The 576,716-nt window shown below is 39.9% G+C and overlaps 8 protein-coding genes, 1 long non-coding RNA gene and 2 pseudogenes across 27 annotated transcripts; 6 read left to right on the top strand and 5 right to left on the bottom strand.

Moving 5' to 3' along the window:
• Positions 1-102,748: 102,748 nt before the first annotated feature.
• LOC693819 (large ribosomal subunit protein uL3 pseudogene) lies at positions 102,749-103,986 on the top strand (annotated as a pseudogene).
• An 80,121-nt stretch (positions 103,987-184,107) lies between these two features.
• Positions 184,108-251,621, bottom strand: FAXC (failed axon connections homolog, metaxin like GST domain containing). Of its 2 annotated transcripts, XM_077998343.1 has the most exons (7): positions 251,427-251,621; positions 250,830-250,951; positions 244,237-244,372; positions 234,389-234,585; positions 224,401-224,624; positions 195,972-196,088; positions 185,072-185,882 (listed from the first exon to the last, which is right to left on the bottom strand). In XM_077998343.1, exons 2-7 carry the CDS (start codon positions 250,934-250,936, stop codon positions 185,593-185,595), a joined length of 1,071 nt encoding a protein of 356 aa, XP_077854469.1. In that variant the 5' UTR covers positions 250,937-250,951; positions 251,427-251,621; the 3' UTR covers positions 185,072-185,592.
• LOC144340315 (uncharacterized) lies at positions 250,562-252,062 on the top strand. Its single transcript, XM_077999649.1, has 2 exons — positions 250,562-250,700; positions 250,914-252,062. Exon 2 carries the CDS (start codon positions 251,028-251,030, stop codon positions 251,778-251,780), a length of 753 nt encoding a protein of 250 aa, XP_077855775.1. The 5' UTR covers positions 250,562-250,700; positions 250,914-251,027; the 3' UTR covers positions 251,781-252,062.
• A 20,504-nt stretch (positions 252,063-272,566) lies between these two features.
• On the bottom strand, positions 272,567-297,328 carry COQ3 (coenzyme Q3, methyltransferase). 2 transcript variants are annotated; one of them, XM_015136969.3, is made up of 7 exons: positions 297,210-297,328; positions 286,844-286,970; positions 283,192-283,344; positions 280,829-280,928; positions 279,367-279,609; positions 274,821-274,980; positions 272,567-272,915 (listed from the first exon to the last, which is right to left on the bottom strand). In XM_015136969.3, exons 1-7 carry the CDS (start codon positions 297,310-297,312, stop codon positions 272,695-272,697), a joined length of 1,107 nt encoding a protein of 368 aa, XP_014992455.2. In that variant the 5' UTR covers positions 297,313-297,328; the 3' UTR covers positions 272,567-272,694. The 2 variants fall into 2 exon arrangements, with proteins under 2 accessions (XP_014992455.2, XP_014992456.2); XM_015136970.3 differs by having other exon boundaries at positions 297,300-297,328.
• A 6,063-nt stretch (positions 297,329-303,391) lies between these two features.
• Positions 303,392-328,777, bottom strand: PNISR (PNN interacting serine and arginine rich protein). 4 transcript variants are annotated; one of them, XM_015136975.3, is made up of 13 exons: positions 328,684-328,777; positions 319,816-319,895; positions 318,044-318,162; positions 315,977-316,165; positions 314,184-314,407; positions 312,605-312,776; positions 311,514-311,704; positions 309,467-309,604; positions 308,032-308,131; positions 307,262-307,315; positions 305,969-306,139; positions 303,974-305,060; positions 303,392-303,741 (listed from the first exon to the last, which is right to left on the bottom strand). In XM_015136975.3, exons 3-13 carry the CDS (start codon positions 318,129-318,131, stop codon positions 303,711-303,713), a joined length of 2,445 nt encoding a protein of 814 aa, XP_014992461.1. In that variant the 5' UTR covers positions 318,132-318,162; positions 319,816-319,895; positions 328,684-328,777; the 3' UTR covers positions 303,392-303,710. The 4 variants fall into 4 exon arrangements, with proteins under 4 accessions (XP_014992461.1, XP_014992462.1, XP_028703166.1 ...); XM_015136976.3 differs by having other exon boundaries at positions 318,044-318,158; XM_028847333.2 differs by lacking the exons at positions 303,392-303,741; positions 303,974-305,060; positions 305,969-306,139; ... (4 more) ...; positions 312,605-312,776; positions 314,184-314,407 and adding an exon at positions 314,686-315,744.
• On the top strand, positions 328,677-331,826 carry LOC144340314 (uncharacterized). Its single transcript, XR_013416293.1, has 3 exons — positions 328,677-328,856; positions 329,523-329,627; positions 331,363-331,826. It is a non-coding gene; the product is annotated as an uncharacterized LOC144340314 (long non-coding RNA).
• Positions 331,827-338,482: 6,656 nt separating this feature from the next.
• USP45 (ubiquitin specific peptidase 45) lies at positions 338,483-419,314 on the bottom strand. Of its 12 annotated transcripts, XR_013416290.1 has the most exons (19): positions 419,264-419,314; positions 413,720-413,829; positions 412,220-412,392; positions 411,028-411,131; positions 407,346-407,446; positions 393,648-393,790; positions 393,167-393,262; positions 388,410-388,540; positions 375,433-375,520; positions 367,719-367,800; positions 365,519-365,610; positions 363,957-364,013; positions 363,483-363,626; positions 351,755-351,824; positions 350,354-351,020; positions 348,076-348,173; positions 344,287-344,373; positions 341,774-341,927; positions 338,483-340,368 (listed from the first exon to the last, which is right to left on the bottom strand). XR_013416290.1 is itself a non-coding variant. In XM_001085248.5 (18 exons), the coding sequence occupies exons 2-18, from the start codon at positions 413,817-413,819 to the stop codon at positions 340,238-340,240; spliced, it is 2,448 nt and encodes an 815-aa protein (XP_001085248.1). In that variant the 5' UTR covers positions 413,820-413,829; positions 419,264-419,314; the 3' UTR covers positions 338,483-340,237. The 12 variants fall into 12 exon arrangements, 8 of the variants coding, with proteins under 8 accessions (XP_001085248.1, XP_028703160.1, XP_077855771.1 ...); XR_013416291.1 differs by lacking the exon at positions 341,774-341,927; XM_001085248.5 differs by lacking the exon at positions 351,755-351,824.
• A 2,666-nt stretch (positions 419,315-421,980) lies between these two features.
• On the top strand, positions 421,981-479,156 carry LOC106998050 (thiosulfate sulfurtransferase like domain containing 3). 2 transcript variants are annotated; one of them, XM_028847338.2, is made up of 3 exons: positions 421,981-422,193; positions 433,205-433,364; positions 479,013-479,156. In XM_028847338.2, exons 1-3 carry the CDS (start codon positions 422,121-422,123, stop codon positions 479,023-479,025), a joined length of 246 nt encoding a protein of 81 aa, XP_028703171.1. In that variant the 5' UTR covers positions 421,981-422,120; the 3' UTR covers positions 479,026-479,156. The 2 variants fall into 2 exon arrangements, with proteins under 2 accessions (XP_028703171.1, XP_028703170.1); XM_028847337.2 differs by lacking the exon at positions 479,013-479,156 and adding an exon at positions 434,894-435,483 and having other exon boundaries at positions 421,983-422,193.
• CCNC (cyclin C) lies at positions 443,588-469,777 on the bottom strand. Of its 2 annotated transcripts, XM_015136980.3 has the most exons (13): positions 469,613-469,777; positions 463,968-464,074; positions 462,737-462,821; positions 462,498-462,567; positions 459,630-459,681; positions 453,051-453,106; positions 452,216-452,251; positions 451,439-451,530; positions 450,738-450,805; positions 447,637-447,716; positions 446,328-446,446; positions 445,383-445,477; positions 443,588-444,815 (listed from the first exon to the last, which is right to left on the bottom strand). In XM_015136980.3, the coding sequence occupies exons 1-12, from the start codon at positions 469,642-469,644 to the stop codon at positions 445,426-445,428; spliced, it is 849 nt and encodes a 282-aa protein (XP_014992466.1). In that variant the 5' UTR covers positions 469,645-469,777; the 3' UTR covers positions 443,588-444,815; positions 445,383-445,425. The 2 variants fall into 2 exon arrangements, with proteins under 2 accessions (XP_014992466.1, XP_014992465.1); XM_015136979.3 differs by lacking the exon at positions 445,383-445,477.
• On the top strand, positions 476,349-477,139 carry LOC694599 (small ribosomal subunit protein uS3 pseudogene; annotated as a pseudogene).
• A 30,535-nt stretch (positions 479,157-509,691) lies between the features above and the next one.
• On the top strand, positions 509,692-518,180 carry PRDM13 (PR/SET domain 13). Its single transcript, XM_078001070.1, has 4 exons — positions 509,692-509,835; positions 511,431-511,562; positions 511,876-511,996; positions 515,655-518,180. The coding sequence occupies exons 1-4, from the start codon at positions 509,692-509,694 to the stop codon at positions 517,379-517,381; spliced, it is 2,124 nt and encodes a 707-aa protein (XP_077857196.1). The 3' UTR covers positions 517,382-518,180.
• The last annotated feature ends 58,536 nt before the right edge of the window (positions 518,181-576,716 follow it).

Genomic DNA, 576,716 nt, shown 5'->3' with positions numbered 1-576,716 from the left:
TAGCAGTTGCATTTAGGATTGCCTGCTCAGCCCTTCCCAGACTACAAAATTGCTATGTCTAATTACATAGGTATGAAAACCACCACCATCTTTCATATGATGTGAAAATCTAGTTTTTTAAAAATGAAATCTCAGTCTGTCAATCTTGATTCCTTGAAACTTCTGTAAGCAGTAAAAGCAGTTTCAGAGATTTTGTTTTCTCACGTGTGACCAAGTAGAGCCAACTCTTTCTCACCTCTAACAGGTCATTGAGGCTTAGAATTTTAAACTAAGATAGGAGATTATAAGATTATAAAAGTACAATATTCTGGTCTGTCCATGAAGTTTGCAAACTACTCTTTTCTACTATAACTATTAGCTGCTATTTCTTTAAATGTCTGACTACTAAAATTTCCTAGATAACCAAGTTCTCATTTCTCTGCTAAAAGGAACACTTTAGAAACCTAAGTGGCAGAGGTGTGAATGGGGACTATTGTTCTCCCAGAGTTAAAGATGAGAGGGGGATGGTACCCTTGGTTGCAGTGTGGTTACCTGAAGTGGGCTGCTCCATACTAGAGGGCAATGAGATCTTTGATTGTCAAAGTGGGCATTCAAAATGACTTTTTTATTAACAACCCCAAAAATGATTAAATATAATTCTTCATCTTCAAAGTGGCCTTTTGAAAAATTGTGATATTTCTACAAAAGATGACAATCTGCCAACACAGAATAACTTGCGAATGCAAATATTGCTCACTTCATTGTTCCTGGTTTCCTTCAGAAGCGACATAATCTTACTTTCTAAAAAATGTAGGCTGCAAAGTTAATAGAATTCAAAAGGACTACCTTTCAATCTGAAAAGTTATAAAGATGTTAGTTCTCTGAGTCTTTAAGGAAATCCAATTATAGGTCTTTTTTATTATTATTATTATTATTCAAGCAAAGACCAAAAGAGGAGCTTTTATTCCCTGGTGTCATTTGCTCAGCAGGAACTCACCTTGACATTGCAGCTGATTTCCCTGCATTTCTCATTAGGAAGTTACTACCAAATACCCAAACATAGACAGAAACTCAGTTTGAGCAATCCCAGGTTGCTCTGTACACCTCAGGTGTGCACCTTTCACACTAGTTTATCTGTGGAACTCAGGAATGGTACTAGGATGAGGTGCATGAAGGGTCTAGGGCTCCAGATTTAAAGAGGAGCTCACCCTCCAGGGCATGCACGTGTAGGGTGAGAATGAATTATTCCTTTAATTTTGCATCCTCAGCACTTCACCCCCTCCCCCAGTCCTGGCCTTGGTGACACTTATTTCTAAATATCCCCAATTTTTAAGAAAGAAAATGAAAATAAAATTTTAAGAGTCTACTATAATATATACTGAGTTTCTCTGGAGACTTTCAAAAAATAATGATTTCATATTTAATCTTTTTCACACAAACAAGAAGTTGAATGAAGCAGGCATTGACTGATGAAGGTTTCTCTAAATTACATAGAAAAAAAGTCATCCCAGAGAAAAAGAGTAGGGCTCACTGATGTGTTCTGAGCACAGATGTGTCTGGAAACATTCATCTATGCCTTAGGAGAGATATTATTAGTTTTGTGTAAACTAGCTGATATATTTAATATATTGACAAGTCTATAACTATCCTGGCTGTAATTGCCTTTTTCCTCCATCTTTTCATCACACTAATTTAACTGTTTCACCACACAAATTTTTTCATAGTGATCAATGTTTCCCATGCCCATTAGTTATGATCGATTTTCTACTAATTTTTAAAATGGTGCTGTTTATATAACTTCACAAGAATATAGACTTCTGTCTTTAAGATTACATGAGAATGTTTGTCTATTGGGTTTATTTTAGCTCAGTCTTTAGAGTGTACTGACTGCAGGCAGCTGCAAAGAATAGTGAGTACCAATCAAAAGGGGGAGATTGGGTTTTAACAGAAAAGTCCTTCGACTAGCAGGTATATCTATTGCACAGGTTATTTGGTCCATTGTGTTTTTGTAACACTAGCAATAACAAAAAATGTAATGTGTTTATTTATTGACAGTTGAACATCCTATGGCTCATTTTTTAGTTTTATGAAGTACAAAATGAATGGCATTTTCTATTTCCTGAGTAAAGCTTTTTTTTTTTTTTTTTTTTTTTTTGCCCACTATGTACCAATCATACTTACCCCTTTTCATCAAGTACAGCTGAAGAAAAGTCAGAAACTTGTGTCTCTCTCTGAAATCAAGCTGGCAATCATTAAGAAACAACTCTTTGGCCAGGCACAGTAGCTCACACCTGTAATCCCAGCACTTTGGGAGACAGAGGTGGGCAGATCACTTGAGGTCAGGAGTTCAAGACCAGCGTGGCCAACATGGCAAAACTCCATCTCTACTAAAAATACAAAAAACTTAGGTGTGGTGGCATGTGCCTGTAGTCCCAGCTACTCCAGAGGCTGAGTCAGAAGAATTGCTTGAACCAGGGAGGCGGAGGTTGCAGTGAGCTAAGATTGTGCCACTGCACTCCAGCCTGGGTGACAGAGACTCCAACTCAAAAATAAAAATAAAAAAAAGAAACAACACTGATGTTTCTGAATGGCAGAAGCAAAATGTCCCACATTGACTTAGACAAGAAGAAAACTGAAGCACCCCAGTCATTTTATAAGAGCTTACCAACACACAAAAAAAAGGATTACTGATTCCTCTTTCTTAATAGACCACAGGAAATGTCAGGTTTTCCAATAGGCTCCATCATTCATAAATCATAGTATGTGTGTTTCTGTCTAATGATCTAATTTACCATCTTGTACAAGACTGAGGGATTTGGCATCTACATCAATCAGGTAATTGTTATAACAAATAAACCCTCAAAAGTTCAATAGAAGTTTATTTCTTTTTCATTTACCAGCACTATGCAGGGTTTCTGGTAGATGGGTAGATTTTCTTCAAGCCGGAAGGATCCAGGCTTCATCCAGGCTTCGTCCAGGGTTCTGCCATCCCCCAGGGCTGCTGAGTCCGCTACATCTGGTCAAAAGAGTACAGACTGTGATGAAGGCATATTCTATTCTTACATTCTAGGCCAATAAATGATGTATGTTCCCTCCCACTAATAGTCCCCTGGCAAGAATAGTCACATGATCCTAGCAAGAGGCAAGGGCCTTGGTAATGAGGTTCACAATTGGGCAGTCACTTTCCAGTGTCACACTATGGGTGAAAAACATAGAATTTGGTGAACATCTCTCTCTTCCAAAGCGTTCAACTGAACATAACGATTTTCAGGAATCCATGACATGCACTTACCTTATTTTTCACTTTGAAGTAGTTTCTCATTACCAAAGCTTCTCCATGACTATATGTTATTGAAGTTTCCAGAAAAATTATCTACTCTTTTAGTGGATACTCTTTAGTATGACAAAGAAATGGCATACTAAATGTTATTCAATGTCCCAAAGATTGAATACACTTTTCAAATATCTCAGTCCCAGAGAAAATGGCATATGTGTTCAAGTTTGATGGTATGGCATTTCTTTTGTTGTCTGTCATTTTTGACTCTATTTTGTTATATTTTTATGTTTAACTTTAAAAGTTCCTGTAAGTTGGAACATTGTTTGTGGAGCCTTCAATTCTTGAAAAGAAGAACATAGTTAAGTTTTAATTGATTAGCCAGGCAGTTCCCTCTATCACCTGTCTGTTCTGTTGTGGATCCATAGGACCACGATATGCCAAAGCTGGCAAGAACCTTGGACTCATTCCAGCCCCCAACCCCTCATTTTACAGACCAGTAAACATGCTAGCTAACATTATTGATTCCTGCTCTTCTTCAAATGAGTTTTCCCTTTGCTTTCCAATCCTTCGTCACTTCTTTTTACCATCGGGGATGCTGGGTCATTACCTGAACTAGCTTCCCTGTGACTCAACTACCCTTGTCCATGTTTACTAATGAAGTAAAAGGGCTTTTGTTATCCAAGCAATTTCCTAAGTAATACGGCAAGCACTGTGTGTCCTACCTCGATGTTATTAATAAAAGAGATCGACTGATATTTTATTTAACTCTTGGCATTGTTCTTCAACAGATACTAGCCAATCAGTATAAAATAAAGCACTATCTCTCTCTGTCTCAAAATAGAAGCTATGAGAAAAATGCCCTACACAATATCTTTACCTTCTTTGGTTAATTCCTGCCACCAGAAGCTAGAACTTTAGTTAGTCATAAAAGACTCATTTTTCCCCATCACTCTGCTTTCCAAATTTTCACTGACATTCCAGCAAGAAAATCACAGAACCAGATTGCTTCTAAAAGTTAAAGAGACTCAGCCAGGCGTGGTGGCTCACACCTGTAATCCCAGCACTTTGGGAGGCCGAGGTGGGTGGATCACCTGAGGTCAGGAGTTCAAGATCAGGCTGGCCAACCTGGTGAAACCCCATCTCTACTAAAAAACACAAAAAATTAGCCAGGTGTGGTGGTGCACACCTGTGGTCCCAGTTACTTGGGAGGCTAAGGCAGGAGAATCACTTGAACCTGGGAGGTGGAGGTTGCAGTGAGCCGAGATCACACTATTGCACTCCCACCTGGATGCCAAGAGCAAGACTCTATCTAAAAAAAAAAAAAAAAAAAAAATTGTTAAAGAGACTCATTGCTACTTTTTGCTTTATGTTTTACAAGTTTGGGTATTGAGCGTCCCACTTCCTCATCCTAGAATTTCCATCCCCTTGTAACAGAGTATATTTCATTAAATGCTTAGTAAGTCTACACTTCTTCTCACCATAGGGCCCACTTAGTCATTGAAATGCAATCCCTTACTGTTTGATGCCACCATCTGTAGAAAACCCCTGAATTCCTTCCATCGCCACACACACAGTCACAAGGCAGATAAAGCTCTCTTCCCTTGTATTTCCATTGTGGCTTCTAGTTACATCTGTCTGAACACTTATAACACTATATCGTTCAAGTCTATTTTGTTCTTTCTCAGGTCATCATGGTAGTGACTAAACCGCACCACTTAGTGAAATATGGAAGATTGTGTATTGGTTAACTGAATGCACAGGAAACACTGGATGACATGATTTAGGTTAACACAGTTATGCAAATTAACACAGATTCCCAAGCCCCAGAGGTGCAAAAGAACAAACTAAACAACAGAAAGATTCTTTGTAATTGAAAGGAACAATAAAGTTGTAATTAGTGGACCTGATGGTAAATTTTCTTAAGCTACTGATGATCACTGAGCTCACAGGTGTACCTGTAAGACTGCTATTCGTTTATTCAATAAGTACTTATTGAATGCCTACTGCTTGCCAGAAACTGTAACTAGGAAGAAGAATGCGGACAATTTTGCTTGATGAATAAAAACCAACGGTAAATTTTGAATTCTTGGTTAATTGGCTTTTAAAAGAGCTCTTTTCCATGGATTTTCTGTGGTGGTCTCAAGGGATTATATCTTCAGGAATTCTTACTCTACAATGCCTCTTTATAAAAAAGAGGCATTGTAACACTGCTAACACTAATCTGAGTCTTACTATGTGCCAGTCTCTATACTAAGCACTTCATATGAATTATCATATTCCATCCTCATAACACCCCATTTTGAAGATGAGGATCTGGAGACACAGAGAAGTAAAGTCATTTTGCCCAAGGCCACACAATTGCAGAACTGAGCTCTAGGCCTGGGTAGTTAATCATGCCACTGTGCTCCTACACATGGTTTCCAAATAGCACCCCCTTAATCTGCCCTCTGTATAGCGGGCAGTCATTCTCCATCTGCCTTTGCAAAGCTTGACTCTGGGTCAAGATTTAGCCCTATGTCTTCCTGCTGACACCTCATTTATTACTCTTTGTGTTCAGATAATCTGATGTTTCCCACAATCCCACCACAGAATATCCAGGGATTCTTTGCACAGTGCTAATCTCCTGCTCTAAATGTGAAAAGACACAAGTAATAATTTAGGACCCCTGTAGAAAGAAGAACAAGACAGTTCTATGGAGCATGTCGAGGTGAGAAACTGGGCACATTGGGCCCACACGAAGCCCATGAGATTGTAGTGTCCTTTAAGGCCTTTGGGGGAATGGAAATAAGCCTCCTCATTCTGAAGAAATGAAACCCCACGGTGAAGGGAAGTCTGCTTCACTTGACTCAGCAGTGCCCCTTCGACCACAGACCATTGACTCTGGCAGGCTTCAGATGAAACTTTCTCCAGCCTGCCTCATCAAAGGGAAGCCTGCTACTGTGCAGGGAGGCTTTGAGGCTTGAAGAGGAGAAAGAATATAAAGTGAGGAACTGATGGGTCTCAAAGGACATCTCTCCCAACAAAAAGCAAAAGAACATGAGTATAAAAGACCCATGATTTCTCTAACAGTACGTAAAAAATACAGGTTGCTAGTTTGTCATATCGTAAATGTTTTCCCCACTGACTCTGAAGTCATCATGAGCTGAACCAAATCTGAATTAAAAGAGGCTTCAAAGGAAGCTTAACAGTTGGTCACAAGGGGTAAATTTCCCTCTACTGCAAAAGGGAAGGCTCCCCGGAGGGTGCTAAGTGGTAGGGTCCCCTCAGTAGCTTAATACAGTCGAAAATCATAACTCTTCACAGGCCAGAGCTGGATGCCACCGCCACCTTCACCAACTTGCTCAAAGTCGCAGTAAAACAAGAATGCAAACCCACAGCTGTCATCTCTGATGACGGATTTACTGACTTTGGATGGCTGCTTCTCTTTTTAATACTTTCCTCTTCGAGCCAGCATGTGAATGACAGAGGCACCACACCACTGAGGTTCAGAAAACTCTTCCCACAACTGCTGAGCTTCTGAATAAAGAGTCACCTTCTCTGAGAGTGGGACACCTTTGAACAGTGCACATTTGCAAACAAGGCAGGAGGAGAATATTTGGGCTCCTCAAAGGGTTACTCATGTCCCAGCTGCCTATCTGCCCAGGAGCACTTCCATGAGGATTAGTTACATCCCCCCTAAAAGGAAGAGGAATGTCCACACTGTTCCTATTAACTAGGACTTTTGACTCCCATCAGGAAAATTGTATGTGTCTATTTAGTAAGCATTTTAATAGTGCTATGTGCCAAGCAGTATTCTAAATGCCTTATGACTATAAATTCACTTTGTCATACTAGCAAGCCATTATACCAACAAGGAAACTGAGACATAGGTAAGTTTAGTGACTTGCCCTAAGTCACATGGATGGTAAGTGGCAAAGCCATGTACCCAACCCAGCTCTGGGTCCAGAGTCCAAGTTCTTTACCACCCTGCGACTCTATTGATTCTCTGGTTCCTAGGCAAACAAAATTCATGTCCCCCCTATTACATAAGCTCTTCCTCTAGGTATGATATGCCCAGCAGGGCTCATAAGTTATGAATGCTTCAAAGTACTATTCTACAAAGTGGTTCAAGATGACTGAGGGCAAGGAAGAAGAAAAGGAAGTGGAGGACCATTGCGGTTACACTGTTGGCAGTTAACTGAGGGCTTTGTTTCCTTTCCTATTTTTCCAGTAGCCATCAGGAAATGAGGGAGCTTCTGATTCATCTGCTGCTTGGGGTGAGACATGTTACATCCTTTGTTTGCAGGCACCCTGGCTCTTTTATATCCCCACTAGTTGCTACTTGGTCTCCCTACTTCTGAAATGTCCCTGGACGCTGTTCCATTATGTAGAGTCAGGCAAAAGACAGACAGATGTGTGTGTGACGCGGCGATGAAGCTGGCACCAGGTCTGCTGTGTCTGAAGTAGTTTATTACTGCTGCCAGAAGAGGAGAAATCTGATCCTGGCAGATGCAGCCTGCTGTGAATCAATATTTTACAGGTAGTATACTTTGAAGAGATGACATCAAGACAGAATCAAAAGAGAAGAGGGGGCGAGAGACAGAGAGAAAGAAAAGGCGCAAGTAGGAGCAGCGAATTCATCTTGACATCTTTTGACAGTCCTTCCCACAAGGAGTGAGGGGAACAAGCCCCAGCAAGGCGAGCTGACACTGACGTGGGGGAGGACAAACTCCTGACAAAAGCCATTACTCTCCACTTGCCTTCACCACACACACGTTGTCACAAAAGGGGAAACACAGCTGCCATGCCCTTCTGACCAAAGAAGCCTATTCTTAGGTGCAGGCTGAGAAAACACCGTAGACACAACAGGAAACAGATCTTTGCTTCCCTGAGTTACCAATTGGGAAACTGAGAGAGCACTGAGAGGAGAGACGAACGCACTCCTCAGTGCCTGGCTTGATCTGTGCTTTCCAGAGGTCCCTGAAGGAAGCATTCCAGAGCTTCCATCTGGGGGAGAAAGGGATAGGGTGGGTGAGAGAAGGGTGCCAGGGTTTTCCGGATCCCAGTGAACCGAGCACTGAGTACGGGAGAGCTCTCCCTGGTTGTCTTCCCTCCAGCATGCCTGCAGGCAGGGAACCCTGACAGCTGCCTAGACAAGGCTGGGAGGGCTGCCGTGCTGCCGAAGATACAAAGGAGCTGCATTTATACGTGGTCTAGAATAGTGCGAGTGTGGCTTCTAAAGGGGTGAGAATTAATGAAACATCAATCAAGCTTCTCCTTTGGACAAGGCACTTTCCCAACATTAGGAAAAGACATGGAGAATGTGAGAAAGACCTAGAAACTAATAACCTCCAAACCTTGCCTTCAAAGGGGAATGAAGACACACATACATCTGCTCAAAGACAAGGTAGTCTGATGAGTGCCCAAGACATTTATCAATCATGCACTATAGGAGTTCAAAAAAGACAGAAGTCTCTGATAGCCTAGAATTGTAGCCTTTTAAGATCTGAAAGAAACCTTGGCTTAGGGATGAAGAAAGCTGACTCTAGGTTTGACATTTGAGCCGGGACTAGAAAGATGGCTTGGATCAAGGTCTGGCAAGATGAGCTGGATTTCAACAGGAAAATGGGCAAGGAGGCATCCCAGACAGAGGAAATAAATTTTAAGTCAGCAGTTCCCAGATTGTGTCCTAAAGGACAGAGGGCAAGCAAGAGGGCTGTTATATGAAATAGCCTTTTGAAAAATAAATGTTGGAATTCCCAACTTACCTAGAAATTTTAAAAAAAGTAATGTAGGGTTAAAATTTTTAGTAAGAGAAAGCTTTTGGAAAAAAAAAAGTAACCAATAGCAAATGCCTATAGCAGTTAACGAGAACTTAAAAGGCAAATCTGATCCTTCCACACCCCTGCTTAAAACCTTTCCATGGTTTTCTGCTGCCCTTAGAATTAATTCCCACGTTCTTAAGCTAGTTGCCTTGTGCCCTCTCTACCATTCTGAGCTTGTCCCTTTCCTCTGTGATTTAGACACTAGCTTTTCTTCTAGGCAAGACAAGCATGACTCTCATTCTTTCTAATGTCCTAGGCCTTTCTGTCTAATTCCTAAAATTGTTTTGGGATTCAGCATAATCAGACTCCTGAGTAGGTATAAAATCCCTTATCGTGTGCTCCAGTGACCCTTGCCTTCCCTCCATGGTCTCTCATGCAGTTAGGACCTAGCACAGAGCCCCACATGCAGAGAGCTCAATAACACAGGGCAGAAGGTGAGCCTTAAAGCATCTACTAGAACCAGATCATGGAGGGCCCTGAATTTCTAGGAAGGAGACTAGCTAGTATTAGTAGACAATGTGGAAAATTGAGGATCTGGGAGAGGAAAGATGCACTTGAAGCTGTGTTGTAAGCTGACTTGGCAGGGATGCAAGGTGGCATAGAGCACAGAGAGGCGGTTGAGGAGAAGCCACATGAGGAGAACATTGCAGGAGTCTAGCTAGAGGTAATGAGTCTGGTCTAGCTGGTTACTAAGGCATATGAATGGAAATGAGAGCCTGGCAGAGAGTGAGTCTATGGAAATAGACTCTATAGGGCTTCCCAAAAGATGGCCCATAGAAGAGGAAAAGAGGTAGAGCTGACCCTAGGTTTTGAACCTAGATGATTGGAAAAATGGTGATCCTGCTCACAGAATGGCAGTCAGGAGGAGGAACTGGGGATGGGAGGAAGGAGCTGGGAGAGGAAGATGAAAAGGGGTTCATTTTAGACAGGTTGACTTTAACTTTCAGGGACTAGAGAGACATCCAGGTGGATTTGATTCTCCCTAGAATGCCATTACTCAAGCCTAGGAGCTGATGAGCCTCAGGTGTTCCCCCTCCTCACCTCCTACAGTATGGTAGTGTGAATGGGAGTGAAAAAATGAAACTGGATCCCTATTTCTCACCATGTACAAAACTGTCTCCTGCTGTTGTCTCCCTCCTAATCATAGTTCAACCTGGTCCTTTCCTCTCCTCTGCACCACCTGACTGCTGCCTTTATGTGAGCTCTATCCACCTCTCATCTGAATTCCATATGTGCTGCTCCTCTCCCTGCCGACCTTTCCCCTAGCTTCCCACTCTCACCATCCTACGCTCAACATACAAATTACTGTTCCCAAATTAGCTCACTTCCAACCGTACTATTCCCTGGTGAATGTGGATTAGAAGGTGGGAGGAAGATGAAAAAATCATCTAAGGGAACCAATAATCTTAGAGAGAGAACATTTTAAGAAAAAAGAGGTGGTCAACAGTGAAATATTATGAAACATTGGGAAGATAAGATGTAGAATAAAGCCACAGTTCCACAATGAGGTGTACTAGTCATTTGCAATGGATCCATCTCTGCAGACTGCCCAGCTAACCTGAAGTTGAGAAATGCAAGGCAGGGAGGAGGGAAAGTCTAGAGCAGGGCTTCTCAAGCTCTGCTGAGGAAGAGTCAGCTCTCCATCCCAATCAATTGCAGATTAATATTCTTAAAATACAACAACAGCAAATTATTTTTTAAATATCCCATGCTTTACTGATATAAAAGTAGACACATAGACAAATGGAACAGAATAGAGAACTCACAAATAAAGCAAAATATTTAAAACCAACTGATCTTTGAAAAAACAGACAAAAAAATATTCTAGGGAGAGGAAAGCCTGTTCACTAAATGATACTGGGAAAATTGGATAGTCATATGTAGAATGAACCTGGATCCCTATCTCGCCATGTACAAAAATTAAGTCAAGATAGATTAAAGACTTAAATCTAAGACCTGAAACCATAAAAATTCTAGAAGAAAAGCTAGGAAAAACTCATCTGGACATTGACCTAGGAAAGGAATTTATGACTAAGACCCCAAAAGCAAATGCAACAAAAACAAAAATAAATAAATGGAACCTAATTAAACTAAAAGGTTCTGCACAGCAAAATAAATATTCACCAGAGTAAACAGACAACCTATAGAATGGGAGAAAATATTTGCAAACTATGCATCCAACAAAGGACTATTATCCAGAATCTACAAGGAATTCAAATCCACAAGAAAAAAAATAAATAATCCAATTAAAAAGTGGGTAAATGACATGAACAGATATTTCTCGAAGGAAGATATACAAATGGCCAACAAAGATATGAAAAAAAATGCTCAACATCACTAATTATCAGGGAAATACAAATTAAAACCACAAGGAGATACCACCTTACCCCAGCCAGAATGACCATTATTAAAAAGTCAAAAAACAATAGACATTGACATGGATGTGGTGAAAAAGAAATGCTTATACATTGCTGGTGGGAATGTAAATTTAATACAACCGCTATGGAAAACAGGATGGAGAATTTTTTTTTTTTTTTTTTTTTTTTTTTGCGACGGAGTCTTGCTCTGTCACCCAGGCTGGAGTGCAGTGGCGTGATCTTGGCACACACACTGGGTTCACGCCATTCTCCCACCTCAGCCTCCCAAGTAGCTGGGACTATAGGCGCCTGCCACCTCACCCGGCTAATTTTGTTTTTGTATTTTTAGTAGAGACTGGGTTTCACCATGTTAGCCAGAATGGTCTTGATCTCCTGACCTCATGATCCACCTGCCTCGGCCTCCCAAAGTGCTGGGATTACAGATGTGAGCCACCATGCCTGGCTGGAGTTTCTTAAAGAACTGAAAGTAGGTCTACCATTCGATCCAGTAATCCCACTACTGGGTTTCTACCCAAAAAAAAGAAGTCATTATCCCAAAAAGACACTTGCATGTGTATGTTTACCACAGTACAATTCACAATTGCAAAGACATAGAATCAACCTAAGTGCCCATCAACCAATGAGTAGATAAAGAAAATGTGATATAGATTTACATATAGATATATACCATGAAACACTACTCAGCCATAAAAAAAGAATGAAATAATGTCTTTTACACAATTTGGATGGAACTGGAGGCCATTATCCCAAGTGAAATAATTCAGGAATGGAAAACCAAATACCACATGTTCTCACTTATAAGTGGGAGCTAAACTATGAGTACGCAAAGGCATACAGAGTGATATAATGGACACTGGTGACTCATAGCAGGGAAGTGTGAGACAGGGTTGAGGAACGAAAAACTACTGATTGGGCACAATATATGCTACTTGGGTGATGGGTACACTAAAATCCCAGACTTCACCACTAGACAATTTATCCATGTAACCAAAAACCACTTGCACCCCTAAAGCTATTGCAATTTTAAAAGTTTTAATTGATTCCATGCCTGGATGCCATGGCCGTATCAAATTGAAATACAACCTATTGGGTACTATGCTTATTACCTGGGTGATGAAATAATCTGTACACCAAACCCCCATGTCACACAATTTATCTGTATAACAAACCTGCACATGTACCCCTGTACCTAAAATAAAAGTTTTAAAAAAGCTTTTAAACATGTCTTCTTAATTTCAGAACTTATCTCATTGTGAATCTATGGCAAATAGCTCATGGAGTGGCATCTATTCACTGACTTCACTGTAACAATGGCCTAGATCTGCACCGTCCCATCCACTGTGGTAGCCACAGCCACAAGTAGCTATTGAATGTGTGAAAGGTGGCTAGTCTGAATTGAAATATGCTTCAGATTCCAAAGACCTAGTATAGGGAAAAAATGTAAATATCTCATTAATACTTTTCATATTGACTACATGTTGAGATAATATTTTGTATATATAGGGTTAAATAAAATAAATTATTAAAATTAATTTCACCTGTGTTTTTTAATGTAGATACCAGAAAATTTTATATTACACATGTGGCTCACATCATATTTTAATGGGACAGCACTGGTCTACACGGTGAAACACTTCTAAGGTCAAGCATCCTTAAACATACATCCATAGGATTCACACCAGGTAATTTGTTATTTTTCCATAGACTCAAACCACACCCCCATCCCTGTTTTATTTATTCCTTTCCTAAAAATATTTGCTTCCACATTGAGCAGAACTGAATGAGCACACAAAACAGGGGTCTGCAGGGACAGCTGTCCCAATATGGGAAAAGCCTCCTTTTTTGCAGGTGCAAAGAACAACAGTGGAAAAGGGTAGGAAATAGCAGTGGACAGGGAGCAAGGAGGAGATGAGTCATTAGAGAATTAGGTGAGCTACCCTGTAAATGTCAACAACATCTCAGCCTGTTGACATGGCTTACTAAAACCCTAGTGGGGAATAGTGTTATAAGATACTTTGTTAGTCTAAATTATCTAACTAAATATTCTCTGCACAGCATGCTCTGGTCAGTTTCTCATGTTAAAGAAGACAAATTGTTCTCAGAAAACATGAACCATCAGGTTCTGTTTGGGATTAATTTGCATCTTCAAGAACACCATCCCAATCGAAAGGATCTCTTCTGAACAGATTCATTGGGATTCAGTATCTGAAGAACATCTTTAATTTGACTAATGAAGTTTAGCTTAAATATGGATTGGGGAGGGAGGACAGGGTACAATGTTAACTTTATCCAAAAGTGGTGTCCTCTTTAAGCAAATGAGCAAACAAGTATTCAGCCAAGACTCTGTTAAAAGATTTTCTAATAAATTAAAGAATAATAAAGAATTATTCTTGCCAATTGAAAATAATCAAAATTACATATTTTTCTTTCCCATAATGCCAATAGCAATAATTTGGGTTCACTTCATTCATTCTTTTCCCTCAAGACAGCCCATTTCTTATTAGCACATAGGACAGGTTCTTACTGTGGCAATTTATTTTCTGTTTTGAGAACAACTTCTTTTCCACCTTCATTATCACTAGCAGGTGGTCTAACCAGAGATCATCAAGCAAATTATGTCCACCCCAGCTCCACCTCTTTCAGAGATGCTTTCCTCAGGCAGAGACGTGAGCATGGGGCAAGGGAAGTAAACAGCTTGAAGACATCTCTTAAAGCTGTCTTAAGTCACTTTGTTAGCCAGCTGAAGCCTCAGGGCAGTACTGAGTTTACAAGCTTTGGCTTAGCTCCTTAAGCATAGCATAGAGCACAAGTAAAAGACAGTCTGGGCTGGGCACAGTGGTCCACACCTATAATCCCAGCACTGTGGGAGGCCGAGGTGGGCATATCACTTGAGCCCAGGAGTTCCAGACTAGCCTGGGCAACATGGTGAAACCCCATCTCTACTAAAAATACAAAAATTAGCTGGGCATAGTAGTGCTTGCCTGTAGTCCCAGCTACTCTCAGCTCCTCGGAAGGTTGAGGTGGTAGGATTGCTTGAGCCTGGGAGGTTGAGGCTGCAGTGAGCCATGATAGCACCACTGCACTCCACCCCAAGCAACAGAGTGAGACTCTGTCTCAAAAAAAAAAAAAAAAAAAAAAAAAAAGTCTGTTGGGAAGGTCATTCTGTGACTTTATCTTTAGACCCAGAAGATAAATGGACTTAACGTAATTGACGGTAATACAAGGAGCAAGAAAGAATGAAGGTTCTTTATTCATATAACTCATCACTGTATGACCTGTATGACAAATCCTAGAAAATGTAGTAAGTGTGTGTGATATCAAATACTGAACCCCTAGGGTGATTGCTCACCCCAGTTCATGTCTGTTTTCATAGCGTAATTATGAATAGTGTCCTCGTTCACTCTCGAAAGTGCCCCTATTTGGATAATAAAGTATATGCACGCTACGTAACCCAGAAAACAAGATGAGCAAAACAACTGGGCATGCGACCCACTCAGTCCCATTGCCTCACTTCTATCAATCACAGTTATAAAAAGCCGTGTACGCTAACTGAATGCTGCATAACCATAATTATGATTTCCATCGGGAAGTGACCATTGATTAGGAAATGGAGTTATTTTTATTGGAGTAGTGTAGGGCTAGCCAGAGGTTAATGGGGACAAAAACAGGCTGGCCTGGAATCCTTGATAGATTAATACTAATTTGCATGGTGGAGGTTAAGTGCTTCGTGGGCTGCCAAGGGAAATGCAAGTGTCTTAGAATGATTCTGGATAAACAGGAAGGTCAGAACAAGAACAGGGGCCACAGGGGTAAAATTGTTGCCTTTCCAGGAGCCAAGCTCCTCAGCTCTTGAAAACTCACCTAATGTGATGCCCTGGGAAGATTCACTGGAAATACTGAAACACATGCTTTTACAGTAGAAACATCCTTGCCATGACCTGTAACCAGAGTGAGCACCAAAACAGCTAACACAAAGCATTGACCAATCAAATGGATGCTCACTGTAAACAACCAGTGCGACTATACCAGTGTATTCAGACTGGGAATCATTGCTGTCAACAAAGCCTGATAAGATCTAACCCTGTCCCATGATGGCTGTGCTTACCACATCCATCACTCACTTTGCTCCAGACACTCAGGCTCCTTTTCCATGCCTTGAATAAGTCAAACTTGTCCCCATCTCTGAGCATTCTCCTGTTTCCATAGCCTGGTATGGTCTTTCTTTAGGTCCTGGAACAACTGAGTCTTTCCCTTTTGTCAGGGATCAGTGTAAACGTCAATACCTTAGAGTGGCCTTCTCAGATGACTCTAAAGCATCATTTTCCTAGGATACTCTCTGTCAAATTCCCATTTCTTTCCCTCATTATTCCCTCAGATAAACTTATTTTGTTATTTGTTTCCTTGCTCATTGTTTCTCTCTCTCTCTCTCTCTCTCTCTCTCTCGAATGTGCTCCATGAGTACAGTACTCTTATTCTTCTTGGCCACTGTATCCCCAGTGCCTGGAACAGTGCTTGACACATGGTACTTGCTGAGTGAGAAAAAAGTTGAATGAATGAGATTAATGAATGGCATCTACAGAGAAATGGGCAGAAAGATCCTCAGTGGAGAATAGCTACCCCAAAGCTACCTTATTAATGTTACCCTAATTGAGCCAAAAATTACTGAGCAAATAAGAAACAACATGAAAAAAAAAATAGAAGAACAAATAAGACTTACTATTTGATAGCTCAGCAGGGTGACTATAGTCAACAATAACTTAATTGTACCTTTAAAATAATTAGAAAATGTAATTGGATTGTTTATAATATGAAGAATAAATGCTTGAGATGACAGATACCTCATTCCCCATGATGTGATGATCATGTATTATATGCCTGTATCAAAATGTCTCATGTATCCCATAAATATAATACATGTACTGTGTACTCTCAAAATTTTTAAATTAAAAAAAAAAAGAAAATTTTAAAAAATAGCATGAAGTATCTTCTTGCTGGATACCCAGCTCAAGTCCAGTGCTGGGAAATAAAAAAGTGGTCAACTTCTGCCCAAGATACTCTGACCATGGGTTGTAAACTACACATAGACTTGTCCACAGTCCCCAGCTCTCTAAGTTTTCATTCCTACAAGCAGAGTAACATGTTGAGGAGGGGAAAGTTGAGTCAATGACCATGCAGTTCATGGAATAGGACACCGTGAGAAAATGAGCAGGGAGGGAAGAGGGGAGACCAGAGGAGTAGAGAGGGCAATGTCCTGCATCCATCAGATCTGTGGTCTACTCTGAGCACATTTGCTTCTCCATCTATCCTCCTATCCACTCTGCATGGGCAGACATTGTCTAAATCTGAGGAAGTTACTTAATCCCTTGAGTTTTCATTTTCTCATCTGGAAAATGATAATAGGGAAGAATCTCCACAAATACTGTGAAGAGTGAGCATTTTGCAGTTGCAGATGGCTCAAAATACTAACAAGCAGGGCAGTTTGGTGGCTTTAAGTAATGCAAGTGATGATACAGAAAACTTCCAAAAGATAAATGCTGTTATCCATCCAATTACATCAAGACTCCTTCCCAGCTTCTGAGGTGAAAACGTTACCTTAATGAGAAAGGGCCATTGTCCTTTCCCTTTGAGAGGAAAAAGCATTTAGATTTTTAAATGTAGGGTTTTCCTGAGGAGAGACAATTTAATCACATCTCAATACAAGAGTATTCTATCTTTTGTTGGGATTTGACAGAAGAAAACATTAAAGTTTTGACACCTCAACAAGCCTGAGTAACAGACCCGAGGTTAACATGAACTGATCAGAGTTGATGACACTTCAACCAACCTGTGTTTTTGAGATAAATCGCCAGAGAGCTGTGATATTGGAGGTAAAGAGAGGCATGTGCTTTCAACTATCTAGTTTGCTTAAAAACTGATTTATTAAAAACTGATACTTGCTTCTGAAGGATACCATCTGAAATACCTCCTCAAGCCCTACGTTTCCTACCATCACCATCATCATATCATTATCATCATATCCATGCCACAGTGACAAATGCTCCAAGGTTCACAGTTACATGTGAAGATAATTATTACAAAAAGCACATGAACTCCACAATGCAGTTTTGGTCAGGTATAAAAAAGATGATTTGATTTGATCACAGAATCATAAACTGAATTATCTGTAATATAGGAGATGTTATTCGTGAACCCAGTGACTTTTCCAGATGCATTTAAAGTTTTGTTCTTAAAGACAAATATAACTTTTCACCAAAAATTTGGACATCTCCTTAATCTACCCATGCATACCTAGAAGAATTCCTGATGTGGGCTTATTTTTAATCTGTGCTTTCAGATGTGCTTGCTCATGAATCATCATGTAGCAGAGTAAATAAAAATGTAAAAATCTCAACCTGGAACCTTAATTGTTTGGGAACTAAAGACTAGACATATACTAATGTCTCCATATGACAGTATGATAAAATTGTGACAAGACAGTGTGAAAAATATTCTGGAGTAAACATAAACCATTAACAATGTTGCTATTGTCTGAGGGCTCTGATGTGGGGGTTTCATGGTGAATTCAGTATTATATGCATGTATATAAGCCTATCCCCCACCAGGACAGCACCCCCCCCAAGCCATCTTGGGGGTGCCTGCAAGCTTACCACTGCAGGTTCACACACTTTCTTAATGCATGGAGTCATGGTCAGAATTACCAGTGCTTTCCCTTTCAGCATTTTCCTAATTTATGTTCATAACAGCAAGGCTTTGCATTTGAGTGTTTTGTCTTAAGTTTGCCCATAGATAAATTTAACACTCAAATAACCAGTCCTCTGTCCGTTGCCCTGGGTCGTTTTCACTAGCGAGTCCGGTAGCTGATGGCTGGGCTGCAAATGCTATAATACACTCCCTCCCATTGTCTAAATATGCAGTGAATGCCTTCCCTGAGTATATGTGACAATGACTTTCTCTTTCTGTTTCTGGAAACCTTTTTCATTTGTATTCCTTCTATGGGATATAGAGAACCTATTAATAAGGACAATTTTCAAAAACTGGCCATCTGTGCTCATTGGGACAAGTGAGGAAAAAGCAAGCTGAACATAGGACCCCACTCTAGAGTTAATCCAGGGCCAAATCAAAGCTCATAAGACCAGATACTCATTCTAACCATTTTAATGTTTCAACATCATTATAGAGCTTTTATGAAATTAGACAGAGGTTACTTTTTTTCCTACTTACTGATATTTTATTTAGAGTTTTCAAACTGGCTAACATGTTTTGTTAAAGGTTTTAATTTTGTAATAACAAATAATGACGAATCTATTTAACACATTATTCAGTTTATTAGTTTATTTAAGACATGGCCTCACTCTGTCGCCCAGGTTGGAGTGCAGGGGCACAATCACAGCTCACTGCAGCCTTGATCTCCCAGGCACAAGAGATCCTTCCACCTTAGCCTCCTAAGTAACTGGGACCACAGGTGCATGCCAGCATACCTAATTTTAATTTTTAAATTTTTAGTTTGTAAAGATAGGCTCTCCCTATGTTACACAGGCAACTGTTATTAATGTCTATTTTTTGCTTGTAAAAGTTAAAATACCCATAGAGAAAATTTATATCATATGGAAGGCACAGCCATATAAAAGAGTGAAATCATGCTCTTTGCAGGAATGTGGATGGAGATGGAGGCTATAATCCTAAGCAAACTAACACTGGAACAGAAAACCAAATACTGCATGTTCTCCCTTATAAGTGGGAGTTAAACATTAAGCACATAAGGACATAAACATGGAAGCAATAGACACTGGAGACTATTATAATGGGGAGGGAGGGAGGGAGGGAGGGAGGGAGACATGGTTTGAGAAACTACCTATTGGGCACTATGCTCACTACTTGGGTGCAATATACCTGTGTAACAAACCTGCACATGTACCCTCTATGTCTAAAATAAAAGTTGAAGTTAAAAAAGATACTATGACAAAACGGGGATAGCAAAGGAAACAATCAAGAGTGAAGACACAACCAACAAAATGGGAGAAAATATTTGCAAACCATACACTTGATAAGGGGTTAATATCCAAAATATCTAAGAAACTCCTACAACTAAATAGGAAGTAAACAAATAACCCAATTAAAATATAGGCAAAGCACCAGAACTGATATTTCCCAAAAGAAGACATAAATGGCCAACAAGTATATGAAAAGATATTCAACATCACTAATCATCAGGGAAATACAACTTAAAACCACAGTGAGATATCACCTATTAGAATGGATAATAAGTGTTGGAAAGGAGGAAAAGAAAAAATAACCCTTATTTACTGTTAGTGGGAGTATAAATTAGTGCTGCCATTACAGAAAACAGTATGGAAGCTCCTCAAAAATTTAAACCTTAAACTACCACATGATTCAGCAATCTTGCTACTGAGTATGCATATAAAGGAAATGAAATCAGTGTGTTGAAGAGATGTCTGTACTCCCATGTTCACTGCAGCATTATCCACAATAGCCAAGATATGGAATCAACTTAAGTGGCCATCAATGGGTGAATGGATAAAAAAATGTGATACACATACATACAATATGACACTTCATATATATGATGGAATGCTGAGCCTTAAAACAGAAGGAAACCCTGTCTTTTGCAAAAAGTGGATAAACCTGGAGGACATTATGCTAAGTGAAATAAACCAAACAGAAATACAAATATTCATGATCTCACTTATATGTAGAGTCTAAAAATGTTAAGCTCATAGAAGCAAGATAGAATGGTGGTTACCAAGGACTGGCGATGGGGAGTAGGTGGTAAGGGCAGAGGGGAGTGGGGGGAACTGGGGAGATGTTGGTCAAAAGATAAAATCTTCAGTTAGATAAGAGGAATATATTGAAGAGATCTATTGTACAACATGGTGACTATAGTTAGTAACAATGTATTGTATTTTTGAAAATCAGAGAGTAGATTTTACCTGTTCTCACCCCCAAAAAATGTTAAGTACGTGAGATTATGCATGTGGTATTTACCTCAATTTAATCATTCCACAGTGTATATATATTTCAAATATCATGTTATGCATAATAAATACATACATTTTATTTGTCAAAATGTTGATTTTTAAAAATTGTTAGAAAGAAAATATAGAAGGCATAAAAACAAAACAAAAAGTCATCCAGAATCCTACTACCTCAAGTTGCATGGCATTGCATTTTGATATATTTTCTTCCCTTTTTTCTCTTTTCATGTATTTAATATTTTTACATTTATTTTAGGTTCAGGGGTACACGTGCAGGTTTGTTATATAGGTAAACTCATGACTCAGAGGTTTGGTTCACAGATTATTTCATCACCGAGGTACTAAGCATTGTACCAGACAATCTTTTCTTCTGAACCTCTCCCTCTTCCCACTCTCCTCCCTCAAGTGGGCCCCAATGTCTGTTGTTCCCCTCTTTTGTCCATTTGTCCTCATTATTTAGCTCCCAGTTATAAGTAAGAACATGTGGTATTTGGTCTTCTGTTTCTGTGTTAGTTTGCTAAGGATAATGTTCCAGAAAAGGACGTTATCTTATTCATTTTTATGGCTGCATAGTATTCCACAGTGTATATGTACCACATTTTCTTTATCCAGTCTACCATTGGTGGGCATTGAGGATGATTCCATGGCTTTGCTATTGTGAATAGTGCTGCAGTGAACATGCACATGCATGTGTCCTTATGATAGAATGATTTCTATTCCTTTTGATATATACCCAGCAGTGGGATTGCTGAGTCGAATTGTAGTTCTGTTTTTAGTTCTTTGAAGAAGTGCCACACTGCTTTCCACAATGGTTGAATAATTTACACTCCCACCAGCAGACAAACCAGCTGAGAGAGCCAAGAGAAAAGCTCCAATGCACTGTAATCTTTTGCTGAAGAAGCCACAAAAGAAAGTCTCACAGAGCCCTGCCTCTGGGTCACAATAAAGGAGGTATCTCTTTCAATAAACACATTTTGAACACCTACAGTGTACTAAGCACTCTGGTATGTACTCGTAACACAGAGATTTTAAAAATCCAACCCCTGTATAGTCAACTAGAGCGGACAGAGATGTAAATAGACACAAAATGGTATTGAAGAGTCAGTGGCAGAGGTAAGCCTAGAGAATGGGGATCAGGGAAATTTTTATGGAAGGGATGGTGCTAGGCTTGAGTAACCAAGGACTAGGAGAAGATAATTAGGCAAGGAAGAATGCACATGCCACACAGAGGTTACAAGCAGCATGTGCAAAACCTCCAAGCTTTACACAAATCATCAGATTCTGGGAACTGCTAGTTCTACATAGTTGAGGCAACTAAAGGGGGTTATCAGCTAGAGATATAGTCAACTCAGTAACTTTCTCATGTAGTTTTGAGAAATCAGATTGCTCTTATCTGGAACACTCTATGTCAAAAGTCAAGGTGTTGGTATCAAGACAATATTGACCTTCTGGATCTGGAGCTATGACTTATGGACTTTCCTCAAGTCCCTGATGGACTTGAATCAATCATTTTTAAGGGTGGCCAATGTTCAGGTCAATTGAAGATATTTACTAAATACCAGCTTAGAAGAAAGCAATCTTAATCAGGTTTACTTTTTTCCTTTCTACTTTAAATCTATCAGTCTCATCAATTATAGAAATAATACATTTAGACGAGTTAATGGGTACAGCACACCAACATGGCACATGTACACATATGTAACAAACCTGCACGTTGTGCACAAGTACACTAGAACTTAAAGTATATAAAAAAAATTATATGAAAAAAATACATTTAAACTAAAAGGAAAAAAAAGAAACAATCAAGATTGCCTTTTTGTATGAAAAAAAATCAAGATTGCTCTTTTTGTATGAAAGCACAGGTTCCTAAATTATCTACTTCAATAAAAAGTCATATAGAACAGTAGTCCCCCGTTTTGGGGCACCAGGGACCAGTTTCATGGAAGATGATTCTTCCACAGATGGGGAAACAAGAGGATGGTTTCAGGATTAAACTGTTCCACCTCAGATCATCAAGCATTAGATTCTCATAAGGAGCATGCAACCTAGATCCCTTGCATGCACAGTTCACAGTAGGGTTTGTGCTCCTATGAGAATCTAATGCCACTGCTGATCTGACAGGGGGTCGAGCTCAGGCAGTAATGTTCCCTTGCCTGCCACTCACCTCCTGCTGTGTGGCCCGGCTCCAATACTGGTCCATGGCCTGGTGCATTGGGACCCCTGACATAGAAGCAAGGAAATAAGTAGTGCAAATAACCTCTAACATATGTATGGATATATTCTCTTATTCATGTCCCTACAATCCTCATCTCCACTAGCTTTCTGGTAAGAGACTGTGTTGAATGCTAACACTGCTAATAAAACTATAATGGATGACTAACAAGACATGTTAAACCTGGGATGCCAAATGGTTCCATTTCACCTGCCAGATCCTACTGATTGTTAGTGATTGCCTATCAATGAATAATCAGTACATTTTTTTCTATAAAGGTTAATCAGAAGTAAATATTTTAAGTTTTGCGTGCTGTAATATTAATATATGGTCTCTATGGCAACTATTCAACTCCGTCTTACGGTATGAAAGTGATCACAGATAATACACAAACAAATGGGCATGCTTGAGTCTCAATAAAACTTTATGTACAAAAATAGGCTGAGGGCCAGATTTGATTTGCTGACTCCTGGCCTAGCATATTGAATGAAAGGCTACATCTCAGCTAAGTGGGATGAACAAGGGCACAAATTTGCAATCCCTGTGTTAGATTAACTCTATCTAAGAGCTGAAACTTGCAAATGAGACAGCTTAGTTTTAATTCTGATTCTTTTTCTAATTTAACAGGCAGTTTTAAACCAATTGTTTAACCCTTATTTTTGGCTAACATTCTTGGTTGCAAGCAACAGAATCCACACTGGCTAGTTTAAGCCTCAAAGTGAAAAACCACACAGCAAGGATCAATAGGGTAACTAAGGAGCTAGGAGGTCCATCACATGCCCCTACAAGACCAAAGGCCTGCACCACTGTGCTGACCAGGTGATCCCCTCACCTGGACACCATCTCCTGTTGCTTATTTCTATGTTCAAGTCTCACTCTTGTGTATTTGAATAACAAAGCTTACGTGACATATCTGTTCCCCAGCTAAAAGGGAATGTGAGAAATACAGGTTTTGGATTCTGTTGGGAAAATGATATTCAATATATGAGAAACTACCAAAATTTAGAAATGGTGCACAAAAGATCCTGGGTAAGCATGGCTGGCAGAAGTCTACTGTAATCTCCCCATCTAGATTTCTTCCCCTATCCTATTGGTGATCCTATTCCTGTACCAAACTGCTCACTATGGTAATTTACAAGTAAGATAAGGGAAGATATTTTACTTTGACATAATTCATTATTTAAAAACTTCCCAGGATTCCGATCTAACATGTAAGCAGCTTTTGAAAAGCATAACAAATGTTTGGCTTATAATCTAATTTCATCACTGATTTTACTTGTAATTCACAACTTTATTTTCATCTTACCTCTAAAAATATAGCTTCCCCATACACTAAGAGGTAGAGGAAAGCAGAAAAATATAACTACTCTTAATAACAACAAAGCTAATAACAAGAGCCTGCTGAGTTATGCATTTATTATATGCAAAAAGAAAACTGATGACATTTTGTTCTCCTTGCAATCTTTAAATCTTTCTTTTCCTTCCCTTTCATTACTGTCCTCTTTTTAAAGTAAAGCAGGCCAGAGGCCCTGGCACTCCGTGTGTCTCCTTTGCCAGTCCTGGCAAGTGTCCTTTACACCTTGACAGCTTTATCACCTGCAGTCAGTCTTTTCCGTAAGCCATGCAGGCATATTATTGGAAGCTGGTGTGTCGGTTCCTCATGTGCCTTTATTGCTGTTCTCATCTTTGTCTACAAAGGAGAAGGTTCTTTTATGGCTGTGGAGATAATTGATTCACTAGACTTTCCTCAGGTTTTTCAAAAAGCTTCTAAACCCTATAGCTTATTATGATGGTAAGCTTTTCTCACAATTCAAGCAGTAGGGTAATTTTCCGGACTTGAGGAAAGCTTCCCTTCTCTGACTTTTTGGCGTAGGGTTCTCTCAACTATTCCCTGCACTGAGGAATCTCCATTCCTGCCGTTACAGCTTTTACAATTAAAGTTCATCATGTTTGCCTCCTTTTTTCAGTCTCACCACGTGTTCTTTCAGAGCACATTTTACCTAATCCAGAAATCAACTGCTGACATTTTTTAAAGAAAAAAATGCAAAAATATGTATACACTCCTCCAGGTCAACTTTTCTCACCCAGCGAGAAATCATTCCTTTAAAAAACAAAAGAAGACATGCAAAGTTTATTCCTAGTCGTTTGTTCATTACTACATCCCCAGAAACATGCAGGGCCTGGCACATAGGGGTCCCCAAAAAATACTTTCTGAATTGATAAATAATTGAAATAATAAATCCTAAATGTCAGTTTACATTGCCCCCAGATTGTTCTTCTGAGCCTCTATGTTCTATGGCACAAATGTCCATGTTATCCAGTAGTAAATTAAAATATCAGTCACAATAATGAAAATAGAAATTATTATCAATATATTTCTTAAAGCAAGAGAAACAGAAAATTGTTCACCAAAAATGTATTTGGTCAAAACGTTATATTTAATACATATGTCCTAAATGTACCATAACCATTTTCTTTGCTGTAAGTAAATGAAACAAAAAGAGTCAATAATCCTTGGGCAAGTACCTACCACCCCTCAGTCCATCAAGCTAAAGGAACTAGATCTCTTAGCTAATACATCACTCTCTGTTTATAGTTTTTTGAGCCATGGGACATAGAATATGGGCTGTTCATTTCATTTTATATTTTGCAATACAACATCTAATGCCTGAGTTATTCATGGGAGTTAATAGATGGGTTTCAGAGGGCTAATACACAGAAAAACTGTTTGTATGTGCAAAATAATACAGACAGGAAAAGAATCCATAGCTTTAATCAGCCTCTCAAATAAGTTAGTGACCGAAAAAAGTCCTGGTCTAAATGTGGTGAAGTCTATCTATACCCATTTTTTCTGTCTGATGTGGCCTGGGTAAGGTAGTTTGAAAGGAACTGGTGGTGGATAACATTTCTAGCCTTCTGGGAATTCTCTGGAGCATCACAGACTTAAGAGGTTAACTAATATAAACTATTCACCTTCCACTGTGCAGTGGAAGGCCATTACAAGAAATTATGAATTCAAGTCAATCAGATTTTAAAATGATGTTTCTGAGGTGAGATTTAATCTATACCTAAAAATTTCTGCCAAAAGCACTAAGCTCTGCCAGGTGGTCCACATACAACTCAAAATGTGAGATCATAAAAGTAGAAAACCACATCAATAAGGTCAACAACTAGAGGCATAATATGGTACGTAGGAGGCCTCCCTTCAGTCCATGTTGATGGTGCAGAACTGAGTTGCTATAGGATGTACTGGAAATCAAATGACTCTCTGAGGACAGGGAGAAATGGAGACACTAACGTAAAAATTGAAGTAATGCAGGAGAACTGAATCTCCAGAAAACAAAATCATAGTCTTTTCAGTAAATATATACAAGCTCTCCTTATATTATAGGCATGCTTAACTCTCTTCTGTTACCAAATGTTGTGAGTTTCTCTCTGCAATCCACATGTGCTGCCGAAATTATCCTTACCTTACTCTTTTCAGCTTGTATCACTGCACTCTCTCACTAAAGGTAGGAGGAAATGCTTCCTCGTCCCTCACCAACACACAGCTTTTGAGGAAGGCATTTGCTTCGGCTGGGACTGAAGAATATTTCTTTCATGCATATGTTCCAGCCCAAGACATGTTTCCTAAGAAATATATTAAAAGACTGAGAAAGCTTAGAAACAAACTTATAACTGGTTTTTTTCTCTCTCTCTTTTGTTTTTCACTTTAAAGCAATAAGAAGAAAATTACCCATGCCTTTTACTGGCTATCAGGGTATATAGAACCTGGTCTCTTCAAACAGATAACTGTACACCAAAAAAAAATTAAATCTCAGAGGAAAAGTCTTTTCCCTTCCTAAACAAACACATGAAGCTAAGTATGAAACCCAGCAATTCTTTTAGCAAAAAAAAAAAAGAAAAAGAAAAAGAAAAAAACCTAGGTGTCACCTTGGAAGGTAGAGAGCAAGAGAATGAGATGTAGAACAAGTATGTTTTGATTTATAGGATAGAAAGAAAATTGGGAAATGTAGACTTCAAATGGTCTTAACTGGAAAGGTGAAAACTGAAGTTACCACTATTTGGATGATTAGCCCAAAGCATTCCCTGGGTAGAATTATCAAGTACCCAGAAAATTGCATCAAATTTCCATTTCATACTACAAGTATATATCTGGACAAAATTATTTACTAGCCAGAGTGGGGGCTAGGGATGGCAGGGGGCAACTGAGTCAAAAGTGAACTAAGAATGGGAAAGTTTCTCATTGCTTTCAACAATCATTCTGCATACCTTAACACTGGGGATATAGTTTTATAAGTGGAATATTTCTACAGCATCCATAAAATTCAGAAAAAATAATAAAGGTGAGTATTAAAAAATAAAGCTAAGCAGGTATCATTTCATTTTACATAAAATACAGATTGTATTCCCAGTTGGTCTGAAGTTAAGACAGCTATTTCCATTTACTATGCCCCTTAAAGCAGTTTTAAAAGTATCAGCCTCTCTGCTCAATTGTAAAATGCCTGCTAGTTTTTGAAGGAGTGCTTTGGACGGTGAGAAAGATTCAACTCTAAAATGGCTAAAAGACAGTTTTATGAATCTCACTGTGTCTACAAGATGAAGTATTCAGGCCGTTATCATGTGCTTATATTTCCAGGATGTGAACAGACAGCTCCTGACTCGGTATTGATGACTGCTTACTATGCTGGCACCTTTTGTGCCGCACAATAGGTAACACATCTGCAAAACCGCTCTCAGAAGCAAGAGAGGCAGCTGTTAAAATTACACTCTTCCTGCATTAAAACCACCCCCCAGTTGTGAGCCTTGTGAGTACTGTTAAGAAGTCATCTTACCTGATTCCTGTTGATGAGCTCTTTATATATGTAGTCTTCTGAAAATATCATCGAGGCGTGTTGCCAGTCTTCTATTATTAGCAAGAATTCCACTTCTTGTGAAGCAACAGAAGCCAAACCATTATAGCTTACAGACCCCCTAATTCCCACCTATTAGGCAACCAGTCTCCTATTGGGTTGGAAAAGACTGAAATTTAAATGCATATACAGTTTAACCAGAAGCATTCATTTCAGTAGAAGAGGACATCCCAAGGTAATAAAAATCAAGTTTCCCATCCCCAGCCTCTTCTTATACAAATCCCTTTCCTCTCCCTGGACTACTACCCAGTAGCTCACCAGAATCATGAGGTCCAGTCCAGATTGTCCTTAACACTATCCTGGAGGAATTGGGCCCCTTGCCTTTCACCAGATGAAAAACTTTTGGAATAGGAAACAGGAGGTTTTCCATACTGAAACCAGGGCGCTTGGTTAAAAACTGAGATCTGACATAACCCCTTGTGGAAATTTCTACCCACTTCCTAGGAAGCTGGGTGCCTGGCCAGCAGCATTCAGGAAATGGTGGCCCAGGATCCGCTCACATTTTTCATTAGAAATCCGTATTTCCTTCCTGGGGCTGCCATAACAAATTATCACAAACTGGGTGGCTTAAAACAACAGAAGCTTATTCTACCACAGTTGCAGAAGCCAGAAACAGGAAATCAAGGTGTCAGCAGGGCTGCACTGTCTGCAGAGGCTCTAAGGGAGAATCTGTTCTTTGCCACTCCCATTTCTGCTGGCTGCTGGCATTCCTTGACTTGCAGCCACATCACTCCACTCCCTGCCTCCATGACCACAGCACCCCTTCTACCCATCCTATCTCCTTTTGTTCTCTCTTAGAAGGACACTTGTGGTTGAATTAAGGGCTCACTCAGATAATCAAGGAAATTTTTAGAAACTATATCTGCAAAGACCCTTTTTCTAAATAAGATACCATTTACAAATTCCAGAACTTGGTATCTTTGGGTAGTCTTTATTTAGTCTACTACAATATCCAAGACCCTAAACCTTGAGTAGCTACAGATTTTGAGGAGTGGTGGATGTTAGACTGTTGCAATTGCTGACCGACATGAAGCTGTTGGTTTATTTAATATTATCCTCTAATCTGTGCCAAAAAGTTTGTGCTTTCTTGATGCCTCACTGCATAAAGATTTGGATGAGACTGGCTTTGCCTTGTCTTCTTTTAACCCAGCTACTCACCTTTACCCTCTCTCTCATCCCCTTCTCATTGCCCAACACACTGACATTGCTGCTGTCAGTAAGAGGGCAGCCTGTAAAGTGCTTTATCTCTATATTTTACTAGTTTCCCCTTAAAGTGAGTTGGCAAGAAAATGAAACACAATTCAGTGTTCTTAAGCCACAGGACTATCAGTCTTATTCTCAATCTGGCTGCCTTCCCTGTGCATCATAGTCTGTTTCATGTGTATTTGTTTCCATGCTGCTTTATTCATAAACCAACCAGGCTAAGAGAACGTGGTTGCCCATTTGCTTTGAGTCTATTTGCTCTGTCATCTCCTAGACAAGGTAAAGATTGGTCGATGTTGAGGTTGGAGGAGGATTTAAGCCCACACCTCTCCCCAGAAATCCCTGGCTACATCTTCCCCACAAAAGTTCCCCCAAAGAGAGTAAACACAAAAGGATATTGTCCAACTTTGGTAGTTTCCCCACACCTGCAGTCACCTGCAATTTGCGTTCATGGTCTGACCTTGGTTTCCAATACTTGCACAATAACAAGAAGGAAAGTTTGTTCAGCACAACAGATTGCATCATAAGCCCACGTGGCTAAGGTGAATTTAACGCACCTGGGTGAGGGTAGGGAGAAAGAAAGAACATAAATCATGGGGTGTCTCCACCTTCTATTCCACTCAGTGAGCATAAGCTCCCAGCTAGAATGAAATGAAAGACACAAATATCTATTTTCTCAGTCAGTCTGGCCTCAGTTTTCCAATAACTCTCAAAATATGAGCATCTTGCTACACTATGTGTAATTCCAGAATTTAAAGTTGTGTATTGCCATGCAACATGATTCTCAAAAACACAATCCAACGGCTTCATTATAAATGTATATATATCACTTATAGAGTTGCATATATACTACACTATTTATTGTTCTTTGTGAGTGTTTTAAATTATTTTCAAGGGTAATTTTCACAATTCAGGATTTTTCATTGACTTTGTAAATTCTGCCAGTTACAACTCAACTGTGATGAAAGAAGTAAAGGAATTAAATAGCTAGACATAAATGATACTGCAGCCAGTATCACATCCTGAAATGTTTCTTATCAAAATATTTATAAAAACTCAGCTATGAAAGTGGTTTTAGAGGTCACCTCATACAGAATAGAGTCTGTTATCAGTCAGGATAGGCTCTGTTATGTTCAGTAATATACAACCCCCAAATCCAATGGTTCAAAAAACATCAAAGGTTTGTTTCTGCTCATGCCACGTATCTATTGCAAGTCAGCTGTGGGTCTGCTCCACATTATGTTCACCTGGAGCCCAGGCTGATTCTTAACAATTTTACTTAACAATTATACACACTGACAGTTATTGTGTTAAATGGGAAAGAAACACGACAAACCATACCATTTTTCTTAAACCTTCTGCCTGGAAGTGGCAGATGTCACCTCTGCTCATATCTCATTGGCCAGCGTAAGTCGTATGATCACTCCTGAGTTCAACAGATACATAATTCTCCAGCACAGAGAGGGGAATGGAATATTTAGCCAACTTACAAGGATTCTCTCTTCAATATTTCCCCCAAAATAGTCATTGGACAATGTTTAGGTGCTCATCATGCCTCAAGGAAGCCTACTCTACTTTCAGTCAGTTCCAAGTATTTAAAAGTTCTCCTTTACGTTCTCATGTAGGGAAAAGTTCTCCTTTAGGTCTGTCTCCTCAGAGCTTCCACCTATGGGTCCTCGTTTTGTGCTATTATGTCAGTGAGGACAAATCTAGTTATTTTCCATGGGACAGCTTCTCAAATATCTGAAACACCTAAGCCCTTCAACTATTTCTCATGTTTCAGGGCGTTAGGTCTTTGCTTAATACGTTTGCTTTTCCAAACCCCTATTCCAGTAATAAATTTCCTTAGCATTCTTTCACCATTCTTTCTGCCTCATAGAACTTTCTACACATTGGCTTCCAGTGATGTGTTTTTTTACCATCAAATTTATTTCACTAGGTTCAAATGCCTGTCACAATGCCTGCGGTCTCCCTCTCAAGACCCAACGAACAAGATTCAGCAGGAAGATACATGGTTATGGCACCCTAGGTATCCGTGTTCCATGGCACTGTTTGTACCTCATTAGTAAACATTTTCTTTAAATTATCTTGGATACTCATTAAATATTATCAGCTACTTAGAACCAAAGGATAATTATGAGTTTAATGAAGCGTGCACCAGCTTGCTCAAGTCTAACGTTTGTTTCTCTGCTGGGACCCCATTTTACTTTGCACTTATCCTTCAGCAAAGCTACTCTACAAAGTCACTTTGGCAATAAGAAGTATTTAATTAGATTAATGAATTTTTATCGCCTCTCCTAGGGATTAGGCTTGTTAAATCCTGGCGACCATAGAACAACAGATTTTTTATTACTAAATGTTTAGGGATGCGCTGGTTGTGCTGCAATGGCAGTCCTCATAAGTCAGGCTGCTCTGGGCAGTTCTACCTTGGATCCCTTGGTAGGCCAGGGATATTTGGCAGAGACAACCTGTGCCTTCAGTTAAATCACAGAAATCAAAATGCAAATGAAATCATGTGCAACCCAGACAAGGCTTTCGGCAGCTGTCTTTCTGTCAGAGGCTGCTGACTTATTGTACCCTGAGAAAATGTGCTCTCTCTTCCTCTACTTGCAGGTGTTTGGTAGGAAAGGGAAGACCCTATAATGAGTACTTCCAGCTCTTCATGAGGGCATGTGTAACCACCGTTATTTTCCTAACTCACCGGTGTGGTGAGTAATAAGGCATAAGGGGTGGATTTTTTTAAGGATAGTATGCAATTCATCTAAAGACGTTAAATGATATACATATGTAAAGCAATTTGGTATCCGTTTTAGCTAATGCTTTGAATTATGGCAATATCTTTCATCTAGAAACTTCAAAGCACTTAAAACACACACACACACACACACACACATATTTCGCCCTATCACATTCCTATGAGGCAGTTTTAAAGTACAGATATTCCCACTTAATAAACAGAACAACTGAGGCACAAAAGCCCAGAATCAGCCAACGTTGTAAAATAAATCAGCATCACAACAAAAGAACAGTCTCGTGGTGACAGGACTGATGTTCCTTCAGAAGTGTGTAAATCCAAATGTAATCATGGAATCATCCTTCAGAATTTTAAGATGATGTCCCAGGAAGAGACAGGAATAGGAATGGGGCTTAAAAGGAGATAGGAGACTTCCTGGGTGATAAATTTTTGATCAGAGCAGAGAGGGGAAAACAGAGAACTGGAGCTGTTGAAAGTAAGCTGTATGGCAGTTCAGAGGAAAATTCAAACTAAAATATAAACAAGGAGGGCATCCTTAAATTTAGTCAATTTGTATACACTTAGGATTTAGTATAAAACATATAATTTATACAAACCATATAATTTATCACCCATACTATGACATTTTTAAGAGACAAAGGGAGTACCATCAATAATTGCACTAACTGTACCTGTCTCACTTCTTTGCACTCAGGCCAGTAAGCAGTTTTGCAGTGTTTTAAATAAGTATTCTCCTTTAAACACCATCCAAGTGTTTTTGAGACCTCACATTTTGAATGAAGGAACTGGGAGAGAAGTAAAAAAAATGAGTCTGGAGAGGGGCTTTCCATAACTGCAAAAATGTAAACCAAGTTTGGCATGTTTTCTTACCTAAGACCAGTTGTCTTTTCTAACACTTCAGGTGGGAGAAATGCCACCTGTGAATAAATTGTACCAGGCTAAATAACCTATTTTCCCTTCTTTCCAATTATCTTTTTTTAAACTAATGTTCCCTGCAGACTGTGTTTGGCCAATCTGACTGAAGAAGTCACAAAAAAGGCGGCATTTGGGGACTGTGGTTACCTGTAGACACAGACATTTATCACCACGCTAACACTGCCAATAGTTTACAGGGAGAGTTGGACTGGACGACCCTGCAAAAACAGGCATCCCACTTCCCACTCAGGTGAGGTGATGAGTGGAGACAGTAGCATAAGGGTTTTTTTGGGGGTGGAAGGTTTAGTGTAAAGACCAAGAATAAGTATCCACACACTGCCTCTAGTCCTGTTCTGTCCAACAGAACTTTCTGAGGGGAGGGACACATTTCACTCATGCATAGTCTTATACAGCAGCCACCCACCACATGTGGCTATTCAGCATTGAGATGTGTCTAGAGCAACTGAGGAACTGAGCGTCTAATTTTATTTCATTTTAGTGAATTTAAATTTAAAAGTCATGTGTGGCTAGTGGCTTCCATGTAATACAAATCTAGACACTCAAATATATATTTTATATATATATATATACACACACACACACACACACATACACATATATAAAACTTTGTTGTCTAGTAATCAGCAGATGCTGCACTTTTACAATTTTCTAACACCTAAGAACAGTTTTGCATGTTAGGATCTATCTTGTCTTTAACTAGAGAAGGGGTCAAATCAGGAGTTCAGCCTGCCAGGAAGGGAGCAGGATGAAGACCTTCCCATTTTTATGCTGACATCCACCATCGGAGCAATGATTTGATTTAGCAGTGGTGGCTCTGGGGCCAACATCACAACCTTAAAGGGCAGACTCCCAAGAGGTGAAATAAAGTAGTGCAGCTAGTAGAAGCAAATGTGAATCTGCCAAAGCATGAAGTGCTTGTGCAAGAAACTAAATGCTATCTTTCATTTCTTTTATCTGCAGTTAAGACACAGTTTAAAACAGCTGAGTAGTTGCCTTTGTGCTAATATCATTTAATGCTATGTTTGAGTGGCAGGTCTGATTCATCAAGCTAGCAAGATCTGTCCTGGTTTGGATGGCTCTTCCTCCAGTGGAAGACATCTAAGTGACTACAGATTGAGAGCTCTTTTTCAATGCCTTTTGTAAATAACGCTGGTGTCAGACTACCCCCTGCTGGACAGAGAAGGAAGAAAAAAATTAGGTACCTTTCCTAAAAGGAACAATATCCTATTTCCTACAGGGATGGGTGTTTTGTTTTACTCTCAGTTTGGTAGATTATCACTATAAGCAATTTGAATAATATTATAAGGCACTGCCTTGGTCATATCCTTCTGTTTCTTCTAGATCTTTATGCAGCACAACACTGCGGAGGTGACCCACCAAGGGTAAACCTGGACTGGATTCTGTACCTTTTTATAGTAGGCTTACCACTTATTACAGGGCTGTTATAAGGAACGGCACAGGCTTCGTGAAAAATCTAAGCTAAATAAACCATAGAGGAGTTTACATTCATGCAACTCACTCACACACACATAAAATCAGTTCAACACATGGACATCCGTTGACTAACCACTTGACATAACATCCTTCAGTCACCAAACCATGCTATGGATGTAGTTATTGTAACTATTTGGCCTCAACTCATACTTTGCAACATCAATACAGCTTCTTTGCTATTAAGTCATAACAAAAGGACAAATTTCCTCTCCTATAAAGGTATTTCCCAAAATCCAAAGTAAAACCAAATGAATTTAAGCACATCTCTGACCTACAGAGTCACAATATACACTAAATCCAATGCAATTCAGAAGTAAGCATTTATTTCTGAATTTCACATATTTAACTATTTGAAATCTTATTGAACTATCTTTTTCTTTAGAATTATGATGCTTTCTGTATCTATTTTTTCCACTTTCAAGACAGAGTAAGACATATAATTAAATATAAACTTGCTTAAAACTTTTAAAGATTATCTTACTACATCCTTACAGAGAAGTTATAGCTAGGACTTCATCAAAATAACCAACTACCATGTAAACAGCATAAATGTGCTACATGCTATGCAGCTTCATTTAAATGGAACTTTCCCCCTGGCCTTGAAGTTGTGAGACAGCACTGAAGACAGGTTGCACTGAAAGAGCGGTGGCCTGGATATTGTTAAAAATCTATCACTAATTAATAAGAATTGGATGGATTACTCATTTTGTTCATTTCCCTTGGCTTCATGACAATTATGCATTGACAAGATCCTAGACCACAACTACTGAAACCTTACAACACCATTTAAAACAAATTCGGTTTTAGAGAAAATGACACATTACTGAAGCAATCACACATCCAGTCATTAAATCTGCTGCAGTGTCTGAACTGGACAGGCTAGAAATGAAGTAATGCTGCCACTTGTAAAACTGTCCATCTGCTAATGGGCACCAGCCAGCTATGACCAAACCTGATCTCCACAGGGTACACAGAGCAGTGGATTGTTCTGGGATAGTGGTGATTTACCACATCTCAGGGCCTTGTACTCATAGAGGAAGGGGGTGGAAAGGGAGAAGGTAGAACATAGATTATTTTGCCAAAAGGCAGATGAGAAAACCAATGCTAACTTTATAGTCATCACCTCTTCAAAGAACAAAAGAGAAGACTCCATAGGCAAACGGTCAGGCTACAATACTAACAAACTTCAGTAAATTCAGGAACTTCACAAAAGATAACCATCTTCAACTTGTTCTTGACCCTGTCTGCTCTTCTCTTATTTGGAACTTCATGGGTGAACATCATTCTCTAACCTCAAGACCATACGCACATGGGTGGACACACACACACATGTATCTGTCTTGACCGCTTCAGTAATTCCGTAGGTCTGACGAAGTCACATAAGAGATACTGGGCCAGGTGCAGTGGCTCACACCTGTAATCCCAGCACTTTGGGAGGCCAAGGCGGGTGGATCATGAGGTCAGGAGTTCGAGACCAGCCTGATCAATATGGTGAAACCGTGTCTCTACTAAAAATACAAAAATTAGCCAGGCATGGTGGAACGCCCCTGTAAGCCAAGCTACACTGGAGGCTGAGGCAGGAGAATCACTTGAACCCAGGAAGCAGAGGTTGCAGTGAGCCGAGATCGTGCCACTGCATTCCAGCCTGGGTGAGACTCTGTCTCAAAAAATAAAAAAACAAAATGAGAGAGAGAGAGAGAGAGATTCTGAAACCAGAAGTTACAGGAGTGTATATGCATGTGGGGGTATTTTTTGTCACCTGGTTAGAAGAAAGGCTTAGTCAACTGGTTGGGGAAAATGCAGAAATCAACTTCTCCTGCTTTCAGGAATGGGCTCCTCTGCCAATGCTAACACAGGAATATTTGGTTGATGAAGTGAATCTCTTTCTTTCTTCCACCTTTATCTCCCTCTGTATGAAGTAAAAACAGGAATGTCTACTTTCTTAACAAAGAGGGTTTGCTAATGCTTGAGAAATGCCTTGATGGTGCAAAGTGATAGGTGTTATTGGAGTGAGGTGCTACAGGAACAGACAAGCCTGGGCATGGCTGGCTGCTGGCTGCTCTGGTAACTGACTGATGGTACACCTGGGTGTTCTGTTTGGACCATAGTACCAGACCTGCTCACATACCCTTCTCCCTTCCTCACTGATACTCAGTCTCTAAAGTGAGCAAATGCTGACAGTCAGTAGGAACAGGTCCCCAGCTTTCCTCCCCAGGGCTACCATGGTGCATGGATAGCCTTATTGTCAAACCCTTAAAGCCTAGTAAGATGAAAAGGCATAAACAGTAATGAGCTGCAACTTATTTTCCATCATGAAGTTTTCACTAACAAAGACTTTACATCTCTTCAAGCACATGAATAAAGAAAGCCTTTTGTTTGTTAAAAAATGAGCCATCCAAAGACAGAAGCACATGAAAGAAAATCTCTTTTAAATTTGTCCATCTTTTTAAAATTTGGGAGCGACCATGAGGCAAGATAAGTTTATAAGGTATTTTGATAGAAATTATTAAGATAGACTTAAATTTATGAAATGAATAGGTCACACCTAATCAATCTATTTTTTTGGCCACCCTCCTGATCAATGTAGGTCAATCTCATTTTAGCCATTGTGTTTAATTGGGTTTTTTCAAAACGGTAGTTCCTGATCAGAATCATGAGTCACAGCTCAATTCATCCACTTCATACTAAACTACGTCTCTGGTAATGACAACTCATAGTGATTGTACACTTAGCATACGCCAGGCACATGCTGGCCCTGCATATATATTACCACATTCAGTCTACACAACAGCCTTGCAAGAAGGGTTCATGTTTATCCCCATTTACAGATAGGGAAACTTTGCCAAGGTTACCTAACAAATAGGGCGGAGTCAGGACTGGAACTCAGTGGACTCCCGAAATGGGCCTCTTAACCACTATGACATGCTCCATAAACCCATGGAATCAAATCATTGATTCGTACACAAATATATAGAGAGACATATAGAGAAAGACATATATCCGAATGTACATATGTATACATATGTATTACATACACACACATACGTATACATATACATGTATACGTGTGTGTGTGTGTACTCAGATATTCAGAGCCATGGTACTTAAAAAATGTGGGCAACCATTTCTAAACCTTTAAAAGAAATAGATAGTCTATGCATGTAGACCCTCTTAATGGTCAATGCAAATCTGGTCCATTTGGCTTTACCAGCCCATCTCTGGAATAATGAAAATTTACCAAGCTGAATACCCTTAGCACAACCTTCGGATGTATTTGTCTGCATACTGTATAATACTATGTATGTTATGAAAGGGGTCTTCATGCTGCACACCATCTCTGACAAACCCCATCCTTGAAGTTTGGTGTAGTATTGTTAGTTTCTGATTTAATACCAAAAATAATTCCAACCTTCTAAATCTGTTTACCAAGGAAGACAGAGATAAAGACACAGGGTATGAGTGTGTCTTCACATCTGATATTACAGGTGTGAGTTTAATCAGACCTAAAGTTTTTATTCCATTTGTTGAAATGTACCCTGTGTCAATAGGGCTATCTCTTTCTCTCATCATCTGTGACAAGGATGTTGTTAATTTCTCATGAGTCACGTGTGAAGCGACCAGGGAAACAGATACAATCAATCCACCCAGAAATTGAATCTGCAAAGGTACCTGGTAAAGGAATAGGAATACTATAGAATCTCCTTAGAGTTAAGGTCTGGACAATATCTATTCTGCTTGGCACTGAGAAGAATTTTTTAAAAGAGAGGAAATGGGAGAAGGATAAAGTGGAAATCTAATTTTGAGAAATAAGGATTAAAGGTTCCATTATTCATGCTGTTTTCACTGTATATATTGAGTTAACAACACGTGATTTTACTGGATGAAAATGTGGGCCACATGCAAGGAGAGTGTGGTGCAGATAAATCCCCACAGCGACAGTAATGAGTGAGGGTTAGTGTCTTGTCTGCGTGAGGCTGTAAACAGTCCTGGGTTCTGAGCTGCTATAATAAGTGGAGATTGTTCCTGGACTTACTGGGGAGCACAGATAGTTTCCGCCACAGGAAAAGCAACCCCCCCTGAGGCAGAGAGGCGCGGCACTGCTATCTTCCTGGTTATCCCGTGGTAATGTGCGAATTGTGGGCCCCGAAGTGCAAACCCCGGCAGGGGGCGGGGCTGCAAGCTCCTCAGAGTTGGCTGCCTGCCTTCTTTTATTTATTTATTTATTCTTTCTACACGCTGTTTTGCCGATACTTGACAGGTAGGTGTTTCTTTTGCCCCCTCCCCTTCCTTTCCCAAGGGTTAAGGGGTCAGGGAAAGAAAAATCAAGTTACAAGTTAAGTAAAGGAAACCCTGAGAAGCCCACGTGTGGATCAATCCATGTTGATATGACAAAAAGAAGAAAAACAGGTAATAAACTGACTTCTGAGTTCTAATGAGTTCCAATCTATGCCACCCTCACTAAGCCTACACACATTCTAAAACGAATCACCTTTTGGCTGCCTGATATTCACTATTAGAAAGCCTGCACAATATCGTTAGAGCAAAGATCAGATCAGAAGAGAATCATCAATGGAGGCAAAATTGAGGGGAGATTTCAATGCAAGGCAAGACATTCAAATGGTCTTAAAGTGCCTCCCTACAGATTGCTTATTAGTTGTAAGGGGAAGTACAGTATTAGGTTGGTGCAAAGGTAATTGCAGTTTTTCCCATTTAAAACATGGAAAAAAAAATCGTAGTTACTTTTGCACCAACCTAATAATTATATAATGGAGAACCCAGGAAACATTTTGACTAAGTGATCAAAATTAACATTACCGATGAAGGGGAGATGCCCATTGTTCACCTCTGGATGTGTCCCATCAGCAATGGTGCACGTCAGCCAAGAACACATTCAGGTTAGGCAGAATCTAACCATGAGGAAGCATCTGACACATGAGAAGTGTTTTATCAGAAAAAAAAAAAAAACAAAACGGGGGGGGGGGCCTGTATTCTTCAAAAATGCCAATGTCAAAAAAGACAAAGGCTGTGGAAATGCTCCAGATAAAAGGAGGCTAAAGAAACATGACAACTAATTGCAATACCTGACCCTAGACTGGATCCTGTATTGAGGGGTCAAAATGCCACAAGGGCCACTAATGAGCCAATTAACAAAATTAAAATATGGACACTAGCCCAGATAAAAAGTATTGTATCAACATTAAATTTCCCGAAGCTGATAGTCGTACTGTGATTACATAAGAAAATATTCCTGTACTAGGCCGGGCGCGGTGGCTCACGCCTCTAATCCCAGCACTTTGGGAGGCTGAGGCGGGTGGATCACGAGGTCAGGAGTTCAAGACCAGCCTGGCCAAGATGGTGAAACCCCGTCTCTACTAAAAATTTAAAAATTAAAAAAAAATTAGCCAGGCTGGTGGCAGGTGCCTATAATCCCAGCTACTCGGGAGGTGGAGGCAGAGAATTGCTTGAACCCAGGAGGCAGAGGTTGCAGTGAGCCAAGATCATGCCACTGCACTCCAGCCTAACAGAGCGAGACTCCATCAAAAAAAAAAAAAAAAAAAAAGTATCCCTGTACTAAGAATACGCCCTGGAATATTTAGTGATAAAGGACCATAATATATATGTAAATTACTTTTAAATGGTTCAGAAAAATAGTATGAGTATATATACATTTATATATATTGTATTGCAGAGATATACATATATGTAGATATGAAGAGAGACCACGAATAATAAAAAAAATTGGATAAAATGTTAATAGGTAAATGTGGCTAAAGACTTTATGATGTATCTTGTTCTATTCTAACTCTTACAAGTTTTCTGCAAGTTTGAAATTATTTCCAAACACAAAGTTTACCTAAAAAAAATTAAGCTTTCAAGTCAGTATTGCATCTTCCTCACTTATTTCATTTAAATAAATGCTCAACTCAGAGGAAATTACACAGAGATGCACATTTTACCCAGTCACTTCCTTACTCTGAGTGTATCTGTTCTACCAGAACCAAGACATCCTGTACTCAAAATCCTCTCGAATCTCTAACCAATAACGGGGTATTGATGGCAGTCATGCATAAGACTGACAATTTTTCATGCATAAAAGAAAACCAATAAAACAAAATTGCATGCTATCTTTTAAAGCCATGTACTCTTCAACATTGGGATTCTGAAGAAATTTTACATTTGGAAATTTCCAATTATGGTAATAGGTGTCTTACTCTGGTATTCAAAGACAGAAATAAAGTAAGATGGCATTATGAACGTATTCAGTCTAAGACATACAACATGGTTCGAAAAAGCATATATTGTAAGTTATGTTACCATTGCCCTATTGTTTAACTGAAAATGTTTCAATATTTCTTCATGGACAACCCATAAACATCCAAGCAGTGGGCAACTCAACCCAGGCTCTCAGTTATGAGATCTGAATTAAAATCTTGCATTGCTATTCAACCTCTTTCTAATCCTGTAACTTGATGAAGAGACTGACTTTCCAAAAGTCAAGGCCAATTAGGCTAAGAGGAGCCGAGAATTGTCCCTGCAAAGCACCCTCTTCTCACCAATGTAGTGGCTTTTTTTCAGCTCTTACTGTTGTTTAGAATGCTGAAATTGGGTTAACCTATTACAAACATCTGAATTTATTAGCAACTTGAATGGTAAAAGGAAGAGCATCAAATAGAAAAAACATTCGCTTCAGGGAACTCAGCAGTCCTAAAGTGTTTACTAGCACTCCTTGCCTTGGTGGGTCCTGACCACCAGTTATCTACTCAGACCTGTGAGAGACTTTTCGCATTTTATTGCTTCTCAGCCACCACTTTCTGCTCAGCCTCTAGGCCTCCCAGCTGCCAATTTTCTTTTTTTTTTTTTTTTTTTGAGACAGAGTCTCGCTCTGCCGCCCAGGCTGGAGTGCAGTGGCCAGATCTCAGCTCACTGCAGGCTCCGCCTCCCGGGTTCACGCAATTCTCCTGCCTCAGCCTCCCCAGTAGCTGGGACCACAGGCGCCCGCCACCTCGCCCGGCTAGTTTTTTGTATTTTTTAGTAGAGACGGGGTTTCACCGTGTCAGCCAGGATGGTCTCGATCTCCTGACCTTGTGATCCGCCCGCCTCGGCCTCCCAAAGTGCTGGGATTACAGCCAGCTGCCAATTTTCAGTGAGCAAATGTCTGATGTTCAATGTCAGGTTCACCTCTCTGCACTTCCCCTCTTTTTAGGATCTTGGTCATCTCCAGCTCTTGCTGCCACAGTCGTTCTTCAATGCTTTCAGACAAATAGTTTTTAATATGTATCCAGCTGTTCTAGTTATTCTCACCAGGAGAGTTGGGCCAAAATAAAATATTCTGCCACAGCTGGACTATCAATATAATTATTAAGTGGACAAAGTAGGACTTGGCCAGAGAGAAACTTAAACCTTGCTAATAAGAAAAAGAACCAAAGACAGGAAGGACGTGGCTTTTATATTAATAGACATGGAAGCAAACAAACTTATCACAAAGACTGCACGAATGTTGCCCATTATTCAACAAGCGACATTGGAGCTTCCTTCCTCACACTTTTCTTTGTCTAAAAACTGGGTGATGCTTTTTGTCCCTATTTAACTTTGCACACTCAGGAAGAGAAAGACAACTTCAGTGAGTTAAAATCGTTTTCCCAGCTGCACTATGTGAATAATACAAATAGAAATTCATAGTACAGGAGGCTATGAGAGCATTTATTGAGCACTTACTACATGCCAGACACTGTGGAAACAGTACGCATTTAATCCTTATCGGAACCCTTGAAGTAGGCACCATTATTTCCATTTTACAAGGGAAGCAATTGAGAAAGTAATTTGCCCAAAGTTATACAGCTATTAAGTGGCAGAAATAGGATACCAATCCAAGCAGTCAACGGTGGGTTTGATGGAGTTTGCACACTACAAAGCACTCTTTAAAGATGGCCTCTACATGGCTGGGTAGCTGGGAGTCAAAGAAGCAGAGAGGAGCACAACTTGCTTCTTGTGGAGGTGGAATCCTATATATTTTGGCCTGTGTCAACTGGTCCCCTTCCCTGTGTGTGGCGTTTGGCCACAGCTTCCAGTTGCTGCAGGCTCCAGACCCACGGTCATGGCCTCTCTCTTCAACCTTCCAAAAACAAGGAAGGCACTGACATTTGAGTCATCCCTTATGCCAGATGCAGGGATTGGCCCTTCACACCCTTCATCTCATTTAATCGTCGCACCCTCCCTGTAGGTTGGCTTTATTATCCCCATTTAATTGTTGCAGAAACAGAAGTCCAAACAGTTCAGTAGTTTGCTTTCGTTTGTCCCCAGAGCCCATAATCTTTTCACTAAATTGTGTGATTCCACTCTCAATCTGAAAGACAAATGCTGTAGGTTAGATTTCACCAAGAAGCATTCCTGAGATGCTCTAAAATCAGTATCTTAAAAAAAAAAAAAAAAAAAAAAAACAAACCCACAAACACAGAAACCAAAAGACTGGGTTCCTGACTAGGGATAAATTCTCATGGTAAAGCCCTCTTTAAGAGACTTTTCTTTTGCAAACTAAAATCTTTTAAAACATTATGGGCCGGGCACTGTGGCTCACGTCTGTAATCCCAGCACTTTGGGAGGCCGAGGCAGGCAGATCACAAGGTCAAGAGATCAAGACCATCCTGGCCAACATGGTGAAACCCTGTCTCTACTAAAAATACAAAAATTACCTGGGCATGCTGGTGCATGCCTATAGCCCCAGCTACTTGGGAGGCTGAAGCAGGAGAATCGCTTGAACTGGGGAGACGGAGGTTGCAGTGAGCCAAGATTGTGCCCCTGCACTCCAGCCTGGAGACACAGCAAGACTGCATCTCAAAAAAAAAAAAAAAAAAAAAAAAAAAAAAATGAATCTTGCCAAATTTAGAGTAATTTAACCTCAAATTTAACTAAAAAGAAACTTTATTTCTATTTCTACAAACAAGAGAAAACCAAAGATTGATAGAAGACATGATACATCATAGTGGCTAAAACAATGCAAAATTTAAGAAATGTGGAATCTGAATTCTCCTGCATATGGGCCTTGAAACCCTCTTCTATCCCCAGTTCCCAGAGTGGCCCTAAGGAAAAGGTGGCTGCTGTGAAGTGTGAACAGGCAGCTTGTATTGGCTCTGCAGCTGGCAGACATCAGGGCCTCCCACCCAGGAGGTTAAGAGGAGCTTGAACAATGTTAAGAAAAGGGAATTACACAATTTCTTTTCATGCCTGATTACAAGAAACAATGTCTAGGGACTTTTTGGCAAGAAAAATTAAAAATCTTCTATGTTTCACGGGTTAGTGAAAAGAATATTAATTTTCAACCAAGTTGAGGAGCACTCATGGGCTGGCTCTGCCTCTTACAAGCTGTGCGACTTTGAATGATTTGCTTAACCTCTCTAAGCTACCATTTCTTCACTGAGGATACTTTAAGAATGCAGGTGAAAGAGCCAGGGAGCCACCATGCCCTCCCTTTCTTGTCTAACCTCTCAGGATAGGGACCCTAGGGACCCTAAGACAGTAGTTTGGAAACTTGAGTATACCAAGAATCACCAGGGACGCTGAAAAATAGCATTCCCTTGTTTCACTGCAGTAGGTCAGTGGTGAGATCACAGGCCAGATGCCTCAGACTTCACTTGGAGGAGCACTGCCCAAGGCCTTTCTAACATCACCCGTGCTGGGCCTGAAATCACACCTGAATTGTATGTCTATAAATTAAATACATGAACCAACATTTTCTCCTTTCCTTATATATATTCACATTGATCAGGGCACCTAGTAGACCCTGCTTGCTTCATTGCAGAGTGTTTGCTGTGACATTCGGGCACTCAGGGTGTACTGCCAGTTCCACAGCACCCTCCTTGTCTGGCCAGATTTATGCTGCCACCAGCTGCTTCCAAAAACCTAAATCATGCCTTAGACAGTCTGCATAGAGGGGACCTTGAGGCAGAAAAAGTTAAGTGGGAAGTGGAATGACTCCATGGCAATTAAAGTCCTTTGAAATGACTTTCACTTCTCCTGAGTATTTTAAAGAAATATTATTACCCACCCCAATGCCTGTGAGGTTTTGCTGATATTGCTATTTAGGAAATATACATAGAGACAGTAGTGAAAGCCTAGGGTTATCTGTATCATCAAATTTCACAACTGGAACCTATGGTTCATTTTAGCCTAAGATTTTTTTGTATTGTTGTTTATTTGCTTAACAAAAACAGCCCAGTAAATTAACATATTCAACCTCAGTTACTTACTCTTTCTTCCATTTCCTCCTAACTGATGAGAGTGAAAATAAACAGTAGTAAATTCCCTACATGCACAGAAAGATGAGCAAGAGGAAGAGGAGAGTCAGGGAGTGACTGTTAAGAGTATGGATTCCTCCTTATTACAAAGGCAGCATGCAGGGTGTTTCTGTGCGTGCAGCTGCAGGCCAGTTTCAGATCCTACTTATATTTCCAGATCCTCGTCTTCATAGGGGGTTAAATCACTACATCGAAGCCAGCAACACAAACTGGAAGGCAACCACTTAAATCTTGGCTGCAGATGCGATCACTCCAGCCACTCACTTGTCAACTATTGAATGATGCACTGAAATCATTGGTTGTTCTAAGTTAACTCCATCTGATCTATTGGTCAAGTGATCAGCTGCTATATAACGATTAACCTGATCTATAATCAGTGTCTATGACGAGGAAAAGTAGTGTGGTCATGACAATGAAAAAAAAAAGTCAGCCCTTGATTAAGACTCACTTTAGTTACATGTATATAGAGCCCTTCTCATAATAACTAACAATTTCTCTTCCTCTCTCATTCTCCCTCTTCCTCCTCCCTCCCTCTTCTCTTTTCCTCTCTCTCATATTCACACATGCTACATTCTAAGAGAAATCCCTCTTGTTCCAAAATACTAAAATCAACACCAATGGCTTCTCTTTTGTTCAGTGCCAGTGCCTTCTCATGCCCATTCCTGAAATAGTATCCTAAAGCAATCACTTGTTGCTGCAGGAAAAAGGCATAGCATTAAAAATAATATAAAATGAGGTCTGTGCATTCTCTGAAAATTTCAGACGCTGCTGAACTAAGCCATCTCTGTATCTTAGTCAAGCACAGAGCTCCCCCTAATGCTGGCCCATGAGGGGAAAAGAACGAGAGCCAGAAGTTTTACGTTGGCCTGTATTTCCACAGACAGAAAATAAGCCACTTGTCAAGTGCTAATTGTGCTCAAGATAATAGCACCCTCCTTGTACCCTCTTGCCTGCCACCCACAATTTCCCCTACCATCCCCAGCAGCCTTTGTGTTAGAATCCCACATGTCAAAGTCACCTGTTGGAACTCCCATGTCACCCACTAAGTCCCACGCCTGTAGCACAGAGAGTCTTTCATACTGAACCTGGCTCAGATAGCATCTCCTCATCGTAAGTGCCAGACGGTCACGGTGGACTCTCGGGACCTGTTTGAAAAATTGTATTTTTGGTCCTGAATTAAAGGATTGCATTTCTCCGGAAGGCCAGCTGTTGGCTGACTCCAGTGCCAGGAAGACGCTCTTCGAAGTGTGCTCCTGTGTTTCTTTACATCGTCGCTAATCCTCTGGCTGAGAACCAGCCAGCAAGTCTCACTAGGGGCTTGTTTGCTGACTGATAGGGCAGGACCCTGGTATCTCTGCTCTGCTCAGGAGTACCTTGAAAACCAAAGAATACACAGAGTTCTTCAAACAAGGGCAACTTCCACATCAAAGGGAAGCGAGTGTCATTTACTAAAGCTGACAGAGGCCTCCTGGTCATTCAGGGTCTTAGAACAAATGAGATGTGGCTCCCATCCACTCTTCCTCTGCCCTCGTCCTATTTCAAATTTGACTCCAGTCAGGACTATAGGGCCTGGTCCTGCCCCTGGCCCCACATCCCACACCCTGGGTACTGGGTCTTAGCCACAGACCACGTCTCCATCCCAGCCCTCCGTCAGAACAGTCTCCTGCTCCGGGACCTGCCATCAGGATATAACATGACTAATGAGCTTGATTCCAAGGTGGCAAAGTGAAGGCTGACAAGTCCAGCTAAATCAGGTGGCCAGATAGATTTTTTTAAAGACCATGCAGTGTTTTCAAAAACTCTGAATGAATTATTAACATTTTTAGATCAGGATCTTTCATATATTCATCTTTTTAAAAATGAGAGAAACTGGCTGCCAGGACTACAGCCCCTTTCACTCATGGGGGCTGAGACACAGCTGGCCCCCAGAGGAGGCTGGGGCTCCCCACTCCCATCCAGCCCTTCCCCGTCAGCGGCCCTGTGCAAGCCAGTGGCCTGGCCCCCGAGGCACTGTGTTTGCAACCATGAATTAATCAGATATATAACACATTAACACAGATTAGTTTATTTGGCACCTCTCCCAGGTAACATCTTAACCCAGTTAAAATGCTTGTCTACAGAAGATTCCTAAGAAGTGATTCTAATGAAGTCTGATAATAGAAAGGTCAATAAGGGAAAATATTCTAGCTTCCAAAGCCTTTTCAGCACCCCTCTTCATTTCTCAGTGACAGTTGGTTGCTTGCCACATTTTTAACATAGGACCCATTTTGTGCTATCTGGTTGATTTGTTCAAATTAGTTCCACTTGAGAACTAAAAACAGAGACTATAGAGTAAGCTTAAATCCTTTCTGAAACAAAGCAGGCTATGCAAAAACAAATACAAAAATTTTGAAATGGACCTGAAAATAAACTCAGGCCCAGGGCCTAAAAGAAATTATATTTTATGTATGTCTTTACTATTTTCTTCTTCTTCTGATTGGTTTTTAAAGAATCTGTATTCATAAGATAACTCAAAGTTGTCGTCTTCGGGCAAATGCTGTGTTGTTTTCAGCTAAGAAAAAAACATCTGGGAGGGCCAGGAGTTATTAGAATGTCAATCACTGAGTTCAGAGTGCAGACGTGCAGGCAGCCAATGTAAAATTTTCAGGGTAAGTAGAACTTGGAAAATTATTTCGAAAGATAAACTGTAAGACTACTATTTTATGTTTTGCTTTTTAAAATAAGAATTGAGTTGGGTGGATTTATTTACTCAGCTAATAGAAAGAGACATAAATATAGATATTATGGTGTAAAGAAAATACAAGCTGTACATCAGAATGTAAACGCTCTGAGGACACAATCCACCCACTTTTATTGTCTCCCCATAAGTTTTCGGCCCAGAACTCTACATCCCAGGAGCTCTATTAAATACTTGTTGACTGACTGCATACATGAAGCCGCGCTTCTTAGCCTATTATACCTTAGCCTATTATACATAACTTGTCCTATTTTACCTGAAGGATTTTTCCAATTAGAATGTTATAATCAGAAGTTAATCAAGCAGAACATTCATAATACTGTAATTTTAACAGGAAAAAATATATTTATTCCAGATATTAGGTTTTTTAGTCTCTCTACCTTTTATAGCTCAATAGCATTGAGATTTTAAAATTAAAGACAAAATTTTAAAACATAATTATAAACATGCTACAGAATATTTTTCATAAAAGTTATTTAAAAGTCATTCTTGATTGTTTAAAACGATCTGTTTTTGAATCCTCAACTTCGGTAAAAGCTTCATTGATTCAAACACTCAATTTACCAGACATTTTTTGTAATTGTATCCAAAATAAGCAACAATAACAAAATTGTTTATTGGAAATGTAATTTTTAAGAGGATGACTAATTCAATTTTTATACTTCCACAGATAGCTATGGGACTACATAAAGAACATTCATGATCATAACAGAGACCTTAAAGCACAGAAAGAATAAAATCTTAGGCAACACCAGAAACTTACAGAGTACCTATTCTAGCACCTGCATTTAATGGAGGAGAAAGCCTGGACAGAGAGAGATGAAGTGAATTGTCTGAAAAGTTATACTTCTTCTTAGAAGCAAAACCAGAGATAACTTCTGGTCTAGTGTGTTCCTGGCATCCCAGGTAACGATTCCTTAAGTAGCAAGTGAAGTTTCAACCAGCTTGAATATTCTGCATTAAATTAATGCGACCTGGAGAGCTAATAAAGCAAATATTCTGCCCACCCCCACCACCCAGTGAATTCTAGTCCTTTAAGTCTTTCTTCTAATAAAAAGGTACTGATTGCACACATTGGCCTTTTGGAAACATAAGCACTTGTTTATTTGGTTGGTGTTTATTGCTACATTTACCAGCATGTACATGGCCCCAGATTAGGAGCTGAAAGAATAATGAAAGAAATGGAAATGTTCTCCCCACACCTCCAGAAGCGTTCACTCTCTTAGAGAAGACAAGATGTAAATGTGTAAAATTGCTAACAGACTATGCAAAGAATCACATCAGATTATTGGTAGGGCGAAGAGCAAGGCTGAATATGAATAGGAAGCATCACAAGATGCCCTTTAGAGAAGCTGATGCCTGAACTAGGTTCAGTTAAAGGGTAAAAGGGAGGAAAAGTGAGGGGAAGAGATGGAAAGAGAGGGGAAGGGGAGGGAGGGGAAAAGAAATCAGGCCTTCAAAAGACAGCCCCACTGCAGTAAAATATCTTTCACTAATCTGCTTTTTCCTTAAATTCATTGCATAAACAATGGCAGGTTATCTAAAGAACCAAAAATTACCCCCTAAACTTGAACCGTGGAAGTTCCTGGCACTCACTCATAACTCCCCTCCTTCCTATGCATGTCCAAGAAAGCTGCATCTTTTTACACCATGCCCCTGTATTATTACACTTCAATTGGGGTACAGAACTAGAGTAAACTCCAGCAGTGTGTTTGTGGTAAAATTAAGTCCCCAGATCCAAATTAATGTCCCCAATTATAGACAAATGCTCCATGTCCTTGGTGGAGGGAGGGCTCATTTGCAGAGGATCACCTCCTCTAGAATGCTTCATTGATCCCTCTGCACAAGTCCAGGACCTGACACCTCCACTTTGCCATCAGGACAACTTTGAGCCAGCTCCTCAGCCCCTAGCAAAGGAAATTAGCCACCACTTAGTAATATATGACCACATGACAGGCCACTGTATATACACAAGCTCACTTAATCCTCAAAGCCGCACTACAAGGTGGATATCAGCATCCTTGCTTATCACCTATACGAACAAAGACTTTTATAGCTTCAACATGTCCAGGGTTGCAACAGAAGTTAGTGTTGGCTGGAATGTGAGGTCAGGTGGGCTGGGCACCAAAGCTAGTGATTTGTGCAAACATCTCTGCCTCCCTGGGGAATCACTCAGGATAACAACGAAGCAAGAATAGGACATATTTTTTTGTTGTTGGCACTCCAGCTCTTCACTAAACCTAATGGGGGTTTGTGTCAATGAGCGACTAATACAGGATGAGAGATTTCCACTGATTACAGGGTGATAGCTGGACCCAAAGGAAGCCTGGCAAACTGTGAGCTCCGAAGGTGAAGGCCAAGTGGTCATTGTATCCCCACACACTCAGGACAGAGCCTTCCTTGCCCATCAATCATCCTCAGTAGCTATTTTAGGATGATGAACTTTCTCCCAAAATTTGCTTCATGTTCTATTTATTTTATCCATCCTTTGACTTGCCTTTTTTTTTTTTTTTTTTTTTTTGAGACAGAGTCTCACTCTGTCGCCCAGGCTGGAGTGCAGTGGCCGGATCTCAGCTCACTGCAAGCTCCGCCTCCCAGGTTTACACCATTCTCCTGCCTCAGCCTCCCGAGTAGCTGGGACTACAGGCACCCGCCACCTCCCCCGGCTAGTTTTTTGTATTTTTTAGTAGAGACAGGGTTTCACCATGTTAGCCAAGATGGTCTCGATCTCCTGACCTTGTGATCCACCCGTCTCGGCCTCCCAAAGTGGTGGGATTACAGGGTTGAGCCAACGCCCCAGCCTGACTTGCCTTTTTTTATTTTTTCTAGAATAGTACAAGATGGTGGTAACTTATGACTTAAAGACCACTGTCTGAAAGGGTCCTATTTGGCAATGTGCATGTAGTAAACAAGTGCCCAGTAATTCCTGGGACAGTAAAGGCCCATGATGGAATAAGGGACACCTCTGGTCATTTGCAAAGTCTGGTCTAAACAAAATGTTCTTTCTTTTCTTGGCATGGATCTTTGAATTTGATATGGATTCTGGTTCAATATTTCTTGGCCATGCCAAATAATCACCAGGCAGGCCAATGGGCACCAGAATATGTCCTGATATTAGATCAGCAATGTCCTAGGATAGGGGAGACTGTCATCACAACAGAATTTTGCTTATTCTGCAAACTTTTAGATTATCCTTTCTCCAAAATTCTTCACAAACAAATGAAAATCCAACTATCATATAAGGAGTAACAGCAATATTCTATCTGATTAAAAAATAATTATTTAAAGTGATAGCAAACTATTTACAGCTTGACTTTCCATACAGACATTCATGAAAAAACTAACAAAAGCCATAATACTAAATTTTGGCCCTAAACTGTGTTCCCTTTAATGTTGCTAATAATCTGCTCATAAAATCTCCGAAGACAGAGACCCCATGTAGAAACCGTCACTGCTATTTCAAATACAACCTCTAATAAAGTTAATCGGGCACACATTTAACAACATGCATGTGGTAATTGTTATGGCACTGCATAGTAACTAGACATTAAGACTAAATGGTTCACATAAATTATAGAAAAATGGAAAAGTCACATGGTCCCTTTCTTTATACCACTGGTCCCCAAATGCCTATCTGCACACCACCTGTATTCATATCATCTGGAGGACTTTATGAAATTATGAATTTCTGCCCCTTCCCCAACAAGACTAAGATTCAGAAGATCCGGTATTTGCACCACACCAAGGGTCTCAAGTTCAAATTCCTTCACAAGTGAGCATGAAAATTGTGTATATAGCAATTTAAGTGTGTGTATAAGAAAATAAATATTCCATCCAAAGGCAACTACATTGAGAATATTTTTCAATGTGCCACCTTTGCCATCCCTTTGCCCAACTTGCACCCCTGGAAAACACATCTGTGTGCTGAATTGAGGCTGACAGGTTGAATCTCTGGTGGATGACATCATAGTGCAAAAATCTGAAGAGTTTCCTTTCGTTAACACATGAAGCAGAAATGGCATACAAAAGTATTTCTTGCTGGATATGGCCATGTCCTTTATACATTATAGCTAGTCCCAAGTCATTGTTAATTATACACCTTCAGTCATTTCCTGATTCAGTCAATTTTTATTGGGCCCCTAATAGGTGACAAGACACTTGCCTCAGCACTGAAAAGACAAAATCGAATGAGACAACTAGCTCATGGTTTAGAGGGATATGTCTCAAAATTATTCTGATGGCCAGAATGGCATCAGAATATTCCTTTAAATCCAAAGATAAACCTGATTTTTCACCGTCTGAGTGCTGGTGAAATAGATCTCTAGGAGAATGTATTTTAAGATGCTACTCCCGGGTCTCCCACATTCAAATACTGATACAGAGGACAGGCCGACATCGGAAGCTCTGAAACTCTTTGAAGCAGACATTACCTCATGCTTCATGGCTTTCTTGTTCAGGATGGCTCCAAGAGAAATGGGGCTTCCAGGACATTCCATCCTGCCAGTAGTTCAGTGATATATTTAAAATGGCCCATTTCTGGGACTGTCTAAAGAATGACATTTATAGGGTGTACTTCTCTTTCTTGAATCAAAAGATACAGAGATTTGTTTTATCTTATACTCCACCAGCCCTTGCTTAGTGTTTATATGGCCAAAATCTCGAGCAAGTCACTCAATTCCGTTCGTGCACTCACTATTTCGCTACTGAAATGCAAACTCCCTTGGGTAATTCTAGGCAATTTCTTTACCCAGAGATCATCTCTGGCCACAGAGCAGCTCAGCTGCAACCCACGCTGTGTGTGCTGCATAATACTGTAACATTTTCAGAGTCAGGGAAGATTTATTCAGTGATCAACTGCTTCAGCATCCTGAATCACTCCAGAGACAGTCTGTTAAAGAGGGGACCTTGAGGGAACTGAAAATGTAAGCAAGAAGTGAAATAATCCTCTCTTTCTCTTTTAACCCCTTAAGCTCCTATAAGGAAATAACATTAGCTTTTTATATGCATAGGGGAAAATGACTAGAAGTAAATCACTCAAAATACTGAGAGTGCTTATCCGTAAAGATGAAATTAGGAGTGATTTTTAGTTTCTTCTCTTTGATAATTTATATTTTTACAATACACTTTAATTCTGTAGCAAGAAAAATATTTTAAGATGCAGAGCTAGATATTATTCTTCAAAAAATACTTTCAAGGAAAGAAAATACTATAGCTGTCTCAAGAACTAGGTCAGAATTTGGCTATTCACCCAAAAAGAATGAGGGGTTAAATATATCCAGGAAGTAAAGGCCTGCAGTTTTTAATATCTGAAATCAATATAAGCCAGGAATTGCCAATATTTTTCATTTCAATTTAACACTACCCACTAGGCAAAGCTGTTCAACTTATCCCAATTTGCTTAGAAATTCAGAACTACAGATGTCCCAGGAATGCGAAAAAAAAAACTAGAGTGTCATGTACACAATTCACTAAGACCCTCCAAAGTGAATATCTAATCTTCCCTGTGAACTCCACAGTAGAAACGGCAGCCTTGTTGCTAACTAAATAAAACCCAAAGAGGAAGATGATAGAATTCTCTATACACACTACTGTGTCCATTTTTGGAACACAGGTAGTTTCATGGAAGAAGGAAGGTGCCAGCCACAACTTGGATGATCACTGAACTCAAGATCAAGGTGAGACAGATCTCCCAGAGGCACAGATACATCTTTCCTCTGATGCTCTACAGTCAGGCTGTGTCCGTGTGCACAACTACTTTGATAGAATTCAGCTTTTAAGAGAAAACAAATTTACTCAGTAAGCCAGCTGAGGCATTTGTTTACTTGATGGCAGAATTTTTAACCTTTTCGTCATTTGACCTCACATGTACACAGCCAAGAGCAAAATGCCCGAGAAAGTGTAGCTTAGAATGAACACCAGGGAAAACAACCACTAATAGACCAGGTGGGCAGATGGCAAGCAGAGGATATTCTGGACAAAGGCCACCCAGTTGACTAAGGGGTAGGGTGGATTTCAGATGGTGATAAACCCTGTAGATGACAGAGTCAGACAAACGTGCCTATGAAAAACCACTAGATATCAAATAACACCCATGTCAAGAAACAAGCATTCACAAATTGTGGATTGTGTTTAAACGTTTAATATGAACATTGATCATTTGTTACTTTAAGTTAAGAAAAGAGGTCTCATCATAAGAAAACATTGATGGAGCCAGGGTCCCTTTTGTGAACTGCAATACGTATTAAATTTAAAACTACTTATGGAAATTCAAATTCATTATCATTTTCATGACATAATAAAAGCAGAAGTAACTAACCAGCTTTCACTATATAGAATAAAAGCCCTTTGTTTAATTAATTTGCCAGTTCTTTTTTTTACTAGGTTAGCCAGTGTTTGGTCTTTAATTGTGATGTGTATAATCAACTCACCCAGAAAGTTAAAAATATCAATGTCAAAGCTTCATTTTTTCTGTCAGTAGTGAGAAAGAAAAATCAAAGAAAGATTTGAAATATTTTTTTAAAAAAGAACCAGGCAGACAGACAAGGGGAGAGATCACCATTTTCATAGAATTATTTTACTTTGACAGAATATACACTTTTCTCAGTGCAATTTGCTCTTTAACCATCCTGTGACCCTCCCTTTCTGTGATGAGCACACTGTGCCGTATCTCCTGATCTCGACAGATGCATCAAGGACGACACTCAAAAATCAATGTGCCCTCTGAAATAGCATGAAATGAAGATTTTAAAGCTAGATACTTACATTTATGTGGTTTTAGATTTTTTAAATCCCTTTAAGGGAATGTTTCACCAATGTTATCAAATTGGACATTATTTTCTGTTTTTCTAATGATGTCCCGTAATGAATTTGAATACCAATTCAAGATTTTTATTTTTAAAAAAATAAAGAGAAGAAACAAAAAACAAAAAAGAAAGGGAAATATTACTTAAGAAAAATGCACACAGAAAACAGGCTCCCTACCATTCTACCATTCCAACTTCTATCAAGTAGTAACATTGAAATATCTGCCAGGATAATCCACACCTGTCTCTTGAATCATCAAAGACCATCACTGATAAGAATAAGCTCTCTCTCTCTCTCTCTCTTTCTCTCTCTCCCCCCTTCCTCACTCCCCCTCTCTCTCTCACACCCACATTTATCATTTTCATAACATAATAAAAGCAGAAATAACTAACTAGCTTTAACATACACACACACTACACATACACAAAAACAACTGAGAGATATCGCCATGAACAATCCCGAAGACTATGCATTTATTCATTTCTAAATGCTATATAATTTCATTCTAAGGACAATTAAATATGCATTTGCATTAATGAATATATGCTGTTGTGTAATGTATACAAGCCAGAGAAACTCTGCAGAGGTTTGTAGCCAAATGATTTGATTCTATCAAATCAGATCAAAGCTATCCCCTGAAAGACATTCATGATTTTCTAGATTTTCTTTATAAATTTCCTATTAATTAGGATGTTAATGAGGTATTTCCCTTGTTTATTTCTTAATTCTTATCCAAAACTAGAATTGATTTTGGATACACTTATTTCTTATATTTACTAAGGTGTGATTCCAGCTTCTGTATAAGCATGTTAATAAATAATACATCCTTTTGTCAGCTTTAGCAAATCTCTATAGTATACAGTATTTCCTTTTGTTTCCATAAGTCCATTTGGCAACCATTTCATCCAGCAGCGACACATAGTCAAGTGAAACTACCCTAAGCATTGTCCTTATCCAAGATGCAATGCAGCATTTCACTGTGAGGGTGGCAGCACTGGGTGACCTGTGGCATAGCCCTCAGTGAAGTGAAAACCATTTCACTAGCTGTCTTTTCAACTGTGACAGGCCTTAGTCAAAAAACCAGAGAGTGTGACCTGCCAATCACAGGAGTGAGAGGCCCGAGGGCCATATGTCACCCGATTCTACAGCCTCTTCTGACTTGCAGTATAAGCAATTCCCAGTCAGCAGGCTTCTCTCACCCAAGCTTTGCAGAAACAAGAGCTTTTCCATCCACACTTGTAACTTGTTTGGTCATGGTGTTGGGTGACTTCAATGTGAAAATTACTTCCCTTGTGGTATCTGTCATTGGTTGAGCTATGAGATTATTGATCTGCTGGATCCACAATTCCCCAGAAAATATCACTGATCCAAACTAAGTAGCAGAATCTGTGTGGGTCACTAGTAGAGTTTTGTCCATCACCACACTCCAGGAAATGTGGCCTTGGAACAGGGACTGCATTTCTCCTTGAAAGTATCCGTCTGTTAAGTTACTAAGTTGCAACTCAGAGTACCACAGTCTCTCATCATCACCATTACAGCTGCCAGCTCCAAGCCTCAAATGAGAAAATGAGGTTAAAATACTTAAATGTAAAAAGTACTATACACATGTTGTTATTATCTTTACTACTAACAATAATAGTACCGGACTCCACTATGGCAAACTGGTACCTGGTATAGTTTTTACAAACTGACTGAAGGATGAAAGTGCTTGGGTTTAGAGAGAACTTTGGCCTTGACAGCCCAAGGAATTTTGAGACAGCTATTCCCCCACGTGACCTAATATTCTCCCCTATACTCACGTTTCAGTCTCACTCTCTAAAACAGTGTGTCAGAACTCCCCTGAAGCCTTGTCAAAACACATTGCTGGGCTCCACCAAGCGAGGTTCTGATTCAGCATATCCAGGGTCAGGTCTGAGAATTGCATTTCTAATAAAGTTCTGAATGATCTTGGCATTGCTCATCTGAGCCCACTCTAAGAATCATGGCTATAAAGAAAGGGAGCTTCATTTAGAATATTAAAAGTGGTTTAGAAGAAGTAAAAATAAATTCATTACACTGGAGAAAATGTGGGTGATGAGAAACGAGGGGACACTGAATGGTTGTATTAAAAAATTCCCAGGTTGTTATATATACAGCTCATCAAGTTTTATCTCATTTAGAGGTGAGTTAACTGAGGCTCCAACGATTGGGTCATTTTCCCAGTGTCATGGGCTGGTCCATCAATAACAGAACTAAAACTAAAGTCCAGTTCTTGTCTATTCTAACTGGATGCTTTCCAGTACAAAACATTGCCAACAGTTAGAACACAGAGCCTTCCTATCCGAGGGAAAGGATTTTCACTATTTTTGACAGGAAAAGAGATCTCATATATGATCTCTTTACGGAAAAATAGCGCTCAGGTAACCCACTCTAGTCACTTGCACTGAAACAGGAGGACAGAAGAGGAAGCATCATGAGACAAAATACAATTCAATGACACACACATGTTTTCGAGGAATGGCAAATTTACTAACCAGGTTTGGTGACTTCATCGTTGACCTGGCATTGATTTTTAAACTCTCTACTGGGTGTCTTGACTTCACTATTCAGGAGGTTCTGGAGTAGCACAATTTCCTGTTTGATTTTTAACAGCATCTGCTTTCAGCGTGCTTTCCAGTTTTACTGGTGCCTGGCAGAAGCTGAGCCTGCACTTGCCCTGGAAGCATGGGCCAGCTCCCAGGACGGAATGGAAAATCTCCACTCTCTTTTCAGAAACATCTCCACATTAGAACTGTCTGGTAAACTGACCAGCTGCCACCCACTGCTGTTTAATCCTCTCTATTCTGGCCTGAGAGCATAGAATCTTCCCCCGCTAGTTTGTTGTGAAGATTCTGAAGTCCTCTTCAAAACTGAGAGCTCATTTTGAATGGATAGCCAATATGCTCAGCCCTTGTTGTGGTGGAAATAAATGTACATGAATTTGTTTTGAATTTGAAAAAAATTAAAAGACGTAGGGCTAGTTCTAGTATTGTTAATTTAGTTGGTCTATTATAGTCCAGTGCCTTCAACATAATAGGCCCTTGATAAGTGTATTCTGAATTGGCTGAATTATAATGACATACTCTGTTTAGGTATCGCTTTTCGTAAGAGCTAACATAACCCAGGGCTTCATTTCCTCATCTGAAAGAAGGAAAAGGCAATAACCCACAGATATTATATGGAGATGTGGTGAATTTATTCAGTATTCTGAATGAAATTCTTCCCAGTAGCATCCACAGATATGTTTCAGGTGAAGTAAAATACTGTCTATTAGTAGTGAGACCACTCTAGAAAAATCTAGAAAAAAGTATGTCTACACATCTCCAACCAGTCACCACTCCCAGTAACAGTAATGTTAGCAATAATGTCATCAGACTATTGCTTGGTTTGCATAGATTGGCTATAGAGTTGTTTATCTTTGCCTTACTGGGCATTCCCCAGCAGAAGTATTGAACCCTAACCTTTATTTTAATTCACTATTGGTCTTAGGAAAGATAGGGAAATAAGGATGGGAACAGTGAAATGCTGTGAAATGTTGAAGGACACTGCCTCTGGGGAGGGAGTGCCCTCATTTGTAATGTTTGTCAATTTCTGTGGTGTAAATACTCCACCATGGTCAATTTAAAACTGCCAACAATTTAACAACTGACTTGCAAAATTCCTGACAAAAATTGGCTCTCATGAGCTGCTACGGGCTGGCACCAGCACAACACTGGATAGGGAAGAAATCACATGTGGCAAAATTATTCCATACTGACAGGATTTTGCCCACCCTTCAGAAAAAAAAAAACAAATGTTGGCAGGGTGGGGAGGTGGGGAATGACTGTTTTAGAAGTCAGGTAACACGAATTATAACTATTTGCCAACAACCAGATACGTAAATAGGTCAGTAACATGCTGAACCAATTAAGCCGATACCAACTCAGTAACTGGAGTTATAATAACGCTCGAAGGTTATTTCACAAAGACTTAAGAGACACCTCAGTTGGTGGTTGTAGTATTGGCATGTATTGCTGTAAAGGTAGAGCTTCAGACTTCGAAATTCGTGATTCTACAACCAATAACTGAAGTGATTTCTTTAAAATTCCACTAAAAATGTAGCATTTTAGAGCTACAAGGGAATGTGGCGGGGGGAGGGGAGTATTTACTTTATAAATAAGGCAAACTGAAGCCTAGAGAAGGGACATGATTTTCCCAGTCATCTAGTAGAGGAACCTAGACTCTATTTTGGGCTTTCCAATCCTAGGTCAGGGCCAGGACTCTTTTTGTAACAGAATACTCTGGTTTTTTTGTTTGTTTGTTTATTTTTATGTATTTATTTATTTTTCCATCTTGGTAACATAGCTCACGGAATCATACCATGCTCAGTACTTTGAAGTGCTATAGTATGGTCTCGATCTTTTAACCTCATGATCCGCCCACCTCAGCCTCCCAAATTGCTGTGATTACAGGCATGAGTCACCACACACAGCCTTGAGTTTGAAACTATACTCTCTCCTAGGTACTGATGGAAATAGAAACCTGCTTGAATTACAACACACATGTCACCAGTGCTTTCACACTGGGACTGAGCACGCTACAGGGGCAGAATTTTCAGTGTGAACAAAACTCAGGGCTGGGGGGTACAGAAAGAGCACCACATACCAGCTTGTTGCTTTTAATAATTTCAGTAATAGAGGACTAGAACTGCTTCCGAACTTCTCTACACCCACCCCACCATAGTTCATGTTAATGGCCTGAACGGCAGGATATACAAGTGCCATCCCTCCCCTGAGTCGATAGAACATGTCTAGGATGGCCTTGCTTTTTAAGGTCCACATGGATTCCTGATCAGTACAGACAAGTGTCTTCCCTCGTGTGAAGTGTTAATTTTACAAGACAAGCTGTGACAAACCCTTTCTTGCTCCAACTTGAAATTGAAACTATTAAAGATTCAGTTCTGGGCTCACTGCAAATAACATTGCTCTCTACTCATTATGTAATCCATTTCTGAACATGCTATAAAGTTTTCCAGAGACTACTTCTGACTAATAAACTCCGTGTATGAGACAGACAGAGACACCGTGGGTGGAGGGAGAGGGTACAGATGGGGTATGGAGAGCTGGCTATATGCGCCTATGAGCCTGTGTGTGTATAGATATAGTTAACAGAAAAGTGACCAATAAATGATTTTCAAAGACCTGGGTCAGAATTTTACATAGCTCTAAACGTTCAAAACATCTACTCAAATCTAGAGTTCCTCAGGTATTACTAATTTGTGAATTAAAACTATAATTATTGAAGGTTGATGTGATAATATTTTGGTCTCCCTGATTCAACATCAGACAATCAAATCTCAAATTTATACTTCCAAAACAATGAAAATAAACACCGTACCCAGCATAATTATCAAGATTATGCTCTAACAGCATCGGTGAAACCACGAAATGAGGCAGTATACAAGAACACATGAGTGAGAGGAATTCTGGGGACAGAAGACACAACCTCCCAATAAAAGGAAAGAGTGCAAACTAAAAAGTAAGCTTTCCAAACTATTTGCAATGCATGAGTTTCCTGGAATAAGAAAAACCTAGCTTTGAGTCTTTGTGATTATTAATTTTTTTAAGAAAAAAAAAAGAACTTTATTTAAATCAGGCCTTTAGCGGGTTGGCTGAGCTCATGGAAGCCTCGCTCGGCCTGCAGATGTCTGTCTGAGCTGCCACATGGCAGGAACTGGCCCTGGGGGTCTCAGGGGCCCAGCACAGGACCCAAAACTTCTTATTTTGGTGTTGGTTCCAAAACTCCCCATCCCTTTCCAGTTCATTACAAACACCTATTGTTTGCCATATTTATCTGCCATCACTGCTGTTTGTTAGCAAATGGAAAGAGAACTGCCAGGACTAAATTTCAGCCTGCCCTCAGAATAGTGCAAAGGCGCTACAGGAATTGCACGACAGATGGTCTTTGAATGATATACAGAACCTCTGCCCTTGGGCCCGCTTTGGAGGAGCTGTTTTGGATTGTTGCTCGTAAGAGTGGGAGGTTGTTGTGTGATATGTGATTATTCCATAATAATTTTAATTATTTTGCCTGTTTTCAAACAATAGTCTCAGCCTTTTTTAATTTTTACACTCACTGAGTTGTGACACGAGCATTCTTTTCTCTATGTTAGCAGGGATTAAAATCAAGCCCTGTATCCCTTCCCATTTTTCAAATAATCCATGTTTAAATAAATTACCTCAGTCTGGAAAACCAAGTTATGTGGCGTCCTTCTGGCATACACACTAGCAAGGAAAAAAATTCCTTATTGTGGTGTCTGGCTTGAGATTGTCGCAGTAACAAGTTTCAAGAAAAGCCTGCTCTTTGCCTCTTTGGAGCGAGGCTCTGGCTAAGGGAGCTTCATTTACATGCATGTGGGGATCCCATCGGATCTGTTCAAAGGTACAGTCCGAGGCAGTCAGACAGCATCCGATGTGCATGTAAATGAAGCTCCCAAAGTGGGGTGCAGGCTTCTGGAGAGATGCAGAAAATATGCCATCCCTGTCTCATCCAAATCCAATAGAAACTTCTGAATGTTTTCTAAAGCAGCAAGAGCCAACGAGAAGCAGATGCTAAACTTTCAAGGCATCCGAATACATTTCTCTTTACCAGATAGATTTATTGGCTGAGCACAGGCAGAAGAGGTTTGGGGTCAGAACCTGAGCTTTTGGTGTCTCGGCCCAGGAAGCTAGCAGACGCCAACTTGCATGTCCCAGTGATTCCAGACTCAGAGTCTCTGGAGGCCCGCAGCAGCCTGCAGCTCTCACCACACTGGCAATTCCCAGGCCACCAGAGGCTACATAAAAATATAAAATCTACAGTGAATCTAAACCACAGGAGGATCTAGGGTGAGTTAATAGTTATAAGATAGCCTTTTTACAGAACACAAGAATGTGTGGCTTTACCTGGAGTTTGTTGCTACTGAAATTCTCCCTGACATCTGAATTCCGTGTCCTCCAATAGGCTTGTGGTTCCAGTCCTACAGCTGCAAGCCAAATCAAGCTTTGGATAATTTCTAAGCTGACTGGTCTAGCACCTTGATAATAAGAAAGAAATTCTGCTTCTCCTTGGTCTCCAGCTAAGTGATATAGCTACCTGGAAAACAGAACTCTGGGGAGCGGGTTTACTAGAAAAAAGAAAAAACAAAACTCTGACCCTGTTATTTGATAGAGAAATCCCCCATGGAGTCTTAAGTGCTTCCCAACAACTGTGGTTTTAATCCAATAACAGCAGCTCCTCTAACAGAGAGAAACCCAACTCACACAGCAGTTAATACCCAAATGAAATTCAGATATCTCCCACTGTGTTGACAAAAAGGATTGGGGAAATGTCCTCTGCTCCTTACCAAGGAAGACGTGCCTTTGGTGAGATCCAACCAGCGTACTCTCCTAGAAAATAGCCACACTGCTTCCTCACAGCAAGGGCTGGTGTGCAGAGATTTCTGCTTATTGAGAGCACAAATTCTCAGAGAAAACATATAAATTAATGTTTAGCGCCTCAAGGAGCCAAAACTAGTTATCTCTCAAGGCATGGAGGATTCACCTAAGGAGGACTTACCCAGCTCGCTGGAGTACAGTGGCTTTTCTAAGAATGCTGTTGCTGAAAATTTTCATTAAGGGGCATGATTGAAACAACAGCTCTGACTATATCAGCTATCATAAACACTAGAGAACCGTGTTCTTAATACATCTGAAATAGACACACTTTAAGTGTTTTTGTATATTATAATCAGGTTCCCACACAGGTTATTAAGTTCCCATATAGGCCAAGCCTTATATAAGGTATTTTATATATCTTATCTCTATCTTTACAACAACCAGGATGGTATTTATTGCCCTCATTATATAATTTCTAATGAGGACAAAGGAGTCTCGTGTTGTTTAAATGACTTAACAAAGGTCACACACAATAAATAGCTGAGTCAGGATGTGAAATAATGTTTGACTAATTTCAAGGACCATATTCTTTTCACTGATGTATGTATGCATGGGGCTAGGGATGGGGCAGGGGGTAATTCATATATGGCACATTGCCTTATGAAAATAAATATAATTTCAGCATATTTTGACTCTTGAGGGAGGATACTATGTATATCCTCAGTGCCTGACATGTGAATTCTCAATAAATACTTATTAACTGGAGTATTCCTTCATAGGTATATAATTGACAAGTAATTGTTAGTCTTAATCATGTAGGCTTTATCTGCTACTTCCTCTTGGTCATTTCACATAATGTTTACCCTGGTGGACCAAAATCCTGGAGTCTCCCTGGTTGGGCAAAAAGGACTCAGTCAACTTAAGTCCACATGGACCAATTCCAGATGAGAGATACTATCAGTACCTACTCCTGAAATAAACTCAACAATTATCGAATAAATACCAACTCAGTGACCACCAACTGTACCCAAACTCATTTCTTTGGACAAAGAAATATGGTTAAAAACATATGGTTATATGTCACTTAATGATGAGGATAAATTCTAAGAAATGCATCATTAGGCAATTTCATCATTGTGCAAACATCATAGAATGTAGTTGCACAAACCTAGACGGTTTAGCCATACACCTAAGCTATATGGTGTAGCCTATTGCTCCTAGGCCACAAACCTGAATAGCATGTTACCGTACTGAATACTGTAGACAATTATCACACAATGGGAAGTGTCTGTGTATCTGTGTATGTTTTCTAAACATAGAAAAGGTACAGTAAAAATAAAGTATTAGGTTGGGCATAGTGGCTTATGTCTGTAATCCTAGAACTTTGGAGGCCAAGGAAGTGGATGGTTTGAGCCCAGGGGTTCAAGATCAGCCTGGGCAACATGGTGAAACCCCATCTCTACAAAAAATACAAAACTTAGCCAAGCATAGTGGCATGTGCCTGTAGTCCCAGCCATTTGGAGGCTGAGGTGGAAGAATTGGATGAGCCCAGGAGGTTAAGCATGCAGTGAGCCATGACTACAACATTGCCCTCCAGCTTAGGTGTCACAGCAAGAACCTGTCTCAAAAAATAAATAAACAAATACAGTATAATAATCTTACGGGACAACTATCGTATATGCAGTCCCTTATTGACTGAAATGTCACTATGTGGCACGTGGCTATAAATAAAAATAACTTAAGCACAGAGAGTTCTAATAACCTGACAAAAATGTATTTTTAATTATACAAGAGGATAAGGAACAAACGATTTTACATTCAAATACCCAACTGCATCTTGTGTTTTGTAAATAAATTCTCCTTTGCCTTTGTATGTAATTCACATGACTTAGAAAATAATGTTGTTTTAATGTAAATATAGAGAACAAATATGATGATGTGCTTCAAGACAACCACTGGAAGATTCCATTCAAAATAAAAAAATCAATAGCCTGTATCAATAGCAATCTGAGTATCATTGAAACGTGCATTTTTAAAAGAACAACTACATTCAAACATCAGCCATTTTGTCACATTTCTTGAGAGCTCTTTTTTTTTTTAAACAGCAGCAGTCAAAAGAGCGACACTCTGTTAGGACCCCAGGACCACCACGGATGGCAATCTTAACAGTTACAAGATTGCACAAAGTGGTTTTATTCTGACCCACATGTGAATTAGGCTCAAGCATAAAGGAAAAATAAATGGGAATTAGACAGCAACTCACAGAGGCATTTCAGTTGGGAAGAAAATACCACCATTAAGTCCCAAATGCAATTTATGAATACAGTATTTGAATTTTCTAATTGTTTCCACAAAAAAAAGAGGCTAATGGAATTACATTGGAACCAGTCATTTAATCATATACAAATTTGCTGACCAGTGTCTCTGTATATCCAGTACTGAGCTCCTGCTCATATCTGTAACCTTGCCAAATTTTCAGTCCAATAAGAGAAAGCTTTTTCTTTTTTTTTTTTTTTTTTGTTTTTTATTTATTTATTTATTTATTGAGATGGAGTCTGGTTCTGTCGCCCAGGCTGGAGTGCAGTGGCACAATGTCAACTCATTGCAAGCTCTGCCTCCCAGGTTCATGCCATCCTCCTGCCTCAGCCCCCCGAGTAGCTGGGACTACAGGCGCCCGCCATCATGCCCGGCAAATTTTTCTATTTTTAGTAGAGACAGGGTTTCACCATGTTAGCCAGGATGGTCTCTATCTCCTGATCTTGTGATCCGCCCACCTCGGCCTCCCAAAGTGCTGGGATTACAGGTGTGAGCCACCGTGCCCGGCCTTGTTTTGTTTTTGTTTTTTGTTTTGTTTCATCTTTTTTTTCAACCCCTGGGTAGGAATGGAAGAGGCTGGTGATTCCAAGGACTCCATGTTTCATGGTCAAATAGGATCAATAGGATACAGCTGCCAAGGACATGAAACAGGAAGAGGGCCCTGGAGATCATCTGTGCCAGCAGTTTTGAAATCAAGAGCTGTCTAATCAAGAATCACTTTGAAACTACTCCCCACATTGCCCACCCTTCTCACCTCCAGTGTTCTAACATGCACTCTGCAAGGAGTAGGAGAAAGGAAGTCTCCCTTGGATAAGCTGCCAGACAGGCAAAGCTGGGTATCTCTGAATCAAATGTAATTTACTTTATACCAAGAACCCATGAATATATACTTTTGTATGACCATTTTTAAATTTTTTAACAGACAATCTTGTAAACCTCCCAAAGGCTTTTACCTAACACAAAACATGTAGGCCCAATCTGTTGTCAAAGTTTCACTTGTACACTGCTCCTGAGCTCGGTTCCATCTGGTGAAAAAAAGTCATTCATTCTGGTATTCATTAAATTTCAGGTATGCCAAGGAGTGAGAACTCATCTTCAAAAAGTGTACTGTCTGGTGAAGAGAGAAGCATGATAATGATTACAGTTCAAACTGACAATTGGTATGTAACAAAATTTCCCCTAATATAACCAGTCTGTGTACTTCGCCACAGAGACTCTCCACACAAAGACCTCAGTTATTTCATGGGGGCCCCAGATAACTTCTATATCATCAGATACAGCTTCCACCGCCACTGCTCATCTGGAGTCCAGAGTCTCTCCCGTGGCTCTGCCAGAGCCGCTTCCACAACACAGCAGGCCACACTACTCCTTCACACCTCTGTTACCCTCCCTCCTCATTCAAAATCTTCTTGATGCCAAGGCTAGACTAAGGTCTGTGGCAGAGTAGGAGGTTGCAACCCTCTCCTGTCTGTATGTTACTATGTTTCAGATCCTAAAGAAGTTTTACAGAATTTAGAGACGAGCCACTTGTAGTCTTATTTTATACATCCAAAGGCTTCAGGCCCATAGGTCTGAAGGTGAGGCCAGTGTGAGTTTGGCTAGAAAATAAATCCAAGCCTCTCAAGTGGCTCCTTGACCTCCTTGAAAAGTCCTTGAGCCACCCTCTGCTGGCTGTGTGGACCTCACCAAGTTTGCCTGAATTCTGAGAGAGGACAGAGCTTGCCTTCTTTCCCCAGGAGGCTTCTTAGCCTCACGCTAATACATTTCTGTGGGGTCTCCCTCCCTGGAGATCACAGATACACCTTGATGTATGTGACTTCCTCTTTGGCCCCTGGAGGGCAGCACCAGTGGATATGTGTAGGGAGTGCAACTGGGACCCAGAAAAGGCAGCCAAGTCTGTAAATCATCACCAAGGAGATGAGACTTAAAAGGTAAGTTGCACTTTTATAAGTCAATCAGTATGTGAGGTGCAGGGTGAGATGGCAAGAAAAGAGAGGAACCGTCAGTTCAAAGCCTTGAAAGAAAAAAGTACTGTGTGTTCAGGGAAATAGATGTCCACCAGCACAATATTTGATGTTAGGAGAGAAGCAAAAGATGAGACCAGAAAGCAGTAAGGATTTAATCATACAATGTCTTTATGGCACATAAAATAATTAGGTGTATCCTGTTTTTTTTTTTTTTTTTTACGGCAAATCTTTGTGGAATTAAGCTGGACAATTACTTGATCACATTTATTCATCAGAAAGATCACTGTGCTAATAGTGCAGATGATGGATTTGAGGCCAGATAGACTAGGATACGAAGAGACAGGAAGGTCCATAGGAAAGGGCCTGCAGTATTCAGGCGGGAGATAATGAGATACTGTGGCAGGCAGAACTCTGAGATGGCCCCAAGATTTCTGCCCCCTGGTGCCCATGCCCGGTGTAACCCCCTCTTATAGAGTGTGAGTGGAACCTGTGAATAGGATGGATTTCACGTTTGTGGTATGGCAAAGGTGAAGGGATTTTGCAGATGTAATTGAAGTCCCTAATCAGCTGATTTTGAGTTAACCAAAAGGGAAATTATCCAGGATGAACCTAAGCAAATTGGGTAAGCCCATAACAGAGTATCTAGAGGTCAGAGACTGGAAGCAGCAGGGAGATTCTCCTGCTGGCCTTGAAGAAACAAGGTACTATGTTATGAGAGGGCCTGTGAGGGGCCAAGACGCAAGGACCCTTGGGGGTCTCTAAAAGCAAGGAGCCAGCAAGCTGTGCCTGGACTCCTGACCCAAATAAACTGTAACATTATAAATGTGTGTTGTCTTAAGACTCTAAATTTGTGGTCAGTTACTATGCAGCAATAGAAAACAAATACAGATATAGATAGCAAGACACAATTGAGTATATTCAGGAGAGAAAACTGACAGGAAGTAGAGTTTGAGTTGAGGGGGGAAATGGATGACCTGTAAACAGTTTCATTTGGACTTCCTGAGCTTGCTATATCTGTAGGACATTCAGGTGGCCATGTGTGTCTAGAATACAATTGGATGTAAAGGTCTAATGCCAAAGGGAAACCAAGGTTCAAGCCAGGATAAACAGGCTAAACTCCAGTGTCCAAATCTAAGAGGTCAAATAGAAGTGAGAGCCAGGGTCTAGAGCCAAAGCAGGCAGAGTAGCCACAATGGCCAATGAGCGTGGAGAATGGAAGCAGGCAGGTGGGTGGAGGAGGGCCTGGGGAAGCACCTGAAGGTCTCTCAGGAATCCAGGTGCTTGTGTGACTGCTCCAGAGGGTTTGATTCTGTGTTGTTGTTCTTGTTCTTGTTGTTGTTTTTCATAAGAAGCAAATAAAATTAGGGAGGCTAGAATGTGATCACCAGAGAAAATATAAGGATAAGGGAAAGAAGAAGGTGAAGGATGAAGCTTGAGGGCACCTCCATGTTCAGATGACGGGAAAGGAAAGAGGAATTTGCCTTGAGACTGAGAAGCAGCAGCCCAAGAGGTAGGAGGAGGACAAGGAGAGGCAAGTGTCACTAAAACCCAGGAAGGAGTTTTCAGGGGTCACGCTCACCAGCCTTGAATGTCATCATATGAGAGGATGGTTGGAAATTCCCAGAAGATTGCAAAGGGGGAGGAATTTCATGTTAGCAAAGTTTAAAGTTGAGTCCCAGTGGCCACATTATAGCAAAGGCTTTACTTTCCTCATCTGTAAAATGAAAGTAAGAAACAAGGGCAAAATACCTGCCTTATTTTCCTCACAGTTGTAGACATTCTCCCCTTCCTTCTTCCCCTTTGTAAAGGCTCAAATGTACCTTCATGGGTCTAGGGAGAGTGGATCTCGATCTCAGTTAGGTCACCAGACCTGCCCTGAGCTGCTGCGTCAGGTTCCCCAGGACTTCAAGCTAATTCCTTTCCAGAGAAGCATGCAGACCAAATTGCTGACCAACCATCTCTTAATTCCCACGAAGTACAAGAAATGAGAATGCAGAAGGAGGGAATCTCTCTTATCTTTAAAGGAACATTGGCACTTTATTCAGCACTAGCTTTATTGGAAAACAGCTGAGAACCAAGAAACAGAAGAGACCTGTGAGCAGCCACATCTACACCACAGAGCCCGCCCTCATTAACGAACCTTACAAAAAATGATTTCCTAGGCTCTTTACTCTGAGCCTAGCTTTCCTCTTTGGAAATTCTAACAGGCTTGGTGATGTGGTTTCCAAATGAATAGCCCAATAAAAGCAGCAAATTAACAGAAGAGGACTAGAAGAGGCACATCAGTAACAGTAATGAGTGACAGCTGATGGCTTAACAGCAAGGGTGGAAATGGGGGGAAAATAACTATAGAAGATGAACAAAAGAAGTAAAAATCACAGGAGCTTAGGATCATTTAGCGTAGAACAAAAATATTCTACATAGTGCAACCGACCCCTGAGGGCACTGGAGCTCAGCATGATGGCCTAAGTCATCGTTTCAAAAAAGTTAAACTACATTTGATACAGTCTAAAAAGGCAGAGATATTCATAATACACAATAAGAGGAGACTTATGGCTGATCCATTTATTCCTTGAAAAGTATTTCTTAAGGAGCAGCTATGTGCCAGGCAATGTGCCAGGCAGGAAGACATAAAGGAGCAAGAAGATGGCCTCTGTCTGGAGTAACCCTCAGTTATCTGGGAAACTCAGTTTCAGAGAGGTTGACTCCCTGCAAGGTTCCCTTCAGACAGCCCTTAGAGAGGACGTTTGTTAAAATATCAAAGTTCTTGGAAAATCTAAATGATCCACACTTCCCTCATTGGCAAAATCAGATCCATTCTATCTAGAGTGGATTGATCACTTTTGTTGAAAAACGACAAGAATTTGAGTATGATTCTCCCAGTATAATGGCTATCTACCCTCTGGTCGGACATAAAAAACACCTTCAGGAACAGCAATGATTTTAACAATAGCCAGACAAGAGTGCTTTTATGTATTTAGAGTGCATGATATTTGTCTCAAGTCATTAATGTAAACCCCAAAAGTGTTAAAAGTTAAAACCAAGAGGTAGCTTAGATCTAAGGGGAAAACCTGGCTCTTTCTGATCAATATACCATCTTTTTTGGAATCCTACAAAATAAATTCTAAGCCAATGGTTCCAAACTGCAGGTAAGACCAACTACATCAGAATCCCAGAGCCTGCGCCCTGCCACACAGCTATGGGGCTAGAATCTCTTAGGATGGGTCTCTGGCATCCATCTCTCCAGGTGATGCTGACAAGCAGCCCAAATCCCTTACAGCTCTAAAATTCCACTGTTTTCAATGTATCTAGTGTCAAATCAGTAAAAGACAATTTCTCCATAAATACTGTAATCCAAATACAATGAAAAGAAAACCGCAAGACCGGGCACAGTGGTTCACACCTGTAATCCCAGCACTTTGGGAGGCTAAGGTGGGCGGATCACTTGAAGTCAGGAGTTCAGAGTTCGAGACCAGCCTGGCCAACATGGTGAAACCCCCGTCTTTACTAAAAATACAAAAAAAAATTAGCTGGACCTGGTGGCGGGCACCTGTAATCCCAGCTACTCGGGAGGCAGAGGCAGGAAAATCGCTTGAACCTGGGAGGCAGAGGTTGCAGTGAGCCGAGATCGCACCGTTGCACTCCAGCCTAGGCAAGAAGAGTGAAACTCTGTCTCCAAAAAACAAAAAAACTCAAAATTTTCCATATTAAAATTTAATCTTATAACTAAAGATGAAGAGCTAATATTAACAAGAAAAACTGAATTTATGGTGTTTTCCATAATTTTAAGGTCTACAGATTAAAAAGTGAGGGACTAAGCTAAAAATATTTCAAACACAATTATATTTTAACTATATCATCTTTATGTCATCATGAATGAACCCTCAAAATATTAATAATAAAGTCACAGGGAACCTGAAACTTTTTTTGTAAAAACACAATATTAAATAAAGCTTGTCAGACTTTAGAAATAATGCCAAGCCTCTCCCTCTTCTCTCCCTCTCTCTCTCATTTATGTGCTATTAAAGTTTTCTGCTTTTGCAAACCCAGATATGATGTGAGGATGAAAGAAGAAAGATACAGCAGCCATAAATATTCTCATTAAATAGGATTTAGGGACCCTGTGGAATGTAATAGGTTAGAGAGAGTGACATTATATGTAATTAAGATGTCTAGTGTTTATTTCAGCCCCCAGGGGACAGATGCAAAATATCTAGCTATTAATAACAATAAATAACCAAGTTCTTGGGTTTCAGAGTTTTATTTTTTGTTTTGGTATTGTTGTTGTTGTTGTTCGTACTGAGTGTCTGTTGCCTGGAAAACTCTGAGACGTGAAGGGAAGATTACCTAATTTAGGATCAAGTATTAATTTCCAAGCTAGAAGGCAAGATGATACCACACTTCCTTTCTGCCTTCTCAAGGAAGAAATCTCCCCTATGCTCCTTTCTCACCAAGAACAAAATGAGGGACCTGCACATTGTGGTGGCTGGATACCAGTGACATTCCAGTCTTTGGCAGCTGCAGAATCTAGCATGTCCTTTCCTTGCCGGGTATAAACTCTATGTAAGATTTCCCTGGGCATTTGGTGTAAAGAACAAATTGGTGAGCCAACAAGTACCCTCTATACACAGAGCACTGTGTCAGGAGCTGCGGGAGATAGATATTCTAACACAATAAGAACATGGCTTCTGTCTTCAAGGAAATTAAAAACTAGCTGGGGGAAAAAAAACCCACAAACATCAATTAGAGAATTGTATGCCATAATTCATGATTAAGTAATAAATTAATGTCATGGTTGTTCAGAGAAGGAAAACTAAAATGAGAATAATGGGGAAAGACTTCATGGAATTCATGCACTTGGGTTTTGAAGGATAGTACTAGAACTAGTCTCAAGTGCACACACAAGGGGAAGGATTGGCATTCGTGCATGGAGTTATATGTGTGTAAAATGACCTTTATGGCTTTCTTTTCACATCTTTTTATTTTTCCTTATTAATTAAAAATGAAGCTTCTATGCCCATGGTCATGACTTAGAAATACATATAAAATAAGGTCGCCGATTTAACAAATTTGGCATGCTTATTCTCTAGATAATTTTCAATTCTTCCTAGGTTTCAGGAAGCAGCAAATTAGAAATAGTAAGTGGGAGAAAAGTGAGAAGGCTGCTGTAATTAAACAAGCTGGTAACAGAGAGCAGTAACTACTAATAATGATAGATGAAACAGAACAACAGAGGCTCAGCAATCTGGGCCCATTTAATGTTGGGAAAATACAACCCTCTCTTTCCACCCACCTTCAACAGCCCCCAGATGCATCATAGCTTCCTAGAATGTACTTTCTCTACTGATTCCAATCTCCTTTCCTTTTTATAATAAAGAAAAATAAAGAGGGGGAAAGAAGAGCCATAAAGGTTAGTTTATTTATTCATTAATTTGTTTATTCAAGAATTTTTTTGGGAGCACCTACTATACTGCTTAGGTGCTACAGACACAGCTGTGAACAACAGACGAAGTTCCTACAATTTTGGCTTTTTTGTTCCAATGCAAAGAAAATTCTCCATCTTATAAATTTTTAAAAGAATGAGGTAAACAAGGCTTTGGGAGATGCCTTAGCTCAAATTCCCTACGAGTTAGTGAAAGCCGACCTGGATCTCTTTAAGAAAAAAAAAAAAAAAAAAAAAAAAACCCTATCCCACAGGGAAAATTTACCATTCTAAGATTGAATCTGCATAGTAGCCTTTCTCTGCTGGTTTCCTTTCAAGAACATCCTTCCTTGTCTTTCCAGTTAGCAATCTAGTTCTCTTCTGCATTGTGGAGCTGGTCTTCCTTGGCTCTTTCTTCATCTCTCTTACCTTGACTAGAGAAAGGTTCTCTTTTCCTCCATTCCCCCATTGTGTGTGTTTTCCCCAAACTCCAAAAGGTCACAGACCTAGGCAACTGTGAAACCCAAAAGGTCTGATGAGCTAGGAACTAAGGTTCTCAATTACCTCTTTGGGCCGGCCCCCACCCTAAACAGGAACCATGGAGGACTCCTGGCCTAAGTGCACTTCAGGGGCTGAAAGCCTGTGTTCTGGTTTGTGAGCTTGTTCTTTTAAAAGGGAAACATAAGACTCTTTTCTGTTCTTTAATGAATTATTCTAGTTTTACTTTGAGACCATAGCTCCTGCTTTATTTTCAGTTGTCTTTTTCCATAACTCCTTTTAGAAATAAAAATGGGAAACGTTATCTAGCCCCTAGGAAGAAATATGTACATACATTCAAAAAGCAGTTTCATGCAACCTTAATAACCTGAATTCTATTTCCCTTTCTGTACATGATGGATGAAATTACTTTGATTATGCTGGCTTTCCAATTACTCATTCATGCCAAGAAAGCCAGCCCTTGAAACCTAGTCACCTTGTTTATTTCTTTCCCACCTTGCCCTTCACAATCAGAAAATCAAAGAGCGCTGGAGCCAGAAGGAGCTTCCGTGATCCCCAAAGGAAGGATTAAACTTAAAAGTCATACATATTGATTGACCCGAGTTTTCTAAAATTAAACCTGGGTAACTATTTCAATACCAATTTTTAAGCTGTAAAAGCTGATTTTGAGGTACAGAGGTTTGAGTGGTATGAAAGGTCTAGTAAATATATAACCTGGTTGCCAAAGGGTTTCTACTTAATATATTAGGAAAAGATGTATTCCCATTGTGTTCATTTTATTCCTTAATCCAAATCAATGGTTTTCAAACTGTGCTCCTTGGAGTGTGAGGGTCTAACCTCCACAGAAGGTGAAGAGGGACCAATTTTGGAAGCTCCACACCCTCTGCCCCTGCTTGGACCCAGAGACCTCTACTTTTTCTCTCCCTTATAGGCTCTCAAGTATAATTTCATATAAATGAAGCTGCCTATTACTACAAAAAGGAAAAAGTGTTTACTAAGAAAAGGAAATGAACCTACAGAAACAGAATATGCACAAATAAAATATGAAAAGTCAACCATAATCATAATTTTTTCAGAAACACAGGGACTGGAACTAACAATTGATTCTAGAATCGGCATTGGGCTGGCCTTCTGGTATAAAGTTGTTATAACTGGTTCTTCACCACCAAACACGAGGACACACCACTAACTCCCCAAGAGCCAACCCAAAAGCCATAAACACGTCTGGCTACTTAGATGCAGCTCTGCTAATATGCTTATAGCTTATAGCTTATAGCCACTAGTTCACTTATTCATTCAACAAACAATTAAGGGCTCAAAAATGAACAGATGATGCCTGGAAGCAACAAATTTTTAGTAGTAGTAGGGAGACAGACAAGCAAACAATTCAATTACAGTATTTAAAAAAGGATGACCATCATTTTAATGGGGTACATACAAAGTACAATGGGAGCCCAGAAGAGCCATTCCCTAGAAGGGTCAGGGAAACCCTCACAGAAGAAGCCTCAGCAGCATTCCTGCTCAAAACCAAAGCTGAACCATGCTAGGGAAGGAAGCCTGACAGAACAGACAAACAAGTACCAGACTATGAGGGTCATACTGTAAAAAAGACTTCAGAGTCTATCTCACAAGATATGGGTAGCCAATAAGTAATTCACCTAGCATGACTGAACAGAGAATAATTCCTCATTTTCCAGCAATTATTTTTTCCTTTAGCCCATTCATGTATTCAATAAATACCAACTCTGTCCTAATCACTGCTCCAGCCATAAAGTAACCTTGAAGTTGCCTAAATCCTCTGAGGCTCCAGATCTGCAGCCCCCAACCAGCCTTTCAGGGTGAGCCACTCCTTGGATATTGGCTCCAACTGCCCAATCATTCCCTGAGCAAACAGTCTTACCCATTATTGCAGTTGGCAACTGGTATTGGGATTTTCCACCAAGAATCAGCAACGGAATTTTTTTAACTGCAGAAATAGACAACTCAAGTAAGGAAAAGAGTTAAAAAGGAGGCTCTTGAAAACATTTAAAATAGCTGCTCAGCACTGAAAATCAGCTTAAGGGATGGCAAATGCAAATGCGAGCTCAGACAGGCCCAGCTCAGTTTTGCAAATCCTTTGGTAATGAAAATAGATCCACACTTTAATTTTTCAAACCATAAACCTCCCTGAAGCAAGTAAGAAAAGAGAAGAAACAGAAGGAAATGTTCTACAAAAAAAGTGGATTTTGCATTTGATGTTTTGACGGAACTCAGTCAGGACAGGGTTCCCAAAAGCTGTGAAGTAGACTCTATCATGGCTGGTATGCCAGGCTCCCGTTCTCCACCTTCTGTTCTGGTTGGGAGTGTCCCCTTCCAAAATGCTCAGCTGTCCAGGGTTCTCTCATCTCCCTCCCACCCCCAACTATCAAATCAAACCCCGCTATCTGGAAAGGAGACAGTACTTTCATGTACACTAAGGTAGAAAGGAGGAATAACAGCCTTAAAATGTCATTTCTTCTATAGGGCATTTGCATTTTAACAGAGTACAAAACCTCCAGCTGAAGGAAGACTCCTATAAATGGGATAGTATGAAAACACTTTGCAATCTTTTTTGCCATTTGCCCAGAGACTCAAAAGCTACCTGGCAAAAAGTAACTGCTTGATTATCTAACAAGGAAGAAATTAAGATTGACAAACCATCGAGTTCATACCTAGAGTACTTTTGTGGCATGTAAACAAAATGAGGGACAGTCCCTGTGGCTTCTCCTGTGCTGGGCTCCTGCAGGTTTCCCCAGGCCCCTCTCAAGTGGTTTTACCACAAGTATGAACACGGAGGCTCATCCTGAAAGGTGGATTTCCAACAAGTTCTGATGACACAGCATCTCAGCAACTCCTCTGCATCCACTGAGCCACAGCCTTGTTCCTTCCGACAAAGTCTGGATCTCAGTCCTGGGGCTGAGGAAGAGTGGGAGGTGTCTTCCGCGGGCACTCTATCTCAGCCGTACGAGACAGGTAGCAACTGTTTCCTATAACTGTTATTCCTGTATTCTTACATTCTCTTTTTATCTTACTAGCTAATTCCTCACCATTCTGATCTCCTATAATAATTATTTATATTAAACTTTCTCTGTTCAAATTAAGTAAAATAAAACAAAACGAAGTGCTTTTTCTTTTGCCCTGCCCTTGGTAAGTTACCAGATTCTACTTCCTCACTTGCTCCCCTGTGAGTGCCTCCACCCTTCCCTGCTCCACCAGCATAAAACGGTACTGCTTCCATCAGATGATTACGACAGCCCAGAATATCTATTTTTAAGGCTCTTGTACAACTTTCTGACATATAAAATCACCAAAAGGCACAGCCTCTAGACAACATTTTTGAGTATGTTGCTTTCCTCGTGGCTTATACACTGAAACATGTTCAAATATCCTAAATTTCTATGGGGGTGGGGTCATAATCTTACTTACTGGATCAGTTCCTGGCCTTTCCTATATTGTGGAAAATTCAGGAAAATAGTCCCTGGGGAAAGAAAGCAAACTAAAACAAAAAGTCCAAATTTATCTGATTAATAATGTGCTGAAGAAAGCGGAAAGTGAGGAAGACAGAAAAACAAAGTATCCCAGGTGTTGGAGAAAGTTGTGATGATTTAGAAAATGACAAGCCCTAAGAAGCTTCTGGAAAGAAGAGGCAAGGAAATCTTAATAAGTAGTATTATAAGTTATAAATTGAATCTTTGTTAATCCCTAAAGGGATACAAGTGAAGATTGAAATTACTTTTTCCTATGCCTGCCAGACTATTTCTTTAAATACGAGGCAAGTCACTTGGGTTCCTATCATATTCAACAGTCTAGCCAAGGTTATTATGCTTCAATACACTAATTGTTTCAAATAACTACCCTAAAATTCTAATTCTGAGTCTGGGAGATGAGATTTCCTAATGGTGATCATATTTAACCTTCATAAATTGAGCCCCAGTACCTATAATCCCGCTGAAGGATGTACCTGCTTTCCAATCAAGGTATCTGCACATCAGTCATTGGATTCTCCAATGTTATATGTCAGCCTGTAAGCCCTCTCAAGAGTTTTGATAGGGTTCCTTCAATATGCCAAATGCTTTCTCAACCAATCACTAAAGAATATCACTGTATAATAAAGATCATCCTATATGCAAACACTAGTAAATCATCCTCATAGGTAAGACCTGGCCATTGACCCAGGGATTTTTCAAACTAGTTCCATAAACATGCAGTGAGCCAGTATAAACCCAACTCTACCAAGAGTGATTATGGAATTTGTTTTACTTACCTTGTTCCTACAGGCAGACAGGAAGTAAACCACATGCCCTCTGATGCCCTTTGCTTTCTGGCTTTCCATAACTGCTTCCTGGCCTGGTGCCCAAGCAGGCATTCTTCCACCCATGCCCTCCAATAAAGTGACAGAACCTGCCCCTCTCCTGCTTTATTTCTCCCAGCCCCCCAATATCCATACAGTCTCAACTTCAACCCAATATTAGAATAGTTTCAACCTGGTTTTCTCACAATCCTGGGTTCTCAAGTCCATATCAGATCTTTCTGCATCATCCACAACTTGTTGTTTTATTTGAACAACCTTTGCTATGTCATACTTGGATTACTTGGCCTTAAGAGTATACTATCCCCACCACCAGCACTCTTCCTGCCAAGGAGTAGTCATTTGTCTTGTTTCCTACAATCCTATTAATCTGCCATCTTCCCCATCTCTAGCATGGAGCTAAGCCATGATTGTCAATTCCCTGCTTGGTATATCATTTTCAACCAAAAGCTCTCCTGTGATTCCATCATTATGGTTCATCCATGCTCCCAAAGCTCCTTAGCCCAAACAAATATAGTTCATCCTGAGGCTCTTGCTACCAAGCTGCTTCTGCCTTCCTCTGCATCAGAGGAAACCATGGTGGCTGATAAGAATGGAATTTGGGGAAAGCTTGAAGAACAAATCAATGCATTTTATACCCTTAACTCAAAGATCCCTGGGGCAAGCCCTGCTGATTGGCTGATGCCACATCCATAGCCACTTCCTTACTCCGTTGATCCCTCCCACAATAAAACATGGAATGGCTAAGCATGCACTTTCCCAGTCTCCCTTACAGGTAGGGATGACCATGTGACACCCATCTGCCCACTATGATGGAGCAGAAGTCTGCTGAGGTGGGGATAGTCCTGGGAAAGTTTTTGCTTTCCTCATAAAGGAGAGAAATAAAGCTGGCCTTGTCCCATCCCCTATCGTTCTGCTTTGAAGGTGGGAACAATTCCTGAAGCTGGAACAGCCATTTTGTGACTCTGAGGCAACAAGCCCAAGGGAAAGCTCGTCTTCACACGAGCTTCACACGTCTTCACACTGCACTCCAGCCTAAGCGACAGAGCAAGACTCTGTCTCAAAAAAATTAAAAAAAAAGAAGTGTCTTCATCCGTTTCCCATTTTGAGAAAGAGCCCTTATTCAATGGCCTTTATTTTTCTGAAGACTAAATCATCCTTTTTTTCCATTTCAGCATGATATCACAAAGAAAGAAACTTTTAGATTTTGTGAGCTTACAAATTGAGTTATATCTATCACTAATCTGGCATTATGTTATATAATTACAATAATATTACATTTTAATAAATGCATTAAAATTAACAATGTTAATTTTACTATATGTCATATGTATATTTTTCTCAAATTCATGTCATATTGTATATACTTATATTTTCTTGATAATACATCACTATATTATCATATTACATAATATGTAAATCATCTGGTTATTGTTTTTCTCCCTCACTAGAATAAACAGCATGCCTAGAACAGTGCCTGGTACCAAATAGCCATGCAGGAAATATTTGTTCAATAAATAAATGGATCTTACCCCCCCCACCCCCACCACCCCACAAAAAGATACTTATTTAAGATTAGCCTATTTCAGGCAAAAAAAAAAAAAAAAAAATTCAATGAGCATGTTATTAAGAGGTCAGTGTAGATGAGGAGTTCATCTTGACATCCTACAGAGGCGGCCTTTTAAATGCTGATAATTGGTTTTAAAAATAAATTAACATTATTCTGTTATTTCAATTCCCCCATAGGCAATTAGACTTCTGTTTTTAAAATGGGAATCTGGAAAAATAAGTCACTTTAGTAGACTCCTGTCTTGGCCATGGTCTTATTTAAACACCATCTCTGGGGCACAGTGTCAAGAAACAAGGAGTTCTCTTCAGCCTAAGGGATCAGGAGCAAGATGCTGACCCACATTTTTTGCCAGTTAGTTTCCAAATCCCATTCAGAGTTCCTTTTATGGCTGGCATCATCTCAAACTGTGTATCCTCCATTTTCCTCTGTCCTAGATGATTTAAATAAACAGAAATTTTCATTAAGTTTTTTTTTTTTTTTTTTTTTTTTTTTTGAGACAGAGTCTCGCTCTGTCGCCCAGGCTGGAGTGCAGTGGCCGGATCTCAGCTCACTGCAAGCTCCGCCTCCCGGGTTTACACCATTCTCCTGCCTCAGCCTCCAGAGTAGCTGGGACTACGGACGCCGGCCACCTAGCCCGGCTAGTGTTTTGTATTTTTTAGTAGAGACGGGGTTTCACCGTGTTAGCCAGGATGGTCTCGATCTCCTGATCTCGTGATCCGCCCGTCTCGGCCTCCCAAAGTGCTGGGATTACAGGCTTGAGCCACCGCGCCCGGCCTTCATTAAGTTTTTTAATTCTCTCTGATGGAATAAAAAAGAGAGAGAATGTGGTAGCATGTGGTCTTTATCATGTTAAACAGTTAATGTTAAAAATCACCCATGTTTCTCTTCAAGGTCCTTCCCATTTCTGGAAAGTGAGCATATCTTCAGACATTAATTCTGGCCCAACCCAGAGGTCATCCACAGAGGAAGGACCATGGTTTGTTCAGCAGAGAAGAATTAATCAGTGACTGGCTCTGAGTGCTACAGCAGGACTCATCTCAGCTATCACTCTTACACAGATTTGCCCAACTGGGCGCTACTAACCACTTTTCAGAATCCTGAAGGCTCCACTCTACACGCAGGAAAAGGAGAGTGCAGCCTGGCAAGCCCTGAGTCAACTCCCCTGTCACCCAGAAGGACAAGACCTGACCAGGTTCTACTGCAGAACTCTTCTCAGTGGACTTGAGCAGAGACAGAGCAGAGACCAGCAACCTCAATCCCTAAGGCAGGAAGGATTACCCCAATGCTAAGTTATACAAAAGACTTGCATTTGTTACCTACTGCTGCTGTAGAAGAAACTATACAAATTTAGCAGCTTACAATAACACCCATTTATTATCTCATGGTTTTAGAGGGTCAGGAATTTGTGCACACCTTAACTGGGTCTTCTACTTTACGGTCTCTCAAGAGGCTGCAATCAAAGTGTCAACCAGAGCTGGAGTCTTATATGAAGGCTCAAAGCTCACATGATTGTTGGCAGGATTCAGAACCTGGACTAAGGGCCTCAGCCCTTTGCTTCAGTTCCTTGTCATGTGGGCCTCTCCATAGGGCAGCTCACAATATGGCAGCTTGCTTCATCAAAAACAGCAAGGGAGAGTTGCTCAAGTCAGATAACTCCTTTTCAGACTTCAATCTTCATCTTCTTTTCCTCTACATACAATCAGTAGAATCCTACTGATTCTAACACTAAAGTATCTCTCAAATCTATCTCCCTCCTCTCCACTCCAAGTGCTTAGAGTCAAACTCTCATCGTTTCTCTACAGACTGTTTCAGTAGCTTTCTAATGTGTCTCTCTGGCCCAGTGGTGCATTCATAAAGGTTTAACAACTGATCTCCCTCTCTGGGTAGTGCGGAAAACCCCGATTTGTAAACTTTGCTGATTTCTACTGTGTAATTGCCCCTCGCCTGGCCCATTTAAAGCTACCAGTGACTTCACTGATTGGGAAGAGAAGCTCAGTAGCTCACCATTATATTGTATTTCTACCATACAGATACAGTGGATACAAGTGACCTCAGAAACATGAAAATAGTAAAATACAGTGAGATAATTAGGAAGTAATATGTTTTATCTTATTTATCTTTGATTTCAATATAACTTAATTATACCTTTATATAATTTAATACTTAATAACAGATATATTTATCAACCTATTCAGAAAACCTAACAATTGTCTGTCACAAGCTAACGTGCACTCACTTCTGCACAGCACTGACCTGGCTCTAGTCTCTGCATTCAAGGTGTTCTCCAAAGCACAGCAGACATTTCAACACAAATCTGATCATGTTACTGTCCTTGCTCTTGTTAGTGGTTTCTCACAGTCCAAAATCCTTTACCTATGTATGCAAGACCCTCCATTTTCTGGCCACAGTTGACTCCAGATGTATTTTAGGTCAAAATTAAACATGGATGATAACAATAATAGTAACAAAACCTAACAGTTATTGACCCTTACTCTATGCTAAGCACTAAACACATTTGCATTATATTATTTAATCTTTGCAGCAATCATATGAACTGGTTTCTCTTACTGTCCCCATTTTACAGATGAGGAAAGTGAAGAGTGTTTGAGTGATTTGTAAAAATTCACACAGATAGTAATTAATGGAGCTGGTCCAATATCAAAACCCAGATTCTTAAAACTAAAAAGGTTTCATCACTAATTCAAAACTCCTTATGTATACTATGTTCTTCCTATCGTCTTCCCATTGCACATGTGTTTTCCTCTCTCTAGAATGCCTCATTATTACTGACCCCACACCACTGTCACTTTAATCTACTTAAGGAGCTGCTACTCTAAGAACCTAATTCCATGGTGCTCCAAACTGGGAGGTAAGAGAAACTTAGAGACTCAAGACTCAAATGTATTCCGGTTAAAATTGGGTCTAGTTAACTGTCTATCTTAAGCTACCACTAACTTAGCTGGAAAGAAGGACACAAAGACAGGGAGAGATGGAGAGGGAGGGTGGAAGAGAGACAGAGAGAAAGAACTTATAATACCACCCAAAGCTAAGAAATTAACTTACAGATAGCTTATTGCCAGGATCTGTGTGGTATACAGAGAAGTCTAGAGTACTATACCCCAACACTATTCCCCCCAATTTTTTTTTTAGTCATTCTGGGATAGCAAATTTCAGAAAAACAAGACTAGAACAGGGAGTGGAGATTCTGCTGGCCCTGAAAAGCATCCTGGGAGGTTTATTGCATATATGTAAATGAGGTAGGTTGGACCAAGATTGAAAGATTCCTGGAATGAAGTGATATTTGGGATTTTAGGCTTTTTGTTAACTTTGTCTCTTCAGTGCATCTGTGAATGCAGAACTAGAGAGTAAAATTAGTCATTCAGTACCTTAGAGGTGTCCATGGCAAAAACTTGCAGAAACTGGAAATTGGGCTAGGAGTGGAGCATATCAGCCTTCCTCATAACTATGACCCTAAAAAGAATGTTAATAGTGCAGACTTAAATAACAGAAATACACGTCTGCTAACAAGCACTGAGTTTTGATTAACCTCGCCACATCAAAGCATAATTAAGGGAAAAATAGATTAGATCCACTCTATACATTACAGGTATTCCCAAGGGAAGACGAGAATAATTCAAGCAGAAGCAATAAACAAAAACATAATTGAAAGAAAGAAAAAAAAACTTCCTATGCTGAAAAAAAACCCTGAATTTTAAATTAAAAGAGATCCAAGTATATTACCCAAAATAAAGAAAAAGATGTCATCTCAACACATCCTAGCAATCTTTTAAGTATAGAGATTAAGAAAAATAAATTCACTAAAAATGATACAGAATAATATCCCTAGTATGGTACCATTTTATACAAATAAAGAAAACATATATACCTTCAAAATGAGTGCTTTGAAACTATATATATATGTATATTTGTATATATTATATGTGTAGATATATTGGATTTATAAATATGTATGCAAAATTTTAAAGAAATGGCCTAAAAACTTACAGTTTAAATTCTAATAGTGGTTGTTCTTGAGTGGTCATAGAGGAGACTGGTGAGTGCAATAAGAAGTGCTGGTTAAAGGTTAAAGGGCACTTAAGCTATATCTGTAACATTGATGTGAAGGGAAGGGGAGGGGAGGGGAGGAGACAGGAGGGGAGGGAAGGAAAGAGGGGAAAGAAGGGAGGGAAGAGGAAAGGAAAGGAAGAAAGGAGGGAAGGAAAGGAAGAAAGAGACTCAAAGCAAGTGTGACAGAATATAAATATGTTCATTCCAGGTATTGGGAGTATTAATGTCTATTTTATTCCTTGTATTTTTTAGTACCTTTAGGACTTATCTAAATAGAAGAAGGAGAAGTTTTACAAACAACCAAACTGAGTAGGAGTAATTCTTACAAAGGGAAAATAAAATCTATCTGAGCTCAGATGTCTCCTCCATATACTAAATCCAAAAAGATAGTTTTGACAAAAGAAAAACAAAAACCCTAAAACTGTACACCCAGCCAACTTGTCAGTCAACGTATTAAGGAAATAGAAAAACACCCTCAGGCATACAGGGGCCCACCTAGGAAACATACCAAACTCTTCCCCTTCTTAAAAAAAAATAACTAAATACCAACTACAGTCAAATAAGTGATAAATCAGAATAAAAAGCTGTGAGTTGTGGTATAAAAAGACTAGCAGTAAATATCGCAGGCAGTCAAAGGCAAAAATAATGGCATACATGGATATAAAATCAAATACATAAATCTAGAAATTTTCTTTAAAGGAAAGATGTGAAAAGTAAAAGAATAATAATTTAGCAATAATCTGGATCCCCAAACTCAGTAGGAAGAACAAAGGTGGGAGGAGGGGTACTGAAGTGTAGCGGAGAATGGAAAATACAGTAAAATAATGCTAAAAAAAAAATCTTATACAGGAGAGTTGCAGGGAGAAAGATAACTAAATTATCTGATCTTCAATGAAATATAGACTGAGGAAAGTTTGTAAAAAAATGAAGAGTTCAACAATATGAAATTTCAAGCAGGATGTGAGCCCTACAAATCACTGAAGGAAACAAAAAAAATATGCCCCAGATAGCAAAATACTGAAAACAAAATAATAATAATTTAAAAGCTGAAAGTATAAAACAATATAATATAAGTAAGCACAAACATATTAGTGATCAGAGAAATAAATTTTAAATAATGAGGTATCATTTTTAATGATCAGATTGGCCACATTTTCAGATTGTTAACATCCAATATGGACAAGTATATAAGGGAATGGGCACTCAACCTTAAGAGTAGGAATGTCAACTGAAACAGCCACTACAGAGCCTGATTTATTTATGTATATCAAATTTTGAAGTGAACATATATACTACAGAAATGACACATAGAGACAATAATTTGTATGCCAAACACACAGTGACGATGATACATATGCTAACTTTTATGACAGTATTGTTTATGATAGCAAATAAAAGGAAATAACCCAAATACCCATCAAGAGCAAGATGGAAAATAAATCATGCTATACTCATTTAATCAACTATTACTCAACAATTAAAAGAATGAATGGACCTACAATAGGTGACATGGAAAAATTTCTAAGTTGGAAGGACTTAGAGAATCAGTAAGTTGGGAGGACAGTGTGCAGAACAGTATTTATAAATGCACCCATTTTGTTATAGTCCTAACCTCTGTATTAGTATATGTGTATTTTTATGTAAATATATAGAAAAATGTCTGGAAGAATACATAGTAAACTTTTAATAGATATATCCGGGAAGGAAGTAGTTTTGCCCTCCTTATTCTATCTACTCTGAACAATTTGCATTTTTATACAGCGAATGTATCACTTGAGTAGTTGTTTTTGTGTTTAGTTTTCTTACTGCCTTACTCAAATGTCAACTCTTCAATCTTCCCCTGACTCCCTGGATGTGCCTTTTCCTGAGTGACTCAAATGCGTATCATACTTATTTCTACAATCACATATGCCCTACTACTGAGTAAATAATTGCAGCCATGTTTTCTACCTAGGTAGTGAGCTTCCTTCAGGCAAAGACTCTATCTGACTTATCTCTGAATTTCCCACACCTGACACATGTCTGGCACATAGTAGGTTTTCACGGTTTAATCTAGTGAATGAATTCATCAACCAATCAAACAATATAGGAGTGAGACATGGTTAAGTTTTCCAAATTCTGTGGTTAGGTTATCCATGCCATACCTTACTCCAAGGCCTGTATTGTTTCAAGATGTATCACTTGTAGCGTAACAGAAACTCTTCCTGGGAAGCAGTATAGTCATTAAGAGAAAGAGATCCAATTCCAGCTCCACCACTGCCCGGCTGGTGATGCCACCACACATGTTACTTAACCTCTCTGTAATTCAGCTTCCTCTTCTGTGAGGAAGAGCTAATACCCATTCCTGTTTCACAGAACTATTGTAAACACTAAATGCATTAAAATACTACTGTTAGTTATATTATACAAAGACATTTCTAGATAACAACAGGGAAGAAAATCAAAATTATTAACCAAAACTTCAAGGCACTGCCATTAAAGGACCCTATCCCATGGGGTATAAGGGGAGGGACAAACATTCACACATCTTTGCAGTCCCTTCACGGCAGCACTTCTAAATACTGAGCCAAGGACAGCCACCCCCAGATGCTGCCCCATTCCCTGCCACTCTGCCTTCCCTGCGCCCAACCCTTCCCACCCCATCTCTTATGTCCCTTGATCCCCATCTGTATATTCCACCATTCCCAAGCCTGGAGTCAATCCTATTCCAAATCATGGGAAAAATACAATAAGCCCTTGGCCATCTCTATAATTTTGGAATTTTGAAATCTTGGGGAAAGAGTATAGGCTCTTCTGAATTAGAAAAGATCCCCTTTCCAGAGAAGGCACAAATGCATGACAAAAACATTCCATCAATCCCTGTGGGGCACTACTTGAAATTTTCCCACAAGCTGATCTTATAGAAGAGGAGGATGAAGAAAAATGAAAGTTATTTTTCACAGGAGGCTCTAGTAGGGACAGAAAGTCATCATGAAAGCATCATGACAGGTCCACCTGGTCCCAGACTCAACCCCTGAATTGCTTCCACACATTGTCTGTGCCACACAGGCTCCTGAGCCCTCTGCAGCCTAAAGAAATGAGTGAAATCTAAATGTGGTTCTGGGGTAAAAAAGCTACTTTCCATCTTGGAATCTCACAGAGACCCCAAAGCTAAATAAAAATCCCTTCAATTCCTCTTTTTAAAAAAATATTATTACTGTTGACTTATTTCAACTTTCAATTGTTTGATTACAAGTGATCTTTTACATTTTCTGTTTGCTTATTTAATGTCTATTTTTTTCATGAATTGTTCAAGTAGATTTCTGTCTTAATCTTGTGAGGTAGCATTTACTATAAACCTAAAACTCAGATACCAAAAACAAGCAGGACTGCAACAAATAGGTTACTATTTTATTTTTTAATGAGAAGGCCTTGATTCAGTGTTGAACAGCAAGAAGAATCAAAAGATTTTCAATCGACTTCAAGTACAAAATTATCTTTGAATTTGCTTATTTATCTCCTGAGATTAACCTGATAAACTGAACTCTTCATGGACTAGGACCCAGTGAAACAATTCTTTGGATTTCTAAAGTGATAAGGCAGGCCAGCACCCTCCGTGGCCAGCACAGAGAAGGCAGGCCAACCCTAGGATAATGCAGAGGGGAGCAAGCTTTGGGCATTGCTGAGGATGGAGAAGCCTGAGTGCTGCTTCTGGGCAGGTAAACATATGCCTGGATGTGCTGCAGGGATCTTAGCTTGTCCCCCATCAATGCCCTCCTTTGAGTCAGAAGAAAACTTTTCAGTAATTGGGCAGAAGGGCAGCGGGCTATTTCTTTAAACTGTTGAAAGTCTCCTTTCGGCTTTCATGTCTTGGGCCAGAGAGACAACTTAGAGTGGCATTCAGTTTCCTGGTCTCCAGGCTGAATAAATCGTTTTGAAAGCCGATTTCTCTGTGTTTCAGAGATGTTCCCCACACATCTGAACTACTGGGGGTTTCCAACCTGTCATAAGCCTAAGGGGGGAAAAACTAATAATATCCCTTTTAGTAACAGATTTCTGATAAAATTTGGATCACTGGGCTGGAGCAATTCTCAGGCCATAGTGGAGATGCCATCAAATTCTTTTCTTAACAGCATGGACTAACCGTCCTCTAGGATTACTGTCGGGAGTTTTCATCCTAGGTCATGATTTCTGGTGACATAATTGGAATATCTGAATCCATATGATAAGGAGTCCTGTTTCATGTAACTTAGGCAGGCTCTGTACTTCAGAGAACAAGATTGAGCCAAGAAAAGGGAGGAGGATGAGTGTGTCTCAGGCGGATCCGAAGCTGACAAACCATGTGAGTGTGTATGGCCATGAAAACTTTGAATTATCTGCCAGACAGAGTAAGTGCCCTAAAACCAAGATACATTTTAAAATGCTTTTATTCTGAATATTTATTCATAGGTCAAGCCTCATATTTCATTCCATTAATGCATTCATATTGCACCTGTTTTCCTCTCCCTTAGGTGCTTTACATATCCAAATGAACAAATACCGATTCACTTCAGGTTCCTTGGCTGTCTCTTAACTCTCAGCCTCTGACACTCTCCCTCCTTCCTACTGCTCTCTTGGCTCTTTTCATTCCCCAACCCAAAGCCCCATGCTCCCCGCCCTCAGAATCGCCCACATGTCTCTATTTGTTTTGCCCCAAAAGATGCCAGACTGGAGATAATTTTTCTTTTATTTAAAATCCAGGCATAAAAAAGCTTTACCAATTCATCCTTGGCCCCTTAGTTCTAGAAAGAAGGTAATTAAAAAAAAAAAAAAAAAAAAAAAAGTTTGTTAATCCCTAGTGTGGCTTTTGTCAAGATTCTTTAAATAACCCTTTGTTATTTAACCAGACTCATCTGACAAGCCTAACTGGTAAAAGGAAAAAAATATATATCACGGCTCATATTTAGCATAACAATCTAATCATCAGGTAAATTCCACTGAACAAGAATTAGAGGAACCTGAAGACAATCTTCCCTGTCAGAAGGCTGAACTTAGAAACCTCGTATAATTCAACTCCACTGAAAGCACTTCTCCACTACCCTGGAAAAGCAATTCCATGGTTTATCTCCAGATTGTTAGGTAGTCATTGTTTTTTGTCAACTTGTGATTAATGTAAAAGTACACCATTGTGTACAAAGGGATGTGTACATCTCATGAATTTTTACAAACTGAACACTCTTGCATAACTAGCACCAGGTCAAGATTTAGGGTGCTATCAGTACCCTAGAAGCCTCCCTCATGGCTCCTCCCAGTCATTAACTCGGCCAAATGCAACTACAAGTCTCACTTCTACTTCAATAGATGAGCTTTGCCCGGTTTTCAACTTCATATAAATGGAATTATACCAAATGCACTCTTTTATATCTGACCTCTTTTGCTCACATATTATGTCCATGAGATCAATCTACATTGTGGTGGGTAACACTAATTCATTCTTTTTTGTTGCCATTGTTTGTTCCATTATATGGCTGTACCACAATTTATTCATTCATTCTACCTTTGATGGACATCCGAATTGTTTCCAGTTTTGGCAATGGTGAATAATGCTGCTACAAACATTCTAGTATATGCTTTTTCGTACACACACTTGTGAATGTCTGTTGGGTTTATACCTAAGAGGGGAATTGCTGCGTCATCAGGTATGTATATGTTCAGCTTTAAAAGATACTGCCAAAGTTTTCCAAAGTAATTTTACTAATTTACACTCAATGAAAATTTGAATTCTCCACATCCTCTACAACATTTAGTATTGTCAATTTGTAAAATTTTAAGCATTCTCAAGGTGGTTCGGAGGAGCTCCTGTAGTATTAATCTGCATTTCCCTAATGGCTGTTGATGTTGAGCAACTTTTTATACTATATGCCTCTTGGCTATGGAGGTACTCCCTTTTAAAATGTGCCTGTCTGAGTCTTTTGTCCACTTTTAACTGTTTTTTTCTTATTTGTAGGAAATTTTTAAATAAATTTTGGATGCTAGTCCTTTGTCTGATATTTGTAAATGTTTTCTTCTGTCTAATGTAAATATCTTCCTCTGTTGCTTGCCATTTTATTTTCCTTAATAGTAAGAAAAGATTTTCGGCCAGGTGCAGTGGCTCATGCCTATAATCCCAGCACTTTGGGAGGCCGAGGCTGGTGGATCACCTGAGGTCAGGAGTTCGCAACCATCCTAGCCAACATGGTGCAACCCCATCTTTACTAAAAATATAAAAATTAGCCAGGTGTGGTGTCAGGTGCCTGTAATTCGTAGTTGGGAGACTGAGGCAGGAGAATCACTTGAACCTGGGAGGAGGAGGTTGCAGTGAGCCGAGACCGTGCCATTGCACTCCATCCTGGGCAACAAGAGTGAAACTCCGTTTCAAAAAAACAAAAAGAAAAAAAGAAAAAGAAAGAAAGAAAAGAAAAGATTCTTGATTTGAATAAAGTCAGTGCACTAGTCTTTCAGTTTATGGTTTGTTCTTCTTGTATCTTTTTAAAGAAATCTTTGCACGTTCCAAGGTTTTAAGTACATTCTCCAATACATTAAATACATTGTTATCTTCTGGAAAATGTATTTCACATTAAGATCTATGATCTAATAATTCATTTTTGTTTATGGTCTGTGATAGGTAGCAAAGTTTGTTTTGTTTTGTTTTTTTCCAAATTTCAATCAGTTGATTCATCACCATTTATTGAAGGAAGAAAAATAGCCTTTGGCACTGTACTACTGTAGCACCTTTGTCATAAATAAGGGGGACAGGGATATATGTGGGTCTGTTTCAGGACTTTATCTTCTGTTCCTTTAGCCAATGTGTTGATCCTTGGACCAAGAGAGTAGTGTTAATTGTAAAGTACTGTGGCTTTATAAGAAGTTGTGGCATCTGGAAGTCTATACCCTTTAAATTTGTCTTCACTATTATTCTTCAAGATTGTCTTTACTATTCTTGATGGTTTTCATTTATGTATAAATTTCAGAATCAGTTTGTCAACTTCCACCAAAAAAAAAAAAAAACTGCTAGAGTTTTTATTAAGATGGCATTGAATCTATAGTTCAATTTGGTGAGAATAACCATCTTTTCGATTGTTAACCAAAAATGAAATTCTAAGCTGCCCAAATATCTGAATGGACTCCTCCTCTTGGCCAAGGGCATTCCAAAGTTAACCTGAAAACTAGTTTGGGCCATGAGGGGAAGTGAGGAGTCAGATATGACTCACAGCTGACCAGCATTAACATCAACACAGAAACTTTAAAACTGGTAAGAATCTTAATAGACTCTTTAAAGTCTTATAAGAAACATTTATGGCTGGGCGCATGGCTCATGCCTGTAATCCCAGCACTGTAGGAGGCTGAGGAGGGTGGATCATGAGATCAGGAGATCAAGACCATCCTGGCTAACACGGTGAAACCCCATCTCTACTAAAAATACAAAAAAAAACAAAAGAAAAAGAAAAAGTAGCCAGGTGTGGTGGCGGGCACCTGTAGTCCCAGCTACTTGGGAGGCTGAGGCAGGAGAATGGTGTGAACCCAGAAGGCGGAGCTTGCAGTGAGCTGAGATCATGCCACTCCAGCCTGGGCGACAGAGCAAGACTCTGTCTTAAAAAAAGAAAAAAGAAAGAAACATTTATAATCTATTCTCTCTGAAGCCTGCTACCTGGAGGCTTCATCAGCATGATAAAACCTTGGTGTCCACAACCCTTTATCTTATCCCAGACATTCCTTTCTATTGATTCTAAATCTTTAGACAACAACTTCACTCTTTTAACCAATTGCCAATCAGAAAAGCTTTTAATCTGCCTATGACCTGTAAGCACCACTCCCCCATTTTCAGTTGTCCCAACTTTTCAGACCAAACTAATGTATATCTTACATGCTTTGATTGATATCTTATGTCTCCCTAAAATGTATAAACCAAGTTATATCCCAACCACCTTAGGGACATGTTATCAGGATCTCCTGGGGGCTCCATTGGTCTCTCATACTTGGTTCAAAATAAAGCTTTTCAAATATTTTACAGAGTTTACCTCTTTTCATTGACATGATATCGAGCCTTCTAATCCATTAACATATTATAGCTTTGTACTTAATTTCTTTCTACTCTAATTTCTTTCAGTAATGTTTTATAGTTTTCTGTGTGGAAGCTTTGCATATCTTTTATTTTCCCTATTTAATATTTTTTGATGCTAGTAAAATTTTTAAATCCATTTTCTAATTTGATGTGGCTGATACATGCAGATACAATTGATTTTTATATATTGACTTTGTTGTATACAGTGGCCATGCTAAATTAACTATTATCAATTCTAATAGTCAATTTTTGTAGATTATTTTTAGAATTTCCAAGTATACAGTCCTGTCATCCACAAACAAAAACAGTTTTATTTCTTCCTACATATTACATATGTCTTCTGTTTCATTTTCTTGTCTTATTGCACTGACTAGGAATTTCAATACAATGATTCATAAAAATGGCAATAGCAGACATCCTTGCTTCATTTCGACATCAGGGGCAAGGTTTTTAGTATTTAGTCATTAAAAGTGACATCTGTGGTTAGCTTTTAAAAATACTCTCTATTATTAAGAAAATTACTTTCTATTTCTACTTTGCTAAGGATTTTTTCATGAATTGGTGTTAAATTTTATCAAATGCTGTTTCTTAATTTTTTGAGATGATCATATTTATTTTCTTCTCCATCCTGTTAAAATTTATACAGAATTCGACTATGGTCAGAGAACATACTCCATATGATTTTGATTTTTTGAAATTTGTTGAGACATGTTTTATGACCCAGCTTACAGTATATTGTGGCAAATGTTTCTCATGTACTTGAAAAGAAAGTGTATGTCTACAGTTGTTCAGTACAATGTTCTATATAGAACTGGAAAATTGGAAATTAAGCAATACACTACCTATTAACCTATGCATTAAAAAAAACATGAAACTTAAGTAAAGCAGTGCTTAAATAAAAATTTATAACCTTAATGCTTATGTTGGAAGAGGAATAACATTTCGATTTAGGATTGTTTTATTTTTATTTTCCTTTTGAAGTGACCCTTTTAATATAGTGAAATGCCTTTTTTTACATATAACAGTGCTTCTCAACTGAGTACGTTAGCAAGGTCTAGAGACAATTTTTGGTTGTCACAACTTGGGGCAGGGAATATTGCTGATATCTAGTGAGTAAAGGCCAGGGATGCTTATAAGCATCCTACAATGCACAGGATGGTCCCTCACCACAAAGAATTATCCAGTTCAAAATACCAATAGTGCTGAGTTGAAAAACACTTTTATGTAATAATACTTTTTGCCCTAAAACCTACATTGATAGTAATATCAGATTAGTTAGTAGAACCTGATGTATCTTTTATCCTTTGACTGTCAACGTTTTGTGTGTTCTTTTTTTTTTTTTTTTTTTTTTTTTTTTTTTTTTTTTTTTGAGACAGAGTCTGTCACCTAAGCTGGAGTGCAGTGGTGTGATCTGAGCTCACAGCAAGCTCCACCTCCCAGGTTCACGCCATTATCCTGCCTCAGTCTCCCAAGTAGCTGGGACTACAGGAACCCACCACCACACCTGGCTAATTTTTTTGTATTTTTTAGTAGAGATGGGGTTTTGCCGTGTTAGCCAGGATGGTCTTGATCTCCTGACCTTGCGATCTGTCTGCCTCAGCCTCCCAAAGTGCTGGGATTACAAGTATGATTTTTGTGGGTTCTTATACTTTTTGTGTGTTCTTACACTCTTTTAAGTATAATCTTTTAAGATTTTGATTTTTATACATTCTGATAATATTTAACTTGAAGAATTTAGTCCATTTATATTTAATATAAAGATGGATATATTTGGGTTCAAATCTACCATATTATTTATTTTCTCTTTGTAAACATATATTTTCCCCCTTTTTTTCTCTTATCTTGTCTTTCTTGTGATAATTGAAATTTAAAATTGTTTCATTCCCCCCCCCAACTGGCTTGTTACATAGGGATTATTTGCTATTTTTTTAGTGGTTGCCTTAGAAATTATACATGCATTTTTAACTTATTATAGTTTACTACATATTAATGCTTCTACCACTTCTCAGAAAACATAAGGGTCTTTCACACTTTAATTTACACAGTTCCTCTCCTTTGTATGATATTGTTGTCTTATATTTATATTCTAGAAACATTTTAAACCTCACATTATAATTGTTATTTTAAACAGGCAGTATATTGATTTATATTTTTTACATACTTACCCATTCTCCTCATTCCTTCCTGAATTTTCACATTTCCATTTGGGAACATTTTCCTTCCAGCTGAAGAAATCCCTTTACAGTTTCAGGTTTTTTGTTTTTTTCTGCAAGAGATGAATTCCCTAAGCTTTTCTTTATCTCAAAATGTCATTTTTCTTTTTTCTTCATTTTGAAGAATATTTTTCTCAGTATAAATTTCTAGGTAGACTGTTTCCACACTTTACAGATGTCATTCTATTGTTACCTAGCTTTCATGAATTCTCTTAAAAGTCAGTTGTTAATCATGTTGCTGCTTCTGTGAACATGTTTCTTTTTTTTCTGGCAACTTTTAAGATGTTTTTGTCTTTTTCATCAGTTTTATTATTGTGTGCATACATGTAGTTTTCTTTGCATTTATACTACTTATGATACATAAAACTCCTGCCTCTATGGCTTGATATCTCATGGGTTTATGAAACTTCTCAGCCAATTTATCTTCAAATATTACTTATTTGACACATTATACTGTTTCATGGATGCATTTTCTCTCTTTTCTCTTTCTGGAACTCCAGTTACATATATTTAGACCATTCATAATTTTCCATCTGTATCATATATTTCATACTTTTCATTCTTTTTTCTCTTTGTACATTAATCTAGATAGCTTTTGCTGTCCTATCTTCCAGATAAACAATTATTTTACTGAGTTCTAATCTGTTATTAAACCATCTATTGAATTATTAAACTTAGTAACAGGAATTTGAATTAGAGAATTTCTATTTGATTCATTTTTATTGGTTCTTGCTCTCTGTGAAATTTTTTTATTGTCTTCTCTATTTTGTTGAGCACATTAATAGTACTTATTTGAACACATGTCTGTGTCTGACAACCCCAAATCTGAATCACTTGTAGGTCTTTTTTTTCCCCTTGTGTTTTTGTTTTGTTTGTTGTTTTGGGGGTTTGTTTTGTTTGGAGTTTTAGGGATGTTGGAGTTTGTTTTGCTTTTAGTCTTTTGGTCCTGTTTTCTATTATGCCAGCTAATCTTTTCTATGTTAATGTATAGGCAACCCTCTCTGTGTATAAGTCCACAGAGAAGATTTAATTGTTTTTTTATTTCTTGAAGACAGATGGAGAACTAGTAGATCATCTTGATCCAGGCAAGGTAAGCCTAATTCTCCTTTTCCCTTGTTCCTAGTGCTTGACCCTTTGGGAATCTCAACTGAAAGCCTAGAGTATTTATCAGGGTCCCTCCTCCTGAACTCCAATTGAGCCTTCTCAGCACAGTGACTCTACCCTCTCTGCTTAGCTTTTTAGCCTCTTGCACCTACTTTATGCTTAGTTAATCACCATCTCATCCCACATATGTACTTCTTAGAATGTGACAAATGACTATAGGGGAAATTGCAGGTAGAATACAGGGTTCAATATATATTTTTTTTTTTTTTTGAGACGGAGTCTGGCTGTGTCTCCCAGGCTGGAGTGCAGTGGCGTGATCTCGGCTCACTGCAAGCTCCGCCTCCCGGGTTCACGCCATTCTCCCGCCTCAGCCTCCCAAGCAGCTGAGACTACAGGCGCCCGGCACCACGCCCGGCTAGTTTTTTGTATTTTTAGTAGAGACGGGGTTTCACCATGTTAGCCAGGATAGTCTCGATCTCCTGACCTCGTGATCCACCCGCCTCGGCCTCCCAAAGTGCTGGGATTACAGGCTTGAGCCACCGCGCCCGGCCGGGTTCAATATTTTATAGTAACCTTTCTTCTAGTATCTTGCTCTTCAAGTCCTGACTGCCTCAGGAAAACTGAACCCTCATATTTGACTCCCAGCCCAATGAGTGTCCTGCTACAACCTTTCTGTTCAGATTCTGTGCCCTGCCCCACAACTGGTAAATGCCCCAAGAGGAAAAATTGATAGGAAACATAGGCCTCACTTTAATGCATTCTGCTTCTCTTAGGGATCTTGACCTGTCAAGTCTTGACTGCCTTGATTTCCTTTTGCTGCCTTTAAAAATGTCTGTTTTCTAGATGTTCTTAGCAGGAGAGTTGGTCTGATACTAGCTACTCAATCTTAATCAAAAGCACGAGTGGTAATTACTTTTTAATAGGCTACAAGCAATACAAAGTTAAGAACTAATTGGATTTATTAAATTATTTGGTTAATTAAACTAATAACTACCTTGAATTTCCACAGCACTGCTCTTCCAGTGATTTCAAAGCATTTTAGCACATTACAAAGGACCATTACTAGTTTCTTCCAGCTCTAATTTATAAATTTTAAATTGATGTAATGGAAGAAAATAACTTAAGTTCATAGGCATGGAGTATCCAGAAAAATTAGATAAAAAGAGGTACTAAATATGCTGATTGCCAAAATCATCAGAATGACTTCAAATCCCAAGAAACAGACTCCCCCTAAGTACACCATGATTCATATTAAGCTTGTAGTTGTCTATAACCTCTAGTATCGTAGAGCGATATGGAAAGTATGTAGCATGTGCTTAGTGCTGGTTTGGTTACATCATCAAGCAGAGTAAGCAGATTGGTATCAAGGCCTCTCAGAAAGTTTTTAGAAACATAATTATAGCAAAATAATTGTAAGACTTATGAGACAACAAATACAGTCATTTAAGGTCGAATTTGGTTTCTTAAGTAAGTGAAATAGTAACAGTATTACAAACCATATTCTGTTTATCCTTTTAGGTTTACTGTAGCAGTAGCCTTTGAAGTCATATTTTATTCTATGGAGATTTTTCTATGCCTTCTCTCCAGAATTGGCATGAAACATGGATTCCTTACAAATGTCTTACAAATTCATTCCAGAGAGGCATGTTCAGCTTATAAAAGAAATGTAAAGATTTTTCTCTAAACTGAATGGGGAGAAAAGTTACTAAATATGCAAGGAGGAGCCTGTAGATCTTAACTCTAAATCACAGCAAATAATTACAAATGAAACACAGAGCACCCAATAGACACCCAAAAAATATTTGATGATATTGATTTCCTGCATCCTACAATGAGCTTTTAGTGGGGCTTTGATAGTAATCGGGTACCTCATCTTAATACCTTGACTCAAAGAAATTTGGAATAATCCATCATTGTGTTTCTCTAGGATTCCAAATAACAAGCACTGCAAATGGGGTGAGAACAGGTTGACCTCACAAGGCCCCTTGCAACACTGTGACTTGAGAATTAATAATAAATGGAGGCTAGCATTTTTATTGATAATTTCTGTCCAGAACTGAAAGGATCTCATAGACACTGGCTGTACTTCCTACCATTTCTTGAAGGACTAAAAAAACATGGTTACACTCATTTTACAAATCGGCAAACAGAAGTCAAATAATTCAATAAAGTTCACCAAATATGCCCACCTTGGCCAGGAAATGTGCCTGGGTGTCTCCACCACTGATTCAAAGAGTTACTGATTAGTATTACCTTTCTGCTTACTGTTATTCCCTACACTGTTAGCTTCATAGACCAAATCCTAACTGCTGAACTCTTTCTAATATAGTTGTCTAACATCATTGTACTAGTCTTAGATTTGCACATTGATCACATCTAGCATAATTCTTCCATTGCACAGCTTACTTGTTGTATCCCATTTAGGAATAAGCAATAAACCAAAAATATGTAAGTGAGGAATAGGGGAAGAATTGCGGGCTTATTTCACTCTTGCATTTACACATACACAAAAAAGTTCTCACTTCGTTGGGTGTTTCTAGTAGGTTATCATCTGCACGATGAAGGCTCAAGGCAGCAGGAGTGATAGGGCACTTAGCACAACAATTAGGTTAGAAAAGAACAGTTTAGACCCTAAACAACTGCACACTTCATGAAGCTTAAAGAATCCAAAGGAAAAAATTTAGAAATTATCTGAGTATCATTTGAGTGTATGTAGTGAATAAATCAAATACTTATCATTTCTTCACTTCCTTATTATATTTGCCCACATTCCACATGGAGAGAGGATCCACGGAAGATGTTGTAAACCAATTCCTACTCTTTTCATCTGTTTCTAAATGCAGTTATGCCTTTGGTTAACAGTATGCAATATGCTGAACTTCCTTCAAAACCTTGAAATCATCTCAACAGCCTCAGGGTAAAAGGGAAATTGTGTCAGCAGCAACCAAACGGCCAGAAGGTACAGCTTAAATGTTTCCCAACATCCAGGCAACACCTGGCAAATGTCTAGTGGCTGGAAGAGCTAAGTGTACCCACTAGGAACAGATGTGAAAAATGGATAAGGTGCACATACATCCTCTATTGGAATGTTGCTAGCTTTATTTTGTTTGCTTATATGAATGGACTGCTACCTCTTTATATTTCCAAAGCCCTTTCCTATGTGATGGTCGGCAGAACCCATGGCACCAACCACCCTTCAAGGCATGGTTGGGTGACAGACAGAGGGTGCAGCAGGGGAAGCAGGAAGACTAGCTCATGTAGCTGCGGCCGGTGACGCCACCTGGAGAGCTTCTGACCTCCTCCCGCAGCGCACTGGCGAGAGTTCCACTTCAGGTATCTCTTGCTCTTTTTGTGTTCAGCTTGCTCATTCCCTCCAAAGAGGACGTTCCTCTAGATTATACCCCTCACCTCCCTCTACCATCTCTCAGGTTGCATTCAGAATCAGAAAATCCAAGAAATATATTCACAGATGTTCCCTTGTTTATTTGTTGACTCTGTGTAATTTGTTTGCCCTAATTTGTTTTTGTCTACCTGGGGACTTCCCTTTTTAATTTCCCTTTCTCTGTTTACCCCTCTTTGTGGAGCAGCGGTCTGTTAAGCTGTGAGAGGCACACGCCAAATTAAAAAAAAAAAAAAAAGAAAAAAACAGCACTGCAGATTGTTTTAAGCATGGGCTGCCCCTTTGGGCCTGAAGGCCTTGCTTGAAGCCTGCACCTGCTCCTCCTCCTGAGACGCAGGGCTCCTGATCTTTATCCCTTGCCTTTAAGCTGCCTGATTCCTATTATCCAAAGTCAAACAGCGTTCTCTACATTCACGCCTCCAGCACTTGGCATGAAATTAATAAGCCTGGCTGATATATTTCCCTGGAAGCCTGCCACTCTTTAACAGTGGTGTTAGATTAAAAATTTTGGCATGGTTAATGAACAGGGAAAAGCTGAAGCCAAAAGTTTCATGCAGCAATGCAAAGATTTGGGGGTTATGAAAAGAATACCAACTTTTCTCATATTTTCTGAATGCCATCCTAATTACAGGGTTAGATAACAAACACAACTAGACAGTCAGCATTAGAAGAAAGGGTGTATTCTCAGGCTTTACTCATATTTAGATTTTATCATCTGTCCTTTCAATCACATGGCCTTCTGTTAGACTGGGTTATCTAAAATTGTAATAATAGCTATTTGGGCTCTAAACAGACTTTCCTCATCCCAGGTCACTATTTTTCTCATTAAAGGAGCACTATGAATGGGTTTCGGACTGAAAACTGATCTTCCTGAAGTGAAAGTTATTCCAGTGAGAGATTATTTTGCACTTATTAAAGACCAGTGTCTCACAGTTGGAGTTCCGGTACTCATTGTTTAAGTCTAAAGCAACACTCCCCAAATCATAAAGACACCACCTCTCCCCACCACAGGAGACACACTCGATGCCTAGGCCATGCTTTTGCCCACCCCGCCCCCAAGTCCAGCACCAAGCTATAGAGAATTAGACTCACCCAGAAGATGTAAAATCTACTGGGTCCTCATGACCCATCCCATTGGTAAGGGTTTCAAAAAAGGTTTGACAAGGGTTTGGCAAAACCTAGGCAAAGTCCCATATCCCACTCAGAGCCCTCCCAGTGCAGAAGGGGTGCACAAGCATGGTAACATGCGTACTCCGTTCTTAGTTTACCCATCTCTACCGCTTAGATATTAATGCCACCTGACAAGAAGCCTGGGAATATGAAAGGAATACAATGTGAAGGAGGCAGGAAAGGAAGGAGGAGCGAAAGGAAAGTTATGTTTGTTTGGTGGAAGCACAAATATTTTCTACAACTCTGTTCTGTCCCCTGAGGAATAGCTAGGAGTTACAGTGACCAACAGGTGCACACCATCCCTCTTCAGGGACTCTTGGCTCTGAGTCCCAATACATGGCAAAGGTGGAATTGCCAGAGCTGTAAAGTTGCCCAATTCTTTGTCCAATTGGGAAAACCTAGGCAATGAGCTCAGAAAGAGATACTCAGCTGATCAAACACAAGATTTGTTTCTCATGTGCTCTAAAGCATCAAGTTAAATCAAACTTAACCTATCAATGATCTATGGATAATATAAAGCCAAGACTACTTTTAGTTTTTGCTTTCGTTTCCCTACTCAACAGAATAGTCATAAGAAAAGGCATCATCAAAATCTCCAGCATCACTCAAAAGTTCATTTTCAACTGAAAAACAATTATCCAGAAGTAAATGCATGAGAATCATGTCACTCCACTTGCACTGGCCAATGTGACAGCCATTCTTGAACAGATACCCTATCTAATCAATGACTTAAAAGAAAAATTAAAATGGTAAATAACCCTCCCTGGGCTGAAAATAGGAAGTATGACTAACATTCTTAAGTTACTAGGAGGAAAAAGGCTTTAAGCACATGAGGGTTTCATCAGGAGATGGGAGTTGACCCTTGGTAGAGCCAAATCAATTTCACAGCAACCCATTACAACGGGTGTCTACTGTATTCATAATTGCAGGATACTTCAAAGCTTTTTCTCAATATAAAGAAAGCATAAAGAGATCAAAGCTCCTGGACCACACATTATGCAGTTGAAAGTTGTCCCAACATGTTCCCTGCCTGCAAGACAAATAAGTTAAATGTATTTGCAAATGTCAACTTCATCCCTTTTAATGCCTCTTAAATCAGGTCAGTGAGTCTATTTTGGAAACAGAAGTAGGATGACTCACAGATACTTCCTTGGCACATTACCCAAGCAACTCCATTTTAAGCACTCTGGAGTTGCCCGCCTATGGTCCATATCCTTAGGACATTGTTACAATCTGACCCTTTGCCTTTATAGCCCCATCCCGTTGTTCAATATGCTTCTGTCTTACACTTGCATCATTATTGTGTCACCTGAAAAAAAGTAAACTCATTTTTAAAAATAATTTGGCTCTTCTGGCCCTAAGAGTAAATTTTGGTTTGCTCTTGTGGCTGCACTCAAAGTTCTGTCTCAAACTAAACTTTCCCAGAATACTAAATTCCTTTCAATGGAAGACAACCCTTTGCAATAAATGATCTATCTCATTTTAAAGACTGATTCCAATGTCCAAAAGTGTCCATTTTTTCTTTTACTCAGAGTTCTGCAGGAAATGGTGTTAGAGGAACAAGTATTGGGTGTCAAAACCTGGCTTGATCTCTCCCCCAACAGGATTATCTCTCTTCCTTGGAAATAAGACCAGCCAGACTTTATTCAGCTCTCCACTTTCCCCAAGGTTCCCATTTCCTGAGCTGCTTTGAAAACTTCCAATGGCTCTCAATCAGCCCACCACCCCAGCACAGATAATATATTATTATTATTTCTTGTAACACACTCTCCAACCAAACACTGAACCACCACTGAATAGACCCATTACACGTTCTCATAGTACCTAGTACTACATCCTCATGGAACTCAACACCACTAAAATTATAAAGTCATTTTCATAAAGTCTGTCAACACTGTATCCGTGAGCCTAGCCTACTGTCTAGCACATATAGGTGCCCACCCCGAGTTAATAAATAAAATAACAAATGAATGGACCAATGTCCTTGCTTTCAACCTTCCCACAGGTTTACATTTCCAAGCAGAGGAAATGCATTCTCATGCCAACTTACACAACGAAAACTTTAAGTTAATATGCATTGTATAAATAAGTGAATGACTACATGTTTATGGTCAGCCAATGCTTTGAAGACAAAAACCTTGTTCATAATTCTTCATGTTTTGAGAAGCACAACTCTCCTGGAGTAACTGCCTAAGATGAACAGGAACACAAGGAGAATTTTAGTGGACAGTAGGTTTTAATTATTTAAAGGGGGACAGAAAATGCTTCAGGTCTCAGAGTATCAAACATGCATCTTTCTCGTCCCCTCACCAACCTAGTTGGGCCAGTTGAGAAGCATTCTGCAGCACCTTCTGAGATGTCTCAGTCCTAGCAGTTAAAAGCTTCTACTAAATAACCAGTACACATCATCCTAGAGACTAACCACAACCTTGAGCTTGGTGGGGGTTCAGACAATGTCCTTACTGGGCTCCCAGGCTCAGGGCCAGACAACTTGGGCTTTATATTAGTTTCATGCTGCTGCTGTAACAAATCAACCACAAACAGTTGTGGTTGAATTATCTTAAAGTTCTGAATTTCAGAGGTTTAAAATGGGTCTCACTAAGCTAAACTTAAGGTGTCAGCGGAAGTGCATTCCTTCTGGAGGCACTAGGGGAAAATCCATTTCTTTGCCTTTTCTAGCTCCTAGAGGCCACCAGCATCCCTGGGCTTAAGACACTATTTCATCATCTTCAAAGCCAACAGTATCAAGCCAACTCCTTCTCACACTCTGGTGCTCTCTCTCTTCTGCCTCCTTCTTCTACTTATAAGGATTCATGATTACACTGAACCCACCTACATAATTCAGTACAGGTTAAGCATCCCAAATCTAAAAAATCTGAAATCCAAAATGCCCCAAAACCTGAAACTTTTTGAGTCCCAATGTGACACTCAAATGAAATGCTCATTGGAGCATTTTGAATTTCAAGTTTTCAAATTTAGGATGCTCAGCCAGTAAGTATAAATTCAAATATTCTGAAATCTGAAACACTTCTGGTTGCAAGCATTTCAGATAAATGATACTCAACCTATATAATCTTCCCATTTCAAGGTCAGTTAATTATCAACCTTAATCCATCTACAACTATAACTTATTTTGTCATATAACCTAACATATTCACAGATTCCAGAGATTAGGACATAGACATACTTGTGAGCCATTATTCTGCCTATCACAGGCATGCAGAGCAGGGGAAGCAAAGTCCCAGAGTCCTGGGAGGCACTGGCCCAGGATGGAGCAGGAAGGGCCACAGGGTAGAGAACATTCCCTACAGAAGCTATCAGTTAGGATATTAGCACTGCTGTCCATGCAGTTGAGACTACCAGAATCCCCTGCCTCTAAGGTGGCTCCATCTCTCCTTTCAGGAAAGAGTATGAAGTGATGAATTCACCTACACTAAGGGACTTCTCACATCCTTCCCATGGCATAGGAGCTCCTGGAGAAAGGGTAAACACTTGACATACATAAAGAGATGACTTACCAATGGTAAAATTTCAGATTTTATTTGGAAAGTTACTTGGATGACTTCTTAAAATACATTATGTATTCATTCCTCAAACCACCTTTGCAATTAGGCTGACCTTATACTGAAACAGCAACAGTCAGATCATAAGATCATCACATGTGAGTGAGAATGAGAATGAGGTAGACCACAAAAGACCCAACACACACTCACACACACACACGCCCACATATGCATAACTTTCTTATATCGTTCTTAGAAATCAAGAGGGCCTTTTTCACAAACAGAAAGTTAAATAGGAAAACAGTAACTTTTCCATTACAATTTGCTGCTGCCACCCCCGTAGGGGTGCCAGTATGGGTCAGTTAATGTCCTGTGACAAGCCAGGGTGATATTCTTTATGGGGTAGTGTTTATCTTCACCATATGTTTTCTAGTATTGACTGAGAGTATTAATTGGTGTTTCAGGAATCGGGAGGGGGCAGATCAAGGGCATCTACTAGAGGCCTCATCATCTAGTGTCCCCCAACCCTCAATTAGTAGGTTAACACATGTCTAAATGCTCATAATTTGTGCTGATCTACTGCTAAGCCAGCAAATGGGTCCCACTTGGAATATGCTATATGTCAGCCTTACAGCTTTTCTGTCTTCTAGTTTACTTAGGAAAAAAAAAAGAGTAGTTTACTTAGGAAAAAAAAAAGAGAAGTTTTTTTTTTTTAATATGATGGCTACAAATAAAAGTGAATGTGATCATACTGAGGTTCCTGAGTAGTTGAAGGTTTCAGGGGCACTAGATGTCCTGATTCAGTCCCCTCCTCCTAGGAAGATCCCCCACCTTACCATCTTGTCCAAGTTCTCATTTTCCCATTCCTCATCCCATATTCCCATCTGTCTTCCTGAGCATGGATGATAATCCCTTCCCAAGGCTGTCAAGGCTCTTCTTTTACAGATCCACACCAGTTCCACTTCTCTAGGAAGCTTCCAAACTATTTTTTTTTTTTTTGGAATATTTAACCTCTGCTATGGTTTGAGTGTGTCCCCAGAATTCATGTGTTGGAAATTGGGTCCCCAGTGTGGCAATGTTGGGAGGTGGGGCCTCTAAGAAGTGATTTGGTCATTAAGACCTAATATCCCTTCTGTTCTTGCCCACTTCCCCTTCCACTTCTCTGCCGTGTTGTAAGGCAGCACAAGATCCTCACCAGAAGCGGACCGGATTCAGTCACCTGATCTTGGGCCTCCCAGTTTCCAGAACTGTGAGCTAAATAAGCCTCTTTCCATTATAAACTTCCTAGTCTTCAAGTGTTATATTATAATAACAGAAAACAGACTGGAGTCAGGCATAATGACTCACACCTGTAATCCCAGCACTTTGGGAGGCCAAGGCGGGAGGATTGCTTGATCGAAATCACCCTGGGCAACATGGCAAAACCCCATGTCTATAAAAAAAAAAAAAGTTAAATAAAAATGTAGAAAGAAAACAGACTAAGATAACCTCACTACAAATAAAGACTTTCAAGTTAAAACTACATGGAAAGATGAAATCTCAAATGGAAAAGATCCTATAAATGATGATGTTCAAAGTAATAAGGCTGCTAACAACATGGATAAATAGGTGCTGCAGTTTGAAGTGTTTGCAACCACTTATCTGCAGGGCAATTTGGACACAATTATCAAGAGTCCTTTAAATGTTCGTTTGCTTTGACTCAGCAATTCCCCCTTAGGAATTCTTATTAAGGAAATAAAAAGAAGTGTACTCAAAGACTTATGCACACTGTTTTTCATCACTAAGTTGTTTGAAATTCAAAAAGAGAAATCTTAGAAAAACTTAATTCCAACAATAGAAGGGCAGTTAAATAAATGATGCCACCATTTAAAAATATGTTTTTGAAAAGTATGTAACAAAATAGGAAAACGGTGAAAACACAATTTTAAGTAAAAGAGCAGGGCTCTACCGGCGGGATTTGATGGTATGATGTCTCACAGAAAGTTCTCCGCTCCCAGACATGGGTCCCTTGGCTTCCTGCCTTGGAAGTGCAGCAGCAGGCATCGTGGGAAGGTGAAGAGCTTCCCTAAGGATGACCCGTCCAAGCTGGTCCACCTCACAGCCTTCCTGGGATACAAGGCCGGCATGACCCACATCGTGCGGGAATTCGACAGGCCAGGATCCAAGGTGAACAAGAAGGAGGTAGTGGAGGCTGTGACCGTTGTGGAGACGACACCCATGGTGTTTGTGGGCATTGTGGGCTACGTGAAAACCCCTCGAGAACTCTGGACCTTCAAGACTGTCTTCGCTGAGCACACCAGTGATGAATGCAAGAGGTGTTTCTATAAGAACCGGCATAAATCTAAGAAGAAGGCCTTTACTAAGCACTGCAAGAAATGGCAGGATGAAGATGGCAAGAAGCAGCTGGAGAAGGACTTCAGCAGCATGAAGAAGTACTGCCAACTCATCTGCGTCATTGCCCACACCCAGATGCGCCTGCTTCCTCTGCGCCAGAAGAAGGTCCACCTGATGGAGATCCAGGTGAATGGAGGCACCATGGCCGAGAAGCTGTACTAGGCCTGTGAGAGGCTCGAGCAGCAGGTACCTGTGAACCAAGTGTTTGGGCAGGATGAGATGATCGACATCATCTGGGTGACCAAGGGCAAAGACTACAGAGGGGTCACCAGTCGTTGGCACACCAAGAAGCTGCCCCGCAAGACCCACCACGGCCTGAGCAAGGTGACCTGTATTGGGGCATAGCATCCTGCTCATGTGGCCTTCTCTGTGGCATGCACTGGGCAGAAAGGCTACCATCACCGCACTGAGATCAACAAGAAGAGCTATAAGATTGGCCAGGGCTACCTAATCAAGGATGGCAAGCTGATCAAGAACAATGCCTCCACTGACTATGACCTGTCTGACAAGAGCATCAACCCACTAGGTGGCTTTGTCCACTACGGTGAAGTGACCAATGACTTTGTCATGCTGAAAGGCTGTGTGATGGGAACCAAGAAGCGGGTGCTCACCCTCCGCAAGTCCTTGCTGGTGCAGATGAAGCAGCGGGCTCTGGAGAAGATTGACATTAAGTTCATTGACACTACCTCCAAGTTTGGCCATGGCCGCTTCCAAACCATGGAGGAGAAGAAAGCATTAATGGGACCACTCAAGAAAGACCGAATTGCAAAGGAAGAAGGAGCTTAATGCCAGGAACAGATTTTGCAGCTGGTGGGGTCTCAGTAAAAGTTATTTCCCACTGGGAAAAAAAAAAAAGAGCAGGATGCCCTCCCATTTTCAAATTTGTTTCATATATTGAATTCTTAGGTTTTTTTCTAGTATTTCTTGTTACTCCTACTCTTACTCATGTGGTATTAGTTACCTCAGTGATCAAATGACACAGCATAAAGTAGAAAACACAGGAGTCAGTGCTTGACTCCAAATGCCTCATCTCTGACATAGATAGAATAATTGGAAAGATGAGCTGACAAGTAAAGCAATGCCTTCCCCTACACATTCTACCCCAAGATTAGGTAAAGATCCTCTTGCATGAGATAAAGTAAGAACTGAAGGGGACATACAGAAGTAAAAAGCATATATGTATTATGTGTGTGTGTGTGTGTGTGTTAGGGAGGGTGTGAAATATGATACATTGCAAAAACAGAGCAAAGAGACACTAGGCCCTTCTTGGACAGAAACCTGGGAAAACAGCAAAGTATTGTAGAATTCCTAATGCCCAGGAAAGAAACAGCCATGTGCTATGTGTAGGCTGATAAGTCCTTCAACACACACACACGTGTACACACACACACACACACCCCTCCCAGCAAAGCAGGGCAGCAGCAAGACAAATTAGTGTATCCAGGTGTGGCACAGAGTGAACAGGCCCTTTGACACCCTAACGAAATATCCTGCAATCCAAGATGGCATCACAGCCGAACAGCATTGTCTGCATAATAAGAACCAACAGTGCCGATGTGATCATGAGAAGGAAGTGGCTGAAAGACAGATGCCCTGACAACACCTATGGTCAGGAATGAGGCAGTCAGGAACAAGGGAAGATTCAGCAGCAGCCTGCATGATATCTCAGTAGTAGTGACATTCGAGGGACCAGGGCTCACCCTCCCTCAAAGCTTTAACATTGCACCAGCCTTCATTCTTTCACCAAAGACCAGAGAAAGAGTTCCTTCCTGCTTTGCATATCATGGTCAGTGACTCCACCAGAGTCAAGTTTTCAACTTATGACCCATGTCTAATCAGCTATCAAGTCCCTTATCTGGCCAAGTCTGTCCACTCTCACTGCCCCGCTCAGATGCAACCCTCCTCCAACACCACAGCTGGACTGCTGGGCACAGGTTAAGGCTCCATCTAGGCTCATGAAACTTCACTGCTCCTCCTCCCATTCTGCAGGTAGAGTCATCCTCCTGAAACATTTATCTCATGTTCCTGCTCAGAAGCCCCCAGCAGGTCCTCAGCCTGGAGCCCAGGCTTCACCTGGCCCTGAGGTCACGTGATAACAAGAGCTGTCCAATGTGTTCACCTTAACTACCCATTCTCTGCAACAAAAATCCTATTTCCTCTTGCTTGGAACATCTTCACAATCCAAACTAGCCACTCTTCAAATCCCAAGTCAGTCCCATTGTCTCCACAGTACTTCATCCTTTCAGCCCCCACCGCTCTCTCCTTTCTTAGATTCCTACAGCACTTGTTACCTGAACCATTCCCTCAATTTCATAAGTATAAATGGCCTCGTATTTTTTTCATAACTGAAGCCCCTGTAGCTCAACTGCCCAATTAAGTCAAGCTCCCAGTGGTCAGGAACAGGTCTTATCCTTAAGTAGCCCAATGATGAGGGCACAGTAAATGCTCTTTAATGCATCTGTTAAACTTCAATTCCTTCTCAGGTCTTTTATTACCAGCTTCATGTAGGGCAGATGGGAAAGTGGGGCAGGCTGCAGATAGGGACAATGGGCAGAATGTAGACCCAGGAATGGATTCCCAACAGAGGGGACAGTGCTCACTCCAGAGCATAAAGCTTACACCACCTCAGTGAAGGAATTCAGCTAAACCCCATATTTAAGACTACATTGGTGAAAGTGATCTAAATGATCTGACATTTAGATCTAGTACCTCTAATGTGCACTTCACGTCTGGGATGGAGAGAAAGGCAAAGTTTTAAAGAGAAGAATATGACCTCTGGACTTCTTTACTGAAGGAGTTTAAGCACAATTTATGAAATGATGATGCAAAGCAGAGATTACAGAACACCTGTGTGTGTGTGTGTGCGTGCACACGCAACTACACACATACTTATAGCCAAGAGAGCTAAGAGCTGACCCATCACAGCTTTTAAGAAAATGTTTAATAGAGGCGTCCTCAAGCCCCAGGCCATGGACCAGTACTATTAGGAACTGGCCCGCACAACAGGAGGTGAGCAGCAAGTAAGCGAAACTTCATCTCTATTTACAGCTGCTCCTCATTGCTCACATTACTACCTGAGCTCTGCCTCCTGTCAGATCAGCACCCGCCTTAGATTCCCATAGGAGCACAAACCCTATTGTGAATGGCACATGCAAGGATCTAGGTTGTGTGCTCCTTATGAGAATCTAATGCCTGATGATCTGTCACTGTCTCCCATCACTCCAGATGGGACTGTCTAGTTTCAGGAAGACAAGCTCAGGGCTCCCACTGATTCTACATTATGGTGAGTTGTATAATTTTTTCATTATATATTACAATATAATAATAATAATAGAAATAAAGTACACAATAAATGTAATGTGCTTTAATCATTCCAAAATGATCCCCTTACCCCAGTCTGTGGAAAAATTGTCTTCCACAAAACTCGTCCCTAGTACCAAAAAGGTTGGGGACTGCTGGTTTAATAAATATATGTTTAGACCAAGAAAGAAAAAGCACACCCACCACATCAGAAAAAAATAGATAAGAAACAACAGGAAATTCACACACACACAAAAGTTCAATAGACATAGAAAAAAATATTCTGCCTCATTAGTAATCAATCAAAAGTCTTTTTTTCTTCCTAACTTCTTCCCTTTGACCTATGGGTATTATAAATGAGAATTTCAACAAACAAATTCAATTAAAGTTTGCTTTAGGTCTATTGCATGTCAGACATTGGGTAACGGTGGAAAACCATCAACAGGTTCAAGCAAGGGGGTGGGTGTGATATGATCACCTCTATCAATCTTATTCTATTTTATTTGCTATTCTAATTGCCCACTGGAATGATGAGGACAGTGGCAGTGGAGGTAACAAGATTTGCTTCAAACTCAAGTCACTCTCTTCTTTTTTCTAGCCTATCTTCTCATTCTCTAATTTAAATTCACTACAGTTACCAATATTACAAGTACTGCAGAAGGGATGTTTTTATGAAAGGCTAAAAAAATTTCACAAAAACTGTTTCTGGCTTTTACTTTTTATCAAAGTGTTAAATTCTAAAACTTGGGAGTCGTGTACAAATATACTCAAATTCAGAAGTGAAAATGAGCCATTTATTTTTGCTGCCTGAGTTAAGTGAACCAGAGAGCAGTAGACAAATACTCCCCAGATAAAAATTCAATTCACTTAAAAGAATCATTTTTTCTTAATTAATCATATAGTATGATTGTAAATCACTTCACCCATATCTAGTGCTGTGTGACTGAAATACAATATTAATAATAATAATAATAGCATTGGTGGTCATCCAATCCACAGTAAGTTGCTACTTGGTACAGAAATGAAGAGAAAGACATCTAGGGCAGGAGTCTGATCTCGAATCTCCAACTACAAAGATGTTCTATCTACTTTAAATGTATTATATTTTACTTGGTTTTGCTTTCTTTCTCCCTTCTCAAGTAAAACAAATGCTAGGTGTTACTTTATGAGAAGCCCTAGATCTACTCATAAGGAATAACGACCAGAAGTTCATCTCTTGAGAGCACCTGTTCACCTTAAATGCTTTCCCCAGCTGTTGGAGAGCATGACTGGAATCAAAGGCCAGATTGAGATCTGTGGTGATGGGCTCTCAGCTTCCACGACTTATAAAGGAACAATGTCAACATCAGAAGGTGGGATTTGGCTATGAAATAACATGACATTCTGTTAAAGATATACATATTTGTGCCCTGGCTGTAAATGAATCCAGGTCTGTTGTTTCTGCTTGGAAAGGGTATTTGGATAAATAGAATAATGCAACACATTGAATCAACTCAGCTGAGAAATATTCTGGAAAGGGGCTCAAGCCTCAGTTTATGTAACTGAAGAGAAACTAGGAGCACTCTACAGTTCTCTCCACATGGACAGCACACAACAGGCCAATTCAGGAAAAGTCCAAAACAGTTAATTCAACTACTTTGCATCACTGAAGCATAACCTTAGTATTCAAAGGTAGATTCATTCCAGGACCCTGAATTGACCGGAAGCTTGCCATGGTTGGTTACTTTTCAGCAGGTGAAGCTTTAGAAACTCCATTTTACCTTTCAAAATTGCTTTTTAGTAGACTACATTGGGTACAGTGTACATGGCTCAGGTGATGGGTGCACCAAAATCTCAGAAATCACCACTAACGAACCTATTTATGTACAAAAATAAATAAATAAGAAAAAAATTGCTTTTTGGCACTCCTGTTCCAAAGGGCATTCACTCCCACTCCAATATTCTGTTCCATTTCACCTGCTGTTGTTTGAGCCCTTACCAGGTGGCAGGCACCGTGCTAGACACAGTAGAGGCAAATAGGATGTAAGGGCTCCCTTTATGGAGCAGAGTAAGGAGAGGTTCGGTTTTACTACTAAGGGCCACCTTGCAGTCTAACATTGTTTATAATTATTTTGTTAGAGGGGGAGAAAAAAACCTAAATCTTCCCCCAAATTATCCTTTTGGTCAGCCAATGAAAACGTTTTATAATGAGAGAATTGATGAAGAGCCCTGTAGGAAACTTTCACTTCTAGTGAAGATAGGACTCAAGGTATTTCCAAGTGAGGAGAGAGATATTATGGAAACGACAAAATTACCATGAGAATAGCTATTAGAAAAATGTTAAAGGACCTTATGACAAAGGCCTCATCAGCTTCAGGTGCCTATTTGCCAGACTATAAAGTCATTTGCAGCCATTCATACCATCTGATAGGGAGAAACTTCCAGAACCCACCGTAGGATCTTAGGAGAAGGCCTCTACTCAAACACATTCATGTTTCGTGCCTTTTTGAATTGCAAGAATTGCAGTATCAAATTTTCCCTCCCATAAACCCTCATTCATGAAAATAAAATCATGGGGACAATGACCCATCCTTCCAAGAAAACCTAGGAGAGACCAACACACAAAGATAATAAATGTTTAATACACACTGTGATTCCTGCACGTCTTTCCCTGGGTTTCAACAACACCATCCACATCCCTGCTTCTAGCACTTGCCATATCAATCTGTAGTCATTTATGTATACATTTGTCTCCACATTTTCTTATCCAGTCTATCATTAATGGGCATTTAGGTTGGTTCCATGTCTTTGCTACTGTAAATAGTGCTGCAATAAACATATATGTGCATGTGTTGTTACAGTAGAATGATTTATACTCCTTTGACTATATACTCAGTAATAGGATTGCTGGGTCAAATGATATTTCTGGTTCTAGATCCTCGAGGAATCACCATACTGTCTTCCACAATGGTTGAACTAATTTACACTCCCACAAACAGTGTAAAAGCATTCCTATTTCTCCACATCCTCTCCAGCATCTGTTGTCTCCTCACTTTTTAATGATCACCATTCTAACTGGCATAAGATGGTATCTCATTGTGGTTTTGACTTGCATTTCTCTAATGATCAGTGATGTTGAGCTTTTTTTCATGTTTGTTGGCTGCATAAATGTCTTATTTTGAGAAGTGTCTGTTCATATCCTTTGCCCACTTTTTGATGGGGTCGTTTGTTTTTTTCTTGTAAATTTGTTTCAGTTCCCTGTAAATTCTGGGTATTAGACCTTTGTCAGGTGGGTAAATTGCAAAAATTTTCTTCCGTTCTGTAGGATGCCTGTTCACTCTGATGATAGTTTCTTTTGCTGTGCAGAAGCTCTTTCATTTAATCAGATCCCATTTGTCAATCTTGGCTTTTGTTGCAATTGCTTTTGGTGTTTTCGTCATTAAGTCTTTGCCCATACTTGTGTCCTGGAAGGTATTACCTAGATTTTCTTCTAGGGTTTTTATGGTTTGGGGTTTCACATTTAAGTCTTTAATCCATCTTGAGTTAATTTTCATATAAGGTGTAAGGAAGGGGTCCAGTTTCAGTTTTCTGCATGTGCCTAGCCAGTTTTCCCAGCACCATTTATTGAATAGAAGATCCTTTCCCCATTGCTTGTTTTTGTCTGGCTTGTCAAAGATCAGATGGTTGTAGATGTGTGGTGTTATTTCTGAGGTCTCTGTTCTGTTCCATTGGTCTATATGTCTGTTTTTGTACCAGTACCATGCTGTTTTGGTTACTGTAGCCTTGTAGTATAGTTTGAAGTCAGATAGCATGATGCCTCCAGCTTTGTTCTTTTTGCTTAGTATTGTCTCAGATATATAGGGTCTTCTTTGATTCCATATGAAATTTAAAGTAGTTTTTCTTAATGCTGTGAAAAATGTCAATGGTAATTTGATGGGAATAGTGTTGAATCTATAAATTACTTTGGGCAGTACGGCCATTTTCACAATATTGATTCTTCCTATCCATGAGGATGGTATGTTTTTCCATTTGTTTGTGTCCTCTCTTATGTCCTTGAGCAGTGGTAATTCTCCTTGAAGAGGTTCTTCACATTCCTCATTGTATTCCTAGGTATTTTATTCTCTTTGTAGCAACCATGAATGGGAGTTCACTCATGATTTGGCTCTCTGTTTGTCTATTTTTTTGTATAGGAATGCTTGTGTTGTTTGCACATTGATTTTGTAGCCTGAGACTTTGCTGAAGTTGCATATCAGCTTAAGGAGTTTTGGGGGCTGAGGCAATGGGGTTTTCTAAATATACAATCATGTCATCTGCAAACAGAGACAATTTGACTTCCTCTCTTCCTATTTGAATACCTTTATTTCTCTCTCTTGCCTGATTGCCCTGGCCAGGACTTCCAATACTATGTTGAATAGGAGTGGTGAGAGAGGGTATCCTTGTCTTGTGCCGGTTTTCAAAGGGAATGCTTCCATCTTTTGCCCATTCAGTATGATATTGACTGTGGGTTTGTCATAAATAACTCTTATTATTTTGAGATATGTTCCATCAGTACCTAGTTTATTGAGTGTTTTTAGCATGAAGGGGTGCTGAATTTTATCAAAGGCCTTTTCTGCATCTATTGAGATAATCATGTGGTTTTTGTCATTGGTTCCATTTATGTGATAGATTACGTTTATTGATTTGCATATGTTGAACCAGCCTTGCATCCCAGGGATGAAGCTGACTTGATCATAGTGGATAAGCTTTTTAATGTGATGCTGGATTTGGTTTCCCAGTATTTCATTGAGAATTTTTGCATCGATATTCATCAGGGATAATGGCCTGAAATTTTCTTTTTTTGTTGTGCCTCTGCCAGGTTTTTGTATCAGGATGATGCTGGCTCTATAAAATGAGTTAAGGAGGAATCCCTCCTTTTCAACTGTTTGAAATAGTTTCAGAAGGAATGGTACCAGCTCTTCTTGGTACCTCTGGTAGAAATCAGCTGTGAATCTGTCTGGTCCTGGGCTTTTTTTGGTTGGTAGGCTACTACTGCCTCAATTTCAGAACTTCTTGTTGGTCTATTCAGGGATTCAACTTCTTCCTGGTTTAGTCTTGGGAAGGTGTATGTGTCCAGGAATTTATCCATTTCCTCTAGATTTTCTAGCTTATTTCTCTGATGGTAGTTTGTATATCTGTGGGGTCAGTGGTGATATCCCCTTTATCATTTTTTATTGTGTCTATTTGATACTTCTCTCTTTTCTTCTTTATTAGTCTAGCTAGCAGTCCATCTATTTTGTAATTTTTTCAAAAAAGCAGCTCCTGAATTCATTGATTTTTTTTTTGGAGAGTTTTTTGTGTCTCTATCTCCTTCAATTCTGCTCTGATCTTAGTTATTCCTTGTCTTTTGCAAGCTTTTGGATTCGTTTTCTCTTGCTTCTCTAGCTCCTTTAATTGTGATGTTAGGGTGTTGATTTGAGATCTTTCTAGCTTTCTGATGTGAGCATTTAATGTTATAAATTTTCCTCTTAACATTGCTTTAGCTGTGTCCCAGAGATTCTGGTACATTGTCCTTTGTTCTCATTGGTTTCAAAGAACTTCTTGATTTCTGCCTTAATTTTATTATTTGCCCAGGAGTCATTCAGGAGCAGGTTGTTCAATTTCCATGTAATTATGTGGTTTTGAGTGAGTTTCTTAATCCTGAGTTCTAATTTGATTGCACTGTCATCTGAGAGACTTTGTTATTATTTCAGTTCTTTTGCATTTGCTGAGGAGTGTTTTACTTCCAATTATGTGGCTGATTTAAGAATAAATGCCGTGTGTCACTGAGAAGAATGTATATTCTGTTGATTTAGGGTGGAGAGTTCTGTAGATGTCTATTAGGTCCACTTGATTCAGAGTTGAGTTCAAGTCCTGAATAACATTGTTAATTTTCTGTCTTGTTGATCTGTCTAATATTGACAGTAGGGTGTTAAAGTCTCCCACTATTATTGTGTGGGAGTCTAAATCTCTTTGTAAGTCTCTAAGAATGTGTTTTATACATCTGGATGCTCCTGTATTGGGTACATATATATTTAGGATAGTTAGCTCTTCTTGTTGCATTTATCCCTTTTCCATTATGTAATGCCTTTCTTTGTTTTTTGTTGTTGTTGTTGTTTTATCTTCGCTGGTTTAAAGTCTGTGTTCTGTGTCAGCAGAGACTAGAATTGTAACCCTGCTATTTTTTTCTTTCCGTTTGCTTGGTAAATATTCCTCCCTCCCTTTATTTTGAGTCTATGTGTGTCTTTGCATGTGAGATGGGTCTCCTGAATATAGCACACTTGACTCTTTACACAATTTGCCAGTCTGTGTCTTTTAACTGAGGCATTTAGCTTATTTATATTTAAGGTTAGTATTGTATGTGTGAATTTGATCCTGTCATCATGATGCTATCTGGTTATTTTGCATATTAGTTGATGCAGTTTCTTCGTAGTTTCATTGGTCTTTATATTTTGGTGTGTTTTTGCGGTGGCTGGTACCAGTTTTTCCTTTCCATATTTAGTGCTTCCTTCAGGGGCTCTTGCAATATAGGCCTGGTGGTGATGAAATCCCTCAGCATTTGCTTGTCCAGAAATGATTTTATTTCTCCTTCGCTTATGAAGCTTAGTTTGGCTGAATATGAAATTCTGGGTTGAAAATTCTTTTCTTTAAGAATGTTTAATATTGGCCTCCAATCTCTTCTGGCTTGGAGGGTTTCTGCTGAGAGGTCCACTTTTAGTCTGATAGGCTTCCCTTTGTAGGTGACCTGGCCGTTCTCTCTGGCCAAGACACCTACATTTTTTCCTTCATTTCAACCTTGGAGAATCTGATGGTTATGTATCTTGGGGTTGACCTTCTTGTGGAGTATCTTAGTGCTATTGTCTGTATTTCCTGAATTTGCATGTTGGCCTGTCTTGCTAGGTTGGGGAAGTTCACCCAGATAATATCCTTAAGTGTGTTTTCCAGCTTGTTTCCATTCTCCCCATCACCTTCAGGTACTACAATCAATTTTATAAGTTTGGCCTTTTTAGGTAGTCCCATATTTCTCAGAGGCTTTGTTCCTGCCTTGTCATTCTTTTTTCTCTAATCTTGCCTGCATACCGTATTTCAGCAAGGTGGTCTTCAAACTCCAATATCTTTTCTTCTGCTTGGTCGGTTCAGCTACTAATACTTGTGTATGTTTCACGAACTTCATGTGCTGTGTTTTTCAGCTTCACCAGGTCATTTATTTTCTCTCTAAATTGGTTATTCTAGTTAGCTGCTTCTCTAACCTTTTATCAAGGTTCTTAGCTTCTGTGCATTGGGTGAGAGCATGCGCCTTTAGCTCAGCAGAGTTTTTTAATTACCCATCTTCTGAAGCCTACTTCTGTCAATTTGTCCATCGCATCCTCCCTCCAGTTCTGTGCCCTTGCTGGAGAGGCACTGCAATCATTTGGAAGAGAAGAGGCACTTTGGCTTTTGGGGTTTTCAGCGTTTTTTCATTGATTCTCATCTTCATGAGTTTGTCTGGTTTCGACCTTTGAGGCACTGACCCTTGGATGGGGTTTCTGTAGGGACTTTTTTGTTGTTGTTTTGTTTGTTCCCCCTTGTTGTTGCTTTCTGTTTGTTTGTTTTTCTTTCAATGGTCAGGTCCTTCTTCTGCTGCTACAGTTTGCTGAGGGTTTATTTCAGGCCCTATTCATCTGGTTTGCCCCAATGCCTGGAGATGCAACTGAAGGGGGCTGGGGAACAGCAAAAATGGGTGTCTGCTCCTTCTTGTGGGATCTCTGAACTTGAGGGACATCAACTTGATGCCAGTAGGATCGCTCCTATATAGGGTGTCTGACAAAAAGGTTAAGAAACTTTCTGAAGGTTATACAGGAAGTTGCTGGCAAGACTCACATGTAGGTCCTTCTGGAAACAAATTTCATGCTTAATATACTTACTACCCCTCAGCAAACCATCTGCAATGAAGTGCTCCAGTCAGCTATTCATGGGTGGGGAAGAATTCACCTAGAGAGCTACTTCCACTGCATACAAAATTCTTTCTTACTTGTTCCTTGTCAAAATATCAATCATAATTGAAACCCCAATAAAAAGATCACCTCCTCCAGGAGACTTCCTGCATATCCTCCTTGCCATGTTGATTAACCCATTTCTTCTCTGCTTTGTTTATACTTTCTATTTACCCCTATTATTGTAGCACTAATCCCTCAACTGAACTTTGCTCACATGATCTTCCTGCTCAACAGTCCCTTAGGGTGAAAAATGTATCTTGTTGATTTATCCTCTCAACTATTGATATAATACCTGATTCATAATAGGTCCTCAATAAACACAAATTGGATTTAATTCAGTGGAATGAAATAGAATAGAATGGAATGTTATGCCTTGTATTTATCTTCTTATCTAAGGCTTCCAAAAAGTTTTGAGGTAAAAAGAGGTATAGGGAACATGGATTGCAAAAATGTATGGTTCTGTGACTATGACTCTCTCAGCTGTTGAGAAATGGAAATTTAATTTATCTTTGGAAAGTAGATCCATCTCTGCACCTTCTCTGTCCTTTCTGAGTAGCAGTACAGGTTAAGCAAAACATTATAGGAAAGAGTAGAATAGACTCAATGACTTTTTCAAAATCTTTTTATCTTCTGAGTATAAATATTCATTTTAATCCTTAAAAACAATCATTTTAGAATGTTTTGTGCCTAATGGTTGCTTTTAAAGGGAAATCCCTTCTTAGAGCAACCCCGTGGGGTTTACAGCTAAGGGAGACCTGGGTCAGCATGACTCCCTGCCCTGAACTCCCTCAGTTCTTACCTTTTACTAATTGACTCTCAGAATCAGTGTCATTCTGAGCCCTCTTCAGCCAGCATTGGTTTACTCTGGGTAGCACATTGGTGCATTTTTGTTTGCACTGTAATTAAATCTCATCTGTTAAGGTGTCAGTGACCCATCTTGGCAGCTAAAAGGTAACGTGTGAAAGTTAATTTTCTAAGGTCCTAGAGCACAAAACACTGACAATGTACAGGGGATACACTTTTGAATTCATTCCAAAAGAAGTGTGTTTGAACTGGACTATTCTGAGAGAACAGAGGGGAGAAAAAAAGACTGTCTTTGATCAATGAGAAAATGTTTATAAAAATCAAGATGAGCCAACTCATTAAGTCTATTTGTCTTGACTTAAGTAGTTTATGCTGTCACATTCTTTGGAAGTATGTGAAGCTAATGGGGAGATTATTCATATAGGAGGAAATGTTTAATAAGACAGTTTGGATTAAGGAATCCCAGAACTAGATGCACTCTAAGAGATCTGCAGTCATTAGTCCAGTTCTCCACTACTGTATTAGTTTCCTATTGTGTTTGTAGTAACAAACTACCACGAGCTTGGCAGCTTAAAACAATACAAATTTATTATTTTACAGCTCTGCAGGTCAGAAACACAACACAGGTCTCACTAGGCTAAAACCAGGGTGTTGGCAGGGCTGCATTCTTTTCTGGAGGCTGTAGGAGAGAATCCATTTCCTTGCCTTTTCCAGCTTCAAGGGGCCACCTCATTCCTTGGCTTCTTGCCCCATCTTCCACCCTCAAAACCAGCAATGTTGCATCTCTCCAACCAGTTTTCTGTAGTCACATGTCCCTCTGACACAAGCCTGGAAAGATTCTCCATTCCTGAGAACTCACGTGATTAAACTGGACCCATGTGGATAATCCAAGCTAATGTCACATCTCAAGGTCCTTAACTTAATCATATCTGTAAGGCCTATTTTGCCATGTAAGGTAAATATATTCACAGGTTCTTGGGATTGGAATATGGACATTTTGGGGATCATTTTTCCACCTGCCCTAACTACCAAGGGAAAGGTGCTCCAAAAATGTGATTATAGGATAGGTATCCTCATCATAACTCTATTTCATGGCCATATTCACATAAAGACTTTTTTTTCATCATCTAACCTAAATCTCCTACTACTATACTTCCAAATCAAAACATTCTCACTCTCCAAGCCTACATAAACCTCTCTCTCCCCATGGAAGATATGATTCTATACCTAGAAAACCCTAAGGACTCTGCCGAAAGGCTCCTAGAACTGATAAATGACTTCAGTAAAGCTTCAGGATACAAAATCAATGTACAAAAATTAGTAGTATTTCTACACACCAATAACATTCAAGATGAGTACCAAATTAAGAACGCAATCCCATTTACAGTAGCGGAAAAAAATAAAATAAAATACCTAAAAATGTATCTAAGCAAGGAGATGGACTATCTCCAGAAGAGATACTATAAAACACCACTAAAAGAAATCATGGACGACAGAAACAAATGGAAACACGTTCCTAGCTGGGCATGGTGGCTCACACCTGTAATCCCGGCACTTTGGGAGGCTGAGGTAGGTGAATCACTTGAGCCCAGGAGTTTGAGACCAGCCTGGGCAACATGGTGAAACCCCGTCTCTACTAAAAATGCAAAAAAATTAGCCAGGGCATGGTGGCATGCACCCGTAGTCCCAGCTACTCAGCAGGTTGAGGTAAGAGGATCACTTGAGCTGGGGAGGTCGAAGCTGCAGTGAGCTAAGATCACACCACTGCATTCCAGCCTGGGTAACAGAGTGAAACTCTGTCTCAAAATAAGAAAAAGAAAAATTCCATGCTCACAGATTGGAAGAATCAATATCATTAAAACAGTCATACTGCCGAAAGCAACTTCCAGATTCATTGCTATTCCTATCAAGCTACCAATGTCTCTTTTCACAGAACTAGAAAAAAACTATTCTAAAATTCATATGGAACCAAAGAAGAGCCTGAATAGCCAAAGCAATCCTAAACAAAAAGAACAAATCTGAAGGTATCACATTCTGACTTCAAACTATACTATAAAACTACAGTAACCACAACAGCATGGTACTGTTACAAAAACAGACACATAGACCAATGGAACAGAATAGAGAACTCAGAAATAAAGTCATACACTTATAGCCATCTGATCTTTGATAAAAGTTGACAAAAATAAGCAATGAGAAAGGGCTCCCTATTCAATAAATGGTACTGGGATACCTGGTTAACCATGTGCAGAAGAATGAAACTGGACCCATATACAAAAATTAACTAAAGATAGATTAAATATTAAATGTAAGACCTCAAACTATAAGAATTCTAGAAGAAAACCTAGGAAATACCATTCTGGTCATCAGCCTTGGGAAATAATTTATTACTAAGTCCTCAAAAGCAATTGTAACAAAGACAAAAATTGACAAGTGGGACCTAATTATACTAAAGAGCTTCTACACAGCAAAAGAACCTATCAACAGAGTTAATAGACAACCAGCAGAATGGGAGAAAATATTCACAAACTATGCAACCAACAAAGGTCAAATATCCAGAATCTTAAAAGAACTTAAACAATTGAACAAGCAAAAAAAAAAAAAAAAAAACCAGAAAAACAAAACAAAAAACAAACAAACAACTATTAAAAAACAGACAAAAGATATGGACAGATAATTCTCGAAAGAAGACATACGAGTGGCCAACAAACCTATGAAAAAAATGCCCCACATCACTAATCATCAATTCAATTCAAATACAATTCAAAACCACAATGAGATACCATCTCACACTAGTCAGAATGTCTATTATTAAAAAGTCAAAAATAACAGACGCTGGTGAGGCTGCAGGGAAAAGGGAACACTTATACACTGATGGTGAGAATGTAAATTAGTTCAGCCACTGTAGAAAGCAGTCTGGAAATTTCTCAAAGAACTTCAAACAGAACTGCCATTCAACCTAGCAGTCTCATTACTGATTATACATCCAAAAGAAACGTTTTGCCAAAAAATATATATATATATATACTCACATGTTTCTTGTAGCACTATTCATAATAGCAAAAACATGGAATCAATCTAGGTGCCCATCAATGGTGGACTGGATAAAGAAAATGTAGTACATGTACACTGTGGAATACTACACAGCCATAAAAAAGAATGAAATCATGTCCTTTGCAGCAACATAAATGCAGCTAGAGGCCATTATCCTAAGTGAATTAACAAAGGAACAGCAAACTAGATACCTCCATTCTCATTTATGAGTGAAAGCTAAACATTGCATACTCATCGACACAAAGAAGGGGACAATAGAAACTGGGGACTACAAGAGGGAAGAGGGAGGAAGGGAGCAAGGGATGAAAAACTACCTATTGGATACTATGCTCAGTACCTGGTGGATGGGATCATTCACACCCCAGACCTCAGCATCACACAATATACCCAGGTAACAAACCTGCACATGTACCCCGAGTCTAATATAAAAGTTTAAATTACGTTTAAAAAAGCTATATAGGCAAATTAATAAAGTAAAAGAAAACATAGTTGCCAACATTATAAACAAAGGTATGACAGAAGAGAGTTCTTGCTTACCTATAATAGAAGATTTTTAAAATGTGTCTTCCCTCCTTACCAAAGCTGATTTGGCCTACAAATTTTTGCTTTCCCTTCATTGTTCCCAACCTCCCAACCAAAATAAAAGTATGAAAGCTCATTACCTATGCAGCATTCCTGTTTCTGTGTTATCCATTATATACTTAAATTAAAAGCTTTTTTAATACTGAAAATTATGAAGTCTTCCATGTTACTTTTCTGAGTTGTTTGGGTTGCTCTCAGGGGATTCTGTCTCTTTTTTTAACTAAGTATTTATCTCTGCTTTCTTTCAGGAGGCAGGAATGTGCAATGCAGTGTCCATCAACCAAGTGCTTCTGAGATTTTCACTTTCTTTATTTCAGAGTCTCACTCTGTTTCCCAGGGTGGAGTGCAGTGGTGCGATCTCAGCTCACTGCAACCTCTGCCTCCTGGGTTCAATCAAGTATCCTACCTCAGCCTCCCAAGTAGCTGGGATTACAGGCACGCTCCGCCACACCCAGATAATTTTTATATTTTTAGTAGAGTCATGCATTTTAGTTTAGTAGTATTTTTAGTAGAAACATGGGGTTTCACCATGTTGGCCAGGCTGGTCTTGAACTCCTGACCTCAAGTGATCCGCTTGCCTCGGCCTTCCAAAGTGTTGGGATTACAGGCGTGAGCCACCTCGCCTGGCCAGATTTTTCACTTTCTTAAGCTCCCACGTCTGACTAAGGTACCTGCCTCAGGAACTTAGTATACCTGGGAGCATTCGCTTCCTCAGAAACTTCTCAGGCTCCAAGATCTGGGGTCAGAACCAGCTGCAGTCAAGGCACAAGGATGGGAGGAGAGTATTTCTCACCACTTCCTTTCAGGTCTCCAAATCCCGGGACCTAGACAAGCCCAGGAGTAAAGAACACTACCTATGCATGTTCTTGAAAGGTAACTGTGGAACCTGCATATTTCTACATCTATTGTGGCCCAGGTACTTTGCATGTATCATCTCCCATAATCTCCCTAATTGTCTTGGTTGTCATGGTTGTTTCCAGTAACAAGGAAGGAAACCAAGGCTGAGCATATTTACACCATTTGCACATGGTCCAAGGTGACTGCAATTCCCACCTCCACTGCCAGAAGCCATTATTTTGGGCAGCCTCTTAATGCACATTAATGCCTTACCCTCATTTTTGGTGAAGTCTATTCCTAGCACACGAATCAGTTCCCTTGACACAAAGAAATAGATGTCACCTCTTCTATCACCCTGGACCCTGAGACATCAACACAGTCAACCAGCAAGAAAACACTTCAAGCAGCTGAAAGTCTGAACTGCAGCCTCACCATCTCCTCAACACTCCCACAACCCAAAGAATTCCCCAGGCTCCCCCGTCCCACCCATCCCCAGGGGAGTTCAGCCAAGCCCCAGTGCCCCCAGGGGCTTTTTAAGGCTGAGATCAGGCCTTGGGCACTATCTGAGGGATTTTAAGGCTTCCCCTCCATGGTTCAGAGTAGTCTGAATGTTACAGGCTGCAACTTGAGTTGGTTTGCTACGTCCATGGGCAGCTGACAGCTGTCAGGGAGGCAGGTGTCCCTCTTGCCTCTGGCCAGTCCTGAGGCTCATTCACGGAGACAGGGACAGAGTCCAGACTGACAGACTATTTTGGCTCTGTCTGTGAGGACCCAGCAAACTGGGTTTGGCTGCAGACAGCCTCCAAAGTCAGCAGAACATGCAGACTTCTCGAAAACCATTGGATCAACTGACCATGAACTGGACATAGGCCTGGTTTAAAGCTTGGCTGTCCCCTCCAGTGGATTGCTTTGTTTCAGCCAAAAACGCTTTTCTTTCATGCCACTAAAATGTTTTGAGCTCCTCCCATGTGCTAAAGACTGAGATGTGTTCTGCCTAAACCTGAACTGATAAAGTATAAAGTGGGAGAGAACTTTGTCATTCGTTCATTAGTTCATCATTCATTTATTTATTCACTTATTCAATAAACAGATATTGAATATCTGCTCTGTGGAAAGTACTGTGTTAAGCAATGTGGAAAATAAAAGGAGAATTCACCAGATATCCTGCCCTCAAAAAGTTCATACATGAATAGAGGAGATATGCCAGAGACAGAACTTTCTCCAAGACGAGGTAAAACATAATAGATGCAGTGGAAAAGGTACAGGTGGAATCTCGGGAGTAGAAAGACATTACTTGCATTTAGAGTATCAGGGAAGTTGTCTGGAGTTTGGGTTTCCCCAAAAGCAGATCCCAATACGAGGATTTGAGTGCAAGTAGTTTATTTGGGAGAGAGAGGATCTCAAGACACACAAAAGGAGTAGAAGTCGAGACGCAAAGAAAGAAAAACCAATAAAGGATTCTTTAATGAGCAGGTTACCACTGTGAGCAACTGGGGCTCTGCCGCATTGAGGAAACTCGGAGAATAAACATCCCTCAGGGTCATTGCAATAAGAGAAGAGGAAGCTGCAGTGTTTAACCTACAACTCCCATTCCTGAAGATTGAGGGTTGCTCCTGGAGCAATAAGCCCCCTTGCCCAGCAGCCCAAAACCCCACCAGTGGCCAAGAACACCCTCCAAAGGGGACGGGAGTTTTCGTTGTTTAGAGGCACTACCTTCGAGTCCTGCAAGTGGGCTAAGGGACTGTGGGTGGGGCACTGCCAGCATGTGCTCGAAAATCTTCGCAGAGAATCAGCACTTGAGAAGAGCCTTAAAGAAAGAATGGGATGTGGTCTAGAGGGGGCAGGGGAATTTCAAGTGAAGGAATAGCCCAAACAAAGACACAGCAGCAAGTACAAAGGGAATAGTGAATAATTCAGCAAAGCTGGACCTCAGAATCCACATGGTGGGGCTGGGAGAAATACGGCAGGTCAGGAATGAGAGAGTACATTATATATCAACATGCTATAAGATCTATATATATGTGGATATTTTGAAATAGTTTTTAAATGTAGTTGATATTTTAAAAATTAAATCGCTACATAAAAATCTTACTCTATCTCAATAGCAAACCACTTAACCTAGAGACAGGCTCAAATCAAATCTACTTTAGCCTTTGTGGCTAAAATAGTGTCTGCAAGTGGCCTCCAATATTGATTGTGAAATGTTCCTGCCGATCAAATAAATTTTGTCTTTATAGCCCCAAAAGATGCTTCAAACATGTCAGCAGTGTGACTCTCAGTGTTGATCAATAAGGACTTACAGAGCAATGCAAATTAACCCACATCTTCTCTTACACTTTAGGAAATGTCTTCATTGGGTGTATCACTTCTTTACTGAGGTCTTGCCCCTTGGCTGCTGCAGAACTAGAATGTCTCCCTATAGCCCAAGTACTCACAGGGACAACCAGATGTCTGCAGGGAGGAAGGTGCTAGAAGGCCATTGGACTCAAACTCCCATATGTATTTCACTACTGTCCAGGGTCCTCATTCAGCCCTGCCTGAAAACAATGCAGGGACTTTCTGTCCCAGGACTAATGCTCCACCACACATCCACAGTCACAGAAACAGAGTCAAGGCTCTGCAGTGGGTGAGTTGGAGAAGGACTTAGAATTCCGATCTTAGGAATTTAGGTTTAAGGTCCATAGCAAAACCAGGGATGTTTCGCTCCTCATCAGAGTCAGGGGGCCATATACTCTCTGACACTTCAAGGAAAATCAAGCTTTTTTTACTTACTAACTTTAATCGAAAAAGAAGTATCTATGTTCCTCAGTTCATGAAATTAACTTGTTCCAAAAAATTGATGCAAAGATGAATTTCCCAATGTTGGATCTTATTTTTAATTCAGTACAAAAACTTTATCTTTAAAATCATTTTTCCTATGTAAAATAAGAACTCATTTGTAGTGTGAATTTTAACTTTCCTTATATTCAACCACCATGTATCTGTTGCATAAATCTTTTTGTTCATTAGGTTTTTGTGGAGTGGAGCACATTCATTTAAAAATGTTATTTAACATTCAGGTCAGCTCAACAACCCCTTATTGAAGGCCTGTTAGAAACAAGCAAGCATTGAGCTAAAGGTCAGGGACACAGAAGTGAGTGTGGCACAGTCCCTGCAGGCTTCAAGGAGGTGGCATCATTATATGTATACACACACACACACACACACACACATATTTTATATAAATATTTATATTTATATACATATATGTGTATTATATATATGCTGAATGTTGTAGTAGGGGCTACATAGTGACTATAGAAAAGTGGGAATTTTTTTTCTTTTCTTGAGACAAGGTCTCACTCTGTTGCCCAGGCTGGAGTGCAGTGGCGCGATCTTGGCTCACTGCAACCTCCACTTCCCAGGTTCAAGCAATTCTCCCCACTCAGCCTCACAAGTAACTGGGACTACAGACACGCGCCACTATGTCCAGTTAATTTTTGTATTCTTTGGTAGAGATGGGGTTTCACCCTGGTCTCAAACTCCTGACCTCAAGTGACCCACCCACCTCGGCCTCCCAAAGTGATGGGATTACAGGGGTGAGCCACCACACCCGGCTGAAAAGTGGAAATGTTTTCATGCAGTACTGAAAGGGATACCAGGTAGTAATGTTAAGGACTAATTTTAAAAAATTGACCTCAATAGATCTTTTTAGATGATTTGCAAAGGGAATAAAACTGTAAGAATAGGTCCATACTTGCTTAACTGACATTGACACTGTGTGAGATTAACAATCTTTATATTTTTATTGTCTCTCTAAATAAATGTTTGTAACTTCATTTATTTGCAAGAATTTCTAGTGCATCTTAGAATCCTTTCCACAAGTCAAACTTCAATTGCTCTTCAGACCACCTAATTCTTTTCTGATCTTTTTCTAATCTAATCTTTCCTGTGAGCTTCCAAAGAGAAGCCACTGCAAAAGTAAGTAGAAAAACCCAATAGGAATATTTTGCTAAAATTCGTGTGAACGGTATGAGACCCAGCCTGGCTTCCAGCCTCAGCACAGCAAGTTCCTTCACTGTTACCACCGGTACTCCATTTGCAAGACCATCCCGCTCCCAGTTATAACACTGAGCCAGGGCAAAAGAGTTCAAGAATGTCCCTTTGTGTGTCCACTCTGTCCTGAGTGCATTATACAATGTACTGTGCAGAGCTAGCTTGTGTCACACATACTCACAAGTAAAACACCGGAGGATTTTTACCAAATAGCACACAGTGGTAAAGCCAGGATCAAACCAGGTCTCTCTGATTCCAAAACCCATACCCTTTCCACTGCACCACAGGCCCAACGGCACTCCACTCCTGGGCTAAGCATCCACCTTCTCTGAGCACTCACCTGGTGGCTGTGCCCTGCTACCCACTGACTGGCCTCAGAAGGAGTTCAGAACACTGCCAGCCCAGGACTCCCCCTGCTGGAATCCGCCTCTCTGCTGGGACCGCCCCCGCTCCCAGCTGCTTTGTCTTGGGGATCTCCCCCGCTGACTGGCTGGCCTCTGCCAGGCTACCTCCTTTCTCCCAGGAATCTCTGCTGCTCTGCCAGAGCAGTCCTCCCTCAGCCCCCGAAGGCTGACCAACCAGGAGCAGTATGGGCCTCTTCTCAGTTCCCCTCAACCTGCCCCATCTGCCTGTGAGCGAGAGATCCAGGGCAATGTGGATCCTGAGAAAAGACAGGAAGCAGCAAGACACCAGAAATGTCAGGTAATCAATTAAGATAGAACCAAATCCAAGAGGCTGAGCAGAAGGTGACTTTCAGAAGAAATGAACAGGCTTTTGCCCAGAACTTCTAGCTTTCTAGTTGTAGACCCTAGAAAAGTATTCAACTTTCTCCAAACTTTGCTTAGAAATTCATTTGCCATGAACAACCAGGGCCAAATCAGCAGTAACAAAAACGGAAGAACTAAAGCAATTTTCTTGAATAGCAGTCGGCAACCTTTCCAAAGTGAGGCACCACACCCAGCTGTTCCCCCCTGATGTTCAGACATGCCTGGGCTGCAGCAAGGAGGTGCCCACTCTTCTCAGGGGGTGGGGTAGTGTGCTGACTCTCAATGAAAACCACATGCTGTAGGTTTCTACCCCAATTTAGAAGCTTAGAACAGCTTCTGTTCAAAGCTGGATCATTCCATCTCAGAAAGCACTCCAGCCTCTGATTGTCTTAAGCCATAACAACAGTAATAAAGTGGTCTGTTGAGCAGATGCAATTTTCTAAATATTTCAGAACATCCAGGCAAAATATTTTCTCTTTAATACCCAGGCAAGAGAGACCAAAGCAGGATGTTGCTTTTCCAGCGTGAGTGGGAATCACACATATTTTTAATGCATCAAAGAAAGCAAAGCCCATGACTCACCCAAAAAGTAGTTTTAAAAAAGTGATTTTCTCAAAGTTGAAGGAAATAATGGGAAGGATTACATGGTCCCCAAAATATTCTTGAGCATCCTTTAAATCAAAAGTTTCTTTGGTTCAAATATGTTTATATACTTTTTGTGATTACCAGAATAATACATGTTTATGGTAAAAAATTACAAAAGTATAGGAAAGCATAAAGATAAAAATTTAAATTAATCAAAATCCAGCAACTCAACAACCACTGTTATCATTTCAGTGAATAGATATTCCAGCCTTTTCTGTGCATATGTATTTGTCTCTCCTGCTTTTATGTTAGTTTTTTACAAAAATGGGAGCATATTATAGACACTATTTGTATCCTGTTTATTCCACTTAATGATACATCTTAAACGGTTTCCCATGACATTAATTTTTCTTCTAAAACATAATTTTAATGGTCATGTAGTATTTACTGTCAGATATTTTAAGTTGTTTCTAAATTTCTCTATCGGAAATAACATCAGTAGTAAAAGGTCTTGTGCACAAATCTCTTTGTGTGTCCTATAATGTCCCTATTTCTTGCTTATTATTTATTTAAAATTAATTCCTTGAGGTAGACAAAGACAGAGAATATGCCTGTTTTTAAGTTTTTTATTCATATTAACAAGTGCCCATCAAAAATTGTGCATACTTGTAAAGTGTGCCCTGTTCCCTACACCTTTGCCAATTGTGGGCATTTCCAGGTTTTGCCAATTGAATAGATAAAATTGAGAACTCGTTGTTTTAATTGGCATTTCTTTGTTTACTATTGAGATTAAACATGTTAGCGTATGTTTTTTGGACATTTGCTTAAATATTTAAAACCTCTATCCATTTTTATACTATGGTATTTCTCTTTTTCCTATTAATTTGTAAGAGTTCCTTATGCATTAAAAATATTCCTTTTTGGTCTGCCATATTGGCTGCCAATATTTCCCCCAGGCTATCATTGCTTTTTAACATTATTTAGGGTACTTTTGGCATGAGTTACAATTCATATGCCAGCTCCAAGTAAGAGTTAAGAAACTTTCTGCATATGGACCCTAATTCCCACTGGTGGGCTCCAATATTACTGGAAGCTGTTTGAACAACACACCCTGCACACCCTGGAATCCACAGCAGTATGCAGTGGCCCTGGATTGCAAATACGTGGTCCACAGAGACTGCAAAATAAATCAATAAAGCTGCTGAGTCTAACACTTGAGCTCCTACTGGACCAAGCTGACTTCTGACCAGGGCTGTAGGACAGAGTGCAGCCAGACAGTAACTATTTTAGGCTTTGAGGGCCCACATCTCTGTTGTCCTTTACTCAACTCTACCATTGTAACATGAAAGCGGCCAAAGATAATACATAAACAAACAAGTGGAGTGGCTTCATCCAAATAAAGCTTTATTCACAAAACACTGCAATTTGAATTTCATGCAGTTTTCATGTGTCACAAAATATTATTCTTCTTTTTGATTTTTTTCAACTTTAAAAAAATCTAAACACCATGCTTAGCTCATGGGCAGTATAAAACCAGGCAGTGGGCCAGATTTGGCCCAAGAGCATTAGTTGGCCAATTCCTAATGCAGGATGAATGTCTGGTTTGTATCGATCTGCTAGAGAAGCCTGAGGAAAAGGACATGTTCTGATTTGCAAGCAGAAGAGATGTGTACCCCTTCCAGGCAGGATCTTTAGAAGTCAGGACATGGCTCCATCATATTATCTTTTGCCCCCGCCCCCCATTACAACATCCATGCTAGTCAGCCTGGACCCAATGTGCAGATGCATAGAACAAGGCCACAGCTAACCTACAGTGAATATGAAACTTGGTTGAGAAATAAACATGTATTGATACAAGCCACCAAGATTTAGGGATCACGTTGTTACTGCGTATATGTTAGCTTCTACTGACTGACACACTCCTGAACAGCTTGTTTTGCATTTGTACTTGCTTGAGTCCTATAAGCATTTTAGTTTAAAAGTTGTTTTGTGAGACAGAGCCTCACTTTGTCACCCAGGCTGGAGTGCAGTGGCATGATCTCGACTCACTGCAATCTCCGCCTCCTGGTTTCAAGCAATCCTGCCACCTCGGCCTCACAAGTAGCTGGGACCATGGGGGTGTGCCACCACACCTGGCTAATTTTTTGAATTTTTGGTAGAGATGGGGTTTCACCATGTTTCCCAGGCTGGTCTCAAGACTCCTCAGCTCAAGCAAACCACCCTCCTCAGCCTCCCAAAGTGCTGGGATTACAGGCATTAGCCACCATGCCATCCTTTTTTAAGTCATCTGAGCTTTCATTTCTTCATCTATAAATTTGCAATATTATGTACCCTCGCAAGGTTGTTATGAGGATTAAAATGAGTTATTACATGTGAGAAATACTTTATAAATTGTAAAGCACTATAGAAAAGTTCTTATTACTTTTATTATCAAATCACCATAAAACAAGACAGACTTTATCAGGTTCTACTATAGAAGTAAAAACTACTAGGAGGAGGGGGTTACTCAAGATGATTAGGATCACAGAAGTCTTCAAGAGGAAGTAGCATTTGAACTAGATATTCAAAGACTGGCAGGATTCTAGTAGAAACATGCACACAGGTAGGTAGCAACAGCCCATATTCTGACACACACTTGAATGTCGTTTGTCCCTGCCCTTGTTTGAAGTCCTAACACTGGCATCTGTTCATTAAATTTTGAGAAAGAACAAAGAAGTTCTACTACAGGTAAACAGTGTGTAATAGAAGAGGACTCTGAAATGTTCATTCTGAAATCTGATGTAATATTTAAAATTATTTCATTTCAACTCAGAGTAAAGGCAGCCCAGAGGAGTTAGCTACATAATTGCTCTTTTAACAGTCCTTGCCACCCTTAGCACATTTAATTATTCCGTAATTACTCATACTTATGGCCTAGTGTGGAAATTATATGTGGATTATCGATCTTGATGATGAATATAAAAGAAAAGCAGTCATTACTCTCTGTCCCCAGAAGGTCTCCCCTGTCTCCCCGAGAGAGGACAAACAGCTCTCTCTGGGCGGTGGGGAAAGATAAGACCAGAAGCACCACCACTGTGAGCTTGGAGACCTTGCAAAGGATAAAGGTGCAAAAGGTTTACACATTTCCATAAATATTTCACCTTTGGTTTATCTTACCCAGATTCACAAATCACAAATGCTCACTGGGACACCCACCTGTTCAGTTAGAAAAGGTCTTGCCAAACGCAAATTTCATGAGAGTCAAAAACATTCCAGCAGACTTCTCTGTTCCTTTCAGTCCCACCTCACAGCTCCCTCTAACATTGTAAAACTAAACGTGAGCTTTAAATTCACCCATGGATTTAACAGTGATCCACCCATGACTAGACTCGAAGTCGGAGTACTTTACCCTTACATCTTCGAAGACTTTTAGCTTCTCCTGGATCACAACTCTGCGATTAATGGGAAAGACAATCAATGGCAATGAGTGGGAAAAATCACACAAATAATACAACATAGGACTCTGTGTTCCTGCAAGAGTGCAAACTCTCTGCAACTCTAACATTTTATTATGTGTTTCAGGAAATAATTTGAGGAGAGAATTTGTGTAAGGCCTCTCATAAGTGAGGGAGCTGTCTGCTTATATTCAGTATTAAATCTCAGATCTTACCTATTTCAAGAGACACCAGGAATATCCCAAGTGTCCAAGAGCAGCACCATTTAGCTCTTTTGTGACTTCTTTTTTTACAAGAGTCAAAAAGTGTAAAATAAAGCTCTCAGCCTTTTATCCCTTCAGAGTCTCTTGACTGAGGGACCATTATATTCATACAAAGCCTCTTCCCTCCTGTAGCTTATAATCTAGTTAGGGAGCGGCAGAGGGATGAGTCATGAAGAAGCAGCACAAGGCTTGAGTGGCAGTACACGGCAACTTCAAGGCCATACAGGCCTAAGCAACCAAAGAGCAGTTCTTCAATAATTCAGAGTAAGAGAGAAATCTCTAGGGTCTGGAATGGCCATGGGGATGCCTGGGTAAAAGGTGGAATCTGTTCCAAGACTGGATGGAATTTTTTTTCTTTGTGAAGAAATGGGCAGAGGGCAGGCCTAGTAATCCCAGTAATTTGGAAGGCTGAGGCGAGAGGATCGCTTGAGGTCAGGAGTTCAAGACAAGTGGGGCCAACATGGCAAAACCCATGTCTACTAAAAATATGAAAACTAGCCCAGTTCAATGGTGCATGCCTACAATCCAGCTACTCAGGAGGGTGAGGCAGGAGAATCGCCTGAACCTGGGAGGCAGAGGTTACAGTGAGCTGAGATCATGCCACTGCACTTCAGCCTGGGTGACAGAGTGGGGCTCTGTCTCTAAAATTAAAAATATATGTGTGTGTGTGTGTGTGTATGTAATGGGTAGACAACATTCTCAACATCCCCAATATGGCTAGTGTCAGAGGAGGGATGTGCCTCATGAGCTCAGGGTCAGTGAGATCTGTTGCATCTGAGTCAGACCTGAAGATGAGTTGTACAAGATAATTAAAAAGGCAAGTAGTGGACAAATTGTGAAGGGCCTGGAATGCCTACCTAGGTGTGAATAGCTAGCATGATCCTCTGCTTGGGTTTGTAACAGAGATTAGTGGCAAAGGGCCCAGCTTCAGCTTCTCAGCTTTCTGAAACAGGGATAATATTCCCTAGGGTAAGAAAGGGAAAGCAAAAAATAAAAAGAATAAAATTGGTATAGTAATAGTACCTACCTTATAGCAGTATTGATCCAAGAATAAAATGACTATATATATGTTTTATATATATATATATGCTGTATAAATATAAGCTCTGTGTATGTGTGTGTATATTTATATATGTATACATATCTTAAAACAGGACCTGACAAATAAGTTCTAGGTACAAGTTAGTTATTATTTTATAATTGGGGGTACTATTCCATCATCTTTGGACATGGCTAAATAGGAGTATTTAATTCTTTCTCCGGGTTTTATTGACCAAAATAAGAATAACTCTCTTGGTCCAGGACAGCTGGACACCTGCTTCCTATCTCTACAGTACTCCACACAGAAACCAGGCGTTCCGCAGAATAAAAGGCCCCAAATCTGCAGTCCTGTGAGCACCTCCCTGAGCGCCAAGCCTGTTTCTTCCACAGCCTTCCCCTGGCACCCGGGAATGGAGAGTCTTTTCCATCAGAACCCCAGAAACAGTGATTAAGATGGACATCTTCTGAAACAAATCGGAAACTTTTTTTAAAGGAGGAAAAAGGCTGAACCTCCACAGTGTAAATATTACTAGATGGCCTCAGGCTCAGATGCCATTCACAAACTCCTCAAGCTGTGTGCTCGCAATTTATGACATTTAACAGAGCCCCTGGAGAGACCTTCAGTCCTGCCTGCACTCCAGAGCTAAATATTAGCCTCCTTGTGTTAATGAGGCCGAGTCAGGGAGGAGGAAGAAGGGAGATCATTGGAGTGATTTTGCTTGTTAACCCCCAGCTCTCTTCACTCTTCCCTACCCTTCTCACTCCTCGCCTTTAGAGAAAGCTGGAAGCTTTCATGACAAGGATTCGGTGTGTCCCCTTCACCAGCACCAGTGCTAGATCACCCCCCACCCTCTGTGCCATGGGCTGCACAGCCCCCAGATCCAGGGGCATGGCTGGGAAGGGAGGACAGAAGATACACAGGCAGGAGGTGCTGCACAGCAGAGACCAGCAGGGTCCTGGCCTCACCCAGGCCTGCCTCTACTTACCTCTCATACCAGCCTGTAAACAGACGTGGCTCTGGTGAATCTCTAGGCCCCCAGCAAGGGAGGATCTGTACTTTTATACAAGATAGTCCAGCCAAAGCCCACTTCTGGACAGGAGGCCATTCATGTGAACCAGCCCCACCCGCACCTGCTTCACCTCATTAGGCCTGACCATCTCCTGGGCAGGGCAGTTATGCTCTCTAGGCCTAAGGCTGCCAGATTTAGCAAAAATGAATCCTATTCTTGTAATTTTTTTAAAGAGATGGAGTCTCACCCTGTTGCTCAGGCTAGAGTGCAGTGGCATGATCATAGCTCACTGTATCTTCAAACTCCTGGACTTCAAGCAATCCTCCCACCTCAGCCTCCTGAGTACTTAGGACTATAGGTATATGTGACCACTCCCAGCTAATTTTTTTATTTTTTTGTAGAGACGGCAATCTTGCTACTTTGCCCAGGTTGGTCTTAGACTCCTGGTCTCAAGCAATCCTCCCACCTTAGCCTCCCAAAGCACGGGGATTACAGGCGTAAGCCACCATACCCAGTTTATGAATTAGTTTTAATATAGGTATTTCCCACGCAATATTTGAGACATACTAATACTTTAAAATTACTCTTTGTTCATTTGAAATTCAAATTTGATTTGGCATCCTGCATTTATCTGGTGATATGGTTTGACTCTGTGTCCCCACTCAAATCTCATATCAGATTGTAATCCCCATGTGTTAGGGGAGGAACCTGGTGGGAGGTGATTAGATCATGGGGTGATTTTCCCCTCACTGCACTCATGAGATCTGATGGTTTAAAAGTGCATGGCAGTTGCCCTCTCGCTCTTTCTTTCTCTCCTACTCCACCACGGCAAGACGTGCTTGCTTCCCTTTCATCTTCTGCTATGATTGTAAGTTTCCTGAGGCCTCCCAGCCATGCTTCTGTACAGCATGGAACTGTGAGTCTATTAAACCTCTTTCCTTCATAAATTATTCAGTCTCAAGTAGTTCTTTATAGCAGTGTGAGAATGGACTAATACATCTGGAAACCCTGGCTCAGCTTCAGTTTCCTCACCACTAAATGGAATATTAAACTAGATCAGTGATTTCCAAACTTTTTTAAGGTCAAAGATCCTCTGTTAAGAGAAATCTTACCCAGAAGCACAATATATGAAACAGATAAGAACAGAGCCACCCAGATTGAGGCAGAAGTGGCAGCCTAAGGCCTCCTCCCACCTTTTGCTGAACCCAGGTCTGTCCTGGGTTCTGTTTCAACACCAAGGGAGTATATTGACCCTGCAATTTCATCTGTCTCCTCCACCTAGGCTTTCAGAGGCCTTCACAAATGAAGGCCATGCAAAACTTCACACATTCACGTCTGTTTCCTTGGTCACTAGAAATCCTTCACATGCACTGTCATGAGAGGTAAGGAGGTTATCTCCAAATACTCCAGGTCAAAATCCCAGTCCCCAAACCCCTGAGACATAGGCTAGGCTCCTCCTCTGTAGGCACATGCCGCAGTGATAAAGTACCTCACAGACTGCCCAGAGAGGCTGTGTGTGGCAATGGAGAAAGCATGGTCTCTACTGCCACTGTTTTGTTGGGTCTGATATGGTTCGGATGTGTCCCCACCCAAATCTCATCTTGAATTAGAGCTCCCATAATTTCCACGTGTTGTAGGAGGGACCTGGTGAGAGATAATTGAATCATGGAGGTGGTTTCCCCTATACTATTTTCATGGTGGTGAATAAGTCTCCTGAGATCTGATGATTTTATAAAGGGTTTCCCTTTTCACTTGGCTCTCAGTCTCTCTTGCCCGCCACCATGTAAGACGTGCCATGATTTTGAGGCCTCCCCAGCCATGTGGAACTGTGAGTCCATTAAACCTCTTTTTCATTGTAAATTACCCAGCCTCAGGTATGTCTTTATCAGCAGCGTGAAAATGGCCTAATAAAGTAACCTCGGAACGTGAACGTAGTCTCTGAATATCAGTTTCTTGATACTAAGGATATTGTTATAATAATTAATATTATACATATATTTAAAATACACATACCTTTTGATACATCAGTTTCACTTGCAGGAATATGCCCTTCAAGTATTAGTGTACAAAATACAAAATGTATTACCTAATTGTTTAAAATAGCCAAAAACTAAAAATAAGCCATCAAATGGGGATTGGTTAAATAAGTATGGTACATTCATCAATTAAATTCTATTGCACTTTTAAAAATTAAAATGGATCTATATATGCTAATAAAGGTAAATACCCAGTATATATTATCAAATATAAAAGTAATAAGCCCAATAGTAGATAAAATTTTATAAAATAAATATTGGCTATGTGTGTGGGAAAAACCTAGAAAGTACTACATTGGAAGTGATTCGGTTGTTTTCCTCTTTTACATTATAAATTTATATATTGCTTTAATTTTTATACCAACATATATTACTTTTAGAATCAGATCAATCAAGTTTTTTAAAGAAATTTTGTCGCTGAAGAAACTGGAACCCAGAGAATCACATAAGGAATGATTTCTACCTTTTACATTGTTCACTTTTTTGGCTATCCTCTAACTCTTTGGAAAGCTAGCTTCCCTTCCCTATCTGGAAGAGAGAGATCGATTCTCATTTAATCAGTCTAGGGTGTGACCTGAGCACTGGGATTTTTTAAATCTACCTAGGTGCTTCTGAAGTGCAGCACCCAAGTTTGCAAACCACTGTTTCATATGGTGTGTACTTAATAAGTATGACTTATTGTAATTATAAATTTGATGAGGCTCCAAATGACTGTGATCATGCCTAACATATAACACCTTATAATACCACTCTACCATAAATTGCATACACCATGCTGTAATAAAGAGCAGAGAGAACTATATAACTTAGCAGCTAGGTCTTACCTAAACACTTTCTTTAAAGAGCAGAAGAAAATGTACCAATCAGATATGGGCATGTAATTCTGGCTGACCAATTAGAATATACATCCTGCAGAACATAGGGCTTGGTTCAGGGATGAATATGTGACACAAACACAGTCAATTCAAATCATTTTCAGGAATTCCTATAGATACAGAGAGAAAGGACTTCATACCTTTTACCCTCAATCACTATTCATGAGTAATATCTAAGTTGAAACTACGTAGGCCTATCTTTTGCCACAAAGTAGAAAAAATAAACCTGAAAACGAATCCAAAGAAATAAGAAAATCTGGGAGAGCAACAATGTTCTATTCACATCCATAAAGCCTCTGGATCCAGTTGGCCCTATGGCTTGCTCCATCCTCTTGAAATTCCTGGTTTTACTAACTAGTGTGAGGGAGTTTTGCAGAAAACAGCAACTACAGATGATTGCCAACATCGCAGAGCTCAGAGGTGCAGAGCAAGGGCTAACTCCCCGTCCTACCACTCCCCCTCCAACCCACCCATTGCAATGGCTGTCCCACCACACAGATGCCCCATCACAAGGCCTGCAGTGGCGCTGGTGTTCAGATGCTACCTCTTCGGTACAAATGTACACTTGTATAAATTGTCTGGAAGAAAACTTCACAAAATGTATTATGAGCCCTCAAAATATCTGCACTTCTCTGTGACAAGGGGAAAATGTGTTGACGAATGATCTTTTTGACCATTAAATTTCTCATTGTCAATGAAGGCATTGCCTTTCTGATTTTAGCGTTTATACTCTTTGGCTCACTATCGCCACTTAGGAAATAGATCCTCTGGAAATTTTTAAAATTATGAGCAAAGATTTATGAAGAAAGAGGTTCATATAAAATAGAAAAAAGTGAGATATCCCAAGGTATGATGATAGCGAAGCAAGTTATGACATATCCAAAGAATGGAATATTAAGCAGTAATTTTTAAAACCTGTTGCACATTTATGGTTTTTAAAGACAAGAAAAAATAATTAAGTGAAAAGGTAGGGTTTGTTTCACCTATTCCATTTTACCATAGCTAATGTATCTTAGAAGCATTTCATTAAAACCATCTCTAATTTGGGAAGCAAACTGACACAGTATAGCCAAGAGTTAGATTTGTTGAAGAGACCTACCGTGGCAGATCATTACTATTTGGTTGAAATAATCTCAGTACTACAATAGACATCGCTGAGCACATTTCCAGTCATATCAAATATTCTTCACATCCTAGCTACCACAGTTCCTATGAATTGCTTACACAAAATCGTTGTACAAGTAGCCCCAGAATGATGCCCTTGAGGCAAACAACTGAGCAAGATGACAAAAATGTATGAAGAATTATGTGAAGCTCCCCTACAGGCAATTTTGGTTCTTCCAGACCAGTTACCGAAGTCAGGCACACTAGAGCCCCCACACAGCTAACTAAGGATATTTTCTCTATAAAATGAATATTCAGTGTGTCCCCTGGGACTCACTCATAACCAAAAGGGAATATTTTTATCCTGCCACCTGCCTTCTGCTTCCGTAACTGAAAAACAACTCTTCACCTTACTATGTTTTTTGCCAAGAACTATGTTTCATCAGGAATCTTGCATTTATTACTATTCTTGATTGATAGATTTAAAGGTTTTATTAATAGGGTAAAAGTTTAGGAATTATTGTCGATTTGGTTTACTATAGAAAAATATCAAAAATCTATACTTAGAAGCAGCGTGGTGCTACGGGGAGTACCAGAGACCAGGGTTCAAATCGTGACTGGGCCTGTTTGGAGCTATTTAATCTGCCCAAGCTTTAACTGGGCGGATTAATTCCCAATTTAAAAAATGCTGAAATACCACTTTGCTGGGTAGTGATAACTTTAAGCCTTGCACAGTGCCCAGCACATTGTGGGAGCTTAATAAATTGTTCATAAATGAATGGCTTTAAAATGCTTAGCACTGCGCCCTTCAGAGTCCATCAGTGCTCCTGAAACCTTAAAAGTGCATATGAAAACATCTTGGGCCGGGCGCGGTGGCTCACGCCTGTAATCCCAGCACTTTGGGAGGCCGAGGCGGGTGAATCACCTGAGGTCAGAAGTTTGAGACCAGCCTGACCAACATGGAGAAACCCTGTCTTTACTAAAACTACAAAATTAGCAGGGCGTGATGGCGCATCCCTGTAATCCCAGCTTCTCCGGAGGCTGAGGCAGGAGAATCGCTTGAACCCGGGAGGCGGAGGTTGCGGTGAGTCAAGATCGCACCACTGCACTCCAGCCTGGGGAACAAGAGCGAAATTCCATCTCAAAAAAAAAAAAAAAGAAAGAAAGAAAAAGAAAACATCTTGCGATATTGATAAAAATCAGGCTCTGATACAGTAAGACTGGGATGGGGCACGAGAGTTCCAACAAGCTCTCAGGTGATACCAATACTGCCGGTACACAGACCAAGCTATCAGTAGCAAAGCTATATATATATATCACTGTTCTCAAACTTGACCACACCTTTGAATTATCTGAGGAACTTTAAGAAATACTGAGGATTGAGTTCCAACCCCAGAAAGTCTCATTAAATTGATCTACGGTGTGGCCTGACTATTGGAATTTCTTTGAATACCCCTAGGTGATTCTGAGGGGTAGCACCCAAGTTTAAAATCCACTGTTCCACATAGTATGTACTTAATAAGTAGAACCTATTATAAATTTGACAAGTGTTCAGATTACTGTAATTATACTTAACATATAAATACTATAATACTACTCTATAATAAATATAGATCAAGCTGTAATAAAGAACAGAGAAAACTGTATAACTTAACAGATAGATCTTAGCTAAACAATTGTTTTTAAAGCAGAACAGAATGAACCAGTCAGAGTCTATATAGAATTTAGAGTTTTCTAAATTGTATATGTAACTACTTTAAATGAATGCATATGCAACACTTTAAAGAGAAGTGCTTTGTTTTAAGAGTGTCTCTTCAAATGTATTCCAATGCATGGCACATATAAGAAGGTTTCCGTCCTATCTTGTTAACTAAAATGTTTGGGGTTATTTTAACTGCATTCTCATTTCCAACGGAGAGTGGGAGCACAAGACACATGATACAATAGGGAAAATGTCGAGACAGCGCTTTCAAACATAGTCATCCAAATGTGAAGGGACATGCCGTTCAGAAGAAACAGAGTAAGATGATACAGCAAGAAGAGAGGAGAGCAGGTGACGCAATGTGATGTGACGCTGACATGCCAGATCAAAGACTCTGACAGGACAGAAACATTTCATTTGGGAATCAAGGGAATTGTTATAAAGTTAAGAGAGAGAAGGAGGACTGTGGAAATAATAAGACTGGCTTTCAGCCACCACATCTAAGGACTTTGCCCAGAGGAACTAACTATTCAAGTGCTCATTCAGAACACTCTGACTGAAAGCTTAAATGGAGATTCCAGTGGGATCTGCTTGTCTTTAAATGTCTCCATCCTAATTCAGGGACCTCTGACCATCTACAGAATGTCACCCATATTCCAACAATCTTCCTCAAAGAGCAACAATCTCTAGCTCTTGAGAAATTATAGTATTCTACCAGTTCACTGACTTTAGCACTTCATTTTGCATTTAGCACTTGCAATTGGACTGACTTATTATACATGCCATTATTTTTTACGTAAAAACTACTTTGCCATGTTTTTAGACTATTATGTCTTTCTATACTCCTTAAACCAAATAATTTTATAATGTCTTCTTAATTTTTTTAACTTTTTTCTACCACTTTACTGTTTTGCATAACAAACCCACTGCTTCAAAGAAAACAATTTTAAGCAATTTATTTGGAAAACTGAAAAATAATACCTATTGAGTAGTCTGAAGAGAGAGCACTGCATGGTTTTCTCTCTTTGCCAGTCTCTGAGGTTGTCTGAGTTGGGCAAGACATTTATTCTTTTTGACCTTGTTTTTCCATTCATAAGGAACTTCAAATATGAGAGATTTTGACAAAGTGATACAACATTTCTCAGATGGACACAACATTAAAACTTATTAAGACAAAGGTAGGAGTGGAATTAATGTGAACTAATTGTGCAACTTAAAGAAATTTGAATGTAACTGAAACAACAGAATCATGTTTACATTCACCAGATCATGAATCTTAATAAAAGAAGTTCAAGAAATATCATGAAGTTAATAATAATGAATTTAAAATGTTAAACTAAGTATTTCCGGAATGGTGACCAGAGTCATAAAAGAAAAAATTAAAAAGTTGAAGATCCTGTCACATGCAGGCAAATGAGAAATCTCAGTAAAGTAAAACGAGGCAGAGAATTTGGAAGGGCCTGACACTGGGGGAGGATGTTCCATTCTTGGACCCACTCAGTGGAGCTGAAGGATAAACGTGGTTGTATGCGCCGGAGCTGGCAGGTGCAACATGATCTCTAAAGAGTACAGTCACAGAAGATAATGCCTGGCACACAGGGGGGACTCAGTAACTTCTGGATGGATGGGTAAATGAATGCGTCTTCCTATTCAGAATCCAAAAAGAGATATGAGATATTAAGTTATCTATAAAGGGGAATGAGGGATGCAGGAGAAACTGAGCAGCCCCCGACAGGCAGGCAGTATCAGAGAGATCCATCAGCAGGTGGACGAAGGTATTCAAGGAGAGAGAACAGAGAGAACTACCAAAATAAATGGAAGATTATTGAAAAAATAATTTATACGCAGGCAAATAACACAAAAACTAAGAAGAAAATAACAACAACAAATGGGTATTTTTCTGCAAGGAGAAAACAACAATGAATGGGTCTTCAGTCCTAGACAAAAGCTCAATTCTCAGACCTAAGGCATAGAGCAAGATATCTCATGACCAGCACACAGCTTCAGGAATCAGAACTAGCACCAAAGGCTGCTTGCTGCTGGGACCTGGAACTCCTGTAAATCTCCCCCTGCCTGGAGGCAGGATTAATCCTCAAGCCCAGGACAGAACTGAGAACTGCAGGTTTGTCCAGCAAGATACAGCCTTTGGGAGACGAAAGAACAAAGGCTGAAAACCAGACAACCTGGGAAGCAAACAGGATCCTAATGACTCCAGAGAATAGAAATGGGAAGTGAACTGGGATTCCAAAAAAAGTAGAAACAGCAAATCCCATGGACTATTACAAGTCATCTAAAAACACAGCCACTTTACAATAGCTCTGTGGTTGAGAAGCTTGAATCCTCATATGGTCTTTCTTCTATGAGCCGCAGTTATACTAGTAACCTAGCATACTAGTAAGCCAGTAACACAGTTCGAGCCCCAATTACACTAGTAACCAAGCATACTAGTAACTCAGTGGCACCAGCCTTTAACATACACTAGTAACCAAGCATACTAATAACTCAGTGGCACCAGCCTTTAACATACACTAGTAACCAAGCATACTAGTAACTCAGTGGCACCAGCCTTTAACACTCCCTGACTTCCCTTCTATACAAAGAGCCCCGTTCCAGGCTTCTGTCACAAAAGTGAATTCCTGTGATTTAGAATAAACTACTGACAGGAATGCTAAGACTGAACAAGGATTACGTGAAAAATATCCAAGAGTTTCCTTTTCCAAAATCAAAACATAGACCATTTCACGCCAAGAGTAAGGATTTCTGCCATTCATTGGGAAGAATGGAAAATAGCCCGTTGAGCCCACGGGAATACTGCTTGCTGGAATAAAAGAGCCAGAGTGTGCAAAGAGTACATCCCTTTTCAGCTCGGGTCCAGATCTCTTATTCCCTCATCCAGTCAGGCTCAGTGGCTGAGCCTCTCTCCAGCTAAACAAAGAGGAGAGCTGAAGTCATTAACTCTGTGCCCTAGAATGTGAACAGTTTGCTCACAGGGAAAGAAGTCCCTTCTCCTGCCCCGTCAGCTGCCCATTCTAAGGAGGCTTCCTCACATCAGTATTCTGAGGGGGCCCTCTGATGCTCGGTGGCATTGAGGCTGAGCAGTTGTTTTTGGTTTTAGTCCATTCTGTATTTTTAGCCCCCAGCATTGCCTCCAGCCACTTGCACTTGTTTAAGAGGATCATTTGCTACTGATGTTTGCTCGGAGCATCAGCAAGATGTGATGGTGCTGCCTTTGCTTAGCAAATAAACCCAGTTTCAAAGAAGGAAGACAAGCTGCCTTGCAAACCAGAGTCACTATGGAGGATTCCATAAGGAAGGCTCGGGCTTTCCAGAACCAGGCTTTGTGGTGCCTCATCCCACAGCTTTGTGAAGCTGCTTGCAACAGCATCCCCACCCCTGAGGCAGAATGTAGGTCTAACAAGGTAAAAGAAATGCTTCCCCAAAAGTCTGGCTCCAGTACTAAAAAAGGAGGGAAGGAAACCATCTTAGCTCTGAATGTTAATGAACCTGTAAAGAATAGGCGAGCACCCCCTACACTAATGGAAGATTCCTGTATCCTTCCCACCATAGCAGCATTGAAACTGGCGATGATGCCAAGAAGAGCTCAGCCTAGGGACCCACTTTGCCACCCTGCCCTCAGTGCTATTCAAGCAGCCAAAGACAAATTTGGCCAGGCCACTCATGTCTCCTTCCCATGAAAAACCGCTCATGTGTGTCGGAGCCTGGATGACTAAGATGGGGCAACTTGACTCCATTTGCTGCCTCCTTCTGAGTCTCTTCAGTCCTTTTCCTAGCTCGAACTATTAACATCATCCTCTTTTTCTGCCTCTCCTTCTTCCACCCCTGTCTCCCTTCCTGGATTCTCAAAGGGGAAAGGTAGGATTGGGGCACAGGACAAATAAGCTAAAGAGATGGATAAGGTTGAGAATGGAGACCTATCCAATTAATTTCGGGGCACTGTTAATGCTAGCTGTATTGACAGCTTCTCCCATTGTCATCCTGGCAGAAAGTTAAAGACCTCTCTTCTTTGAGGCTAGGTTTCCTCCACTGGGAAATCAGAATGATAACACCTATATTGCAGGGTTACTGAGGGAATTAAATGGTATGATGAGTGCATAATGCCCTGCACGCAGTAGTCACAAAATAAACAGGAGCAGTTACAATTGCTCTCTCCCCTGGCAAGTCATGCAAATCAGCACCCTGTTTACTATTGTTGCTTTCTGTATAGCTAGCTACCACACATATCACACACAGCTCAACTTCATTACACAAAACAGATGCAGCAATACCCACACCTGGCCACCTTCAGCTGTGGCCCCCAGAGAACAGGTAAATTCTCTCTTTACAAGGCTGCGTGAGCCTCAGAGGATAAACTAAGCTTCACCATCAAAGCGAACTGACCTTTAACCTCAAATTGAAATGATACAAGTTCTTTTGAGAGTTCAAAACATCCAGTGGCTCTCCTTTCGATTTCATAATACATTCTTGTAGTTGTAATTACAGGCTGACTTCAGAGAGCAATGTTGTAATTCTAAGGCCAGACTGTATCAATATTTCTGATCCACCTAAAACCAAGTAAGTGCCCAAGAAAATCCTGGACGTTGTAAGATTTACAGACCAATTTTCTAAACCAAAGTGGTTTGCATAGGCTTTGGATAAGAATCTGAAATCAAGTTTTCTTATCTAAACTAGACCACTTTAAAAGAAGAAAAAGAAGAAGATACAATATTAGCTTTCCAGGGAGTGGAATACAAGACCAAGCAATACAAGACCAAGGAAAACAATTATCTGGAAAATGAGTGTTACAAATCAACAGTTCCTATACAGAAAAGACACGACACCACATTTCATAGAGCTTGGGAGTATACACTTGAAATAACTGCTATGAAACAAAAAAAAAAATCACCAGTTGAACTCAAATTGTATCACTTATTTGGACCCTGACTGCTATCTTTCAGATTATGATGAAAGGGATGTGATAAGAGGAGATACTGCCTATCTGAACCGTGACTGGGGCTGGCTGGGGTCATAAATCTGCTGGGGTGTTAACCTCCCATTACAGTCTGTACACACCTCTCACCATGGAAGTAATGGTGGTCATGGGGCCTATCTGTCTCAGATGGAATAGAGACACAGAACTCCATTTAGCTACAGTAGAGGTCAGTTGTTTCTTGGGCATAATCTCCCCCTCCACGACTGAGTATCACATGCCCCTAGGATGAACAGGATTTTATTGGGAGGACTAGAAGCATATTCTTAGAAGTGGAAGTAACCCACACAACTTAGAATGTTTGCCGTATTAAACTGGAAAAATGAAAGTTGTGCATGTAAGAAAAATGGAAATAAATAATAGCCATAAATGGGAAATCAATTTTAAATAGATTTTTCAAGTATTTCTCATCTCTGTTGACTGAAGGGCTTCAAACATCATTTTGGTCTTCAAATTAATTTCAACTATTGTAACATTTGTTCATAATCTCAAAGTGGTTTCAAAAATTAGTAGATTCCCTATTTCCCTCAGAAATGAATCTCTGACACCATTTTAAGGAAGATGCTAGAGAAATAGAATCCCAATGCACTAGGGGAAGCAGAGTGTTAAGTGGGGAATATTTAAGAGAACATCTGAATTCAACTTGCTGAAATTGTACAAAATGAATAGATAAAAATATGGGACACTTGTCTCTCATTCACTCCCCCATTCCTGCCTTCTGGAAGGGTATTGCTTCATACTCTATCATCAGGTTACAGGAGAAATGTTCCTAAAGGAAGAGCTGTCCAGAGAAACCTGATTCCATTAGCAGTACCCTGGAACACCATCTCCAAGCTTCATCTACTCTTCTCCACCCAAAAAACTTGCCTGGTTTTTCTCCTTTCTACTAGATCCTTCTCAGATAGGAAGCACCTACAATACCTGGGAGCGTATTAGAAATGCATACTCTCAGAACCCACCCTGAACTACCAAATAAGAATCTGCATTTTGGCCAGGTGTGGTGGCTCATGCCTGTAATCCCAGCTCTTTGAGAGACTGAGGTGGGTGGATCATGAGGTCAGGAGTTCGAGACCAGCCTGGCCGATATGGTGAAACCCCATCTCAACTAAAAATACAAAAATTACCTGGCCATGATGGTGGGTGCCTGCAGTCCCAGCTACTCAGGAGTCTGAGGCAGGAGAATCGCTTTGAACCCGGGAGGCAGAGGTTGCAGTGAGTCAAGATTGCACCACTGTACTGCAGCCTGTGCAATGGAGCAAGACTCCAGCTAAAAAACAAAAACAAAAACAAAAAAAAAAACTACATTTTATCAGGATCCTTATGTTATTTTCTTGCACATAGAAGTTTGAGAGGCTGCCACATCATTACGTTCTTCTTCTTCCTAAGCCCCTTTCCACCTGGCCCCCTGAGCCCTCCCTTTTCTTTTATTAACATCCTAAAGTTTTTCTTAGTGAGTTTGTCATGATTTCAGTCACAAGTCTTTCCCCCATTGCTATTCTGTCCCATCTCCCACACTACATGAAGCTGTGTGTAGGAAGATATTACTTTTATTTTCTCTTGTGCTTTTCATTATCTATGCTTACCCAGATTTGCTCTGTCTTCTTCATTACCCTTGAAGTTCAGCTCAAACCACATGAAATTCTTGTCTATTCTGTGCCAGGCACTATGGCAGGTGCAATGGTTACAAAGGCAGCTAAGATGTAGGACAAGGACATGTCCTCCAGGAAATGCAGTCTAGACTCTCTCTTGCCATTCACCCCAACAGTAGGCTCTACCGTGAGCACTCCAAGGGCACCAACAACTGAGAGAAGACCTTCACCAACCAACACTAGATGTGACAACAAACAAATTAGAGCTATTTAGGTAAAAACTCATTTTTTATTTGGAAAAGTGCCTCACTCTACTTTCTATACTTGGATTAGATGGCGAATGCTCAAAGCAGAAAGACCACCACCATGCACCCTCTTCAGTCCACTATGCTTTCTGGTTTCCTCCTAAGAAAACTTTTGCCAATGTGTGCAAGACCCATTCAGCACTTTTGCCAAAGGAACAGTAAGGAAGCAGTTGCATTCCCTAGAATCCTTGGGGTGAGATCCATCTCTTAGCCTGCTTTCACCAATATGACCAATCAATGTGTGAACATACAGTGCATGGTACAGTACAGCTGGCCACAAATTTTGTCACTCTCCCCATAAAACTATAGTTTATTAACTTTCTCTGTGAATCTAGGCTGTTGCTGTGACTCCTTAATGAATAAAAGTGACAGTGTGCCAGTTCCAGGCCTACGTCTTAAGAAGGTCTGGCAACTTCCCCTTTGCTCTTTTGAGAGCCCTGAGCTGCCATTTGGGTAATCTGACACCCCTAGTGGAGAGACCCCATGGAGAAGAAAGGCCAGTAGCTACATGGAGAAGGGGAGAGGTTCAGCCCTCCCAGCATCCCAGTCCAGCCTTCAGGCAAGTCCAGCCATATGAGAGACTCCAAGCAACTAAGCAGAACCACACTGCTGAGCCCAGTCAACCTACAAAACCAATGAGAAATGATAGAATGGTTCTTCTTGTAATCCCCTAAGTTTTGGGAACTTCATTACACATCAATAAATAACATGTTGAAGTAATATACTTCTGGTAAGTCAGAAATGGCCTTGGGATCTCAAGAAGATCAGCCTACCTATCAGAAATCTATCTTATGTGAAAGAAAACAACCAACACTTCCAAATGGTCAGCCTTCAGTCTATTGCTGTGCCTGCTGCAGTCCCAGTGCATGTAGAATAAACACTCTAACACTTACTAAAAGAGGATGACTGATAAAGGGCTGGGAAGTCAGGGTCCAGCTACACTTGCTTCAGAGTGAACATGACTACTGTTTTCAGGTGTGACTAGCCAACTCTCAGCCAGCTGAGGTAATCTGCCCCATGAACTATGTCACCTTCGTCAATGTTGAACCTCAACTGTGTCACTCCATTCAAGAGAAGGAAAGACTGCAAGAACCTGCTTAGGATACCTGTAGACATGCCAATGTCTGATGAGGGATCAGGAGTTTTCAGTGAAGAGTGTTGGACCTCCCAGAATCAAAAAGCCCTAGCAATTTGTTTCTGATCATTAAGTGTGTCCACCCATCAGGTCATATTCCTCCATTCACCTCTCAATGCTAAAGAAAAAGCAACACACCAGCGACCTGATCAACTATACAATCATTGGTCATTAGGTCTCAAAGGGCAGTTAGGTGAGTGCAGGGTGGACCAACCTGAGCCTGAAGAACTAGAGATGCTGGATGATGAAGTTAGCAACATGCGGCCAATCAGCATCCCACCATTCAGAGTTCAACATAAAGCCATGTAAAAGAGAATGGTCAATAAGAGGTCCATGATGTCCCAGCATCTTTCTCATGTGACAGCATGTGGAGATAAATTTACCTGAATCATTGGCTGCAAAATAGTCAGCACCCAACCTGTGGTTGGCAATGCCCTGGAAAAGATGCATATGAAAACTTACATCGAGATATAATCAGCCAAAATTAGAGGAGTAATTAAAGTACTTAGGGTATATTTATGTGAAATTTAATGTTGCCATTAAAAAGTATGCTAAGGAAGAATATTAATGAATGGTAAATGCTCACAATATAATGCTTTCTAGCTAAGTAATCTTGGACACACAACTTCAGTTTTCTGTGCCTCTGTTTCCTCGTCAATAAGTGAAGATAACACCACCTATTTAATTAACGTTAAGATGCATATTTTCTCACACTTTAACATCTCTAGGGAAAAAACAAATTCTAATTTATAGTGACTTAAAATTAGTGGGTAGTGTTTTCTTTATTTCTTATGGTACATAAGATGCTCTAAAGTGATGCATCTTAGAACCCACAGCATCTTACACTTGATGAAAAGGTAGGATCTACTGTATTAGGTTGTTGTGATGATTAACAGGGTTGAAATAGATGGACAAACCTGAAACTATGCGTCACAAGAGGCAAGCACTCAAAAAAATTAGCTGTTATCACCGTTATCAAATGAAACAGTGTGCACATGTACTCACCTTAACAGGAACAGTCAGCTGCCTGCTTGAGAGGGCTGAGCAATGCTGATAGGCAATCCCACCTAAAACAAATGTACACCTCTCTTTATTTTGGTGCCTGGACTTCGCATCACCCATCCCTTTCCATCCACAAAAGCACGGCTTCCCAACTCTGATTGCACAGAGGAAGCACCTGGGGAGTTTTTTTTAAGTGCCAGTGGCTGGGACACCTCCCTCACCCAAACAAACAAACACACACACACACACATTCTGATTTGATTAGCCTGGGATAAGGTCCTGGCACTGGGATTTTTAAAGCTCCCTAGGTGATTCTGATGTGTACCCAAATTGGAGTCACTGCAGTAAATTATAAGGTCTTTGCGACGAAAGGCTTTCCCAGGGAGAAAACCAATATAATGGCACAGTAGGGTCCTGGAGTCAGCCAGACCTGGGTTCAAATCCCTGCTCCTCCCCTCGACTAGTTAAGTGACAAATTGCTTAACTTCTCACAGTCTCAATTTCTTCATCTGCAAATCAGGAATAAAACCAACCTCACAGGGTTGTTTTGGGGATTCATAAAATGTCAACAAATGAGCTATGAATATACATCTAATAAGTAAGTTATTAGTGCCATTTTGTGGCCTTTTTGGCACCTACCTAGTGACTTGCCAGTGGAGGTACTTAATAAATAATTGTTGATTTGAATTGGAATGCTAGAGAAAGACTCTTTCATGAGAGAGAAGGACATAAGAAGAGGTCATCAAAGGATCGCAGGTAAAGGCCAATCCCAATTCAGTCCAGACTTGTCTATGCCTCACTTGGTAGGAACACATCCTTCATCAACAGTGCAGCATTCAGTTCCATGGACCTCCACCCTCATGACATCCTCTCCACGTTCAGGGTCTGGGTAGGTAAACTGACAGTTGACTAGCATTTGATAATTCAGTCAGAGGCACAATCTGAGGGATTTTTACAAACAAGGGATGTTGAAACAAGAAAATATGTAAATATTCAACTAAATGCAGGGCTCGATGTTCCTTTCCTTGGGAATAAACCCCGACCTTAAAAGCTGAGTGGACAGAAAGGCACCATTCCCGCAGGCTTTTCCATCCTGCATGCCTGGGCCAGGAGACCACCAGCCAGGACTTGCCAGGCTCTTGTGGTAAGCTGTACTAACAAGGATTCGCAGAGAAATGAAACCAGGTCCCATTCCTCACATCAGCATCAAATTTTTATTTCTTGACTAAATAGAAGCTCTGTGGCAGAGAAGCAAAATGACTTTTAAAAAGAAGCAAAACTAGAATGGAAATCATTTGCTGCCCTCTTGTGGGTGCCTTGGTATCCCGTCTTGCTGCTTGCCAACGGAAGTCTGGGTTATCTCCTTAGCCTTGGAAGAAATTGTGAAGGAGAAGAAGCAACAAAAGGCATAACTTGTCATAGTGCTTATAATTTTCTTGTGGTACAAATCTGAATTTGGGCTCCTGGCTTAACCCTAGGCCATACAGGGGTGGTGGGAGGTAGGAGAGAGCTAGTAAGATGAGGTATTCCAAGACCGATCCTCAGGGTTACATCTCCTCTAGAGAAGAGGAGGTCAGGGGCTCAGGCCAATTACAAAATCTTGGACTAGATCAACTGTGAAATCAAACCAGACTTCAGGGAGCAGGACGTGAGGCCGATTCACAGTAAAGGTGGCCTGAGCTGGGAGCAGGTGCTGCGCCCCAAATTGCAGTTCAAGTCCTGTCCACAGTGGGCCAAATTAGACTTTAGCCCATCAGGAGCTAAGCGAATTGCTTTCATTTTTAGGAATGTTGAAAGATGTTCTCCCTAGCTTGGAATAGATGCAAAATGTGTGTTGAAGTCACAGTCCTTCTAGAGATCACCCTGTGCTAATGACTAAGATTTCCCTGTGAGCTGCCACACCATTTGCAACTTAACTAGTGACAGAAAAATGAACCTAAATGGATTTTTTAAATTATTACACTCTTAATATATACATGAAATTTCAGCAATCTTACAGAAATGTAACCACATATTCTAATAATCTAAGAAAAGAGGGGAGCCTTAATAAAACAGTATTTTATTTACTATTATCTTTGTATTGATATATTATAATCCAAAGTCTACTAATACTATTGCTGGAGTAGTGGTTTTAAAGTAGCATTCATTCTGATCCCATAAGCATTCACAATAGAAAAGCTTGTTTTATGAGCATCCTCTATCCTAAGATAGTAGTTTTCATTCCAAGGTTGGTCCATGCAGAAATCAAGCAATGAATTTATTTTTTCCTTACTTGATTGACCTAGCATTGCATAGATACAGCTTCATATTAATGATTCCTCAAATGAAGACTCGTTAAACCCATACCTGACTGCATCACTCACCTACCTGGAAACTCCCATGGCCCCCATATTCCAGAGTGGCACTGTCTGATATTGTAGCCACTAGCCATGTTTGTCTAAGTTTACATTTTAATGCACTAAAATTAAAGTTTCCTCATTGCACCAGTCACTAGGCCCTTTACTGTTCAGTAGCTACATGTGGCTACTGTATTACTGCAACTGTTGAACATTTCCAAGATTACAGAAATTGTTCTTAAAATAGGATACTGATGAAAATCCTCAGCAAACCAAACAAAGCCCTTTACAGCCTGGTCCCAAATGCCTTACTCTCATCTCTAGCCTCTTCCTCCAAATATCCCCACTGCATGGCTCCCAGTCCCATCACTGCCACTGATCTCCCTGGGATGTCTCCCTTCTACTTCCTACCCCACTACCTGGGATCTGCTTACTCATCCTGTAAGACCCAGGTTGCTTAAATATCACCTCCTCCCTGCAGCACTCCATAACTCACTTTCTCGCACCAAACAACTGTTAAGGTTAATTGGTGTCTTGTGAGTAATTTCACAACTGTTTATTTTTTAATAAAATATGTATTACTTGTTAATTGGTCTTAACAATATATTTTACTAATATATTTTGTTATACAATATTTTATCTTTTATTAATATTATTTAGAAATTTGGGGAACTATTACTTTTAAAAATAAATGTGAGCTTTGATTTCACCCATGTTTGAAATAGAGCTCTCAGAAAACACCTCCTGTATCTTCAGGGTCATAGTGAACTGGGAGAAAGAAAATTGAACTGGGAAGTGGGAAGCCTGGGGTCAAATCCTGGCTCTGACCTAACTGGCTGTGTAATCTGAGATAAGTCACTAAACCTCTCAGTTTTCTCATTTATCATGTGAAGATTTGGGTCTGGCAATTTGAGTTCTTCTAGGACTTATGTCTAAGCAGGGAGCCAATGGAAGAACAATGGACAACACAGGTGAAATTGGAGAATCAGAACACCCCTCTCTTTGTAATGAAGCTTTAGGAAACTAAACCTAAATGTCTGCTTATTCTCCCCCAACTCATACCAAACTAGATAACTCCAAGAGTTGTTGCCTCAGTCAAGCCACCAGAGACAACAGATTCTTATAGGCAAATCAAGGTTCACCACTCAGAAGCAATCTACCTAGGGCTGCGCTCTCAGACTTGCCGTCTTTATGATTAACTTGCAAATACTAGAATTATTGGGGGCATTTAAAGGTACTAAAAAACTTGAATGCTACGCAAGTCAAATATCCTTAGCCTTCCGCATCTATTGATCTGGATGTCTCCTGACATGTTGAGGGCTCAGCTCAAATGTCATCTTCTCAGAAGGGCTTTCCCTGACTGTGCACCAGCCCCAGTCAGTCTTCTTCACACTACCTTGTTTTGTATTCTTTGTAACACTGATCATTATCTGAAATTATCTTTCCTGTTTGTTTTCTTGTCTATTGTGCCATAGGCACACTACAAAAAGCTCCAGCAGGGCAGAAATACGCCTATCTTATTCACCAAGTTTTCCCCAGCACCTAGAATGATGACTGGTATGTAGTAAACACATAAAAAATATTTGATGAAAGAATGAACAAATGAGGTCAGCAACATGATGGCAGAACCACTCCTACAGTATAACCAACTTTTGCGTTGTAATTAAACCTCTCGCTATTCCCTTGGTTGCTCTTCAGCACTGGGTAGCTATTGAAGAAAATCTTATTGCCCTGACCTTGCTTTTGTCTGTACTAATAAGACTATATTCTCATATATTCCAGTAAACACACTTTCTTCCTTTGGCATTCTCTTTACACTATGCCATGTCTTTATTAGGAATCATTGAGGGTGAGTAGCGTGTAACATATACCCTTCACTGGGAAGTCCAGAATGCAGAAGCTGGGTCCCAGGGGTTCTGTGTATGCATAACAAAACCTTGAACTTCTGACTACATGAGCCACAGCAAAGTGGGACTTCCAAAAGTGGGGAGCTCCAGGGACCTCCAAGGCAGCTCCAGGGACCTCAATGATACCCCAAGTTGGATCAATCAGATTCTTTCACCAAGAATTTTGAAAAGTAGAATGGAAAGACCTAGGAGCTGGGAGCTAACCATCTCTAGAAAACATCACAAACACTTAGCACCAAATTGCCCATTTCAAGGTTTGATTATCCCATTCTTCTTTAGCTTTGTGAGATGACAGAGTTCTCCCAATTGACTACTATGGTTTATAATCAAATGAATCTTAATTGACACAAGACGGGGTGTACTCCATTCGACCCTGCAGCACATGACTCTGTCACTGAACATTTTATCTGGAAGATATCAGTAACAGCATGGATACTTAATTATAGCAAACATAAATTTACACATCGATCAAATGTGGCTGTTCACCAGTAGGACGATGTCAATACACTGTAAAGTACAGGAACCCGAGTGAAACCAGCAGCCTAGAAAGAGCCCAGGTTGCTGGAGGAAATGGCACAAAACCAAAATGACCAAATTTTATAGGAATACCTATTAAGACCCAAATTAATGCTATAATCATCTACATAATCAAATAAGAAGAGCTGGAAAGAGGCCAGGCGCAGTGGCTCACGCCGGTAATCCCAGCACTTTGGGAGCCTGAGGCGGATCAATCACCTGAGGTCAGGAGTTTGAGACCAGCCTGGCCAACATGGTGAAACCCCATTTCTACTAAAAATACAAAAATTAGCCAGGCGTGGTAGTGGGCACCTGTAATCCCAGCTACCTCAGGAAGCTAATGCAGGAGAATCACTTGAACACAGGAGGCAGAGTATGCTGAGATAGTGCCATTGCACTCCAGCCTGGGCAACAAGAGTAAAACGCTGTCTCAAAAAAAAGAAGAAGAAGAAGAGCTGGAAAGATCTGGTTTCTTGGCAGTTCAGATGGATGAGACCTGAAGATTTTAGCTGGGCCCAATCTCAGGATAAGCCAACACTATACGAGTACAACATGATGAGCATTATTAAAATAACAGAACTCCCAGAACATGATAGGTAATGATTCTACAGTCTGTATAGATTAAATATTATTTGAAGTATTGTGCCCGATTTGTTGTCATCATACAAAGATGACACTGGCTAGGGATCATCCAGCGAGGGCTCTAAAGTGAAGAGAAATGTGTAAACCATGTGACACGAGGAACCATTAACAGAACTTGGAGGTGTTTGGCCTAGAGAAGGAAAGGCTTCGGAGTCTAATTACTTCTTCACATACTGAAAGAACAAGCACATAAAAGAACATGTTCACTGTAACTCTGGAGGACAGAAGCAGGATCCTGGAAGAAAATTACAGGGAAGCAGAATTGTTTTTAATAATTTCAACTTTTATTTTAGATTCATGGGAGAATGTGCAGGTTTGTTACCCAGGTATATTGCATGATGCTGAGGTTGGGTTACAATTAATCCCGTCACCCAGGTACCAAGCATAGTACCCAATGGTTTTTCAGTCCTTGCTCCCTCCCTTTTTCCTTCACTCTAGTAGTCCCCAGTGTCTATTGTTGCCATCTTCATGTCCATGAGTACCCACTACTTAGCTCCCACTTAAAAGTGATAACACACTATATTTGGTTTTCTGCTCCTGTATTAATTCTCTTAGGATTATGGCCTCCAGCTGCATCCATGTTGCTACAAAAGATATGATTTTTTTCCTTTTTATGGCTGTATAGTATTCCATAGTGTGTATGCACCACATTTTCTTTATCCACTCCACCACTGATGGGCACCTAGTTTGATTCCATGTCTTTGCTATTGTGAATAGTACTGCAATGAACATACACATGCATGTGTCTTTTTGGTAGAATAATTTATTTCTTTTGAATATATACCCAGTAATGAATGGTATTGCTGGGTGAAATGGTACTTCTGTCTTAAGTTCATTGAGAAATTGCCGAACTGCTTTCCATAGTGACTGAACTAATCTACATTCCCATCAACAGTGTATAAGTATGTCTTTTTCTCCATAGGGAGGCAGAACATAACTTAAAGAATAGCTTGCTTTCACAGTTCTCCAATAATGTAACAATGCACCTAACCAAGAAGTGGGTTGCCCTTCCTAGAAGTATCCTCCAACAGTCTAACTATTTAAGGATGCTTGGAAAGTGTTTCCATGTTAGATAACATACAGTCTCTTTCAGTACTAAGACATACAGCTTTTTTGCTCATGGTCTAGGTGACTTGAACAAGTAAGTTAATTTCTTTTGGCCTTTTCAGCCTCACCTATAAGAGAAGGCTAATTAGATGATTTGAGGTCTCTCGCATTGCAGAAATCTGTAACTTACAACAGAGAGGGAGCAGAACATCTGAGGTGGAGAAAGGGTAGACTCAGAGAGCAAGAAAGAGGAGGGAATGGGGAAGGGAATCTGCAATTTGACAAAAAAAAGGAGAGGCTGATCAAAGACCAGGGTAAATAGCAGTTTTCAAGAGGGAAGAAAAAGCATAAACAGAGTCATGTAGCAAGAGAGAAAAAAAAGGAATCAAAAAGAAGAAACAGAAAGGTCAAAAGGGAATGGTGTTCTGCCTTTCCCCAGCCCTTGCTAGATCTATGTAATAGCTCCATCCCCACCTTCTTTTTTGTTCAGCTATTTTGATAAATTTCAACTGGCATTAATGTAAAGCATATGGATAATACCATAGTTTTAACTCCCAATTCAATTTTATTACTAAAGGTGTCTTTTTTCCAAACAAGAATTTCTCTGAGACTCATTGCATTTTCCCTTTATATTCATCACATATTAAAGGTTTCCAGAAGCCCCTAAATTTCCCATTTATGCTGATGTTCCCATTTGGTATGCTGAAGGTACTTCATTGCCATTCGTTATGAATGAGCTGCAACAGTATTGCAACAGTGCTCAGCAAACAGCTCCTGACTTTCAGGTGTCATTACATGCAAGTTAAACTAAATGGATGAATTTTTAGCAGGAATAATGTAGTTCATGTTGACATTATTCACAGCTTTCCCAAGAAGACAGGTATTAATCAGAAAACACTCACGTAGGTCTCAGTATATAAATATTTGGGTGTCTGGCTAAACAGTGCCCTAACCTTTAAAAGGCATATAGACCTTATGCTTTAAATAGGATCATCAGTATAAAGGGCAATTTAGGACAAATAAAAGGAAGAACTTCCTTGCATAGGAGTATGGATGTATATGGAACCTATCATCTCAGGAGTTTGTACAGCATAAAAATAAAAATAAGCCCAAGAAGGATTTAGGTAGGTCAGTAATTACAAAGTTCTGTGAATTCTTCCTTCAAAGTCACTCATCTATTTGCCTTTCCCTTCTATTTTCACTATCCTCACCTTGAACACTGTATATTTATTGAATCCTCCAAGAAAATTTTTTAAATGCAAGAAAACTGTATTTTCTGAAAATGTATAATCTCAAAAGTGGATGTGATATAAAACAAGAGATGAATAGAAAATGACATAGGCACATGCTAGTTGCTAAGGGAACAGTTAAACAATAATTGCTTCAAACCTTAAGAAGAAGGGACTATTTCTCAGGGCAGGAAGACTTCCTGAAGAAGGATAAACTTGATATGCCACATTGCATGGGATGAGCACAGATAAGTAGACAGGATGGAAACCCCGCAAGCCAAGACACGAAGGCAACCAAGAGTATGACCCAATTTGAGTAAATCAGTTGTCTGGATGGATAACGGAGTTCATTCAGGTGAGGAAACTTCACATAGGATAGCAGGAGAATGAGTTCTTTAGGAACAGGATATTAGAAGTCTTTGATAAGCAAGCTAAAGAGTTGAGACTATTCTGTCATGGTGACGAGCCACCAAAGGTGTCTGAGCAGGAGGTTCTGCCAAGGAGCAATAAGGACCCAAGTTGAGAGCAACAATGTAGAAAGAAGGGAAGAAATGTATAGGACAATCTGCTCTTCCCTTCTAATGCACACTTCTGCTGGATTAATCCTCCTTTATCAACTTGCTAATCTTCCACTCAAAAGACCTCATTGCATACCATACAAAGTCCAAACTCCTCTTCTTAGTATCCACTACGGTTTGCCATCTTGCACAAATCTATTTATAAACTCAGTTGCCACTTACAACATGACCCTTCCACTGCATTCCACCAATAAGTTGACTATATCCAGCATACATATAGTTTATTATTAACAAGATCACCCACTGTGCCCTGCTCTGTGCTACATGTGAAAATGAAAGAATGATAAAATAGAGACTATTCTTGAAGACCCAAATCTAATGGAATCCCTCTTCCACTGCTTTTTGCCTTAACACTATTCATTCATCTAGAAGCATGTCCATATCTTCTCCAGGGCCACTGATGATCACACTTACCTACACCGCCCTCACTTACTCTGAAATCATCTGTACCTATAATCTTTTCCATTTATTTTATAATTTTATTACAATTTACAATTTTATATTTATAATAATTTATAATTGTATTTTAGTGATCATTTCTGATTTTAACATATCAAAAAATTATCACTTTCTAAAAACAGATTCAACACCTAAGATTGGTTTTTGTTCACATTCCCTGCAATTTGCACATGCTGTCACCAGGAGGCAATAGTGTGCCAGGGGTACAACAGCAACCAGACTTTAAAAGCATAAATTTCTATTTTTATAAGTTTTAGGTTAGCCCTAATGTTATAAACAAGTATAATTAAATCACAATTTTCTTTTTGAGATGGAGTCTCACTCTGTCACCCAGGCTGTAGTGCAGTGGCACAATCTCTGCTCACTGCAACCTCCACCTCCCAGGTTCAAGTGATCCTCCCACCTAAACCTCCCATGTAGCTGGGATTACAAGTGTGTGCCACCATGCCTGGCTAATTTTTGTATTTTTAGTAGAGACAGGGTTTCACCATGTTGGCCAGGCTGGTCTCACACTCCTGACCTCAAGTGATCCACCCACCGTGGCCTCTCAAAGTGCTGGGATAACAGGCATGAGCGACTGCACCTGGCAAAACACAAATTATTATAACTTCCCTGAATCACAACTTGGGAATAAACTTCTATGAACAATTTACCCTTCACTTTTGGCTTTAGAAGTGAAACTTTAATAACAATTTTTCTCAACAAATTCCACTTACTTTTCATAAAGCCAAGGCTCCTGCTAGTCAAGCTTGGCTCCTTGACAGTCCCTTGCCCATTTTCTAGGTATCTTTTCACATACACATATTTTAGTATTCTCATATTAAAGAATAATCTTTAGTCCCTTCAAGTCCCTAACAAAGAATAGAACATGAGGTGAGCAATAAATATCTTTTGATTATATGATTGATTTTTATATATGTGTATTAGTTTCATTTCAGGTTATTAAAAGAACATATGGAAATATTCCTACATATTAAGGGGATATCACCAGAGTACCTCAGAATCTCACTTCAGAGACAAGATACAGAGCTAGCTTAACCAGTTATTTGGGCCAATGAAGAATTTTTACTATCTTATTTTGCAATGATGAAGAAACAGATAGGAGCTTACAAGAAAGAACTGAACAGGTGGGATACTTGGAGCAGAGCCCTTGTGATGAGTGCCTCCCACATCAAGCCTAAGGAGAACACACACCAGAGTCCTGCTCATCAGAAGCTCTTAACAGACCCATGAATATCAAGCCTATAAAATTACTTGGTTCTCTTTCACATGTATATGTTACACTTTACAGGATGTTAAAGTGGAACTATGCCCTCACCTTCAACTGAGAGTTCAAGACAATAGGCACCAACTAATCTCATCTCCTCAGTGGAGTCTTAGACCACATAAGCAGAGGTGGATGAGGGATGGGGGAGTCACCTCAAGCTCAGTGAATGAGGCCTGGTAGAGAATTCACCATTTGAGTGGAAAAGTATACATTTTAACATAAAGAAAGGCAGAGAATGGTACCATCTTGGAGACTGCCTAAGAGGGCTTTTAGAAGAGTGGTAGAATTCTAACCAAAGAGTAACAGCAGAGTCATAAAGGTTCAGCCAGAGAAGATGCACTTGCCTGTGTCATTGCAGCTGCCAGGTCATAGATCCCCAGTACTAGCAAGTCTCTAAAGGGCCCGTGAATGCACCCACAAAAGAGCCATCTTTAAGCATCTGCAAATATCTACAACCATTTTGGTGGCAGGAGAGTTAAACATGCCCTCCCTTCCTCTACTCTAACTCTAGAAGGGTCAGAAGTTGAGGCTAACTAATGCATGGATGGGGTGGGATGGAGGTAAGAGGTAGAAGACTTGATTGAGGAAAGAAAATAAATGTACCGTGCCCTTCTTCTGATGGAAATCTAAGCAAAGCAAGGGAGTAACTTCAGTGTTGAATGCAATTCAGAGTTTTGATGATTACACTTGACTGGAGGTATTAACAATAGAACTGCAACTGTTTTAAGGGATTAAAGAGATCCCCTACTTTTCACTGTGTAAGAGCGAGAAGATAAACCTTGAGGCTTGCCTGAAATTTCATCTAATATCAGGAGAAAAAATGATCCCCATTGAGTGACTTTACAGGGGCAGTTATTTAAAAATATAAGTTGCGTTATAATTGTGCCTGACATGTGTCTGTTTTAAGCATATAACAGCACAGGAAAGACGGCTAAAAACAATAGCATATTACTATGAGTTCGAATTCTTTTTTTTTTTTTTTTTTTTTTTGAGGCGGAGTCTCTGTCACCCAGGCTGGAGTGCAGTGGCACTATCTCGGCTCACTGCAAGTTCCGCCTCCTGGGTTCACGTCATTCTCCTGCCTCAGCCTCCAGAGTAGCTGGGACTACAGGCGCCACCACCACACCCAGCTAATTTTTTTGTATTTTTAGTAGAGACGGGGTTTCACCGTGTTAGCCAGGATGGTCTCAATCTCCTGACCTCGTGATCCGCCCGTCTCGGCCCCCCCAAAGTGCTGGGATTACAGGCCTGAGTCACCGCGCCAGGCTGAGTTCAAATTCTTAATAACGGGGAAGAGCTACAGCAGAAGGAGGAAAAAGTAAGAGAAGACAACTTATCTCCTACCTGCTAAAACGGGAAAGGTTCCCTTGTCCCCTTGCAGGGCGTGGGAGAGTGGATGAGGGAACCTTTCCTGTTTCCACTGGGGCCTTGCCCTGGGATCCTGGAAGGTGAGTGTGAATGAATGTGAAACTGTCAGGTCTGCCTCTCTTCCGAAACCCTGTCACTTCTCTCTCTTTCCTGTGGGTAACAGGCTCTGTTTACCTTCAAAACTCTGCCCTAACTGGCAAGTCAAAACCCCCAGACTTTGTCTCTTTTCTTTCACCTGGTTTGAAATGGCTCTTATCTCTGTCTTTATAACGTTAAGAGTTTTGCCACAGGGAACAGCAATGTCACTAAGTAAAGTGAGCATTTGGCTCAGCTGCCAAAGGTGCAATCAGACCAGCCGTCCCTAGAGGTGCCATGCATGCCAGCACTTTGACAGCTGCAGGCACGCGTGGCCCAGGACAGGTCTCCTTATCCTTTCCCACAGGTGCCTAGCTGTGCCCACAGCAGGCAAAGGCCCAGCCCTACAGCTACGAGTGGGGTGGGAGAAAACAGTGGTGGTAGCCACAACCCTACAGGGTGCTTCTAGCCTGCCGAGCAGATGGAACGTTTTCTCTCCTGGCCAAGGAATTCAACCCAGTTCGGGGAAAAGATACAGAGATTAGGGGTGCCCACTTGCACTAAGCAAGGTTTTCTTCCCCCAGAATCTTCCCTTCTTTCCCCTTAAACTGTTTTTCTCTTTTTCCTTTTCTAAGTGAAAGGGTTCCCCACCCCGCAACACCCAACTCTGTTTCTGGTAGGAAAGTTAACAGAGGAATGACACCTGCTGGCTGAGAACTTCGACAGGACACATTTGAGACACTCCAAACAGATACAAACAGCCTCTAAAATGCCTTTTCAGTCCCAAACTCGATTCCAAGCTTCAGGCAGAGGCCCTAGAAAGAAAAACCAGGTCTGCATGGGTCCAAAGCCAGGCAACAGGACAATGTAAATGGGCACGACCAATTCCTGCCAACTGAACCCTCCACCCCAAAGAAGGAGGCCATGTTTCATGGCATAAACAGGCCCGGAGAACTCAAAGTTTGCCAACAGCAGGAAGAAATGGAGGCCTAGGTGAGGGTGGTTAATTCCTATTCTCCAGAGTTTCACTGCTTCGTGGGTATATACCACAGTGGTACCTATGGCCGGATCAGGTATAAGGGTGGATAGTGAAGGGAGGTTGCTCGCTTTCTCCCTCCATCACATTCTGAGTTTTTGCTGAAAGAAGGAAGGGAATGAGGGACACCTCTATCCCCTGTCTTTCAGAATGGGCAACCAGTTCTCTTCACCACCCCCAGCTATACTCCTCTGGAGTGTATCCTGAACCATTGGGACTGCTTTGACCTTCCGAATCTGGAGGAAAAATGTCTCATAGCCTCCTCTGCACAAAGCTTCAGCCAAATTTTGATTTACAAGGATTGGCTTGTCCTCAGGAAGGAACTATTCATTTCAATACCATCTGAATTGAAACTTTTCTGTGGACGTGAGGACAGATGGTCTGAGGCCCCATATGTGGAGGCTTTCTATAACTTGCAAGGCAATCCAGACCTTTGCCAACAGTGTAGGATTGATCCAGCCCTCCTGTTTGCCATCTCAGGGTAGGCTGCAAGGGGCAAGCCCAGGGAAGTAAAGATAGGAGTCCCAGAGGCACCCCCAGCAGAGGAGCCAGCTCTCTCCAACCCTGCCTGTCCAGGTTCACCCCCACCTCCCTATCCTGTTTCAGCCTCTCACTTACCCCCTCCTAAAAATCCTTGCCCTAAACAAGCCCCAGTCTCTCTCTTGCCCCAACCTCAACAGATGCCCAGTGAATTTGGGCCCAGTAGGGTTCAGCTTCCCTTCTCCCTACAGAACTTAGGACAAATTAAGGGAAATCTTGGCAAGTTTTCAGACGACCCTGATAGATATATAGAGGCTTTCCAGGATTTCATTCAAATATTTGAACTCTCCTGGAGAGATGTTATGTTACTTTTGAATCAGACCCTGGCAGACAATGAAAAGCAGGCTGCTCTGCAAGCAGCAGAGATTGGAGGATGAGCTTTGTATCACATATAGTGTCAGGGAAGGGGACAAACATTATTCAGCTGGAAGAGAAGCAGTACCAATGAATTACCCTAAATGGAACCCCAGTGATGAGATGGAAGTCTCAGGTGTGCATAATGGAAGGCTTATGGGACCAAGCCTCTCAATTATACTAAGTTGTCCATGATCGACCAGGGATTTGATAAAAAACACCACTGCCTTCCTGGAAAGGCTAAGGAGGACTTGGTAAAGCACACTTCTCTATCTCCTGATTCAGTCGAGGGACAGCTAATCCTAAAGGACAAATGTATTACTCGGGCAGCTCCTGACATCAGGAGGAAGTTGCAGAAACAAGCCCTGGGACCAGAAAGTACATTAGAGGACCTCCTGAAAGTGGCCACCTCGGTCTTTTATAATAGAGACAGGGAGGCCCAGGAAAGAGAGAGAAGATATAGTTATTCCCAGGGTGCACCTGTTAACTGCTAAAGATATGGCAAGAACAGTTATCTCTCTTCTAAAACGTTCCCATACAAGGTTTAATTTCTTTCACCAGGGTAAACCAGCTCAGGGTGCAATGTTGTTATTAGTATACTTCTTGTCTCTGTAATCTTTGGCACTAAATCCTTTCTTTATATAATACACATGTTTAATCCATGCATACTTAACCTTATAAAACTTGTTTTTTTCTCTCACTCCTAGAATCCATTAAACTCCAAATGGTCAAGCAACCAGAGCCTCAGGTGATACCTTACCTTTGCTAGGAACCCTTAGGTAGACCTCTGGGAGGAGTCTGACTGCTGCTTTCCTCCAAAACAATGACTGCTGTCAGGAGGATGCAGCTAAGACCTGTCACCGTCCATATGCTAAAGGCAGTTAGATGTACCTCTTCAGAGGGGGGAAATGATACGGAAGTGCTGGGAAGGGAGGAGCATTCCCTTTAAATGATACGGAAGTGGGGAAGGGAAGTGCTGGGGAGAGGAAAGGTGTGGTTCCCGGCTCGGGCTCCACCCTCAAGGACCTAGGTGAGGTCAGGCACTTCTGCCTACATGCCCAAATGTTGCATTTCCCAATACCGCCCTGGCCTGCCATGTCACCATCCTGTGCCTCTAAAAACCCGAGCAGGGCAGAGACAGAGGCAGCTGCACGGGAGAGGAGCACATCAGCGGAGGAACACGCAGGTGGCTGGACGTGGAGGGGAATGCACCAGCACTGACTGGCATGCCCACAGGCCACTGACCAGCAGAACCACGTGGAGTTTGGCTGGGGCAGTTGGAGGAGAGCCTGGCCGCCAGGTGGCCGACTCCACTGGAAAACCATCTCCCTTCTGGCTCCCCCGTTTGCTGAGAGCTACTTCCATTCAATAAAACCTTGCATTCATTCTCCAAGCCCACATGTGATCCGATTCTTCCGGTACACCAAAGCAAGAAACCCCAGGATGCAGAAAACCCTCTGTCCTTCTGACACAGCAGAGGGTCTAATCGAGCTGACTAACACAAGCCGCCTACAGAAAGAGAAAGGCAAACTGAAAGAGCACCCGGTAACACATGCCCATTGGGGTTTCAGCTGTAAACATTCACCCCTAGACACTGCTGTGGGGTGGGAGTCCCACAGCCCACCCATCTGTATGCTCCGCTAGAGGTTTGAGCAGCAGGGCCCTGAAGAAGTGAGCCACACCCCCATCACATGCCCTGGGAGGGGAACAAGGGAACTTTCCCGTTTCACTACCTCTCCATTGTGGTGTACAAAGATCAGACTAAATGCATACTTGCTAGCACTTAAGCAAAGAATACACCGTGCACTAGCCTCACTCTGCTTCATACAGGATGCAAAAACTGACGGCTAAAAGAAATAAATTTCCAAAACCCCAAAAGAAAGCCATTCACAAAATGTTCATCTATGTAGTCTCATTAATAAGTTAAACAACCAGTAATACATGGAAACAACATAACACAAAGAAATACAGAAATGTACCTAACACTAGAGGCTTCAACAAAAAAATTTATTGGGCAGTGAAAGAGTGCAGGAGTGGTGAAAAAAAGAGTGTCAACCATGGGCAAGATTTGGGATTCAAATCCATGGTATGTGTCTGTCAAGGAAACAGGAGCTATTTGAATTACGGGGCTATAATTCCATTGAGGGATGCTGAGGACTGCATAAACCACTTGAGCCTTCAGAAATTACTACCCCATAATTCAGTCACCTGTGATTTGTTCTATGAGTATTTTATTGGCTGTCTTTGCACAGTATGTTGTGTCAAACCTGAAACAGGATATTTCTTTGGAATTTGATTTGTCTTTTACCTGAGAATCTGTCCATTTCTGTAACAAATCTTTATTGAGCATTTACTACATGTACCGAACTGTGAGGGGAAGTGGATTGTGCAGTAGTTACCTTTGGACCTCCAGCTACTTCAGGCTTTAGGCCCATAAAGCTACTGACACCAGAAAACAGACATCCTATAGCCAGCTAGAGAGTCCTGCCTGCAGAGTAAATACCCATCAACAACAACAACAAAAATTAAACAAATGTTCAATGAGGACACAACCACAAACGTTCTGGAGTGGGGGTTCTCAGAGTGTTCTATCCTTCAACCTCTATCTAAGCAGTTTCCCAGGACTCCACCCATAGGGAAAAGCTGCTGCACAGTGACTTTGGGAAGCTGCTGTTAAGGAAAAAAGGAGTGACTTAGCTGATACTAAGACATAAACCACATACACCCAATCAGCCCACACCACCTGCCTCCAAGCAGCTAGCATGATACTGCTAAGCAAAACCCTGTCCCTCCCTTTCACAGATGCACTCCATGTCCTTTCTGACCTTTTTGCCTCCTTTATCCCTTCCCTGTTAATGTTATTTACCTATATAAGATGCTGATGGAGGATAGAGAGCCCTTGACAGTGTAAGTCGTCTCAGAAGGATGTAGATAAACAGAATCTTACACTTAGAATTCAGGTCCTGTGGTCTGTGGACAACTATTTCTTAGACTTCCAGCTTTCTGAAAGTCTTTTTAACCAATAAAAGACATGTTTCCTCCTTTATATGCTAATGAGAGGGCACATCTGAAGGTGATATGATTTAGAAAAATAAGTTAACCTTCAGGCTGGGCAGCGTGGCTCACGCCTGTAATCCCAACACTTTGGGAGGCCGAGGCGGGTGGATCACAAGGTCAAGAGATCGAGACCCTCCTGGCCAACATGGTGACACCCCGTGTCTACTAAAAATACAAAAATTAGCTGGGTATGGTGGCACATGCCTGTAATCCCAGATACTTGGGAGGCTGAGGCAGGAAAATCGTCTGAACCAGGGAGTCAGAGATTGCAGTGAGCTGAGATCGTCCCACCTTACTCCAGACTGGTGACAGAGCGAGACTCCATCTTGAAAAAATTAATTAATTAATTAATTAATTAATCAATTAAGTTAACCTTCAGTACTACAAGGGCAAGGAGAATAACAGAGAGAGGCGCAGAGTCTGGAAGGTCACTTCCAAGAGGCCTCCCTGTGTTTCTGGAAGGCCTGTGGTGGAAAGATTCTCTCTACTATAGAGTCCAAATTATCTTATTATGAGCATCTATTTTGGGAGGTTTTCTTGGAAACAGAGTCTTGCTCTGTTGCTAGGCTGGAATGCAGTGGTGTGATCACAGCTCACTGCAGCCTCCATCTCCCAGACTGAAGTGATCCTCCCACCTCAGTCTCCTGAGTAGCTGGACACAACCACAAACGTTCTGGAGTGGGGCATGAGCCGCCACAACCAGCTAAATTTTTGTAGACAGGAGGTCCCCGACCATTGCCCAGGCTGGTGTCAAAGTCTTGGACTCAAGTGATTCTCCTGCCTCAGCCTCCCAAAGTGCTGGGATTATAGGCATGAGCCACCAGGCCCAGCCAGCATCTACCTTTTTTTCAGAGTTTTGTGTGCTCATGCCTTACCTTCCACTGAAGGCAGGATCAGTGCCTGGTTTATTTTTAGATCCACCACTGTATTAGTCAGGGTTCTCTAGAGAAACAGAATAAGAAAGAGAGAGATTTATTCTGAAGAATTGGCTTATACAATTTTGGGGGCTGAGAAGTCCCTCGCTGTCTGCAGGTTGGAGACACAGGAGAACCAGGGACACTAATGATGTAAATCCTACCCCAAGGTCAGGAGAAGATGAGATGATATGTCCCAGCTCAAGCAGTGAGGCAGGACAAAACAGAATGAATTCCTCCTTTCTCCACTTTTCATTCTATGCAGTGCTCAAAAGATCCAATGATGCCCAACCACATTAGGGAGGGCAATCTACTTTACTGAGTTTACCAATTGAAAAGTAAGTCTCATGTAGAAATAGCCTCACAGGGGCACCAGAAACAATGTTTAATTGCAGCACCCTATGGCCCACTCAAGTTCACACACAAAATTAACCATCATAACTATAATTAGCAATAGTATATAGTTTCAAATAGCTAGAAGGAAAAAAATAATAAATGTTTGAGATGATGGATATGCTAATTACCATAAGCTGATCACTGTGTGTACATATCACAATATCACTATCTATTCTGTAAATATGTGCAATTATGTGTTCATCAAAAATGTTTTGAAATTTCAAAACATTAAAAAAATTTAAATAACAATAAGTAAATAAAAATAAAATTAACCATTATAAAATTAAAGTGATAGTTAATAAAATTAACTGTCATTAATCCCCAATATCAAAGAAATGAAAGAGAACCTTCTAGTGATCCTCTCTCCTTGGTGAAACTATAGTGAAATAAAGGTGCTCAGCAGAGAACACAGAAAAATTAACCACAACCAACTATTTGCTATGTATGTAAAAGAAACAGACAAAGATGTCTGTCGCAGTCTGTTCAGGCTGCTGTTACAAAATACCACGGACTGGATAATTTATAATATAGTAGAAATTGTTGATACCTTGGGCTTGGACTTCCCAGCCTCCAGAACTGTAAGAAACAGTGTCTAGTGAAGACTCACTCTCTACTGTCCAAATGGCATCCTCACATGGCAAATGGGCACAAAAGGGATTCTGGATCTCACTAGACCCTCTTTCATAAGGACACAAGCGCCATTCATGAGCACCCTGCCCCCCTTAAAGGCCCCACCTCAATACTATCACATTGGAGATTAGTTGTCAACATATGAATTTTGGAGGGACACATACAGTCAAAACATAGTAATGTACAGTTTTTTTTTTAAACAGCATTCATCCCTTGGTGGTGGACTGCCGTGTGAAGCAACATGACCAAAAACAATACATAGTTTGGTAGCTCTGGAATTTGGTGTATGAGTATGGAAAGGGCAGTAGTGGGAAATGTGACCAGTAAGGGAGGCAGGTTCCAGGGCATGAAGATTATTATATGCCTGAACTTTATCTTGATATCTACAGAAGCAGCATGAACAGGTTTCTGCTTTTTGAATAGCTTGGCAGCAAGGTAGAGAATGGGAGAGGACCCAGATAGAAACAGCCACTCCTGGCTGGGTGCAGTAGCTCACGCCTGTAATCCCAGCACTTTGGGAGGCCAAGGCATGTGGATCTCTTGAGGTCAGGAGTTGAAGACCAGCGTGGTTAACATGGTGAAACTCCATCTCTACTAAAAATACAAAAAATTTGCAGAACGTGGTGGCACAGGCCTGTAATCCCAGTTATTCAGGAGGCTGAGGCATGAGAATTGCTTGAACACAGGAGGCAGAGGTTGCAATAAGCTCATGCCACTGCACTCCAGTCTGGGTGGCAGATCAAGGCTCTGTCTCAAAAAAAAAAAAGGAGAAGGAGAAAGAAAGAAAGAAGAAAGAAGAAAAAGAAGAAATAGCAGCTCCAGAAATTCAGGTTGAGCTGAGGAGGAGAGAAATTAAAACTGTCTTCAAAAAAGAACAAGATCATGTCCTTTACAGCAACATGAATGGAAGACAGTCATTATCCTAAGTGAACTAACACAGAAACAGAAAAGAAAATACCACATGTTCTCACTTATAAGTGGACGCAAAGTATTGAGTACATATGGACACAAAGAAGGGAACAACAGACACCAGGGCCTACTTGAGGGTGGAGGTTTAGAGGATGAGGATAGAAAAACAACCTATCAGCTACCATACTTATTATCTGGGTGATGACACAATCTGTACACAAAACCCCTGCAACATGCAATTTACCTATATAACAAACCTGCACATGTACCCCGATTCTGAAATAAAATTTTTTAAAAAAACTATTTTCAAAAAGCAGAATCTACAGGGTTAGGTAACTCAAAATTTTCAAGGGGAAGGTAGGAGCCTTTTAGATGACTCCAAGGGTTTTGCTTAGACATTGGCTGGATTAGAAACATCAGACTAGGGGAAAATGATTATAAGTTCACTTCTGAATATGTTGGGACATCAGAGGCAGTGTCCATAGATGTGTTTATATATGGGTCTGGAGATGGGGAGTAAGGTTTGGGGTTAGAGATGTAGAAGTGTGCATCATCTGCTTGTAGATGGTGGAAAGCAATATATAAGGCAAGTTTCTCAAGGCAGTGGCAGTTGAAGCCCTAAGAATCATGCCATTTAAGGGTGTTTTCTCCTTTATTTTTTCAGTAACATCCCCAGGACCCAAGAAGTCAGGGTGAGCGAATTGTGTGGAACCAATGGTTACAACAATCAGAATTAAGGTGAACTGGCTGGATGTGGTGGCTCACACATGTAATAGCAGCACTTTGGGAGGCCAAGGCAGGCAGATCACCTGGGGTCATGGGTTTGAAATCAGCCTGGCCAACATGGTGAAACCCTGTCTCTAATAAAAATACAAAAATTAGCTGGGCATGGTGGCACACGGCTATAATTCCAGCTACTTGGGAGGCTGAGGCAGGAGAATCACTTGAACCAGGGAGGTGGAGACCACAGTGAGCCAAGATAGGGCCACTGCATTCCAGCCTGGGTGACAGAGTGAGACTCCATCTCAAAAAAATAATAATAATAAAAATTAAAGTGAACTGACCATATATAATTCACAAATCAGACAGGCCCTCTAACAGAGAATCAAGGAGTGTCTGAACATAGACGAATGGCATGATGATATGTCCGGAGTTGGTTCCTTCTGGTGGGTTCTTGGTCTTGCTGACTTCAAGAATGAAGCCATGGACTCTTGCAGTGAGTGTTACGGTTCTTAAAGATGGTGTGTCCAGAGTTTGTTCCTTCAGATGTTCAGATGTGTCTGGAGTTTCTTCCTGCTGGTGAGTTCGTGGTCTTGCTGACTTCAGGAGTGAAGCCACAGACCTTCGTAGTGAGCGTTACAGCTCTTAAAGGTGGTGCGGACCCAAAGAGTGAGCAGCAGCAAGATTTATGGCGAAGAGCAAAAGAACAAACCTTCCACAGCCTGGAAGGGGACCTGAGCAGGTTGCCGCTGCTGGCTCGGGTGGCCAGCTTTTATTCCCTTATTTGGCCCCACCCATCTCCTGCTGATTGACTCGTTTTACCGAGTGCTGATTGGTCCATTTTACAGAGTGCTGATTGGTCCGTTTTCACAGAGTGCTGATTGGTGCGTTTACAAACCTTTAGCTAGACACAGAGCGCTTATTGGTGCATTTACAATCCTTTAGCTAGACAGAAAAGTTCCCCAAGTCCCCACCCAACCCGGAAGCCCAGCCAGCTTCACCTCTCAATCCCCCCTCTAATCAGGACACCCCAACTGCTGTTGGGAATTGGCCGATGACTGCTCTAGCTACTTCCTGCTGGATGGGGCAAAGAAGGGGCCCTGCAGTTGTAGTGTCCTCCAGAGGGGAACTCTGTAGGCCAGTGAAAGGACCAGTGGGTTGGTCTAGGGGTCCTCAATAGAAGTTGTTAGTGGAGCTCATTTCAGGTTCCATTTGTAAGACCATCTGTAGCTTGATGGCCTCAATCCTAGAGAAAACAAATTTGACAAGGAGGTTAAAAATATAGGGCCCGAAGGCAAGTAATAGCAAGATGGCTGCCAAGGGACCTAGAAAGGGGAGAAGCCATGTTGCCCAACTCCAGAGATTGGTATAAGAGTTTGAAAGGCATTGTCTGATTTCAGAAGCCTTTTCCTGTAAACGCCAATTGGCATCTCGTACTATCCCTGACTGGTTAGTGTAAAAACAACACTCCTGCCCTAAGAAGGTACAGAGTCCTCCTTTCTCAGCAGTGAGGAGGTCTAGGCCTCAGCAGTTTTGGAGTCACTGCTGCCAAAGAGTTTATTTGGGATTGTAGTTACTATCCTTTCTGGATAGATTTTATTTCTTGCAAACTGTCTGAGAAATCCTTTGAGAGTGTATGGTAGTAGGATAATGCATGTTACACTGTTAACTTTTAGCAAACTTTACTTTAGTTGAAAACCTTGTAAGTTTGGGATTTTAATTTTTCTTTGCTATTAATAAAAGCTTGTTCAGTCCATATTAACTTAGAAATGGTATAGATGGCTCCTTCCTGATTCTGTAAGTACTTTAAGATTTGGCTGAGTGCAAACAACTCGCATGTTTGAGCAGATCAATTATTAGGCAATTTTCCTAACTGCTTCTACAAGAGTTTCCTTATCACTTACTGAATACCCATTGTGTCTTTTTTTTTTTTTTTCCTTAATTGTCTGGGAGGAACCATCTATCATCCTGTCCTGAAGGGAGTTCCTCCTAGATCTGGTCAGACCTTTGTATGGTGATTAATTAAGATTTAGATCCCCTGTTAGAAAACCTGCTGGGTTAAGGATTTTTTGATAGGAACGCTATGGGTTGTCAGTGGCCTCAGTGCTTTCCGGCTATGCCCTTGTTTGCACTGACAACAAGGTGGTATTGGAGTGTTATGGGGTCACAGAGAAGACCTTCAATTATCAATTATAGGTTTTAAATTTACCCTGGCTTTTAAAGGAATAAGGTACACTGTTTTTTCTTTACTACTTCCATCTCTCTTTCTTTCTCTTTGACTTCTCTGTCTCTCTGTTTCTGACTCCCTCTTTGTCTGTCTCTTCCTCTCTCTGACTTTCTCTCTCTCTCTCTCTGACTCTCTCTTTGTCTCTGTCTCTTCCTCTCTCTATCTCTCTGACTTTCTGTCTGTTTCTCTCTTTCCTTTCTGCTGGTCTTTCCCTGCCTCTGCTAGCTGCTTATGCTTCTGTTCTCCCCTCTCCTTCCCCTTTTTGATGGCTTCGGCAGTGTAAGACTGCCACCTCCTTGGGTTTTTGTACTGCATGCAATAACTCCATAATTTTCTTGTGGTATTTAATGGGGGTTCACCCAGAGGTTAGGAACTCCCTTTCTTTCCATATTGCAGCATGGGCATGTAGGATTAGATAAGCATAGTTGCTATCTGTATACACATTTATTCTTTTTCCCTTTCTCAGTTCTCCAGTTCTAAGACTCAGGTAAGTGCCACTAGTTCTGCTAACTGGACACTGGTCCCTGGGGGAACAGGCTTACTTTCAGGTGCGGTTACATCACTGACTATGGCATAATCTGCCTTTCATATCCCATTTTCCACAAATGAACTTCCATTGGTATATAGGTTAAGGTCAGGATTAGTTAAGGGGACTTCTAAGAGATGATCTTGGGCGGCATAAGTCTGGACTACAACTTGTTGGCAGTCATGCTCAACCAGCTCCCCAGCCTCTGGGAGAAAAGCAGTAGGGCTGAAGGCTGCACACGTACATACTTGAAGCACCGGTCCCTCAAGGAGTAGCACCTGATATCTAAGCAGGCGGTTGTCTGATAGCCATAAACTTCCTTTGGCACCTAGTATGCCATTTACATCATGAGTAGTCCAGACAGTGAGATCCTTTCCTTGTATTATTTTGATAGCCTTTGACACTAAGATGGCCACCACCACAACTACCCATAAACAGTGAGGCCAGCCTTTTGCTACTACATCAATTTCCTTATTTAGGTATGCCACTGGTTGTGGGGTTGTCCCACGGGTCTGAGTAAGGACTCCAAGAGCTATCCCTGTTCTCTCTGTGACATATAAAGAGAAGTTGTGTCCTGTGGGAAGGCTTAAAGCTGGAGCTTGTACTAGGGCCTGCTTTAAGATTTTGAAGGCTGTTTCTGCCCCTTGTTCCCATTCTATTAGATGAGTACTTGCCCTCTGGGTCTCCTTGATTAGAGTATAGAGGGGCCTAGCTATCTTGCTGTATCCGGGGATCCACAGTCAGCAAAAGCCAGTGATTCCAGGGAACCCCTGCAACTGTTTTAATGTCTTAGGGCGAGGATAAGCCAGTATAGGCTGTATTAATTCCTTGCTAAGGGCCCTGGTTCCCCTGGCTAAGACTAGACCTAGATATTTGACCTGCTGTAGGCAAAGCTGGGCCTTTGACCTAGACACCTTGTACCCTTGATTAGCTAGAAAGTTCAAGAGATCTAGAGTAGTCTGCTGGCATGAGGCTTCCAAACTGGTAGCCAAAAGTAAATCATCCACAGTGCCTGAACTTAAGAAGTGGCCTAGATCTTGGGCCAGTACCTGACCAAACAGATGAGGGCTATACCTAAACCCTTGGGGCAAGACAGTCCAACTAAGTTGGGATGTGTGGTCTGTGGGATCCTCAAAGGCAAAGAGAAACTGGGAGTCAGAGTGCAGGGGAATACAGAAGAAGGCATCCTTGAGGTCCAGAACAGTGAACCATTCTGCTTCCACTGGTATTTGAGAGAGCAGGGTATAGGGGTTGGGTACAACTGGATATAGAGGAATTACTGCCTCAATGATGAGTCTAAGATCTTGCACTAGTCTCCACTGACCGTTCGGTTTTTGTACTCCTAGAATTGGGGTGTTGCAGGGACTGCTGCATTTCCTTACTAAGCCTTGAGCTTTTAAATGTTTAAAAATATCCTGTAATCCTTTATGAGCTTCAGGCCTTAAGGGATATTGCCTTTGATAAGGAAAAGTGGTGGGATCTTTTCGCCTGATTTGGACTGTGTGGGCATTTTTTGCCCTTCCAAGTTATCCTTCCAATGCCTAGACTTCAGGGTTGAGTCCCTCCTCATGTAGGGGACAACAAATGGGTAACTTGTTCCCCACATTCACATAGATAATAGCACCAGCTTTGCCTAATATATCCCTCCCTAATAAGGGTGTCAGACTTTTAGGCATAACAAGAAAGGCATGTGAAAAGAGCAAAGTCTTCCAATTACAACTGAGGAGGTGGGAGAAATACCTGGTTACAGGCTGTCCCAGGATTCCTCAGATGGTAACGAATCTTGAGGACAGTTCTCTGGGACAGGAGATTAACACTGAGAAGGCTGCACCAGTGTCCAGGAGGAAGTCAATTTCCTGGCCTTGAATGGTTAAATGTACCCGGGGCTCAGTGAGGGTGATTACATGAGCTGGCGCTTGCTCCGGGCACCTTCAGTCATGTTGTTGGATCATCTGGTTGGGGGCTTCTGGCCCAGAGAACCATTGCACTCTGGGGCAGTGAGCCTTCTAGTGATTGCCTCAGCATAGTGGACATGGACAAGGGGGTGGCTTGTTTCTCATTGGACAATCTCTTTTAAAGTGTCCTTATAAACCACACTGATAACAAGCCCTATCAGTTATCAATCACTGATAACCAGGGTGATTGGCCTGATCCATTTTTTGTCCTCTCTGAATCATCAAGGTTTGTTTGTCTGAGGGCCATGACTAAGGCTGCGGCCTTTCTCTGATCTCACTTTTCCTTTTGGGCCTGTTCATCTTGGTCCCTATTATAGAACACCGAGGTTGCCAGATTTAATAATGCCTCCAGATTTCGTTCAGGGCCCAGGGCTCGCTTTTGGAGCTTTCTCCTGATATCTGTGGCTAATTGGGTAATAAACATATCTTTTAGAATCAATTGACCCTCTAGTGAGTCAGGTGTTAGGGGAGTATATTTTCTTAAGGCCTCCTGTAGCCGCTCAAGGAAGGCAGGAGGATTTTCTTCCTTTCCCTGAGTTGTGGTAGACATCATTGAACAATTCATGGGCTTTTCCCTAATTCTCCTTAGTCCTTCTAGAACACAGGTCAACAGATGTTTACAACTCCAGTTCCCATGATCTGAGTCGAGGTCCCAGTGGGGATCCATACTAGGGACAGCTTGCTGACTGGTAGGGAATTTGTCCCTTTCTTCGGCTGTCATTCTATCATTTACTTGACTAAGATACCAGGTATCTCCAAACTCTCAGGCTGCAGCTAAAGTCACATTCTTTTCATTAAAGGCCAGCGTTTGATCTAACAATAGCATGACATCTCTCCAAGTGAGATCAAAGGTTTGCCCTAGACCCTGTATGATATCTATGTACCTATCAGGATCATCTGAAAAATTCCCAAGATCTGCCTTGATCTGCTTTAAATCAGAGAGGGAGAAGGGGGCATGTACCCGGGTTGGGCCAAATTCCCCTCCCCCTACAGCTTGAAGGGGACATAACTGATAGCTGAGGGGAGTTTATCATCCTTTGGAGACTTCTTTACTTATTTCCTTCTGGGTGGGGGAGATTACAGGAGGCTTATCATTTATAGGGAGGGGAGCTATACAGAGGCTAGGATCTGGGGGTAAGCTAAGAGGTCCTTCTGTGGAATGTAAATTGCAAGCTTTGCATAGTTGTGTATTCTCCTTCAATGAAAAGAAAGCTTGGACATAAGGTATTTCACTCCATTGGCTTTCCCTGTTACAGAAAAGGTAAAGCTTCAGGATAGTATTGTAATTTATACTTCCCTCAGGTGGCCATTTTTCCCCATCAGAGAGAGAATATTGGGGCCAAGCTGTAGTGCAGAAAAATATGAGCCACTTCTTTTTCAGGGTGTGTGGGTCAAATTGGTCCCAATAGCTTAGGATGCATTTCAAGGGTGAGTCTGTTGATGCCTGAGTGTTTCCCATCTGAAAGACAAAAAACGCCTGCAGTTTTGGTTTGTTTCTCCCCCCGCCCAAGAACCCACAATGGTCCCTGGACCCTGCTGATCAGAATAGTTGCACTCACCGATGCAGCAGCAGAAACACTAGTTGTCCTCCTAGACCACAAGGAGGACCAAAGAAGGTCGGATTTAGTGGCCCTTACTGATGTATTCTCGAAAACCCGTTAGAGTCCTAAGCGTTCTCCTGTTAGTATTGGGACCTTACCCATGTCCTATAAAGATGTTATGCCCCAAAAATGAAGTGGAGGGCCACACCCTGAGAGAGGGAAGCAATCTCCAGAGTTGGAAGAGTGATGCCTTTTGTCCTCATTTATATGAATAGGAAGGATACAATTTCTGAGGTTCCCCATGTCCTAGCTTCAGGAATAGCTTTTGTTAGGCCTGCTTGTCTGAGGAGGGATCCTAAAATTCCAGATAATTCCCTCTATGACACGGCTTTGGGCAAAAATAATGTCTTTCTGGTTGGTGAGCCCGGGTGCCTAAAGAAGGTAAGAGTCCTGAAGTTTATACCAGAAATCATTCTTACAGGAGAAACTAGAAAAGCACCACAGACAGGGAGTAGTTTTAGAAGCGGGATTAGCCTCAGAGAAGAGAGGCAGGAGGAAGTTTGTCTGACCGGCATTAGGACCCAGGAGGCAAGGGTCAGGATAGATAGGATAGATGGGTGAGTCTTGCTTGGGCAACATGACTTTGACAGTTCTGCTCATTGCCGCAGAGTCAACCAACTTGTTGTCGGGACCCCAGAGCTGAATGGCTTTCCTCTCTGTTGACCCTTGGCTCAACTCAGAAGTATAGGAAAAGCAGAAGCTGGTTCCAGGCAACCCAATGCTCCAAACACCGAAGAGTCGGGGATTAGAGAGCTCTTTCCCAGAAAGCCTGACACCCATGTCTTTAGTCTGGCAGCCACGTTAGTTGCTTTTAACTGGCCGACAGGTGCCTGGTATTTAGCCCCTGAATTCTAAGGAAAAACAGGACAGAATAACAAGTGAAAGGGATTCGATGGTACTCACTGCTTGGCGATAGGCGATAGTCCCATCTGGGTCACCAAAATGTGTTTGGATTTCATTCCTTCCGGTGGGTTCTTGGTCTCACTGACTTCAAGAATGAAGCCATGGACCCTCACGGTGAGTGTTACAGTTCTTAAAGATAGTGTGTCCAGAGTTTGTTCCTTCAGATGCTCAAATGTGTCTGGAGTTTCTTCCTTCTGGTTGGTTCGTGGTCTCGCTGACTTCAGGAGTGAAGCTGCAGACCTTCACAGTAAGTGTTACAGCTCTTAAAGGTGGTGCAGACCCAAGGAGTAAGCAGCAGCAAGATTTACAGTGAAGAATGAAAGAACAAAGCGTCCACAACTTGCCGCTGCTGGCTCAGGTGGCCAGCTTTTATTCCCTTATTTGGCCCCACCCACATCCTGCTGATTGGTCCATTTTACAGAGCACTGATTGGTCCATTTTACAGAGTGCTGATTGGTCTGTTTTTACAGAGTACTGAGTGGTGCATGTGCAAACCTTTAGTTAGACACAGAGTGCTGATTGGTGCATTTACAATCCTTTAGCTAGACAGAAAAGTTCCCCAAGTCCCCACCCAACCCAGAAGCCCAGCTGGCTTCACCTCTCAATGGTACAGATCTGCATGTGTTCTGTAAGAAGGTAAACCCTGCATTATGAGGTGAGGGTGATTTAACAAAAGTTGATGAAGTAAAATCACTTCTGGTTCAACACAAGCACCTCCCGATCTTCACAGCCTTCTACCCAGGAGACTGTGTAGTCTGACAGCAGAAGACATGGAGTAGTGTAGAGCTAGTATTGTGTAGGGTGTAAAAGCTACATTCCTAAACCTAGACTCTTTGCTTTCAAACCCCAGCCCTGTTGTTCACTTGGCATGAGATCTCCAGCGAGTTATGTAACCTCACTTTGCCTCAGTTTCCAATCTGTTGAGATGATGATGGTGATGGTGATGGTGAGGATGGTGGTAGTGTTGGTGATGGTGACAATGGTGATGATGGTGGTGATGATGATGATGGAGTCACGTGATGGTGATAATGGTGATAATGATGATGGTGACAATGACAATGGTGACAATGATAGCACCTATTTTATTGTGAGAATTCAATGAGTTAATATATGCAGCTTGCTAGGAACACAGTGTTTAGCACATGGTAAGTGATATGTAAATGTTAGCTATTAGTTGATTTGGTCAATAAACTCTTCATTGATATGAGAATCAGGAAAGCAGGAGGTAGAATTAGTGTTTATAGAGAAGTGGTACTCAACTTCAGGGTAGAATGGAAGGAGGTTTGAGCTAGAAGATGTCTTAAAGATCAACCTACAGGGCCCCTCATTTTATATAAGAAGATGATAGTGACATGCTCCAGGAGTTACTGACAATATCTTAATGATAATTAAACACAATACAAATATAAGGTGCTAGTAATTTTTATTCTGTCTCTAGCTCTCCAGCTTATTTGCTTTAACTATCCCTTTAGAGGCTGTGGCTTCACTTTACCCCATCACAAGTTCCAGGCCTGTATTTGTTACTGGATCCTCAAATTCAGTGTGGCTAAAACCAAACTCCATTTTCCCTGCAAACCCATTTCCCTTCCTCCATATTTCCCATGTCTGACAGCAGCATTACTACATCCCCAGTCTCCTGGGGTAGGAGCCTAAGCACTACCTTCACTTTCACCATCTCTCTCCCCCTGTTGCTCCTCACATCTCAGGAGCCTCAGCGTTTCCTTGTGCACGTGGCCGCTCTCTCCCTCTCCACGTCTCCACCACCCGCTCCTCCTTGCACACCTTTAGCTTCACTCTGAGCCCCAGGAATCAGCAGGTCTCATTGTTCTACCATGGCCTCTTATCTGACTATATCCAGGCTGTCCTCAGATGAATCTTATTTAAAATAATGCTCTTCCACTGTGTTAGTCCCCTGCTCAAACACCCTCCTCACTCCCAAAGGGATGACTTCTGTAGAATCTGGCCCTGCATACTTCCTCCTCACTTACCCCCGTTCCCAAGCTGTGCCACCAGTGAATCAGGACTATTTGACTTTTGACAGTCACACAGGATTTCCGCCATCTTCCTTTGAATTCCCCAGCTAAAGTTGGGAGGAGGCCTGTGACGGTGGAGGAGGCAGCCAGATCCCCACACAATCAATGCCTGTAAATATGTAGAGTAGGGAAGGGAGCTGGGCCTGCCCCCTCCCACACACAGCCCCTCCCTCAACCCTCCGCCCTTCCGGGGCTGCCTTTCGTGTTTGTTTTCATCCAGATTTACCTGGATACAATGTTGAGCATAGGTTACCCAATGTGTTTGCTCAGGCCCAATATACCCTGCGATAGGTGAACGTAACCCTCCAATCCTAACAGTCCCTACACTGGAGACGACCCCCTAAGTCTTCATAACACTGGCACTAAAATAGACCTCTTAGGTACACGGGGCAGCAACACACTAATTCCATAAGGAAGGAAGCTGGTTCTTTTTCCTTTTTTTTTTTTTTTTTTTTTTTTGCCTCCAAAATCCACTTTTATCCAAAGGATAAGCTGCTCTGACCTTGACAGTTTTTAAAAGAAAAATCTGTTGCTAGTGGGAACCAGCCCAGCTGTGAAAGATCTAATGAGTGCCTGCTAGTGGCATCATCTAGAAACAAATCAAGCAGCTTCTGAGAGAGCAGGGAGACCAGCTGTTCCGCCTCTCCTCTAAAAGGAAAGAAGAACAGAAATATGAAAAATTGAGTCAAGAAACAGTACAAATGGCAGTAAAACATGTATTTTAACGCTCCTGAGAGCACAGCACACTGGAAAGGTAAATGACGCCCTTCCCTCTGAACAGAGTACTGAAAACTAGGACAGCAAAGCTTCCCTAACAGGACAGACGGGAGTCCAGGACCCCAAACAAGTTCTAGAAGGGTCTGGAACCAACTGACGTTGAAGTAGATGTAGATCTATTTCAAAGCATTTCTGACTAGGGTCTATGTTAATAAACAGGGCTGATAGGATTTATAGATCAAGAGAAATGGAGTCTAAAAAGATAAAAACCAAACTACAGGTTGACCATCCCAAATTCAAAAATCCAAGATCTGAAATGTTCCAAAATCCAAAACTTTTTGCGCACCAACATGACACTCGAAGGAAACAGACATTGGATTATTTCAGATTTCCAATTTTGATTTTGGGGTACTCAACTGGTACAATGCAAATATTTCAAAATCTGAGAAAAACCCAAATCCAAAACACTTCTGGTCCCAAGCACTTCAGATAAGAGATATTCAACCAGTATTATCTCTGAAATGTGGGATTAGGGGGTTCTCTCATTTGCTACTTAATAGATACTCCCATGTTGGGAAGGGAGGGTTAGAATTTTGAATGTTACCTGATTGTAATTTGCTCTAAGTGGTAAAAAGCTGATATTTGAATAACAGTATTATTATTTAACCAAAGATTTGGTCAAATTTTAAGATAGTACTTGAAACATCCTGCATGTCTCTATAGATCTTGACATGCCTATACACCCAGCTATCCTTTAGGGTTCATTATGATACACATATGTGAATCACTTCGTAATAAGATTTGAATTTCCAAAATCTTACTGTGAATCTCTGACCCCAATGACTTGAGCATATCATGGCCATATTACCATATGCCAGTTTATCACCCCAAACCTCTTTCTTCATCTATAAATTGGGAATAGAATAATTACTTTATTGAAGAGGTATAACTGAGACTATACATATATATCTATATCTATCTATCTATATATATACACATACACAATTTTTTTTTTTTTTTTTTTTTTTTGAGAAGGAGTTTTGCTCTTGTTGCCAGGCTGGAGTGCAGTGGCGCAATCTCGGCTCACTCCAGCTTCTGCCTCCCGGGTTCAAGTGATTCTACTGCCTCAGCATCCTGACTAGCTGGGATTACAGGCATGTACCACCATGCCCAGCTAATTTTGTATTTTTAGTAGAGATGGGGTTTCTCCATGTTGGTCAGGCTGGTCTCAAACTCCCGATCTCTGGTTATCCCACAGCCTCGGCCTCCCAAAGTGCTGGGATTTACAGGCATGAGCCACCATGCCCTGACTAATTGAGACAATATTTATACAAGGGAAAATTGGTCTATTATAAGGCATAGCCATAGCAAAGGTCTTAACATGTGCTCCCAGCTCTCCCTCTCCTCCTTTTCTTCTCTGTACCAGTGGTTCTCACACTTTGTAACACTCAGAGGTACACTGGGCATGAAATAAAAGCAGGAGAGGATGGGACAGCATATTCCAGAGATCTGTTTTTCTTCTTAAAAGCCACTCATTTGAAATTCTATCAGAAATTTATGCCTAAAATATTCATTACCTCTGTTTTAATTATACAAGAAACTTACAACTAAAATACTCTCCCAATCATCTAAGAGACCACCACTTAACAGTATATTAGATGCAAACATTTCAGATTTTCCCCATGAGCCTGAAATTTAAACATTCAAATTTGCAAAACAGAAGTAAACTGGAATAAAGACATTCACAGAAAACTATTTCATATCCATTAGTTATCATTTACACATCAAATACATACAGCATTAAGACCAAATATACAGAATTTCCACATTTATATACAGTAATCAACATAGTGCACAATTCAAATCTATCTTACAATCAAGTGTACAAGTTTAAATATGGCTTTATAAACTACTAATAACTCTGCTAAAGTAACTCATAGATCCAGAAATAAACACTGAAATGCCACCTTCACACTGGGGTCATCATTCAGCAAGATGCTAATCATTGTGTTTGCAAAATAGACGGTACAGGTAAGTGTTTCCAGGTGGTGTCCGCCTGTTAGCCCCCAAGTAGCTGAAATGTGGGTTCAAATTATGCCAACAATGGCCCTTCCTATCTCAGATACCTGAAAATAAGTCTGCACATCTTCCACACATTTGAAGATACAAGATTATAAACAAATAGAAAAAAAGACATGTAATCAGTGAGATGATTAATTACCAGACATTATCAAAACATGTTTTTCAGATTGTTGCTGAAATTCACAGACAATACATCCTGCATTTGCATTATCTGGGTACCACCCCACCCCTACTTTCTTTTCTTGTTTTGCTTAACTCAGTGGGTTGTTAAATCTCTCCGGAATTTTCAAGGCATTCTAGATCAAGTGGTCCCAAAAGCAGAATTAAAAAGTGCAATATTAAAGGTGACATCAAATTGTTCATCCTTCTCTTCCCCAACCAAAAATGCCTATTTTAAGTAAAAATAATTAAATACGTTGACCTAAAATCATGCGTCCATGCTTATTTTATATCTGCTTTGCCACAAATGGTATATACACATTCTCTAATCAATTACAGGCATCTGGGTGCTACGCCTAAAGACCCCTTGTCCCATTCTCTAAACTCCATTGAGGACCAGAAAATATACTTTTAAAATGTCTATGTTTGCTATGGTTTTTAATGTTTACATCAGTAAAACAGTATATACATATACAGCAGTGTATACATATATACATATATATCATAAATAAATACAGGAAGGGGCATGCTCAGAAAGTTTTATTAATGGGGTGAATAAGCACAAAGGTTTGGAGACCACTGCCTAAATAGGGATGATCTGGGCTGTCTCCAAACATTTAAAAGACTTCTCTAAAACAAAATATACATTACTTTGTACATTTTATATTTATAAAATGGAAAATATATGCCGCACACACTCTTGAGAGACTAGAAGGAAATTCCAAAAGTAAAGGAGTAAACATCAGGGCCAGACCCTCTAAGTTGCTAAGGTCCCAGGCCTGGCTTCAGAAGGGGAATGGGGGACATGAGCATAGAAATTAAAATAAAGATAAATGTGACTTCAACACTTCCTGCACTGGCCACTTGTATATGCATAGACAATCCTTCCCTACATAGATTGCACTTGTTTTGATTTATAAACCTGTACTTTTTATTATTTTAGCAAGATGGCACCATCTAGAAAACTTTCAATTGCCTGATACATCTCTACCACAGCCATACCACATGGTTGCTTGAAACTTTGACATTTGTTACTGTTTTCTTCTCTCCTCTTATTCAGCTAAATTCTAATACCACCAAATGAAGGACTCAGACTCTAATTTTTCCAACATCACCATGGAAAAACCATCGCTGTCATCAACATTTGAGTTGTCAGACATTTGGCATGATGTAGATCACTGGGAAAAAACATGTGTTTAAAATAAGCATGTTCTGATCCCACGAGGCTTATTACTTGCAATAAAATCATTTTGACAGCAGTAACACAAACATGTCACCCCTACTGAAGCAGAAGTCTTTAGTCTTATTTCTGCAAAAAACAAATCCCAGGCATAATTTTTTACAGATAAAAATACAATCATTTGGACATGGTTTATATTTTAATAAGCCAAATATAATCTCTTGTAGAAGAGAAGCAAATACGAAAGAACATTTCCGATCCTGAACAATGAAAGAGGAAAGAGGAAAATTATTTTTCAAAGAGGAGGAAGATAGTAAATATTCACAGCATCCCTCTTTTTTAGCCCTCAATGAACAATTATATTATATTCCCTCTGCTATTTGTTTAGCCACCATTAACTAACATAGCAATTCAGAAGTTGGATCTTATTTTTTTAGAAGCCATGGGGTAACTAAAAACAAAAAAGGTATTAAAGAAGGATAAAAGCTTAAGCATTACTGATAAATGAAAGTTACTCTATTCCAGAGCCACAAATAAATAAAAATAAATGCATGCTAGTGGGGGTGGGAGGAGAATTAGTCACATTTAGTAACACAACTTTTTATAAAGTTAATTGATTATGATATATATTGCTTTATGGTTAGTGGATTGTTTCAAAAATGCATGATGGCCATTAAGTTCATTGCTAAAATTATTTGTGTACAGAACACTAAAGTACCGTATCCATCTTTTACTGCAGATGACTTGTTTTCCCACTGAAATGGTCAGTTTGGTGCTGCTAGACCATATCTATAGGTTATTTGTTTTATTATTGCAATGGTCCCCTTTATTTGTCTACCAATCTGACAACTTAAGGCAATCATCCCCATGAAATTTGAGCATCCTAGTTTGTCGTGGTCCAGCCAGCAGCAGGAGTTTTAGAGGGCCTGGGTCTGGGGACAAGTTCCTTGCTTTGGCAAAAGCAGAATGGTTGAGGAGGTCACCCTGTCAGCTCCAAAACAGCTGAGTCCCTTTTTTTAAATCTATGTTTCAGTGCCCCCTGTAATCATCGCTAACAGGCAAGGCTAATGTTGCTGGTTCCAGCAGTCTAATCTCAAAAGATTAAGGAAACTTAAATATCCTTAAGATATTCTTGAAAATCAGGGACCAAAAATCTGAGTTTCTACTAAGGAATTCAGATGAGGAAAACATGCCACAGATGTTCGCATCCACCCTTGACACTAGCAAGAGTCTTACAGGTAAGAGGCCCCTCCCTCCTCATCCACCAAGGGGATCCTTTTGAACTTCCCAAGTTATATCCAGACCACAGGAAGCAACTGAATAAAGGTCAAGCACTTCACAATCACATGTAATTGATCCCTGGACCTGTTAAAGATGGGTTGCCAGAGCCCAGCATTTAGCCTGGGAAGGATTTGTCATTGAATGTACTTTTATCAGTTCTAGTTTGACTTAAATAGCATTGCATATAAAGGAGAACAAAGGATCTTGGGTCATAGTCAGGAACAATAAAATAACTGTACTCTGTTAAAATAAATAAATAAATTAAATAAATAAAAGAAAGAAGAATAACCTGAGTTGTTCCCTATCAACAAAACACACCAACCTTTTATTGAAAATACACTCAACAATTGTTCTATGAATGAATGAATGAATACAGGAAAACCTGATTGTGCAGATCTTTCTTCTGTAAGGAAAACTCCAGCCTCTCTCCCACCTTCAGCCAAGGCTGGTTGCCCTATCCATGCAGAAGCGGTGGGTTTCAGGGCTGAAATGAAGCGCACTTGGCCCTGAACTCATTTTGATAAATCAATTTTGGGGGTGGTTAAAAGATAAATGACAAGGACAACAACAAAATCCTATCACTTTCAAAATTTCAAACCTCCAAAACAAAATTTTCTCAAATAACCTAAGAGCACTTCTTTCTTCTTTTCTGTCACTCAAGACATACTGAACATGGATAATAGAGATTACTTTTGCTTGCATAGCCTGTACCAATTTTTCTTCTCTCTGGCTGTGTTAAAAACAAGAACAAACACAATGATAACATTTAAAGACTCTTGGGAACAAGACTTTTTAACTGGGTTCCATTAACCCCCTGAGAAAACCATGGATAATTTCAGGTCTCTAAATTTCCTGAATTTATTTGTAACATTTTATGTATTTGCATATATGTATTTTTCTGGGAATAGGGTATAGAACTTTCATTAGATTATCAGTGGAGTTCCTGACACACAAAAAGTGAAAAATCACTATTTAATGGTATGTGACCCACTCTGAGCATCTTTCCCATGCAACCTTCAGGGAAGAAAATGATGAGTGCTTCATTTTCAAAGGAAGAGATTATAATCAGCTGGGAAGCCTTCATGTGAAGCTGACGAAGTCAGACCTTGAGAGATGGGCATGACTTGGGACAGTGGAGCAGAGACTAGAACATTTCAGAAGGACTGGCATGAGCAGAGGCACAGAGCGGGGGCCACATGAGGCTTTTTTAGGCAATGGCAAATGGATCAACCTGGCTGCACTGGATGGCTCTCATGGAGGAGCTACGCAGACAAGGTGAATAAAGGTGAAAACACCAGACCCTAAGGAGTACCCCTCACCCTGAGGCAATGCCACACCCCATCAGGGCCAGAGCTTTTTAGAAAGATTAATCCATTTGTAGTGGGTGGAATGGAACAGGGAAGTGGCCAAGTAGGTAAGAGGCTAGAGAAGTCTAGGCAAAAAGGGATGCCCTGAAATCAGAGTTCTGTGCTGTTCTATTTGCCACTCTGCAACCAGTGTAGATTCTAGGGCCAGGCACAGGGTAGGTGCTCTGTAAATATTCAGCAAGTGAGGGAATGGACATGGGTTCTTTAAGAGATACATAAGAAAGTATGAGGAGTCTTGGTGATTTGGGAATCTATCTTGCTATTCTTCAGAGTCTAGCAATGCCCTGCAGAGTCTAGCAATGCCCTGCACTGATGAAAGGTCTCTTGTATTGGTCTTGACCAGGCTGAACAAAAGTGAAGGATTCCAAGCAGGGAATGGCTGGAGACGTGCTGGTTCTCTGAACACAGGGTGACTTCTCAGGTAACATGCATTCTATAAGACAACAAAGCCAAGGTGGTATAACGGAAAGAACCATCAAGGGCAAGGTGGTGTAATAGAAAGAAACCATCAAGGGCAACATGGTGTAATGGAAAGAACCACATTGACCTCAGTGTTTGGTCCTGCCCTTCAAATAAGTATGTCCATATTGACCTCAGTGTTTGGTCCTGCCCTTCAAATAAGTATGTATGTGACACCGAGCCAATAAGGTGCTTTCTACAGCTAATTTTGAGCACAGCTATACATTTCTATGACTCTACATTTTCTCTCAAACAAATCTAAGCAAGACCCACAAGGCCAAAATCCTTAGTATGTCTGTTCCTTGAACCTTAGCTGTTTTCACAAAAATATACTCTAATACCTCAGTATACATGGGCAGGGCTCACTTGAGGAGTAGACTGCAGTTGTGATTCAAGTCCAAGTTGTTCCAAGTCTGTGATTAGTCTCCCAGGTAGCCCACAGCCTTGGCAGTGTCACTTTCTACAATTCATTATGTAACAACAACAAATTGGTAAATGCTGACGATGTAGTTCATCTTTGCATAAATATAGATTGTCCTTATATCTGTTCTGATGGAGAGTAAAGCTCAATGATTCTGCTCATTAATCTTGTTGAGTGAGAGTGCAGGTGGGCAAAGAGAGGTGGATACAAGAGCTTGATTTACTTTTACAATGAGAGGTAAAAAAGGAACGAATAGCCTATGGGTCTTTTGTCCAACCAAAAGCATCTGTTAACATTAAAGACCACATACTTCAAGTTATCTTCCAGCAAAAAAGGAAACACAGAACTTGAACAAGAAGCCAGATGACCAAAATGTCCCTTAACTTCTTATTGTTTTTTCTTATAATTAGCACCTGTTCATGAAATGGGAGAACATTTCAAATCTGGGTAGCTTAAGAATGAAGCACATAAAATTAAATCCTTCCGGATAAAGACTCACACCATGGTGACTTTGTCTTGGTTATTCTGTTTGCATAACCCACCTTGGGAAAGTAAAGCAGGAACATATTCTAGGGCTCTAAATCATATTGACACCTACAAAATGTTGATGCCCAGTCATACGCTGTCAGGCAACTGTCCAAGACTCCAGGTAGCAATGTCCATTCATGCCCCTGTAAGAGGTACCTGGATGGAATGACTTATTCTACAACTTCATTTTCAAAGTTGGTTCTCCACATACTTGTATTCCAAGTAATACAAAATTAAAACATATATGAATCTACATTCATAACTTAATCATCCTTTGAGAGAACATACATCACACTTGGTACTGTACAGTAAGAATAAATTGTTTATAGAAAAAAATTCCAATACATTTCTTTTCAGCTAAAATGTGGTGGGAAAAGGACAACCCATGCTTTGTGGAGACAGGTCTGCAGTCCACCTGTTCATTATACTCATATTTTCAGTCCAGGAGTCTCCCTAGTCACATAGAAATGCCACCAGTTGGCCTTAAAACACACTTGCTAGAGAGAGGGGAGGCAAACAGTCCTCCCAAATGACGCTGGAGCCTCAAACAGGCTTATCCATCATATCTTCTCCACCACATTCTTATTAGGCATCAAACAGTCCCTTTAAATAAGACTGGTTTTAATAAGATATTAACAACTAAGTTTCCCGTGGAATAAGAATTTCTAACTTAGGGTATCTCAGCACGTATTCCCAGTCACATATGCCCTACACAATTGCTTAAGTGGTAAGCAGCCTTAAAAACTCTCCTCTCTTTACCTCTTTGCGAATCTACAGCAGTCTTTTAAGATTGTTTTGCAAATGCTATATTCACAAAGAGGTGGTTTTTTTGTTTTGTTTTGTTTTGTTTTCAAGTAGAGTGCATGGACTTCTCAGAAGTTTCTGTATTTTAAGAAGTGCCTCTTTAACCCCATAATGAGCAATCTTTATGTTGGTCAGAAGCAAAACAGTTTTGTTTGCAATTGTAAAACTTGGCTCTCCTAGCCCAAATTCAACAGCCATCACCCAGCATCTCTGCCCCATGTGTCTCTGGAAAATGTCCTTAAAAAAAAAAAAAAAAAAAAAAAAAACTTCATCTTTAGAAATAGGGAGCCTTCACAAATATGGGTAAGCCAACAGTTCATAGAATACTTTAGGGAAAGAGAGAGAGAACCGGGAGGAGACAGCAAAAACATTAAGACTTGTTCTCAGCATTGTTCTCCTCTCACTGGGCAGTGGCCTAAAACACCAGAAAAGTTGCATTAATAAAACTGCATATAATCTAACACTGCACAGAGTGCTTTGATACAAGTATCCTCTTGCTACTTCATCTTTTCAATACATCTTTGCAAGTTTTGTTTTCAAAAAGATGTTACAAGTTGGCAGGCTTCTGCTTACAAAAATCAATGAAATATTTTCCCTTCAACTCTATGAAACCTGCCATATTCCTGAGATTTATTCTCCTCAAATAAATCAAACGTAGGCAACGTAACACTCTGGAATCAACACAGAACATGCCAGGGTGAGCTCAGGCAATGAAAGAACCACTTTTCCGCAAATACATGGTAGAACTGAAGACTGTTTGTAGCTGTTGATAATTTGTAAAAACATTTCCAATGTTCTTTCAACAAAAGATTTTGATTCAGCCAAGATCACAGAAAGGTATGATGGCAAAGTCCTAAGTGTACCTTTGTGTGTATTTCATCTGTTCAGCTTTTGCAAGTGACTGTGGTGGTGGTTGCCTGGATATGGAATTCCTTTGCCCTCAAATCTTCACATGCATGAAGTGCAATAAAGAATAAAATGCTGTGTTTATGTCGCACCACTTCCAAGAGGTTTAAAGCGCCATACGAATGTTACCACATGAATCCCCACAACACCCCTGTGAGGTAGGTAGGTGGAGAGTATTGTCATCCCCACTTGACAGGTGGGAAAAATGAGGCACACAATAGTTAATAAGAGATTTGCTCAAAATCACACAGCTAGTCACTGGCAGGGCTTAGAATAAAACGTATACTGATTAGCACCTAGCACAGTGCTTTGCACATAGTAGGTGTTCGTTGAATATCTGTGGATTTTATTTGACTTATGTCTCAACATACAATATACACACATAAAGTACAAGCAGCCACCATAAGACATTTATCTCCTACATTTTCTCTGATGATATCTCTCATTGCTTCAAATCCCGGTGGATGAAGGAGGTTCAAGAATCCATCTCACAACTAAGACCTCAAGGTTGAAGAGGATCATCATAAACACTATCAGCTGACAACCCGCTCTTACACCTGCTCTACCACACAATATTATTAATAGTTTTCTAATGAAAACAAAAATGGATTTCAGGAACCATGCTGACATTGTTATTTTTTGCCTGTTTGTTTTCAATGGAGTCATTCGAATGGTTCTGTGTTTTGTTTGTACAAAAAAGAAATAAGGCTGCTATAGTCCAGTTAGCATGTGAAAACTGTGCCAAGCATGACGATCTCCTCCCGGCTCGGATGGATTGCTACCTGGGAAAATGGACCAACCCAGGGAGTGGCAGGTACCAAGGAAGAGCGTCAGCGAGGCTGGACGTCACTTGCATTGTTCGTGGTCTGTATAGTCATCCATGTCCACATCCGAATCAAAGAGTGAGTGTCCGGTAAAATCCGTGTCTGGGGTTCTGGAAAAACTGTTTTCTGCTCCCTCGTCTTCAAAGGTCTCTGTCCTTGAGTAAAAGCTAAAATCCAGCAGCGGGGTGTGGGTTTTGCTGCCTTCGCTGCTCTCCTCAGATTCATAGATGGTATTGTCATCATCGTGGTGCCACTCTGGCCAAAATTTCCTCCTTATCCTCTCACAGTACATGGCAAGGTTGATCAGCTCACCTGCAGTGTGGTAAGGAAAGCAAGGATTAGTTCTCAAAGGCAGCAGTCTACCACGTCTATGGTCTGTGTTCCCCCGAAACTCCAATGTTGAAATCCTAACTCCCAATGTGATGGTCTTAGGAGGTGGGGCCTTCAAGAGGTGGTTAGTTCATGAGGGCCAAGCCCTCATTTGTGGGACTAGTGCCCTCATAACAGAGGCCTAAGAGAGCTGCCTTCCCCGTTTTACCATGTGAGGACACAGCGAGACAGCACTGTGTCCAGGAAGCAGGAAGCGGGCCCTCACTCAGGCAGGCCCTCGCCAGATCCTGAATGGGCCAGAGTCAAGATCCTGCATTTCCCACCATGATCCTGCATTTCCCAGACTTTCCCAGACTCCACAGCTGTGAGAAATGCATTCCTGTTGTTTACCAGAAACCAAGTTTACGGCATTTTGCAACAGTGGCCCAAACTATGACATCCAGCCACTAGGCTTTCTGGGAAACTGGAGTAGTGGGGAAGGTAAACATTAACAGTATTTTTCCATAGAGATACTGTGAAAATATTTAGGTTTTTATGCACATAATAAAAAACGGTGAGTGAGAAAAGTTAAATTCAGTGAGTGAGCAGAATGAAATGAAGAAGTGAGTCTGATGATGATGAGAAGTGAGGGGGTAGTTTATCCAAAATGGCAGATAAACTACCATCATTTGGCTTTAGGAAGCATTTTATTATTTTCTGTTTACATATCAAGAGAACTAATGCTTTGACTGGTTCATATATAAATTAATTTATATTCCATGAAAATACATCAACTGTTGGTTGCATTAAGTCAGCCAGAAGTAATCGTTTACTCAACAAAGTTTTGCAATGTTGCTATGGGCTAAGTACCATGCCAAGTAGCTGAAGAAAGTTATGTTAGGACATACACTTTTCCCCCAAAAAAATCCATAAAATGGATAACTCAGAATTGTCTTTATGGATAAGTGTGCCTGCAAATACACTTAGCATAAGATATTTTTAAATTTTTACATGAAATTGAACAGCGGTACTCAGGATCCGGGTCCCACTCAGTCACTAGACTACTTCTTTTTTACATGAATCAAAGGAACTCTTGTGTTAAGTCACTATTACTGTCTAGGCATTTGTCTGAAACGTGACACTCTACCTGGCCTTCATTTCCTAATTCCAAATGAAACACAAAGAAAGAGGGTGAGTTTCTCCCTTTGATCCAGCAGATGGCAACATTGCTTATAAATATATGATTTGCTACTGTTTCTTATAGGACATTATTACTCTGAGTATCTTTGGATTTAAGTTATATAAATATTCATTTACAGTGTAAATAATCCATGTTTTAGTGCAGAAAATTAGAAAAAACAGATAAGCAAAAAATAAAAGCATTACCAATAATCCCATTCCCCATAATAACATTTTCATTTATGTTCTTCCAGAAATGTACATACTTACACATGCATTTACATATATTTACATGTGCTATATAGGATTTACTATCTATTCTTTTTCTTATCCTACTTTTTTCCACTGAACAATGTACAATAAAAATCTTTGAATTTCACACTCTGACCACAGTGGTAACTGCACACTGTTATAATGGCTGTACCGTAGCTTCAGTTTATCTTTATGAATCCCCATCACAGGCCATTTAGGTTGTTTCCATATTAATGGTTCTGTTAATGACAGTTTGTCACTACTCTATTTAACTTTTCTGTTAAGGAAAATAACATATTCTCATTTTGGAAAATTAGAATTAGTCTGTATACAGAAACTGTACAAATATATAAAGAAGAAGAAAAAGGTACCCATGATTTCATTGATCCAAGATAATCAGAATTAACATGTTGGTGTAAGTTCTTTCAGTATTTTTTCTATTTACCTATTGCCATTATTATTACATATTACCTCCTGTAACATTATTGTAAACATTTTCCCATGTTGTTAAAATTTTTCAAAACTTGATTGCTGTTTTGCTTACACCCCCTGCAAATCATAAACAAAGCAAATCCCCCTGCTTCATGGATCCCATGGACACGTACTGGTTCCAGGTCACCATTTCCAGTCTTCTCAAATTATAACAGCTCAACCCCCACTATGTAAAAATCTATTCTCTTCTAAAAGATATTTGTGCACATGCTCAGGAGCCAGAAACCCAGAAGTCAACACCATTGCTCCTTTTGAGGAGATGCAGCCTGGAAAACCTTCACTTACTTTCTCCCTCATAGGGACAGTCATGAAACGCCTCAACAGGTATTGCTGCCAATGCCAGGGAACCAAGAATTGAATAAAGATGTGAAGGCAGCAGCAAGAGAAAATAAAATATCTAATTGGGGAGGTAAAGAGACATCAAAGATGAAATACAGTCACTTCACAGTAGGACCTGGGGCCAGCCCTATTTGACTCAATCAAATCCATTCCTTACTAGCTTTTCCTACAGAAAATCAGAATCTATTCACAAGATCCACGGGATCTATGAATACCACTTCATTCATGGCTTTTCTTTCTACGGACTTGTTTCTTCACCTTTCTCCGGAAGAGTTGCCTGCTCTGTGACCATGTGACATTAATACCACTTCAGTATGCAATAATAAAAATTAATAATCATAATAGCAAACGGTTATATACTCCTAACTGTGTGCCAGGCATGTGAAGTGCTTCACTCACCTGCTGAATTCATATTAACCTCCTTAGTCCTCATGCCCTTCACCTCCACTCAGCTCTCTACTGATGAGCTGACAGCATGGCCTGGGAATTAATAGTATTGCACTACCTGTCATGGAATATTTTTCTGTAATTATTCTTGAGGTCTCAAGACTTGTAAGGAGACAGGTGCCACCCCTTAATGGCAATGAGTTACCATAAAAGAAGTGATCATTCCCACATGTAGTTGAGAAAGGGTTTGCTTTGATGAGCCAAGAGCTGCGAGCCCACACACTCCTCAATTCCTGCCCCTGATAAAGAGTGAAACAGAGAGTGGACATCTATAGTTGGGTTTTATCTTTTTCAGGCTTTGCCTATCTCTTTCTGTGGCTAGATTCTCCATCAGCTGAGCCACTTAACATGCTACTGGACAAAAGAACAGAAAAAGTTGGCAGTAGAAATAGGTTGTGTGGAGTGGTTGGGGTGGGGGTGTGTGTGTGTGTGTGTGTGTGAGACAGAGATAAGCCTGTGTTAATATAAATGCCTATACAGGCTGGGCGCAGTGGCTCATACCTGTAATCTCCTCACTCTGGAAGGCCAAAGTGGGCGGATTACCTGAGGCCAGGAGTTCGAGACCAGACAGGCCAACATGGCGAAACTCCATCTCTACTGAAAAATACAAAAATTAGCCAGTCGTGGTGGCAGGCGCCTGTAGTCCCAGCTACTCAGGAGGCTGAGGTAGGAGAATCACTTGAACCAGGGACTGGACTGGTACCATCCACTGGACTGGTAAAAAAAAGTCTGATAACATCCAATGCTGATGAGAACGTGGAGGGTCAGGCATTGTACTACATGGCTGGCAGGGGCATACATTGCTATAACCTTTTTTGGAAAGTAATCTGATGTTATCTATCAAAAATTTAAATGTGCATATCTCCTGGCCCAGGATTTCACTTTTAGTACTCTATTCAACTATAATGAAAGCAGTGGTATGTAAAGATATATGTACATGGATATCAAATGAAGCTTTTTTAAGCAAAAAAAAGAAGAAAAGTAAAAGATGAAAACAGCCTGAATCTCCATCAATAGGTTTTGATTAAATAAATTAAGGTACATCTATGCTATAGAATATTGTGAAGCTGTTAAAATGATATGATATCCTGTTAAGTGAAAAAAACAAGTTATAGATAATGTGTATATATAATTCCATTTCGTTTAAAAACAGTGAAAATAAACAAACTGAAACACATATATGCATATGCAAATCTGTACATGAAAAAAGACGCAAAAGGATTTACATTAAATCCTTAATATTGGTTATTCTGTGGAAATAATATTGGACATGGATGAGGAGAAGGCCATAAACTTTTTAAACTATACCTTTGTAATTCAACTTACTGTAACCATCATGTATTACTTTTCATATTCAAAAATCCAATAAAATCAATTGGTAAGAAACAAAGTGATATTCTCAGACAACTTGAGAGGACATTTATCAGAAAGTCGAATGCCCCTCTACCCACAAGATAATCCCAGATAGAATAAAGACTTGGGTTTCTCAAATGGAAATACCCTCCCTGCTCTTTGAATAAAGTGACACATTTTATATTCCTGTATTCCTCTAATTTCTCTAATAATCAAAACATTCTGTACAATCTGATGCTGAAAACATTATCAACCAAATCCAGAATCCAGAACTAAGGTTCTCCCAGCTGCCAATCATGCCAGGCAGGAATGCGGGTGAGAGAGAAGCCTGCCAATGTCTCACAGCAGCACCTGCCAGCCCTCGGTCACGAACCAGCAAATAACTTGGAAAACCTAGGCCAACATCCAAACACACTCATTTGCTCTACAGGTATTTACTCAGCACCTCCCTGTTCCAGATCCACGCTAGGCGCTGACTACACCCTTGGTTGCTCCTTTTAGCATCTGTCACGCAGGCATAGAGGACACTGAGCATATATCCTCTTCAGAAAAATTCCTAAAATACTTGAATACTGTAATGAAAACACCCCCTTTGCCTTGTCTCCTTGAAGCTAAAAAATATTAATTCCCAGATCTCCAAATACAAAAACAGGCCAAGGTAATTTGATCCAGCCCTTTCCTGAAACCCAAATCTCCTCACAGCAACCTCTTCCTGAACACTTCCCTCCAGATGGAGGACAGTAAGAGTGCAGGAGTGAGGAGATATTTACACGCTGGTCAAGGAGATGCAGCATTTTTTCCACTTTTTAATCTATCAAGTATTAAGTAAAAAGACACTCAAGTACAATAAATAATTGCTGGTGAAAGTTGCTGAATGAGGTTTTTCCTAGAGCACAGAAGGCTGGGCTCCTCCTAATTCAGAAAATCGCATTAAGGTCTGTGGTTTTGATAGGACTCTGGAGGACAGGCAGACACGCTGCAGAGTTCTTGACCCATTATGGCTTCAATTTCACTTTTCTCAGCTTTCTCAAGCTCTCCACATCGGTTCTAAGGAGCGCCCCAATCCACATGCAATTCTCTAATAAGAACCCTGATTAAAATGTCAAATCTGACTCCACATTAAGAATGTTGCTAATAATAAAGCTGAGATTTTTTCAGTATAAAATGGCAAAAATTTCAAAATAAATTATATTCAACCCCAATCAAGGAACAAAAATTGGAAGTACTTTCAGACTTTGCTCATGAGAATATAAATTGGTATAATCTTTCTAGAAAGCAATTTAGCCATGTAGACCAAGAGCTTATGCCCTTTGAGACAGTAATTACCGAACAAGAAATTTAGCCCAAGGAAATAACCAGAGATGAGCAAGAGTATATATTTATAACAATATTCACTATAAAATATTAGTAAAAGTTATTTAAAACAACCCACAAGTCCAGAAATAGATTAATCACATAAATTACCATGTAGCCACAGGATAGGATATTATGCAACTATTAAAAATACCATTTTGAAGAATATTTCATGACAAGGGAAATGGCCAAAATACAGTTAATTTTAAAACTTTAGGTTATAATTGTATCAACATTATGGTCCCAACTTAAAATATATATATACATATTTCTATTTGATAAAAGATTAGATACATACCACAATATCAGCAATCGTTCTCTGTGAAAGATGGTGTCACGAGTTATTTTTTATTCTTTTAAAACTTCTCTATCTTTTCTAAATTTTCTTCAGTAAGCAAATTATCACTCATATTTATATGTCTATCTAGATAGATAAATGCATACATATGTATATTCAAAGCCTGTCCTCCTGCTCATCTAAATGAAGGAAACTTTCATACTATTCTACATGGTTCCAGAAGTAGCTTGTGTGCCTTTGTAAATAATACGTTGGACCAAAAAACTAATATTCATCCAAACACACTCACAATGAGGCAAGGCCAGTGGTGCTTCTGTTGTTCCAAAGCTAAAGCAGAAAACTGCCAGAATCCGAGCCATTCACATGCCTGGGTTTCACCCAGTTCTAAAATCTCCAGGCTGCTTGTTGTTTCTACTTAACCCTTCTCATGTTACCTCTCGAGAAAGTCTCTACCACAGAGACAGCAAACGCAGGGAAAGAGGTTGAGAGCAAATTACGGCAGTAGTAGTTTGGCTGCACGTTATCAGCTCCCGTCCAAAGATTTAGAAAGGGTATGGAACTAATGCCTAAAATGGGATTTAGAGATCCCTGTGGACTTTAATAATTCATGCTACACCAGTACCCAGGGAAAGCTGGAAGCTACTTTAAGAATCAAAGTACATGCAACTGTGTGCCAAAAGCCCCCTGCAGACGATGGTGTCAGACTCCCCAGATGTGCATGAGGCCCGAAATCAATCCTCCAAAAGGCTGATCATTTCTTTTAAAAGAACACGAAATGCCTCAAGTCCTTTCAGGAAGTAATAGAGAAAAGGGCCAAATCATAACAAAAAATGCATCATTTCTGAAAGAAAAAATTCTATAGCGTCTGTGAGTTCTACTGATAATGGGGTCTCTAAATACTTCAGACGAAGTAACAGATGACTACAACAGTGTGTGTGTGCACATTTGTATGTGTATGTGCACACGTGTGTATGTAGGGATGTGTTCGGGTAGAAGTGTAGGTATAACTGTACAAGTGAGTGTGTGTGGGGGTGTGTATAGAGCATGTGAGTAGATGCGGGTGGGTGTGTACATGTGGGTGTGTAAGGGTGGTATGGTAGGAGAATGGAGGGAACAGAGTAGGAAATAATAGGAACAGAGAACGGATATAAAACACAGCCCTAAATGAACTAAAAGGAATCAACATCTTTTAGATCACTATGGAAAAATGGGATTAAAATAAAGAGAAACTGCTATTTTAAATGCCACAAACCTCACCAATGTGATAGCATATTTAGTTTAGAGAAGTTCCAGTGTATTGCAAAACAAGGAACATCCTCATAATGACCATTTAGGAAATTAAATGACAGTCCATACTATCCCTAGTCCCACTCAGCTGAACTTCCAGAAGACCTTAGATCAATACCTGACCCATTCCAACGAAGTCTGATCATGTATCCGGGGCTCTGTCCCCACCAATAAGAGGATGTGGAGAGTGAGTGCTACTGGCATCAGCCTGGTCTAACCTCCTGGGCATGCACATGAATCGACACACACATACATACATACACACACACACACACACACAGAGCTGCAGGCTCCACCACCTCCCCACCCATCTACATGACACCCACACATGACTGCTTGCCTGCCTCAGTTTCTTGTATGATTCTGCCTTGCTTGGTTCCATCCATCCATCCATCTATCCATCCAACCATTCACCCATCCGTCCATCTATTTATCCATCCATCCATTCACCCATCCAGCTATCCATCCAACATTTATTAAGAGCATTCTATGTGCTATTCTACTGGTCTCTCATCTATATACCCAGCCTGCTCAGTTGGACATAAACATTTTGATTAACTCTTGTCAATCCTCTTCCCCAAACCTAATTATTGAACTTCGATCCCCACATCCTTGGCCCCCAGGTACTTGCTTAGGTACTGCCTCAAACAGTTCCCACGCAACTATGCAGGGGAAGCCTCTCCCAGAAGCCCTGGCTGCCACATACAGATGCTCCTTGACTTATATGGGGACACATCCCTATAAACCCATTGAAAGCTAAAAATATCATAAATCAGCTGGGCACGGTGGTTCATACCTGTAATCTCAGCTACTTGGGAGGCTGAGGTAGGAGGATCACTTGAGGCCAGGATGTCAAGACCAGCCTGGGCAACACAGGAAGACCTCATTTATTTAAAAAAAAAAAAAAGTTTTCTTAATTAGCTGGACATGGTGTCTCAGTCATGAAGTACCAGCTACTCAGTAGGCTGAGACAGGAGGATTACTTGAACCCAGGAGTTTGAGATTACAGTAAGCTACAATCATGCCACTTCACTCTAGCCTAGGCAACAGAGCAAGACCCCATTAAAACATATATATGTATACGTATATGTACATATGTATATATATGTGTGTGTGTATATATACACATATATATATAAAGTCCAAAATACATTTAACACCCCTAACCCGCCAAACATCATACATTAGTTTAGTTTGCCTTAAACGTGCTCAGAACACTTACATTAACCTACAGTAAGGCAAAATCATCTGGCAACACAGCACACTGTACAGTATCAGTTGTTTACCCTCATGATTATATGGCTGATTGGAAAGTGTGGCTCAATGCCACCCCCTGGCATCAGAAGAGAGTATTGCACCACACATATGGACAGCCCAGGAAGAGATCAAAATTCAAAGTATGGTTTCTACCGAATAAGTATTGTTTTTCGCAACCTTAAAGTTCAACAATCATAAGTCAAACAATGGTAAGTCAGGAACCATCTGTATATCCCACCACCCTACCCCACCACACACACACACACACACACACACACACACACACACACCCCAAGATCTGGTCCCTTGCACATCAATCCAAGGTGAGCTGTCTTTCTGTATGCCATTTCCACCATGAATTTTACTTTTGGCTACAACCCCACACCCACTCACACATATATGTTCATCCTCTAGCACGGGTTCTACTTATCCTTGCTCCTTAGCTTCCCCTCTCATGTCTCTTGTAATTCTGACAGGCCTCACATCCAAGGTACACATCACACAAAAAAAGTACTAAGATTGTATTTCTTTGGTCAAAATTAACATAAATAATACTTTGGGCGACCGGGCATGGTGGCTCATGCCTGTAATCCTAGCTCTTTGGGAAGCCAAGGTGGGCAGATCACTTGAGGTCAGGCATTCAAGACCAGCCTCACCAACATGGCAAAACCCCATCTCTATTAAAAATACAAAAATTAGCTGGGCATGGTGGTGCACGCCTGTAATCGCAGCTACTCAGGAGGCTAAGGCAGGAGAATCTCTTGAACTCGGGAGGTGGAGGTTGCAGTGAGCCAAGATTGTACCACTGCACTCCAGCCTGGGTGACACAGCATGACTCTGTCTCAAAAATAATAATAATAATAATACTTTGGAAAGCACTAGACTTACAAAATATCTGTTGACATTTTCATTTTCCCACAGTCTTGAACTTTTTAGCTCTACTAGTTTTATTTTTTAATTTAAGACAGAGTCTTACTCTGTCACCCAGGCTGGAGTGCAGTGGCATGATCTTGGCTCACTGCAACCTCCGCCTCCTGTGTTCAAGCGATTCTCCTGCCTCAGCCTCCCGAGTAGCCGGGATTACCGGTGCATGCCACCATGCCCAGCTAATTTTTGTATTTTTAGTAGAGATGGGGTTTTGCCATGTTGGCCAGGCTGGTCTTGAACTCCTGACCTTGTGATCTGCCTGCTTTGGCCTCCCAAAGTGCTGGGACTACAGGCATGAGCCACTGCATCTGGCCGCTCTGCTACTCTTAGTGTATGATCTACAGCCACTCTGTTAGAACAGGAGAGAGTGGCTTGAATGCAAATGGCACAGAATCCTATGTACTTACAGTTACATGTGCAACATCTAAGAACGGTTTAGACTCAGAACATCTGAAACAGTCAGTGAGTTCATCAGCGTCACCCCACCGTGGTTGCTGTAGCACTGGATATACCAGAAAGTGGGGAGCCCCCACTGCCCAAAGGAAATTAAGGAAAACCAGCAAACCAAGGGCACTAGGTGGAATTCAAACCCTATTTCAGGAACAAATCTTAAGTCCCACTATGTAAGCAGATGGAAGAAAAGCGCTAGCATAAAAACATGGCAGGATCTGTGTCAGCACTACTAAGAACATAGTCTGGGCAAGACAACAGGTGAGAAGCCCAGACTCTCTTCCACCCCAAAGTATCCTGAGTACAGAGAACCAGCCCTAGCCCTGTACACCACAGCCTGGTATCTCCATAAAGCACACCCAAGACCAAAGCATTGGTCTAGAATTCTCCACTGGGCTACCCCACTGCCCACCCAGCCCCAGTAAGCCCCAAAACCTGAAGAGGTGTGTAGGGCTTGCCTTTGATCAGCCGTTCAGGTCTTGTCCCTGGTAAGGTCCACATTGCCTGTGCCAAGTGTCCAAAGACAGTGGCGTCAAGAGTGGAAAGCTTGGGCCCCATGATGTACTTCTTATCACCTGCAGTAAATAAAGCAGAGAAGTCACTGGGCTGGCCCGCACTACCTCACATCATCACAATGGCATTCAGCACACTCTATTACACATTCTTATACTGAATACCAAAAAGCTTTGCAGAGTCTAAATGCATGCACACCCTTTTGCTTAAAAAAAAATAGAACAAAGGTAAAATGAATTAAGCAATCATGTGATACACCAACCCAAAGGATAGCAACACAAGGAACATATCAAAATAAGCAGATGAGAGAGGGCATTCATGGAAAAAAGGGAGAATTGATCACCACCAGACCTCTGGGGAACTCATCTCAAACTCTAGTTAAGTCAAGTCTGTGATGCTTAAGAACACCTGGAAGTTTGCTTAAATCGTCTCAAAAGTAACCCAAAGCAAGCACAGCCAACATCAGCACTTACATTGTTAATTTAAATACATTTCCCCAGGAAAAACAAGAAGCCTAAGCTCCTTAAGAGGTTTGGAGGTGAGATTTCCCATGACACTACATGGTCCTGGCAAGGTTCTCACCTCTGAGGACCAGCTTCCATGGAAAACATTAAGAGAAGCTATGAGGTCACAGGCTCAGCCCTGGCATCAGGCTCTCATGAAAGGATGTTTCACACTACTGACTTCATCCAGGCCTTGTCACCGGACTATCACACTCAACCTATTAAAACTGACCCAAGTCAACTCCCAGGCTACTGTTAGACACTGCTGCATATGGAAGGAGCACTGGGGGAGATGCATCTGCCTGGTTCACATCCTGGCATCACTGTTATTCACTGTGGGAATCTGGTCATCACATAACCTCTACAGCCTCAGTTTTCCCATCTGGAAATGGGGATGAAACTAAGAGTGTCTATTTCTTTGGGCTATTGTGAGGATGAAATGACATAACGTACATTAGCACTCATGATAGCCCCTCCCTTTCTCCAGTCCTTTCCACATCCCATCTGACACTATCAACTTCCTAAGACTTTTTTTTTTTTTTTTTTTTTTTTGAGACAGAGTCTCACTCTGTTGCCCAGGTTGGAGTGCAGTGGCACGATCTTGGCTTCAAACTGGGACACTGGTCCCTCCGAGGTCTCCACCTTGCCAGTTCATCCTGCAGATCTTGGAACTTGTCAGCTTCCATAATTGTGTGAGCCAACTTCGTATAATAAATCCTAATGGATTGGTTTCTCTGAAGAATCCTGACTAATACACCTTTGCAGGGCATCATATCAGGGAGCATGTAATGTCCTATATCTTATGACTACGATATTAATCTTAACCATGTGGTAAAGATGCCATCTGCTAGATTTTTCACTATAAAGTTAAGATTTATTCCTTTGTAACTAATAATCTTGACAGAGACACTTTGAGACTTTATAAATATCCTGTTTCTCCTCAAACTTTGGCCTGCTAATTTTAGTGTCCACTGGTGGATGTTATCTGAAGCAAATATTACTGTGGTGTTTGCTTCATTGTGAGTTTCGATTTCTCTCATTCTTCGTATTGATTAGAATTCTACTGTCCTTTCTTTCCCATTTCCTAATGTATTCAATTATTTATTTATGTAAGTATGCACTAATGGATATCTATTTTATTCTATAGGCTATAATCCAATACTCTCATTATTTTGTTGCTCAAATTGTTCTAGCTTTGGCCTTTGGGAGCTTGGCAAAAGAAATTTTTTTTAAGGAAATCGAATTAGATTTGACTCTGCTTAGAGACAAAGAGGCCAAGTTAAAGGCTTCAGACTGCAGCACTCTTGGGGTTCGCAAAGTGGCCCCGGGTCTCACGACCAGGGGGTTTTGACAAAAGCAGAACACTCAGGACACTTGTGAAGGGCACTGAGGGAGGAGACTTGGGTGATGAGACACTGTGAGCTTCATTTTTGGGAGGTGAACCATCCGGTGACTTCCACAGGATGGACAGAAGCAGCTGAGGGATATGTGGGCACCTGTAATTCCCCTGCCAGCCTCCAAGCTCGGAATGTGACCTGTGAACCACTGGTGAGGGAAAATGAAGATTGAAAACATCAAAGCCCCGGGTGTGAAGGGACGAGGGTACATCAGACCTTCTGAAGTATGCTCCACCTGAGGCCAGCTTCTAAGCACCCAGAACACCTCCCCAAGGGTGCAGAGCCCTCCTGATGATGAGGGTGAGTCTACATGCTGATAGTAGCAAAGTGACTTCAGGTGCCCAGAGTGACCCAACAGACCTCATGGCTTGGTCTTCACGTGGCAATCAGACAGCAGAGACCAGGAATGAAATACAAGGACAGTGACTATGCAGAAAGAGGGAGGGGCCATGTGGATCTGGAGAAGGAGAGCCCACAGAGGGAGTGGCAGGGGGAGTGGCTGGTTCTACTGTGCGGCTGGAGAATGACAGTTGGCCCTGGATATCTGTAGAATTTCATATGACCTCTCCTGGTGGTTTAGGCAGCTCCTCTCTGTGAGAAAGGCCATATTGTAGATGAAGGAACCATTGGGACACCCAAGGATGACAAAAAACTGAGTGGAAGTACTAAACCATGAATAACAAGAATGTTAAGGGGTCCTGATGGACATTAGCTCTCTTACACAGACTTGAGTTCACTGTGATTGGACTATATCATGGATCGTTGGTTATAAGCCTTTAGTGACCTTGATTAACCCAAGGCTGCTTATCCTGACCACCAAGCCTGACCAGCTCTTCCCACATTGTCTTCCACTTCTGTGGCTGTCATGGGCAGCCACAGAGGGTTGACCAGGAGATAAGGGACACAGCAAAGACAAGAGTATGTGGAAGAGGACTGAGCATGTAGACTAGGTCCTTCACCCCCACTGAGTAGTAACTGAGCGGATGGCTGGATGAGCAGGGCAGGGAGAACAATAGAGGACAAAGACGCACAGTTGTCCAGGGAGAATGGAAGCAATATTGAGTCTGAGAAGAATGTCCAGAATCCAGGCCTGAAGACTTAGGCCAAATTGAGGGAACTAGCAAGCTGCAAAGCTGAAGCAAGCTGAACTTGATGAGCAAAGGAACCAAGAGAATAGGAGGGGACAAGCAGAGAGTCACATGCACCTGAAAGTTCCACTGGGGAATTGGGGGCATACGCAGCATAACTGAGGAGTGCTCACAATCCTGGGCTGTTTGCTTGCTGCCTGGCTCTGAGCTGCCTCCTTGGGGAGGATGCACGAGAGCTGACAGTGTGCGACGCTCTCCAGACCTGGGCAGGACAAGCTGAGCTCTACCTCCTATGAATGGTCTACTTCAGCCAAACATGTAGGTGCTCATCCTATCCTCCCTGCTCCAAATAACTCTGGCTATCTAAGCCTGACCTTTCCCTTAGGACTCAGACCAAGTCCTACCTCCTCCACTGCATGAAGGCTTCCCACACTGTCCCAGTTTACTGGAACCTCTCATTGTCCACGCCTCTGCTAAATCCCAGAGGGACGTATTGCTTAGAGTGAGGCTACTCAGAGAGTAGTCTAGCAGCACCAGCAGCATCTGAGTATTAGTTAGAAATTCTCAGATCCCATCAACTGAATCAGAATACTTGGGAATGGGACAACAGAACCTGTGTTTAACAAGCTTTCGGGTCAGGGTTTCTCAAACTTTAGAGGCATTAAAATCACCAGGAGAGTCTGCAGTTCTTGGACCAGACTTTGAATAGCACTGTTTCAGGTGATTCTTGTGCACAGTGAAGCTTAAGAAGTACTGGGCTAAACTAGAGTATATCATTGGTCTTAAACTTGAGCATGTAGTATAATCACCTGGAAGGCTTTTTTTTCCTGCCTTTTTCAGTAGAGATGAGACCTCATTATGTTCCCTAGGCTGGTTTTGAACTCCTGGGTGCAAGTGATCCTCCCGACCTGGCCTCCAAAGTGCTGGGATTATAGGCATACACCACCACACTAGGCCTTGAAAGATTTTTCTAAAAAACTCACTCAAGTCCCTGATCCCAGGAGTTTCTGATTCAGTAGGTACAGAGTGAGATCCAAGAACCGCATTTCTAACAAGAGCCCAAGTAATGCCGGTACTGCTGCTCCAGGAACCACACTTTGAGAACCACTGGTCTAGCTCACACATTAGGTAAATCACACAGCCATCTTTCAGTCCTACCTACGTGTAGGTCCTATCTCCTAATAATTTTTAAACACTTTGAGGGCAAGTAAACCTCTATTTTACTTCTCTGTCCATCTGGCACCTATCACATAGGAAACATCAATTAAGGTTATGATAGCCTTAATTATGTTTGATCTCTGTCCTTTCTCAGAATGTAGACCTGTAATAGTGATTAAAAAGTATAATAATGTGAAAGCATTTTGCAAACTAGGAGGTGCTATTCTAACACAAGAAATTGTTTTATACTCATCTCCAATAGTCAAAACAAGTAATGTGGACAGAACCAGTCCAACCTCTCTCCAAGTATAGGAATCCCTTCTCACACTTTCCTACCAAATACTCACCATCCCAACCCCAACCCTGCTGAAACTTCTCTCCCATAATTTATTGGGCAGGGCAGACTATTCTGTGGTTAGATGGTTCCTTATACTGAAACAAAATAGCCTTAGAACTTCTACCATGCATCTCAGTTCTTTCCTCTGGAACTCACAAAAAAAATTATGGCCATATTTATTCTATCACAACACCCATTCCTAGTCTACACTAACATACTTCTAAGGAAATACTGATCACCTGTTTTCATATATATTATTATGAGATAGTAGACAGAAAGTTTATTTCAGACCACTAGAAACACTACAGAAATGAACGTTTGAATCTCATCTCCTTCCTCCCTAATTCTTTTCCCACTTCCCACTGGTCACTGTCAGCTCCACTTCCACAATTTAGCTAAATTTCCAAATTCTATAAGTGACAAAGGAAACAAGGCTGGCTGTGCTATAAAATGTAAGTTCAAGGGAGAAACTAAAGAGAATAATCAAAAGATTTTCCAAGACTCATTTCTCTATGAGTCTAAGAGATAAAGTACAATTGTGTGTTTTACATAGGGTTCCCTATACCTGAGCACTCATGTGATTTATAAGCAGGCAATTATAGTAAAATCAGTGTGGACATTATTCACACTTCTAATTGTCCCTCTCTCACCTTTCATTAACTGGAAATTGAATAAAAATTAAGAAACAAAGATTTTGAGTGCTTTTCCCAAGGAAATAGGAGGTCACAGTAATCTTACCATCCAAGCATCAAAGAGCACACACTTAAAACTTTTTTTCTGCAAGTGAATGTCCCACAGGGCAAAGCTATAGGAAAAATAAAATCTACTTCCTGTTCCCTTATACAACTGATCAGACCCCACTTTGTCAGAAATAATATATAAGAGAAGCCACTTCCTTCAAAAAGCGCTTGTTTTCATACAAGCGTACTCTAAAATCACTGTATAGATTGTGATTAGCTCACGATCGCCAATTTGCTCACACTCTGGGAAGAAATAAACGTGGGTAGAGAAAATACCAGAAGAAGCTCCTTAATTTAATCCCTCTTCAGATTTCATTCTAGAAAGCAACTAGATACTCCTGTAATTTTTAATAAGACTTCCTGAAAGAACACACAAAAATGTATCTCTTTTCAGCTCATATGAACTATCTCGACACCTTTCTCACTGGCCACCAATGCCACCATCACCCTGTCTCTTTGCTGATGTCCCAGCTCTTACAATTCCTTATGGATGAAAGCAGGAAGTGCATAAATCCCTGACTCTAAGCAATGGGTTATGTATACTCCTCTGTACTTCTCCTCTATTAATGTGTCTGAACACTTTCTGAACTCCGGACACTCAGAGAATCCATGGGCATACTTTATAATTTTAGGAAACTTAGATGAAGGATTTGCACCAGTGTGGAAAGACTTTACATATCTAAATTAGGAAAGTATTCCTCAGGATGAGGCAAATGCCTACTCAGGCTCACTTATAATTTAGCATCACTAAGCAGCTCCCGGAAGCCTTAAAGATCTACAGCTAACATCTCCAACAAAGATATCAGTTTTACCAACTCACTGATGATCAGCCTTCCTGGTTCTCTCTCTTCTTGAAGCTGCTGCAATATTGTTGCTTCTGAGTGACTGCACAATTCAGCTGACATGGTGAGATCTGAGGGCTATAAAAATTATATGAGTCTCTCTCCCCAGTATCACTTTCCCAAATACATCTTCTGAGGATAAAGAAAATATATCACTCAATTCAAACTGCATTCCAAGACAGGCTTTCCCCTCAATTTCATTTCTGTCTCATCTGCCCTGTGCTGGGCAATCAAAGGAACAAGCTGTTCTATCTCTTTATTCAATAACGACTATCTGGTAGCCCCCAGATTCTGGTTAATGAAACACCACATCAGAAAGAACACAATGTCATGTTGAAATTTAAGTTCAAATCCTTTTATAAGGAACCCGCCCATCTTTTGAGAAAGCTGAATAGTAGTAGATTCTAGTGGGAGGTTTTGTGTTTGGCCATCGGGGCCAGAAAAGCTCAACTCTGCAGGCAGACTCCACATTCCTGAAGGACCTTTCCTCATTTTATGGATTTAGGCTTCACCTTAGCTGGAATCCAGGATCCTTGACCACTTTCAAACAAGTGCATAATCACCAAAAACTGGTAAAAATCTTTAACCACCAGCGCTGTTTAGGACATGCCCAGAGTGGTGAGCCTTGCTCAGATTAACTCGCTAGACACAATCCCTTAGGAGGAAACCAAATTGCATTCGATCTTATATTTAAACATGGAAATCCTAAACCTTCTCAAACCATACATTCATCAGCATGCTGGACATCATGTCAAAACTCTTGTGTGATGCTTCTCTTCAAGTGCAGGACTGAATCTCTATCTTCTACTCTGTGGGAGACCATGTTACTACTCTACCGAATGTGCTTGTCTCTGTGTCCTGACAATTCAATGGTTAAGAATGGCCACAGGCATTGCATGCTTGTACCGAAACACCTCATGTACCTCATAAATATATATGCCTACTATGTACCCACAAAAATTAAAAATCAAAAAATTTTAAGAAGGAAAGAAAGTGAATAAAAACCAGGATGGCCACAGAACTTTCTCCAGTGCACACTTCTTTCTCAAAGATCACTGAAGCCAGAAACAGAAACCTCTTGTGCGCCAAGATCTGTAATCTTGGAATAGATCCTGGTTTCTTCACAGCCAAGATGAGAATACTCCTGCTAAAATCAGAATGGCTAATAATAATAGTCCCTGGAGAGACTGAAAGATAAGATTCTACTTCTACAAGATGTAAAACTTTTTATCTAAATAAATAACTTGAGGCAACTGAGATTGGGTACTTGCCACCCACCATAGCAGGATAAGCTATGACAACCTCTTCTGACAGCTTGGCTTTACTCTGCACAGCCCAGCAGCAGCTGAAAGAAGTGCCTACTGGGATTAATAGGATTGGGGCTATGTAGGTATATTAGTTATTGCTGTCTGCATAATAAATTACCCCCAAATTTTGCAGCTTAGAACAACAGACAAGGGTTATCTTGCAGTTTCTGTGGTCAAGAAACCAGATAGCCTTAGCTGGGTGCCTCTGGCTCAAGGTGTCTCACAGGCTGCAATGAAGATGCCAGCCCTTTGCAGTTATCTCAAGGGTTGACTTGGGGAGGATCTCCTTCCAAACTCACTCACATGGCTGTTAGTACATCTCAGGTCCTCATTGGTTCGTGGCCAAAGATGGACCTCTCTATAGATCACTTCACCTCAGAGCTGACTTCTGTCAGAGCAAACAAGTGAGAGGGCAAGAGGAAAAAAGAAAGGATGCCTAAGATAGAAGCCACATTCATTTTGTTATTGAATGTTGGTTCATCCCGATGCTTCTGCCACATTCTACTTGTTAAAGGCAAATCACAGCCAGGTGCAGTGGCTCACACCTGTAATCCCAGCACTTTGGGAGGCTGAGGCGGGCGGATCACTTGAGGTCAGGAGTTTGAGACCAGCCTGGCCAACATGGTGAAACCCTGTCTCTACTAAAAATACAAAAATTAGCCGGGCATGGTGGCGCATGCCTGGGGTCCCAGCTACTCAGGAGGCTGAGGCAGGAGAATCACTTGAACCCAGGAGGAAGAAGTTTCAATGAGCCAAGATCATACCACTGCACTCCAGCCTGGGTGACAGAGCGATACTCTGTCTCAAAAAAATAAAAATGTAAAAATAAAAGCAAATCACTAGGTCCAGCCTACACTCACAGGGAGAGAAATACACAAGAGGCTGCACAGCAGGAGGCAGGGGTCACTGTGATCCATTTTGGGGGCTGCCTACTACAAGAAGAAAACATCCTTATTTCCCAGAACTACATTCAAAAGTGATTAGGCATTAAACGTCATGATATCTGTAATTTACTTTAAAATACTTCTGTACAAAAAAAAGTAGGTAAAGCAAATATAACAACATGTTAACTATTAAATCTAGGTGGTGATTATAAAGTTGTTCATTGTACTGCTCTTTGACTTTTCTGTTTGAAGAATTTGATCATAAAAAATCAAAACTGCCTGATCTTGTTCACTTATAGTGGGGTCAATGGGGAAAAAAAAGTATATTAACTATGCTAAATTTTAAATTATGATATTTGGGAGACGTCCTCCAATGTATAAATAGGCAATGCTAAATAACCTCTCTGACAAGTGAACTAAGTCCTCTGGGACCTATTTGGTACCTATATGCCCTGACGGTCTCATCAAAATGTTTTCCTCTTGTGATTTTGTCTAGACTGTATATTCAGTGAGGACAGAAGTCACACCAGGCGATGAACTCTACTTGAACACTAGGACTACATCCTAGTACTCAGCCCAGTGCCCAGTATACTGTAGGTATTCAGTAAATATATTTACTTTTAGTAAATGGCAACTATTTATAATACCTTTCCCTTAAATATTTTAGACCAAAATTATCTCTTTCAATACTTGATGGCATGGAACTCCAGGGTCTAGAAATCTGGGGTTCAACCAAGGACATGTGTAGGTGCTTGAGCTAAAAGTTCATGAAGAGGTATTCTGGCGTGCCCCATACTACTCTAACACACTGCCCCAGGAGGACAAGATGACCTTCTAACCAGGCAGCATGGCAAGTCAGGCCCTTATGTTCCCTTAAGAGAATGTCCAAGGTTAGACCACCTAGTGTCTAATGCAACAAGACTTCTCTTTTACCAAAAACATGGGAGAGCTATACCTCTGGAGGTCACCAAAATATTAAATGTAAAACAGTTTCATTCAAGATTTGTCATGGCTTGCCCTCTCTCCCACAAAAAATAACTTGTATTAGAAAGAAGGTCTAAGAGGTGCCTGTGCTATGGTTGTAAGGCAAGTTAACAAAACCTCTAGGCTCTTTAAGCTCTAACTGTATAATAAATTTGATCAGAAAAAAATATATAGGAGCTATATTAAAGTAGATCTTCAAAGAAATGCTCTTGGAACTTCAACATTCAATCCTGAGCTTTTATTAAGAAAGGTTTTTACAAATGTTTATATTCAAAAAACACGGTCAGCCAGGTGTGGTGGCTCATGCCTGTAGTCCCAACACTTTAGGAGCTGAGGCGGATGGATCACCGGAAGTCAGGAGTTCGAGACCCACCTGACCACATGATGAAAACCCATCTCTACTAAAAATACAAAAAAATTAGCCGGGCGTGGGGGCGCACATGTAATCCCAGCTAGTCGGGAGGCTGAGGCAGGAGAATCGCTTGAACCCAGGACATGGAGGTTGCAGTGAGCCAAGATCACACCACTGCGCTCCAGCCTGAGCAAAAAGAGAGAAACTCTGTCTCAAAAAATAAAAAATAAAATAAAATAATTAAAAAAAAAAAAACTGTCTACAAGGAAACCCACTCTCCCTTATGTAACATCCATGGAAGAATCTTCTCCTAGAATTCAGGACCAAGAAAAAAATTGTCCCCATTGAAGAACTTGAGTGTTTCCTTTTCTTAGAAAATAAACACAAACCCCACGTTTCCCTTTTTACCTTGGTTGCCAAAAGCTCAAAGTTAAATTGCACCTAATCTCAGGAATTAGCTCATTCCAAAAGTGTATTTTTTCTAACAGGCTTCTGAAACTTTTCTATTAATGTTTTGTAATATATTATATTGTCCTGTCTTATATGTATTATAACACTGCGGATTGCCTCAACTGACCTTGGGAAGTTAGTATTCATTCAGCAAATAGTTGAGTGATTACTGTTTACTAGGCCTTCTGTTAGAGACCAGGACTAGAGGGAAGCCAGTCAATTCCTTCAGGACGACAGTGTCCACAGGCAAGGTTATCGGAAAGTGGGGGAGGGCAGGAGGACAGGAAGAACCCAGACAAGTATAACACAGCACTCCCTCGATGGAAGTACACGCTCAGCGAAACGGCACAGAAGGGAAGCACCTCCAACACAGCCCAGGGATGTTGGGGGAGGTTAGGGAGAAACTTAAGAAAGTTTCTGAGTAAGTGGAAATAAGTCTTGAGAAACTGTGAAGTGAAGCAAAGCAGGGGAAATAGCTTGTGCAAAGGCATGAAGTTGCAGAACAGCACAGTGGACTTCAGGGAACAAGGGTAATTTGGTGTGGCAGGAGTCAAGGTGCATACGGGAAGAAGTAGAAGATGAGGTTGGAGATGTGAGAATTAGGCTTGTGGAAAAAAAGAGTTTGAATGTTAGCCTAAGAGGAACTGAGAGCCTACAGCTCTAGTCTCCATTTCAAAGTAACCACTCTTAGTGTTAAAAAACAAAACTGGAGGTTGGGACATCAGTTAAGAAACTGTGGTTAAAATCCAGGCAAGAGACATCAGGTGTTTTACTATGGTTGTGGGGTAGAAAGGAGGTAGCAGATTCAGGTACCTGGTGAGCACCCCGGTGATGAATTATAGCCATCTGTTCGGTAAGCAAGCACTTACTGAGCATCTGGCTCTACAGCCAGACTCCCAGGGCCAGGCCTGACCCCCACCCCTTATTAGTCATGATCTCAGGTAAGCTAATTCACTACAATGTACCTCAGTTTCCTCATTTACAAACCAGGCATAATAATACTAATGATAATAATAGTACCTACCCTCATACGCCTTTAGTGAAAATTAATGAGGACAATTTCTACCTCATTTAACTCTCACTAAACCCATCAGAATATAGGTATTGTTATATCACCATATGAAAAAAATATATAGTAGGTGTTTTATATTATACATATATGTGTAATACATATTATAACATATATATACATTATATATAGTTTTGAGGGTAGGTATATTATACACAAGGGTATATATTATATATTGCATTACTGTTTGCCTAAGCACACTGTAAATACTCCATAAATGTCAGTTCTTATCAATATTAATCAATATTATTTTGACTATTTGCAAGACATGGCTCTGGGTGAGTGGGATACAGTGACAAATGGAACAAGGTCACTGCTCTCACGGAGTTTACATCACATGAAGAGACAATAAGCAAATCAATCAATCAATTTTTAAACAGCAGCCAATGATCAGTGCTATGCAGAGAATTAAAGCAAGGTGATGCGACAGAGGGTGGCTGGCGGCTACATTAGAGTGGGTGGTCAGGGAAGGCCTCTCTGTGGAAGTGCTGTTTACACAGAGACATGAATGTCAAGCAGGATCGAGCAGGCAAAGATCTGGAAGAAGAGAATTCCAGGCAGGGAAAGAGTTAAGACACAGGCCTGAAAGTCAGAATAAGCTTGGAATGTCTGTGAGGCAGAGAGAACAGTGTGGTTAAGACACAGCAGGCAAGGGCCGGGGGCTACAAAATGAGACTGGAGAGGTCAGGCAGTACAGGGCTTTGAAAGCCCAGTGGAAATGATGCAGAAGGAGCCCTCGGGAATGACTTCTGGCATCCAGCTGGAGCAACTGGATGGACGGTGCTACCATTCATGGAGAGAGGTCACAGGGAATGCTGGGTTGGTGGGAAGATGAAGAGTTCTGTTGTAGGATGTGCTGAATTTCTGCAGGCTCTGGGACATCTAAGTGAAGATCTAGAAAACAGCTGGGATTCAGGAGAGTTATTATATGTGGGAGTGTGCGGAGATAAATATGTGGGAGTATGCAATGTGAGATGAACAGGGTGGGGGCTGGAATCCTGGGAATCACTGATACATTTAAGGAAAAGCAGGGATGAAGGATCAGAGAAATCCAATACGTAAGGTAAGGGCTAAAAGGTGTTCAGCAACGACTTCTGGCTTCTCCTAGACTAGGTTGAAATTTAAGCTCTACCATTTACAAGCTGGGTGTCCCTGGGCAAGTTACCTGTTTGTGCCTAAATTTCCTCATGGATAGGATCGTTGTGAGCATGAAATAAGTTAATACCTGAAAAGCTCTCAGAATAGTGCTGGCATGGAGTTAAGTGCCTGCATGTGTTAGCAGTTGCTACATCCAATAACTGGGGATCACCTGAAACCACAAGACACTAATGTCTCATCAAGAGGGAGCTGGGAATCTCCGGAGCTGAAAAGGTGGGATAAAGCCTCCAGAGAAGAAAGCCTGTCTTTGTAGTTTAATACACCCAAGAAGTCTCATTTCCATTAGCATTACAGCAGAGAAGAAAGGCTCCTAGGTTCCTCTCTCTCCAGTAGAAGCTTCCTACTTCCAAAAGGCCAAAACAGAATAGGAAAGCTTTTGAATGGTAGCCTTTCAAGAGCAACTAGTAGCAGATCTGGGAGTCAGGATGCAGTGGCTCTTAGAGTAAAATGGGAGGTAAGGGAAGAGCATTGGCTACATTTTAAAAACGCTTTTGTGTGAAGGGAAAGCAGGAGACAGGACAGAAGTGGGTGGTGTCTTTAAAGATAGGAGACTTAAAGAGATAAGAGTTAAAGACAGGGAAGATACTTTGTACTCAAAGGCCTGAATGGAGAGAACAATGAGGCGATGGGGCTGACTCCCAGATGGTTGAGGTGAGGGAGAGGCTGGGGCACCGACGGGGAATACTACGGAGAGAGTGGCTTCCATGACGGAGCTCAGGCTTGACTGAGTGGAAGGGAAGTCAATATGGGAAGGGGCTAATCCACTGTGATGGCAGTGGGGAGGTCTAGAGGCAGGCAGAGATCAAGCGTGGGGTGTTGCAGGCTAAGCAGGAGTGCATTTGCAGGCTGTGAGGGCAAGGTCAGGGGTCAGAGAGCCCCATGAACCACCTAAGTCTCGAGCTGGCCTATGGGAGAGGGCGGCTTAATGGAAAGAGTGAAGTAACTGCAGGGCTGAGGCTCACTGCTGTGAGGTGCTGGACAAAAGGTTCACACAAGCACCGTGATGCCTACAGTGGATGGGGATTGCCGCAAAGAGGATGAGCCTAAGTCAGTGTCCCTCCACATAAACTTTTACGATTCCATGTGACTCTCAGGAAATATTTCCCTCAAACATCAGAGACAACACTGTGAAATAAAATAGATCAAATGACATTAAAAAAAAAAAAAAAAAAAACCTCAACATTCACTGGAAAAATGGATAAAGGATTGGGACAAATCACAGACAATACATAATTAGAAAAATCCAGGCCAGTCGCAGTGGCTCACACCTGTAATCCTAGCACTTTGGGAGGATGAGGCAGGTGGATCACCTGAGATCAGGAGTTTGGGACCAGCCTGGCCAACATGGTGAAACCTCGTCTCTACTAAAAATACAAAAATTACCCGGGCATGGTGGCGGGCACCTGTAATCCCAGCTACTTGGGAGGCTGAAGCAGGAGAATTGCTTGAACCCAGGAGGCGAAGGTTGCAGTGAGCCGAGATCAGGCCATGCACTCCAGCCTGGGCAACAGAGCAAAAAAAAAAAAAAAAACACTTCATCTCAAAAAAAAGAGACAGAAAAATCCAAAAAAGAAAAATATTTATTCTTACAAGCGATTAAAGAATCAGAAGAATCAGAAAATAGAGCAACCTTAAGATATCAGTTTACAATGAATAAAGTGGTAACCATTTTTGAGTAGTAAGATCCGATACTGGTAAGACTTCAGTGACACTGAAGCCTCAATCTTTTACTGGTCACTTTGTAAATTTGTGCATCTTTTGGAAAGCACCATGGTGATGCCTAGGAACAGACCTAACAATGTGCATAATCCTTCACCCAGTAATTTCACTCCTATGAACTTATCTCGGGAAAATTATTCCTCAGAAGTAATGCATCCAGACCTGGAAGAGTCATCTATAATACAAAAAAAAAAAAAAAAACTGGACTAATGTTAAAGGAATCAATACAGGTACTTTCCAACACAATTAAACACTATGCAGCTATTAAAAGAGATAAACTTTTAAAAGATGTCAATACAGAGAAAAATGTTTAGTGTTTGCTTTTAAAAAATAAACAGGATACAAAGAGATGTGTACATCAAAAGTTAAATTTCATAAAAATATGTATGTGGAAAGTATACAGAAATAGGAAATAGTTACTGAGTTAGGTGACAGAATAATGAAATATATCTACTTTTTTTCCAATTTTTTAAATTTTGGTTTATTATACAAGTTGAATCATTTAAATAAATAGAAATAATTTGTTAGGTTGACCAAGCACCAAACAATTGACAATGTATTACAATATACCAGGTCATCACTTATCTATAATTCCTCCTGAATTGTATCCAGGCAAATCAGCCCAGCCGAATACACACTGGGAGAACTTCCACAGCTGGCAACTTAGGGGTGGGGATGAAAGGGAGATGCTGAGACTTCCCATTCTATATTCATCTCTAACATATAAACACACCTAAGGGATATGTACTCATAAAGGTTTTTTAAAGACTATTGTCTACATGATGCTATCTTGTGAGGGTTTTTTTTTTTTTCTCTTATTATAATCATTCAGTAATTGGAACCCTGAAATTTAAGCACAAAGTCAAAGTTGCTTTTCTCAGGGGAAGAAAAAGCTAAAATATACCCAGATAAAGACCCAGGATAGAGACCAGATAGAGACTGTCAGAATTGTACCAACCCATCTGTATTGCTGAATAAGCCACAAGGTTTTCTAAGAACTCGGTATTTATTAGCATTTAATTTTATTCTGCTAAAACTAATTCTTTCGTTTTCATGCATAATCAACATAGTTCTACCAATTCAGATAGCAACAAGGAAAATGGAAAACAAATAAACCACAATTCAGGACCTCCAATGCCTGGTCCCCATAAGAATTGCCAACATGGATGGGGCCTGGTCCCACAGTCCCTGGCTATTGAAAGATACCGGGCCCTCAGCCCTCTGGAAGTCTGGAATGGAGAGGCTGAGTGAAAAGAAGAATTAATGCTTTCTGAGTGTATGATCTAATGGTCCCTTCCATTAGAGAGCAGTGAGCACCTTAGAGTTATCGAATAATAAGTAAAGACCTGTCAGAGTAAATCACTTCCACTTCAATAGATGAGCACAGGACTCCGGTATGCACTTGTAAGAGGGTGAGGCACTCACCAGAATGCAATCAATACAGGCAAAGTTAGAATTTATAGTTTTCAGGTCAAATTATTATTCTTCTGGCATGTGACTTTAACAAACCACCAAGGTAAACACACAGTAGTTCTACTGGAACAGAAGAAAAGCACTGTCATTTGCTGAGTGGCCTCAGACCCATTCCCTAGCCCTTCTGAACCCCATCTGGCCCTCTCATCTGTACATTAACTCACTCTCGGGGCTGTTGTAAGACCAGAGTTATCTTCAAGGTGCTACTAAAAATAGCATCTAAAATTTACCCACACCAAAAAAGTCTACTGTCTAGGCAACTGGTTTTTGACATGGAAAGAAGAGCTGGGCTATGTACCATGCAGACAGACCGAGCAAAGGTAACCTTTCTGGCAAAACTGTGAAGTAGGCCTGATTTGTTCTAGATTTTATCACCTCCTCTGTAAAAGACTACAATGTTCTCCCATTTGGTGCCTGCCGAAACCAAGGCACATGGACCTCACAGGGCCCTTCCCTCCTCTATCCCTGTCCTATATTGGGTTACAGACACATTTGAATTACCTGGTGAGTTTTAAACTACCTTTCCCCAGACCTCTTTCCCAGAGGCTGAATTCTCTCTTCTGGCATGGTACCCGCATAGCTATGTTTTAAAAGCACCACCCTCCCGCTCCACACCTCCCTGGGTGATTCTAAATGAGCAGTCAGGGCTGAAAGCCACTGTTCAAGACAGTCCCCTGGAGTTTAGAGAATGCTTAGAATCTGCAATAGGAAACACTGTTTTGAGGTTCGAGATCATTTCTTTTAATGTCTATGGTTTTTTTTCTTTTATCTGTGTATTTTATCTTTCTAGCTAGATTGACAGGCATAATTACTTCCATGTCTTCATTTTTCTTCTCTGATCTCTGTTCCCAGTTACTCAGCATATGGTAAATGTGCTAACGTGTGTGTAGATATTCATCCTTTTCCACTGCCTGGTTCTGAAGGCTTTCTCCCTTCACTTCCATAGGAGGTAAGAGTGTGTGGCCGCTGCGTTGTAAGCAAGCAGCTTCTAGCCAAGACTTGAAGGCCTAATGTGGAGATGACGTGGGCATCTCTGTGAGGTGCTGTTGCATGATCTAATTAGAGTAGGAAGAGCAGATATTAAAACAGCCTATCCCCAAGCTTTCTTAAAAACAATTTTGCTACTGTCCAAGTAAAAAGAGAAAAAACTTTAAATGAAGTGGAAGATTCATTGTTCAAAGCATAGATTTAACAACAAGGGATGTAGAGTAGTGCCATAAACACGGATCCTTTAAAGCACTGAGACTTCAGCAGGTGTGAGTAGCAGCCTAAACATAAATCACCACCCAACAGAGCAAACAGAATTCGAGATAACCAATCTCTACTTTGGCCTCTGCCTTGTTTTATGACTTACAAAATGACTCTACTCTTCTCCCCAGAGAGTGAACATAAAATAATGAAATCAATCACGGTGGCTCACGTCTATAATCCCAACACTTTGGGAGGCTGAGGCAGGTGGATCACGAGGTCAGGAGTTCGAGACGAGCCTGGCCAAGATGGTAAAACCCTGTCTCTACTAAAAATACAAAAATCAGCCAGGCATGGTGGTGGGCACCTGTAATCCCAGCTACTCGGGAGGCTGAGGCAGGAGAATTGCTTGAACCTGGGAGGTGGAGGTTGCAGTAAGCCGAGATCATGCCACTGTACTCTAGCCTGGGTGACAGAGCAAGACTCTGTCTCAAAAATAAATAAATAAACAAAATCATGAAACCCTTAGAACTAGAAAGACCTCCCATTTCTAAACATCGCACCATCTGTAAAAAAGACCCCTCCTCAGTTATCATGACAGTGGTCATCCAACCTCATCTGGAGAATAGCAGCTCAGGCCACATCACAAGGTAAGTCCTCCCAATTGTGGACAGCTCTGTCTTAAAGTTCTGCCTTACCCTGAGTTGTAAGCTATTATTTCCCCAAATATACATCTCACCATCCCCTCTGTCTCTTCTCCCCTCCCCCTTATGCTTGTCATCTACAGTGGCACTTAAGTCATTAGCCACTTTTAAATATTCGAAAAAAGCTAGTATATTACCTGATAGCTTTACTTCTCCATACTATCCATGCCCAGTATCCTCAAATTCCTCACATGAAATTTTTTCCCCATTAACTACTCCTGACCAGCCTCCTCTGGAAACACACTAGTTTGGCCATTTTTCTTTTAAAAGCACGATCCCAAAACTGCTCCTTAGACTCTTGTTCAATAAACATAGGCTGGATGCCCCATGTGTGCCAGGCACTCAGTCGGGCTCTCAAGACAAAGGAGGAATCTGCCAGGCCTAGCACAGAGTCCAGCTGAGGAAACACTCAAACCAAACCATTAGGAGAGGGTGCAAGGAGAGCTCTGAAAAAGAAAGCACCAGGCGCCCAGGAGCATGGAACAGGCTTGCTGGGAACACTCTGGGAGAAAGGTCCAGCCTCGGTCCACTGAACTCCAACCTGGTGACACCAATGTACACTGCTCAGCTCTTCAGAGCATTCTCTGCAGTGGTGATCATTTCTTTAGGTGATCATTTCTTTAGATCATTTCTTTAATGAAAGGGTGTCACTCATTCATAGAGAGACATGCAGATTATTCATAAATGATCTACAAGTGGGTGTCTGAAGACAAACCAATTTATACATGTTGTGCACCCATTAAACCCTCAGACTCCCAGCTGAAGAAAGGGAAAGTTGACAACATAAAGGAGAAGAGGGTAGGGAAAGTGAGAGCAAGTACCTATAGCAGCTTAAGTTTCCAGCTACTATCTCAAACAAAAATCAGACTCCAGACCAAAAAGCCACACTATTAATAATTGTAAGGTTGCAATATTTTAGTATTGAATTCTCCTTCTAGTTAAATCTTTCCAATATTTTTCCTAGGAAAAAAAATCCTGAAGGTTGAATTACTTATTAAGTCAATGTTAGAAATATGACATTTTATCTTTTGAAACTACTAAACTACATACTAATTTTTACTCCTACCACAATATGTCAATGCCTCTTCCATACCCCTGCTGATACTTCTTCATAGTATTTAAAAAACAAAACAAAAACAAAATATGCCAATTTCATTGACAGAGAAGTGCCTCATGTTTTAGCTTGCATTTCTCTGATATTAAAGAGGTTGAGGCCTGGCGCGGTGCCTCCTGTCTATAATCCCAGCATTTTGTGGGGCAAAGGCAGGCAGACCACTTGAGCACAGGAGTTCAAGACCAGCCTGGGCAACATGGCAAAACTCCGTCTCTACAAAAAATACAAAAATTAGCTGGGCGTGGTGGCACACGCCTGTGGTCCCAGCTACTCAGGACGATGAGGCAAAAGGATCTCTTGAGCCCAGGAGATCAAGGCTTCAGTGAGCTATGACTGTGCCGCTGCACTACAACCTGGGCAACAGAGTGAGACCCTGTCTCAACAAAAATAAGTACATAAATAAAATAAAGAGGTTGAACATTGTTAATGTATTTATTCATCATTTGTATTGTTTTTGTAAATTACCTCTTTATATGTCTTCTGACCAATTTTCCCCCTTAAGTATTCACTTTTCTTATTTATTTATAAAAGTTCTTCATATGTTAATATTAATTCTTTTGTCACATGTTGCAAACATTTTTCCAGCTTATCCTTTCAACTTTAAATATGGCAACTTTTTTTATATACAGGAGGTTGGTTTAATTTTTTCTCATGTCATCAAGCAATTCAACTTTTCTTTTATAGTTTCACCCTACGGCACCATGTTTAGAAAAACTGTCCAAAGCTCAACATTCTTTAAGTTTCCCATATTTTATTCTGGCACCTTTATGGTTTTATGTTTATGGGTTTATGTTTCACATTTAAATGCTTGATTCATTTGGAATTTATTCAGGTATATGACATGAAGTCAGAATTGAACTTCGTTTGTTCCAAATGGTTAGCCACCTGTCCTAGCACCATTTATTGAATCAATTTGTCTTTCCTCCACTGATTACAGCTGCCCTTATCATATACTGCATCTCTACTCATGTGTCTTCTCACAGGGACCTCAAACTCAGCATACCCACACCTGAAATTCATCATCTTCCCCTCTTCTCCAGTGTCCTCCAACGCTGTGAATGGCTACCTCATCAAATTTTTATTTGTCCTTTGTTTTTCGGTTCTTTTCAGAAATGAGGTTTTGCTATGTTGCTCAGGCTGGGGTGCAGTGGCTATTCACAGTTGTAATCACAGTTCTCTGCAGCCTTCAACTCCTGGCCTCAAGCGATCCCCATTGCCTCAGCCTCCTGAGTACCTAGAACTATAGATACATGCCATCACACCCAGTCATCCACTAAGTTTTAATGTCCAGAACTTGATTATGCCTGACCCCACCCCTCTCCATCACCATGACCCTCCCCCTCTACACATACACATCAAATCACTAAATTTTCTCAGTTCTGTCTCTAACACATAGTTCTCATTCATAACTTTCTGCCCAACTCTACCACCATGCCTATAGTCGAAACAACATCTTATCTTTCCTGGACCCCGTCTCTACAGAAAATACAAAATACAAAACCCCGTCTCTACAAAAAATATAAAAATTAGCTGGGCGTAGTGGCACATGCCTGGTCTCAGCTACTTGGGATGATGAGGCAGAAGGATCACTTGAGCCCAGGTGATCAAGGCTTCAGTGAGTTATGACTGTGCCACTGCACTACAGCCTGGGCAACAGCTTCTTCCCTGGGCCACCCAATCTACTCTTGGCCCCTCCAGCACATGAAACGGATATAGGATCACACCATGTCCCAACTTTCAACCTCTGCTGGTTTCCACTGCTCTTGGGGAAAAGTCCAGATTTATTTATGTTACACATAAGACTGTTATGAGCTCAGCCCCTGCCACCACTGCCTCATGCCACTCCTGCTCTCACACAATTTCCAGACACACTGGCCACCTTTTCACTCCTTGAAATCTCCCAGCTGCTGTTCATCTCAGGCTGTTTACATACGATGTTCCTTCTCTAGTCCACGCTATTCTACTCACTGTCCCACCCTTGCTGCCCATACCTACACACACGCCTGCCTTACTTGGGCTTATCTTTCAGAATGCAACTTAAATGTGACCTCCTTGGCCAGGCGCAGTGGCTCACACCTGTAATCTCAGCACCCTGGGAGGCCGAGGCAGGCGGATCACCTGAGGTCAGGAGTTCAAGACCAGCCTGGCCAACATGGTGAAACCCCATCTCTAATAAAAATACAAAAATTAGCCAGGCGTGGTGCTGCGCACTTGTAATTTCAGCTACTCTGGAGGCTGAGGTAAGAGAATCACTTGAACTTGGGAGGCGGAGGCTGCAGTGAGCTGAGATCACACTACTGCACGCCAGCCTGGGCAACTGAGCAACACTCCATCTTAAAACAACAACAACACACAAAAAAAAACAGTAAACGTCACCTCTTAAAGGCTTCCAGAACCACCTCTTCATCACTACCACCACCATGTGCATTTCCCCTGCAAAAAAATTCCTCATTGCACTTTGCACTTTACAGTAGCACTCCTCACAAGTGCTGAGATTTTATAAATGTTTACCTGCAATATCCCCCTCAGGTGGCAGCTCTGGTAGCTCAGGGCTGTGCCCAATGTGTTCACCACCCAACCCTTAAGCCCCTCAAAAAAGACCACCACACTGTTCAAGGCATGTGTGTTTAACTACGCAGTCCTAAGTCAATGGAATTACCCTTCTGCCTGAATTCTAATTATTACAAGTATACGCTCCTCCTAAGGTGTCTAACAACAGAAAAGTGGCTGAAAATAACATTGCAGTTTCCACTTGCACAGCCCATTGCTATTTCTGATCCTACTTACTCTTAAATACATTTACAAATTTAAATTTTTTGCTCAGAAAGTACTCCTAACATCCACAGATCCTGGAGTCTATGCTTGTCTTCTGCTAACAGCATTCTGACATTCACTCATTCTTTTCTTCATTCATCCAGCAGATATTTATTGACCATCAGCAGTCCACAGCTGAGCCTCACAACTGAAACTGTATTTTTCTTATTCTCCCTCTATATGACTATATCTCCCAAACCAACTCTATTTACCAATTATTCATCCACTTTTCCCATGAGATAACTGCTGTGTCACCACCCAGGATCTATAAAAATCCAATTAAAAGCAAAGAAACATCAGGCTTTAGTAGTCTGTGCTGCCTCATCATGATCTGTATCACCAAACCCAGCCGCCTAGCACCCTGTACCCCCACCCCGAGCTTTAGGGGTCAGTAGAGAGATCAAGAGAAGAAACTCAGGCCCAGTTTTAACCCACTCACCCCCAACACGCAAGGCGCTGCCCCGTCAACATTCCTGAATAGCTCTGAGCTCTGGGAAACTTTATGAAAGCTGCTTTCCAGAAGCATCAAAATCCAATCTTGTGTTGGTGCTCAGAGAAACGTGAGAACCACAAGATAAGGTATATAAAACCACAGAAAGCGTTTGACAACAACCCAGGGCACGCTCCCCAGAGGGTAGCTCTTCTACATTTGTTAACCTACTCATCCCCTCCCCCTGCGTATTTCCTACAAGAGCCCAGCCTTGTCTTTAGATTCTGAGCTCACTGAGACCAGTTCTCTCTTTCTCAGCATGCCAGAGCTATAAGAGGACTGCAGTGTGGCACCCGCCTTTCCAAGGTTTTTGACCTACACTGCAAGGCATAATTGCACCCATATTTTCTCTACCTTTCCCTCAACACATGCCCATCTCTGAATTTCCCTGACTCTGCTATAGTCCATCTGCTCCCTGAACAGCATCAACACCGCTTGATAGTATAGGCTTCCTAATCTGGAGGGATAGAACCCCAAAGGCATTTCTGGGTAAGAGCAACCTACAGATTTTCTACGACTAATCACAAAAGCTTAACCCTGCTGTTCTTTGAGAATATTTTCACCTTCCATGTATTATTTAACTCTGAACTAAGTGATCACCCAAATATCTATATACTTGGAAAACAAAGTTGCTTGTTTCATTCTACAGCAAAATACAGTCATTCTGAAAAGCAAAACCACGGTGTCATTATACATGCTTAGGAAGCTGACATGAAGCAGCAAATGATTCATTTTTACTGCCTTTAAAGGGAAGCACTACTTTGCAACTCCCTACTCTTTATTACAGTCAAGATCACATTGACGTTTACTAAAATAACTAAAAAGTTTGATTCTTAAAAGTGTGTTGATCCAGTGTCAACAAAGACTAAAAAATAATGACTCCTCAAGCCATTTTCGGACTCAATAAAATGCTGTAGACTAGCCAAAAAAAAAAGTAGAAGAAAAGCACATTATATTTTTTATTAATCAAGTGAAGTTTGCTGGAAATCAGGTTGTTTTTTCACTTCCACTTACAAATTCCATTTACCACTTCGCTCTTTCAGAAGCAGCCCCCAAAAAAGAGATCATTTCTCCTTAAGCATTTCAGCCTAGAGACTAGGCAGCAAGCCTCCTGATGAAGGGCACAGCTTCAACTCACAAGGCTCAGGATCTCTAAATCAGTGATAATGCTCCACATTTAAATCTCTACTCTGCTTTCAGGGGCAACCTAATCAAATGTACTTAAAAATCACTTTGAAGACCACATTTTAACTTGCCAGTGGAAGTTTGTGGCAATTTTAGAAAATGTTCTAAAGAAGTCATCCTGACACAATTTAACTTGTGTACTTCACAGCACAATTCTTAAGAAACCAAGGTAGTAGTCAGGTCAGAAAACAGTAGGGGCCTTAGGTCTGACAGCCTGGATTTGAGTCCTGCCCTCACTTGTTAGTGGTTGTGTGACTGTTGGCAAGTCATTCAACCATTCTGTACCTCGTTTTTCTTATCTGTCAAATGGGTGGTGTTGCTTTGACTTTGTACTAGAGTCCATCTTCCATTCATACTTTGTATCTCACGGCCACAGCTGGGGATCTCTGTGTTAACATGGGACACAACTATACAATTCTAACTTTCATTGTCTTATTTCCCATCCACTTCAAGGTCATACCTGTAATCTATATAGGACTGATAACAGAAATATTAAAAAGGCAAAAGACAAAGCAGGATTTTGTCTGATAAATCTTCTATCAGTTTTCCTGGCACCAAGTGTGATACCCCGCACACAGAATCACATGGTATAGAATATTTAAAAATAGAAGAAATGGAAAATATATATGTACAAATATGTATATATAGATGATTCAAAATTATGCATAAAAATATTGGAAAGATATGCACCAAAATGGTAACAGTTGTTAGCAATGGGTTAGAAGATTACAGCAACAAGGAGTGAGGGAGGGATGGGAAAAATATATTTTTTAAAAATTGCGGTGACTTATTTTCCTTCCTTATACTTTTCTAAACCTTCCCAAATTTCTACAATAAATTCTAAAATCAGAAAAAAGATCTTTGTTACGTAGATATTTTTCCCAGATAACAATGTTTGCAATGAAGTTGTGTTACATACAAAATCAGTGACAGTGATTATGAGAATAACTAATATTTATTTAGCACTTCCTATGTGCCAGGCCCTGTAGTAAGTACTTTACAGAAAGCATTTCGTTTAGTCCCCATCCTCTGTGATGTAAGTATTGTTCTGACCCTCATTTTGCAAATGAAACAATTCAAGTTATTTGTGTGAAATCAAAGAGCTGGCAAGCAGTTACGCCCCAGATGTGAACCCGGGATCCGACTCCAGGATTCCCACACCCATATGCCAGCCACTAGGCTTCCTGCCTCTAGCCACACTGGTTCCCAAAAACCTCACCTTTCTGTTTTTGATTTTCATGTCTTCTTGGCTCTTTATTGACTCTCATCCCTTTTTGGGAGTGTTCAGAAATAAACAGTGTATGCATTTCTGGCATGTGGGGGCAGTCAGGCAACCACTACACATAGTTCTCTGCGGTGAACACACACACCTTCCCCAAGGGGAACATGAGAACATGAGAATTAAAAAGCAAACCCTTCAACTGTCAGCTCTCACAGCACCACGAACCTCTCCTTCCAGACACTGGTCACTCCTGCTCTCCACATTTGCTTGCTGTTTGATTACTTCTACATGCCGACCACTTTTCAGAGCACTCTGCATGCATTACTTTTCTTCTCACCATTACTGTTCCTACTTTACACAAGGAAACTCAGGCCCAGAGAAGTCAAGAGGCTTGCCCAAGGTCTTAGAGCTGGGGTTTGAGTTCTGGAGTCATCATTCTCCAGTCAGTGAAGAATGAAGGCACACCTCTCCATTTTCTAAACAAATGTGCTCTTACTAGGATTGCTTCATTTTATTTCTGTAGGTCCTGAATATTTCATATAAATCATACTTCTAATATTTTTAAATTATATTTTCCAACTAGTTATTTGAGATACTCAAGAAAACTTGTTTACATGTTAGCTCTGTATCCTTCATAAACTTACTGAATTCTCTCGTTAACTGTAGTAATTTTAGTTGATTCTCCATTATATCGGCGACATGATCTCCTAATTTCTTTCCTAATTTTGTCTCCTCCTTTCCAATATAAAGATACCTTTTTTTCATGTTATACAACTACATTGTCAGAACCCTCCCAAAACTACATTAAATAATAGCGAGAGCAGGCATCTTCGTTTCGTATTTTATTTAACTGGGGATGCTCCGAGTGACTCAACATTAAGTCTGACACCAGTTGTTGGCTTAATATAATACCCTTCCATCGTGTTCAGGAACTAGTCTTTGAGTCCTATTTCACTAAGAGTTTTTATCAGGAATGAATACTGAACTTCATCATCAAATGTGTTCCCAGTACTGAGATAATTATGACTATCCTCCTAACTATTCATCATATTATTCATGTATTTTATATCATAAAACCATATTTTCTAACCCTACCTGATTTGACTGTAGAGTTTTTTTCATATATGAAAATAAAAATTAGCTAATTTTGTTTAATGTTTTATGTAGTCTGAATTTCATTTATTTTAGTTTGAATTAAGTTACAATTTTTAAAACTACATCCATAGCTATTCACTGCCTGTCTCCTGTCTCTCTTTATCACCTCCCACCAGGCCTAATTCATCCCCTACAACACCAACAGAGCCGCTTTTCTAGATCACACATGTGGCTCCTTCTCTCTTACTCTCAGCAATCTGCAACATCATCATGTATCTGTATTATAAAGTACACATCTTTTAGCATGGTAATTACTGTCCTTTATAAGACTGCCCCCAAACTATCTTTTAATCTTCATTTCAACCATGATTCCCAAATGCCACTCACTTGGGATTCCTTTTCTCATGATTTTCCCAAAAAGTCCTTCCTTATTTTCGTCACTGGGACAACGCTTTTCTTTCTTGGGCCAACACACTGCCATCTCATCTATGGCCCTCCCCTGTCCTCCCTGCTGTTTCATCCCAGAGCACCAAGTACAGGTCTCTGTCGTGGAACTTGCCCCAGCCTAACTTGTGCAGTTCCTCATTTGGAGCAGAGGTCAGCAAACTTCTGTGAAGACTCAGATGGTGAATATTTCAGGCTCTCCAGGCCTCATGTGCACATTTCTGTTGCATTTTTTCCCTACGCTTTAACAAAGTAAAAACCAGTATTAGCTCATAGGCCATATGAAAACAGGCCACCAGGGATCAGCAGTACTTTGCCTCTCCTGGTTTATAGGCTCATCACCCACTGGACTACAAGCTGATTGAGATGGGGGAAATCTCTAACCCATCTTCATATTCCTCAGCTCCTGGCACTTGGGAAATGTTCAAATCACTGAAGTTGATAGACCAGGAACACTGATAACTAATGTATCCTGATGAGTCAGATATACATCCACAGACAATTATTTCCCCAAATCTTGGGCTTTTCAACAAAAAGTAATTTTGAATTTTGAGTCTCTTAGGCATCTGGGCATTAAAAATGAGCCATGTCCATCGGGATGGCAGGGAGGTAGTTTGAATTTCACTTATTCAATAAATGAAATGAGGTTTTTGCCTCATTTAGTAAGACAAATTATGATATTCAGCCCAAGAACCTCTCCCTCCCCAAATATAGAAAAAGTGCTTCTCTTATCACAGAGTTCACAACTACACTGCCCCCTGGTCTTCACAGAATATAACACCAGCTAACTCCAACTTTTCAACTAGCCCTCTCAGCTTCTCATCCCAGAAAATCATCCAGACTTTTGATGCTGTTTTGAATACTTATCATGTATCCAACCTAGCTATCAGTAATTCCTTTTCTTCCCATCTCCTGAAAACTGGGGAGAAAGCATTGTCTAAATCGTTAATCGCAAGAGAAACAATTGTCAGTCACCATTATTATTGGTATCACCCTGCTTCCTGATTCTCCCAACCAGAAATGTCCAGAAAGGTGAAGGTCACCCCTCTCTGGTTAAAAAAAGCCACACTGTTAAAAACTGTTAAAGATGTGTGGTGCTTATAGCATAATTTCTGTCATAATTCCAGGGACTCAATTCCTTGCTTACTGGGGCTCACAAGAGCATGGGCCAGTGAGGAAGGGGAGGAAGCCAGGAACAGACATAGCCATTGTTAAGGAGAAATGGCCCAGTTGTGAGCCTGGTTTCTGAGGCCAAGAGTCCAGCATTAAGTTTCCAAAGGAATGAGGCAAATTTGAGGTTAATTCCATTCACATCTACATCAAGCAGGTCTACCTGGTCCCGGTGGAGCAAAACAACAGGCGGCCTAGACAATGTCAATTCTGCAAGCCAGACAGAGCTTTTGAAGGAGTCCAGCCAGTATCAAGCCCCCACCCCCAGAACATAGCTCCTGTAACGAAGCTAGCCAAGAGCTGGATGTGGTGCTGGGATCTGCCCTCTGCAGGCTGGGGTTCAAGGAAGGACCCCAGGTCTAGCAACTGTCTGAAATGTAGAGCAAAAAGATGCAGTCAGAGTGGGTCACTCTGCGAGGGACAGGTTATACCCAGCACGGCCTCTACTCAGCATGGCTTCCAGTTCCTAAGGCATGAGGTGGTCTTCAACAAATTCTAAACTTGACTTCCTAGCAGAGGTGAGGTACTTAATGTGCTCTAGAACGAGGATGAGGGTGAATCTGGAAATTACTGCAGATGACGGAGAGCCAGTGAAAACCCACCTTCTGCAGAAAAAACTAGTAGCCCTCAAAGGACCTGGTGAGATGGCCTAGTCACATGGAGGACTTGGCTCCTTATACATTAGCTATCCCCCAGGAGAAGCCATTATTTCACACATAGAAGGTCCTGAATTCAATATCTGTTTATGAATTGTCATCGCTATGAATCAAGCTCTGCCCAGTGAAGAATCACATCAGCCCAGGCCCCCTCAGCCAGCCAGGGGACCAAGAGTGCATCATTCTATTCCCAGCCATCCTCACCAGCCCACAGGTACACACTGCTCTCTGTGCTTCTCTTCTAGTGGTTTCCCAAATAAAATGATATCATTGTGTGTGATAAATACAAAATCAGGGTTAAAATGTGCTCGTAATAAGAGGACTAGGAACATGAAGAGGAATAAGAGGGGTGAGAAAATGACAAATGTTCCACATATACAGGGAATGGATCAGAATCAGCGCTGTCAGCAGGTCTCAAACTCTTGACGTCAATGGGTACACTGTTGAACCTCTGAGCAGTGTGTTCCTAAAGCAGCCTGTGACCCTGACCTGTTTATAAACAGAAGTGCTTCCTTGCTCAAAATCCCCGTTTTCTTACAGCACATTCAGAAATGCCAGCATCACTTGCAGCCAGGTGGTGAGGCTGAAGTATGTTCCATACTCTCTTCACACGGGCTCACCATGCTAAAAACAGTCAAGTACCAGTGATTAAGTAGAAAGACACATGCTTTTGAAAATTAGAGGATTTGGTTAAATGTGGGGACCGCAATCTACACATGGAAGCAAAGAAATCAGCCAAAATTAAAACATAAATTAGTGAACCAACAGTGCTTTACTAATCATGCAAAAAGTAAGAATAGCAAATATAGAATAGAAGGTGTGGTACATTACCCAAAAGCCCTGCTAAAGACCGCATGTCCTTCTCCATCAGCATGTAAATCTCTTCCTCGGAGAAGCGGCCAATGCCGTGGCCGTGCATCTCGCGTTTCACAATTCCTTTCGTTATGTGGCACACGACCCACCTCAGCAGGTTGCTGAAGGGACCACCACCACTAAGAGAGAGCATCTTCCGGGTCTCATTGAGATTGTCCACCCACTGGCAATAAGCTAACGTCCTGGAATTGTGTGGAAACAAGTTACTACTGTGCATCAGGTACATATCAGCTCCACAGGGTCGCTTTAGAATGAGTCGTTCAGAATTTAGTACACTCTGGAGGAACTGAATAACTGCAGCTTTAATCAAGAGCAATCTGCATGCCAGATATCACAACAGGCTCTAGTCAATGCCTAGACTTAAGGGGTTGTGGAAGAAATGGGAAAAAATCCAGATAAAGATGCCATGAGATCTTTCCTGGTACCCACCCTCAGACCTCTCCCCTCCCCTCCCAGTGCCACGTTTCTGCCTTCTCTCACGCAATCCCATAGTGGAAACCCACTTGAAAAGTCTTTGAGTCAGGAGAGTGAGCACTCATGGGGGCCCAGGGCAGGAGGCAGTAGTGACAGGGGTGTTGGCATCATTCTCTTTCCTGAGCAAAAGGATGGTTCCACAGGTTTATGCTTGGTGTTCATTAATTAAGCTGCACATTTCTGTTTTGTATACTCTGCATGTGCATTTACATTTCATGATATAAAAGAGTTAAAAAAAAAAAAAGAAAGAAAGAAAGGAATTTCTGAAAGAAACCTTTTTGCCTTTTTAAAAAAAGATACAGGGCCTTGCTATGTTGCCCAAGCTGGACTCTAACTCCTGAGCTCAAGTGATCCCCCCACGTTAGCCCCCAGAGTAGCTATGACTAGAGGCATGCACCACCACACCCAGCCTTTTTGCTTTTTTGATAGCACGTTAGGGAGTAAGTGCACCTTTCCATCTTTATTATAAATTAAAATATTATGCAAATGATTTGTTCTCCAAGAAAATCAACTCTTTACCTCAGTTTGTTCTCGAGAACTCTAAAGGGAACACAACTGCCCATGGAACTTGGCTGAATCCTTTTTCCTGTCTAGGTGATCCTAGTGGTAAACTTGCTCATTCGGGTGCTCCTGAAAACAGTGTGATCCGTATGGAGGGGCCAGCAGCTGTTCACTGTTCAAATATTTTGCTGGCCACCACACCCAGGTCTTTGCTGATTTTATTCTCCAAATGGCAAGAATTTTTTTTATGGCTAATAGTGTTGGTAGATAGAAACTTAAAGGGTTTTCTACCAAAGGCTGAAGAGAATGTAGCTGTGTGGGAGTACAGGCATCAGACATTTTCATTTTTCCTCCCTGATGAGTAACAAAAGATGTATTGGCATTCACCTCTACTCTTAGTACTGGCTGATACAGCAGTAAAGGCCACTTCAAAAAATTCAGAAGCCAGGTGTGGTGGTACATGCCTGTAGTTCCAGCTACTCGAGAGGGCAAGGCAGGAGGATCGCTTGGGCTCAGGAGTTTGAGGCCAACCTGAGCAACACAGAGTGGGACCACTGTATCAATAAGCACAGGGTGAAGGTGTGCACATGAAGAGCATCGGCTGCCTGACAAACTGCAATCAATAAATAAAAATTTAGAAATAAAAAGATATTTATGCAATTGGAAAGTGGCATAGCCAGAATGCTGCGTTTTTTTAAGGTTTTTTTTATTTTTATTTTTTTGTTTTTTTTTTTAAATCAAAGGGCTGAAAAATATTTTGAGAGAGAACTCAAGGAATGATAGTAAATCACAGCTATAATGAAATGCTGTTTTCCACCTCAAGGGGAAAAAAAGGCATTTTGATCATTTTATATAGTTCTGTTCTATAAGGGTTCTCTGTTCTAAAAACAAATAAAAATAAGGAATAGATTTCTCTAAAATTGTTGGATTCCTGATTTTTACCAAAAAGTCTTACAGCCAATTTCAACATACTCCCTGTGCAATAGCTATAGCTGTTCTTGACTACCTTGTTAAAAGAATGCCCACAAATCTGATTAGAAAGCTTTGTGTGCCTCTTTCAGTAAATCTCTCAAAATAAAGTACTGAAGAATCAAGAAATAGTTTTTCCCCAAAACAGGAAGAAGTACATCACAATAGTGACTAATTAATGTGTATAGTCAGAGCATTCCATTGATCTTTCAATACAGAATATCTCGCATTTTTCTAGTAAATTCTATACAGACATAGAAACGAAATGCTTTCCTACTTACTCCTTTTTTCACACCTGCAGTAATTAAGGTGGCAATTTTCACATTCCATTAGAATAATTCAGCACTTTGATTCTAATTGTACTAGGCCTAAATTCACAACAAAAGAGTTATACAACCTTTTACCATTTTGGAAGTCAATGGTCTTAGGATAAAACTAAATTACTCTAAATTGAACATGATCAAGTAATAATAGCATACGAAAAGCATCTAAAGTGTAAAAACGCGAATGTGTGGCTCTAAGCTGACAGGTTAGAAGGGGAAAAAAAATCCTTTGTAGACAAATTACACAGGTTTGATCATAAGCGTAACTGATCGAGCTCACCGGGCAGAGCAGGGGGGAAGGTGTGCACATGAAGAGCGTCAGCTGCCTGACGAACTGCAAGAACTTCTGGAAGGGGCACGTGGGTACAGGCTGCATTTGGGGAAGCCTGGAAGAGGTGAGGCTGGAGGTGCGGGCAACGGCCAGTCAGGACAGGCCTGAGGAAAGGGAGCTGAACTTTATTCCAAAAGCAAAGTTTAACTGCTGGAAGGCTTTAAACAGACAAGAAACATAGTCAGATTTGTGGCAATGTAAAGGAAGAACTGGAAGGTGGAGAAAATGCTGGCACGAAGGCCAATTACCAGACCAGGCAGGAGATGATGCACTGCGTGAGGCAAAGGTAGAAGGAATCCACAGGAGAAACACTGCGACAGAAGGAAAAGAGTCTGCTGGACTACAATGGATGTAAAGATTTATGGGTAAAGAGAAATTAGGCATTTTCTCCTAAAATGATAGTTTGAGTAGATGGTAATACCATTAACCAATACTAAATTGTACAAGGTAGAATATATTTGGATGATGAAAGATTAGTTAACCTGTAGCATTTGAAGCTCCCATGGAACCCCTAAGTGAAGATATCTAGAAGGCTGAGAACTCAGGAGATAGGTTGAGACTCCAGAGAGAGAACTGGTGAGCAAGGGCATGCTGGTGGTGGTTTAAAAGCTGTGAGAGGAGATGAGGTCTCCTTAGGAAGTTTCTAGAGTGTTGAGGAAACCACAGTTCAAGGGCAAGTTAGAAGATGTGAAGGCCAGGCTGAAAGAGGCAGCTTGGAGAGAAGTAGGGGCATCTTTCTCTGCGCTTCAGGAAGACAGAGTGTTGTAATGGGTGAGGGGCTACAGAGTTTAGAGTTCCTGTCTGATGACTTCAGCTTCCTCCGTAGCATGGGAAATGAGGGCGCGCACACAAGGTGAAAACATTGCAGTGTAGAGAGTTTGAGGAGTAGCAGGCACGAAGGAAGAGGCAGCTGTTCTGTTCTTGGCAGGGAGGGGTCTCTGCCAGTGCAATGGTGTGGGGTTCTCTACCTGCAGCAGGCTGAATGCAGGACACAGAAGAAGAAACACTGGCTTGATTCAGAATTTCACAGCTAGAAGTAACTTCAGAAACTGTCTGGTCTTCCTCTCTTCTCCTTCTATCTTGCTCTTGATTTTTCTTCCTCTCTTTCACTGTCTGTGCCCAATTATGATCGACCAGTGTCAGGGAAGAGAAGTAAATGAGGGTCAGGCAGGTCTTTAAGGGTTGAGGCCAGTGAAATGTGTATAAACTTTAAATACCAAAGAAAATAGATGCTTCACAGATTCCTAAATCAATTACTACACATAGAAGACATCACATGGTGTATGTTTCCATGTTATTGCAAACAAGAATCCACCTCCTCTCACAGCCAAGATTCTTGAAAACTCTGTTCACATGGTTGGAGCCTCTATCCCAACTACTCCACCAAAATCACTCTTGTCCAAGTCAACAGTGCAACATCTAAATAAACCATCTTTCTATATTCTCGCACTCTCTAAAGTATCTGACACTATTGGCCTCTTTCTTGGAACACCCCCTTAGCTTAGACCTCTACTGCTTTTCCTTTCACCCCTTACATATTCCCAGGATCTCTATCTTCATTCCTCCTATCTTCCTACTCCACACTCCTGGAGCCATCTAACTCACACCTATTACTTTACACTCATGTCTCCCATATCCAGCCCTCTCTCCTGAGATCCATGGATCCTATGTGGATGACCCTCAAGAACTGCAAACCAACATTTCCAAAATTGCACTCATCATCTTTGTTCCATTCAAACCTGATTCTCCTCACCCAAGCCAGAATCCCAGGAGTTATTCTTCACTGCCCCCTCTCCCTCACTCCTGACAGCCAGTCACCCTGTGAATTTGCCCTTTCTCCAACTCCATAAACACTGCAGTTCAGCCCTTCATTATTTCTTAACTACAAGGAACATGGCCTCCTACCAGGTCCCCTGACATCCCCTCAAGGCCCTTCAGAAATCCATTTGCTCCAGTGTATACAAAGAGCTTCCTAAACATGAACCTAATCCTAACAATAATGCTTCTTAGAGTCATTCATTAACTCCCCACAGCTCCTTTGCATGGCATGCCAGCCCCTCTCCCTACAGTCTAACCCCTCTATGACCTGGCCCTTCTCGGGCCCCATCTCCCAGCACTGACTCCCATGCACCTTACGCACAAGTCATAGAGAATTACATGAACCTCCTTGCTATAGACTGAACATTCATGTCCCTCTAAAATTCATGTGTTGAAATCTAACCCCTAGTGTGTTGGCATGTGGAGGGGCCTTTGGGATATGATTAGGTCGTAAGGGTGGAGCCCTCATAAATGGGACTAGTGCCCTTATAAAAGAGGCCCCAGAGAGCTGCCTTGCCCCTTCCACCATACGAGGTTACAGTGAGAAAGATGACCATCTATGAACCAGGAAGCTGGCCCACCCAGACACCAAATCTACTGATGCTTTGATCATGGACTCACTAGACTCTGGAGCCATGAGAAATAAACTTCTGTTCTTTATGAGCCACCCAGTCGAAGGTATTCTGTTATGGCAGCCCAAACGGCCTAATATACTCCCCAAATGCTTCCTTCTTTCCTCTAAATTTCTGCAGATGTTGCTCCCTCTGCCTAGACATCCTACTCTTTCCCTACCACCAGCCCCTTCATCTGGCACTCCAACTGTCCTTGGATTCCATTTTGACAATACCTCCTCTGCAAAGCCTTCCCCCCTTCTCTCCAGTAGTAGCTGGCTGCCTTTCCTTGGTTCTTCAAACCCTCCCCCAGCACTGACCATTGCAAAGGCTTGATGTCTCCCTCCAGCCTTTGAGTCACTTGATAACAGGTATACATACCATCCTGGCCACTAACAGTCATTCATTAAGTTTGCAGAAATAATGAATTATTGATTAAACGAAAAAAGGCTTTGCTTTTGAGCCTGCTACTGCTAAGTAGTGTTTCTAAGGGATGACACATACATAGAAAAATGGGAAAAGAGACAACGAGATGTGCCTATGGAAAATGAAGAAGGGGCTGCCAATTTTCTCTTGAAATCCACGGCTCTTCACTCTCCACTGGGAGGAGGCCCATTGCAAAAGGAATCATGAATCATTAACAGGAGAGGACAGGGAGGGTCAATTTGGAAAGCAGACAAGGCTAAACAATTAATCTATCATTTTGAGAATCTATTTCAAGAAGTTGAAATACTCATTTTCCTTATCACAACGAATGTATCTAATCTCTTCTGCAAAAATGGGGTCAAAGAGATTTTTTAAAAGACTATCTTAGAACAGAGGAACAAAACCTGCTCAAAAATGTTTAAAGGTGAACAAGAAAACAAAGAGAAGCTGACCCCTGATATTTTAATGAAGATATCACGCTTTATAACTCAATACCTGGCCTATGATAGAAATGAATATTTATAAGTGGGAACCCATAACAAACTACAATTTGAAGACTGAGTATCAACACCTGGATTTCCAAATCGTGAGCATGCCTTTCTCTGCATTGGGCTACATCCTTGCTGTCTTTTGCTTATACTCTGAATATCTACTCAAGAATATAGGAGCATATGATATGTTTCTGTAGTTTCACCAAGTTTCACAAGCATTACATCAACCCATCCAAACAGGGGCCCTCACTACATCTAAAACTGGGGTGGGGAGAAAAGAAAGAAAAGGAGAACATATGAACCAAGCTATAATCAGAAAGAGTAGTCTCTTGGCTTTTAGAAAAGATCTTCTTGGTTAAGTCAATTTATGAAAGTATCCCATCTCCTGAACTACACTCAAAATTTTAAAATTATGGCCAACCTAGAAGCGAGCTTGAATCCACTGTTCTAATGCCTGTGTGTGTGTGCGCGCACATGCGTGTGCACACACGCGTGTGCACACACACACACAGGCATTAGAACAATTAATTTTTGTTATTTTTTTTAGAGACATGGTCTCACTCTGTCGCCCAGGATGTAGTGCAATGGCGCGATCACGGCTCACTGCAGCCTTGAACTCCTGGGCTCAAAAGGTCCTCCCACCTCAGTCTCCCAAGCAGCTGGGACTACCGATGTGTGCCAGCCACCACACCCGGCTGTTTTGTAGAGAGAGGGTTTTGCCATGTTGCCCAGGGTGGTCTCGAACTCCTGGGCTCAAGCAGTCCTCCCACCACAGTTTTACAAAGTGCTGAGATTACAAGCATGAGCCACCATGACTGGCCCTAATGCCTATATTTTTATGGGGGAAAATATTATAAATAACTAGATAGTCTGAAAATGATACTCATACGGGGTTGAAAGACTCTGAAGACGCTCGCTGACATCCACAAGGGGGCAGTATGTCACACTGAAGAAGCTGTAGTGTGTGTTACCCAAAATCAGTTTCATTCCAGTAATTTGACCTTGTGTCAAGCTGACTTCCCTTTACACCAGGTTCTCTGTACTTAAGCATTCAGTAGAACAAAGGGGATTTTTAAAAACTGTGTTCATGATCTTCAATAATAGTTTTTATAATGCAAGGGGGACATCAGTGTATAGATTTCAGGCAGAAGAAAAGCCACTTTAGAGTTGAGTGTGTTTATTTGAATAGACCTAAAACAATTTCGGAATTATGTGATGTAACATAACAATGCTAGCTTTCCATTGCCTTTACTTTTCATAAAATCATGCCTGGGGTGTTTTTAAGGTTTCAGGCCAAAATAAACATATGAAAACTCCACATAATTGAATCTATTGAGTCAAACAAGGTAGGTTTATAAAATTTCTTCTCCTGGCTCTGTGAGTATAGACACAACCTAGGAGCTCACTGACTATTAGAATTTAACAAGAGATCATGGAAAGCTCATACTTGTAATATTTTCCTACATATTTTGGTCAGATCACTATATGCTGGGCCTCAGCTTCCACAGGTAGACATTTTGTGTGTGGCCTTGGAACCAGAAGAGGGGAGGAGGGGAGGCGCCTGAGGGAAGAGTATCTGAAGATTCTCTGCCCCGGGCATGGCGAAAGGAGGTTCTTTTCTCCATTGGGATTTAGAGCTCTCTTAAAAGTCTCTTCAGGGTTTCCCCAAAGCAAGAAGTTGGCTAAAGGCTTGAGAACCTTAAGAAACAGATTTGTTTTTCCTTCCGCTACTAGGGACTAAATGGAACTGTGGGAATTAGCAGGGTTGCTTTGAAAGTTTATTAGGTATCTCAATCAAGACCTTTCCTCCCACCTTCACTATTTTTTCCTCAAATTAACCATTGAGAAGACATAAGCAAGAAATAATACCTAACTCCTCCAACACTTTTCAAATTAAACAGTGAATTAGAGAAATAAAATTGTCCTTAGAAGAGTCTACATATGACCCAAACAGATCCCCAAGCCTTTGGGAATTTGCAGTGCACAAAATTAAGATCCTTTCCCATGGGGTAACACTTTCCAACTCTCGCCCCCACCCCTCACCCCGCCCACACTCCACCCCACATGGAGTATCAGCTCGGGGCTGGTGAAGGGAGAGATGGAAAGGTCAGGGCAGGGATGAACTTTTAGCAGGGAATAGAGTTATATAAAATGATATGCACACACACAGAGAACAAAAAGTAGTAATGTGTGGTAGTTGGAAATGTTGCTGGGTCAAAAACTTTCTAATGGGAATACATATTTTCTAAACCATTATGGAAATCAAAGAGTTGTAGCCAAAGTGACAACTGAAATGTATGGCTTTCAGCTTTTCAGACAGCTAACAAAGCGACAGCTCTGGCAATCAATGGGCCCATCAATCAAATGATGTAGTGCCTTGGAGGGCTGATGTCGAGGGAAGGCACATGGGTCAAGTGGCCTTGTGCGGGTCCTCCCTTTCCCTTCATAGCGGCAGAACTGACTGGAGCCTAGTAAGCAAGTGTGGTGGGCTCTTCTCGAGGCTTTTCTCAGAAGCTCAGTTTTTCCTGGAAGCTATGCATGTCAGACACAGTCATGCATTCTGGTTCCACTGTGACTGCTGCACGCTTTGGGAGGGGAGCCCCAGCAGTTCCCCACCACTATTACAAGGAAAAGACCAGGTTCATTCCATGAACACTGAGTCTGATTACTTCCATACTGATCTGTACCCCTGTCTGCAGCCTCTCCCCAGCCCCCTCCTTGCTCCCCACTCTATCACCACTTTAGCAAGGAGGGGGTAGAAGTGGAGCTTAGGTCAGCCCTGGAATAAACTGGGCAAGAATCAAAAGTAAAAGGAGAAAAAGAAGAGGGTCACTTAAAATCCGAGAGATAGGAACAGCAAGTTCTCCATTTACAAAGAGAGGGAATAAATGAAACAGGGAGAGGAGGAAGAGGAAGAACCTTCTCCAATCAACCCCACACTGAGGGTATCACTCAGCCGGAGAGGTTTAATAAAAGCTACTGGGCCAGCATCTGCCTGCAGATAACAACTAATGCCAAAAACGGTGGGCTTAACAATTCTTAATTCAATCTTTGGAAAAAGATAAAGTTTGCAGAAATCAAGAGAAACTTTCTCTAGCTATTGGGGTGCAGAGAAAGGTGCAGAAACTCCAGAAAATGGATGAAAGAAAAATTTTAAAAACCAGATGACTAATGAGTTTGTAAAGCAAGAACCATATCTGCTTAACTCACGTGGTACCACTGTCAGCTCAAGGCTACAAAAAACAGAACAGGGAAAACTCATCAACTCGTGTGACGCTTCAAACTTGGGGAATACAACCTAGGACTTTGCAATCAAGCCAAAGAAAATCCAGAAAGGAGTAGTATGCTTTACTCCTGGAATACAGAGAAGCTCTTGTTATCTATGGACAACTAACCCTAGGAATTTTATCTTGACTTAGTCTTCCATTCCCTCCTCTGAGTCTCTGACATAATATGACTTTAATTCAACAGTTTATACAGTATTGGTAAAAAGCCCTGAGTCCAATCAATTGAACTATCTTCCTCAACTCAGTAAGTTCTAGTCTAGATCAAGGCCCATCAAATTATAGTCCACAGGCTAAGAAGTTTTTACATTGTTAAATGGTTGAAAAAAATCAAAAGAAGGATATGGTACATTAAATGAAATTCAAGTTTCAGTACCCATAATAAAGTTTGAGTGGAACACGGTCATGCTCATTTGTTGGCATACTCTCTATAGCTGCTTCTGTGATAAAACAGCAGAGCTGACTAGTTGCAAAAGAGACGTACAGCCAGCAAAGCCTAAAATATTTACTGGCTGGTCCTATACAGAAATGGTTTGCTGACCCCTGGTCTAGGTAACCAGAAACTTAACGGTCATAACAACTTTGACGACTGAGCCACTCATTTCATCCGAAACTGTTAAGGTAGAAAACTGCTGAAAAGGTATAAAGAGGATCTGAAAAGTGAAACAGAACTTGGGGCTTACTTCGAAAGGACGGGGACACTCCAGAGGGGACTCACCAGTAGAAGTGCTCCTCCACCATCTTGGTCACCGCTCTGGAGATGGCTCTTTCATGAGGGCCAAGGTTTTTGTTTAAATTCACTCCAAGTTTCTCTTCCAGAAAGTCAATTATGAATTCTGTGCCAGAAACTTTTTCATGATTATATTCAATCCAAGGCATTTTCCCTTGAGCAGAGAGTTTTCCACCAAAATAGTTCTAAGTAGAGTACATTTTTAAAAAGAGAAAAGCAATATTGTATTTAAATTCCACTGTATGATTAATAGAAACAAACATTCCAACCTTATGTTTGATAGTGACAGTACTATTCAAGTGAATGAACTCAGGGCATAAACTCCTAAGACAATACACGGTTACTCTAGGAAAAAACTTGTTTAACTGCACATAAAGATATCACTTTATTCTCCCATCGATTCGATCATGGACTTTGGCTTATCATGGAAAAGAAAAAAAAAAGACCCCAGGGGCAAGGGATGATGGGGGTAGGGGGTAGCAGATTGAAAGGGCTGAAATGACCCTGGTAATAGTCAGTCTAGTTTTAATGTACAAACAATTCAAAAACTCAAAAAGTGAAAATAAACCACAAGGAGGCCTGTATTGACTGGACAACTAACCAAAGACCTCACGTGAAAACCAGTATCTCACACCTGAATAATACTACTACTACACTGTAAATGAACGGTCCCCCAAAATTATAACGCTTAGGTCTAACAAAGTATGTACAACAGACTCAGCTACTGTGTCTCTTAAGAAATGCAGGTTCCTGTGCCCCAGCCTGGACTTCTGGATCAGAATCCTGGGGATAGTGCCCAGAAATCTGTGTTTTTGACAAACTGTCGTTGGTAGAGGGAATAATGGGGATTTGGGCTGATCTCTGCCTCCTGGTGTCTTGATATTTTATCTCATTGCTTATTCTAAAGAATAAAAGTAGGCCTAACCTCAAAAGGGGTAATTACTATTGGGGATGTTATAGGGGCTGCTGTTAGTCATACTGCCTTTGTGCACTTTAGAAAATAGAACTTCCTCTGGGTGGAAATGGTCCATTAGGTTTGCGGCTTGGCAAACAGAACTGGGTCAAGATTTCACCCCCACCCTTTGGCCAGGCACTGTTGTGCAGTGAGCAACCTGCACAACCATACATGCCTCTCTAGACATTATCCCGGATGTTAACCAGGAGAAATGTCACCTACTTCTAGAAGTTGCTAATACATCTAACATTCTTGTAATCTGTATACTAAAGGTGTAAACTTACCACATACCATAGCCCCTATTTCAGATTTCTCTTGATGCCATCCATATCCTCTTAATACATCCCTTTCTGGACTCTTGTCATTCTCAGATGCAATCTATCCTCCACACTGCCACCAGAGGGAACTGTTTACAATGCAAATGAGACCCAAGAAGGCTGCTGCTCAAAATTATCCAATGGCTTTAATAGCTCTAGTCTACAAACTACCCCTTTTCACACAGCAATCTAGACCCACACCCACCATCTAGCCACTGCCCACCTGCCCTGTCTCATTGGCTATATAAGTCCCTCTGGTCTCCTGAATTCCAACTGCCCCCACCCAGCCAGATCAAGGTGTCTGCCCACCTCCCTGACTTTGTGCACTCTTCCCCTTTTACAGGAATCCTTTTCTCCATCCTCTGTAAAGTCATATCCATGCTTTTTAAAAAAAAAAAATCAGTTCAAATCTCACCTTGTTATGTAACTATTTCCCCAGGATACAACCATTATTTGCCCTTCCTCTGTGCCTCCACTGTACATTGTGTAGTCCCCTACCCTTACAGAGTTACTATTTACACATCGGGCCTTCCCTCTAGACCACCCTTTCCCCTGAGAACTTGTTACATGTTTATCTTGACTACTTTTTAAAATAGAATAAAAATTGTAGAAAGTAAAAAGTTTCCTCTTCAAAGTTCCCCTTCTTGTTAAAGAATAAATCATAAGTGTTAGAAATAATAGTTTCTTTTAAAGACTAACTTTCTTCAAGCCTCCTTGCTTTGTGCTAGTAACTCTGTTAAGTCCTATCCTATGTAACTGTTGGACCTGCTCATAGGCAGTTCCAGCTCACAGCCTGTGCCCCTTCCTTATTTGGAAATGTTATTGTTTCCTCAAACCTTTCATAAGCAACTTCTTTGTTCTTCCTTGCACTTAACTATTTAGGAAAGTTTTAGGCTATTAGCAAATCAGGTATCAGTTTAAGACTGTGAGGCCCCACTCCAGCCAATGGATGCAGGACACAGCAGTAAAGACAACCCAAATGCCTAAGGGATAAATATGTCTGCTTTTCCTTTGTTAGGTGTGCTCTCGCCATTGTTCCATATGCAACTGAGCACCCTTTCTGCAGAAAGTAAAGATGGCCTTGCTGAGAGATCTTTTGTCTCCGTGCTGACTTTCCTTCGCAGCACCGATTATCTATTTCTAACAATTTTGGTATTTCTAACAAAATTAATAATCAATTCTTATGGAAATGGAAGTTCTAGTATGTTTTCACAATCAACAATTATATTTTGATTGCTAGGTAAAAAGCAAGAGACAACATTTTAGAGACACTCTGATTACATCTAAGTAAACATACATGAATGAAAAAACATTAAAAAAAAAAAAGAGAGACTCACAAACATGTCACAAGTAATTGGGAAGACTATAGGTGAGATGCCAAAGATCTTTTTTTCCCATACATTTCAATTTTTCTAAATGTGGTTGTACAATTTTTAAAATAAAAAAAAATTTACAGAGACGGGTGTCTCACTATGTTGCCCACACTGGTCTCAAACTCCAGGGCTCAAGGAATCTGCCTGCCTCAGGCTTCCAAACTGCTGGGATTACAGGCATAAGCCACAATGCCTGGCCCAAAAAATGTATGTTAAAAATGTTGATTTTTTTTTCTTTTTTTTCCTTTTAATTTTTCCTAAATATTTTTATTTCTAAAAAATTGAGACAGGGTCTTGCTGTGTTGCCCAGGTGGATCTTGAACTCCTTGTGATCCTCCTTCCTCAGCCTCCCAAGGTGCTGGGATTACAGGCATGAGCCACCACACCTGGCCAAAAATAATTTTTCTTAACTTCTTTACATCTATTGAAGAATTCCTGGACTATTTTTATTTAAGCAATTAGACTCTGACTAATCCACTGAGGGTAGTTTCTGAAAGTAATTTTGAGAAGATAAATAGGTAAATCCTCCGTATTTTTTCCAAGCTGATGTTTCCTTCTGCAAGTCTGCCCCAGGTGAGACTGATGCAGTCACACATATGCTACATCATTAGCATGGCAGTGAAGGCCATAGGCTTTGGGTTTCAAAATCTCATTCCATCATTTATTCACTGAGTGACCCTGGACCTCCCTGGGTCTCCCTTAACCCTCCCTGGACCTCAATTTCCTCATCTGTAGAGTGGGGATAATAACAGTTGCTAGGATGAAATGAGAAGATGTGCAGTGCCTTCATCAGAAGTATTTTGAGATGAAGAACTTGAGACTCTAAGAGAGATGCCAGAGTCTTGGGACTCTGATTTGATATACTGTACCCATAGGTTTTAGGTAAATATCTAGCTATTATATTCACTCCGCCCTGGAGCTATCTTGAGTCATCTTCCACTGGCTAAATTTGAAATAATTTGAGCAGTCTGTGTGGATTACGACACATTGAAGAAATCCACACACCCATTATCTATTTAGTTTTGAAGAAGAATGTCCTTATTTTTCGGAGCTGCATGTGGAAGTATTGCAGGGTGATGTGTCAGGATTTCTGCAACTTACTTTAAAATGGTTTATCAAAAACATTGTGCACAATTGTAGATGTAAAGGGGGGGAAGTAAAGGAGAAGTCGTATTAACCATTCACAATCTAGGTAAAGGGCATGGGGGTGTGCACTGTACTATCCTTTTGTTTGCAGCTTAGAAAGAAAAAGACGCAGGAGGGGAGACAAGATCAGCAAATAAATACAACATCAAAAGTTAGGGCTGACAGCCGAGGCAGAGAGCTCCAAAGGAAACATTTTCTTTTTTCTTTCTCTTATTTAAAAAGAATTCTTTTGTGAAACGTATGCTTCTTATACAACTACTTACATCAAATGATGTAGGTATCTTTATATATGTCTGAAGAAATGTAAGGAAGAAAAGTCAAAATATCAGTTATGATAATAATCTCCAGCTCGTAGGATATCAAGTAATTTTCACTTTCCACATACATTGTTTTGTACTGTTTGGAATTTATCTAAGGACCATATATCATCTACACATAATCAGAAAACACAGTAAAGCTATTTTTGTGTTTTTCAAAAATTAACCACATCCCTAGGACCTCCCTGTACATTGTTTGCAATTTCCTATAAGTCTACCATTATTACAAAATAAAAAGATTTTAAAATTGAACTCCCAATATTCATATCTTGACAGAGAAAAATAATAACAACTGTGTTCAATACATTGAGCTTTTTTTAAAAATAAGCCTTTTGATTTCCTAACTAATGGTCATCAAATATTCATTCCCATTCCATTTAGGTTAAAAAATTCAAGAGCTTCTAATATAAAGTCATGATCTGAGGAACATGGCATTTTAATCTTTTTTTTAAAATGGCACAGGCAAAAGAACGGGCAGAGGGTACAGCTCCCTGGGTCCATGACAAAATATTTCTCTACTGATCAATCCAAGAAATGAACTCCCCAGCATTCCCCAGACACCCACTGCATCAATACAAATCCCACTAAGGGAACGGGAATCAGGGTACCACCAACCCCTGCAACAGAGCATCCCTTTCTAAACCACAGCACCATTTTTTTTTACCTAAAATCTGTCACCCCCCGAGCATCACCCACTCCATTTATCTTCCATAGAGACCTCACAGAAGAAAAACAGCCCTATGCAATTCTTTCTTTAAAAATATACTTAACAAGAAATATAATTTTGGAAGGGGTAAGCACGCCCCTTCTTGAAGACCTCTGTAATGGCTGCAGGCTTCACAGCAAGGGATAGTCCCACTGCTCCAGTTACACTAACTACAGGTAGCTGCTCTAAAATGTGAAGAAAGGTAGATATGCTGCAGGTAAAGACAGGTCTGCAGCAGTCAGGGCTTGACGGCTTGAAGGGCAGAAAGGAAAGTGCAGAAAAGCCTGGCAGCTGCTGCAGCCACCACAAACGACAGGATTATTTTATCAAAGGTGGGGGAGCACAAAAGATCTTGAAAGTAGTCAGAGACAGCAGTGCACAGAATTCAGGTTTTGGACTCCCACTGCCCCAAAGCTGTCCTGGCTAAGTGAGGCAATCTGGTCAAGAGTGATGATGGAATAGAGACAGGTAGCTGTTGGGTAGCAATCTCTTCCTTCCATTTGAGTCTCCAAGTGACACACATCTTCAAGTGCTGACTGCCAACACCAAGCTGAACAACGATCTCTCAAATATGAGCCAATGCATTTAGATGCCGCAGGCCTTGTTTCCTCCACTGCTGTCTTCACAAGTCCTAAGTAATCTTCTCCCTGCTGCTCTCTCTGGACTCCCCCCGTGCATTCCAGTTACCAGTTACGAAGATCCCCTTTCTAATCTCTTTCTGTTCCCAAACATCCCATGTCCTCCCTGATGCCCCAATCTGAAGTCTGGACTCGGTGCCACTTCACCATGTCCCCAAAGGACCTGCATTATAGCACTTAACCAAACTAAAGCATGTCAACCATGTTGTCCCAGCATTGCCTGAGGAGGATCACTGCCACCCCCTTCCCCTCTTCTCTACAGAAACTGGCTCAAAAAGCACAGGCTATGGGGAGTCAGGAGCTGGAGGGGTAATATCATTATCGGGGCACGCAAAAGCTTGGCTGAGTGGGGAGCCCACCCCCTCCAACCTCCCAGTTGGTCTCTTACAACCTGAGGAGAATACCTCCTCCCAGTGTTGCTGCTTTGTAAGAGTCTAAAGATGAACCCCAGAGCTGCAGGAGCCATTTGGGGGAGTGGCAGCAAAGCAAAAGGACCAGAGTAGTTTGGGGATGACTGAGGCTCACCTCCCTTCTTTTTTTAAATCCCTCAGAGGTACAGGACCTGTGGCCTGGGCTTTAGCCCTTGTCCGGTACAAATTCCCAGGCAGAGAAGTTGGCATCCCTGGCAAAAGGAGCTCTCAAACCAAAATAACTAGATAAGTACCACTACTATGAGAAGGGCAATGCACTGAATTATATCACATGAAGCAGAATTATTGGGACAGACCAAAAAATTTAAGTAACATAACAAATATCCTCCAATGGATAAAGGAAGAGATTACTAATACAAACTAAAAGAAAACATTAAGAAGAAAAATACAAAGGTTGAAATAAAGAACACAATAGATGGGGTAAATAGTATGATGGATACAAAAACAAACAAACAAACACACACAGGGCAATGCAAAGGAAGCTCAGCGAGAGGAATGCTTCCAGAAAGAAGCAGAAAAGAATTCAAGTAGAGAGTAGAGAGATACAGAAAATAGAAGCAGAGGTTCCAAAATCCAGATAATAGGGATCAAGGAAGAGGAAGGGGGAGAAAACCAAACATAAAAGAAAAGGAAATATTTTAAGAAAATTGATCATTAATTCTCCAGAATTCAAAAGAGATGAAAGACCTCAGATAATAAGAGTTTATAAAGGACCAAACAGGATATATAAAGAGCCACACCAACACATGCCATATTGAAACTTGAGAATATTAAGATTAAATACAAACTCTAAGATAATTTAGAGAGAAAGAGAAAGAAGAATGAGATAAACATGAATTTTTTTTTCTTTTTTTTTTTTTTGAGGCAGGGTCTCACTCTGTCTCCCAGACTGGAGTGCAGTGGCGTGATTTTGGCTCACCATAACCTCCGCCTCCCCAGTTCAAGCGATTCTCCTGCCTCAGCCTCCCAAGTAGCTGGGATTACAGGCACATGCCACTACCGCCCAGCTAATTCTTGTTTTTGAGACAGAGTCTCGCTGTCACCCAGGCTGGAGTGCTGTGGCACCATCTCGGCTCACTGCAGGCTCTGCTTCCCGGGTTCATGCCATTCTCCTGCCTCAGCCTCCCGAGTAGCTGGGACTATAGGCACCCGCCACCTCGCCCAGCTAATTTTTTATATTTTTAGTAGAGACAGGGTTTCACGGTGTTAGCCAGGATGGTCTCGATCTCCTGACCTCGTGATCCACCCGCCTCAGCCTCCCAAAGTGCTGGGATTACAGGCGTGAGCCACCGCGCCCGGCCTAATTTTTGTATTTTTAATAGAGATGGGGTTTCACCATGTTGGCCAGGCTGGTCTCGAACCCCTGACCTCAAATGATCCACTGGTCTCAGCCTCCCAAAGTGCTGGGATTACAGGCATGAGCCACCATGCCCAGACTAATATTTTTAAAATATAGAAGGAAAAGAACTTTGAACATAAATTTATCAAATGTGAGAGTATAATAACAATATTCTCAGGCATGCAAAGCCACTGAAGGTTTGCCACGTAAAGACTCACTCTAAAAATATTCATCAGGGAAGTTCTCAAATAAAAAGATAAATCCTTTAGAATAAGATATATGGTAAATAAGGCTAGTCAAATAACATAGTAAAGTTTGTTGTCTAAAAAGGATAAAAAAGAAAGGAAAAGAACTGCTAAATTCCTTTTTCTTTTTTTTTTTTTTTTTTTTGACAGAGTCTGGTTCTGTTACACAGGCTGGAGCGCATTGGTGCGATCTTGGCTCACTGCAACCTCTGCCTCTTGGGTTCAAGCAATTCTCCCACCTCAGCCTCCCAAGTAGCTGGGATTACAGGTGCACACCACCAGGCCTGGCTAATTTTTGTATTTTTCGTAGAGATGGGGTTTCACCATGTTGGCCAGGCTGCTCTTGAACTCCTGGTCTCAAGCGATCCACCCGCCTAAGCCTCCCAAAGTGCTAGGATTACAAATGTGAGCCACCGTGCCTGGCCGAAAAACTCCAGAATTAAAATCTTAGACAACAGCAACATAACTGGAATGAGGGCTGGGAAGAAAGGGAGAGACCCAAGGTATACGTAAACTGCTAATGTGTTTGTATTATAACAGAATAAATACAGACTTTAATACATTTAACAAATTAATGAGCATAAACACAAATTTGGGTCTTAAGAGTATCTACAATAACAATAAAAATATAATTTGTTTTAAATGAGAAAAAATTATCTATCTATTAGAAAGCAGGAAATGAGAAAAATTTTTAAAATGTAGTAAGGAGAAAAATATTAAATAAGATATTAGAAATAATTTCTAATAAAACAATCATTTCAATAAGTGTAAATGGATTAAAGTTGCCAATTAAAAGACTCTCCAATTAGATATAAGCAAGAAGAGGGAGAGAAAGAGAGAGGATGAAGAAAGATATCCTAAGCAAATATGAACCAAAAGAAGGCTGGAGAATCTATCTCGATATCTAATAACACAGAATTCAAGATTTTTAAAAAATCGTAAGAGACATAAATGGATGATACATACTGGAAAAATAAACAAGAGTGAAAGATGTGAACTTTTATATGTACCTAACAATGTAACCTAAAATATATAAATACTCTAACATAAAGCAAGAACTGAGAGAATGACAGGAAAGAGACAAATCAACAAATACACTTGAATATTTTAACATGCTCCTTTCAGAAGCTGCTAGAACCAGCAGACAAAAAATAAGCAGAAATATAGAAGGTCTAAATAATACACCAAACATGTTTAAGCAAGTAGATATATATAGAGCTCTATATCCAAACAGAGCATATGTAATTATTTTCAACATTTTTAAAAAGTAACTACAAACCAGGCCAAAGCTTCAGTAAATTCCAAGGAATCAATATCACAGAGACTATCTTCTCTGACCATAAAATTAAAAATGATAACAAAAATCAAAGCTTAAAATAATTCCATATGGCTAGAACTTGGTTAAAAATAAAAACATAAGTGAACTTTTAAAAAAATACATAGAATTGAATGACTATGAAAACACAGCATGTTGACTTTGTGAGACACAGCTCAAGCATTACTCAGAGAGAAATATATACCTTTAAGTACATTCCTCTTCCTTACTTCCTACTAAAATGAACAAGTGTTTCCCTGAAAGTCACACAAACAGAACATGGAGTGCTGTGGAAAAGCTCTCACTACATATACAAATATCTACCTCATGGCGTACTGGGCCTTCTGCCCCCAAGATTCATGAGGGACAAAATACAATGCTGTCAATAAACTAAAACCTAAAGTAAAAAAACCACATCAGGCAGTGGCACACCAATCTTTGTCAAGGCCCAGTAGGCCTGTCAAAATTATTAACCAAAGCATACTTTTTTTTTTTTTTTTTGAGATGGAGTCTTGCTCTGTCACCCAGACTGGAGTGCAGTGGTGCAATCTCGGCTCACTGTAACCTCTGCTTCCCCAGTTCAAGTGATTCTCCTGCCTCAGCCTCCCAGGTAGCTGGGATTACAGGGGTCCGCCACTACGCCTGGCTAATTTGTATATTTTCAGTAGAGACAGGGTTTCACCATGTTGGCCAGGCTGGTCTCAGACTCCTGACCTCAAGTGATCCGCCTGCCTCAGTCTCCCAAAGTGCTGGGATTACAGGTGTGAGCCACCACACCCAGCCCAAAGAATACTCTGTTAAAGAAAAATATCATGGCGCTGAGTCTCTCGAAAGTTTAGACCTTCTTGATCCATCATTAAATTGGATCTGTAAAAATCAACAGACTCTGGAACCAAGTATTTTATTTCCCTCTTACCAAGGACTAGGCACTGCTAGTTTCAGCTCCCATCCCCTCTGGCATCCACTGTGTGAGATGAAATATTCCCCCCTTTAGTTAAATACTCATCCCCTGATACTGATGTCATAAGAAGAAAACATATTTGCACACAAGTACCTGATACGGTAAGTCAGCCATCCTTAAATAAGTTTCCATTTTTAAACAGAAAGGAGATAAACTGGGAACACCATTGTTAGGTCTTGCAAACTGATGTAAAATAATAGCATCTTTAGAGTCAATCTCTTGCTGTTTCCTGTCAAAACCAAAACAGAAATAAAGAACAATCCACATGTTATCCACATTCAGTTCCCTTACTTCTTGAGAGGACCCTGCAGGGTTGAAGCTCCTCAGTGAACAAGCAGATCTGTTTGTCACAGGGGCTTACCTCACCCAGCAACCACTTTGTCGAAGGGGCTTACCTCACCCAGCACTCATGGAAGCTTAGTCAAAACACAAGAGAACCTTACAAACTCCCATGATATTACCACAACCCCAGTGGCTCAGCAAAGTAACTATACACCAACCAACCTCCTTCTGTTACCTATGGCCTCTGGGCAACAAGAACATTTTCTGGTACTGGTCCACCTATTCTCCAGCCGGCTGTGTTTACCTGCCAGGGACAAGCTGGATGGATAAAAATGATACTCTGTGCTTGCTGTGTGTCACACATTGTTCTGAGGGTCTCACGGGTCTTATCTCCTTTAATCTTCATAATAACCTTATGAAGTAGGTACTACTGCTAACCATGTTTTATAGATGAGGAAATCCAGGCACAGAGGATTAACTTGCCCAAAGTCACATTGCTAGTAAATGGTAGAATGGGCACTGAATCAAGAAGTCAGAGTCTGTGTTTTTGGCCATTAGACTATACCATGAAACAGTCTATTCATCCAGAAGACCCAGGAATAACAGTGCAGATTTGCTCTGCTATGACCCAAGTCTGTAGGGAAACTGAGACTGAATATTCTTGTCCCTCTTCCCAACTGCCCATGCCCTCACCTAACCCTTCTTTCACCTGTAACGCCGTGGAACCCGCCTTCTGGATGCTCTCTCTCTAGCTCTGTCTTCCTTATTTTCTGCCTTCCCAGCATCCCCACTTTTACCATACAGCATGTATTTTAGTACCCCTGCTTTTCCCCTTTCTTCTGTCTCAGCCACGCATCCATCTTTTCCTTTGGCTATTCTTTTGGGTGAGGAGGACTTCCCTGCATACAGTTTTTCAATAACCACTACATAATGGAATGAATGCTGGATTCCAAGTCTGGACACCTGGTGTCAAATCCAAGCCCTGCTTCCCTTACTGGCCACATTAGCCTAGATCTCTCCACCATCTTCACCTGGAGAGTGAGGACAGTACCAATTCTGTATGGATTATCATGAGGATTACATAAGGCAATACTGTAACTATTTAGTGAACTATCAAGCATTAAGTAATAGTGGAATTTATTCTCATCCAAAGAGATATGGTCTCATCCCTGCAAGCTCATCATTCCACACAGCCCCATTCACACCCCACTCCTCGGGACCCTTTTGCAATTTCCATCTTCATTTGACCCAGCCGATTCCCAGTCAGATAAACTTCACTCTTCCTTCCCCTTGGCCCTCCCTGAGCCTCTGGTTCCCTCGCATTGTTCCCAGTACAACGCCACACCTGCTTCTTTCTACCCAAGCAAGAATAATTTCTTTGTCTCTTCATCACATGGATGCCCACTTCCTGCAGATCCCCATTTAATAAAACAAACTCTCTTGAAAAGTTTACCACCCAAGGGCCCATTCAACTTCACAATTCAGACTCATTTTGAAAATATCTGTCAAGTCAAAAAAATAAAAATATTTGCTGCTTTCTGGCAATATTTACTATAAAAGAAATGTTTTCATTTAGATGGAATGTTTGGGAAGTCAGATTTTAAAATCAAGAACTCATTTAGATGATGTTCCAAGACTGCATAGATTTGACAATTAAATGATTGTGTCCAGTCAAATAATTCCCATCACAAAGTGGTATTTTCATGTAAATTAACCAGACAAAAATTTCAGAACTGACAGGAGAGAAGACAAACAAAAAATCCCTGCTCCATCAGCCAGAACGATCTAATTCTAATTGTTAATTTGGGCCATGTCATACTAAGAATGGATACTAATTATCTACCAAGCATATGCTAATGACTTTATATATATTATACATATTAACTTATTTAATTCTGACAATGACACTTTAGAATGGGTATTGTTATAGTTTAAATTCGGTATATCATACTATACTATTTTATAGTAGATAAGAAAATTGAAGCTCAAAGACGTTAAACAACTTGCCTAAGGAACATCAATTTAAGATTGACTCTGAAATAACTCCAGTTTCCAGCTCTTAAGCACTTCAAGGCCACCAAAATGGGCAATTCCTCAGTTAGTTGTATTAAAGCTGCCAGTTTGACTCAGACCACTGAAGCCTGGAACTTTCTGATAAAAGTCACAGCTAATGATGGCCAAGTTTTACTGAATTTTGACCATGACAAACTCTGTTCTAAGCATGTCACGTGTTAACTCATTTAATCAACTATGAGAAAAGCTACTACTACTATTACCATTTTACAGATGAGAAAACTGAGTCATCAAGAGCTTACTGTCATATCCAGGGTTATGTGGTTGGTTACAGACAGAGTCTGAATTTGAACCCAGACAGTGTGGCTCCAGAGCCCTCCCTCCAATATGTCAGAAACTCCTCTCTAATTTAGGATCAGACGATTGAGTGAGTTGTTTCCCGCACAGCTGTATTTTATAAAGTGACCTTATCATAAAGTTTGTAGAAGAGGACACCCATAGAGCATTAACTAGCTAGTTTACTACTATTCCTGGGGCTAACGATATCACAGATGAACATGCCTCTGTATACAGCTGATGATTTGTTAGTTTGCAGAGATCAGATGTTGATTCACCAACTAAATGTTCTAGAAGAGGCTGACCCTGTGTGTCAAAAGTGCAAATAAGCACTGGTAATGAAGTTATTACTTAGTCATTCAATTTACAAACAAAAATTTCCAAAGCCTGATTGAATTTAAGACAGCTGCCAAGCTATCTCTACTCAGGGAAAACAAAGTAGTGTGTTGGAACAATATTTATTTAAAAATATGGTGCTAAAAAAACATGGATAAAACCCCCAAAAACCTACTTTGGTTATATTCATTAATTAAACATCCTAAATAATTCTCACCTGTCAACTTTACTCTTCCACTCTAGAGACACAGTCATAGATTAAGGTTATGTCTATGCAGCAGAAAATCCAGGTAGGCTGGGGAAGAGTTTACAATAGCCAGTAAACTCAGGGAAGTCATTTTAAGGTGTATTTTCCATATCACATATTTCAGATTTTGTTCTGTTCTCTGCCTAAATTACAAAGACTGTTGAAACCTAGATTTCACCTTAGTGGAGGTAGCTATCATGTAACCTCTAAAGCCTTGGTCTTCGCCCTTCCTGCCTGTTTTTTTCCCTTTGCCCCTCCACTCCTCTTCCCCTAGAGGCTGCAAGAAAGGCACCTGCTACAGGTCTGTCTTCCTGAGCGATGCTTCAGTTCTCCACATTGCTCTTCCTTCCTCTTCTTTCAACAAAACTGATTTCAAAGTAGGTACTTTTTTTTTTTTTTTTTTTTTTTTTTTGAGACGGAGTTTCGCTCTCTCGCCAGGCTGGAGTGCAGTGGCACGATCTCAGCTCACTGCAACCTCCGCCTCCCAGGTTCAACCGATTCTCCTGCCTCAGCTTCCCGAGTAGCTGTAGGACTACAGGAGTGTGCTACCATGCCAGGCTAATTTTTGTTTTTGTTTGTTTTTAGTAGAGACGGGGTTTCACAATGTTGACCAGGATGGTCTCTATCTCTTGACCTCGTGATCCACCCGCCTCGGCCTCCCAAAGTGCTGGGATTACAGGCGTAAGCCACAGCGCCCAGCCAAAGTAGATGCTATCTAAGAGGCAGTGGTTAAAAAAATGCAGGCTCGCCGGGCGCGGTGGCTCAAGCCTGTAATCCCAGCACTTTGGGAGGCCGAGACGGGCGGATCACGAGGTCAGGAGATCGAGACCATCCTGGCTAACACGGTGAAACCCCGTCTCTACTAAAAAAAATACAAAAAACTAGCCGGGTGAGGTGGCGGTCGCCTGTAGTCCCAGCTACTCGGGAGGCTGAGGCAGGAGAATGGCATGAACCCGGGAGGCGGAGCTTGCAGTGAGCTGAGATCCGGCCACTGCACTCCAGCCCGGGTGACAGAGCGAGACTCCGTCTCAAAAAAAAAAAAAAAAAAAAAAAAAAAAAAAAAAAATGCAGGCTCTGATATGAATCTAGATCCTGCTACTCTTAACTTTGTGACCTTGGGCAAGTTGCTTAACCTCCCTGAGCTACAATTTCCTTATCTATGAAACGGGTGTCAAGCTTCAAACAACAGTTGCCAGGAATAAATGCAGTCACACATGCAAAGCCCATATATGCAAAGTCTCTACTCAGTGTTCACAAATAGCCCTTCTTCATTGTTTGCATTACTTCAGAGATGTCTAATTCAACTCAAACATTAGTCCAGAAACAAAACTGGCCAAGCATGGTGGCTCACACCTATAAACCCAACACTTTGGGAAGCCAAGGAGGGAGGACTGCTTGAGGCCAGGAGTTTGAGACCAGCCTGGGCAATACCGTGAGACCCCATCTCCACAAAAAAGTTAAAAAAAAAATTAGCCAGGTGTAATGGTTCATGCCTGTAATCCCAGCAACTCAGCAGACTGAGGCCAGAGGATCGCTTGAGCCCAGGAGTTCCAGAACAGCCTGGCCAACATGGTGAAACCCCATCTCTACTAAAAACACAAAAATTATCCAGAAGCGGTGGTGCATGCCTGTAATCCCAGCTACTCAGGAGGCTGAGCCAGGAGAATCGCTTGAACCAGGGAGGCACAGGTTGCAGTGAGCTGAGATCAAGCCACTGCACTCCAGCATGGATGAGAGCGAGACTATGTCTCAAAAGAAAAAACAAAAAAAAAAAAAGAAAAATGAATCAACCTAGGATTAAACTCCTTAGTCCAAATAAGCATCCAGTGCTGAGGTTTATAGTCCCCTAAATGAGTTAGGAGCTATCTGTGGGCAGAGAGCGCTTCAGGCTCCAGTGACCACACCTGCCAGGGCATGGCCTACTCCAGAGTGGGAGCTGAGCTCCATACCGTTTCTGCAAGGTCATTTAAGCTCTGTTTTAAAATTGGTCCTGTGAAGCCTTCACTCCCTCCACTGCTGAGAAGTCTCATGGTTCGGGATCTCCTCAAGGGCTTTAGACTAGAATACAACTGAGAAACAACTGGGTTACCATTTAAATTGCTGCCCAAATGTTTTAGTTCTTTAGGTAGCTTGAAATCTAACTTGAAATACAGTTCTAAAACTAGCACAATTAACAAATAATCTAGAGAGATAATTCTCTTCAAATTTTTTTGTTTGGTTCAGCTAGATTCAAAGCAATGTGTTAAGTGAGAGAATTAAATGTGCAACAAGCTTAAAATAAACTTCCTCAAATATGGCTAAATAATATGAAAACCAATACATTTCCCCAAACCTAAATGATTTCCTACCCTCTCAGAGATGGCAACTATTCAAAATATGTATGTTAGGCCAAATACCTACATTAGGCTATCACAATAATCTTCTCGGATCCCTGCAGGCTAGTAAAGGTCACCTATCACTGTCTTTGTTTATAACCTATTGTGTAGGATTCCTCCACTGGAATAAGGCAGTGTGGACACATTTCTTCCACTTTTGAAAATACTGGCAAAGGGACATTCTGAGCTATTGAAAACTGGGCTTCTGGTAATCTTCCAGTGACGGAGGGCTCAAATGCACGTAAATTTTAACCATTAACTGATGTATCAATTAGCCAAACGACTGTCTCAGTGCCCTGTGGTATTACTCTACCCAAACAAAAATCTCGTGCCGGTTGGATGTATCAACAACAGGGGCCTCCATTTTCTGGTATTTCCAACTCAATCTTGTAAACATTCTGCGGCAGCGGATGCAACTGTTTACGGCACTGGGCGACTCCGTGTTATGCCCAACACACCCATGTGCTAGCCTGTCCTACTGCTCACACAACAATGACATCTAAGCCTGAAGATGGTGCTTGGCGTTCAATACCAGAGAAGCAGAGAACCAGGTTAAGGCTGCATCAAAGCTGCACACCACTACACTTGGTCATGCATCTTTAACAGGGACCCGCAGGTTTCTGGAGCTTTTGCAATTTTTCAGCCTTTTGATGTTGACATTTAGGGAAGGATGGTGAAGAACTAACCTTTAAGTAAAAGATAAGGTTAGCAGTTAATATTCCAGCATTATTACTTATAAACAAGGCATTTCATAAAAGTGTAACCTATTTCTGCAGGGCCCAATTCTATTGTTGCAAACACACTGCACTTAGATCCTCCTCCTAAGGACATTTCTTAATAGATAACGACAAGTGACCCAGAGCATTTTGGGAGACAAATGTTTTTCCCTCCCAACACCGGTTTAATTCTCCTTTCAACTCCAAACTGCCCCTCACGGCCAGGTGACCACCGAATGCCTTTAGGGAAAGGTAACTGCAGGACGCTTGGGCATCTGGGCAGCGTGACCGAGGGGCTGGCAGGGGCCCCCCTCGCGCCAGCCCTGCCCTAGTCAGGTGCCCCTCTTGGCGCCCCTGTGCGGGTCCCTCTCTCCGGCTCACCTAATGACCAGGAGTTCGTGGAGCAGATACGCAGCTGCGGCCAGCAAAGCTCCCCCGGTCAAGTAAAGGGTTTTCTTCCACCAGGGATCGGAGCCCAGCCCTGCCATGATCCCACCGTAATCCTGCAAAGGGAAAGCGATGATGTCCCCATAAAAGGAGAAGGGCTCCTCGGACCCGGCCCACCAGCCGAAGAAGGAGATGCTCTGGTTCCAGCTCAGATCCACCACGCACGGCCTGGACGAAGCAAAGCCAACCCCCCAGTGCATGCTGCGCGGCTGGCTCCGGGCGCCCCTCCCAGGGCCCGCGCCGCCTGCATGGGAAGGGGCCGGCGCGGCCCGGCGCGGGCTCAGAGGCGCGCGGAGGACGCGGGCGGCGGCGACTGAGGAGGCGGCGGCAGAGGAGGAGGAGGAGGAAGGACGCTGGCCGCGGACTGCGGGCCTGGCCGGCGGGGCCCCAGAGCCCTGGGCGGCAGCAGCGGCCGCCGGCTCCCCCCGCAGCGGCCTCTCCGCCCCGCTCTTTGTGTCGGCGCCTGGAGAAGGCCGCGTGATGTCATTGCTCCCCGGGGCAGGCAAACAGAGGCGGGATAAAGTCACCTACCCCGCGCCCTGCCCCCGCCCCGCATCTCCGCGGTCCGGCCGCCTCCGCCGGGGCCGGATCTGCAGGGCTGGGGCGCGCCGGGCGGGCTCCGCGCTTCCAGGCGGCACGCCCAAAAACCGCTCGCCGCGCGCGGGCAAGGGCGGCGGAGGTGCCTGGAAATGCGGCTTCACCGTGAGGAAGCTGCAGTCGGGGCCCGGATCCTGGTCCTCCCCTACCCCGGCCCGCCCTCCGCCTGCGCTCCAGCCCCTCCCGCGGGCCCCAGAGCGGGGAACGCGCAGGACTCACCTGGGGCGGCGCGGAGCTGCGGGCAGGAGACGCCACCAGGCGGGGGCTGGGAGCGGGGGCCGGGATTAAAGTCGGGAATCAGATTGTTCTGGCCATCAGGAAAGCGCTGTGTATTTGCATAATGTGTAAAAAACACTCTTATTACATTACACAGTTACCTCGAGATTGACCAGGTGTTCGCAGGGACGAGATGTCTGGTTTGACAAATAACAAAATACCTAGAGAGATTTCTCTGACAAACCCACTTCAAGTCTTTCCTCTTTGAAGTCACTATCAGGGAACTCGCTGATACAGGGTTTTGGTTGGGGGGGCGGGGGTCCCTCTTTTGGTTAAGAAAATCTGTCTAACAACTGTGTGTGTGTTCAGTGTATTTTTTTCCTTTAACTTCATTTATTAAAGTTCATAAGTACAAAGAGTAGACGCTTGTAATATATGCACAGATTTTAGCAAGAGCATGGATAATTTTAAATTGGAAGAACTGAAAAAGGAAACAGGACAGTGGAGGTTCATCACTCTTAAGGTGGAAGGATGGATAAAAGAAACCGCCAGACTTTTGCCTGGGGACAGAGATTGAGGTGCAAAAGGACTCCCCCCTTTTTTCCTCTCCTGCCACACTAGCCCCTTAGAACAGGCAAGGAGTGTGGTCATATTGTTAAAAAATGATAAATATGGACGTGTGGCCTCAACGAGACGGGGAGGGGCTAGTCAGCTGATGCCTAGGCACCAGCGTGTGAGACGCCCCAGACACTCCTGGGAACATGTGACCTCCCAGGAAGAAGTAATGTGTGTGGTTTTAAGTGAAGCTCCCATGAGTAGGTTGTAAGGAGTGAAACCCAGCGACCTCCTGGGGTGACTGAGGTGGTCACCAGCCGATCTTGCAAGGAGAGAGACCAGAAAGCTGCCTGGCCTTGTCGGCAAGAAGCAGAGTAGTTAAGTTTGGGACCAGAGCTGCAGTGCTCCGGAAGAGGGAACAAGGAGGGCTGGCACCAGGGATTCTCCATGCTCCTTCTGTGCCCTTCCCACAGAGCACTCAGTCTTTGCTCTCAGTGAACACTGAGCCAATATTTAAAGAATATAAGTTTAGTACTTGGGATCACATTATTTGTGTATCTAGGTCTAGGCATGGGGATGGGCATAAATTACCTTGAGTGGAAGAATATGGAAGGCAAAAGGGAGAGTCAATCCTGACAAACCTAATGCCCAAAAACAAGTTAGAAACCAGAAGAAGTATAGTATTTTTATCCCAGAAAGACACTGACTACAATTGGCTCTCACTCATGGTGACCTGCCCCACCCACACATGCAGGCCGGGGGCCCACTGCTGCTTCCTGGGAGTATCAGACAACTGTTGAGCATCAACTGGTCTCTGGTTCAAACATGGTTTACATTTTTAGAAGAACACTGCAGTGAAAGTCTTTAAGAAGCAGACGTGGGCTGGGCGCAGGTGGTTCACACCTGTAATCCCAACACTTTGGGAGGCCGAGGCTGGTGGATCACCTAAGGTCGGGAGTTCGAGATCAGCCTGGCCAACATGGTGAAACTCTGTCTCTACTAAAAATACAAAAAATTAGCCGGGTGTGGTGGCGAGCGCCTGTAATTCCAGCTACTCTGAAGACTAAGCAGGAGAATTGCTTGAACCTGGGAGGCAGAGGTCGCAGTGAGGAGAGATTGTGCCCTTGCACTCCAGCCTGGGCAACAAGAGCGAGACACCAGGCCGGGCGCGGTGGCTCAAGCCTGTAATCCCAGCACTTTGGGAGGCCGAGATGGGTGGATCACAAGGTCAGGAGATCGAGACCATCCTGGCTAACATGGTGAAACCCCGTCTCTACTAAAAAAAATACAAAAACACTAGCCGGGCGAGGTGGCGGGCGCCTGTAGTCCCAGCTACTCGGGAGGCTGAGGCAGGAGAATGGCGTAAACCCGGGAGGCGGAGCTTGCAGTGAGCTGAGATCCGGCCACTGCACTCCAGCCTGGGCGACAGAGCGAGACTCCGTCTCAAAAAAAAAAAAAAAAAGAGCGAGACACCATCTCAAAAAAAAAACAAAAATAAAAATAAAATAAAATCCCACAAGAGAAACTAAAATGTCATCTTAATCTGATACATGTTAAATTTTAACTTTTAGATCCATGGCATAGAAGAGTAAATATGATTATTGCTAGGGTTGTATAAGATGAAAGGAGGAAGAGTAGACTGAGGAGACAGCAAATCTGAGTTGGACAAATATTTGGTATCAGAATGTCAGAATAGGCCAGGCATGGTGGGGTGACTCACGCCTGCAATCCCAGCACTTTGGGAGGTGGGCAGATCACTTGAGGTCAAGAGTTTGAGACCAGCCTGGCCAACATGGTGAAATCCTATCTCTACTAAAAAAATATAAAACTTAGCCAGGCATGGTGGTGGGCACCTGTAACCCCAGCTACTCGGGAGTCTGAGGCAGGAGAATCACTTGAACCCAGGAGGCAGAGGTTGCAGTGAGCCGAGATTGCACCACAGCACTCTAGCCTGGGTGACAGAGTGAGATTCCATCTCAAAAAAAGAAGAAGAAGAACCTCAGAACAAACCTTTGGGGAGCAAGGAAAGCAGCTCCAGCTGTAAAGGCACCGACTGATGCAATCCTCAGCCAACTCTTCATCCAAAGTCAGACTGAGTTCCAGAAGGAAAAGCTGCTCTACAAAGGGGTGCAAGCCAGCTGTAGAAAGACGGGAGACTCAGGCTCAGGGTGAAGGGACTCAGCCCCAGAGGAGTGGTAGTAGGGGGATGAACTCAGCAGAAAGGAACTGAACACAGCTGGGTTAACAAGAGGAGCTAAGGAGGCTGACTCTTCAAAGAGTGCCTCCTCAGAATCCCCATTGTAGAGCCAGGTCACAGGCTGAAGCCACAGTAGCTATGCACGGCCTGCCCGCTGAGGCTGAAGGTGCAGGAGCTGAGCATGTCTGCACCCCAGCTCTCCTCCTCAGGCTCCTATAGTTAGTGAAAAAAATTCGAAGACTCTGAGCACTAGGCTGGGCATCTCTACTCCACCCTTTCTACCACCACCACCACTAATTTTGACAGCTTTGGTGCCGTACGCATGGACATTAGCTCCAAACTAGAGGCAACTTACTTTTCTTTTCCAAGGACTTTTTCTAACTAACTTTAATTGAGGTGTTATAAGACAAGAAAAAATAAGAAACTAATATTGATTGAACACCTATTTGTGTTGTATAGTGATTTTTTTTCCAGTAACAAGCTATGTTAGGTAAGTATTGTCATTTCAATTTTACAACTGAAAGAAACTAAGGCCCAGAGGGGACAATTAACAAGTTCAATTTCCAGAGCGAGGTGATGATGGATCCAAGCATGTCTCACACCAGCGGCCCTGTGGGTGCTCCACCACCTCCATCAGGGGTGTCCAATCTTTTGGCTTCCCTGGCCACATTGGAAGAACTGTCTTGGGCCACACCTAAAATACACCAAGGACAGCTGATGAGCTTTTTAAAAAATCACAAAAAAATTCATAATGTTTTAATAAAGTTTACAAATTTGTGTTGGGCCACATTCAAAGTCATCCTGGACCGCCAGGTTGGACAAGGTTTTGACCTACAAGGGTCTCACACCAAGAACAGTGAGTGCTGGAGTGCTGCTGTCCATGGTATTCTTGCTTTACACTATTAGTCTAGGCTCAGTTTTGAACTGTCTCAACTGAATGACTACAAAGTGTTAAATGCCTGCAGGTTATACTGTCACCTGAAAAAGGTAGCTTCAGATAACGTATTACGCGGATATCGGCATGCCCTATGTCATGTGGGTCTACAGCCTCGCCAAGACAATTGGGTAAGGACAACTAAATCAGTGTTTCCCAAACCTTAAAGTACATATGTGTCACCTGGGGCTCTGTCATAATGATCAAACAAGAGACAATTAGGTCAGAAGCAACTGAGAAGGTGGGTCATGAGAAAAGTTTAGGATGTTTTGAGTATGGGCCTCTCAAACATTACCGTGTATATGAGGATACTGTTAAAATGCAAAATCTGACTCAGTAGTTCTGGGGTGGGGCCTGAGAGTCTGCATTTCTAACAAGCTTCCAGGTGATACCGACCACAGTTTGTGTAACAATTGTCTATACCACTGGCTTATGAGGAAGATCAAGAACTCTGCCCACCAGGTGTACTCCATGTTGGATGGTTTCTAATCAACCCAATCAAGTCACCACCTTTTATTAGTTTGAACATCATACATTGCAGATAAGTTTGGGGCAGTAGTAGAATGAGAAATAGGAAGAAAATAAATCAAGACTCTAGGAGAACAATTAGAACAGAGAGTAGTAATGTGTATCCCTTCTGCGAGACTGACCTGATGCCAGTGGTAGGAGCTGAGGGAGGAAGTCATGGGGAAGGAGAGATGTAAGGGGAGGAGATAGGAGATAAGAGAGAAGACAGAGAATAGGCAATTTATCATGTCTCTGCTTCACTACCTGCGTGATTAATAACATCATGGAGCATTTTTCAGGCACCAAAACAAACAGCATAAACAAATGAACAAAATAATTTACAAATTTATCCTAAACATATTTTATCAGAATAATATTATACTTGATGTTTTAAAATCGAGTTTAAGAGATTTAAAACCTTGCTCCTATGGTAACAAATGGATGTGATGTGGCACTATTGCTGGTTTTTACATAGTAAAATTTACTATGCTATTGCATTAAAATATCTCTATGTTATTCAAATGTAGACGATTTAATTGATAATATTTATCTGAATTTTGTTGTAAATGTCTACTTTCTTGGCCTGATTTGTGGAGAGGACATCTCATACCAAACTACCCACCTGGCACAGGAGAACTCCTTTTTTTTTTTTTTTTTGAGACAGAGTCTAGCTCTGTCACCCAGGCTGCAGTGCGGTGGGGAGATCTCGGCTCACTGCAACCTCCGCCTCCCGAGTTCAAGCGATTCTTCTGCCTCAGCCTCCCAAGTAACTGGGATTACAGGCGCCTGCCACCACGCCCAGCTAATTTTTGTATTTTTGGTAGAGATGGGGTTTCACTGCGTTGACCAGGCTGGTCTCGAACTCCTGACCTCGTGATCTGCCCGTCTCGACCTCCCAAAGTGCTGGGATTACAAGCGTGAGCCACCGTGCCCGGCCTGTACATGATATTCTTAAATGTTTTGATCCTTCCTAATTTGAAAAAGCAGTGTCTCCTTGTATTTTTCAATTTGTGCTTCTCTGATTACATGTATGGTTGAATGCATTTTTTGGAAAGATGTATTTCTATTTTTTTGTGAACTGTTCATTTGTTTTGTCTTAAGAGTCAAGCCTCACTATGTTGCCCAGGCTGGACTCGAACTCCTCAAGTGATCCCTCCACCTCAGTCTCCTGAGTAGCTGAAATTATAAGTGCACACCTGGTCCTGAACCATTCATTTTTTCACTTGGCATTATTTATTTATTTATTATTTCTTTATTTATATGAGCTCTTAATAGAGAAAAATAACTCTTGGTCTGTAAATTAGAGTGATGAAAATATTTTCCCCAGCTTGTTATCTTTCCATTTTTTCTTTTTATTTTACATATTTGTTATTTTTGAGACAAGACTGCTCTGTCACCCAGGCTGGAATGCAGTGGCATGATTACAGCTCACTGCAGCCTCAACCTCCAGGGCTTAGGTAACTTCAGATAATTCTCTGAATTACCAAACAATCCTCCCACCTCAACCACCCCAAGTAGCTGGCACTGTAGGCGGGCACCACCACGGCCACCTAATTTTTCTTTTTTTTTTTATTTTTTGTGCAGACGGGGTCTCACCATATTGCCCAGGCTGGTCTTGAACTCCTGGCTCAAGCATTTAGCCTGCCTCAGCCTCCCCAAGTGCTGGGATTACAGCCATGAGCCACTGTCCCAGTCTCTTTCCATTTTTTTTCCTATGGCTTCTTGATTTTCTTTTATAGTTTTAGAGTGGCGTTATCCTCTGAATAGGATGCTCAAATCTATTATTTCAATGTTCTGGGGTGACCTCAAGTGCTGGGGTGTATTAAAGAAAAACTTATCCCCATCAAAAAGTGGGCAAAGGATATGAACAGACATTTCTCAAAAGAAGACATTCATACAGCCAACAGACACATGAAAAAATGTTCATCATCACTGGCCATCAGAGAAATGCAAATCAAAACCACAATGAGATACCATCTCACACCAGTTAGAATGGCAATCATTAAAAAGTCAGGAAACAACAGGTGCTGGAGAGGATGTGGAGAAATAGGAACACTTTTACACTGTTGGTGGGATTGTAAACTAGTTCAACCATTATGGAAAACAGTATGGCGATTCCTCAAGGATCTAGAACTAGATGTACCATATGACCCAGCCATCCCATTACTGGGTATATACCCAAAGGATTATAAATTATGCTGCTATAAAGACACATGCACACGTATGTTTATTGCAGCACTATTCACAATAGCAAAGACTTGGAATCAACCCAAATGTCCATCAGTGACAGATTGGATTAAGAAAATGTGGCACATATACACCATGGAATACTATGCAGCCATAAAAAAGGATGAGTTTGAGTCCTTTGTAGGGACTTGGATGCAGCTGGAATCCATCATTCTTAGCAAACTATCACAAGAACAGAAAACCAAACACCGCATGTTCTCACTCATAGGTGGGAACTGAACAATGAGATCACTCGGACTCAGGAAGGGGAACATCACACACCGGGGCCTATCATGGGGAGGGGGGAGGGGGGAGGGATTGCATTGGGAGTTATACCTGATGTAAATGACGAGTTGATGGGTGCAGCACAGCAACATGGCACAAGTATACATATGTAACAAACCTGCACGTTATGCACATGTACCCTACAACTTAAAGTATAATAATAATAAATAAATTTAAAAAAAAAAAAAAAAGAAAAAAAAAGAAAAACTTATTCTGATACTTGTTAAAGGCAGTAAGGAAAACCTTTTTCAAGGGACTACTGCAATGGGGCTTTGCAATAGGGGAGAAAGATTGAGCTTAACTCCAAATACAACAAGGAAAAGTGAGGATTTACACCCAGGTGGCAGGGAGAGGGGAGCAGATGTCAGGGGGTGGAGAATTACTATGAGAAGACATCAAGGCTAGGAGGCTAAACTGGCCAACAAGATTCCTGATGAAGACAGGCCTAGGTGATCAGATGCCACCTGGGAGATGAGAAATTTGATCAGACACTGAAGGTGATCAAATATCAAGGATGGGGGAAATCTGGCTAAACTGACTTAGCAGCATTCTCTCTAAAATTGGGCAATGCAAACATAGACACAGAAGTCCAAATGTTGACGCTTAGTTGAGAAGAAGGCTTAGTGGAGCCTGACTACAATTTGGTCAAGAAGAGAGTCTTTGTCATTTGTGACCAGGAAGGTAGAAGCCTCTAGAGATAAGGGTCTGTTTCTGACAAGATAGGACAGAGACCATCCACAAAGACAGACAAGTTATGCAAGAATACAGGAAGACTCAGGCAGAGTAGAAGAAAAAGATGCTGTGATTGAGGGGTGTGAACAGAGTGGGAGTTTGGAACAGAGGAGGAGTAGAGGATGGGAGAGCTAGACCTGAAACTTGGAGAAGCATGAGCTTTTACCCAAAAGTAATGGCAGTGAGTGAAGAGGACATAAAACCCATCTCCAAACTCTGAGGTTCATAGAACATGTGGGAGTTCCTCCAGGTGAAGTCATGTCCTCCTAGGAGAGCAGGTTTCAGTTGAGATAGGAAGTAAAGAGCACTACAAAGAGGACTTGAGAAGGTAGGGTAATTGGTACATCATGAAACGGGCCTTATAGAGGTTGTAGCAGAAAAGTATAGAAAATCAATGAGAATTAGGCAAGAAAAATTCAAGAAACACTCTTAAGGAGAGATTCTGGGAAAGAATCACTATGGGGTGCCTACATGTTGGGCAATGACTAGGGATAGCAGAGATCCTTATCAGGCTATAAGAATGGCACAACCATCTGGACTCAGCGGCTCCCTGGAACACCAATGACCTGCACTTGAACTGATTGTTCCCAGGAAAAGGTGTCATCTAAGGAGCACAGAGACAAACACCAAGCCTGTTTTAAAGTCAAAAAGGAATGGAGATCTTATGAGATATCAGTGAGTTCTATATCCATTTGGTTCTGTTCCTCAATGAGAAACAAGGTTTCAGATCTAGCTGAAGTGGGAACATCTCGTGTCCATATTTACCTTGAAACTGTCTACTCCCATTCTTAGCTCTGCCACCACATCATCTTGAGAACATATTTTTTTTCTTTGGGTCCAATTGGTGCCTTTTATCTCCTAGACAATGGTTCTTTATATGTGCTGCATCACTTTTTTGCTCAGATACAAGAGGTTTATTGAACTCACAATCCATTTTTTTTTACTTAATTTTCATGCAAACGGTCAGTGTCAGGTTTTTTGATACAGAAAAAGTTTGTATGTCATTTGCATCTCATTAGTAATTGTCAAGTAAGAATCTCCCTTCTAATAGAGTCACATTGTAAGTTAATTAACATAAGTTAATCAAAACAATTATGTGTTGGCTATACTAACTCTTTTATCTGGTCTTGCTTCCATCTTTATTTCTACATTGACATTTTCTTAGATGTTCAGACCTCCTTCTGTAGCCTATAATAATGTAAATATGTTAAATGGAATTGTGGGGACCTCAGCAGTACAGGTTTAAAAAATATTCCCAGTAAGCATGACTTGAGCTTGTGCCTGGTTACTGAACAGTCTCTAAAACTTGATGCTTCTCAATGTTATATCTATTCAAGGCCAGTAGTAGCACAGAAGCTCTCTTGGGTGTCCCTAGGACACATCGAAGGGCTATTTCAAACAGTGTCCAAAATTTTGACTAAGATACTTTCGATGTATTATGTTTTAACTTGATGCTTTTCTTCAATTTATCACTAATATAATAGTAAAACATCCAATTATAATACAGAGAATAAGGATGTAATTTTATGCAGGGTATTTAAAGCATTTTTATTAAGTTGCAATTAGTAGCTCATAGTTGTTTTAATCATAGAAGGGGAATTAATCTTTAAGAGAACTGAGGCAAGAGCCCAGACTCTAGGCTTGCTGATGTTCTGTCTGATTTCAATATTTTTGGAGATACTGCCTTGCATACAGACAATTCAAATATGTGATTAAAATAATCCAGCTGGGCATGGCTATGCTACCGCTATGACTATATGATGGCATGGACACTAGATACAAGTATAAAAGTGGTGAAGTGCACAGGCTCAGGAATCAGACTGCCTGGCTTCAGATCCTGGCTCTGTCTTCCTAGCTGTGTGATGCTGAACATGTCAATGTCACTCAACATTTCTGAGAAATGTAGCTAACAATAGTTTCTACCTCATGGGGTTATTGTGAGGATTAAGTGAGATTGCACATGCATAGCATTTAGCACAAGATTTGGCACTTCATAAATCCAAAGGATTACAGTAAGTAGCCAAAAGTAACCATGAATTGTTTGTTTGTTTGAGACAGAGTTTCACTCTTGTTGCCCAGGCTGGAGTGCAATGGCATAATCTCCACTAACTGCAACCTCTGCCTCCAGGGTTCGAGTGATTCTCTAGCTTCGGCCTCCCGATTAGCTGGGATTACAGGCACATCACCACCATGCCAGGCTAATTTTTGTATTTTTGGTAGAGACGGAGTTTCACCATGTTGGCCAGGCTGCTCTCCAACTCCTGACCTCAGGTGATCCGCCCGCCTCAGCCTCCCAAAGTACTGGTATTATAGGCATGAGCGACCGCGCCCGGCCAACCATGAATTCTTTTTAAAATGCAATATGAGACAGAGATAATAATCAATGTAGGCCTTCTTTTCTTGGCCAGCTCAAAATCATAATTTCACTAATGTTTTCTGCTAACTTTGGATTTTGAAAATTTTCAGATTAATAGAAAAGTTGAAGGAATAGTAGCCTGTGTACCCTCGTCTAGACTCATCAACTGTTAGTCTTCTGCTACATTTACTTCCTCTCTGTTTCTACATAGGCAGGGACACACACACTCTCAGAAACTTAAAGTTCTGAAAAGTACCTCATTTGTCTCTCTTTATCTGACTATTCCCATTTGCCCCTTATCATGTTCTAACAACGTGGCCTGTTTTCATTTTCTTAACCCTTTGAACATAAGTTGCAGGTATTTTACTTTTCAGCATGCAATTCCTTAGAACAAGGACATTTTCTTTCACAAACATAATATTATCACACACCAGGAAATATATAATTCCATAATGCTATCTCATGTCCAGTACATATTCAAACCATATTCAAATTTTTCTAATTGCCTCAAACATATTTTCTAGTTGTTTGGTTGTTGCCATTGTTTTTTCTGTCTAGAATCCAAATCTTGCATTGCATTTGGTCACTTTTAACCTACATCCCAGTTTAGGCCTGTTAACTTGTAGAATGCCTCACATTTTAGATTTGTCTAGCTTTCCCCTTATAATTTCTTTCAACGTGTTTTCCTTTGCCCTATATTTCTGGAAACTTAAGCCTAGAAGCATAATTAGATTTAAATTTTTTCTTAGCAAGGACACACCATAGATATAGACTTCATCTTGCATCATATCAGGAGGACATAATGTAAGGCAGTCCCACTATGAGTGATGCTAAATTTAATCTTTCCATTGTAAAAGAACACTTATTCATTTGAAATCAGTAAGTAATCTGTTGGGTGATACTTTGACATCCAATAAACATCCTGTTCCTCTCAACTTTTATATCAATGGTTTTAGCTTTGTGGAAGTTATCAGTATCAAAATTGATTCACTTAAGTCATATTCTTTCAAAATGCAGCTGAGAAACTATGAAGAAGGAGCCCTCACACATCTATATCTGTAATAGAAATTATTGCAAGAAATTCCTCAAACCCACACTATTCCAGATAAGCCACTTGCAAAGGATACTCGCCTAACAATGGCTGTCTCCAGTAATACACCAGTGCCAACTCTTGCAACAAGCCTCTGTAGCCAATGGATTTGTTTCAAAGCTGCTTACATGGATGTTTCCTTTTTTTTTTTTTCATTTAAAAGCATCCCCTTGCCCCAGCCTCTTTGTATGTGCCTATGGTGAATTGCATTCTGAATGGCAATTTCTTCCTATTCCCAAGTAAATTCTTTATTTTGGAGAGTCAGTCTCTCTGTTGCCTATTTTAGATTGACAGCTTTCATTGATGACCATTGCCTGAATCAATTATTACGTTGTAGGCAATGCGAGTGCTTTTAGTTTTCCATTTGAGAGACCGAATAGGTCAGTTAAAAAAGAGTAGAGACAGGGGCTTAAAGGGAAGAAGAATATCTAAAAGTTGACAGAAATCACCAAGGGCTCAGAGATTGTGTTCCTACACCATGTGTAAAAAATGATCTCATTTTATAAGTATATATGTTTGTTGGCTGGATTTCATAAAATAAGCATTTATTCATTTCAACTATTATTTAATAGTGGCTGTATTGCCAGAAATTACACTAGAAATACAGAGATAAGACATGCAGTTCCTACTCACAAAGAGCTTCCTAATAGAGAATTAAGGGTACTAAGATGTTATAAACACTTGATAGAATAACTATAGGATCACAGAGAGGGGCAGGTGGAGGATGGAAAAGGGTGGCTCTAAGATGTGAATAATCAGTTCTACCTGAGTAAGAAAGCTGGTCAGGAATGGGTTCATGGCGGTGATATTTGGGCTGAGCCTGGAAGCAGGTTAGCTACTCACTCAATGGACAAGAGAGAGAAGGGTGCTGAGTGAATAAAGACATGGACACCTGCCATTGCCTTTCAATTGTCTTCATCCTTATATCATCATGGTCCCCTAGACCTAAAGTGGTCATTCTTATAAGGATTCCTAAATCATTTCTTTCCTTTGTGTGGGATCCTCCAATCAACAGACGTGTGGTTTGTTTGGGTTATTTATCCCTGCTCTCTAAGTGGTAATTTGGCTCTAGGTCTGGATGTTATGGTAAAGCAAGCTACAATAAATTATGATTTGATTTGGCTGTGAGTGACAGAAAACCCAAACATCGGTAGCTCAAACATGTTGATTCTCTCTGACTCTCTGTGTTTCTCTCTCTCTTCTCTCAAGTATGGAAGTAAACAACCTAAGGCTAACATAGTACTTCACATCTCAGGCTTCTCAATCTTGTTTCTCCAACTGAAAGTCTGAGATGACTGCTCCAGTTTAAGCCAACATGTCCTCTTTTCAGCCAGCAGGAAGGAGGAAAGGGACAGCAAAGGGCATACTTTTGCTTTAAGGACACTTCTTGAAAGTTATACGTATTATTTCTATTTACACTTCATTGGTCATAACTAAAAGGCATGGCCACGTCTAGCTGCAAAGAAGGTTGAGAAATGTAGCTAAAATACAGTTATTTTGCTACAGAAGGGGAGAGGTTTAGGAAACATCCATCAGACTTGGCTATGTCTGTTCACAGGTGGCTAAGAGGGTCACTGAGGAGCAGTTAGTGGAAAACAAAAAGGAGACTCTCCAGGCATTGGGGATGGCATGCGTTAATATTTAGAAAGATGAAAATAGACCATATTTTTAGGAAAAGATAAGGGGAAATTGAGAATTAAAACAGGCAGATTAAATACTTTTCAAAACCTCAAGAAAATTTATTTGTTTGGCCTTCTCTGAAGGTGGTAGTCCCAAAGTGAAGAAAGCGTAAGTTTTGAACCTATTAACGAAAAATCAGCTGGGCGTGGTGGCTCATGCCTATAATCCCAGCACTTTGGGAGGCCGAGGCGGGTGGATCACCTGAGGTTCAGGAGTTCAAGACCAGCCTGGCCAACATGGTGAAACCCCATCTCTATTAAAAATATAAAAGTTAGCTGGGCATGGTGGCACATGCCCGTAATCCAAGATACTCAGGAGGCCAAGGCAGGAGAATAGCTTGAACCTGGGAGGTGGAGGTTAGCCTGGGTGACAGAGCAAGACTTCGTCTCCAAAAATAAAAAAAATAAAAAAATTTTTTAAAAAGCCTATAGTAGTAACCTGTCAGATATCCAGATTATTGACTTTATTAGAACTTTGTTGGAATATATTACCAACACTTCATTCATTCATTTTTTTATTCGATAAACACATATCATGTACCAGGCACTAAATTGGGTCAGGGGATGCAATCGTGAACACAGCAGAACAGTGGACCCAGACTGCACGGTACTTATATGAGACAAATTTGAATCAAATATTCACATGAATAAACCTAAGCCTGCAATTGTGATAAGTGCTACAAGAAAGGAGATAAAGTATAATATTAAAAGGGTATTTCCCTAGTCAGGGAAGTCAGAGAAATGTCCCCACGAGAGGTGATGCTTGGGCTGAGGTCAGAAGGAGAAGTAGAATGAACTAAGTGAAGGGGTGGGTGGCTAGTGGTGAGAGAGTTTAAATGTTCCTGACAGCGGAGGGAGAACTGAGCAACAGTTCCCATAACAACGTAACAACATGAGGCCTGGGACAAAGTGCAAAGCACCACCAATAGTTCGCCACTTTTCATGTAAGCAAGAGGTGAAATAATATACATGTCTGTTCATTTCTGCAAAACCCACAAAACCAGAAAAATAATGAGACTGGTCACTTACAACGAATAAGCAGGAATGGATGGAAAGAATGGGGCAGATGGAAACAGAGTAGAAGGGATATGGGGGAGTGATATGTCTCTGAGTATAACTATTGTATAGTTTTGACTTTCAGTACTATGTCAGTGGCATGTATTTCCAAAGCAAATAATTTAAATTAGCCAAGATGTGGGCAAAGATGGACCCAAAATGAAATAACAGGCCAGATGCAGTGGCTCACCCCTGTAATATTAATGCTTTGTGAAGCGAAGCCAGAAGAATCACTTGAGGTCAGAAGTTCAAGATCAGCTTGGCCAACATAGTGAGACCCTGTCTCTATAAATGATTTTTAAAAATTAGTCAGGTAGGGCCAGGTGCAGTGGCTCACGCCTGTAATTCCAGCACTTTGGGAGGCCGAGGTAGGCGGATCACGAGGTCAGGAGATCGAGACCATACTGGCTAACACCGTGAAACCCCATCTCTACTAAAAATACAAAAAAATTAGCTGGGTGTGGTGGTGGGTGCCTGTAATCCCAGCTACTCGGGAGGCTGAGGCAGGAGAATGGCGTAAACCCGGGAGGCAGAGCTTGCAGTGAGCCGAGATAATGCCACTGCACTCCAGCCTGGGCGACAGAGCGAGACTCCATCTCAAAAAAAAAAAAATTAGCCAGGTAGGTTGGGCGCGGTGGCTCACGCCTGTAATCCCAGCACTTTGGGAGGCTGGGACAGGTGGATGACTTGAGGTCAGGAGTTCGAGACCAGCCTGGCCAACATGGTGAAACCCCATCTCTACTAAAAATACAAAAATTAGCTGGGTCTGGTAATGTGCGCCTGTAATCCCAGCTACTCAGGAGGCCGAGGCATGAGAGTCGCTTGAATCCAGTAGGTGGAAGTTGCAGTGAGCCGAGATTGCACCACTGTACTCCAGCCTGGGCAACAAAGTGAGACTCAGTCTCAAAAAAATTAGCCAGGTATGGCGGCATGCACCTGTAGTACTAGCTACTCAAGAAGCTGAGGTGGAAGGATCATTTGAGCTCAGGAGTTTGAGGCTGCAGTGAGCAATGCATGGGCTACTGCACGCTGGCCTGGAGTAAGACCTGTCTCTAAAAATATAGATAGATACAGATACACACACACACACACACACACACACACACACACACACACACATACCATAAGAACCCACCTGTGTTACAAATGAATAACATGCTGACATAGATGAGAAGGAAAAGAACTAACTCGCAGTGGTATGGGTTAGCAATTGTGAAACTAAGCATTCTGGAATTGGGTAAATAACTGAATATATGTGAATAATGAGAGCTAGGTTTCTCATTGTCCGAGCAAGGGTTACAAATAAAGAGGAACGTTGGGGCCGGGCGCGGTGGCTCAAGCCTGTAATCCCAGCACTTTGGGAGGCCGAGACGGGCGGATCACAAGGTCAGGAGATCGAGACCATCCTGGCTAACACGGTGAAACCCCGTCTCTACTAAAAAATACAAAAAACTAGCCGGGCGAGGTGGCGGGCGCCTGTAGTCCCAGCTACTCGGGAGGCTGAGGCAGGAGAATGGCGGGAACCCGGGAGGTGGAGCTTGCAGTGAGCTGAGATCCGGCCACTTCACTCCAGCCTGGGGGATAGAGCGAGACTCCGTCTCAAAAAAAAAAAAAAAAAAAAGAGGAACGTTGAATAAACCCTGTGATTTTGGATTGTAATCAGAGGTATCAGTATGAATTCATTATTGTATACACACAAACAACACACCCACAGATACAGAAATAGAGATATGTATATTTGTATGCATTCACATATTTCCTAGCTATCTGCTGAACCTGGAAACAATGACACCTCCGTAGTTTCAAGAGTCCTTAGTGCTCAGATCTTGGTTTCTAAATACCATTCTCTAATTAAAGGTATTGGAGTCCCTCGATTTCCAGGGCTAGTTCAGGAAAAATACAAGTTGAACCCGGAGCATCTTATGGTGCCAGAAAAAATGCGGTGTTCAAAAAATTAGGCCAGGCATGGTGGCTCACGCCTATAATCCTAGCACTTTGGGAGGCCAAGGTGGGCAGATCACTTGAGGTCAAGAGTTCGAGACCAGACTGGCCAACATGGCAAAACCCTGTCTCTACTGAAAAAAAAAAAAAAAAAAAAAAAAACAACGAAAATTAGCAGGGCATGGTGGCAGGCACCTGTAATCCCAGCTAGTCGGGAGGCTGAGGCAGGAGAATAGCTTGAACCTGGGAAGCGGAGGCTGCAGTGAGCTGAGATCACGCCGTTGCACTCCAGCCTGGGTGACAGATGGCCAACATGGCGAAACCCTGGCTCTACTAAAAATAAAAATAAAAAAAAATCCCAGCTGCTCGGGAGGCTGAGGCAGGAAAATCACTTGAACCCGGGAGGCGGAGGTTGCAGTGAGCCGAGATCGTGCCACTGCACTCCAGTTTGGGCGACAGAGTGGGACTCTGTCTCCAAAAAAAAAAAAAAACTTATGGGGACATGAAAGGACACAGGAGCAGTTCCAATGGCCAAATCTGGGACAAGTTGAAAAAAGTAATAATGAATAATCATTTCATGAAATGGTAATGAATGATAATAACCCATCAATAATAAATATCTATGAGTCTATATGGATGTAAATAAATAAATAAATAAATAAATAAATAAATAAATAAATGGAGGAAAAGGGACAGCTCTTCCTTTCAGAAGAATTCCATTAATAAGTGTAGAAAGAGACAAACACCAAAGGCATAATAGTTCCAAGCAAGAAGCATCAATGGATGATACAGCTAATGGGTAAAATATGATGAAAAACAGAATATTTATATATTTCTAGGGTTATCTTGCTACAAGACACTCAGCAAAATATTCTGTTTTTCAAAGGGAAAAATACTAACCTTACCGTGAAGGAACCTGGTAGACATCACCTTAGTCAAGTGACGAAAGTTAACATCACAAGTAACAAGACAAATTGACATTATGTGTTTCCTGATAGGATGCACTGAGGTGGAGAAGAGCACTGCATCATGTCTGTGGTATTCTTTCCAAAAACGCATTATCAGAATTTAGTCACAAAGAAAATTCAGAAAAGTTCAAGTTAAGGTTCATTCTAAATAACTCTCCAGTGCTCTTCAAGTGTCAAAGTCATGAATGTTAAAGAAGAATGGAGGAACCATCCCAAATTAAAGGAAACTAAGAAGACATGACAAATTAATGCAATGTGGGATCTTGTTTCAAAAGGAAAAAAAGAACCCAACTAGTGGCACAATTAATACAATATAAATAAGGTTTTTAGATTAGATAACAGTACTGTATCAAATTTAATTTCCTGGTGTTTATAATTATAATGTGGTTAAAATAGTTAACATTTGGAGAAGCTGAGTAAAGGATATATGGGAACTCTTTGTATCACTTTTGTTATCTTTTATTCTAAGTCTGAAATTATTTTTAAATTATTTTAAAATGTAAAGTTTAAAATAATGCAAAAGGCCAGGTGTGGTGGCTCATGACTGTAATCCCAACACTTTGGGAGGCCAAGACAAGTGGATCTCTTGAGGTCAGGAGTTCGAGACCAGCCTGGCCAACATGGTGAAACCCCATCTCTACGAAAAATACAAAAAAATTAGCTGGGCATTTAGCCTATAGTCCCAGCTATAGTCCCAGCTACTCGGGAGGCTGAGGCAGGAGAACTGCTTGAACCCGAGAGGCAGAGGTTGCTGTTAGCAAGATCACACCACTGATCTCCAGCCTGGACGATGGAGTGAGACTGAATCTCTAAAAATAAAATAAAATAATGCAAAAGACTTGTAATGAACTGTTCTGTCATTCAAATACAGCAAGCTTGTCAAAAAGCAGTCTTGAGAAGTAGGTAGGGCTACACCATGAAGGCACTTGGTAGCCACGTTAAAGGATTTCGGCCTTATATCTTAGGAGCAATGAGAAACCACTGGAGAAGAGGTTGGGGCATGGGGTCAGTATATCTGTGAGGTTTCCAACAGGAAAGAGATGGCATGCTCAAAATAGATGATTTGAGGAAGATTTGTTTACATAGAGATTGTGTAAATGATGCTCCTGACTATGTAAAGGATACTCCTGACTTCTAAATCCTGACATTATCATCAAAAATAGGAAGTTTTCTAAGCTTACAGTTGTAGTAACACTGACATTTTCATTTGAGAACACTCAGGCATAATTTGAGGAATCGATGCCGACAATTCTAGTGCCTCCTGAAAGATGTAAAAGATTTTTGTTGTCATGTTTTGCTATGAGGAAATATGTAGAATAGGCACATGATGTTTTATTGATTTTATTCATTACTGTTGCTAGTTTCTGGAATCTTGCCAGAAGGCTCCTCTAGGTTCTACAGGTGTTTTGTGTGTGTGCTGGGTGCTGGCTCCTATGGTTCCTTATGGATGTTTTCAAAAAAGCTACACCACTTGACTTCTCTCTTGTGACTCTTCCTACCATCATTTATTACTACTTCCAAGTGCTGAAAGTTTTGCTTTCCTAGTGCTCATAGCTCTGGGAGCCAACCTTAAATGGTCTAGGAGTTTTTATAATTAGTAGCCCCACTGAGCAATCTGACTGCCTTCATGAGGACTACATGAGTCATCTACTTTTATAAGTAGGGTATGAATATTCATTCAGATCATCTCTCAGCTTCCCACAGCTGTTCCTCTGACCCTAAACCAAAATCCCAAACAAATTCACCTTCCTGCTTTCTCCAGCCTTGTTCTTTTTCTTCCTAAGACAGATCTACAGTCTCTTTTGCTGGACTATCAGCCCTAAAGTTTCCATCATTAGTTCTTGCAGGGACTCTTATGCCCCAGGGTTCCTAAGGGAAGTTTTGCATATTAAAATTCCTACTATAACCCTAATTGCTACATTCTTGGTTTTCAAAAATAGGTGGTTCTCAAAATTAGAACTTTTCAGCTGAGTAATCCTCACTTTACAAATACACATTTAAGAAATTGTAATGTCTTTTAAAAGTCTATTTCTTCTGGAATATGATTGAAATTGGCCTGCAAGATCAAATTAGATATACACAGGGGCAAGATATATTTTCATTTATTAATTCCATAGGAATTAACAGAGGTTACAGTGAGCCGAGATCATGCCATTGCACTCCAGCCTGGGCGACAGAGTGAGTTTCTGTCCCAAACAACAACAAAAATTTAGTTATGGAAACTTCCTTTTTCAGCTAACATTTTTATAATGAAAAGGACTAATTTGAAATATATTTTTATGCCTCTTGAAGTACGCAAGTCTCTGGCTTTTTCTGAAAATCTGGATGCTGCATAAGGACATACACAGAACGTGTTGGCCAAATGTGACAACACAGATGGGGCAGTGTGTGGCCCATGTAGAGGTCAGCTTTTACTTTCTGCCTTTTCCACTTTTCAGTTCATAGGTTTTCTATATTCCTTTGTCAATGTCTGTTGGTTTAGGTTCCTTGGGCAAACACTTCCCAACTATCTTAGCTTATTTTTTTTTTCCAGTGGCATTTTAGGGGAAGAAAGTGAAATTGCAAGAATTAAAAGAAAAATGTTAACTTCAGTTGCCAGTGACTAATTAGGGGACTAAAAATGAGGAGTTTCCATTGGACTTCATCTAGAAGTTTGATTCTTAGTCTGTTTTCTAGTGGCTTCCTTAGTAAATTAAGCCTCCTCACTCTATCTGTTGGAAGAAGTAGTAATGGTATTAAACATTAATCTAAGAAATATGTAATGGGGCCGGGCGCAGTGGCTCAAGCCTGTAATCCCAGCACTTTGGGAGGCCGAGACGGGCGGATCACAAGGTCAGGAGATCGAGACCATCCTGGCTAACACAGTGAAACCCCGTCTCTACTAAAAAATACAAAAAACTAGCCGGGCGAGGTGGCGGGCGCCTGTAGTCCCAGCTACTCGGGAAGGCTGAGGCAGGAGAATGGCGTGAACCCGGGAGACGGAGCTTGCAGTGAGCCGAGATCCGGCCACTGCACTCCAGCCTGGGCGACAGAGCGAGACTCCGTCTCCAGAAAAAAAAAAAAAAAAAAAAAGAAATATGTAATGGAATTGCTTCAAAAGCAGTCCCCAAAACAAAACTCATTTATTGTAGAAAGAGATGCCTAACTTTCACAGTTATTAAATATATACCTTGTTAAGTACTAGAAATTCAAGATGATTCAGTAATAACTGCTTCAAGATGATTCACTAATAACTGCATATCACTTATATTTGGGAAGATAAAATATGTACTTTTTTCCTTTAAATTTTACTTTGTTGGAAAGCAAATGAGTTGCTAAATATGTGCTGCATTTGGATTCAAATATTAAATTTAAGAATTTAAGGTTATTTGGACATACTTCTGTATACAGTTCCTTAAATGTTTTATGGTGCTTTTTTTTTTTAAGTAGAAAGGATTTTTTAAAAACTCAGTTAAAAAATTTAGTTATGGCACATGGACAGAGGGAGGGGAACACCACACACTGGGGCCTGTCAGGGGGTTGGGGGCTAGGGGAGGGATAGCATTAGGAGAAATACCTAATGCAGTGACGGCTTAATGGGTGCAGCAAACCACCATGGCACATGTATTCCTATGTAACAAAACTGCATGTTCTTCACATGTACCCCAGAATTTAAAGTATATTAAAAAAATGAGTTATGGCTCGGGCATGGTGGCTCATGCCTGTAATCCCAGCACTTTGGGAGGCCGAGGTGGATCACCTGAGGTCAGGAGTGTAAGACCAGCCTGGCCAACATGGCGAAACTCTGTCTCTACTAAAAATACAAAAATTAGTTGCGCATGGTGGCGGGCACCTGTAATCCCAGCTACTTGTGAGGCTAAGGTGGGAGAATCGCTTGCACTTGGGAGGCGGAGGTTCAGTGAGCCTAGCTATGAGGTAGCACCACTGCGCTCCAGCTCAGGGGTGACAGAGCAAGACTCCATCTCAAAAGAAATAAAAATAAAAATACAAAAATAGCAAAGCATGGTGGTGCATGCCTGTAGTCCCAGCTACTCAGAAGGCTGAGGTGTGAAGATTGCTTCAGTCCTGGAGGTTGAGGCTGCAGTAAGCCATGATCACGCCACCACAATCTAGCCTGGGCAATAGAGTGAGACCCTATCTCAAAACAAAAACAAATTACAGCATATATATATATATAATTTTTTTTTGTACGATGAAATGAATATGCATACCCTAATTATACAACAAAGATTGAGGAACTTAAACTCCTCGATCACATAGTATCTTGACAAAACTTTTTATTCTTAGTATCCCTTGAAAGTAGCTATTAGATGAAATAACAAAAACTTCTGATCAAGGTTTTAGCCCTTTTTATTGACCTTCTTTTCCTCATGATTCTCTCTCAAAGGATAAATTATATATTTCTTATATTTGAAAACATCAGATATCTAAGCCACATTACTATAGTCCTCAGAAACAATTCATTTCTTCAGCTCTTCATGCACAGCTGGATTGGTGCAGGCATTAGCTTGGAGCTCTTCTGCTTCTCCCTTGAAAGCAAACTCAGCAGACATTGGGTGTTCCTGGACCCCAGATTTCACAGCATGAGCTGCATAGTTAAGGCTGGTATTTTCACTCCAATGCCAGTAACCTGAGAAGGGGTTATAGAGCATTCCTACCACTGTTTGAACTGACAGACCATCTGAAAAAAAAATCAGAAAGAGTAGATTTAATAAATATTTTCCTTCCAATTTCCAAGAGTTTCATGCAACTCTCTGCATTAAAAATGCTGAGAATACACTAAATGGATAGGAAAAGAAGAAGGAAAAGAAGAAGAAAAAGGATTCCTAACTTAATCGGCAAATGTATTTTGTAACTAAGCACTAATCACAATTTAGTGCAGAACTTCAGTAAGTCGCAATTAGGACACATATTCCAAAGCAGTCTGCCTGGATTCAAATCCCAGCTCGGGTATCTATTATATGGTAACCATGGGCAAGCCACCTAACTTTCTAAATCTCAGTTTTCTTACATGTACAGAACTTTTATCACAGAACTGTTAGAATTAGATGAGCTATGTGTGTAAACTAGCACAATGCTTGGAGTTTGGTAGGTACTCAATAAATGTTAGCTGTCATTAAAAAATATGTGCCAACAGGAGATTGTCCCCATAACGCATCTTTAAAAGATTTTTTTCCTACTTTATTTTCTTTCTTTTTTTTGTGTGTGTGTGAGACAGAGTTTCACTCTGTCACCCAGACTGGAGTGCAGTGGCACAATCTCAACTCACTGCAACCTCCATCTCCTGATTTCAAGTGATTCTCCTGCCTCAGACTCTCAAGTAGCTGGGATTACAGTCATGCGCCACCACACCTGGCTAACTTTCTTTCTTTCTTTCTTTCTTTTTTTTGAGACGGAGTCTGGCTCTGTCGCCCAGGCTGGAGTGCAGTGGCCGGATCTCAGCTCACTGCAAGCTCCACCTCCCGGGTTTACGCCATTCTCCTGCCTCAGCCTCCAGAGTAGCTGGGACTACAGGCGCCTGCCACGTCGCCCGGCTAGTTTTTTGTATTTTTAGTAGAGACGGGGTTTCAACTTGTTAGCCAGGATGGTCTCGATCTCCTGACCTCGTGATCCACCCATCTCGGCCTCCCAAAGTGCTGGGATTACAGGCTTGAGCCACGGCGCCCGGCCATTTTTTCGTATTTTTAGTAGAGACAGGGTTTCGCCACATTGGCCAGGCTGGTCTCGAACTCCTGACCTCAAATAATCTGCCTGCCTCGGCCTCCCAAAATGCTGGGATTACAGGCATGAGCCACTGCGCGTGGCCTTACTTTATTTTCAACAAAGTTACTCACAGAAATCTTTAGAATTTACTACATCGCTATATACTGATAGTATTCCAAGTAAAATCAAGTTTACTGATAGACTTACATGAAAAAAAAAAACATAAGAAATATAGGAGTCTAAGTACTCAGTAGGAATACCAAATGCCAAATAAATGAACTGACAAGCACTATTACTCGACCGGAATTCATCACATAAATCGAGAGCTCACTCTGTGTAAAGCACAGCTAGGCTTAGAGAGTGCAAAAAGGAGACATAGTCCTGCCTTCAAGTAGCTTATGGGCTATAAAAGGATGAAAAAAAAAACTCCAAAATAACCATGAGGTCATGCTGTAAGTCATATAAAATACATAAAAAAGTGATACTGAAGTTCAAAATATATGTAACCGTGGTGGAATCAGGAAAAATAATATGTAAGATAAGCTGATACAAGTAGGGCTCAATAGGGCAGACCGAGAATGTGTAAATAACAGACATTTGTGTCTCTTTCTTAAACAAGTGAGAACTAAATAGCCAAAAAGTATTCATTGATCATCTGTTATCCGCTTGGCCCTGGGTTAGGGGGTGACAGGTAAAAGAGAAGTGGTATCTACTACTTAATCCTAACTTCAACGAGTTTATGACCTAATTGAGAAGATAAAACCAACATCCAAAAACATAGTGGCCTATTTTATTAAGTGCTAGGCTAAGTGTGTAATAATTACTGGCATATTAAAAGTTCAGTTAGGCCTGGAAAATTGGAAAAAATTCTCTTAATACTTACTTGATTCCAGAATGCTCTCTAGTGTTTCAGGTGAAACAAACTTCTCCCATGTATGAGTACCTTTTGGTACAATAGCTGCAATTTGCTCTGAAAAAACAATTCCCAAGGCATAGGAAAGCTGTGTTTTGTTGATTGTAGTAATGAATAAAGAACCACTGGGCTAAAAGAAATGAAATTATATAGAAGTAAAATGTAAAAGGTTAAGTGTATCAGTTAAGTAAAAGCTAAGTTTCCCCCTCCCTCCTCCTTTCTTCCAAATAATCTGAGTGCTGTTAAAATATATATGTATGAATAAAATATAATTCAGCAAAATAGCATTTTTTATTCTCTTGGGAAGTTCACTATAAAAGGCATTTTAGATGTACTCGGTGAGTATATACAACAGTGCTTACAACTCTTAAGATCATACATAATTATGATTTATATTTATATATTCTTTTGTACATACCAAACACTTTACAATAAAAATGAGATCAGGCTGCTCTTCCTTGTTACATGTCCACATTCACATTCTAACATATGTTAAAACAGTTTTCATTGTAAGGGCTGAGCCTGTCTTAACTTGTTTGTTACAGCACAGAGCTATACATCTTGTGCAGGGAAGTACTACCATTAAGTGTTCTCTCACTAAAACATTAATGATTAGGTTTGAACATTTTTTGTTTTTATTTCATTTTTATAAAAAATATAAAGAGTGGCTGGCCATGGTGGCTTATACCTATATTCCCAGCACTTTGAGAGGCTAAGGTGGGCAGATCACTTGAGATCAGGAGTTTGAAACCAGCCTGGCCAACATGGTGATACCCCCATCTCTACTAAAAATATAAAAATAAGCTGGGCATGGTGGCAAGTGCCTGTATTCCCAGCTACTCAGGAGGCTGAGGCAGGAGAATCACTTGAACACAGGAGGTGGAGGTTGAAGTGATATATATTTATATAAAGAGAACAACATAAGCACTGGGATGAATGCAAAGGACTTATAGGACTATTCAGTGTGCCATTTTATTTTATTTTTGAGACAGAGTCTTGCTCTGTCACCAAGGGTAGAGTGCAGCGGCACAATCTCAGCTTACTGCCACCTCCGCCTCCCGGGTTCAAGTGATTCTCCTGCCTCAGCCTCCCAAGTAGCTGGGATTACAGGTGGCTGCCACCACGCCCGGTTAATGTTTGTATTTTTAGTAGAGACAGGGTTTCATCATCTTGGCTGGTCAGGCTGGTCCCGAACTCCTGCCCTCATGATCCACCTGCCTTGGCCTCCCAAAGTGCTGGGATTACAGGTGTGAGCCACTGCGCCTGGCCTCAGTCTGCCACTTCATAGTAAATGTATTTATGGTGTTTCCTATGTTGCCTCACAAATGGCAAGGATATTAATGTCCCCTCTCTCTTTTATACATTCTCATTAGCCTGATGGGGAAAAAATGTCAAAGATTCCCTCCAAAATAATTACATTACTATAGACATATAGAAAGAAAGACAGAAAGAAAGGAGACTTGGGAGAAAGAGATAATATATCTTAGATACCACTCTAAGCCAAAAATAAAAAAGACAAGAGGGGACCATGAAATACTGGAGTATGCCTTTAAATTAAAAACAAACATATCCTACACTATATTATCACACATTTTAACTTTCCTCTGTAAAGCTCCAGTATTCTAAAATATCTTTTTTTCCTTTAGTGGCATGATCATAGCTCACTGCGACTTCAAACTCTGAAATATCTTAAGAATCACTTATAGGCCAGGCATGGTGGCTCATGCCTATAATTCTAGTGCTGAGGCAGGAGGACAGCTTGAGACCAGGAGTTCAAGACAAGCCTGGTCAACATAGCGAGACCCCCATCTCTACAAAAAATGTATTTAAAAAAACTGTCAGGTATGGTGCTGAGCACCTGTAGACATAGCTATTTGGGAGGCTGAGGCGGGAGGATCACTTGAGTCCAGGAGTTTGAGGTTATAGTGAGCTATGATGGTGCCACTGCACTCTAGCCTGGGTGACAGAGGAAGACCCTGTCTCTGGAAAAAAAAAAAAAAAGTCACTTATGAATATCTAATCTGTGTTCTACAAACTCATGCTCTAAGGAAATGGTGGTAAGCAATAGTCATTTTCAAAACATAGGCTTTACACTGAAGCAAAAATTAGTTTTAAACCCTACAATGCCAGCATCCCTCATATGTGTCAAAGAACCTCCATTCATACACACTGACTGACATATAAAACAAGAACTAACAATCAATTAAGAAGTTTTATTTGGAAAATAAGAGATAAGCCTAGTAAAACTCTACTTAAGAGGAAACAAGGGCGAGGCACAGTAGCTCATGCCTGTAATCCTAGCACTTTGGGAGGCTGAAGCGGCAGGATCCCTTGAGCCCAGGATTTTGAGACCAGCCTGGGCAACATAGGGAGACCCTGTCTCTACAAAAAAGTAAAATATAAAATTAAAAATTAAAATTAGCTGGACATGGTGTCATGCACCTGTGGTCCCAGCTACTTGAAAGGCTGAGATGGGAGCATGGCTTGAGCCCAGGAAATGGCTGCAGTGAGCAGTGATCTTGCCAGGACACTCTAGCCTGGGTGACACAGTAAGACCTTGTCAAGAAAAAAGAGGAAACACCAAGAAACTGTCACGGATTGAAGAAGACTAAGGAGAAATGACAACTAAATACATGCAGGAATCTGGTTTGGATCCTGTAACAGCAAACTGATATTAGCAAAAAAAAAAAAAAAAAAAAAATTTAACAAGCTCTGTAGTGCAGTTAATAAGTACAATGCTGATGTTAATTTCTTAGTTTTGAGAACGGTACCATGGGTTATATATAGGGCTAGAACTATAATGAGGTAAGTGAGGTTTCTAGGGCACAGAATTGAAACAGGCAACCCCTTTCAGGGTGTGCAAGTGCAGGGTCAGCACCTGAGAGGGGCTGTCTCCTGCAATTTCGTGCCCCAGGTGCCTCACTTGACTCATCCTAGTTCCTACCCTTATGATGTGAGATGTTAACCTAAGGGGAAGACAGGTGAAAGGCACACTGTACTATCTTTGCAATTTTGCTATAAATTTAAAATTACTTAAAAATAACATTTTTTTTTTAAAAAAGCTCTATTTCGATAAGAGCTAAGCATTTCATTCTTTTAGCTTTTGACTTTAGGTTGTCACCTCCTAAATATGTGAACAACAGAGTCAGTATAGTAATAATAATAATACTTCAGGGGGATTTATTAAAAGAAAACTTAGAACCACATTCAGAGAACGAAGTCTGTCGCAAATTATACTATATAAGCATAGTAAGTAGTGGAGAGAACCAAACTTGGAGTCAAATGGTCTGGCCTTAAGCCCCACTTACATGCCTAGTGACCTCTGACTTCTCACAAATCCTGAGTCCTCGTAGGTGAAAGGATATGATAACAATACCTGCCTCTCCTTCCTCACCTAGTTATAGGTAAGATCCAGTAAGATCATATTTATGAAATATTCTTTTATAAGCTGTAAACTATTATGCATTTACCCCGTACAGAATTACTTGTTATTTAAACTTATGATAATAATTATTTTTATTGATTTTTAAGTATTCACCCAAATCAATTTCTTTTTTTTTTTTTTTTTTTGAGAAAGAGTTTCACTCTTGTTGCCCAGGCACAATCTCAGCTCACTGCAACCTCTGCCTCCCAGGTTCAAGTGATTCTCCTGCCTCCGCCTCCCGAGAAGCTGGGATTACAGGCATGCGCCACTACACCCAGCTAACTTTGTATTTTTAGTAGACACAGGGTTTCTTCATGTTGGTCACGCTGGTCTCGAACTCCTGACCTCAGGTGATCCACCCGCCTCCGCCTCCCAAAGTGCTGGGATTACAGGTGTGAGCCACTATGCCTGGCCTCAAATCAATGTCTTATAATTGTCATTCAATATCTATTAAGTATTTAACCCTGACTACACCAATGGAAAAATACTGCTATAAGTGTATGGTTTTCCAGTGTTCAGCACCAATATTTTTCTTTTCTTTTTTTTTTTTTTTGGAGACAGGGTCTCACTTTGTTGCCCAGGCTGGAGTGCAGTGACGCAATTTCGTCTTACTGCAACCTCCACCTCCTAGGTTCAAGCAATTCTTGTGCCTCAGCCTCCTCAGTATCTGGGATTATAGGCGTGCACCAACATGTCCAGCTAACTTTTTCTATTTTTAGTAGAGACGGGGCTTCACCATGTTACCCAGGCTAATCTCGAACTCCTGGCCTCAAGTGATCTGCCCACCTTGGCCTCCCAAAGTCCTGGGATTACAGGCATAAGCCACCATATCCAACCAGCACTAACATTTTTCAAGATCCCTGGACATCCAATATACTAACAGGACACAGGAAGACCCTGGTAGTAAGGGAAAACCGAGGGGTAGACGAAATCTACAGCAGAGATGCTGTCCCCTTATCCAGGCTTCCTGGTTTCTTCTCTACTGTACCTTGCCTGCTGGACTGCTAATGCATTATGGACCATTTTATTGCTATAGATACATATACACACACTCAGAAGAAGAAACCAAGACATAAACTCCATAAGCCTTACTTTTAACACTTGACAGCAGCACTGTAAAAATGTTTCTAGATCAATCACATGTTCTACAACTTCAGAAGCTACCACAGCATCAAATGTTTCTGCAGTCTCTTCCACAATCTCTTCCAGGGAACACACTCTGTACTCTATTCTCTTATCCAGGACGGGATCAAATGATTTATGGCACTGTGCTGTTTTAATGTTCTCATCCACAGGATCGATTCCAATAACTGAAGCCCCAAGCCGCCCTAGAGGCTAATAGCATAAAAAGCTGTTACCCTCAGGAAGAAAATAGAACATATGTTAGCAATAAAAAGCTTATCAAAAATGAAACAAGATTAACCATGAGGTGATAAATACTGGACATCATTTATGGATACATGGAAATTCATATACATTTTCTCTAGTTTGTACACATTTGAAATTTTCCACAATCAAACACTTAAAGGTAAGAAGAACAATGAAAACAACAAAAAACTGATTAAAAAAAAAAAAAAAACTACTCGAAGACAGTGAAAAAAATTTTGTCTATGTACTCTAGACACATTTGCTTGCATATAGTACAGTATTAACATATTTAAAGTGCAATAAATGTAACAAGCCATTGAAAAAATTGCAATCATTTTTGAAATATTCAAATTTTCTAAAGAACAATCTTTTCTCAAAAGTTTTTTTTCTCTGACTAGAAATTTTTCATAACTAATTCTTCTCTCAGCTTTTGTATTTAGTCATTTCCCATGACATGCCCAAGTTTTTAAACACAGGTTGGCCAGGCACGGTGGCTCATGCCCATAATCCCAGCAGTTTGAGAGGCTGAGGTGGGTGGATTACCTGAGGTCAGGAGTTCAAGACCAGCCTGGCCAACATGGTGAAACCCTGTTTCTACTAAAAATTAGCCGGGCATGGTGGCGGGAGCCTGTAATCCCAGCTAGTCAGGAGGCTGAGGCAGGAGAATTGCTTGAAACTGGGAGGCGGAGGTTGCAGTGAGCTGAGATGGTGTCACTGCACCCCAACCTGGGCAACAACAGTCAAACTCTGCCTCAAAAAAAAAAAAAAAAAAAAAAAGATTAAAATCAATACTATGGAATTTTTTTTTTTTTTTTTTTTTTTTTTTTTTTGACAGAGTCTCTCTTTGTTGCCCAGGCTAGAGTGCAGTGGTGCGATCTCAGCTCACTGCAACCTCTGCCTCCCGGGTTCAAGCTATTCTCCTGCCTCAGCCTCCTGAGTAGCTGGGATTACAGGTGCCCGCTACCACGCCCAGCTAATCTTTGTATTTTTAGTAGAGACAGGGTTTCACCATGTTGGCCAGGCTGGTCTCGAACTCCTGACCTCAGGTGATCCACCCACCCCGGCCTCCCAACATGCATTTCTTTTTTTAATGAATAATATGATTTGTTGAAAGAATAAATGAGGCAGAAGTCTACTTCTTAATTTTTTTCCCCCAGTTAAAAATGGCAGGAAAGCTATCACTTACTTCAGTTAACAGCCCACCACCACAGCCAACGTCAAGAATCTTCATCCCAAACAAAGGTTTTCCTGGCTGGTGATTAGGAATTGTTTTCAGAAGATTGTCTCTTTTTAAAAAAATTCAAAACACACCAAAACAAATAATTAATTTTATCAATGAAAAGTCAAAAATGTATGCAGTTTCAAGGAACTATTAACCTCCATTTAAATACATTATTTATATTTTTGATAACTAGATCTTTCAACATTAAGCGACATTTAATTTATAAAACATTTTCAATAATAAAAAGCAGGAGGCTTAAAGGTCTGAAATAATCTAGTAGTAATTATGACTTAATTACTGTTCTAGTAATAATATAAGGAAAAATTTTTGAAATAATCTAGATTAACCTAATTTCAATTGCTTGAGATATCATGATACATGTTTTAACTTTGCTGTCAATACGTGCTAGACCCATTTCATGTCAGCAGCAAATAGGTTATTTTACAGAGCTTAGAAAAAGCAGATGGGAGACCTAATTTTCAGAATTTGTCTATATTCCCTTTGAAATAAAATGTCTTTTAATCTTCTCGGTGAGTGGTGTTTTCATGTATGAGCATGTAAACTGGCATCTAAATCAAGTAAACTTACTTCTAAGATAATCACAGTAATACTTTACCTATACAAACATATGTATACACACATATACACACAAGTATATATACACCTAACAGTATTGTAAACTAAACATATATATATATAGAGGATTATGCATAAATTTTAATTATACTTATATTAAAATAAACATTATTCATAATGAGGATATCTTAAGATATCTTCTATTACCATTAAAATTAATTGAATTCTAAGAATAACATGGATAGTGGTTAAGTAGAGCATTCTGGAAAGTTATACAGAAAAGACCCATTTCAAACGAAGTCCGTTCCATTCTTTAAACAGCAGCTAAAATGACTCCTTTACATCATAATTTAGATCATACCACTTTCCTTTGATGGGTTCTAATTATGCTCAAAATAAAATCTAAACTTTTAACCATAGCTTGCACTGCCCTGGGTTATTATGTGTGATGTCTAGTTAAAGGTGTCTCAGCAGTTTGAATAGAGTAATTCTCAAACTTGGTATACATCAGAATCATGTAAAAAGTTTGCTTAAAATGGAGTTCTGATCCCTCCACAGAGCAGTAGGTCCCTGATGACACATGATAATTTGCATTTCTAATGAGTTCCTAGGGGAACTAATGTCACTGTCCAGGGCCTACACTTTGAGAACCAGTGTTCTAGCTTACAAAAATGACATTTCTGTTTTTCTTTGCTTTACGATTTGTTGTAGTGATCCACAAAGTCAGTGGTATTAAAGGACGCCAGTGTTTCTCTTTTTGCTACATTGATTCTGGATGAACCAACAAAAACCAACCAGGAAGTTCCTTGAGGGCAAAGTCTGAGTCAGATATTCTGTGTCTGTTACAGTGCTTTGCCCAAAATTGTTTGATGAATACATAAATGGACAGAAGAACAAATGAACAATTTCTTAAATGTAAGCCCTGATGAACTCTTGCCTTTTCTTAACTCCCACAGCAACCTATAAGTTCCTGAAGCACATAGATTATGTTTCATTCATCTTAGAGTCTTTTACAGTCTAGTCCCTGAGCTCTGTATGAGGTAAGTTCTCAAAAAAAATTGTTGAATCAAACTTTACCAGAACTGCCTAAGTCAGTTTAGCCACAGTAGGTCTGTAGTTATAAAATGGCCTTGGGCCACGCATAGTGTCTCATGCCTGTAATCCCAGCACTTTGGGAGGCTGAGGCGGGCGGATCACCTGAGGTCAGGAGCTTGAGGTCAGCCTGGCCAACATAGTGAAACCCTGTCTCTACGAAAAATACAAAAATTAGCTGGGCATGGTAGCAGATGCCTGTAATCCCAGCTACTCAGGAGGCTGAGGCAGGAGAATCGCTTGAATCCAGGAGGTGGAGGTTGCAGTGAGCCAAGATCGTGACATCGCACTCCTGCCTGGGTGACAAAAGCGAGAGTCCATCTTAAAAATAAATAAATAAATAAATAAATAATAAAATAAAATAAAATGGCCTTGATGCCATAAGACCCTAGTTTGCTTTTATAAGAACTTAATTGTAATTAACTTGATAATGTACAAATAGGCTTCAACTTAAGCTATGAAAGCAGCCTAGACCTTGCATGATATTATTAAAAATTAATGGTTTCAAACAGTGGTAACTGAAAAGAATCTCCCTAATTTCCAAAGCAAACTTAATGTGCAGCATTTTTAACTAGGTATAAACTAAGAGAAAAAGGAATGTGAAATATGAATTCTTTAAAAGTTCCATTTAAAAAGACTTAGAGTTTCTGGAATGTTACCTAATAAATGGCACCCTCAGGTCATTCATGGAATGAAGAGGTGCATATATTCCTTGCTCATCCCACCATTTGTGAGCCAGGGCCAAGAAGGTTTTTACCTCACCGCTGTCGACAGTGGTTTGGGAAGTACTGTACAGTCTCGCCCAACGGTACCTAAGAGGTAAAAACAAAGAACCAGGCAAATACTGCTGTTTTGAAGAAATGTTTAACGTGGGATATATCATGTAGAAAGATAGTCTTATTTATAATTTATTATATTCTAAATCTGTATATTGCTCAATATTGATGCTTAAAACCAAGTTTTCTTATAATCACACTGCTTATAAATATATATATTCACAGATGAAACAAAATTACTTTCCAAGTAAGTTTCAATTCAAAACAGAACTTTATAAAACTTTGCCTTCTAATAATAATAATAATAATAATAATAGCTGGTTGGGTGTGGTGGCTCACATCTGTAATCCCAGCACTTTGGGAGGCCGAAAGGGGCAGATCAAGAGGTCAGGAGTCTGAGACCAGCCTGACCAACATGGTGAAACCCATCTCTACTAAAAATATAAAACTTAGCTGGGCATGGTGGTGTGTACCTCTAATCCCAGCTACTCAGGAGGCTGAGGCAGGAGAATCGCTTGAATCCGGGAGGTGGAGATTGCAGCAAGCCGAGATTGTGCCACTGCACTCCAACCTGGGCAACAGAGCGAGACTCTGTCTCAAAATAAATAAATAAATAAATAAATAAATAAATAAATAAATGCTACCATTTATTGAGCACTTATTAAATTCCAGGTATTGTTTAAGAGTTCCACATATATTACCTCACTTAACCCTTCCAACAACTCTGAAAGTGGGTACTATTATTATCTCTATTTTACAGATAAGAAAAGGGAGGCTCAGAGAGATTAAGTAAATGGTGGGGCCGGGATTTGAACACAGGTACCTCCATCTTCTCTGCTCCATTTCTCCTGCCACAATTCTAACCCAAGCACCCATCATCTCTTGCCTGAACTATTGTCCTAGCTTTCTAACTGGGAGCTGCTTCCTACCTCATCCCTTTCCAATCTGTTCTCCATGATGCATCTAGAGTGATTGTTCCAAAATACAAATCTGATTGTTATTTTCCTGAATAAAATGCTTCCATATCTTCCCAGTGCCATTAGAAAAAAGACCAAAATTCCTTAGCATAGTTTACAAAGTTCTGAATTATTTAGTGCTCAGTTTCCTCCCTTTCCAAACTCGCTTCCTTCTATTCTCCTCATTCTTCCCACTCCAGCCACATAGGTCCTTTTTCAGTTCTTTGGACTGGTCATGCACGCTGTTTCCTCAGGTACTTCACATAGGTTAGTTGTTCCCTCTGCCTGAAACATTCTTCCCACCTCCTTCCTTTCCTCTCCCAAACGCCTAATTAATTCCTTCTCATCCTTCAGATCTTAGTTTCAATTAAATGTTATCTAAGAATCTTCCCTGATCTGCTGCTCATGGTGGCTCACATCTGTAATCCCAGCATTTTGGGAGGCTGAGGCAGGTGGATCACCTGAGGTCAGGAGTTCCAGATTAGCCTGGCAAACATGGTGAAACCCTGTAGCCAGGCGTGGTGGCAGGTGCCTGTAATCTCAGCTACTTGGGAGGCTGAGGCATGAGAATTGCTTGAACCAGGGAGGTGGAGGCTACAGTGAGCTGAGATCATGCCACTACACTCCAGCCTGGGTGAAAGAGCAAGACTCTGTCTCAAACAAACAAACAAAAAAATCTTCCCTGATCCTCAAAACTGGGTCATGTTCCCCTCATCCCCCTATCCCCCTATTTTAACTCCTATACCACTTTGTACTTCTTCATGGGGCTGTGTGATTATCTGATCAATCATGTCTGTCTTCCACTAGACCACAAGCACTATGAAGGCAAGGCATGGACTGTCTTCCTTACCATTTTATTCTTAGTGACTAGTACAGTTCCTGGAACACGGTGCTCAGGAAGCACTTGGTAAATGAATAATCTGAAGGGAAAAGCCCAGAAAAGTATATAATTTGCCTAAAATTGTATTTAATTAAATGGAATCAAACAGGAATAACGTGGGATTAGACACTACACTGACTTCCATTTAGTAGTATATAGTATAGAAAAATCCTTCAAAGGGCTGCTTAGGTAAAAGATAATAAGGATGTTAACTTAGAAAAAGTAATGCCATTCACATTTTTATTACGTTTTTTTAGCCACATAACGAGAGCATATTCTATATTCATTACTTTTTTTTCTTTTGAGATTCAAATGTCATTCCTCTTTAATATTATCTTAGGAATATTAGCCCCCTTGTCCATGCTTCATGCAAAGCCTCAGTAATCAAGGACTAATTTACAATAGATAACAGTAGGTGATTGCTCATTTGACTAAGAATGATTTCATATAAACCCAATCTCAAAGGGGCTCATTTACAAGAAGGAGGAACAAGCACTTAGAAAACAGAGTTCAAGGCTGGGCACGGTGGCTCATGCCTGTAATCCCAGCACTTTGGGAGGCTGAGGTGGGTGGATCACTTGAGATCAGGAGTTCAAGACCAGCCTAGCCAACATGGTGAAACTCCTTCTCTACTAAAAATACAAAATTAGCCGGGTGTGGTGGCACATGCCTCTAATCCCAGCTACTCAGGAGGCTGAGGCAGGAGAACTGCTTGAACCTGGAAGGCGGAGGTTGCAGTGAGCTGAGATTGCGCCATTGCACTCTAGCCTGGGCAACAAGAGTGAGACTCTGTCTCAAAAAAAAAAAAAAAAAAAAAAAAAAAATTAGCTGGCTGTGGTGGCAGGCGCCTGTAATCCCATTGACTTGGGAGGCTGAGGCAGGAGACTCGCTTGAACCTGGGAGGTGGAGGTTGCAGTGAGCCAAGATCGCGCCATTTCACTCCAGCCTGGGCAACAAGAGCGAGACTCTGTCTCAAAAAAAAAAAAAATTAGCTGGCCGTGGTGGCAGATGCCTGTAATCCCATTGACTCGGGAGGCTGAGGCAGGAGAAACGCTTGAAGCCGGGAGGTGGAGGTTGCAGTGAGCTGAGATCGCACCATTGTACTCCAGCCTGGGCAATAGGAGTGAAACTCCGCCTCAAAAACAAACAAACAAACAGAGTTCAAGTATTAATGCTATACAATATTTTCACAAGGTTAAAAGTTGGCTTATAAAATATAAATATAGAAAGATATTACTTTCATTCAATTTTACTACCTTAGCCACCTTATCATATTTATGCAGCACCCAAATCATTTATGATTTCTAAAAATTTTAAAATACTATATTAGGTATTGTAAGTAATATTTATGATTTTAATCACTGCATTGTTTGTGTCTTGTCATAAGGACATTATAAGGAAATAAAAATTCTTCTCTAAGTAATAGTCTTATATTGAAAACAAAAGCTATCTCTGAATCTGAATGAAGGTTATTTATTGCCTGTATACTATATTATTCTATTACCATTTCTGTGGGTTTGAAACTCCCCAAATTTAAAAATTATTAGAAAATAAATTAGTTGAGACTACTTAAATAAACACAAGCTACTTTAATCAAACCACATGAACTATTACATACTGACTGGGTTTATTAAAGATAATACTAAAAACCTATTGCAAATAATTACGTGAATATTTGCCACGGTAATAATAAACTCACCTGAAACTCTTTATTCTGTTCAGACAGGAAAAGGTCATCCTGTAGGATTTGAACCACATGGTTCTGTATTCATTGAAAACCCCTGGTTTAATCTGTAGTATCCAACTGAGCTGGTTCTTCACATAAACTGAAAAAAAAAAAAAAATTAAATATCTAGAGAAAAGCATTGCACAGCAAGAATCCCTCATATGCATGTAATTGAAGATTTTATTTTATTTTATTATTTATTTTGTTTTAGAGTCTTGCTCTGCCACCCAGGTTGGAGTGTAATGGCACAATCACGGCTTACTGCAGCCTCCACCTCCTGGGCTCAAGCAATCCTCCCACCTCAGCTTCCCAAGTAGTGGGGACTACAGGCACATGCCACCATGCCCAGCTAACTTTTGTTGTTATTGTCATTGTTGAGATGGGGTCTCCCTATGTTGCTCAGGCTGGTCTGAAACTCCTGGGCTCAAGGGATACTCCTGCCTCAGCCTCCCAAAGTGCTGGGATTCACCGGGCCTGGACAAAATTTTATTTTATATGGTAATGCTATGTTACATTACAATTGATAAACAAAGGGTTTTTGTTTGTTTTTTACTTAAGATTTTACCTAAAAAGTAAAATAAAAGTTTTATGTTCCACTATCTAACTCTAACCCAGATATTTCTAAAATTATTAGCCAAAACAAGTAATGCATATGTTTATAAAGTTTTTCATGCCATTAGTTTTTACATCTACATTATGTACATAAAATGACAGGAATGATATTCAAATATAAAATGTTATGTTTTAAACTAGGATAATATTAATTCTGAAATTGTCAAAATTAGTTCAAATTCTGTCAATTCCATATTAGCTACATGAAATGAATTTTTACATATTTACATTTTTACATTAGCTACATGAAATGAATTTTTACAAATGAATTTTACATATTTTACATTTTTACAACACCCTTTACAGAGGAAAAAAAAGTATGTGTATATATAACCTAAAATAAACATTCACCCATTCTATATGCTCAACTTACACAGGGGCCTACTTTATGAGCCAGTAGCTGTGTTGCAGAACACTCAGTTGTTCAATAAACATTCAGACAAAGTAGACTTTAGAGCAAAGAAAGTACCAGAAACAAAGAGGGGCATTACATCACAATAAAAGGGATAATCCACCAAGAAGAAAAAGCAATACTGTATGCACCAGCAAGGCACAGTGGCTCATGCTTGTAATGCCAGCGCTTTGGGAGGCTGAGGCAAGCAGATCATCTGATGTCATGAGTTCAAGACCAGCTGCTCAACATGGTGAAACACCATCTCTACCAAAAAATACAAAAATTAGCCAGGCGTGGTGGCATGTGCCTGTATCCCAGCTACCCGGGAGGCTGAGGCAGGAGAATCACAGAAACCCGGGAGGCAGAGGCTGCAGTGAGCTGAGATCGAGCCACTGTACTCCAGCCTGGGCAATGGAGCAAGACTCTGTCTTGAAAAAACTATGTACACCACAAACAACAGAATTTCAAAACACATAAAGACTCATAGAAATGAAATGAGAAATAAACAAATCCACAATTGTAAGTTGGAGACTTCAACACTCCTGTCTCAGTAATTGATAGAACCACTGGATAGAAAACCAGCAGGGATAAAGAAGAACTGAACAAGACCATTATTCAATACAATCTACTTAAAATGTGTAAAACACTTCCCCCAAACAACAAAATACACATTCTTTCAAGCATGCATGGAACATTCATAAAGATAGACCATGTCCTGAGACACAAAACAAATCTTCACAACTTTAAGTGAGATCACACAAACTATATTTTTGACTGTAATAGGATCAAATAAATAATAGAACAATAACAGTAAAAAGCAAAACACTTGGGAATTAAACAACATACTTCTAAACAATCCATAAGTCAAAGACAAGTCTCAGGGATATTTTGAAAATTGAAGTAAATGAAAATAAATATACTACATATAAAAATTGGTGGATATAACTAAAGGAGTACTGAGAGGGCAATTTATATCACTAAAATTGTCGTATTGAAAAGGAAGAAAGGGCCAGGCATGGTGGCTCACACCTGTAATCCCAGCACTTTGGGCACTTTGGTAGGCCGAGGCAAGCAGATCACATGAGGTCAGGAGTTCAAGACCAGTCTGGCCAACATAGTAAAACCCTGTCTCTACTAAAAATACAAAAATTAGCCGGGAATGGTGGTACACACCTGTAGTCCCAGCTACCTGGGAGGCTGAGACAGAAGAATCGCTTGAACCTGGGAGATGGAGGTTGCAGTGAGCCAAGATTGCGTCACTGCACTCCAACCTGGGTAATGGAGTAAGACTCTGTCTCAAAAAAAAAAAGAAAAGAAAAGAAAAGAAAAAAGAAAAGTAAGAAAGGCCTCAAATCAACAATCTAAGTTTCCACCTCAAGAACTAGAAAAAGGAGAGCAAAATAAACATAAAGCAAGAAAGCGGAAATCAGAAAATGATAAAAATAGAAATCAGCCAGATGAGGGGGCTCATATCTATAAACCCAGAGCTTTGGGAGTCCATGGCAATTGATCACTTGAGGTCAGGAGTTCGAGACCAGGCTGGTCAACATGATGAAAGTCTATCTCTGCTAAAAATACAAAAATTAGCCAGACATGGTGGCACATGCCTGTAATCCCAGTGACTCTGGAGACTGAGGCACAAGAATCTCTTGAACCTGGGAGGCAGAGGTTGCAGTGAGCCGAGATGGTGCCTCTGCATTCCAGCCTGGGTGACAGAGTGAGACTCTGTGCCAATAAATAAATAAATAAATAAATAAATAAATAAAAATGAAAATCAATGACATTGAAAACAAAGCCATAGAAAATATATCAAATCTGAAATTAATTCACTGCAAAAATCAATAAAATTGATAAGCCTCCAGCAAAGCTGACAAAGAAAAGATGTAAATCACCAACATCAAGAAATAAAGAAAGGATATTACTATAGACCTCCAGACATTAAAAGGTTGACAAGAGAATACTACAAATAACTCTACACTCAGAAGTTCTACAATTTAGACAAAATGGACTAATTCTATAAAAACACAAACTACCAAAATTCATATAGGATAAAATAGAGAGCCTGAATAACTGATAACTACTAAAGAAATTGGATTCATAGTTAGAAACCTGAAAAACAAATCTCCAGTCTTGGATGGCTTCGCTGGTGAATTCTACTAAACACTTAAAGAGATAACAACCAATTCTACTTAATCTCTTAAAAAAATAGAAGGGTAAGGAATACTTCCCAGGCCATTTTATGAAGTCAACATTACTCTGATACAAAAATCAAAGAGTACAGCAAAGACTACAGACCAATTCGTCTCAGGAACAGACATAAAAATTCTTAGCAAATATTAGCACAATATAATTCAGCAACATATAAATAGAACAATACAGCACAACCACGTGAGATTTATTCCAGGTATGCAACACACAATATAATTCAGCAACATATAAATAAAACAATACAGCACAACCACGTGAGATTTATTCCAGGTATGCAACACTAGTTCAACATTTAAAAAATCAGTTAATATAATCGACCATATTAACAAAAAAAAAAAGAGTAACACACCAGGCGGGGCGGCTCACACCTGTAGTTCCAGCACTTTGGGAGGCTGAAGAGTCAAGATTGTTTGAGCCCAGGAGTTCGAGACAAGTCTGGGCAACCTAGTGAGACCCTATCTCTACAGAAAAACTTTAAAAATTAGCCAGGTATAGTGGTGTGCATCCATGGTCCTTGCTACTGAGGAGATTGAGATGGGAAGACTGTTTGAGCCTGGGAGGCAGAGGCTGCAGTGAGCCATGATTGTACCACTGCACTCCAGCCTGGGAGACAGAGCAATACTGTCTCAAAAAACAAACAAGTGAAAACCAAAAACCAAAACAAAACAAATACCAAACATAATCATGTTGATTGATACAAAGTATTTAACAAAATCCATATCCATTACGATTAAAAACTTTTGGCAAACTAAGAATGAAAGGGAAATTATTTTACAAAACAGCTATAAAAACCTATAGCTCATGTAGTACTTAATAGTGAAAGACTCAGCCCTTTCCCCCTAAAATCAGAAACAAGGTAAACACATCCATTCTCACTACTCTTATTCAACATAGTACTGAAAGTCTTATTCAGTGCAATTAGGCAAGAAAAGGAAATAAAAGGTATACAGAATGTTAAGGAAGAAATTAAACTGTCCCTATTGTCTATATAGAAAATCCTAAGAAATCTTTAAAAGGCTCCTGGAACTAATAAGTGAATTCAGAAAGGTCAAAGATTAAAGGCCAGGCGTGGTGGCTCACACCTGTAATCCCAGCACTTTGGGAGGCTGAGCTGGGAGGATCACCTGAGGTCGGGAGTTCGAGACCAGCCTGACCAACATGGAGAAACCCTGTCTCTACTAAAAATACCAAATGAGCTGGGCATAGTGGTGCATGCCTGTAATCCCAGCTACTCGGGAGGCTGAGGCAGGACAATTGCTTGAACCCAGGAGGTGGAGGTTGTGGTGAGTAGAGGTTGTGCCATTGCACTCCAGCCTGGGCAAGAAGAGCAAAACTCTGTCTCAAAAAAAAAACGAAAGGTCAAAGATTACAAAGGTAACACAAAAATCAGTCTTGTTTCTATATATTAACAGTGAACAAGTGGAAGGCAAAATTCAAAATGTAAAATGCCTTATCATTTTAAATCATTCCAAAAAAATTTTCATTGTTGCATAAATCAAACAAAAACATGTACAGAATCTATATGCTTAAAATTACACAACACTGATAAAATAAATCAAAGAATAAACGTGAGACATATTGGAAAATTCAACATAGTAAAAACATCAGTTTTCCCCAAACTGACCTATACATTTAATACAATTCCTATCAAAATCTCAATAGCCTTTTTTTTTTCGGTAGACACAGACATACTGACTTTAAAATTGATATAGAAAGGCAAAATAGGCCAGGCGTGGTGGCTCATGCCTGTAATCCCAGCACTTTGGGAGGTTGAGGCAGGTGGATCACTTGAGGTTAGGAGGTTGAGACTAGTCTGGCCAACATGGTGAAACCCCGTCTCTACTAAAAATAAAAAAAATTAGCCAGGCGTGGTGGTGGGCACCTGTAATATGAGCTACTCAGGGGGCTGAGGCAGGAGAATTGCTTGAACCCAGGAGGCAGAGGTTGCAGTGAGCTGAGATCGCACCATTACACTCTACTATGGGTGACAAGAGCGAAACTCTGTCTCAAAAACTAAATAAGTAAATAAACAAAAAACTTACGTATACACGCACACACACACACACATCCTCACTCTCTCCCACAATGAGTGCATGTACTGGTGGCATAAACCAAATAAGGTCTGTAGTGGAGTCAATTAATTATACTAAAGTTGATTTCCTGGCTTCAACAACGTGCTATGGATGGTATCACCAAGGAACTGGGTGAATAGTATATGGAAATTCTCTCTGTGTGTTTGGGGTTCTTGTTTTGTTTTGTTTTTTGGGGGAACAGGGTCTCACTCTGTCGCCCAAATGGGACTGAAGAGGCATGATCTCAGCTCACTGCAATCTCCGCCTCCCAGTTTCAAGTGATTCTCCCACCTCAGCCTCCCAAGAAACTGGGACTATAGGTGCACACGCCACCATGCCTGGCTAACTTTTTGTATTTTTAGTAGACACGGGCTTTTACCATGTTGGCCAGCCTGATCTCAAACTCTTGACTTCAAGTGATCCGCCTGCCTCGGCCTCCCAAAGTGTTGGGATTACAGGCATGAGCCACCGCACCCAGCCTCTCTGTGCTATTTTTGCCATTTCTTGTGTCTGAAATTATTTCAAAATCAAAAATTTTAAAAAATCAGAAAGTACAAAAGGGTACAGTACAAAGTATCTTTCCTACTCCTGACTGTAGCTATCTAGTTTCTCTCCCTACAAACAACCAGTCTTACTAGATTTGTATGTAAGATTCCAGAGGCATTTTATACATACACAATCATTTTAAAGTATCAGTTTCTCATTTTATATAAAATGTAGCATAATACACTCATTCTTCTGAATGTTTTTCCACACCTACCAACATATCTTGGAAATTATTTCATATTTTTTAAAAGGCTACGTGCTAATTCATTGTGTGGCTATATTATTTATTTAAGGAGTTCCCTAATGATGGGCATTTGGGTAATTATCAACACTATGAGATTAGGGCCGGGTGAGCACCTGTAGTCCCAGTTACTCGAGAGGCTGGGGCACAAGAATCACTTGAACCTGGGAGGTGGATATTGCAGTGGGCGAGCTCACGCCACTGCACTCCAGCCTGGGCAAAAGAGTGAGACTCCGTCTCAAAATAACAACAACAACAACAACAACAACTAGAGATTAAATGACATAGGTTTTTTTCATTTCATATGTGTTTCAGAGTCCCTGTAGGTAAAATTTCAAGAATGATGTCAAAGGGTATGTGCATTTGTAAATCTCTAATTGCCACTAAATAGATGTTGAACCAATTTACAATCCTTTGGGTAATATATGAGAGTGCCTCATGTTGGTTTTCCCACACTGTCACCCATACAATGTGTTAACCTTTTTTTTTTTTTTTTTTTTTTTTTTTTTTTTTTTTTTTTTTTTTTGAGACAGAGTCTCAGTCGCCGAGGCTGGAGTGCAGGGGCGCGATCTTGGCTCACTGTAAGCTCCACCTCCCGGGTTCACGCTATTCTCCTGCCTCAGCCTCCCGAGTAGCTAGGACTACGGGCACCTGCCACCACACCCGGCTAATTTTTTGTATTTTTAGTAGAGACGGGGTTTCACCGTGTTAGCCAGGATGGTCTCAATCTCCTGACCTTGTGATCTACCCGCCTTGACCTCCCAAAGTGCTGGCCTGAGCCACAGCACCCAGCCTATGTTAAACATTTTTATGTTTGCTAATCAAATACATGAAAATGATATCTTAGTGTAGTTTTAATTAGTTTTTGTTTTTGAGACAGGGTCTCACTCTGTCACCTGGGCTGGAGTGCAGTGGCACAACCTCTGCTCACTACAACCTCCGCCAACGTCGCCCAAGCAATCCTCCCACCTCAGCCTCCCGAGCAGCTGGGACTATAAACTTGGGCCCCCATGCCCAGCTAATGTAGTTTCAATCTATCATGAGTGAGGTTAAGCATCTTTTCTTAAGTTTAATGGTCATTTATATTTCACATTTTGTCTTTTTGTAGTCTCTGCACACTTCTCTCCTGAGCTTATATTTATTTGGTTTTATTTTTTAATCAGCCCTTCACAGTCCATCCCAAATCCATTACAATGTTCTTTTTTAATAAAGTTCATGTGTCTAGGCTTTTGCTCATTTTATTTATTTATTTATTTACTTATTTACTTACTTATGAAACAGGGTCCAGCTGTGTTGCCCAGGCTGGAGTGCAGTGGTGCGTTCATGACTCACTGTAGCCTCTACCTCCCGGGCTCAAGTCATCCTCCTACCTCAGCCTATTCAGTAGCGAAGTCCACAGGAGCACACCACCATGCCCAGCTAAATTTTGTATTTTTCTTTTTTTTTTTTGTAGAGACAGGGTTTTGCTATGCTGCCCAGGGTGGTTTCAAACTCCTCAGCTCAAGTGATCCACCTGCCTCGGCCTCCCAAAGTGCTGGGATTAAAGGTGCTCCGCTTGGCTTTTGTTCATTTTATTTCCTTTTCCACCAACTCTATCTGGACTACCTTTTAAGACCCAGTTCAAATATCACCTGCTGTATGACTTTAGGTAGATAGATGAAATATTATTAAAGAATAAAGTTTAACTATATAAACTGTGATACATAGATAAGGACATATAAGGTATTACTATTATGAAACTAAGCCTTAGAAATTTTAACAATATCTGCCTTCTACAGACAGAAAACCCCTGATCTCTCTCTTACCTCCTCTATTTCTGGAAAATGAATCCCTAAGTTATCAGTATTGCTACAATTCTCAAGAGGTTTAAAAACCACCTTAGACCAGATGCAGTGGCTCGATGCCTGTAATCCAAACACATTGGGAGACCAAGGTGGGTGGACCGCTTGAGCCCAGGAATTCAAGGCCAGCCTAGACAATGTGGTGAAACACCTTCTCTACTAAAAATATAAAAATTAGCCGTGCATTGTGGTGCCTGCTTGTAGTTCCAGCTACTTGGGAGGCTGAGGTGGGAGGACCGATTGAGCCAGGGAGGCCAAGGCTGCCATGAACTGTGGTCATGCCACTGCATTCTAGCCTGGGGTACAGAGCAAGACCTTGTCTCAAAAAAATAATTAATTAATCTAAAAAGTAAAAATAAAAACAACTCTACCATCTGACCACAACTGAAAGAGAGTAATTGAGTTTGTATTTAAACAGAATGCTACCAATTCCTTCTCTACCTTGAATCTGTGATCATCCTGGTATTTGAGATTTTAAAGGAATGGGAAAAGGTTTTTTTCATTTTATTTATTGAAAAGTCATTTATTCAGCACCCACCAGGCACCATGCTGATGGTGAATAAAACAGGTAACAGACTTTTACCCTGCCAATATTTTATTTCCAGCAATCATAATTTATTGTCTGGATTACTCTAAGGTCTTCCTGGGCCTAGACTTGCCTGCTTCCGTCCCACTTTCTATGTAGACAGCTGTGAAGACAGCTATATAGACAGCTGCCAAGTGTTATTTCCTAAACATAAATCTGCTCATGTTGCTTCTTCAGTAATTTCCACTGTCCACAGGATAGTGTACCTCAGGAGGTGTGCCTGGCCTTTCATGAATGTGTCATGGACAAAAAGGCCTCTTGCCTCATCCCTTGCCACCCCCTGCCTTTACCTCCGGCCCTCCACCTACAAATTTTACTTTTCAAGGAACATTTTGTGGTTACTCACAAACTTTCTCACAGATTCTCAAGCCGGTCCTTTCCCCTTTCCAACTGCTTTTTTTTTTTCTTTTGAGACAGAGTCTTACTCTGTTGCTTAGGCTGGAGTGCAATGGCGTGATCTTGGCTTACTGCAACCTCTGCCTCCCAGGTTCAAGCGATTTTCCTGCCTCAGCCTCCCGAGTAGCTGGGATCACAAGCGCCCACTGCCACGCCCGGCTAATTTTGTATTTTTAGTAGAGATGGGGTTTCGCCATGTTGGCCAGGCTGGTCTCGAACACCTGACCTCAAGTGAGCTGCCTGCCTTGGCCAACTGCTTCTAAAACTGACCACCTCCTTCAGGATTTCGCTAAATATCCCATTCAAGAAGTTTCCTTGATCCCAATTATGGATTACAGGCTCCTTCTATGTTCACCCCTCAAAAACTGGAACTAGGTTTACTGTATCTTTTCTAAATTTTTGATTATAAAAGACACATACATTTACTAAAAAAAAGTTCATTAAAAGCAAAGCATATAAAGGATAAAATGACAGAAAATCACCTACTCTACCACAGGCAATCACTGCAAAATTTCTCTATATATCTCCACCTATAACTCCAAGTTCATTATCCATACTGATTTGTAACTTTTCTTTGTTTTTGGCTTCTTCCAGGAAACAATGAAACTTTACTTTCTTAACACTATATCTTATTATTTTTCCATGTGGATACAAATAGATTTAAATCATTTTTATTGGCTGCACTATTTTTCCACTGTATGATAGTACCAGCTAATAACCTTTATTAATGGGCGGTTAGATTCTCCATTTTTTTGTTCATTATATCCTGATCTTAGGTCTATCCTAACATTTTTAAAGAGATCCTTGCGGCGTCATTCATTTCTAAATTCCCAGTGCTCATAACAGTGTCTGGCATACAGTATTTGTTAAGAGTTCCATGTAAAAGATGAGCTTGTTTCTACTTAACACTGAGAGTTCGAAAATCAGACTGTCTACAAGCACCGAGCAGTGCGTTATTTTCTTGATTTCATTTGCAAATGCAGTCTGTTGAATTAACCTATTAATCAAAAAGTAGTACAGCTGCCTTAAATTCTTTCTGAAAAAACAGCAAGCTTTGTGCAAACAAAACACAGATACAAAGCTATGCATAACTACGAGGCGCGAGTTACTCCTGCCCCGACAAAGGAAAGATGCATGACCTTCAAGACCGCAGCACACGCAGAGTGGGTCTACGGCTCCTGGGGCAAGGAGCTCAGCCACCAGACACCCGCGGCCTGCGCTTTTCCAGACAGGACCACTGGTACTGAGTTCTTTACCCCGACGTCCGCCAAGGGGACTATGCCAGGTTTACAATGGAGAAAGCTGGGACCAGGGCCAAGCCTCAGGTTTCGCGCTGACCCCTCGCGAGCTCCAGCTACAACCCACCGCCCCACCCCCAGCGCATGCGCAGAGCTGCGAGCCCTCGCAATGGACTGCATGCGAGGGACCTCCGCACACACTCACCCGAGGAAATTAGAGGACGTACAGCTTTTGTATTACGGCCTCCAGGCCCCAGCACTCTTAAAAACCAACCCCCCGAGGAGCCCAGCTTACCGCCGCCCCACATTGCGACAAACGATCCCACCTCTTTTCCGGTCCCTCTCGAAAAAAGATCCCCAACATCAAGGTTCCGAGATCCACTTTCGCCCTCTGCAGCCGACTTTTTTTTTTCTCCTTTGCGGAGTCTGTTCAGTTGCCCAGGCTGGAGTACAGTCCCTCATCTGGGATCACTGCAATCTCCGCCACTCGGGTTCAAGCGATTCTCCATGTTGGCTGGTCTCCAATTCCTGACCTCCTCAGGTGATCCACCCGCCTTGGCCTCCCAAAGTGCTGGGATTACAGGCGTGAGCCACCGCGCCCGGCCTGCAGCCAACTTTCATGATTGTATCGAGTGTTGTGTATGTATGGCTATACTTTCACGCTCATCTAGCAAACTGTACATGAGATGAAACTGTAAGATATTTTTACTATCATAAACTTTGAAGATCCTTTATTTCTATAAGACCACCTGAAACCTCATGTTCAAAGTTGACCTCAATCAGGCCATTACTTTGTGCTGTGTGATCTTTTATTGCCATGTAGCTCTATTTCACACTTAACAGATGTCTCTTCAAGGACTTTTATATTCCTGTAAGACGCTGACCCTAATGCTAAGAATCGCAAGAGTATGGGAGCACGTCTTCCTCAAGGGAAGAATTCTTTCTCCTTTCAAGGCACTCAAATATCAGATGGCCAGAAGGCCAAATGTAAAACTTATTTTCTGCAAATGACTATTATCCTGTACCGGGTATATACATCATGTAGTAGGAGGCGTTTGTGGCTCCGTCTAGGCAAACTTCATTTAGAGCTAGGAACAGTGATCAGTAACATTCTACCTCTAAATGCACAAAAAGTCTTTCTTTGGGTAAGAACAATGACAAATCTCCAACATTGAAGGCAAAAAAATATTCCGTATTTTCAACAGGCAGGGTCAAATTGGTAAAGGGTTCTTTCAATTAGTGAAATTTACCATTCAGGAATAGTTTTTTTTTTTTTTTTTTTTTGAGACAGCCTCACTCTGTTGCTCAGGCTGGAGTGCAGTGGCACGATCTCAGCTCACTGCAACCTCCGCACCCCCAGGCTCAGGTGATTCTCATGCCTCAGCCTCCTGAGTAGCTGGGATTACAGGTGTATGCCACCACTCCCGGCTAATTTTTGTAGTTTCAGTCAGGGTTTCACCATGTTGGCCAGGCTGGTCTCAAACTCCTGACTTCAGGTGATCTGCCTGCCTCAGCCTCCCAAAGTTCTGGGATTACAGGTGTGAGCCACCCCACCCAGACAGGAATAGTCTTTCATTTATGGTTCTTAGCTAAAATATTGACCTCCTCCTAAGAGTGGTCGCACTTTTCAGTTGCTATGTCCTCTTCAGAGCTCCTCTACCCTTAGATACATGATCATCTCTCCACATGAAGGCAGAAAGCTCTGCACAAAAGAAAATGTAGCATGTGTTACATTTATTGGAGTGACACATCCAAGGAAAAAGCAAACTACAAGCATGATTAAATAAAGTTCTAGGAGCTTTGTACGTACTTTCTTTGAATGTACCACACTTCAATGGGCTTCAAAGCCTTTCCAATACATTTTCAGTTTAACAAGAAAGGGAATCAATGATTTGCCTTAATGCTGACGAGAAGTACGTCTTTTAAACACCCAGAATTAGTCTGGCCCAGATAAGCAAAACTAACTAATAGTACTTCTCGCTACAAACATCAACAAAAGGTTTTCCCAATGACTCTTAAACCTAAGTGGTATTGGAAAGTTGTATTGGCTGTAATGCAGCATATGGCCATTGTTGGAGATACTTCCCCAGACTATTATGATGATCTCACCTGTAAGAGTCTACATATTTATTCTGCCATAAAACTCTTAATGTCTATTTTGTAATTCAATTTTACAAACATTTTTTTTCATCCAAGGGTAAAGTGCTCCCTTGTAGCTTTGAAATTATAAACAGCTGGGTGCAGAGGCTAACGCCTGTAATCCCAGCACCTTGGGAGGCCGAAGTGGACGGATCATCTGAGGTCAAGAGTTCAAGACCAGCCTGGCAAATATGGTGAAACCCCACCTCTACTACAAAAAATACAAAAATTAACTGAGCATGGTGATGGAAGCCTGTAATCCCAGGTACTTGGGAGGCTGAGGCAAGAAAATTGTTTGGGAGGTGGAGGTTGCAGTAAGCTAGATCACACCACTGCACTCCAGCCTGGGCAACAGAGCAAGACTCTGTCAACAAAAAACAGAAAAAGAAAAAAAAAAGATATACCACTAGTTTAACTGGTAAGTTTTCACATTTACTTAAAAATTTTACATAAATTGGTAACTCAGAATAATTCTATCATAACTACCAAAATCAGAATGTGGCAGATTTAACCAAGGTATCTTTAAAGGAACTCTACAGGTATCTGATAAACCTTTATGGTATAAATATAACCCATGTGTGCTTTTTAAAGAGCTAAAGCCCATTTTCTCTTTTAAATTTCACACATTACAACCAAATTCCACTTAAAACTGAAAAACTTAACAGCTGGATGTGTTTAGAAATAATCTAATTTGGCCGGGTGCGATGGCTCACACTTGCAATCCCAGCATGTTGGGAGGCCGAGGCAGGCGGATCACGAGGTCAAGAGATCAAGACCATCCTGGCCAACATGATGAAACCCCGTCTCTACTAAAAACACAAAAATTAGCTGGGCATAGTGGCACATGCCTGTAGTCCCAGCTACTTGGGTGGCTGAGGCAGGAGAGTTGCTTGAATCCGGGAGGCGGAGGTTGCAGAGCCATCACGCCACTGCACTCCAGCCTGGCGACAGTAAGACTCCATCCCAAAACAAAACAAAAACCGCATCTAATTCCTCCCTTACAGCTGAAAAAGTTAAGGCCCATGGTGATTAGTGATTTGCCTAAAACACATCAAGAAACAGAGCCAGCTCAATCCGACGACTCTTAATACTTCCATTTACGCAGTTGGCTGGGAGCGATGGCTCACGCCTGTAATCCCAGTACTTTGGGGGGCCAAGGCGGGTGGATCACCTGAGACCAGGAGTTCGAGACCAGCTGGCCAACATAGCGAAACCCCGTTTCTACTAAAAATATAAAAATTAGCCAGGTGTGGTGGCGGGTGCTGTAATCCCAGCTATTCAGGAGGCTGAGGCAGGAGAATCACTTGAACCCAGGAGGTGGAGGTTGCAGTGAGCCAAGATTATGCCACTGCACTCCAGCCTGGGCAACAGCAAGACTCCATCTCAAAAACCAAAAAACAGTAACTATGCAGTCATATATTGCTTAACTTGGGGACATGTGACAAATGTGTAATTAGGTGCTTTCATTGTGATGTGAACATCATAGAGTATACTTACATAAACCTAGATGGTATAGACTACTACACACCCAGGCTACATGGTATAGCCTATCGCTCCTAGGCTACAAATACTATATTGAAAACCGTAGGCAACTGTAATACAATGGTTTTGTGTATTTAAACGCAGAAAGGGTACAGAAAAATACCACATTATAATCTTATGGGACCACTGTTGTATATGTGGCCTGTCACTGACTGAAACGTCGTTATGTGGTATATGACTGTACTCAGTACATTTTAGAAACTTCAATAAATACATTTAAATTTATCTAAGAGAAGAAAAACTCAGTTTAGATGTAAAGATTTCCATAAGGCAACACTACAGGGACTGTAAACCTAATACAGCTCCTATGTAAAAATTCCCAAATACAATAAAAAGTTTTGTTTTTTTTTTTTTTTTGAGATGAGTCTTGCTCTGTCGCCCAGGCTGGAGTGCAGTGGCACAATCTCGGCTCACTGCCAGCTCCGCCTCCTTGGTTCACATCATTCTCTTGCCCGGCCCCCCCAGTAGCTGGGACTACAGGCGCCGGCCACCACACCCAGCTAATTTTTTGTATTTTTAGTAGAGACGGGGTTTCACCGTGTTAGCCAGGATGGTCTCGATCTCCTGACCTCATGAACCGCCCACCTCAGCCTCCCAAAGTGCTGGGATTACAGGCGTGAGCCACCGCACCAAGCCAAAAAAAATTCTTTACTATTACCTTTCACATGTTTAAGGAAACAAAAAACTCAGGACACTAAAAACAGACTGCGAAATTTACCTACTTGGTATTACACCACTAGAAACAGATGCTAAAAAGGTAATTTTATAGTGGCAGAAAACATATACACTAATGAGATTCCACACCAATTTTTATTTATATTTTGGGGCCTGAAACAAATCTTATAATCACCTCTTTCAAATTACATTTTATTCCCTTAATGGTGTGGTTTACCCCCACTCCACAAAAACAATTACAACTAACACACTAGAAATATTTTTTTAATAGAACCTCTTAAAGAAGACATTTTCATTAACCAATCCAGACCAAGGATTGTCTCAAAAATTTAATCTGTTAATTTTCTGGTGGTGTTATTTTAGAAAATACTTCATAACCAAATTATACATCTAACTTTTATGTAAGTTTATGCATTCACATCCTAAATCATGAAAACCCTACCTTATAAAACCTTACCACTCAAGGTAAATACTGTATCGCATGTCAAGAAAATAATGAATTCTCTAAATCTGGCACTAAAAGTCTGAAAAACCCAAATATCAAATTATAACACTGATTTATGTACTAATAATCACAAATGTCATGACGGCTTTTAAAAAAACTACAGATTTAACTGATAAGCTTGCAAATTACGGCAGAGTAAATAAAACTGTCAAATACTACTTTTGGCTCTAGTTCGTATCTTGCCCAAAAATGTGCATATCATAGCCAACAGAATTTTTCTGTAGAATTTTATTTTGAAAATAATATTTCACTTCAAGATTGATCTAAAAAACATTTTAAGATATGAAAATGTTATACAACTTATCTATTACAAATTAATCAGATAATTCTGTAATTAGGTACACTGTGTTAGCTCACCTACATAAAAAATATTGCACATTTTCCTTTATTTTGTCTCCAGATGTGATTGATGTCTAGACTATATAGAATTCCAAACTATTTTAAAGTTATTCTGTGAAATGTCATCTTTATAGATATCAGAACTAAATGCACTGTAAACAGCCATTTTGGTAAACATGCATTTATTCACAGTTGATTTATTTCCTTTAGATAAATGTATAACTGCTCAAAATTATATAATAACCTATGTAGAGGTACAAGAGCACACTATACAAATCTATTTCTATCTTCATGTTGAGGAAACACTGATCTTGGCAAAAATCTGGCATGATTTTTAAAATTAACTATTGCTGGTAAGAAGGCATACTTTAAAACTTTTCTGTGGCCTGCACCTGTTTTCTTTTAAAATTAAAATGTAAAAGCATTTGTTTTCAGAGATTCATTTATCACTGAATAAGTGATTACATAAAAAAAAAAGGACCCTGAAAGCAACTGAGTTAAAATGCTTTGAGAGCCCCATTCTACTCGTAAGTTATCAATGCCTTAAACTGTTAGACCACTCAATAATCATAATTTTAAGAAACGGACAAAATCAGACAATTTTAATGTCATGAAATTGACACAAACCTGCATAATACAGCATTCCTCCATTAATCTGAGGTCATATTATACTTTAAAAATATAAATAAATATATTGAATCATGAGTCTTATTTCTATAACCCCAAAAAGTGTTTCAAAATGCTTCTAAAACAGAAGTGACTGTAGAATATAGTTCCAGACTTGACTATTAGTGTCAAACACAATTGTTCCTTACAAATAACTCTACTGGTGCACTGGCTTGATTGATTCCAGCAATTTCATTTTACAGGAGTGAACCACACGTTATACACACAGAGAATGTATTACTTGAAAATCCCCAAAATAGGAAGAAAAGTTTAGAAAGTTGTCAAATACTTCCAAATGAAAAGTAAAGGTCTATTTCTAGCCCTCTTTCATAGCCTTAAAGTTAGAATCTGACAAAAGTCCATGGGTACAATTTACAAACTTTGACAGACTATTAAGTAAAAACCATTTTCTTTGGGGGAGGTGAGAGAAGGTACCTTTAAAACCTGTTATACAAAATTCCAGCTGCCTTTTGATAAAAGTACGTTCCTTAGATTAAAACCATAAAATTAAGGTGCAAGAGTTTAACAAAAATGAACTAAAGAGCTTTATTGACATCACAGTACATTCAAGAATAATTTTAAGAACATTACAGCTGAAAGAGAATGGCATGTTTATAGTCTTATTATGCACTATATTTTTTGAAAAAAATGTAATACAAAGAAATCCTATTAAGTAACTTGGAGCAGCATTGGAAAAAGTACACCTATTTACAGATTAAAAAAAAAAAAAAGATTCTGGTTTCACCTACACAGCCACAATGTGCCTCTATAATGAGACAAGCCCTTAAAACTCATGGAATTTTTTTAAACAACATCATGGCATTCTTGCCACATCATTCCTCAGCGTTTACGACGGGGAGGGGTTGTTGATCTGAAAAAAAAGGGAAAAGACAAAATTTAAAAATAAAAATGTATTTTAAACTAAAAATCTGCAATTTTAAATAAATAATATTATATAGGATTTCTAACATTTAAGACTATGATTATTTATCAAGTACCAAACTGAGTTTATTAAAGAGAGAGAGAAAGGACACTTTCAACTTTGAATAAATTCAGTCAAATTTTTTAAAAAATCAGACAAAATACTTTAAAAAGTATACTACCTTGATCGGGACTTAGACTTGTGTTTGCGGCTTGCCTTCTTACCAGACCTTTGAGATTTCTCCATGGATCGCGATCGACTATGTTTAGGCTTCTTAGCCTTCTTTTCTTTGCTACTTCCTGGAGACTCAGAACTGCTCCTTCCACTAGAATCAGAGCCTGAATGTTTTTTACTATCTTTGGTAGTACTTTTCTTACTATCTTGTCTAGAATCATGTCTTATGATTTTAACAGATATAGAACCACTCCTAGAGAATGTTCTTTCACTTTCTCGTTTCCTTTTTAATCTATCATCCTGACTACTGAACTTAAAATCTTTGTCTTCCCTTTTTTGTTTCTCTTTTCTTTTATCCTGTTCACGTTCCCTTTCTTTGTCTTTCTTTTTCCTATCTTTATCTATACTTCGACTCCTCTCCTTTTTCCTCTCTTGTTCTTTAGCCTCACCTTTATGCTTATGACTGTTCCCACTAAGATTTCCACGTTGATCATCAATTTTACGCCTATCTCGACTCCTACTGCGACTGGCACGATTGGTTCGTCTATCCCTTGAGCGACTTCTACTTCTACGTCTCTCTCGGGAAGGACTCCGATTTCGTCGTCTTTCTCTTTCAATGCTATTTCTATTAGATCTCCTCCTATCTCTAATCTTTACCCTAGCCCTATTGCTCTCTATTTTAATTCTGCGAGAGTAGCTTCTACTCCTGCTACGTCTAGCTTTGATTGTTGGAGATCTACTCCTACTGTGTCTCTTTTTCCTTTTAGGAGAAGAAGACCGAGAAGAAGTACGACTACTACCTGAGCTAGAACTGTATGAAGAGCTAGAGACAGTACTACTAGTACTACTAGTTCTGCTATTGCTACTGGAACTACCACTACTAGAACTTCCCGACCTACTCCTTCCTTGTTTTTCTTTTTCTTTATGCTCTTTTTTTGGTTCTAAAACTGATGTGGTTTCATTTGGAGTTCTCTTCTTTTCATTAACCACATCACCGTCTGCTTCTCTTGCTTCTAGTAGTGATAAACTATTTTGCTCTTTATGGATAAATTCATTCATCTCTTTTGTAACCCTTTCTGTCTGTTGCTTTTCTTCTGAAACAGAAAAAGACAAAAACACTAAGAAAATGTGAATGTAAAATTATCATACTACCAAATGTCAAGCTACCAGACTGCAACAACAGAACACTACTTTCAATAGAATTACAATGCAAGCCATATAAGTAATTCAAAAATTTTTAGTAACCACATTAAAAAAGTAAGAACAACTAAAATAACCTAATATACCAAAAATATTATCATTTCAACACATAATAAATTTTTTAAAATTCTGTTTTCTTTTTCAAGTAAAGCTTTCGAAATCTAGCATGTAATTTATACCTACAGCATATGCCTAGCCACATTTCAAGTCCTCTATAGCTTGTAGTTCGTTAAGTTACCCTGCTGGACAGTGTAGCAAAATACAGTATCAAGATGTAGAGGTGCGTGTGAGGCAAGTAGGAAAAGACTTCCCTTTTGTCCAACTAAAGCAAAATTTTAAAGGTAAATATAAGTGGTTTATAGGGAAGTCTTAGCTGCTAACTCTTAATTACCTTTCTTAGATTTTTCAAAGAAGAAATTCTAAGTAAATTTTCTCTTTTGTTATTCCTGTTATGTAAAGTATCTTAAGTAAAAAACTTCTAGGTTCTCTATTATCCTTATATATCCTAGCTACAAATTACTTTTCGATAGTCTTACAAATATATTTTTCCCATTTCAAAAGTAATCTTTTTCATTTCAATAATTTTAACAAGAAATAAAAATACCCTAAATAGCTTGGCTTATAGCCACTGCAATGAATGGCTCCTAAAACAACCAAACAAAAATTCTGACTTTAGTTTCAGTTATATCACATGTTATTTATAATACAGCCTTTATTTTATCCTTTGATATTTTTAGGTTGGTTAAAAAATAAAAAGAAATACAAAACTGGACCAAAATTAAGTCTAAAAGATATACTACACCTTCCATCTGTTTATCATGTAATAGCTGCTGTTCTTTTTCTTTTCTCCAAAAAGCTTCCTGTTTTTGCCGGATTCGATGCCGTAATTCTTCATCATCAGTGTCAGATGACTCAGAGCCTCTGTCACTCCTCTCATCTTCGCTGTCTCCTGATCCATAACCACCCAGTCCACCTGTGTGCATAAAGCTCAGTCTATCATATGAAAAAAGTTATACTATGCACTAAAAACTTTTCAAGGTCTGAGAAGAAAGCTCATTTCTTTTTTCATTGCCTTTTCCCAGAAGAATATGCTTATTCGGGGTGGGGAGAAGTATACATTCAAATGCTTAAGGAGTTCACAGAACCTTCAGGCAAAGGTTACTTAATATCTTACTCTTTCTGGACTATTTCATATCTTTCTCACTGTAAAGGAATCATAATGGGTTTGCTGTACTGTCCATACTAACCAACAAAACTACTTAACAGGGCAGTAACAAAGCCACACTAAGGCTTAATCATGACCCTGAAAGTATTTCTAAAACTAACTTTTATTGTTCAAAGTTTAGAAATCCCTAGAGCTAAGCAATTTTTCCCTGAAAAAATTAGAATACTATAATCTCCCTGGTACAGGAATATTATGGTGCTGAAACTACTCCCCACCCTGAAATGATATAAATAACCATAACAAAAACCACATGGGCATTTGGTTCTACCCACTTCTCTGCGTCCTCACAAAAATTAATTTGAAATGAAGATGTGGAAAAGGCAAATTCAGGCTTTTACAGCCTTGATAATATACCATGCAAATAGTAAATTATGAACACATCACTACTGTTTTACTATAAGATAAACCCTTTCCTCTATATTAAAACTTGACTTGCCACAACACAATCTATGTAAGTTATTAAAAACATTAGTGGATAGGTTCTTCCCTAAGGCATGTATGCAATAATTCTGAAAGTGAGCTTAGATATTATCATGGCTAAATTATGAATTATCAAGTACAAACTATAGGTGTTCATATATAATTATATATATATATATATAAAATGCATATATTGGAGCAATAAGGAAATCTTCCAATATAACTTGCCCCAATAAACTATGAATTAACCATCACATTTATAAATTTCTCACTGTGAATGAGTCAGTCAAAAAAATAGGCAAACCTTTTTAGACAGGATGACATAACCCTAAGACCTAGGATTTTATAAACTGAGTAGGACTAATACAGTTTCAAAACAGAACACGTAGAGAGACAATGTATGTGTGATTTTTCCCTTTAGGCCCTTTCACAAATATGGAAAACACTTACCGAGTCCAGTGAGGGAAGCCAGTGCACTGGACTGTGCCAGCTGTTTTGCAGGAGCTTTGTATCACATCAACAACAGGAACAACATGTTAACACAAATAGCCACGATTTCATAGTCATGAGTCTATGGTATTGTTAAATCTACTACTATTGCTGCTTTTTGGGGAGAGAAGAAACATTAAAAACATAACATTCATTTTAAACCAGTATCATGTCTGGCTTTGAAATTATAACTCTGATGTGAGCTGAAATTGGTTTATAATGAGAAAAAATGTTGACAAGTATATCTGTATGTCTATTTCTGAGATTATGACATGTAACTTAATTTTTGTTTTCAATACATTTTTTAAGGTGTTACTAAAATATAGGGGTAGGGAATCACTTGCTTCTGTAAGAGATAACTGGTAAACTAAAAACTGAAGGTTGATAATTCAAAATTCATTAGTCAAAATAAACTGTATCAGAAGTCATACAATGCCATGTTATCTATAAAAAAAATCAGGTGAAATAAACTGAACATCAGGAATTTTCCACAATACATTTTAGAGGACAACAGCATGACTGCTAATTTGTACTCATGTAGGTCAGATAAAACAAAAATATTTGTATAGCTTTAATATGGTGTCTACATATCTAATCTTTAAGAGTTAAAACATGCAAGAGAATATTCAAATATCTGGTAGAAATCCAACAAGGACAACAAAAAAAGTCCAAAATAGTCATCAGAACCAAAATACCCCAGGAAAAGCAAAATCAAAAACACCAAAATATACCTTTCGTTGCTTTGCGGTGTGCATCTTTGGCTACGTAATAAATTTCTTCATCTGTGACATCCAGTAGAATTTCTGTCAGGAGCATTTTTGTCAGCAACATCTAAAAAAGAGCATTTTATACAGTATTTCTAATGATTATAGCTACCAATAGTGTGACATCTTCAAAAATATTAAAATACAAAGTCATTTTTTTTTTCCAGACAGAGTCTCACTCTGTTGCCCAGGTTGGATCATAATGGCGTGATATTGGCTCATTGCAGCCCCCACCTCCTGGGTTCAAGCGATTCTCTTGCCTCAGTCTCCCAAGTGGCTGGAACTGCAGGTGTGCACCACCACACCCAGCTAATTTTTGTATTTTCAGTAGAGATGGGGTTTCACCATGTTGGCCAGGCTGGTCTTAAACTCCTGATCTCAAGTGATCTGCCTGCCTTGGCCTCCCAAAGTGCTGGGATTACAGGCGTGAGCCACCATGCCCAGCCACAAAGCCAATTTATAAAATATTTTTAGACATCAGAGCAGCCATTCCAAGGAATAAAGTATCCTGAACCTTTTTCTGTTAACATCAAAACTTCAAAAAAATTCTAGCCTGGGTGCAATGGCTAACGCCTGTAATCCCTAATCCCAGCACTTTGGGAGGCCGAGGTGGGCAGATCACCTGGGGTCAGGTGTTTGAGACCAGCCTGAACAACATGGCGAAACCCTGTCTCTACTAAAAAAATACAAAAAATTAGTCGGGCATGGTGGTGGGCACCTGTAATCCCAACTACTTGGGAGGCTGAGGCAGGAGAACTGCTTGAACCCAGGAAGCAGAGGTTGCAGTTTGCCGAGATCCCACCATTGCACTCTAGCCTGGGCAACAGAGCGAGACTCCGTCTCCAAAAGAAAAAAAAAAAAAATTCCAAAATCATATGGATCAAAGAAAAAAATATTATGAATGTATCTGTATAGTAGAGACACTGAATTCAAAACACTTTTTTCTTTTTTTCTAAGACAGGGTCTCACTCTGTCACCCAGGATGGAATACAGTGGCACCACCTCAGCTCACTGCAACCTCCGCTTCCCAGGCTCAAACAATCCTCCCACCACCTCCTGAGTTGCTGGGACTACAGGTGCACCTCACTATGCCTGGCTAATTTTTTGTAGAGACAAGGTCTCACTATAGTGCCCAGGTTGGTCTTGAACTCCTGGACTCAAGCAATCCCCCTGCTGTGGCCCCCCGTGAAGTACTAGGATTACCCCAGCCTGAAATCAAAACATTTAAAAAAGTCCCTATTAATGAAAGTTTCTATAATTGTTTTAAGTTAAAAGGAGCATCTCTTCAATTAATAATACTGGTCAGCAGTTCTAGTTTCTATTTTTTCCTCTAATATTGTCTCCAAAAAAAAATTGCAAACAAAATAAATCCATGTACATAGTCAGAACTTTAACATTCTACCATTTGATACTCTTTCTCCTCTTCAGTCATCTCAGGGTCACTATGATCTTCTTGAGGAACTGGGGATGGACTTCTGGTGACTTTCCCACTACTTGCAGCCTCAACATTTTCAGTGTCTTCTTCTTCCTCATCACTATCCTATAAAAAAATAATAGTATGGTAGTCCAAATTCATGTGTATAATGTAAAATCCTTATCTTACATACAGAAAATCTTAAACCCCAAACTAAAAAGCCTATGAAGCAGAAATATGAGTGAAATTGCTATTTAAATTATATTTTTATTACAGATTTCATTTAATAATTTAAAAAGTATAACCTGGGAAAAATGTAAGATTACAAGATGGCTTAGGAAAATAAATTATTTTTTCAATTTTCTTTTTCCCTTAGTCAATTTTAAACTTATTTTATAAATACCCAGAAAAACATAATGCCCAGAGACTGATTTAATTATTATCTATTACATATAATGGGCCTGAGAGGCTTATAGAACTTTGGATAAATGGACCATAGACATATTATTCAGTATAACTTTTACAGCTATATATTTAAGCTATTTATCTAAAGTTGCACAACTTAAAATGAAAAATCTCTAATCACATTTTTCAGGGCCAAGTTCTCAACTGGCCCTGAAACTCAGTAAAACTTGCTTCTTTTTAGCTCCATAATGAAAAGATAAAAACAAGGTCTACTTCAGATTAAAGAAATGCCAGCAGTTTGTCTCCTGTCTTTGTATGGTTTTAGGTTTCAAGATCCAGATAGCATGTGACTCTTTCCTTTGTCAGAGAAGTGTCCCCAGTCACTTTTAATAATCCTAGTATGTAAAAGACAAGATGACCACCTAGATACTACTGTGGAAAGACTACCTGAACCAGGGGAAAAATATATGTAACACAATCCCACAGGCATTTGGGAGGAAAGAGGAAGGATAATTTCCAAACAAATTTTTGATGCTTAAAAAAATTTGGAACACCACTATTTCATGTAAGGATTTTTTTTAAAAAAATGAGTGGGCAGAGTGCCTCATGTCTGTAATCCTAGCACTTTGGGGGGCCAAGGTGGGAGAATCACTTGAAGCCAGGAGTTCAAGACCAGTCTGGGCAACACGGTGAAACCCCATCTCTACAAAAAATACAAAAATTAGGTGGGAGTGGTGGTGTGCACCTGTAGTCCTAGCTATGCACTTAGAAGGCTGAGTTGAGAGGACTGATTGAGTCCAGGAGTTCAAGGCTACAGTGAGCTATGATTGTGCAACTGCTCTCCAGCCTGGGCAACAGAGTGAGGCCCTGATCCCCCAACTGCCTAAAAAGACAAAAAGAGTAAGCTTCAACAGTGTTTTTCTGTTGTTTCTTATTTTTGTTAATTAACATCTAGAAGAGAAACACAGATTTGGTGTATGTCTTTTGGGGAAAATAAAAGTAATTTACGGAATTTAAGCGAAACTAAAGCCTGCCAAAATCTAGTTATTCTGCTCTTCTTGAGACTTATTTCTAAACCACAAAATGGTCGCGGAAGACAGACCAATTTTCTGAGTTGCATACTGGCCAGTGCTGTGGCTATCATACCTGCTGAATAAAAAAGTTCCTAAACCACTCAAGCCATCTAACTGATGAAGATTTAAAGACTTTAAAATGTTGTTATACTTCCAGTGCTCATGTCAAAAACAATAAAAATTATTACATCCTCAGGTATATGTTTAAATGTTCAAAAGGGGGAGATTATATTTCTCTATTACTATTTTAAGGTAGATTTGTTTTATAATGTACCACTAGGGTGTCACCTGTACCATCATGAACGAATACAGATTGTTTATCAAGATCTAGCCAGCTCTCTGGAATGAAATGTTTATAAACTTGTTTTCCATTTTCTCCTTACTGTATCTTCAGTAACACATATATAAAAACATAATCCTCAATACACTTAATGAACGTAATCTTAGGAACATCACTCTAATACTTTCCTATAGACTAAAATAAAATATCTATTTCAGTAAAGTTTTCACACAAACAAGATTATCACATGGCACTTCCTGTTGGGGATTCTACTTACAAATTTACTTCTCTGAGGTAAACGAGGGCCATCCCCTCCTTCAGCATCTTCTGTGGCCTTTTTTTCTTTTTTGGACAATTGTGAACGTTGTTGTTCCATTCTTTCTTTCTCCAATTTCTTCTGCTTTTCACGTTCCATTTTTTCAAGGCCTTCACGTATCCAAGCTGGAAGAGTCCTGCGTTTTACTGCGTCTGTTTCACATGGGAATATACACAAGTCAATTAAGTAAAATATTTCTACAAACTTGTGAGTAAATTAAAAAAAATCCCATTAAATATCAGGTTTTCTTAAATGCCATCACTTTTAATAACAGTAGGGAACACTGCTCTAGTGCTTACAATCTGCCAGGACACCATGAAAGCATGTTAAACCATCATCTAATTTAATCCTTACAAAAGCCCTCAGAGATCACTACTATTACTCCACTTATTTCCCCAGGTGAGGAAACTGAGACTCGAAAAAATTAAGTGATTTGCTAGTAAGTTAAAAAGGCTGTAAAGTTAGACTCTTTCTAAAATGTAAAAAATAAAGATTTATTAATAAATGCTCCTGTTCATTAAATACTGAACGATTTAGAACTTTCCGGATATAAAGTGGCATAAATATGTATTTGTCACCTGAAATAGGCTGGCTCTAAAATGGTATTTAAAAATTGAAATTTTCTGCCAAAACACTTAGGGGAAGTGAAATAAGCAAAGGAAAATTAATCTGACAGCAGTGCATCAGATGAACTGAGAGTGGACAGAGACTGAACAATTAGGTTTAAAAGGAGAAGGGCTCATGTATCTGCATAATGTACTGAAATGCCCACAATGAAGAAAATATCAAAATGATATGGCTAGCATAAATTTGCACTTCATCACAAAATCTGGAATTTAATGTAAAGATTTAAAGAAAATTATTTAAACCTTTTAATATTTTAGCCCAATATCATTTTTGTAAATTTAAGCTTTATGACCATAAAAAATAAAGTGTCAATTCCTAACACATCAGAGATACTTGAACAATTTTAATAAAATAAGACATCCCTTTTATAAAATGATAAAAAAAGTCATGCCAATTGTGGTCCACTAAACTAATTAAATAGCTACCAATTTGTGGAGGCTCCTGCTTCACAGGAAGTGCAATAGGTGAACGCTGCCGATCCCTGAATGATGATGGCCTTTCTCTTCGATTCTGGGGAGGTGCTGGAGGTCCTGGAGGTCCTGGTTGCCAATAAGGAGGATGAAATCCACCTTGCGGTGGACCAAAAGCAGCCCCATGCTGAAAGAGTATTGCAGTTTATTTTTTCTTCAAATTAATACAATATACTCTCTGGGACACACGTGTGTTATGAACTGGGACAGTAGAAATCCATGTGTGCAGCACATCCAAGAATTCCATGGCTCTAATATCCACCGATACTTCTATAGTCCCAAGAACCTAGGCTTACTTTTCTTAAGATTTTCTGGCTATGTAAATGCAAAGAGGCTTCTAAAAGCCACCTGATAAGCTACTTTGAAGAAGTATATGAAATTTTTCATTCCAAATCCATTTACAAGCTAATCCTACCAACACTAAGACATCAAATAGATACTAATTTTTCTTTACCTAGACATTTTTGTCAATTTCAACACCCTACTTACAGTGAACAAAAAGTGAACTAAACAATTTAAGGTGTTTCTATAATCTTGCAGATATATTCATTTATAAGCAAAGATAGAAGTTACTGAATCATTAAATATTTTCTGCAATTTTGCTATTTTCAGAGGCTTTTCTAGGCCAGCTGCCAATACAGCTCTTTGTCTTGTTTACATGGGATCTACCACACAAAAGTAGGGTAAGCAGATGTTCCCTGCCATTACATTTCTTCAAACAAGATAAAAACTGTTTTATCTGTATACCAAGTATACAACAAGTATCTGAATATTTATTAACGAGAGGATTACCATCTCAAGGTGAATATTATATGTCCATTATCAAATCTACCTTAGAATTCACAAAATAATGATTTTTCTTTCAAAATTTTAAATTATGATAGCAGTTTATAAGTTAATAATTGCAGTCAGTTACTTCAAAATGACAACTAGCACTATAATTTAAGGGTAGAACCTGGCAGAGGGAATAAAGTAAATAAAGCCCAGCATATGACACTATTCCCCACAGAGTTCTATGTCCCTAGGAATGAATTAGATGCTACAGAGGAAATTATATACAATTCCATTAACATGTCATGTCAGAATGGAAAAAAAAATGACACTAGAAAAACAGTCATAATTCTACATAGCACAAGGAATTACACTTAGGAAAATGATCTATGTTGATGTGTTTTATTCATGTCTTAACCATAAGCTATATTCAATTAGTGTGCATTTTCTAGTCTTTAACATTTAAATATACCATTTTGAAATATAAATTAGAAAACAAAACATCATATAGCTATTGCACTTACACATTTTTTTCAAAAATTTTCCCTAATGATCTTTTATACCATTTTCCTAATGAAGAAAATCAGAAAACAAATTCTAACTATTTTAATACTCAAAAATTGATAACTTTTCTGAGACAGAATGTGCTTATTTACACAAGTCTGAAAAGTGAAACACGTATCTTAGGTATTCTTGATGAGACACTTCCAAAGAATGGATTACGTGCACATCTACAATATTAAAGCAACAAAATATCTTTCACCTGATAGTCAAACTGGTTCACTGGCCCCACTGCAAAATTATCGGGTGGTCCACCAAAGTTGTGATTGTTCTGGTTAAATATATGCCTGTTGTCAGGGGCAAATTCCCCACTGTCCTGACTGTTGCTGTCTTCAGAAGGAGGAACAATGTCCATTGGGCCTGGTGTTGGTGGCATCCATGGCTGATCTGGAGGGGGGTGTGGGGGTTGCTGATGCATTCCCCATTCTATTTAAGATTTAGGCATAAAAACATTCAACAGGGGGTTATAACAAAATCAACACAAAATTTTAAGATCTCAAGAAAGATTTTTCAGTAAACATACAGATTTAAAAAACAACTTATGACTTCTTGGTCAAACTCCTTTTGTCTTAAAAATAAGCAATAAACTAAACTGTCATATGTAATTCAAAATGAGCTAATTCCACTCTAATTCATATCCTAACCAAATGCCCAACGTTATTTTTAACAAATGTACCAAAATCCAAAGCACTATTTTTGTTGAATTTTTATATTTTTGTTTAGTAACAACACCACAAAAATAATACCTTGAGGTTTTATATAATTTCTTTCTTACACGAACACATTTATCCTCACAACATCCCTGTGAGGTAGGGAGAAATCAGGTATTATTTTTGCCAATTTCGGGAGGGAAAATTGAGGCACACAGAGGTAAACCACTTGCCCGGGGTCACAAAGTAGAGTAAAACTAAGGGGTAGGGATGCCAGGGGGAGTCATTTAAGAACTTAAACGTAGGAACGAAAACATTTTCAAATGTGGGGAAATTTCATTTTCAAGAAAGCTAGAAACAAACTACCTCACAGTATCAAAGACTAAAATATTTATGTTTTTAAAAGTAATCTGAATTCTCATATTTTTCATTTTAAATGAGGGACTCATTCTGTCACCCACGCTGGAGTGCAGTGGCGTGATCACAGCTCACTGCAGTCTCAATCTCCTAGGCTCAAGCAATCCTCCCACCTCAGCCTCCTGAGTAGCTGGGACTACAGGCACGCGCCTCTATGTCTGGCTGATTGTTAAGTTTTTTTTTTTTTTTTTTTTGTAGAGACAGGGCCTTGCTATGTTGCCCAGGCTGGTCTCAACTGAGGTCTCCATTCTTATAAGGAGAAACAAAAAGTATTAATAGGGAAAGGAGGCTATGACTTCACCATCAGCATACCCAAATGTGAGGCTAATTCCTCCATAGTTTCAAGTGACTATTAAAAAAGAATAACACAAGCCATGGAAGACTGAATTAGCATCAAGAAATCTACATCATACTGTGAAATAAAACAAACAAAAAAGTAAAACACACAAAAACTTATGAAAGATCACTATCTGAAAAAAAAGGGAAGAAAAAGGTAGGCGGATGGTCGGGGCAGAGTATATTTGACAGACTAATTTGTCACACAGTGACACAATTTTTCTTTAATTAGAGGCTAGACATGTTTTACTCTGCCAGTGCTGCTTCTGAAAAGGCCAGAGGTTGCAATAGAGAGACAAAGAATGCTCTCTTCCCTAGATGCCAAGTGAGGTTTCCAGAGTGTTCCCAGCCCCTGTCAGCCTAGGAATGAAGAACCAAGAAATGAATCAAACTGAGTGCCACAATGCTAGCAGAATGAGTACAGAATAATTTTAACCATAAAATGTCAAAGTCAAATCAAATTGAAAACTGCCTATTTTTTAAGAAGCATTAATTTCGGGAAGTCATACTACTAAGCAAATTTAAAAATTTAATAATAATCTTCATTTTGTTTTTTAAAAGTCCTAAAATTGTGAAAACATAAACAACAAACCTGGTTGCCACATTCTGTTGAAGTTTGAATCCCCTTGGAAATTCCCATGATTGTTTGGACCAGATTCCATTGTAGACATATCTTGTCCATTTGGCATCATTCCGGGTGGTTGTTCTACCATGCTTTGTTGTCCTGAAGCTTCTCTTTGGGCAATCCAAGCTTGGGCCAATGCAGCCCAGTCAATCTGGCCTAACGTAAATTAACATTGAATTCAACATTCAGAATGTAGGAGCTAAAAGAATAGTGCCTCTATGTAAAACAAGCATCTCAATTATTCCTTAGATCTTAAATATTTCAGACAGAGAGGGTATGAGGGAAATTAGAAAAAAATTTTTTAAATGAGAGATCTTAAATATTAAAGCATATTGTGTCTGAAAGGGTGCTTAACAAATAACCCATATTCAGGCTAAAAAATAATATAACTATTTAACACTTTCAGAAAAGAACTCCACAAGAACACTCTTAACCCATTTCTAATATTAATTCATTTAAAATTTATCCCCTGTATCTTACTTTACTCAGTTTTTAAATGTCATCACCTTTACAAAAAAAAACACCACAAAAATAATCTAATGCTATCATTTCTTTCTTCAACATGTCCTATTTATCTTCCCAGGCCTGCATTCAAGCCTATAGGCCTTGGATGAGTGCAGCTACCTAATTCTGTTTTTCCTCATGGTTGCCCTTCTTTAAGAAAGGCTCCCTTCTCTAGCCAAAACATGACTAGTGTAGTCTGGTTACAACTTCTTAGCCAATCTTTACTCAAAGTTCATTTCCCCACTATCTTGAAGACACTCTTCCCCCAAGATATATTTTTTCAATTTTTAAATTTTTGTCTATCTATCTATCTATCTATCTATCTATCTATCTATCTATCCATCCATCCATCCATCCATCCATCCATCCATCCATCCACCCATCTATCCATCCATGATCCATCCATCCATCCATCCATGTAGAGTCCGGGTTATGAGCCTGGCTAATTTTTGTATTTCTGGTAGCGACGGGGTTTCATCATGTTGCCCAGGCTGGCCTCAAACTCCTGAGCTCAAGCAATTTGCCCACCTCAGCTTCCCAAAGTGCTAGGATTACAGGTGTGCGCCACCGCACCTGACCTCTCTTCCAAAGTATCTATATTTAACATTTCAAGACCTTTTTAATACTTTTTATTTTGCAAGTCCACTCAAAAATGCATTAAGATCTAATATTAATAAAGTAAACAAAGTAGAATAAGATATGTTTTTCTGCATCTTACTTTAATGAAGATTAAATAGATATTCTCATACAGTTTGAAACACTGGCATAACCCCTATGGGGTTACATGTGGCAATGTGCATCTGAAATTATCATGACTTAACAAACCTAGCTCTTTTCATAAGAAAATAATTGGACAAGCGGATAACGATATGTACACAAGATTACGCTAATTGTTTTAAAAAGTGAAAAGCTACAAATAATAAAACATCCAAAAGTGGCTTTGTTAAATTATGTTACAATCCTATAACAGAATGATACATGGCTATTGAAAAAAGAAATAGCATCAGATTAACCCAGCGAGGGCACAGTAATGTAAGTGGTCTTACAGATGAAACAAAATTGGTCACTAGTTAATAATTGTTAAAGCTAAGTAATAAATGGGGGACTCCCTATACTCTTCTACCTTTCTATGTGTGCCTGAAATAGTCCATAGCAAAAATATTTTAAAATGATATAGCATACCATCCAGTTCAATATGATATACAACTTTAAGAGTCAGAATTCACATAAGTGTGTTCTTCATAAGCAACATATTTTAGGCTTTTCTCTTTCTTTAGAAAAACAAGGACTAAATCAGTTTAAAAAATGTAAAATCTTCAAAAAGCTTTCTATCTTTTTACAGTCTTCCAAAGGGAAGTCCATTTCCTGCTATATAAGCTACGGCAAGGCTATTTATGAGAACATTAAATTCTGACCATAAAATGGTCCAATACACCAATCTTAATTCCATATCCCTTAACCCTATCATGTGTCTTCTACCCATTTACACATATCCAACCCCGCCCTTTCAAATTCAATTGGTTTCCTTACTTGGATCCTGTTGGTGCTGGAATGACTGCATCCATTGTTGCTGGTTCAAGGGCCACTGCTGCCAAGGCTGTCCTCCTTGATCCCACATCCCTTCTTTTAAAATATACTTGATTTTCTATCTTCAATAAATTAAACATAGTTTAAAAACTATAGTGAGTTATTTAATCTTAAAACCTCACATCAGAAATTATTTTATGATGATACATTTATTTCATCAGAGGTCTAAAATTCTTGTCAATAGCTTGCCAGAGGCAACTAGAATTTTTAGGGTACCGAACGAGAGGTAGAAAATTTTATGTTAATGCTGGTCTCAGAATTTGATGGCAAGCATAACAATGAATTTAGCTCAAAAAAGACTTAAAAAAAAAAACTCCATTTTTTGTACAATATAAATTTCTGGACAATTATTTTGAAGATTGTAGGAAAAAAGTGATTTCATTTCTCCCCAATCAAGATTTCTTTAAGATAGTAACCAAACAGCTTCAGCTGATGAAGAAAAATTCTTCCTCATAAGTAATTACAGCTAATAAAAATGAAAAATGCAGAATATAATTAGAAAACTATCATATTGCCAAAAGTAATAAAATATTAATTCAGGAAACCTTACAAAAAAAGTTGATGAGAAATCAGAAATTCAAAGGTTGCCAAAATACCACCCCTACAGATTTTTAGGTGTCTACTATGCTCACAGAATCACTAAGAATTCTCATAATAAATATTTAACTGAGTCCAACTGAGCTTTTGGATTTTACTTACAATATAAAGCAATTTTACAGAATAAAGAAATGAGATAAACTGTATAAATCCAGAAAGTAAGACAGCCTCCAAGACCTGGTTTCTTAACATATAAATAGCATGGAAAAGATGGGAGGGAAGGTACTTTATGTTAATAACTATTAAATCTAGGAGATGGTATGGGGGGGAATCATCACACTAGCTCAACTTTTCTGTAAGCTAGTCTGAAAACATTTCTAATAAAAGGTTTAAAAGTCTTACAAGTCTAATATCTTTGTACTTTATCAAATACTGATACACAACCCTGTTCAAGAACCAGTGACTCACACAACCAGGGCATGGTTTCTTCTTTATTTTTGTATCCCAAGGCTTAGCTCATAGCAGGCATTTAATAAATGTTTACTAAATGAATCCTTCTAGACTGATCCTTTCCTGTATGCTAAAAACAAGATAAAAGCAAGCCTTCGTATTGCAGGATCACAAAAAGTAGGCAAGTTGGATAACAATAAAATAGAGACATTAACTCTAATAGGACAACTGGAGATTACAATTCAGGCCCTTAAAAGTTTCCAACTCCAGTCTTCGCAGCATTCCCAGAATGCCATACAGGTATAGTTCTATCTGCAGCAGATCCTAATCCCTCAAATGAAAAACACTGTGGATTATGGGGGGTGTATTTCTTTTGTTACCTTGATTTCCTTATGAGTCAAATGTACCCATCTTCAAGTTACACTAATCAATTACAACAGCATTATTAGAATATGGCAAAATAGGCACTAGATAGCACAAATGAGGCCAACAACTGGTTTGGGTATCAGTTCCAAGTTAAATATATTTCTTTTTCTAACCCCTCTTCAGTGTTTCCTTCTTCCTCCCCTTTGTGTCCTCTCCAGTTTCCCAAGTACACCTTTAGAGCCCTTTAAGGTTAAATAGGTTATCAGAGCCCTTGAAAACTAATTTCACTTACAACTTTAATTAAGAGTTAACAAATAAATAGGAAACACCAAGAAGACACACCAACTGCTATTTAAACTGACCTCAGAGGTTCACCTTCTGTTTAAAACTTAGGTTGATTCACACTACAGCTTCGAAGCATAGCAGCAAGATTATGTATGCCCTAGGGGGAAAAAAAAGTAGATGTCTGCTTATAGATTATCATGATTTGCATAAAAATAAATTCTAGAGATGCAACATAAGTGTGATCATCTCCAAGTTAGTCACTTTTCCTTGCATTAACTTTATAATGGGGAATTGTTTTACCATAATAAAGTTAAGGAAAAGAGATACACCAGAAATGAAGAGGCAAAGCATTTTAACATCTTATTTCTTTCCAAGTATCTTTTATTTACTTGAACAATTCCTTCATAATAAAAAACAATGTCAAACAATTTAGAGATTGAGAAAAAATGAACAACAAACATTTGAAACGAAGATCTCATCCACCTGTTATTAACTTAGATGATACAATAAGGTAATAAAATGTATTAATTTAAATTTTCCTATAGAATTCTATGTTTAGAAATTAACATTAGCAAGGAGAGAACAGTTTGTTCCTGAAATGGTTTAGTTTCCTTTTTATTCAATCAACAGCTTTTACAGTTGACAGAAAGACAAACGTATTCATCTTTTTATCTTCAATAAGGTACAAGAAAGCATCTTGAACATAGCAGATGCTAAACAAACAAGCAGTGTCTAGCTATTACTTTCTGTTTAAAGGCTAATGATGAGGAAGCTGTTAACTTCTACTTATGAAAACCAAAAAGCTTCCTGTGCTTTCCAACGCTTTAACAGCTTATCAGAGTTCAATGCATAATTTTCCTATCTTAAATTGTAAACCCATATAATATAGACATTATCAACAGCTCTATAAAATGCCTACTGAAACTGAAAATGTGCACTTACTAAAACTATTTGATGAAAATGATGTATAATGACTCCCTACCATCATTCCCAATCCATAAATTTACTTTTCCAGAAATTACTCTAAATAAAGGTTGTTCTTACTCATGTTTAATGGTTGTCATGGACAACTTTTTTAGTTCCCCTTTTAAGTTTTCTGGTCACCACCTGTCACCTAGACTTCAGAGCACAGGCTCTGGTTCTGGATGCCTACCTACATCTGTTTGTTAGTGGTGTGAACATGAGTAAGTTATGCTCTAACCCTTGGTTTTCCAATCTGTAAAACAGAAGACCTAAATGTCTACACCCCAAAGGATTATTGTGAGGATTAAATAAAAAACACATAAAAACTAAGCATTGGAAGTTTCAATTTGTGGTGATTAATATCAATACTAGAGCTTTCTCACCATCACTTTTGGTAGCACTCTTCAAGTTAACAACTATTACAGGGTTTTAAAAAAAAGGTGATCGGCCAAGCGCAGTAGCTCACGCATGTAATCCCAGCACTTTGGGAGGCCAAGGCGGGTGGATTACCTGAGGTAAGGTGTTCAGGACCAGCCTAGCCAACATGGTGAAACCTCGTCTCTACTAAAAAACACAAAAATTAGCCAGGTGTGGTGGCGGGTGCCTGTAATCCCAGCTACTTAGGAGGCTGAGACAGGAGAATTGCTTGAATCTGGGAGGCGGAGGTTGCAGAGAGCTGAGATCCTGCCATTGCACTCCAGCCTGGGCAACAAGAGAGAAACACCGTCTCAAAAAACAAAAAGTGTCATCAAGCCAACCCACTTCTGCTCAACTCCATTTCTTCTCCAGAAGCAAATCTAAACCTTACAGAGGTTTCACCTTATCTTTGAAAGAATTCTTTAGTCTAAATTTGTCTTCCTGTTTCATAGGTTGAAGCTTTTATTGTTATAATTATTATTATTTTTTTTTTGAAAGGGAGTCTTGCTCTGTCACCCAGGCTGGAGTGCAGTGGCGTGATCTGGGCTCACTGCAACCTCTACCTCCTGGGTTCAAGCGATTCTCCCGCCTCAGCCTCCTGAGTAGCTGGGATTACAAGTGCCCACCACCAAGCCTGGCTAATTTTTGTATTTTAGTAGAGACGGGTTTCACTATGTAGGTTAAGCTGGTCTCAAACTTCTGACCTCAAATGATCTGCCCCTCTTGGCCTCCCAAAGTGCTGGGATTATAGGTGTTACCACTGCACCCGGCTAAAGCTTTTATTTAAAAAAAAAAAAAAAAAAGTTTTTCCTATGCACAGAGGTTTTAATTTGCATATTTTCAAAAGTTTGATTTGTATCACTTATAATTATTTTTCTGTATGTTTAAAACAGCCACTTCTACTTTTGCTTTATTTTTAGAAGCTGTTCTTCCCCAAAGTTTTAATGGAAGCTACTATTCAAGTAATACAATGTTTGGGACACTTAGGCTGAGAAAAATAGAAAAAAGATGTGAAATTGGGAAAAGCAGAGCAGAATAAAAAAACAGTAAAGAAGGTGATGGTAAGTTAAGGAAGTTAGAAGTTAGGGGCTCTTTATTAAAGTGCTTTAATTAAGTCTGGAGTTGAGAAACTTGATTTAGTTATAGAGGATGACTACTGGATGAGGGCATAGGTGGAACACCAAATGGTTTGTCTTTTAAAAGACAATTTACCGGCTGGGCACGGTGGCTCACGCCTGTAATCCTAGCACTTCGGGAGGCCGAGGCGGGTGGATTACCTGAGGTCAGGAGTTCAGGACCAGCCTGGTTAACATGGTGAAACCCGTCTCTACTAAAAACACAAAAAAATTAGCTGGGCATGGTGGCATGGGTCTGTAGTCCCAGCTACTCGGGAGGCTGAGGCAGGAGAATCACTTGAATTCGGGAGGTGGAAGTAGCAGTAAGCCGAGATCGCACCACTGCACTCCAGCCTGGGGACCAGAGCAGGACTCCGCCTCAGGAAAAAAAAAAAAAAAAAAAGACAATTTGCCATTACGGCATCTTAACAAAACTGTATGTGCACATCCCTCTGACCCAGCAATTCCACTGCAGGGTCCTAAACCATGAATGTGAATATTCATACCATAATTAAAAAATCGGCAGCATATTGTGTAACAGTAAACACCTGGTTTCAGTGACATGAAATTAAAGGCAAGTTAAATAAGAGTGAGCCATACAGTAGATTCCTATTCAGTCATTAAAATGAATAAGGTAGATTTCTACTTCTACATACCGATATGTATTACTGTACAAACTGCATTAAGTACAAAAAAAGGGACTACAATCTGTCCCTTTTCTACAAAATTTTAATATTAAGTCCAAATTTCATTTTCATGACCAGAGTTACCTGTTTTGGATAAGATTATCAAAATTTACTCTAAATCCTGTAAGAAAATGAGACAGAGGACATTTGCCCAATGTCTCACAGTTGAAGAAGTTTGTGTAATTTTTACTGCCTGTACTAGTCATTATGGACTGTGTTCATTAGCTTCATTTGGTTCTTTATATCTTTAAAAAAATCTGTATTTTTTCTAAAAATATATATTCACAGAATAAACTAATTCAAAGAATACAGAAAGATATAAAATAAATATTAAAATTATGATTCCTATTTCCAGTTCCTAGAGCTTAGCAGTTTTGAGATGATTTTGTAATTTAGTAATTTTCTATACATAACTGCATTTTTTTTTTTTCCCGAGACGGAGTCTTGCTCTTTCGCCCAGGCTGGAGTACAGTGGCGTGATCGCGGCTCACTGCAAGCTCTGCCTCCCGGGCCCATGCCATTCTCCTGCCTCGGCCTCCCGAATAGCTGGGACTACAGGTGCCCGCTGCCATGCCCAGCTAATTTTTTATGTTCAGTGGAGACGGGGTTTCACCGTGTTAGCCAGGATGGTCCTCAATCTCCTGACCTTGTGATCCGCCCGCCTCGGTCTCCCAAAGTGCTGGGATTACAGGCGTGAGCCACTGCACCCAGCCCATAACTGCATTCTTAAAAAGAAAAGGCCTCAAGCGGCATCATTTTTCATGCATTGGGCAAATGTCCTCTGTCTCATTTTCTTACAGGATTTAGAGTAAATTTTGATAATCTTATCCAAAACAGGTAACTCTGGTCATGAAAACGAAATTTGGACTTAAGTTAAAATTTTGTAGACAAGGGACAGATTGTAGTAAAGACTTGGTATAAAACTAGGAAATACTTAAACTTTTATATATGTTTCAGCACATAGCACAATGCTTGATAAGGAGTTTCATTAACTATTTTTTAATTAAAGAGTAAGATTACAAGTGATTTTATGGCAAGGATTCAGGAACGCTACTCCTTCTTCCTTCATCTTCACTACTAACAAATCTAACAAACGCAAAACCTAGAAAACAGAAGGAATACATGGCACAACACACAGTAATCAATGGATACATATTTTAAAATTTCACTATGGTTTAACGAAATAACATAACCTTGTACCATTAAAAATGACATTTACAAGTTGGTTTAAAAGTGATTTGGAAAATGCTGATAATTTAAAGATGGGCATTTGCTACCCTGTTCTTTTCCACTGTTTGAAAGCTTCCATTTAATAAGTTAAAGATGATATACAATACTTTTTATAGAGGGTCTGCATTAAATTTTCATGTTTTTGTCTTGGCTCAAACAAGAATCTTCTTTAGGGAAGAGAAAACATTTTATAATAATTTAAATTCTCCATAATGTTTTGTCCATATTAAGTGGTTAAATATTTATAATTCACTGAAATGTTAGCAAGTAAATACATTAATGTTCAACCATGAAAATGACATTCCAATACTGCTACTGTGATTTTATAACATCAAAAATTGATACTAATTTATTCACTCTTCCTTTAGATTTAATTTTAAAGTTTGTTAGGCTTGAGTTTTCAAGTTCGGAGAAATCTGATTAGTGATGGGCAAGGCTGCAAGACTTTCCTAAGAGTTATTTCCCTTTATGGAGTAAAGTTAACTGCTATTTCCTTGGAAAACAAATGGCGTCTGGGAAGAACAGAAAGATGAAAACCAAGGTTTGTATCAGATCATCAAAACCATCACACACTGCTGCAAAAAAAATCGAGTGATAGCTATCACCAGTGTTATGGTATGAACTGTGTCCCCGTCCAACAGATACACCGAAGTCCTAACTCCTGATACTTGTGAATATGTCCTTATTTGGAAATAGGGTCTTTGCAGATGTATTCAAATTACAATGAGTTCACATTTGATTAGGGGGGACCTTATTAAAAAAGAAACATAGACACTTACAGGGACAATGTAACATGACCACAGTGGTACAGATTGGAGTAGATGGCTCTAAAAGCCAAGGAACATCAAGGATTGACAAGAACTACCAAAAGCTAGGAAAAGACAAGGATCCCCTACAAAGCCATTAGAGAGCATGGCCCTACCAAAAGCTCAGTTTTACACTGTTAGCCTTCCGAACTGTGGAAGAATAAATTTCTACTGTTTGAAACCAGCCAGTTTGTGATAATTTGCTACAGTATCCCTAGAAAACTAATACAACCAGAAATGGCCATCATCTATTTTATCCTCTTCTTAAATGGATCTGTATTAGAACTTCATTGCTTTGCGGTCCTAAAACGACTTGTTTAAATAACAATCACTTATTTATTTTTGAGACAGTCTCACTCTGTTGCTCAGGCTGGAATGCAGCAGTGTGATCTCGGCTTATGGCAACCTCCACCTCCCAGGTTCAAGCAATTCTCATGCCTCAGCCTCCCGAGTAGCTGAGACTACAGGTGCACGACACCGCGCCAGGATAATGTTTGTATTTTTAGTAGGGATGGAGTTTCGCCACGTTGCCCAGGCTATCCTCGAACTTCTGGCCTCAATGATCCATCCTCCTCGGCCTCCCAAAGTGCTGGGACTACAGGCATGAGCCACCCTGTGTGGCCAAAGTGACAATCATTAATATTTACAAAAGTCACTCAAAGACTGTGACAGAGATGGATGAGAATTAAAATGTGGTATTTTAAAGTCCTTGAGCATCAACTACAAAATCAAAGAGCTACAGAAACACATCTATCGTTTGATGCATAGTATGAAATATTTCTCAAATCAACCACAAAGCTGAGAAGCCAGAAAATACAAAAATTCTCTTCGCCCCTGACATTTCAGTCTCACATATGAGTTGACTGACCTCAAAGTCAAAAAAGAATTTATTTGTTTAATTCAGATTAGGTGGAAATGGCACTGGTAAAGCTTAATCTTGTAATCATTTGAAATATGGAAAACAGAATTTTTGCTACTTTTATGTGACACGCATTTTAGTATATACTGAAATATTTGCAGCTTGTAGCTCAAAAGACGTATTTTTTAAAGTGGAGGCCAAGGATGGCGGCTCATGCCTGTACACCCAGCACTTTGGGAGGCCGAGGAGGATGGATTACACCCAGCACTTTGGGAGGCCAAGGTGGGTGGATCACTTGAGGACAGGAGTTCAAGACCAGCCTGGCCAACATGGCGAAACCTCCACTCTACTGAAAATACAAAAATTAGCCGGGCATGGTGGTGCATGCCTGTAGTCCCGGCTACTTAGCAGGCTGAGGCAGGACAATCACTTGAAACCAGGAGGCGGGGGTTGCAGTGAGCCAAGACTGTGCCACCACTGCACTCCAGCCTGAGCAACAGAGTGACACTCTGTCTCAAAAAAAAAAAAAAAAAAAAAAAACTTTGCAGAATTGGATAGTTGGTTATAAATAACCCCCTCCCAAATACCAATAATTTAAAAATAAATGTAGAGAGAGAGCCCAAAATGACATCCTAGTAGCAATGAGCACACCTAGGCACTAGAACTTGGTTTTAATATCATTCTTCAAAAAAAGGAATCAGGGATCCTTAAATAAATAGCTGATTCTAGGACTGCGACAGGAAATGTAAAAGATGAGTCTGGAGCATGTATACTGCCAGGAAGTAATAAAGTGCTAAAAAAAAAAAAAAAATTGATAGGAGCACATCAAAGGAGAACAGTAGACAACTCAAAGAGCTGCCAATGGCCAAAGCTGGAACAATTTCAGCAACAAAATAAAGAAGTACTGGATTATAATACAAGTTATGTAATAAACATCCACAGGCCCATAATGATATGATAAAATAAATTAACAAATAAATGGCAGGGAAGAGACAAATCTCCCACAGAGAATTCCAAATAAATTATGTAAATATTCCACCCTGAAGAAGAGCCTAACTCTCCATTCAGTAAGCGTGGGCTCTGCAAAATGACTTCCTTCCAAAGAGAACAGTACAAAAAGGGGTGGGGGAAGTAACTTTACAGTGGAAAATCTAACAAACACTACTCCAGAAGGGTGATCAAGGTCAATAACAATGTGATAAGTCACTTTGATAGTATCTATCCTTGATAGCATGTGCTGAAAAGGGCATCTTACCTCTGCGATCTTCCCCTGACACAGTCCGTAAAGCCATTTTAATCATGAGAAAAATGTCTGGCAAATTCCAAAAGCAGGGCACCCTACAATGTACCTGACCCATACTCTTCAAAAATGTCAAGGTCACTGTATTAATTTGGTATGCTTGCCATAACAAAGTACCAAAGACTGGGTGGCTTAAGCAATAGAAATTTATTTCCTCACTGTTCTGGAGGCGTACAGTCTAATACCTATGGGGTTGATTTCATTCTGAGGCCTCTCTCTTTGGCTTGTGGATGGTTGTCTTCCCCCCTACGTCTTCACATCGTCATCCTTCTGTGTCCTACTCTCTTAAGGACAGCAGTTATTAATATATTGGGCTAAGGTCCACCCTAGTAACCTCATCGTCTTTAAAGACCCTCTCTCCAAATACAGTCACGTTCTGGGGTATTGAGGTAGGGACTTCAAGATAAGAATTTTAGAAGGGCACAATTCAGCCCTTAACAGTCATCAAAAACAAAGAAAGCCTGAGAAACTGTCACAGCCAAGAATATACAGCCTAAGAATATACAACTAAATGTAATGTGATATCCTAGCTGGGATCCTGGAACAGAAAAAGGACTTTAGATAAAATGTGAGGAAGTAGGAATAAACTATGGATCTTAGTTAATAATTTATCATTACTGGTTCATTAGTTGCAACAAATGTACCATACTAGTATCTATTAATAAGAGAAACTGTGTGTGTAGTGGGGACGTCCTACGTGCTCAACGTAAACAAAAACTGTTCTAAAACATAAAGTCTTTTAGTAAGTTAAAAAAAAAAAAAACCTCTCTCAAGAACATCTTTAAAGAACTGTTTCATTTTCTCTATAAGCCCTTTGACACTTCGCAAAAAAATTCCACAAGTAAATCTTTAGTAGTCTGGTTTCTGTTGGTTTTGCCCTGCTGCACTCAAATGAGGAATTCCAAGTTTATTTTGTTTTATTTGGGGGCAGGAGGAAGTAAAAAGATGTAAAAGATTAATGTTGAATTAAAATCTTAAGCTAGAATGTTAATTTAACAACCCACGAACAAATTTGTCTAGTGCTCAATTTGTTCAGATGACGATACCATCCCCCACAGGGTAAAAAACTGAATTATCGGATACTACCTGTTCCTTTATTGAAGCTTAACACATATAATACCCATCATTAGGTAAGAACACCCGAAAAACACAAACTAAGGAACCGCGCCTGCGTAGTCGGAGCCTCAAAGGGTATAAGCTCCAGGTCGGTAGCCCCCGCCTCCTCCGCCCCCCGAACCCCCTCCCCACAAGGGGGTTCCCACTGCGCACGCGCAGTGTTTAACGGCCGGTCAGGAACCCAACAATTAGTCTCTTCTCGTCCGAGAGAAAACTCTGTTAGAAGACGGGGCCGTGAGCACTCTCTTTAACAGGGACATTTCCTTTTCAGCGAAAGCACCGCTCTGATTTACCAAGTCTGGCGGACTGCACCGCTTTAAAGGAATGAGGTTCCAGCGGTCGCGCCAAGCAGCGTACGCAGCCTATTTTAAGTTACGCTACCGTCGCCACAGACACTAAGAGGGTTGTAATGGTCCGGCAAGTGCCCACGTGTAATTGTTCTCCATCACTTACCTACTGTAGTTCGGGAACACCCTTGTCGCCGCCGTTCCGGTAATACCTCTCCAACGCTTTCGATGCTTCTACTTCTTCGGGAACAAGACAAGATGGCGCCCGATTTGTCTCACCCGGAAGTAAAGAATAATAACATCCGTTCGTCATCTGAAGCCATACCATCTCTCATCCAGGTTTGTGAACACGTGATTGTGCCGATTGACATGTTACGGCGCCATTTTTATTATGGGCAAAACCATCAACACCGGGCAACTGAACCATTCCTGCACATTACTTTTTAATGTAGCCGGCGCCATTCCCGACCCATCTTTATCTTTATAGTGGCCAGAAAGCCAAGAGCGTGTTATATACACAGGGCGCCTTCAAATTTTTTAGTAACGTGATCTTCCTTCAAGGGGAATTATGTTCTCTCCTGGAAACACTCCCGCCTTGGAGAAGGGATTGAGTTCGCAACTCCACTTACAGACTACGGAGGAACCCCAGGGTCAAACCAAACATTCAGGCCAGTTGCTTAGCGCAGTTCAAGTTGCTTAGTGCGCTGGAAGCGGCATTTCAGGCAGTCCAACATCTGGCTGGAACCTTCTCAGAGTATTCCAGCGCTCAAGCGAGAGTATTCCAAGGATGGAATACTCTCGCTTGAGCGCTGCCGAGAGTTCCGCTTGAGGGAAACGAGTTTGTGAAGGTGAGCAGTCTGGGTCGGTAGCGAAAGCGGAGACCTTAGCTGACCCCGCAGCTGTCTTTTTCTTTGTTAACCTCAACACATCGCGCCCCCTTCCGGGAACACTTGCTCATCTCTCCTTCGCTTAACTAGTCTCGGTTTTTCATTATGTGACCTTTAGGGAACCGTGGCGGGGGCGGGGAAGTCTGGTTTCCGTCCTGCTTCTTTCCTTCAACTACAAGATGGCTTCTCAAAAGGACGTATGCAATGCCATTCCTCAAAGAGGGTACGTTGATTCCACAGTGTTTTTATATGAACAACGTTCAAGTGTCAGAAGTATCAATTGCCAGGCTAGGAGCTACAAGTTACAAGGATAACAGAAATGTTCCAAAGATAAAGTGTTTATTAACTACATCCTGGGAAGTGCCTTTCCAGAGAGTGACATGAAAACTTTTGCGTGACAAAGTGCACGAAGTATCTAAATTATTTCATTGGGAATTGTCATGCAAAAGAAATAGCAAATTACCGTAGAAACAAAATAGTAAGAGCACAGCTGGATGGATAAAGATACAGATGTGAAAATATAGATGCCCTTTGCTGAAAATTCAGTTTTCCTTAGCACTAGAAACCCAGATACTCCTGAATTAGCATTATAATAAAAGTCCTCACTAGCTAACCATCTGCCTTTCCTCCAATCCACGGACGTGGTCCTCAAAATAAAATTTTATCTTGTGAGAAACCTTCATTGATTACACCTGACAACACCATGACGCAGGTTCATGAGGATACTACTGAAGGCAAAAGGAAATCCCTATTTCTCTGACCCTTTCCCTAATTTCCACTTAGCACAAATAAGACTACTCAACAGTCTGATTTTAAAAATCACTGTATGAGCCGGGCGTGGTGGCTCCTGCCTGCAATCCCAGCACTTTGGGAGGCTGAGGCAGGCATATCACTTGAGGTCAGGAGTTCGAGACCAGCCTGGCCAACATGGTGAAACCCCGTCTCTACTAACAATACAAAAATTAGCTGGGCGTGGTGGCAGGTGCCTGTAATCCTTGCTACTAGAGAGGCTGAGGCAGGAGAATTGCTTGAACCCAGGGTCAGAGGTCGCAGTGAGCCGAGATCTCGCCACTGCACTCCAGCGTGGGCAAGAGTGGGTCTCTGTCCCAAAGCATAAAATAAATAAAAACCACTGTATGGAGCAAAAGAAGGATATATACCACATGTTATCAGTAATCTCTGATTCTGCTCTGTGATTTTGTGCATTTTCCAAGTATTTTGCATCAGGTCTGATTTTCAAGTTAAATTCTCTGAGAAACATTCTCATCAGAGGAATGTTCTATCTTAGAGAAACCCGATTGTCCTAGTGAAACTGTCGTGTTCCTACTCCCTATAATCATATTGTAATTGTTTGCTTGTTTCCCTAGTAAAGGTGAGGCAATTTTCGGGTAAGGGTTTTCTCCCTCACCTCTGCCCTCCAAGTCCCCAGCATCTGCTTTGCACACAGAAATTTTTACATCTGCTGTATGATTGCATTAATATGTTCAACAATGATCCTAATGTAGGCCAGTCATTTTGGAAATGCATTGTGAAATGGAGAGGATTATTAAATACCTCACATTTTGTTCCTTGTGCCAGTTTAATGAGACACCCTCAGCAATTGCTGTTTGCCAGACCTGAAAATGAATTTTACAGTTCCAATTCCAGTTCCCTTTCTCTAACCACCCTGTTCTAAGAGTTCCCCATAACATTATGATCTTATGGACACATGAGGTAAGTATATGTATTTCAACACAGAATTTTCTAAGAATGTGTGTTGTGGTGTTAAATTTCTATGTAAGCAGCTGTCATGTGCATGATCTGCTGCAGTTTGATCATCCTGCACCTGGATCATCAAATGCTTAGCAGTCTTATTTGACAGTCTTATTTTACCAGTCTTATTTGACAATCTGCTGTTAATGACTAACAACCAGGGGACTTTATAGGTTAAAATTTGTATTAACTTCCTCTGTTTTCAGTGTTTGAAGTAGAAAATTTGGCCAACCACTGTGGCTCACGCCTGTAATCCCAGCACTTTGGGAGACCAAGGAGGGTGGATCACCTGAGGCCAGGAGTCCGAGACCAGCCTGGGCACTGTGGCAAAACTGTCTACAAAAAAATACAAAAATTAGCTGGATGTGGTGGCCCGCACCTGTAGTCCCAGCTACTCAGGAGGCTGAGGCACGAGAATCACTTGAACCCAGGAGGCACAGGTTGTCGTTAGCCAAGATCGCGCCACTGCACTCCAGCCTGGGCTACACAGCGAGACTGTCTCAATGAATGAATGAATGAATGAATGAACGAATGAATGAATGAATGGAGTGAAGTAGAAAATTCTAGGGGAGGATATGTCACCTTCCATTATTACAGAAACAAATTATCCTTAAAGCAAAATGGAAATAAGCTAAGATGATATGTGGAAAATAAATCGAAATAGGAACTATTGCTGTTTCTTGAGATTTGAACCTTTATAGTGTTATTAGGTGCCATATCACATCCATCTTAAAACTTAATAAAAATTTAAAACTGTGGTATATATATACAATTGAATATTACTCAGCCTTAAAAGGGAATGAAATTCCGATGCATGCTACAATATGGATAAACCTTGAAAACATGCAAGATGAAATAAACCAGACACAAAAGGACACATATTGTACAATTTCACTTATATGAAGTGCCTAGAATGGGCAAATTCACACAGATGGAGAGTAGAATAGAGTTCCCAGGAGTTGGGAGAAGGGGGGAATGAAAAGTTACTATTTAATGGGTACAGAGTTTTCGTTTGGGATGATGAAGGAATTCTGGAAATGAATGGTGAAATTTGCACAACAATGTGAATGCACTTAATGACACTACTTATACACCTAAAAATGGTTAAAGTGGTAAATTTGATGATGTATATATTTTACCACATAATACAATGGAGGATGAAAAATATTTAAAGCTAGTATGCTACAGGCACATCCGTACAAATTACAACTTTTTTTGTTTTGTTTTTTTTGAGATGGAGTCTCGCTCTGTTGCCAGGCTGGAGTGCAGTTGGCTCACTGCAACCTCTGCCTCCTGGGTTCAAGCGATTCTCCTGCCTCAGCCTCCCAAGTAGCTGGGACTATAGGTGCGTGCCACCACGCCCAGCTAAGTTTTGTAATTTTAGTAGAGACAGGGTTTCACCATGTTCGCCAGGATGGTCTCAATCTCTTGACCTCATGATCTGCCCGCTTCGGCCTCTCAAAGTCCTGGGATTACAGGTGTAAGCCACCGCACCCGTCCTACTCTGTGATTCTTAATATAGTTACTTAAGCATTTCCTAGAAAGTAGTGAATCTGGCATAATGAAATATGAGGATATAAAATAATACTTTAGTTATTTAACAGTAGATCACATAGGGCTGTATGCAGGTGTTGTTCCTTTAGGCCAGGTTGGAGAAAGTAAGGTAAATTTATGCTCAATGACTGCCTGTTCTTACCTAAAATCTTTTGTGATTCAAACTACTGTTTCTGTACTTAATTCACTGGTATGACGATTATTATTAGTAAACATCACTAGTGTTTGACAGTATGATTCTCCACAGGCTTACTACACAGAAGACTGAATTTCTAAGCCCCTTAAAGTTAGGGAGTACTTTATCAATTAGTTCTGGCCAATTCATTGTGGGGTGAGTAATGAAGTACACTTACAAGAGTTGGTGCACCGTCCTCAGTCTGCATGTTTCACATAATACACCATGTTTCAGACAGTGCAGCTACAGGTTGGGAAATCCTTTGTCAGCCTGGATAACTGAGTTGCTTCGTGGGAAACAGTTTCCAGGAAGATCCTCAGATCTGTAAAGGACTTTGTAACGACCATGAGATAAGCCACTGAGATTCCGGGTTCATTTGATAATACAGCATAAGGCTAACCTATCTTGAGACAAATATAGACACTGGTAACAGGAGTTGAGTGCTGCTGAAACAAAGAACCTAAAATAAAAAGCATTAGCTTAGGATTGATTGGCAGAAAAAACTAATATTGGAGGCTCGAAACATGGCACTTCACATTATGTAGCAATAAAGCATTTGATATAACTTACCAATGATAATCTGGGAGGCAGATAATGTACATAATGAATTTCGAGCTAGGGGAAGAGGTTTAAAAACCAGATACTAGTGTGTGGTGGGTGTTTTGGATGCACTAGACAAGGTATTATAAGTAAATGATGAGTTGATGGGTGCTGAGGAGTTGATGGGTGCAGCACAGCAACATGGCACAAGTATACATATGTAACAAACCTGCACGTTATGCACATGTACCCTAGAACTTAAAGTATAATAATAATAATAAAAAAAAAGAAAAAAAAAAAAGAGAAGGGCTCAGGAAAAAAGAGTTGGCTTATGAAAGCTGAAACAAGAGGGAAAACAGGCAATCCAAAATAAACTTGAGAAAGCTTTTAAGTGACAAAGGATTATTAAAACTCAGGCTTGCAACAAATATAACTAAGGATGTAAACTTTATATCCATTTTGGAAAAATTTTCAATGGATTAATTAAAGATGTGGAACCTTCATTTTTTCCTCTTGGGAAAAAAAAAAAAAGCCTGAGGGTGAAAATGTAATTAAGAGTATGTCTCTCTCAGCGGGGTGTGGTGGCTCGCATCTGTAATCCCAGCACTTTGGAGGCCGAGGCAGGTGGATCACTTGAGATCAGAAGTTCAAGACCAGCCTGGCCAACATGGTGAAATATCGTCTCTGCTAAAAATACAAAAACTAGCCTGGCATGGTCGCCGGTGCCTGTAATCCCGGATATTCGGGAACTTGAGGCAGGAGAATTGCTTGAACCCGGGAGGCAGATGTTGCGGTGAATGGAGATCACACCACTGCACTCTAGCCTGGGTGACAGAGCAAGACTGTCTCAAAACAAAGAGTATAGTATGTCTCTCTCATCAAATCTTGTAATTGTCGCAAAGTGAGGTGTGGGGGCAGGAAAGCAAAGAAATATAGCAAGCCCAAGAACTATGTGACAAAAAAACTCTGGTGTGGCTGCTGGCATATGAATCTACGGATGAAAAACCTACTAAAATTTTAAGAATTGTATTAAAAACACACACAAATTGTGGCCAAAACAACTTGTGGCTATTCCAAATTAAGAGAAATTACAGTCCCCAGTCATCTAAGAAATAGTCTCAATAAAAGCTTTGTAACTCCCAAAGTTGGCATATATATATTCCTCAGTAGCTGTTCAGATGTAGCCATGAAGATTTAAGAAACAAACAAACAAAAAAACTTTCCCAGAGGATGGAGTCTAGAGTCAGAGAACAACACACAAGGGAATTCTTCCTAGGAGATAGAAAAGGAGCCTAATCATGAATATGCCCCATACCCAGACTTAGGGATACTAACAGTATCTCCCATTCTTACCCATTCTGAATGTTTATTGCGGATACAGTTCCACCACTGTACATTAAGTATGTGGAAAACAGAACATATCCTTTTGGTTCCTGGGTCTCCAGAACAGTAGGAGCAAACATCCAAACCTGATATAGCACTTCCAGAGAGCCTGGTCTTGGAGGATAAAACTTTTACCTTGATGGGACTTTTGGGCCCTGTCCCTTAAGAGTCACTGTGTACAAAGGAAAAAAAAAGGAAAAAAAAAACCTATTTGGTGACCAGAGGGGTGGATTGTGGTAGAGACTTCTGTCAAATTCACATATCCCATTCTCCTTTTCCTATAAGCCCATGGGAGACTCTTTCCTACCCATCTTTCCTTGCAATTAGGCAGGGTCATATGATTACTGCTGGCCAATGGGTTGTCAGAGACACATCCAAGATGAGTAATTGCTGGGGCAAGATCTTTTAATGCTGTATTCTTCTGCCACAATGGGGAGACCTCATATTGAAATGGTACAGCCACAGACTGAATCAGTTTGGATTACGAGAATCACCAGTTGGAGGACAGTTGCCTTTGCAGACTGTGCAGACTCACAGTGAACTTTGGATGCACCAGAAGTAACTTTTGTGTTAAGCCACTGGGATTTGGGGTTGTACTGCAGCACAACTCAGCCTATCCTAATACATATGGGAATGCAAACATCTCAGATATTTCTTCTTGGGTGCAATTTAAAATATGTATGAAATGGCTTTAGAAGTGTCCATGAACCTTCGAAATTACATGCAAAAATTAGGGAGATACATTTTTCTGGGAACATACAGATGTTAAGACTTCCCTTCTCAGTCTCTATATTGCCAGAAGAGAGGGCCCCAGAATTAAAACCCCATTCTTCCTACAACACTCAGCTTTCTCTTCGGGGACTATCAGTACTAATATCACCATGCCTTTTATCTCTAGGATATCTTCATCCTCTGTACCTTAATTTCCACATGGCTTCATAGGGAGTCCATATAGCTTGATTTTTCTCCATATCATTACTATTAACACAAATTTTCCTTACATTCTTAGAATGTGTATTTCCTCACCTCTTAGATTTCTGGCCCTTATGTTGACTGCTGTATCCCTAGTACCTACCACACAACAGGTATCCAACAAATACTTTTTTTTTTTTCTTTTTGAGACAGTCTCTGTCACCCAGGCTGGAGTGCAGTGGTACAACCTTGGCTCACTGCAACCTCTGCCTCTTGGGTTCAAGCAATTCTCCTGCCTCAGCCTCCCAAGTAGCTGGGATTACAGGCGTGTGCCACCATGCCTAGCTAATTTTTGTATTTTTAGTAGAAATGGGGTTTTGTCATGTTGGCCAGGCTGGTCTCGAACTCCTGGTCTCAGGTGATCTACCCACCTTGGCCACCCAAAGTGCTGGGATTACAGGCATGAGCCATCGTGCCTGGCCTAACAAATACTTACTAAATGACTAAACAAACAAAAGTTGGTCTTTAGCTTTCATCATAATCTCAGAGGGCTTCATTACCTGAAAGAAGTTTAGACACAAATGGGTAGGCAAAATATTTCTTAATTGCTGGTGCAAGACCTTACCCTTTTAAATAATTATCCTGTCTAAGTAACCTTTTAAGAAACCCCTGAAAGGAAGATGATCATCCTTGGTAGATACTGAAATCTGAGTGAAAGTGGCCCATAAGATATTTTGTTTTGAAATAAAGAATTTCTAAAATATGTAGGATATTTTGAATATAGCTGAGAAAGCTGCTATGAACTGAAGGTTTATGTCCCCTACAACATTCACAAATCCCCAGGGTGATAGTATTTGGAGATAGGGCCTTTGAGAAGTGATTAGGTCAGGAGGATGGAACCCTCGTGAATGGGCTGCATGAAAGAGGACCCACAGAGATGCCTTGTACTTTTCCCATGTGAGGACACAGCAAGAAGGTGCTGTCTTTATGAACCGAAGTGGGCCCTCATCAGACCCCAAGTCTACTGGCACCTTTATCTTAAACTTCCCAGCCTCCAGAACGGTGAGAAATGAATTTCTGTTAATACACACCTAGTTTATGGTATTTTTTTATAGCAGCCTGAGTGGACTAAGACATAAGCAAATGCATTGTTGATAGATAAAGCATTCTGTCAATAACATAAACTGCGAAAATTCCAGGACCAATCTTGTAACATAAAATAAATAAGAATATTTATTATGCATGTTTTATACAGTAACATCAAAATAATGCTCAATAAGTTACACAGCTATTTTCTAGAAACATGGCAAAAGAAAAAAAAACAGTAGGAATAACAGTATAAATTTATTACTCAAAATTGAAAATATAGTCATCTTTTAAACAGATTTGAATTCATGATTTCTACATAAACAAAAACATCATAAATATCTAGAAATAGTATTTTTTTTTAACAATGTACTAGATACTATCTAAAGGCTCAATTTTATTGCACATATTTGATTTAGGCTTATTTGATCAATACATGCAGAAAAATAAATTACAAACATGAATTTTTTAAAAGGAATCAGCATGTTATTTTGTACTGCAAAAATTAGATGAGGGTTGATACATTTCACAGCTTAATCTTCAGAAAATTTTATTCTGCTATTGCATAAAATCACTGATTAAAATCATCACACATGGAAGCTAAGAACTATTAAATATAGTAAAATAGCTCTATTGGTACATTTAAAATAGGAGAATAGGCATCAACTATTCTTTGAGTTGATACCAACTGTCTTCTTTTTATTTTTGAGGCAGGGTCTCACCCTGTCACCAGGCAGGAGTGCAGTGGCGTGGTCATGGCTCACTGCACCTTGTCCTCCTGGGCTCAAGCAATGTTCCCCACTCAGCCTCCCAACAGCATGAGCCACCATGCCTGGCTAATAAATTGATACCAACTATCACTCTTCTCAGCTACCTAAAAAGGTGGTCTTCACAAGTTTTAAAAGCATTAAATGATACAGTATTGGCAAACATTTTTTTTTTTTTTTTTTTTTTTTTTTTTGGAAAAAAACAGGAAGCTGGGGTAAACCAGTTTCTAAATAAAGCTAGTGAAACTTGTTTTACTTTAATTCATTCCAACACTATGGTAGTTATGTCGATGATATGTAAACATTCTTATTTATTTATACTGTTTCCTGAAGTGATCCAGAAACTATTGTTGTTATTATTAGTAGCCTCGCAATTTACTGTCCCTGCAAATGTGCTTTGGAAATATTCAAAATAAAAACAAAAATTTTAATGTAGACCCATGTGTAATTTAACATGCTTTCTCTGTTACAAAAGCTATATTTAGCAAATTCTTAAGTATTAAAACTTGAATTTATTCCATTTTTCAGAAGACAAGGAAAAAGCACTCATAAACTCTAGGCCATAAAAAAATTTCATAATTAGCTCATTTAACATGAATAAAATGAAAATAAAAATATCTTACTTGCATGTTACTTCTGGAATAATGTCAAAAATATACGTAGATCTTTCCATTTTAAATGATGTTAAAATAGCGTCAGCACTGTGACTGACATAGCAAGTATGGGTATCTATCCAAATATTTATCTTTGAAACAAGAAACAAGTGACCATCTGATGAAAAGTGCATGCCTCTTAAAAGTATGTTTTCTGTAAGAAAAATTAGGTGACCTATATTTACATTTGGGCAGTTGGGGGGGAGGTGAAAACTGCTCTTACCAAGATAGCTGACTTGAATAAAGACATTCAATATTTTTCAAAAAATTCACTGCTCTGGTACTGAGATCTCCAATGATAACGGATTACAGTTAAACGGAAAATGCTGTAAAATACCTTTTACAGAACACAGCTTGACTTTGCAGATTAACTTAAAGATACATTTCTTGATTATTTCACTGTTAAAAATCAAGAAAAACACTACTATTAACATTTCAACATCTTAAAAATAGAATTTATGCAATGACATTTTTAAGCTTTGCATTTTGTGTACTATTACCATCTTTAATCAGTTATGTTCATCCATATATCAAAAGGCAGCACTGGTAACCTTGATAACATTATATATGCTTATGTGTTTAAGACAGTCAGTCTTGATTAAATATTTCCATACATTATCTGCAGCCACTATCCTTCTTTCCCAGGAGGAGAATGAAGTGGGACTAGGCATTTACCCGGCACTTGCCTGCACTATCATTCACTGGCACTAATGATTAGGATGCTTGAATCATGCAGTTTTGTTTCTGTTTCAACAATATGACACTGAAGTAGCCATTATTTTTTGATATTTAAGCCTAAGTAATAGTAATATTCTTCATGCCAAGTTTTGACAGCTAAATAATTTGTATTCTAGAGGGAAAAATGATATTTTTGCTATTATTTATTTAAAAAATAAAAACTGCCAGCTTAATGTCCCATTAAAATAAAAGCTAAATTCACCTCAACTTGTTAATGATGCTTGCTGAAGACAAAAATAGTGATTTCAAAACCCCAAAACTGTGTTTAGTATTTACGAGAAGTAAAAAAAGTATTACATTTTTCTGTTACTATAATTCTCTATCATTTACAAATATAATTTGGCAATTTATATTTCAAAGCTATCCTATGGTCCTATATGTATTATCAACTTCTAATTGCCAATTCTAAATTTTATAATCATCTATATTTGGCCTTGGCCAACCACTTGCAAGTTATTCTTAACTCCACCAGGAAGAGGGTGCAAGAGATATGTTTATGAAATGCCTCATCATATTTCTAGTTTTTCAAAACCTCAAAGTAATAGGCTAATCAACAGATTATTTGTAAACCCAAACTACTGCAATTACAGTGATACCCTTTTATATGGTTGAATTGTATAAAATATGACAAGGGAACTACACTATATTAGGTGTTACTTCATGAAATTATGTGTTATAGCAGTTTCCTAAATGGTAGTACACATATACCACTGGATGGCCCTGAGATGATTTTAAGTGGTACATGGATAAACAATTTTTCTTTAATAGTTTTAATATTTATTATAAAAAATATAAAAGCACATAAAACATGGAATATGATTGCTCAAAACAAGACTAAGGTTAAAAAAGGCTAAAAATATTTTTTAAAAAATAACCATGATACAGAATATGTGAGAGTTCAGGAAGGTGGTATTACATTTAGGAAACACTGTCTTAAGGAATGATTTGACTTAGCCAGCATCATTTCTGAATGCTTGTAATAATGAGCCACATCATAAAGGGGTTTCCTTTCCTACTATAAATTCTGGGAGGTTTTTGTAACCCAGAATAAATACCTGGAAACAAAATTCACATTTATTTTAAGACTATGAATTTTAAAGCATTGAGTAAATTTACTTTAAAAGGGTTCACCAAAATGTTGGAAAAGTTCAGGACTATTTGATGAACATGCTTTTCCTACAGAAGAGGGAAGACTACAAAGGCACGTTATATATTATAGTTATCACTGCAGCATTCAAAAACAAATGACCTAAATAATCATTACCATTAATAGTTATAATACTCTTTCATAGAAAAGAAGGTAGGCTTGTGCACTAAGTGCTCTTGATTCTGGAACCACCTGTACGTAAGTGTCACTAACATGGACCCACTGGCCTGCTGATTCACTATCAGCCTCTTTCAAACCTAGCAAAACAAGAAGAAGTGCAATTTTAAAGTAAGTATGCTTTAGGTTCTTACTCTAAATTACAAACAATAACATGTTCATTACAAACTCTATCTAATGCCAAATTTTACCTAAGAAGTCTGTTTTTTTTTTGGGTTAAGCATTTTCCAAAAATAACGAATTTTTTTTTTTAAAATTATACTTTAAGTTCTGGGATACCTGTGCAGAACGTGCAGGTTTGTTACATAGGTATACATGTGCCATGGTGGTTTGCTGCACCCATCAACCTGTTATCCACATTAGGTATTTCTCCTAATGCTATCCCTCCCCTACCCCCAACCCCCGACAGGCCCCAGTGTGTGATATTCCGCTCCCTGTGTCCATGTGTTCTCATTAGAACAAATTCTTTCAAAGCATTAATATTATAGGGATAATTAATAATGCTGTCTGGCCCAGTGCAGTGGCTCATGCCTATAATCCCAGCACTTTGGGAGGCTGAGGTGGGTGGATCACTTGAGGTCAGGAGTTTGAGACCAACCCAGCCAACATGGTGAAACCCCGTCTCTAATTTAAAAAAAAAAAAAAACAAAAAACAGACATGAGCCAGGTGTGGTGGCAGGTGCCTGGAGTCCCAGGTACTCTGGAGGCTGAAGCAGGAGAATCGCTTGAACCTGGAAGGCAGAGGTTGCATTGAGCCGAGATCGTGCCACTGCAATCCAGCCTGGGTGACAGAGTGAGACCTCATTTCAAAAACAAATCAAAAAAAGCAAAGTTAGTTGGATGACCCATAAACAAAGCCAGCAAATTTTCAACTCCAACTCTTCTGACAATCTGGTATGGCTTCAAAAACTTTTGGTATTGTTAAATAAAATGCTACTCCACTATAATACACAATGACTCAGTACCTTAAAATACCATGTCATCTCATATGACCTAGAAGGGTACAGTCTTCATAATATTTGAGATTCCCTAAGCACTTGTAGAGGGAATTCTCACTTAAGGTGAATCCAATTGAGGCTGGGCATGGTGGTTCACACCTGTAATGCCAGTATTTTAGGAGGCCGAGGCGGGCAAATCACTTGAGGTCAGGAATTTGAGGCCAGCCTGACCAACACCGCGAAACCCCGTCTCTACTAAAAATACAAAAAGTTAGTCAGGCGTGGTAGCATGCACCTGTAATCTCAGTTACTCGGGAGGCTGAGGAGTAAGAATCACTTGAACCCAGGAGGCAGAGGTTGTAGTGAGCCAAGATTGTGCCACTGCACTCCAGCTTGTGTGACTAAGTGAGACTCTATCTAAATAAATAAATAAATAAAATAAAATCAAGCAAGCAAATCCACTAGAGGCATCTATGAAATAATAACTTAGCTCTCCCAGAAAAGGAAGCACACATTCATTTTTAAAAATAAACTTAGGATGGCATACCAGGCACACTTTTCTTTTTAGTGGGATGTTCCGATAATTTCCTGGAGGGTGTTCTCACTTTCACATAAGCAGTGTAGTGGCCTTCTCTCATCGAGCCACTATGTTCCACTATGCCATAGAGACCGTAGAGAACTTTATCTCCCATGCTTGCATTCTTTTAAACAAAGAAAAAACCCAAATTAGTAATATCTGTTAAATACTGTTGTAAGGAAAAGTAAGTAAATGTATATCTGCCTAACATAAGAAAAATGCATAGTAAAAGTGAGATAGTTTCCATACCTATTAGGCCGGCAAAATTGAAAAACCTTAACAAGGTTCTCTGTTGGCTGATTTGTGGGGAAAAGAGCACTCACACATATTGCATATGGGAATGCAAAGGGTACAATCCCTATGCAGGGATATTTCTTTTTTTTCTCTCTCTCTTTTTTGAGACAGAGTCTTGCTCTGTCACCCAGGCTGGAGTGCAATGGCATGATCTTGGCTCACTGCAACCTCCGCCACCCCAAGCGATTCTCCTGCCTCACCTTCCCAAGTAGCTGGGATTACAGGCATCTGTTACCACGCCCAGCTAATTTTTATATTTTCAGTAGAAACAGGGTTTCACTTTGTTGGACAGGCTGGTCTCAAACTCTTGACCTCAGGTGATTCACCTGTCTTGGCCTCCCAAAGCGCTGGGATTACAGGCGTAAGCCACTGCGCCTGACCTATGCAGGGATATTTGATGTTATCAGGCTGAGTTGTATATGTATTACTCTTGGATTCATTAATCCTTTTTCTAGGATTTGATCCCACAAATACATGAGCAAAATGTTAAAAGACATGTACCACACTATTAATTGCAGGATTATCTGTAATATCAAAACACTGGAATTAAAATGTCTGTAAATTGGGGACTGGTCGAATAAACTATGATGTATCCACACAATAGAGTATTATGCTTCTGGAAAAATGGAGTGCAGACGATCTCTAAATGCTGCTATGGAATAAGCTCTAGGATGTAATGTTAAGAGTAAGGCAGAAAAAAGGATACACAGTGTCAGCTACCATTATTTAAGAGGGTAGATGAAAATATACATGCCTATCTGCTTATATTTAAATAATAAAAGAATAAGCCATAATTTTTTAAATGGTTACCTACAGGGAGAAGGAGCAAACAGGTAGAATGACGTGGCGAAAAGCCAGACATCTTTGAATTTACCTTATTTAGGTACATTTGACTTTGGACCTATATAAATATTTTATGTAATTAAACAAAATTAAATTTTAAAAGAAATTCCAAAAAGTGAAAATTAAAAATCGCACAAATGAACAACAGATCCAGTACTTATCTGGATAGTAATTCATTTTAAAAATCACATTTATGAGACAATTGAAAATATGAACACTAGGTGATATGACAGAATTATTAAATGATACTGTGGTTATGTTAAAAAGTGGAGAGGCAGCAATTCTTATCTTTTAGAGATACATAGTGAAATATTTATGGGTGAAATTATTTCTGATGTTTGCTTCAAAATAAGAAGAAGAAAGTGAATTAGTGTGTGGATAGGGCGGGACTGGCCATGGATGTAAGGGTTTAGGGCTGGGTGCTGGAAGTTCATGGTACTATTCTATTTGCTTTTGTGTATATTGGAAATTCTCCGTAATAGGTACTTTTTAAAAATATGTTTTTATAAATTTAACACAGAGCTTGTTAAATTTCATTATTATTTACCACATTATCAAATTCTAGGAATACTGAGTATTAATAATCGACAGATAGTGCTGGTATTCCACAGCAGATACACTGTAATTCAACCAAAAATTACATTTAAGATATTTTTAACTATCATGTACTGAAAGTATTAAGTTCAATAGGCATTCTATTACATACCACAAAATCTAGACTTCTAGCCAGTAATCATGAACAGGACAATATGTTACCCCATAACTGCTTCCCTCAAGGAAGACAAAGTCATCTACTTCATCTACACAATTCTTACATGTAAAGTAAGCAATGATAAACTAGTCTGCTTTCTGTACCTAATTATTACAGTAGCAGCAGTTTTGAAGTATCATACTCCGCTGACAAGTACATTATTCTCAGTAGTACACATGAAGTGGCACGAAAGACAATTCACTACTATATTGATTTGCAAGATACAGAACTCGGCAAATGGTAAAACTACTACTGATTAAACAGTTCACAATGAACAAGAGAGGACACAAAACCTCACTTCTCTCAGCAACCATCAGCTTCAGTAGCAGTTACAAACAGCTTAGACCTTCATAACCATCATGCCTCATGCCTTACCTTTTCAATTTTCCTTTATTTTGTCTCCCACAGGACAAAAATCATATTCAGTGTATTAAATGTTCCACATATTACTGACTTAATCACTGGCTATTAAAATTCCCTTTCAGAAGAGAAGTCTTTTTTTTTTTTTTTAAAGAAAAAGCATTGCCTAATAATATATAGGATACTTTCAAGCATATTAATTTATAAATCAATTAAATATCTTAATATACTGTACCTTACAAGTAGCAGAACAGAATGGTGCTAAATCGAGCATAAGTGGAAAATCTACATGTCTGTTTACTTTACGAAGACTCAAGCCAGCCTTAAAAAGACCAAAACATTTTTGAAATGCAACAATTAGATCTAAAGCACTGTGTTTAACTAAAACCAACAGAGAAATTGTAGCAGTTTTTTCATAGATAAAAATGTGACTAATGAATAGTCTAAAATTAATATGACTAAATTAAAAATTAGGTTTCATAAATTGTTACTGCAAAGATTCATTTATGTGGGGATTTTTACCACAAACAATAGAGGGAATAGTTACTTTCACTGTGGCTTTTCAACGCTTATGGAAAAATAAATTCAATATAAAAGCTAAGCTGCTGACACACATGCTATCATGAAAATATATTCAACTAAAGAGTAAGGAGATTGGTGTTCTAGGCCTAACTCAGTGACTGGTTGTCAACTTGATTCCAGGTATAAAAGGATGAGATTAGGTCTTTTTCAGTTCTAAAATTCAATTATATTCATTCATTAAAACAAACAAACAACCTGAACATTCAAAACATTATACCAGTAAAAGTAAATGCTATATATTACATAAATAAAATTGTACTTTTATGTTCTTAAATATGCTATCTTTTTCTAATTTTCAGAGGCAAACCTTAAAAAGTGTATGCTTTGCATTATGTAATGGTAATAAAAACTAGCCAATAAAATATCAAAGGTATTGAGGAGACCCGTAAATAGAAATGGACTCTGTTGGAATGAGAAGATACCTAAATCCGAAATGAATGGGTAGACAAAAACTAAAAGAGGCAACCTTTCATGATGTCAATGACTGATCTTTCATTTGCATACTAATCACAATTTTACTGTAGATCTGTTGCTTTTTTATTGCTTATCTTTCTTTAAAGACAAAAAACACTTATTTTTTTGCCGAAGTGTAGCCACTTACTGATTTGTTTTTTCAAGTGATCTTTAGAAGGCTTGAAAATAGCTGACATGAAATTATGAGGTCATATCCTAGGAATATTTAATCTACATTCAATTTCTTTGCCTTTTTCATCAGGTGACCTCTATAAGCACCCAATACCAGCACTGTCTGAGATCATTTCAGGCTTTTGTGTTCTCCTCAGTCAGTACTTTGCTGTTGAGAAATTACCCCATCATACGAGAGACTGTGTGAAGGACTTTAATATAAGACGAATCTTTTTTTAGGTGGTAATTTTTGGAAAATATCTAGACTTATATTTGCATCTACAGTCTCCTGCCTTTTTCCCTTTAATGGAATGATACACTGCATTTTCCATATTAAAATATAAATCTGATGTCCTGCACATTGGACATTTAAGCTAGGTCTTACGTCTGGCATAACCTGAGTGAGCCACACAAACATTTTTATGTATATCTCTATTTCCTTGTGGTAGGTTCTTACTTAGTCAAGAGTCATTAGCTTTGTTCAAAAATTGTTTTGTTTAAAACATTACTCGGCTGGGCACAGTGGCTCATGCCTGTAATCCAAGCACTTTGGGAGGCTGAGGTGGGTGAATCACCTGAGGTCAGGAGTTCAAGACCAGCCTGACCGACATGGTGAAACCCTGTCTCTACTAAAAGTACAAAAATTAGCCAGGTGTGGTGGTGGGTGCCTGTAATCTCAGTTACTCAGGAGGCTGAGGCAGGAGAATCACTTGAACCCAGGAGGTGGAGGTTGCAGTGAGCTGAGATCATGCCATTGCACTCCAGTCTGGGCGACAAAAGCGAAATTCCATCTCAAAAAAAAAAAAAAAAAATTACTCAATGTTCTTCATATTCATTACTAAATTGCTTTCTAGTAGGTGTTACCAACTTACACTCCCAATGCTGGTAAATGAAAATGTATCTTAGGTCATCCTTATTAACACTACTATATCTTTGCTAATTTGGACAGGTTGAAAAAAGAATCTGCCATTTTATTTTGCCTTTCTTTTGCTGGGAAGGATGGACCTTTTTTATACTTGCCTGAACTTTGTACTTCCAGAACTGTCAGTTGATATTCTTTTCCCATTTTACTATTAGGGTCTGATATTTTTCTTATTGATCTTTAAGACTCTTTATATACTTACAACGTTAAAAATTTGGCATTTTTATGACAAAGATCTCTATCCAGTTTCAGATTTGCATTTAAGTGTTGTGGATGTTTCTGATATACAGCCCTAAAGCTACCATAGAGAAGGCTTTCAGGGATGTCAATGAACTAGAAACACAGGCATTGCTTAGGGACTCTGCTCCCTATAATGCCCAAACCCTGGGAATAAGAATGTGACTTTGCTGACATTATATTTAGCTTGAGAGAAAAAGGGACCTAGATGGATGTCCATAAATATTTCCCTTTAAGGGCAAGAATTATTTCTGTAAGTTGTTTCTAAACAGGGATGCAAGTACCAAATATAAAATAACTGTGGTGCATCATGAAATTAGCTTCTGCAATCTGGCATTATCCTCTCTTATTCACACAGACTCACTGCAGATGTACCCTTTCCATTAGGCGCTCTGATATGACAAGATATAATACATCTGCTTCTGTTTTTTATGCCATTTCAGTTCCATTGAGTTTCTATAACCTTGACTATGGAAGAATCCAGAACTTAATCTGTGGACAGGGATGGCAGAATGGAGAAAAATCTCTTCTCACACATCTGGATTCCACCTAAAATGTTGCAAATATGTAAACTATCAATAGTTTTCCTTGAGATTTCCTTATTAGCTTTTATATTTAGAAAGTCTTTCACACAGAGGTCAAGTTAAATATTCATTTAAGGGCCAGGTGCAGTGGCTCACGCCTAAAATCCCAGCACTTTGGGAGGCCGAGGTGGATCACCTGAGGTCAGGAGTTCAAGACCAGCCTGGCTGACATGGTGAAACCCCATCTCTACTAAAAATACAAAAATCAGCTAGGTGTGGTGGTGCACACCTGTAATCCCAGCTACTCGGGAGACTGAGGCAGGAGAATCGCTTGAACCCAGGAGTCTGAGGTTGCAGGGAGCTGAGATTGTGCCACTGTACTCCAGCCTGGCAACAGAGGGAGATTCCCTCCCCCACCCCCACCCCCAAAAAATCATTTAAGTTTTCTCCTTGTTTTCTTGATAATTTGTTTTATACAATTAAAATTTTTGTTTGAAAATTGTATGGGCCGGGCATGGTGGCTCACGCCTGTAATCCCAGCACTTTGGGAGGCCCAGGCAGGTGGATCACTTGAGGTTAGGAGTTCGAAACCAGCCTGGCCAACATGGTGAAATCCCATTTCTACTAAAAATACAGAAATTAGCCAGTGTGGTAGTAGGCACTTTTAATCCCAGCTATGTGGGAGGCTGAGGCAGGAGAGTTGCTTGAACCCAGGAAGTAGAGGTTGCAGTGAACTGAGATTGAGCCACTGCACTCTAGCCTGGGCGACAGAGCAAGACTTTTATCTCCATCTGGTCTTGAACTCCTGACCTCAGGTGATCTGCCCACCTCGGCCTCCCAAAGACTGAGGCAGCCACCATGCCCGGCCACAAAACTTATTTTCTGTTACCACACAAACATACATGGAGATACCATTTAGGTTCCTGCTGCCTAAATTTTCAAATATTGTGAATTAAACAATTTTAATCAGGTAAGTCTTATTAACTATTATGGCTAGATGAGCAGTAAATCTCACATGACACATTTTAAAATTCAGTAAGTTACTGGTTACTGTCTAATCCTTGACAATATTCTATAGGACTTAAAGTTTTGTAAAACACATGATGAAAATTATGGTGCTACTGAAGAAACTTACCTGATGAAATCTTTTCAGATGGAGAATTAGGACAGCTGGAACAGCAGAAATGAGCAATTGCTTCCTGGCATTAGTATAAACTCCTTCTACTTTCTTTTCTACATAAAATACAATAAATTTATAAAATTCCATTTTATACATTATCTACCATATAATAAAAATTTATACAGAAGCATCATACCACATTTTAAAAAATGTTAAAGAAATTGGACTTCTGATGAAAGGGCAGTCTTTACTCCTTCCTAAAACTCTGCTAAAATGAAAGTAAAGGAATTTTTTTTTTAAGGCACACAGTTAATAAGAAAAAAGAATAGGAGAGGTAACACTTGAAACAAAATTTTGGAAGGTAGAAAGCAGATGGACTAGAAGTAATTTGTGTCAATGCCCTCCAGCCAAAAATCACCAGAAGCACATGTGTAGTTGAAGAGTTTGGGTTTAAAAAGATTTCTAAATTTTTTGTCTATTTTTTGTTTGTTTGTTTGTTTGAGACAGGGTCTTGCTGTTACCCAGGCTGAAGTGCGGTGAAGTGGTCATGGCTCACTGCAGCCTTAACCTCCCAGGCACAAGCGATCCTCCCACCTTAGCCTCCCAAGTAGCTGGGACTACATGTGCATGCCACCCCAGCTGGCTAATTTTTTAAACGTTTTTTGTAGACATGGGATCTCACTATGTTCCTCAGACTGGTCTTGAAATCCTGGCTACAAGCAATCCTCGTGCCTTGGCCTCCCGAAGTGTTGGGATTACAGGTGTAAGCCACTGCGCCCAGTCCCAATTTCTAAATTCCTAAGATTTATGTTAGGATTTGAACATCGCCAACTGCATATTTAACTTGGATTAATGTAAGTAGGTATTCCTTCCTTCTCCCATTTCTTTATTACTAGCGTATTAAGCGTGTCTTTATTCTGATGCTTTGACATCTAGGGTCTGGTTAACACTGGAGGGACAACCCCTCCCAGGGCTAATTCACAGAGATAGTAAACAACTTATGTATGCATGCCTTTCATATGCAAACCAATCCAGAGTCCAGAGCCCATACCCCAACAACCTCCTTCACTGGGCTCTTGCACTCTGGACCACTACCCACTTGCTGTAATCACCCTAGGACCAGGCACCTGATAACTAGAGACAGCCCCTATATCCCAGAGCCCACTAAAATTATTCAAACTAGCCGATCCTAAGCCTGCTTACCCTGCCTTACACATTCCTTCCTTTAGAAATCACACTAAAGGCTCCTGCCCATGTTTTCCCCTCACTCTCCCACCTCCTGACTGACCCTGGTGCTTCCCTATGTGATCCTGTGTAGCACGGTGGGCCCCTTCTTCTTGGGAACTACGAATAACACACTATTTCTTCAGGGGCAATTATCTCCTGATCTTTTAGCCTCACCATACCTGAATAATAAAGTCTACATTTTAAAACGAGTAGTCACTAAGAATCAGAGTATTCTTTCCATTTATTCAAGGATAAAGATGAAGTGAAAATTTCTTATTTTCCCCCTTTCTCCACTTTTCTCTGACCAACTAATCTTGGTAATTATAGCGCTAGCTTTATGACATGCTACTATTTAAAATCTTCAAAATTTATCTTACATTGAGTTTACAACAAATTGATAGGATCTGTGAAACACATTAGCCTCATCATTAATCTTACTAGTGATACGATTTGAAGTTTTAGGGAGCCGGGCATGGTGGCTCACGCCTGTAATCTCAGCACTTTGGGAGGCCAAGGCGGGTGGATCATGAGGTCAGGCATTCAAGACCAGCCTGGCCAAGATGGTGAAACCTCATCTCTACTAAAAATACAAAAATTAGCTGGGCATGGTAGCGGGCGCCTGTAATCCCAGCTACTCAGGAGGCTGAGGCAGAATAATCCCTTGAACTCAGGAGGTGGAGGTTGCAGTGAGCCAAGATCGCGCCACTGCACTCCAGCCTGGGCAATAGAGTGAGACTCCATCTAAAAAAAAAAAAAAAAGTTGTAGGGGTATTTCTTCTGGATAGATTTCAGATACATAGTTCCCTCAAATAAGATTATATGAGTTTGCATTTTTAAGGCAGAGTTGTATACTTCCTGCTCTTCAATTTATTTAAACAAAAAAAACTATTGAAAATCTGTTCTGCCCAGTATCATAAGTGCTCAGGTACAAATATGAATAAAACAATCTCTGTGCTTAAGTAACGCAAGTATAGAAACAAGATTCTCAGTAAAATTCTCAGTGAAATTTGTAACTCACTAGACACTATCAGGAAATCAATAATTATTTAATTAAAAAAATAGTTACCTGCAAAACTGGTTTCTTCTTGGTACTTCTGTTTGTTTTTAGTACAGTTCTCACATAGAAGCTTATTATTCCCCATTAGTAATTCCATAGATGTAAACTGGTAGAGACAGGACTGAACTGAACATTCTTTAGAAGTAGTTATATAGGTCTGAGAAAGGGTCTGAAAAGCATTTTGGGGACTATGAGGCCTCAAATGCTTCCCCTCTAAAAAACATAAATTATTTGAAATACTTAGTGGCTGATTTTCTCTGTCAAAATCTTGATGTCCAGTTACAGTGCTCCTCAAATGAAGTTCAGAAATAGCCTCAGCCATTTGCTTATCACCACTGTCAGTCTCCTTGTTGTACACCAGTTCACCTGCTGATGGAGGGTAAAGGGGTCCATCTGTGTGCACACCAGATCCACTACTGGATCTGAACAGCTCAGTCTGCTTTGAGGCACTTTCAGATTCTGAAGCCTCACTGTCAGCATCAACATTACTTTCAGAATGGCTGGCTTCTTTTTCACTGTCATCAGTAGGGCTTTCATTCAGAGGTGACTCAGAATTCATGAGTCTTGCAAACATTAAAGAATCCCCATTCATTTCAAGGTTTTCCTTTTTCTGGTATGTGACAACAGTTTCTCCAGACAATTTCCTAATACATTTTCGGTCATGAATTAGTTGACTCTGTAAGTTGACAGTGTTTTCAAAGAAAAAGAATCTTGTAACCTCGTTGAAAATAAATGCCAATAATTCTTATTTAAACATATCACAGTTATTAAATACCATTTCTCTCAGATCCATTTCCTAAGCCTACTGAAACTAAGATCACTAGAAGATATACTAAAAAATAGTTCTATTTTACAAGTAAATCTTCACACAAGAAACTAACAACAATGTAACAGTGGCTATTTGTGAGGAAGGAAGTAGGACTTTTGTAGAACAGGGCTATGAGGGAGACTTTTTTCTTTTAAAAAAAAATTGCTTTTAGAGACAGGGTCTTGCTCTGTTGCCTAGGCTGGAGTGCAGTAGCACTCAAGTGATCCTCCCACCTGAGTCTCCCATGTACTTACTACTACAAGCATGCACCACTACACCTGGCTAGTTTTTAAATTTTTTGTAGAGACAAAGTCTCTCCATGTTGCCTAGGCTGGTCTTGAACTCCTGGCCTAAAGTGATCCTCCCACCTTGGCTTCCCAAAGGAGACTTTTCAGTTACTGTATAAGCCTTTCCATACTTGTTCATTTTTAAACACTGAAAATGTGTCTATTTTTTAAAAAAATTAAAAAGTAACAAAAGTAAACTATAAACTATTATGACACGGTGTTGCTTGGTTGCCATAAATCTGGAAGAAAATTACAGAAATAAAATAACCTAAGTTTGGGAAGGGGGGAATCAACTAATTAAAAATTTTAAGGTACCTGAAATGTTTCACTAAAGTTTCCACACAGCTGAAGGCTCGAATTACATTTTTCTTTTCCTATACCTTGGCTGAAGGGTCAAGACAAAAAATAAAAAAAAGACTATCATGAGTAATTGATACTCGGTTTTAGTTATTCAGGGGAAGAAGGGTAAGTTATAAAAAGTGTCTTGCCTCAATCTTCAAAATCAGGAAAAATAACATTGTCTCCTGTGTTTACCAAGTATTCTGAACTCCTTGAATGAAAATAAGGTATTTATTTTCACCATATATATTTGGTATACTAGAGAGCATATGATAAGTAATAAAGCTTATGGTAACAGCCAACAAGTTCCACTCTGATGAATTTATATAGTACTTTTTTTGGAAGCAAACTTTCCTACTATATATGTAATACTAATAGTTAAGAAGCCCTAGCCAGAGCAGTCAGGCAGAAGAAGAAAATAAAAGGTATCCAAATTGGAAAAGAAGTCAAATGGTTCCTCTTCACAGACAACATAATCTTATATATAGGAAAATCCAAAGACTTCAACAAAAAAAACCTTAGAACTGATAAATTCAGTCAAGTTGTTGAATGTAAAATCAACATACAAAAATCAGTAGTGTTTCTATATACTAACAAAAAACTAGCCGGAAAAAAAAAATCAACAAGGCAATCTCGTTTATAATGGCTACAAAAGAAAAAAAATCTCACCTAGGAATAGTTTAACTGAGGAGGTTAAAGACCTCTACAAGGAAAACTATAAAATACTGATGAAAGAAACGAAGAAGACACAAACGAAAAAGCATCCCATGCTCATGGATCAGGAAAATATTATTAAAATGACCATGCCACCCAAAGCAATCTATGGACTCAATGAAATTCCTATCAAAATTCCAATGACATTTTTCACATAAAAAGAAAAAACAATCCTAAAATGTATATGGAACCTGGCTGGGCACAGTGGCTCATGCCTGTAATCCCAGCACTTTGGGAGGCTGAGGGAGGTGGATCACCTAAGGCCAAGAGTTTGAGACTAGCCTGGCCAACATGATGAAACCCCATCTCTACTAAAAATATGAAAAATTAGCCAGGCATGGTAGCGGGCACCTGTAATCCCAGCTGCTTGGGTGGCTGAGGCAGGAGAACCACTTGAACGTGGGAGGTGGAGGCTGCAGTGAGCTGAGATTGCACCACTGCACTCTGGCCTGGGCAACAAGAGTGAAACTCCACCTAAAAAAAAAAAAAAAAATTTTTTTTTTTTGGTATGGAACCAAAAAAGAGCCAGAATCACTAAAGCAATTCTGGGCAAAAGGAACAAAGCTGGAAGCCTCACACTACCTGACTTCAAAATATACGACAAGACTACAGTAACCAAAACAGTATGGTTGGTATAAAAACAGACACATAGACCAATGCAACAGAATAAAGAAATAAATCCACATACTTACAGCCAACTGATTTCTGACAAAGGGGCCAAGAAAAAACACTGGGGAAAGGACGCCCTCTTCAACAAATGGTACTGGGAAAACTGGTTATCCATATGCAGAAGAATACAACTAGAACCTTATCTCTCACCATATACAAAAATCAATTCAAGATAGATTAAAGACTTAAATGTAAGATCTAAAACTATAAAACTACAAGAAGAAAACATAGGAGAAACACTCAGGACATTAGTCTAGGTAATGATTTTATGTAGACCTCAAAAGCACAGGCATCAAAAACAAATGGGACTACATTGAACTAAAAAGTTTCTGCACAGAAAAGGAAATAATCAACAGAGTGAAGAGACCCCTATTGAATGGGAGAAAATATCTGCAAACTCTTCATCCTATAAGGAACTAATATTAGACATTTCCCAAAAGAAGACATCCAAATGGCCAAGAGGTATATGGAAAAAAAAATGCTCAACATCCCTAACCATCAAGGAAATGCAGATCAAAACCACAATAAAATATCATTTTACCCCAGTTAGAATGGTTATTATCAAAAAAGACAAATAATAAGATGCCTTCAAGAATGTGGAGAAAAGGAGTCTGATACACTGCTGGTGGGAATGTAAATTAGTACAGCCATCATAGAAAACAGTATGGAGATGGCTGGGCGTGGTCAGAATCTCAGCAGTTTGGGAGGCCAAAGTGGGTGGATCACGAGGTCAGGAGTCCAAGACCATCCTGGCCAACATGGTGAAAATCCTGTCTCTACTAAAAATACAAAAAAATAAGCTGGGAGTGATGGCAGGTGCCTGTAATCCCAGCTACTCAGGAGGCTGACGCAGTGGAATCACTTGAACCCAGGAGACGGAGGTTGCAGTGAGCCGAGATCACACCACTGCACTCCAGCCCAGGTGACAAAGTGACACTCCATCTCAAAAAACAAAAAAACAAACACAACAGTATGGAGATTTCTCAAAAAATTAAAATAGGGCCAGGTACAATGGCTCACACCTGTAATCCCAGTACTTTGGGAGACTGAGGTGGGTGGATCACTTGAGGTCAGGAGTTCGAGACCAGCCTGCGGAACATGGTGAAACCCAGTCTCTAATAAAATACAAAAATTAGCTGGGCATGGTAGCACACGCCTGTAGACCCAGCTACTTGGGAGATGAAGGCTGAGGCATGAGAATCACTGGAACCCAGAAGGAAGAGGTTGCAGTGAGCTGAGACTGTGCCACAGCACTTCAGCCTGGGCAATGGAGTGAGACTCTGTCTCAAACAACAACAACAACAATAACAACGACAAACTAAAATAGAGCTACCATAAGATCCAGCAATCCCACTACTAGACATTTATCCAAAGAAAAGAAAATCAGTGTATCAAAAGGATACCTGCACCCCCATGTTTACTGTAGTGCTATTCACAATAGCCAAGATATGGAATCAATCTAAGTGTCCATCAGTAGTTGAATGGATAAATGTAGTATATATCAATAATGGAATACTCTTTGGCCCTAAAAAGAATGAAATTCTGTCATTTGCATTAACATGGATTGAACTGGAGATCATTGTGTTAAGTGAGGCAAGTTAGGCACAGAAAGGCAAATATCCCATGTTCTCACTCTTACGTGAGAGCTAAAAAAAAAAAAAAAAAAAAAAAGAATGTTGGGGCAGGCACGGTGGCTCATGCCTATAATCCCAGCACTTTGGGAGGCCAAGGTGGGCAGATCATGAAGTCAGGAGATCGAGACCATCCTGGCTAACAAGGTGAAACCCCATCTCTACTAAAAATACAAAAATTAGCCGGGCTTGGTGGTGGGCGCCTGTAGTCCTGGCTACTCGGGAGGCTGAGGCAGGAGAATGGCGTGAACCTGGGAGGCAGAGCTTGCAGCGAGCTGAGACTGCGCCACTGCACTCCAGCCTGGGCAAGAGAGCGAGACTCAGTCTCAAAAAAAAAAAAAAAAAAAAAAAGGTTGATCTTCTGAAAGTAGAGTGTAGAATGATAGATATCAAAGGCTTAGAAGAGAGTGAATGAGGGTGTCGTGGAGGAGCTAAAAAGAGAGGTACGTTAGTTGAGTACAAAGAGTTAGAAGGAATAGTTCTAATGTTCCATAGAACAGTATGGTAACTACAGTTAACAACAATAGATTATATATTTCAAGGTAGCTAAAAGAGAAAATCTGAAATGTGCTCATTGCAAAGAAATGATAAATGCTTAAGGTAACTGATATCCCAAATACCCTCACTTGATCACAATACATTCTATATACATGTATCAAAATATCACATATACATCATAAATATGTACAAATATTATGTACCAAAATTATTAATGGTCAATGGAAAAATATAGACCCATACAGGTTTTTAGTAACTTGTCCAAGATCATATAACTAATAAAAATAGCTGTGTCCAGAATCCAATTAATCTCATTTCTAATTGAATAGTTTCCAAACTCAGGTGATTATCAGACTCACCTAAGAGGGCTTGCTTTAAAAGATACGTATCCGAGGCATTACCACTAAGAAATTCCCATTAATGATGTCTGAGGTTGGGTATGAGAATTTGTTTGAATAGACAGGTGATTCTCATGATCAGCTGGTCTGAGGAACTTTTGAATGAGACTATTCTATCTATCCTTTTTATCCTCCTGCTCCCAGTGAAATATAAAAGTACCCATTCCCATCCTTGTTTTTTGCTTAGTGGACATATGATGGATTTAATCCACTAAAAATATCCTAAGTTTATAACGTAAATTAGGATCAAAGATTAAGTCTATTTTGAAAAAATAACCAAAACTACATGGGAGAAAGCTTACTATCAAAGAAGTGATACAGGATAGAAGAGTATGATTCTGGAACTAGACTGCCCGGATTCAAATTTAAGTTCTCCAATTTACTAGCTGGGTGATGTTGAAAAAATTACTTGACATCTCAGTATTCCAGTTTCCTCACCCATAAAGCGAAAGCACCAGCCCACATTGGGTTGTCATGGTGGTTAAATGAGACAGTATGTAGAAAAGCCCACAGAGCAGTGCCTAGCCCATAGTAAGCAGCATAAGTACCAGCTATTATTATTATTATATTATTATTATTTTGAGACAGAATCTCACTCTGTCGCCCAGGCTGGAGTGCAGTAGCACGATCTCGGCTCACTGCAACCTCCACCTCCTGGGTTCAGGCAATTCTCCTGCCTCAACCTCCCGAGTAGCTAGGACTACAGGCGTGTGCCACCATGACTGGCTAATTTTTTGTATTTTTAGTAGAGATAGGGTTTCACTGTGTTAGCCAGGATGGTCTCCACTCCGGACCTCGTGATCCGCCTGCCTCGGCCTCCCAAAGTGCTGGGATTACAGGCGTGAGCCACCGTGCTCAGCCAGTATCAGCTATTATTATTGGCGGCAATCATGAGAATGAGCTCAGTGGTTTCCCTAAACACCATCCATGTACAAAGCACTGAACTAGGCACCTGACACATAGTGGCAAGAAGGACAGACTCAGTTCCTGTTTGCAGATCCTACAATCCATCCCAATAGAAGTATGGTAAAACATAAGTTCAAGTCAGCAGGGGGCAGTATACCTGGTTAAGAACATGGTCCTTGTTTAACCTGTCTGAATCTCCATTTCTGCCATAGGCTACCTGTATGATCTTAGGCATGTTATTTAATCCATCTCTTGACTCAATATAATTGGTGTAAATAACTGAAAACAGTGATAATGACATAATTAAGAACTCAAATGTTAGGTACAATTTTTGTTATGACAGGAGAAATACAGTGCTATAGAAAGCCAGAGGAAAAGAACTAATCCAGAATTGAGTGGATCAGAGAAATATGCAGAAATTGAGCAGAGGCTACAGGAGGAGAATGGGACTGTTCCTGGCAGAAGAAACAGTTCAAAGGCCCACAGGTAAGACAAAGAACAAGAAATTAGGGAAGTCTAGCTAGAAAATGAGTACAAATGTTGGGAGGTGAGAAGGACAGACAAAAATTAACCAGATGCACTAAGTCACAGACTTGTTTGTGTGTTTTGAACAGCAATGAGATTTCTTTTTTCAAGTTTTATTTTAGGTTCAGGGTATATGTGCAGGTTTGTTGTAAAGGTAAATTTGTGTCACAGGGGTTATACAAATTATTTCTTCACCCAGGTACTAAGCCTAGTATCTGATATTATTTTTTCTGATCCTCTCCCTCCTCCTATCCTGCATCCTCCAGTAGGCCCTAGTGTCTTTGTTCCCTTGCGTCCAAGTGTACTCTATGTTTAGCTCCCACTTAGAGGTGAGAACATGTGGTATTTGGTTTTCTGTTCCTATGTGAGTTTGCTAATGACAATAGCCTCCAGCTCCATCCACATTCCTGTAAAAGGCAAGATTTTATTCTTTTTTATGGCTGCATAGTATTCCATGGTCTATATGTACAACATTTTCTTATCTAAACTGTCATTGATCAGCATTTAGGTTGATTCCATGTCTTTGCTATTGTGAATAGTGCTGCAATGAACATTCACATACATGTGTTTTTATGGTGAAATGATTTATATTCCTTCAGGTATATATCCAGTAATGGAAATGCTGGGTCAAATGGTAGTTCTGTTTTTAGCTCTCTGAGGAATAGCCATACTGCTTTCCACAATGGTTGAGCTAATTTATACTTCTATCAACAGTGTATAAGCATTCCCTTTTCTCTGCAGCCTTGCCAGCATTTGTTATTTTTTGACTTTTTAGTAACAGCATTCTGACTGGTATGACATGGTATCTCACTGTGGTTTTAATTTGCATTGCCCTAATCAGTGATGTTGAGTTTTTCTTATGCCTGTTGGCTTGATTCTGAGGGCTACAAGGAATAGGAATAAGATGACCAATTTTGTATTTTAGAAATATTGCTCTGTCTGCAATGTGGAGCGCCAAATGGTGGTGGGGAAAGGGGAGAGGAGTGGGGTCTAGGGAAACAAAAAATTAAGCAGGTGGCTACATTATAATTCCCTATCTTTCCTCTCAGACCTTTGGGTAGTGCTTTTTTTTTGCCTCACATAATTTTCCAACAAAAAATATCTAGTCATGGTTTCCTTTCACTATTTTTTAAACTTTCTAAAATATTCAGTCTAGATCTTTTGCCTTTCCACCAGTGCTAACTTTCATTTGTATTCACATTACTATATCTTGGTTTTAATTCTTTTTTCCTCACCTCATGCTTCTTTATCATCCTTCATATTAAACTTTGTTCAGTTTTAATGAGATAACAGTAGTATAATTTAGCAAAGAGAAGAAGTGAAAAACTCAATTTACTATCAAATCAGTACTTGTACCTCTATTATTAAAAGATGCAAGGAGCTTCTCTTTTTGTTACAGACACTAAGTAGAGGGGAAAAGCCCACTTTTAAACTTTAAAAATATAAGAAATGAAAATGATCAAAGGGGAAATATATGACCTTCTCTGAGTGTTTCCAAAATTCCCAATAGTAAATTGAGCCAACACCACATGACAAACAAAAATATCCTTGCAACTGTTTTACTTGGACTTTAAAACTACTAAGTATCTATTCAATTTAATCCTTAAAAAAATTTACACAGGTTAAGTTGCCATTTTCTCAGATACTTCTGTATAATACCTTGAGCAATTTAGCACCTAGGAAAAATGGTAAAATCAGGTAAGATCCCTTTGAATACAGGGTTTTCCTCAAATCTATTTTTAAGTATATTGATAGATACTGTAACTACACCAGTATTCTTTTGGTGACTGGTCTGATTGGTAAAAGAACAAAGATTGAAATTTTCCTAATTTCTTCCATGTAAATAAGAGGACTGTGATTTTCTGAATATAACCCCAATGATGAGAAGCACAACACACGTTTCAGGAATTCCATAATAACATCTTTTATAATAACTAAAAAGAAAACAGAGGAAATAAGATGGAACACAAAAATTATTCAATTAAAACCAAAAGTGCGTGAAAAGTAGAAACAGAAATAAAGAACAGATGGGATAAATAGACAAAAAACAGCAAGATTCTGGTCTTATAATTGAATGCAAGAGCTGAGCCTCAAAGAGCTTAATTGGCAAAAGGCTGCGCAGCTAACAGGTGGTGAGAACCAAGGTTTATGTAAATTGCACCAGAGCACAGTGCACTTCTGATTCTGGCAGAAGTATTAAAGTTTTATGAAATAAAAAAAAATTTCATAAAACTAATATACTTATGTGTTGAAGCGGCTCAGAGAATTGAACTTTTGGATTTCTTTCTGAACTAATGAGCTGAGGCAGGATTTTAAATAAGGATATCAATTTGAGATTTCCCAGTCCCTACAATTATTCAATCAGCATGATGGTTTTTTAAAAAGCTGTGGGGAGGGGAAAGAAGGGAAGAAAAATAGCCTACGGAATAGACTTCACATGGTATCTTTTGGTAGCCATTTGTTGCAGCTCATTTTACCTTAGATTTTGGTTTAAAAAGGACGTCTATATATGCCTATGGCTATTTACTGTGTTTATGTATCTGCTTCCTGTTACTATTTTTTCTGTATTTAGGCCAGAAATTGACATATTCATTTTATAGTGTTTTATTTAACTGGATTATTTGCCTGTTATCAGCAAGCAAAAGAAAATGCACTTTTTCAGCCAGGCGCGGTGGCTCAAGCCTGTAATCCCAGCACTTTGGGAGGCCGAGACAGGTGGATCACGAGGTCAGGAGATCAAGACCATCCTGGCTAACACGGTGAAACCCCATCTCTACTAAAAAATACAAAAAACTAGCCAGGCGTGGTGGCGGGTGCCTGTAGTTCCAGCTACTGGGGAGGCTGAGGCAGGAGAATTGCGTAAACCCAGGAGGAGGCGCTTGCAGTGAGGTGAGATCTGGCCACTGCACTCCAGCCTGGGCGACAGAGGGAGACTCCGTCTCCAAAAAAAAAAAAAAAAAAAAAAAAAAAGAAAGAAAATGCACTTTTTCAAGGTACTCAGAGATAACATCTTCCAACTTGAGGGCAACATTTTCTCAGCTAATTTCACTATTATTTTTATGTAATTATTTTATCATTCTTCATATTAAGTTTTTGTGTGATTTTAGATAACTAATATAATTTGGCAAAGAAAAAAGGTGAAGAACTCAAAAACTTATGATCAAATCAGTACTTGTACCTCCAGTATAATTTTAAAAGATGTGAGGCGCTTCTATTACTGTAAGAGATTAAAGAGTACTATAAAGAAAAGTTTGTCAAAAATATCTTTTTTTTTTTTTTTTTTTTTTGAGATGGAGTCTCACTCTGTCGCCCAGGCTGGAGTGCAGTGGCCGGATCTCAGCTCACTGCAAGCTCCGCCTCCCGGGTTCACGCCATTCTCCTGCCTCAGCCTCCCCAGTAGCTGGGACTACAGGCGCCCGCCACCTCGCCCGGCTAGTTTTTTGTATTTTTTTTAGTAGAGACCGGGTTTCACCGGATTAGCCAGGATGGTCTCGATCTCCTGACCTTGTGATCCGCCCGTTTCGGCCTCCCAAAGTGCTGGGATTACAGGCTTGAGCCACCGCACCCGGCCCAAAAATATCTTTATACTCTTATTAATAGCTTTACTAATCAGCAAAACAAGACTTTATTGATCTTTATAAAACTAGTACTGAAATTAGTTAACTACTGAATCATTCTGGTTCCATGATTAAACTGGTTCTGTAGTTGAACTATTGGAAATAACTTCTAAACATAAACTTCCTAATGACTGAAATACATTTATATCATTTAAATTTTCGCTTCTTGAATACAGTACCTTAAAGATGTTATTAGAACTGTACTTTTCTAATTTTAGAACCATATGCAAACTTGCACTTTTTCCCATCAAAACCAAAAAAAAAGGTAACTCTATTACATAAAAAAAATGTTCAATATAGAATAGGTCCAATAAAAAAAGTAACAAAAAAAGTATATGAAAAAAAATTTTTAATAAAGAGTAGGTCCAATTTGTTCAGCACAAGCACAAGTTATACCCATGTGGTGTCCAGATCTTTGAGGTATAGACAGTTTCTATATATCATATATGCATATTCTCAGTTCCTAACCAATATTGTGTGGGAAGTATTTCTCTCATACATTTGGATAGTGAATGTATTAAAACTACTTTGGCCAGTACCACAGAATCTCCTAACTCTTTAAACTAAACAAAAATTAAAAAAAATCACTACACATTTATATTTTAATAACCAGTGTTTTTTAGGAGAATAGCAACACAATTAATGCTTTAACCTTTTCAAACTCCGTAAGATGCTTTTGTTTTATACCATTAGAATAAAGCATATGCTCAAGTTGAATTTAACTGTCCTATATATCTTATGAAGCAAAGTTAGCTTTTATTTAAAGAAAACATGTTGTCCTTTCTGAAGTCTTGTGACTTCTAACATAAGCCTTCTAACAGAGTAAGTTAAATTGAGGCCCAGCGCCATGGCTCACGCCTGTAATCCCAGCACTTTGGGAGGCCAAAGCAGGTAGATCACTTGAGGTCATCAGGAGTTTGAGACCAGCCCGGCCAACATGATGAAACCCTGTCCTCTACAAAAAGTACAAAAATTAGCCGGGCATGGTGGTGTGCACATGTAGTCCCAGCTACTCGGGAGGCTGAGGCACGAGAATCACTTGAACCTGGGAGGCTGCAGTGAGCTGAGATCATGCCACTGAACTCCAGCCTGGTTGGGCAACAGTGTGAGACTCTGTCTCAAATAAATAAATAAATAAATAAATAAATAAATAAATAAATAAAATTTTAAAAAGAGTAAGTTAAATTTAATGTCAGTTTGCCAAATTAAAACAAATCATTTCATATAAAAAAGTTTTTTCTTTGCTGAAGTATAAGTTCAGATTGATTTCTTTCCATTTTCATGGGATAATACAACAGCCTGGTATGTCCCTAGTGAAATAATAGCTCTAGACATGGTTATCAATGATCACCATTTCATGGAATAATTTTCCATTTTCATGGGATAATTGAACAACCAGGTACGTCCCTAGTAAAATAATAGGTCTAGACAATGGTTATCAATGACTGGTAATATCAAAGAAAGAGAGACATAAAACATTGTGTGCATTTAGTTGATGGAAGTATACACGCCACCACCTAAAAGTCTTCTTGCTAAAAATTAAATAAGTAATTAAATCTGAACCTAACTAGGCCTCTAGATCTGAATGTCTCAGAGGGGAAATAAAGGTGACAGAGGAACCTGTTAACACTATGCTGCTGAAAAAAAGGACCTGATTTCTTCAGCAAATAAACTGCAAAAGAGGAAAAAGAGGGAGAGGGAACCTGTAGATGAAAAGAGATTTAAGAAACACAGCAATCATTGGGAGGCTGAGGCGGGTGGATCATGAGGTCAGGAGTTCAAGACCAGCCTGACCAACATGGTGAAACCCAGTCTCTACTAAAAATACAGAAATTAGCTGGGTGTGGTTACATGCACCTGTACTCCCAGCTACTCAGGAGGCTGAGGCAGAAGAATTGCTTGAACCCAGGAGGCAGAGGTTGCAGTGAGCCAAGATCACACCACCTGGGCAACAGAGCGAGATTCCATCTCAAAAAAAAAAGACACTGCAATCTATAGACCTCTTTTAAATCCTAAAATCCAAACTTTAGAAAGCGAAAGAAAAAACTGAGTACTTATGAGACAACTGCAGAAATTTAAATAATGACTGAATCCTTATTTATTTATAATGAATTAATATTTTTGATATGATAATGGTACTGTGGTTTTTGTTTTTTAAAAGAGTATCTCTCTGTTAGTGCTGGGCGCAGTGGCTCACTCCCGTAATACCAGCACTTTGGTAGGCCGAGGCGGGCGGATCACCTGAGGTCAGGAGTTCGAGACTAGCCTGACCAACATGGTGAAACCGTCTCTACTAAAAATACAAAATTAGCCAGGCATGGTGGTACATGCCTGCAATCCCAGCTACTCAGGAGGCTGAGGCAGGAGAACTGCTTGAACCTAGCAGGTGGAGGTTGCAGTGAGCCGAGATTACGCCATTGCACTCCAGTCTAGGAAACAAGAACAAAACTCCGTCTTAAAACGAAACAAAACAAAACTCTCTTTTAGAGATACACATTGAAGTATATGATATATTTGGGATTTATTTCAAAAATAATCTGGGATTATCCAAAAATAGTCCGGGATGGGAGGAAAGGGAGGATGTGGGATATATATAGTGTACAAGTAGCCAAGTTGATAATTATGAAGCCAAAAAAATGGGTACATAAGAGTTTATTACACTATATTCTCTACTTTTAGATGTGCTTGAAACTTTTGTTAAAAAACTGTTAAAAAACAGACATCTAACAAATGCTCATGGTCTTACCTTATCTTTAGATGAAGAATGCTTCTTGGCAGCTCTAGGTTGATGAATATTTTCTACAGTAACATTGCCATTGTATCGATCATGATCTGTCTCTCGTAAACTTCTATATTTATTCATTCTTCCCAAAAGCAAAGGTTTTGAAACCTATGTAAATGCCACGTACAGAACACAAAACCTCTTTAGCAAATAAATTCTGGATGTCCTCATCTTAAAATTTTTAACTGATTTGAAATACAAAAAATTAAATTCTCAAAATAAAAGTGTTTAAGAGTTTAAATTCCTTGAGAATAAAAACCGTATCATACTTTATGCATACTTACACAAACCCCCAAATCAGACTCAATTACAAATACAAACTCAATTATATATAAAAAATAATGACTCTCAGATATCTGGTGATATACTCAACAAATGTTTAAATAAATGATTAAATGTTCTTCACAAAAGCTTCATCATTAGTTTTCTTCTCCTTACCCTTTCTTCAATTATAGGAAGTGAAATATCAATGAACGGATCTTTCACCGTGGAGATCTTAAAAAGAAAACACATTGAAAACTTCAGTTAGAATTCTAACCTAAACACATAGTTTTGTAACTTCCTGGGCAACCTAATATTTTACATCAAAACATGTTCCTGAAAAAAATAGCGATTTAATTGGGTATTGCAGCACATTGTTAATCGAAACAAGATATTCTCAAACATCACTGAACGTGATCCAATTGAACTTTATATTACTGTCAATATGGCCTGTAATATTTAAAATAACTTCAAAATAAACTGTTTAATAAAACAGATTAAAGAGACTAGACATTTTTGGTGAGCTTAGGGCTGTAACATAAGTAAACTATGAAATGTTAAGAAAAAGCCATGAAAAAAAGCAGAGAGCTTGGCTGTGTTTTATAGATTCTTTAAGATAATTCTGTTTTAAAAGATGCTCTCTATCTTGTGAGAGAGAAATCAACTTCTGTGTTGAATAGTCTAGAAACTTAAATAATCATGATCACACATTCTGTGTTTCAATATGACAGGCTAGAATGAGATATAATTTATAATCCTGCTTCTTTAAGGCTACAGAACACAGAAAAATACTCCATAATCTGGGACAGGAAAATGAATAAAGGCTCCTTTTACTATTAAAATCTAACAGAAATTTAAACCTATCATACTCTAAGTCATACACTTACAGAAATATTCCTTACCAAGCAATTGAAAATCTACAAAAAATTCATACATGCTTTAAGTTGTTAAAGATGGCATTCAAAATAAAAATTATTAAATTCAAAGTGAGTGAAGTCTACACAAAAATCTTTAATATGTCATATAAACTTAAAATCAAATGTGATATAACCACCCTAAATTATGTTAATACATTAAATTATTTATATTGGAATTACTTTTTTTTTTTGAAGCTGTGTCTCGCTCTGTTGCCCAGGCTGTAGTGCAGTAGCGCAGTCTCGGCTCACTGCAACCCCACCTCCTGGGTTCAAGTGATTCTCTTGCCTCAGCCTCCTGAGTCATTGGGACCATAGGCTCCCACCATGCCTGGCTAATTGTTTTGTATTTTTTTAAGTAGAGACAGGGTTTCACCATGTTGGCCAGGCTGGTCTTGAATTCCTGACCTCAAGTGATCTGCCGGCCTTGGCCTCCCAAAGTACTGGGATTATAAGCATAAGCCACTGCCCCCAGTCTGGAATTATACTTTAGGGCACTGCAATGTAACATAGTTAGTTACTCTCTTCACAGAAGTTTTTCTCTCAAACAGAGAACTAATGAATTTCAGTATATTAAGATAAGCTAAAACTGCCTCATAGGTGTGTCATGAGGAAAAATAACACAAAACATATTCACTTTTAAAAATATATAAATTACCACATTTACTTTCTAGGAGTATAGCGTATAAAAAGACTTTCAAGAATTATGTAATCATCTGTCACAAATTTTAAAAATGACTGCCAACAATTATATGTGAAAGAAAATATAATAAAAATGATGTGATTGTAATCCATTCCATGTGAATTGAATTCTAAAGTACCTACATTTGCACATTCTTCACACATGACCGTGCTAGTTAATTCACCAATAAAGATCCGATCTATGAAGTTCATTTTCACACCTTCTTTTCCATATGCTGTAAAAATCATACTTTTTAATGCAAAAAACATGTCAACCATCCATCTAGCAGTATAACAGGCTATCTTCTGGTTATTCAAAAGTAATCTGAATAAGATATTCTGTACTATATTTAATAATATATTTTACTATACATACAATATTCCAATGTCTTTCTCCTTTACAATTTTGTAGCAGATTTATGACTATCAACTATTTTAGTCTCCAAGAAATAATGAACTGTTCTTAAACTTAATAGGTAAAACAAAACAATAACCACTATTCCTACCACACCTCAACCACTCCCATTAAAACTTAAAAAATCTCATGTCTAACCAGAAGTACACAGAAGAATGGAAAAGGAGATTATGCTATCAGGACTACGGATGCCAGGATCATGGCTACGAAAATAAGAGAGTATCGTAAAACGCAAGTGTAAGGAATTAACATAGGCAATTAAGAACTCAGTTAAGAACATGGTTATATTTTTAAAAGTTAAAATTATTCTGCTCAGGAAATATTTATAAATTAAAAAAAATTCTTATGACTTGCTTTAAAATAACCTGAGGTTGGCCGGGCACGGTGGCTCAAGCCTGTAATCCCAGCGCTTTGGGAGGCCGAGGCGGGCGGATCACGAGGTCAGGAGATTGAGACCATCCTGGCTAACACGGTGAAACCCCGTCTCTACTAAAAATACAAAAAACATTAGCCGGGCGTGGCGGCGGGCGCCTGTAGTCCCAGCTACTCCGGAGGCTGAGGCAGGAGAATGGAGTGAACCCAGGAGGCGGAGCTTGCAGTGAGCCGAGATGGCGCCACTGCACTCCCGTCTGGGGGACAGAGCGAGACTTCGTCTCAAAAAAAAAAAATATATAACCTGAGGTTGGGAGAAAATAGATTAAACATAAACCATGAATGCAGTTTAAGTTGGGTGACAGATATAAAAGGGCTGCATTATACTATTCTCTCTACTTTAATAAAAATTTGAAACTTGCCATCATAAGCCATGGGAGGAAAAAGTACATTAACAAACCTATTCACCCCTCTTTCAGACTTATTTTTTGAGCCTCTATCTTCAAGTTTCATACAAACAATATTTAAAATCATTTAAAGTATTAGAGCACTGAATGACAGAAAACATATCTGAATATATCAACAAACATTAATTAAAATTGTATTTAAAAATACTATAATAATAAAGATGTTTCATCAAGAAAAACTATAAGCGATTGGAAATAGAGATTACAAAACTGGAAAAGGGGAAAGAAAAACTGGGTTGTTATTCTAAATATCCACGAGATGGCACTATCTCAACACAAAAGAACAAAGCGTACTTGAGCAGCTACAGTTTAAAAAAATCTTGAACCTATTAAGGGGTTCAATAAAGTGCAGAGTAACAATGTGTGTATGTTTGTAAATTATAGACCCGTAGTACATACATTATAAAACCACAAAAACAAAAGTTAGAAAAAAATACAAATAATATTTTAAAATATCTTCTAAAAATTACTTCATGCTAACATTAGTTAGCATCTCAATGAAGAATATACACTTAGGGCAAGGTATATAAACCCACACTGTAGTATTGATAATGATAAATAACCAACTTTGATTAGCTAATCATCATTTGGAGCTCATATTTTTACGGATGAATAGCAAATACTAGGAGTAGGCAAAGTGCACTTACACTTGTAGCACTGTCTTCAATAAACGGTTTATTTGCAGGAGTCTTTGGAGCACTTAAGCATTTTGTCTAGCTACATCTTAAAAAAATCCATAAATCCATTGATCCAAACACATGTCAAATGATACAATATAATAAATATGAACTTTCAAGTGTGGTTGCTACTTTCAACAACCTTTCAAGTTTCCCTTAGAACACCTCACATAAAGGTATCAGTGTCAATCTGTATACATGGTATTAGCTTTATTTTTATAAATTCACATGAATACATTCTAGCATTTTCTATGTTCCACTAAAGTATTTTTCAGACATTGCAGCAACTACGCCCTCCTTTTAAAGCCACTACTTTGGTGTATTAGTTCACATAATGCTCAGTTCTTTTTCCAACTAAAATAAAAATTTAATATTTTCTTACAGAAAAAAGTTTTAACAAAGAGTCAACATACCTTTGACTTTTTTTCTAGTTTCATCATCAGCAGTTTTAGTAGTTGGGTTGTTAAATGCTTTCAGAATGCTAGCTTGTATTCGCTGTAAAACAAAGTTAATAGATTCTGGTCTAGTAATAGTTAACTCAAGCCTCATCCTCCTAATAAAAGAAGGCTTAGAGTAAATTCATTTGCCCTCTTTCTTCCTTCTCCCTGTCTCTAAAATGACACTTCTTAATTAGAACCAAAAAAGAAAATAGACCATATGAAATTTATTGTCTATGAAGACCTTTCTATATTAAGAAGCTATCAAGCTGGTTACTATAATCTCTATGCTATGTGGACTACCTCATTTATATACACATATAAATAAAGTCCAAACTTATTAATTAATGTCCATAGCAAGAAGAATCTCCCAAATTTTAATTATGGTTTTACTTGAACTTAGTTGTCAATAATGATTTGTCTTCAGCAGCTCTCAGTAAATGTCAAGGTTTATATTATATATTTCTACATCTCTTGTGTATGTTTTAGGAAAGATACAATCTCACAGAAAAGTTTCAGAATAAAACTACATATTCCAAGAATAAAACTTAATAAGTGACCTTTTTACATTAACCATGCCCCTAATTAGTGGATGAATTTTGTCTTCCTAATTCAGATTATTACAGTAGGATGAGGGAAAAGTTTGTTAATTATCTTTCAAAATTTATTTATTTATTTATTTTTTTTTTGAGAGAGAGTCTTGTTTTGTTGCCCAGGCTGGAATGCAGTGGTGTGATCACCACCCACTGGAGCTTTGACCACCCTGGGTTCAAGTGATCCTCCTGCCTCAGCCTCCCAAGTACCTGGGACTATAGGCACACACCACGACACCTGACTAATTTGTTTTAAATTTTTCGTAGAGATGGGGTTTTGCCAAGTTGCCTAGGCTGGTCTTAAGCTCCTGAGCTCGAGCAAGCCACCTGCCTCAGCCTCCCAAAGTGCTGGAATTACAGGCATAAGCTGTCACACCTGGGTTTTCTTGTTTTTTGTTTTTTGTAGAGACAGGCTCTTCCTATGTTGCCCATCTAATAAATCAGTTTGATATATTAAGTGAAAAAAGACAAAGTACAAAAAGTTATATATATGGTATATGCCACCGTTTGAATAAAGAAAAAAAGAGCATAAAGGAAGAAAGACAAGAACATGGGATGTAAGCAACGGCAAGGCCAAAACACAAGAGAGGCAAAGAGAACTCCCGGGAGCATGGTTAGGAGGAATTCCAGAAGGATATGTGTACATCAGACATGAGAGGTAAAGAACCCAGATTGGAGCAATGAGACTTATGAATCAGACATGTTGTCAACACCAAGATTCCCTTCTGCCATTATAACATGCTTTTAATCTAAGAACACAATATATGGAGAAGGAGGTGCTCACATTCTTATTCTTGCTCCATGCCCTGCTGCCTGGATGAGCAGAAGACACTCGTGACCCCTCAGAATTGTTCTGCTGTGTATAATTTATGTTTCTTCTGTGTATGATATATGTTTTTTTAACACATTCTCCTCCAATAATTGTGAAACCGACTTTCACTTATTATTAACTGGCCTGTGATTAACACATTATATTTCCTATAACTGTTTACTGTCCTCCTCAAGCATATTTGGAAAATTAATACAAGGTCAAAACACTTAAATATTTTACAAAGTAGGGGATAAAAGCAAACATAAAGCAATTCATATCGTGTGACACAAGTTCTGAAATACACTTATATACTATGAAGAAATCAAACATTAAAATGTCTCCCAGAAGCTATTAAAAAATAATCTCCAATTCAGACTCAATAAATTTGAAAGTTAATATAATTCAGACATTGTCTAAGCTAAAGTTGACTTTTACGCCTTGAAAAAGAATTTATTGAACTAAAGTAAGCAAATTGGAATTGCGTAAATTCCATGCAGGGGAAATATTTAATGAACTTAAATGAAAAATTCCAATAAATACCAATGTTCACCTGTAAATATTTCATATAATCATACTTTCAAACAACTCAAGAGAAATACTTCTAACTCAACTTAGTCTGTAAATTTATCCTACAATGTAAACATTTTACTAATTCAGACATGATTTTTGATATGATTTAATGAAACTTCGCTATATATCCTGAAATGTCATATCACTCAAAAGAAGCTAAAAAGTTACCAATTCGAGCAGCAGGAAAAAAGCTAAAAACCTGTGATTACACTCTAAAAAGAGTAAAATGAAATTGTTTACATTATTAACTTTTAAATATTAGACTTTTGCTTTTTAATTTCTATCCTAACCATGAATTTATATTCTCTACTCTAAATTGCTTAAAAGTTAATAGGTAATTCATCAAGTTGAAGAAAATAAATGAGTTTAGGTCCATATACAATAGCTCATTGTTAGGAGTTGTGTTTTGAATAATTTAGGTTAAAAGAAATACTTTGGTCAGGGAGCTGTTAATAACTGTAGTACGTAATCAATTAGCAGTATCAAGGTTCAACTATTTCAAATCTCCACCTTATACTTCAAAAACAAGAATGAGAATAATGTACAATTTAAGTTAGCTGAGATATTCTGCCTTTAAAATAATTCTAACCAACAATGTATTATAGTAATAAATCTTTAATAAAAAGGTAATATTAATTTATTGACTGCAAATTATAAGGAAAAAACAAAAGAAGCATAAATTTATAAATTAAAAAGACTGCCTTATAAAAGAACTACTTCTAGGAAATTTGATTTTGTACACGAAAAATTTACAATTTCTGCACAAATGATCCCTTAAGTACTATATTCAGCAAGAGTCTATTCCTCAACTTTGTAGTTCAGAAAAGACTTTAATGAAACCATATGAAAGGAGGTCAGTAGTTTTTCATCATTACTAAAAGATTCTGGTGGCAGACATAACATTGTAGCCTTTCTTCAATCAAGAAAACACATGGCAGTGACACACTACAACAACAGCACGATTAACAGCTGTGGAGTTCCCAGGCCAGACAATGCAGCTCCTGCCCCGATAGTCACTGTAGCTGACCGTCAGGACTGTCCTCGCTTATGAAATTGAACAGATCCACAGACTTGACATTTTAATTTTACTGCACCATCTAAAGCTCTCAAATAGTGCAAGAAAGATAAGAGTTTTCAAAACCAACGTGTCCTGCTGTGCTGCCTAAGATACTGTGCATCCCACTGCACCATTATGACCAAACAATAATTTTATTATAACAAAGACTGCTATCAAATTATAGAGGTAAAATAGAAAAAAAATGACAGGGATATATTTTACTTTTTTTTATAATATCAACAGAAAAAAAAAAAAAACCCAAGACATAATTTTAATCCATTCACATGACTTTTAACTTCACTCACTTTTTTTTTTTTTTTTTTTTTTGAGAACGTGTCTCACTCCCTCACCCAGGCTAGAGTGCAGTGCCACGATCTCAGCTCACTGCAACCTCCACCCTGAGTTCAAGCGATTCTCCTGCCTCAGTCTCCTGAGTAGCTAGGATTACAGGCACACGCCACCACGCTTAGCTAATTTTTGTATTTTTAGTAGACACGGGGTTTCACCATGTTGGCCAAGCTGGTCTCAAACTCCTGACCTCCGGTGATCCGCCCACCTCAGCCTTCCAAACTGCTGGGATTACAGGAATGAGCCACCATGCCCAGCCCACTTACATAATTTTAAATTCCATTTAATGATACATGACCACCACATAGTAAACGTATTCCTGCAAACCCCAGGAAAAAAATAACTCTAGCAATTGATAAATCTGAATTAATCTTAAAGTAACTCATATCATCTGTAGGCCCATTTATTGTTTATAATATGAACAGCAACCTGTTCCCACCCTGCCAACATGCATCTACCCCCTCAACAAGAACAGCAATATATCATAATTATTGAATCCGATTTAATACTTTTTCAAATAGTAAAATAATTATGGTTACATTTTAAATAGCAGGCTTAAAATCATTATTTCTACTGACTACAGATGTCCAAGCATTAAAATTAAACTTCAATCAGCAGTATTTTATAGAATTAGAAAGATCATTAGTTTGGGAGTCAGAAAGACTTGAGTTTGAAGCTCAACTCTAAGTATCAGTTCCTAGCTCTAAGAAAATTTGATCAAATACTAACTAGGGGATTATGCTAATATCCTCAATGGTTAACTAATTATAAATCTCTTTTTTTTCTTTTTTAGACACAATGTAGGTAAAATGACACAGTATTATCCTGTCAGTTTATCAGTTTATTCAAATACAACATATTCAAAATAATTGCAAATCACAAAGAAACTAGCTAGTACAACATATAAGAATAATTATTTTGATTTCTTCCCAATTCAAATTCTCAAAAGAAGTTGTGTTTAAGGTTAAGCACATACAACTCATTCAAAAAACGTTCACAGGGAGCCTGGAGTGGCAGCTTATGCCTGTGATCCCAGCACTTTGGGAGGTCAAGGCAGGCAGATTACTTGAGGTCAGGAGTTCGACACCAGCCTGGCCAAAGTAGTAAAACCCTGTCTCTACTAAAAATACAAAAAAAAAAAAAAAAAAATTAGCCAGGCTTGGTGATATATGTCTGTAATCCCAGCTATTCAAGAGGCTGAGGCTGAGGCAGGAGAATCACTTGACCCCAGGAGGTTGGAGGTTACAGTGAGCCGAGATCACACCACCACACTTCAGCCTAAGCAGCAGAGTAAGACACTGTCTAAATAAATAAATAAGCAAGCCTAGTCAACATAGTGAAACCCCATTTCTACTAAAAGTACAAAAATTAGCTGGGAATGGTGGCACACACCTGTAATCCTAGCTGCTTGGGAGGCTGAGGCAGGAGAATCACTTGAACCTGGGAGGCAGAGGTTGCAGTGAGCTGAGATCATGCCACTGCACTCCAGGCTGGGTGACAGAGTGAGACCCTGTGTCAAAACAAAAAACAAAAAAAAAACCACACACAAACAAAAATTCACAGAACACCTACTATGTGCAAGGCACACAGGACAGAGACAATACATAATACCATTCCTCAAACAGATCACAATCTAAGAAAGCTGACAGACAGGGACATTAAATAGAAAGTGGTAGCATTTATGATCAATTACATAAAAGTAGAGAAGTGGCAGAAAGGGAATGATACCTCTAAAAGCTGAATTAGCTTAATAAGAAAGTCAATAAACAGATAATTAAAAACGGACAATTAAAAATAGGATTGTGATACGTGACGTTTTGTAGCAGGAGAGAGTAATTAACCCAATCCTTATTTTTAAAGGAAACTTTAAAGAAAATGTTAGAACTCTAATTTTCTCTTCACTGGAAATTGGTCACTGTCAGGCCTCTGAGCCCAAGTTAAGCCATTATATCCCCAGTAACCTGCACGTATACATCCAGATGTCCTGAAGCACCTGAAGATCCACAGACGTGAAAATAGCTTAATTGATGACATTCCACCATTGTGATTTGTTTCTACCCCATCCTAACTGATCAATGTTCTTTATAATCTCCCCCACCCTTAAGCAGTTTCTTTGTAATTCTCCCCACCCTTGAGAATGTACTTTGTGAGATCCACCCCCTGACCCCAAAACATTGCTCTTAACTCCACTGCCTATCCCAAAACCTATAAGAACTCATGATAATCCCATCACCTTTGCTGACTCCTTTTTCGGACTCAGCCCGCCTGCACCCAGGTGAAATAAACAGCCATGTTGCTCACACAAAGCCTGTTTGGTGATCTCTTCACACGGACACGTGAAACAGTCACTAGGAGTAAAGAGACACTGCCACACTACAATTAAAACACAGGATTTTTGTTGTTTTTTGAGGTAGGCCCTTGCTCTGTTGCCCAGGCTGGAGTGCAGCGGTGCGATCACAGCTCACTGCAACCTCCGCCTCTCGGGTTCAAGTGGTTCTCATGCCTCAGTCACCCGAGAAGCTGGGATTACAGGTGTGCACCACCACGCCTGGCCAATTTTTGTGTTTTTAGTAGACACATGGTTTCACCATGTTGACCAGGCTGGTCTGAAATTCCTGAGCTCAAGTGATCCACCCACCTTGGCCTCCCAGAGTGCTGGAATTACAAGCATGAGCCACCATACCCGGCAGAATTTTTTTTTAAAAAAGGAAGGTCAATCATGCCTAGCACTACTTATCACAAGCATGTATGTACTTCACTGAACACTTGGCTGCTTTTATTACATATTACCATATAGATTAAGAAGCATATCTGCCTTGAATGGAAAACAGGTTTTCACCTATTATTCCAGTTATGACTGACAAGGGCTGCCCACAGTGGTGTGCTCAGAAAATAATTCTGGACTGTTAGGAACGATTAACAATGTCTTTTATGAGTAAGAGGGAGGAAAACAGAGAGTGCGTACTGTGTATCTGACATCCTTAATATCTTGCATTTTCTCTGATAAACTGAATCCTATGTACATAGGAAACCCCTCCCGAGAAGAAGTTGAATTTAACTAATTTAACATTAAAGTTAATAAAGAGCCAATCATTCAGGGGATAGGCCTACAATCAACACTGTTTGGGGAATCTATCCAGTCCATGAGCTATTCCTTTTCTGAGAAATGCTCTCTCATCCAAGAGGCTGGGACTCCTCTCTCCTAGCCACAAACAACTGATCCATGAGTGGAATCTAATCCAACATGGAATAATGAAGTTTCTCTCTACTGGGAATTTAAAAATCAAGAATCATGAATAGCCAATATAGTTTTTACATACATGGAACTATGACATACAAATACTGCTTGGTCTGCATGGAGAAAAATGAAGAAAATTATCTACAGAGCCGGAGAAACTAGGATAAGAAGAAGAATGCTTTCTGGATTCCTGACAGCTTTCCTGTTCCTATATCCCCCAGGAATATCTCCCTGCATCTTAAGATTCCCTATTCTTTTTTTTTTTTTTTAACGGCATTTCACTCTGTCACCCAGGCTGGAGTAGAGTGGCACGATCTTGGCTCACTGCAACCTCCACCTCCGGGGTTCAAGCGTTTATCTTGCCTCAGCCTCCCAAGTAGCTGGGATTACAGGTGCACGCTACCACATCTGGCTAATTTTTATATTTTTAGTAGAGACAGGGTTTCACCATGTTTCCCAGGCTGGTCTTGAACTCCTGACCTCAGGTGATCCACCTGCCTCAGCCTTCCAAAGTGTTGGGATTACAGGCATGAGCCACCATGCCTGGCCACAATTCCTTTTTACTTAAGCTAGTTTAAATTATTTTATTTACAGCCAAAGGGCATTAACGAAAAAGGACAATAGGGCTGTAAAAGGATAAAGGTGAATATCTTACAGAAGAAAGAAAAATATCTAGAATATTTATTCTAAAAAATTAAATTATTTCTCAACTGTACTTTTAAATTGTAGTAGAAATTTCTTGTTTTTTGTTTGTTTGTTTTTTGAGACACAGTCTTACTCTGTCACCCAGGCTGGAGTAATGCAGTAGCATGACCTCGGCTCACTGCAACCTCTGCCTCCTGAGTTTAAGCAATTCTCATGTCTCAGCCTGCCAAGTAGCTGGAATTACAGGCATGCACCACCATACCCGGCTAATTTTTATGTTTTAGTAGAGAAGAGGTTTCACCATATTGGCTAGGCTGGTCTCAAACTCCTGACCTCAGATGATACACCCCGCCTTGACCCCTCAATACTTCCTTAGTTTTGTATCCTCTTCTTGAAGAGAATATATGATATACGTAAAGAAACCTGACCTTTGTTTCTTCTGTCCTCACTGCATCCAGAAGATAATGAAGAAGCTCCTGACTGTCCTGTTGCTGGAAATCTTTAAATCGAGGTGCCCTGTGATGTAAAGACAAAAGAGGAAAGAAAAAAAGCATAATCATTCCATGGTTCAACACTCTTGTCTAAATGCACTTGAAATAGCATATTATTAGCTGGGTGCGGCAGCCTACACCTGTAATCCCAGCACTTTGGGAGGCTGAGGGGCAGATCACTTAAGCTCAGGAGTTCGAGACCAGCCTGGGCAACAAGGCAAAACCCCGTTCTCTACCAAAACACACACCCACACACACAAAATGGCATAAAGACGCAGTTTACTACTTTTCCAACTAAATAGACAAAATGTGATTACTGGTCCAATTAGGGTGTGATCTTAAGTGTGCACTGAGAATACGGCTATCATTTATTAAGCAATTACTACATGTTAAGCACAATACTAGTAGTTTGTCACACGTTCAGGCATAATCCTCCAACAACTTTGTTGGGATGTACTGTTTTCTCCAACTTACACGCGAGGACTCAGCAGTATTGTTTAAATCATTTGCAAGGTCATACGGCTGGCAAATTAACCAGTATTCAAACCCAAGCCACTGTCATTTATTATCTTCCTACCTTAACCAAAAGGAAAGCAAGAGAGTATTTATATTAAAATAAAGGACTATAACTTGATCTCCCTGTGAATATATTTTTTACAGACTTGATAATTAAAATTCCTCTGTATTAATTTAATAGAAAGATGAGGTACTATTCATGGAGACACTGACATAGGAAATATGTGGTTGATTCAGTTATTTTAAAAAGTAATCTACAGTAAACTCTAATGCTAAAATGAACATTTTGCCTTAAGAAGCAGACAAGTATTAAATCTAGAAAGTGTCCTGACCTAAGATGAAGAAATAATTGTCAAAACACAAAAGAATGAGAATAGACTATAGAAGACAAATTCACAACTATTGATGATATTTATAACATATCTCATGTGATATACAAAACAGCACTGTTCAGGAATTTATAATTAATATAAGTTCTACTTTATGCTTGAGAAAACTGAAGAACAAGCTAAGTGCCACTAACGTAACTACAGGTCTTTTGACTGAGTGCAGTACTTAATTATTTTTAATTATTATCTTATTTTTGTGAGACAGAGTTTCACTCTGTCACCCAGGCTGGAGCGCAGTGGCACAAACTCAGCTCACTGCAACCTCCGCCTCCCGGATTCAAGTAATTCTCCTGCCTCAGCCTCCTGAGTGACTGGGACTACAGTTGCCTGCCACACCTGCCATCGTGCGTGGCTAATTTCTGTATTTTTAGTACAGGTGGGGTTTCACCATGTTGGCCAGGCTGCTCTCGAACTCCTGAACTCAAATGATCCACCCACCTCAGCCTCTCAAAGTGGTGGAATTACAGGCATAAGCCATCACGCCCGGCCAAGTGCAGTACTTTCAGCATTATTCTTCATTACCTCAGGATAAATATTCATCCTAATAATACAAAGAAAGTGAGTCCCTGACTGCTAAAACATTAACTGGTAGTCAATCTAGCCTGTAAGAGGAAACACCACTCCAGACATTCTTGCTAACTAGCAGCACATAGCAACATGCTGACAATACTTTATTACCTTGATGGGCTTTCCTACCTGCACGTGGTGTCCAGAACCTACCTCCTAGATTAGAGATGAGGACAGAAATCAAGATGGACACATATTCTAATCCTATCTGGACCTCCACAGCTGGCATCAGGAGAGGCAGAAACTGCAGAACCCTGCACTTATGCTGTACACTCCAAGGAAGGCCAGTGAAGTAGCAGACGACTAGAATAGGGAGCAGGAGAATCCTTTAGAGATCTTCACTAGCCAAGGGGTAGCTAGGAGGAGGGGGCAGTTTATGGCTTTCAAAACAGACACACAAGAAGGAAATCATTCCTCAACAAAGAGAAACGGCTTCCACCATGTCTCTGCCTATAGCTCCATCTCAACCACTGCAAAAACTATTTACTGCCTTCTAAACCACTGAAGAAAATTTAATAAACTTAGATTTGCTTTTTCTTTTTTACCTAGAAATGGGCAAAAAAAAATCACAGGATGATTTATAGACTCTATGATGGAGCCCGTCTGAGCTACCCACATCAAGAGAGACTTTCAAACCTATTAAAGGATTAAAAGAGAAAAATCACCAAACATATGAAAATATTCAGCCTATTCAAAATAAGGGGAACACTAAGGATTCCCAGGAAATGTACTTTAGTAAAAGTACTGCCATGAGAAAGAGGAGAGGACTTTTGAAAACCTCAAGGCATAAGAGAAAAATACATGTACAAGCATAAATTATGAGACTGTCAAGAAAAAGAAATTTAATCCACTTCTATGTTCATCACAGTGCTATTCACAATAGCAAAGACATGGAATCAACCTAGGTGCCCATAAATGGTGGATTGGATAAAGAAAATGTGGTCCATATACACCATGGAATACTACACAGCCATAAAAAAAAGAACAAAATGATGTCCTTCGCAGCAAGCAACATGGAAGCAGCTGAAAGCTGTCACCCTAAGTGAACTAATGCAGAAGCAGAAAACCAAATAAAACAAACAAAAAACACAAAGTTGAAGACCTCGCTCCCAAATAAGGCTCATCACAAGTGGTCAAAGTGTCTGATAATCACCACTGTAATAGAAACTTCAAGAGACTGGTTCACGTACACACAACATGAATAAACCACAAATTTTGCCAAGTGAAAGAAGTCAGATAAAAAAGAGTACACCCTGTATGATTCCATTTCTATAGAATTCCCCCAAATGCAAACTAATCTACAGCAACACAAACACAGGTAAGGGGTATACCACCCAGGGATGGAGTTTAGGGGAGAGGTTCCAGAGAAAGGGATTACAAAGGGGCCCCCAAAACTTTGGGGGGTGATGGATACATTCATTATATTGAATGAATGTACGTATACACACACACACACACACACAAAGTGTATAGATATGTCAAAACTTATCCAATAGTATATTTTTCAGCGAGACGGGGTGACAGGAGTGCAATGACACTAACAGCTCACTGTACACTCAAAACTCCTAGGCTCAAGTGATCCACCTACCTCAGCCTCTAGAGTAGCTGGGACTACAGGTGTGCACCATCACAACTCTGGCAAATTTTTTTTTTTCATAGAGTTTGAGTCTCCCTGTGTTGTCCTGGTTAGTCTCAAACTCCTGGCCTCAGGCAGTTCTCCCACCTTGGCTCCCAAACTGCTGGGATTACAGGTGTGAGCCACTGTGTCTGGCCCCAATAGTACACTTTAAATATGTACAATTTACTTTATGTCAAATATACCTTAGTAAAGCTAGTCAGAATATCCACCAATATAATTTACTATTCCAACAGACAAAAAAAAAAAAAAAAAAAAAAAAAAATGATTATTTTGATATAGAAAAAGTAATTTTTTTAAAAATTTATTTATTATTATTATACTTTAAGTTGTAGGGTACATGTGCATAACGTGCAGGTTTGTTACATATGTATACTTGTGCCATGTTGGTGTGCTGCACCCATCAACTCGTCATTTACATCAGGTATAACTCCCAATGCAATCCCTCCCCCCTCCCCCCTCCCCATGATAGGCCCCGGTGTGTGATGTTCCCCTTCCTGAGTCCAAGTGATCTCATTGTTCAGTTCCCACCTATGAGTGAGAACATGCGGTGTTTGGTTTTCTGTTCTTGTGATAGTTTGCTAAGAATGATGGTTTCCAGCTGCATCCATGTCCCTACAAAGGACACAAACTCATCCTTTTTGATGGCTGCATAGTATTCCATGGTGTATATGTGCCACATTTTCTTAATCCAATCTGTCACTGATGGACATTTGGGTTGATTCCAAGTCTTTGCTATTGTGAATAGTGCTGCAATAAACATACGTGTGCATGTGTCTTTATAGCAGCATGATTTATAATCCTTTGGGTATATACCCAGTAATGGGATGGCTGGGTCATATGGTACATCTAGTTCTAGATCTTTGAGGAATCGCCATACTGTTTTCCATAATGGTTGAACTAGTTTACAATCCCACCAACAGTGTAAAAGTGTTCCTATTTCTCCACATCCTCTCCAGCACCTGTTGTTTCCTGACTTTTTAATGATCGCCATTCTAACTGGTGTGAGATGGTATCTCATTGTGGTTTTGATTTGCATTTCTCTGATGGCCAGTGATGATGAGCATTTTTTCATGTGTCTGTTGGCTGTATGAATGTCTTCTTTTGAGAAATGTCTGTTCATATCCTTTGCCCACTTTTTGATGGGGTTGTTTGTTTTTTTCTTGTAAATTTGTTTGAGTTCTTTGTAGGTTCTGGATATTAGCCCTTTGTCAGATGAGTAGATTGCAAAAATTTTCTCCCATTCTGTAGGTTGCCTGTTCACTCTGATGGTAGTTTCTTTTGCTGTGCAGAAGCTCTTTAGTTTAATGAGATCCCATTTGTCAATTTTGGCTTTTGCTGCCGTTGCTTTTGGTGTTTTGGACATGAAGTCTTTGCCCATGCCTATGTCCTGAATGGTACTACCTAGGTTTTCCTCTAGGATTTTTATGGTATTAGGTCTAACATTTAAGTCTCTAATCCATCTTGAATTAATTTTCGTATAAGGAGTAAGAAAAGGATCCAGTTTCAGCTTTCTACTTGTGGCTAGCCAATTTTCCCAGCACCATTTATTAAATAGGGAATCCTTTCCCCATTTCTTGTTTCTCTCAGGTTTGTCAAAGATCAGATGGCTGTAGATGTGTGGTATTATTTCTGAGGACTCTGTTCTGTTCCATTGCTCTATATGTCTGTTTTGGTACCAGTACCATGCTGTTTTGGTTACTGTAGCCTTGTAGTATAGTTTGAAGTCAGGTAGCGTGATGCCTCCAGCTTTGTTCTTTTGACTTAGGATTGTCTTGGAGATGCGGGCTCTTTTTTGGTTCCATATGAACTTTAAAGCAGTTTTTTCCAATTCTGTGAAGAAACTCATTGGTAGCTTGATGGGGATGGCATTGAATCTATAAATTACCTTGGGCAGTATGGCCATTTTCACGATATTGATTCTTCCTATCCATGAGCATGGTATGTTCTTCCATTTGTTTGTGTCCTCTTTTATTTCACTGAGCAGTGGTTTGTAGTTCTCGTTGAAGAGGTCCTTTACATCCCTTGTAAGTTGGATTCCTAGGTATTTTATTCTCTTTGAAGCAATTGTGAATGGAAGTTCATTCCTGATTTGGCTCTCTGTTTGTCTGTTACTGGTGTATAAGAATGCTTGTGATTTTTGCACATTAATTTTGTATCCTGAGACTTTGCTGAAGTTGCTTATCAGCTTAAGGAGATTTTGGGCTGAGACAATGGGGTTTTCTAAATATACAATCATGTCATCTGCAAAGAGGGACAATTTGACTTCTTCTTTTCCTAACTGAATACCCTTGATTTCTTTCTCTTGCCTAATTGCCCTAGCCAGAACTTCCAACACTATGTTGAATAGGAGTGGTGAGAGAGGGCATCCCTGTCTTGTGCCAGTTTTCAAAGGGAATTTTTCCAGTTTTTGCCCATTCAGTATGATATTGGCTGTGGGTTTGTCATAAATAGCTCTTATTATTTTGAAGTACGTTCCATCAATACCGAATTTATTGAGCGTTTTTAGCATGAAGGGCTGTTGAATTTTGTCAAAAGCCTTTTCTGCATCTATTGAGATAATCATGTGGTTCTTGTCTTTGGTTCTGTTTATATGCTGGATTATGTTTATTGATTTGCGAATGTTGAACCAGCCTTGCATCCCAGGGATGAAGCCCACTTGATCATGGTGGATAAGCTTTTTGATGTGTTGCTGAATCCGGTTTGCCAGTATTTTATTGAGGATTTTTGCATCGATGTTCATCAGGGATATTGGTCTAAAATTCTCTTTTTTTGTTGTGTCTCTGCCAGGCTTTGGTATCAGGATGATGTTGGCCTCATAAAATGAGTTAGGGAGGATTCCCTCTTTTTCTATTGATTGGAATAGTTTCAGAAGGAATGGTAACAACTCCTCCTTGTACCTCTGGTAGAATTCAGCTGTGAATCCATCTGGTCCTGGACTTTTTTTGGTTGGTAGGCTATTAATTATTGCCTCAATTTCAGAGCCTGCTATTGGTCTATTCAGGGATTCAACTTCTTCCTGGTTTAGTCTTGGAAGAGTGTAAGTGTCCAGGAAATTATCCATTTCTTCTAGATTTTCCAGTTTATTTGGGTAGAGGTGTTTATAGTATTCTCTGATGGTAGTTTGTATTTCTGTGGGGTCGGTGGTGATATCCCCTTTATCATTTTTTATTGCGTCGATTTGATTCTTCTCTCTTTTCTTCTTTATTAGTCTTGCTAGCGGTTTGTCAATTTTGTTGATCTTTTCAAAAAACCAACTCCTGGATTCATTGATTTTTTGGAGGGTTTTTTGTGTCTCTATCTCCTTCAGTTCTGCTCTGATCTTAGTTATTTCTTGCCTTCTGCTAGCTTTCGAATGTGTTTGCTCTTGCTTCTCTAGTTCTTTTAATTGCGATGTTAGAGTGTCAATTTTAGATCTTTCCTGCTTTCTCTTGTGGGCATTTAGTGCTATAAATTTCCCTCTACACACTGCTTTAAATGTGTCCCAGAGATTCTGGTATGTTGTATCTTTGTTCTCATTGATTTCAAAGAACATCTTTATTTCTGCCTTCATTTCGTTATGTACCCAGTAGTCATTCAGGAGCAGGTTGTTCAGTTTCCATGTAGTTGAGCAGTTTTGATTGAGTTTCTTAGTCCTGAGTTCTAGTTTGATTGCACTGTGGTCTGAGAGACAGTTTGTTATAATTTCTGTTCTTGTACATTTGCTGAGGAGTGCGTTACTTCCAATTACGTGGTCGATTTTAGAGTAAGTACGATGTGGTGCTGAGAAGAATGTATATTCTGTTGATTTGGGGTGGAGAGTTCTATAGATGTCTATTAGGTCTGCTTGCTGCAGAGATGAGTTCAATTCCTGGATATCCTTGTTAACTTTCTGTCTCGTTGATCTGTCTAATGTTGACAGTGGAGTGTTGAAGTCTCCCATTATTAATGTTTGGGAGTCTAAGTCTCTTTGTAAGTCTCTAAGGACTTGCTTTATGAATCTGGGTGCTCCTGTATTGGGTGCATATATATTTAGGTTAGCTCTTCCTGTTGAATTGATCCCTTTACCATTATGTAATGGCCTTCTTTGTCTCTTTTGATCTTTGATGGTTTAAAGTCTGTTTTATCAGAGACTAGTATTGCAACCCCCGCTTTTTTTTGTTCTCCATTTGCTTGGTAAATCTTCCTCCATCCCTTTATTTTGAGCCTATGTATGTCTCTGCGTGTGAGATGGGTCTCCTGAATACAGCAGACTGATGGGTCTTGACTCTTTATCCAGTTTGCCAGTCTGTGTCTTTTAATTGGAGCATTTAGTCCATTTACATTTAAGGTTAATATTGTTATGTGTGAACTTGATCCTGCCATTATGATATTAACTGGTTATTTTGCTCGTTAGTTGATGCAGTTTCTTCCTAGCCTCGATGGTCTTTACATTTTGGCATGTTTTTGCAATGGCTGGTACCGGTTGTTCCTTTCCATGTTGAGTGCTTCCTTCAGGGTCTCTTGTAAGGCAGGCCTAGTGGTGACAAAATCTCTAAGCATTTGCTTATCTGTAAAGGATTTTATTTCTCCTTCACTTATGAAACTTAGTTTGGCTGGATATGAAATTCTGGGTTGAAAATTCTTTTCTTTAAGAATGTTGAATATTGGCCCCCACTCTCTTCTGGCTTGGAGAGTTTCTGCCGAGAGATCTGCTGTTAGTCTGGTGGGCTTCCCTTTGTGGGTAACCCGACCTTTCTCTCTGGCTGCCCTTAAGATTTTTTCCTTCATTTCAACTTTGGTGAATCTGGCAATTATGTGTCTTGGAGTTGCTCTTCTCGAGGAGTATCTTTGTGGCATTCTCTGTATTTCCTGGATTTGAATGTTGGCCTGCCCTACTAGGTTGGGGAAGTTCTCCTGGATGATATCCTGAAGAGTGTTTTCCAACTTGGTTCCATTTTCCCCCTCACTTTCAGGCACCCCAATCAGACGTAGATTTGGTCTTTTTACATAATCCCATACTTCTTGCAGGCTTTGTTCATTTGTTTTTCTTCTTTTTTCTTTTGGTTTCTCTTCTCGCTTCATTTCATTCATTTGCTCCTCAATCGCAGATACTCTTTCTTCCAGTTGATCGAGTCGGTTACTGAAGCTTGTGCATTTGTCACGTATTTCTCGTGTCATGGTTTTCATCTCTTTCGTTTATGACCTTCTCTGCATTAATTACTCTAGCCATCAATTCTTCCACTTTTTTCTCAAGATTTTTAGTTTCTTTGCGCTGGGTACGTAATTCCTCCTTTAGCTCTGAGAAATTTGATGGACTGAAGCCTTCTTCTCTCATCTCATCAAAGTCATTCTCTGTCCAGCTTTGATCCGTTGCTGGCGATGAGCTGCGCTCCTTTGCCGGGGGAGATGCGCTCTTATTTTTTGAATTTCCAGCTTTTCTGCCCTGCTTTTTCCCCATCTTTGTGGTTTTATCTGCCTCTGGTCTTTGATGATGGTGATGTACTGATGGGGTTTTGGTGTAGGTGTCCTTCCTGTTTGATAGTTTTCCTTCTAACAGTCAGGACCCTCAGCTGTAGGTCTGTTGGAGATTGCTTGAGGTCCACTCCAGACCCTGTTTGCCTGGGTATCAGCAGCAGAGGCTGCAGAAGATAGAATATTTCTGAACAGCGAGTGTACCTGTCTGATTCTTGCTTTGGAAGCTTCCTCTCAGGGGTGTACTCCACCCTGTGAGGTGTGGGGTGTCAGACTGCCCCTAGTGGGGGATGTCTCCCAGTTAGGCTACTCAGGGGTCAGGGACCCACTTGAGCAGGGAGTCTGTCCCTTCTCAGATCTCAACCTCCGTGTTGGGAGATCCACTGCTCTCTTCAAAGCTGTCAGACAGAGTCGTTTGCGTCTGCAGAGGTTTGGGCTGTGTTTGTTATTGTTTACTGTGCCCTGTCCCCAGAGGTGGAGTCTACAGAGACAGGCAGGTTTCCTTGAGCTGCTGTGAGGTCCACCCAGTTTGAGCTTCCCAGCAGCTTTGTTTACCTACTTAAACCTCAGCAATGGTGGGCGCCCCTCCCCCAGCCTCGCTGCTGCCTTGCCGGTAGATCACAGACTGCTGCGCTAGCAATGAGGGAGGCTCCGTGGGTGTGGGACCCTCCCGGCCAGGTGTGGGATATGATCTCCTGGTGTGCCTGTTTGCTTAAAGCGCAGTATTGGGGTGGGAGTTACCTGATTTTCCAGGTGTTGTGTGTCTCAGTTCCCCTGTCTAGGAAAAGGGATTCCCTTCCCCCTTGCGCTTCCCAGGTAAGGCAATGCCTCGCCCTGCTTCAGCTCTCGCTGGTCGGGCTGCAGCAGCTGACCAGCACCGATCGTCCGGCACTCCCCAGTGAGATGAACCCAGTACCTCAGTTGAAAATGCAGAAATCACTGGTCTTCTGTGTCGCTCGCGCTGGGAGTTGGAGACTGGAGCTGTTCCTATTCGGCCATCTTGCTCCACCCCCAAAAGTAATTTTTAAAAATCCATTTCTTGATAAGAACTCTCAGAAAAAAAAGAAAAACTAAGAATAATTGGGAATTTCCTCAACCTGATAAATATCAGGAATAAGGCAAGACACCCATTTCACCATTCCAACATTGTATTGGCAGTCCTTTTTCATTTTTTTTCCAAGAAGAGTCCTATTGCAATATGTATTGTATTGGTTGTCCTTGCCAGTGATATAAAATGAGAAAAAGATATCAAATGATACAGATTGGGAAGAAATAAAACAATCTTCATTTGCCAATGACATTATTGTCTATATAAGAAATACCAACGAATCAGCAAAAAGCTAATAGAACTAGTAAAGCAAGTTGGGTAGGGTAGCAAGAAACAAGGTCAGCATACAAAAATCAACTGTATTTCTGTATACTGACAATGAACAATTGGAAAGTGAATTTTTTAAAAAGAGTACCATTTACAATAAATAGCATAAAAACATGAAATTCTTAAGATAAATCTAACAAAACAAATGCAGGATTTGTATGCTGAAAACTATACAACCTTGATGAGAAAAATCAAAGACCTAGAAAACTGGTAAGATATCATACATTAAAAGATTCAACATTGTTAAGATGTTGATTCTCCCCAAATTGATCTACACATTCAAAACAATCCCAACTGACAATCTGATTCTATACTTTACATAGAAAAAAAAAGGACCAGTCGGGTGCAGTGGCTCACGCCTGTAACCCCAGCACTTTGGGAGGCCAAGGCAGGCAGATCACCTGAGGTTGGGAGTTCAAGGTCAGCCTGAGCAACGTGGAGAAACCTGTCGCTAGTAAAAACACAAAATTAGCCAGGCATGGTGGCGGGCGCCTGTAATCCCAGCTACTTGGGAGGCTGAGGCAGGAGAATTGCTTGAACCCAGGAGGTGGAGGTTGCAGTGAGCCAAGATCATGCCATTGCACTCCAGCCCGGGCAACAAGAGTGAACCTCTGTCTCAAAAAAAAAAACAAAAAAAACCTGGAATAGTTTGAAAAGGATGACCAAAATTTGAGAACTCACATTACTCAATTGCAAGACTTACTATGAAGCTACAGTAATCAGGACAGTGTAGGCTTTGGGGTAAAGACAAGACATACAGATCAATGAAACAGAATATAGTTCAGAAATAAACCCAAACACATATGGCTTAAATCTTTACCTGATTACCTGGCCGGGCACGGTGGCTCACACCTGTAATCCCAGTACTTTGGGAGGCCGAGGTGGGCAGATCACAAGGTCAGGAGATAGAGACTATCCTGACTAACACGGTGAAACCCCATCTCTACTAAAAATACAAAAAATTAGCCAGGCGTGGTGGCGGGCGCCTGTAGTCCCAGCTACTCGGGAAGCTGAGGCAGGAGAATGGCATGAACCCAGGAGGCGGAGCTTATAGTGAGCAGAGATGGAACCACTGTACTACAGCCTGGGTGATAAAGCGAGACTCCGCCTCAAAAAAAAAAAAAACAAATTTGTCTAATGCATACTTCTTTTAAAAGTAAACGCCATAAAACAAACAAAAAGAAAGCAATTTAAAACTTTTCCGCCAAGCATGGATGCTCATGCCTGTAATCCCAGCTACTTGGGAGGTTGAACAGGGAGGAATGCTGGAGCCCAGGAATTCGACTATGATCAGGCCACTGCACTTGAGCCTGGGCACAGAGCGAGACCCTGTCTCCTAAAAAATACAAAAAATAAATAAAACTCTTCAAATAATGTTTGATCTAGTTATTCTATTTCTAAGAATTTATCCTACAGATGTACTTCCGCAAGTACAGTGTATACATACAAAACTAAGTTATACACACACGTACTAACATGGAAAAAATATACTAAGCAAATCAAGCAAGTTGCAAACGATTTGCATATGCCTGTGTATGTATAATCACTTTTGGAAAGAATCAGATAATAGTTACTTCTGAGGAGTATAGAGAGGAGTTTTAATTTTTACCTATGAGTGTCCATTATTTAATAATAATTTTCAAAATGCTAATAAACCTTTATAACCAGGAAGAAAATTATACAAGTTATTTCTGGCAAAGTCAGAAACAAATTTCTAAAGCATACAATGCCCTAATAACTTTGTTTTAATTTCAACTTTTATTTTAGATGCAAGGGGTACATGTGCAGGTTTGTTACCTGCAGGTATATTGTTTGATGCTGAGGTCTGGGGTACGAATGACCCTGTCACTCAAGTACTAAGCATAGTATCCAACAGCTAGTTTTTCAACCCTTCCTCCCTCAACCTCTCCCACCTCTAGTAGTCCCCAGTCTCTATTATTGCCATCTTTATGTCCGTGAGTACCCAATGTTTAGCTTCCACTTGTAAGTGAGAACATGTGGTATCTGGTTTTCTGTTCCTGCATTAATTCCCTTAGGATAATGGCCTCTAGCTGCATCCATGTTGCTGCAAATAACATGATTTCATTCTTTATTATGGCTGTGCTAAAAACTTTTTAACTCTGCGAAACACTCATGCCTCTGAGACTTTTGCAGGTTTTTTGGTCTTCAGGCTTTGAAGAAACATCATTTGCCAACCAAATGAAACATACACTAAGCCCTCTATTTTGGACTATATATAAAAATCATGGCTAACATTACTAGTTTTAACTAAAATGAGATTTTAAAGTCTATAAATATGCAAAAATGCAAGCTCATATTCAAATAATTTTCCTTCTACATATTTCAGTAACTGTGGACTGGACTAGCTTGTGAATTCCATGAGGACAGGGTGCATTTGTGATGCAATATACATTGTGTACCCCTGAATTCTAGCAAGTAACTCATAAAAAGCAAGCTCTGAATTTTCTGTATAAATGAATACATGAATGCATTAAAGTCAAGTCAGTTCTTTTATGTGTTTATTTCTAGGCACACAAGGATTTGGTTTTTAAACATACTGTAATACCTTGAGAAATTCACTTAAATTCTATTTGCCTCACAGCTCATCTTTTAAAATAAGAAAGCTAGATTAGATGATCTTACAGTACTTTCTAGATTTTACAACTCTATGATTTTCTTACTTTATGGTACTACAATAAAGGCATCCAAGTCAGGATAGACCTCTATTTGATTCTCAGCTTTTCACTCAAGACTAGGTGAGCCATTTAATTTCTGTGTCTCCATTTCCTTATATATGAGCATAATCTGCTTCTTCTGAGGACTGAGATATAATTTTCATAAAGCATAGAGCTACAACTAATAAATGTTAGTTCTTTCTCTTGATAGTCTGGGCAGTAATAGCAAAGTTACAGTAAGAATGACTATTCATGTTAAGTGATAAATACATTAGTATTTTGTAACTCATAATTACTTATATTAAAAATGTAGATGCACCCACTTCTGACAAAGCTGATTAAAAAGAACGTTAGGAGAAAGTGGTCCTTTTTCAGTCTCCTTCATGCTGTGAAGAAACAGGAACAAGGCTGAGGTCAGTGGTCCAGGCCTTGAAAGTTCCACCACTAACGGGTCCTTTAAAAACATGATCAACTCTATGTCAGAAATGTACAGTTTAAAAATAACATACTAAAAATCTCAGTTACACTCTCCTTAAATAACAGCAACTAAATTCCCCCAATTGTATTAAGAAACTTTATTATTTCATAAATAAAATGAATATATAAAAATGGAAAACAGAATACCTGCCTTGAAAAACACAGGTATTTTCATATCCTCTGCCCTTTGCTTAATAAAACTATTAGCTCCAACTAAAGTCACCAACCTTTAGTTGCTTCTCACTGTCCTTTAATGTACTCTCCTGTAAAATCACTAATCTACTTAATATTTGTAGATTATTAAATAATGTATGATTATTTGTGTATGATGTATGATTGATTATACAACTTTCTTTTCCCCAAATATTTTACTAGTAAAATAATAATGTGGAATCACGTGACAAAATCAGCATAACATCTGCCTCTTTTAAAGGGGAGAGACATAAAGCTTGACAAAAGCAGCTAACATTGGGTGAAGGATTAACCCATTTAATTCCAGAATATTTTTTCCCCCTAGAAATCTGGTTTCTAAAGTATTATCCCCACCAATAACACTTTCTCCTAAAGGACAAGGAATAGAAAGGACATCCCAATATAAACTCAGGACATTAAAGAATGTTATCTTCTAAGACAACTATTGAATGTGTTTTCCTATTCCTGTATTCATGAAATAACTGTTACATATGTAGTTCATACCAACTATCCTTAAAAATCCACTATCATCACAGGAAGGACAAGCTATAATTTTCCATAGCTTTTTTATTGTTAAGAGACAGGGTTGCCCAGGCTGGTCTTGAACTCCTAAGGCTCAAGCAATCCCCCCTCCTCGGCCTCCCAAGTAGCTGGGATCACAGGCATGAGCCACCACACCCAGTGAAAATTACAGAGGACTCAAGACAGACTTTTGGTTTTTTTGAGACGAAGTCTCACTCTGTCACCCAGGCTGGAGTACAGTGGTGCAATCGGCTCACTGTAACTTCAAACTCTTGGACCCAAGTGATCCTCCTGCCTCCACCTCCTGAGCAGCTGGGACTACAGATGCATGCCAGTATATCCAGTTAATTTTTAAAATTTTTGTAGAGACTGGGGTCGGGGGGGGGGTCTCACTTTGTTGCCCAGGCTGGTCTTAAACTCCTGGCTTCAAGTGATCCTCCCACCCCGGCCTCCCAAACTGCTAGGGGATTACAAGAATGAGTCATGGGGCTCGGCCTTCCATAGCTTTTGAATGTCAAAAGTGCTTTTCTGGGCTGGGTGCCATGATTCACATCTGTAATCTACACACTTTGGGAGGCCAAGGTGGAAGGATCACTTGAGCCCAGAGTGGGAGGCCCGCTTGGGCAACACAGGGAGACCCCGGCTCTGCAAAAAAAATTTAAAAATTAGCCAGGTGTAGCGGCACGTGCCTGTGGTCCCAGTTACTCAGGAGGCTGAAGTGGGAGGATCCCTTAAACCCGGGCTGCAATTAGCCATGATGGCACCACTGCACTCCAGCCTGAGTGACAGAATGAGACTCTGTCTCCAAAAAAAAAAAAAAAAAAAAAAAGTTTTCTCTTCTGCTGTAAACCTAAAACTGCTCTAAAAAATAAAGTCTATTTTTTTTTAAAGTGTTTTCTGCCATGTTAACTGAAAGTTACCTCAAGGGTCAAAAGTAAAATCTAAGGTAATTTTAAAGTTCAAGTACCAAGTTGCACTTCCCCTTTTCCCAGTGAAAGTATTTTTTAGACAGAATAAAAAACCTTCAGAATAAGATGAGGAAATAACCTTAGTTTTAAAAACTACATTTAGACCTGATACAGTGGCTCACGCCTGTAATCCCAGCATTTTGGGAGGCCGAGGCAGGCAGATCACTTGAGTTCAGGAGTTTGAGACCAGCCTGGCTAACATGGTGAAACCCCGTCTCCACTAAAAATACAAAAAAAAAAAAAAAAAAAAATTAGTTGGGTGTGGTGGCATGCATCTGTGGTCCCAGCTATTCGGGAAGCTGAGGCAGGACAACTGCTTGAACCTAGGAGGCGGAGGTTGCAGTGAGCGGAGATTGTGCCACTGCACTCCAGTCTGGGTGACAGAGCAAGACTCCAACTCAATAAATAAATAAATAAATAAAAAATAAAAAATACACTTAAACTTTGAAAATAAAAGTTTGCTGAAAACGCAAGAAGGATGAATTTCACACACAATGTTGATAGAAAGAAGCCAAATGCAAAAGAATGTACATAGTAAGATTCCATTTAGATGCAGTATTAAAGCAGACAAAACTAATCTATCCTGTTAGAAATCAGGTTAGTGGTTACTCATGTGGGTTAGGGAAGTAGTGAATGGAGGGGGAAGTTGAAGGGGCCTTGCAAATGCTGGTAAGGTTACTTGAGCAAGGTGTTAGTTACACAAGTGTGTTAGCTGTGAAAATTCATCAAGCTATACACTCATAATATACATTTTAAAGAATATTTTCATTAAAAAGTTTTCCAAACACATTGTTGACATGCACATAAATATTAAATTGAATCCAGCAGCATATAAAAATATCATAACTAACTGGGGTTTGTAACAGGAATACAGGATAGGTTTAACATTTGAAAAAGGAATCAATGTAATTCACCACATTAACAGAATAGAGGAGAAAAACCATATGATCATCTCAATAGATGTGGGGAAAGCATTTGACAAAATTCAACATCCATTCTGATAAAAGTTTCAGAAAACTAGCAGTAGAAGGGAATGTCCTCAACCTTATAAAGAACACCTCTGAAAATCCTACCTTCATATGTAATAATGGGAGAAGGCTGAGTGCTTTTTCCCCTAATTTTGGGATTAAGGCAAGGCTGACTGCTCCCATCATCTCTATTCAACACGTTACTGGAGGTCTGAGCCAGCACAAAAAGGTAAAGAAAAAGAAAGAAAAGGTATATAGACAAAAGACAAAGATAAACTGGCGATTCAAAGGGCAGTAACCTACTCAAAGAGTAGTCCCACAGCTCAGGTCAACTTTATGCCCTAAAAATCTAAGACGTAAGATTGAAATTACCCTGTTAGAATGATACAAATCTAAAGTTATTAACTACAGTATCTAACTGCCATATAGCAATCCTGAGACACAGCTCTGCATGTCAAATATTTAAACTCAACATTCAATCGCATTTAACAGGAAATCACATTTAATAGGTCTTTTTAAATGACTAGGCAATAACTTCCCTTTAGTAGTTTCAAGGATCTCACTACACTTTATTTAGAATAGGGCATTGGAATCTATCATTAAATTTTTAAGGGGCTGAACAAGAAATGTTTACAGGCTGCCTTTCAACTATACATACATATATATATGGTAAACATATGTATAGTAAATATATATATGGGGGTTATAGATACAACAGTATGTTATATATATAATACTGTCTTTCAAAGCTATATATATATATATCAGTACTGTCTTTCAAAACTGCCTACTGAGAAAAACAATCTAAGATTACTAAGCATTTTTAGAGAGCTAAGCATTTTTAGAACTCCTTTGTTTTCAAAAGTCAGATCATGAGTTATACATATACTGTCTTACACACACACACACACGCTGAACAATTTCTCACTAAAATTATCCTTACTAGTATAAATACCGCCCCTCCCCCCCGGCCCCAGCCAAAGCCCATCAGAAACACACCTATCGTTAAACTAGGTGGGTTTATTACTTGTGGCAGTGAGGGAGATCACACAGCATGGGGAACCACAGGGTGTCCTAGTAACAGGGCGCTATAAAGAACCTACCCAGGATTTAGGCTTTGGTTGAATAATCTGAAGGTGGGTTTCAGGAAGCAGAGGTTTATTCTAGAGTGAATGCCCTCAGAAAGCGAGGGTAAATCTATTATTGAACATCTCAATAAATCTTACATATCGTGGCAGTTGGTGGGGGAGACTAAAATGAGGATAAATCTCTAACTAGTAAAGTAGCAGTCATTCATTTCTCATTTTGGCTGAAGGAGGGTGTTTGAGATTTTCTAAATGGCAAAGTGACCTTGCTTTAGACAAAATCATGAAGTGGCCTTGCTTTGTCTCATTTCATCGTAGTCTCAGAGAAACCTAGTATCAGATTATTATTCTGTGAGATTATCTGAATAACATGGCCTAACTGTGGGTGCCAGGTCAGCTTCTGAATATCAGGGGCTGCTCTTTTTTTCATCTTTCTCACTAGCTTAAAAATCTATCATCAGGCTAGGCTTCAAAACACCTTTAGACGCTCACTATTAAAATTTTATCTCCCTTTAAAGAATAAAAATGCTAAATTTAAACAAATGTCACCAGAAACTACAAAATAGGGGTCATAGGCATTTTGCTCAATAGAAGTCAAACCTCTTTTGTTTCTTCCAGTATGTTTGTTTTAAAGTTGTCTTGGTATCTTTTTTATTATTTGACCCATGGCATATTGGAACCATAACATACCCTAAAGTTATGATTTTAGAAATTTTAAATCTGATTATTTTCACAGAATGCTTTTAAATTATTTTTTAAGTCCCCTGACTACTATCTTAGTTGACTGATCTGTGAATTAGGAAAAAAGATTTTGGTAACATCAGTGGCTCATCTGAAAGCAGCTATTATTCAAACAGTTACTACTCACCAGCTGAGAGTCTGAGGAAGGAAAAATCTTGAGTTTTGTACTACTTTCTTTGATCTCATTCATCCGATCAGTAAGAGTATAAGTCTGTGCCAAGTTCTAAAAGAAAACAAAATTAAAGTCTTCAGATTCAGTTAAAATATGCCTCTGATTTTATGGAATACACTCTCAAATTTCATCTAGCATAGCAAAAATGTCTATTTCAAAAAATATTAAGATTTAGTTGAGTACATTTTACATTTCGTAAAGGTCACTATTACCGATAAAGCCATGGTAAAATACACAGAAGACCTTTCAAGAAGCACTGTGTGAAAATAAGGTACATATATACATATGGCGATGGCCCAAGATAGCATAAACAAAGGAAAACAGAGAAATTTCTAGAGGAACATTTAGCAGTCATTTGACAGTCTACAGGTGAGCCAATGACCATATAAATTAAGAGAATTTTTTACATATTACAGAGCTTTCTGATGACTCTTACCTGCATGACTGCATTAAAAAAGCAAGTATTTCCTAAATTTGTAATTCCTCTTACAGATGATAAACTTCTCCCTTTTCCTCCCTTCTTTATTTCATCTGTTTCACATTTTTCTTCACAAAGTTTCATGATTCTAGAAAATGCACCTACAAGTTAGAGGAAAAAATAACTGACACATGATGTAAAGTTAAATATATGTCATTTAACATAATTTATATACATTAATTAAAATTAAATTTAAAATAAGATTGTCTCTCTCAATCAGTATTCCTGAAGGGGAAGAATATAAACACAACTGTCTTTGGTTTTATATTTCATTGCTAGAGAAATTAATTTAAACTTTAGTATACAGATCTGTACCTCACACTATATTACAGAATAAATTGTAGATGAATTTAAAAACTAAATGTAAAAGAACAGTCGAGAACAAGTAGAAAAGGTCTAACTTCTAAATACCATTCCCCATGATAAGGAATAAGGACTTCTAGGGGAAAAGGCTGATTCTTAACCCGGGGTAGCAAAGATGCAAAATGATCCCGTAACATTTTGCCATGCCAGAGAATAAGGAAGTGCTCAAAAAGTGTGATTGGGAATAAGTCAAAATACACAGGGATTTTGACCAGGCTCGTTCAATTCAGGATAATTTGACAATAAAAATAAGTAAGGGTAGTATAATAGATTATTATTCACAGAATGAATCTGAATTGGTAACAGATTTTTAAGTGAGAAAAAGTAGGGAAGAGACTTCCTTATAAGAGAATGCCAGCTAATAGAAGAAATGACAGAATTAGGCCGGGCGTGGTGGCTCAAGCCTGTAATCCCAGCACTTTGGGAGGCCGAGACGGGCGGATCACGAGGTCAGGAGATCGAGACCATCCTGGCTAACATGGTGAAACCCCGTCTCTACTAAAAAATACAAAAAAAAAAAACTAGCCAGGCGAGGTGGCGGGCGCCTGTAGTCCCAGCTACTCGGGAGGCTGAGGCAGGAGAATGGCGTGAACCCAGGAGGCGGAACTTGCAGTGAGCTGAGATCCAGCCACTGCACTCCAGCCTAGGCAACAGAGCAAGTCTCCGTCTCAAAAAAAAAAAAAAAAAAAGAAATGACAGAATTAGGAAAATCACCATCCTATAGTGGCAATTTTTGTATTATTCTTGCAACATTTCTGTTAATTTGAAAATGTTCATATTAAAAGTTTAAAAAAAATCAATAGAACCACATTGTAATACAAAAAGTAAAATACCTAAGTGTATGACACGTAAGTGCATGTTTTGTGCTTACAGATTTGTATAATTAATGCAGATTTGAAAATTACATTAGGCTGGCCATGGTGCCTCAGGCCTATAATCCCAGCACTTTGGGAAGCTGAGGCAGGTGGCTCACTTGAGGTCAGGAGTTCGAGACCAGCCTGGCCAACATGGTGAAAGCCCATCTCTACTAAAAATACAAAAATTAGCGAGGCGTGGTGGAACGCGCGCCTGAAATCCCAACTACTCAGGAGGCTGAGGCATGAGAATCGCTTGAACCTGGGAGGCAGAAGTTACACTGAGCTGAGATCAGGCCACTGCACTCCAGTCTGGGTGACAGAGTGAGACTCTGTCTCAAAAGAAAAAAAGAAAATTATATTATCAGTTCATGTTTACTAATATGAAAACAAAGAACAATTCCTAACATTTACTGACATGGGTGACTACATGTATTTAGCAGATTACTCTCTGAATCAAAATTATGATAATTTGAAGTTTGACAAGAAATTCCCAAGTTCTGAAATGTTTTAGTTTTAACTAGATGTTCTTTTAAATTCCCTTCAGCCCTCAGATTTTTTCTTTTTAAAAAAACAGTGTCTCACTTTGTAGCCCAGGCTAAAGTGCAGTGGTGCAATCTCAGCTCACTGCAATCTCCACCTCCCAGGTTTAAGTGATTCTCATGTCTCAGCCTCCCGAGAAGCTGAGATTACAGGTGCCCACTACCACATCCAGCTAATTTTTTTTTTTTTTTTTTTTTTTTTTTTTTTTTTTTTTTTTATAGTAGAGAAGGGGTTTTACCATGTTGACCAGCTGGTCTCAAACTCCTGACCTCAAGTGATCCAGCTGCCTCGGGCTCCTAAAGTGCTGGAATTACAGGTGTGAGCCACTGTAGCCGGCCAGCCCTCAGATTTTATAGTTCATTACAATTACATGTTTTTTCACCCAATACTGACATGCTGCCTTGCATTACTAATTAACTTTTAAATATTTGGCTGACTGATGGAAATAGGGGAACGTCTCTTACTATTGCTCTTCCTGCCAAAGGGGTACAGCACTGGGGGGACTGTTCATGATAAAAATTCAAAACACATAAAAACCTGCAAGATTAAACAGCAGAACTAGTAGGTTAGCTTCTTACGTCTCTGACAAGTTAAGAGGAAATAAATTACGACACCTGCCCTACTTCTGTAAACAGTATTAAAGGAGATGAACTGGAGTGGGAGTGGCCCTGTTCTAAGAAGCAGGAAGTGCTGGGATTGCAGGTGTGAGCCACCGTGCCCAGCAAACCTATTTCATGGAAAAGAGTTTTAAGTTCTAACAACTTTTATCCTGTGCTGCAATAGTTTTTATAAACCCTATTAACTGGCTTCCCCCCTTATTCCTGGTTTTTTTATTCTTTTAATGTTATTGGTTGTTACTGGAATCTGTTGTCCAGATATTAAGGAGTTGTTTTTAACTCCCAACTCCAGAATCCTGAGTTAAAGCAGAAAAGAACTAGCAAGATAGGTCTCTTCTCCCGTCCTCCAAATATTATAATAAATAAGAAATAAACCCCACACTAGAGCTTGGGGGCAAAGGCCAGCACAATCAATGAAGTGGGTCACTGAAGTGCAAACACTAGGCATGGAAAAAAGGAAAAGGGGGAAGAGGCCAGGTAGTGTTCAAATGAATATAAAAGCAAATGAAAATAGCCAGTCAGTACTTAAGAAGCACTACACAAACAAGAGGAACCCTGATATGGATGCTGGCTGGGTTTCCAGACAGAACAGTCTGCCTCTTGTTTATATCTGAGCCTGTACATAGAACCTAGAATAGGAAGGGTTCAGACTCTCATTATTGCTGTTGCCAATAGATGGTTTCATAGTGATTTCTGAGAGATTTAAGATGGGAGAGAAATTAAATCCAAGCATTACTCAATTTTTTCAGGCTGTGAATTCTGATTTTACATTTAGAAAACTCAGTCTCCAACAGGTTAAGTGATTTGCCCAAGATCACAATGATAATCTTCTGATTATAAATTCATTATCATTTTATCACCTAAATTCTCTTCAGTGATTTATGTACAATGAGAAGAATTATAAAAAACAGTAGGACAAGATTCTCACAGATTTGGGTATATGCAACCCTAAACAAATATGACTCCTTAAAAATATCATCTTTAACTTTTTTTTTGGCTTCTTCCAAAACATGAAACAGACTTAACATTCTTAATAAGTGTTGCCACAATATTTTTTTAGCTTATTAACATGAAAACAGAATGTCTGGAAGAAATAACCTACAGATAATAACTATACATGTTTTATATACTTATGAAATATATATACACATGACGCCCATTGGGCCTGTTTTAAAAAACATTAAAAAATACATATATACACAGACACATTATTCACTTGGGAAAATACTCCTGGAAATAAATTATATTTTAATCTTGCAAAGACACATAACATTTTAAAAACCATAATATGCAAATGATTTATGTATCTGTGTGCCACATTTATCCAACAGTTTTCAAAACATCTGGGATGGAATCCCAAAGTAAACAATGTTCATAAGACCATCTGGACAAAACTGCAGGCAAAATAAAGCATAAACATATGGAAAAACAGATTTTTCCCCCTCCCTTCAGCGGTAAGGGATGACAAATGTCAAACCTAGATATATCCACGCTTCACTGTGCGATGCTTTTCAGCACCACCTGGCTCTCCATGCATAGCCACCAAATATGGACAGCACTGCCAGAAAGAACATACCCACAGGGCAATGGCAATAAAAAGAGTTTATTTCATGGTTAAATAGCCACTTCACACAAGTGGCAAGGGTCTGTTTGTTGACTTTTACATGTAAGTCTGTGAGAAAATATTAAAAAATATGCTATTAAACAGATAACATAATTTAACTAGAAAATACAATAATTTTTTTTTTTTTTTTTTTTTGAGATAGAATCTTGCTCTGTCTTCCAGGCTGGAGTGCAGTGGTGTGATCTCGGCTCCACTACAACCTCTGCCTCCCAGGTTCAAGTGATTCTCGTGCCTCAGTCTCCCGAGTAGTTGGGATTACAGGCGCACACCACCATGCCTAATTTTTTGTATTTTTAGTAGAGATGGGGTTTCATCACATTGGCCAGGCTGGTCTCAAAATCCTGATCTCAAGTGATGTGCCTGCCTCGGCCTCCCAAAGCACTGGGATTACAGGAGTGAGCCCCCGCACTTGGCCAGAAGAACATCTCTAAGAGTTATTTAAGTGTTTTACTTAAAATAAAAGTGTGAGTCTTAAATTTTACTAAGTAGTACATTTATAAAATGTAACAACTTAAATTGATTTATCAATGCCCTTTGTGTATCAGGCACTATATGAACCACTATAACTGTTTACACCCAATTTCTTATTTATGACTGGAGTATAAAGAATTGATACATAGTGAACAGCAGAGACTTTAGGTCTTAATTTTTTTTTTTTTCTTTGAGACAGAGTCTCAGTCTGTTGCCCAGGCTAGAGTGCAGTGGCACAATCTTGGCTCACTGCAACCTCTGCTTCCTGGGTTCAAGCAATTCTTCTGTCTCAGCCTCCTAACTGGGATTACAGGAACCACCACCATGCCTGGCTAATTTTATATTTTTAGTAGAGATGGGGTTTCACCATGTTGGCCAGGCTGGTCTTGAACTCCTGACCTCAGGTGATCCACCCTCCTTGGCCTCCCAAAGTGCTGGGATTACAGGCGTGAGCCACCATGCTCGGCCAAGCCTTAAATTTATGATAACTAATATCTCAGGAAAATATTTGGAAACTAAATATACTTGTAGTACATGTGTTTACTAAGAAGCTGTCAACTGAGAGTTTACAATTCTAGTTTAAAACAGGGATGTCTGAATCAGTCTCAATTATCTGACATTCATGCAGGTATGTATGTATGTATGTATGCATGTATGTACGTATGTATGTATTTATTTTGAGACGGAGTTTTGCTCTTGTCGCCCAGGCTGGAGTGCAATGGCATGATCTCGACTCACTGCAACCTCCACCTCCCAGGTTCAAGTGATTCTCCTGTCTCAGCCTCCTGAGTAGCTGGGATTACAGGCATCCACCACAATGCCCGGCTAATTTTTGGTGTTTTTAGTAGAGATGGGGTTCCACCATGTTGGCTAGGCTGGTCTCGAACTCCTGACCTCAGGTGATCCACCCTGCCTTGACCTCCCAAAGTGCTGGGATTACAGGCACGAGCCATGGCGCCCAGCCTGTATGTTTTAATAAAAAGCAATTTATAGCTTCTACTGAAGAACTATTTTGATCATTTTGTTTTCAGAGATAACAAAGCTTTTCTCAATCTGGCAGCGCAAACATTTTAGATCGTATTAAAAACTCTCTTCTTCCTTTATAAACACAGAACCAAATACAATAAGGAATGAACTTCCAGATGTTTTTAAGTATGGTAAAAGAAAGAGGACAAAGCTGCTACGACAATAAAGACAAACTACACAAAATTTTTATTATCGTTTATTTTCTTCTCCTAAAGGCTTACCCACACCTACAAAAAAGTGGTCCATACAGTCAAAAAGGTAATCACAGAGTTTCCAGGCTAGGTTATTTTATTAAAAGGGATTTATCTCACCTTTGGAAATAAATCAAAACTAATAAAAAATAAAAGCAATTAATTTACTTATCACTTCTATATTACTAACACTGTCATCCTTTACATAAAAAAGTATCAACCTAGAATGCAAAGAACATTGAGAGCACACTTCCAGCACTTTTAAGTTTTTAAAACTCTTACACATCTCTGTAGTTTACCTTTAAGCCTATAATCTGAGTCCTCAAAAAGTAGCTGATTGAGTAGGACTGATAGGTTTTATATGTACCTCAAGTCTTCTAAGACAAAACTGGTTGAAATACCAGCAAAGCAAACACAAAACAAAACAATAGAAACAACAAAACAACTTGTCTAAGAACTTTTAAAAAAATCTTAAGATATTACCTCAAATTTTTCTAGCATAAAAATGACTACAACACTTAGAGATCCTATCACTATCTTTTTAAAAACAGTTCAAGGCCGAGTACGATGGCTCACGCCTGTATTCCCAGCACTTTGGGAGCTAAGGCAGCAGGATCACTTAAAGTCAGGAGCTCCAGACCAGCCTGGCCAACATGGTGAAACCTTGTCTCTACTAAAAATACAAAAATTAGCTGGGCATGGTGGTGCTTGCCTGTAGTCCAAGGTACTCAGAAGGCTGAGGCAGGAGAATCGTTTGAACCTGGGAGGTGGAGGTTGCAGTGAGCTGAGATCATGCCACTGCACTCCAAACTAGGCAACAGAGTGAGACTCTGTTTCAGAAAACAAACAAACAAATAAACTGAGTTCAAGGATATTAAACCATAAACATAAAAAAACTCAAAGTACAGCAAATTTTAGGTGAGTATCTTTAGAATCTTGGATAGCAAAGACTTTCAAAGCATATTAACCCAAAGGTTAAAAACAGAAAAGACTAATGACCTGGCAACAATTACATTAAAAACTTTATTATGGCAAAACAAAACTGAACGATAAAGGTAAATATGGAATTATGGGCACTATTGTCAACTATACCCTTTGTACAAGCTTTCTGGAGGGCAGTTTTACAACAGTAATCCAAATTTATACTTTGGCCAAGAAATTCCAAAAAATTTTCACCTACAAAATAAAAGAGCAAATACACAAAGATACAGCTTTGTTTATCACAGGAGAAAATTGAAAACAACCAATAGTGGGTTTGTTGTGAAGCAACATTAAATTGGTGTCTTTCTTTTCCCAAAGGTGTATTTGTGAATTGCCTTGGTTAAACCAAAAGTGGGGAACACTGGTTCTTCCCTTTCTTTCCATAGGCAAGGGGGAAGAGAACTTATTTTGCATTTAGAGTTTCAGAGCGTATCTCCCTTAAATTGTCACCTCTGATAACTGTCCCCGTGTCAGAACTGAAGCATTTCAAAGACGAAATGAGGTATACTGCTGGTTAGTGTTGAGGGAAGATTCAAACCTGGGCAGTCTAGCTTCAGAATTCACTCACTTAAACATTATCTACTGTCTGTTATAATAAAGATGGTGCAATTTATAAGTGTGACAGTAGTTTAAGACACTAACAAAAGGACAGTGGTGATATGAATAGAAAAGCCATTACTCTTAAGTAAAAGCTGTATGTAATCAATTGCTGCATGTGTTTTGTGTTTGGATTTATAGCGTTTTAAATCGTAGTTTGTAGCAGCCCTTCTCAAATGAATCCTTAAAAAATTAGGCCCTAACATCCTAGGTACCCACTGTACGCAATTAACTTCTCCCTATGTATCTGGAAGAGTACTAATTATGTGACATCTTTGGGAGAACTGAGAAAATTGTCACTCTAATAATTTTACTGTGTTTTGTAGTTCAGATGAGGAACCCCAAATTAAAAACCCCAGAGGTAAAAATAAGTTGCTCTTAAAATGTCATTATCTTTTTGAGCCTAGCCCCTTGTATAAACTGAAACAACTATTTTTAGTGCTTATTTTTGAAAATGCAAATTTCTTAGAAACATGACTGTCACTTTAGAGAACTGTATTACCTCTTTAAAAAAACAGACAAAAATAAATAGAGATAGGTCATGCTATATTGTCCATACTAGTCTTGAACAACTGGCCTCAAGCAATCTTCCCACTTTAGCCTCCCAAAGTGCTGGGCTTACAGGCATAAGCCATACATGTGCCCAGCGTGTATCACCTTTTTTTTAAGTATTAAATAATAATCAAATTGTTACTGAAACAGGTCATAATATTATCCTCAGATGGAGTTTCAGATCCTGAACATACCACCACTTACTTTCTTATTTAAAAAAAAAAAAAAAAAAAGATACAGCAAACTCATCCTTCATAAATCCCACATAATTCATGTCTATTGTACACCAGGAGCACAAGCTTAATAAATTCAGCAGGATATAGTATTTTGTCTTCTCTTTAATCTTGTTAAAAATGGCATCCCATCAGTATTAAAATTATGAGCCAAAGGTATTGGTTTAGAAAAGAACATGGGATTGTCAGTCATCTATTTCACAAAAAATAAACCAATATTCAACTACATTATTTCACCAGGAATTCCTATATTCTCTAAATATGTGTAGAACACTTCGTGACATTTAAAAGACTATTAAAGTAAGAAATTTCATGAGCCTTTCAGAGGACACTGGCCCACTTTAAAAAAAAAATTTTTTTTCAAGCAGGTTTTAGGTTCACAGCAAAACTGAGCATACGTTAATGGGGATTTTCATATCCCCCCACCCCAACACATGCATGGCCTCCCCCCTTATCAACATCCCCCACCAGAATGGTTCATTTGTTGTAACTGATGAACCTGCACTGACACATCATTATCACCTAAAGTTCATAGTTTACATCAGGGTTCACTCTTGGCAGTGTACGTTCTATGGATTTGGACAGATGCAGAATGACATGAATCCAGCATTATAGTAGTAGTTTTATTGCCCTAAAAAATTATCTGTGCTTTGCCTATTCACCCCTTCTCCTCAACCCCTTGCAACCACTGATTTTTTTTACTGTCTCCAAAGTTTTCTGGTCTACTTTTTAATAATACCTATATCTGGGTGGGACTCACAAAAATGCTTACTTGCCTATTTTCAGTCTTGCATTATATATGACCTTTTTATTACATGTATGGGGAAGGGGGTGGTAGAGGGAGTTTTGTTTCTATAAGCAAATCCTAACATCAGATGTGAAATCTACACAGCTGTAAGCATTCTTCTGGGAACCTGCGCTGGGGTTCATCTCAACTGCTTAATGCAATTACCTAAACCAGTCATGTAGTATTAATGTAATCTGCCCATTTCTACAGCTGAAAAGAAGTTTAATCTTTAAAGAGCCAGTAAAAAGAGACAACTTGCTGCCCCAGAATTCCCCTAGCTAGGAACCAAATAATAATTAGCTTGCCAGTTTATTCTCAAAATCAACTAACTTCCAGTTAACCATTTGCCTTATAAATCTTTACTGTCATATGATAAATTGATATTAACATAATAAATGGGCAGTTATACATATATAGGCATTCCTAACTGTCTCCATACAAGTCAAACCAAGAGATCTAAGATACAAAATCACTGATCAGCCTCTTCTCTGCTTAAAACTTAACAGTGGTTTCTCACTGCCCTCAGAATAAATTCTATCTGTACAAGGCCCTTAAATACCTGTTCTTACTTACCTCAAGTCTCACCTCTCACCATCTTCTACACCACAAAACTCAACTTTTCAGCTCTCTAGACTTCCCTGAACCTATCGAGCTCTTGTCAATGAGCTATTTTTTTTTGCCTGGAGCACACAATCCGTTCCCTTTTTGCCCAGATAATTTCTAGATATTTTTCTGCTTCTAACTAAGTTGGATTATTCCTCTAAATAGAATTGGCCTGGCTCCTCCAATCGATGTTAGATACTATTCCAAAGTGTTCACACGGCCCCTGGTACTTGCTCCATCACAGCACTATTTAAACAGGCAAGTATAACTAAGTGCAATTTGTCTATATCCCTCAATAGACCAAAAGATCAGTAACAACGGGAACTAGGAAGTAGATCTGTCTCATTCACTACTGCATTTCTAACACCTAATGCTGCATCTGGCACGAAGCAGAAACTCAAAGATATTAAAAGACTGAATAAATAATTTTGATATTAATATTTAGGATTGGGGGGTGAAAGTGCGAAGCTTATCTATCTACTTCCTCAATAAAAACTGATCACATTCTCTTTGGTTTATTCAGCAAGTATTTACTGTCTACTCACATAAAAATAAAAGAGAATCTAACCCAGAGTCCAGTCTTCAAGGAACCTACAGTCTTGAGAGAAAATAAGACAAGTACAAACATAAATATGAAACATCAAAAAAGTGTGTTATTAGATTCTAAAGTGTGCTGCACAGACACTGAGTGCCAAAAAAGAGATAAGGGAAAGCATCCTAGAAGTAAAATTTGAGCTGAGCCTTAATGGATAAGGCTGAAGACAGAAAGTATAAAGACAAATGTGCTACAGTTCAGCACTTCTCAAAGTGGGTCGGAAGGCAACTTCCTCTTTTCAAGGGTACTTAAGGTCAAAAGTATTTTCGTAATAAGCCTAAGATTTTATTTGCTTTTTTTTCACTTTCATTCACTCTCAATTATACAGTGCCATTCTCCAGAGGCCATATGGCATGCAATATCACAAAAGATTAAATGCAGAAGCAGATATGAGAATCCAGCCATTTTCTATTAAGCCAGACACTTGAGACTTGTAAAAATGTAAGACAGTGCCACTCACTAAACTTGTGTTTTGAAAAAGTTATCTTTCATAGTATTTACTTTATTTATTTTATTTTTATTTTTAGAGACAAGTCTCGCTATGTTGCCCAGGATGGTCTCATACTCCCGGACTCAAGTGATCTGCCAACCTCAGCCTCCCAAAGTGCTCTGATTACAGGCGTGAGCCACCCACATACTATCTGATTTTAGGATAGTGACGCCTAAAAGTAAAGGAAGAAAAAAACAAAAGAATTAGTGATATGCTTTAAAGAGAGAGAGACAGAAAATGTCTGGTCATGCATAACTTCAAAATGTGTTTAACGTACAGGCACAGGCTTTCTTCTTGATAACTATTTTTACTTAGTGCAAAAATACAAAAATAATCTTTTAAAATCATACTTATGCTGTCACCCAAACACAATAATACAGTTTCATATTCCTTTTGAATTATCACATATAGGTGTTTTCACAATGCTATAATCTTCACAATTACCATTAAGATTACTGCAAAATCATATCCAGCATTCTTGCAACCTAAATAACAACTTTCATATTTGATTTTCCAAATTTTTTATAAAAATATACTGAAGCCGCATACAAGACACAGTATGACAAACTATTATATCCAAAAACTTATTCTAGAATGCCAAGGAATATTATTTTAAATCAAACTTGCCTGAGAGATCCTGTAGCTTAACCCACAAGGATAATGACATCTTGCCCTAGAACCACCGAAAGCCTTAAACTAAGAACCACGTATCTCTCCAACTTTGAAAGCTCCACTCACTCTCAAACTACCTCAAGAGCCCATTCCCCACCATTCCAGGTGCTATCTCACGGTTCCATAAGCACAATTAAGGCTTGTATTAGTGCTTCCCACCACCTGAAATGATTTCTTCTCTCATCTTCACCTGCCCAAAGTTCATCCTTTAAGGGTCAACTTGAAAGCCAGCTCATCCATGATTCCTTTTTAGTTCCTACAACTGAACATTATATCCCTCTTTGGATATTTGAAGGACTTTGGTTGTTACTTAAAATAGAAAACTTACTCTACTTGCCTATCATTACTTTTTAATCTCACACCTTCTTTCAGATCTTTAGCCTCTTAAAGATTTAGGGACTGTCTTATCAATCTCTATTCCCTGAAGCACCTTGGAAATATAAAGTACTACGGAAAAATGAGGCTTGGATAAACAGATAACTGCCTGGAGTCACACATCTAGTGACAGTCAAATCTGAATGCCAGATCCCCTGACTCAAAGCCATCTACTGTCTTTTTTTTTTTTTTTTTTTGAGACAGTCTTACTGTGTCGCCCAAGCTGGCGTGCAGTGGTGTGATCTCAGCTTACTGCAGCCTCCATCTCCTGGGTTCAAACAATTCTCATGCCTCAGCCTCCTGAGTAGCTGGGATTACAGGAATGTGCCACTACGCTCAGCTAATTTTTTTGTATTTTTAGTAGAGTCGGGGTTTCACCATGTTGGCCAGGCTGGTCTCAATTCCTGGCCTCAAGTGATCTGCCCGCCCTGGGCTCCCAAAGTGCTGGGTTTAAGGCATGAGCCACCGTGCCCAACCTCAAAGCCATGTACTTTCCATCATACCGTAATTTTATGCTCCCTTCCTAGCATCTTTCTTGTAATAATCATTCAAGAAATCGGTAAAACTGAATGAAAATCAGACTGGCTTTGTACTTAACCTTAGGGAACCTCTAAGGTAAAAAAAAAAAAAAAAAAAAAAAATCCAGAGAAAATAATTTCTAAACTTGTACTTTCATCACCCATGCCATCATATCCTTGCCTATCTTCTTATTATGGCCAAGGAAACTTAATGCACATTTTTCAGCAGACAGTATTATGACCAACTTCAATTCCAGTAGTATTACATGTCTTTCACTACCATATTTTCCTGGTTCTTTATTTGAGCAGAATTGGAGCTACAACTAGTATGCCTGGTGCAGAACAGAATTCAGTAAATGTTTGTTGAATAAGTAAATGAATAAGTGATCAAATTAATCATTTCTACTGCTGTCCAGGAGCCTGAGTTTACCTTCTCTGGTTCCTCCTCCAGTTCCTTCACCATTACTGTCTCATTAGGGCAATGGCTAACAAAAACAGCTATACAGAAAACAGTTGGCAACTATAGTTTTACATAGCTTTTCAGTTTCTGATGCCACCTACTAAGCAATTCAATTCTGCTTCAAAGGCAACTCAAAATTATCACGTCCATTCACCTAGTTGTTCAATAAAAAACCTGAGGTTTATATTAATACTTGATTCCTCTCACTCTGCCTTCCACCATGATTGAAAGTTTCCTGAGGCCTCCCCAGAAGCTGGACAGATGCCAGCAGCATGCTTCCTGCACAACATGTGGAACCGTGAGCCAATTAAACCTCTTTTCTTTATAAATTATGCAATCTCGGGTATTTCTTTATAGTAATATGAGAAAAGACTAATACAGGTACTATGCAAGTATTTTTACATGCATTATTTCTAAATCTTTAGAAAATATTATCTCTAGGCCTCATAGTAATTCCACAAGACAGAATTATCATCCTAATTTTATAAATAAGGAAACTAAGCAATAAAAGTGACCATGGCTATTAAGTGGGGAAGCCTAAATTCAAACTTATTAGGACTGACTTCAAAGCCCATGATCTAGACACAACATACTTCAGTTTCTCAAATTGGTTATATAAACATATAACAAGGTTGCCACCTAAGAATGCATGATACTCATAATATATATGTATATTTTTCTTGAGACGAAGTCTTGCTCTGTTGCCCAGGCTGGACTGCAGTGGCGTGATCTTGGCTCACTGCAACCTCCGCCTCCCCTCCTGGGTTCAAGTAATTCTCCTGCCTCAGTCTCCCGAGTAGCTGGGATTACAGGCACGTGCCACCATACTCGGCTAATTTTTGTATTCTTAGTAGAGACGGGGTTTCACCATGTTGGCCAGGCCGGTCTCAAACTCTTGACCTCATGATCTGCCCACCTCGGCCTCCCAAAATGCTGGGATTACAGGCATGAGCCACTGCACCCATTCAATACTCATAATATCTTTATTCAAATTACTGACTGGGCTGTCACAGTGAAATCTAAAGTATTCTTTATGAATTTCTGAACTCTTCATATGAAATACTATATTTTAACACAGATTCATTTAGTAATTGCTTAACTTACTTGTTTGTGTTTTAGAAGCATGTTTCTGGAGAAAATCAACTATCTGAGCCAAAACCTTCTTATTACAATGCGTTGATAATTTTTCATCACATTCATAACACCTGAAAAAATATAAAATTTAAGAAAATATTATGAAAATATCCTCAATAATTTTGCACATCAGATAACAAAGTTGGCATTTAGTTACTTTTGTCTTAAATTACATGGGAGGGAATACAAATGTATTTGTATACAAATGTACCCGGAAGGCATTGGGTAAGTCTAGAGAAATAAGCAGGGGACAATTCATACAGAGCCTTACAGTTGAAATGAAAGTTTTGGCAGTTTATCTTTGGCAGTTTATAATGAAATGCCATGAGAGGGTTCTTAAGCAGGGCCATGATATGGTCCAACTTATATTTTATTTATTTTTTACTTTTGAGACAGAGTCTCACTCTGTTTCCCAGGCTGGAATGCAGTGGTGAAATCTCAGCTCACTGCAGCCTCTGCCTCCAGGGTTCAAGTGACTCTCCTGCCTCAGCCACCCAGTAGCTGGGATTACAGGCATGCACCACCACGCCCAGCTAATTTTTGTATTTTTATTAGAGATGGGGTTTCACTATGTTGGTCAGACTGGTCTCGAATGCCTGACCTCAAGTGATCCACCCGCCTCGGCTTCCCAAAGTGTTGGGATTACAGGTGTGAACCACCACACCCAGCCCCAACTTACACATTAAAAACATCACTCTCACTAATGTGATAAACTAGATTGGAGGGCATTAGGAACAGAAACAGATTAGTATAGTAGCAGATGATCTGCAGAGAAATGGGCATTCATTATATATATTTGCAGGTAGAAACAGTAATAAATTAGATATAAAAGAGGAGGGAAAGGGAAGTGTCAAAATAACTGCCTTGGGTAGGGAGGAGTGAGACAATGTCAGCAATCCTCAATGCTGGTGTTGAGAATCACTGCCGTTCTCAATGAGGAGTGATTTTGCCACCTAGGGGACATTTGACATTTTTGGTTCTGACAACTGGTGAGAGGAGAGAGGACCACTACTGGCATTTAAGTGGGTAGAGGCCAGCGATGCTGGTAAACATCCAATAACGTACAGGACAGCACAACAAGGAATTAATCACAGGGCATTAACAGTCCAAATGCCAAGAGTATTGAGATCGAGAAATCCTGGCCTAGATGAAACAAGACTTGCTGTGAGTTGACAATGTTTAAAGCTGGAAAAACAACAACAACGGAAGCTGGTTGATGGGTATGGGAAAATTCATTATACCATTCTGTCTACTTTTGTTAACAGGCTAAAAAATAAAATAAGATAAAAAAGAGGAAGAAAATAACTGCCAGGCTTCTAGCTTGATTACATATAGAGATGGGTAAGACTCAAAGAGATAGCTGTTCTATTTTGCTGGGGGATTATTTGGAGGTAGAGGGTTAGGAAAGACATTTTCAAAAGCACATTCCAATTCAGAAAACTAACCTCAATTAAGTTTACTCATTAATACATCGTATTAATTTGTTTCCTCTCTATATTATAATTACCTGTTTCCTTTATCCTCATGAGATCCAGTGATCATTTAAGAACATGTGTTGGAAAGTGTTCAAAGTGTTTTATAAACATAATGCATTATGGCCGGGTGTGGTGGCTCATACCTGTAATCCCAGCAGTTTGGGAGGCCAAGGCGGGAGGATCACTTGAGGTTGGAAGTTCGAGACCGGCCTGGCCAACATGGTGAAACACCATCTCTACTAAAAATACAAAAATTAGCAGGGCGTGCGTGGTGGCAGGCACCTGTAATTCCAGTTACTCCCAGCCCGGGCGGCAGAGGTTGCAGTGAGCCAAGATCGCGCCACTGCACTCCAGCGTGGGTGACAGAGTGAGACTCCATCTCAAAAAAAAAAAAAAAAAAAAAGGCAAAAAAACATAATGCATTACACCAGTGCTACCTTACATTTTCACAATCTTCTTACCCACCTTTTTCTAATTCAGTAGTTCTTAAACTGTGGTCTCCAGACCAGCAGCACTGGCAACACTTGGGAGCTTCTTAAATGCAAATTATCTGGCCCCTCCACCCCAGAACTACTAAATTAGAATTTCTAAGACTGGGATCCTGCAGTCTGTCATAGTAAGATCTCCCTGAGATTCTGATGCAGCCAGAGTTTGAGATCACTAAAGTGAAATCCTTATTGAACTGCCGCACTATGGCACTACTGCTGTCTCCCTTGGTTCCAATGCATCATTTATATATTAAGTTCCCTCTGACCTTTCCTCATTCTCCCCAATACTACTACTTGGGACTCACAACAACAAAGAAAAACACAAATGCAGCAGGTGCCCAACCCTTCTGGCTGTATTAAAGATGATGACCTCTTCTGTCAGCTAAAATACCCTTATATTAATTTTAGACAAAACATTTTTATGTTAAAGAAAATCTGAGGACTCCTGAAAATTCATTCAAGGAACCCTTAGGAGTCCATAGATTCAAGTTGGAATATTATTGTAAAACACAGAGGAAGCATTTCAACAGTGTCCATTTATACCACCGAAACAGTGTGATATGCTAATAAGAAACTAGAAAATAAACTCGTTTTTGGTTTTTTTTTGAAAAGGAGTGTCACTCTATCACCAAGGCTGGAGTGCAGTGGCAACCTCCACCTCCCGGGTTCAAGTGACTCTCCTGCCTCAACCTCCTGAGCCGCTGGGACTACATGCATGCACCACCATGCCCAGCTAATTTTTGTATCTTTCGTAGAGACAGGGTTTCACCATATTGGCCAGGCTGGTCTCAAACTTCTAACTTCAAGTGATCCACCCACCGTGGTCTCCCTAAATGCTGGAATTACAGGTGTTAGCCACCATGCCCCACAAAAAAAACTTGTTTTAGTACCTGGATTTTTACTTCATAACCACAAAAAGGTAAATATTATATAGTTTCCTTACAGGTCACATAGGAAACTGGACTAGGTTCTCAACCAGGATTAAATAGCAGAATGACCTGAAAAGTTTTTACAAGCTACTTATGCCCAGCTCTTTCTTCTCCCTTCAGAAAATGACCTGACTGCTTGAAGTATCTTCCGTCTCTACAACACTAGAATTCTGTATTAGCAAGTTCACTACCAAAAAAAATCAACTAAAAAGAATTTTTCTTTATATTACAAGGAAAATGTCAGAGAAAAGTAGAGAGGCCGGGCACAGTGGCTCACGCCTGTAATCCTAGCACTTTGGGAGGCTGAGGAGGGCGTATTGCCTGAGCTCAGGAGTTCAAAGACCAGCCTGGGCAACATGGTGAAACCCCATCTCTACTAAAATACAAAAAGTTAGCCAGCTGTGGCGGCGTGCGCCTGTGGTCCCAACTACTCAGGAGGCTGAGGCAGGAGAATTGCTTGAACCCGGGAGGCAGAGGTTGCAGGAAGCCGAGATCACACCACTGCACTCCAGCCTTGGTGACAGAGTGAGACTCCGTCTCAACAACAACAAAAAAAGGTAGAGAGAGAGTTAAAATTTTTCCAATTAAAATTTTATATTCATAGGTAATGTTAATTTTCTTCAAGTATCCCGTAGATTGTGTTCAGGTTAAAAAACCATAAGCTGATAGAACATCTTTAAATATTTTACCTTAAAAGCTTAAAGAAAAAAAAATTGGGGGGGTGGTTAGTGGACACAAGAACTAACAAAATTTAACTTACCATATAATCCATGTGCTCAGATTAATTATAATACAATGGGGCTCTATTCTGGAATTCTTGAAGTGCTTCAGTGAATGCTGGCTTTCTGAGTTTTTACCACATCCCTGAAGATTAACAGAATGCTATTTTGTATGACTTACAAATATTTGTTTCAAATTAATCAAAACTTAAATTATATTCACACTTATACTGAAAAGTTTTGTTCTGTTTTTAATTTCAGGCCAGAGGAGAAAGTTTCAAAAAAGCAATATGGATTCTCATTAAATTTAATTTCTTGCAAACAGGTTAACATGCTTTTCAATACACAGTATTTACTTAAAACAATCATGGGCAAAGTTAATTTCCCTATCATTTAAAAATGTACACACTGTCTGGCACACTGTGGAACACCCAGCATCCTGGCAGGCCAGTGGTGCCCTTCCACAAACACACATTTCCCAATCCTGTACACAACTTCACCCCAACCCACTGAGAACTACTGAGACACAGACCAATCATAGCGATTTCCCTCACTAGGTAAGTAAAGAAATGAGATGCAATTCTGGTTAATGCAACATGAAGGGAAGTCAAATCTGCTGAATCTTTCCAGAAAGGTTTTTTTCTTTTTTAAAGAGGAACACAACCATGAGGCTGAGGATGGCAGAGCAGAGAACAGAATAAACCTCAGTTTTTAATGTTCTTTCCATTAAATTAACTAATCCTGAAGTGGCCTTACTTCTGGGCATTTCGTGTGAGATAATGAAGATTTCTCTTATTTTTTTAAAGAAAGTATATACTTTTCATTTCATTAGAAAATTTATTACAGGTATCAATAACTTTTAAACTTTAAGATTTTAAACTATTTTGCAAAAGCAGCAGAAAAATCTGTTTTGAGAGAAAAAAAATTAATCTGAAAGGTGGATCCATTTCCTAAGTAAATACAAAAGGTAAAGACTGGTCCAGATATGGGAACTACTGCAAATAGGTTGAATTCCCTCTGCAAGTATTTATAAACCACACTTGATTACTTTCTGAACATAGCATACCTTTTACTTTACCTTAACAATCATTTTTAAGTTCATTCTTGGAAAATTTCTATCTAAATTGGAATAAATATATCTTAACTCCTATGCATGACCAACAGTCCAGCTCACAATAAGCATTTAAGGAAAATACTTCAGATAAACTCACATATAAATAACACTTTTCTTACCTGGAAGCCACACTTGAGGCACAACCAAATATCAGAAGGAAGTACTGGCTGCCCATCATAGAATCTTCTTTCTTTTAAACATTCTGAGCAAACTGACCACAGATTCTCAGCTATTGCTCTCTTTACATGATTCACGCTGATAGCATGACTTACATGTTGGCAAGTTAAACCTACTGAATAAGATAAAACAAAATCTCAACATTTTCTTTGCTACACCAAAGTGCTACCATTACTAAGTATTAAATGCTGTTCACTAAAAAGCACAGATTCAACACACAAAATAACTCAAAATATATGCTATGTAATTCCATTTATATAATGTTCATGATATAACATAATTATAGAATGAGAGAAGAGATTCATGGTTTTAGAGAGCAGTGGACGCAAGGCAGAGGATGTTGCTATAAATGGAGAGCACATAGGGTGGTGATGATACAGTTAAGTATCTTGATTGGTGGTGGTTATACAAAGCTATACATGTACTAAAATTGGATGTTTCAGGATAGCCAGTTTGCTGCATTGAAGGATGTCTGAAGTATCTCTTTAAATATCATTAGGACCTTACCTGATGTCCCTGATTTATTACAGTTTAAATTTTTGAACTAATTTTAGATTCACAGGAAGGTACAAAGAAATATACAAGGAGGTCTCATTCACCCTTCACTGAGCTTCCCCTGATGTTAATATTTTGGACTACTATAGTAAAATATCAAAACCAGGAAGCTGATGTTGGTAAAATCCTTAGAACTTGTTCAGATTTCACAAGACATATGCACTCATATGTGAGTGTGTGTGTATAGCTGTATGCAACTATGCACACCTAAAATGGAAATAATATATTAAAAATATCTTTTTAAATGGAGAAAACCGGCAAGAAAGTGAGGAAAATCCTCAGAGGCCTAAATCAAAAGCATGAGACTAAAGAGAAAACCAAGCCCTGAGGCCAGCAGCTCCCAAAGGCCATCTGCCAAGCTCTGGTGGCTTGGTGACATGGTTTTAATAGGCCATGAGAAAGAGACCAAAAAAAAAAAAAAAAAAAAAGCCAATCTAAGTTACTTCATATTATAAACTAAACAAAATCCTAATAAAAATACCAACAGGATTTTTTGGAACTAGACAAGGTGATTCTAATGCTTACGCAGAAAATAGCAAAAATAAAGAGTAACAGATTTCTTAATTAAAAACATATACAGTCATCCCTCAGATACTTGAGGCAGGGAGGTGGGGTGGCGTAGTTGGTTCTAGGACCTCCCCACATATACCCAAATCTGTGCATACTCAAGTCCTGCAGTGGGCCCTGTGGAATCTGCATTTAGGAAGTCAGTCTGCTGAGTATGCAGTTTTTACACATCCCAAGAATAGTGTATTTTCCATCTACGTTTGGTTGAAAAAAATTCGTGTACAAGTTGATCCTCAGAATTCAAATCCATGTTGTTGAAGGGTCAACTGCATTGTTATTTCTTCTCAACACTATTTGGGATGCCAAATATCAAAATTTACCAGCAATATCATCTGAAGAGTCTTCTTCATGAGGTACAGTAGGCCTTTTACTTCTTTTGGCTTTCTCAGGTAAAGCTTTACTTGGATCTTTCACCCGCATCTGTTATTTACTGAAGGGATTGAGGGAAAAAAATTCATACATTTGAGTCTTCAAAATTAAAATTTTATATTTTATTTAATGCATATCAAAATTGAAATGACTTCAATTTTAATTGGTCTGGGATATCAACAGAGGAAGAAGAAGGGAACATCAGTTGAAATGAAATAAATCTTTGTTAAATCAGTATACACATGATATATTCCACTGGCTTTTGCCAACTATACTGTTATGGACCAAATGTTTGTGTCCCCACCCCAAATTCATACGTTGAAATCTAATCGCCAAAGCGATGGTACTTGAAGGTGAAGCCTTTGCGAGATAATTAGGTCATGTAGGTGGAGCCCTCATGAATGAGACTGGCCTCTTATAATACAAGCTACCTTTGTATCCACATGAGGATATACAGAGAAGACGGCCATCTATAAACCAGGAAGAAGGCCCTCACCAGATACTAGATTTGCCAGCACCTTGACCCTGGACTTCCCCACTCCTAGTACTGTGAGAAATAAGTCTGTGTTGTTTAAACAACCCAGCCTATAATAATTTGCTATAGCGGGCTGAACCAAGACACAGCCCCTAAATATAAGATGTCCAGGTGAATGACCAAAACTAAAGTTTTCATCAACGGAATAAGTGTTGCTTCTGGATAATGAGTTCTCTTCACCCTTTCCTCCCTTCTGCTAGCAAGGAAATAGCAGGAGCTGGATGAGCCATACTGGATCAAAAATGGAAGCTGTAAGCCAAGCACAGTAAAGCCACTCTACCTGTGCTGTATGACTAGCACCAGAATATTAAGAGAAAATTAAATTTCTATCTTTTTTTTTTTTTTTTTTTTTGAGACGGAGTCTCGCTCTGTCGCCCAGGCTGGAGTGCAGTAGCGCGATCTCGGCTCACTGCAAGCTCCGCCTCCCAGGTTCACGCCATTCTCCTGCCTTAGCCTCCAGAGTAGCTGGGACTACAGGCTGGACTACAGGCGCCTGCCACCTCGCCCGGCTAATTTTTTTTTTTTTTTTTTGTATATTTAGTAGAGGCGGGGTTTCACCGTGTTAGCCAGGATGGTCTCCATCTCCTGACCTCGTGATCCGCCCGCCTCGGCCTCCCAAAGTGCTGGGATTACAGCCGTGAGCCACCACGCCCGGCCAATTTCTATCTTTTTAAGCGACTACATTTTGCGGGGGTTCACTCTAGCTTTATATCATGAAAAATTTTAAACATTTACAAAAGTTAAAAGAACAGTATAATGAACACTCATATACTATTTAGATTCCACATTTATTACATTATTATTATTATTTTTTTAGAGATGGATCTTGGCTCACTGCAACCTCCACCTCCTGGGTTCAAGCAATTCTCCTGCCTCAGCCTCCCTAGAGTAGCTGGGCTTACGCTCGGCGCGTGCCACCACGCCTGGCTAAATTGTTTTGTATTTTTAGTAGAGACGGGGTTTCACCCTGTCGATCTCCTGACCTCGTGATCCGCCCACCTCCGCCTCCCAAAGCGCTGGGATTACAGGCGTGAGCCACTGCACCCGGCTATTATTATTTTTTTGAGACAGAGTCTCACTCCGATTGCCCAGGCTGGAGTGCAGTGGCCTGATTTCAGCTCACCCAGCCTCGACCTCCCCAGGCTCAGGTGATTCTCCCACCTCAGCCTCCCAAGTAGCTGTGACTATAGACGCACACCACCACGTCCAGATAATTTTTTTGTATTTTTTAGTAGAGATGGGATTTCCACATGTTGCCCAGGCTGGTCTTGAACTCCTGGGCTCAAGCAATCCACACACGCCTTGGCTTCCCAAACTGCTGGGATTACAGGTATGAAGCATGGTGCCCCACCAATTCCACACCTATTAACAATTTGCTATGTTTGTTTTTATCTAAATATCAATATGTGTGTATACAGAGACACATATGTGTGCATATATATATATATTTGTTGTTGTTGTTGAACTGTTTGAAAGTTGTACAGATCTTGACAGTTCATCCCTAAATACTTCAGCATGTATCTCTTAAAAATAAGCAGTCTCCTATATAACAATGTAATCATATCTAAGAAAATAAATAATTTTCTAATATCATCTCATTTTCCATCATATTCTAATTTCCTTATTTGGCCCTAAATTGTCTTCTATAGCTGGTTTTTTGAAAAAGATCCAATCAAGGTTTGCACTTTATATTGGTTGTGTCTCTTTAGTATCTTTTAATCTATTAATAGAACAGTTCTTCAACCTTTTACTTGCCTAAGACTTTAGCTTTTTAAAGAGATCAGGCCAGTGCATGAGTCACCTTGAGGGTCTTGTTAAAATCAAAGTTCTGATTGAACAAGTTTGGCACAAGACCTGAGATTCTACCTATCTAAAAAGCTTAAAACTGAAGCCACTGCTGGGGGCCCACAGAATACTCTTTCAACAGCAAAGTTGTATAATGTCTCACACTGAATTTGTCTCTTTCTTCATGGTGTTATTTACCTCTATCCCTTACATTTCTTAAAAATTCAGTTAATTATAAAAGATTTTAGATACAAGCTAAGCATTTTTTAAAACCACTATATTTTGGAGTCTCTGTTAGAGTAGCTTAGCCTCCCTATTACTCTCCTGCCTGGCAGCTAAGCAACATCGCAATTTTCATGGTTGCTGACTTACTTTTCAATGATCAAAGTAATGAATCTTTCAATTCAGTACTAAATTCCAAATCTTGATTTATTCATTCCATATTTCACAATAAGGGAGCTTTCAAGTTTACCATTAAGTCCAAAGGTCATCACTACTGAACTAAGTTGCAATAAATTAAGGGCTTCTGGGTTAGGAACATGTAAAAAGCCTCTGAGTTCCTTGAGCACTTCATCTCTACCTTCTCCCTCCAAACTTCCTCATCTACTCTCCCCTACAGTTCCACCTTATAAAATCACTAATTTAAGTATCCCCTTCTCTGATCGTAACTTCCCAGTCCTTCCAGCATGCCTGATCAGCCACTCATAATTTCCTATAGTGTCCAGGCTGACAAGAGGCTGCATCTCAAGTCCTTCCATGACCCTTACAGAAGGGTAGAGAGAAGCGGAAATGGCTAATGGAGAGCTGCTTCCTAAAGCAAGTCACATGGCACATTTAACTTCAAGTAGACATGGAGAGGGGTTGCCCATGTACAAAGAGTACAACATTACATGTACCCAAAAAGAGGTGAACTGGAATACTTGTGCAGAGCCTTAAGGACGACATCACCTCTCTGGCAGAACCCAATCCTAGATGAACCCAGTTAATCATTTTCTCCATGTCGGGAGAAAGTCTCTTAAGAAAGGAGACTAGGTCCATTATTATTCACTACACCTTCTGGTAAACTTACATACTATCCACAAAGCCACTTCAAATCTTCTTCACTTTCCTTAAACCTCTAACCCCTCCATCTCCCCACTAACTTATCAAAAACTGATCTAGTCTTTCACTAAGGGAAGAGAGACATAAGCAGATGGCAAATTTGATCTTTCCCAAATTTACAAATACCTCCATCAATTTAAATTTGATGTCCTGAAAAGAGATAGGTATAACTAATAAAGTACAGAGAAAATGGTCTATGAGAAACTGGTTATATTTTCCCGCCGTGGTACAGATAAGCTCTTCATAAAGATGAGCATTAACACAGATAATGCTAGCAAAATAATAAACAAAACCAGGCGTTTGACCTACATACTGTAAGCAACCTGTGCCTTTTTTCAAAAACACTGACTCAAACTTAACTTGGTAATGTAGAGGCAATTTCTGATGATTTTTCTGCTATATGTAATATGTCTAAACAGAATCATTTGGTACAGTAACCCAGGATTCGGCAATCATGTATCTGCAGTTTTCCAATTTCCATTTAAGGCAAAAGGACAAATTTAAAAGTCCAATTATTAGAGCTTCCAATACTTTATTTATATCATCAAAATTGTGTCTGGGCACTGGAGACTGGGAAGGATGGGAGTGGGGTGAGGAATGAGAAATTACTTAATGGAAACAATGTACATTATTCAGGTGATGGTTACACTAAAAGCCCAGTATCACTAGGAAATAGATCCTGTAACAAAACTGCACTTATATCCCTTACCTTTATACAAATTTACAAAACTGTGGCTGTGGATCTCCGTGATCTCCCCCACATTTAGAGTTTTGATAGGATGCACGGACTCAACATATAATTGTATTCATGGCTGACATTTATTACACAATGCAGTATGGATATACAGGCTCATCACAATAGAAAAAGACACAAGTGGAGTCTGGAGGAATCACGTGTAGGCTCCTTATGCAGTCTCCCTCCCAAGAGGGGTCAAACAAAACACACCCTTCCTCCACCAATGAAAATACAGCAACACATATGCAACGCTTCCGCGCAGGGAAGCCCATCAGAGACTAGGTGTCCCGGATTTTTACAGAAGCTGGTAATTTCGGTGTAAAACATACTGTTCAGCACAAACCCAAAACTCTAAGTTCCCAGATGCCAAACAAGCACCAACATTGCAAGCAGTCCTTTCTAAAGATAGCAGTCTCAGGCCTGCTATGTTAACTCTTTTTAGCACAAATATGTTCTGGCCATTTTTCTCATGCGGTTTTCCAAATAATAAACTTTACAGTTTCCAACTTCACCATCACTTAACACCTGTCTTTTCTCTAAAGTAGGATGTGCAACCAAGTTGTTTAGAAAGCTGTTTTTAAACAGGCTATGCAAAAAGCCCATATCCTTAAGAAAAAGTCCTTTTTTCCCACTCTTGGGCAATTATTTATGGGGGTTGGAAAGAGAAGAAAAAAACACTATCTCCTTTTATATACCAAGCTCAAAAAGATGAGCAGCATCTTACGGTTTGCTGTGTATCACGCTCAGTTCTAAGCACTTCACAGATATTAACCCACTCAACCCTCACAGCCACCTTAGGAGGTAAGTTGCTATTATTTTCCCGCATTTTACACTTGAAAGTGAGAAAGAGAGGTTGACTTGCAGAGGTCCCAGAGCCAGTAAGTGGTGGACGGAGATGCGGACCCAAGCAGTCCGGCTCCGGAGCTCCTAATACACGACGCTTCCAGAAAGTCGGGGTTAGACACGCTTCCTCCGGTCACCAACACACACACTCCGAGGCTGTGAAGAGAAATGCGCCGCGAGGAGGCGGACGGAAGCTTGTGGGGCCGCCGCACGCCCAGGTCACCAGGGGACTCGGGCCCCTCCCAGGCGGCCCCTCGCCAGCCCTGACGCCTAGGGCTTCTCCCGCAGCCGCAGGGACCCGAAGCCTGCAGAGCTGCGCTCACACGGCCCTGGGTGACCGCCCGGCGCCCCCAGGGATCGGGAAGCCGAGGGGGGTGGGGAGCCTCTCTTCCAGCCTCGCCCACCCACAAGCGGGTCAAGGTCGCCAAAGCGAAGACCGAGAAACTGCGGCGACCACACCGCCGCTGCGACCACAGCGCCGCGTCCCCAACTCACCCTGCCCGGCCGGGCCGCAGCGTCTACAACCTGGGGAGACTGCGCCTGCGCGCCCGTCTGGCGCCCGGCAGAGGTGGGGCCTAGTCCGCCCGCCCGCAGCCTGGCCGGGGAAGGTTCCAGGCGGCGCTCGCGCGGCCGGGGAGCGCGGGGAGGGGTGGAAGGGCGGGGCCGGCTTGCGTGGCGCCTGCGTTCTGCTTGTCCGCAGAGCCCGGAGAGCCCCTGGTAATCTTAGAGTAATAGCTACCGACTAGCAATTTATTAGGATCCTGGGCCAGCGGGCGCACCTCGGATGTTCCAGGAGTCGGCTTAAGTTCCACTTGTTGCTGGGCGCCTTCTGAAACAAACTCCGATTTCCCTCCGTTACCCTCCTCTGGACTCTTAAAGTCACATCTAACATTCGTCATATATTATTGTGCTTTTCTTCCCCATTGCTGTTGTCTTACCTGTCCTTCTCTCTTCCTAACTAGATAGTACATTTCTTCAAATACACCTATACCTCCTCAAAGCCCGGTTATCTGTTAAAGTGGCCAGCACAATGCATAGTAAAAGTAAAAGTAGTTGGTTTGAAAATATTTTGTTTGAATCATGGATATTGCAAATGCCAACACTGGTTATGGATAGATTCTAAAAGCCTCCTGATCTTTCACAGCTCTTCAGCCAAGGGACAGATGTGGCTTTAAGGATAAGACTATTGGCGTAGAAATCAGAAGATACGAGAGTTAAAATTTTAAACACTAAATTTTACTTTAAAAACTCTTTTTTTATAATAGTATTTACATGTGGAGAACTTGGCAAAGAAGGTTGGTATTTGCTTATATCGTACTTACAAGGATCATTAACAAATATAATTGAGCACAGATATGCCAGGTGCTGTTATAGGTATAGAGGTACACTATCATTTGGGGGGTTGGGATAATTTTTTTCCCTAGGGAAAAATAAAATATTCCTCAAATAAGAATAGGTTGTGTGGTGTAATTTTGAAGGCAAAATTGTCTACTTCGTAAATCAAAAGCTTTCATATATTTTGACGTTGCATTTGATCTAGAACTTGGAGGAATAAGAACAAGCAAACTTGAGTAAATCTAAATAATTTGCATCTTAATTGTGTCACTGTAAAAGATTTTTTAAAATGTATTATATGTGGAAACCCAGTTTATGATTGATTTTTTAAAAGGGATTGAATTAGATTATGGAAATTTAGGTTATTTTCTTCATAAGAAAAAATTTAGAAATTATCAAATACCATACAATACTTAAATTTTCTTGGGAATGACAAATTTCAAATATTGATTTCCAGTGGATGTACCCTTAGCATAACCAAAATCTCCAGAGATTTCAATCTTTGTTTCAAAACTTGACCTAAATTAAGGAAAATTCTGTAACACTAAGTTTTTATTTCTGATGTTCCTCATTTATCTTTTCACTTAATTGAATGTAAAATTTACTACTTGATGGATTATTCAAAGAAAGGAAATTATTTTTAAATGTTAGCCAGTAAGTATGTTTTAGTGCTATTACAATGACATTATAAGAAAACATCAAATAAAAATATAGATTACCTTAAGATTATCTAACCATGTATTTTCCAAATAATGCTAAATATGTTTTTTTTTTTTTTGAGATGGGGTCTAAGTCACCCAGGCTGATCATAGTGCACTATAGCCTCATACTCCTGAGCGCAGGTGACTCTCCTGCCTTAGCCTGCTGGTAACTGGGTCTACAGGTTGGTGCCACAGCACCTGGCCAAATATTTTAATTTTTAACTGTAAATCTATTTGCAGTTAAATATAGCTTTTATTATGCTTGGGAACCAACCTGAGAATAAATAAAAAATAAGATAATGAGGAACTTTGTGTGGTAGGCTTAATAATGACCTCCTGCCCCAAAGATGTTCATGTTCTACAAACCCGAAACTTGTGAATATGTTACCTTCACTGGCAAAAGGGACTTCGAAGATGTGATTAAACTAAGTGTCTTGGGATGAGAAGATTATCATGGATTATCTCTGTGGTCTGAATGTAAAGGTCCTTATAAAAGAGAGGCAGCAGAGTCAGAGGAAGAGAGGGAGATGTGATAACAGAAGCAGGAGTCAGAATCAGGGATTTGAAGCTCAAAGCTGTTGGCTTTGAAGATGGAGAAGGAGGCCATGAGAGCCAAGGAATGCAGGCAACCACTATAAGATAGAAAAGACAAGTCAAGAAATTCTACTCTGGAGCTCAGAAGAAACACAGGCTTGCTGACACTTTGATTTTAGCCAAGTGAGACTTCTAATCTACAGAACTGTAGATAATAAACTTGTGTTGTTTTAAGCCAGTAAATTTGGGGTAATTTGTTACGGTAGCAATAGGAAACTGACACATATTATACAATAGTTGGACATAACTCTGACAAACCTATAGTCAAATATCATCAGTTCGTGGAGGAAAGATGACAACATGACATTATTTTAATGCCTACATCAGTTGAACCAGCTATTAGAGTTAAAACAATTCTTAGAAAAGTTATCCATGTAGTCAGTTTTAAACAAATCCAATGTATGAAAATCATGTTATAAGGTAAATTGGAAAAGTTTATTTACTTTAAATCTTAAATAATGTGTCACATTTTCTGCTTTCTATTTTTAAACTTTGTGTCTCCTACAAAATAATAAAAACAAAAAAAAAGTAAGCATAACCTTTAGTTTCTTTCCAAATGCCTTTAGGTTTTAAAGCAGTAATTACACCTTGCGGCACTACCTGGTTCGGCCGGTGCCTGGCTGGAGGGCGCCGGAGAGCCTGGAGCAGCGCGCCCGGAGGCGGGAGCAGGAGGAGGAAGAGGAGGGGGAGGTGGGCAGTAGCGCGGCGGCTGCCAGTCCGCAATGGTGCCACCCTGGTTGCTGCTCGGGACTGAGCGCAGGGCTGTCCTCGGGTCCGCGAAGGCTGCGCTCTGCGGTGAGCTTGGTGGTCACTGGGAAAAGGGAGAGGGCCTAACTTTGGACTTCAGGCAAGGGTTAACATTGGTGGGGGTGCTCGCTTCTTTAGACTTCCAGTTAAAAGTCAGACCCATCACTCTTGGCACCTGGGAATGTAACACCCACTAGCAGTTCTTGTTCGAAGATCTCGGGCTACCCGAACCTGTGGGCGCCCTGGGGAAGCAGGGACAGAAGTAAACATTGCTCCAGCCACGTCGTGTGGGAGGGCGTTTATATTGGTAGTGGTGCTTGACTGAGCAATACATGAAGGCCAATTTTGCGACTCAGAGGAGTGAGCAAGATAGCCAGTCCCTGCCCGCGAGAGTCTAATGCCGAGCCCAGCCTTGCGAGTTACATTTGTGACCCGCTAGAGAGCAGCGCTCGGCGCTTCATGAAACAGCCACCTAGAACTATAACGTGTTAGAACTATAAAAATACCACCCCTCATTTTACCGATGAGCCAGCAGAAACCAGATAAGTGAAGGTGGTTACCGGAGGCGTTGGGTCTAGAACTCAAAGCGGTCCCTTCTTTTCGCTTTGCATGCCGCCTCTCCAGCACCAACTTTTATCTGTGGATGCAGCTACAGGAACCCAGCATTAACACAGCTTCCCCCCAGCCCCACCTACCTATTTTAACTGTTGGTAAGTCGTCTGTGGTTTAAGAGGTGCTTTTGTATGCAATTTTTTTTTCTTTTCTTCCTCTCTCTCTCTCTCTTTTTCTTTTGTTTTGTTTTTGTAGAGATGGGGTTTTAGCTGTGTTTCTCAGACTGGTCTCCAACTCCTGGCCTCAAGTGATCCTCCTGCCTCGGCCTCCCACAGTGTTGGAATTACAGGTGTGAGCTACTGCTCCTGGCCTCAGACTGTTTCCTTTCACCTTTATTAAAGAATCATTTGGTGGGGCGCGGTGGCTCTTGCCTGTAATCCTAGCACTGGGAGGCTGAGCTTTTTGAGCTCAGAAGTTCAAGACCAGCCTGGCCAACATGGTGAAACCCTGTCTGTAGAAAAAATTAGCTACTTATGGTGGCACACACCTGTAGTCCCAGCTACTTGAGGGGGCTGAGGCAGGAGAATCACTTGAGCCCAGGAGGTCGAGGCTGCAGTGAGCCGAGATCACATCACTGCACTCCACCCCAGGTGACAAAGTGAGACCCTGTCTTTAAAAAAAAAAAAAAAAAAAGAATCATTTATTGAGCTCTGGGACTGGCGTGGTGGCTCACACCTATCATCTCAGCATTTTGGGAGGCCAAGGCAGGAGGACTGCTTGAGCCCAGGGGTTCGAGACCAGCCTTGGCAACATAGTGATACCCCATCTCTACTAAAAATGAAAAAAAGAAACAAAACAAAACAAAACAAAAACCCAGCATGGTAGCACACACATGTAGTCCCGGCTACCGGTGAGACTTAGGTGGGAGAACTTGCTTAAGTCTGGGAGGTCTAGGATTCAGTGAGTCACGACTACTGCACTCCAGCCTGGGCCACAGAGCAAGACCTTGTCTCAAACATGAAAAATCAACCATTTATTGAGCTCCTAAACTGCCAGGCTTCCTGCTGGTGATACGGCTTCTGCAGCTCAGTTCACCCATTTCTAGGGAAGGCAGACACAAGTAATCACCACACACAGCCCAGTCAAGTGACACTGCAATGGAAAGAACAACTGACTCTGAGTTCTAGAAAGTATTAGAAAAAGGTACCTTTTTTATTTAAATAATTATGCTGTAATACAAAAATTAGCCAAGCTCTTGTAGTCCCAGCTACTAAAGAGGCTTAGGTGGAAGGATTACTTGAGCCTGGGAGATCATGCCACTTCACTTCAGTCTGGTCACCAGAGCGAGACCCTGCCTCAAAATAAATAAATATACATATAAAATTATGCTGGTGGTTGGGCACAGTGGCTCACGCCTGTAATCCCAGCACTTTGGGAGGCCGAGGTGGGTGGATCACCTTATGTCAGGAGGTTCGAGACCAGCCTGGCCAACATGGTGAAACCCTACCTCTACTAAAAATACAAAAATTAGCCAGGTGTGGTAGCACGTGCCTGTAATCCCAGTTACTCGAGGGGCTGAGGCAGGAGAATTGCTTGAACCTGGGAGGCAGAGGTTGTAGTGAGCCGAGATCGCACTATTATACTCCAGCCTGGGTGACAGGACAAGATGCCATCTCAAAAAAAAAAAAAAAAAATGCTAGTATTAAATGATTCTATCCTCATATTAAAACAAAATGCAACATGTGGCTCCTTTATATATCCTCCCCCTCCCACTCTTCTCCCCAGACATGGCTTGATACACACCCTTCTAAACACTTGTCTATGAATATACATAAATAAAAGTACGTAAAAATACTGTATATACAAATGTGATCTGTGCATACTTTTCTGCAGTTTTTTCTCAGGTATTCAGAAGCCTTCCATGGTGGGAAATGTAACTCTCTTAACTGCCACATATGTTCCACCATTTCACCAGTCACCTATTGATGAACATTTTGATTTCCAATTTTTTTGCTATTATAAAGTTGTTCAGTAATTATCGTTGTACATACCACTTTGCGTATTTGTACAAATATTTTACTAAAATAGATATCTAGATGCGCAATTGTTAGATTAAAGGGGAGGTGGCAAGGGATATTTAACTGGGCCTTAAAGGAGAGTAAGAATGTTTCATGGAGAGATGAGGGAGAAAGATATTTCTTTGAGAATGGGCAGTATGTATAAATCACGAAAGAAAGGCAGAAATAGATATTGATTGATTGCACTGTATATACATTACCTTAAAGCTGATAGGTTTAAATGATAATAATATTCCTATTTTACAAATGAGAAACTAAGTCCTAAAAATTTTAAGTAATTTCTGTAGGGTTACAGGGGTAAGTGGGTAAGCCAGAATGTGAATCTAGGTTTATCTGACTCTAAAATCCCTCCTCTTTTCATTATAAAACTGTATTTAGAGCACACATATACTTTTTTTTTTTTTTTTTTGGAGATAGTCTTGCTCTGTTACCCAGGCTGGAGTGCAGTGGCACAATCTCCATTCACTGCAACCTCTGCCTCACGGGTTCAATTCTCCTACCTCAGCCTCCTGAGTAGCTGGGAATACAGGCACGTGCCACCACGCCCAGCTAATTTTTGTATTTTCAGTAGAGACGGGGGTTTCACCATGTTGGTCAGGCTGGTCTCAAACTCCTGACCTCGTGATCCGCCCTCCTCGGCCTCCCGAAGTGCTGGGATTACAGGCGTGAGCCACTACGCCCGACCAGGAGCACACATATACTTTTGATGTAGCTGGAGGATAGGGCAATTGGGGCCTAAGAGGAGAAATGGGGGGAGGAGTGGGTTTGGTAAACTGCTGGTAAGCGGTTGTTGAAAGGCATTAAGGAACATACTAAGGAGCTTGGATTCTATCCTGTGTTGTAATGCCGCAGTGAATATCCAGGTGATATTAGGTTTACTAATGTGGAAACTGTAAAACTGGAGGTTATTCAAAGGTTAGGCTGAAAATGTGAAAATCAGGTGCAGTCTGTATTACTCTTGAAAATCTTTCCTCTAGAGAACCACACATCATCTCTCAGTAAATCCTAAATAGCCAGTTTTTCTTCAGTATAGGAACAGATTAGTGTTTCTTTGAGCACAAGATCAAGTGGTTGATTTGCAAGTGGAGCACATGCTGTACATAAAAACACGCACTGTTGGCTTTAAATAATTAATGTGGAATAGAGGCTCATATCATGAGAGGCTTGGGGGAGCTGAGACTCATCAAACAAATAGGCTTGCTTCAGGCTTTTGCTCACTGAGTGGAAAGGCAAGAAAGCTAGTGTTCACTGGTTATTTCCCCCATCCTCCACCTCCCAATAGGAGCATAATTGAATTATAGAAAGTTAAATATCAGTTAGATGACTACAAGAAAAACATAACTATCTTTGATCCAGTTAAAGAAGTTACTTGCTGTCACTATCTTTCACAGTGGCTAAGAGCCAGAATCTTGAGTTTAACATAAATTATAAAATTACCATAGTTTTCCAGTTCCTAACAATGAGCAGTAATGAGCATTATTAATTCAGCCTGCTGGCTCTTTATATTCTGGGAATTCAGAAAACAGCTAGCTGGATGAGAAATAGTTTGATTCTAGGTTAAGATCTCATCTTATAGACACAGTGAATCAACTTTTCAGATCTGAAGGGGGTGAGGAAACCTGTATTTTTAAGTTTTGTTTATTGTGGTAAAATATGTATAAAATGTGATTTTAACTATTTTGAATGTACAATTCAGTAGCATTAATTATATTCACAGTGTTGTGCAACCACTGACACTTTTTATTTCAGTACCAAAATTTTCATCACCCCAAACAGAAACTCACCATTCCTCCTCCCTACAACTCCTGACAACCTCTAACCTACTTTCTGTCTCTATGAATTTGCCTGTTCTAAATATTTCGTATAAATGGAATCATATAATATTTGTCCTTTTGTGTCTGGCTTCATTCAGCATGTTTTCAGGGTGCATCCGTATTGTAGCACGTGTCAGTACTTCATTCATTTTTATGACTAATATTCCATTTTATGTATATATCACATTTTATTTATCCATAATCTGTTGATGAACACTTGGGTCGTTTCTACCTTTTGGTTATTGTGAATACATATGAGCATTAGTGTACAAGTATTTGTTTGAGTCCCTGTTTTCATTTGAGCATATACATGGGAGTGGAATAGCTGGAAACCTGTTCGTTTAAACCTTTATAGCTATTTGTCCATTTGTATGTTACTTTGCTAGCCATGAAAATGACAGATGAAAATAGAAAAGTATGGCTGGTCTGAAGGTAGTGAGTTACCTCAATTCATTGTACAGTCAGATACAGATCGAACTTGTTCTACTCTTTCCTTCCTTTTCACTACTGCACTTGACTAGTCTAAAAAAAAAAAAGAAATAAAAGAGTGTCTATTTTTTATAAGAAGATATGCTTTTTTTGTAACTTACTTTTGGCTTTTCTTAACTACTTAATACATGGAACTGCTGTTCATTTCTTTTGGCCTATGAGCCCTGCAAAAAATTACCAAGGCATTAAGAGCATTGTAAACCCAGAAGGTTTGGGAACCTTAGGTTTATACACAATGTTCAACAACTAGTTTTTTAAATTCAATACTCTTTTGGACAACTTATATTAAATGATGCATATCCCATTGTATAAGTGTACCACTTACAACAGTTGCCTTATTAAACTTCCAGCTTATTGTAGTTTTCCAATGTTACAAAGAATGCTACCCACAAACATAATTACATATATATACACATCTGTATTAACTCATACTAAGATTCCTGTAGGATAGATTCCTAAAACTAAAATTGTGAGGTAAAAAGGATATGCATACTTACAATGTCATTACAGCTAAATTTCCCTTCAAAAGTTTGTAACATTATACACTACCAGCAATGTAGGAAAGTACCCATTTCCTCTTTCCCTCACCAATATTTGATATTATAAATTCTTCTAATTTTTACAAACCTGACAAAATAACAAAATTTTGTTTATATCTTGTATTTCCTTAATTAGTAGTGAGATCAGGCACCTTTTCACATTTTATTGGCTGTTTATATTTCTCATGTCAATTCCATGTTCATATATTTTGACCATTTTTCTATGGGAATTTTTTTCTTTTTCCTAGTTATTTGTATGAACTCTCTTTTATTGACACTAATCTTTTGGTTTTTTTCTATGTCACAAGAATTTTCTTCCTGTTACTTGTATTCAAAGTGTTCATTGTTCTTTTTCCATATATAAATTTAGCATTTTTATGAGATCAAACCTTTATGATTTCTGAGTTTTGTCATGTTTAGAATAGCCTTCCTTTCTTAAGACTGAAATTATCTACTCATGTTTTCTATGAGTACTTTTAGGATATTAGATTTTAGGGCTGGGTGCTGTGGCTCACACCTGTAATCCCAGCCCTTTGGGAGGCCAAGGTGGGCGGATCACGAGGTCAGGAGATTAAGACCATCTTGGCTAACAAGATGAAACCCCATCTCTACTAAAAATACATAAAATTAGCTGGCCATGGTGGCGGGTGCCTGTAGTCCCAGCTACTTGGGAGGCTGAGGCAGGAGAATGGTGTGAACCCGGGAGGTGGAGGTTGCAGTGAGCCGAGATCACACCACTGCACTCCAGCCTGGGCGACAGACAGACTCCATCTCAAAAATAATAATAATAATAATAATAATAATATTTTAGGTTTATATTTGGAATTTAAGCATAAGGAATGAGGTAACAGCCTGCTTAGTGTTTTCTCCTACTTAGTTGGCCTGTTTATTGAATATAATGTCATTTCCTTATTAATTTGCAATGTCACTGTTAGCAGATACCAAATTCTCGTATAAAGTATATTGTAAGTCTCTTTTCTGGACTCAGACTTTTAAACCTTTTCTTATACCAGCTCTACACTACTTAAATCAATTTTACTATATTTAATACTTTAAATAAAATTTGAAGCATACCTGTATAATTTACCTTTTTAACTTTTTTTTCTTTTTTTTTTTTTTTTGAGACAATCTCAGTCTGTCACTTAGGCTGGTGGAGTACAGTGGTACCATCACAGCCCCACTGCAGCCTCCACCTTGTGGGCTCAAACGATCGTCCTGCATCAGCTTCTCTAGTACTGGAACTACAGGCTTGTGCCATCACATCTGGCTAATTTTTTAAAAAGACTTTTAGTAGAGATGGAGTCTCACTGTGTTGCCCAGGCTGTCTCCAACTCCTGGACTCAGGTGATCCTCCCACTTCAGCCTCCCAAAGTGTTGGGATTACAGGCATGAGCCACTGTGCCTGGCCTTATTTACCTTTCTTACAGTGGTCATTTTGTTGTGAAATATGAACATTATTACTTTTTTTGTTATTTTAAAAATCTTTTGGATATTCTTTTTAAAAAATAATTTTAGACCTGTAGAAAAGTTGCAAAAGTAAAACAGTTTCCTTTATTCTTACCAACTTCACATAGTATGAACATCTTACGTAGCGCAATTATTGAAATCAGGAAATTAATATTGATATAATACTGTTAACTAATCTGCAGACTTCAATCTTTCTTGACATTGACACTTTTTAAAAGGGTACTAGTTATTTTGTAGATTTTTTGTCTGAGGCTTTCTTCTAATTAGATTCAGGACATGAATTTTTTTTGCAAGAATACTAAGGAAGTGATATTGTGTGTTCTTCTCAGGGCCTCGTATCAGGAGGCACATGTTGTCAACATGTCTTATTACTAGTGAAGTTATATTTGAATAACTAGTTAAAGTGGTATCTTTCAGGTTTCTCCCTTTGTAATTAGTAAGTATCTCATGGAAAGATATTACCTCATTTCTCATCACACTTTCACCCACTAGATCTGTATCTATCAATGGTTTTTATCTGCAACAATTATTACTGGAGTGTTTGCCTAATGATTTTCTGTTCCCATCATTCCTTCTATATTTATTAGTTGGAAATTCCCGTATAAGGAAGATAATCCCTTCTCCCAATTTATTTATTCAATTATATCCTTATGTCAGTATGGACCCATGGATTTATTTTATTTTATGGGTTCCAATACCATATTATGTTACAATTGTTATGTTACAATATTATATTACAATACCATATTATGTAACAATATGTTGGCACTCTGTATCTGCAGGTTCAACACCAGAGGATTCAAGTCAACTAGAGAGAAAATATTCAGGAAGAAACACCCAAAATAACAATACAACAACAACAACAACAAAAACCCCCCAAAATACAATATAACAACTACTTACGTAGCATTTACATTGTACTAAGGATTATAAGTAAACGAGAAGATTTAAAGTACACAGGAGATGAGCATAACTTATATGCAAATGCTATGCCATTTCATATAAGGGACTTGAGCATCCACAGACTTTGGTATCTAAGGGAGTACTGGAACCAATCCCCTTCAGATACCAGAAGGCGACTATATTTAAGAGATAGAAACAGTGCCAGGCGGGGTGCAGTTGCTCACGCCTGTAATCCCAGCACTTTGGGAGGCTAAGGTGGCAGATCGCAAGGTCAAGAGATCAAGACCATCCTGACCAACATGGTGAAACCCCGTCTCTACTAAAAATACAAAAATTAGCTGGGCATGGTGGCGCGCACCTGTAGTCCCAGCTACTCAGGAGGCTGAGGCAGGAGAATTGCTTGAACCCGAGAGGCGGAGGTTGCAGTGAGCTGAGATTGCGCCATTGCACTTCAGCCTGGTGACAGAGCCAGACTCCATCTCAAAAAAAAAAAAAAAAAAAAAGAAACAGTGCCATTAAGTACTTACAATTGTAGTATAAAGTGTAAGGTCCCCATCTAATCTATGTCTTAATATCTTTGCTTGCAAGGGGAAATGAAATAAAAATTTTCTTAATATTGTAACTTAGATTAAGATTTACAAATTATTTCCATAATTCAGTTACCAGATGCTGAATGTGTATTTACAAGCTCCCACCAATTAAGGGGCTTAGAAAGAGCAGAATATGGAACTGACACAAGGCCAATATCAAACATTCAGGGCAGCACAGGCTGCATCCTGATGCTCACAGTCAGGGGATACATGCATACATGGAAAAACTCCTCTTTTTTGAGATGGAGTTTTGCTGTTGTCGCCCAGGCTGGAGTGCAATGGCACAATCTTGGCTCACTGCAACCTACACCTCCCAGGTTCAAGCGATTCTCCTGCCTCAGTCTCCCAAGTAGGTGGGATTACAGGCACCTGCCACCACACCTAATTTTTGTAATTTTAGTTGAGACGGGGTTTCACCATGTTGGTCAGGCTGGTCTTGAACTCCTGACCTCAGGTGATCCACCCCCCCCCCCTTGGCCTCCCAAACTGCTGGGATTACAGGCATGAGCCACCACACCTGGCCGCCTTTTTTTTTTTTTTTTTTTTTTTTGAGATAGGTTCTCACTGTGTCCTCCAGGCTGGAGTGCAGTGACGTGATCTCAGTTCACTGCAACCCCACCTCCCGGGCTGAAGAGATCCTCCTACCTCGGCCTCCCAAAGTGCTGGGATTACAGGCATAAGCCACCATGCCTGGCTGAAAAATTCTTTTCTGTACTCTCACAACACTTTTGATATCAGATGTGTGGGAGATGTGTGGGTTTTCCAAAACCAAGTAATTCTCCAATTCTCTATGGACACTAACTGGATGTTCTAAAATTTTATTTTGAACTAACTACCCAGAGTTAGCACAGACCCCACAGGCTAAGGGTTCAGTCCCACAAGACTGCCCCTACCTCAGATGCCAGTCACAAGTCCAGGCCTCCCACTCTTCTGACCAACTAGCTGTAAATTGGGGGTTCCCTTGACCCCTTCCTTGGGTTTGATACTTTGCTAGAACTGCTCAAAGAAGTCAGAGAAACAAGTTTATTGATTTATTTGAAAGAATATAATAAAAAATACAGATAAACAGCCAGATGAAGAGGTACACAGTAGGAAGTCTAGAAGGGTCCCATGCACAGGAGCTTCTGTCCCTATAGAGTTGGGGCATTTTATCCTCCCAGCACTTAAATGTGTTCACCAACTAGAAGCTCTCTGAACCCCATTAGAGATATTTATGGAAACTTCATCATGTAGTCATCAGTTATTAACTCAGTCTCCAGCTGCTCTTACCTCCTGGAGGATGAGAATGGGGCTGAGTTCCAAGCTCCTAATCACAGTTGGGTCTTTCTGGTGACCAGCCCCCATCCTGAAGCTATCCATGAACCTACCAAGAGTCACTTCATTAGAACAAAAGAATCTATCACCCAGGAAATTCCAAGGGATTTGGGAGCTCTGTGTCAGGAAGTGGAGTACAAAACGAAATACATTAAAACAAAAGATGCTCCCAGCACCCCCCGACCACCATCACTCAGGAAATTATAAGGGTTTTAGGACCTCTTGTATCAGGAACCAGGAGCACAGACCAAATATATATTTATTATGTCACTGTGCAAAATACATACCTAGAATACATTGTTTATTAAAGCAAAAAAATTGACGATAGTTAACTGACTGGAACAGGGGGGAAATTCGTTTAACCTATTATTTCCAGCTATTAATAGTGATATCACTTTGAAGTTGCCTAAATTGTTTATTTTTTCCAGGTTTGAAGTAAATAATGGGAAACCACCACAATTTTTATACTGCTATTTCTAATGATGTCACTTATAAGGAACTTGAAAACCTGTTGAATTCTAAAAATATTATGTTAATCGATGTTACAGAGACATGGGGAATTCTGGAGTATCGAAAAATCCCTGGGTCGCCATCCCATTACTGGGTATATACCCAAAGGATTACAAATTATGCTGCTATAAAGACACATGCACACGTATGTTTATTGCAGCACTATTCACAATAGCAAAGACTTGGAATCAACCCAAATGTCCATCAGTGACAGATTGGATTAAGAAAATGTGGCACATATACACCATGGAATACTATGCAGCCATCAAAAAGGATGAGTTTGAGTCCTTTGTAGGGACTTGGATGCAGCTGGAATCCATCATTCTTAGCAAACTATCACAAGAACAGAAAACCAAACACCGCATGTTCTCACTCATAGGTGGGAACTGAACAATGAGATCACTCGGACTCAGGAAGGGGAACATCACACACCGGGGCCTATCATGGGGAGGGGGGAGGGGGGAGGGATTGCATTGGGAGTTATACCTGATGTAAATGACGAGTTGATGGGTGCAGCACAGCAACATGGCACAAGTATACATATGTAACAAACCTGCACGTTATGCACATGTACCCTACAACTTAAAGTATAATAATAATAAATAAATTAAAAAAAAAAAAGAAAAAAAAAAAAAAAAAAAAAGATGCAAAGATAAAAAAAAAAAAAAAAAAAAAAAAAAAAAGAAAAATCCCTGGGTCTATCAATATACCATGTAAATGACATGTGTCTTAAATTATTAAAAAACATATAAATAATTTACTATATCTAAAATCTAATTGAAATTCTTAACATTTTCTTTCAGTGGATGAGGTAGGTGAAGCTCTACAGATGAACCCAAGAGACTTCAAAGAGAAGTACAATGAAGTAAAGCCCTCCAAATCTGACCACCTAGTGTTTTCTTGTTTAGCCGGAGTGAGAAGGAAGGCGGCCCTGGACACAGCAGTATCTCTGGGCTTTCACAGGTGTGTAGATGAAGGAAAAAATGGATGCATAAATGTATAATGCAATGTTTCATATATATTACATTTTTATATGTCTAAGAATTTCTTGTAATTATTGTCAGTAAGGCAGGATAGCAAAACTAAGGGCTTCTTGTCATCTTACTCAAAAGCAACACAATCTTTTACATAGGTGGAGTCTAAATTGTATGGTGAATAGCCATGGAATTATTTATCTCTAAATTTCCTATCTTCTGTTATAAAGTACAGAAAATGTTTATAGCGGCCGGGCGCGGTGGTTCACGCCTGTAATCCCAGCACTTTGGGAGGCTGAGGCAGGTGGATCACGAGATCAGGAGATCGACACCATCCTGGCCAACATAGTGAAACCCTGTCACTACTAAAAATACAAAAATTAGCTGGGCATGGTGGTGCACTCCTGTAGTCCCAGCTACTTGGAAGGCTGAGGCAGGAGAATCGCTTGAACCTGGGAAGCAGAGGTTGGAGTGAGCCGAGATCACACCACTGCACTCCAGCCTGGCAACAGAGCGAGACTCTGTCTCAAAAAAAAGTTTATAGCACTATTTGATGTATGTTTTCAGTGCTCAACACTATGCCAGAGGATAGGAAGAATGGGTAACCTATGAATTTTCAGAGAAGAAACAAGGAAATTGAATTTTTGGAATACAAGTTGGCTCTTTCCTTATGTACATGCAGCCTAGGATAGTGGAATGAGCAAAATAATAAAAATCTAGTCCTGGCACCACTGATTACGGTAAGGGGATTTTTGTATAAGTCAATTAGTTGTTGAATCATTTTCTCATCTGTAAATTGAAAATGGTACTCTCACCTGAGATAATGCATGTTACTTGCCATGGAAATACAAGGGTTGGGATTCTAGGAATTAATTTTTAAGTAGCTTAGTGTCATTCAATAGTATTCTAAAAGACCAGGTTACTTATATTACCTAATCATGTATGACGTTTGTGTTAGTATACCTTCTATTCATCAAAGGGGCTATAAGCTAGACCTGCAGATTAACATGCAGATGTGGCCTTAAAAAAAAAAAAAAATCAATTAATCTGGGATCCAGAGAAGTAGGTGAAATTTGAACAACGCAAATACATTAACAGCTTCTAAAGACTTATAACAGTGTTATGACCAGCATGGTAGTGATGAAATTTGCAATTTAAAAAATTAAAATTGGGCCGGGTGCGGTGGCTCATACCTATAATCCGAGCACTTTGGGAGGCTGAGGAGGGTGGATCACGATGTCAGGAGATCAAGACCATCCTGCCCAACATAGTGAAACCACCCGTCTCTACTAAAATACAAAAAATCATCTGGGCATGGTGGCGGCAGCCTGTCCCAGCTATTCGGGGCTGAGGCAGGAGAATTGCTTGAATCCGGGAGGCGGAAGTTGCAGTGAGCCGAGATTGCGCCACTGCACTCCAGCCTGGCAACAGCGTGAGACTCTGTCTCAAAAAAAAATAAATAAAATAAAAATTTTGATTAATATGGGGATAATCAGAACAGTGGTTGCTGTTCTACAGGGAAGAAGATTAACTGGAAAAGGCAAGGAGGAGCCGGGCACGGTGGCTCAGGCCTGTAATCCCAGCACTTTGGGATGCCTAGGCAGGCAGATCGCTTGAGCTCAGGAGTTCAAAACCAGCCTGGGCAACATGGTGAAACCCAGTCTCTACAAAAAAAATACAAAAAATTAGCCAGCCACGGTGGTGCGTGCCACCACTCAGGGGGCTAAAGCAAGAGGATCACTTGAACCCTGGAAGATCACACCACTGCACTCCAGCTTGGGTGACAGAGTGAGATCCTGTCTCAGAACAACAACAACAACAAAATTGAAAAACAAAAAACAAAAGGCAAGGAGAGAACTTTCTAGGGTGATGGAAATGTTCTGTATCTTGACTGAGGTATTGGTACATAGGTATATACATTTGTCAAAACACACTGAACACTTAAATGTACATTTTTGGTAAGTGATTATACCTCAGTTTAAAAATAATGAGAACAAATGCCTAAATGTAAATGACTCCCACTAGCATGGGTATATTCCTTTGGAGTGTTAAGTCCTACACTTATTAGTGTGCTAATGCACTGGTGGCAAAATAAACCTGTTTTCTCTTGTCTGTGCCTCTTTAGACCCATGTATTTTTAGACTCACTCATGCAGTCATTCTTGTAGTAACTATAAGGACTTGTTTTTTCCTAAATGAGATGGAAGGCCATTGAAGAATCTGGGGTGGGGATGCAATTTGATCACCTTGAACTTCTATTTCTGACAATGTCAGAAATATATATATTTCTGTCAGTGCATGTGTGTGTATGTACATATATATACACACACACACACATACACACACACATAGAAGAGCCATAATCTCAGGGAGAAGGAAAATTGTAGACAATGAACCAACATTGAAGTACTGGGCCCATCAAGGAATAGGATTCTGGGTAAATACATCAGGCTTTTAGTCGGAATCCCTGAAAAGCTATGCCCTAGAAGTAGAGGTGAACCAGAAATTCACAACCCCCACAAGAACTCAAAACAAGCTTTGAATCAACTAAATCCCTGAACGACTTAAGGTGATCTTCCTAATATCTTAAGGGCCTACCAGAAGTAAATCCTCTCTAGAGAAAGATACCATTATCTAGCTAGAGCAGAGGTTGGCAATAATAAATCTTTTAGTGTTGTGGCCAATTAGGTTTCTATTGCAACTGCTCAACTCTGCTGTTGCAGCACAAAAGCAGCCACAGACAATACATAATGTGACTATTCCAGTAACTCTACTTATGGCCACTTAGGTTTGAATTTTGTTTCATGTGTTGTCAAATATTATTCCTCATTTGATTATTTTTCAATCATTTAAACATACAGCAAACATTCTTAACTTAAAGCCAGGCAAAAACAGGTAGCAGGTCAAATTTGGTCCATGGGGCATAATTTGTAGATCCCTGAGCTACAGTCACAAATTATCCTTACAGTTTTTCACAAAGAATTTCACCTTACAATTTTCACACACAATTTCAGTATTCTACCAAAAATTACTAAGCACAGCAGTCAATAGGACTTTATGATTGAGAAACAATGGAAAAACATGACAAGAGAAATGGATCCACAGAAGATCTACAGATTGGGAGTTTTCAGACACAGACTTTAAAATAACTGTGATTAATATATTCAGTAACTTTGATTAAACACCCATTAGAAGGTAGACAGGTTTAATGGCAGATTAGACACGCCTAATGACAGGATTAGTGAAAATGGAGAAATCAGAGGTACATGTCTTAATATGGATGACTCTTACAATGTTGAGGGGAAAAAGCAAATTACAGAAACATATACAGTATAGTTTTTTTTTTTTTTTGACAAGGTTTTTCACTGTTACCAAGACTGAAATGCAGTGGCAAGATCACAGCTCATTGCAACCTATACCTCCTGGGCTGAAGCAATCCTCCCATCTCACCCTCCAGAGTAGCTGGGGCTACAGGCACACACCGCCACACCTGGGTAGTTTTTTCACTTTTTGTAGAGACAGGGTCTCGCTATGTGGCCCAGGTTGGTCTCAAACTCCTAGCCTCAGCTGATCCTACTCTTCTGCCTCCCAAAGCACTGGGATTACAGGCATGAGCCACCATGCCTGACCAGTATAGTTTTTAAACATATAAAATATTATATTATTATTTAGGCATATGGACATATATAGTGTACATATAAATAAATTATAAAAATAATAAATATCTAATTCTGAATGGTTTCCAATAGGGGAAGGGAGAGGAACACAATAGGCTTTAACAGTATTGTTGACAATTTTATTTAACATGTTTGGTAGGTAAGCACTTATTTTTACCTTTTGTATGCATGGGACAGGAACTGTTATCCCCACTTGGCTACACCTGAACAAGACTATACAATTATACCTTTGGATTCCTGGTACCCCCCCCTTTTTTTTTTTTAAGAAAAAACTTGATAATGTATTCTATTTACCCAAATAAACAAAGGGTTAATAAATTAGAATAATGTTATCTTCTATATTAGCTCAAACTTATAAAGACAATTTTTGTTGTCAGTTATTCTGATATATTTAACAAATTTTATGTGTGTATATATATGTGTATATATGTGTGTGCATATATGTGTGTGTGTATATATATATGTGTATGTGTGTATATATATATTTTTTAGATGGAGTCTCGCTCTGTTACCCAGGCTGGAGTGCACTGGCAGGATCTTGGCTCACTGCAAGTTCCACCTCCCGAATTCACACCATTCTCCTGCCTCAGCCTCCCGAGTAGCTGGGACCACAGGCACCCGCCACCATGCCCAGCTAATTTTTTTTCTATTTTTAGTAGAGATGGGGTTTCACCATGTTAGCCGGGATGGTCTTGATCTCCTGACCTCGTGATCTGCCCACCTTGGCTTCCCAAAGTGCTGGATTACAGGCATGAGCCACCGTACCTGGCCTTTTTTTTTTGAGACAGGGAGACAGGTTCTCACTCTTTCTCCCAGGCTGGAGTGCAGTGGTGCAATCTCCTTTCACTGCAACCTCTGGCTCTAGACAAATTATACATTTTTTTTTTTTAAACCAGGTCTCACTCTGTCTCCCGAGTGGAGTGCAGTGGCATCATCACAGCTCACTGCAGCTTGACTTCCTGGGCAGCTCACGTGATTCTCCTGCCTCAGCCTCCTGGGTAGCTAGGACAAAAGGCACATACCACCACACTGAGCTAATTTTTCTAATTTTTGTAGAAGCGGGGTTTCACCATGTTTCCCAGGCTGGTCCCAAACTCCTGGGTTCAAGCAATCACCCTGCCTTGGCCTCCCAAAGTGTTGGGACTACAGGCATGAGCCACAGCACCTGGCCTTATGCCAACAAAACTCTTAGGAGTAAAACCATTATTAAGATCTGTAGTATCAGAGACCTCAAAATGTGAATATACAGCATATGATTTAATACATCATTTAATAAATGTCTTTATTTGAATAATGGGAGAATATCACTTTTACTTTGATAATATAAGGGTAGATCAAAAGTTTTAGGTATGTATGAGAAAAGCCAGATTACATTTTTAAATGCTCTATGTACTCTACATCTTTCATAATGGAATAGGAGGAAGATGTCCTGAAAAAACTGGCAACAGTGGATAGCCTCAGAGTTCTAAATCAATCAAAGTATCTCAGGTTTCTTTCATTCACATCATCTTTCTTCTCTGCTTATGATCTCAGTGGGGTTTCTTGGATTCTGAGATAATGTGCCCTTTTGCTATCTAGAATGTATATGCCATAGAAATACTGGATAGAGGTAGTAGGATCAGCAGCTAATCTATGAGAAATTTTGTATGATTAGACACAAAAAATTGAATGCTTGTCTTACCATCCAGTAAAAAACATTTTTCAGTGCCCCAAAAAACAGCAATTTATTAATGGAAAAATATAATTTTACCACCACCACTTTTTAATGCTAAAAGTTTCTCTGGGAGCAAAGGATTAAGAAGAAAAAAAGAAATTTTAATAAGGTATTATTATTATTATTTTTTGAGACAGAGTCTGGCTCTGTTGACCAGGCTGGAGTACATTGGCTCGATCTCAGCTCACTGCAACCTCTGCCTCCCGGGCAGGTTCAAGCAATTCTCCTGCCTCAGCCTCCCAAGTAGCTGGGACTACAGGCACACGCTGCCACACCTGGCTAATTTTTTGTATTTTAGTAGAGATAGGGTTTCACTGTGTTGCCCAGGCTGTTCTCGAACTCCTGAGCTCAGGCAATTCGCTTGCCTCAGCCTCCCAAAGTGCTAGTATTATAGGCGTGAACCACCATGCCCGGCCAATAAGGTATTATAATGGCAGAATGTGGTTGAAGTGAATCCAAATAAGCATAATAATTGTTCCTACTTCACAGTAAAGTTTTGAAGATTAAATCAGATAACACATGTCAAATATTTAATACTTTGCCACTATTTATTACTGTGTGAATATGTACAATATGATACCTGTTTGTAGGCAGCTGATATTTTGTGTTACTGTTTGCATTAATTTAACATTAATGGGTAAAGATGGCAGGTGAAAACTCCTAAACATATGGGGGCAGGAATGGCAGTGGACTCCTTACTGAAAACAAGAAGATAAAGTGAAACTGAATACTGAACCGTGAGCTAGCTTCTTGCCTTATTTCGTCTCAGAACTGACAGCCCAGCTCCTATTACCTGAGATAAGCTTTCTCTCCAGAAAAATTAACCCACCTGAAGAAAAACCTTTAAAAAACCATGTTGGGGGTGTGAGACACGGCTAAGGAAAATGTTGTGCTGTTCTCTTACCTATAATGAAGCTCACCACTGAAAAGTCCTACCCATGTACACAGAGATGTTCCAGTTAGTTTTCTCTGTCTCTCTCAAATATGAAGGATCCCGAGACAATTACGGCCAAGATTCTAACTTGAAAGACTACGACCAAACCAAACAGCAAAAAGGAACTTAAAGGAAATAGTTTGAATAGCCCTTATCTGAAACAGCTGGGACCAGAAGTGTCTCAAACTTTGAAGTATCTGCCTATATATGCGGTATCTTGGGGATGGGATCCAAGTCTAAACAAAATTCAGTTATATTTCATGTATACTTAATACAAATAGCCTGAAGTTAATTTTATACAGTAGTTTGAAATAATTGTGTACATGAAACAAAGTTTTGACTGTGACCCATCACATAAAATCAGATAGGGAATTTTCTACTTGTGGCATCATGTTGGCACTCAAGAAGTTTTGGGTTTTGGACAATTTGGATTTCAGATTTTCAGATTATGGATGCTCAACCTGTAGCGTTAATGCAGGGAACAAAGAAAATTTTAAAACAACCAAAACTAAGTTAATATCCTTAGAATTTTGAGAAGCCATTGCACTCTCCAGAACAAGGTACTACTTAAAAGACTTAGATTACCAGCTAAGTGGAGTGTCTCATGCCTGTAATCCCAGGGCTTTGGGAGATCGAGGTAGGAGGATCACTTGAGGCCAGAAGTTTGAGACCAGCCTGGGAAACACAGTGAGACCCCTATTTCCTCAAAAAATTTAAAAATTAGCTGTGCAGCCATAGTCCTAGCTACTGAGGAGACTGAAGTGGAGGACTGCTTGAACTCAGGAGTTCAAGGTTACAGTGAGCTGTGATGGTGCCACTGCGCTACAACCTGGGTGACAGAGGGAGACCTTATCTATGGTGAAAGAAAAAGACTTGGATTCCCCATATCTTAAATGCAAGAGAAAACAAAGGGAAGTCCCAATATGATCAATTCTATTATGAGAACTATGTTACTTGGACAGTAGTCAGTCCTGACTGAAGGCTGTAGAACTCCAACAAGTCTCCCTGTGATTTGGAGAATAAAAAATGACAAACGATTCTGATGATCAATTAATAGAAGATACAAATGAAGCTGAACAAATTACAACCAAGGCAATTACTACTTGCAGAAATACAAAAATATGATAAAGAAAATGTAATCATGGTATGCTATAGAAGACAATATTATGTATATTTATATATTAGATATGAATTTAACAAAAATTATACAATTAAGTGATGACAGGAGTAGAAGTCCCAGTGTAAGATCAGGTTAGGGAAGGAGAATAGGGGAAGTATGAAAAGCAAAATCATCTTCCATAGCAGGGAGTTAGATAATATTTATATTAAAAAAAAAAATGAGGGGAGTGTAGGAGGCAATATGGTAATATATTTGGAGGTCAGATGCCCAGATTTTAAAAAATGCTTTATTTATTTTTTAATAAACAGAGACAGAGTCTCGCTTTGTTGCCCAGGCTGGTGTCGAACACCTTGCCTCAATCCTCTTGCCTCAGCCTCCCAAAATGCTGGGATTATAGGCATGAGCCACCACGTCTGATCAAATGCCCAGATACTAAGAATAAGAATCTAATCCAAGCTCTGTCACTTACTTAATCTGTGACTGGGTAAATTACTTAATATTTCTGCTCCAGAGTTTCATCATCTTTAAAATGATTGTTCTAAGAATTTACTTCATAAATGCAGAGAGCTTAGAACATAATTGGCACACTTTTAATAAGTGTTCAAATAAATGTAATTAAAACCTTGTCACTTGGACATGTGGAAGTAAACAGCAGAGAAGTGACTAAAAGTTGAAAGTGGCTGCCTCTGGAGAATGGGAATGAGAGGTAGGGAGAATGGGACAGGGGTCTAACATTGTCTCTATAATGTCTTACAGCAACACTGTCCAACAGAATTTTTTTTTTTTTTTTGAGACAGAGTCTTACTCTATTATCCAGGCTGCCCAGGCCAGAGTGCAGTGGCATGATCTCAGCTCACCACAGCCTCTGCCTCCCAGGTTCAAGCAATTCTCCTGCCTCAGCCTCCTGAGTAGCTGGGATTACAGGCACCTGCCACTACGCCTGGCTAATTTTTTTATTTTTTAGTAGAGAGGGGGGTTCACCATGTTGGCCAGGCTGGTCTCGAACTCCTGACCTCAGGTGATCCACCTGCCTCGGTCTCCCAAAGTGCTGGGATTGCAGGCGTGAGCCACTGCACCTGGCCCAATATAATTTTAATGCAAACCATTACATGATTTTAAATCTTACACTTAAAAAATTTAAAAGTAAAGTGAAATTAATTTTAATGTTTTATTTAATCCTATGTATCCAAAATATTTAAAATATGTAATCATTATAAACAAATTAGAGATTTTATATTCTTTTGTTTTGTACTATTTGAAACCCAACGTATATTTTTACATTTACAGCACATCTCAATTCACACTAGCCACATTTTAAGCGTTCAATAACCACAAGTGGCTAGTATCTATCACACTGGGCAATGCAACCTATTTGATTTTTAAAAACAATACATATCATCAATGGCTATTAAATCATAGAGAAACCCAGCCATTTTATGTCTCCTGATTAAAAACTACTACTTCATTTGTACAGTGGTCTACCAAAAAAAAAAAAAAAAAAAAAAGACAGACAAAAGGAAGCAAGCAAACAAGCAAGCCTGAATCTGATCAAGCCTGTAGATTCAATCACCAATTTACAGAAAATATGGAGGAGAAAATAACACAATAAATGGCATGTCAAGGATGCAATCAGCAAAATCCAGATGGTGAGAGACTCTTAATAGACAAGCAAACCAAAGACAGAAATTTTAAAAATGTGACTGAGAAGGAATTCATGAATTTAAAAAGACATGGCCGGGTGCAGTGGCGCATGCCTGTAATCTCAGCACTTTGGGAGGCTGAAGTGGACAGATCACTTAAGGTCAGGAGTTCCAGACCAGCCAGGCTAACATGGCAAAGCCCTGTCTCTAGTAATACAAAAAATCAGCCAGGGGTGCTGGCACGTGCCACAGCTACTCTGGAGGCTGAGGCAGGAGAATCACTTGAACCCAGGAGGCCAAGGTTGCAGTGAGCAAGATTGCGCCACTGCACTCCTGCCTGGGTAACACAGAGAGACTCTGTCTAAAAAAAAAAAAATAAAATAAAATAATAAAAAGACAAAAGATTTGTTAATAAATTGTAATGTGTGATCCTTATTTAGATCCCGACTAGAACTCTTTGACAATTTTTATACTTGTGAAATAACTGAAAATCCGATATTATTTTTACTAATTCTTTTTGAGGCACAATAATACTTTTAGTTTTTTAAAAGAACTATTATTTATTAGGAATACATGCTGAAATATTTATGAATTACATGATATCTAGGATTTGCTTCAAAATAACATGGGGGATGGCAAACTGGGGAAAGTGGGTGCAAGTTTAGATGAAATGAAATTGGTCATAAATTGACAACTACTGAAGCTGGATGATAGATACATGGAGGTTCCTTACATTACTTTATTCCTGTATGTTGTTTTAAATTTTCCACAATAAGAGATTGAAAACAAAACTATGAGGCATGGTATTAATTTTAAAAATAAAAACTTAAAAGACTATAGGTCTTACCTAAGCCCAACATTAATTCCTTCAGACCTGAGGAGAGCTTTTTTTCTTATTAAGCCTAGGAAACCTATGTATGTTATCAGTCTTGACTTTACACATAGTCTCCCTTTCCAGTTCATCTGATACTCTCCATCAGGAATATATTTTCTATTTAAAATGTTTATAAATGATTTGAAATTACCCCCTTGACAACCTATAAAAGGCTTTAACACTTAACTAAAGGAAGAATTCTCAAAAAACAACATCAGGCAAATTCAAAAAGATAAATTCAAGACACTAGTCGATACAGCTGGAGAAGTTACTTTTATTCTTGCAGTTTTATACTAGGAAGTCAACATTTAATTTAATAAGCCATCATCCACAATTGATTAAAAATGTTTAATCCTTAAATTGTACATCAATATCCTATGACTCCAAATTTTATTTCTTACTCTCCTTCAAGTCTGAAGAAAATGATTAATTTGCTAAGTTCCACAGACAGTACAGTCCCACTGACATAACATTTAGTATGATGTCCTACTCTCGTATTAGAATTAAGGATAGCCAGTATCAAACTGGCCTGAAACCTGATTGTGTTCCTGGTTCAGAATACCTGTAGTAAATTTGTAAATCCACACCAAGACACAACATTAAACTAGGGTGTGTATATCTTATAAAAAACTTTTCACAGTAAAAATCAACGTTAAAATTTTACCAAATTCCAACATTATGGGTTTTGAATCCAATTAAGCTTTCAAAATGCCTGATTAGCTGTGAATTAATTATAAATAACTTCATGTAGTTTGCCCAGCATTTCAAAATGGTTATGGACTATAACGTTTAAAATGTCAAAGTATGCTATACATATTGCACTTTTCTGCTAGGCTGGGCTAGTATCTTCCATGGCAAGATCCTCAAACTATTGAGTAAAATATACTTTTAAATCAATATAGGTACTTGATTAATTTCCCTGAAATTATCAACATCATTACCAAAATCTTCCAGGATTTTGTAAGATTTGATTCCTTAAATACAGTTTTAAAGTTAAACTTATGGAGGGAAAAAAACCCTCATATATTGACTGTAAATTTTACGTCCTTTTTTGGTCCCTCAACGACCAAAGAGAATTTTAAACAAATTATGCTTCATGTTTCCTGGCTTAATAAAAAGCTACAATTTTTATTATCCAAATTAAGAAATATTATACTAATCAAAAGCTATTAATTTTGAAATGTCTATGTATGTCTGTCTGTAGGTCCCCTTAGAACCTTTCCAAACATTTATAATCAAGAGATTTTAATCAATTATGTACTAGAATCATATTAAAGAAAAACTTATTTTGCAAAAATAAAATCACTTTCCAATATGCTTGACAGAAACAAGCTATTCATTTTCATTTGTGTTCCACTGAAGACATTACTGAAATCTGTCCAATGGTTTATTTCCAAGTGGTCCACTACGGAATTCTTCGGAATGTTTTAAGATTGGCTGTAGCTAGAGTTCTGACTTCCATTTGGACCCTGCTCTCCTTCACTGTTCAAATGGGGAAGAAAAAGATTTTATACCAATTAAAAGATCCATTTTTACACCCTGATAAGCCTACTGACTTTTAAATTCATTATTCTGTGGCACAACTATACAAAATAAAGACATTCCTCATTATAAGACATGTGAAAAATTAAAATCCAGAAGACTAACATTTGGTTTTATGTTTTTATTCTTATATAACTTTGTGCCCTCACACATAACAAACATTCTGGAAGTTAGTGTCCATATATACTCAAAAACTTTAAACTATGGTATGGGATTTCATTGTTATTACAGGTATCACTCAACATAGAGATTACAGCTTCTTCTAAACAAATTTCCTATAAAATTAAGTCTTACATATAAAATCCTATTCCTACTATTTATGAAAAACAAGAAGTGTTCTTCAAAAAAAAAAAAACAAAAAAAACTGTTGTCCAAAGGCACAATAAAATCATACATAAATATAGCAAACCTTTATAAGTCAGCAAGAAATATGGTAATTTCCTGGAAAATGCTGAATACTTAAAATAAAAATGCTGAATACTTAAAAATAACTAAAACTGAAAATACCAGTAACTTTGGCAATAGGATTATTGCCTTATCTTGTCCACCATCATCTTGCAGCTTCAGGCCCTGCCACTAGTGGAGAATCACTCAGGGAATTTCTGCAAAAAATGCATCCAAAGGTAGCTGTTTGAATGACTGCCTTAAACAGCTCCTTGAATAAAGTATTAACTTTTTCCAAATTGTAACATTAACTTATCAGTAGCAATCCATAAATCTATCTTGTTATATAACAATCATTTTTCTAAAGAAACAATTAAAATGGATGGCATTTCTTTATTTCCCTTCTGACTTTTTCTCCCTGCCCCACATGAACTGATACACAGTGAGGGCGGAGAACCACTGAACTAAATGAATAGATCTTACTTAAAACACACACACACACACACACACACACACACCCAATAACAACAGCAAAAACCCTCTTAGCACAGGTGATTCATTATTAGCAAAAATATATTCTTATGTGCTGTGGATCTTAGGGTCACTTTAAAACCAAAATTCTTTATCTTTACAATATCAGATAATTCACTGTAAGTTTTGAAAATTGCTACTGAAATTTATAAAACAGGACAATAGCTGGCAGTGGAAAAAAAAAAAAAGATGGCACAGAGTCAAACTGACATGAAACTACTATAGTTCTGAATTCTGCCCTGAATTTCAGATGAACTTGCCTAATTCTGTCAGCTTTAAATTTATGGTATATGACCATATGTTGAGAGATACCTGTAATATACCTTCACTGCATTAGGAAAAGTTACTAATCAGATTAGCGATTTTTTTAAAATGAGACATTTTCAATCAAATCACAAATTTAAAAAATTAAATTAACATGGATCATGAAGTTTTAGAAGAAATGTTTTAAAAACTACAAAACAACATAATCTAAGAAAAATATGGTAAGTATGATATATAATTAAATGACATCAATAATTAAAGTCTACAAAGTACCTGTTTGGAGGTGGTTTTGGTTTCGGCATCTTACTAAGAATGGTTGCCATCTCTTTTCTCTCATCGAAATTCTTCCACTGCTCATATAGTTTTAAAATAACCCTGATTATTTCCAAAATCTAGAAGAAAATATTTGAGAAGTTCTCAGTGGCAAAAACAAGCAACATTTATTATATAAAGAGTGCGCATCACTTACTACACAACCCTCAGAAAAGAGTAGTCTCTGTCCTTAAATCCTGATAAATTTGAAAGCAGTATTTTTCACCACAATGCTGTTTAGGATTTTCCTTCTAGCCTCTCATTTTTCAGCATGTGTGCATTGTCCATTCTTATCTATCTCTGCAGTTGATTTCCTTCCATCTGATGATATCTTTTAAACGGAAACATACTAAGAATAAAGGTTCTAATCATGAGGGAATATACCATTATAAAGCACACTCCTCTAGTATAAATTATTTTAAACAACTTAATGGGGGGGTAGTGCACAAAAGATGTTTTGATTCTCTGTTAACTACACATACATCAAGGTGTTCAAAAACTGGCAGCTACAAATTTGAAATAACTAGTTTCCAAATTAGCCGTTTTTTCCCACCTGAGTAGAACCTAACCTTAGGATTAATTTTAATGCATCTAACACTTGAGCACAAAAGCTAGAAACACAGCAAAAGCCACTTTGCCAGGAGATAGGTTATGTTACAGAAGTTCACAGTAGTATTCAGTGGTTACCAGGGAGCTTTTAAAATAATCCTGGGAATTAGAGGCTACTTTGCAACCAATCAAACCAAAAGTTTACCATTCTGTTTAATCCTAAACTGAAAAGAGATACATAGCTTAAATAATCAGTATTAAGTCTTCCTACCAAACTTTTTTTTTTTTTTTTTTTTTTTTTTTAAGACGGAGTCTTGCTCTGTTGCCCAGGCTCACATGCAGTGGCATGATCTAAGCTTACTGCAACCTCCGCCTCCCAGGTTCAAGCAATTCTGTCTTAGCCTCCCGAGTAGCTGGGAGTACAGTTGCATGCCACCACACCCGGCTAATTTTTGTATTTTTAGTAGAAATGCGGTTTCACCATATTGGTCAGGCTAGTCTTGAACTCCTGACCTCAGGTGATCCGCCCACCTAGGCCTCCCAAAGTGCTGGGATTACAGGCATGAACCACCACACCCCGCCCATGTTTCTTAATATTTTGTAACCAATAATCTTCTTAGCCTGGTGGACATCATAAGATTTTAGGCTCATGATAAGTACATACGACATTAATTTTTAAACATTCAAGTTTACATACAACTAAGGGAATTTTACAGAATACCTTTTCCATATCCACAGAAAGCTCAGCAAACCATTGCCTGGCATCTTTCTGCTGTACAACACAGGCTACATGTAGGCAAGCTGAAATGAAAATGAAAGACAACTATCCATGTTTAACTGCAAACACAGAATATGACCTAACAAAGATTTTTCACTAAAAAATTTCCTGTGTATTTTCCAACACTCTTTAAAAAAAATTAAACAGCTACATATGAGAGTTACCATTGACCACCTCAACAATGTAATCCGAGACAGAAAAAATTACTAATTACATCAAGTTCTTGACATCTGGTCCTCGCTGCGTGCTAGTCACGGTGCAGTTGCCTTGAGAGTCAGGCAAGTTAAAGAGAAAAAACATTCAGTGAGGAGAATGGAAAAGGGAAGTTATCTCTGAGTAGTGTACAAAGCAGCAGTTAAACTGCACCCAGAAGTCAGTGCGAAAAAACAAACAAAAATGTCAATTAATACACTAGGTTTTAACAATGTTGACTATATTTCCACATTTCAGTTAAAAGCAGTGTTGCCTCGTCTTTTTTCTTCCTTTTCATTATTAGCATATGATCAAGTTATGTGAAAGCTGGGCACATCCTTACAGAATTCAGTGTTGTAATCAAATAAAAGTTAGAAAAAAAATGTAATATACTGTATACAAAATTAGTTATATATGTTATATACAATATAAACAAAAGAGAACAATCTACATCACAACTTTGCCTAAAACAATTTCTACTGAGCAGCCTGGATATCCTGAACTGACCCCAGCTTAAGTTATACTCCTTGGTCTGGTTATCCATATGTCTTTGCTAAGGATGACATTCTAGGCAAATAGCAACTCAAATGTGAACTGACACACTGGTTGCCCTAAGTCAAGCAAAGCTATGAGTAGGGCTTAAGTCAAGAAGGGGTTAAAAAACTAAAGGACTGAAATGATAAAAACAGGAAATTAAAATACAGTGGACAATGCTATTAACATGGGCATGCATAGAGTACACTGGAGATCGAGAAAGGATCCTAAACCCAGACTGAGGTGATGCCGAAAGGGTGGGGGAGGGTCACTGGGAGATATCTAAGCCAAGTCTTAACAAAAAAAAAAAAAAAGAGTGGGAGAAGAGAATAGTATGTATATCAATTGGGAGATGAATTCGGCTGGCTCCAGGTTTCTCAATCTTGGCACTACTGACATCTTAGGTTGAACAATTCTCTGATACTGTCTTGAATACTACAAGATGCTTGGCAGCATCCCTGGCTTCTACGCACTAGATGCCAGTAGCACCCTACCCTAGTTATGACAACTAAAACCAAACATTGCCAAATGTCCCCTCAGGGCAAAATTATCCCCAGGTGAAACCACTAGCTTCACTCAACAGTTTGGAGGATAGACAGGCTCTCTGAGGGTGGGAGTGCTGTAGGCTAATAAGCCAGTTAGGAGACTGCTGTGGTAACATGGATAGAAATGAGATGACTATGAGATTACAGAAGGAACAATTGAGATGAAGGCACAAAATGTATTGGTAAACAACTACATGTGGGTATTGAGGGAGATGAAAGGGCCTAACTGCTGGGTTTCCAACTAAGGTATATAACTCGTGCTATTCACCAAGCTGGCAAAGACATTAAAAGGAGGAACATATTTTGGGGCAAAGTGATGAGCTCAATCCTCATCATGAGGCTGAGGTGCTGCTGGGATGCCAAGTGGAGCTATGTAAAAGGAAGATGGATATAAAGAACTGAAAAGTGGCAAGATCTTGGCTAAATAAAGAAATTTAAATGTTTCAGCACATAAGTGATAGTAGAAGCCATGAATCTCATGGAAAGTACCCAAGAAGAAAACTGCAGGGATGGCAAAGATGTGACACATGTTGTTATCCCTTCCTTCCTACCTATAGAGATCCCAGTATTCGTACCCGCTGAACCCAGACACCACTTCAAAAATCCTTTCAAATCCAGTCCTTTCAGGGAGCTGCCAGTAATAGAGGAGTGTAAGTATAACCTATTTGTCAGCCCTGATGTAAGAAGGCCAAGAAACATCAACATTTAAGGAATAATTAACAACTGAACAAAGACAAACCAATGGAAAATAAGAGGGGAAAATCAAGAGGATGGAGTTATAAAAATCAATAGAAGGGGCTGGGCACGGTGGCTCATGCCTGTAATCCCAGCATTTTGAGAGGCCAAGGAGGGTGGATCACCTGAGGTCAGGAATTCAAGACCAGCCTGGCCAACATGGTGAAACCTCATCTCTACTAAAAATACAAAAATTAGCCAGGTATGATGGTGCATACCTATAATCCTCCTGTAGCTACTCAGGAGGCTGAAGCAGAAGAATCGCTTGAATCCAGGAGGCAGAGGTTGCAGTGAGCTGAGATCACACCACTGCACTCCAGCCTGGGAGACAGCGAGACTCCATCTCAAAAAAAAAAAAAATCAACAGAAGGAAAAGGAACAAAATTAACAAGTGCCCAATATATAACAGGCATTATTTGGTGCTGTACAAGCTATCTCATTTAATTCTTCAAATGGCTCAGTGGAATTACTAGTATTCTCTCCATTTTACAATTAAGGAAACAAACACGGAAAGGTCAGATAATTTTCCCACAATTGTAAAGGAAGTAAAGTTTAAGCCTAGGACTATCTGACTCCACCCATTACAGCACTGCTTTCCACAGACAGTAGAATGAATGTATCTAACTTCTTCCTCCAGCCAAGCATTATGGACCACAGATGCTCCTTTACACAACCTCTGAGTACTTGTTTGGGCTCAAGATATGAAAGGCCCAATTATTTTACATGCTACAACTAATATTAGCTGGCTTAATTCTGAACTTTTCCCTCTAAATAAACAAATATGTTCTATTCAGACACTGATTAAAACTATTTTGAATGGTTTAAAAAAAAAAACTTACCAAAAAAAGGGGGTGGGGGAATAATAATCCTGATTTGTGACAGTTGCAGTTCATATTATTGAAAGTTCACATGCAAGGATTAGTCTATTACTTCATGGAACATAAAAACACAAAGTACAACAGGGTGAAATTTAGTTTAGGATGACCTAAATAGGTTTATAACTAATTTAACTAATAAAGGCACACCATGCTTACATACCTAAAGCTATCATGAAAGGAGGATACAGTAGGCAAAGATCCGTTCTGTAGGTATCATTCACTATCCTCCTATAGAAATGTAAATCATATTATTACTGAAAGCAGAACTACCTCATCTGGTTGTACATTTCCTCCAGAGAGGGCCAGATTTCTCATCTTTGCACACATTTATTTCCTTTTATATTACTGAAGCACAGCTATAAAAGTGAAAACATCAAGGCAAAAGGATGGATACATGAATGTGATAACAAATAAGCACGTATCAATGAATAAAATTACAGCTAAATATATTTTAAATTTCAAAATCTCATAACAAATTATAAACACATTTTTCTAATTTTTGAAAAATCAAATTAGAAAAACAGAAATTATACAGTAAATTTATATGTATGTTGCATACTACCAAAAAGTATTCTGATTACTTTAAAGATAGCTTCAGTCTTAATTTTTATGTTAACAGTCTGTGTTTTGTATAAAATTAAATTTTAATAGGTATATTTATGGAACAGATAATTTAGGATTGTTTTCATTTTGGCATTTACACCACTATAGTTATTAAAATTCAACAAGTGGTATTTTGCTCAACATAAAATATCTTGGGGCAATAGTTTAATGACTTTAAAAATACTGGACTTCATATTTAATTGTCAACCTTCCTATCTAATAACACGTTACACTATTAATAACTTCTGTTCTAATTACCATGCAAGGGGAAGCAACATGTCTTCTTGGCCCATGTCCTGCACATACTGGAGCAAAGGTCTATAAGGATGATACACTATCAAGCAACAATCCTAGAAACAGTTTAAAAAATGTGTATGTATAAAAAACAGATTTATTACAACACAAAAATGTTATCATTACCCAACTGATTTGTAATTGTGTATTTCAAAGTGAATTTCACTAACTCATGCTTGCTTCCCTTTTATTCTCTTAAGCAAGCAGTATGACAGCCCTAAACTCTACTATAATAGTGAAGGCAGTGCTCTCTCTGGAATATACCTTGATAAATCGGTTGGCAGTCAGTCAGCATCCATTCATTCCCTTAGAGACTCAAAGTGTCACATCTGCAACACACTGAAACCTCTTATTAGCCTATAAATCCATAATTCCCAACTGGAGGAGCAGAATTCTGCCAAAGACATAATCTATCTTTAAATAACACTGCACGCACACACAAATTGTGCACATAATTTACGGTGGTTTAATGTCCTGACTTGTCTGTTTGTAATCCTTTCATTATAGTTACTTACTATAGAACAGAAAAATTTTCTCATCCCTAAGTAGGATATACAAATTATTTTACAGGCATCAGAGAGACTCTAGATGCTAATATAAATAGGCTACCATGATTTCACCATCACATATCAGGTGGATGGTTTTAAAATGTACCTCCCTAAAATAATTTCTTTAAATAATTTCCAACTTCATTAAATTTTAAAAATGTTTTAATCTATTAATCACAGAAGATTTACTTACCATTAGTTCTAAAAGATAGAATTCACATTCTAATATCTGTTGAAAACAAAGATTATCAATGAAATGTTAATATGAAACCAAATTAGATAAGTCCATCCACTTAATCTAACATAAATTACAGACATTATAGTAATTATTAAAAATGTTTACTAAAAAGTTTTTAAAATCCAGACAATAAACATAGTTTATATTAAAATAAATATCTGCAATAAAAAATTACTATATTATACATGCAATTATGATTATAAAGATTTTAATCCTTGTAAGGAAAAGCCAACTTCTCACAATCATTCTTATTACTCACTTTTATTTAAAATATCCTGTAAAACCATCAGATTTTCCAGTATACTTTCTAATACAATTATTTCTACTTAATTAAAAAAATGTAACTTAAAGAGAATAAACAAATCCCTTGCAAGGTGGAAAAAGGACATACCTATTAAAATGTCAATAAAAACTCACCTTATATTTCATATTGTTCCATTAGTTTTTAATCCCAGCTGAATAGTAGTATCACCTGGGAGCTTTTACACAGTACCAATGTTGGGAGCCCCAAGCCTGAAAATTCTGATTTTGTTGTTCTGGAAAGGATCCAACATCAGTATTATTTACAAGTTCCCAAGGTGATTTAATGAGCAGCCAGGGTTGATAATCACTACTATGAAGTATTTTTTTAAATGGTAAAAGTTATTTAGCTTTAATTTAGAATAATGTCTGTATTTATGTAATATTTGAAACTGCCATTTCTAGGAAACTACTAAATTTAGTCTAATATAGTATAGAGCTAATTTATATATAGCTTTGATAAGTGTTCTATTTTATACCATATACTTACATGATTCATCCTATAAGGAAATTCCTTTGGAAAGGCATATGAAAATCTAGTTTTTACTGCAGAAAAAAAACAAAAAACAATTTAAACTGAGAAAATGGGAAATGAATTAACTCAAAATTCCTTTAACAGAGCAGAATATTAGAGGGTAGAACAAAATTATTTTCAGTAGGAATTCTTGGCAATACTTAGGGACGCAGATTTTTATTTATTTTCAGGGAAGGGGAAAGACTAGGTGGCAGGACACCCTACACAGCTTCAATTTTATATTTACTACCTTGAGAAAGGGTTCTGATGTTTAAAAAAGAAAAAGATCAGGAAAAAAAAAAAAATCACTGGCTTTTATATTTCTAAAACCTTTTTAGCTATAGAATGGTATTCTTCTGTTTTCCAGTGATTGCGCTTAGAAGGAACACGGGGGTTACATATGTGTTTACAATATATATAGTTGGTAAAACATATACATATAAAATATTGGGAGGATAGTATACCAAAAAAATGTTAACAGTGGTTATCTGTGAGATTTAAGAACTTTTTACCAATCTGCACTTTCTAAACTTTTTACAATGACCAGGTATTTATCAAAATATATATTTTAATAAAAGCATTAATATATGTGCAAAGGTAACACATAAAGTTACTCAAAGTAGTAGTAGTAACACATAAAGTAGTACTCTATTATCTATTACTTTATTGGTTAGTCACTAAAGTACAAATGAAAAAACAATGTTAACCATCAATCCCCCATCTCTTTAAAATGGTGTGAGCATATACATATAAGTACTATTTGAGAAATTGTATTCAAGCCATTATGACACATTTAATTCAACCAAGTATTTACTGACAGGTCCTAAAAAATGTTTGGTGTCAGCTTCCATTTGCACAAAGCCCAAGTGATCTCACTGAAATTAAAAGAAATTCCATTTCTAGCCAGGCACGGTGGCTCATGCCTGTAATCCCAGCACTTTGGGAGGCCAAGGCAGGTGGATCACCTAAGGTCAGGAGTTCCAGACCAGCCTGGCCAACATGGTGAAACCCCATCTCTACTAAAAATACAAAAATTAGTCAAGTGTAGTGGCATGCGCCTGTAGTCCCGGCTACTCGGGAGGCCGAGGCAGGAGAATCCCTTGAACCTGGGAGGTGGAGGGTACAGTGAGCTGAGAACACACCACTGCACTTCAGCCTGGGTGACAGAGTGAGACTCCATCTCAAAAAAAAAGAAAAGAAATTCCATTCCCTCTATGCAGTATATTTTCAAAAAGATTTGTTTTGCAAATTAAGTGCCCTACAGCTAATTTAGATGCGTAATATCTGCCAGGATTTGAAACCTAGAAAAATTTAAACTTGACATTAGTAAATTTATAATCTTTCCTTTCTTCTCTCCTTTATTTAAATTAAGACGTACCTATTAAGGTTTCTGAGTTTTACAAATCCTTGTGATGTAAAGTATACCAGGAAAACAGGTTCTTATATAATGGTAGACAATCAACAAAGTAAAATTACCTCTGTATATAAAACAAATCTACATCCCCATCCCCTGGACCTGGACACTAACACCTCTATTGAGAATATATTTACCTGATACTGTCACAACATATCTGTTACTCCACGCTAAAACTGCTCTGCATTTTTTTCTATCTTTTAATCCTTTTCTTTCAACTTGGAGAAAAATGCCTCCCTCCTCTCTATTGTTTGTCTTACCACTTATACATTTGTTATCATCTATTCAATTGATAACTCCTACTATTTTTTTTCATCTTTAACCATTCCTCCTTCAGTAAATCTTCCATCACATACTGATATGCTCAAACTTCCCTTGAAAAAAGCAAAACAAACTCTACCTCATTATATTCCTCTGCCTTTTATTTTTGTGGACTCAAAAACTGAGATCATGCACAGTTCTCTTATACCCACCGTTATAGACTTGCCAGCCTCCGGAACTGTGAGAAATAAATGTCTGTTGTGAAAGCCACCCAGTCTATGGTACTTTCTCATATTAGCCCAAGTGGACTAAGACATACCTTCACCCAGCTTCCCCTACTACTAACATCTTACGTTAGTATGGTGCATTTGATACAATTACTGACCCAATATTGAAATGTTATTATTAACTAAACTCTGTACTTTGTTCAGATCTCCTTAGTTTGTACCAATGTCCTTTTTCTATCCTAGGGTCTCATCTAGGATACCACATTACATTTATTTGTCACGTTTCCTCAGGATGTTTGGCTGTGACTGTTTTCTAGCCTTTCCTTGTTTTTGATGACTTTGACAGTTTTTAGGAGTACCAGTCAAGTATTTTGTCGAATGCTCCTCTACTGGAATTTGTCTGATGTTTTTCTCATTAGACTAGAGAACATGGGTTTTTGACAGGAAGACCACAGAGATAAAGTACCATCTTCATCATATCACATCAAGGATACATGGTATTAATGTGATTTATCACTGTTGCTATTGACCTTGATCGCCTGGCTAAGGCAGTATTTGTCAGGTTTCCCCACTGTAAAGTTACTTTTCTCCTCCCTTTCCATATGTACACATGTATAGCCAACACCTTACGAGTGGGAGTTATGCTCCCTCTACTTGAGGGCAGGGTAGCTACATATATTATTTGGAATTCTTCAGCATGGAAGACATGTCTTTTCTCCTTCATTTATTTATATCAGTATGGACTCATGGATATTTAGTTTATACTTTAAGTTATTACCCAATGCTATTTTTAAAATTTTGATGGTCAAATTATTTCAGTTTTGGTCAGTGCTCTCTTAGTTGGCTCCTATATCCTTCTGACATATCCTCATCAATGTAGGTTTTTGTTTTTCTTGTTTGTTTTGAATACTTCTTTATTACTGGCATTATGAGATGGTCCAGGTCCATCTTGTGTATTTCTTGCCCCAGTCCTAGAATCAGCCATTTCTCCAAGGAGCCCTGGTACCTTTTATTGGAGAATTTTATTAGAAACCAAGACATGGGTACTAGGTGAGCTCACCGCTACTGGGATGTCATTGCTTATAGACTCTTTCAGCTGAGAAAGCCAAGAAATACACACATTAACCCATTTATATACACATATCTATAAGTATTTCTATATGTAACCATCCATATTGTATTAAGGTACAGGAGTTCATGCTGTTTCCAGCCCTTTGTTTATCTGTAAATTCCCACTCCAACAATGAGAAACCCGGCTCTCAAACATTTGCTATTGATTTACGTAATTGTTTAATTCCCATATACATGTATAACATTATCAGAATTGTTAACTTGTACACCTATGGGTAACAACTTTATCAACTAGAGTACAGTGCTTATGTGTAGTTCCTTTTGCCTTTACTCTTACACTCTAATCATTTCCAAAGCTACTTATGTCAACACCTTTCCCCCAATTCCTTTCACTGAGGTCGTTTCATATATTTGTAATATAGTTAGACTATTCCTTTCTCAGCACCTACTCACTTCTTAATTTCTTGCAATCTGGCTTCTACCTCTACCCCCACATTGTTAATAACACTATGCTCTCTCTCAAAGATCTGTTTTCTTCTTTGGTTCACAACTTTTTTTATGCAGCATAAGACATTGTGCAACTCTTTTATTTTTATTTTTATTTTTAGAGACAGAGTCTTACTTCGTTGCCCAGGCTGGAGTGCAGTGGCATAATCATAGCTTACTGCAACCTTGAACTCCTGGGCTCAGGCAACCCTCCCACTTCAGCCTAGTTGAGTAGACAGGACTACAGATGAGTAGCTAGGACCACAGGTGTGTACCACCATGCCCAGTTAGTTTTTCTTTAATTTTTTGCAGAGTTGGAATCTTGCTATGTTGTCCAGGCTGGTCTTGAACTCCTGTTCTAAAGCAATCCTCCTGCTCCAGCCTCCCAAAGTGTTCAGATTATAGGCAGGAACCACCATGCCTGGCCTGTGCAACTCTTAAATGTTATCAAATTCCAAATTTCTACTGCTGGCCTCACATTTTTAAGAGGATGTTCTACTGACATATTTATGGTTAGAATGTCAAAGATTAAATTTAATTCTTTTAAGAACTCACTTATTCTCTTTTTCGGTACCATCTACAGCTCCCCAATCCCCAGGCAAAAAACCTCAAAATACATTTCTGACTCTTCTTAAATCCCTTCCTTTTACAAGTCCTGCTCACTCTATTGCTCAAATCTGGCTCGTTTGTTCTTCTTGTTGGCTGCCAATATTAGTTTAAGCCTTCATTAGTGTTCACTGGGATGATTTCAGCAACTTAAAAATTATTTTTTCCACTTTAAACTTGTTAGGTTTTATTTCTCACAGCACCCTGTGGTAAGTGACAGCACTCAATACAGTTTGCAGTTTCACTGTATTTCAGAAGGTTTTTGTTTTTAAATTGTGTTAAGATACACAAAACTTTTGCAAAACTGAAACTCTGTACCCATTAAACAATCACTCCCTATACCACCCTTCCTCCAGCCCTATCATTCTACTTTCTATCTCTATTAATTTGATTACTCTTAAGTATTCCACATAAGTGTAATCACACAATATGTCTTTTTGTTACTGGCTTATTTAACTTACCATAATGTCTGCAAGGTTCATCCATGTTGTGGGATGTAAATAACTTTAAAATTTGTCTAACTCTACCTGCCCTCTCCTCCAATTCATCTTACATAATTCTGTCAGATTTACCTTCCTAATGTACAATGCCAGCATTACCCGCATGTGTAAAAATAAATAAAACTGGCCAGGCACAGTGGCTCACGCCTGTAATCTCAGCACTTTGGGAGGCCTGAGGTGAGGAGTTTAAGACCAGCCTGGCCAAAATGGTGAAACCCCATCTCTACTAAAAATACAAAAATTAGCCCGGCGTGGTGGCACACACCTGTAATCCCAGCTACTAGGGAAGATAAGGCAGGAGAATCGCTTGAACGTGGGAGGCAGAGGTTGCAGTGAGCCAAGATCGTGCCACTGCACTCCAGACTGAGTGGCTGAGCGAGACTCTGTCTCAAATAACTAACTAACTAACTTTCATTACTGTCAATAGAACAAAGTGCAGATTCCTTCATTTAGCATTGAAGGCCTTCTATTAGCTGATATTAGTCAGGTAAGGATTTTTCCCCACTATTTCCTTACTCAACATACAGTTAATCTAACTCATGAGCTTTCCCTATTTGACTAAACTATTCAATATTCTTAGACTGTCTATCTCCTGCATTCCCCCAGTTCAACTTTCTGCACCAAATTCTACTTAATCCTTTCTGGATTCATGAAGCAACCTTTTCCCACCCAAAACATTCACAGCATTCTCTGTAATTCTCTTATACTATTTATTTCCTTCTGTATTAATATTTTTATGTGTCTGTCTTATTTTTTTTGTCCTTAAATTCCTTGTATTTTATCTTGGTACCAATGCCACTGCACTGGTACAGTGGTTTCCAGTGATAATGATGTTGTTGTCATTGAAGATGATGATGATAGCCCCTAAAGTTTACTGAGTATTGTGGACCAATATATGTCCCCCTCCAAAATTCATACGTTGAAGCCCTAACTCCTAGTACCTCAGAATTTGACTGTATTTGGAGAGAGGGCCTTTAAAGGGATAAGATTAAATGAGAACAGGCTGGACGCAGTGGCTCACACCTGTAATCCCAGCACTTTGGGAGGCTGAGGCTAGTGGATCACGACGTCAGGAGCTTGAGACTAGTCTGGCCAACATGGTGAAACCCGTCTCTACTAAAAAATACAAAAAATGAGCTGGGCATGGTGGCACATGCCTGTAGTCCCAGCTACTCAGGAGGCTGAGGCAGGAGAGTTACTTGAACCCGGGAGGCGGAAGTTGAAGTGAGCCAAGATGGCACCAGTGTACTCCAGCCTGGGCAACAGAGCGAGGCTCTGTCTCAAAAAGAAAAGAAAAAAAAAAGATTAAATGAGGACATAAGAGTGGGGCCTAATTCTGTGAGACTATTGTCCTCACATGAAGAAGATGGCAAACCAGGAGTGTGTGTGCTCCGAGAAAGATCCATGTGAGAATAACCAGACACCTTGATCTTGGATTTCCATGCTCTAAAACTGTGAGAAAATACACTTCTGTTGTTTAAGCCACCTATTCTGTGGCATTTTGTTACAGCAGCCTCAGCAAAGTAACATACTAGGCAAGGCACTGTTCTAAAAGCTTTATAAATATTAACTCATTTGGTCCTCATAACAACCCAACAACACAGGAACGGGTTTGCACATAGATACTAATATCCACCCATAAGAATGACATAATAGTCATTAGAAAACAATATAATAAAACTAGAAAACATAATTTTTTGTTTACTCTTATAAGATAAAAACCCACTGAGTTGATGTTTTTGGATTGATTATTACTATCCATTTTAACATTACAAGTATTATCTTTATAACTTTTTTTAAAAAAACCTTTTTTAGTTCGATTTTTTGCCAAATACACTAGACATAAAGGTATCCTCAGGAAATTTAATAAAGCCAACCAATCTCTCATATGTCTCATAAACTAAAAAAAAAAAAGAAAAAAAAAATTCTGTGTAATCTGGAGCTTTCTTTAGAATTACATCCTTAAAGCAGATATACTTTTTGCACTTACATACAGAAGTAGCAGCAGCAATCAATCTTGTATTTGAAACTACTCCAAATTCCTAAAGAAAGAAAAGCAGGTACATGTTAACCCAATGAATCTAAGGGTATCTGAACTCTATTCAAAACAGGATTTCCTTGCTCCCCTGTTTACATTCTGTTCACCTTCTACCCACTTGAGGCGTGAAGTACTTAAACCCTTAAATGTACAGGTTGATTACTGCTTATCTGACATGCTTAGGATCAGAAATTTTTCTGATTTAGGAATATTTTGCATTACACTGGTTGAGCATCCCTAATCTAAAAATCTGAAATCCAAAATGTTCCAATGAGCATTCCTTTGAATGTCCTGTTGGCGCTCAAAAAGTTTTAAATTTTGGAGCATTTAGGATTTTCAGATTAGGGATAGTCTGCCTGTATTACCTTTCCCCCAAATTGCTACAACTTAAGACAAATTTTAAAATAATTTTGTAATTTAATAACAATAAAAAGTACCAAATTAGAAACCAAATCTTAAGGTCACAGTGTCAGTTTTAGGACTTAAATTAGTTTCCAAGAAGATTATTTACATTCTATACTTAATTGCAAGAATACTAAGTATGTTTCCTATTCAATTCAACCTGTACTAACAGATACTTCATGCCATTTTATGATAAAACAGTCGCATCTGTGAATAAGATAAACCTTAATTAATAGACTTCCAAAGTCAGTTCCCGTTTCCTCTTTCAAATGAATAACCCCCATTGTGAAAATACTAAAACTTACTATGATCCACCTTATATACACTATTTCATCTATTGCCTAAGATTCCTAAAGCCTTCACTTCATTTTAAAATAAAAAAATCAAGAGTTGGTTTCTTATCCAACAAAAGGAGCTAAACTAAAAATCTATTTAAATACCTTCAGCCTACATCCTTATCCTGTGTAGGGGAAATGTATGTGTAGTAACATATTTGTTTTACATTTAAACCTCCAACTATAGTAACTGAAAAGAAAAAGTAAAAGCCTGAAACATGTTCTTAAATGAGATTTCTATAAAATTTCCATAAAACTAGAGAAAATACAGAAAGATTTGGTCACAGAGATAAATAATAATAATAGTAATAATAATAATAATAATAATAATGCTACCACCAAATCTGAAAGACTACATTCTCTTTCTCAGGAATAATTTTTTTTTTTTTTTTTCCAGATGGAATCTTGCTCTGTTGCCCAGGCTGGAGTACAGTGGCACAGTCTTGGCTCACTGCAACCTCCACCTCCTGGGTTCAAGTGATTCTCGTGCTTCAGCCTCCCTAGTAGCTGGGATTACAGGCATCTGCCACCACATCCGGCTAATTTTTGTATTTTTAGTAGAGACGGGGTTTTGTCATGTTGGTTAGGCTGGTCTCAAACTCCTGACCTCAGGTGATCCGCCCGCCTCAGCCTCCCAAAGTGCTGGGATTACAGGTGTGAGCAACTACACCCAGCCTAGGAATAATTCTTTATCCAAAACTCAAAGGGAAAACTTTCATTTGGTAAATCACATCACAGAGTTCTACTCAGTAAATCAAATAACAATATTTAACAAATAAGATAGATTAAAATCCTCAAATTAATCTACAAGATTAAATGTTTATAAAGATTTTTTGTCTTGGTCCGCCATACTGCCTGTGCTTAAGAGACTTAAAATTAAATTATTACCTAGTAATATTTAAATAAAATCAAATATTATGTAGTATTAGAATTATTAGAATCAGAAAACTCAATCCATAAGGACCTTTAATAGACACTTTCTTTTCCATTAAAGAACTTAACAAAAACAAAGCTGATTCTGCCTTCTTAAACTACCACTCACAATTAGAAAACATAAACTTCTAGAAAGCTTGTCTTAATATTATTTCTAACAGAGTCAATTGTCATTATTTAGGTAATAGTTGGGAAAGATGTCATGGATATTCTTAAATCATGGCTAAAACAAAACTAAATCAAAGTAGGTACCAAAAGGAATATAAACTTACTAGGTAAAAATCACATTCAGTATTCAAGAATACAATTCTAAGAATACAACTCTAAGACATTATCCAAAAATAGAAACATAATGCAAAGATTTCACACCACCAAAGACTACATTAATTATTTATGAAAAACAGCCAATATCTGCTATTATTTTCTGGACTTTAGCTAAGCTTTTTCGAAAATACTACAAAAGTAAAAAAAATTGAACAGAAATTCAGTCTCTGCTGCAAGTTCCTATCTATCTTCTCTCCCTCACCTAATTTCTCTACGCTCATAACCTCAACTTTTACTTGTTAGAATCTATATAGCTATAGCTTCCCCTAATCCTTGCCTTCCTTCTGGCTTGGTAGGCAGCCAATCATCAGGATGATGGGAGGGAAGACAGGAGAAGATAAGCATATGGGTGAGAAGCATAAGGGACATTCTCAGGTTATGGTAGGCAAGCTGTGGTACTTACTGAATACTACTCAGTGCCAAACAATAAATGTCTCAAAGGCAGCAGAGGAAAGTAGTTAAGAACACAGGATTGCTAAAGAGACTCCCATGGTTCAAACATGGGCTCTGACACTTACTAGCTGTATAATCTTAAGCAAGTTCTTCATCTCTCTCTGTCTCAGTTTCCTCATTTATAAAATGGGACTACTACTAGTATGCATTCCAGTTTGTTAGGAAGATTAAGTCAGTTGGTACACAGTAAGTGCTATATGTGTCTGTTAAGTGAATATATAAGGATATGTATATATTTCTTTGATTTTGTACAATTTTAGTATTTTGCATACATTACCATTTATTAATTTGACACAGGCAATGTGAAAACTGGGGCAGATTAACCAACATACATTGACTATACTTTGATGAAGAACAGAAAATTGTTTTATACCTCTACTTTGGATGCCAAAAACACACATGTAGGAGCCATTAATACAGGATCTATACTTTTCAGAGAATACCTAAAATATGATAAAACAAAGTTAAATATCATTCATATAGAAAACACACTGGGAAAAAATCAAGATAACTCTATGGCAGACACATGATTCATTTACACTGTGCTAAGGTTCATCAACATTAGATAAGAGTTCAAATAAATAAAATAAAATAAAATAAAAATAATCCTACCTGGCATAGAATCTCTTGAAATATACCGTAGCAGTGGCAATAACTTGTTGTCTTAATTTAAGATGTTCACCTAATGCTTGGATAACTAAAAGGTAAATAATGAAATTTTAAATGTATCTTCTGGTATCATTATAATATTAACATTGAACAGTAACTTCCAATTGATTAAATCATAATTATGTTCATTTTTAACAAAGGGAAAAACCTACACATGCTCTATGTGAGTCACAGTGGTCTAACACTAGGATTTGCAAATGTGTTAAGAAAATATATAGGTATGCATAAACAACAACAAAACAATAACAAAACAGAAATTGCCCCACAGCAAAAAATTATCCATCCATTAAGGAAGTTGAATAAGTATTTCCCCTCTATCTTCTAAATATTTTAAATGCTTTTCATATTAGCTTTAAAATAAATATAAAAAGAAAATATTAGACACCTATGAAACTTGTTAATACTACCACTTTTTTGTTGTTTTGAGACAGAGTCTCATTCTGTCGCCCAGGCTGGAATGCAGTAGTGCGATCTGGGCTCACTACAATCTCCACCTCCCAGGTTCAAGTGATTCTTGTGTACCACGTCCAGCTAATTTTTGTATTTTTAGTAGAGAGGGGATTTCACCATGTTGGCCAGGCTCATCTAACTCCTGGCCTCAAGTGATCCACCCACCTCTGCCTCCCAAAGTGCTAAGATTACCACACTTAGCTTTATACGGCTCACCAAAAAAAAAAAAAAAATTCATAATGAATCCTCAAAAAAAAAAAAAAAAAAAAACCAGAGAGATAAGTTTACAAAATAGTGAACTGAAAGTTAAAAAAATTATGTGACAAACCTACTACATGTCAGAGTAAAGATATATCCCTAATCTTCTTCCCTTCAAAGTTCTAAGAGACATGACCACTACAGGATGCCAATCCAAAGAATCATTTATCCTCAAAGTACTTTGCTTTAGCCAACCGTGAACTGGGTCTAATAATTATTACAAAGCCTTAGGGAGATTAGGTAACACTTCTAAATTGTCTTAAGTGCCTGTAATATGTAAAATTCACACAAAAAACTTTATTTGGATCACTAAAAAGAAACAGAAATGAATACGTTGTAAAAAGAACACCTGTATAAATAAAAATGTTAGGTATGCACTAAAACAGTTTACAAATTACCACACAAAAACATTTTAATTCAGAGGTAACCAACTATACAATCTCAAACAACTTTTTAAAAAGTTTACCATTTGTAAAAAATATTTGTAACTTCCAATATTCTTCCTCTGAGAGAAACTTTAAATCCTTTTGGCGCTCCTTCAACAGATCTTGTTTATCCAAAATCCATTGCAAACTAGAAAAGACATGTTACAGAAAATCAACAAGCAAGGTCAGGGAAAACACTCTAAGATTGAACACATTGTTCATATTCTGAGAAGTACAAAGAGCAAAACATAACCTTAAAGACAATTATTTCTCACATTTCTTGAAATGTGACTAATAATTATCTCACTAATAAATGTAAATATGTCCTGAAAAAAATTCTGCTCTAATCTTTTCCTTCTTCCTCCTTAGTCTGTTACCAGCTTGTATTTCACTGATTCTGACTCTGATATCAAGATATGTCTTACAATCTGTGATGCCTTCGTGTTATAATTGGCAGCATGTTTATTCTTTCTTAGTGATATAAGATAACGGTGGAATTATTTGGCACCAATTGATGGTCGCTTAGATTTGAGGAAGTATATAGTTTTTCAGCTGTTCATGGGTAACTATGGCATTTAATTTCCTTACTTCACAAATCTAATTATATTAAAAACTGCCTCAGAATGTGTTACACTGATAGCCTCCTCCTCTTGCCTAGTCAAGTGTGCTATTTTTAACCAGAGATATGAAATTGACATGACTCAAAGAAAAAACGATCTTGAAGCTGTGTTTGTCATTCAATATGTATTCCAAGTCTTATGTCAATTAACTTGTTGTTCAGCAGTCTTTCATACAGCTTTATGGATGGATCATTATTTAGCCAATCTCTACTGATGCAAATATAGGTTATCATTTTTCACCCATATTTTCTAATACCCTTAAGGGCTTTTTTCCTTCAATTTATGATCCATCTGGAATTTATTTTGGTACAAAGTAGGGATCCAGCTAAAATTTTGTCAAATGCTTATCCAAATGCGCTGAGGTATTTCCTGATTTATAATTCTATCATTATACTTGGATCTTCTTTATAATTTCCTATTTTTTCTTGTTCATATGCTGTGCTATTTTAAAACACAGAAAATTAAGTAATTAATAGCTGGTATAAAAAAATACTGCCTTGCTACTATTTCCTGAATGATATGCTTCTTAATGAATATCTTTGTAATTCTCCTTGCATATTTGATTAATAATATATTTGAAATAACTTCCCAGAAGTAGGATTAGTGTTGCTGGTAATTTATTGATACACATTGTCAGTTTACCCTCCAAAAACATTATACCAATTTCCATTTGTATTAACAGTTCATGAGTGAATTGTACAATATTTAATCCTGGCCGGGCATGGTGGCTCATAATTCCAGCACTCTGGGATTCCAGCACTCTGGGAGGCCGAGGTGGGCCGATCACCTGAGGTCAGGAGTTTGAGACCAGCCTGACCGATATGGTGAAACTCTGTCTCTACTAACATTACAAAAATTAGCTGGACGTGGTGGCGTGTGCCTGTAGTCCCAGCTACTTGGGAGGCTGAGACAGGAGAATTGCTTGAACCCGGGAGGTGGAAGCTACAGTGAGTTGAGATCATACCACTGCACTCCAGCCTGGTGGACAGAGACTCTGTCTCAAAAAAAAAAAAAAAAAAAAAAAAATTAATCCTATGGGTTACTGCCACTTTTAAATATTTTGCAACTTAAAGGCAAAGTAGTACGTCACTGTTTCTTTTCCCTGTAGTTTACTTTTGAGGTTAAACATCTTTCTATGTCTTTATTGGTCATATACAGTTCTTCTTTTGTACAATGTTAATTCTAATATGACCATTTTTCTAATGGTATTACCGATTTTTTTAATGATTAAGAGATTCTTCTCATCTAAAATTTGTACAGTATGAATAATAAATCACTTGTTTGACAAATAAGTGCAAAATTTCTCCCAAGTTTAAATATCTCTCAGTATTTAATTATTTGTAATACAGAAATCTGAATCACTTACTTAAATCTATCTTTTACTTTCATGTTTGTCAGGCATAGCAAGGTCTTTCCTGATTCAAAATGATAAACAATTCACCCATATTTTCTAATACCCTTAAGGGCTTTTTTCCTTCAATTTATGATCCATCTGGAATTTATTTTGGTACAAAGTATAAAGTTGGGATCCAGCTAAATATTTTGTCAAATGCTTATCCAAATGCGCTAAGTTATCTTCTGATTTATAATTCTATCACTATACTTGGATCTTCTTTATAATTTCCTATTTTTTTTCTTGTTCATATGCTGTGCTATTTTAAAACACAGAAAATTAAGTAATGAATATCTGGTATGAAAAATACTTCCTTGCTACTATTCTCCTGAAAATTTCTGACATTTTATCACAATTATTATTCTAAGACCCAAACTTAAGAAGCATTATGTCAAGTCCTAAAAAAGAATATCCATTCAAATTTTGTGATTGCATTACATTTAAAGATCAATATAGGGAGAAATGACATCTTACCAAGAATTCAAACTTTATTAAAATCTGTATGTGCCACTATGGACTTTTAAAGTTTTCTTCCTACAGGTTCTGTATATTTCTTTATATTTTTCCCTCTGTATTTTATATTTTCTGTTGCTAATGTAAATTATACTTCTCTATCCATTTTTAAAAAGCTTTTATTTTTGTATTTTATAACTGGTCACCTTATTAAACCTTTATTATTTCTAATAACTTCTCAATTAACTGAGTTTTCTCATTAATTTTATTTCCACGTATTGATAATTTTGTCATTGTTTTGTCATTCTTTCTATATCTCCTTTGTATCAATTGTATTCACTAGTATACTGGTAAAATCTTAAATAGGCACCCTAATTATCCCAATGTTTTACCACTGCTGATGCTTTGATATGTTTTTCATGTTAAGGAAGCATCCTGTTTCTGTTTTAGTAAGAGCTTTAGTCAAGGATAAATGTTGAATTGCATTAGTTTTTTAATACCTTTACTGCTTCATTGACTATATTTCTATAATAAAATCCACTGTCACGTTTTATACTTTCAATGTAATGTTAGACTGTATTTGGTAATAATTCATTTACAATGTTTGCATCAGTATTCAAAAGTGAGACTGTTTTTAGTGTTCCCTTTACTAGATTTTTCTGTAAGTGTTATCATGGCTTTGTAAAGGAAAGCTTTTCTTCTTTCTGTATGAAATGGAACAATTTCAAAAGGAGATTCTCTTGAAAGATGTATTTACCCATGAAATAAGGCATAGTTCTTGGGTAATACTCTTAACTTGCTTTGGCTTTCAAATTTAAAACCCTGGAGATAACCCAAAAGTACCCTTGGGTTTACTTTTCTCATTCCTAATTTTGTATTTTTGTATCATTCCTTTCTCCCCTGATTTAACTAGCAGTAGTTTCGTCTACTGTTTTTGTTTACTCTAAGAATGATCTTTTATAATTTTTTTCCTTTTAATATATTAGCATCAGCGTTATCTATTTTAAGATCTTCTTCCTGTTTCTTTAGGCTTATTTCATGTTTCCTTCTTAGTATTATTAAATAGAATATTTCTATTATCTCTCAATTATTCAGGATATTGATTTTCTAATACATTCAAGCTTTGGTTACATTCCATATATGGTAATATTATGATGTTATTTTATAGATATTAAGTAACTGTATTTTCAGTTTCCTTTTTCACACAATAAAGTATCCACAGTTAGTTTTGTAGTTTCTATTTTTGTTACTCCTTCATTAATGCATTCAATCAACCCAGCAAATACTTAGTCCCCTTCTAGTTCATTTTGGTCACAGACTGTGTTTTGTTCTACTTCAACTACATTGTGGTTTGCTAATTAATTTCATCCCCACAGAGTCATTTTATGTTTTTAAAAAGATAAATTTCATAAATTTCACAAACATTTTATGAATTTTCCTCAGAGCTGTGTATGCAGGATAAACTAAAAAAATTTATAAATACTGCATTTCATCAAATTTAAGATTACATCTTGGATTCATCATTATTTCATATGCTATGAAAGAAACTGCCATGCTCATTTCAAAGATGTTAAAGTGTGAAAATATGCATCTTAGAAGCATGAAATATAGCATATTTAATGTCAATTGCCCTCTTTCACCAAATTCAGCTAAAACAATGGCCTTTCAAAATCTTTTGTTTGTTTTTCCAGAATTGTCTTGTCTTCCATACTTGTTACCTTTTCCAGATAAGAAACTCTATGACTGCTCAAGGGATCTGAGCAAGGCAAAGTGATCCCTTCTTTTAGGAGTATTTGAATTGGGAGAATAGTTTCAAAGAAGTACACTTAACTTTGTAATAATTTTATATTTGAAAAGTGAAAAAATGTTTTTATAACGCTATGAATAAATGAAAGCATAATGAGAACACCATTGAAAAAAGGTAGGAGCTTTTTTTTAAGTTGAAAAACTGACAAATCACCAGTCAGCTACTTGTCAATTCTCTCGGCTTCTTTCAAAGTTTATCAGAATCTCTCTTCTCCACTACCTAAATTTTTTTTTCAGGAGCTCTAACTCCAATACCTAAACTTTCGATACTTTAATTCTGCCCAAGCAATATTTCAGTGTGTGAAAACAATGCAACATATATATAATACACACACACACATATATATACACACACATACACATATGATCAGTTGCCTGCCTCTTTAACATGTCATCTCCACAGAATCACTTTATAGCAAGAGGAAAACCTGCTTTTCCTTAAATAGGTTACCGAGTTCATTGTTTCTTTTTTCTCCTTGCAAAGGGCTAAAAAATGAACATCAGGAACAGATCCTATTCACAGAATCGAAATTTAAATTACTTACTAATGCTTTCTTAGCATAAAAAATTATACTAAGATACCTTCTTTGTCAAGTTCTGTTCATCTTTCAACTATACAGTGGAAAGCCTACTCAATGTTCAATTAACCCCATCACGCACCTTCCTGCCTGCTTAAACAAATGTATTTAGAGATAAATGTTTTTAATATTATTCTAGCTCTCACATAGTCACTGACAGAAACAAGAACTTATTCATGAAAAAGGTTAAAGAAATAGAGAAACAAAATCACTGGAAAAATACGCCTTTAAAACAAAATATAAGGCACAGGCTAATGAAATGGATAAGTTTACAGGGCACCTGCCCTATACCTTATCAATATAAAACTCCATCTAGACATAAAGTACTGGCAAGAAGAGGTTAGTAGGCAGAAACAAGCCAGACTTTCTCCTCTCCTCAGAATATTAAATCCACTCAAGATATACAGTGAATGACAAAAGACCACGACGCCAATCACCCGAAGAAATCCCAAGCAAAAGCACGCCACAACTGTCCTGAACAGGTAGCCTCACAGTCTTGAGCTGAGTCACACTTCCCGTACCTGTGCCCACTCTATCCGACCCCCTGCGGCCTAGTTAAACTAAAAATCCGAAATTAAACTCTGAAACGTTTCTTCCTGGGAGACTAAACTCTCTCCCACCCCTCCCCCTCACAGATCCTTCCCTCCCCGAAACGGGCTGGGGGCGGGGAGGGGAGTCGCCTCAGAAAAGAGCATCTTGCTTCTGGCCGCTGCCGTCTCCCTTGAGGACCCCGGCACTCGGAACTGAGCCGGGATCCAGGCCCAAGGGAGTCGCAGGCCCCTTCCTCACAGCCCCCCAAAAACCGGCCCCAGGTGAGAAGACGTAAGATCACTTACTAGTGGGAGCTCTGCCAAAAGTTCCCTGCCATGGAACACAGCTTGCCCTGATAAAAAAGCACCAGCCGGCGGAGCGGCCCGCGGAGCGACCATAGACCCAGCCCGTCCGGTAACCGCGCTCCTCGATCAAATCAGCTCGGCTCGACTCCGCTCCGCGGCGGCGACGGCGAAAGGAAGAGGATGGCCCCCTAGTCTCCTTCACGCCGGCCGACAACACTCAACTGTGCAAACCCGTTCCTATCGACAAAAGTTCCGGCCCGCGGTAGCGGAGGGAGCCGGCGGGGAGGTGCTGACCTGTGGGGGCGCTGAGATAGAAGAGAACTAGTGCTCACGAGAGCTCACGGCGGTTGGAAGACTCTCGCGAGAGCGTCTTGCCTGTTCTGGCCGGGGGCCCACGGCGCTCGGTCTCCTGTCCTCAGCACTGGAGTTGCTGAGTAGGGGTCTAACCTGGGCGAAGTGGCTGAGTTCCGGGGTTCTGTTATTACCTCTTCCAGGACTTCAAAAACAGAACAATGGCATTGTAATAAAATAAAAGATTTTGTGACTTATTTTACCTGTGATTGGAAAGAGAAATAAATGAAGATGACTTTGTTCTCACGGATCAAGTTTTTTTTGTTGTTGTTTTTGTTTTTTGTTTTTTTTACCTTGCTCTGTCGTCCAGGCTGGAGTGCAGTGGCGCGATCCCGGCTCACTGCAAGCTCCGCCTCCAGGAGTTCGAGCGATTCTCCTGCCTCAGCCTCCTTCCCGAGTAGCTGGGACTACAGGCACGCACCACCACGCCCGGCTAATTTTTGTATTTTTAGTAGAGATAGGGTTTCACCATGTTGGCCAGGATAGTCTCAAACTCCTGACCTCGTGATCCGCCCGCCTCGACCTCCCAAAGTGCTGGGATTACAGGCGTGAGCTACCGCGCACGGCCTATTTTTTACTTTTGAGACAGAGTCTGGGTCTGTCACCCAGGATGGAGTGCAGTGGCACAATCTTGGCTCACAGCAACCTCTACCTTTCGAGTTCAAGTGATTCTGCTGCCTCAGCCTCCCCGGTAGCTGGGATTACGGGGATTACAGGCGCGTGCCACCACGTCCATCTAATCTTTGTATTTTTAGTGGAGAGGGGATTTCGCCAGGCTGGTCTGGAACTCCTGACCTCAGGTGATCCATTCGTCTCAGCCTCCCAAAATGCTGGAATTAACAGGCGTGTGAGCTACCAGGCCCGGCCTGGATCAAGCGATTTCTTTCTTTTTTTTTTTTCTTTCTTTTTTTTTCTTTTTTCTTTTCTTTTTTTTTTTTTTTGAGACAGACTCTTGCTCTGTCACCCAGGCTGGAGTGCGGTGGCGCTATCTAGGCTTACTGCAACCTCTGCCTCCCAGGTTCAAGAGATTCTCCTGCCTCAGCCTCCCAAGTAGCTGGGACTACAGTCGCGCACCACCACGCCCAGCTAATTTTTGTATTTTTAGTAGAGGCGGGGTTTCACCATGTTGGTCAGGATGGTCTGGATCTCCTGACCTCGTCATCCGCCCACCTCTGCCTCCCAAAGTGCTGGGATTACAGGCGTGGGCAACCGCGCCAGGCCGCGATCTTAATGGAGTTCTTTTGGAGTGATAGAAAAGTGCAAACTTACAGAGCAGCGAAATCACCGGTTTTGTAAAACACCTAAAAACATTCATGCACATATGTATGCACATGTATGTATATGTTTGCACCAAATAGAAACATACTGCAAGAACCATAATTTAATTTTACAAGATGAAATGTTTTGTATTTTCCATTTCAATTTCATTGTAACAATGCATTTGTTGTAAAACTTGTAATTATTTTTCTAAATAATTGGACACGCCAGAAACTTGTTTATAGACGATCAGCATCTGAGGCAACTTAAGATAGTATTTTTAACATTGTGGATGGAGACCAATTAGGGTGTGGTAAAATTAAGTATAATCATGTTCCTAAATAGAACAGAAAATACTAGGTAAATCAGAAATAGCAAGGATATTATATTAAATTTTGTTTATATTATATACACACACAGTCAAGATGTGAAATGCATTTATTTGTACGTGAGAATTAGTCTGTGCCAGGTGTGGTGGCTCACGCCTGTAATCCCAGCACTTTGGGATGCCGAAGTGGGCAGATCACTTGAGGTCAGGAGTTCGAGACCAGCCTGGCCAACATAGTGAAACCCGGTCTCTACCAAAAATACAAAAATTAGCTGGGTGTGGTGGCACCTGCCCATAGTCCCAGCTACTTAGGAGACTGCAGCACAAGAATCGTTTGAACCCAGGAGGCAGAGGTTGCGGTGGGCAGAGATTGTGCCACTGAACTCCAGCCTGGGCAACACAGAGTGAGACTCCAAATCAAAAAAGAAAAAGAAAAAAGAATGAATTAGTCTGGATAAGCTACACTAGGTGAAATTGTGGTAACACCTCCCCACCCCCACCCCTAATCAGCATAGCTTACCATGAAAGTATTTTACATGTCATAGGTCACTCCCATAAAGTCCCATAAAGTCAGCTTGCTCTCCTTGATGGTTGTCTTCCAGATCTGCAAGAATCTAATATTTATACATCTTTCAATTACTCCATCTTACTTCTAGGCTTAAAATCTTTCTAGAGAGAGCACAGAGGACTCATTTTACTAGCTCTTACCCAGTGTTAAGAGCCTTAAAACAGAAACAACCCAATCACCTTCTCTCATGTGCCAGAATAGACACATGCCTCCAGTTTTTAACTGTGAAGAAAGCTGAGGCCAGGCACGGTGGCTCACGCCTGTACTCTCAGCACTTTGGGAGGCTGAGACAGGCGGATCACGAGGTCAGGAGATCAGACCATCTTAGTCAACATGGTGAAACCCCGTCTCCACTAAAATACAAAAATTAGCTGGGCATGGTGGCGCATGCCTGTAATCCCAGCTACTTGGGAGGCTGAGGCAGGGGAATCGCTTGAACCTGGGAGGTGGAGGTTGCAGTGAGCTGAGATCATGCCACTGCACTCCAGCCTGGGTGTCGGAGTGAGACTGTCTCAAAAAAAAGAAAGCTGAGAAATGCAGAGGAGTGTGTAGTATACTTGATGAACACTACTGTCTGTTACACGGCAGATCACAATAAAAAATATTTAAAAGGCACTACCTTAAGAAACTCCAAGCCGTGGGCTATTTCACAGATTCAGGATTTCTTCAACTCTCTCAGGGTTTGTTTTGTTTGTTTGTTTTTGTCAGCCTGGCATCCAGAAGTTAAGGATACTGCAACGAATTAGTATTACTAATGTTTTATTATAAGCAATCCTATTACACTACACTTTGTTACTGTTACTGGACTAGCACTTTTTTTTTTTTTTTTGTCACCCAGGTTGGAGTGCAATGGCTTCAGGTGATTCTCTTGCCTTAGCCTCCCAAGTAGCTGGGATTACAGATGCCTGCCACCATGCCTGGCTAATTTTTTTGTTTGTTTGTTTTTGTATTTTTAGTAGAGAAGGGGTTTCACCATGTTGGTCAGGCTTGTCTCGAACTCCTCACCTCAGATAATCCACCCACTTCAGCCTCCCAAAGTGCTGGGATTATAGGCCACCTGCAATTTTGTTTTATACCTAATTCTGCACTCTTCTTCCTACAAAACAGTGAGATCCTTCATCTTTGTATTTCCATTAGTTCAGGGTATAATGCATAGTAGGCATAGCAAATACTGGTGTTTAAATCTCTTGCAGAATTTGGGGGATGTGCTTTGATATAATATTATGGATACAAAATTATGCTGAAAAGTGAGTACTACATTTAGAATGCAAAAAGAGCCACAACAACTTACCACAGCTGTGGAAATTCAGGTCCTTTCCTTCTGTGAACTCTTTTAGGCAATTTACAATAAGTGCTACATAGAACCTCTTCCTGTTTGTGACTTGGTTTCTGCTTCCGCCAAATGCCCTGCAGCTCCCAGTGTTCATGGGGGCTGTGCAAGTCAAAGGCCTAGAGCTTAGGCTTCCTTAGTTTCAGAGTAAATTGCTTTTGAGGGCATTCTATAAATGTAGGTTGAATTAAATTGACTTGATTCAAAAGCTAACTTCATTTAAGGATATCTCTAGTGGAATAGAGAAATTTATAAAAGCTGTTAAAATGCGTAGATATCCCAGCTTACCTGGATGCAAAAAGATCATGAGCTATCTAGTAGATTTGCCTTTTTTCACTGATCATTTTTTAAACTTTTCTTTATAATTTTATGAGTATTGTTTTTCAGGCCTCACTACCCACTAATTTAAACTTGATGAAATAAATTAATGTTGTCCCTTCCAATTTTCAACTTACCTTGTGCTTTTCAAACAGGGATGTGTTCAATAAATTCTTTTTAAAAAATTTTTATTTTTCATTTTTGTGGATACATAGTAGATGTATATATTTATGGGATACATGAGCTATTTTGACACAGGCATGCAATAAGTGATAATCACATCAGGGTAAATGGGTATCCACATCTCAAGCATTTATCCTTTGTGTTACAAACAATCCAATTATACTCTTTTAATATTTTAAAACGTCAATAAGTTCTTGATGCTAGTGTTCACTCTCTTGTGACAAGAAAGCATTTATCTTTTTCTTCTTACAGTGCTTTCATGAATACTATTTGTGGTAAACTAGGAGCTAGAAGGTTAGTGGCTTTATTAACCTCACTTAGTTAAATAGAGGCAAGAATACCTGGAATCCGATTCTTCTGATTCACAGTGCAATAACTTTTTTACCCAACTAGACAGCTTCAACAAAACTACTATGACTAAACTGCTATAAGCACATTATTCTAAGTTTGTAGTACAAGTTTTTCTTCTTGAACAGAATTATTGGAGATAATCTCATTTTTTAATTAAATTATTATCATAATTACTTTGCTTTGTTATTACTAGTCCTTATTGTGAAAAACATCCTCTTCTTTATGTAGTCATCCCCTGTACCTCCCTTTATTTTAGTTCTGGTATACCTGTATTTGTTGAAGATTAATACACTTCTAAATTACGGGAAAGCGTCTTTGTTTTGTGCTGTAAGAGAATAGCAGACTGGGTAATTTATAATTGTCAACCTAGATAACAGAGAGAGACTCTCTAAAATAAAATGATCTTTATTCAGGAATAGGGCATTGCAATAGGAGTATGTGCGCCCTTAGTAAACTACATGGGTATTTAGGGAGGTAAGGGAACACAAAGGTTTTTAAAGAAAAAATGAAAAGGATTACATAATTGTTTTGAGATAATTTAGCCATGGCTACAAGGATCAGTTACAAAAGTGACACCAGTCCAAGGTTAGATAGGCAGTTGCTGGGCAGATATCCTCACAGAAATACTGTTTTGTGTGCAAGGTTGCTGTGGTGTTTGTGCAATGTTATGGTTTTTGCAGTAGCTTTTGTGATAGTTTTTGTTACCAGGCATTTATTTGTGAGAACCCTTCCTTCATGGCCCTTTGAGGCTCTATTTTTTATTTTTATTTTTTAACCCAAATGACTCAATTTTGATCTTGACAACTTTCACATAATGAACAGAAATTTATTAGCTCATGGGTTCTTGAGGCTGGGAAGTCCAAGATTGAGGGGCTGGCATCTGGTGAGGGCCTTCTTGCTACATCATCCCATGGCAGAAGGACAAAGAGAAGATGAGAGAGAGAGAGAGAGAGAGAGAGAGAGAGAGCGAGCGAGCGCAAGAGAGCACAAGATAGGGCCAAACTCATCCTTTTATAAGGAACCCATTCCCAGGATAACAGCATTAATCCATTCATGAGGGCAGAGGCCTCATAACCTAATCACTTCTCATTGGGGATCAAGTTTTTAACATATAAACTTTGAGGGATATATTCAAACCATAGTATAAAGTGTATTAGTTAAGAAATCAGTCTCTAGACTGACGAGATTCAAATAATAGCTCTGCCACTTACCAGTTGTCTAACCCTGGTCAAACTACTTAGTCACTCTGAGCCTCAGTTTCTTCATCTGTAAAACAGGGATAATTATTGGTAAGTCATAGGGTTGTGGTGAAGTTTAAATGAACTTAAATGAAATTAGAATAGTGCCTAATACATAATAAGAGCTCAATAACTGTTAGCTTTTTTTATTATTACTATTTAGAACAAATCTAGACTCTGTAACATGGACTCTAAAGAACTCTGTTTTCAGAGATGAGGAAGATCTCTTTGTATCTAGCTTGATACAAGGAGGAACGTGCTCTTTTAATACAAGCCTTTGACACTATAATGCAGTTGTATTCTGCAGGGAACAATAATCAAATACGTTGGGTTAAAATATGCCAGCTTACTCATGCCATTAGATATTTGTTCTGCCCTTTTCACTCCTAGATTTGGTGTCCCCAGACATTTGGAGAGATTCCAGAATTCACCTGTCATTTTTGGTTAGTCTAGAATGACCTTCGAGAGAACAAAATGTATCAATAAGAAATCTTAGAGCTAGATCTCTGCAATCCTATTGTCTGGAGATTCCCAGGATCAGGAAATGGCCCACAAACAAGATTTACCAGAACAAGAAGTGTCCAAATAATTGGTGATACAAGAAGATGATACAGCTGGGGAAGCCTGTCTGGATTGTGATGTAACTAAAAGTTTACGCCAAGTTATTATATTAGTTTGCTTTAAAAGATTGTATTAAGAAAGGAAAATTTATGGAATCCATAAATAGAGGTCAGAAAATCATATTTGGCAGGGTGTCTGTGTTCATTTCCCATTGTTGCTATAAAAAATTGCCTTATTTTACAGTTCTGGAGGTCAGAAGTCCCAAGTGTCATCCTTTTCTTTCACTGGTGTGCCACAGCAAGATGGTGGTACAGTTTTCCAAGAAGAGGAAGTTTGTCGCTGATGGTATCTTCAAAGCTGAACTGAATGAAGTTCTCATTCAGGAGCTGGCTGAAGATAACTACTCTGGAGTTGAGGTCTGAATTACACCAACTAGGACAGAAATCATTACCTTAGCCACCAGAACACAGAATGTTCTTGATGAGAAGGTCTGGCAGATCAGGGAATTGACTGCTGTAGTTCAGAAGAGGTTTGGCTTTTCAGAGGGTAAAGTAGAGCTTTATGCTGAAAAGGTGTCCACAAGAGTCATGTGCAGTTGCCCAGGCAGAGTCTCTGTGTTACAAACCCCTAGGAGGGCTTGCTGTGCAGAGGGCCTGCTATGGTGTGCTATGGTTCATCATGGAGAGTGGGACCAAAGGCTTCAAGGTCATTGTGTCTGGGAAACTCTGAGGACAGAGGGCTAAATTCATGAAGTTTGTGGATGGCCTGATGATCCATAGCTGGGACCCTGTTAATACTATGTTGACACCACTGTGCACCATGTGCTGCTCCAACAGGGTGTGCTGGGCATCAAGGTGAAGATCATGCTGCCCTGGGAACCAGCTGGTAAGATTAGCCCTAGGAAGCCCCTGCCCGACCACATGAGCATCGTGGAACCCAAAGATGAGATACTCTCCACCACCCCCATCTCAGAACAGAAATGTAGGAAGCCAGAGCCACCTGCCATGTCCCAGCCAGTCCCCACAGCATAACAGGGTCTCCTTAGCAGCTGTGTCTGGAGACTGGATGTTGTTCTGTAAAGAACTTTAATAAAATCTTGTACAAAGACAGAAAAAAGTCCTAAAGTTGTAGATGTGTCTCACTATGCTAAAATTAAGGTGTCAGCAGGGCTGTATTCCTCTCTAAAGAATCTAGAGGATAATCTGTATTCTTGCCTTTTCCAGCTTCTAGAGGTTCCCACATTTCTTGGCTCATGGCTCCCTTCATCTTCAAAGCCAGCCATGGCCAGTTGAGTCTTTCTCATATTGCGTCACTCTAAATTGTACCTTCTTCTTCCACATTTCAAGTACCCTTGTGATTACTACCATGGGCCTACCTGGATAATCTAGGATAATTTTCTTATTTTAAATTCAGCTCACTAGCAACCTAAATTCCATCTGCAACCTTAATTTCTCCCTGCCATGTAACATAACATATTCACAAGTTCTGGGGATTAAGATGAGGACTTCTTTGGGGACTATTATTTTGACTACTACAGTGTCTTCAGAGTGTTCATCAGCTCTAGCCCACAGACTTAAGTATCTAGGCTCTTCAGCATGTATGTTCTTAAGATACAATGGATGCATCAGATTGTTATAACTTGATAGCACTAACTTCAACCAACTTCTATTGATCTAATTTTATACTTACGAAGCAATCTTTGAATAATAATTTGGTTTCCCACATTAATTTGCCTATGGAAATATAATGCTATGAGCAATTTAAAAAGTATTTAGTCAACTGGCAATTATCTTTATAAATCAATTAATTTGCATTCTTTTTTCTTTTTTTTTTTTTAACTCTAATCCCATGACAGATTATATATTAGGTTTTTTGCAGGTTTTTTTTTTTTTTTTTTTTTTTTTTACAGATGGGGTCTCACTATGTTGCCCAGGCTGGTCTCAAACTCCTAGGTTCAAGTGATCCTCCTGCCTCAGCCTCCAAAAGTGTTGGGATTTACAGGTGTGAGCCACTGCGCCTGGTTGGGTTTTCAATGTATGAGTTTCTATGAGCTTCATCAATGTGTTTACACCCAAGAGGTAGACAAGACTTAGTAATCTGGCAGCTCATGTTTCTGAGTCTGCAAAAATAAAGACCAGATCTGCAAACTCTGGGGAAGTCTATCTGTCTAGTGGTCTTCTGAAATGATTGATTTTGATGTACTTTTCAAACTAAAGCTTAGAATGGATCTCACTTCCTGGCTATAAACTGGATACTCCCCTAACTTCTTTCATTACATTATTTATCCCTGCAGCATTGGTCAATTCTCTTCCTTGTTTTTATTCATTTTCTTTTTCACATCTACATACTATAATTGAACTTTTCTGGTGCAAAGTAACTTCCCTAAATTTACAGTTCATTAAAAAAAGAAACGTGGATTGGCGCTAGAATTGTAACTAGAAAACTGTCTGGAATTGAGGCATACTTCTTTTTGTGTATTTCCTGTTTTCCTTTTCCAACTGGCCTATACTATGTTCCCATTCTGTTTATTTTCTGTCTGCTTCATAGTCTCTGCATTGTAACTTTAGTTTGTATGCTCTTAGTTTTTCTCTTCATCATGAACTTTTAGCCTTAATTCCATTCTGCCTCATTCTCTCCTTATTTCCTTTGTTTATATAGATAGAGGTTTCACACTAATAAAAAAAAAAAAAAAAAAAAGTGTCTAGGGCCCCATACAACTAGGGACAGCCCTGATGAGAACAACCATAATTGGCTTAGGATGGTTGGTGGTCCTCAATCTTGACTGTGCTTTAGACTTACTTGAGGGTGCTTCTAAAACAATCTTTTTCAGACTTGATTTCCAGACCAAATTTCCTCTGTAGAAGAAATACACATACAAACATATTTATATGCCTGTGTACTTATTTATATCTAAGGAAGAAGAAATAAGTGGAAGAATATACATCAAGACATTGAAATGACAATGGGAACAACCACATAATAATGAAAAACAACTATATTAGAGTACTCCAGAGAAACAAAACCAATAGGAGATTATATATATAATTGGCTCATTTGATTATAGAAGCTGAGAAATCCCACAACCTGCCACCTTCAAGCTGGAGATCCAGAAAAGCCAGTTGTGTATTTCCAGTTCAAGCCTGAGGACTTGACAACCAGGAGCACTGATGTCCAAGGGCAGGAGGAGATGGATGTCCAGACTCCAGAAAAGAGAGTGAATTGACCCTTCCTCTGTCTTTTTGTTCTGTTTAATCATGCAACAGTTTGGATGATGCCCACCACATTGATGAGGGCTATCTTCTTTACTCAGTCGACTGATTCAAATCTCTTCCTACTATGTCCTTTTTCTCTTCCAGGAGAAAAAACTTCATAGCCTCACCTAGCGATAATGTTCTACCAGTTACCTGGGCATGCTTAGCCTAGTCAAGCTGACTCCTAAAACTAACCATCCATAACAAACAAACAGTATAGTACTTTAACCCAAATAATAAAACAAATATACCTGGATCTATGCTGACATACATATGTAAATATATGATTAAGTAAATAAATAAATAGGTAAAAGATAAATCTTCCTTACTAAAGAATTCCAAATAATACATGCAGACAGTTTCCCCTCCAGAGATGTAACTTAAAGCTTCACCCCTTCAGTATGGGCTGAATTTAGTGTCTTGCTTCCAAACAATAGATTATGTAAAGAGAAAAAATAGTAACTTTACAGCAGAGACCCCTGGCATACACTACCTGAACAAAGCAATCAGGGTTAGCATCAACAGTGATAAGTCATGTTGGTAGTATGTATTCCTGACATGATTGATAAGAAGAGAACTTTACCTTTACCTCTGTGGTATTCCTCTTAAAAGTCTGTAACCCTATAACTAGTCATGAGAAAAAAAAACATCATCAGACAAACCCAAATTTAAGGACATTATACGAAACATCTGACCAGCACTATTCAAAAATATCCAGGTCATCAAAAACAAGTAAAGACTGAGAAACTGTCACAGACCAGAGGAGAATAAGGAGACTTAATGGCTAAATGTAATGTGGTATCCTGCATGGGATCCTGGAACAGAAAAAAGACGTAGTAGGAAAAATTGGTGAAATTTGAATTAACTGTGAAAATTGATTAATAGTCATGAACCAATAACACTCTCTCAATTTTAACAAATGTGCCATAGTTATGTTAATATTAGAGGAAACTGGGTAAAAGACATACAGGCACTCTCTGTGCTATCTTTATAACTTTTCTGTAAATTTAAATTAAATTATTCCAAAATAAAACGTTCGATATAGTTTGGATATTTGTCCCTGCCCAAATCTCATGTTGAAATGTAATCTTCATCGTTGGCGGTGGGGCCTGGTGGGAGGTGTTTGGGTCATGGGGGAGGATCGCTCTTGGCTTGGTGCTGTCCTCATGATAGTGAATGAGTTTTGATGAGATCTGTTCCTTGTAAAGCGTGGCCCTCCAGCCTCCACCTCTTGCTCCTGTTCCCGCTATGTGATGTGCAAGCTTCTGCTCCACCTTCTGCCATGAGTAAAATCTCCCTGAAGCCTCCCCATAAGCCAAGAGATGCCTGCTCTGTACAGCCTGCAGAACCGTGAGCCAGTTAAACCTATTTTTTAAAATAAATTACTCAGTCTCAGGTATTTCTTTATAGCAACACAAGAGTGGCCAATACAAAGTTTACTTTAAAAATATACTCCAGGCCAGGTGTGGTGGCTCATGCCCATAATCCCAGCACTTCGGGAGGCTGAGGTGGGGAGATCACTTGAGGTCAGGAATTTGAGACCAGTCTGGCCAACATGGTGAAACTAAAAATACTAAAAATACTCTCTACTAAAAATACAAAATTAGGTAGGCATGGTGGCATGCGCCCGTAATCCCAGCTACTTTGGGAGCCTGAGGCAGTAGAATCGCTTGAACTTGGGAGGCAGAGATTGAACCGGGATCATGCCACTGCACTCCAGCCTGGGTGACAGACAGAGACTCTATCTCAAAAAAAATTATATATATATATATGTGTGTGTGTGTGTGTGTGTGTGTGTATGTATATATGTGTGTATATATATGCATATATGTGTCTGTGTGTGTGTGTGTGTGTGTGTATATATGTATATATTCCAAAGATGCTGAGGTGTGGGTTGGTACGGCATCTCACTTGCCTGAGTCTGAGGGCTGCATTGATTCCCATTTACCTTGTATGTGGTTAGTTTAGGCATGGGCAAGTGACAATTCTAGCCAATGCCATAGAGGGGAAGTCTGCTGAGAATGTATGAGCAAGGTCTTAAACTAAACTATTTGGAGGAAAAAAAATCAGTCTGTTTTCTGCTACTGATTGTTGTGTCTATAGTGAGCGGTGATTTTGCCCCCACTCTCCATGGGACTTTTGGCAATGACTGAAGAGTGAAGACACTTTTGCTTTTTGTAACTGTGGGGAGAGTGCTATGGGCATCTACTGGGTAGAAAACAGGGATGCTGCTAAACATTCCACAATGCACAGGACAGCCCCCCATAACAATGAATGATTCAGCCCCAAATACCAACTTCCAAAGTTAAGAAACTGCTGTATGTGATCACTGTTGTATGGCAGATGTGCTATGACTGTGAAGACAAGGCTGAGGATGACAGAACCAAAGCGCACAAAAAAAAATTAGTTCATGGTGACAATGTTGAGGAACCATTGAATTAAACAACCTCTCACATGCCTATACCTGGACTCTTTTTTTTTTTTTTTTTTTTTTTTTTTAGTTGATTTGGCAGGTGAGTTGTTACACAGTCCTTAGTGGATTCCAACTTCCATGGTCACTGTCCTGCTTGGACTCTTTTTAGGTGAAAATAAATCTCTTTATTGTTTAAAAACTCTGTTGGCATTTATTTGCAGACAAGAGCATTCTAATTGACATAGAAAAAGAAGGAGTACAACAAATTTTGTGGGGCTACAAGCACAGGGTGTCCCAGGGAGGGGAAAAATTAGAATGATACAAATTCTAACTGAAATTCCACTTGCTCTGAGAAGTCACCAAAATAACTTTCTGTGTTGTCAAGACAGACGCTCAGCTGAACACTTCCATCACAGTAAGCTATGCTGATTTTATTTGCTCCACTTATCAGGATTTAGAACAAAACTTTTTTGAAAGTGACTTGAAATCAGGGAACATTGTTAAAGTTTTTATATATTCTTTGAGGAAACCACTCCCAAACTTTTCTGTTCAAAGACGTTTAGGTTTTTTTGTTTGTTTGTTTTTGTTTTTTGGAGACAGTTTCACTCTTACTGCCCAGGATAGAGTGCAATGGCACAATCTCAGCTCACCACAGCCTCTGCCTCCCTGGTTCAAGCAATTCTCCCGCCTCAGCCTCCTGAGTAGCTGGGATTATAGACATGTGCCAACACCCCTGGCTCATTTTGTATTTTTAGTAGAGACACGGTTTCTCCATGTTGGTCAGGCTGGTCTCAAACTCCCGACCTCAGGTGATCCACCCGCCTTGACCTCCCAAAGTGCTGGGATTACAGGTGTGAGCCACCATGCATGGCCAGATGTTTAGTTTTTTATTAAAAATTTTAAAATATACATTTGTTCTTTGTACTAACCAAGAAGCACTGATCTTCAAAGACATTTAAAGTGCTGAAAAGGAAAAAATGATATAATCTCTTTAAATTTGCAATTTAGGCTGGATGCAGTGGCTCATGCCTGTAATCCCAACACTTTGAGAGGCCAAGGAAGGAGAATTGCTTGAGCCCAGCAGTTCAAGACTAGCCTGGGCAACAAAGCAAAACCCCATCTCTAGAAAAAAATTAAGCCTGGCCAACATGGTGAAACCCCATCTCTACCAAAAAATATAAAAATTAGCCAGGTGTGGGGGTGCGTGCTAGTCCCAGCTACTGGGGAGGCTGATGTGGGAGAATCACTTGAACCCGGGAGGCAGAGGTTGTAGTGAGCCGAGATTGCCCCGTTGCACTCTAGCCTGGGCAATAGAGAGAGAGAGAGACCCTGTCTTAAATGAATGAGTGAATGAATATATAAAATAAAAATAAAAATAAAAATAAAAATAAATTAGCCAGGCTCAGTGGCACACACCTCTAGTCTTAGCTATTTAGATCTGAGGCAGGAGGGTGCCTTGAGTCCAGGAGTTTGATGTTGCAGTGAGCTATGATTGCACAACTGTACTTCAGCCTGGGTGACAGAGCGAGACCCTGACTAAAAAAAAAAAAATATTGCAACTTAGAAGAAACATTTTTGGGCCAGGCGCGGTGGCTCATGCCTGTAATCCTAGCACTTTGGGAGGCCAAGACAGGTAGATCACGAGGTCAGGAGATTGAGACGATCCTGGCTAACACGATGAAACCCCATCTCTACTTAAAAAAATACAAAAAAATTAGCCTGGCATGGTGGGTGCTTGTAGTCCCAGCTACTCAGGAGGCTGAGGCAGAATTACTTGAACCCGGGAGGCGGAGGTTGTAGTCAGCTGAGATTGCACCACTGCACTTCAGAGCGGTGACAGAACAAGACTCTGTCTCAAAGAAAAAAAAAAAAAATTTACAACTGAAGTTGGAAAATAATTTTTTTAATATACTTTAAGTTCTAGGGTACATGTACACAACGTGCAGGTTTGTTACATATGTATCCATGTGCCATGTTGGTGTGCTGCACCCATTAACTCGTCATTTACATTAGGTATATCTCCTAATGCAATCCCTCCCTCCTCCCCCAACCCCATGACAGGCCCTGGTGTGTGATGTTCCCCTTCCTGTGTCCAAGTGTTCTCATTGTTCAATTCCCACCTACGAGTGAGAACATACAGTGTTTGGTTTTCTGTCCTTGCAATAGTTTGCTCAGAATGATGGTTTCCAACTTCATCCATGTCCCTGTAAAGGACATGAACTCATCCTTTTTTATGGCTGCATAGTATTCCATGGTGTATATGTACCACATTTTCTTAATCCAGTCTATCACTGATGGACATTTGGGTTGATTCCAAGTCTTTACTATTGTGAATAGTGCCACAATAAACATACATGTGCATGTGTCTTTACAGCAGCATGATTTATAATCCTTTGGGTATATACCCAGTAATGGGATGGCTGGGTCAAATGGTATTTCTAGTTCTAGATCCTTGAGGAACCGCCACACTGTCTTCCACAATGGTTGAACTAGTTTACAGTCCCACCAACAGTGTAAAAGCGTTCCTATTTCTCCACATCCTCTCCAGCACCTGTTGTTTTCTGACTTTTTAATGATCGCCATTCTAACTGGTGTGAGATGGTATCTCATTGTGGTTTTGATTTGCATTTCTCTGATGGCCAGTGATGATGAGCATTTTTTCATGTGTCTGTTGGCTGCTTAAATGTCTTCTTTTGACAAGTGTCTGTTCATATCCTTTGCCTACTTTTTGATGGGGTTGTTTGATTTTTTTCTTGTAAATTTGTTTAAGTTCTTTGTAGATTCTGGATATTAGCCCTTTTTCAGATGGGTAGATTGCAAAACTTTTCTCCTATTCTGTAGGTTGCCTGTTCACTCTGATGGTAGTTTCTTTTGCTGTGCAGAAGCTTTTTAGTTTAATTAGATCCCATTTATCAATTTTGGCTTTTGTTGCCATTGCTTTTGGTGTTTTAGACATGAAGTCCTTGCCCATGCCTATGTCCTGAATGGTATTGCCTAGGTTTTCTTCTAGGGTTTTTATGGTTTTAGTTCTAACATTTAAGTCTTTAATCCATCTTGAATTAATTTTTGTGTAAGATGTAAGGAAGGGATCCAGTTTCAGCTTTCTACATATGACTCGCCAGTTTTCCCAGCACCATTTATTAAACAGGGAATCCTTTCCCCATTTCTTGTTTTCGTCAGGTTTGTCAAAGATCAGATGGTTGTAGATGTGTGGTATTATTTCTGAGGGCTCTGTATACCATTGGTCTGTATCTCTGTTTTGGTGGAAAATAATTTTTATGTGAATTATTAAAACAGTGGGTAAATGGGAATAGATAAAAAAGGAGAAAAAGCTGTTATATTTTTGTTTTTTTCTCCCTTTTTCTAATGTGATAGGAGGGGGAAATCAAGGCATATTGAGCATAGTGAAAGGTTTAAATGATCTTACAGGAACTATTTCTTTAAGAAGAGACAATTAGTGACAACACTGGAGGCAAGAAGATCAGGCTCCTATGACCAGGGCCTTGGATGTGCTAGTTAAAATTTTCCTTAATATGAAAGCCATGATTTAATCAAGTTATGATAAAAACAATACTTGAATTTGGTAAGCTAGTGATACCACTTTTTATCTAGGATTTTATTTTATATAATGCTACCTTTCCTCACAAATTGTAAAGCTAGTAGAAACACATTTAATCTCACCAGCCTTTTAATGCACATTATTAAAAACAGAAATCCTTATTCAGCTCCTGGGTAATAAATTCTTTTTTTTTTTTTTTGAGATGGAGTCTCGCTCTGTCACCCAGGCTGGAGTGCAGTGGCGCAATCTCGTCTCATTGTAAGCTCCACCTCCTGGGTTCATGCCATTCTCCTGCCTCAGCCTCCTGAGTAGCTGGGACTACAGGTGCCCGCCACCATACCTGGCTAATTTTTTTGTGTTTTTAGTAGAGACGGGGTTTCACCATGTTAGCCAGGATGGTCTTGATCTCCTGACCTTGTGATCCGCCCACCTCAGCCTCCCAAAGTGCTGGGATTACAGGCATGAGCCACCGCGCCTAGTCTTAAATTCTTGATCTACCTATGTAAAAATCTAACTCAGCAGTAAAAATCTAACTCAGCAGTAAACGTCTAACTCAGCTACCTGAAATGTTACCATAGTTAATGACAGTTACATGCACACATTTTATTTAGTCCTATTAACAAGCCTATTAAGGAGGTACTATTATGATGCTCTTTTTATGGACAAGAAAACTTAGGCTGAGAAAGGTTAAATAACATGCCCAAGTCCACATAGGCATGAGCACACTTTGGAGACATTGTGGGTTCATTTCCACATCACCGTAATAAAGCAAATATTGCAATAAAGCAAGCCACACAATTATTTTTTGGTTTCTCTGTGCACATAAAAGTTATGCTTACAGTATATTGTGGTCTATTAAGTATGGAATAGCATTATGTCTAAAAAACAATGTGTATACCTCAAACAAAAAATACTTTTGGCCTGGTGCAGTGGCTCATGCCTGTAATCCCAGCACGTTGGGAGTCCAAGGCAGGTGGATCATGAGGTTAAGAGATGGAGACCATCCTGGCCAACATGGTGAAACACCATCTTTACTAAAAATACAAAAATTAGCTGGGTGTGGTGACACACACCTGTAATCCTAGCTACTTGGGAGGCTGAAGCATGAGAATTGCTTGAACCTGGGAAACAGAGGTTGCAGTGAGCGGAGATCATGCCACTGCACTCCAGCCTGGCAACACAGAGAGACTGTCAAAAAAAAAAAAAAAAGCCCCAAAAAGCAAAAAACAAAAAACAAACAAAAAAAAATCTTCATTTTTGAGACAGAGTCTCACTGTATCACCCAGGCTGGAATGCAGTGGCATGATCTCCGCTCACTGCAACCTCCATTTCCCAGGTTCAAGCAATTCTCATGCTTCAGCCTCCCAAGTAGCTAGGATTACAGGTGTGTGTCACCACACCCAGCTAATTTTTGTATTTTTAATAGAAATGGGATTTCACCACGTTGGCCAGGCTGGTCTCACAATCCTGACCTCAGATGATCTGCTCACCTTTGCCTCCCAAAGTGCTGGGCTTACAGGCATGGGCCACAACGCCTGGCCAAAAAATACCTTACTGGGAAAAATTCTAATGATCACCTGAGACTTCAGTGGGTCCTAACTTTTTTGCTGGTGGAGAGTCTTGCCTTGATGTTAATGGCTGCTGCCTGATCAGGGTAGTGATTGCTGAAGGTTGGGGTGGCTGTGGTAATTTTTAAAAACTAAGACAACTTATGATTTGCTTTATTCATAGTATACTTACTGCAGTGTTCTGATTTGAAAGGTATGTGTTTATTATTACACATTTGTGGGTACAGCGAATTTGTTAATTATGTGGTTAAATATTTTCTATTCTTACTGGTCTTTTTGTCTGCTTTTTTCTATCAGTTACTATGAGATGTGTGTTAAAATCTCTCTAAAAAAAGAAAGGAAGGAAGGAAAGAAGGAAGGAAGAAAGAAAAAGAAAGAAAGGAAGGAAGGAAGGAAGGAAGAAAGGAGGGAGGGAGGGAGGGAGACAACCATGAAGTTTGCTGCATCAGTGGACTCTTCCTTTCACAAAACATTTTTCTGTAGCATGCTATGCTGTTTGATAGCATTTTACTCAGTAGAACTGCTTTCAAAATTGTAGTCAGTCCTCTCAGGCCTTGCCAATACTTTATCAACTAAGTTTATGGAGTATTGTAATTCCTTTGTTGTCATTTAAACAATGTTCACAGCATCTTCACCAGGAATAGATTCCGTCTCAAGAAACCACTTTCTTTGAGCATTTATAAGAGGTAACTCCTTATCTGTTCAAGTCTGATCATGAGTTGCAGCAATTCAGTCACATTTTTAAGCTGCATTTCTAGTTCTCTTGCTAGTTCCACCACACCTGCACATCCTTCCTCTACTGAAGTCTTGAACCCCTCAGAGTCATATATGATGGTTGGAATCAACTTTTTCCAAACTCCTGTGAATAACATGATGATATTTCAGCCTCCTCCCATGAGTTACAATTTTTTTTAACACTTTAACTTTTACTTTTTTTTTTTTTTTTTTGAGACAGAGTCTTGTTCTGTTGCTCAGGCTAGAGTGCAGTGGCACAATCCCAGCTCCTGCAACTTCCACCTCTTGGGCTAAAATGATCCTCCCAACTCAGCCTCTGAGTAGCTGAGACCACTGGTGCATGCCACCATGACCAGCTAATTTTTGTATTTTTTATAGAGATGAGGTTTCACCATTTTGCCCAGGCTGGTCTCGAACTTCTGTGCTCAAGCGATCCACCCACCTTGGCCTCCCAAAGTGCGGGGATTACAGGTGTGAGCTACCATACTCAGCCCACAAATGTTCTTAATGGCTATGACAAATGATGAATCCTTTCCAGAAGATTTTCAATTTACACTGCCAAGATCCATCAGAGGAATCACTATTTATGGCAGCTACAGCCTTAAGAAATATAGTTATTAAATAATAAGACTTGAAAGTAAAAATTAACTGTGTGATCCATGGGCTGCAAAATAGATGTTGTATTAGCAGGTATGAAAACAACATTAATCTCCTAATACATCTTCATCAGAGCTCTTGGGTGACCAGGTACATTGTCACAATGAGCAGTAATATTTTGAAACAAATCTTTTTTTTTTTAAGCAGTAGGTCTCAACATGGGCATAAAATATTCAGTAAACTATGCTGTAAATAAATGTGCAGTCATCCAAGCTTTGTTGTTTCATTTATAGAGCACAGGCAGAGTAGATTTAGCTAATTCTTAAGGGCCCTAGGATTTTCAGAATGGTCAGTGAGCATTGGCTTCCACCCAAAGTTAGCTGCATTAACCCCTAACAAGGGAGTCAGCCTGTCCTTTAAAGTTTGAAGCCAGGCATTGATTTCTCTCTAGCTATGAATATCCTAGATGGCATCTTCTTCCAATAGAAGGCTGTTTCACCTACATAGAAAATCTATCGTTGAGTATAGCTACCTTCATCAGCAATCTTAGGTAGATCTTCTGGATAGCTTCCTGCAGCTTCTACATCAGCACTTACTGCTTCACCTTGCACTTTTATGTTTTGGAGGCCACATCTTTCCTTAAATCTCATGAGCCAACCTCTGCTAGCTTCAAACTTTTCTTCTGCAGCTTCCTCACCTCTCTACCCTTCACAGAATTAAAGAGAGTTAGGGCTTTGCTCTGGAGTAAGCTTTGGTTTAAGGGCATATTGTGGCTAGTATGATTTTCTATTCAGACCACTCAAACTTTCTCTGCATCAGTAATAAGGCTGTTCTGCTTTCCTATCATTTGTATGGTCACAGGAACAATACTTTTAGTTTTCTTCAAGAACTTTTCCTTTGCATTCACAACTTGGCTAATGGTTTGGTGTAGGAGGCCAAGCTTTGGGCCTGTCTTGGCTTTCCACATGCCTTCCTCACTAAGCTTACCATTTCTAGCTTTTCATATAAAATGAGAGACTTGCAACTCTTCTTTTCATTTGAACACTTTCACTTTTCACCCTACACTTAAGAGGCCATTGTAGGGTGTAGCTGACCTAATTTCAACATTGTTGTGTCTCAGGGAATAGGGAGGCCAGAGGAGAGAGGAAGTGATGGGGACTGCCAATTTGTAGAGCAGTCAGAGCACACACATTTATCGATTGTGTTTGCTGACTTATATGAATATGGTTCACGGAGCCCTCAAACAATTACAACAATAACACCACAGATTACTGATCGCAGATCACCATAACAGATAAATGGCACCAACAGATGTACTCAACGCAGAGTTGCCACACACTTTCCATAGTAAACAGCACAATATCTCTGAAGCACAATAAAATGAAGTGTGGCTGTAGAATGCTGGAGCCAGGAAGTAATTCCAGACTGTGTCCCTAGACTGTGTATGTCTTCTATATTATACTGATAGTGCCAAGAAGGAACAAAGCGGGTATGTGTCAACGTTGAACATATTAAGGACCAGCAAATAGCACACTTCCACAGGCCTTCCTACTGTGCTGAGCTACTAATAGGTCCTCAATAGATATTTATCGGTTAAGTTTAAAAAATTTTTTCCTGTTGCGGAATGGTGGGCAGAACGCTGAGCTGAGTATCAGACCTGGATGCTAACAAGGGCTCCTCTATTAACCAACTATGTGGTTTTGGATAAGTTACTTATCTGAGGCTCATTTTAAAAATTAGAATAATAATAACTGCTAGGCCTACTTCCTAATATTGGGATTATGTATGGAATTCTTCAGAAAATGTGATTTCTTAAAAAACAAATGAAAAGCTTTACAGACTCAAATTCTAAGTTCAAAGAGGCCCACTAGACAGGGTACCACACTTCTGAAAAAAACAGCTCAACCTCTTAATCACAGACTGTAAACCTAATTCCATATCCAAGTAAAAGTCTGGCTAATAACTCAGGAATCTTTAATTTGGTCTTACTTCCCTGAACTTATTTTCCAGACTTTTTCATCTGACTCCATCATCCCTCCACCCAAACTAATCAGTTTCCCTTCCAAAGTCATTTTCAGGAGCTGAAGTGAAAAAGTGTGCCTCCCAGAGGTTAGACTCTCAGGGGCATTCTGTTCAAAGAACATAGGAAGAAACACTTTGTCCTTTTACTGTTACCTCAGGCCTCACAGGTCTTTTCAAAGCCAGAAGCTAAAGTGGCTTAAGAGAAAGCTAGAAGTATTGGGGTAGTAGTATTCCCACTTCAGGGTGAGATTGTGAGGATGTACCTGTTTTATGATTCTAATTCATTCGATTGGCAGTCCTTGAACTAAATTAAAAACAAATAAAAGTTCATATGATTTAAACTCATGATACTTCTTTGTGAAAAGGGGAAACGGGACATGTCGTTAGCCCCAGCATATTTTTTGTGATGGGGCTTTTACTATGTTGCCCAGGCTGGCCTCAAACTCCTGGATTCAAACTATCCTTCCCTGTAGGTGGAATTACACATGCATGCTACCATGCTTGGCTATGGGCTTGTTTTTAATCGTTGGACGGTCTGGGTGCCCCTTTCACTTTATTCTTTTTTTCCTCTCTTACTTTTTTTCTCTCTCACTTGTTAAGTCTTTGTCCTCTTTGAGTGCTCTTCCAAAAGACTGAAATTGCAGGTTACATTTGTACCTAAAAGATCTTCCTGCCTAGGCAAAGAGAAAATAATACTAAATTCCATAGAAAGCAGGTAATTTGTCCACAGGACACAGAGCTGATCACTGTGGAAAATCCCTGCAATCACACCTTCCATTCTCTCTCCCTCTTTCTCTCCTTTGCCCTTGCTCTCTCCATGTGACGTGCCTGCTCCCCCTTCACCCTCCACCATGATTGTAAGATTCCTGAGGCCTCCCTAGAAGCTGAGCAGATGCCAGCACCATGCTTCCCGTAAAGACTGAAGAACTGTGAGTCAACTATACTTCTTTCCTTTATAAATTACCCGGTCTCAGGTATTTCTTTATAGCAATGCAAGAACAATACCTTATTCTTTTCCCATTCATCCAAACAACTGGAAATTAAGCTTCCTGAGGCCAGAGGTCTTGCGGCGTTTAGGACATAGTGAGCGCTCAACAGACACATGTTAAATGAAAGAACCAATACTTTACTGTGCGCTGCTGTGTGCCCGGTATCGCTCTAGGAGCTGAGCAGAGAGGTAACAACTACACTGCGCTTCCTTTGGAGAGAGACACTGGAGAACTAAAACCGACCCCAGCGCTAAGCGATTTGCCTAATAGAGGGAACGCCGGCTGAGACCAGCGCAAGGCGGGCGCTGGGTGGCGTGCGCGACTGCAAAGTCTGTGCCCAGGTTCTGCTCCTTGGGCTCCTGCTGCGTGAGCCGCTCTGCAGATCCAGCAAAAGACCCGAGAGCGGCCAGATGATTGAACGCCAGATGATTCCTCCCTGAGGATGTGCCCCGGGCGTTCTGCCCTGGCTCCCAGCCACCTCCCGGTGCTCCCGGGTTAGGCCTCACACACCTGTCGACCGCGTCGGCCCAGCTGCGGCCCAGGCCTGTGGGACTTCGGGGAGAGAGGCGGCCCCGGCCCCAGGCTGGGAACCAGAAATGCAGCAGGGCCTCAAAAAGAAACAAAATTCTTTCCCTCGGGGTTGCTGCTGCTGCACAACCTCGCCCAGCCCGCTCTGCGGATCGAGTGTAGATTCGGGTTGGAAGCCGGAGGTAGTGCATAGAGGGCAGCTTCAAAAGCCGAGGCTGCGCTGCTCGGCGCAGGGCGTCTTCCCTCGCGTGCCAGTGCCGGGTGCCGAAGGAACCTCCGCAAGCTGCTTTCATCTCGGTGGGCCGGGGCAGGGTCGAATCGCAGCTGTGGGGGCTTCTCTCCAAGCTTCGATTTGAGCTGGATGGAGACAGAAGAGCCTGAGGTGCCCAGAGGCCAGTCTCACAGAGTGGGGGGCGGGCGGGGTGGGATCAGAAAAAGCTTGAAATTCCTCCCGTACCTTAAACCTAAACAGCTGCGAGAGCCCCAGAGGAGGAAGCTCAGCTGCCGCGGAGAAGCTGGAGGAGGGCTGGGGCGGGGAGGAGTAGCCCCAGCAGCAACAGCAGCCAGCCCTGGGGTGTCCTCTCCCAGTGGTGTCCAGGGCCAGTCTTTGCCAGCCTGCCCGTCCTCGGACGCCTCGGGAACGTACACACACCCTTTTGCTTAAGCAAGGCGCTCTGAAGCCGAATTACGTCTGCCTGGCATCCCCAAACACGAACGGCCCTGCCATGGCTGTGGGCAAATTCAGGGGCGGGGGTATGAGGGGGGGACTAGCAGAGAAAGAGTTAATCTCCCAAGAGGAATATACATCAGTACTCTCCTGTCACTTCCGTTTTATTTAATGGTAATGCTAGACTTCACCAGATATTTCAACTGACCAATTTCAACATTTTCACCTACAGAATTTCCTGGAAGGAAAATAAAACCTTCCTAACAAACATGTTTTCCTGTTTGTGCTTGATAATATTGTCCACTATGGACACAGGAAACCAGTCAACCGTTTATAATCACAGTCATCATTTTGTGGGGCTTTTTCTTAGGGTATGAATACTTATATTGACTGCAGGTTTAGTTGAGCTATAATTGTAACTCTTTGACTAAATAGAATTGATTTTACATAATTAAACCTTTTTAAACAAAAGTAATTGGGCACGATGGCACTCGCAGCTGTCGGGAGGCTGAGGCAGGAGGATCGCTTGAGCCAAGGGGTTTGACTCTCGCCTGGGCAACACAGGGAGATCCTGTCTTTTTTTTTTTTTTTTTTTTAAAGGTAAACAGTAAGCATGAGAAAAAGAATCTTTCAGTCTTCCTAGTCTTCCGCAAGGCAGTGACTGACGTCCCTCAAACCATCGACTTTGGTACATTTTCTCCAGAGGATCAAAACCTAGGCCTGACTCTGGCATGGAGCCTGGAACAATGCAAATAAATTAGACATTGTTTTCCTATGTATGACTGTGCCTTTCTTTGTCGTGGTCACCAGGTTCTCCAGACCTTTTGAAAACTACGTAACAGTTACCTTGCAGTGCTCCTGAAAACACGGGGGAAGTTCATATTTGAGAGGCCTGGGAGGGACTAGGATGATCCTAGTCAAGCACGAGCAGAGCTGCCGCACAGTAAGTGCTCATTGCGTGTTCATGGAAAGCATGAATGATGCTCACACCAAGAGATCTGCTACCAAACTCTTACAGGCGAATGTGAGTGCCAGGATCTCTTTTATTATTATTGATGTCATTATCATCAGTAAAAAAGCATTTAATGAAATTATTTTAAAAGGCTTCTTGCCTAGGGAGCCCAATACTAGATTGGTATAGTCACAGCGGGCACCTGCCTTCTTCCTTCCCCTCCTCGCCTTCCTCCCGCTGCGCGAGCTTAGGCCTAAGGCCAGCTCACTGCGCATTGCCCCCGGCAAGTTAGCGGCGCTCCCGGAGGGGTGTGAGGCGGATCGGAGGCACCAGGTAGGGTGTAGGGCGCGAGCGCGGGGCGGTGGTGCCCAGCGGGGGCGGGGTGCCCACGGACGCAGCCGCCTAGCTCCGACGGCTGTTTCGAGGCAGCTGTTGGCGCCCGCCAGGAGGCGCGTGGCCACTAGCACTTCAGCGCGCGGTTCTCTCTCCTCAGACTGCTTTCTAGGATTTGATATCCCAGGGCCACAGCGACAGAAGCCGATCTCTAAGAAGGCATCCCAGGGCCACAGCGACAGAAGCCGATCTCTAAGAAGGCATAAGCTCGGCCTGAGACTTGGTGGGGAGACAGTGCAGGGAAGAGGTGAAATTCCAGCGCAGAATGGGGGCTCCGCGGGGCCCCGGAATTGAGGAGACAGGAGCGAGGCTTCCCTTTCCGTCCTCGCAGGAAAACAGCCTGACCTACTGGCACGTCCACCCCCAAGAGGAGAGGGACCCCGGCGCGGCGTCCTTACCGTCCCCATCCCCCACTCCCCCCCTCCCCCCGCCAGCAAGCCAGGGCTCTTTTCTTTCCCTGAGTGCCTGGCACGGGGGAGAGGCCCGGCCTCGAGCTTTTTCTGCACGTGAGCTCGGTGGTCCAGCAGAGTCTTCTGGCTCCCGGGAAAGCAGCCTGGCGCCGCCCCAGCACTCAGTCCCCAGATTAGGGATTGGGACGTCAGTCATCGCCTCCAGGGTACTGACCTGGGATGGGGCCGCAGGTATCCCAAGCGCTCCTCTGTCCGTGCTTCCTCAGCGTCTGCGTTTCCACAGATGCCCGAGGTCAGACAGTTTCGCAAGGGGGCTGAAGAACCAAATGGGGAAACTGATGGAGTCTCACAAGTTTATTCCTTTCCCACGTCTGTGTTTGTCTAAGGGTGCTTTCTGTGCAGCTTTCTGAACTTGAGCATCACTTTGATGGAATGAAGTACAATCTTATGCCCTGAGCAATAATTTCTTGTCAGCAATGACCCATTTAATCACTGGAAAATCTAATTGCATTGCTCCAGAGAGAGAGGTCTCTTTGAGATTCCAACATTCATTGTAACATTTCTTGTATCAAGAATGTTGAATTGATTGTTCGCATTTACTTTCGGAAAAGGAGATAGAGTTGTAATGTCCTTACAAGTTTCTAACCAGTTTTAAAAAGACCAAACAATACTGAAAGGTAAATTAATTGCAAGCATAGGAGGCAAAACATGAATTAGAAAAATTAATCAAAACACCCTCTCATTTCAATTCCCAATGTGCAAGAGAAAGAAGCAAAGCCAAATATCCACATCTCACATTTAGGTTACAGAAACTATTGCCTAATTGTTCAACTAAACACCTAACATTTCTTTACTCTTTGATGTGGATGTTGGTTTCTGTCCTCAGGTTTGTTTCCTCACAATTGATTGCTGCTTTTCTAAGAATGTCATTCTCACAAAACATGAAAAGACAGAAATAATGGAGACCGTTTTCTTTTAGACACCCCTTTTAAGATGAAAGAAAACGGTTCCCATGTACCTCCAAAACACTTGCTCTCACATGTTTCCCCCCCACCCCCAGAATTGTTTCACATTCCTGTTCCTAAACCAGTCAAAAATGAGGGTAAAGGAACTACCATGACTGACTTAAGTTAATCAAGATTCACCTCTTGGAGTTTGGAGGGACTTTGCATTCCCTAAAGCACCTGAACACTTTATACACAAACTCAGGGTTCTGCTAGCAAAAAACGTATGGGGATGATGGTTGTTGGGTTGATATCTTAATATCTTCCATACTTGTGATCAGTCACAATCCCCAGTTTGTTGGTTATCTCTTGTCTAAATAGTTTACCTTCTCACATTTCTAGACCGCTGATCATAATGAATCAAGGCAGTCTCCCCCACATTTATCTCTGTTCTGTTTAATTATATTCATTCAGAGGAGGTGTATCTATCTATTATCTGTCACTGAATAACTAATTGGTTATTAAAACTTAGTGACTTAAAACAACACTTTATTTGTTCACCATTCTGCAATTTGGGTTGGGCTTACCTGGATGGATCTTTCTCTAGTCTCACCTAGGCTCACTAAAGTGGCTATAATCATTTGATGGGGAGCTGAGGCCTGGACCTCTTGCTCTGAGTGGTCTTTTAAGAAGACTAGATCAGGCTTCTTCATATGGCAATCAATAGTATATTAAAAGGGGATGATGCAAATGTGCAAGTACTGAAACTTCTGTTTGTGTCATGTTTGCTGATGTCCCATTGACCAGAGCGAGTCACATGGCAAAGCCTAGGATCATTGTGAAAGGAGATTATACAAGAGCATGAATACCAGGAGGTTTGATTCACTGGGGATGATTATGTAACAGTTTACTACAGGAAATTAACCCCTGAAGACAGAAAAAACAGTCACTGGAAAAATTACGTGGAAATCAAAGGAGTCATTCTTATTGGCAATATTACACAACTTCTCGAAGCTGTGACTGAGTGAAATGTAAAAATGAGAGAATGAGAGTATCAATTCTACAGAATAAAACTTTTGCTATGCATGATTTGTTATATATTTTAAAAATTAAAAATAAGTAATTAAAAACTGAATTCATGTATGCTGTGAGGGCAACAGAATTAGATAAAGGATAAAGATGAAGCATCCTTCTAGATATTTTTCATATTCAGATGCAACCAAGTCCTGTCCTGACTTATTCTCTGTCAATTGGTTTTATTTTACCCAACATCATTGGGTTATAAAAAACAAAGTTAAGTTGTTGTTAAAACAAGAACCAGAAAATTGCCTTCAACTTGTCAACTTCATTAATTACTTGGCAACATATTCTAAAAAACATTTCCTTTCCTTTCTGGTCTAATGATGAAAGAATAAGTAGCTTCTGGTTGCTGCTCTGTGTCAAGTTCCTCTTTTTGAGGCAAGTAGGCACTGAAATGTCGGTGATGTTATCACAGAAGAGAAAGACTTTTGCTGAATTATATTTTTTCTTATAAAGTATTTAATCCAGATGCTGTCCTGCAGAATCCACCCCTCCCCATATTTTCAGTTATACTAATCAGCAAATCATTCCATCTTTATCTGTTGCTCAAGTATAGAAACTTCTTTCTGATAGCTTCTCACTTCTTCCTTTTACTTTTTTTCTCTTCTACCCCTTTATCATTTATTTCTCTCTACTGAATTCTCTTATTATTTCTTTATATCAAATCAACCCTCACATGACTCAAGATGAATCAGCTTAAATTTTTTTTAAGTCCTCTGCATCACCATCAGTGATAAAATGAAAAACTATATAATGATAGCCTTTGGTTTGACCTTGGAAACATGTATGGGTATCTCTTTCATTTTTAGTGACATGAACCTACTTCTTCTCCCTGCACTTGAATTATTTTTGCATTTGTTACTTTTCCCTTAGAAGCCTAAAATATATCACACAGCTGGTTTAAGATTAGGAATGAATAAATTTATCAATTCTGAAGAAGATAGATGCTATATGAATAGTTTAATATCCTTCATTAAACATCTACTAAAATATAATTAAATGTTGGGGTTGACAATATACAGAATTCAGACCACAGACCATGCTATTGGTTTGACTGTGTTCCCCAAACTTCATGGGTTGGGAAGTTAACCCCCAATACAATAGTTCTGGGAGATGGGGCCTGATAAGAGGTGATTAGGTCACAAGGGCTCTGTTCTCATAAATGGATTAAGGTTGTTATCATTATCCTGAGAGTGGCTTAGTTATTGGGGGAAAGGTCTTGTTATAAAAGTGAGTTCTGCCCCCTCTGTCTCTCTTGCTCTCTTGAGAGCACTTTCTTGTCCTTCTACTTTCTTAACAACTAGAAGGTCCTTGCCAGATGCCAGTGCCATGCTCTTGGACTTTCCAGCCTCCAGAACAGTAAGAAATAAATTTATTTTCTTTGTAAATTACTCAGTCTGTGGTATTCTGTTATAGTAACACAAAATGAATCAAGACAGACTACAAATTCATAAATGCACAGCAATGATGTCCTGGATTCAAAGGATGTCTTATTTTTCAACACTAAATAGCAATTTTTGGAAGAATGTTCCTATCCTATGTTAATGACTTAAACATTTTTTATTCTCCAAATATTTTTGGTAAAATAAAATCAATAGTATCTCATTTTAAAAGGTATATTTATATATAAGCCTCTTAAATATAAAAATGAATACAAATTATAAGGAAATCTAAAAAGTTAATTCATTGATAACACACACAAAGCCAAAGCCCAAAAGGAAACAAAGCAGTATCTTCTATATATTAGTAGTACCACTTCAGGATTGCTATCAGCCTTAAGTAAAAGAACTTTCTCCCTTCCCCTGCCAAGTAGTGGTTTAGACACCAGAGTTTATTTTCACCTAAAAGAAGTCCAGCCATACGTAATCCAGGGTTGGTGTGGTTGTTCCATTAAGTCATCTGGGATCCTACTTCCTTCTGTCTTTCTGTTTGGCCATCCTCAGTACATGGCTTCTATACGCAGGATCATATCATGGACCAAGATGGCTTCTGTAGCTCCAGCCATCATGTCTACATTTCAAGCATGAGGAAAGTCAAAAGGGGGCTGATATGTCTCCTTAGTCTTAAAAGATACTTCTTTTTACATCATATTGACCAGGACTCACATAGCCACAAAGAGGCTGGGACACACAGTCTTTGTTCTAGACAGCAATGCAACTAGCAGTAACATAATACAATCAGGGTTCTATTAAAAGATGGGAAAAATGAATACTTGGGAAGCTAATAGAAGACTTTGTTACAGCGACTAAGGCAGTGTAGTGAAGTTGTATCAAGCTTATGAAGACGTTTTAACTATGACTGGGAATAGCCTACCTTATGGCTCCATCCTTTCCCTATTTATAAATCAGATGCTCATTTTCTCAGCTTTCTTATTGCATATAGGACATAGCAATATGGCTTAGGTTCTAAGTCAGAAACTACCACCCGAGACTTTGATTTGGAAATAAGTAATGTGAAAAAGCAAACGCTTGTGTGGAATCCCTTTTTGTGAGGTCAGCAGCAGAGTATCAAACTTCTTGAGGCAGTAGGGGCAGAGAGCCATTCTCAGAGACAGTCGAGTCTGTGTCCTGTGCCTTGGCTGTGGTGTCTCCAGTCGAGCCATCTTATGGTTTAATTTGGGTTTTCTTGGGGAAGTAGCCTTGAAGCCAGTATTTCTTACATTTGGATAGAATCAGAACCACCTCTTATCCCTTTCTGCTTCAACCCTTCACAGAGTTTTTGGTGTTTGTTCTTGTATTAGTTTGCTAGAGTTGCCCTAACAAAGTACCAAAAAACAGGGTGGCTTAGATAACAAAAATTTATTGTCTCACAGTTCTGGAGGCCAGAAGTTCAAAATCAAGGTTTTGATAAGATTGATGTCTTCTGAGGGCTGTGAAGAAAAGATCTATTCCAGGCCTCTCTCTTTGCTTATAGGTGGCTGTCTTCATGTTCACATGACATTCTTCCTATATGCATGTCTGAATCTAAATGCCTCTTCTTATGAGGACACCAGTTATATTAGATTAGGAGTCACCCTAATAAATTCATTTTAATTTGGTTATCTTTTTAAGAACCCTATCTCCAAATAAGGTCACATTCTGAGTGAGGTACTGGTGGGTAGGACTTCAACATGTGAATTTTGGGAGGAGAAAGTTCCACATTACCTCAGAACACTCACTGATCCAGACATGTCTTAGGATATTAAGTTAGGAGCACAGTATCCCCAAACCGAGGGATAATACTGAAGACTCTTCTCCTACATGCTATCTTCCAAACATGACTTTGAGGCTCAAACGTCAAGGATGAATGTGGAATAACTTCACGGATTTTTTTTTTTTTTTTAACAAGGAAGGTATTTGCACAAGTGAAATGAATTCAGGCCATTATAATTGACTTAAGGGCAGACCACATTTGGTGGTTCCTATCCCAACTGAGAAGAGTAGAAAGAGTTTTATTCAATGCCACAGAAGTACCTTTTTTTCAAAATTGTGAAGGCTGTGGATTTCTTAGGTCTAGCAAGGTACCACTGTAGCTTTGAAGATTCCAGGCAGCTATTTAGATTTTACACCCTGCAACTCAGCACATTCTCTCTAGCCCATCCCTGGTATAGCTTCTTAAAAGATCATAGAAGCAGAGAACCTGTTTTTGCTTTTTTTACCGCTCAGATTTGAGAGCATGTACACATACCCACTGACTGTCTCACATCTCTTCTCCCCTACTGGACTTTTAAAAAAAATCTTATTTTTGAATAACATTTTATTTTGAAAAGTTCCAACACATACAAAAATAGACAGAATATTGTAACGAATGCCCGTGTACTTATCACTCACTCAATTGGATAATTATCAACTTGTGGCCAATTTTGTTTCATCTATACCCAGTGGTTCTCAACGGAGAGTAATTTTCTCCTTCAGGGACATTTGTCAATGTCTTGCACCACAATGGGGGAGGGATATTCCTGGCACCTAGTGGGTAGAGACAAGGATGCTGCTAAATATCATACAATGACAGGACAGCCCCTACAACAAAGTCCAAAATGTCATTAGTGCTTAGGTTGAAAAATCCTGATCTATACCTCTACTCATTGCCCTCTCACCTTAGAATTATGTGAAGCAAATCCCAGACATCATATTTCTTCTGTGAATATTTCAGTATGTATCTGAAAAATAAGGATTTAAAAAACATAACCATAATAAAATTATTTCATTTAAAATTAACATTAATTCCTAATACCATGGAATATCTAGTCAGTGTTGTAGAGATATCAAGGAGGAATGTGCAATGACCTAGTCTCAAAAACCACACACCATCACTTCTGCCATATTCTCTTTGTTACAAGCAAGTGATTAAACTTTGCCCACACTCAAGGTTCCGCTTTTTGAGGTGTGAATTGTTAAATAATCTGTGGACATATTTTTAAACCACTACACTCTTTAAATCTCTTTAAATGTGTTGGTCTCCCCTCCCTCTCCCTTTCACCTTGCAACTTACTTGTTAAAAATAAAAATGAGTTGTCCAGTAGAGGGTCCCACAATCTGTTTTTGTTTTATTTTGTTTTTGCTGATCAAGTCCCACTGATTTGTTTGTCATGTTCATCTGTCCTCTCTATTTCCTATTATGAGAACAATCAGATTCAGGTTTGATTTCGTTTATTTGCTTGCTTGCTTGTTTTGGCAAGATTGTTTCACAGGCGGTGTTGCCTTCTTCCATTCAGAAGCACATAATATGTAGTTGTCTTGCTTTTTGTGCTGCTAGCCGTCACTGATGATCATTGCCTGGATTCATTATTTCACTAAGGGTTCCAAAACAATAATACTTGAATTCCCAAACTCTTTATTCATTTATGAGATAGAATACATCTATAAAGAGAGGCTTTCCTTCATCAATTATTTGTTGCCCTGAGCTATGCATGACTGTATCTTATGTGACTGCCCAAGTAGCCTCTGGCGCCAGAAGTCCTGCTCTATTTAATTTATCATATACAATTCGTAGCCTAACAGTACAAATACATTATCATAGGGCTTGGTAAATGGTGGGCATAGTATCATTATAAGAATATTATTAAGTAACATTTCTGAGTATGTCCTACGTCTTCAGTGCTCTGCTGAGCACTTGAGAAGTAGGTCTTTTTTATTACTCATATTTTACAGATAAGGAAACTGGAGAATAGAAAAGTTACCCTTGCTCAAGTTCACGTGGCTAAGTGTCAGAAGAAGGATTTGAATCTAGGCACTCTGACTGCAGAGCCCACTCTCTCAACTACTTGGATGTCCCATGGTAACTTAATCATTTGCATAGAGAAGAACAGATATGTGACATCAATTAAGCCCCTTAACGCAGTGAGGTCAAGTGTAAATGGCCTGGATTTTAAACCCAGAATGATGTGAGAGGAATTCTGTCTCCATTATTTACTGTATGACCCCAATAAGCTCTTAACCTCTTTGAAATTTTCTCATTGGTAAAAGATAGATAAAAAATTCTACCTCATAGTGTTGTTATGATCATTCAACCTAATAGCCTGTTATGTGTTGGGCATTTAAAAAGTTATAAAAAATGTGTGTGCTCAATAATTAAAAGACAAATAACCCAATTGAAACATGGGCAAAGGACCTAGATAGACATTTCCCTAAAAAGGATATATGAATGGCAGAAAGCACACGAAAGTATGTCTGAGCATTATTCATTTAGTCATTAGGGAAATGCAAATCAAAACTACAGTGAGACACCACTTCATTCCTACTAGGATGGCGATAATTAAAAAGACAGATAATAAGTGTTGGCAAGGATGTGGAGAAGCTGAAGCCCTTATACACTCCCGGTGGGAATGTAGAATGGTGCAGCTGCTTTGGAAGACAGTTTGACCATCCCCCCAAAATTAAACACAGTTATTGTATGGCCAAGCAATTCTACTCCTAGGTATACAGCCAAAAGAAATAAAAACAGCTGGGTGCAGTGGCTCATGTCTGTAATCCTAGCACTTTGGGAGGCTGAGGTGGGTGGATCACATGAGGTCAGGAGTTCGAGACCAGCCTGGCCAACATGGCGAAACCCCGTCTCTACTGAAAATACAAAAATTAGCTGGGCATGGTGATGCACACCTGTAATCCCAGGTACTTGGGAGGCTGAGGCAGGAGAATCTCTTGAACCCAGGAGGTGGAGGTTGCAGTGAGTCGAGATCGTGCCTTTGCACTTCAGCCTGGGCAACAGAGCAAGACTCCATCTCAATAAAATAAAATAAAACAAAACATATATATATGTGTGTGTGTGTATATATATACGCACACACGCACACACATACACACACACAGAGACACATACACACAAACACGTATACCAATGTTCAAAACAGCATTGCTCATAATAGCAAAGGCCTATTAACTAAGAATGGAAAAATAAAATTTGAGATATCTCTACCATGGAATATTATTTATCCACAAAAAGGAATGAACTCTTATACATGGATGAACCCTGAAAACATACTAAGTAAAAAACCTCAAAAGACCACATGTTGTATGATTTCATTTAGATAAAATGTCCAGAATAAGCAAATGTTTAGAGACTGAAAAACGCTGGTAGTTGCCTAGAACTGGAGAGGTTGGGGATGAATGGGGAGTGGTAGCTATTGGGTACGAGCTTTCTTTGAGTGAGGCAGATGAAAATGTTCCAAAATTAGCTTGTGGTAATGGTTGTATACTATGTGAACTGTGAATACGCTAACAAAATTTGTACACTTTAAATGGGTGAATTTTATGGCTTGTGAATCTCAATAAAACTATTTAAACAATATCTTCGTGTGTATGTACATAAAATTTACCTTTTGTAACCTTACCAAAATTTTAGATGGTGATTATTTATGTGTTGGAAAGGTTATCTGAATGTTTATCCTACCATAAAATGAAGGATATATAAAATTCAACTATACTTTCAAGAAATTGAAATGTATCCTCATTTGCTCACGCATATAAATAACATGAGTATGGATAACATGAGTGATAGCGTTGCATCAGACACATAATTAGTGGTGACAGTAGAAGAACACACAGATCCTACTAGTGAACTTTCTAATTGCTATTTGAAGATGCTGGCTATGAACATAAATTTGGCTCTTAGTTGTGACAGAAGCAGAAAATTTTTATTGTTTGTTTATTTTGTTATTGTGGTGATCACTGGATCAACTTCAACTGCTCACAGGTTCTCCCAGGGAATACCAAGGTATCTGCCAGGCCAGCTTCCTTTGATAATGCACTACTTTCCAAAAAGTTTAAAACTAGATTTGGGGGTAAAGGAAAATCCTGTGCCTCCTGAACACAGATTCACAAGTTCTTTCTTTATGAGGTGGGCTAGCCTGGGGGAGAAAGAAGGTTTTAGGAATTGAAGGAGAAAGAAAATATTCCACTCATGGCTTGACATGGTTGTGGGGTGGGGGGAGCTTGTCACTCTGTCACATGGTCATCCCCTTTATCCAGAATCTCCTTTGTAGTTGGAGAACACAGCTTCTCACCATGGCTAAGCCCGTGGTTAGCAGGTGTTTCTAGAGTGAGTTTGGGAGACTAATTTTGCATAGGAATTTATTATAAAAATTGCTGGTTGTCATCTCTTTTTCATATTTCCACATTACCATCCTTTTATTTCTTTCCTCTTTTCCCCTTGCCCTCATACAGATTTTAAAAATGTAATATCAAGAATAACTTATTAAAATTTTTTTTGTAGACACAGGGTCTCATTATGTTACCCAGGCTGGTCTCAAACTCTCAAGCAATACCCCAGCCTCAGCCTCCTAAAGTGTTGGGTTTATAGGTGAGAACCACCACATCCAGCAAGAATAACTTTTAATTGGAAATATACTCTTATGGTACCAAATCCAAAATGATACCAAAAGTAGTATAGTGAGAAGTCTCTCTCCTATCCTGAGCTCAGACAACCAGAGTCTCTCACTTTTCCTGGGAATCAATGTTTCCAGATGAATTAGAAAGAAAGAAAGAAAGAAAGAAAGAAAGAAGAAAGAAAGAAAGAAAGAAAGAAAGAAAGAAAGAAAGAAAGAAAGAAAGGAAAGAAAGAAAATCCAGAAAAGAAGTATCTGCTTTCCCCCTCATTCTTTTGTTCAGTGTTCATCTGTCCTTTCTGGTTTCTCTGCTCCTGAAGGGCTAAAAGAGGCTGTCACTTCTCTTTGCTTAGACAACTGTCTGAGCCTCAGTTCCATGTTGATTTTCAGGTTTTAAAAGGCCTTGTGGGCTGAGCACCATGGTTTACGCCTGTAATCCTAGCACTTTGGAAAGCTGACTTGAGCCCAGAAGTTCCATACCAGCCTGGTTGGAATCTCCAAAACATAAATAATAATAAAAAAATAGCCAAGTGTCATGGCTCACACCTGTAGCCTCAGCTACTCTGGAAGCTGAGATGGGAAGATCGCTTCAGCCCAGGCTGCAGTGAACCATGATGGACCACTGAGCCATGTAAGCCATGATTACTCCACTGCCCTCCAGCTTGGGTGACAGAGCAGGAAGTTGGGGGAAGCTTTGTCAATTCAGCTCAGAAACCTAGCAGCTACTTCCAGGTGGAGATTTACCACACTATATAATTACACACAGCCTTAATTATATAAATACATATTATGATCGTGTTTAACATAGCATGTGTATACTTTACACACACATTCATATGTCAAAATACTTTCATTGATTTATTTGGGTGTGAAGTCTTCAACATACAAAAAAAGAGAGATATTTTTGTTTCTTTTGTGACTTTTCCCCTCTCTAATTCGAGTACCAAATTGTTCTTATTATTGCTCCAAGAGAGGGTATGTTATTTAGGGTGGGTGTGGGAGGGTAGAGATAAAAAGAAATGTATCCCGGCTCTTCAAGGTAAAGAAAAAAAAAAAAAAAAAAAGAAGAAGAAGAAAAGGGGGAAACACCGTCTGGGAATCTCCAGAACATCTTTATTTCGCCTTTTAACTCTCCGCCTTTCTGATTAAAGAGTTCAGACCTGCTCCCCCGCCCGCGTTCAATTATTCCCCAGCATCTTTTCTCAGAAGCTGTCACCACCACTTGCGGAACCGCAGCCCCATCGTGAGCCATTAGCCCGGTTGTTTCCCTTTTCGCTTTTCTTTCCTCAGTTTCTCCGAGAAATCTCTATAAATCTCCCCTGGAGGAGGAGCGTCCGAGCGGGTGGAAGTCTGAACACAATGCAACCTGAGAATTTCTGTCACTCTCTGCATATGCTCCTAAGTGCTTTAATCCCAATTAGGGGCGGCTGACACACGGTCCTATTCATTCCCATCAGCTCTTGAATACATTTGCCTAGAAATGAACTTCACAAATAGAGGCGCTCCTAAATGTGCCCAACAGCAAGGAAAATCGAATTGAGTGCGGGCTCATTCGGCAGCGGCCGGCAGAGAAGCGCTGAATGTGGAGGTGCCCCGAGACATTGCAATTCAGCAACACGCTCGCTGACTTTTCTTTGCACCATGTCAACCGAAAGAACCAAGAAATAAGTTGGAGAACTCCGGTTAAAAGGCAACTTGAGAGGGATTCTGAATACTTTTATTGAGCCGTTTCCAACGGAGGACTTAAAAAACAACAAAAAAGGCACCACAAAACCCACCAGCGGCGTCCGGGCTGCGTCCTGGCTGCCACTTTGGAGACTCCCGGCCGCCGCGCATCCACCGGCCACGCAATTAAGGGGAAAATGGCCTCATCGCCGGCGTGTCATCTGGTGGCGTTCCCAGAGCCCATCGCCGCCGCCCTATTCAGACCCGGCCTTAATGTCCCACCCGCGCCTCGGGGGCCGCGCAGCTGGTCCGAGCTGACCCGCCCGCCCGGCCCGCGCGGACACCCTCGGGGGGTGCAGCCTAGGCCACCTCCGGCCAACATTCGGCTACTGAAAGCGGGGCTTGCAGGCCTCTCTCTGCTTTCCCCAACCTCCTTCGTGTCGGGTCGCTGACCCCAAGCGGCTCTCTGCATCCCCGGGTTCAGGACTCCTCCGGGCCCAGTTTCGGGATTCCGCGCCGACCTGGGAGGGAGGGGTGTTTGGTGAGTCACCAGCACCAGGGTCTCCAAGACTCAGCCCTCCCCACCCCCGCCACCCCTCAGGACAGCTCACTCGGTCCCCGTGGGGACCTGAAACTCAAAGCCTTTGAGCAACGGTGACGAGCAGCGCAGGAGAAATGTGGTCTGAAAGAAGCCACTCGTCTCAGCGCCAAAGTCTTAAGGCGCTCCTTTCCTCTAGGCGGAGTCCAGTCAGGTCACACGTGCTCGGCGCCGGCCGCATTCCCAGCTCTTCGCTCATTCGCGACTACGCACCGGGCGGGGCCGTCCGCTATCACTGCCAGGTCCGAAAGCCGCGCGCGGGTGGGACTTAGCTCTCGGCAGCCTGCCCCTCGGAGGGCCGGCGGCTGCTGGTGAGCATTCCAGCCTTGTTATGGCAACCTGTTACCGGAGCGGGAGCCTTGCCCGAGCGGTTCCACAGTGGGCAGGGAGCAGGACCGCCCCTAAACCGCCTTTCCCCGCACCTCGGTGTAGGAGAGATTTCGCTTTAACGGGGCCTCTGGACGCCCATTTCAAGTCGATTAAAAAAAAAAAAAAAAAAAGCCGAGTGGAATGTTTTGATTGAGTCTCAACATTGTCTTTGAATAAGGCTGAGACCATGTAATTAATGTGTCTTTTTAATAAGGGACAATACGGCCGTTCAAGCTATTTAATTTCATTTAATTTTCCATCCCATTTGCTGCACAGCCCGCTTTTACTTTTAACACCCAGCCTTTCACGGCCCATCTTGCTCCACTGGGCACATTAGATTGGTTTCACCCTTGCTTTTTAGGGGAGGAAAAATAAAAGAAAATGTGTTCCTTTTCTCCTTTGTGGACAATTTATTTCACTTGGGGAACTTCAACTCTGAGCCACAGGACAGAATAAAACTCGGCGAGCTGGTGTGAATGCCTCTGGCGCAGTCTCTTTCTTCTCGCGGGGCTGGGAACCAGTCACAATTGGCTATATTAATAAATAACTTTCCTCACAGTCGGCCTTTACATGGTCCTATTGATAAAATTGTTCGCGTGTCGTTCACGCTTTTTCACTCATTAAGGAGGGCCGGGGAGGCGCCCCGAACCCAGGCCCAGCGCTCGCCCCTTCCCGTTTGCAGTGCTGGTAATTTAAACTGGGTGTCATCCCGGAGTCGCCAGGCCAGAGGTTAGAGGGACATGTTCATGGCTTAAATTTATTGCCCTGACTCTTGGGAGAGGCTTCCTCTCCTCCTTCCCTCCCCCCCGGCTTTTGCCATTCATGGGCCGCTGGATCAAAGGCTCCCTCTTCTCCGTCGAGGGCAGTCTTCGCAGCCCTCAGAGGCGCAATTGGAGGCTTCCGAGGAAAAATCAGTGGCAGCTCCCTCAGAAAGTGACCTGGGCATAGTGTGGCTGCACGGTCCTGGAGGCCACAGTGTGTGGCCCTCCAGACTTCCCAAGCGACTCTTCTCTGCCTCAGCAGCCATGTATACACAGGCCCTGGAGTTGGCCCGAGGCCAGCCATCCGTGTGTCCTCTCAGGGTCTGACGTGAGACGTTAGACTTGAAACCTTTGGCCTGACCTGGATTCTCCCATTAGGCAAACAACCAGTTTTGGAGCTTCCAGAATGCACTCACTCTACAGATTGTTGTTACAAATGAAAGTGAACCGCGGAGAGGGAGCAAAGGGTCTGTTTGTATCCATCATTCCCATTTTACAGACTAGGAGGCCGAACCTCCGAAGCAATCCACTAAAGGTTCCCCGAGTCTTGAGTGGGAGAGCACAGAATGAATGATCCTGAGTGTCCTGGACCTGCCCAGTGTGGCGAACATAGGTTTCGACTGAGGGGCACTACACGGAGCTTCTCTGAAGACCTCCTCAGATAAACTGCTGAGTTGCAGGTGTCGCCACCTTGCGTCCTGCCACCCTTGCTAACCACAATCGCTCCAGCACCTTCAGCCCACAAAGCCTGGAGAAGCTAGCAGCGTGGGCGCTGCTGAGGGCCCTCCGCCCTTTTGTGCAGTGGCTGGGCCTCTGGCGCTAGGCTTGGAAATACACCACCACTCAGGCCTCTCTTGGAAGAACTGCATCGGGCTCGGTGCTGGCTGCATAGGATTGGGGGAGCTGTGCCCAGAGCTAGCAGCACGCGGCAGGTGCCGGCAGGAGTCACAAATATCTGATGAATTTGATAACTCGGCTATCATTTATGAAAATAAATGTCCGCACGCTAATTGGAGGCTTCCCTAAAAGAAAACGGGGAGCTCTCCGGTTTAACTTCGAAGTACAACGTCTTGTTAGTTCACAAAGTAGGTGTAAGAAAGAGTTGTCCCAAACGCCCACCTCGCCCCCCTTCTCTACAACCTTTAGCAGATTGCGGTGATTTCGTTTTTGTTTATTTTATTATTATTTTTTAATAGAAAAGTCCAGGTTGTTGGTTTTAGGGGAGTTAGTCCAAGGACCTCTTCCAGGGGACGTGATCAATAACCCACTGTTAGAACTTCTTCCTCTTCAACCCTGGGCCGCGGACCGGGGGGCAGGATCCCCGGTCGAAACTGTTGGTTCTGGGGTCGTTTCCCATTCTCCAGAGAAAGTGCAGGCCCGGGGTGTGCCCGAGAAAAGTGATGCACAGTTGACCGCGCCTTCTCAACTTGATCTGGAGGCTTCATCATATTTTGGGACGAAATGGGACAGAAGTGACAATTAAAGCAGTTCTAAATAGACGACTGGCCTGAACCCAATCCCCTGAAATGGTAAAATGGTCGTTATTTAAAAAGTGTAGGTATTTTCTGGTGTTTTCCCATCAAGTACCTGCCTAATTTCTGTATGGCACACGCCAGAAATCAATAGAAGTTAACAAGTCCTCCAAACAGTCTCCATCTCTTTGTTTAATCTCCTTTACAATAAAGCCAAGGGGAGAGAATTACAAATCTTTGAAGTAGACCAAGGCTCAAAGGAATCAGCCAAGTAGACTTAAAGTAGTCACTTATTTCCCAAAACTGGTTTGTCGGGGAACAATAAAAGGAAGTAAAATTTATGGAGAAATTATACAGTGGATTTGTCACTTAAAATATCGTAACTGTCTCGAGGACAATACCCCATGCTGAGGATTAATGGTCCCGCCGGACCTTTGATTCACCAGTGCCTTTTCTTCGCCCTTGACAAATTGGATTTTTAGGAATGGGAAGGTCGCCTGGACCATTGTGTGCTAGCCATTCAGAGGCCTCGATTATGCAGGGGGCTGAGGGAACCACTCCATGTGACCCTCTCGGGTAGGACTCTGCAGCTGCTTCGCAGCGCGACTCTCTCACCAAACTACGCGCCCTTGCGCTGGCGGTGCCAAAAGGCTCCCGCCCCAATTGAAAAGGCGCAGTGCATGCCCGCCCGCGTCACTCCGCGGGCGGAGGACGCACGTCGGGGCGCGGCTCCCTGGCTAGCGCGTAGCTCCAGCTCTGTCACTCGCGCCCTTCCGAGGACCTGGCGCACCCGAGCGCCTGCCTGGGGGCGGCGGCAACAATGCACGGAGCCGCCAGAGCTCCAGCCACCAGCGTGAGTGCCGACTGCTGCATCCCGGCCGGCTTGCGCCTCGGACCGGTGCCTGGTACCTTCAAGCTGGGCAAGTACCTGTCAGACCGCAGGGAGCCCGGGCCCAAGAAAAAGGTATTGACCATTCAGACCTCCGCCCACTGCTGTTCGCCTCTCAGTGCCCTGACCCGGGAAAGGGCTAGAGAGAGAAAGTGGAGGAAGGGAGTGATTGAGTCGTTACCTGCTAATTCTGCCGGGTGGAAGGGGACTCCTGTTATTCTGAGCAAGTAGCCTCTTTAACTGTGAGAGCTGGACGGGTCGGGTTGAGAGGAGAGGATGTGGCCGAGGGGGGACAGCCCTGGGTGGGGTGCACTGAGGGCTGTAGGTGCCGGGACCATTCGCGGCTTGTGTTTTCCCCCGCGCTCTCGGGTCTCCTCAGAACCCAGAAGCCCACCCCCGCACTCTGACCTCAGCTCTCTCTGCAAAAGCACCCTCTTTCTGGGGGTGTAGGGCATCGAGAACCTTTCTTCCCTTCTGCCCTTCAATATGTTAATTTGAGGCCTAATTTCGCCTTAAAATAATTTACTTTTTTTTCCCTAAACAAAAAAAATCTTTGGGAGGCTCTCAGTTCCCAGAATCTCCTCAGATATATATATTTTTCCCCTTGCCGATGTCGGCTTGTGGGTTTGGGGCATATGGAGAGAGGATGAGCAAGGTGCTGGCTCTGACGCGGGCTCCAAGGGCGAGGGGCGCCCATCAGCGCGGGGCACAGGATCAGAGCGCCTACAGCGGGGCTGTGAGAGTTCAGAGTCCCAACCGGCAGGCGCCAGGGCCAAACCACTAGCTTTGACTCCCACACCCCACACACCGTTGCGACCCCTGATCAGGGAGACTTAAAGCACTTGCCCGCTTTGGGGGTGTCCCAGGAGCCAAAGGTCGGCAAACAGCGACCAGGAAATGAAGGCAGAAGTCAGGGGTAGAAGGAAGGGCTTTGGCTTCCTTGGCTTTATAGCTTGCTTTGCTTGGAGATTTCTAGTAAGAAAAAGCTCCGGTGTCCAGCCAGCGGGACTTGTACCTCGCTCCTCCTGCAATCACGCCCCCCCCCCCCCCGCCCCACTATAGTCTAAAGCAGGGTTTGGTGCCCACCGCGCATTCCTCTTTAAACGCTTTTTAATTGCTTTTAAATGGCCTGCCAGCTGCGGGCAAGCTTTTCCCCGCTTGGGCTTTGTTCTGAGACTTTCGCTGCAAGGCTCACAGGCACCTAGGTGCGATGCACACAGAATAGAGGAGGCATGAGATAATTTTTTTGTTTGTTTGTTTGTAGGGGGACGCTCTGGGTCCTGGGACTGACCTAGAAACGTCTCTAACCTGGTGTTAGGGCTGCTCTCAGAACTGCCAGTGGGAGAGCTGGGGTAGTGTGTGGGGAACAACTTGGTACAAGATGTGCTTAAGCACTAAGGGAGGATGTTCTCAACATCCCTCCCCCCTCCCCGTGTTGCCAAGGTGGGGCGCAGGAAAGTGGTGGTAGTGTTAGCATAGGTAGACTTTCCTCTTTCTCCCTCCCCCAAGCAAGGTCCTAAGGAATTCTCCTCCTTCCAGTAGCCCCTAGTGGTCTGGCCAAACCAAAAACAACCACTTTCCTGTGTTGGGTGGGGGTGGAGGATAAACTTTCTGTCTGGGTTGTGGGCCTGGCCAAGGTGCGGGGAGAACGACCACTGCTTGTGTTGCAGGTGCGCATGGTGAGAGGGGAGCTGGTGGACGAGTCGGGGGGCTCCCCTCTGGAGTGGATAGGGTTAATCCGGGCAGCCAGAAACTCCCAGGAACAGACTCTGGAAGCTATTGCAGACTTACCCGGAGGACAGGTACTGCGGGCTTCTCTCCACATCCCCTAGTCCCCACCACCAATTCAATCTACCTAACCATCCCTGCGGTGGCCAACAATATTAAGAGCAAAGTGCTTTAGCTAGACGTCTCATTTAAATGTCTTGACAACCCTATAAGGTAGATACTATTGTTTTTCTGTTTCAAGGGTGAGGGAAGTGAAGTTCAGAGAGCTCCAGTAGCTTCTCCAGGGTCACACAGCATCAGAATCGGGATTTGAACCTTTCTTCTCAGTTGCTTTTTGACCAATTACCCAGGAAATGACAGAGAACTGTTCCATTCCTTGCGTCCCAGATCTTCTACCGAGCATTGCGAGACGTCCAGCCAGGGGAGGAGCTGACAGTGTGGTATTCTAACTCCTTGGCTCAGTGGTTCGACATCCCCACCACGGCGACTCCGACTCACGATGAGAAAGGTACCCACTCCAAAAGCGTGGATGGTAAAATGGAATTCACATTCCCTGTATTTCAAGGCAAAGAGGAGAGGTCGCCACTACCTCCTTAAAATCAACCATAAACGATAACAGTGATAGTAATCTGGCTCACAACGGCAGGGGAAAAAGTACGCATTATGAACTTAATGGGGCCATCCTTTTTCTGATGCCTATTCAAAGAGACCATTATTTACTCAATTAAGATAAAAAAAAATTAGGTGCGGTAGTTCATGCCTGTAATCCTAGACTTTGGGAGGCTGAGGTAGGAGGATCACTTGAGGCTAGGAGCTTGAGACCAGCCTGGGCAACATAGTGAGACCTCTGTCTCTACACCAAAAAAATAATTAGCCAGGTGTGGTGGTACATGCCTGTAGTCTTAGCTACTCAGGATGTTGAGAAAAGAGGATCACTTGAGCCCAGGAGGTCAAGGCTCCAGTGAGCTGTAATGTTACCACTGCATGCCAGCCTGGGTGACAAGTGAGACCCTGTCTCAAAAAATAAATAAATAAATAAATAAATACATAATAAAAAAGGAGCCTTAAATTGTTGTTATAGCAATTACATCGTGAGTTCCACAGAATATAACTCAAACCTGGAATGCTTTTACAAAGTCCAAGGACATTTCTTCTCCACTGGCTTTCCAGGAGAACAGTGCATTTCTACAGCATTTTAGAAGTATTACGGTACTTACAGCTGGTCAGTTGGCAGGTACTGAGACCCTTCCATTTAAGTGGCATTTATTCATTTCCCTTTGCCTACTTAAATTGAATCTGGGATGTATCCCAGTTTCTTCTCAGATTTATTTGATCCCTTCAAAGCCAAGAGCGGATTTATGCAAATTAAGGTGCAGTAACTAAACAGAAAAACATTTTTAAACCTACCCTTGAACACTGAAGAACACTTCCTGTGGAAAGAAGTCTAGGAGGTGCTAGAATAGTTAAGGTCTTGGAGACTTCCTTTTCACATACAAAGCTACCATGGCTTTTTTTCCATGACAATGGTCTGTAATTTCTCCTAAAGACACATTTATTATTTAACATCAAAATAATGAATGCTGTGAAATATTCGAACATGCTGTCTTCCTGGATTGCCTGCTCAATCACATCCCTTTAGAAATAGGTTTAGAGAAATTAATACAAGTATGTGAATTAGGAAACACTTCATGAATAAGACAGAATGAAGTTTATTCAAAACAATGAGTCACTTTAAAGTATCATCGTTTTCTGCAAGTTAATTGTTTATTTTGCATGTATAGTATTCAAATTATCCTAAGATAGTTTGTTCCTTGCATTACATTATATTACATTCTCTTGTCAACTTCTTCCAGTAAAAAGAGACGTATAATAAAAGCCGCATAGTGGAGAACTCTCGAATCTGCCACTACAGAATTTGGAGGACCACTAACCTTGAGGAGCCAGCCATTTCTACACAGAACACCCTTTCTTAGGTAGTTCCAAATAGTACAAAAGCAACTGGAATAGTGGTCCTTGTGTTTTCCTTTCAGCCAATTGAGCTTATAAACATCATATGGTAACAGATGTCAAAATAAACACTTTTTTTTTTTTTTCCTGGAGGTGAGAAGGCATGGGTGATTTTGAACCCTGACTTCCCCATCTTGGAGAAGTCTGAACTCTTGACTACCTTAGAGTTACATGAAGAGGAGGCAGTCACTTGTTAAATGTGTTTGGTACTCTTGGCATGATTTGGATCTGAGAGTCTGGAGAACATGTCAGTTGGTTAGGATAACTGAAAAAAAGTATATATTAAATGTATGCTGCTTAAAGCTTGGAAAGAGGAAGAAATAAATACGGATGGCTGCTATTCTCCTAATTCTAGCTAACTTCAGTGGGTTTCAATTTCGTCTTAAGGTGGAGGAAAATACTGCCCCTTCATGTTAAGAAAAAAAGTGTATGTGGCTTTGCATTAAGCTGAGTCATTCTGCGGCAGACTCGGAAAACTCCCTCTTTCAAAAGGGGTGATGAGAGACAGAAAGGCTCTGAAGTTAGAAGGAAGGTTATTTAAGACAACATACCCACCAAGAGAACCCAGGAGGTCTATTCTTTCTTTTTTTCAAGATTTCTTTTACATGAATGTTCAGTACAAAGTAACAGAATACTGAAATGGTTTTATCTAAGACTTCTATAAACAATTAGGATAGGGTCTCATAGGGAAATACTACTCTCCCATTTTTCTTTCTGCTCTCCTTGGAATATAGTGCTTATCACTTGAGTTTTCACAGGTGTTTCACAGGGGTGGGGGTGGGAGCTACTTGTGTTATGCAAACCCAGAAGTTAATATACATAAAGGGAAGAAGATCTGGAATTTTCCCCTATTGTTATTTCTGTAGTAATATTTCAGAAGTTTGAGCTGCTTGTATATGCAGAGGGGGAATTTAACTTTCCTGTTAAATTTTATGAGACTGATTTATATTTTGGATATTTCCTTGCGGTTCAACTAACTTCTTTCTCACAGACATCTTTCCCTTCAGTATTATCAATCAACCACGTTTTAAAAGAAACCTAACTGCAAGATCATTTCTCTCTACAGCAGTAATACGACCCTTTTAAGTGGAAATTAACTTCTAGTATGTGATCATATATGTGTCTGTTGGTTGTGTTCACAAACTCGGGCGAAATGAAAAAACTAATGCTAATAATACTAAACACAAAAAAAGATTTGACACCAAACACATATGTAGTGCCTGGTAGAGAATTCTGCACTTATTAAAAGCTGAGTATGTATATTTATCGATCTATATCATTTATATATATTCATATAATAAAAAACTAATATATTTTCTCCAAAGACTTTACTAAGCTTGGATTTGTGCAGCTATCTAGGAGTTAATTAATTACCAAGTGGCAGACAAGACAATGCAACATCATCCTTCTTAGATTATCATCATTCTTTATAGAGTATCATGGCATAAGATTTTTTTCTTTTCTCCCAGCAAATTAAATGGGGTTAAAGAGGAAATAAAGATACAAATAATTTTGAAGAATGGCAAATCATAGTCCTTATGTGGTCCTTCAGTTGGTCACGCTCCAGGAAAACCTCAGGCAAAGTGTTTAAGGCTGGAAGGGGGTGGAATGGGTGGGTAGGGGACACAAAAGACATTGTTCTATGAAAAGGAATGATTACATATGGCCTATACATACAGGATATTGTCTCGCCTGGTAATGAGGCGCTCACGACCATTAGATTGGTCTTTGTTTAGTTTATCCAAACTCCTTGACATACGCTACCTATTCTGCAAACGCCAACAGATGGGCCCAGACACTGCACAGCCTCAACACTTGATTTAAAGCAACAGCTGCTCTTTGCTCTTACCCGGCCAGCCTGCCTGAATGCTGCCCTTCCAACGAAGATTTTGCTAGGAAGGCCTGGAGGAAGTCTTCGTTGGAAAGGTCCCGTCACCTTTTTGGCCTCTAAGTAGTCCCAGAGGATGGAGACACTGATAAGGATTGGCCATTTGGGGTTTTTCGAGGTCCTTGATACCGTAGGGCTACCGAACTTATATTTCGCCCTCTCCCGATACCGCTGGTCGAAACTTGGCCTTTGCCTTGGGTGCACTGGCGCTTTCTTTCTGTCTCGCTTGTTCGCCTCTCACCGGGTCGCTTTTCCATTCTTTCTTGCCCAGGGGAGGAGCGCTACATCTGCTGGTACTGCTGGAGGACGTTTAGATACCCCAACAGCCTTAAGGCACACCTGCGTTTCCACTGCGTGTTCAGCGGCGGTGGAGGCGGCGCCTTCCTGCACCACGAACACGCGGCTCGCCAAGGCGCCGTCCCAGCGGCTGATGGCCTCAGTCTCTCCCCGAAACCCTCCGCGTCCGATTTCGCCGCGCCTTCCCAGGCAGGAACTTTGCGACCCCACCCGCAGGGCCCACCACCAGCTCAGGCCTGCGGTGCGCGGGAGGGCATCAAGCGCGAGGCCTCTTCCGCGCCCTGGGCCACCTCGCCGACCCCAGGCAAGTGGGGGCAGCTCAAGAAAGGCAAGGAGCAGCTGGACCGTGCCTTGGACATGAGCGGGGCCGCCCGAGGACAAGGGCACTTCCTCGGCATCGTGGGCGGCTCTTCGGCGGGGGTCGGCAGCCTGGCCTTCTACCCCGGCGTACGCTCCGCTTTCAAGCCAGCCGGCCTAGCCAGGGCGTCGGCGGCCGCCCACGGCGACCCCTACCGGGAGGAGAGCGGCAGCAAGCAGGGGGCCGGCCTCACCTTGGGCAGGCTGCTGGGCGGGGGCCGGGCGTGCGGGCGCCCCGGCAGCGGGGAGAACTCGGCGGCGGGCGGCGCGGGTCACCACCATCACCACCACGCGCACCACCACCACCATCCGAAGTGCCTGCTCGCGGGGGACCCGCCGCCGCCACCGCCCCATGGCCTGCCGTGCTCTGGGGCCCTGCGCGGCTTCCCTCTGCTCTCGGTTCCCCCGGAAGAGGCGTCCGCCTTCAAGCACGTGGAGCGCGCCCCGCCCGCCTCCGCCGCGCTGCCAGGAGCGCGTTACGCGCAGCTCCCCCCCGCGCCCGGGCTGCCCCTCGAGCGCTGCGCGCTGCCGCCCCTCGACACGGGCGGTCTCAAAGCCTATCCAGGTGGCGAATGTAGTCACCTGCCTGCCGTCATGCCGGCCTTTACAGTCTACAACGGGGAGCTGCTCTACGGCTCACCGGCCACTACCGCTTATTACCCGCTCAAATTGCACTTCGGCGGGCTGTTGAAGTATCCGGAGTCCATCTCCTACTTCAGCGGGCCAGCAGCGGCCGCCCTAAGCCCCGCTGAGCTGGGCTCGCTGGCCAGCATCGACCGAGAGATCGCCATGCACAATCAGCAGCTGTCCGAGATGGCTGCCGGGAAGGGTCGCGGACGCCTGGACTCGGGGACGTTGCCACCGGCCGTCGCGGCGGCGGGAGGCACAGGGGGCGGCGGCAGCGGAGGCAGCGGCGCAGGTAAGCCCAAGACCGGCCACCTGTGCCTCTACTGCGGCAAGCTGTACTCGCGCAAGTATGGGCTCAAGATCCACATGCGGACGCACACGGGCTACAAGCCACTCAAGTGCAAAGTCTGTCTGCGGCCCTTCGGCGACCCCAGCAATCTCAACAAGCACATCCGGCTGCACGCCGAGGGCAACACGCCCTACCGCTGCGAGTTCTGCGGCAAGGTACTTGTGCGCCGCCGGGACCTGGAGCGACATGTCAAGTCCCGCCACCCTGGCCAGAGTCTGCTCGCCAAAGCGGGCGACGGCCCGGGTGCCGAGCCCGGCTATCCCCCGGAACCTGGGGATCCCAAGAGCGACGACAGTGACGTGGACGTCTGCTTCACAGACGACCAGAGCGACCCCGAGGCTGCGGGCGGCGGCGAGCGCGACTTGTAATAAGTCTTCCCGGGAAGGGGCGGGGCGAGGACAGAGGAATCGAGGGTCTATTCTCGCAGAAGAGGAACTCCTGGTGGTGGGAAGAGGGACCCAATGGACAAAACCGTTTTTGTTTTTGAGAGGGCGCCAGATTTGGAACAGTGAGAGGTCCCAGATCTGGTGCTGAAACTCAGAGCAACAGTTCAGAGGTGGCGTAAATCCGGCCACCTGGACAGCTCGAGGGCGACCAGGACCTCCGTACCCCGGGCCTCTGGACTTCTTGGATGAGCTCACCCTGAACCGCCCAGGCGGTCTGCTCTTGGTGTTCAGGATCACATCAATGCGAACGTCAGAGCGCCCTCGAGGGCGCACATTTTAACTGCCACGTATTTTTAAGTTGTACTTTTCTGTGGAGGAAATTGTGCCTTTTGAAACGAAGTTTTGTGTGTGTATTTTACATTAGCATTTCATTTCTTAGGCAAAACACTAGTCACAATTGGGTAGATGTGACATTCATATACTGATTTCCATTTTATCTGTTCTCATGTCAAAGACTACGCCTTGCCCTATTGAATATAGTGGTAGCAGGTGTACAAATTGGTCAAGTTGCAATTATTTATGAGAGAATAATGATAAATGTAAAATATCTAAAGCATGAATCTAAGAGCACGCAATATATAATTTTAAAGAAAATATTCTATTTGGTAGAATACAAATGTGGTGTGTGTTGTTTTATAATGACTGCTGTACAGTGGATATAGTATTTTGGTTTTGGTTCCAGCTTGTGCAATCTTTAAGAAAAATAAAGATACAAACGAGAGTTTGTTCACTTAGTGATTTCAGCAGGTATTTTAAACAAGTAGTTTAATTTGAAAACAATTTGCGAGGAGACTGCATAATAAAATAAATCATTGGAGACTTGAATACTTTGACTATTCATAAAATAATGTTAAGCAGTGTTGTATTATAAGAGGGAAGTATGCCATTTTCAATATGTGCATTTTACAGGCTCCCAAACATCAGGCAAAAGAATTGTTTCCTAAAACCATTGTTAATCATGCTAAATGTTTTCATGTTTACTGAAAGAAGTTCATGACCTTCAAGAAGAAAAACCCCACATATTGTTAAAGTATGGAACAGTAGAATCACTATTTCTTGTTGTGTTCCATTTTGACAGAACTTTCCTTGGGAAGCAAAAAAGGAAACCTGCTCAGTGTCTTTAATGAGTCATATATTTTATTAATTCAACAAATACTAAAGGAGGGTCTGTTTTGTTGGAAGTGCTGATCTATTTACTTTACTCATAAGTTTCTTTTTCCCATGTCCTTCTTCCAGTGGTCTTCTGCTGTCAGTATTGGTCCTATCTTACAGAAAAGAAAGCATATTTTTTAAGGTCACGGGGATGCCCATAATTAGAACAGCAAAATTAGAAGCAATGACTATATTTACTGGTTTTTAAAAAAACGCTAGCTAATGGGCAGATATCATAAAGAATATAATTTTGTTGACTAAAATTGGAAAGCACCCATCTTCATCCCCATATACACTCTGGGGAGGATTTCACTGTGGAAAGTAGAGGCTCAGTTAACCCCTTAGCTAAGGGCAGGTACCTGAAGGGCCCATGTCCACAGCACTTTTTCAGAGATCAGTTTGAAGATTCTGGTGAGTCACCCAAGGGTCTGGATGTGGCGCTGATAATTTAACTCAGTTAAAAATGCCCTTTATTTTCTGAATCCTGAATGATTTGCAAGTCTTCACCTTGTCTTCCTGTTGGCAACACTGCCTTAGTCGCTTCGCCTGGTGGCTGGCAGGAACATGTTCTGGCACATCACAGCAGGGGGGCATGGGTAGGGGAGGGCATGCGATTTCTGTTGGTGGTGATCTGCAAGATTTCTTCTATGAGAAAATGTATGCTAGGAATTATAGGTTTTTAGTGGCAGCTGACCAGAAAATGTTTTGCTTTGTAAAAGAAAGCTAACAGAGAGAGAGAGAGAGAGAGAGAGAGAGAGAGAGAAAGTATCAACATGAAAATATGGTGACAAAGATACCATCATTTTTTGAGGACGTATACTGTGCCAGGTTCTTACGCTACTTTCAGCTCTTTCCATTCCATAGAAGAGGACCATTGACTTGCCCCACCAGGTTCACAGTTCGTCACACAGAACTAGAAGTGAATTCAAGCATCTGCCTGCTAAATCGGCTCCAAGAGCCCAGAGCTTCTTGCTGTCTGTTTAGTATTGTGGTCCTGCCCTTTGAAGCAATGATTGCTTCAAACCAAATCCACCACTATAGAAGAATATTGGAAAAGCTTTTCTGAAATCAGAGCATGTGAGTTCTCAAGGAAAGTGAGAAAGGCTGCCCAGATTTGAAACATGGGAAACATTTTATCAGCTATAACAGTATTGCCCCCGTCTCCCGTTTTCTGGCTCAGTACCAACTCCTGTAACTTCTGAAAATAGCCCATAAAAATAAATTGAAAATAAGCCGGTGGCAGTGGCTCATGTCTGTAGTTTCAGCAACTCAGGAGGCTGAGGCAGAAGGCTAGCTTAAGCCCAGGAATTCAAGGCTGTGGTGTGCTATGATCATGTCTGTGAATAACCACTGCACTCCAGCCTGGGCAACATAGCGAGACCCCATCTCAAAAAATAAAATTAGTTTGGTTAAAGGATATACATTTAGAATTTAATAAAACAAAGGACCCAATATTCTGTTTCCCCTTTGTGAACTGGTATCTTCTAGACGTTGTTAAAATAGATTCCAATACGAAAAAATTGAACAAAGAGTCTCTTAATCAAAAGTCATGTGTAATTCTCCATAGGTTGCCTCAAATAACTCATATATTTGTTCATGTCTGTGCATACTATCATACTTAATGCCATTATTCATTTTAATGACAAAATCATATCAGTGATATACAATCAGGAACAATAGTATTGTTTGTGTTAAGTGCCTCAGTTGAATTAGTGTTTCTCAGATTACTTCTTTCTGTCTCCTATCCCCTTCTCTCTTCTCCCTGTCACCCACCATTCAACTCTTCTTATCTTGGTGACCACAACTAACTTTGAGCGTTATGCTAACGCCACTGGAGGTTTCTGGGATTCTAACTGAATATTTTGTACCAATTTTTTTTTTTTTTTTTAAAAGATAGGAGGCGTATTCATTTTCTTTAGAACTGAAAGACTCTAGATTGCTTGAACCTAGTTCGGTTGGGCATTAAACTGTTTTGTTAATCTAAATACCTCAGACAGACCTGGGTTCTAGTCCCGCCTCTGTCACTTACTAGCTTTGCATCTTGGGCCGTTTTCTCTATTGCCTCAATTTCCTCACTTGTAAAACAGGGCGAAATAAGCAATAGGATAGTTGTGAACATCAAATGAGTTAACGCAGGCCAGCAGCTTAGATCACACCTGACGCATAGTGAGCTATCAAACGATATATATATTTTTGAAAACCCTAAACTCTAGCAACTCTTTGTGTTTTCATTTGGAAGATATCAACCTAAGGAGATAAGGGTTGACAACCTTGTATAACACTAGCATCTTTTTGCAGAACACTCTCCTTGGTTTACTTCTAACCCCCAACTCGCATCAGCTTCAGTAAATAAAGGCTTTCCATCCTTTTGCTAAGGAGAGACTTCTTTCAGAAGTCTTCCTTCTCAGGCCATCTTTCCATTTTAAGCTGAGACAACGGTTCAAATGGTTCGTAGCGGTCAACTGCGTGGTAAAAAGAATTCTCGTTTGTTTTCACTAAATTTTGAAAAGCTTGGCTGGGCATCGAGGGATGAGCTTAAGCAGAAGAACGCAGCAGAGGTGAGTGCGTGTGCATGTCTTCCTGAGCCAAGCATAAGCTGCAACTCCGCATGATTCTACTCTGGGGAAAGTATATTTAATATCTAGACTCTGAGGGAAGGACGGGAGTGGCTAGAACTACCGTTTGGCGGAGTTACAGGAGTAGTGATGACACTGCTGGTGGGGTCCTAGAGCCGAGAGGGCGGTGATTGGTTGAGCCGCGTTACTCCGAGCGCTCCCATTGGTGCATTCCTTGGAGCCAGGGTTGCTATTGGTGGCGAGTTGGCCACAGCGAAAGAACCCCGGGCCCCGCGACGGCCTCGCCGTTTGGGCTAGTGCGGCGGCGGCCAGGCGGAGCTGGAGATGAGAGTGAGAGCAGAGGCTCTCTGGGCTCACAGCCTCGCGCTCCCGGGGAACAGGGTTTTCTGGGGTCTGGTTGGGGCAGAGGTGCGGGAGTCTTGCCCCGCTTAGGTGGACGGTCCAGGCGTCCTGCTGGAGAGAAGGACCGGGGAAGACCCGCGGTGCCCGGCAGGAGGACGGGAGAGTTTCAGGCCTAACGGGTCCTTGTGGAAACTGCCCGACCCCGCTGTGGAGGGGAGCTGCGGCACCCGCGCGGTGCGCTCTCGCCATCTGCCGCCTTCCCAACGGGAAGAGGGCAGAGGCGCTGGCGCCAACGCGAGGTCAAGAGTGACCCTTGGCCACCCAGGTGTGAGTTGTGAAGAGAAGGACTCAACAGACGGCGGGGCCAACGTATTTAGTTCCAGAAGGAGCGTGGCGCTCGCTCTGGGCTCGGAGGCCTCCCTACAAAAGATGAAAGGAGGGCTTCTGTCATCTGCGACTGTAGTTTAATTCAAATTAAGCCGTTGTACCACAGACAACTTGTTAATGCCTTTAGCTTGCAAACCCTCCAAGAGTCCTTCAAAAAGGGACCGAAAGTGGGTAGACTACACGTGTACATGTAACTCCTCTGAAGACACTAACTTTGTTTCAAGTACATTTTAATTATTTAAAGTTTAACGTTTCATGTAAATGGCCAATAAAGACAAATCTTGAGTTCATTAAAGAATATAAAAGTCATAGATTTTTTGGTAATTTGAGTTAAACAGATTAAGAGAAATGTTTAGAAGTAGAGCGAGGAAACTATTAAAAATAAAATAAATATCCAAACGTCATGAGCGTTCTCTACTTTTTTCTATCCATATATACTTTTGCATAATTTGATATTGCAAGAAATGGCTATAAATACGAATTTTCTATTCTTAATGCTGGTAGTGCAGCAGTTTTCCTGGAAGTTACTTTAAGTAGAGAATGATTTAAAATCCAGCGTTTCATGGCAAGTTGTATTTGAGTGGGAGACACTTAAATCTAGTGATTTGAGTAGAAAGCCTTAGGTGGAAATGTCTTATGTGACAGGAGATATGGTGAAGATAGATGCAATAGCAGATGGCTTTACATAAGAACATAGCAAAGGTCAAAGATTGTTTTTAATCTATGTTAAATTCCTGGGGAAAAAAAAAAAAGGCAGAAAGATAAGATTCTATACTTGACACTGAGCAGTTGATTCCTGAATTGTCACCTTAAGGGAAATGGAGACGTGACCAGGTCAGATTCAAGCTCTCTTGAGGGCATTGGACTGTAGCAGCACACATGTGTGAGCAACAAAATGCTTTCAGGTATGCTAAAAGTCAATCCAATGAGAAACAAGTCAACGTAGCATGTCGCATTTTATAAGCTGATTTGTGATTTTTCAGAAAGCATGAGAAAGAAATGCCTTAGCGACCAAGAGGATGTAGAGAAAAGAAAATATGTCAGAGGGTTTATGGGATAGGCTTTCGGAATTATTTAAAGCTAACATGCTGAAATGTGATCTCAGGGTACTGGCGTTGCCATCTATAGGTGTTTGTATATATTCTATGCCCTACATTGGTTTCTAAATCAATTTGTATATTATTGTCTTGAATTAGTAGTTTGAGACTTCATGATATTTATATGGGCCGATATTCTCCTCATAAAGTGGAAAAAAATAGCTTTGCCTCAAGGTTTCCTTGACAGCACTCATTTAATTGAATCTTCATGATCTCATTTAATCTTTATAACAATCTATTTTATAGATAAGGGAAATGGGGCTTGTTTCAATACCAAGCTATAAGTATTCCTAAGATTCATTCCTAAGTCTACCGTCTCCACTCCACAGCCTCATTCTCAACATACTATTAATGTATGTCCTCTTGTTCTATTTATTTATTTAGGGCTCTGTTGTTGTTTGTTTGTTTTTGAGATGGGTTCTCAGTATGTTGCCTAGGCTGGTATGGAACTCCTGCGCTTGAGCCATCCTCTGGTCTCAGCCTCCTGAGTAGCTGAGATTACTAGGCACATGATACGACACCCAGCCATACGACCTCTTTAGAACAGTGTCACCTGATGAAAGAAGTTTGCAGAAATTCAATTTGAATCCTTTGTAACTAGATCCAGTGAATGTTTTATAGGGTGATGATAAGGTGAACTGAAAGATAAGTGGGTTTCCAGGCTTTTTTAGCTGAAACCAGAGTTAAGTTAGAGACCATCTTTGGCTTGTTATGTATTTGAAGTCGTTTGAATTCTGGTAAATCCCTGCAAGGCTGTGTCCAATCTAGTCTAGGCTTACTTGGTTGTGTTAAACAAAAAGATGTGTATAAGGATAGATCTAAAATGGCCCACCTGTGATCCTGAGGACCCTGGGAAGGAAGGTGTAATAGTTTGATTCTGTTGAGAATTTCAGGACTATGGTGCACAGCCAGAGAATCACCAAATTTCCAAGTCAGTACTTTAAAAAGTTCCCAGTTTCTTAGTATCCCATGGTATTGGAGATCATTTGTGGTGTGATTTATCCAACGTTCAAACTCTTTTTCACATGTAGCAGGCTGTATTCCTGGAAATCTGGGCCAGGCAGGGGGCAGAGGTGGGGCTGGGGTGGTCTGAAGCTGCTCTATTGATGACAGAGCTGAGAGTGATCAGAAAGAGGGAAATACAAGGGCAAACTCAAAACAGAATGCTAGGCACATTGTCATCAGGAAAAAGCCAGGCTGAGGGAGAATCTCTGCAGACACAAGGTTGCAGAATGGAGCCAAACTTGAATAAGATGGTTGAGATGCTCAGGTGTGGTGGTTCATGCCCATAATTCCAGCACTTTGGAAGGCCAAAGCAGAAAGATCACTTTGAGGCCAGGAGTTCAAGACCAACCTTGGCAACATAATGAGACTTCTGTATCTACCAAAAAAAAAAAAAAAAAAAAAGGTTGGTTTTGCATTCTAAATAAGAAATATATTCACATTTTCAAAGACCAAAACTGTCTAAATAGGTATCTATCTAGGAGTCTTAATCCAATCTCATTTCTGTGCACTTCTGTCGACTCAGGTAGTCACCACGGGTAGATGTACCATGAAGCTCACTGTCATGAAATCCTTATATAAGACCTTGATATGGTCTGGCTGTGTTCCTATCCAAATCTCAACTTGAATTGTGTCTCCCAGAATTCCCAAGTGCTGTAGGTGGGACACAGGGGGAGGTAATTGAATCATGGGGGCCAGTTTTTCCCATGCTATTCTCATGATACTGAATAAGTTTCAAGAGAGCTGATGGTTTATCAGGGGTTTCTGCTTTTGCTTCTTCCTCATTTTCTCTCTTGCTGCTGCCATGGTAAGAAGTGCCTTTTGCCTCCCGCCATGATTCTGAGGCCTCCTCAGCAACGTGGAACTGTAAGTCCAATTAAATCTTTTTTTTCTTCCCAGTCTCAGTTATCAGCAGCATGAAAATGGACTAATACAGAACTGTACCTAATTCTGTGTTTTATTTCTTAAAGTAGGTCACCCAAATTCTATGAATTTCAAAACCAAAAAATCTGGATCTATACTTGTAATCACTTATTTTAGTTTCTTGTATACATCTAATTTTCTTTTTATAAATACAAATATCCAAGAATGAATATATTTTTATTTTCTTCCCTGTCTTAAATATTTAATATTCACTCTTCTGTATCCTGCTTTTTATTCAAATTAATATACTCTGGAGAAATTTTCCATGATAATTCAAGGGAGAGCCTCCTCAGTTTTTTTTCTTTTATTGCTACATAATACTGTATTGTGTAGAGGTAGAAAGATAGATTTAACCAGTTCTCCTGTTGATGACATTTGGGTTGTTTTCAATCTTTTATTACCTTAAAGACACTTCAATGAATAACTTGTGTTAGGTGATTTTGTAGGTGGGGTGCAGGTGTATTTCAGAAGGTGTTACCACTTTGATTGCAGTGAGGAAAGAGCTATTGAGGACACTGAGCTGGCCAGGATAGTGTCAGAATCAGACCAGCCTCTGGGAGAAGGATGACTGGCTGACTGTTCAACTGGTCCTTCTCTCCATAGTTGGAAAACTCAGAGTTACCTTTAGCTCTTGATAATACTCTGTACATAGGGAGACAACAATGGGGCCTCCACCCATTCTTTTGTTCTCTTCAGAATTTGGCAAAGGATCCTTGGGAGGCCTTAGCTATAGAACTTTACTCCACACCTAGCAATATAGAAGTCCTAATGTTGGGCTCACATGGGAAAAGAGTATGTTCTCATGCACATGCATTTGAACTTTTAAAGTTTTTTCCTGTGAACACTATCACCAAATTTTGATTTCCCAATGATGCATATTATTTAAAAATACCTCATGTAAAACCATCTTTGGGATTATGATTCAGACTTGTAACTGGATGACTGGAGCCTGGGCCTATGGTAAGTGGCAGGTACTGAGCACAACCCACACCAGCTGTAGAATAGTGACAAGCACTCCAGTAGGGAAACAAATGAATGCAAATGAGATGTACTTGGCCATGGAACAAAGATGAAAATGACATTCACTTGTAAATGAGTTTTCTGTGTTTGATGTAAACAGAATGACATGTATTTTGCAGGAAACCTCTATGACCTTTGGACAGTTGTTGAATTCATTACATGGAGCTGCACATGTTTCTGACATTTCATCATTATTAATGTATCTCATGATCTAACAGTCTCTAGGTTTTTAATTTATTTAGAAGCATTTCCACAATTTTCTGTCCTAGGAGATGATCTTAGAGTTAAGGTGAGATGCTTATCATTGAAAGATTAAATGCCCTGGAACAAAACTTGAATCTGACACTTTGCTCTTGGATAAGGAAACAGCTGATCTGACAGAATTCAAGAGCAAGAGGAAGACGATCAACTTCTCAGATTTGCCATTTATAGCTAACCATGGTTCCCAGCCTAACCATTTGCTCAAACATTAGATTTAGATTATTGCTATGTGGCTTTGCTTTCTGAGCCTTGTACATCTTTTGACCCCATTTAAAATCTTCCCTTTTCTCTATAGCCTTCCCTGACTGTCCCGGCCCAATACTTTAATACATACATTAGAAATAGTAGATATTCAACAAATATTTGAGAATTAGTTGATTAAACACCTTTATTTCTTATTCTGAACATTGATGAAGCACTGAGGACCCACTACATGCCAGGCACAGCACTGGCTGGGGACATATGGATGATTAAGATGGTCTCAAGCCAGGTGCGGTGGCTCACGCCTGTAATCCCAGCACTTCGGGAGGACAAGATGGGCTGATCCATTGAACTCAGGAGTTTTAGACCAACCTGGCAAGACCCCATCTTTATCAAAAATAGAAAAAGTTAGTTGGGCATGGTTGTGTGTGCCTGTGGTGCCAGCTACTCAGGAGGCTGAGGTGGGAGCATTTCTTCAGCCCAGGAGGTGGAGGTCACACTCTAGCCTGGGTGACAGAGTGAGACCCTGTCTAAAAACAAAACAAAACACAAAACAAAACAAAACAAAACAGAAAGATTGTCTCATGCTCATCATGGTCTAGTGGAGGAGGCAAACAAGAACAGAAATTGATAACACAATGTGGTGGGTGTAGTAATGGAGATGAAGACAGAGGAAGGGTACCTCCTGAGTCAGAGAGAGAAAGGTGAGGGCAGGGAAGGAGTTATATGGGAAAAGGCTTCCTAGAGGATGCAACACCTGAGCTGAGTCTTAAACAAAATGGATAAGAGTCATGTAGGTCATGGTTAAAGGAGAAGGAAGGACATTTCCAAGAGACAGAATAGCATGAGCATAGTGAGTGGGGAAGCAGCGTGAATGTATTTGAGGAATTCCAGGCATTGCAGTGTTGCTATGGGGCAGAATGGCAAAGAGGCAGTATTGCTGAGAGATGAGGATCCACCTGTGAGGAAGTGTGATGCAGTGGTTAAGAGAGTATGTGGGTTTTGGAGTTCAGTAGAGCTGAGTTTGCATCCTGTCTCTGCATCTTTCTAGCTGTGAGAACTTGGTGAAACTACTTAGCCTCTATATGCTTCAGTTTACTCATCTGTAAAATGGGAACAACAATGGCATTGTATTTAAAACATTCTTATGAGGGGTAATTGAAGTAATGTTTGCAAAGTGCTTAACTCAGGTAAACATTAAAAGCATGTTGGCTAATTGTTACTGAGAGACTGGAGAGTTGTGGGGCAGGGTGCGAGGGGATGAGGGGACATAAAGGGAGGGACTCTGGAAGGTTAAAGTTGGCACTAATGGCAGTTTTGCATTGCAAAAGGACTATTTTGGAGACAGGGAGACTAGTTAGAAGGCAGTTAAATTCAGCATTTCAGGTGACAGATGATGAGGGATAGTGGTAACAGGGATGGAGAGGAGAGGATAGAGTTAAATATTTAGGAGGTAACATTGATGGGATTTTGTTACTGTGTGGAGGAATGTGAGAAAGAGTAGGGAGTCTAGCATATTAATGACAATACAGGTATAATATTCTCAGTAGTTTTGAACTGTGTTGATCACTATTGGCAAATGCACTGTAGGTCAAGATGATCTTAGAGGTGTTTGGTTTTGTTGGGAAATAAAACCTTAAAAAGAAATTAAAAGACCAATATATTTAAATGTATAGACAACAAAAGTTTATATTATCCCTCCATACAAACAAAACAAAACTAAAGTGAAATAATGATAATACAGCCTAAGAAAAATAATAGCTTTGCCAAGAATAGAAGGTAATAGTGATATGTAAATAGTTCACTAAAATTTATGAGAAGGCATCATGATTCCAATAGATAAATAGCAAATTATAAGAATTAACCATTTTAATTATACTTTCAAATTCTGGCTCTCTAAGGTCAGCCAGCTAGGTTTCATGTTCAAATATCATTGTCAAGTACTTCCTGTGATTTTGTTTGAAAAAAAAATTCTGAGGCTGAGTGCAGTGGCTCACGCCTGTAATCCTAGTACTTTGGGAGGATCACATGAGGTCAGGAGTTCAAGACCAGCCTGACCAACATGGCAAAACCCTGTCTCTACTAAAAATACAAAAATTAGCCAGGCATGGTGGCACGTGTCTGTAGTCCCAGCTACTTGGGAGGCTGAGGCGGGAGAATAGCTTGAACCAGGAGGCAGAAGTTGCAGTGAGCCAAGATCACACCATTGCATTCCAGCCTGGGTGACAGAGCAAGAAAAAAAAAATCCTCTCAAAAAAAAAAAAAAAAAAAAAATCCTGAATAAGCTTAAAAAAAATTAACCAAGTTGCCAATAAACAAAGATGTAAACATCCTTATATATAAAAATTTGATAAAAATATAAGAAAATGCTAGTAATGGTCTGAAATTGACACACACACATTTTGCTGATGTCACTAAAACCATTTGTCCAGCAACGTAGAAAACTTTTGCCAGGGACATATATATACATATATTTTTTGTTTGCTGTGAAATTATAGTACTGTGGTCATGGAAGAAAATGTTCTTGAGGCACACTACATTATTAAAGGATAGTATGTCAGAATGACTAAGATGTACTTTAAAAGATTTCAGCAAAGAAAAAACACTGCTCAAGGAAGTAAGAGAGGACACAAACAAATGGAAAAACATTCCATGCTCATGGATAGGAACAATCAATATCGTGAAAATGGCCATACTGCCCAAAGTAATTTATAGATTCAATGCTATCCCCATCAAGCTATCATTGACTTTCTTCACAGAATTAGAAAAAACTACTCTAAATTTCATATGGAACGGAAAAAGAGTCCGTGTAGCCAAGACAATCCTAAGCAAAAAGAACAAAGCTGTAAGCATGATGCTACCTGACTTCAAACTATACTACAAGCCTACAGTAACCAAAACAACATGGTACTGGTACCAAAACAGATATATAGACCAATGGAACAGAACAAAGGCCTCAGAAATAATGCCGCACATCTACAACCATCTGATGTTTGACAAACCTGACAAAAAAGCAATGGAGAAAGGATTTCCTATTTAATAAATGGCATTGGGAAAACTGGCTAGCCATACGCAGAAAACTGAAACTGGATCCCTTCCTTACACCTTATACAAAAATTAACTCAAGATGGATTAAAGACTTAAATGTAAGACCTAAAACCATAAAAACCCTAGAAGAAAACCTAGGTAATACCATTCAGGACATAGGCATGGGCAGAGACTTCATGACTAAAACACAAAAAGCAATGGCAAGAAAAGTCAAAATTGACAAATGGGATCTAATTAAACTAAAGAGCTTCTGCACAGCAAAAGAAACTATCATCAGAGTGAATGGGCAACCTACAGAATGGGAGAAAATGTTTACAATGTATCCATCTGAAAAAGGGTTAATATCCAGAATCTACAAAGAACTTAAACAAATTTACAAGAAAAAAACAAACAACCCCATCAAAAAGTGGGCAAAGGATATGAACAGACACTTCTCAAAAGAAGACATTTATGTGATCAACAAACATATTAAAAATAGTTCATCATCACTGGTCATTAGAGAAATGCAAATCAAAACCACAATGACATATCATCTCATGCCATGTAGAATGGCGATCATTAAAAAGTCAGGAAGCAACAGATGCTGGAGAGGATGTGGAGAAATAGAAATGTTTTTACACTGTTGGTGGGAGTGTAAACTAGTTCAACCATTGTGGAAGACAGTGTGGCGATTCCTCAAGGATCTAGAACCAGAAATACCATTTGACCCAGCAATCCCATTACTGGGTATATACCCAAAAGATTATAAATCATTCTACTATAAAGACACATGCAGACGTATGTTTATTACAGCACTGTTCACAATAGCAAAGACTTGAAACCAACCCAAATCCCCTTCAGTGATAGACTGGATAAAGAAAATGTGGTACACAGACACCATGGAATACTATGTAGTCATAAAAAGGATGAGTTCCTTCCCTTTGCAGGGACATGGATGAAGCTGGAAACCATCATCTTCAGCAAACTAACACAGGAACAGAAAACCAAACACTGCATATCCTCACTCCTAAGTGGGAGTTGAACAATGAGAGCACATGGACACAGGGAGGGGAGCATCACACACTGGGGTCTGTTGGGGGTTGGGGGCTAGGGGAGGGATAGCATTAGAAGAAACACCTAATGTAGATGACAGATTGATGGGTGCAGCAAACTACCATGGCACGTGTATACCTATGTAACAAACCTGCATGTTCTGCACAGGTATCCCAGAACTTAAGGTATAATAATAATAAAAGCAAAAAAAATTGTTAATAATTACTGAACACAGGTGACAAAACTAGACTTACTAAAGTAAAAACAAAAAGAGCAATGTAGTGCGCACGAGAATATGCAGTCTAGTATAACTACTTTCATGTTTTGCATATTATTTTCCAGTCGTAAATAAAAACATATTTATGTTTATATATTATATATTTATACATTTTTATTGTATTATATATTTTATTATACATATTTATATATTTTTATCATATAACCATAATATGTAATAAAATTATGTAACTATAAATATGTACATATTTGTGCTCCATTCTTATAGTTCTGAGGATTTATTTTAGTGAAACAATTTAACAAAAGCATAAAGCTATATATACATGATTTTTCTCTGCAACATTAAATCATACAGCAAAAAAGCGGGGGACCAACTCAAGTATTCAAAATTAAGGTAGTGTTCTTTAGGGAGTATCAATATTATGGCGCATTATAAAGTATTGTTAAAAATAATTATTAAGACAAAACAATGAAAAATTGAAAATATTAAATGAGAACAACTGACCAAAATGATTGTCTGATTGTAGTTACTTAAGCATATGTATTTGTATAGATTAAGACTGGAAAATAATATGCAAAACACGAAAGTAATTGTACTAGACTATACATATTCTCATGCACACTATATTGCTCTTTTTGTTTTTACTTTAGTAAGTCTAGTTTTGTCACCTGTGTTTAGTAATTAGTAACATTTTTCTATTTTTCTTTGCTGAAGTATTTTCAAGTACATCTTAGTCATCATGACATATTACCCTTCAATAGTGTAGTGTACCTCAAGGACATTTTATTCCACGACCATAGCACTATAATTTCACAGCAAACAAAATGAATAGTTTTTAATATGATCTAGTACTCAGTCCACGATTAAATTTGTCCAATTTACATTTTCTTTCCAAAAATGAAATGATTTGATAAATCTGCCCTGTCCAGTGGGATTGTTTACTGCTGGGTAGAGTACTGCTGACTGGATCCCAGCCCCTGGTACCATGGTGGTGAGTGTCCCCAGGCTGGTGGCCTGGGAGTGATCGGCCATTCGCCCTCTGGACCTCTCAGCATGGAGCCCTAAGAGGAGGAGGACAGCTGACTCTGAGATGGTCAGTTCCATCTGCAAGTTGAGTTGCCTCTTTTCTTCTGCCCTCTGCTCCTGGGAGCTGGGGGCACAGGCTGAGACCCTTGGAGCCAGCTGGCAGTGAGCAGTGGGAAACCAGCCAGCAGGTCTCTATTTGGGCTGAGTAACTTTGGAACGTTGTCTTTGTCAAGTCAGTTGTGGAAGATCCCAAGATTTCACACAACCCTCCCTACTCTGCTTGGTGCTTCTAAACACCTGGCCTTTTTTTTTTTTTTTGATGCCAATTTACCTTCTTTATGGTTTGTACAAAGAACCGTCTCTTCTTTTGATTAGTTGGATCTTCTGTATTAAATCAGGTCTTAAAAAGAATCTTCAATGTATGATGTGACTAATAAAGTTATCAAGTCTCTGTTGTAAAAACAAACAAGCAAAACCAAAGCAAAACAAAAGCTAACCTAAAAATATTTTAATATGAAAGTTTTCCAAAACTCACAAAAGCAGAAAAAATGGCAAGATGAGTCTCCCAATGTTTTACCAGTCTCATTTCATTTACTTTTGCTTAAGTATAAATTCCTAGAATTGTATCATTTCACCTGTTAATAGATTACACCTGACAAAAAATTGACAGTTGTTCTGATATCATCTAATACCTAGTCCATGTTGAAATTTCTCAAGTTATCTAAAAAATGTCTTTTATAGTTGAATTTGTTTGAATTTCAGTCTGAATGAGGGACACTCATTTGCATTGATTCATGTTTCTAAAGGTTTTTTTAATGTTTATAATGGCTCTCCTCCTTCCACCTCTCTTTTATGTGTTTAAGAAACCAGGTCATTTGTCCTTTAGAATTTCCATAATCTGAATCTGCTTCTCCACAGTGTTTATCATATTTCTCTACCCCTCATATTTTCTGTAAACTGGTGGTTACAACTAGATGATTGATTAGATTAAGATTTAGTTTCCTTTTTTTCTGGAGGGACAAGAATACTTCATAGGTGGTGTTGCATACTTTACATTGTATCCCTTCAGGAGGCATGTCATGTGTGTATGCTCCACTTTTCAGATGATTAAGATTGATATTGGATTCAGGTGTAATTATTATTGTTTCAACTAATGGTTTTGGCAACTATTGATGAAACTTGCTTAGATCCATTCTTTCATTAGGGGTGCAAAATAGTGGTTTTCAAATTCAAATATTTCTCTGCATTTGTTATTTCTTTGTGTTATCTTTTAAACTTCAGGCCTCTGTGGCTAGTTGCATTACCCAGTTCACTCACACTTCCTCTAGAAATGGGCTATGGTTAAGTTCTTGGCACAGTTGGAAGTTGGCTTCTGTAAATTTCCCTTCTTCAGCTGTAAACTTTTGAGGTAATGATAATTTAGACAGTGTCGGATTTATGCCTTGGCATAGTTTTGATGTCTGTGTAATATGATTTGAGGAAAGCTAAAAGGTTGGCCTATAACAATATTTTCCTCTTCTCCAGCAATGGTGTTTGACACCCCAACACTGGTATTCTCTCTCAAGGGCCTTCAGCTGACTTGTGAATTTTAACCAGGGTAAGGTATAATGTTATCTGGAAGAAGGGATGGGAGGAGCAAAGACCAGCACGTTAATGAACACATTAAAAGCAATTTTAAAAATGTGATTTTTTAGTTGATTACCACCAGTTCACTCCACGTAGTAAGGTCTGGAACACACAACTGAAAAGTGTAGCTGGGAATGGAACATGGGTGTGTATTAGCTTGGATGAGGGAAGAGGGTTGCAATTGATACAGATAATGTGCATACTTGGGGCTTGGTTCAGCTTTTTATGTAGTGATTTCCAAGAATGAGGACTGTTGAGTGGGTAGAAAGCAGAGAAAGAAAATGTTAAAAGATGTGGGGGAACAAATTACCTCCTTAATACTTTCATTGAGGACTCCTACTTAAGCTCTCAAAGTAGCACAAATAGGAAAAACAGTAATCCATTTCCTGTTTTTTTCTCTACTACTATGTTGGTTGGGGAGCACAAAACAGTGCTATATTCTAAGTCCTAGTGGAGTTTTCATTAGAGATCAGCAGTCATAAAGAACAAAATGTTCAAAGGAGGAATTTAAGCAAGACAGAGGGCTTATAAGAGTATGAGGGAAATAGAAGGAATCACTTTTTAAAGGCAAAGGATGACAGATTGATCCCTTTTGACAAAGAAGAAAGTTCAGTTTGCTGTTTTACAGAAATAGACCATTTTCTCTTTCCACCTACTCAACAACCAGTTCTAATAAGGAAGTTTCAGTATTTTTATCTTTATGATAATTTCAGAAACAGTAGTCCATTTATTCCTAATAATGTTACTGAAAAATACCAGTAATTATATAATGACTGCAGAAATCACATTTTTAAGTAAATGAAGAGGGAAATGATTTTTTTCTTATTAGATGTCCCCAATTTATATGTAATTACCAGGTATAAAAGAACCTTCCTGGTATGCTTAATAACTGCCTTTTGTCCTTGCATGAAAAGTCGAGGTTTTTTGATTCAAGGTTTTGTTCTGCTCAGCTTTTTTCTGGCTGGTTGGGGAGATAGAGGCAGCTGTTTTATGACATGTCTCACAGGCCTTCCTCAGACCAGGAAGCGTATTGCTTTGGAAACCAGCTGTCCATGTTCTTCGCCTGTCAGACCCAATGCAAGCAAACAGAATTCAGGCAAACCAGTGGAAATCCGCCAGTACAGGGAGAAGTGGCTCTTGATCAAAAAACGTGATCACTTTAAGCCAACAATTTCTAATTACCTGCAACTCCTCCATTGGTAGATAATAACATATAATATATAAACATGTATGGTTTTTTCCCCATTAACTTTGACTTCATTCGTTATTTCCTCCTTTATGAAACATCCTTTGAAAACAAGGCAGAAAATTGAAGACAGAAAAGAAAAACAAAACATAAAACAAAAATTCAGAGCTTTCTTTTTCTATTTAGTGATGGGATCAGGTGGTTGTATATCTGCTGTCTATACATTGCAAGAGAAATAATAAATAGAATAACACTTTTCCTCTTAACTAAAAAAAATTTTACTTTTTTCTCTTTTCATAAATTTATTATACATTCCAGTCCAGAGTGAGATCTTGTCTCAAAAATAAAAGTCAAATAAAAGAAGAAAAAAATAAAATTTATTATAGATCTATAGTTAGATTAGCTAACATTTTATTTTTGCATTTAGTATGCTCAAATCATATATCACAGCATTTTTATTAAATTCTAATATTTTAAAATATTTCACATGAAATAATGTGAAATCATGACACATAGATAATAGATAATAGACTGTAATATCTTTGCAGATGTATATAAGAATTACTTATAAAAATCATTACAAATTATAAAGTCTTATTTATTCATTTGCAGGTTATTTTTATTTATCAGGTTAATGCCAGGTACTGTGCAGTTATTAGAGCTACAAAGACATGGATGGCCAAGAGATCACTTCAGCTACTGATTGTTAAGGAGTACAGTTTGGGAGAGGACCCAGGCAGGTAAACAAGGATTTTAGAAATACAAAATTCAATGGGAGTGCAAAAGAAAAGGGAATAACCAGTTTTCAACTCTGATTTATTATCAGAGTAAGATGAGAGAGGCTTTCATTTGTTCTGTGTGTGAGATGGCAAGATGGATGAATCCCAGAAATTCAGCATGCTTGTGCAGACAGTGCTTGGGAGCACGCCTACCTGATTCAGTGTGAAATGAATAGGTGACCCAGAAAGAGAATCTTAGCTCTACTTGGTCTGTTGTGACCTTGGATACGTCATAATCTCACAGAGTCACCTTGGAGCTGGGGAAGGATTGGGTTCATAGGTAGGAAGATGAGGGGGTGCTGATGAGGGTGTAGCAGGACAGAAGCATGGAATGTTATTTCCCACGCCGTTACTTCTGCTTAGAATTTTTCTTATTTCCTCAGTGTGAAAGAAAGGTCTAGCTCAAATGTCATCTTTGGTGAAGTCTTCCTGGATTTTCCCTGCAGTAGTAATTATTCCCAATGTATTTTGTACATATGTATATTATAGTATTTATATCACATCTTAAATATTCATTTATGAAACTGTCATCTGTACTGAAATGTGAAAGTCTTCTAGGACTGAAACTCTGTATTGTGTTTAATATCTGCAGTGCCACTTATAGCAATAGGAGTATAGTAAGAAATTAATATATATCTGTTAAGTGAAATTAGTGAATCAGTGTGTAGTTGTTCTCACAAAGTTTTTTTTCTACTGGATGGTGACCTTTTTGTTTAGTTAGTTCTTTAACAAATAATAATAATGACAATTGATGTTGTAGATACTGTTCTATGCCCTTTGTACACTATTAACTACTTTGATCCTCATCGTTAATCCTGTGAGTTAGGTAATACTATTATTCCCAATATTGTTGATGAGAACAATTAGTAAGCTATAAATTTATATTTGTTTCCAGTCTGCACTGTATTTATTCAACCAACAATTTTTGAGTGTCTGCTTTGTGCCAGGTACCATTTTAGGTGTTAGTGGATACAGAGGTGAACAAAGCCCCTGCTCTCCTGGAGCTTACATTCTAGTGGCAGAAGACAAACAGGAACAAATACATACATAAGCAAAATACTTCAACTAAGTGTTATGCAGGTAAAATTAAGCCATGTGACAGGAGGGACTGGGGAACTTCTATGAATCAGGTGGTAGGAGGGGCCTTTCTGAGGATGTGACACTTAACATGAAGTCTGATTGACCAGAGGAGCCAGACATTGGATATCAAGGGGAGGTTCTCTGTGGCAAAGGGCAAAGCTCATGCAGCAATGCTTATGGCAGCAACGAGTCTGGTGCTCCTAAGAGAGAATAGCCAGTGTGATGAGGAGAAAAGTAGGATGAGCTGAGGCACCTGAGGTGAGCAGAGTGAGGAAAGTTAGGGCTCGCTCTATAAGTCAAGGCAAGAATAATGATTTTTGTTTTGAGTGTGGTGGGAAGCCATTAGAAGGCTTAAAGGAGGGTAGTGGTGTTTTAAGAAGATCATGTTGGCTGCTGGGAGGAGAAGGTGTTGTGGAATGAGGCAAGAGTAGAATCAGAAAGGTTGCAGTCTTTGAAGGGAAAGATGATGGCGGCAGTAGAGATTGTAACCAGTGGTTGGATACTGGTGTATATTTTGGAGACAGAGTCTTAAGCACTTGTAGATGGATTTCATGTAGAAAGAGAAGGAAAGAGATGAATCAGTGCTGATTTCTAGATTTTAGGCTTGCAAACTGGGTGGCTGGTGGTGATGTTACTAAGAAGAAGAAGGCTTGGGGATGAGCAGCTGGGGAAATGGGCAGACAGGAGCTCCATGTGATTCGTGACTTTTTTCCTGAAGGGTTCAGCAACAGCTCAGAATTAAGAGAATGTCAGTGAATGGATTAATCGACAGTTCAGTTTGCAAAGGGAGTTGAGGAGTTGACAACTTTGCAGTTGCACGGGAAAAGAGTTTACCAAAGTGGTGGAGAAGAGGAAAGAGTTCTGGTGCTGAAAGTCATGATGCATTTAAAGATTGCATTTACAGTAAGGTGGGAAGAAGCTTGAAAGATGCGGGGGACTAAGACATGGGAGTTTGAGATTTCAGATGTGAAACTTTTCTGGGTGTTGATAAGGTCCAAGCTGTGATCATGGATATGGATTGCTGAAATGGAGCAGAGGTCTTTAGGGTATAAATGTTAAGAAAATGTGGTATTGTAGAAAAAAGTTGTTTTTATTTTTTAAATGGAGATTGAAGTCCCAAAGAGTAATGGAAGAAACCAACGTAGAGGGAAGAAAGTAAACAAGTGCCAAGATCACGAGAGGCAAGATTTGGAGGCTGTAGATGACAATCATGAGAAGATTTAGAGGGTGGTACAGAGGCATGGCACGCTTTTCAAAGACTTGTGTGCAAGTGGAGTTGCTTTGATGCAGAGGAGTGTAGGAGAATGTTGTTCCTAGATACCTTATTAGAGGAAAGGGATCGTTCTTCAATAGGAAGGGCCCCCAGGGTGCTAGGTCCTAGTAGGTTTCAGTTAATTCTGTAAGTTCAGGGAACACTGTGTTGAAGGTTTAGAGTATAGAGAAACTTGTTGATGAAAGAATGTAGACCCAAATAGAAGAATAAAAGAGAGTAAGCTGCAGGAGCATAGCAGAAGACTGAACCATGAAAGAGAGGTGGAAGGTGTTGGGGGTGGACTGCAGGGAGGGGTCAGAGCAATATGTGGGGAGGATGGACTGCCAGAGAGAACTGCATCAGGACAGTGATAAGAGCTCTACAATTCTGCATAAAATTAGAAAACTTTGGGTTAAAACTGTTTGTAACAACTTGGTAGGATTAAAATCCTAGTTTCATACTACAGAGTACTTATTAAGGTACCTCTCCAGTGTATTAGAGACAACACTGCCAACATATCTAATTTAACATTACCAGTAATGGGACAAACTGAGTTGTGTCCCCTGATGAGATGCACTTATAAGGACCCATCAGCAACTATGGAGCCCTCTGGTCAAAAATATTTAACTGAATCTAATCATAAGGAACAGGCTAGTTCAAACTGAGGAGCATTCTTTAGAAACAATTGGCCTAGATTCTTCCCAAATGTTAATGTTACCAAAGGACCAAAAAGCTGAAAAATAGTTTTAGATTAAAGGACATTAAGGAGAAAACAATTAAATCTAATATGTGATCCTTGATGGGATCCAGAATTGGAAACAAACAAACAAAAAATTAAAAAAAAATCCCTGAATTTCAACTATAAAGGATGTTATTAGGATGTATTAGTCTGTTTTTACACTGCTAATAAAGACATACCCAAGACTGGGTAATTTATAAAAGAAAGAAGTTTTATGGACTCACAGTTTCACATGGCTGGAGAGGCCTTACAATTATGGCAGAAGGCAAAAGAGAAGCAAAGGCACATCTTACATGGCAGCAGGCATGAGAGAGCAGGGAAACTCTCATTTATAAAACCATCAGATCTCATGAGACTTATTCATTACCATGAGAACAGTAAGGGGGAAACTGCCCCCATGACTCAATTATCTCCATCTGGCCCTGCCCTTGACCTGTGGGGATTATTACAATTCAAGGTGAGATTTGGGTGGGGACACAGCCAAACCATATCATTGCACCCCTGGCCCTCCCAAATCTCATGTCCTCACATTTCAAAACCAATCATGCCTTCTCCCAAAGTCTTAACTCATCAGCATTAATTCAAAAGTCCATGGTCCAAAGTCTCATCTGAGACAAGGCAAGTTTCTTCCACTTATGAGCCTGTAAAATCAAAAGTAAGTTAGCTACTTCTTACATACAATGGGGGTACAGGCATTGGGTAAAACACCCCTTCCAAATGGGAAAAATTGGCCAAAATGAAGGGGCTACAGGCCACATGCAAGTCCAAAATCCAACAGGGCAGTCAAATCTTTTTTTTCTTTCCTTTTGAGATGGACTTTTGCTCTTGTTGCCCAGGCTGGAGTGCAATGGTGTGATCTTGGCTCACTGCAACCTCCATCTCCCGGGTTCAAGTGATTCTCCTACCTCAGCCTTCTGAGTAGCTGGGATTACAGACATGTGCCACCGTGGGGCAGTCAAATCTTAAAGCTCCAAAATGATCTCCTTTTTCTCCATGTCTCATGTACAGGATACAAGAGTTGGGCTCCCACAGCCTTAGGCAGCTCCACTCCTGTGGCTTTTCAGGGTACAGCCCCCCTCCTGACTGTTTTCATGGGCTGGTGTTGAGTGTCTGTGGCTTTTCCAGGTGGATGGTGCAAGCAGTAGATCTACCATTCTGGGGTCTGGAAGATGGTGGAGGATGACGGCCCTTTTTTCACAGCTCCACTAGGCAGTGACCTTGTGGCGACTCTGTGTAGGGGGGCTCCAGTTCCACACTTCCCTTCCACACCGCCATAGTAGAAGTTCTCCTTGAGGGCCCTACCCCTGCAGCAAACTTCTGCCTAGACATCCAGGCATTTCCATACATCCTCTGAAATCTAGGCTAAGATTCAAAAACCTCAATTCTTGACTTCTGTGCACCTGCAGGACCAACACCACACGTAAGCTGCCAAGACTTAGGGCTTGTACCCTCTAAAACAATGGGCCAAGCTGTATGTTAGCCACTTTTAGCCATGGCTGGAGCTGAAGCATCTGGGACACAGGGCACCATGTCCTGAGGGTGCATAGAGAAGGGAGGCCCTGGGCTTGGCCTATGAAACCATTTTTCCTCCCTAGGCTTCTAGGCCTGTGATGAGAGGGGCTGCCATGAAGGCCTGTGACATGCCCTGGAGACATTTTCCCCATTTTCTTAGTGATTAATATTTGGCTCCTTGTTGCTTATGAAAGTTTCTGCAGCTGGCTTGAATTTCCCTTAGAAAATGGGTTTTTCTTTTCTGTCACATCATTAGGTTGCAAATTTTTAACTTTTATGTTCTGCTTCCCTTTTAAACATAAGTTCCAATTTCAAACCATATTTTTGTGAATATGTAAAACTGAATGCTTTTAACAGCACCTAAGTCATATTTGAATGCTTTGCCCCTTAGGAATTTCATCTGCTAGATGCCCTAAATCATCTCTCTCAAGTTTAAAGTTCCACAAATCTCTAGGGCAGGGGCAAAATGCTGCCAGTCTTTTTGCTAAGACATAGCAAGAGTCACCTTTATTCCAGTTTCCAGCAAGTTCCTCATCTTCATCTGAGACCACCTCAACCTGGACTTCATTGTCCAGATTGTGACAGGAAGTCCAGTGATTGGACTTAATATCACTATCAGCATTTGGGTCAAAGCCATTCAACAAGTCTCTATGAAGTTCCAAACTATCCCACATCTTTCTGTCCTCTTCTGAGCCCTCCAGACTGTTCCAGCCTCTGCCTATTACCCAGTTCCAGAGTCGCTTCCACATTATTGGATATCATTACAGCAGCACCCCACTCCTGGTACCAATTTACTGTATTATTCTGTTCTCATGCTGATAATAAAGACATACCTGAGACTGGGTAATTTATAAAGGAAAGAGGACTCATAGTTCCACATGGCTAGGAAGGCCTCATAACCATGACAGAAGGCAAAGGAGAAGCAAAGGCACATCTTACATGGTGGCAGGCAAGAGAGAGCTTGTGCAAGGGAACTCCCACTTATAAAACCATCAGATATCATGAGACTTATTCACTACCATGAGAACAGTATGGGGGAATTGCCCCCATGATTCAATGATCTCCAACTGTCCCTGCCCTTGACACATGGGGATTATTACAATTCAAGGTGAGATTTGGGTGGGGACACAGCCAAACTGTATCACAGGACAATTAGGGAAATCTGAATATGGCTTATATATAAGATATATATATAATATATAGACAATAATACTGTTGGATCAATGTTCAACTTCCCCAGTATGATAATTTTATTAAGGTTATAAAGAAGAATGCTTTTTTCTTACTAGATGCATGCTAAATTATTGAGAAATGAAGTATTATAAGGTATTCAACTGACTCTCAAGTAATTCAGCAACATTGATATATCTGTAATATCAATATTTATACAATATGTTAATGTCTATTTCTCTTTATATTTAGAGAGTGAGAAAGCAAATATTTAAATTTACCAATGTCAGTTTCAAGGTGTGATCAAAGTAGAAAAAATTTCAATAATTACATTAAGCAAACACATTATTAAATAATTTAATCAATTTAGTAATTATTACATTATTTTAAAAATTATTTTAAGAGCTACATTAAAACCAGTCACAGAGTAGTATTAATTTTTGAGGATTATTATAGTCTATTTCCAGCCCAATAATGAATCATCAGGACTAATGATATTAATACCATAACATGCCTTATTTTACATCATGGAAGTCATCCAAATGGGCTATGTGACAGAGAAGTAAATATACTTTATTATTTATGCAAATAAGTACTAATTGCTCATGCCAAAATACTTCCTTCATTAAAGAGGATAAAATAACTTTTTCAGATGGACTTTTAAAAAGTTTCTTCCGTATATCTGTATTTTTCATGATGTCTTGGGTAGGAGTCTACAGGCAATATAGTGGAATTAAGGCCATAGGATGCACTACCTTGGCTCCTCACTTCCTTCTAGCCTTGAAAAGTAGAACAGTCACTAATTTACAGAAGGTATGCTCTGTTCCTACTCTTAACAAGAAGGAGGGAGAGAGTCCCACTGGCAGCTGGTGTAAGCTCTAGATAAAAAGAGAATGGAGGTGGGAGTGGTATAAACAGGTGCCTCAAAAGCTGTCTCTTTCTGGGCAGTGTTCTTGTTATAGGTACCCATCTTGTACCAAGAGTACTACCCTGAGTACTAGATTACCAATTGTAGCTCAGGGGACTACATACAGTTTTTTTTCCTTTAATTTTAAAATGCTCTCCCCGCTTAGTGGAAAAAGTGCATTTCTGAGATGCATTTTATCTTTGAGATAGAATCTGCCCCCGTGACCCAAACACCTCCCACCAGGACCCACTCCAGCATTGGGGGTTACAATTCAACATGAGATTTGGTCGGGGACACATATCCAAACTCTATCAGATCCCATGTGTCCCTAATTTCTTCTCCGTTTTAGAAAGCAGTTTACTAATTTGGCTGTGCTGTGAAAAATCCCTGAGAGGTTGTAGCAGTTTTACTGCTCCACGCCATCTGCATATCTCATCAGATCACACTACATAATCTCTTCGGGAAAAAGGATGATGGGGCAAGACCAAAAGGGCCAGGCTAAAAGATAAAGCCACCAAATAGCTTTACAGAGATGTCAGTTCAGCACATGCATAGGAGCATCAGGCAATGGAAGTGACATTCCAAACAACATGTCTTTTTCCCCTCCACACATTAAAAATGCTTCTATTAATTGAAAGCAGATAAAAGGTGAAATAATACAATGCACAGTAACTCATGTTAAAGCTTGCAGGTAAAAGACTGAATTCTTGTGTGAAATAAATGGCTTTCCACTTAATAAACTGGAGTTGTTCCAAGGACATCTTTTCATTTACGGAGCAGGTGCAGATGAAGTTTTGAGAAACTTGTACAGTATTTTTAAAAATAAAACATTTAATTAACAAGCTTGAAAACAGTGGAGCACTTGAGGTGAAAAACAATTGTTTTATATCAAACAGTGCAAATCCAATTTGTGAATGCAACTGTATTGAAAAGCTTGAAAATATTAATGAATTGCTGTGGGCTTTAAAAAAGAAGTTTTAATTTTCTTTCAAGGTTTTCCCTTGAGACAAGTTCTAAGTCAGAAAAGATGTTCAAATGAATGCAAAGAAAGTATATTCTATTTGAAGGTCCAAATGCTTATCTAAAAGAAACAAAGATGAAAAGGGTAGAATATTTATAAGCATTAAAAAATAAACCAAATTCAAACACATCTCTATATGTGGATCTTTTTGTTAAGGTGGTTTGGAATTGCAGTTTCCATCATGACTGTTTACTAACTTGTTCTTAGGATTTAAACACAACAAATTTGGAAAAATAATACAATATTAAAGATACATGCTGTTTCACAAGGGATTAAGCCATAAGGGATCTATGAAAGGTTATATATATAAAAAAGAATCTTGAGAAAGATACTGTTTCAAGATAAGACAACTTTGGTCAAAGGCTTAAATTTCTTTTCATTAAGTTTTCTGTAGAATAATCCCTCCTGATTCCAGCGTTTTATAGCAAAAGATCTAGTAACAGCACATGCTGTTGGTCATACCAAATATTGCTCCAGGCCACAGTATTTGCTGGGCTCTCAGGTAATTGCTTATTTAGTGGCTCTGGTCAGGAACCCTGAGCCACATGACAGGGTTAGGTGTCCTGCAAGGCAAGATGATAAATCCTCGTGATGACAGCCAGGTCTTTTGGCAGAGTGTCGAGAACTGACAGGCCACCAGTGCTCCTTTCCTTTGTGTCTTCTGTTTGGAAAAATGCAACAAATAAAAATCACTAAAGAGCTTCTGGGAAAGTCAGCCTGCACTGTGGGGACTTAATGAGATTAAAGAAAAACTTGATTTATTTCTCTTTCTTGACAAGGGCTTGTTTCCCAGAGGTAATCCTGAAGCCACCAGAAGAAAATTAAATGTACCCAAGATGATGGTCTCCAAGTTACTCACAGAAAAAGTCAGAACAGTGCTCACCATCTACAGAATCCTGGTTATTCTGTAGTATACAACCTTTCTAATAGCTATTATCCCCATCTCTTCATATTATCAAATAGGTTACAAACAGATAATGGTTGAATAAGAGGTGATGCTCTAATTTTCCTTTTATAAAATCTAAAGAATCTTGATGCCATGTGCTTAATTTTTCATGTCTTAAATTTTAATACCTGGACTTAGTGTATTAATTTTTGTTTAGAAGAAGAAAACAAATAAGCAAAGAGGGAAAAACAAGGCAATGAATAGAAAATAGTAAAAGTAACCAGCTTACTACAAAGCACATTGGCCTTCTGTGCTATTAAATTACATTAGTTAATGCTCACACTTAAAAAGTGCTCAGTTTTCTTAAATGTGTGCTGCTATTACAGCTCTAAATAAATTCCTCATTAAGCTGCTCAGTTTCTCTTCCCTTGTGTTTCAGGGTTTAATTCTTTTTTTCTAGACTAGTCAAGTGCAGCAGTGAGAAGTGGGGAAAGAGTAGCACAAGGAGTTTGATCTGTAACTGACTGTGAACAATTAATTGAGATAACATTATCTTCGAACCAGCCACATTTTTTTGTTGTTTCTCTGTCATTTTGCTTTCTGATCCCTTGATTCTCTTCATTCAAACCATTTGCTTAATTATTTAACCTTCTTAATTCTCACCCTCTTCCACTCTTCTCAATCAGCCTTTCATCTTTTTAGGTGTCCTATCACATCTTAATCTTTCTTAGTGAACTTTTATTAGTGAAACTGTTATGTATTAACTGAAGCCACAGAGATTAAAGATAATTTCTACTTCCTTAAAAACCACAATATTTATTTTTTCTTTTGTTATATCATCAGACGTAATGCAATACAAATATTACCAGTTTATGGTTTCATGTAGTATTTTTAAGTCCTTGCTACAATGTTATTTGCCATGTAGAAGAACCAGAGACTTTTAGAAATTATAGCAACTCTTAACCAGAAAATAGAGGAGAAACTTTATAAACTAGTCTCCTCATAGACCCCTCACTAGCAGGACTTTTACTAATGTTAGAGAATATAATGGAGGTTTGCCTGTGACATCTGGCAGAACTTTCATTCTTACGGTTGATTTGGCTAAATCATTCCAGGCTAAGGGCTCCACTGAAAAGGACAATATTTAAAGATAGAGGAAAGAAGCATTTTGATCAACCACACATATAGGGGGATGTTAGAAAAGAATTTTGACAGGAATAATAGAAAATCATAGTAAATATATGTAACCTTGACGAAATTACTTAACCTCCTTATGCTCCAATTTCCTCACCTACAAAATTGGAAAGGTAATAGTAATATTTGTCTCATAAGGATATTGTGGTAATTAAATGAGTTGTTATATATTAGTGAAATATTTAGGTAAGTGGAACTTATTGTTAAATGTTAAAATAATGACAAGTTCCACCATTATATCTTTCTTTGTGGCTGAGTTACAATACACATGTATGTCTTCTCCAAAGAAGACATACAAATGGCCAACATGTATACAAAATTAGTAATCATCAGAGAAATGCAAATTAAAATCACAATGTAAGGTATTACTTTACACTGGTTAGAATGACTTATCAAAAAGACAAAAGATAGGCCGGGCATGGTGGCTCATGCCTGTAATCCCGGAGCTTTGGGAGGCTGAGGCAGGCAGATTACTTGAGGTCAGGAGTTTGAGACCAGCCTGGCCAACATGGTGAAACCCTGTCTCTACTAAAAACACAAAAATTAGCCAGGCGTGGTGCTACGTGCCTGTAACCCAGTTGCTTGGGAGGCTGGGGCAGACAGAAGAATCACTTGAACCTGGGAGGTGGAGGTTGCAGTGAGCCAAGATCGCGCCACTGCACTCTAGCCTGGGTGACAGAATGAGACTCTGTCTCAAAACAAACAAGCAAGCAAGCAAACAAACAAACAAAACAAACGATAAATGTTGGAGAAGATGTGGAGAAAGGAAACCCCTACACACTGTTGGTGGGACTGCAAATTAGTACAGCCATTATGGAAAACAGTATGGAGGTTTCTAAAAAATTAAAAATAGAATTTCCATTTGATCTAGAAATCCCACTACTGAGTATACAGTCAAAAAAAATGAAATCTGTATGTTGAAGAGATATCTTCAGTTCCATGCTTATTGCAGAACTATTTACAATGGCCAAGATTTGGAAGCAACCTAATCTTCCAACAATGGATAAATGGGTAAAGAAAATGTGGTATAAATACTTAATGAAATATGATGCAGCCTTAAAAAGAAGAAAATCCTGTCATTTGTGACAACATGGATGAACCTGGAAGATATTACATTAAGTGAAATAAGCCAGGTGCAGAAACACAAATACTGTGGGCTCTCACTTATATGTGGAATTTAAAAAGTTGAATCCATAGAATGATGGTTACCAGGGCCTGTGGGGAGGAGGGACTGCAGAAATATTGGTCAAAGGATACACAATTTCAGTTAGATAGGAGGAATCAAGAGATCCATTGTACAATATGTGATTATAGTATGTAACAATGTATTGTATTCTTGAAAATTGCTGAGTAGATTTTTAAATGTTCTCACCACAAAAATTGATATGCGAGGTAATGTATATGTTAATTAGCTCAATTTAATCATTCCACAGTATGTGCATATTTCAAAAGAACATGTCATACATGATAAATATATACAAAAAGAGTTCTAGTACATAAATAACTCTAGGTCATTGTGCTTTCTTGATTTTATTTGACTGCCTTTTGTTGTAGATGTCATTTTTTGTTTCTGTTAGCCAATATTCTCTTGCTGCTTCTGATATACTGCCATATGTTGCATTCATTCACTCTATAGACCAACACCATCTAATAGCCGAATACGTAATTTATAATTTCCAGTAGTCACATTAAGCAAAGTAAAGAGAAACAGGTGAAATGATCTTTAATAATATATTTTATATAACACAGTGTATTCAAAATGCTATCATTTCAACATGTAATCAATATACAAATATTAATGATGTATTATATATATATATTTTTAAAATTCCAAGTCTTTGAAATCTGGTGTGTATTTAACTCTTGCAACACAACTCAATTATAATGCTAAATTTTAGTTAGACACATGTTATTTATTTAGATTTCATAAAATTTACAGTTGAAAAAGTGGATTCATGTATCCAAATTGTTTTGAGAGTATTTAGAAGTTTCTCAATAAGTGAATTGAATGGCAGTGTATTAGTCCATTTTTATGTTGCTATGAAAAAATACCCAACACTGGGCAATTTGTAAAGAACATGAAGTTTAATGGACTTCCAGTTCCACATGACTGGGGAGGCTTCACAATCATGGTGGAAGGTGAAGGAGGAGCAAAGGCATGTTTTACATGGTGGCAGGCAAGAGAACGTGTGTGGGGAAACTACCCATTATAAAACCATCAAATCTTGTAAGATTTATTCATTATCGTGAGAATAGCATGGGAAAAAAACTGACCCCATGATTCAATTACCTCCCACAAGGTCCCTCCCATGACACATGGGGATTATGAGAGCTACAATTCAAGATGATATTTGGGTGGGGACACAGCCAAACCATATCAAGCAGTTTTAAAATTAAAATTAATTAAATTAAAATAAAACAAAATAAAAATTCAGATCCTTAGTCTCGCTGGCTACTTTTCAAGTGCTCAGTAGCCACGTGTGGTATGGCTGTCGCACTGGTAAATACTGTTACTGAATACCTAAGATGTATAAAAAGGCCTTAGGTAGAGATAAGTTAAAGACATATTGCCCCTCCCCTCTTCAAGAGTGGAGGAGTTGAGAGAGGTACAAAAAGACAGCAATAATGTGAGAGCAGTTCTTTGTCTCTTCCTATAGAGTAATGTGACTTTATGGCTAAAAGACCTTTTTTTGTGATTCCTTTTGAGTTCATGTCTATAATTGAGATCACTGAGGTTGCTGACAGTCTGACTTCTCCATAGGTGAGGCATTATTTTGTATTTGTCACATATCAGGGTTGTGCATGATTGTTGTATTTGTAATGCTTTTCATGATCAAATAAAGCACTTTGCATTTAAACTGTGGCTTTGATCAAATATTTCCCCATGTGGAATCAGATTTTCTAATGTTAAAATGTACACATTTCTCAATTATTCGAGCTCCCTGTCCATACTGTTGTTAACCTCAGATTTCTGTCTCATTTCATCCCTTCAACTAACTAGATTTTTCTCATTATTTTCTGCTATTGAGCCCAATGTTGCACAGAAAAGTTGATTTGTTAATTAGTTTAATCGCCTCTTCTCATAATGGCGGGGTAAGATTGGCGGAGGAAGCTTGTTATCAGTCTGTGCTACTGGTAAGCAGTAATTACAGATAATGATGCTTTTGTCTTGTGGTATTCTGAAGATTGTCTTGAACTCCTCCTCGTTGAATTAGCAAATGGACTGTCATGTTGAATTCTGGTTTCTTCCCCCAACTCGTCCTCTACCCTCCACCAATGAAACAAAATTACAGCTTGTTAGGTGGAAGCTCATTTGAAGTCTCAATTTTCTTGAGTATTCAGCTCTCATGGGGAAGTGCCAGCTGCTCAGTCATGGCCACAGCACTTGCCTTTGGCTTAAGATTCCTACTCAACTGGCATCCTACAACTCTTTGATTTTTTTCTTTTGCGTGAAGAGGCAGCGGTTGTCTTGACAGCGGAGTTAAAGCTCTGTCCTTGTACTTTGATGCACATTGTGGTACAATCTAATAATCAAAGTCATTTGTCAAGAAATAGGGTGTTCACACTTTTCTCTGAAGAGATTGGAATAAACAACAGATTTTATGTGGATGTAAGCCAAAAAGGGCAGTCACCACCACTTTAAAAATGTGCCTGAAATGTACAGCCCAGAGTAGGTTTTAACTAAGACTGTATCTTTATATCAGCAGTTCTCAACCTGGGACAACTTTTATTCCCAGGAGATATTTGGCAATGTCTGGTGACATTTGTGGTTTTCACGACTGATGAGGGGAGGGACAGCTGGCATCCAGCAGGTAGAGGTCAGGGCTGCTGCTTAACATCCTACAATGCACAGGACGGTCCTTCACAATAAAGAATTATCTGACTCACAGATGGCAATAGTGCTGAGGTTGAGAAACTTTACTTCATATGATTATGAAGGGAGCCCTGTGGTATATTTGATCCCCACCCTCAACAGTCAATTATTTATATGATTTGGGGGAATAGTTGATTGAGTAGGAAAATTGGAATTAATTGCTAAGAGGATGGGTTTTCCATGTCCTCCTGTGGGGACTCTTTATGGACAATAAATAGGGAATAAAAGTAGAGATTAAAAACCCCTGTCCTCATAATTACAGTAGAAACTTATTTTTCACTGTTGCATGAGTGTAATAGAAGCAATATGCTAAACTCTACATGCTTCCGAATTACTGAAAAATTCTCTAATAGAACCACATTCTTTTACCAGCAGGGAGAAATTACATGGTCCATGAATGTTATAATCAGATGTATTTTAGCCAAAGCCTGCTTGCTCCTTTCATATCTTGAGGTTAGACTCCATTTTTAGAAAATCCTGATGTTGTAGTCTTGACACCAAGTCCAGTCTTCTCAGAGCAACTTGGTGAGGCTCAGACATTAATTTATCTAATCAAAGTAAAGAGTTTGTTTGAATAGACACAATTTCTAGTAGTCTTTTAGACTGAGATGGATCTAGAGTTTGAGCTAGGATCACCTTGAAGCTGACAATCCACTCTTTCTAGTATGTTTTGGATAGCATACCATAAACACCAATTTATTCTTGACACAGCCTGGCATGTGAAAATGGGGTGACATATTTTAACATATTTATATCTCCATAGGCCAAGAAGAGAACAATGATAACTCTATAAAGAAGACATTTCTAACAACTAGAACTCTCTCTCAAAAGATGGTGAATTTTCTTTCTCTCACTGGGAATTTTTTGGTAGAGGCCATATGACCACATACAGATATTATTGCATTGAGTTGAAAATTAGATTTGATGATTTCTGATGGATTATAACTCTGAGGGTCTCTGATTTAATGATTCCGCAAATTTACCCTTAAGAACCTACAATTTTGCAGCCTCTCCATCCCCCAATTCCCCATTCTTCCATGTGCATTTCTCAATATTCATTATCGTCTCTGTAATCCCCCAAACGAGACCACTGCTGGCATCTTTTCTGCGCCTTGCACATGCCATGCTTTTTCAGTCTCCCACTCCTGGAATGTCTTCTGCTTTTCCTTCAAGGTTTAGCTCCAACACTACCTTTCATGAAGCCCTTTCCTATTGTTCTACCCTAAAATGTTTGTTTCTTTTCTTATTTCTCTCACACTTGTCATCTGGGTTATATTCATAGGGGGTTATAGTCATAGGGAATGTGTCAATGTTTTCATAAATGCACTAGCAGAAGACAAATTGATTTCTATTGTAATTTCTCTGTTTCTATGTTTACTTCTTATTTAGGAGTTCTTTATCTCTTCATAATTAGTGACATTAAGACCATTTAGCACTTGGTTATATGTTGCCTTATTTTCTTGCCTCTTTATACTAAGTTTTTGGAGTCATACATGTGCTTTGGTTTTTCTGTGTGTCTTTTACAGTGCTGAGGTTGTAGTAAGAAGGTAATAAAACACTGCTAAATTAAATGAAGAACAGTGGACCCGAGTAGCTCCACATGGTAAGCATGATATGCCAGTGATTCCACAGAATAGGGTTTTCTGCTAGAATAGTGTATGCCAGGCTGCTTTTGAGATGGTCTGTTCCCTTGTATGAATAATTCTGGGGGAAGTCATGTTTTAGTTCTCTTTTTCATTGTCTTCTAAGAGCAGAATAGGAACAATAGAGAGAGAAGAATAGAAATGGCTTAGAAAGAAAAGAAGAACAGGGCTGCCAATTTTTTTTCTGAATCATAGCAACTTCCCCTTACTATTTCTTTCGAAAAAATACATAACAATTTCAAAATGTCAGCCTCTACCTCATTTTACTTGCCTCTGTCTTTTAATATTTTCAGAGCTAGAACCAAAGATGCCTCTGTTTTATGCTGAATCTTAAGTACCTGAGCCTGCTCTTTTAGAGACAAGGGATGTGTGTCAACATTGGCCCCAGAATCTTCTGCAGCTTAGAACTGGGTTACTTTCCTGGATTTTGGATTCAGGGACTCTTTTGCTATCTCCATTATTTCTTTCAGAGTTGACTTCAGCTGATCTCACAAGGAACTTGGTGCCCCAGGCACAACTCTTGAGTACCAATATCACCTCTTAGGTGAACCTCTCTCCTACCCAGTTTTGATCATGTTTTCTGATAAGTATCATAGTTTCCCATGTAGAATTATAACTCAGCCCTGAACCTTAGGTTGGTAAGATAGACCCTGTTGTTCTTTGCCTTATCCAGTTGACACGGTTCTCTTTCAGGTCTAGACCTTCCTTTGTATCCTCACCTACTTATTGGTGTGCAAGGAGAGTCAATTGAGGTACCAGCTGCCCATTTCTCTTTTCACAAGTGTTACCTGAGGTCTAGATTGTCTACCTCTCAGAATTAGATGTGGTATTTTCACTGACCTGCTCGGTAGCTAAGTCAGTTTTCCTGAGTGCCTGGGCTTGGTACATATGTTTTGAGTTAGATCAATATTCTTTTTTCTGACTCTGATAGCTCAAAATGTTTGCATGTGGCACCAAACTTGAGTTGTGCTTTACAAACTTAATTTGTTGTGGTCTGAATGACCTTTGCCATTTACTAAAAGAAGGGAAAATTGTTTTGGCCTGCATTATCCCAGGATCCACGGGATATCAATAGATGTTGCAATGGACTGAATGGTTGTGTCCCCCTGAAATCCGTATGTTGAAATCCTAACTTCCAATGTGATGGCATTAGAAAGCGGAGACTTTGAGAGATAATTTAGGTCATAAGAGTGGATTCCTACTAAATGGGATTAATGCACTTTTAAAAGGGACACCAGAGAGATCTCTCTTGGCGTCTTCTTACCAATGTGAGGATACGACAAGACGTTCGCAGTCTGCACTTCAGAAGAAGGCCCTCTCTAGAACCTCACCATGTCCATATTGGCCCCTGGTCTCAGACCTTCAGCCTCCAGAACTGTGAGAAGTGTTTGTTGTTTGTGAGCCAGCCAGTCAATGGTAATTTGTTGGAGCAGCCCAAATGGCCTAAGATGTTATTTGAAAAAATGTTTCCATGCTCAGATACTTTTGGGAAACATGGAGTTAAACATAGTTATACAGTGTTCTTAACTGAAATATGACTTAAGAGGAAGGCTAGAGTATCAGCATTTTCCAGTTTTTTGGCTATGCAGGCCATTTCTTTCCAGAAGGTCTCCTGATACCTCGAGGAATACTAGTGATGTTTATAACTCTGATTTCAGTTTGGATTGTTTATTTAAAGAATAATAAATTTTGGCTGGGCGCTGTGGCTCACGCCTGTAATCCCAGCACTTTGGGAGGCCAAGGTGGGCGGATCATGAGGTCAGGAAATCCAGACCATCCTGGCTAACACGGTGAGACTCCGTCTCTACTAAAAACAAAAAAAATTAGCCAGGCATGGTGGTGGGCGCCTGTAGTCCCAGCTACTCAGGAGGCTGAGGCAGGAGAATGGCGAGAACCAAGGAGGTGGAGCTTGCAGTGAGCCAAGATCGGGCTACTGCACTACAGCCTGGGGGACAGAGCGAGACTCTCTCTCAAAAAAACAAAACAAAATAAAAGAAACAACCAACCAAACAAAAAAAGAATAATAAATTTTGGGTGATAGCATTATGTTGCCTTATTAGGTGTTTTTTTTTTTTTTTGGGAGGGGGACAGAGTTTCGCTCTTGTTGCCCAGGCTGGAATGCAATGGCGTGATCTCTGCTCACCGCAACCTTCGCCTCCCGGATTCAATCAATTCTCCTGCCTCAGCCTCTTGAGTAGCTGGGATTACTGGTATGTGCCACCACACCTGGCTAATTTTGTATTTTTCAGTGGAGACGGGGTTTCTCCATGTTGGTCAGGCTGGTCTCGAACTTCCAACCTCAGGTGATCAGCCCACCCTGACCTTCGGAAGTGCTGGGATTACAGGGGTGAACCACCACTCCTGGCCCTTATTAGGTTTCATAAGCAGAGAAGAAAGCTAGTCCTGCGTAAATACAATAGCAATTAAGAATAAATAACAAGCTTCATATGTGAAAGTAACTTCTGCGTACTTCTGTGGTAAACAATGTACATATTCATACCCTAATAATCTATACTTAGGTAGAGAAAGTAAGAGTCAATCTTACAGCAAAAATGCAAGAAAAAAAAAAAAACCAACAAACCTCTAAGTCAACTTAATGCCTCGAAGAAGACCAGACGCTCTCTTTGGTTTTGATCCTTTTGTTCCTCTGATACAGACATGAAGTACCAAACACTAAATATTTCTCTTTTAGCAGGTACTAAAACTAATTAAGAGTTTCTCGGTGGAGGTGATTTTAGCACCCTAAATCTTTCAGTTTACATTAATCTAGAGCTTTCTTTTGGTGGTGTCTGCTCTATGCCAGCCCCTCCTCCTTCTTGTAGAACCCTCATAGGTTTACTATTCACCTAGAATTGTTTTCTTTCCTCTTGAGAAAGGCTATTTTTTTTTCTTTGTGAATCTTTATAGGTGAAAATTAAAACACATCACTAATATTCACTGACAGATTAGAACAGTAGTCTTCCATGGATAATGATTCCTATGGGCAAGCATGTGTTAGAAAAGAACATTAGGAAAGTTAAATTCAGTTAAGCCAAGTGTTTATATCCTGTTTTTTCCAAACATTATATTTGCTGGGTGGGGCACAGAAGTTAACAGAAACACATGAAAATAATTCTTTCTCTCCATCTATTGAAGAAATTTATATAACTGGAAAAATATGTAGTATTTCTCTAACTTCTATCTTTCAAGTATCTCTTTTCTATGTCTGCCCAGACATTACTTTAGTCAAGGTCTCATAATTTCTATCCTGGACTGACCATGATTAAGTCTAGAGATATAAGGTATAGCATGAGGATTATAGTTCATAATCTTGTGTTGTAAAATTTACTGAGAGAGTAGATGTCAGGTACTCTTACTATACACACACAAAAAGGATAACAATGGAAGGTGATATAGTTTCAATGTGTGTATCTACCCAAATCTCATGTTGGAATGTAATCCTCCGGGTTGAAGGTGGGGTCTGGTGGGAGGTGATTGGATCATAGGGGTAGATTTCTTGTGAATGGTTTAGTACTGTCCCCTTGGTACTGTCCTCATGATAGTGAGTGAGTTCTTATGAAATTTGGTCATTTAAAAATGTGTGGCACATTCCCCTTCTCTCTTTCTTGCTTTTCGTCTTGCTATGTGAGACACCTGCTCCCCCTTCACCTTCCACCATCATTGGAAGCTTCCTGAGGTATCCCCAGAAGCTGATGCCTGTGTTATGCTTCCTGTAGCGCCTGCAGAACCATGAGCCAATTAAATATTTTCTTTATAATTACCTAGTCTCAGGTATGCCTTTATAGCAATACAAGAGCAAACTAATACAGAAGGTGATGGATATGTTAATTTGACTTTAGTACTTATTTCACTATGTATATGTATATCAAAACATTATGTCATACACCTTGTATATACAAAATAAAAAATAAATTAAAAAATTAAACTCAATTGCTTATTTTACCCTGGTTTCGCTGAAATCTATCCTTAAACTACCATCAGAGAGATCTTTCTAAAATGCAAATCTCATCAGCTATTTGCAGAATTCCCCAGTGGCTCTTCAGCGCCTAAAGCATAAAGCTGAGTCTTCTCAGCTGGGTAGACCAAGCTCTTTGTGATTTTTTTCAACTTTATTTCTAGCCACTACCCCCAGTGCTCTTCCTGCCCCCAACATATGTAACTTCTTACTGCCATGCATAACTACCCATACCTCTCTGCGTTTGCACATTTTGTCCCTCTGACTAGGTGCCCTTCATCAAGCCCATGTCTAACTGTTGGGTTCTGATTTATCTCCCAGGTCTCGGTCCAAGGTATGTCTTCTGGAGATTCCTCCATCCTCCCATCCTCCAGAAAGAGCTGGGTGATGCCACACTTCACCTGTGACTCCAGGTGATAACATTGTGTCTATGGGAATAATGATACTATATACCTCATAATATAGTTGTGCGCTATTTATAAACCTGTCGATGAATATCAGCACTTATTGTTAAAAATAAGGGCTACCATTTTTGGGGGAGAGGAATGATGCAAGTATACCAGAATCCTGTTTAGAAATCTTTCCCAGATTTATGGCATGGAAGTAGCATGCAATCAGGTTTTTAATCAGATGTCTATTGCCAACATAGTAAAACACACACTATGTACCAATGGAATTTAATGCTCTACTGAAAAAATGAAATATATTTGTTTATATCTATTTTCATATTTCCTGTAATAGTAATAGAAAAACTTCCCTTTAGGTTTCTTTTTTTCTTTTTCTCTTTTAAAAAATCTCGCCATATAACTCTGTCTCCACTTTCTTGAGTCTGATGTGAGGTTAGTCTGTTTCATGGCCTATGCCACTGGAAGAAGCATTGGGAATGAAAAAACAGAGAAAAGAGAAAAGGAAGCAGGAGATTTTATAGGTAATTACTATTTCTGTGATACTGTGTGGTTAAGTGGTAACTCTCTTACTGCTTTCCCAGAACTCCCCTGTTGGTCCAAGGGGAGTTACTGTTGTTTCCGGGAGCTACTAGACTGACCACTTCTAGTCTTTTCTCCTTTACAAAATATAAGGACTCTGTGAGAATGACACTCAGGTGTAAATGCTTTCAGTATAATCAGAATAAGGAAAGCCAGTTATAATAAAAAAAAGTTGTGAATATTTTTCAGTTTTTTTAATGAGGAAATAATAGGTAATGCATTGTGAATTATATATTTTGAATCATTACTAATAGATAATAAATATTATATTTATCAAAGTTGTAATAGTTTAACTATTAATCATAGAACCCTTGGCATATGAATGTTAAATTTTAAGTTTATTCTTAATGAATAGGGAGCTTGTCGGGAAAACTATAATCCAATTTTCTCCCAACTTTTTATTTTTAATGAAAAGTGTGGCCGGGCGTGGTGGCTCACGCCTGTAATCCCAGCACTTTGGGAGCCAAGGTAGGTGGATCACAAGGTCAAGAGATCGAGACCATCCTGGCCAACATGGTGAAACCCTATCTCTACTAAAAAATACAAAAATTAGCTGGGCATGGTGGCATGTGCCTGTAGTCCCAGCTACTCGGGAGGCTGAGGCAGGAGAGCCACTTGAACCTGGGAGGCAGAGGTTGCAGTGAGCCGAGTTTGTGCCACTGCACTCCAGCCTGGCGACAGAGCAAGACTCCATCTCAAAAAAAAAAAAAAAAGTGTACCAGATGTCAGTGTCTGCTTGTATATGTCTCACTGTCAAATATACTTTCCTGGAGAACAAGGATTGTGTCTTACTGATTTCTGAATATGTGGTTCTTAGCACCCTGTTGGGTACAATATGTTTATTGTATCAATGACTGTAAATGGTAAAATTTTTTCTAATTTTTTTGGTAGAATTTCTAATGCTAATTTTTATTTTTACAGATATGGAGTGGAAGATGTTCCCTCTTTATTGTGTGTTAAGTTGTTGTATTGAAAATTGTCACAGCATGTTCTTGAAAATATTTTATTTAGTTCACTACTTTCAGTATGTAGGGTGAAACCAATTCAGCCATTTCTCTGAAATGTTATGAATTTCTCTCTGAATGTCACTTTTTAGGTTTAACTGGAAGTCTTTTCTCAAGCCATGTTATTTTGGCTCTTGGCCCATAGATATCACTGTTTTGTAGCATTAAATCATAAAAATTTTCTTCAACTGAATGGCATAAACAGAACATACTTTAAAAATATATTTAAAGGCTTTCAAAAGAATCATTTGCACTTGAATGTTAGTGCAGGATGACCTTCATAAAAGATCACCCATGGTACGTTCACAACATATACATACATGGAGAGTTAGGCTGGCAGAAGAAAAAAAAACCCAAAACAAAAAAATCAAAAACTAAAAGTAGAAGGTTTTCCTTTCTGAACTTAAACATATTCTGTGAACAGATTGAAATTGTGCTGAAATGTATTTGTATATATCAGTCTACATCAGGGAACATTAGTGATCAGGATGAGTTTCTTAGAGACATTTGGTTTTGTGCAGAGCTTTTCAGGGGATAGAAACAGTGATTTTTAGTTTATTTTTCTGGTTCCTAGAAAAACTAAAATTTTATGGAAAAACTCCCTGAATTTCTTTTAAAACCTCTCTGAAAGGGTACTACAGTTATATCATTCCCACGCAGGTGCTTGTAGGCAACTTATTTTCTGGAAAAAATTGTATTTGGGAGCAAGTTCTCGTTTTAACCATGCTATTTTCTTAACCTCAGATTAAAAAACAACTTTTAAAGTAAACAGAATACTACTTATACTATTGATAGTAATGCTATATTTTGTTTGAAAAGCTGAAAAATTATACACATATAAAGTAACTAAAAAACTTTCTTGTAGAAAATTTTAAAAATACAAGAAGCGGACAAAATAGTATAACAAGGCCCCGTGTATCCATCTCCTAGTTTCAACAATGATAAACTCGTGGCCAATTTTATCTATTTAAGCCATTTTCAGAAAAATATCACTTTTCTGCTATTCATTCTTTCTTCAGTTGTTTAATGATCTCATTTAACAGTAGTTTTTAAAAATTGAGATGATATAGAATATTTAGGAAAATTTTCTCTCCTCCCTGTTCTCATTTATTTCAAGGGACAGGACAGTTGTATGCCTTGTCAAGACATAGTTCAACTGGACAGGTGTGGCTGAAACCGTTCCTGTAGCTTCTTTTGGCTGCTCTTTGCTTTCGTGATATCCAGTGACTGGTACCTAGCTGTTTTACCAAAGAGTAAGATTTGAGTCTGTAGGTGGTACTGAGCACACACACAGCTTTAAAAAAGTCCTGGTTGTCCTTTGCCCAGCTGCCTGTCTTTGCACCGAGAGTGAAGACTGGTGGTACCCACGTGGCAAGTTTGACCCTCAAAAACAAATGCACTGACCTTCAAGGAGGACACATGGAAGCATTTTGCATCAATCCCCTTTCTTACTTTTTGATCAAAATAATAAATGGGTAGAGGGCTTTGCTCTTAAGGAGACACTTCCTTCCTAAGCACTGTTTCTTTGTGTTTTGGCTGTCTCCCTTGTGTGTGTACAATGGAGAGAATAGCTCAGGAGACCCTTTGGCCAAGCCTATTATGCTGCTATTCCATCTGTCTGTGGCAAACCAGAAAAAATCTGTGTTAGATCTTGCCTTATGGCAAATTCTGATCCACAGTTGCTGTTTTCCCACACTTACTTAAACTTCTTTGCACATCTACTGGCACAAAGGCCTGAGGGCCTCCTTCTGAGTGTGAGATACTTTTATACATCCAGGCCCTCTGGCCTTGCCTCTGGCAGATGCAAACAAACAAAAGCCTGTTTGAAGTTGACTTCCAATGTTAGAAACTGGTTCATGGCCAGAACAAGAGAAGGCATATTAGGATGGTATGTGTGTTATCACTCCTCTGGAGATTGGCAACATTTTGCAATTTTGGGGAGGTAATATATCTATTTTTATGTAATCTTTTGAAATGAATTAGTAATCAAGAAAGAGCCTCATTGGGGAAAGTGGCTGATTTTATTTAAAGACCTGTTTAAAAATGTAATGTGATCTGAAAATAGATGAATAATTTCAATAAGTTTGGAGGAGGTACTCAAAAATGAATATTGGGCTGCATATTATGATGGCACTTATAAAATAAGGAAAAATATAGGTTATTGTCTTTTTTTTTTCTTTTTTTTTTGAGATGGAGTCTCACTCTGTCTCCCAGGCTGAAGTGCAACGGCATGATCTCGGCTCACTGCAACCTCCGCCTCCTGGGTTCAAGCGATTCTTGTGCCTCAGCCTCCTGAGTAGCTGGGATTACAGGCACCCACCACCATGCCTCGCTAATTTTTGTATTTTTAATAGAAATGGGATTTCACTATGTTGGTTAGGCAGGTCTCAAACTCCTGACCTCAAGTGATCCACCCGCCTCATCCTCCCAAAGTGTTGGCATTACAGGCATGAGCCTTCGTGCCCAGCCTGTGTTTTTATTATAAATAAGAAACCATATCATGTAAGAATGCCTCTCTTTTCTATGGATAATGTAATAGTTGTTAAAATATATCTCTTTTCACAAAAATTCGATTTTAAAGATACTATCCCTCTATTGGGGGAATGAGAAAACTGAACATTTAGTTATAAAAATAACATTAACTAAATTTTACCAATTGAACAGAAGAACAGGAGAAATAAACAGATATAATTGACAATCTCTAGACTTTGAAGGGAAATTGAATAATTAGGTAAATCCACTTTTTCTATATCTACAACCTAAATTTTTTCAGCTCATGTATCTTCTCCCAAAGTCAAAACCATTTTCATTAGAAAATGGAATTTCAGGCTGGGTGCAGTGGCTCATGCCTGTAATCCCAGCACTTTGGAAGGCAGAGGTGGGCAGATCACTTGAGGTCAGGAGTTCGAGACCAGTCTGGCCAACATGGTGAAACTCCATCTCTACTGAAAATACAAGAATTAGCCTGCTGTGGTGGCGGGTGCCTATAATCCCAGCTACTCGTGAGGCTGAGGCAGGAGAATCGCTTGAACCCGGGAGGTGGAGATTGCAGTGAGCTGAGATCATGCCACTGAACTCCAGCCTGGGCAACCGAGTGAGACTCCACCTCAAAAAAAGAAAATGGAATTACAAATCCCAGAGGATGGAATTTGCCATCTAAAAGAAGACAAAGCAAAGAGTAATCAACTTTCCCAACCTAGTCTTTCTTCACTGCACTTGGCCTATAGATGGCCACCTTTGGGTTTAGCTCCATACCTAGACCATTTAGCTGTGGTAGGTGTGGTTGCATCACTTGACCTACGTTGTGAGGCAACTTCTGTGCAATCAGTCCCAGTGGCTGCTTTCCTTATGAGGGACCTTATGTGTGGCAAAACTTGGAAAATCAGAGTTGACTATAATATGTCTCTTCACCCTTTTTTGCCTCTGGGTCCTGTCTGCCGACATTCCAACCTACACTGCGATTTGCTATAATTTTTCCTGTGCTGCTGGTTTTTCTTGTTTCGATTTTTTTTCCAAAATAATTTATATGCCCATAATTTTCAGAGTTTTTCTATGGCCCATAATTTCATTTTAATTCAGTTTGGGATAAAACTAGATGGCCTGTTTAAAGTTCTGGTGCAGTTTTGTTTTCCTTCGACATTTCAATCTAGTCAAAAGATGAGTGACCAGATAATAGGTATTTGTTAAGATTTCCTTGGGAATTTTTGACATCAGTGTGTCTTGCTCTAATTAATTTCCCATTCTTCCTGCCTCAGGATGAAGGTCACTTGATTACAGCTGGTTTGTCTTGACATATGCTACTTCTATTGGGGTTTTCTGGGAAACTGGAAGCAGACCATGCCCATGGTTATTATGTGTTGTAAGGGGATGGATAGCTGTGAAGCTAGCCTACGGTTTCAGGGTCTAGAGTATCTACCTCTTCTGTCACGAGCTGCTCTGTATGTACCAACTAGTTCAGGAATATTTAGTCACCCTTCAGGGCATGTAGCATAGTCTTTCCAAAGTATGTGCCATGAAAAAGGGTTTATAGTCAAAAACACTGGTAAAATCTTGCGTAATATATTATCCTCGTAGAGATTTATAATGCAAATTAACATAACGAAGGTTCTGAGAAGTCCTGCAGCAAGGAAGCATGCCTATCTACAGATAAATTCAGTATTTTCAAAATTTATTTGACCCTGGAACCCTATAATCAGCCTTATTTATTAACATTTTCTGGAATTTGTATTAAAAAATGCTCTTTTTTTGGAATTCTAAGTTAGCCTGTTTATTTTAATCACATTTAAAAATGGCTTAATTTAAAATGCATTTTACAAAGCAAGTATTCTCTCTACTCTTATGATGAACTTCATACTGGGTACTAATTAGTCAGCAAAAAGAGTTCATTGTCGTAGAGGTTCAAGGGAAATGTAAACTGCGTCCTACTTTTGATTTAGATTATCTTATGAAGATATTTATGCTCAATGCTTTGAGCCCTTGAGCCCTTTTGAAACTTTATTCTGCCGATTTTATGAAGAAGTAAAAATAAGTAAGAATGTGACTATGGCAGTGATTAAAGGTGGTAGTAAATGAGCCAAAAATGAGATACTCTCTACCTCCCTTGATATGCCAGGCCTTTCAAATGGAAATCATACAGTTAGTAACAAAAACTGCCATTACCAGAAAAGTACGGCTCAACATTCAGATCCCCTGGGACTTTACTGTGGTCCATACAGTCCAGGGTCTTTCTTGGCAAGAGTATGTGGCCTTTCTGACAAGTTAGTTATGTAATCTAAGCGACCATTTTGTCCCATACTGACTTCTTGTTCATCTCTATTATTTATGAATTTTTGTGAACTGGTTTTATTTTCAGTCTGTTTAGTTTCTTAATGTACTGGATTGAATTGATGCCATCAATTGGATGAAAGAGTTGGGCCCATTGTCCTCAATCCCTCTTTCTTCGCTCCCTTCCTTGTCAGCTGCCCACATGAGGCCTTCAGAGCCTTTTTGGCCTTGCTCTGTTTCACCACAGTTTCACTCTCACTCATGCCTTGCTGCTTCTCCAGGTGAGTGTATAGTCCATGGATGTGCCCGGCCTCACCATCTCTGTCCCTTCTCAAGGAAAATCTATTGACTCATTCTATTTATGGAACAATTACTCTTTACCCAGCATTGTGTTAGGAGCTGAGGAAATTAAGAAGATGACGCAATTCCTGCACATTCAGAGTTAGAAATCTAGAAGGACACAGGCAAATAAATGGACTCACTTAATATAATATGATGTATGATGACAGATAGCACAGTGTTCTATGGGAGGTATGGAAACCAACCTAGGGCAGTCAAGAAAGGCTTCCTGGAAGAAATGACCTGACGTGAGACTTGAAGGACAAATAGAAAATAGCCAAATGAAGAAGATCATGGTACTGAGGGCAGGTTTTCCAGGCAGAAGGCAGATTACAGACATAAGCATGGAAGTGTAAGGTGACAGGTAATTTGGTATTGCTGAAGTATGAACTTTGAGGCCAAAGAAGTCAGGAAATGCATCCCAGTATCTTGTTCACACACAGACTCAGTTCAGACTGGATGACTTCCTGAAGAATGGCATCCTTTATCTTTGCTGGGAGCCAAGGGCAGCAAGGAGGAAAATCACCCTGTCATTAAAATATCACATGATATATATAGGAAGCTGAGGGGGCATGAGTGAGGTTTTCCATTCCCTTGGGATTTTTCCTAGTTTTTCTCTACCCTCTGTGTTTAAATAAGGTTTATTTTTGGTGATGACTAGTCTTACTAGACTAAGCTAAGGAATGCAACTGTAATAGGTCTGTTGCACAGCAAGGCAATATGCTGAGACTTCAGGTTGGAGCAGAAAAAGAGTTTTAAATATAGGACAGCCAAAAGAGGAAATGGGAGGAATCTTCAAAGCCGTCTATTCAAAAGGCTTAGGGTTAAGATTTTTAAGGGTGTTGGAGTGAGCCAAAGTGTGGAGATCATCGGTTGGTCAGAGTGCAGTGTGAAGTTATGGGACTGGGAGGCGAAGACTCTGTATTCTCAGGCTGATTCAGTTCCTCAGTTGGGGGTCTTTAAAATGATTGGCATCAGCTGTTCTGCTAGAATTCAGGATCTGCTTTAGCAACTCTTAAGCAAAAGCCTTATGAATCTAACATCAGAAATCCTATCTATAGAAACATTGGGGTGCAAATGGTCAGTATCTAGTGCTACAGTGACTTTCCTTTACAAGGAAATGGGCCAAAGTGCAGCCTGATAAATGCTTAATTTTAACTCTATTTCTATCCAGAATTCTTGTTAACCCTGTGAGGACAGCTTTAGGAACACCTGGAAAACACTGTCTCATAGTAAAATGTTGGACATAGATATCTTTATGATAGCATGAGGTTGAATATGTCATTTTTATGATTTAACTATGTATTAAACTTTTTTTTTTTTTTGGTGAGCAGGCACTGTCTTAGCACCTGGGCACACATTGATTAAGAAAACAGAGGAGATTCTTTCCTCCTTGTCTTCTTGGAGCTTCTTGCCCAGTGGAGAAGAAAGATATTGAAAAGGTAATTGTCATTGTTTTATGTACAGTGTGGGATTCTAACTAGCTTGTGAGTAAGAGTATGCATAACAATGTTATTTTCAAATATAAGTGGACTGAGCACTTACAAAAGAAGATATCTGGAAAGAGTGCTACCCTTACCACTGGAATAAAAGCTAATACTCATTAGTGTTGGGATTTCCTAGTAAAATTAGGCGTATAAAGGAAGACTATCACTGAGCCAAATCAGTCTTAGAAATGACCATTATAGGGGTCAAAACAATTTGTTAATAGGAAACTGAAACATAAACTTTGTAAAAAGACCAACTCTTTTAACCAAAAGCTCCATCTGGGAATATTTCAACCAAGGGCTCCATCTGTCACTAGGGGAGCTGCAGTGTGGCATCTTAGAGGTTAGGTAATTTTGCTAGAACCTCACTGACTCTGGCTTGTGACAAATGACTGACCCCTAAGGCCACCAACCCTGGCTGCCTGGTGCTTCGCTTGGCCCCTGCCGAGTGGCTCCTATTCTCGCACCTCCAACCGGGCCATTCCTCTAGCCTAAGGCGGGTATTTTCATTATGATCCATAATCAAGTCGAATGGACTTTGTAATTGAATGAGCATCACACACTGGAGAGTTTTGATGGGCTCAGCTCATTAGGATTTGAGGGAGACTGTGTGAGGGAGAAGAGGTGGGGGGGAGCTGGGCACACTTGCTCTCGCCTGTGCTTTGCTTTAATCATTTGCTAAAACAAATCAGCAGCAAGAATCTGTTTTCAGAGCCCAAAGCTATCAATTTACTGCACATGAATTATAAACAAAAATTTGTATCTTTAGTGATAACAATGAATAAAAACAAAAATATTCCTGGCTGGAAGAATCAACTTGCTATGTATATATGCAATTTATGGAGGTAAAATACTTATCTCAGGATTCTTCTTCATGTTCTGTCATGGGCATCAATACCTAACTTGAATGAAGGCGTACTCTGCCTGGGAGTACGTGGTCTGAACAGGAAAAGGGTGAGCCCGCATGTCCTCATCCTCTTCCAGGCTAATTATTGCTCACATTTTCTGTTGATTGAATACTTAGCCTTATTCACCAATGAATGATAGGACACTTTCCAGTGAGGCTGTTACATACAAGGTTGTGAACAATGAATGAAGTTTAATGCAGTGCACAGTTGAGGAGAGACAGAGAGAGAGAACGAGAGAGAGGATGTGTGTGTATTGTGTGAGGTGAAAGAATTTGTAATTGTTGGGTCAATGTAGTTATCTTCTCTGGTGGACAAAGCCTGTAGTGTAAATCATCCCAATGGAGGAAGAAACTTTAAAAATAATATCTGATCTAGGATGTGGGTTATAACTTGCATCTCAAATGTGTCTATCTAGATTACTGGGAATGAACAATGTAGTATTTTTTTTTTTTCATTCAGGGCCCTCAATGCATGTTTATTAAATTACTAGAGTGCCAGCAGAAAATTAATTTCCTGCCTACAATCTACTTTGAGTACTAAGACATATGTTCAATAGTTAGGAAACACTTGTAGGGGAGGTGGCATGAGTAGATAGGAGATAGAATCCAGCCTGATGGGAGAAGTAGGTTGAGGTGCTTCCATAAAGAGGCAGAGAGTTGCTTTGGGAACTTGCCAGAAAATGGATGCACTGGGAGGAAAGTTCAGACAAGTGCGAACTCGAGGACAGTTGGTGGAAAGCTTCCATGTTAGACAGATCCTTCAGGAAATAAGGAGCCCCTGCAGGTTCTCGGTATAGAGTAACACAGCAGAGAGCACACAGTTTGAGGCACTCCACGGCTGAACAGTATTGACAAGATAGAGATGCCAGACAGGGGATAGCCTGTCTTCTTAGGCTTTCACCAGAGCTGAGGTGATGGGGACTGACCTACAGGATGGCTGTAGAAGTGAGACATCAGATAAAGGACTAGAAAAAACGTGAAGGATTAGATGTGGGGAGGATGGGAAAAAATGTGAGTAAAAAATCATTTCAAATTATAAATCATGGAGGTACAATTATGGTGGTTCACAAATTTCAAGAGTAACAAAGCTTTGCAAGTAGGGTGTTAATAAATGCAAAGAGAGTTCTTTTAAAATTAAATGAGTACTTCAGATTATTACAAGAGTAGGAGACGCATGACCTGTGACATGTGTTTTTTTTGTTTGTTTGTTTGTTTGTTTGTTTGTTTGTTTGAGTAGGGCCTTGCTATGTTTCCCAGGCTGGTCTGAAACTCCTGGGCTGAAGTGATCCTCCTGCCTCAGCCTCCCAGGAAGCTAGGACTACAGGAACTTGCCACCACACCCAGCTGTTGACATGTGTTTTTAGGACTGAGTCTTTCTTTGCTTTGGATCTGTAATGGGTGCAAGATATGCTCTCCTTTTCCTTGAAAATTTATCCTGTGTATCCATAAACGTAAAGTTGGAAAAACTGTTTTCTCAAGAGGTGTAGAACGCAGGAAACAAACTTCTGAGATTGTTCACATCAGTGCTAAAAAAGTTCAGTATTTAACCAAATAGTATATTTAGTATCCAGACATGTGGTTTTCCTTTGGAAATCCCTGGTTGTGCCACCCTGCCAATAGAACTACTGAAGAGAATGCTTGCTGTTAGAAAAAAAACAGTACAGAGGGCAGAAAAGGATTTAAGGATCCACAAAAACCTATTTAGGATCAGTCATCAAAATCTAGGATCACTCTTGTTCTCTTATCACAAGAGATTTGAGCATTTTCTTGTGGTTTATATGATTTGTTGCTACATTATTAATTTCTTATTGGGTAACTAGGAAGTGATTTCACCATACATAAATTCCACTCATTTTGTACTACTCTATAAAACATATCATGTTTTAATAGTCAGTTGTCTGGAGTTGCAGACAGAATGTATGTCATGGTTACACAAATAGTTACAACATACACTATATGCATCTCAGACTGGGCGTTCCAGAACGGACAGAAGAGCAGGTGGTGATTTTCTTATACAAAATTTAATAGCCAATTCTTGTATCTATTCTTGCCAAAATGTCTATAATCACAGAACTCTACTGATTGTCATTGCAATGTAAATTCATATATTGTAATATTTGTTTTGAAAATTTATATACTGGCTCACCATATGAACATGTTCTCATTGCCCACTCAGGCCTTTGAGCAATTTGCAGTCTTTTGTTAGCAGATAAAGGCCTTCAGAGCCTCCTATTTTGTGCCCCAAGTTTACCAGCTGCTATCCACTACTGGGCCTCATTAGAGGCCTGCTGCTCTGCTGAGAACCACACCACATGCTACACCCTCTCTTGTCTACATATTAGCCTGTTGCTGCTCCTTAAATTACCTGGTACAAAGGCTTGCTCTATTTCTCCACAGAGAGCTACCACTCCTATCCAGTCTGAAGAGGCTCTATATCATGATCTCTCAAACTAATTAAGGTTCGTGGGCAGGCCACAGGTTGCTATAGAGGGACCTTCCTGAAGGCTGATATCTTCCAGAATTTTTTTTTTTTTTTTTTTTGCAAAAGATTATTGCTGCTGTACCTTATGTTCAAAAGTCTGTTTTTAAAATTAAAAAAACTTCCTTGTTTTTAATCTAGATGATGTATTTAATTTTACATTTCAAAAGTTATCTCCTGAGGAAAGTGTAACATATTTTTAATTAAAAACATTCAAAATGAAAGGTTTAAAGTATTTTCAGGGAATGGAGTTAGTAAATATACTAGAAATGTATTTTCATGAAAGTTTATTGGAAATCATAGATTGTACCCAGTATTTATGTTAATTGGGAAGTATCTTTACCTTTAAATAAAGACATCACATTTTTCTAATTTTTAAGAGGATTTGTTTGCAATTTCATGGTTTAAAAAATGAGTTAAGGGGCTGGGTACAGTGGCTCATGCCTGTAATCCCAGCGCTTTGGGAGGCTGAGGTGGGAGGATCACAAGGTCAAGAGATCGAGACCATCCTGGCCAACACGGTGAAACCCCTGTCTCTACTAAAAATACAAAAATTAGCTAGGCTTGGTGGTGTGTACCTGTAGTCCCAGCTACTTGGGATGCTGAGGCAGGAGAATCGCTTGAACCTGGGAGGTGAGGTTGCAGTGAGCCGAGATCACGCCACTGGCCTGGCGACAGGGCGAGGCTCTGTGTCAACAACAACAACAACAACAAAAAGAGTTAAATAGTGTTAGTTTCCTTATTCCAAATAGCAACAACAACAGCAAAAATTGTCAAGAAATTTCAGGATTTCTGGGAAGCACATTTTGATATTTTGGTTACCATTCAGAGAAAAGTGAAATTGCAGGTGTTCTATATTTTTAGCAAAATGGATTGATAAAGACCTGTTGGGACAAAAGACACATTACTAAATGATTATTCATTAAAGAAATATAGTTTACCTAGACTAGGTGTGATGGCTTATACTTGTAATCCTAGCACTTTGGGAAGCTGAGGTGGGTGGATCACTTGAGCTCAGAAGTTCGAGACCAGCCTGGGCAATGTGGTGAAACTCTGTCTCTACTAAAAACAGAAAAAATTGTGCGGGCATGGTAGCCCGTGCCTTTGTTTCCAGCTACTTGGGAGGTTGATGTGAGAGGATTGCTTGAGTCCAGGAGGCGGAGGTTGTAATGAGCCAAGATTATGCCATTGTACTCTAGCCTAGGTAATGGAGTAGACCCCATCTCAAAAACAAACAAAAAAAAAAATACAATTTACCAAAAGAAATACTTCACATAGCAAACTCCTCTCATACATTAATATGTAATCCAGTTAATACATGTTCTGCTCACACATTGATTGTGTGAAGCAGGACAGTTTGAGTTGGGTAGAAAGGTCTGGCTTATCAACCTGCTGTACCTACAGACATGTCTCCCAAAGTACTTCTTAACTGCACATTTTGTTGATCGTGTAGCACTGCTTCTTCTTTCTTTACTTTCCTCTCTTGTTTCTTCTCTCTGTCCTTTATCTTTCCATATTTTATGAGAATCATATTTACTTGCTAAAATATAGCTTCGATATTTCCTTATCTGCTGATTTTTTAGGGAATTTGATTATTGGTGTATTTTACTGACCTTTTCTTCTGGATATCCCCTCATGCCAACGTCTCTTCTATGGTACTACCTTCCGTGTCTGCCAGGCTGATCTTCCTGGACACTTCCTTAGCCACTAAAAGGGAATGAGAATTATCTTGGCTGCTCAACTGGGAGTATTCCAGGTAGCTTTTTGAATGGAATATATGTACTGAAGTTGTGGCTGTATACAGCAAGTATATTTGTCTATGAAAACTTAATAATGAGGACACCACTACCAAGCATTATGTCATACATGAGATGGAGATGGATTTCTGGTTACTAAGTCTATAACTGTCTTATGGAATAAAGAAACCCAGAATCTACCTTATTTACATCTGTAAATAAACAAAAGATAGTAAGTGTATCTGTCTAGCACCATTGTTTCAGAGAGATGTTTTAAATGCTTTTGGGTAAGTAGGAAAGTAAAGACTATTTAGATTAATTAAATAATACCATGCAAGCGTTTTTTATGGGTGCAAATAAACACTTCTAAAAGTAACTGTTGGACAGGCACAGGGATCATGGCAGCTTCAACTGTGATTTCAGTGTACACAGCACTTTACAAATGTTGTTGACTGAAATGAACTCTAAAGGGCATATTTCTAGGATCTGTTGTGTTTTGTGGCGTGGCTGGGTAGCTGAGGAGAAGAGATGGGGCATCTTCCTCTTGGACGATGGCCATAATAGAATAATTAAACAAATAATTATTAAGTACTTACTATGTGCCAGGCATTGTTGTAGTCTGTGCTGGAAGTACAATAGCAAAAAGACAGCCATGGTCTCTGTCGTCATGATGCTCATGGACTGGCAGGGGACAGAGACAAATAAACAGAAAATTGCTCTCTGTGTTAATTAGAGCTATAATGGCAGAAAGGAAAGTGTGCTGAGAGGACAGATTGGTCCTGCAGGTAGTAGAAATCATCCATGTGTGGTCTAGACTAGAGAAACAAGCCTGGGGACTCTGGCCTTCACTCTCTTACTGGGGCTTTTGGACCTGGAAACCTTAACCTTCATCTGCACTTCTTCTGGAAATGGCCATTGCTGTAGTTATCTCAGGCTACCAGTTAGGGACTTCTGTATTCTTTTTAGTTTACCAAGCCCTACAGTGATTTTGTCTCTTTGGTATGTGTGTGTACACATAACACATAAGCTTTGTAAAACCATTTAAAAGTAAGTCGTAGAGATCATTAGACTTTGAGATCCATCTTCTAAGAATAAGATTTCTACCCAAATCATAACTTCATCATTTCTAAAATAATTATCAATAACTTAATGAAGTTCTCTAGTATCTAGTCCACTATTAAAATTTCCCCAGTTATTCTCAGAATGTTTTTGTGACTTTTTTTTTTCCTGGAATGAAGATTCAATTAAAGTTCTTGCACTAAAATTAGTTTTTATACCTTTCTAGTCCCCTCCCCTGCTAGAGGTAACTATTACTGTTATTATTATTATTTTTACCTTTCTGGTCTGTATTTTTATACTTTTGCTACATAGATATCTAAAATAGTATATAATATTGTTTTACACTTAAAGTTTTGTTTAAGTGGTGTTGTATTTTATGCATCATCCAACAGTTTTTTAAAAACTCAACATTATGCTTCCAAGATCTACCCATGTTAATACATATAGATTTAATACATGCATTTTCAACTGCCATATATGTGTGAAAATGCCATGCTTTATTTATCCATTTCTCTACTGAAAGGTGTTTAGGTTGTTTCCTTTTTTCTATTAGCTAAAGTATTTTGCCTTTTTTTTTTTTTTTTTAGCATTGCCAGGAGACATAACAGAGGGTCTGTTATTAAATTAGAAAGATGTTTTTACAGATTAGTTAACTTTTGTTTTTGCTCACGTTCTTCTGAGACTTATTCTGCCATGAACTTGGCTCCATTTTTATGACATGTTTCCTTGGCAGCCTCAATATCAGATGGTAGGACAGTATTTTTTTTGCCTCCCAGGAACCTCCTCAACCACCTTTCTGCTAATATTGCAGACCAGACATTCTCAAGTCAGAACTATCTAGGGAGATTTAAAAATAAACTATTTAAGATTCTAATCTGGAGTGTGACCTGGGCAGCCACAGTTTAGACCCATGGTCAGCCATTATCCAGATCTTACAGAATAACCATATAGTCTGGCATGGGAGTCACATAGGGTCTACTGCAAGGAATTGGACATCTGGGCTTTATCTTAGCATTAGAAATACTATGCTGATAGTGTTGACTTAGAAGCCAAAGAAGGCTGCAAAAGACAAATGGCTGCATTTCTCCTAACTTCTGAGCTTTGGTTATATTTCATGATTGCTGAAAATCTTTCATTGAAATGTGGCAGATGAAAGAATTAAATGGAAAGTTTCTTGTTTGACACAATTTAATATATTTTAATCTTATTTCTCACATTGTTTTGGTACTACAGAAATGTTTGTCTCTTCAAAGATAGGCTATGCTTCCTGTTATTAAATAATTAAAAAGATGTCTTGGTCAATGATTCTCTGTCTTGACTTTCAGGACTTTTTCTGGAAGGAAAACAATCTATTGAGCTGTACCACATGGCAGGTACTTTACCTACAGTATATAATTTAATCCTCAAACAAATCACCTTCTGATGGTGTTGTCTTCATTTTACATGTAAGAACATGGAGATTCAGGAAAGTTATCTGCCCATAGCTATAAATATAGCAAGTAGAACAGTAGAAGATTAGAAACCAAGCTCTCCTGACTACAAAATGTAGGTTCTTTCCATGCTTTTGCTGTATCTAAGAGGAAGGATTGAGAAGAGTTTCCTACAGTTTCCTTTGCTCAGCTGACAGGTGCCCATATCAAAGCCCAGATTTCTAAGACTTATGGTCCATAGCCTGGATAGCACGAGGGCAGAAGTTCTCTATGGCAGAGCACGGTAGGGGCAAGGACACCTTTTGCAGCCACATCCAAGGCTAATCACCTCCCAGTCCTCTCTTACACAACCCCTTCTCTGCTCCCTCTGTCAATGCCACTGGAGCTGTTCTCTCCAACATGGGAATATTCAGGTCTTTTCCTTCTTCCCACAGCTTTGTCTGTAAGACTTCATGCTCTAGTTTCTTTCCAGTGACCTTGAATATTGACTTTTCCAAGGTCTTACTTGGTAGGATTGTTTTGGACTAATTGTTTGTGGGGAACTCAGGAATACAGAATAATTGGGAGTTGTGGTTGCTGGAATCTTGGTGGTCTTATGAAGACAGAAGGTGTAACATATATAACTCGTTATGTCAGTCTGATGAATTAAGGAGCAACGATACTTTTGTATTCATAAGTTTTAATAAGCAGAAATCTAGAAATTACAGGCTTCTGCAAATTCTAATACAAATATACAAATTTGGGCAGAACTGTTTTGGAAAAAAAATCTTCCTACACTTTTCTCTGAAGTGGGAAGGTAAAGCACAATGCAGGTGGATCTGACAGGCTTCAGTGGTCTGGTTTAGAGCCCACAATAGTGCCAGCTTAGCCAATATATTTGATTAGATGAGATCTTGGGTTAAGTAAGCTCTCATAAATGATAAGGGTGGGGGAGTCCTTGATAATATAACCTCATTTTAGGTAGCAAAACAATGCCCCATGAAACAATCACAATTTTGTATCTCATTGGCAGAATGATGAGAGAGGGAGGAGTAAGAGAGGAAGGAGGGCTGCGATTTGTTTAGGTGCCTAGAAAATTTGGAACAGGACACAAACCAAACCACCTGTGAACAGAATGCTCTGCTTGTTCCTGCTGAACCTTTGAACAAGATGTTGGCAGGGAACCCAGGTAGAGAGTACATGTATGAGGGCCATTTGGGGGATGGTTGGGCACTGGAGGGTAAGCTCTGTTGCTGCTCCTGGCAAGAAGTTTCCTATGTCACTCCGTTAATGCAGATGGTACACAGAGGGGTTCATGTTGACCATTTGCAACTTTATACTCAGGCAAAGATATGTTTTCTCTGCACACATCATTCTCTGCATGGGATAAGGTGCCTCAAGCAAAGTCAGAGAGACATTGGTTGTTCAAGCTATGACTATGACAGGTTCATTGGATTTGGATGGGAAACTGCACATCCCAGTTTGTGACACTTATAAAAATAACTCCTCTCTATACAAAATGCTTGTTTTCTTCTAGGCAGAATATCTTTTAGACCCGATTTAACTTTTTGGACACCTAGAATCTGTTGGGAGCAAAGGTAAAGGAAGTGCCCCCACCAAACTTGACTCAATTCTTGACTTTTTTTTAGGTTTGTGGAGAAAGATTGGCTAGTCAGACAAATTCCCAGAATGTTAGGTCATGATGTAGGGTTGCTAAGTATGACAGCTGTTGTGGCTGAATTGTGTCCACCCCCAAATTAATATGTTGAAGCTTTAGAGCTTCAACCTTAGTACCTCAGAATGTGACTATATTTGAAGAAAAGTTCTTGAAAGAGGTGATTAAGTTAAAATGAGGTCAATAGGGTGGGCTCCAATCCAATTCGACTGGTGACCTTATAAGAAGAGGAAAATTGGATATAAGGAGAGAATCAGGGATGCTCACATACAGAGAAAAGACCATGTGAATACAAGATGGCCATCTGCAAGCCAAGGAGAGAGGCATCAGTTCTTTTGATATGACCCCACTGATCTTTTTTTAGCTTCTATCTGATAGAAGCTATCTGATAGGATAAGATATTCTAGGCTCATCTTGTTTATTTTCTGTCCTACACCTGGAGTCTTGGTGTTATTGGGTTGGTCATTGTTTTTAGGGCTCTGGACATCAGGAAGAAAGGCTTGTATTATGAACCCAGGCATTATGAGAGCCATGCAGTTCACATTCTGAAGTTTTGAAAAGCCCTGTTCCTGGGGGTAGAGCCAGGGTGGATGCTGTATGTTCTTTTTTTCCCTCTTTTGTTTGTTATTCCAGAGAAAATCTTGTTGAAAAAGAGTGACTCTAGTTAACTGGATGATCATCATTATAACCAATTTGACCCTTACATTTAATTTCTTTCAGAAAATTATTTAGTGATTTTATATGTTGCCTAATATAGTACAACGTGTGTGTGATCTTTAGGAATAGTTCCATCACTACAGTTTAAATAATTTGGTCTAATTTTTTCCAACATATTGCCATAGACATTTGGGATATAGTGGCTAAGATAATGTTTTCCATTCCAGTTAGCTCTGCAGTGGGGAAACAAATACCAACAGCCATCACAATGCCAAGTGGTACATGTTCATGTACATGTGTGCAAAGTGCTGTCAAATCACTGAAGAATGAACACCCAACACTGCCTAGGGTTGGATCAGAGGAGGTTTACCAAGAAAGTAGCAGACACAATTTTTCTTAAATGATAATTAAGAGTTTTGCAGAAGAAAACCCAGGAAAAGAATATAATCTATAAGCAGGTATGGCAGATGCTATTGTTGCCTACCAAATAGCCATTTCCCTTCCTCTTTTTCCTCTTTCCATGGTAAAGTCTGGAAATACCAGATAATTTGCCACATTTTCTTGCAGCCAGGACTGTCCATGCCAGGCAATTCTGGCCAATGAGATACAAGGTCAAGACTGCTGGGTTGAGGTGAGGGGTGCTTCCTGAAAAGAGACATAGAAAAATGTCCAAGAAGAGGCTTCTTTCTTTCCCTCTTTCTTTGGATTCTGCTATGTGAGTTTATGATGTGGAGCTGAGGCAACCACCTTGTGACCATGAGACAATGAGCCTGAGGATGGGAATGTCAATCTCCTGAGGATGGCAGAAAGTGAGGAGGAAGTAAGCCAACTACTACAGCCTTTTGTGAAAAATGAAATCTGCTTATCATGAATCCACTGCTGGTGAGAGATTCAGTTACTAACGATCAAAGGCAGCTTACTTGATTCAGTGTGGAAACTGTATTTTTGGTCACTAAATTTGACAAATAAATTGTATGATTATGAGGACATACAGATAGAGACCAAATGTGGGTTAAAATACATTGGAGTTATTTCATCTCAGGATTTTATTCTTGAAGAATATTTTTCTTCTCTACTAAGTGAAGTAATTTCATGTCAAAATTATAGATGTCTCAATCCTCCACTGCAGAAAATTTTATTTCCTGAAGCTGAAAACTTCCAACATGTCAAGATATTTCTGGGACAAACAGCTTTTGGAGTTTCTCAAGTAGAAAGGGATGGGAATGTTGTCATCCTATATTGTGTCACTTTGAAGGGTGAAAAACTCTAAGGTTTAGAGTAGGCTTGGCTCATTCAATGAATATCTCCAGCACTTTGCAACTGTTTCCCAGAAAAAGACTCTTCCTTTGCTTTAGCCATGGTGTTGTTGAAGCACTAACAGGTAGTTTGTGCAGACTTAAATACCAGACCTTAGCTCTGCCTAGTCACTAAAGATGTAATTAGGTTGCAGAGGAAAGTTAAAAATTTTAAAAACAAAACAAAGCAAAACGAAACAAACAAACCTGTAATGGGAAATTATACAATACATAAAAGCAATGCATATTTTTTCTTTAAGTATTTTGAGCATTTACTGTCTCCAAGATGCTTTTCTAAGTTCTTTAAGTCATATAGTTATAACAGTATGAAACATTATTAGCCCCACTTTACAGATGAGAATACTGAGGCACAGAGAGGTAGAGTAGTATGTCATATTCACACAATTTAATTAGTGGAAGAGCTGGAATTCAAATCCATGCAGTCTAGCTCAAGAGGCCATGTTCTTACCTCTACATTCTTGCACCTCTTACTAAGGACTTAGGTTTAAAAGAAGAGGGTCGAGAAGCTCAGCATTTAAATGCTGGTTTTCTGAAGGGACGCTGGGGAGACCTGCTTTTCTCAAACTCCCCAGGCCTTTTCAGTTTGTTATGGCATGATTTTATTAATAACTGTCTTAACAGTTGGGCCTTCTTTCTTGAGCTGTACAGTGACACAGCTGTGTAGGAAGAGCAATTAGAGTTTAACAAAGACATGCTAATTGTTTATAGATGCATCAGGAAGAAAAGATTTTAGAAGTTATTGTTATGGTTATTGAAGGCAGGATGAGAGTAGGTGGCATATATTTATGATATTTTTATCTGGTATCCCTAAGCTAAATGTACCGTCAATTACAATAGACTGCAAAATCTCTGTACAATCTTGTTTTGCTACAATTCTCAGAAATTACTTTGCTGTATACACAGGATGATCAGGTTTTCACACCTTAGAGAGAACAATGAAAATTTGGCTGTCCTTAAGGAAAATGGAAAAATAGTATATAGGTTTTCCAGAAAGAGAGAATTGTGCATGTATGTAGGCAGTTTTTGTCTGTTAGCTAATGACTGGGATGATATAGATTATGTGGAGATCCAGTGATGGAACAGAATCTCAAAATGAAGTCAGTGGTTGCTTACTTACTTATGCAAAAGTATGTTCTCTTCTACCTATATTTGTCAGGGCTATTCTGTGTATGATATATTGAAAGAATGGAGAAAAATTTGTAGTATTTAATTCCTAGCATGGGTGGTTGTTCTGAGATTGTTTTTAAGGAAGACTATTGGTCCTTTGGACCACTTCTAGCATTCACAGTATCTTTGTGTGTGTTAAAAAAGGGGCACCCTCGGCTGGGCACAGTGGCTCACGCCTGTAATCCCAGCACTTTGGGAGGCTGAGGCGGGTGGATGGCCTGAGGTCAGGAGTTCAATACCAACCTGGCCAATATGATGAAACCCCTTCTCTACTAAAAACGCAAAAAAATTAGCTGGATGTGGTGGGAGGCACCTGTAATGCCAGCTACTCCAGAGGCTGAGGCAGTAGAATCGCTTGAGCCCAGGAGGCAGATGTTGCAGTGAGCTGAGATCACGGCATTGCACTCCAGCCTGGGCAAGAAGAGTGAAACTCCATCTCAAACAAACAAACAAACAAACAAACAAACAAACAAAAACCCCCCCAAAAAACAAGGGTGGGGAGGCACCCTCTGAGCTCATAAATTGTACAAAGGTCCTCAGTTAGGGGGACTATTAGACAAAAGGTGCCACTTTGTAATAGCAGTGACACAAGGCTTGACAGAGTAAGGGCTGGATTTCAAAGCACATCCATTTCCCCTGGGCTGCATGCCTTTATTCCAGATGCAACTGACATAGCCATACATGATGGCCCTGGTAGTCCTACAAGTCAGTTCAATAAAATTATGAAAGGGCATGATTTTATTTACACTGGCAGAGTTACATAATTTTTACACTAAGATTAAGTTAGAGATACTACATATGTCTTCAAGAAAGAGGACATTTTTGGATACAGGTACAAATTTATAAGGTTTTATTTTTAAAAACACATTAATTTCTCAGATTTGTTAAGACTTGTCCCTTACAAATAAGATCTATGGCTTAAAAAAAGTACAAGTAATCATCAAGTAGCTCTTGTATACAAGGCATTGTCTACTTGTGGAAGATTTGGGAGGATGGGAATTAATAAATTAATAAATAATTAATTTATAATTAATTAATTAATTATATTAATATATTAATAATAAATAATTAATAAATTTTGTATCATGGTTTTCCTTAATTGTTCCCATAGTTTAAGATGCCTTGGATCTAAAGGAATTTTA

Source organism: Macaca mulatta, chromosome 4, assembly GCF_049350105.2.
Source record: "Macaca mulatta isolate MMU2019108-1 chromosome 4, T2T-MMU8v2.0, whole genome shotgun sequence".
In the NCBI taxonomy this organism is placed as follows: Eukaryota; Metazoa; Chordata; class Mammalia; order Primates; family Cercopithecidae; genus Macaca; species Macaca mulatta.
The sequence above is the reverse complement of the archived record's forward strand: the minus strand, read 5'-3'. Positions and strand labels throughout refer to the sequence as shown.

Coding starts and splice junctions, on each gene's coding strand:
- LOC106998050 (XM_028847338.2), top strand. CDS start 422,121: ATGGTGCCACCCTGGTTGCTGCTCGGGACTGAGCGCAGGGCTGTCCTC. Junction 422,194..433,204: donor CGCGAAGGCTGCGCTCTGCG/GTGAGCTTGGTG, acceptor ATTTTCTTTCAG/TGGATGAGGTAGGTGAAGCT.
- PRDM13 (XM_078001070.1), top strand. CDS start 509,692: ATGCACGGAGCCGCCAGAGCTCCAGCCACCAGCGTGAGTGCCGACTGC. Junction 511,563..511,875: donor CAGACTTACCCGGAGGACAG/GTACTGCGGGCT, acceptor CTTGCGTCCCAG/ATCTTCTACCGAGCATTGCG. Junction 511,997..515,654: donor TCCGACTCACGATGAGAAAG/GTACCCACTCCA, acceptor TTTCTTGCCCAG/GGGAGGAGCGCTACATCTGC.
- LOC144340315 (XM_077999649.1), top strand. CDS start 251,028: ATGCTCTGGTTCCAGCTCAGATCCACCACGCACGGCCTGGACGAAGCA.
- USP45 (XM_077999643.1), bottom strand. CDS start 413,819: ATGCGGGTGAAAGATCCAAGTAAAGCTTTACCTGAGAAAGCCAAAAGA. Junction 393,791..407,345: donor TGCTTCTAAAACACAAACAA/GTAAGTTAAGCA, acceptor TCTAACTTGTAG/GTGCATTTTCTAGAATCATG. Junction 344,374..348,075: donor ATCTGAAAAGATTTCATCAG/GTAAGTTTCTTC, acceptor GGTCTTTTTAAG/GCTGGCTTGAGTCTTCGTAA.
- COQ3 (XM_015136969.3), bottom strand. CDS start 297,312: ATGTGGGGCGGCGGTAAGCTGGGCTCCTCGGGGGGTTGGTTTTTAAGA. Junction 283,345..286,843: donor AACAGAATAAAGAGTTTCAG/GTGAGTTTATTA, acceptor TTTACCTCTTAG/GTACCGTTGGGCGAGACTGT. Junction 272,916..274,820: donor AGAGAGCATTCTGGAATCAA/GTAAGTATTAAG, acceptor TTTTTTTTTCAG/ATGGTCTGTCAGTTCAAACA.
- PNISR (XM_015136975.3), bottom strand. CDS start 318,131: ATGTGGGATCAAGGAGGACAGCCTTGGCAGCAGTGGCCCTTGAACCAG. Junction 316,166..318,043: donor CCAGCACCAACAGGATCCAA/GTAAGGAAACCA, acceptor AATTTACGTTAG/GCCAGATTGACTGGGCTGCA. Junction 308,132..309,466: donor AGGAGAAAGAGTATCAAATG/GTAGAATGTTAA, acceptor GCTCTTTTTTAG/ATGTTGCTGACAAAAATGCT.
- CCNC (XM_015136979.3), bottom strand. CDS start 469,644: ATGGCAGGGAACTTTTGGCAGAGCTCCCACTA. Junction 453,107..459,629: donor TGCTGCTGCTACTTCTGTAT/GTAAGTGCAAAA, acceptor TTTTTTCTGCAG/TAAAAACTAGATTTTCATAT. Junction 446,447..447,636: donor TTTCTGTGGATATGGAAAAG/GTATTCTGTAAA, acceptor ATTTTCTTCTAG/ATTTTGGAAATAATCAGGGT.
- FAXC (XM_077998343.1), bottom strand. CDS start 250,936: ATGGCAGGGCTGGGCTCCGATCCCTGGTGGAAGAAAACCCTTTACTTG. Junction 224,625..234,388: donor GTGGAGGAGCACTTCTACTG/GTGAGTCCCCTC, acceptor ACACAATTCCAG/GACGTTAGCTTATTGCCAGT. Junction 196,089..224,400: donor GTCTTTAGCAGGGCTTTTGG/GTAATGTACCAC, acceptor TATTTACTGCAG/GTGATAAGAAGTACATCATG.